The sequence below is a fragment of the Mustelus asterias genome, chromosome 9 (assembly GCF_964213995.1).
Source record: "Mustelus asterias chromosome 9, sMusAst1.hap1.1, whole genome shotgun sequence".
NCBI classification, from domain to species: Eukaryota; Metazoa; Chordata; class Chondrichthyes; order Carcharhiniformes; family Triakidae; genus Mustelus; species Mustelus asterias.
The window spans coordinates 17,026,880-17,430,932 of NC_135809.1; the positions used below are offsets into that span (position 1 = coordinate 17,026,880).

Consider the following 404,053-nt stretch of genomic DNA (forward strand, 5'->3'; position numbering starts at 1 on the left):
GGATATACTGGCACTGGAAGGAGTGCAGAGGAGATTCACTAGGTTGATTCCGGAGTTGAGAGGGTTGGCTTATGAGGAGAGACTGAATAGACTGGGGCTATACTTATTGGAATTCAGAAGAATGAGGGGAGATCTTATAGAAGCATATAAGATTATGAAGGGAATAGATAAGATAGAAGCAGGGAAGTTGTTTCCACTGGCGGGTGAAGCTCGGGGACATAGCCTCAAAATAAGAGGAAGCAGATTTAGGACTGAGTTGAGGAGGAACTTCTTCACACAAAGGGTTATGAATCTGTGGAATTCCCTGCCCAGTGAATGTTTTTAAGGCAAGGATAGATACATTTTTTAACAGTAAAGGAATTAAGGGTTATGGTGAACGGGCGGGTAAGTGGAGCTGAGTCCACAAAAAGATCAGCCATGATCTTATTCAATGGCGGAGCAGGCTTGAGGGGCCAGATGGCCTACTCCTGCTCCTGGTTCTTATGTTCTTAAGAAGCCTTGGTATTGAGATAGTGGCAAGATCCTCACTGGGGTTGTGGGTCTATAAAGGCATTGCTGGGATAAAAGGAATAGTGAGAATTTGAATCTAGTTTGCATTGAAATTTTTCCAACCTTTTTGTCTAGTGTAATATAATTAATGTTTAATTGTTTGTGTTAAAAGTAAACTGGCATATTCTCGTCGAAGTATTCAATAACTGACCACCATGGTTTCTTCTTTTTAAAAAAAAGAAACAATATTAAAGTTTTTTTATTAGTCTAACACATAGGCTTACATTAACACTGCAAGGAGGTTATTGTGAAAATCTCCTAGTCATCACACTCTGGTACCTGTTTGGGTACCTTGAGGGAGAATTTACCATGGCCAATGCATCTAACCCACACATCTTTGGACTGTGAGAGGAAACCGGAGCACCCAGAGGAAACCCCGCAGACACGAGGAGAATGTGCAAACTCCACACAGACAGTGACCTGAGGCTGGAATTGAACCTGGGACCTTGGTGCTGTGAGGCAGCAGTGCTAACCACTGTGCCACCGTGCCGCCCCAGTCTTTCATCATGGGCAATAGTTTTGTTTTCCATTCACGAAATGTGGGTGTCACTAGTTTGGCCAGCATTTATTGCCTGTCCCTTGTGGTGAGCTGCCATCGTGAGCCACTGCAGTCCATGTGGTATAGGTACACTCACAGTGCTGTTAGGGAGAGAGTTCCAGGACTTTGACCCATCAATAGTGAACTAATATGTTTCCAAGTCAGGATGATGTGAAGCTTGGAGTGGAACTTGCAGGTGGTAAGGTTCCCATGCGTCTTTTGTCTTTGCTTTGAAGGATTGGGGCGGTAGGAGGTAAAGTACCCAGCCTCTGTCCTTTTCTGGTAGATAAGCACTCGACCAATCATGATTCCATCTCCCCAGACTTTGCTGGTGGCGGACCTAGCAAAGATGGTGCCATTGCAGGCTAAGAAAAGATGATTTTAGCATTTTTTTGATTTGAGAAGGTCCTGACCTTAATGTGACAACAATATTATCATCTTGTGAGCTCCAGATGTACAATATATGGGACCTGTTAAGCTAAACTGCTTCAGCATTGTAAGAGTTTATGATGGAAAGGAACGTTATAGAATTGTCCATGGATAATCCAGTTCATGGAGACATAGAGTTTTACAGCACTCTATAGACAGAGATCCATTGTGTCTGTGCTGGCCAACAAACACTTATCTATTCTAATCCCATTTTCTAGCACTTGATCAATAGACTTGTATGCTATGATGTTCCAAGTGTTCATCTAAATGCTTCTTGAATGTTGTGAGGCTTCCCACTTCTACCGCCCTTTCAGGCAGTGAGTTTCAGAATCCCAGCACCCTCTGGGTGAAAACGTTCTTCCTCAAATTGCCTCTAAATCTCTTGCTCCTTACCTTAAATCTATGCCTCCTAGTTATTGACCTCTCTGCTAAGGGGAAAAGTTTCTTCCAATCTTCCCATTCCATATCCTTCATAATTTTGTACACCTTATCAGGTCCCCCTCTCAGCCTTCTCTGCTATAAAGAAACCAACCCCAGCCTATTCAGCCTGTCTTCATAGCTAAAATGCTCCGGCCCAGGCAACATCCTGGTGAATCTTTTCTGCACCATTTCTTAGTGTAATCCTATCCTTCTTATAGTGTAACGACCAGAACAATACACAGTATTCCAGCTGTAGCCTAATGTGCGTTTTAAACAGCTCCATAATAACCTCCTTGTTCTTATATTCTATTCCTCAGCTGTTAAAGATAAGTATCCCATATGCCGATTTAACCACCTGTCTTGCTGCCTTCAGGGATCTTTGGACATGCAACCCAAGGTCCCTCTGGTCCTTTGTACTTCCAAATGTCCTACCGTTCATTGTGTACTCCTTTGCCTTTTTAGTCCTCTCAAAATGCATCACCTCACTCTTTTCAGGGTTAAATTCCATTTGCTACGGTTCTGCCCATCTGACCACTCCGTCTATTTAATCCTGTAATCTAAGGCTTTCCTCGCTTTTTAACCACACCACCAATTTTCCTGTAATCTGTGAATTTATTGATTCACATCTTGATCATTAACGTACACTACAAACAGCAAGGGACCCAGCACCGCTCCCTATAGTATACCATTGGTTTCCAGTAACAAAAGCAACCTTTGAGCAACACTATCTGCCTCCTGCCACTAAGTCAATTTTGGATCCAATTTGCCAAATTGCCCTGAATCCCAAAGGCTCTTACCTTCTTGATCAGTGTCCCTTGCGGGACCTTGTCAAAAGCCTTACTGAAGTCCATGTAGACTACATCAACTGCACTGCCCTCATCTGCATACCTGGTCACCTCCTCGCAAAATTCAATCAGATTTGTTAGACATGATCTTCCCTTGACAAAGCCGTGCTGACTATCCTTGAATAATCCTTACCTCTCCAAATTCAGGTTAATCCTGTCCCTCAGAATCTCTTCCAATAGTTTCCTCCTACTAATTACCTGGTTTTCCCCTACTTCCCTTATTGGATAACGGTTCTACGTTGACTGTCCTTCAGTCTTCTGGCACCTCTCCTGTGGCCAGAGAGGATTTGAAAATTAGTGTCAGAGCCCCTGTAATCTCCTCCCTTGCCTCCCACAGCAGCCAAGGATACATGTCATCTGGGCCTGGGGATTTATCCATTTTTTAAGCCCAATAAAACCACTAACACCTCATCCCTCTTGATGTTAATCTGTTTTCTATACCTGCATCGTCCTTCTCCATCATCCTTCTCCAGAATGAACACAGATGCAAAATATTCATTTAATACCCCGCCTATACCTTTCGTCTCCACACACAGGTTGCCACTTTGGTCCCTAACGGATCCTACTCTTTCCCTTGGTAATCTCTTGCCCTTAATAAACTTATAAAACGCCTTGGGATTTTCTTTTATTTTGTCCGCCATTGTTTTTTCATGCCCCCTCTTCACTCTTCTAATTTCTTATGTAGATACCCTCTGCACTTTCTATACTCTAGGACAGCCACTGTTTTGAGCCCCTCTGAATCTCCCTCTCTTCTTTCCTTATCTAAGTTTTGAATTCTAATGGCGGGGAGGTCATAGCGTCATAGAGGTTTACAACATGGAAACAGGCCCTTTGGCCCAACTTGTCCTTGCTGTCCTTTTTTTTTAAACCCCTAAGCTAGTCCCAATTGCCCGCATTTGGCCCATATCCCCCTATACCCATCTTACCCATGTAACTGTCTAAACGCTTTTTAAAAGACAAAATTGTACCTGCCTCTACTACGACCTCTGACAGTTTGTTCCAGACACTCTGTGTGAAAAATTGCCCCTCTGGACACTTTTGTATCTCTCCCCTCTCACCTAAAACCTATGTCCTCTAGTTTTAGACTCCCCTACCTTTGGGAAAAGATATTGATTATCTAGCTGATCTATACCCCTCATTATTTTATAGATCTCTTTAAGTTCACCCCTCAGCCTCCTACGCTCCAGAGAAAAAAGTCCCAGTCTATCGAGCCTCTCCTTATAACTCAAACCATCAAGTCCCGGTAGCATCCTAGTAAATCTTTTCTGCACTCTTTCTAGTTTAATAATATCCTCTCTATAATAGGGTGACCAGAACTGTATACAGATCATTGATGAAGCTGTTGATGGTTGAATTGAAGATGTGTGGTTTTAATAGACATGGTGTTAAGAATAAAGAAAATAATCGTGGTTGATGGAAATAATTGCAATAACTAATTTCTAAATGCATCGCATTTACTGTAGTGAAGGGGGCTGATCATCCTATTGTGCCTGTTGCGGAGCTGGCACTTAATGTTGCATTCTGCTCCCAATTCTTGCCACTTGCTCTTATTTTTTTACATCCTTCTTTACAATTTTGCATTCTTCCTCCCGGCAGCTCACTCCTTAACAGCACAGTGAGTGTCCCTGCACATCATTGCCTGCATCAGTTTGAGAAGGCAGCTCACCACCATCTTCTCAAGAGCAATGAAGGATGGGCAATAAATACTGGCCGAGGCAGTGATGCCCACATCCCCATGAGTGAATAAATAAAAAAGCTTGTCCATTTCTATTTTTAAATTATATAACACAATCATTTTAAGATGTTATTGAACAGTGCAGCAAAAGAAACTTGAATGATCCAATCTCAATTAGTCCCAACATCCCTGTGTCAAAGAAAAGCCAGCAGCATGCCTTAATAACTATCGCCCGGTGGCTCTGAAGTGCTTCAAAAGGTTAGTCATGGCACGCATCAACTCCGGTCTCCCAGATTGCCTGGATCCACTACAGTTCACTCATCACTGCAACAGTCCGCAGCATCTCCCTGGCCCTATACTCAATCCTGGAATACATGAATAACAAAGACCCCTATGTCAGACTCCCATTTATTGACTACAGCTCAGTCTTCAACACCGTTATCCCAACACAAATCATCTCCAAACTCCGGGGTCTGGGGCCTAGCTCCTCCCTCTGTGACTGGATCCTAGACTTCCTAATCCACAGACCACAATCAGCAAGGATAGACAACAACACCTCTTCCACGATTATCCTCAACACCAGTGCCCCACAGGGTTGTGTCCTCAGCACCTTACTATATACCTTATACACTATTGACTGTCTGGCCAAATTCCGCTCCAATTCGATTTTCAACTTTGCTGACGACACCACCATAATGGGTCGGATTTCAAACAATGATGAGATGGAGTACAGGAAAGAGATATTGAATCTGTTGAATTGGTGCAACGACAATAATGTCTCCCTCAATGTCAGTAAAATGAAGGAGATAGTCATTGACTTCAGGAAGCGCAGTGGAGGACATGCCCCTGTCTGCATCAATGGCGATGATGTGGAATTGGTCGAGAGCTTCAAGATTCTGGATGTTCAGATGAACAACAACCTGTCCTGGTCCCTCCACACTGACACTATAGTTAAGAAAGCCCACCGATGCCTCTGCTTTCTCAGAAGACTAAGGAAATTCAGCATGTCTGCTACGACTCTCACCAACTTTTACAGATGCACTGTAGAAAGCATTCTTTCCGGATATATCATACTACAAAGGGTTGTGAACATTGCCCAGTCCATCACGCAAACCAACCTCCCATCCATTGACTTCCTGCTGCTTCAGAAAAACAGCCAGCATAATCAAGGACCCCACACACCCTGGACATACTGTCTTCCACCTTCTTCCATTGGGAAAAAGATATAAAAGTCTGAGGTCATGTAAAAAGTGACTCAAGAACAGCTTCTTCCCTGCTGCTGTCAGACTTTTGAATGGACCTACCTTACATTAAGCTGATCTTTCTCTACACCCTACCTAAGACTGCAGCACTGTATTCTGCACCCTCTCCTTTCCTTCTCTCCTATATACTCTATGAACGGTATGTTTTGTCTGTATAGCGAGCAAGAAACAATACTTTTCTCTGTATCCCAATATGTGACAGTAATAAATTAAATTAATTCAGGCTATTCCCCTCTCCAGTAAACTCAGAAGCAAAAGAAGAACAAAATATAGAATAGATTGACATCTTTGCACTCTTGGGGTCAGTTTATATCCATTCTGGACCGATGGGGATAAATCCACTGCTTTCCAAGAGCTGGAAGGATTCTATCTCACTCCAGCTCGTAGTGAGTGCTGACCCACAACACAAACACAATTTATTCATCGGTCATGACTATAGTTCAGTTGCCCGAGAACCCTGTAATGGTAGATTTGTGACATTATACTCATATTGCCAACTGCCTTAACTTGGTATTTGAAGTTCAGTGAAGCTTCCTCCTGTTATTTTTCAATGGTTGGTATTAATAAAACCTCAAGAGGTGACTTCTTGGTCCATATAACGTTGCGTCAACTAAACTAGTTTTCATTCATGATGCGAGGTTTGGGTATCAGAAGTAATCCACCATCGTATACTTTGTTATTCTAATACCCAAAGCAGACATTAGTTCTAATTGTATGTTTGTAGATTTTTTTTTGGTTAAATTATTAATATATTTGATCTTTTTAAAAATAGAGACCACAATGTCTTGGACAACATTTGTCCCTCAACCACTGTCAGTAAAACTGATAGGCTGCCCCAGTATCTCTGATTTGATTTTGATTTATTATTGTCACATGTATTAATATACAGTGAAAAGTATCATTTCTTGCGCACTATACACGCAAAACATACCGTTCATAAAGATGGAAAGGAGAGAGTGCAGAATGTAGTGTTACAGTCATAGCTAGGGTGCAGAGAAAGATCAACTTAGTGTGAGGTAGGTCCATTCAAATGTCTGATGGCAGCAGGGAAGAAGCTGTTCTTAAGTCGGTTGGAAAGTTCAGACTTTCGTATCTTTTTCCCGACGGGAGAAGCTGGAAGAGAGAATGTAGGGGGTGTGTCTCGTCGCTGTTTGTGGGACCTCGCCCTATGAAAATTGGCTGTTTCACTATATTATATTGTACATTCGTGACTTTTTGAAGTATTTTACTGGCTGTTGAGCGCTTCTTGAGGTTATGAAAGGTTTCTATAATTACAGCTTGAATCTTCTAGTAAATAGATTAGATAAGTGAGAAGACAATACGTGAGCTGCGACATGCAAGAACAACTCGAGGAGAATTAGAGACACCTTCTGGCATCAGCACCAAATCATTTATAGGGAACATACTGGAGTATTGAGAATAATGTATGGGTAATCTTGCAATTTGATGAGTGGCATAAGGTGTGTAGGTGGTGTGCAAGGAATTGGCAGATTGATTTTCCTTGCAATTTTGCAAAAAAAAAAGTGACTTAATGCTCTCCCAAATGCGAGCTCAAAAGCATCATGATGCGTTTCATATAGTTCCCTTTGGTTTCAAGCCTAACGGGTTGCAGTGATAGGCTGCTTTTCAAAATAAACATTCTAATCTTATTCATCTTCTGTATCCATACAGCAATGCTTCCATATAATGCTTCTTCCAAAAATGTTCGAGTTCGAGATAGCACTAATTGGTGAAATTGATATCGAGCAAACTGTGCGGGGGCGATCTTACCAAGTAAATTTTAAGTGCCGAAGGAATGTGAAGATGGAATTGCGCCCATTTTTCCGGTGAGAGAAAAATTCAAATCTTATGCCACTTAGAGAAACAAATGAGGCAAAGTGTGATTCCTGCCAGTAGGGGGAGTGGATGGAGCCTCTTTGCACCCAGAAGCCCGCTGCTGACTGCTAGAAGACTCCATTGTGCATGCGCATGATCTTCCACTGCACTGGGAATCTGACACTCGCCTCACCCCACCCCCACCACCACTCTGATGTCACATTGCTGCCCCCAGTGATCCCCAATTACAGAATGTGCCGGCAATCCAGTGCCAGTATCATCGTGAGAGGCAAGAAACCAGGCGCAAATGCGATTTTACTGGCTCGCCATGTTGATCGATCGGAAGTAAGATCGCCACCTGCATTTTTGATTAAAGTCATTTGAGATGGGTAGTAAAACGATGAAGAAATATAAACCTGGATGTTGTGCTCATTGTGAAGCAACAACACTTTCCATTCACTTCGCTGACCGCTGAGTACAGTATTTGAGGACTTGCTCTAATCCAGTGGCATCGATGAACAAGGCACAGAATTGTGGGGTCCTTCAACCGATTAGACGGAAGAATCCTGAGACACCCATCTGGATTTTAGGGGAGTAGGAATGATGCCAGCGAAATTTTAAAATGGCCGACAGGATTGCCACCCCTCGTTTCCACTGGTGTGGGATAAGGTATTGGTAGCTAAACCAGCATCCTGCACTCCCAATGGCTGGCACCATTGTAGGGATGGGCACCTCCTAGCTCCCTGCAATTTTCATGGGGTTGGGCCAACTTGTCCTTGACTCCTGGCAGGAAGTGCAGACTGAAGCGGGTGAAGTGGTGTGTGGCAGAACACATTGCCACCCAGGGAAGCACAGTCAGAAGAGTAGAGACCATTTTAAAGCCTGTCCAAAAGGAATAATGACTAAATAAATGTTAGTGTTTGCAATGGTTTTGTGAGCTCATTGAGATGGACTGATGCGTTTGGTTTGTGAAACCTGAAGGGAGATATGAAGGATTTGGAGCAGCCTTGATGCCGGGGTGCTAAAATAATGACTTTCTTGTCAGGTGTGATCAGAATCCTATTTAAATGTCTGTCTAATAATCTCTTGCTTATATTTTTGATCGAGTCCTTCTATTGCTGACTTTCAACTATCTTCAGTTCCACAGCTGCCCTTCCCCAGAGGCACTGGGCCTAATGTTTTGTGCAGGGCACAGCATGTTACCAGGTTGTGTGAGACTGCCAGGGGAGCAAAGGAATTGCTTGATTGGAGCTTTACCTAAGAGCTTCAAATGATAGGAAAGGGATGTTTACTAACTTGGAGCTCTGGGGATAAGGAATGTCATTTGACTGAATGGAATTTGGGGAGGAGCGACATGAGAATCTTTCCATTGGTACAGAGTGTAGCTGTGGAAGGGGGGCTCTCTGATATGGTTGGGGTGGGGGAGGCAGAGGAGGGGGAGTGAATGTATTTGGACTCCTTTTCCAATATTTCCTTGGCTCTTCTTCCAAAGTTAGGACACCACCATAAGCGAACATCCGTGGAAATTTATTTGATGATGTCGACAGATGGGTTTATTTGATGAGGATATCCGGCCGGAATTTCTATGCTGCTGTGAAGTGCCTTGGGACTTTTAAAAAAATGTTATGGAAGAATGGATGTCATTGTTATTGTCATTGAATATCCCCCTTGAACGGCTTCAGGGAATTAAATCCTAACAGTGCCAACTGAGTCACTTCAGAAAGGGTTGGGGAGGGGGATGGTGAAATTCTCCTAAGCGTTTCAATAACTTTGCTGGAAGATTTGTAAAAGTCTGAGAATGTCAGCACTGGTTATGTTTGCCAGCGGATAAGGAGACTACCTAGAGGAGTGGGGAGCGTGGGTGAGGGCATCACATATGTATCCCCCCCCATTAAATTGATAGGATTCTGATGGTCTCCTAACCACAGGCTGAGTGGAATCATAGAATCCCTACAGTGCAGAAGGAGGCCTTTCAGCCCATCAAGTCTGCACCGACCACAATCCCACCCAGGCCCTATTCCTGTAACCCCACATATTTACCCTGCAAGTCCCCTGACACTAGGGACAATTTAGCATGATCAATCAACCTAACCCGCACATCTTTGGACTGTGGGAGGAAACCGGAGCATCCGGAGGAAACCCACGCAGACATGGGGAGAACGTGCAAACTCCACACAGACAGTCACCTGAAGCCTGAATCGAACCCGGGTTCCTGGCGCTGTGAGGCTGCAGTGCTAACCATTGTGCCACCATGCCTGCCACAGCTGGCCTTCAGTGAAAAATGTTCTGAAGATGCTACAACAGATCAGTGCTAAACGTCTCTTTCTGGGAGCAGAACTCACAAGGCAAGTCCCAGCCTCTGCAACCCCAATCCACACTTCCCCGTCACCGATGTCAAGCCTCTCCCAAGGTGTCCTCCTGTGAGACCATGCCACATTCCCTTCCCTGCCACTTGGCAGGCACCTTCTGGACCACTTGAGCGTGGGTTTTAAGCACCTAGCTGTCTCTGAATCGAATGGGCAGTCTGCTGACTGAATGTAAATGAGACCTTAGTAATAAAATAACCTGGGCCTCCAATTGACAACCGATGACGCCTGGACAGCGGGATGTGGGGATGATGTTCATCTTGCCTGGTGGTCTGCCAGAAACCGGGCGGCACGGTAGCATAGTGGTTAGCACTGCTGCTTCACAACGCCAGGGACTTGGGTTCGATTCCCGGCTTGGGTCACTGTCTGTGTGGAGTTTGCACATTCTCCTCGTGTTTGCGTGGGTTTCCTCCGGGTGCTCCGGTTTCCTCCCACAGTCCAAAGATGTGCGGGTTAGGTTGATTGGCCATGCTAAAATTGCCCCTTAGTGTCCTGGGATACGTAGGTTAGAGGGATTAGTGGGTAAAATATGTAGGAATATGGGGGTAGGGCCTGGGTGGGATTGTGGTCGGTGCAGACCCGATGGGCCGAATGGCCTCTTTCTGTACTGTAGGGTTTCTATGATGATTTCTATGAAACCCACTCCAAGCTATAAAAGCATCCCCGCACTCAGGGTTGAAGCTGGTTTGTATCCGGCAGGTGGGGTATGGTCGGAACTGAGGTTCGACAAGTGGGATCCGGAGTGACCGAGAGCAAGATTGGCGCTGAGAGCGGGACTGAAAGAAGCCCAACATTGACGATAGTGGCAAAGATTTTAAATATCTGCCCTGGTGCCAGTTTTCTGATGATCAGTGTTTGAGGTAAAATTAACCAGGAATGAAGTGATACTGCACACTTCCTTTTTAAAACTTTAATATTATTCCTACAAATCACACACTTTCTTTCCCAGCTGTATGCAAAAATGAGGAAAAGTTGAGACACAATGCATGAACAGTGGCAACCAGTGAAACGTATTTACACATTAAAATGACAATCAGTATTGTCATCTTGGGGCATCAATTAAACAGCTGCGTTTCAAAAACGTTACCTGTAATAGGCGACATATTCTAGACGTTCGCAATCACTGGGGATTTTTGTTTTGGTGTCTACCAACCCACCTATAATATTCCTCTTCAATAAAAGAATCGGGTTGGGGAGATGTAACTTTCCACACAAACACTCCCATGTTCTTGATCCCAGCCAGTCCAAACATTCCAGCCACAATTTGGGCTGGGCCACTTACGCCGACATCAGTGGCCCTTATGAACCATATGTGTAACTTACACAGGCTCCCAGCGTCCTTTATCCTTGTTGAACACATGGGAGGTGCACTGAGAAATTAAGATGCATTGTGGACATCAGGCTGCTATGGCCAATATTCCAGGGCCACCTGCCCTCTCCTTATGTGTAATAAACCCTATAGTGTACATGGTATAATACTGTTTTATAATCATAGAATAATAGAACCCCTACAGTGCAGAAGGAGACCATTCAGCCCATCGAGTCTGCACCGACCACAATCCCACCCAGGCCCTATTCCCGTAACCCCACGTATTTACCCTGCTAATCCCCCTGACACTCGGGTCAATTTAGCATGATTAATCAACCTAACCCACACATCTTTGCAGTGTGGGAGGAAACCGGAACACCCGGAGGAAACACATGCAGACATGGGGAGAACATGATGGATATATCCTCTGGTTCACAGGACTAGAATTTAAATTTGTGTGATAAAGTAGAATGGCTGATTGCGCATGGACAACCTGTTTTACTTCTTCCCAAATTGTGGGGGCGGCACAGTGGTTAGCACTGCTGCTTCACAGTGCCAGGGACCCGGGTTCGATTCCTGGCTTGGATCACTGACTGTGCGGAGTCTGCATGTTCTCCCTGTGCGTGGGTTTCCTCCAGTTTCCTCACACAGTTCAAAAGAGGTGCAGGTTTGGTGCATTAGCCATGCTAAATTCTCCCTCAGTGTACCCAAACAGGCACCGGAGTGTGACGACTAGGGGATTTTGTCAGTAACTTTATTGCAGTGCTAATGTAAGCCTTCTTGTGACACTAATAAACTTTTAAACTTTTAAGACGTAAAATGGGTTGTTGATTCACTGCCACCCACGTCCCACATCACACACAGTCACAATTTACCCCACTATCAGCATTGTTACTGGGCAGCCACAAGTTCATTATGATAATCAGTACCTGTTAACGTCATAACCACAGAATGTTCCCCAAAACAATCTGAAGTTTGCAAACTTCGGTGATCGTTTGCACAAACTCCAAACTGTGTAGTCGCCATTGAACTGGTTATGCTATAGGTAGCAGATGGAGAGCAATATCTGTTTAAAGTGTCTAGGGGGCTGATAGACACAAATTATATGGGTGGTTGTGCCAATTAGGTGGGTAGAAGAACATCGGGCAGAAGTTAGGAAAACTGGAGCAAATCTCCTTGGGGAAAAGTGCAAGGCTACTCACATTCTTTGCTTAAAAATGGGACAAGAGCCATCTCTCCTTATAGAGGTCTATAAAATAATGAGGGGCATAGATCAGCTTGATAGTCAATATCTTCTCCCAAAGGTAGGGAAGTCTAAAACTAGAGGGCATAGGTTTAAAGTGAGAGGGGAGAGATACAAAAGGGTTCAGAGGGACAATTTATTCACACAGAGGGTGGTGAGTGTCTGGAACAAGCTGCCAGAGGTAGCAGTAAAGGCGAGTACAATTTTGTCTTTTAAAAGTATTTAGACAGTTACATGAGTAAGATGGCTGTGGAAGGATATGGGCCAAATGTGGGCAATTGGGACTAGCTCGGTCGTTAAAAAAAAGGGCGGCATGGACAAGTTGGGCCAAAGGGCCTGTTTCCGTGCTGTAAACCTTTATGACTTCTATGACTCTATGACTCCTGTGTCGTTCTATTAAGGCCACTTGTAACAGATAATTGACTAATATGGTCCATATTATTAAAAAAGCTGCAGATTTCATTGAATTTGGTCAAAGTAAAGTTGAAATAAATCATTATACAGCAGTGGGCAATCTATAAGCAGTTAAAATTTGCTTCAGACTAGCTAGAGCTGTACAGAACCACACCTAAAGTCAAAGGAGGTGACAGATTAGCTGCTGGGACCCTTCGCCTTCCCAGGTATGATTTGAGTTGCATTATATTAGGTTTAAATTGGGCTGAGTGTCACGATGTGCAGTCCATCCATTTGTACTGGCTACGAGTGCTCTAGCTGGAGGGACTGTCCAGAGAAAACCGGCGAAAGACATTTTCACTGGCTTACAGTGTGGAAATTATACCCCCTTCACCAGCCAGGATTACTTCACCACCCAATCACCTCTCACTAACTGCCGGGCACTGCCAGCTGCCTGCCCAGCATAGAAACCAACTGATTTCCTTCCCTGAGTCAATAAAACTGCTTAAAAATGGGCTTGGACCTCATGACAATGACAATGAGTGCAATCTGTCTGACAACAACAAAACTGAGTGCCAAAGGTTAAAAGTAGCCCTCCACATGTCAAGCATTCTTATGCCTGTGGGTCGGTGCCTAGCTTCACCAAACAGGCATGTATGAGGACGACATTAAAGGCCCTGAAAACAGCCTTGACTGACAGGCCCATGGTTGGCGATGAGACTTGGTAGAATGCTCTCTCTTTCTCCCCAGTCTGTGTCTGGAGATGGTTAAGGACCTAGCATAATTGTCACATCAACTTGATGCTAAGTCCCTCACGACATAGAAAATGATTGATGGTGTCGATGGAGAATTCGATATTCCAGCCTTCTGTCTGAAAGAGAACCAAATGGGTGTGGAGATGTAGAAAATGCGTTATGTAGAAAGTGGGATGAAATAAATTCTACAGACTGTTTTAAGCTTGGATTTTAATAGTCCATATTATAAAATCTGCAGATTTCATTGAATTTGTTCAACATAAATTAATGTATAATTGAGGAATCCATCGCTTTGTTGTCCACCTCTTGGCTAAAGACACGCATGAACATGACAACCAATGTTTAACAATGGCTTATACTGTGCCAATCTTTGCACTTAACTGCGAAATCTAAAGTACAATATCATCTTTGATCAAACACAACCTCTCATTTAAACACAAGTTGCATTTAAGAAAGAGAAATTTGACATGTGGGTATGGAACATTACACTTGCCTGTATTTGATAAAGCTTTTAAGGAAATTACACATACCAGTTTGCTATTTAACAAGAAACCCCCACGCTCAGTTCATTTGCCAGAATTGGTGGTTTGGTGTAAAACTGTGAATTAATTTTTGACCAAAGGAAAATCAGCAATTCTTTAAAACTAATTCAACTATATATTGCGCTATGAGAGGTGCCCTTTTTGAAAAAAAAAGATGCTTTTTGTCTTACACTTCTCAGAACAAATGTAAGAATTCAATGCAAAGAAAATTACCAAATTTATCAACAAAACTGAAAACATTAGATGCGGTTCTGTGATTGGACAACATTTGCTAAATAATCCTCAGTCTGCTACGAATTACGCTGACGACCAATTTAAGATTTTCAGCCAGGCTCAGAGTGTGGCACATTTGCATTTGTACTTGAAGCCACACATATTAATACACAAAGCCCTGTGCTTTGCAGACAGAAAGAACAGTTATACACATTGCACCTGTTTCAACTAAACAAAATAAATGATGGCTATTCACTGGTTCATTCTTTAGGACACTGCCCTGACCAATCAGAGTCAAGCTGCCTGGTTCAAATTTCAAACAATGGCTGACAGTTAACTGTGAGGCACTGTCAAACTGGTGCATTCTCCTTGGCAGCGCCTGTACCAATCAGTGCCCACTTGCCAATCAATCGGCACTCTCTTCTCATGCAGTATAAATTTGTTGATTTTCTTGCGAATGTCCTGATGAGTGCAAGATGAAACATTTCGAAAAAGAAATGTCCCTTTCACCAATGCTCAATTCTGTGTTACCAGAGGTGATCTTATTGGAACGACTAAGATTCTGAGGGGGTTTGGCAGGGCAGTTGTTCAGAGGATATTTCTCCTCATGGAGCACTCTAGAACTAGGGTTTTAAATGGGTAGCCCCTTATTGAGGAAGAATTTATTCAACAAGGGTCATCAGTCTTTGGCAGAGCTCAGTGGAAGGTGGATCATTAAATATATTCAAAGCCGCATTAGGCAGATTTTAAATCTATAGGGAGTCGAGGGATCTGGGGGATAGGCAGGAAAATGAAACTGAGGCCACAATCAGATCTTACTGAATGGCCGAGCAAGCTTGATGGGCCGAATAGCCGACTCCTGCGCCTACTTCTTATAACCTTACAAATGGTTTTTCAATGTAAGCTCCCAAACGGGCATCATAGTTGGGTGAAGTGAGGGGATAAAACCTGTGACTTCCTCATTGGTTGTCCTCGCTTTATTGACAGGGTGTTTCTGATGGCATGGGACACTCCATAGAATGTTCAGTGCTTTATTCACTCTCTCTCAATTTAGAAAGGGAGTGCCCATTTTCACAGGCTGAGAACTGATGTAATTAATCACACACATGGCGAGCAGATTCAAATACTAAATAGTGCCGAGACCTGAACTCGCAAAAGAGCAAGGGTGAGATTCTCCGGTCTGCTAGCCGTGCGTTTCCCCCGGGCGGGAGGTGGCGCGTTGTTTGCTAGCGGTGGGATTCTCTGGACCGCTGCTGTCAATGAGAATTCCCATTGGTGTCATCCCACGCTGGCGGGAAACCCACAGGCGGGGTGCACTGCCGGCAGGACTGGAGAATCTCGCTGGCACGAATGGCTGGAGAATTCCGGCTCAAATGGTTTAGTCGCGAAAACACAGCGATGTGTACAGGCCTGATGTTGACAAACACCAAACCACAGCCTACAAAGCCTGATAGAAAGGTTTATTCAAAGTGTTTATTCCTCAAATATCTCTTCAGTGTAACCACACAAAGTGTCTGCACATCACCTTTCAAGTACATTCAGTTCTAATTTTCCTTCCAAATATTGAGTTCCCTCATATAAAACAATTTGGATAGCATGGAATATTAAATTGTGGATATTCATCTCTTTAAAAATCAAACAATGTGATTAAAAAAACAAAATTATATACAGATTATTATTTTTACTTACAATATACATTTTATAATAAGTAATATAAAATACATAATCTGCCGGTTTTAAAAATATATATATAGTATAAGAAATATTTATTTGAAATATATAAGTATATACAATAATCTCTAATACAATTAAATTACAATGATACCCAAAAGGAATACCAAGCAAATAAATTATACACGCCACGATATGCCAGACTTGGTCTTTATTTAGTGCATGTTTAGCAGTGCTGCAGAATAGATTTTTTAATTCATTCGTGGGACATGGGCGTCGCTGGCTGGGCCAGCATTTATTGCCCATCCCTAGTTGCCCAAGGGCAGGTGAGAGTCAACCACATTGCTGTGGCTCTGGAGTCACATGTAGGCCAGGCCAGATAAGGATGGCAGATTTCCTTCCCTAAAGGACATTAGTGAACCAGATCGGTTTTTCCGACAATCGATGCACGGTCATCAGTAGATTCTTAATTCCAGATGTTTTTTATTGAATTCAAATTTCACCATCTGCCATGGTGGGATTCGAACCTGGGTCCCCAGAACATTAGCTGAGTTTCTGGATTAATAGCCTAGCGATAATACCACTTGGCCATTGGCTCCCCAACATCAGAAGATGATTTTTCCACATTCTTCAGTGCCGTCCAAAGAGGAAATCTACAGAATCAGCAAAAGAAAGGACGATTTCTCATAATTCTCTTCATGTTTCAAAGTATAATTCCTCATCTTCTCATGGTGGTGTCATGGTTACTAATTCATTGATGCTGCTTTCTGAGAAGGCAACTAGTGGTGAAGAACATATTACCTACTAATCTTTAATGTCTCTCTGTGATTTGAGTACTATCACAGATTGAAGGCAGGCCTGGGTTACAGAGAATAAAACTTAACTACAGGAATGCATACCTGAGATTAAACCTACGGAAAAACACTTCAAGTAAAGACTCAAAAATGTAAATGGAAGGTTTGAATATTATAAGGAGAGGCTGGATAGGCTGGGACCTTTTTTCCCTGGAGCGCAGGAGGATGAGGAGTGACCTTATAGATGTTTATAAAATCATAAGGGGCATAGATAAGGTGAATAGCCAAGGTATTTTCCCTAGGGTAGGGGAGTCCAAAACTAGTGGGCATAGTTAAAGTTTATTTGTCACAAGTAAGGCTTACATTAACACTGCAATGAAGTTACTGTGAAATTCCCCTAGTCGCCACACTTCAGCGCCTGTTCGGGTTAATCAGCACATTCAGTAACAAAACCATTTTTACAGTAGCTTCTGCAATTGGGAAGTCACAAAGCGCATTACAACCACTTTTGAAGTGTAGTCATCGTTATAGTGCGGGAAACGCGGCAGCGAATGCGTACACAGCAAGATCTCACAAATGCCAGTGAAATAATTGACTGAGACATGTGTTTTAGCTGTTGGTTATGGGATCAATGTTGGCCAGGACTCTCCTGTTCTTCTACATATTGCTTCAATCCACAAAGAAAATCAAAGAAATGAATTGCAATCTTTAGCTTCAATTACTTTCTCAGTCAATTCCTATTTGCATACCTCTGTGATACTCTGGGTTGACATTCTCATATATAGGAAACAGTGGATTTTCTTGTTCACCTCGTAACTTTCTACTCCTCAAAACATCTCTTGTGCATAAATGTAAATACGCATACTGACACTGAAAAAAAGTACAGACAGAAATGAATTTTCTTTATTAAAATCCATTGAAAGGTTATAAATCATTTCATAGAATCCGTACAGTGCAAAATAAGGCCATTCGGCCCATTGAGTCTACAGCGACCACAATCCCACCCAGGTCCTATCCCCCAAACCTCATGCATTTACCCTAGCTAGTCCCCCTGGCACTAAGGAGGCAATTTTAGCATGGCCAATTCACCTAACCTGCACATCTTTTGGACTGTGGGAGGAAACTGGAGGAAGCCCACGCAGACACAGGGAGAATGCGCAAATTCCACACAGATTATGACCCAAGCTGGGAATCGAACTTGGGTCCCTAGCGCTGTGAGGCAGCAGTGCTAACCACTGTGCCACCGTGCCGCCCAGACCATTTGCTTGCTGGTTTGTATGTTGCCTTAATGCTAGCAAAGTACACTATTATAAATAAACTTTGCATCTCGTTCACAGGTTTCACTCTTTAAAACACAAGGCCAGACAAAAGGCTCTTTTGTCTGTCTAGCCTTATCTTGCTACAGAAGGTTATTTATGTCTTCTCTTTCCTTACTTACTCAACAATATTGATTGATATTTCAGCAATAATGAAGGACTATAATTACCACTGTAGCCTTATGTCCCTCAAGGGACGAAGAGGATAAGTAAGTAATAATTACCCCTGATTTTCTTGTTTGTGTTCACAATTAACTTTTTAAAGTTTTCTTTGTCACAAGTAGACATACATTAACACTGCAATGAAGTTACTGTGAAAATCCCCTAGTTGCCACATTCCAGTGCCTGTTCAGGTACACTGAGGAAGAATTTGGCATGGCCAGTGCACCTGACCACCACGCCTTTCGGATTGTGGGAGGGAAGAAACTAGAGCACCCGGAGGAAACCCACGCAGACACGGGGAGAACGTGCAGACTCTGCGCAGACAGTGACCCAAGCTGGGAATCGGAACTCAGGTCCCTGGCGCTGTGAGACAGCAGTGCTAATCACTGTGTCACTGTTTTATTTCATACTTCACATTTTCCTTTCCTTGGGGATATGTGTCATTTTCTGACTGCAAAGATTTCCTCGATTACTGTGGAAAATGGGATTATGGCAAAGTTTTGTCAGCAGATTGGGAGCAGCCTTGAGAAAATTCAGGGACGTGGCTACTTGAAGCATACCAAATAGAGAGAGAATTACTGCTCTTTACATCATGTTTCTGAGGATTACTGCACTCCAGAGGACAGCGGGATCACTCCCTTGTTGGCTGTCTTCCAAAACAAGGGATCACAGTTTGAGGATAAGGAGCAAACCTTTTGGGACTGAGGTGAGGAGGAATTTCTTCACCCAGAGGGTGATGAATCTGTGGAATTCACTACCACAGAAAGTAGTTGAGGCACAAATGTGGTGTGATTTCAACAGCACCCTGGTCTCTGCGCACCCCAGCTGTACTGGGGGGAGGTTGACAGACAGCTGGTGAAGGGTGATGGTGGGTGGCCTGGGGGGGGTCACAGAAGGGCGATGAAAGAAAGGTAGAAGGTGATGAGGGGAAGGTCAAAGGTGACTGAGGGAGGGTGCAGGGGAATGGCTTGCAGCTCTAATGTCAGAGCGGGAGTGTTGCAGGGACATTGCTGCATTAGCTGGAAAAGATCCAAGAGATATGGGAATCACTGTAATGCAGGATGGTTAATAACATAAAAAGAAACAGAGAATCCCGATAGTGCAGCAGGAGGCCATTTGGCCCATCGAGTCTGCACCGACAACAATCCCCTCCAGGCCCTATCCCCGTAACCCCATATACTTGCCCTGCTAATCCTTCAAACCTACGCACTTCAGGACACTCGGGGGCAATTTAGGACGGTCAATCAACCTAATCAGCACACCTTTGGACTGTGGGAGGAAACCGGAGCACCCGGAGGAAACCCACACAGACACGGGGAGAATGTGCAAACTCCACACAGACAGTGACCCAAGCTGGGAATTGAACCTGGGTCCCTGGTGCTGTGAGGCGGCAGTGCTAACCACTGTGCCAACATGCCACCCTATTTTATCACTTCCTAATTAATTCCCGAATACAAATGCGAATTAATGCGCTCCTTCACACATTTCAATCTGGAACCTGGAGATGTGAATAATTATGCGAATGAGTTGATCCTGGAGAAGTGAGTTTCGCTGTCATTAATTGTCGTTCTGGTTAGATTTGCATCATTTAGCAATTCCATGTCTGTACATAAAAACCCTCTAAGAAGTTTAACAACACCAGGTTAAAGTCCAACAGGTTTATTTGGCGTGTGGCTTTTGCTACCAAATAAACCTGTTGGACTTTAACCTGGTGTTGTTAAACTTCTTACTGTGTTTACCCCAGTCCAACGCCGGCATCTCCACATCATAAAAACCCTCCCCATGATCTCCTGCTGTGAGACCTCCCCCACAACAGAGACAATCCACTCGACATAGGCCGAGACAAGCGTTAAAAAATAACACGCCGGTGTCCATTTGGGGGTTGCAAAAGTTAAATCGCGTGTGACAGAATCATGCCACGGTGCTGCAAACCTTATTACCTCAGTTTGCACCATGTGAACTCTGTGCAGCCTCAGGTCATAAACTGTCCCATAAATGTCGACAGAATCTTTGCTCTCCAGGCGCTGAAGGATTCTGTCCAAAGCGATAAATGTGCCTGTCCGACCAACTCCCGCACTGTGTGAAAAACAAAGCAAAATCTAAAATAAGCAGCAAAGGATTAAGCAAACAGAACAATATATAGTCCTGTCAGTGGATGTCAGCATATGAAATTGTCAGATTTCAAGAAGAAATTAGATGTAGCTCTTGGGGCGAAAGGGATCAAGGAATGTGGGGGGAAGCAGGGGGAATCAGGATATTGAATTTGATGATCAGCCATGATCAAAATGAATGGCTGGGCAGGCTCGAAGGGCCGAATGGCCTCCTCCTGCTTCTATTTCGTTGAGCATATTACAGCGGTGCAGAGGGAGGACAACTCGGAGGAGTCGTGTAGCGAGTCACTCTGGGTGGAGCTTAGAAACAGGAAAGGCGCAGTCACTATGTTGGGGGTGTACTACAGGCCCCCCAACAGCCCAAGGGAAGTGGAAGAATGGATATATCAGGAGATACTGGATAGGTGCAGGAAATATAGGGTTGTTGTAGTGGGAGACTTCAATTTCCCTGGTATAGACTGGAAATCGCTGAGGGCAGGGACTCTGGATGGGGAGGAATTTGTAAAATGTGTACAGGAGGGTTCGTTGGAACAATATGTGGACAGCCCAACTAGAGAGGGGGCTATACTGGACCTGGTACTGGGGAATGAGCCCGGTCAGGTCTTCAAAGTTTTGGTTGGGGAACATGTGGCAAATAGTGACCACAATTCTGTTCGCTTTAGGATAGTGATGGAAAAGGATGAGTGGTGTCCCAAGGGTAAGGTGTTGGATTGGGGGAAGGCTAACTTTATTGGGATCAGGCAGAAATTGGCAGCTCTTGATTGGGAGAGGCTGTTTGAGGGTAAATCCACATCTGGTATGTGGCAGTCTTTTAAGGAACGGTTGTTAGGGCTACAGGACAAGCATGTGCCTGTAAAAAAGAAGGATAGGAAGGGTAGGATTAGAGAACCGTGGATAACCAGGGAAATTGAGGGACTGGTCAAAAGGAAAAGAGAGGCGTATGTTAGGTCCAATCAGCTAAAAACGGAGGGAGCTCTGGAGGAGTACAATGAAAGTAGGAAAATACTCAAACGGGGAATTAGAAGAGCAAAAAGGGGTCACGAAATGTTCTTGGCAGACAGGATTAAGGAGAATCCCAAGGCATTTTATTCATACGTTAGGAACAAAAGGGTTGTTAGGGAAAAAATCGGACCTCTCAGGGACAAAAGTGGGGACTTATGCTTGGAGCCCAAAGAGGTAGGGGAGATCCTAAATGAATACTTTGCGTCGGTATTCACAAAGGAGAGGGATGTGTTGACTGGGAGTGTCTCGGAGGGGAGTGTTGAACCGTTGGAGAAAATCTCCATTACAAAGGAGGAAGTGTTAGGTTTGTTAGAGAATATAAAGACTGACAAATCCCCAGGGCCTGATGGAATCTATCCAAGGCTGCTCAGGGAGACGAGAGGTGAAATCGTTGGGCCTCTGACGCAAATCTTTGTCTCGTCACTGGACACAGGTGAGGTCCCAGAGGATTGGAGGATAGCCAATGTGGTCCCGTTATTTAAGAAGGGTAGGAAGGATAACCCGGGTAATTATAGGCCGGTGAGCTTGACGTCCGTGGTGGGGAAGTTGTTGGAGAAGATTCTTAAAGATAGGATGTATGCGCATTTAGAAAGGAATAAACTCATTAACGATAGTCAACATGGTTTTGTGAGAGGGAGGTCATGCCTCACTAACCTGGTGGTGTTTTTTGAAGAAGTGACCAAAATGGTTGACGAAGGAAGGGCCGTGGATGTTGTCTATATGGACTTTAGTAAAGCGTTTGACAAAGTCCCTCATGGTAGGCTAGTGAAAAAGGTTGGATCCCATGGGATAAAGGGGGAGGTGGCTAGATGGGTGGAGAACTGGCTTGGTCATAGAAGACAGAGGGTGGTAGTGGAAGGGTCTTTTTCCGGCTGGAGGCCTGTGACTAGTGGTGTACCGCAGGGCTCTGTATTGGGACCTCTGCTGTTTGTGATTTATATAAATGATCTGGAAGAAGGAGTAACTGGGGTGATCAGTAAGTTTGCGGACGACACAAAACTGGCAGGACTTGCAGATAGTGAGGAACATTGTCAGAGGCTACAGAAGGATATAGATAGGCTGGAAATTTGGGCAAGGAAATGGCAGATGGAGTTCAATCCTGATAAATGCGAAGTGATGCATTTTGGTGGGAAGAATGTAGGGAGGAGCTACACGATAAATGGAAGAACCATAAAGGGTGTAGAGACGCAGAGGGACCTGGGTGTGCAAGTCCACAGATCTTTGAAGGTGACGTCACAGGTGGAGAAGGTGGTGAAGAAGGCATATGGCATGCTTGCCTTTATAGGACGGGGCATAGAGTATAAAAGTTGGGGTCTGATGTTGCAGATGTATAGAACGTTGGTTCGGCCGCATTTGGAATACTGCGTCCAGTTCTGGTCGCCACACTACCAGAAGGACGTGGAGGCTTTGGAGAGAGTACAGAGGAGGTTTACCAGGATGTTGCCTGGTATGGAGGGGCTTGGTTATGAGGAGAGATTGGGGAAACTGGGGTTGTTCTCCTTGGAAAGACGGAGGATGAGGGGAGACTTAATAGAGGTGTATAAAATTATGAAAGGCATAGATAGGGTGAACGGTGGGAAGCTTTTCCCCGGGTCGGTGGTGACGTTCACGAGGGGTCATAGGTTCAAGGTGAAGGGGGGGAGGTTTAACACAGATATCAGAAGGACATATTTCACACAGAGGGTGGTGGGGGCCTGGAATGTGTTGCCGGGCAAGGTGGTGGAGGCGGACACACTGGGAACATTTAAGACTTATCTAGACAGCTATATGAACGGAGTGGGAATGGAGGGATACAAAAGAGTGGTCTAGTTTGGACCAGGGAGCGGCGCGGGCTAATTGTTCCTTGTTTCTCGTTTCATGGCTTCATTCTATGATCATCTTGCTGGTGCCAGTACAGAGCGAGACTGCGGATAGTTGGGAACCTGTCTCGGGGGCAGGGAATTCATATGGTGTTCGTGGAAGTGGAAATGACTAGGGTTGGGAAGCATTTTCCGATCAGGGCCATTGTGATCTCCTGGACTCGTTTCGATCGCCTCAGGGGGTCGGAGAGGAATTTCCCAGATTTTTTTTTCCCCCATATTGGCCCTGGGGTTTTTCACTCTGGGTTTTCGCCTCTCCCTGGAGATCACATGGTCTGGAATGGGGGGTGGGGGTGAGTTAATAGGTTGTAATGAACAAAGCATCGTAGCTGTGAGGGACAGCTCGGTGGATAGGATATTGGTATGTAGATAGGCTGGAAAATTGGGCGGGGATCCTGGATTCAGGATTCAATCCTGGACCGGGGAGCGGCGTGGGCTTGGAGGGCCGAAGGGCCTGTTCCTGTGCTGTATTGTTCTTTGTTCTTTGTATTTTCTATATTGTCTTTTCATCTTGAGAAAAAGGACAAATTCAAATCCAGGCCAAACTAGCAGGGTCAAAACCCTTTCCTAATTATCATCAAAATGGCCTCCTTCTGCATTGTAAGGATTCTATGCTTCTTTTCAGGGCAGGGGAGCAGGCTTGGTAAGACGCTCTGTCAGAGAGCCAGTGCAGACTCAATGGGTCGAATGGCCTCCTTCTGCACTGTTAGGATTCTGTGTTTCTATATAGGGCAGGGAAGCGAGCCTGGGTAAGGCACTCTGTCAGAGAGTCAGCGCAGACTTAATGGGCCGAATAGCCTCCTTCTGCACTGTCGGGATTCTATGATTAGATCTGGCTGATTTCTGTCCAATTTCTATTGGTGAAAGCCCACAACACAAAGCTATTTAAATTTTGATCATGAGGGAGACATTAAAACTTGCTTATCGGGGTTACCACAAGTTCTAACCTAATTTTTCCGTCCGACATGTTTGAGGTTAGGGTTGAGATCTAGTGTTGGGGAGATGACCGCCGAGAAGCCTTAATCGGCAGCTGGATGAGATACATCTAATACATGAGGGCTTGTTACTGACGCTACCTTCTTAAGCTGGACAAAAAGGTTCCACTCCCAACTGACACTTTCTGTAATGACCATGTTGCAATGTCTTGTAAAATTCTTTTAGATATTTCACGAATAAAGTATTTTCTTGCCAAAAAAAAAAGCCTCTGCCCCTGACTGAGCCTCCAAGCTTTCGTTTCTTACAATGAAAATACTGGCCGGAATTCTCCCATCCTGCCCGCCATTGGAATTTTAGCAGGCGGGTTGCAGACAATGTGAAGGCCCATTGACAGTGGGGTGGGAATTTCTGGCTTTTAGACCAGCATGGCCAGAGAATTCCGCCTAATGTTTCAGTTTGGCTTTGACCCCAGGGGATCATTACTAGTCTGTCCAAAATCGCACCCGTCACCTCACATTATCTGTATTATCTTTGCAGTTAGTCATTCAGTTTTGAAACAGAAAATACCACTAATAATTTGTACCTGCAATGTATAACTGTGGGTCCAGAGTTTGGCGTTCTGTTAACATAATCTCTCACTGTTCGCACAAACTGGATTAAAGATTGAGCTGTTTCTGGCACTCCATGATCTGGCCAGACAGTGTAGTGAAAGTGACGCACAATCCTCGCACAGTCAAGTTGATCCTCCTAAATAATAGAACATAGAACATAGAACACTGCAGCACAGGAACAGGCTCTTCAGCCCACGATGTTGTGCCAAACATGATGCCAAATTAAACTAATTCCTTCCGCCTGCCCTTGGTCCATATCCCTCTATTCCTTGCATATTCATGTGCTTATCTTAAACGGCCCTATCGTATTTTTTGTTATTCATTCATGGGACATGGGCGTCGCTGGCTGTGCCAGCATTTATTGCCCATCCCTAGTTGCCCAAGGGAAGTTGAGAGTCAACCACATTGCTGTGGCTCTGGAGTCACATGTAGGCCAGACCAGGTAAGGATGGCATATTTCCTTCTCTAAAGGATATTAGTGATCCAGATGGGGTTTTTTCAGACAATCGACAATGGTTTCATGGTCATCAGTAGATTCTTAATTCCAGATATTTTTCATTGAATTCAAATTCCACCATCTACCATGGCGGGATTCAAACCCGGGTCCCCAGAACATTAGCCGAATTTCTGGATTAATAGTCTAGCGGTAATACCACTAGGCGATTGCCTCCTCATTTGCCTCCACCACCACCCCTGGCATTCCAGACAACTACCACTCTCTGTGTAAAAAAAAAATTGCCTCTCACATCTCCTTTGAACTTTCCCCTCTCACCTTAAGTGCAAAATAAGAACAAAAATCTTAATGGGTGGTATTACTTGCTCTCCTACATCACAAAACGCTGTGGATAAACTGGCTTAATGTAATATACGTAGAAATTTAATAACTTGGAATCCTGCTTTCTATACTGGAAATGTAAATAGATTTACATCCAACATTCGAAATGGAAGGTTTACTTAAAAGCGATTCAGCCGACTAATATTTTAAAAAAGGCATTTACAGATCCTTACGTTGCATATTTTGAATTCTCTGATTGTCCATTCTGGTAAGACAGATTCTGACAGCATCTGGACAATAAGATCTCCATAATACAAAGCATCGTGATCAAAGGGCCAGTAATGATCACATTTTACCTGTTGATTAAAACACAGAAAGCAAACTGTCATTAGGATTTAAGTTCACTCAGCCCAACAAATAGGCAATTGCAATGTAAAGATCTGAATAATTCTTAAACAAAATCTCTCCCTGAGTTTCCACTGGGCTCCTCCTGACATCCTACCGTGACTATGACAGGAATCTCAGGCAAATGGTAGTATCGCCTACGAATACTATTTTTCTTGGGTATCCATTAACTGTCGGCTGTTACAACAGAAAGTTTCAAAGCCTTCAGGAATTTTATTAAAAAATCATCCTCAGCCCGTGGATTGCACTGGCAAGTGTTGGCATTTATTGCAGATTCTGAGTGGCACTGAGAAAATGACTGTGAGCCTTCTTCTGTTTTGATGTAACTGTAAGAAGTCTCACAACACCAGGTTAAAGTCCAACAGATTTATTTGGAATCACGAGCTTTCGGAGCGCAGCTCCTTCATCCTGATGATGCCAAAGAAATCTGTTGGACTTTAACCTGGTGTTGTGAGACTTCTTACTGTGCCCACCCCAGTCCAACGCCGGCATCTCCGCATCACGGCTATCTTGATATAACTGAGTGACAGATGACAGAGGGCAGTCAAATATCAATTATCTTGGTATTGAACCAAAGTTTCACAAGGGCTGGACTGGGTAAGGGTCGCAAATTTTCTTCCCAATAGGACCTGTTGGATTTTAAGACTAATCTCATGGCTATATGGTCATTTTTACAGACACCGGCTTTTTTATTTCCAGATTCTTTTTTCCACTGATTTAACATTCTCAAAACTGCCATGATGGGATCTGAACTGCTATTTTATGAATGATTAGTCTAGCCCCCTGGATTAACAGTCCAGTAACATAACCATGACATTACTGTTTCATGTCATACTGTATATGCAAACTCTATTCATATAACATCATTTGCAAACAGCAAACAACCAAAGGAATGCAAATAGTGAATGCTTACCCTTCCCTTTTCTACGCATTGTGTGACCATCACAATATTGTGAACATTTTGTTCCCAAACCATTTTCCAGAAGTCATCTTTGGTGCCAGGCAGGGGGCCTTGTGTGGCAATGTATTCCCTTCGAAAATTGCATCCCTGAAAATTCCCAAAGGCAGGTTACTTTATACATACTGGAAGATAAAAACATTAACATCTGAATGATGTTCAGATGCAACAAAGCAACAGAGCAGCATAAAATAACTATGTATATAGAAACAATAGCCCATCTTACTGGTATATAACTGGCGTTGATGTAGTCTGAACAGGGATCATCATCGATGTAAGTTAATTTCACCCTAGTTGAGTCATCTGGTAGCAAAACAAGACAACAGAAGCATGAATAAAGATCAAACTCTGGCTTGTACCTGAATATTGATTAGGCTTTGAAAACTACAAAGGTGTTTAGCGTATACAGTAAGTAGAACAATTTACCCAAAATGCCAAAATTGAGCTTTCGTTTCCAACTCCACCTTACTCCCCACTCCCCATATCATATGGGGAAGAATGGCCTGGTGGTATTACCATTAGATTATTAATCTAGAAACCCAGCTATTGTTCTGGTGACCCGGGTTCAAATCCCGGCATGGCAGCTGATGGAATTTGAATTCAACGAAAACTATCTGGAATTAGGAATCTACTAATAACCATTGTTGATTGTCGGAAAAACCCATCTCATTCACTAATGCCCTGTAGGGAAGGAAATCTGCCATCCTTACCTGGTCTGCCCTACATGTGACTCCAGAGCCACAGCAATGTGGTTGGCTCTCAACTGCCCTCAGGTGACTAGGGACGGGCAATAAATGCTGGCCAGTCAGCGATGCCCATGTTCCACAAATGAATGAAAAAAAACCTGATACCCTGGCAAACCAAAATCTGCCTCTTAGCCTTGAAGCATCCCCAATCCTCTGTGGTAAAAAATTCCAAAGATTCATAACTCTCTGAGTGTAGAAATTGCCCTTCATCGCTTCCTAAATGGTTGAAACTTCTGTGACTGTAACCTACCCATGGTCTAAATTGCCCAGCAGAAGCAGGAGTTCAGGGTCATGTTGACACTGAAAGAAAAGATATTAACCCAGAGTTTAAAACAAATTGTATAATCCAGATCCAAAATAAATCAACTGCTATGGATATATCATCAATTTTCTGAATATGTCAACCACTGTACCACTAAATTGCCCAATCGGCCTCCTCTGGATACTAGATGCTGTTGATTCAACCTCCTGTAATTCATATCTCCCATAGAACCATAGAATCCCTACAGTGCAGAAGGAGATCATTTGGCCCATCGAGTCTTCACCGACTCTCCGAAAAAACATCCTGGGTATTGCCCCCCACCCCCCCAACCCTATCCCCGTAACCCCACACATTTACCATGGCTAATCCACCTAACCTATACATTTTTTGGAAACCATTGAGCATGGCAAATCCACCTAACTTGCACATCCTCGGACTGGGAGAAAACCGGAGCACCCGGAGGAACCCCACGCAGACACGGGGACAATGTGTAAACTCCACACAGACAGTGACCCAAGGCTGGAATTAAACCTGGGTCCCTGGCGCTGTGAGGCAGCAGTGCTAACCTGATGATAATTGGTGTTGCATGTTTTACACCAAAATCTAGCTTGCTATTATAGTCAATGTATCATAGAGGGTGGCACAGTGGCAGAGTGGTTAGCACTGTTGCCTCACAGCGCCAGCAACCCAGGTTCAATTCCGGCCTTGGGTACCTGTCTGTGTGGAGTTTGCGCATTCTCTCCATGTCTGCGTGGGTTTCCTCTGGGTGCTCTGGTTTCCTCCCGCAGTCCAAAGATCTGCAGGTTGGGTGGATTGGCAACATTAAATTGCCCCATAGTGTCCCAAGATATGTAGGTTAGGGGGATTAACATATGTAAAGATGTGAAGTTACGGGGATAGGATATGGATAAGATGATCTGTCGGAGAGTCGGTGCAGACCTGATGGGCCGAATGGCCTCCTTCTGCACTGTAGGTATTCCATGATACTTCAATGCACCTCAAGAAAGAAAAATCAGCGGTCAGATGGTTAAACAAGTCTATTAGAGTTTAACAGTCAACATGCAACACCATCAGCACTTTGGTGCTCAAATTATTTGGTTGACACTAAATTTTAGCTGAAAAGTGCATCATCTGTAACAGTTGGTGACATGACAAACATTACACTTACAGGGCAGAATATTATTGTATCGATTTTTTCCTCTGTTCTCGGGTAAAAGTGCTGTGTCAAAAGACTGGTTTCTTCCAACTTCTTTTAAATCCTTTCGAAGAGAAAGCAATAACTCAGTATGATATGCCCAGGGAGTTATCTTATCATCTTTACCTCTCATCAAACAAGATCGCGTAAATGCATTTATTATGTTTCTAAATGGATAAAAGCTGTTGTCCCACCTCATACTCCTCGGACAGGAGGTAGCTGGAGTCTGCTTGCAGTTTGGTAAACTGAGTTTCGAACTGGCTTGCCTTAATTTCTCTGAAATGAATTTGGCAAGAGTAGATTTATGAGAAACAGCCACAATTTCAAAGCCAGCATAATTAAGGGCCCCACACACCCTGGACATTCTCTCTTCCACCTTCTTCCGTTGGGAAAAAGATACAAAAGTCTGAGGTCACGTACCAACCAACTCAAGAACAGCTTCTTCCCTGCTGCCATCAGACTTTTGAATGGACCTATCTCGCATTAAGTCGATCTTTCTCTACACTCTAGCTATGACTGTAACGCTACATTCTGCACTCTTTCCTTTCCTTCTCTATGAACAGTATGCTTTCTCTGTATAGTGCGCAAGAAACAATACTTTTCATTGTGTACTAATACGTGACAATCATAAATCAAATCAAAATCAAAAATTTCAGTAAGAGATTCACATGTCCAAGGTAAGTATTATCAGCACAAACCTGGAAATTGGAGGTTGCCTGAAAAATAAAAGAAAAATGGAGTTGCAGTGAACACATTTTTATCAAAAGTTCCTGACTTAAAGAAAGAAAGTTACTGCAGTGAAACTGTTGATCAGAAGGTTCTTACCTTCCCTGCACAAGAGGGACATTAACAGATGACGGCCTGTCTTTTGGCTTTGATACTGGTCTAGATTCAACACTCCTACAATCACAAACACATCAAAGAAGAACATAAGAATTTTTGGGAATTGGAGAAATTATGTTAACCCAACAAACCTCTCCCACTTTACATCCTTTCCTCATGTATCACAGCTTGGTATGGCTTCTACTCTGACCAAGACCGCAAGAAACTACAAAGGGTTGTGAGTGTAGCCCAGCCTATCACATAAACCAGCCTCCCATCCATTGACTCCATCTACACTTCCCACTGCCTCAGAAAAGCAGCCAGCATAGTCAAGGACCCCAGACATTCTCTCTTCCACCTTCTTCCGTCGGGATGAAGATACAAAAGTCTGAGATCACGTACCAACTGACTCAAGAACAGCTTCTTCCCTGCTGTCATCAGACTTTTGAATGGACCTACCATATGTTAAGCTGATCTTTCGCTACACCCTAGCTATGGCTGTAACACTATATTCTGCACCCTCTCCTTTCTTCTCCCCATGTATGCTATGAATAGTATGTTTTGTCTGTATAGCGTGCAGGAAACAATACTTTTCACTGTATACCAATACATGTGACAATAATAAATCAAATCAAATCTCTAAGCTTGAGGTCACCTGAAACTGAATCACTGAATCGCAGAATTGTTACTGTGTAGAAGGAGGCCGTTTGACTGCACAGGTCTCCAGATGAGCACCGTGGCTTAGTGGCATTCCCCTGACAATTGTTTCTACTCAAATAACCATCTAATGCCCTCTCGACTGCCTCGATTGAACCTGTCTCCACCACACTTCCAGGCAGTGCATTCTAGAACCCAACCACTCATTGTGTGAAAAAGTTATTTCTCGCATCACGTTTGCTTCTTTTACAAATCATTTTAAACCTGTGCCCTCTCGTTCCTGATCCTTTTACGACATGATGTGCTGAATGGCCTCCTTTGGTGCCCTAATAATTATTTGATTTTGATGCAAGTTGTGCTAAAAGAGCACTAGAGATAAACATTAATACCACGGAATCCTACCATGCTGCAATAGGCTACAGCCAAGAGATTCTTCGAGGTGGAGATGCCGGCGTTGGACTGGGGTAGACACAGTAAGAAGTCTCACAACACCAGGTTAAAGTCCAACAGGTTTATTTGCAATCACGAGCTTTCAGAGCACTGCTCCTTCATCAGGTGAGATTCTTCATAGTTGCTCTGACCCTGTTGCTATTCATTTGCCAGAGGTGCAATGGAAATTCTGTTTTTTTTTATTCACTTGTGGGACATGGGTATCCCTGGCTGGCCAGAATTTAGTGCCCATCCCTAGTTGCCCGAGGGCAGCTGAGACTCTGGTGTCACACGTAGGCCAGACTAGGTAGGGATGGCAGATTTCCTTCCCTGAAGGGCATTAGTGAGCCAGATGGATATTTCTGACAATCGACAATGGATTGATTCATGGTCATAAATAGATTCTTAATTCTAGATATTTTTTATTGAATTCAAATTCCACCATCTGCCGTGGCAGGGTTTGAACCCGTGCCCCCAGAACATTAGCTGAGTTTCTGGATTATTAGTCAAGCGATAATACCACTAGGCCATCGCCTCCCTTATCGTTTCCACCGCTTGAACAGCAATATCAAGCCAGCGGAGCCAGGAGCAGCTCCGAGGATTTTCATGGCTTAGTTCAAGGCACAAGGAGCTTCACTAATTCAAGTGTATCAACATGAAAAGCCAACTTTGTCAGAAAACGGCCAAAATACTCACGCTGGCTTCACTTTTCTCCTGCAAACGATTATAGCCATGACTGAAATGAGGACAACAATGAGGAACACACCAGCACTCGCTCCTTCTATAACACCCAAGAGAGGCTCTAAAGACAGGGCACAAAGAAATTGTTACACATTTTGAAGTTTATTTATTACTGTCACAAGTAGGCTTACATTAACACTGCAATGAAGTTACTGTGAAAATCCTCCGAGTTGCCACACTCCGGCGCCCGTTCGGGTACACTGAGTGAGAATTTAGCACGGCCAATGCACCTAACCAGCACGTCTTTCAGATTGTGGGATGAAACCAGAGCACCCGGAGGAAACCCACGCAGACACAGGGAGAACGTGCACACAGTGACCCAAGCCGGGAATCGAACCCGGGCCCCTGGCGCTGTGAGGCAGCAGTTGCTAACCACTGTGCCACCGTGCCACCTCATGCGATTTAAAATCCGTATCAATATGTGTTGAGTATCTAATGGGGACCTGCTGTATTATCGAGAGATAAGGTTAAAAGTTTGCCCCCTCAGATGATGACAGTGGTTCGCACCAGCAAGCACCTACCTGCCTCCGTAGTTATAGGTAAGGAGAAAAAGGTGTCTGAAAACAAAGGATTGTTCATATCTTCGTCAAATAGCTGAGTGAAGGCACGCACACTGATTCTGAAAGAGTAATCCATGTGTTAGGTTTTGCACAGTTGTGAAATTTTCAGAACAAAAAACTTTGTCAGAACATGCAGGAAGGAGCCAGTTCTCCTGTGAGGTCTGACCTGTATGAAGTCCTGGATTTCAAAGGACCATCACAGAATGTCTTCTGATCCTTTCCACATTTCCCTCCCAGCCTGTCCATCTGCGCTCCGACCTTTATTTCAAAGGTTTGCAACGTGCCGTCAGGGTTTTCTGCGCATTTGCTTGAAAAGTAATTTGTTTGATAGTTTTGGACCGAGTTGTTCCGTTTGTATTCCAGGTAAGATGGTAATGGGTGCTGTTTTTCTGGCTTCCTATTTTCAGTATCTAAAAACAGAAGCAGTTAGTCACATTTAAATAAAGTGCATCGTATCACTTCAGTAAAAAGAACCAAAGAGCAAAGAACAGTACAGCACAGGAAACAGGCCCTTCGGCCCTCCAAACCCTTATATGTGTTGCTCTGGTTTCGAGGATGGTCACCAGAGCTTCTTCTTTAGAGATCCCGAGCATTCTGCAGTGTCATTCCAGATTTGCTGTTTTTTCCCCAAATATGCAACCTCTTTTTCAGCTTTATATACATCCTTATATACATATATGTATTTGTTAGTGGTGAGTTCTTAGCTGGGTCCATTTGTGTTCCAAAATTACTGGATGATTCTCTTTTCTTAAATATGTAGCCCCCCGGCAACCCATAAAAACACCGAAACTCTACCATACCACCCGGAATCGGAGCAGCTGAGGGGCCGACAATGAAATCTCCATTGACCTCGGGTGGGAATTTCCAGTCTCGTCCGAGCGAGGCCATAAAATCCCGTCCGTCGCGCGAATCAATGTTATACTACAATCACTCATCCAGTTCCCCAATGTAAATTTATATTTTCAGCTGTCATTAGTCTGCAGCTCTCTATTTGTATGGAGTAACTGGGTAGATGGGCAGCTAATTGGTTCCTATGTTTCTATAAGGCTGACACTCGCCGGAGGTTTGGATGTTAAAATCCATGTAGAGAAGGCTGGGGTGGCTCGGTGGCACAGTGGTTAGCACTGCTGCCTCACAGCGCCAGGGACCCAGGTTCGATTCCCGGCTTGGGTCACTGTGTGGAGTTTGCACATTCTCCCCTGTGTCTGCGTGGGTTTCTTCCAGGTGCTCCGGTTTCCTCCCACAGTCTCAAAGATGTGCGGGCTTGATGGATTGGCCGAGCTAAATTGCCCCTTAGTGTCAGGGCGACTAGCTAGGATAAATGCATGGGGTTATGGGGATAGGGCCTGGTTGGGATTGTGGTCGGTGCAGACTCGATGGGCCAAATGGCCTCCTTTTGCACTGTAGGATTCTATGATTCTATGATTTCCTGATCTGTGCTCCTGGCGTATTAGTCAAGTGTGCGCATTTGTAAGATTGCCTTGTGCCTGTCTTGGAGTTATGTAAATCTTCACCAGCATTAGTTTAACAGCACAAACCATGTCAATTAATGCTTACCTTCCGCTTCACACACTATGACAGTAAAGTACTTTATGGCTCCATTGACATCACTGAACCAGCTGCAATTAAAATTGAAATGTATAGTGGATTTGGTAATGGTGACCGCTTTGTCATCAACGCGGATATGTGAAGGTGGAGCTGGTGGACCTGAGGGAAAAATTCATTTAGTTAACTTTTGTTGTAAAATTTATGTTTGTACAGTATGATACGAATCAACCATGATGCCAAGCTACTTTGTCATGTTTTGCTCATTAAATTATTCGAGATATTAAGCAGATTGGAGACGGATATGTCAAATGGAAGATTAACTATACAATTGAAAGGTTCCATTGCTGAACTTTTCACAAGTAACTGTGAATTCGCTGCTATTTGTAATTTTAAATGGAAGCAACTGAAATATATCCTTGAGGGAAGTCATCATATTTATTCAATGATATGTGAGAGCTCTTTTCATCAAACTCAATTATGCTTTCCTGCGAGATGTCACAGGTACCCCAGTGTAAAACTTCAACCAAAATGAGGTATTATAAATTGGACAATAATTGAAGATTAATTTGATAACACTTTAAAAAACGGTTGATAAATCACAGTGTCATGCGTTGAGAAAGGCAAAGCAGCAATGTCCTCAGAGAAGGAGATAATTTTTCAGGACTGCAGTTTTCTTGTTAAGGGGATGAAGCAATGTAAAAGTTGAAGTACCGGGCCCAGTATCACCAATAACGGGCCAGATAACCCAGGGCTGGAGGGCCTTGTGCTGACCCCCCATTAGGGCCACCATCCACCATATTCTGGGGAGGTGTAGAATGGGATTCAGGCCCAAAGCTGCTTCATAAAGTAAAAAATCTCTCGCCCATCGAACCCATTCAATAAAATGTAAATCCCCTCGAATGGTCAATGTTCTAAAAACAGACACACATATTGGTCTGCTTCTAGAGTGCCCATTGGGATAAAAGATGGTTTGCTTCCCCTCTAGTTCAATGGGATCTGGGACAGTCGATCTGCAGACTTTGTCAGATGTGGGATAGGTGGCGTTTGAATTTTCAAGCCCCCATCCATGTCGGAAACATGGCAGGAGGGATGTAAAAATGTCAAGTGGGACCCAATTCCAGGATTCAGGACCCCATTCCCATTCTGTTGAATCATTAATAGGGTGTGGGTCGCAAATTAGATTGTGAAAATATATATAATCCGCAAGTGCACACTCACCAACCCCCACCCTGTGGCGGGTGAGGTGGTAAAATTCCGACCCATATTTCTCAGGATTCACAATGCTGGTTTCCTGTCACTAATTACTAGAACAATTCCAACTCTCTCACAGACCACAAGCTTCACTAAACTGGCACTGCCCTGGGTTTCTCCGTACACCAGTCCCCTGGCTGCACCAAACTATAAATAATTTCCAGGGCTTCTCCTGGGCCTGTGTGCTGCAATAATTTGTTCTGCATATTTTGAAATTCAGCCAAACATTCCTAACTGGCCCAGCTACCAAAGACATCTTGGAAGGTATCAATAATGGACACCATTGAAACCGAAACCCCAGGTGGCCTTTTTAGAAGTAGCAGTTGATGTTTCATTTCCATTTCAAAGCAGATTTTTTGCCAGTCCATTGCAGGGGGTGGGTATTTCAGAAATCCACCCCCCTCCCCCCGCCTTCCCCTGCTATTTTCCTGGAGTTGGTCCTGTTTTGATAGGTGACATGGACCATAGCACACCAGAGAAGCTGTGAACCACAAGGGAATCTAGTCCCAAGTGGAGAATGAAAAAAAAATCTTTTCCTGAAATTCTTAAATTGACAAGCTTTGAAATACAAAAAAAATAATTTCAGTGGATTCTGCATTGTAAGTTAGATGTGTTTTTACTGCAATGATTGATAAGAGGATTATGTCTCACAAAGGTAATGTGATTACTATTATGTAAGTTTTGACATGCATTATAGTATTTGTCCCAATGGAGAAATTGCCATAACACATTCAAAACTGTAGAAAAATGTGCTACAAAATTCTTCTCTCATGTTTCGGATTAAGATTTAAATGTCAATGATCTTTAGCTTTGAAAATAATTGCCCTGCTTTTGAACATTAAAAAAAATCTAAGGGACAACTATATTCCATTGATTGACAAAAAAAATCTGCTTTGAAATGGAAATGAAACATCAGCTGCTACTTTCTGAAAGGCCACTGTTTCAGTTTCAATGGAGTCCATTATTGACACCTCCCAAGATTTCTTTGGGTAACTGGGGCTATTAGGAATGTTTGGCTGAGTTTCAAAATGTGCAGAACAAATTATTGCAGCACACGGGTCCAAGAGAAGCCCTGGAAATTATTTATAGCTTGGTGCAGCCAGGAGACTGGTGTTCGGAGAAACTCAGGGGCAGTGCCAGTTTAGTGAAGCTCGTGGTCTGTGAAAGAGTTGGAATTGTTCTGGTAATTAGTGACAGGAAACCAGCATTGTGAATCCTGGGAAACATGGGTTGGAATTTTACCACCTCACCGGCCACAGGAATAGGGTGAGCGAGTGGTGGACAATGGAAAGATCCGTTTACCTCAGGCAGGACTTTACGGTTTCGAGACAAGCGAGGCCATAAAATCCTGCCCACAGTCTCAGGAGGAGCAATTGAAAAGTTGGACGTTAAGCAATTGTTGGCGCTCAATTGGCTTTTGATGAAATTCAGAGGTTTAATCTTCAAAAGTGAAGAGTTGAAATTCCTTCTGATGGAGCCAGAATTTAAATGAGGTACTGTGACTCATAGCAGTCACTGACGTCTGAGTGGATTGCTGAGGAATCCATGGAATCTATCTTGGTTGTATCTGCCATTTAATGTGCAGTATGGTGTGTTCAACCACATTTTGCTTATTAATTCATATTTACCTCATGTTAATCCTGAACTGTAGAGTATAAGATAGATTTTGTAGATTGTTTTACTTCTCTGAATTAGTAGTTTATTTTGTTTGTTACAAATCATGGAATCCTGTGGCTTAATTCTCCTTGTGGGTAACTGGGATTTCAAATACTGTCCACTTTAAACAAAAGCTTACTGGTTCCTTACTGGATCGTAACAAACATTGCACTTAGAGACCGGAATTCTCCGGCCGTTCATACCAGCGGGATTCTCTGGTTCCGCTGCAGTGAATGAATATTTGGCTGAACTCCAAATTCTCCACCCTCGTTTGCAGCAGCGGCGGGGCTAAAATGGCCTGAGAATCCCGGCCATGATGTTTCAAACAAAATAGACAACAGGTTGAGAATACACGATAGGGGATACTTACTATCAATCATGGTAATAACACTGTCCTCAACAGCATCACTGGTCATTTTATCAGAGATAACTTTTATAGCCACTAAATATTTCTTGTCTGGCTCCAGTTCCCTGATGATGTATTGAACTGATTCTTTTTCAATTCTTCGTGAGTATACCAATTCTTTTTTGTCCAAGTGGTAACATTTAACATCGTAGCCATCATAGTCTGAGTCAGGGTGCGTCCAGGAGCAGGAGACTGCAGTGGAACTCTGGGGTCGACACCGGATATGTTGAATTTTGTCAGGTCCTGTAATGATACAAACAACCGTAGAAACAATTGCAATGTCGAAAGGCAGAAGAATTGACATTAATATCAATTTTAAAACAGGCGGAGAAATATTTTCACTCTAAAGGCTGCCTTGTCCGAATCTATCATGCTGATCTGGCACTTAAATGCAACTGAAAGTCTCAGGAGTCGTAGAGGTTCAACATCTGGAGGTTTCACGGTGGCACAGTGCTTAGCACTGCTGCCTCACAGCGCCAGGGACCCGGGTTCGATCCCCGGCTTGGGTCACTGTGGCTCAGATTCATTTGCTTATTGAACTCACAAAATTCTTCTTCCAATCTATCCTTGTAACTGAGGTTTCTCATCCTTGGAATAATCCCTGTAAACTTCTTCTGCACTCTCTCCAATGGGTTCACATTCTAGGGTTTCTATGATTTCTAATTGGTGATTTGCCTGGCCAACGCGGTTTGAGTATGACCGACTGGCCAAGATGTCTCTTTTGACCAGTCAGCGCCAGGTTGCGTGGTGAACAATCGCTGTCTCAGTACAGGCGATAGGTGTCGAACAGAATACAGAAACATGTCCCTAGAGAGAGAGAAAGAGAGGGGGGACCGAGAGAGAGAAAGAGGGACCGAGAGAGAGAGAGAGGGACCGAGAGAGAGAGAGTGAGAGAGAGAGAGAGAGAGGGGGATCGAGAGAGAGGGGGATCGAGAGAGAGAGAGAAAGGGGGATCGAGAGAGAGAGAGAGGGGGACCGAGAGAGAGGGAAACTGAAGTCTCCCACTACAACAACCCTATTTTTCCTGCACCTATCCATTATCTCCTGACATATTCGTTCTTCCACTTCCCTTGGGCTGTTGGGGGGTCTTGCACATTCTCCCCGTGTCTGCGTGGGTTTCCTCCGGGTGATCCGATTTCCTCCCACAGTCCAAAGATGTGCTGGTTAGAATTTAGCCATGTACCCGGATAGGCACCGGAGTGTGGCGACTCGGGGATTTTCACAGTAACTTCATTACAGTGTGAATGTAAGCCTACTTCTGTCTAATAAAATAAACTTTACTTTAACGTCTCCAGTGGTCGTCCTGTTGGTTCCTCATATTGACTCTGTGTGAGGTTCAATTTGTCTAAAGCTTCTTGCCCTCAATTTATCGCGTTTATCTACTGGCTCCTTTTGCCCCAATGTTCCAATTTCAAAACCTTACTCGCAAATTTCTTCTACCTCCCACCTTCACCTCCAACTCTGCGTCCCTCCGATGTCTCAGTTCAGCCGATTGTACCTCCTCCCGCCTCTTCCTAGCCAGCGCTGCAGCCAGGTTCCTCAACAATCGTGGCCCCGAGTTCCGGAAATCTCTTCCCAAAAACCTCTCCTGCCCACTGAACCGCTCTTCTTCAACTTTCAAAATACCCATCAGAACCGAGCTCTGTGATTGTGCATGTTGTGAATCTTCCAATTCCTTTTTGTGACTCGCTCCACTTTTTGTGAGGCGCCTTGCCAAGGCTTTGCTATTGTGAATGCACTGCATAAATGCAGCTACTGTTGCACATTATAACCTAACTGTTAAAAAACTCCATTAGTTTTACAGGAATATGAATTAATTTTCATTTACTTACAAAGGTATTTACAACACATTTGTTTCCATTTCTATATCTTTGTCTGACATCTCAATATAGTTCCTTTTGCGTGTGTTCTTTTGAAAATGCATTAATGTCATAGCCCATTTAATATCGTAGGTTCGGTGACATATTTAGGTCGGCGGTAAGAGGGTTTAACCTGTTGTCTCAATTCAGGCTCAGCTGAGTATTTTGAGATTATTTGATTTGGAGAACCAATACATAAATCTTTAAGCCAGCTTTCAATAATCCAACAAACCCTATTCCTGGGAAGATTTAACCTAAACCTCTTTACACTGCAATAATCCAACAATTCATCAACCAGCGAAGGAAAAAGAATGATTCAACAAGTTTTAAAATTATAATAATGAAACTCGGGCTTATATTCTGATCATCATATTGGAAGAAAGGTGCGTTAAATAGTCTTACATTGGAGCGTGGGAACAGCAATAGGCCATTTAACCTCTCAATCCTGTTCCTCAGTGTTAAATGAGCTTGTACACTGTAGTGTTATACCATGATAGCTGAGGCTGATTCTATCCCCAACTGATTAAGATTATGAGAGACATGGACAGAGTGGATAGTCAGAAGCTTTTTCCCAGGGTGGTAGAGTCAATTACTAGCGGGCATAGGTTTATGATGCGAGGCGCAAGGTTTAAAGGAGATGTACGAGGCAAATCTTTTTTCCACAGAGGGTGGTGGGTGCCTGGAACTCGCCGCTGGGGGAGGTTGTGGAAGCAAATACGATAGTGACTTTTAAGGGGCGTCTTGACAAATACATGAATAGGATGGGAATAGAGGGATACGGTCCTAGAAGGGTAGGGGATTTTAGTTCAGTCGGGCAGCATGGTCAGTGCAGGCTTGGAGGGCCAAAGGGCCTGTTCCTCTGCTGTAATTTTCTTTATTCAAGGGGTTGGGACCAGGAGTGGTAATTCCATCTGAATTATGCATCCCTTTTTAATTGAGAAGCACTAACGTATTGTTGAATCATAGAATCCCTACAGTGCAGAAGGAGGCCATTCAGCCCATCAAGTTTGCACTGGGAACAATCCCACCCAGGCCCTATCCCCCTACCCCCACCTATTTACCCTTCTAGTCCCCCTGACACAAAGAACAAAGAACAAAGAACAATACAGCACAGGAACAGGCCCTTCGGCCCTCCAAGCCCGCGCCGCTCCCCGGTCCAGGATTGAATCCTGAATCCAGGATCCCCGCCCAATTTTCCAGCCTATCTACATACCAATATCCTATCCACCGAGCTGTCCCTCACAGCTACGATGCTTTGTTCATTACAACCTATTAACTTACCCCCACCCCCCCATTCCAGACCATGTGATCTCCAGGGAGAGGCGAAAACCCAGAGTGAAAAAACCCACGGCCAATATGGGGAAAAAAAAATCTGGGAAATTCCTCTCCGACCCCCTGAGGCGATCGAAACGAGTCCAGGAGATCACAATGGCCCCGATCGGAAAATGCTTCCCAACCCTAGTCATTTCCACTTCCACGAACACCATATGAATTCCCTGCCCCCGAGACAGGTTCCCAACTATCCGCAGTCTCACTCTGTACTGGCACCAGCAAGATGATCGTAGAATGAAGCCTTGAAACGAGACACCAGGAACAATTAGCCCGCGCCGCTCCCTGGTCCAAACTAGACCACTCTTTTGTATCCCTCCATTCCCACTCCGTTCATATAGCTGTCTAGATAAGTCTTAAACGTTCCCAGTGTGTCCGCCTCCACCACCTTGCCCGGCAACACATTCCAGGCCCCCACGACCCTCTGTGTGAAATATGTCCTTCTGATATCTGTGTTAAACCTCCCCCCCTTCACCTTGAACCTATGACCCCTCGTGAACGTCACCACCGACCCGGGGAAAAGCTTCCCACCGTTCACCCTATCTATGCCTTTCATAATTTTATACACCTCTATTAAGTCTCCCCTCATCCTCCGTCTTTCCAAGGAGAACAATCCCAGTTTCCCCAATCTCTCCTCATAACCAAGCCCCTCCATACCAGGCAACATCCTGGTAAACCTCCTCTGTACTCTCTCCAAAGCCTCCACGTCCTTCTGGTAGTGTGGCGACCAGAACTGGACGCAGTATTCCAAATGCGGCCGAACCAACGTTCTATACATCTGCAACATCAGACCCCAACTTTTATACTCTATGCCCCGTCCTATAAAGGCAAGCATGCCATATGCCTTCTTCACCACCTTCTCCACCTGTGACGTCACCTTCAAAGATCTGTGGACTTGCACACCCAGGTCCCTCTGCGTCTCTACACCCTTTATGGTTCTTCCATTTATCGTGTAGCTCCTCCCTACATTATTCCCACCAAAATGCATCACTTCGCATTTATCAGGATTGAACTCCATCTGCCATTTCCTTGCCCAAATTTCCAGCCTATCTATATCCTTCTGTAGCCTCTGACAATGTTCCTCACTATCTGCAAGTCCTGCCAGTTTTGTGTCGTCCGCAAACTTACTGATCACCCCAGTTACTCCTTCTTCCAGATCATTTATATAAATCACAAACAGCAGAGGTCCCAATACAGAGCCCTGCGGAACACCACTAGTCACAGGCCTCCAGCCGGAAAAAGACCCTTCCACTACCACCCTCTGTCTTCTATGACCAAGCCAGTTCTCCACCCATCTAGCCACCTCCCCCTTTATCCCATGGGATCCAACCTTTTTCACTAGCCTACCATGAGGGACTTTGTCAAATGCTTTACTAAAATCCATATAGACAACATCCACGGCCCTTCCTTCGTCAACCATTTTGGTCACTTCTTCAAAAAACACCACCAGGTTCGTGAGGCATGACCTCCCCCTCACAAAACCATGTTGACTATCGTTAATGAGTTTATTCCTTTCTAAATGCGCATACATCCTATCTTTAAGAATCTTCTCCAACAACTTCCCCACCACGGACGTCAAGCTCACCGGCCTATAATTACCCGGGTTATCCTTCCTACCCTTCTTAAATAACGGGACCACATTGGCTATCCTCCAATCCTCTGGGACCTCACCTGTGTCCAGTGATGAGACAAAGATTTGCGTCAGAGGCCCAACGATTTCACCTCTCGTCTCCCTGAGCAGCCTTGGATAGATTCCATCAGGCCCTGGGGATTTGTCAGTCTTTATATTCTCTAACAAACCTAACACTTCCTCCTTTGTAATGGAGATTTTCTCCAGCGGTTCAACACTCCCCTCCGAGACACTCCCAGTCAACACATCCCTCTCCTTAGTGAATACCGACGCAAAGTATTCATTTAGGATCTCCCCTACCTCTTTGGGCTCCAAGCATAAGTCCCCACTTTTGTCCCTGAGAGGTCCGATTTTTTCCCTTACAACCCTTTTGTTCCTAACGTATGAATAAAATGCCTTGGGATTCTCCTTAATCCTGTCTGCCAAGAACATTTCGTGACCCCTTTTTGCTCTTCTAATTCCCCGTTTGAGTATTTTCCTACTTTCATTATACTCCTCCAGAGCTCCCTCCGTTTTTAGCTGCTTGGACCTAACATACGCCTCTCTTTTCCTTTTGACCAGTCCCTCAATTTCCCTGGTTATCCACGGTTCTCTAATCCTACCCTTCCTATCCTTCTTTTTTACAGGCACATGCTTGTCCTGTAGCCCTAACAACCGTTCCTTAAAAGACTGCCACATACCAGATGTGGATTTACCCTCAAACAGCCTCTCCCAATCAAGAGCTGCCAATTTCTGCCTGATCCCAATAAAGTTAGCCTTCCCCCAATCCAACACCTTACCCTTGGGACACCACTCATCCTTTTCCATCACTATCCTAAAGCTAACAGAATTGTGGTCACTATTTGCCACATGTTCCCCAACCAAAACTTTGAAGACCTGACCGGGCTCATTCCCCAGCACCAGGTCCAGTATAGCCCCCTCTCTAGTTGGGCTGTCCACATATTGTTCCAACGAACCCTCCTGTACACATTTTACAAATGCCTCACCATCCAGAGTCCCTGCCCTCAGCGATTTCCAGTCTATACCAGGGAAATTGAAGTCTCCCACTACAACAACCCTATATTTCCTGCACCTATCCAGTATCTCCTGACATATCCATTCTTCCACTTCCCTTGGGCTGTTGGGGGGCCTGTAGTACACCCCCAACATAGTGACTGCGCCTTTCCTGTTTCTAAGCTCCACCCAGAGTGACTCGCTACACGACTCCTCCGAATTGTCCTCCCTCTGCACCGCTGTAATATGCTCTCCAACCAATACCGCTACTCCCCCACCTCTTTTGGCCCCTCCTCTGTCTCGCCTAAAACACTTGTACCCTGGAATATTCAGCTGCCAGTCCTGTCCCTCTTTCAACCAAGTCTCCGTCACCGCAACCACATCCAAATTCCTCGTGCGCATTAAGGCCCCAAGTTCGTCTGTTTTACCTGCTACGCTCCTTGCATTGAAGTATAAGCACTCCAGACCCCCAGGCTCAGTGAGGTCGTCCTCCCCCAGAGTGCTCTTCTTCTTTGCCAGCCTTGTCCCAGCCCCAAGCTCGTCCCCAGCCACCACACTTATAGACCTAATAGTTTGATCCCCACCCCCCTGCCATACTAGTTTAAACCCCCCCGAACTGCACTAGCAAAGCTCCCAGCCAGGATATTTGTGCCCTTCCAACTTAGTTGTGACCCCTCCCTCTTGTACAGGTGCCATCCTCTCCTGAAAACCTCCCATTGGTCTATGAAAATAAAGCCCTCCCTCCTGGACCAGTCCTTTAGCCAGGCATTCATTTGAACCAACTCCCTATTCTTATCCTCAGTGGCACGAGGCATTGGGAGCAGCCCAGAGATGGCCACCCTAGTGACCCTACTTTTTAACCTATTTCCCAACTCCCTGAATTGCTCCCTTAGGACCCCTCTACTCTTCCTATCTACGTCATTTCCACCAATGTGTATAATGACATCCGTTTCTTTATCTTCCCCTTTTAAAATGCCTCCTATCCGCTCGGAGACATCCGTGACCCCAGCACCAGGTAGGCAGACTACCATCCTGGAGTCCCGTTCGCCCCCACAGAATCGCCTGTCTGTCCCTCTAACTGACGCATCCCCCACCACTATCGCTCTCCTAACCCCTCTCTTCCCTTTCCGGGCCACAGAGCCTGACTGTGTGCCAGTGACCTGGTCACTGTGTCTTACCCCTGGAGAGGCACACTCCTCCACACTATCTAAAACAATGTACCTGTTTTGGAGTGGGACAACCACAGGTGACCCTTCTTCTAACTGTCCACTCCCCTCCCCTCTCACACCTGTCACCAAGCCCTTCCTATTTTGAGACACCTCTGGAGACCTCCCTTGTACTTTACCCTTCTGCCCTTTACTCCTCCTAACTGTGACCCACGTGTCATTCTCCCGATGCCCCGGTGTAACTAGTTGCCTATAACTGCTGTCAATTTTTCTCCCATTTTCCCTGACTAGGCTAAGGTCAGCGATCTGCAGCTCCAGTTCCCTAACACGGTCTCTCAAGAGCTGCAGTTCCACGCACCTGGCACATATGTGAACCTCTGGGAAGCTCGGTGTTTGCAGAAACTCCCACATCCCACATCGGAAGCACTGAACTGGCCGATCACTCATATCTACCCTTATCCTTTATAGGGTTGGGTAAAAAATAACTAGCCTTGCCTTGCCCTTTTAGCCCAAGCCCTGTGAGCCAAAGCCCTTATAATGCACACTCTGCTCCCCACTCACTCCACTGCCCGCTCCCGACGCTGCCCGCTGTATAGTGCAGACGGCTTTTTATGCTCCCGACGAACCCCCCAAGTAACTGCCTTTTGTACTAAGACTCAACCTCCCAGAATCCCCTTCAGCTGACCTCACTTCCTCAATTCAAAACCCTGAAAAAAGCCTGCGAAATATACTAGGAATACCCTTAAATGAATAAATGAATAATTAAATCACTTCTTAGCTTACTCTCAGCACTCCTGCTAAGACTCTCTCCCCCACTCTCACTCCAGTTAAACAAAGAGGTCACTAAGGGTCAATTTACCATGGCCAATCAACTTAACCCGCACATCCTTAGACTGTGGGAGGAAACCCATGCAGACACGAGGAGAATGTGCAGACTCCGCACATACAGTGACCTGAGGCCGGAATTGAACCTGGGTCCTTGTTGCTGTGAGGCAGCAGTGCTAACCACAATGCCGTCCCGAGAGCTGTCCAGGCTGAAGCTAGCCATTTTGGTACAACACAAGGACTAAAGCTCGATCTTTTCTGGTCTGTATAGTGTACTAGTAGATAGTGTACTTAGTCACTAATCCATTGCAGGGAGTTCTGAATCATATAATTCCTACAGTACGGAAGGAGGCCAGTTGGCCCATTGCGTCTGTACTGACTACAATCCCAACCAGGCCCTATCCCCGTAACCCACATTTATCTTACTCATCCCTCTGACACTAGGGTCAATTTAGCATGGCCAATCCACCTAACCCGCACATCTTTGGACTGTAGGAGGAAACCAGAGCACCCGGTGGAAGCCCACGCAGACACGGGGAAAATGTGCAAACTCCACACAGGCAGTGACCTGAGGCCGGAATTGAACCTGGGATCCTGGTGCTTTGAGGCAGCAGTGCTAACCACTGTGCCTCGGTGCCGCCCAAACTCACAATTGCATTTTTAACATATATTCATTCCTCTGCAACTTAAAGTAATAGCTATACAGTTCAATAATATTTTATTCTGAATAGTATTTAAAATGATGTTGTGTTATCACTCACTTGTTCTTATATGAGCCTCAACAGGTTCACTGAAGGATTTCAGTGAATTCCCACTGACAGTTCGTACACTGAAAGAGTAGAGGCGGCCAGGATGAAGTTTCTGTATGATCCGTCCTTTGGATTTCACAGTGTTGTATGGGTTAAAAACAACAACTCTAGAATCTTTCGGAGTCCATTGCAGCTCAAAGTCATCATAATCTGTCCAATCTGGAGGACCCAGCCATGTGATGACCAAGGAAGTGTTTGTAACATCTGCAAAAGATACCGATCCGGGAGGTTCTGGTGCTTTGAGAGAATTAGAGATTAACAATAAAAGTTAGGCCAAAATATTCAGCAAATGATTACAAAACTACAGACTACAGACTTCATTGAGAATACTTGGATAGCAGCCAGTATAATCAAGGATCCCACGCACCCCAGACATACTCTCTTCCAGCTTCTTCTGTTGGGAAAAAGATGCAAAGATCTGAGATCTTGGGCGGGGTTTTACGGACTCATTCATCTGAAAAACATAAAATCCTGTCCGAGGTCAATGGACCTTCCCATTGTCCTCCCCTCGTCCGCTCCGATTCCCGTGGCGGTCGGGGCGGTAAAATTCTGGTGCAAGTGCCAACCGACTCTTTTGTGACTTTTAAGGGGCATCTGGACAAATACATGAATAGGATGGGAATGGAGGGATATGGTCCTCGGAAGGGTAGGGGGTTTTAGTTCAGACGTGCAGCATGGTCGGTCCAAGCTCGGAGGGCCGAAGGGCCTGTTCCTGTGCTGTAATTTTCTTTGTTCTTTGACTCAAGAACAGCTTCTTCCCTGCTGCCATCAGACCTTTGAATGGACCCACCTTATATTAAGTTGATCTTCCTATGACTTAACACTATCCCTCTCCTTTCCTTCTCCCCTATACTCTATGAACGGTATGCTTTTTCTGTACAGTGTGCACGTAACAGTACTATACACCATGTGACAATAATAAATCAAATATATTAAATGCAAACTTTCACTGCCTGTGCTTATCTCGAACTTCTTCCTATCAGGGTCAATTAGTTTAGGTTTTCTTATCAAGCTCCAAGAAGGATTTGTTGTGTGACTAAACAACACTAGCATTTATATAATGGTCAAGGAAATCCACAGGCATCGCTTTATGGGGTAAGAACTGGTTGCTCCCGACTGCAGCCGCTGGCTTAGACCTGGGCTGAATTTGCAGGGTTAGGGCATGAGGTTGGATGCAGGAAACCTTCAGCAACTCAGGTCACGTAGGTTAAGGCATAATTAATCTGGAGCTGATGTTGGAAAAATACGCTAACCTTCATTAGGTTTAATTTCTGTCTGAGCAGTAACATGTCAACGTTTATCAGGGTAATGAATACCAACGATCCTGCAGATTCTGGGTATTAGCCTTTCAGACTTTTTCTAAGCACAAAAGCAAAGGTTATTAAGTTATTAAATACATCATTATATCAAAGTCCCAGCTCTTTCTTTTAAAAGCTGTAATTTATCGCTGCAGTGTGCTGTGCATGTTCTGCAATGGATTCAGTCTTCCTTGTTAATTTACTTTCTGAATGCAATGGTTTTTTTTACCCATTTTCTAGCCGAGAAGCCAATTTTCTCCATATAAAGCTGTGATTAGAGTTCAAAAATATCTCTCTACCTGAGGCTGTGACATCTGTTTCTCGGCTCCTAATTTAAAAAGAAAACTATTCTTTCAAATTTGGATTAAAGACAGATTTTTGCTTTTGTAACATGTTCCAAATTTGCTGATGCCCTGAACCGTACTGCAAACTGAGGTTGTTTTCTCAATGCAATAAAGTACAGTTTATTAGTTACAAGTAAGGCTTACATTAACACTGCAATGAAGCTACTGTGAAATTCCTCTAGTCGCCACACTCCGGCACCTGTTCGGGTCAATGCACCCTAACCAGCATGTCTTTCAGACTGTGGGGGGAAAGCGGAGCACCCGGAGGAAACCCACGCAGACAACGTGCAAACTCCACACAAACAGTGACCACAGGCCGGGAATCGAACTGGTTCCCTGGCGCTGTGAGGCATCAGTGCTAACCACTGTGCCACCGTGCCGCCCACTGTCGTTTTGAAACTCACAACCCCCTTCAATGATGGTGGTTTGCATGGATTCAACTGGAAGTCTTCATCCCTTTCCATCCGACTTTTGACAAACAGATTGGTTTTGAGCAAATGTTCTGAACCAAAATAAGGGTGACTGCGTTCAATTCAAATCAAATCCTGAAAGAACTGACCCCCCACCAGTGTAAAAAAATGGACAGCAACACTCCTCAATGGATGACAATAAAATCAATATTTGGGAAGATTTTCTCTGAATTCCTTGCACTGAATTTGAATCCCCAGGTTTTGGATGAATCACACTGAGATTATAGACTGCTTTGTGTCAGCTGGGAGGAAAACCAAACTTTGCCATTCTGAAAGAGTGATCAAAGTGATGCCACATTGATACTGACAGGAGTATTCTAACCATGTAGCATATTATGCTAAACTGGAGTGTCGTTTTAGAGTCTTGTTGCTGTAACTGCTCTGATGCCAGTTAGCTATTCATTGCTATTGCGGAGAAACAAGTGCCTTGCAAGAAGCAGGCATGCAGACATGGGGAGTACTTGCAGACTCTGCACAGACAGTGACCCAAGCCGGGAATTGAACCCGGGTCCCTGGCGCTGTGAGGCAGCAGTGCTAACCACTATGCCACCGTGCCGCCCCATTGGAGACATTGGAGGTAATTTTAAACATCATTATTGTTGATAGTGAACCAGCCATCTGTTTACACATATCTGGCTTTCCAGCGGGAATGAGATTGTGCCAATTGAGAGACAATCACCTCTGGCTCCTTCCCCATTTGGGTTAATACATTTTCACATGCAGCGAAGTGTAATCACAGTTTATTCATGATACCATCTGAGCTGCCATCCATGAGAGATACACTGGCTACAGATATTTAAAATACATTAAATGTGAAAACATCAATCGGTATTTACCTGTTCTTCCCTCTGCAGAAACTTTATTGCTCAATTCTCCACTCTGTGTTACTATCACTATCCGATAAATCCTACCAGGGATCAAGCCCAGAAAACTGTATGCCTTCAATTCTTTGTTTCCAGATTTGTTGCTTTGCACAGTGCCATTTGGATTATAAAGTGACATGTTGTAGGAATCAAACTCTCCCACAGCTGGAGTCCACGTGAATAACAAGCTGTCAGTCTGGTTAATGTTCATCCATTGCAGGCGAGTAACCTTAGCTGGAACTAAACAAACAAAATTACACTTGGATGACTTAATAAAACAAGAGAACATAAACAAAGGTTTGCAAAAGTATGTCCGCATGTATCAATGCCACAGCATACAAGGCTAGACCAAGTCCTGGAATGTGGGATTAGAATAGATGTGGAGATGCCGGCGTTGGACTGGGTTGGGCACAATAAGAAGTCTCAAAACGCCAGGTTAAAGTCCAACAGGTTTATTTGGAATCACGAGCTTTCGGAGCGCTGCTCCTTCATCAGGTGAGTGGATTAGAATAGATTGGTGCTTGATGGTCGATGTAGACACAATGGGCCGAAGGGCCTCTTTCTGTGCTGTAAAACTCTATGGCCAGAATGTTACATGATGTGGAGATGCCGGCGTTGGACTGGGGTAAACACAGTAAGAAGTTTAACAACACCAGGTTAAAGTCCAACAGGTTTATTTGGTAGCAAAAGCCACACAAGCTTTCGGACCTCCAAGCCCCTTCTTCAGGTGAGTGGGAATTCTGTTCACAAACAGAGCATATAAAGACACAAACTCAATTTACATGAATAATGGTTGGAATGCGAATACTTACAACTAATCAAGTCTTTAAGAAACAAAACAACATGAGTTGTTTTTATCTCCACTCACGTTGTTTTGTTTCTTAAAGACTTGATCCATTATTCATGTAAATTGAGTTTGTGTCTTTATATGCTCTGTTTGTGAACAGAATTCCCACTCACCTGAAGAAGGGGCTTGGAGCTCTGAAAGCTTGTGTGGCTTTTGCTACCAAATAAACCTGTTGGACTTTAACCTGGTGTTGTTAAACTTCTTACAGAATGTTACAGCCATTCATGTCCGTGAGATTTTCCCATCCCGCTGCAGTGAATGGAGATTTGGTTGGGTACCAAGTTCTCCAACCTCGCTGCAACAGGAACACAGCCGGTGAGATCGCGCCCCTTGGTTCTTTGGGTGGAATTTTCCCGTCCTGCCCACCAGAGGAACCGTACATGGTACATGTTGACCTCGGGCGGGATTTTACGTCTTGAGGCGAGTCCGGCTGGAAAATCTCGCTCTATGGCTTTGATGAAGGAACTCAGAGTTTTGTATTCAACTTTGCAGCGTACACCAAGTATGTGGTATGGATTGAAACAGAACAAATTTGAACAGATTGAGTTGATGAGAAGAATGGGCAGATGGAATTGAAGGTGCGAGTCCATCCACCTCAGGTCGAAAAAAGACAAATTAGAATACTTGCTTCATGGTAAGAGGAACTGTTTAATAGCAAAGAGATTTGGGTGTATTGGTAAATCACAAGTTGAGAAAAGGTTAATGGGACATCAGCCTTCAAAGGATATGAAATACAACAGTGTACAATTTATGTTTCAATTGTACAGGCCTTGGTCAGACCCTACTTCCAGTTTTGGGCACTGTTACCCAGGTAGGGAAAAGAGAAAAAGTAGGAAATCAAGACCAGAAGAAAATGAAGTGTAGATAATGAAGAAATACTAGGGTGACAATTTATCGGCCCCAAATCCCCTAATGGTCGCTAAATCTCCCGAGCATTCCAACAGCAGGATTTATGCCAGCGAGATCTCAGTTTGAGATCTTCCCCACCCTGAGCTGGTGACCTGATTGATTTTCTACATTTTAATAAATTAACATCTACTTACTGGCCTTGATTTCATAACGTCCACCCATGCTTTATCCTCCCACCCAGTCGGCGTGACATTATTGCTGGCACACATTACTTTTGCTTTTCTGAACGAAAACCCGTCATGGTGACCAAATCGGGTGTGCGGAGTTAGTATGGCCCCTAGTTGGTGAGGGACATGGCCCAGTACTGTCTTGGCACTGCCAGGGACAGGCCTTCTGGGGTACCCCATTTGAGGGGGAGTGGGTCCCTCATGTCTGGTTAGGTAGGGGGGTGGTGAAGAGGGGAAAGCTCCAATGCCTGCGAAGGGGGTGGGGGATGAAAAGGGGAGAGCCCCAGTGCAAAGGGCACCCCAATCCCGGGATTCCTGGACTTGCCGGTGTCTTTAGATCGCACCCTTGTGAATCTTGCTTCCTCTTTTATAAGGGTGTTGCCCAATATGGCAAGGAAAGTTGGCTGTGCAGTCTGCAAGCTTCACACTGGTTTACCACTTGAGCCAACACTTTGTGCATTTTTGGGAAGAGTTTGGAGAGAAGGGGAGAGATAATTCAGGTACACAGTACAACTTATGGATCTACCACTTCCCAAAGGATTCATATTGGCCCAATAGCAGAAATAGTTAGGATGTAAATTAGCATACTGTTCATTGAATATCTTTGTCAAAACTATTGGTATAAGGAATATTATTCTTTTTGATTAAATATAATAATTTTATAAATATGAACTCTAATAAATCCTTTACATTGCAGAGCAGTTGGGGAACCGGGAATCCACTATTTAGTCTGATATCTGTTGCTGCAAAGGTATCCTATGGTACTTTTTATTCATGCATATAATGACAAGCATTCCAGTATAAGGAATTGTCAGATAGAAGGTGTTTTGTGTTCTGTTTGTTGCAAAATTATAAACATTTTTTTTAGAAATGCATTGACATAACGGAAATCATTCTCACTGATAATTGAAAACCTCGCCTGATAATGCCACGGACCAGAAGATAGCCAGGGTTCCTTTTCCTGATTGTTATCAAATGAGCCCTGCTGGTTTTGCAAGGGCAGTGTTCAGGCAAGCTGTGCTGCCCTCTGTAGTTAACCAGCCGACCCTTCAAAGCCAAATTGACTCACTGCCTGAAACAAAATACTGGCAGGTATTTGGCACTACGAAATTGTATTCCACCATGAGTTGGCATCATCCGTAGAGGGGTGGCACGGTGGCACAGTGGTTAGCACTGCTACCTCACAGCGCCAGGGACCTGGGTTCGATTCCTGGCTTGGGTCACTGTCTGTGCGGAGTCTGCACGTTCTCCCTATGTCTGCGTAGGTTTCCTCCCACAGTCCAAAAGATGTGCTGGTTAGATGCATTGGCCATGATAAATTCTCCCTCAGTGTACCCGAACAGGCGCCGGAGTGTGGCAACTAGGGGATTTTCACAGTAACGTCATTGCAGTGTTAATGTAAGCCTACTTGTGACTAATAAATAAACTTTTTAAAACGTTAACTTTAAAGAATGGGACTGGACTGGACTATCTTGAGTTGGTGGCAGAGAAAATTAATTACTGGTTATTTCAAATGATAATGAAAAAGGCAGAACCAATAACAGGTTGAAACAAATTGGCAGAAATGATCAAATTGATTACACTGCTTTACCTGTCCGTCCAAACACTGAGGATTCGTTGGTTAAATCCCCGCTGTGAGTGACTATCACAAGCTTGTACATTTTGCCGGGTGTCAGGTTCTGGAAGGAGCACTCTTCAAGGTTCTGGATGCCAGATTTCCTGTCGTGAAGTGTCTTATCGGAGTTGTAGAGGAATATTTCGTAAGAGTCACATTCTCCCTCTGCTTTGGTCCAGTTGAATGATAGAATCTCAATGCTGCTGCCTTGCAACATTAGGTTTGTGACTGCGGCTGGAACTGGACAGGCAAACACACAATGATCAGATGCTGGACAGAAATGTGCAGCACTTTATGAAAACAGCTATGCATCTCCAACACGACCTTGCGCTGTGATAATTAAATGGATTCTCTGGATTAAAGGTTCATTTTAGGAAGGAAATCATCATGATTGCCCAGCAGTTAACGAATGGCAGGCCCTCAGTTCTACTTGTGTCGGTGCTCCAAATATATTCGGACACAGCATTCGCGAGTGATTGATCCTTTATTGCCTTCTTATCGATAAGGAGAAAACTACAGAATTCCTAAGGCTTCTTCAGTCTGCTCTGCTCAATTGTGTACAGTTAGCCTTTTTTTATAGGGCATTTCTTACAACTTCTAGTAACGAGAATTGTTTCTAGTCACGCACACCGGTAAATTATTTACATGTGATACAAAGAGGTAGGCCCGAGACAATAGCTGTTTAATCGTGTCCCATTGGTAATGTCATAGCTGGATGGAATGTCCGTTCAGACAATAGTCACTTAATCATGTCTTTATTACAGTTTTGGTGCTGTTAGCAAGGCCATTCAGCTGTGTCTTATTGATATAGTGAAACATCCACCTTTGCCTGCGCTATCTATTTCATGTACATGCAGAGACGGTGAAGGTGCTGCTGCTGATGTGCTAATGTTCCTGGTCCCCTGGCCGACCCCCTGCTGAGCTCAGTCTCCTCTCCCACACTTGCACTTGCTGGTCTCCGTGGGCTTTTTCACTGGAAGTCACAGCAATAGAAAAACAAAACAATGCAGCATTTTCTGCAATGGATCTGGGGTCTATGAGCAGGGAAGCACCTTGGGCAGGGAAATTCATTGTTCAAAATACCTGCAAAGTCAGAATTTTCATTTTGGGGGTGGGAGAGGAGAGGGATCCAGGCTTGCTGGCCCCAGAAAGAATTCGGGAGCAGCCACAGGGGCTCCTGGGTGCTGAGAATGCATAATGAGGCTTGGCTGAGAGCCCAGACATCCATTAATCTGTTTGAACAGCTGAGCTCCAAGGAAGATATTGCTTGGTTGGCAACTATTGCTCAGTGATCTATTCAGTTTATTGCACAATGTTTATTTACACAAGATATTGAGATGGTAAGTGCTTGCAGTTTTTTCAGCTATTGGTACTTTAAATGGTCTGGATGACTTACACTTTTACAGGGCTGTAGTAAAAGCATTTTTAAAAACAAAGTATAAAGTTATAAATGAATGTTTTTTGAAAGCTTTTCCACACATGCCATTGTTTCCATGGGGTTCATTGGCACAGAGTGTATACTGGCAGAATTGGCATGGACGTTGAGTGGAGGGGTATAGCTTGGCATGAAGGGCATGAGGGGTCATGCAAGGTGGGTTGTGATGTATAGCTTGACTTGAGGGAGTGGGGGCTGCATGGATAAGACCTTTTGAACTTGGCTTTCAAAAGACTCCCTTACCCACATTATGGTCGGAAATTTCTGGCCCTGTGGTGGCAGGATCTGCCACGGGAGATGTGGCAAGCCAACCAAAAGCCCATTGACTTTCAACGGGATGAAAATATCACAGTGGCGGGTGAGGCTGGAAAATCCCGACTAATGGTCCACAACACCTGTGAGGGGCTATGAGCCACAAGACCTTGAAAAGCTGGCCCGACTCTATGAAGATAGTGGGGGGCAGTAAGATGCCTATGCCTGCAATGAGGTTGGCCAGGTTGGGAGTGCAGGCTCACGACTTGAACCAGTCTACACCTCTGTCCCACACTAGTCAAAATTCCAAGAATCCCAGAATCAGGTCCCGGTCATGAGAAAAGCTTCACAGGATCTACCTGACTATGTGAAAATGCACCCCCTTGTTTTTCTTGATTCCAACAGTACTTACTGAGACATGCAGAGCTTGGTTTTCAGGTGCCCGTGGAGGTTAGTATTCCTATGTGGGCACAATGGTTGTGGAGGCTGTCACTGGATCCTGGTGCCTCCAAATCGGTTTGTAATTTTCAAAGGGCCGGTGGGGGTAGGGAATGGGAAAGCTGCTCAATGTCAATTATTGGTCCCTTAAGCTCCTTAAAGAACTTTTACAGGGGCTTGCCCAGCAAAGAATGGAATTTTTAAACTTTATTTCGGTGAACCCAAATCTTAGTGCACAGTTGTCAGGTTTTACACAGGGTCAAGTAATGTTTAATTCTCTTTTAATATGCCAAATAGTGCCAGGGCCAGCGCTGGACCTTTATTTTCCTAATGGACCCCTTCATCCTCACCAATGCTGCTGGCCTGCTGAGGACATGCCTGCTCTCTTTAGCAAGGCAACAGCAGGCTCCAACATGTCTGCCGCCTGTTTCTGCTACTGGTACCAAGCAGGCAGCTCCTGTCTCCTGGAGGGGCTTGGTGCCACTAATTGAGTGTTGGGCATTTCTCCTGGTCAGTTAGACCATTTGAATTTAAAATTTAGCACCACAAGAGCGTCGTATCTGGAGGTGCGGGGTAGGGATAAGGAATCTATCTGGGCATGCTTTGAGAGTCCCTTCCATTGAACTTGAACGGGTAGTGTAAGTTATAATATAATATTTAATCCAATAACAAGGCATGTACAGAAAGCAAAATAAAAAAAATGGAAAGAAAGATGGAATTAAAAGGGAGCGAGATAAAAGCAACAATAAGAAAAAGTTTAAAAACTTTACTTTTTCTTTCATAGAATCATAGAATCCCTACAGTGCAGAAGGAGGCCATTCGGCCCATCAAGTCTGCACCAACCACAATCCCACCCAGGCCCCATTCCCGCAACCCCACATATTTACCCCGCTAATCCTACTAACACTAAGGTCAATTGAGCATGGCCAATCAACCTAACCCACACATCTTTGGACTGTGGGAGGAAACCGGAGCACCCGGAGGAAACCCACGCAGACACGGGGACAACGTGCAAACGCCACACAGACAGTCACCTGAGGCCGGAATTGAACCCGGGTCCCCGGCACTGTGAGGCAGCAATGCTAACAACTGTGCCACCATGCCACCCATGTGCCATTGGGCCGCCCAGACTGCCAAATCACCAACAAAAATTAAAATCTGTTAGAAGGATACTCCACTTTTTAAAAAAAATTCTGTGCCAGAGAGGTTGTTTAACAGTACTTTAGATTTAGTGCACTGTTAAAAATTGACTTCTACTTGAATCGGTAACTCCTAACTTTTCTGAGCACACTGAGTAAATAGCTATCACTTAAATATCCCAATGTCATGCCCTTCCACATATTAGAATGGCCAATCGCTCAGCAAGATACAACGACAGCAAACCCTGTGGAAGAGCAGGGACAACAGAAACAGCAAGTTCCAGAGATTTGAGTCGAATCACACATGTGCAGTCTCCAGAGGTTTCTGTCTAATTGACTCTTTAATAACAGTCAACACTGATAGCCTCATTGTTACATTTACAACCAAATCCAGAGCGGTAGCTTTATCTGGGATTTTAGCAGGATATTTTCAGGGTCAAAATGGATCATTTCTGAAATACATTGCTCAAACCATTAAATGAGCAGAAATACATTTCAAAATAGCTTGATTTTCAATTTAAGAAGTTAAGAATTTGTGTGTGAAAATCCTACCCCAAAACTTAGAAATTCGGAAATCAATTAATTGGATTAGACCATGGCTGGGATTTTCCAGCTCCCCCGCGGCGTGTTTTCCAGCGGTGGAGACGGCTCGCCATTGGCCGCTGGCAGGATATTCCGGTCCCACCGATATCATTTTGCGTGGTTCTCCTGTCCTGCTGCCAGGGAACCGGTCACAGGGGGTCACCTGCAACGGGACCGGGAAAACCCCTCCCAACATCATTCACTTGCTATAGCTTATTATTTTCTCATGAAATGGTTTTCAGTTTCACATCACCGTTACATCTTACAATGTTTTAATTCAACCTGTTTTACATTTAAAAACACATTCTCAGGGTAACGTTTTGCCTTTAGTTTTTCAACGTGGATACAACAAAGGAGTTGATGTCTCAGTGATACTAGGTGGCCTAGTGGTTAGCACGGTTGCCTCACAGTGCCAGGGACCAGGGTTCGATTCCCGGCTTGGGTCACTGTCTGTGCAGAGTCTGCACGTTCTCCCTGTGTCTGCGTGGGTTTCCGCTGGGTGTTCCGGTTTCCTCCCATAGTCCGAAAGACCTGGTTAGGTGCATTGGCCGTGCTAAATTCTCCCTCAGTGTACCAGAACAGATGCCGGAGTGTGGCGACTAGGGGATTTCCACAGTAACTTCACTGCAGTTTTAATGTAAAAGTTTTTATTTATTGGTCACAAGTATTCTTACATTAACACTGCAATGAAGTTACTGTGAAAACCCCCTAAGTCTACTTGTGACACTAATAAATAAACTTAAGAAAAAAACTTTCCTGGCCTATAGGTGAGACTGCTCACAGCTATGTTGAAATATCAGCCTAAATGATATGCTGAAATGCTGGGGTATGTCCTGACCCACACAGAGGTAAGGGTGCTTCCACTGGGCCAAGAGTGATACCGAGAGGCCAGTTCCTCATGTTTATTTACATTTTCTTCTCTCTTGTTGCATCTAGTTCACCTTTGTGTCTTCTAGATGACCAGTCTTCTGTTTCATGCCTTAAGCGCTATTATTAACCGCATGGCCTCGAGATTGCTGAATCCTATAGATTTATAATTCCGAAAGTGCTCATACACCTTCATTTCCACCACAGGTTTTTCAGGTCAAACAGAGCCCATGCTGAGTCAATGATTGACTTGACTGTCAGAGCTGAGCCTATGAGGATACATGTGTTTTAAAGGATTTGAGAAAGGCATCTGTCTTTGCAATAAGCCAAATATGGGTCATATTCTTTACACATGGAACATGATCAGCGACTGAGTAAATAGGAAGACAACACAAATGCCCTCTCTCATCCTAGTGCAATTAAACCGAGCTCATTTGAATTAAATTCCTGCATTGACCCAGTTGTGAGAAAATCTCTATTTTCCAAAGAGCTTTTAAGTTGCCGTTGACTTTCAGAAAGGTAGCTTGCACTTGACGCTCCTTTCATAGACAATTGTCCTTTTTGTCTTCTTCTATAGTAACAATGTGCAGTCTGAAGTGATGAAGTGAATCTATGAACATCAGCAATTGCCACTTATTCCTCGCCTGCCCGTTCCTTTCCGACATTAACATAGGCCCGTGTTCAAGATCTCAGGCGGATCTTTCCTCACAGGCCTGCTAAATGTGAAAGGCACTGCACACTTTCCAATCTACCTCAAAATGTTAAAACATTGTATTCCACCCCTTATATCTTTGCAGTTGTTTGTGCAAACACAATAACAGTGAACCAAGTAGTGTCAAACACTAGTACAAAGAAAAGTACAGCACAGGAACAGGCCCTTCAGCCCTCCAAGCACGTGCCGATCATGATGCCCTAACTAAACTAAAAGAAACCCTCTGCCCTTACTCTGTCCGAATCTTTCCTATTCATGTACACATCTAGATGCCTCTTGAATGTTGCTAATGTGCCTGCTTCCACCACCTCCTCTGGCAATGCATTCCAGGCACTCACCACTCTCTGTATGAAAAACTTCCCCCGCACATCTCCCTTGAGTTTTCCCCCTCTCACCTTGAACCTGTGTCCCCTTGTAATTGACAATTGCGCCCTGGGAAAAAGCCTATCCACCCTGCCTATGTCTCATAATTGTGTAGACCTCAGCTTCCGTCTTTCCAGTGAAAACAATCCCAGTCTAATAAGGAAAAGCTCACTTGACTGCTTTCCATAGATAAGATTCCATAGATTTCCTACAGTGTAAAAGGAGGCTATTTGGTCCATCCAGTCTGCACAGAGTCTCTGAAAGAGCATCTTACCCACGCCCCACCCCATAACCCCACACATTTACCATGGCTAATCCACCTAACCTACACATCTTTCAACGCTAAGGGACAATTTAGCATGGATAATCCACCTAACCCGCACATCTTTGGACTGTGGGAGGAAACCGGATCACCCGGAAGAAACCCATGCTGACACGGGAAGAATGTGCAAACTCCACACAGACAGTCACCCAAGGCCGGAATTGAACCCGGGTCCTTGGTATTGTGAGGCAGTGATGCTAACCACTGTGCCACCATATAATAAAAAATAAGTTGTGCTGGTGTGAAATAGTAATTGCTTTAATCTCCTTTTCTTACCCTCTCACCAGCACAGTGACTGCAGTCAACACACAGGGAATGCAGATGCAAGTGAGGAAGTATTTTAATGGTGTGCGTTTTAATTCACAGCAGACTCTGGTGTGGAAGCTGGTTTCGAAGTAGCTAGCTATCACAGCTCGCTACTATGCTACATGCTGAGAAATGTTTACATCCTCACCTATTTTTATTAACAGTAAAGGTGCGTCACAGCCAGACAATTGCATAGTGAAATCTGAAGGACATTACCAGACGTAATGACATCTAAATACTTATAAATGCACTGCCCCCACAATGAAATATTTTTAAGCCTAACTGCAGACGGTGACCCAGTTATGTCTTCTCAGTTTGGACTTGATATGTCAAAGACTTGAGCTCAACTTCCACATCATAAAGAAAATGCAAGTGTTGGAGGCTTGGAATGCAGGATTTAATTTGCCGGTGTGTTAAGCAAACTGAGCAGTCCTTAGGAAAATGAAAATTTTGACATCAAATATCTTACCCGTTCTGCCCTCGCGCTCTGCTACGATGCTGTGCAACCCTCCACTTACAGTGAAGACGCGAATCTTGTACTTTTTGCCAGCAGTCAGATCGCTGAACCTGTGGCCCCTGCTGCCAGTTGGCACAGACACGTTTGAGAGCATTTGAGTTCCTTGTTCATTAAGGAGTTGCAGCATGTAACCCTCCGAGACACCAGTGGCTGGGTGCCAAGACACTGCCAAGGTGGAGGTGGTATGTTTGTTTTCTACAGATAAATCTGTCACTGAGGCAGGAACTAGGAATAGAAGAGAAAGGTTCAAAATTGACTCAGCAAGTAATGAGACTGAATGTTCAACTTGAAAAATAATAAAAAATATCCCATCGTACAATGAATCGCTATGAACCATCGTAGTTACAATTTTACAAAGTATTGGTTTTAAATGAAAGGGATTATTTTGATGAAGAGCGGGGGAGTTGTCCAGGCCAATATCTATTCCTCAATCAAGACATCACACAAAAAAAAATCCCTCAGGTTATCTGGTCATTATCACATTGCTGTTTGTGGGAGATAAAACCATAGAACCATAGAAAAGCTACAGTACAGAAAGAGGCCGTTCATCTGCAGAGCTGTACGCAAATTGGCTGCTGGCTTTCTGACATGTAACTGTGATTACGCTTCCAAACTAACCTCATCAGTTGTACAGCACTTTAAGACATATGGGGCGGGATTCTCCGGCCGCGCTCGCATGAAAACCGGAGATTCCCACCTGACTTCAATGGACCTTTACATGGTTCGCCCCACCCCACCGCCCGCTAGGATTCCAAGGGCGGGCAGGATGGGAGAATTCTGGCCCTTGGTGTTTTTGAGAAGTCTTTTTCTGACCCAGGAAATTAATTTTTAAAGCCTGGTGGCTCCAGGGCAATTTGAAGGGTTGGTAACCTTACATCAGATGCAAGTACCCCACTGAAATCCAACCCAGTGTTTAGAGTTATGCTTTAACCCTGAGCTTGGAAAATGAGGGGATGTGAGAAATGGAAACCTGTGAGTCCATGAAGTAAGAAGTCTCACAACACCAGGTTAAAGTCCAACATGTTTGTTTGGTAACAAAAGCCACTAGCTTTCGGAGCGCTGCCCCTTCATCAGGTGAGTGGGAGTTCTGTTCACAAACAGGGCATATAAAGACACAAACTCCATTTACAAAATAATGGTTGGAATGCGAGTCTTTACAGGTAATCAAGTCTTAAAGGTACAGACAATGTGAGTGGAGAGAGGCTTAAGCGCAGGTTAAAGAGATGTGTATCTCACAGGACAGTTAGTGAGATTTTGCAAGCCCAGGCAAGCCGTGGGGGTTACAGATAGTGTGACATGAACCCAAGATCCCGGTTGAGGCCGTCCTCATGTGTGCGGAACTTGGCTATCAGTCTCTGCTCAGCGACTCTGCGTTGTCGTGTGTCGTGAAGGTCGCCTTGGAGAACGCTTACCCGAAGATCAGAGGCCGAATGCCCGTGACGTCCGTGAAGTGACAGTTCTATTTATTAATACAGAGGATGAACCTATCTAATTATTCGATGCATTTTCTTGTGGAACATTAATCACAGAACATCTTACCAGTGCGTCCGAATGCTGTTGAATTATTGTGGAAGCCACCACTATTTGACTGAACTAATACATGGTACAGTTCTCCCGTTTCTAGATCATAAAAGGTGTGCTCGTGCAGATGTTTCGGAATAAGGCGGGTGGAGATCGGATGGCCCTTGTGGGATAGGATCACAGTATAGCTGTCCACATCTCCTCCTCCAGGAGACCAATTCACCTTCAGCCCCTTGGTCACTCCATTGTTTGAAATGTGGACATTTTTCACCGCACTGGGTACTGCAGGAAGATGTTTTGTACAGAATCCATCAGTAGCTATAATCACCATATACTATAATAAACAGAAACCAGTAAAATGCAGGAAACGCTCAGCAAGCCTGGCAGCATCTGTGGTGAGAGGAACGGGTGGCGCGGTGGCACAGTGGTTAGCACGGCTGCCTCACAGCGCCAGAGGCCCGGGTTCGATTCTCGGCTTGGGTCACTGTCTGTGGGGAGTTTGCACATTCTCCCCGTGTCTGCGTGGGTTTCCTCCGGGTGCTCCAGTTTCCTCCCACAGTCCAAAGATGTGCGGGTTAGGTGGATTGGCCATGTTAAAAAAAAAATTGCCCCTTAGTGTCAAGGGGGACTAGCTAGGGTAAGTGCATGGGTGGGATTGTGGTCGGTGCAGACTCGATGGGCCGAATGGCCTTCTTCTGCACTATAGGGTTCTATGATTCTAAACAAAATTACAGGCCAAACTTTTCTGGCTGTTCCCACCGGTGGGATCTTCCACTGCCGCCGACCCCCTTGCCACAGGTTCTCCAATGGCGGAGGATGCGGAAAACAAGAAAACCCATTGTTAGTGGCGGGACTGGAAGATCCCAAGGCTGGCCAAGACTTGGCTGCCTCTGCTGATGCAAAACATGTCTTAGGGGTGGGGTGGGGGGTGGTTTGAATGGAATCCCACCCAACATTATAGGGCTTTCCTCCTAATGAAATGTCCTTGAGTCAAGACATTATCTCTGTTTCCCTCTCCACACACAGACGCTGTCTGACCTGCTGAGTATTTCCAACATTTTCTGTCTATATTTCAAATTTCCAGCATCGCTTTTACGTCATGGTCATGTACCATAGCTAGCGTCTAAATAAAATTATTTTGTTTTACATTATTTTCCAGGTAAGTATCTGAATATCTCTATCTTGAATTCTGCACCTTGTTTTCCAGGCACATTCCTGAGCATATATCATAAAACCCTATGATTGAATAATAATAAGAACAACTTAAGGAATGGCTGTACATTATTTAATTTATTTTATTATAGGTATTAGGCATTTTTAAAGGGATTCTGCATTTTAAGATGTTAAATCATTCTATTTATAGAATGCAGAACAAAATCATCTTTAATCCGTGTGGCAATATAGTAAAATAATCAGAGGCCTTCACTTGAGTATCTAGTGTAAAGCTGCATGTTTAAGGTTACTGCCCTTTTTCAAAGGTCTGGATAATTCTCATCCTCCATAACAGAGTCACTCACCGATCTTCACTATTATACAGTCACAGGGTGGAATTCTCCCAAGCCCCTGTTGCTGTGTTCAATGGTAGGTGTGAGGGAGGAATATGGTGGGATGCTCAGAGCTCGGTTTTACACCAGTGTGAATTTACAATGGGGTCTCCTGCTGGTGCCCACCGTGGTGGGTTCCAAAACTAGCCTGAGGCCAGCGTGCACCTTATTTACATCCAGTTAATGGGATGTAGATGAAGGTCCAACCCCCACCCCCTGCCAGGAAAACACGCCAGTGTGAAACATGTTTGAAACGTGGCATGCAGATGTTGGGACGCAACTGGGATTGCCTCCAGAGTTCAGGATGGAGGTTGCCCATGACCCTGGAACATCACAGCTGTGGGTGGGGGAGGACATATCTTCAGGTGGAACTTCCAGATTAGGAGTCCCGGAGGGGGTCCATCTTCCAGCCTATGAATGTTCCTGGAGGTCCACCTTCACTTTCAGGAGGTCCATCTCCTTTCCTCAATGGTGGGTCGGTGATGTTGGGCACCCTTTCAATATGGTGCCCAGACACGATGGCAGACTGCACACCATCCAAGTCTGCCCCACCACTGAATATGGTGTAGAACACCAGGGTACATAATTAATGAGGTTGGGGCCTTTACCTGCCAGCCTCAGCAGTGGGAAGCACCCCACATTCCCAGCCCCACCATCGGACTTAAGCTGAAATTCTCCCGTCTCGCCTACCACGGGAATCATAGCAGGTGAGACAGAAAATGTTTAAAGGTTCATTAAGCCAGGCCAGGAATTTCCAATCTTGGGGCATGCACGGCCAGAGAATCCCATCCTTAGTCTCAAAAATGGGAAAATTCCATCCACAGTCTCGACTATATTGTTAATGCATCTATTATTATATAGCAGTCTGAGATTGTGTTACACATAATATAATAGGTATGTATAAGGCTTGCACATAATAGTCTGTGTTATTCTTACTTGTACGTCCTTCAATAAAGGCAGCCCGTTGTAGGTTCCCGATCCACGTGGAGACCAGGATATTGTAAAGACGTCCAGGAGTTAAGGATGTAAACTGATGCGCTGTGCTGCTGAGTGTTATTGGGAGGAAGACTTTCATGTCATTGAAGAGCAGTTGAATCTCATAGCGATCCACATCACCAGCGGCTGCTTCCCAGGTAACGTTCAGAGTATCAGTGCTCCTGTCAGCCACGGTTAGAGAACCAACCGCAGCCGGAACTAGACAGACAGAGTAACATTAGCACCAGATATCCACAACAGTAATTGCAACTCACTACACAAAGATAACTTCAAAATTACATGGAAAGGAAGGATAAAAGCACTCTGAAATCTGATCCAAAGAAATTCCAGCACAGACAAATTGTCAATGCTGAACTAACATGGAACAGCGAAGCTAAACTGGTAGGGATTCAGTATACTATGCCATGGTTCACATCTGTAGTTCTTTAAGGTGACAAGCCTACAACCATGACCAAGCTATTGGACAAGGCACATCACCTCCCTACATGAAGGTGATTCGCTCCAGGCCATTTTCGTGCAACTAATGACTGGCTGAAGTGCAGTGTTTTCAGAGGATTGCAAATCCAGGACAGTGGCCCATATTACCAAGCAATAAACAGTGTGCGGCAAGTGTGGGGGGGAAAGCTGAACAAGGGAAGAAAATATAATAATTAAATAGGAGGAGTGAAATTAAATTAACAACCGCTTTATTGTTCTTGCTCTGTAATTTTATTGTGGCTTAACATAGAATCATAGAATCCCTACAGTGCAAAAGGAGGCCATTTGGCTCATCAAGTCTGCACCGACCACAATCCTATTCCTGTAACCCTATGTATTTACCCTACTAATCCCCCTGAGAATTTAGCACGTCCAATCAACCTAACCCGCACATCTTTGGACTGTGGGAGGAAACCGGAGCACCCGGAGGAAACCCACGCAGACACGGGGAGAACGCCAAACTCCACACAGTCACCCGAGTCCGGAATTGAGCCTGGTCTCTGGTGCTGTGAGCCAGCAGTGCGAACCACTGTGCCACCCCTTTGTCACCTTTGTTTCTTTTGGAAGGAGTTACAAGCTAATTTCTAAATTCATTGCAGGCTGATTTGGTGCAAAATGTGTGAAAGTGGAGTTGAAGCTGAGGAGTATCCTTGATCGTACCATATGGCAGAGCGTGCTTGAGAGGCCGGCTTCTATTTATAACGCTCTCAGGTTCTTAATTGCATGTGAAACCTTGACTGCCTTGGTGACGTTCTCTGCAAGGATGTTATCAAGCCAGCTGATACTCATTTTTAAACATGTGTGCAAAAAGGGGCAAGTGCATTTACAAAAGCAAGGACACAGCACAACTCCTAATGTGCAGTGGACAGTCCAACATTGTAGATTGCACAGTAGGTGAATACATACATCATGAACTCAGACAGGGTTTAATCATAGAATCCTACAGTGCAGAAGAAGGCCATTTGGCCAATTTAGCCTGCATCTACAACAATCCCACCCAGGCCCTATTCCCGTCACCCCATGTTTTTACCCTGCTACTCCCCCTGGTACTAAGGGCCAATTTACCCAACCTAACCTGCACATTTTTGGATGCTAAGGGATAATGTAGCATGGCCAATCCACCTAATCTGCACATCTTTGGACTGTGGGAGGAAACCGGAGTACCTGGAGGGAACCACACAGACACGGGGAGAACATGCAGACTCCGCACAGACAGTGATCCAAGCCGGGAATCGAACCTGGGTCCCTGGCGCTGCAAGACAGCAGTGTTAACCACTGAGCCACCAATGTTTTACTTATGGTTTTCTCATACCTTATTTGCAACGTTGCTTTTTGATTTTGGGTTAATGAATGAACCAAAGGCAACTTTCTGCTGACATTTCCCGTAGAAATATCAGGCATTTAACGTGTCATTGCCCTTCCACTTCTAAATTAGAATTTGGTTTGGCCCCAGACACAGATTTAATTTTAATTACCTGATGTCATGACCACCCAGAAGCAAAGATTTTACTGCCAAAAGTATTAATTTTCAACAACAAGTATTTGACACTCGTTAAAACCAAAATGTTCTGTCAATTGCAGCAGAGTAAAAAGTCTCACAACACCAGGTTTAAGTCCAGCAGGTTTATTCGGTAGCAAAAGCCACAAGCTTTCGGAGTGCTGCCCCTTCGTCAGGTAAGGAGTATCCTTGATTGTACCGCATGGCAAAGCGTGCTTGAGGGGCCGGCTTCTATTTATAACGCTCTCAGGTTCTATTTATATCTCAGGCCGGCCCCTCAAGCACGCTCTGCCATACGGTACGATCAAGGACACTCCTTACCTGACGAAGGGGCAGCGCTCCAAAAGCTAGTGGCTTTTGCTACCAAATAAACCTGTTGGACTTTAACCTGGTGTTGTGAGACTTTTTACTGTGTTTACCACAGTCCAACGCCGGCATCTCCACATCATTGCAGCAGATATCATACTTACATGTTCTTCCCGTGGCGTAGTGATGAGATTCATATTTCCCACTTTTGGTACTGACAGTGATGCTGTAGAGTCGTCCAGGAATTAAATTGAGGAATATGCATTCATTTTCCGACTTTGGAACCTCTAAGCTTTTGCTGAAGTTGTAGCTGTCTTTGATCGTTGCGATGTAACAGTCAAAATCCCCCGACGCATCCAACTCGGAGACTTTCAGATAGTCACTCCTCCCTGAGTTGATGACTGTGATTTTTTGCACAACCGCGGGTTCTGTTTAGATCAGAGGGTGTTACAACACCTTTTAATCAAAATGCTGATGAATAACCTGTGGTAAACCACTGTTAGCTTATTACCTTTATATGTGACAAGCCTGGACACATCCCTGCCGGCGCTGCCCGAGACTCCTCCCCCCCGGTCCAGGTTTAAAGACGACTGCTCCCCCACCCCCCCTGCCTCAGTCTGGACCAGTTCATCGGCATGGGTGTGCTCCAAGTCTTTTGCTAATAAAAGCCTATTTGGTCTTGCATACAAACTAGTCTTTGCTCGATTGATGGTGCATCATAACCCGTTAATTTTATAAACTAAATTGATTCAAAATAGTGGGCGGAACTTTTCCATTTTTTTTTTCCAGAGCGCTGCCTCCAGCGGGAAAGGCAGAGGGCAGCTGGCCAGCTGCTTTGCCGGGTTTTCCTGCTGTATTTTCAAACACTTAGAAAAAAAATGTGAAGAGGCATTTCCCAGGGCTTCATGCTGGCAGCGTGGCCTCATTCCAGCTTCCTCGGCTCCTGAGAGACCCAATCTCCTTTCTTTAAAAACAAACAAAACCTAAAAGAAAATTAAAATAGAAAAGGAACACGAGTACAAGACCCCTCCCCCCACCTCGGACACGGGACCAACCCCACAATGGACATGGGATCCTTACCCCGGGATCATCAGCCCCCCCTCCCCCTCCCCCCCCCGCCCCACCCCCCCACCCCCAACGGACCTCCCAAACAGAAGTCCCACTGGCACCACCCACTGGTATTGCCCAGGCAATGCTGGGGGAAGTGTCAAGGAGCAGTGCAGGGGACAGCGTCAGGGGCTAGTGCCAGGCTACTGCCCAGGCATCCCCTCTCCCCAATGGGGGCTGTACTTAACTGTGTACCCCTGGTGGGGACTGTTTGCCAGATCTTCATTTGTCAGGACTTGCTGTAAGTCCCTATGTGGAGGGATATCAGAGCGAGGGTGCCTACTCTGTTCCTCCATAAATGGCGTTTCCGACTTTTCATGGTGGGGACCTCATTCTGTCATTGACAGGGGTAGGGACTATCTCAGTGGAATATCCTGCCAGTGGAAATGCTGGTTTTGGACTCCCATTGGATTCTCCGCACCCTCCGGCTTTCCTGCTCACTGAAAACGGGGGCGGAAAACTCCCCTCAGTGTTGTAATTCAATCACATGTTATGTTACGTTGGAATCAGTGCTAGGGCCACAATTATATACAATATATATTAATGACTTGGACAAGGGAAGTGAATGTACTGTTGCCAAATTTACACATGACACAAGAATAGGTGGGAAGGCAAGTGGTGAGGACGACACAAACACCGGAACTCTATCACCTCGCCCGCTACAGAATCGGAGTGGGCGAGGGTCTGACAACGGAAATCTCCGTTGACACGGGGAGAAAGTGCAAGCTCTGCACAGACAGTGACCCAAGCCGGGAATAGAACCCGGGATCCTGGTGCTGTGAGGCAGCAGTGCTAACCACTGTGCCACCGTGCCACCCATGTGTGGAATTCACCACCACAGAATGTAGTTGAGGCCAAAATGTTGTCTGATTTCAAGAAGAAATTAGATATAGCTCTAGCTTCTAAAGGGATCAAGGGATATGGGGGTTGGGGGTGTGGATAATGAATTTGATGATCAGCCATGATCAAAATGAATGGCAGAGCAGGCTTGAAGTGCTGAATGGCCTACTCCTGCTTCTAGTTTCTATGTTTCATACACAACTTTATCATCATTGTTGTTTCTCACCTAAAATTATAAGGCTGAGGATTTTCTAAAATCTGGCAAGATGTGCAGTACAAATCTTCACAATATCGAATTCCGCCCTCACCCTGTTTTATTTTGTTCGGGAAGTGTTACCTTTATTTTTTTCTTCGTGCATTTCACTTGTCGTTGCATCTTTTAAAAATAAAACCTCTTGGGGAAAATGTTTTAAAAAGCGCAACCAAAAGGCATTTTACTCTATCTTGTGGCCACTGATCCTGTCAATTTATTTAGCGCCTAATTTCACAGAAGAATTAATTATGCCACCATAATCTCCTGCAGATGACAATCAAGTCACCAAGCTCGTTCAGATATCTCAAAGATTCAATTCCAACTTGATACCTTCTGAGCAAACCACACACAGCAGTAAAAGCAGGACTGAGATTATCTAACACATCAAGTGTAAGGCATGTCGAGACTTCATGACATATGGTTGACTGGGGTTCTCAATTTGGATCAACTTCATTTACTGTAGCCAGGTTTTGCTTGGCAACCGATTTGGAGTATCATCCAGGAACACTGTTGTAGGCTTAATCATATTGTTACACAGTGATTTTGTTAAACGACTTGAGTTTTTTTTTCCAAATGGTCATGGAATATACACTTTCAGGAGCTAATAATGTTGAAAATGAACACCGAAGGACAGTGGCGTTCGCAATGTTTTGAATAAATTTAACCTGAAGGGAAGAAAGAGAGAAGGAAAGAAAGGAAGGAAGGTATCACCCTAGGGGGGCTGCAAAAACTGTCTTGTGAAAGAAACTTTGGCTGGTATATTCGGCTGGCTGTTATCTAATGCCCTATGCCATGGCGTGACAGCATGCAGGTTCACGTTGGTGTTTCCCCACAGAGTAAAATCCTGGTTCCGCATGTGCTATCTGAAAATGCTGAACTGAGATCAGGAAGAGGTAAAGGGGTGAAGAGTAGAAACTAGAATGCAGCTTCTCGAAGATTAAACCTAAGTTAGCAAGGCACATTAGGCTGTTGACCCTGACAAATCGTCTCCTCCAACTGGAACAATGACAGCCCAACAAAGCCCATTATAGAATGATGAGTCTTGGCCAACACCATCCTGATAAATGAGAAAAACACAGGAATGTTTTACACCCATACGGGTCGTCATCATTTCAAAGAACAAAAAGCAATCACGTACGTGTCCGCTCTTGCGTAACGGTGTAGTTTTCATACTTCCCACTTCTGGTGGTGACAGTCACATTGTACAGCCTTCCAGGGGTGAGGGAACTGAAGGGAAATTCGAAGCTGGTTTTGGAGACTGCGTGAGATTGGACGACTTTCCCATTGTGAGACAGAGTCACGAGGTAACTATCCACGTCCCCAGATGCTGGTAGCCAGGAAACCAGAAGGTAATCAGTGCGGCCATGATTATTCACCATCACGCTGGACACACTTGAGGGAACTAAAAAATGACAATTAAAAAATAGCATCATGTTTCAGGTGCTTGGTCATTATTTCAGTGTTACGTATTTAAAAAATTATATATTTATTGGCTATTTGTATTTTTAAAATTCATTTGTGGGAATGGGATGGACATCGCTGACTGGCCAGCATTTATTGCCCATCCCTAGTTGCCTTTGAATTGAGTGGCTTGCCATTTCAGAGAGCAGTTGAGAGTCAACCACATTGCTATGGCTCTGGAGTCACATGTAGGCCAGACCAGGTAAGCATGATGTGGAAATGCCGGCGTTGGACTGGGGTGGGCACAATAAGAAGTCCCACAACACCAGGTTAAAGTCCAACAGGTTTATTTGGTATCACGAGCTTTCGGAGCGCTGCTCCTTCATCAGGTGAGACTCAGCAGCGCTCTGAAAGCTCGTGATACCAAATAAACCTGTTGGACTTTAACCTGGTGCTGTGAGACTTCTTACTGAGACCAGATAAGGACAGCAGATTTCCTTCCCTAAAGGACAGTAGTGAATCAGGTGGGTTTTTCCGACAATTGACAATGGTTTCATAGTCATCGGTAGATTCTTAATTCCAGATATGTCTTATTGAATTCAAATTCCACCACCTGCTGTAGCGGGATTCGAACCTGGGTACATTAGTTAAGTTTCTGAATAGTCTAGCGATAATATCGCTGGGCCATTGCCTCCCATACATTGAGGATTTCAGAATTTGTGCACGTTTTAGGATGAAGAGTAAAGAGGGGATTTTCTAAATTACACCCCAATTTAATTGCCAGAAGTGCATAATTCAATGCAAAATAATTTTTAGAATTGCAAATCCATTTGCCCCGAAACTCCCTGCTCTCTATAATCGATCCACTGTAACATGAATTAGGGACATAGTGGAGTGAAAAACCCTTCAATTTCAGTGGACTGTTGTAACAAACGGTCTTCCCATATCTCAATCTGTGCCACTCTTGCCAGAACCAGCAGTTTGCCAGATCAGGGCCATTGTGATCTCCTGGACTCGTTTCGATCGCCTCAGGGGGTCGGAGAGGAATTTCCCAGATTTTTTTTCCCCATATTGGCCCTGGGGTTTTCACTCTGGGTTTTCGCCTCTCCCTGGAGATCACATGGTCTGGAATGGGGGGGTGGGGGTGAGTTAATAGGTTGTGATGAACAAAGCATCGTAGCTGTGAGGGACAGCTCGGTGGATAGGATATTGGTATGTAGATAGGCTGGAAAATTGGGCGGGGATCCTGGATTCAGGATTCAATCCTGGACCGGGGAGCGGCGCGGGCTTGGAGGGCCGAAGGGCCTGTTCCTGTGCTGTATTGTTCTTTGTTCTTGTTTCAGATGCAGCAGGTGATCCAAGGCGATGACTATGCCGGGGCGGGCGAGGGCTTGGGTTGGGTTGGTCATGGGCACATGCCCATGGCACATCTGAACATGGATCAAGTGAGGCTGGTGTAAAATAACATTTCTGAAACTGAGCCACTTCCTGTCACTTTATTTAAACAGACTACGAGCTGGAACTCACCGAGCATGGGGGGAAAAGGGCTTTGCACAGGGATTCTTCGTCCTTTTAAACAGAGTATTTATTTATTTTTAAATTTTCCATCATATTTTATTAAAATGTAGACATCTCCAGCCTTGCTGAAGCAGTTTGTCACACAGCATCGCTCACTGTTGTGTCCATTTTTAAAGTTTATTTATTAATGTCACAAGTAGGCTGACATTAACACTGCAATGAAGTTACAATGAAAATCCCCTAGTTGCCGCACTCCGGTGCCTGTTCAGGGTACACTGAGGGAGAATTTAGCACGGCCAATGCACCTAACCAGAATGTCTTTCAGACTGTGGGAGGAAACCCACGCAGACACGGGGAGAATGTGCAACCTCCTCACAGACAGTGACCCAAGCCGGGAATCGAACTTGGGTTCCTGGCAATGTGAGGCAGCAGTGCTAACCACTGTGCCGCCATGCCACCCTAGTGCTAGTTACAGAACAGTAGGAAGCCAGAGTGTGTGGATTTAAGACAATGGGTAAAAAGAGACAACTGGAGGATTTTTTTTACATGGAGGGTGGTTGTGATAATGGGGAACGAATTGCCTGAAAATCAAGTGGAAGCAGGTTTAACAATTCCCAAAAGGGAATTCGATTTGGGATTGAAGAGAGGAAAATATGCAATGACATCGAAAAATATCAGGGACTAATTGGGTAACTCCAGCAAACAGCCAGCACAGGTATGATGGACCAGGAGGCTTCAGTCTGTGCTGTGTCATTCCATAGTTCTATGAAGATTTACAACTGTTACTGTTGGCCCTCTGCTGGTGAATTGCAGTAGAGATCTTGCAATAACCATTGTTCAAAAATCAAAACACAATAAAAATGATTTTGTGGGCCTGCACTCCTGTCAGGAAGCCTCGTCTGACAGAAGGACATCACCCGGGACTTTGCAACTTTAAAAAGTGAATTTTGAGTGTATAATCACATTTCCGGTATGTTCTCCCAGTAGGCCCAGGCTTGCCATGGGGAGCACAGACCTGGGGAGGCCCCAGTATTTATCTAATCCTTCTTTAAGGAATTAATTTTGTCAGTGCAGGAATCATATGATACTGTTGTCTATGATCTAAAAATAGGTTTTATCTCCACTGGAGTTACACATCTCTTAAAGGGTTAAAAGTTTCAGCGCAGGCAGAGAAACAGCCCAGTTATGGTCACACCTTTGTCACAAATAACCCTCGCTGTAATGACAGACAATGATTAATTCACCATCTCATTACTCAGCTGATTTAAAGGAGAAAAGCTGTGTGTAATAATCTATTTACAGAAAAGAATGGGGCGGCATGGTGGCACAGTGGTTGGCACTGCTGCCTAATGGCACCAGGGATCCAGGTTCAATTCCAGCCTCGGGTGATTGTGTGAAGTTTGCACGTTCTCCCTGTGTCTGCGTGGGTTTCCTCCGGGTGCTGCAGTTTCCTCCCACAGTCCAAAGATGTGCGGGTTAGGTTGAGTGGCCATACTAAATTGCCCCTTAGTGTCAGGGGAACGAGCAGGGCAAATACATAGGGTTATGGGGAAAGGGCCTGGGTGGGATTGTGGTCAGTGCAGACTCAATGGGCCAAATGGCCTCCTTCTGCACTGTAGGGAGTCTATGAATTTTACAGTCCTCTGTCAGTGAGTTTACAGGTTTACTTGTCAAATTCCTGGGTGGCTTTCCCACCCTCCTTCCACCTGTCCCCGGGTAGACATATTGGCGGGGGGAGGTTTAAATCAAGCCCTCTGTTTCCAGTAGCAGGAAGGTTAGCAATCAAACTTGACAAACCTAAGGCGATTGGTCGACAGAACCAGAAGTAACATGAGGATTTTTAAAAATGCATCCGGTTATTATGATCTGGAATGGACTGCCCAAGAGGTGGAAGCAGTCATTTTCAAACGGGAAGTGGATGAATACTCAAATAGAAAGGACGCACAGGGAATTAGGAATACTTGCTTTAAAAATTGAAAAGCTGGCAAATAGCCTCCTTCGGTTTTTAACATAATTCTATGATTTTCTTTGTATTATTCATTATTGAGAGGTGGGCGTCATTGGCAAGGCCAGGAATGGTTGCCCATCCCTAATTGCTCTTGAACCAAGTGGCTTACTAGGTCATTTCAGAGGTCAGTTAAGAGTCAACCACATTGCCATGGGTATGGAGTCACATGTTGGCCAGACCAGGTAAGGATGGCAGACTTCCTTCCTCAGCAAACCAGGGGTGTGATTTTACCGCCCATTCACACTACACTCCCACTCGGAAAATCCCACCGACGTGAACGGTGGGAAAATTCCGACCCACGTGTTTTTTGTGATAATTGATGATAATGTTGTGGTCACCAACTCCAGATTTTATGAATTGAATTTAAATTCCACCAGGGGCTGTGGTGAGATTTGAACCCAGCTCTTGCCGCTCTTAGGCCATGGTTTTTTTCTTACCTGTCCTTTCTTCACCTAATGTCTGCCTTGACGGGATCCCACCACTCACAGTGGTTACCACCACGGAGTACGACCCTCCAGGTTTCAGGGAATTAAACAGATACTGATTGGTTTCACTCGAAACGCTTTCATTCTTGATCACAATGTTTTCGTGAATGAGGTGGATTTGATAACTGTCAATGTCTCCAACGGCTTTAGTCCAGCTGGTGTGTAAGCTATTGGTTGTCCCTTGGTTTGTCACGTGGAGGTTAGACACCTGAGCTGGCACTGTGAAGAAAAGCAATATTACAAAGTAAACTGAAAGCAGCCTTGCCCTCTCCTATTTCTACCTGCTGAAGATCATAAAAGTTCTTCTGAAGCAATCATAAAATTGAAATAGATCACAAGGAAACTGAAATAACTCCTCAGAGGCTGGTGTCCCTTCACCAGATTCCCTTTATTTACAAACTTATCTCCACTCCTAAGAGTGCTTCAGGTACAAAGTCAGAATCCAGAGTGTCAGTAGCCCTGACATTCCTCATTATAGACGCAAGTGAAACTCCCTGATTGGGCAGGCAATCATTACCTCAATCAGGGAGCTCGTACTCCAAGAGGCCCACCTCAGGGGCCTCTTTGAGGTCATTACAGAAACCATAGACGTTTACAAAGAACAGCTTGCCCTAATCACAGGGATTTGGTGGGAGGCAAAACGTAGGGAGGGATTTTCCAGCCCTTCTCGCTGGCGGGATCTTCTGGTCCCACAGATGGCGATCCCTCACCCTCAGCGGGTTTAAGACCATAAGACCATAAGACATAGGAGCGGAAGTAAGGCCATTCGGCCCATCGAGTCCACTCCACCATTCAATCATGGTTGATTTCAACTCCATTTACCCGCTCTCTCCCCATAGCCCTTAATTCCTCGAGAAATCAAGAATTTATCAATTTCTGTCTTGAAGACGCTCAACGTCTCGGCCTCCACAGCCCTCTGTGGCAATGAATTCCACAGACCCACCACTCTCTGGCTGAAGAAATTTCTCCTCATCTCTGTTCTAAAGTGACTCCCTTTTATTCTAAGGCTGTGCCCCCGCGTCCTAGTCTCCCCTGCTAATGGAAACAACTTCCCTACGTCCTACGGTGGCAGGATAGGCGAGCCATGCAAACTGCTGTCGGCAATGGCAGCACCGGAAGATCTCATGGGCAGACAGTAGTGGCTTGCGATTGCCTGAAAACATATCTCAGGCTGGCTAGAAAATCAAGCACCTTGCCGAAATGCCCACTTGCAATTATTTCAATGCCTGCTGATGTATCCAACTTGTGTCCGTCCGTTCAAAGCTTCCGCAATAGTTTTGCTCGCTTTGAAAGTCTTCATGAAAGTGTGACAACAAGAAAAAAGAAAATCTCGCATTTATAAAGTACCTTTCATGACCCCGAAGCATTTCATTGTCATGGACTTTTGAAGTGTAGTCGCTGTTGTAATGTTGGACATGCGACAGCTAACTTGAGCAGAGCTATAGCACGCTCCCCCCTCCCCATGTCCCCCCAACAGCAATGTGATAATGACCAGATAATCTATTTCAGTGATGTTGTGTGAGGATAAATATCGGCCGGGGCATTGGGGAAAACTCCCCTACTCTTCTTCGAAATGTGACAAGCAAATGAAATTCTCTGGCTGCCAATGAACTTTGGTATCAGGGTTACATTTCCAAAACTAACACCATTTACAAAAATGTCAAGGGTCAATGGTGTGGCATGAATTCCACTTTACCTGTCCTTCCTTCTACTGAAGCAGATTTGCTCAAGTTACCACTGATGGTGGTTACAGTAATGGTGAACTTCCGGCCAGGCACCAGACCAGAAAATGTGCACTCTTTGGCATCCTTGGCGAGACTTTTATTCATTCTTGTTCTTCCGGTGTCCTTTAACGATATATGGTACCTTTCTAGTTCAGTCAGTGGGGTCGCCCACAAGATACTGAGCGTGGTTTCATCAGTATGTTTTATCCGCAGATGAAGGACAGCCTGAGGTGCTGTGGGGTAAGAGTGAAAAAGCTTAACCATTATGGGTCACAACCGCACTGCGACTTAAAGTAAACCAGACCATGTTCAAAGCAGCCAAGGGTTGTACAATAGAGAAATTAATAATAACAGACTCTGCTTTGAATACTATTTCCAATTTCAATTCTAGGCTAACATGGGGGGGGGGGGGGGGCGGAGGCAATGGTCTAGTGGTATTATTGCTAGACTATTAATCCAGAAACTCAGCCAATGTTCTGGGGACTCGGGTTCGAATCCCACCACGGCAGACGGTGGAATTTAAATTCAATTTTAAAAATCTGGAATTAAGAATCTACTGATGACCATTAAACCATTGTCAATTGTCAGAGAAACGCATTTGATTCACTAATGCCCTTTAGGGAAGGAAATCTGCTGTCCTTACCTGGTCTGGCCTACATGTGGCTCCAGAGCCACAGCCATGTGGTTGACTCTCAACTGCCCTCTGAAATGGCCTAGCGAGCCACTCAGTTTGAGGGCGACTCGGGATGGACCATAAATGTTGGCCCAGCCAGTAACACCCATGTCCCATGAATGAATTCAAAAAATATCCAGACTCACACCGTACCATCCCATATTGACGAATGAAACTTGAATGCTCATAAACTGCTTAGATTCTCAGAATTTTGACCTTTGCTGTGAAGATATTTTTTTGGTTGAAGTTATTTTGCTGTGTGTAGGGCTGTGATGGAAATAAAGTTATTTTCTGTGCAATGGCCCCTGTTGTTCTCCATGAATTTTTGTTTCAATCCACTTCCTTGTTGGCACCAGAATACAGCACCACTCCAGCATTTCTTGCAGGCGTTTTAAATTATATTAAACCACAGTGAGACTATTTAGGACATCTCAGTGTAATGACTTCAATCAGACTTCACTTGAGGTTGGCCTATTGGAGTATGAGCTCCCTGATTAAAGATCCAATTGACGAGCCAATCAGGGAGTCTTTGCCTTGTACTTAACTGGGAATGTCAATTCCTCTGACACCCCCCGGAGATAGACTGCTAACACTCTGTGTACTCCTGTTAGTGTTTGTATATAAAGGGATTTTGGTGAAGGGACTTCTGCCTCCGCAGACTTATTACATTCAGGTTTGCCCGACAGGATGGGGATGCTTTGCTGAAGCTAGTACAAAGCCATATTGTTGGATTAACATGAAGTGAACCTCACTGATATCTAATCATAGAATCAATGTATCCCTACAGTGCAGAAGGAGGCCATTTGGCCCATTGAGTCTGCACCGACCACAAGCCCACCCAGGCCCCATTCCAGCAACCTCAGGTATTTACCCTGCTAATCCCTCCTAGGGTCAATTTAGTGTAGCCAATCAACCAAATCTGCACATCTTTGGAGTGTGGGAGGAAACTTGAGCACCCGGAGGAAACCCACGCAGACACGGGGAGAATGTGCAAACTCCACCCAAGGCCAGAATTGAATCCAGGACCCTGGCACTGTGAGGCAGCAATGCTAACCACTGTGCCACCGTGCTGCCCAAATCCATTGTTCCCAATCTAAGAAAACTAGGCACTGGAACTATACCAACTTTATCAAATGTTCCACCTCTGGCAACTTTCCCTTATGAAAAATTATGCATCAAAAACTTTGAACTCACCTATGGATTTCTCCTCTCCTGTTTCTGTGTTTTGGGACCATTTTTCCCATAGAAAAGAGTTGGGGAAAACCCCTTTTAACACGGAATTTTTAAAAGCAAAGCTTGTTTTCATGAGTTGAAGAAAAGGTGACGAGATCATATGCAGAGAGAATGTGAATTGGAAGTTTTTTTCCCCCCCAGACACTAAACGATAAAGGGTTTGTTAGTTTTATTTGGCTGTTCAGAGGGGTATCTCTCACCATTGTGTCGGAATAGCCTTTGATCTTTCTTGGTCTAAGAGAAGAAAATACTTTCAGGCAACATTTTAAGGACAGGACATAAACATTCATAAGGCAATAAGGATTTGAGAAACAGGTCACTGCATTGTCAAAGTCTGCAAGAGACATACTGCGGAGATAATGGGCCGAGGGGAAAATGGGACTGTGGGGAGAGTGGGACTGCGGGGAGAGTGGGAATGAGGAGAGAGTGGGAATGTGGGGAGAGTGGGAATGTGGGGAGAGTGGGACTGTGGAGAGAGTGGGACTGTGGAGAGAGTGGGAATGCAGGGAAAGTGGGAATGCCGGGAAAGTGGGAATGCAGGGAAAGTGGGAATGCAGGGAAAGTGGGATTGCAGGGAGAGTGGGAATGCGGGGAGAGTGGGAATGTGGGGAGAGTGGGACTGCGGGGAGAGTGGGACTGCGGGAAGAATGGGAATGCGGGAAGAATGGGAATGTGGGAAGAATGTGAATGCGGGGAGAATGGGAATGCGGGGAGAGTGGGAATGTGGGGAGAGTAGGTCTGCCCTGAGCTATAGGATGTAGAAGGATTATTCTGTTTAAGAATACCTGCTGCAGTGAGGTTAATATAGTGCTTATCTTGTATTATTTTGCAATTTAAAAAAAATACTTTTCCAATTCAATCAAATCAAGTCCAATTCAGAGTCTCAACAAGTTGAGACATTTCCGATCCAGGCTGACAAGACAGGGTATGCAACCCTTTACCCTGTCTTGGGCCTGAGCTACATGAGCCAAGCTGAATGGAGTAGGCAGACATCTCCGCCCCCAAGGCTTGATCTCATTTTAGTACATTTGAACTGCTACTCAATGTGTTCATTGAATAAACTGGTTTGAGGTTTGAACTAATCTTTCCCCAGCCACTGTTAACTCAGTCTGCCATTCGAAAGGTTGAAGGGATCCACGTGCAATGGACACAAATATCTGGTCCAGATCACAAAAAGAGACTGCTGTTATTTCCCCCAAGGGTTTGCAATTATACAGATCGGCAGAGGCCAACTCCTAAAAAAAGCAAGATCCACAGACCACTTGAGGCAGTGAATGATGCAAAGGAATCTGAAGAAGTTATCCAATGGCAGGCTCAAATTTTCAACCATTAGAGCAGGCACTTAGAAAATGTTTCCACTGGTCAGTAGTCTAAGACTATAGGTCAAAAATATACAACACTCACTAATAAATCCAGTAGAGTATTCAGGAGAAACTTTTTACCCAGAGTGTGGTAAGAATATAGAATGCACCACCACAAGGAGTAGCTCAGGTTAATAGCATTGGTGCATGCCAGGGCGAATTAGATCATAGATTCCCTACAGTGCAGAAGGAGGCCATTCGGCCCATCAAGCACGTACCAACAACAATCTCACCCATGACCTATCCCCGTATATTTACCCTACTAATCCCCCTGATACCAAGGGACAATTTAGCATGGCTAATCAACCTAATCCATACATCTTTGGAGCGTGGGAGGAAACCGGAACACCCAGAGGAAACCCACGCAGACACGGGGAGAATGTGCAAGTTCCACACAGACAGTGACCCAAGGCCGGAATTGAACCTGGGATCCTGGCGCTGTGAGGCAGCAGTGCTAACCACTGTGCCACCGTGCTGCCCATGAGGAAGAAATGAATCGGAGGATGTGCTGATAGGGTGAAATGAAGCAGGGTGGGAGCAGCAGAAATGTTAGCATAGATTGGATGACCTGAATGGCCTGTTTCTGAGTTGCACACTCGCTGCAAATCAACGTGATTAAAAATTTGGGTTAAGCTTTCTGAAGAATTTATTGAGCATATATTTCCTACCCGTTCTCCCACTGCAGTCTGCCTTGTTTTGTAATTGTCCACTCTTTACAATGACTGCAGCCTTATACAGCCGTCCTGGGATGAGTCCCATATCCTTGATCTCATATTCTCTGATATGCTTCTCCACGGACACATTCAGCATCACGGTGGTGTGGTTGAACAGCTGAATCCAGTAACTCTCCCAATGTCCAGTAGGGGGCAGCCAGCTCATTCTCAGGGAGCTTGTCGAACCATTGCTTGTCATTCCCAAGTTCGAGACGTGATTGGGGACTGGAACAAACATGAAATTTGCATACAATTTAATTTCATTCAACAATCAGTAATTAGACAATTGCATTTCCTTACATTTTCCTACAAAAATGAGGTTAAGAAGTTCCAATTATACAGTGCCTTATCATTTCCTCAAGATGTCTTGAAGCATTGGAATTTAATCACCGTTGTCACGTAGACAGATATGGCGGCTGGCCAACTTATGCACAATGAGATCCCATAATTGACATGTGAATGGCCAGAATCTGTATTTTGGTGATATTCTCTGAGATAAAATGTAGCCAGGAAACTGAGGACTGCCGACTCTCGTTGAATAATGACCTTTAATCTGAAGGACTTTGTCGAGCTCCCCCACGACTGCCCAGAAATCCTAACCTGAGCTCAAGTCAATGGTGCGAATGGAACTCATGATCAGCAAGAGCAGGGCGGCGTGGTGACACAGTGGTTAGCACTGCTGCCTCACAGTGCCAGCGACCCGGGTTTGATTCCCAGCTCCGGTCACTGTCTGTGTGGAGTTTGCACGTTCTCCCTGTGTCTGCGTGGGTTTCCTCCGGGTGCTCCAGTCTGAAAGGCATGCTGGTTAGGTGCATTGGCCATGCTAAATTCTCCCTCAGTGTACCCGAACAGGTGCTGGAGTGTGGCAAGTCTGGGATTTTCATTGCAGTGTTAATGTAAGCCTACTTGTGACACTAATAAATAAACTTAAACTTTAAAGCAACTACTTAAATATGGCTATTACAGTTGCCAAATAAATTACTCTCTGAAAAATAATAAAAATTGCTGAACAAAACATATTTAAAATACACAGTAATTCGTGTAAAGGGGGTGCAGGTTAATATTTCAGATATATAGGTGTAGGGGTTACAACCAAAATATTAATCTAACTTTTCTGTCGCCAGATGTGTCTTATACTTTGTCAAACTTCTCTAAACTTGAATTAGCTCAAAATTAAAAGTCCAGCTGAATGAACAGAATTTCTCAAATTAATGGAAAATTACATAATATTCAAACCATGTCAGGAAAGATATGATGTTAGTGATACAGTGAGTATATAAGGCATAGGCTAGGACTGAATGATAGCACCCTTGATTCTGACTCTGACAGTTGTAGATCCAAGTCCCAGTCCTAAGGTTCAGCACATACTCTAAGCTGACATTGCATGACAATACTGAGGCCCTGCTGGCATGTTGGCAAAACTGCCTTTCAGTTGAAATGTTAAATCGAAGCCCTGCCTCTCCCCTCAGGTGAACATAAAACATCCTCTGATGAAGCACATGGCAGATCTCACAGTGTACTGGTTTATATTTATAAGTTAGGCGTTTATTTATCAGTGTCACAAGTAGGCTTACATTAACACTGCAATGAAGTGACTGTGAAAATCCCCCAGTCGCCGCACTCCGGCACCTGTTCGGGTACACTGAGGGAGAATTTAGCCAATGTACCTAACCAGCACGTCATTTGGACCGTGGGAGGAAACCAGAGCACCCGGAGGAAACCCACACAGACACGGGGAGAATGTGCAGACTCTGCACAGACAGTGACCCATGGGATCGCACCAGGATCGCTGGCACTGTGAGGCAGCAGTGCTAGCCACTGTGCCACCGTGTCGCCCACATCTCTCAATCAAAACAGCTAAAGCAGGTTAGCCAGTCATTTATTGCCATTCTATCCTCAGATTGGCCTTTGCTCTACTCTACATTACAACAGTGACTGCACCTCAAAGTGCTTCATTGGTTGTGAAATAACTCCTCAGAGGCCGGTGTAATTTCACAAGATTCCCTTTATTCACAAACTCTATTCCACTCCGAGAGTGCTTCAGGTACACAGTCAGAATCCGGAGTGCGAGTGGTCCTGATACACCTATAACTATATACAGGTGAGACTCCCTGATTGGGCAGGCAATCATTACCTCAATCAGGGAGCTCATACTCTAAGAGCCTAGCCTCATAGGCCTCTTTGAGGTCATTGCAGGTTGTAAAGCACTTTTGAGACATCCCAAGGTCATCAAATACATCATAAAAAATTAAGCCTTTGGTTCTTTTTTACCCACGTTATTACACAATAAATATGAGTAGGGAATAATGGATTCTCACAAGTGATTACAAGATAATCTAACTTGGTATGAGTTGAAGATTGCCTCCTCTTTTAAATTTTGTACATCTGCAGCATTTTCTACGTTCATTTCAGATTCTATTTCCAACTTAGTTTTAAGCTTATTTATTGGTGTCACAAGTAGGCTTACATTAACACTGCAATGAAGTTACTGTGGAAATCCCCCAGTCGCCACACTCCAGCGCCTGTTTGGGTACACAGGGAGAATTTAGCATGGCCAATGTGCCTAACGCACATCTTTTGGACTGTGAGAGGAAACCGGAGCACCCAGAGGAAACCCATGCAGACACGGGGAGAACGTGCAGACAACACACAGACAGACACCCAAGCCAGGAATCGAACCCCGGGTCTCTGGCACCCGGGTCTCTGGGGCAGCAGTGCTAACCACTGTGCCACCATATTGCCCTTACTGAAGGAATTTGATTGATACGTTAAAAATGACAAGTCTTTTCTCATTTTCAACAACCCCTGAGATCCAATTATTCCTTGGAACCATTTTAGTTTGCTGGAAACATCTCAGCAGGTCTGGACTCGAAATGTTGGCTCTATTCTCTCTCCACAGATGCTGTCAGACCTGCTGAGATTTTCCAGCATTTTCTGTTTTTGTTTCAGATTCCAGCATCCACAGTATTTTGCCTTTAACCATTTTAGTTTGTTGATTTTCCAGTTTCATGGGATGCTTATATTGGACATTTGGTCTGATTTTTCAGATAGCTGGTATACTCCAAGTCAATGATCCGAGCTGAGTCTCCCACTCCAGAATTAATCACTGTGACATTTCCCCCATTATGAATTTAAGAAATATCCTTGCAGATAATTATTGATAAAATTAATGTTCAGTGCTTCACAATAAATGATCTGAAGCAAAATGGCATGTAAGTACTTGTCTCCAGCCTTCAATTCTGCTCAAAAGCTAAGGGATCCTTGCTGCTGTACTGGATGCCTCATTGGATTATCTTGAAATACAGCACATTAGTGTTTAAGCAATGAATGAACCTCAATACATTGCTCTGATGCAGAGTCATATCAGTCAAGGGGCGACATGGTGGCAGAGTGGTTAGCACTGCTGCCTCACAGTGCCAGGGAACCGGGTTCAATTCCTGGCTTGGATCACTGTCTGTGTGCAGTTTGCATGCTCTCCCAGTGTCTGTGCGGGTTTCTTCTGGGTGCTCCAGTTTCCTCCCACAGTCCGAAGATATCTAGATTTGGCTGATTGGCCATGTTAAATTGTCCCTTAGTGTCAGGGAGATCAGCTAGGTAAATATGCAGAGTTACAAGGATAGGACCTGGGTGGGATTGTTGCCAGTGCAGGCCTGATGGGCCAAATGGCCTCCTTCTGCACAGTAGGGATTCTATAAAGACTATTTACGTTTGATATTTTATGGCAATTCCATTGACGAAACCCCCATGCTTAAAAACACCCTGTTTGGTGTGGGGTTCACCATTGACCAGAAATTCAACTTGACCAGCAATATGAATGCTGTGGCTACGAGAGCAGGTCAGAGATTGGGCACTCTGCAGTTAGTGGTTCATCTCCTGGATCCCTAACTTCTTTCCATGACTTACAACACGCAAGTCAGGAGTTTGGTGACAGGTTTACCTGGATAGGTGCAGCTAAAATAAGAAGCTCAACATCAACCAGGACTAAGCAATCCACTCAATCAGGAGCGCATCAACCAGTTTAAACACTGCCTCCCCCTTTACCATAATGTGGCTGCAGTTTGTGTGCTATTAGTGGAGGCACTGCAGGAAGTCACCATGACCGCTTTGGCAGATTTCTCCAAACCTTTGGCCTTCACCATTGACAAGGAAAAGGGCAGCACGCCCATGGGGGTAATGCCCTCCAAGTCACACACCAGCCCAATTTGATACATCCATAGAATCCCTACAATGCAAAAGGAGGCCATTTGGCCCATCAAGTCTGCACTGACAACAATCCCACCCAGGCCCTATCCCCATAACCCCATGCATTTACCCTAGCTAGTCCCACTGACACTAAGGGGCAATTTAGCATGGCCGATCCACCTAACTTACACATTTTTGGAGCGTGGGAGGGAACTGGAGCACCCGGAGGAAACCCACGCAGATGCAGGGAGAATGTGCAAACTCCACACATACAGTGACCCAAGCTGGGAATTGAACCCGGGTCCGTGGTGCTGTGAGGCAGCAGTGCTAACCATTGTGCCACCCCTATATATATATATATATCTGTCTCTATATATATATTACTGTTCCCTCATTGTCGCTGTGTCAAAGTCCATGAACGCCGTACGTAACAGCACTGTGAAAGTACAGTATGGTCATGGACTGCAGTGGTTTAAAAGGCAGGTCAACCACCACCTTCTCAATGATAATTAGGGACTTGTAATAAACGGTGGCCTTGCCAGTGATTCCCAGATCTGAGAATGAACAATAATAAAAACCCGACTGAAAGACAAATATTTCATTACAGATAGCAAATGATGTAAGGAAGATTCTGTGAGATGATCATTATTGTTAGTTTAATTACGAGCTAATCTTACCAGTTCTGCCACTGCTTGCAGCTACTGCCTGTAGCTTTCCTCTGATGGTTCTGATTGTAATGTTGTATAACCGTCCTGGGATTAACCCACGAAACACAGTCTCTGAGGTACTTGACTGCAAACTCTTGATCTCTTTCACTGATCCCTGGTAAGACAGCGTGACGTCGTATGAATCCACATCTCCCTCAGCTCTCCTCCAGGACACTCGGAGACTTTCCAGGCTGCCGTTATTTGACACGGTCACGGAGGTGACCCCTGCAGGAGCTGAAAGGAAGAAAATAACTATCTCTGTTAGCAGAAATCAAAAGGGCAGCACGGTGGCATAGCGGTTAGCACTGCTGCCTCACAGCTCCAGGGACCTGGGGTCGATTCCTGGCTTGGGTCACTGTCTGTGTGGAGTTTTCACGTTCTCGCCATTGTCTGCGAGAATATTGCTGAGAAGATACGTTTTGTCGAAACTTTTCATCTTGCACTCATCAGGACAATCACAAGGTCACCAACGTCGGGGGGGAGGGGAACTACAATTCTATTCTGTATGTGATTGTATCCCACTCTTATAATTTTATGGGCAACACGGTGGCACAGTGATTAGCACTGCTGCCTCACAGCTCCAGGGACCTGGGTTCCCTCTGGGTGCTCTGGGTTCCTCCCACACTCCAAAGATATGTGGGTTAGGCCATGCTAAATTGACCCTTAGTGTCAGGGGGATTAGCAGGATAAATACATGGGATTACGTGGATAGGGCCTGGGTGGGATTGTCATTGGTGTAGGCTTGATGGGCCAAATGGCCTCCTTCTGTACTGGTGGGAAGTTCCCCATTGTGTGAAGAAGAGTTAATAATAAGCAGGAAAGCTTTCTTCCTCATTTGTGGGAATATGTGAATATTACAGTATTCCCCAATGTCTATTCTGTTAATTAATAGCAAGATAAATATTTAAATTCATTTCTTTGTATTAACTTTTAATGACAAATGTAATAAACTCCTACTATTTCATATGAACTATATTGCATCCTTCCCCAGGTATGGTTAGCTACTGACCTGAAATTCCTCAGGAAAGGCATCTCACTGTTAAATCATTAAAGTTTTATCATTTTACTATTAAATATTTCATATTTTAATATTTATAGTCATTTGGTACTACAGAACTCGAGTATTGCAGAAAAAAGACATGTTGTTGAAGGTTTTTTATCTTGCACTCATCAGGGCAATCGCAATAATACTAATATCAGGGGAAACAACAACTTTATAGTTGATAATAGAATCCTTATAGTGCAGAAGGAGGCCATTCGGCCCATCGAGTCTGCACCGATAACAATCCTACCTAGGCCCTATCCCCGTGACCCTATATATTTACTCCGCTAATCCCTCTAACTTATGCACCCCGGGACACTCGGGGTCAATTTAACCTGGCCAATGCACCTAGCCCACACATCTTTGGACTGTGGGAGGAAACCGGAGCACCCGGAGGAAACCCACGCTGACACGGGGAGAATGTGCAAACTACACACAGACAGTGACCCAAGCCGGGGATCGAACCCAGGTCCCTGGAACTGTGAGGCAGCAGTGCTAATCACTGTGCCACCGTGCCATCCATAAAGTTATGAAAAGAGTGGGATACAATCGCATACAGAAAGTTGTTGTTCCCCACTGACGTTGGTGTTCTTGTGATTGTCCTGATGAGTGCAAGATGAAAAGTTTCGACAAAACAGCTCTCCTCAGCAACATTCAATTTTAATATCTAAACATTTTAATCTGAATATTTCATTTTATTCTTAAAGTAAAATTTATTAAAGGCTGCTGGTATTCGCCAGTTACTGTAAGAGAGGGATATTTGTCAATTTCCTCCTCAGTTTAAATGAGTTTTCAAGTTTGCGATTGGAAAGGAAAAGTGATTGTTTCTACTGGATTCATCAATGCAGAGATGCATAGACCAGGTTAAAGGATGGGCAGCACTGCTATCAAATATGGGATCTTTATCTATGCATCACACCGAAATATAGTGACAAAGATTTAATCATACAATCTTTGAAGTCACCATGTGACTATGAGGATAGGAACTCCTAGTGCATGACACAAAATTGTTTTAAAAGTATGAACATAAGAAATAGGAGCAGAAATAGGCCATTCGGCCCCTCGAGTCTCTCCGTCATTCATTTAGATCATGGCTGATTTGTTTGCATTGAGTTCCATGTTCCCAATCGATCCCAGATAACCTTTGATTCCCTTGTCTAACAAGAATCTATCTCCCTCCATCTTAAAAACATTCCACTTCCACTGCCTTCTGAGGCAGAGTGTTCCAAGTCACACAGCCCCCTGAGAGAAAAAAATTCTCCTCATCGCTGTCGAATAAGAGTGACACCTAATTTTAAAACAGTGCATTACTGCCAACTGGAATTGTTAAAACCAACCAGACTGTCCACAAAATTACCTTTAAGAACAATTTCACAAAGGTTACTCGATGCGAGACCTGATGAATGACTATGGGGCACTATGCAGTGTTTCTTTGTTTTTTAAAAAAGGAAATTCCACAATGACTCTTACCAATTTTTACCATAGAAAGCACCATTTCCAGGTGTATCACAGCTTGGTATGGCTCCTGCTCTGACCAAGACCACAAGAAACTACAAAGGCCCAGTCCATCATGCAAACCAGCCTCTCACCCATTGACTCTATCTACACTTCCCGCTGCCTCGGAAAAGCAGCCAGCATAATCAAGGACCCATAGAACCATAGAAACCCTTCAGTGCAGAAAGAGGCCATTTGGCCCATCGAGTCTGCACCGACCACAATCCCACCCAGGCCCTACCCCCATATCCCTACATATTTACCCGCTAATCCCACTAACCTACGCATCTCAGGACACTAAGGGGCAATTTTAGCATGGTCAATCAACCTAACCCGCACATCTTTGGACTGTGGGAGGAAACTGGAGCACCCGGAGGAAACCCACGCAGACACGAGGAGAATGTGCAAACTCCACACAGACAGTGACCCAAGCCGGGAATTGAACCCAGGTCCCTGGAGCTGTGAAGCAGCAGTGCTAACCACTGTGCTACCGTGCCGCCCTACGCACCCCAGACATACTCTCTTCCACCTTCTTCCGTCGGGATAAAGATACAACACTCTGAGATCATGTACCAACCGACTAAAGAACAGCTTCTTCTCTGCTGCCATCAGGCTTTTGAATGAGCCTATCTCATATTAGGTTGATCTTTCTCTATACCCTAGCTATGACTATAACACTGCGTTCTGCATCCTTTCCTTTCCTTCTCCCCTCTGTACTCTATGAATGGTATGCTTTGTCTGTATAGCGTGCAAGAAACAATACTTTTCACTGTATCTCAATATGTGTGACAAAAATAAATCAAATCAAATCAAATAAAACTCTTTTAGGCTAACAAAAGGATTTTAAAAATCAGACTAAGTCATGACCCAATTCACGGTCAAATTTATTGGTTTGAAACCAATAGAAAAGACATCTTATAGAATCCCTACAATGCAGAAGGAGGCCATTCAGCCCATTGAATTTACACCAACAACAATCCCACCCAGGCCCTATCCCCATATTTACCCCATGTATTTACCCTGATAATCTACCTGGCACGAAGGGGCAATTTGTCATGGCCAATCAACCTAACCCGCACATCTTTGGACTTCATCAAAATGCAGCATGGTGGCACAGTGGTTAGCACTGCTGCCTCACAGCGCCAGGGACCCAGGTTCAATTCCAGCCTTGGGTCACTGTCTGTGTGGAGTTTGCACATTCTCCCCGTGTCTGCATGGGTTTCCTTCGGGTGCTGCGGTTTCCTCCCACACTCCAAAGGTATGCAGGTTAGGTTGATTGGCCATGCTAAATTGACCCTTAGTGTCAGGGGATTAGCAGGGTAAATACATGGGGTTACGGGAAAAGGGCCTGGGTGGGATTGTAGTAGGTGCACACTCAATGGGCCGAATGGCCTCCTTTTGCACTGTAGGATTCTATGAATTCCACATTCTTTTTTAACTGGTGGAATGATAACATATCCAACTGCTTTAGCATCTCACAAGCCTTGGGACCCTGGGTATTAGTTTGTGGTTAATTTACGATCATGCGCTTACTCAAGTGGAGATGGAAACAGTTCAGCAGTCATTTCCTCATTTACCTGTCTGGACAGATTGAGAGCTGACGTCCTCTAGCTCTCCTGCCACACTAGTCACGGTGAGATTGTAAAACCTTCCGGCCGTCAATCCTGTGAAAGTGTGGCTGCGTGTCGAGTTGGAGACGGTCCTCTGCCGACCCGCATTCCCACTGTGAACCAGTGACAGTCTGAAACTGTCCACTTTCCCTGGGCCGGGAGCCCAGGCTACGGCGAGACTGTCCGACTGGCTTGAAATCTGGATATCTTTCACCCTGGAGGGAGCTGGAGAGACCACAGTTAAATAAATACATTCGGATTAGATCGATCAATACCACCTCATTCTTTCAGGAAAGAAAATGCTGCGTATAGTTAATTATATTGGGCATGATAATCCTATATAACTGTATTGCTGTATAAAGAACCTCTGAAACAATCGATGAAGAGAGGTCGGTATTAAGGTTACTATTTAATAGGAAGTTGGCATGGGCCCATGAACTAAATTATGATTGTTTAATGGGTCTGATCTAACCCTTGGAGATGAAGAGAATAGTTTTACCACATTTACCAAGTTGAGCCGAAGGGCCTGTTTCCATGCTGTAAACCTCTATGACTCTATGACCACATATAACTATTGAGAACAATATGGGACCAGCGGATCCTAAAGAATAAAGGTTGATCGCCAATTCGGGCATGGTGGGACAGTGGTTAACACTGCTACCTCACAGTGCCAAGGACCCGGGTTCGATTCCTGGCTTGGGTCACTGTCTATGTGGAGTCTGCACATTCTCCCTGTGTCTGTGTGGGTTTCTCCGGGTGCTCCAGTTTCCTCCCACAGTTAGGAAGACATGCTATTTAGGTGCATTGGCCGTGCTAAATTCTCCCTCAGTGTACCCGAACAGGCGCCGGAGTGTGGCGACTAGGAAATTTTCACAGTAACTTCATTGCAGTGTTAATGTAAGCCTACTTGTGACACCAATAAATAAACTTACGCCAGAACTGGAGCAGGCGAGGGGCAGACAATGGAAATGTCCGTTGTCCTCGGGTGGGATTTTCCGGTCTTGCTCGAGCGAGGCTGTAAATTCCCACCTTTAAACTTACCCTAACACTGACTACATCCAGAATCCGGTCAGCTCATTTTATATTAAAACAATTTGGGCAATGTTAAAATCGATCCTCTTGGAACTTCTTTTATTCAGGAGAAGTGAAGTTGAAACATAGTGAGGCTACCTCCAGGAGGTAATGACATCTCTTTCAAGTAAGTGCACTTGGAGTGACTTGGTATTGAATGTTAGTATGTGGCTTGTGTAGTGAGTCGAACAAAACACATAGCAAGGATCTAATTAGTATAGGCAGGAAATGTATAGAACCAAAGGGAGCACATCACAAGATACCATACAGCTCTAATGTCCTGAACAAGGCCCAAAGTTGCAATAGATTCACTTTCTCTCAGCAATAAAATGGAAACAATGCACGTGGCATATTTTTTAATTAATTCTTGCGATGTGAGGCCAACATTTATTGCCTGTCCCTAATTTCCCTTGAGGGGGAGGCGGTGAGCTGCCAAACTGCTGAGTTTGTGTGGTGTAGGCACACCCACTGTGCTGTTAGGGAGGGAATATCAGGATTTTCACTTAGTATCAGTCCAGGATCCAAATCAGGATGGTGTGTGGTTTGGAGGGGGTTGGTATACTGTGCCACCCCCCTCCAAGAAATGTGGAGGCTGTTGGAGGTCGTCCTAGTTTTGACCACTTCAATACTTTGGGGCGGTTTCGGGTCTAAAGAAAATCAAAGCAAGGTTAAAAGAAACAAACAGAAAATGCTGGAAACACTCAGCAGGTCAGGCAGCATCTGTGGGGAGAGAACTGTTTTGATGAAAGGTTGTTGACCTGAGATATTAACATTGTTTTTCGCTCCTGTCATACCTGCTGTTTATTTTCAGAATTTTCTCTTTTATTTCACTGTGCCCTGTGAACTTTAAACCAGTAAAGTTCACTGGTTTAAACTTTAAACCAGTGAAAGTTTAAGGTAGTGCATAGGGTACCAATCATGCAGGTTACTTTGTGCTGGAGGGTGCTGAGCTTCTCAAGTGTTGTTGGAGTTGCGCTCATCCAGGCAAATGGAGAGTGTTCTATCACACTGCTGACTTGAGCCTTGGAGATGATGGACAGGCTTTGGGGATTCAAGAGGTGAGTTACTCGCTGCAGAAATCCCAGCCTTTGACCTTCCCTTGTAGCCACAGTATTCACAGAGAGGTGCAGTGCTGAAATCAGCAATCTGCCATCTTAGGAATATGAACATGAATATGAACCACCAAATTTGGCAGAGAAATTTGCAGTATTTTTGGAACATTATAACTTACTTGTGGATCCAAAAGTGTGGGGTCCATCACAAGTCTTGTTTCCAGCAAGTGTCTTTATAGTGAAGCGGTATCTGCTGCCCGGTGTCAAAGTTAGAAAAGTGGCTTCTTTTTTGAGGGAGTTCCCAGGGACGCGAAAGTTCTGAGTTTCCCCATTGTCCACTCCAAATAAACTGACCTCGTACAAATCGACATTCCCAGGTGCTGGAGCCCAAGAAATGTGGAGGCTGGTGGAGGTCGTCCTAGTTTTGACCACTTCAATACTTTGGGGCGGTTTCGGGTCTAAAGAAAATCAAAGCAAGGTTAAAAGAAACAAACAGAAAATGCTGGAAACACTCAGCAGGTCAGGCAGCATCTGTGGAGAGAGAACAATTCTGATGAAAGGTTGTTGACCTGAGATATTAACATTGTTTTTCGCTCCTGTCATACCTGCTGTTTATTTTCAGAATTTTCTCTTTTATTTCAGATGTTCGCTACCCCTCTCACTAATTTTTACAGATGTACCATAGAAAGCATCCTTTCTGGTTGTATCACAGCTTGGTATGGCTCCTGCTCTGCCCAAGACTGCAAGAAACTACAGTCCATCACACAAACCAGCCTCCCATCCACTGACTGTCTACATTTCCCGCTGCCTCGGAAAAGCAGCCAGCATAATCAAGAATCTCCGCATCCCGGACATTCTCTCTTCCACCTTCTTCCGTCGGGAAGATGAACCAAAAGTCTGAAATCACGCACCAACCGACTCAAGGAGCGCTTCTTCCCTGCTACCATCAGACTTTTGAAGGACTTACTATATATTAAGCTGATCTTTCTCTTCACCCTAGCTATGACTGTAAACTACATTCTGCACCCTCTCTTTTCCTTCTCCCCTCTGTACTCTATATACGGCATGCTGTATAGCACACAAGAAACAATACTTTTCACTGTATCCCAATACATGTGACAATAATAAATCAAATCAAATGTCCTACCAATGGATTGAAAGAGATTTGATGAAGAAATTAAATATTTCTTGTCAAATCAATTCCTTAAAATATATTCCATTTATTTAATTCCTTTAAAATTAACATGTTTAAATGCTGTTTCCACGAAAAAAATTATATTTTTTCTCCCTTATTCATTATTGAGTACTGAGGGGTCAGACAGAACAAATGAACATCTTGGTCCATGAGATGCTCTCAGTACATATATGCTATTACTGTCCAAGTGCTCTAAACTTGCACTATATATTAGTTGGAATTTATTTGCGCAGCCATTAAATCAGCTACAATATGATACATGAATTTTAAATAACTGTTTGCAAATCTAAGGCTCGAGAGAAAATTGGCGCGCCTGCACAGAATACATGTAACTATCTGGTCAAGGGAAAACATACGCATGACAAAGCTGATTATAAGATGTTTTGAGTATTTTTAATTCGTCCATGGGACATGGGTGTCGCTGGGCTGGCCAGCATTTATTGCTCATCCCCAGTTGTCCTTGAGAGTCAACCACATTGCTGTGGCTCTGGAGTCACATGTAGGCTAGACCAGGTAAGCAAGGCAGATTTCTTTCCCTAAAGGACATCAGTGAACCAGATGGGTTTTTCCGACAATCCACAATCTACATGGTCATCAGTAGATTCTTAATTCCAGATTTTTTCTTTCATTGACTTCAAATTCCACCACCTGCCATGGTGGGATTCAAACCCGGGTCCCCAGAATGTTAGCTGAGTTTCTGGATTAGTAGTCTAGCGATAATGCTACTAGGCCATCACCTCCCCTAGTGTAGAATATTCTTTACTTTGGCAGACACCAAAATATGGAATGAAACAATAAAAATCATGTGATTTATTTATTAATGGCATTGTTTTTTATGTATATAATTATTTGTTAATTACTTGTGTTTGCCTGTTCTCTCTAGCTTTTAGAATCTATGTGCAGTTATGTGTTGTTGACAGTTTTGTTTTAATTTTAAACACTAATGTTCATCACTTATCATACGAATGTATGAATTAAGAGTAGGCCATTCTCTGTTATTCAATAAGATACCCAATTTATCAATGTAAGATAGATGTAACTTAAGTCACAAGATCATATTTGTTTAACTATTCCACCTGGCAGTGCACAATTTGTGCCTTAACTCTGGTTCAGAAGGTTTTGGGTCCAAGTCCCACTCCAGGACTTGAGTACAGAAACCTAGGCTGACACTCCATTGCAGTACTCGAGGGATTTTTTTATTTATTAATCACAAGTAAGGCTTGCATTAACACTACAATGAAGTTACCGTGAAATTCCTCTAGTCACCTGGCCTGTTCGGGTCAATGCACCTAATCCGCACATCTTTCAGACTGTGGAAGGAAACCGGAGCACCCGGAGGAAACCCACGCAGACACGGGGAGAACGTGCAAACTCCACACAGACAGTGACCCAGGCCGGGAATCGAATCCGGGTCCCTGGCGCTGCGAGGCAGCAGTGCTAACCACTATGCCACTGTGCTGTCCACATTTCCACTCCATCTGACGAAGGAGCAGTGCTCCGAAAGCTTATGGTATTTGCTACCAAATAAACCTGTTGGACTTTAACCTGGTGTTGTGAGACTTCTTACTATGGTATTGCCAGAGATGCAGTCTGTTGGATAAGATGTTAAACTGATGCCCTGTCTGTCCTTTCAGGGAATAAAAAATACAATGGCACTATTTGAAGAAGACCCAGGGACTTAATCCTGGCCAGTATTGATCACTTATCAACAACAAAAGGGCGGCACGGTAGCACAGTGGTTAGCACTGCTGCTTCACAGCTCCAGGGTCCCGGGTTCGATTTCCGGCTCGGGTCACTGTCTGTGTGGAGTTTGCACATTCTCCTCGTGTCTGCGTGGGTTTCCTCCGGGTGCTCCGGTTTCCTCCCACAGTCCAAAGATGTGCGGGTTAGGTTGATTGGCCAGGTTAAAAATTGCCCCTTAGAGTTCTGGGATGTGTAGGTTAGAGGGATTAGTGGGTAAATATGTGGGGGTAGGGCCTGGGTGGGATTGTGGTCGGTGCAGACTCGATGGGCCGAATGGCCTCCTTCTGCACTGTAGGGTTTCTATGATATATAAAAAAAAATAATCTTGTCATTTATTGCTGTTTGTGGGAGCTTGTTGTGCATAAATTGGCTGCTGGGCTTCCTACAATACAACAGTGACTATGCTTCAGAAGTGCTGTAAGATGCTTTGGATGTCAGGTGGTCACGAAAGATGCCATAGAAATGCAAGACTTTCTTTTTTTGCTTTCAACAATTAAGATGTTTGAAATTAGACTCTGCTTCCACAATCTTTTCAGGAAGAGAATTCCAAAAACTCAACGTCATCTGGGTGAAAACTTTTGGCTCATCTCCGTTTTAAACGGGCAACCCTTTATTTTTAAACAGTGACCCCCTAGTTCTAGATTCTTCCACAAGAGGAAACATCCTCACCGCACCTGCCCTGTCAAGACCTCTCCAGATCTTATAAGTTTCAATCAGGTCGCCTCTTACTCTTCTAACTTGATCCCAAACTGATAGTTTCAGAGGAAATTAATTGGATGGGGCCAAACTTTCTTTGGAAATGTCTCCGACCACTTGAAATTCAAAGGGGCTCTCAGGTAAAACATTAAGGATATACCTCAGCAATTGTATTAACATTGGAAGAGAAATGTTAGCACAGGAAAAGGTTACTGCGCTGAAATAAGATACTTTTGGAGGTCTGATCTTCCACCACCCATTTCCTGTTTTCCCTCTTACCTGTTCCTATTCTCCTTTAACTAATTACCAAGGACCTTTTTAAAAAATATTAATCACCACTTGTTGCAAAGCATTCTGCAGTCCAAACACTTTAGGTCACAAAGTTTGCTCTAGCTTTTCCTGGTTACTCCAAAATGGATCTTGTAAATCAGAGTGTTAAAAGGATGAATTAATTTCTCAGCTATACAATTATGGGCCAGAGGTATAATTTTCCTCCAAAGAATTAAAAAATAATCATTGAAGATTTGGTTAGGAGGCAAATTCTCACACCTTGTGGTGAATTGGTACATGCAAACATAAGAACAAGGAGCAGGAGTTGTTCATTCAGCCCTTTGAGCTTGCTCTGCCATTTAATAAGGTTATGGCTGATCTGTTAGTGACCCCAAATCTGCACCTTGCCTACCTCGAGAACCAATCACCCCCTTGCTTACCAAGAATCTGTCCACCTCTGCCTTAAAAATATTCAAAGACTCTGCTTCCACAATCTTTTCAGGAAGAGAATTCCAAAAACTCAACATCCTCTGGGTGAAATCTTTTGGCTCATCTCCGTTTTAAGTGGACGACCCTTATTTTTAAACAGTGACCCCTAGTTCTAGATTCTTCCACAAGAGGAAACATCCTCACCACACCCAGTCTGTCAAAACCCCTCCGGATCTTACATGTTTTCAATCAGGTCACCTCTTACTCTTCTAAACTTCAGCAGATACAAGCCTAGGCTCTCCAACATTTTCTCATAAGACAATGTATCCATTCCAAGTCTGGTCAGATTTTTTTTTGAAGCGTACACACACATTTTCTTTCCCTTTGGGGAAGAGCTGATTATCAGCCATTGAAACATATTATCAATGCTCCTCTATGGTCAACAAGTCCTGGCGTTGGACTTAAACCAGAACCTTCTGGTCCAGAGGCAGGGACATGACGACTGTAAAATAAAGTTTACTTATTAGTCACAAGTAGGCTTACATTAACACTGCAATGAAGTTACTGTGAAAATCCCCTAGTCGCCACACTCCGGTGCCTGTTTGGGTATACTGAGGGAGAATTTAGCATGGCCAATGCACCTAACCAGCACGTCTTTCGGACTGTGGGAGGAAACCGGAGAACCCGGAGGAAACCCACGCAGGCGCGGGGGAGAACGTGCAAACTCCGTACAGACAGTTGACCCAAGCCAGGAATCAAACCCAGGTCAATGGCGCTGTGAGGCAGCAGTGCTAACCACTGTTAGTTTTTTACACAGAGGGTGGTGGGTGCCTGGAACTCGCTGCTGGGGGAGGTAGTAGAAGTAGATATGATACTGACTTTTAAGGGGCGTCTTGAGAAATGCATGAACAGAATGTGAATGGAGGGATATGGTCCCTGGAAGGGTAGGGGATTTTAGTTCAGTCGGGCAGCATGGTCGATGCAGGCTTGGAGGGCCGAAGGGCCTGTTCCTGTGCTGTGATTTTCTTTGTTCTTTGTCCACTGTTAAGACCCCCATGTGGTCAGGTAGCTGTATAGCTCAGGTGCAAATCTTGGAACAGGTTAACTAACCCCGGATTATGATTTGAGTTGTAGCAGAGATATGCTTACTCCCAGAAATATACATTTTGTGTAGTAAATGGTGCATGGAAACCTTCAAGTGATGGAACTAAGCCCACTGATTAACACTTTTGTTAAATAATGTTAAGATATCTATCTCTAAACGTGATTGATTTTACTGAAATGAGAATGACACCAAAATAAGCAAACAAGTTTCACAATGAGAGTGCCTGAATAAGGGGACACAATCCTTTACTGCGCAACGTGCTATACCTGCTATAGAGCCCACACGGTGAGTTGTTGCGTGCTTCGAAGGTTCAGTTCGGAAGCACATTACTTATCTAATCTACTTGGCAACAAAACTAAAACACTTGGGCCTTTTCTAACATCCGTTAGAACAAAGGAACAATGTGTTGAGGAACTGGCGGCGCTCAACCACTCCTGCTCGATTAAACTATTGTTTCTTATTTAGGTATTGGCCTCCCGCCAGTAATATCACCGCCGTTCTATTCTGCCTTGCCGTTAACATCTGTATGCACTTGTCTGGCCCAACTAAAGGTCTATTGTTACGACAAGCTGCCAAAATACGGTCCCAAAGGGGGCTGTGAGTTTTAGCAACTCTCCTCACCTCGAAAAAGAAAGCTTCTGTCCTTTAAAATGAACAAAATCAAAAGAATCTAGTGTGTACAGAATCAAGGCCATTGAAGAGAAACTAGGCAATTACTAGGGATTCATTTGTCAACTTTATTCTATTAATTACATACATGCATTCCAACACGCCAATTAGGAGCAGGAGTCGGCCACTCAGCCTCTTGGACCTGCTCCACCATTCAATAAGAACAATGGCTGATCTGACTTTGCTTCAACCCCACATTCCTGCCTCACCCCTGACAACTTTTCATCCACTTGTTAACTTGTTCCAAGGTTTGCACCTGAACTATACAGCCATCTGACCACATGGAGGTCTTGCGGCATGGTGGTAGTGTCCCTGCCTCTGGATCAGAAGTTCTGGTTTAAGTCCAACGTCAGGACTTGTTGACCATAGAGGAACATTCTTAATGTGTTTCAATGGTTGATAATCAGCTCTTCCCCAAAGAGAAAAAAAAGTGTGTGTGTGTACGCTTCAAAAAAAAGTCAGACCAGTACTTGGAATGGATGCGATGTCTTATGAGGAAATGTTGGCGATGCTAGGCTATTATCTGCTGAAGTCTGAGGATACAGGGTAGAGCATTTAGGACAGAGATAAAGAGACGTTTCATCACCCAAAGAGTGGTGAGCCTGTGGAATTCATTACCACAGGAAGTAGTTGATGTCAAAACATTGAATGTATTCAAGAGGCGGCTGGATATAGCACTTGGGGTGAACGGGGTCAAAGGTTATGGGGAGAAAACAGGATTAGACTTTTGAGTTGGACGATCAGCCATGAGCATGATGAATGATGGAGCAGGCTCAAAGGGCCGAATGGCCTCCTCCTATCATCTATGTTTCTAAGTTTAGAAGAGTAAGAGACGACTTGAGCTATCTAGCTCTGCCTTAATATTATTCAAAGGCTCTGCTTCCGCTGCCTTTTGAGGAAGAGAATCCTCATCGCTATCTTAAATGGATGATCCCTTATTTTGAAACAGTGACCCCCTAGCTCTAGATTTTCTGACAAGAGGAAACATCCTCTCCACATCCACCCTGTTGATACCTCTCAGGAGCTTAAAGGTTTTGATCACGCTACTTGGTGTGGTAGGGCAATGAGTGAATTCACAACTGACCTTTCAGACTAGATTTTAGTGACATCTGTTTTTATTTTGAAAAATTAGAGTCTTTCAATTTACTTTTGCGACGGTTCTGAAGAACTTTCTGCAGGAAATGAATCCCAATGCGGGAATGCACTGCACGGAATAACAAATATTATAGTTCTTCTAGACACTTGACTATGTTAGAGTTTATTGTTTATTGTTCAGTCTCTGAAGTCATTTTCATGTTGATTTAACTGCTGAGTTAACTTTGAATGAGAAATTGTTACCTTTTATCTTTGGTATTTCTATAGCCTGAGCAGGCAGTGGGTTTGTGGAGTGGGTACCTCCTCTTTTGATGTTGGAGGGAGAGTTGGTATGGTTGCAGATGCCATCTAGTGGTCCCTTATCGGCCAGCTTCCCAAGTGAGCTCATGAATTGATGGACATTCAGGTGAAGTTCTGCTTTTGGCTTCAGGTGAAACAGGTCACTGCCCAAACTACCGCACTACCCCCCTTTCCCCCGGCCATGCTATTCACTTTGGGAATATTTCTATTTTAACCGCGTGATGAAGATGTGGAATTTTAAAGTAATTCAGATTAAATATTGAGGATATTAATAGATATAGAGGTCTATAAAATAATGAGGGGCGTAGATCAGCTAGATACTCAACATCTTTTCCCAAAGATAGGAGAGTCTAAAATTAGAGGGCGTAGGTTTAAGATGAGAGGGGCGAGATACAAAAGGGTCCAGAGGGGCAATTTTTTCACACAGAGGGTGGTGAGTGTCTGGAAAGAGCTGCCAGAGGCAGTAGTAGAGGTGGGTACAATTTTGTCTTTTAAAAAGCATTTAGACAGTTACATGGGCAAGATGGGTGTAGAGGGATATGGGCCAAACGTGGGCAATTGGGACTAGCTTAGGGTATATAGAGGTCTATAAAATAATGAGGGGCGTAGATCAGCTAGATACTCAACATCTTTTCCCAAAGATAGGAGAAAGGGTGGCATGGACAAGTCCTATTTCAGGACTTGATTGGTTAGGTGCATTGGCCGTGCTAAATTCTCCCTCAGTGTACCCAAACAGGCGGAGTGTGGCGACTAGGGAATTTTCACAGTAACTTCACCGCAGTGTTAATTTGAGCCTACTTGTGAAACTAATAAATAAACTCTTAAACTCTTGATGGGCATAGATGGTGCTCCCAACACATTGGCCAAAATTCTCCCATCCGCCCGCCACTGGAATTCTAGCGGGGGGGAGGAGGAGGGGCGGACCATGTAAAGGTTCACTGAATTTGAGTGGGAATCTCCAGTTTTCAGGCTGGAGATTCCCACCCATTCTATTCAAATAATAATCTAATGCCTCGATTGAATCTGCCGCCATCACACTTTCAGGGAGAGCATTCCAGACCCCAACCACTTGTCCTGTGAGAAAGTTTCTTTTCTCATTTCACATTTGCCTGCTTTGCAAATCACTTGAAATCTGTGCCCCTCGCGGTTGGTGATCCATTTTTACCAGAGGCAACACTTTATCCCGATCAGCCAAACAGGTTGATTAAGAGCCGGAAATATTGCAGAAGGCAACAGCACATCCAAGGGAAGGCTAGGCCGGTTCTTACCTGTCTGCACCGTGAGATTTGCGGATGAGCTGTCAGTCAGGGACACAACCATGAGTTGGTGCAGGGTGCCAGCCTGCAGGTCTTTCAGCTCACACTGGTAGAAGTCGCCGCTATAAAGAGCTGGACTGCAGCCTTCCTCCCAGGACTGGCCCCATTTGTAAAGCACGCTGTAGTTACAGGCACTCCCCGCGCTGTTCCAGCGAAGGTGAACTGAATCTCCCGTCTGTGTGATCCCTGTCACATTAACTGTACATCTCTCCGCCTCCACAATCCCAGACTGGAATAAAATGAGAGGGGGGGGGGTAAAAAATCAATTAATTCAGGCATGCATTCCTGAAAACAACATGGACATAAATGTCCCATTCATAATTCCCAGATTTGCTTTCAAACTTTTGTAAACTAAGAGGCAAACGGGTTATAAAGGCTTGTTTGATTTCAGTAAACTTTCTCAGACGCCAAGAAAACCAGGGAGCCCACTGGATTCACCTGGATATTAAAGACTGGGCAGTTGAATTGGAGCTCACCTTGACCAGACTGGATGCTATCCATAATAATAACATGAAGCCCCTTTCATATCCCAGCATTGCGTTTATGGTTCTTATGTAGCGACGCTCCCGGGCTAACAAGAGAATATAATGCCTTTTAACAGCGCCGTACAAAATCCTGTATCCCTCCTTAGTCACCGGCGTTAAGAGCTTAGTGCACAATCCCACACTTTTGTCAGGGCGGAGGGAAATCCCAGAAGTTCTCCAGCGAGGATTTTCTTGCTTGCGATTGTCTGCTGATGCCCTTCGCAGTTCGGCTCTAACCGCTGGAGTTGTCCATGTACTTGTAGCAGCGGGTGTAGTCGGTAGAGTGGGGCTGGTGTTCAATGTTGCCGCTGATCTTCTGCAGGGAGATGGAGATCCGTGCGCTCTGCAGTTCCCACACTGCCATCCTGACCCAATGATTCCACTCCACCGTTCCCATCGACTTCCTCAATCAAGAGTGAATTTCCCTCGCCTCCTGTCCAAAGTATTAATCCAGACTTGGGACATCAGTGGCTTACACCAACAAGTACAAACCTCCCCTGCATTATTATTATTTAATCTCTCTCTCTCTCTCTTGCTGTTGTTGCTTTGCTGATTTCAAAGGTTCAGGAGTTGCCAATCTCTTCCCTCCACTATTTCCTTTCCTTCACCGACCCTCCCAGCTCCCGCACTCAGATCTTACTCTCACTTTTTGGAAGCTTATTTGTTTTCTTTACCTCTGACTGGTTGTGTCTCCTCCCTTCTCCCCTCCCCGTCTCTCTCTCTCTCTCAAACTTCCTTATTCCAAGCCCACTGTGCAGTTTGTGTGTAGAAACATCTCCCCTGATACCTCCTCTCCAATTGTTACCCTTTTATTTATTTGTCCCCTCCATCTTACTCTTTCTCTCCCTTCCTCTTTCCCTCTCTCTCCCTCTTTCCCTCTCCTATGACTCTCACTCTCCCTCAGTTAAAACTCAGGCAATCTGGACTCTCTGATTTCCTGAACCACCTTATTATGTTCAGTTTTCTCGCCCCCTCCCTATTTATTTTTAGTAAACCTCCAATTTCTCCCACTCATTTGTGAATCATTTATTTTCTGCGAGCTGGTTTTGATTTAGTTTTGCTGGTTCTCTGTCGCAGGTGACTGTGGGCTTTTCAAATATTTACTGTTCGTTGTGTATGTAGCACATTTTCTAAAATGCACAATCCGCATCAGATCCTGCAATTCTATATAAATATACGCATGACTGTCTGCCAAGTGGAAGGGTTACTTTTCATTTGATAGGGGAATGTAAACCGCAGGGGATGCAGCATGAGCAACCCTCCCGAACGCGCGTCGATGTGGGATGTTGCGTTTGGTTTGACAAAAAGTAAACTGTTTAGATATTCCACAGAAGTCACTTGTTCGCAGAGAGCAGCCAACAATTGTCCCGCTCTGCAAGAGGAAAGTGCGGATGTCAGGCACTGGGAGGGCCAGGATGTGCTTTAATAGTCAGTGCGGCTTCGCCCATATACTTACCCGGGGTTTCCTGTCATTTTTCTAACCTTGATTTGAGGCTTTATCAAGAGGAAAGGGCTTTGCAGCACTTTTGTCTCGCAAGAATCTGAACTTGCACACAACCCTCTGGGCTATTTACAACTCAAACCAGACGGGGGCCAAAGGCAAACAATAAGGTCGTGGGGGTTGCTTTCTCTCTCTGCCTGTGCCTGAGCAAAAAAAAGGACTACTTGTCGTCTGCCAAAGATCTCGAAATGGGGCTGGCTTTGAACTTCCCCTTGCTGGAAGCACACAAAACACTAGCAATCCTCGCATTCATTTCAGCTGAAATTTCAGTGACAAGGGGACATCTCCTGTTCGGGAATTCCAATTAACACTGGAGGATCAAACAAACCTGGGGTTCAAATGCAGTAAACTGATCTAGCAATCAGCCATTCATTTGGTCAGAGTACTTGGGAAAGTTTATCTAAAGATGCTATCATGGTCTGATATTGCTGGAACTCTCTAATACCACAACCGACCATCTCATGTAACCAGCCTGTGATAATAGTACCCTTCATCTTATAGAATCATAGAAATCCCACAGTGCAGAAGGAGGCCATTCAGCTCATCAAGTCTGCACCGACAACAATCCCACCCAGGCCCCATCCCCGCACATTCACCCCGCTAATCCCTCTAACCTACACATCCTGGGAAACTAAGGGGCAATTTAGCTTGGCCAATGCACCTAACCCGCACATCTTTGGACTGTGGGGGGCACCCGGAGGAAACCCACGCAGACACGGGGAGAAGGTGCAGACTCCACACAGACAGCGACCCAAGCTGGGAATCGAACACAGGTCCCACGGTGGCAGCAGTGCTAACCACTGTGCTTAGCACTGTGCCACCGTGCCACTTAATCTTAGGCTCACTGCATATACTGCAACTTAATTGCTCTAAACAAATATTGTTCAGTTCTTCACATCAGAACCAACAAGGGACTCCACAAACACTTAGTAAACATTAATATAAAGGCAAAATACTGCAGATGTTGGAATCTGAAACAAAGACAGAAGATGCTGGAAAATCTCAGCAGGTCTGGCAGTATCTGTCGAGAGAGAATAGAGCCAACATTTCGAGTCAGGATGACCCTTTGTCAGAATTCTGAAGTGTCATCCAAACTCAAAACGTTGGCTCTATTCTCTCTCGACAGATACTGCCAGACCTGCTGAGATGTTCCAGCATGTTCTGTTTTTTGACTCTGTAAATATTACAATCCTACAAAGTGAAGAAAGATCATTCGGGGAACGAGCTATCCAAATCATCCCACTGCCCCACTCTTTCACCAGAGCCTTGTAAATGTTCCAACTCACATAACTGACAAAGCCAAGTGACTGTTACGGTCATATTGCGTGTTTCTATACCATTCACCTGACCATAGATATGCCAATAATCTACCAGTCCCACTTCAGGTTAATAGTTTGATCGTTGCAATACTACATTATCCACAGTCTTAACATTTTGTTTTGGCACTGTTCCGTCGATAGAACAGAGTTTAATTAGAGTGAAGGTGCCATTTATTCACTTTCTACTGACCAGTGTTACACTGTGTAAAAGCCATGTTGTAAAATAAGTTGAATTACTTTTACCATATCGGCAGAGGAACACATTAAAGAACCTGTTACATACAATTCCAGGGTCTTGCCCATTACGAGTGACACCCGTTCCGGTTTAGATTGTGATCCATTTTGATGTCACCCATAAAAGTGAATGATTTTATCTGTTGTTTGTGGTGAAATGCCTGGATGGGTGCAGCTCCAACAACACTCAAGAAGCTTGACACCATCCAGGACAAAGCAGGCCGCTTGATTGGCACCACATCTACAAACATCCATTCCCTCCACCCACCAATGCTCAGTAGCAGCAGTGTGTACTATCTACAAGGTGCACTGCAACAATTCACCAAAAATCCTTAGACAGCACCTTCCAAACCCACGACCACTTCCATCTAGAAGGACTAGGGCAACAGATATTTCGGAACACCACCATCTCCAAGTTCCCCTCCAAGCCACTCACTGTCCTGACTTGGAAATATATCACCATTCCTTCGCAGTCGCTGGGTCAAAATCCTGGAATTCCCTCCCTAACGGCATTGTGGGTCAACCCACAGCACATGGACTGCAGCGATTCAAGAAGGCAGCTCACCACCACCTTCTCAAGGGCAACTAAGGATGGGCAATAAATACTGGCCAGACAGCAATGCCCATGTCCCACAGATGAATAAAAAAAAATATTGCTTATAAAGATTGCAATCTATATCAGTCTCTGTCACTGTAGGTCTCATTCCTTACATTTCTTGGATACCTTCATTTTTGGTTCATGAACACTTTGAGGAATTAAAGCTGGAACAGATTGTCATTTTCATTGTAGATCATTTAGTATTAATATTGCACATGCTTTAAAAAAGACATACCTGCTTTCAAAATCATAATTGAAATCTGGCAATATTAAATGGTCAAAAGCCCCTTACTGTAAACAAGTAGGCTGGTATAGTGTAATATCTGTACCTTTACACTGTTAGTCCCCCTGACACTAAGGGGCAATTTAGCATTGCCAATCCACCTAACCTACACATCTTTGGACTGTGGGAGGAAACTGGAGCACCCGGAGGAAACCCACACACACAAGGAGAATATGCAAACTCCGCACAGATAGTGACCCGAGGCCAGTGAACCCGGGTCCCAGGCGCTGTGAGGCAGCAGTGCTAACCACTGTACCACTGTGCCACCTACCTGATTAACATTTAGTTATTTTACATTATATATTTGACAATAAACCAAAATAATTAATCAGATTAATTAATTTATATTAATTTATAACATTTATTTATATTCGCTCAATAGTAAGGCCAAGGCCAGAACGAATAATCCAGTGATGGTGAATTCAAATCTCATAATAGTAGTTTGAAAATAATCATCTGGAGACAAAACAAAACTGGTGTAAAAATTATCTTGAAGCAGTCGAATAACTGCAAAATCCAACTGGTTTACTAATGCCCTTCATGCAAGGAAAATTGCCATCCTTAACCAGTCTCACAATCACACAGTTAACTCTTACCTGCCCTCTGATTTGACTTAGAAAACCATATTGTGGTTAATGTATAAGCCCCACCATCGTACTTCGCAGGACAACTAAGGATGAGCAATAGTAACTGGCCTTGCCAATGACACCACATTTTGAGAATGTAAAAAAACAGTACATTTACAGTCCAAAAGACCATAAGATATAGGAGCAGAATTAGGCCACTCGGCCCATCCTGACTTATAATTCATACAAACATTTTAACTGTGCATTATAACCCACCCTTATAAAAACAAAAAAAAGGTAGCTCTTTTCCAAAATTGTTTTGCAAATGGAAAAGTTGCAGTGCTGTAATAACATTTGATGTGCCATCTGTCTTACTCTTTTACAGTGGTTTAGGATTTCTATTTTCCTGCTATTTTTACCACCCCATTAGGTGGGGTAACCGCAGCAAAAAATGCACCACAAACCTTAATGACTAAAGCCTTGTTGCTTTCCTAGAATCATAGAACTTAGAGTACAAGAAGGATGCCATTCTGCCCTTCACACTATGCAAGCTCTCTGAAACACCTATCCATTCAGCCCAAGTATAGGCTTCTGGAAAGTCAGATTTCAAAATTGTCCACTCGTAACTGAATCATGGGTGCATGAGATGGTTGCCTATCTGATGACCAATTTCTGCCCTGATTATTTTGTACACATTTTAACTTGGCTCAGTTGAATGCATTTTCACCTTTGATTTAGGAAGTAATGGGACAGTCCAACGGCATGAGCACTTTAATGGACTGCTGGATGAGTGCTGCCTTGTAGGAGATACTAATCTTCAGAAGAGACATTAAGGGAGACAAGTCCCACTTGCCTGATTAGATGATACAATAGATTCCATGGCACTACTGTACACGAAGAGGAACATTGAGTTCTTTCAGTATCCTGGCCAACATTCCTCCCTCAACCAATGCCAAAAAACAGATGAACTCATTATTGATTTGATTTGCTGTTTCTGGAACCTTGTTGCTTATAAACTGCATTTGCCTACAACAACTACACTGCAAAAGGAATTCATTAGTTTTGGGATTCTTTGAGGCACGAGTTCTTTCCTTATCAGCTTAACCTTTCTGAATGGAGGCAGCATCTTAGTTGGTTTGGATGGACTAACCAGTTCTTTGATTTTGACATCTTTCAGCTATCTGTTTGGCAGTTTTGTGCCACTCTGAGAAATACAAATCCCATTTTACAAGGTTTTATTAATGCTGCATGGAAATGTTTAGAATGTAAAGTATGTTTGCCAGTGTCTGAATGTCTGCCACTGTTTTCTCCAAATGAATCTTTTAAAAAGTATTTATTGCTTTAATTTATTTGTCGACTGGCCTGTCTTTTAAATACTTTCATTTGGGAATGCTACATGATATTGCTTATCGAGGGTTAGATAAATATTTGCACCAAGTTGTAAGCAGATTTTATTTTTGTTTTACTATTAGCAATAACTGGCTTGTTAGCTGCCTTATGTGTTGCAGAAAGAATTTTAAGTGTCTCTGACTAACATCAGCATGAATTGAAGATTCTGCAGATATGTATAAATTGAGCTAAAGTACTCTGACGTTTGTCACTAGCTGCTGAGTTCAATTTTCTTATTATGGAAAGGCACTTGATTCATATCAAGTCCGTAAAAATTATTTGTGTGATTTATGTATGCATGTTTTTTCTCATTTTGCACATATTTAATATATAGAGTTATAAGTCACAAGTCAGCATCTATAGGGTTACATAAGAACAGCTTCTTCCCTGCTGCCATCAGACTTTTGAATGGACCCACCTCATATTAAATTGATCTTTCTCTACGCCCCAGCTATGACTGTGCCACTACATTTTGCACCCTCTCCTATCCTTCTCTATAAACGGTATGCTCTGTCTGTGCAGCATGCAAGAAACAATACTTTTCATTGTATACTAATACATGTGACAATAATAAATCAAATCAAATCAAAATGTAGTACATTGGAACACATTCCGTTCAGATTTGCTAAAATATCAAAAAAAATCAATTTTAAGATTTGATACCACATGGAAAGGGAATAATAAATGTGGATGTGGTTGTGATTTTTCTCTCTGTGAGATTCAATTGACAATAGAATAATTTTGAATGAGCTTGTAAAGCAAGGAGAAAGTGTTAAAAGAGATTTATTTCCAGAGTTGCTCTGTATTGTCATTTACCTTCAAAATCTTTCAAGCACTGTTCAGTTGGAATCATAGAATCCCTACAGTGCAGAGAGAGGCCATTCGGCCCATTGAGCCTGCACCAACAACAGTCCCCCATCCCTGTAACCCCACATAATTATCCTGCTAACCTTCTGGACACTAAGGCTGGAACTTTCCCATCCTGCCCACCACGGGAATCGGAGCGGGTGAGGGGCGGACAATGGAAAGGTCCGTTGACTTTCAGCAGCATCTTACGGTTTCGGAACAAGCAAGGTTGTAAAACTGCGCCCTAAGGGTCAATTTAGCATGGCCAATCCACCTAACCTGCATATCTTTGGACAGTGGGAGGAAACCGGAGCACCCGAAGGAAATCGATGCAGACACTGGGTGAACATGTAAACTTCACACAGTCACCAAAGGCCGGAATTGAACCCAGGTCCCTGGCACTGTGAGGCAGCAGCGCTAACCATTGTGCCACCGTGCCGCTGGGTTGAATCAAGTGCCTTTCCATAATAGTTCAAGAACTAATAAGTGGCAAGACATTGAATTTGCCACAGGATTCCCATCAGAAGCAGCAAAGGAATAATGGAAGTTTTCAAATTGATAGATTCTCAAGAATATGGGCATTGTGGCCTATGTTACTATTTGTGTATTCATTGTTATTCCGATGGTCTACAGAAAGAAAAACATAACTCCCTCAATGTACAAATAGATTATTCTGCTAAGAGGATGATTCTACATGTGAATAGTAATTTTATTCTGGTGGACGGGCACCCTGGATCTTACATGCTTGTGCAGAGAAGCATTCCTGTCCATTCTGGGGGACAGTGGATTGGATAGATGGTTCCTGGGCAAAATGTGCTAAGAACAACTCTGATCAAGGTTATCTGACAAAGCATATTCAGTGTATTGGGGCAATAGTTTATACCCCTAGTCTTGTTGAGTGGGGCTTTTGCTGCATGCTCCTGTAAAGGAGCTCTTGTGTGGGATAGAGCCTGGATGGTATTGCGGTCAGTACATCTTCGATGGGCCGAATGGCCTCCTTCTGTACTGTAGGGATTCTCTGATTCTAAAGGTGAGCAAAGGCTTTGCTGTTTGTTTCATGCTCTGTAAACTGTGGTCCAATTAGGCCTCCCCATACATGAGAATGCAAACAGTCTGTGATAAAACAAAACATAATGAGTGGTGAAGGAGGAGCTGTCAGTTACTGCATTAAAAATACTGAGTTAGGAGTGAATTCAATTCACAGTTTTTTGGCTAATTTTAGCCAACAAAACCCGTTGCATAATATATGTGCAACGTCTATTTTTGCAATTCCTTATTTTGCTTTCCACTTTACATTGTTCACAAAGTAATTAAATTTCTCTCAACTATCAATGAAGGACATGCATGGATAAATCCTTAAACTACTTGTTTTGAGTCAGTACTATTGCTTATCTGGTTCCGTTTGCTGTGGTTTGAACTTCTACGTAAATGCAATTGCAAATGCCCATTTCTGTCACAATTGCAAGAAGTCCCAATGCTGTGGAAAGTGTAATTACAAAGGATACTAGTGGAAGACTACTTCAGTCAGTGACAAAGTCTTGTACAGTAGCATCAGTGCAGTGACCACTGCCACTGTGATCTTGGTGCTATCTGAGATTTTGACACCTGTCACTTGGTTATGTGATTACAAGATCAAGTACCAGTTGACAACACCAGTGCCAACTTCAAGATCACTCTGTGTGGGCCACTAAATAAATCTGCCAATGAACAAATGCAAGCATGCTCCTCCGCTGTTCAGACCTCAGTTAGCTGTACGCAGCAGAGAGCCTTGTGAATGTCTTGTGCAAATATGTGCTAAATCTGGGCTGGATTCTTCATTGATGGTAAGACCTCAAAGCTTTCACAAGATCATTGACAGCTGTCAATCCCTGTGCAACTCTTGTCTGCATTGTAGAGTTCACAAATGTAGAAATGTGCTCAATGGAAATATACCAGCTACACAACCACATCTAGATGTACTCCCTCAAGATGATTATCACAAATTCGCTGCCATTGTTCCTGACATACAATAGCCATTACATTTCAAACTTAGCTGTAATTTACTTTGAGGCATGGCCAGGTCCTGAAAGGTGCTACAGAAATGCAAGTTAGTTTGTTCTTGTTTTCAAGATGGACATAGCAGAGACATCGGGCCTGACTTTACCATCAGGTTGCGCCCATTTTTGGGCGTGAAAACTTGATAAAGTCGGGCGTGAGCTGAGTAGCGTGATCTGCGCCCGCCTCCGCGCTGGTACCCCCCTTCATCAAGGCCGGAAATGGCCATGATCGGGACTGAGCCCGAAACGGGCGCGACAGTCATTTAAATGCATTTGCATGCATTTAAGTTGACTTAATGGGCTGTACGCCCAACCTTACCGGCACTTCCCCCTTTACCACCGCATTCACCCATCCAGAATCGGCGCAAAACAAACATGCTCCACAAAAGTCCGATTCGGGCGTTCCAGTCAGTGAAGGGGTAAATGCCGAGCATCCGACGGCTCTCCCCTTGAGATCGGTGGGGGCTGTGGGGGGAGGAGGGGGAAGGTGGGTCCAACGGCTCTCTGCCTGAGATTGGTGGGGGAGAGGGAAGGTGGGTTCGACGGTTCTCTACCTGAGATCAGTGGAGGGAAGGGGGCATCCGCTGCAACTCTGCCTGTGATCAGTTGGGGGGAAGGGGGAGGTCTGCTGCCACTCTGCCTGAGATCAGTGGAGGGGAAGGGGGAGTCCGCTGCCACTCTGCCTGTGATCAGTGGAGGGATAGTGGGGTCCACTGCCACTCTGCCTGAGATCGGTGGGGGGGAAGGGGGACATCCGCTGCAACTCTGCCTGTGGTCAGTTGGAGGGAAGGGGGAGGTCTGCTGCCACTGTGCCTGAGATCAGTGGGGGGGAAGGGGGAGTCCACTGCCACTCTGCCTGAGATCAGTGGGGAGGAAGTGGGGTCCGCTGCCACTCTGCCTGAGATCTGTGAGGGGAAAGGCGGTGGAAAGGTCCGTGATTGGTCTGGGTGGCAGAGGGGGTTGGGTGAATAAGGGGGTCAGTAATGTTGTGGGGGTGGGGCACTGTCTGTGGGGGCCAGGGGGAGGCATTATCCGACCCGGGAGCGATGTGGCAGGGGAGCTGCATTCTATCAATTTTTTTTTGCGCGTGCGCAGTTGGAGGCTCCGATCGGAGCTGCAGGGTTTCGGCCGCATTAAGCCCCGCCCACAGGCTTGTGCAATGCAATTTGGAATTGCTGATATTTTTTCAGGCAGAGTGCGTATGGGGGCGCCTGAGAACGGGTCTAAAAGTCGGATCTGAAACACTCAGTTTCAAGTCCACCCAGTACTTAGAATCAAAATGGCAAAATAGGGCCCATATTCTCCAATTGTCTGATCAGATCTCTTCATGTATTTTGACTCAGCATGTATGTAGCTCAGCATGTCCCCAGAGCTGTTCACATAACTTTGTTGGAAGTGCGGTGAGAACCCCATTTATGTGTAGAAATGTGGTTTCCATTACACTTCTGGCAAATCTATAGTGATAGAAAGGGAACAGCCCCGGGAAAATTCCAGGCTTTTGTAAACAGGCACACTGAAGCTTACATTCCCGGCTATGGGCCGTGAATTACCAAGACCTTTCGGAGGAATTTGTTTACTCCCAGTTTCCTCCCACAGTCCAAAAGACGTGCTGGTTAGTTGCATTGGCCATGCTAAATTCTCCCTCAGTGTACCCGAACAGACACCGGAGTGGGGCGACGACAGGATTTTCACAGTAACTTCATTGCAATGTTAATGTAAGCCTACTTGTGACATTAATAATAAATAAACTTAACCTTAAACTTAAAACTTAAACTGAAGAAGGGAAGTCGATCTGAAATGTTAGCCCTGTCTCTCTTTCCACAGACGTCTCCAGACATGCTAAATATTTCCAGCATTTTCTGTTTTTATTTCAGATTTCCAGCAACTGCAGCATTTTGCTTTTGCATGAATTATTTGATTTGATTTGATTTATTATTGTCACATGTATTAGTATACAGTGAAAAGTATTGCTTCTTGCATACTATACAGACAAAGCATACTGTTCGTAGAGGAGAGGGTGCAGAATGTAGTGTTACAGTCATAGCTAGGGTGTAGAGAAAGATCAACTTAATGCGAGGTAGGTCCATTCAAAAGTCTGAATTAAAGATTGTTAGAGAGTTTAAAAGAGTTAGAGTGAAGTTTTAAAAGCACAGAACGAGAGTAAAAGATAGAATTAGAAGGTATGCTGGGCACAGGTCGCAAGAAGTCGCCACGCTCCAGCGCCATCTTGGAAAAATAAATTATGGGGTACGACTAGCAGAAGTGCAAATGCCCATCCCTGTTTACTTCTTAAATAACTGAACTGAAATATAACTAATCAGTAAATATGTTTCTCTGTTATTCATAAAAGTTCACCATCGATCATTATCACCTCTGGACAAACAAGGTTAGGAAACGTCATTCAGTCGAACAGTTTTAATAATGCACTACTGATGCTTGGCTAGGGGATTTTCCTAGGAGTTACTAATATCTATGGCAACCATAGCTCTCCAATTCTAAGCAAGTCAGTCCTACAGGCACAGTGCAGTCGTGTCATATAGTGAAAGGTTCAATATTTAGGCAGATTGGCCCCAATTTTAGGTACAAACCTGGAGGCAATGCAAAGCATGATGTGGGCTTCAGAAAAGAGCATCATTGTAAGAACTTACTGAACTAGAATTACATTGCAACCGTATAATTCTGTAGTTCGTGTTCAGTGCAGTGTTAACAATTTTCTCAAACTAATCTGTACTTGTATACCTCGATGGCTTCAACAATCATTGCGATGTTAACACAATGGCCACGCTTACTAATGTGATTCTTTTTAAAGTCATATAATTACTTGTTCACTTCTTCCAGCAGAACGAGGCCATTCAGCCCATCGACTGTCCGAAAGAACATCTTAACCAGGCCCACCTCCCCTGCCCAATCCCTATAACCACATGCATTTACCATGGCTAATCCACCTAACCTACACACCTTTGGACACTAAGGGGCAATTTACCATGGTCAATCCACCTAACTTATACATCTTTGGACTGTGGGAGGAAACCGGAGCACCCGGAGGAAACGCACGCTGACACGGGGAGAATGTGCAAACTCCACATTGTCACCCAAGGCCAGAATTGAACCCGGGTCTCTGGCGCTGTGGTGCAGCAGTGGATAGTTGTGCCACCATGCTGCAATCTAAGTCAAACTTTACCACCTGCTATGGCGGGATTTGAACTCAAGTCCCCAGAGCATTACCTGGGTCTCTGGATTATAGTCCATTGATAATACCACTGTGCCACTGTTAACTCCAAATGGACATCTTACTCAAAACACAGCTGCATCCATCTTAGCAGGTCACTGCTTACCTACAGGAAACAAGTTACACATGGACAGCTGATCATTCAGAGTGATTAAAATAAAATCTAACACTTCTTGAACTGGCTTTGGAACAGAATAAGCTTGATTGTAATGCACTTTTTTGCCCATATATGATGCATTTGGCATATATCAAGCACACACGCATGAACTTCTTTTCTTTGTTATGAAACGATTGAGTCAAGTACACAACAAGGTAATGAAATCTGAAAGTACCCTTTCTTTTCACCCTAACTTCTGGAAGCTCTTCCGACTTGCCCAATGCTAGATTTCACTCTAATTTAGTGTTGAATTGTGGTAGTTTTGTGCTTGCACCCCGAGGAACTGTTCAAACTCATTTCACATAGACTTATTTGTACAGCTAGTGGTGATAAAATTTTTTATCTAAAAAGCCTGACCTAAGTTTGAACACAGGGACGGAAGTGTGGTCACTTAACTACGTGCAAAGGTTTCCTCAACATTATGCATTTCAACTGTGTCACCGTCTGATTAAAAACTTTTCAGAGAATTCCACAGATATTTGATAAATTTAAAATAAACAAATACAGTTCTGGTAATGTTACTAAGGGGTGGCACGGTAGCACAGTGGTTAGCACTGCTGCCTCACAGCGCCGGGGACCTGGGTTCAATTCCCGGCTTGGGTCACTGTCTGTGTGGAGTTTGCACATTCTTCCTGTGTCTGCATGGATTTCCTCCGGTTTCTTCCCACAGTCCAAAGATATGCGGGTTAGGTGGATACTGGCCATGCTAAACTGCATCTCAGTGTTAGGGGGAATAGCTAGGGTAAATGTATGGGGTTATGGGGATAGGGCCTGGGTGGGATTGTGGTCAGTGCAGACTCGATGGGCCGAATGGCCTCCTTCTGCACTGTAGGATTCTATACTACTAATCCAGCAAAATAATTTTGCACACATTCATATTATTCCTTCTGTCTCTGAAAGCGACAACTTTGTGTGTGTTATTGTCACTAAATCATGATGGAAATGTCAGGTTTGTGGAGGAAGTGGACCTGGTTTCAGTTCAGGTGTCTAAACCTCCCAGCTATACTTATCCTAAAGCTTTCAATTGCTTTGGTTATGAAATTTCTGCACCTGCGTATCTTACTTGTTTCTACTCTAATAATACAGGCTCATTTTATTAAAGATGCATGGTATAATTACCACAATGACTTATAAAATGTAGCTTTTAATCTTCACTTCTTGTGTGATTTAAGTTCAATCTCCCACTCTGCTAAGTTTTTTACTTATTCATTCATCGAGTCTGGACATTGTACTTATTTTATTTATTTATTTTTATTTTATTTATTAGTGTCACAAGTAGGCTTACATTAACACTACAATGAAGTTCCTGTGAAAATCCCCTAGTCGCCACACTCCGACGCCTGTTCGGGTTCACTGAGGGAGAATTTAGCACGGCCAATGTACCTAACCCGCACATCTTTTGGACTGTGGGAGGAAACCGGAGCACCCGGAGGAAACCCACGCAGACACGGCGAGAACGTGCAGACTCTGCACAGACAGTGACCCAAGCCGGGAATTGAACCTGGGTCCCTGGAGCTGTGAGGCAGCAGTGCTAACCACCGTGCCACCATGTCGGCAAAGACCAGCGTTTATTGCCCATCCCTACTTAGCCTTAGCTGAGTGGCCCGTCAGGAATGCTCAGAGGGCAGTTAAGAATCAATCAGTTAAGAATCACACACAGGTCAGACTACTGAGTAAGGACAGTAAATTTCCTTCCCTAAAGGACATTAATGAATCAGATGGATTTTCACAGCAATCCTGTTGGTCACCATTACAGATACTGTTTTTTTTTAAATTCCAGTTTTATTTATTAATTGAGATAAAATTCCCCAGCTGCTGTGGTAAGATTTGAACTCATGTCTCCGGGTTATTGGTCTGGATTAGCAATGTAACCACTAAGCTACTCCAGTAATGTGTACTGCCAGATGTTGAATTAGTTGAATGCTGTTCCTGGGTGCAGAAAGTTTTGGATCTGAAGTCCAGCAATGTTTCCTCAACCTTTCATCTTTTCTGGAAGGATGGACCTAATACCTAGAATGTCAAGAAGAAACTGGATGCTCCCGGGGTCGTGCAGTGACTGCTACAAGGTTGCAGTAAATTTCTTAATAGTTGGTTTTTAAATGCTGACCATTAAGGAAACGAATTGGTTGCGATACTATTCAGACACCAATTCGAAAAACATAGTTTATTCAAGTGCGATGAACAGTCCAAAAATGTGCGGGTTAGGTTGATTGGCCATGCTAAAATTGCCCCTTAGTGTCCTGAGATGCGTAGGTTAGAGGGATTAGCGGGTAAATGTATAGGGATATGGGGGTAGGGCCTGGGTGGGATTGTGGTCAGTGCAGACTCGATGGGCCCAATGGCCTCTTTCTGCACTGTAGGGTTTCTATGATTTCTATGACCTAATCTCAACGAATTTCAAACTTTTCTTAAAAAAAGTGCTGAATATTCAAAATAAGATGGGTAAACTACCAAAAACAGTTCAATATTTAACCTGTTAAACTGAAATACAAACTATGCAAGAAGTTGCACATTTCATTGTTGTGGACAAAGATATGTTGATGCATTTATCTTAAATATTCACATGACATCCTCCTCCTTATACTGCATAGCGACTTTAAATTTTCTCATAAACCTGAAACTCTGCCACTCTGTGGCGTTAATTGTATTTCTGAAAAATGCCTACACTCAGCAAGGCGCTGTAAAAGCTCAATAAATACTCTAAGTCATGCTGCTTCATACAGATATAGCCCTATTGTTATACCCTTATTGGTCTCTTATCATACAGAATCATACAGTGCAGAAGGAGGCCATTCAGCCCATCGACTCTGCACCGACCACAATCCCACCCAGGCCCTATCCCCATAATCCCATGCATTTACCCTAGCTAGCCCCCCTGACACTAAGGGGCATTTTAACATGGCCGATCCACCTAACCTGCACATCTTTGGACTGTAGGAGGAAACCGGAGCACCCGGAGGAAACCCACGCAGACACGGGGAGAATGTGTAAACTCCACACAGACAGTGGCCCAAGTTGGGAATCGAACCCGGGTCCCTGGCACACTGTGAGACAGCAGTGCTAACCACTGTGCCACTGTGCATGAAGCACACAGAAAGTAGCCCATTGTAATAGATCTTTGAAAGATCAGTCATACATAATCCCACACTCCTGGCTTTTGTTCGTAACCCTGGAAGTTACTCAAGAACTTGCTCCTTTCTTAAAGTTATTGATGGAATCAGCTTCCACCAGGTTTTCAGGCAGCGCAGAGCAGATCCTGAGAACTCTCTGAGTGGGAAACAAATGTCAACTTCTCTCTTATTCTTTTGAGAATGATTTTAAACCTACAATTTCTGGTTATTGACCCAATAACCAACCGGCACATAACTAAAGTTATATGTTAAAATAAAACAACGTCTTACATTTATGTGTAACCTTGAATGTAGGAAAGTATCCGAAGATACTATACAATGGTGTGATCGGACAAAACTGTGATTAGTGTAAAATTATATCAGTATTTATAGCCTTTAGTACAGTAAAATAGTTGTTTAATATTCCCAATTGCATTTATAATAGCAATCCATATCATGAAAATGATATGCAGTGATATGCAATGATATGAAAGAATGCAGTGATATTTTAGGTGATTATGGCAGAGAAATAAGGATTCAGGGAGCGGCATGGTGGCACAATGGTTAGCACTGCTGCCTCACAGCGCCAGGGACCTGGGTTCGATTCCCGGCTTGGGTCGCTGTCTGTGCGGAGTCTGCATATTCTCCCCATGTCTGCGTGGGTTTCCTCCGGGTGCTCTGGTTTCTACCCACTGTCCAAAAGATGTGCAGGATTGGTGGATTGGCCATTCTAAATTGCCCGTGAGTGTCAGGAGGATGAGCTAGGGTAAATGTATGGGGATAGGGCCTGGATGGGATTGTGGTTGGGGCAGGCTCGATGGGCCGAATGGCATCCTTCTGCTCGGTAGGATTCTATGGATTCTCCCAGAGTTCCAGTCTTTGCAATGATGTACAGATGATGCAAAATGAAAACTCCTAACTCAGCTATGAGAGGATGCCTTTATGTTAACTTTGAAAGCTAATCATGTTTGGAGGTTGATATATAATGGGTGGCACAGTGGTTAGCACTGCTGCCTCACAGAGCCGGGGACCTGGGTTCGATCCCCGACTTGGGTCACTGTCCGTGTGGAGTTTGCACGTCCTTCCCGTGTCTGCGTGGGTTTCCTCCCACAGTCCGTAAGACGTGCTGGTTAGGTGCATTGGCCTGAACAGGCGCCGGAGTGTGGTGACTTGGGGAATTTCACAGTAACTTCATTGCAGTGTTAATGTAAGCCTACTTGTGACTAATAAATGAACTTTACTTTACTTTATATTTCTCAATTTGTATTTTATATTTTGGTGGTAATTTATTGATTTGATAATTAGATATTTCAAGATTATCCATTGTTTCCTCAACACCATGCATGCCAATTTTTAAAGTATGCAACTCACCATTGATTTACAGTTTACTGAGATTTCACTGTTGCTAAAATATTGTGACATTGGTGAGTGCTGTAAGGAGCTGATTAGCCATTTCTACAAAGGACCTGAGGAGTTTCTGTCCATTAGAGGAAGACAATTTGTTATAAAAAGTTTGTAAGATGTGTGTAATTATTCTATGGAGTAACAGATCTAATATAGGTGCTTATTCACTTTTCCCTTTTTAATAAGCACAAGTCTTTGACATTCTTCGTGAGAATTAATATCGTTGCATAACCAGCTCAAAAGTGTTTCCGAAACTCCCTGATTCTTTTCATTCCTCAAAGATAAATATCACCAATTTAGAGAGGTTTTGCATTATTAGTATACACTGGGATGTTGACTGAAACGGCCTCATCTAAAATCACAATCAACCCATCAAGTAGATGGAATTCATTTGTAGGAAACTGTTGTAAATGCCAACATTTTTGTGGTCTTATCCTTTTTCCACAGTATCTGCAAATTTGCTAGACCGCAAAACAGCTTTAAAGTCTGAATCACAATTGCTACCACAAACTGGCTCGTCACTAAATGGACACCCTACATTCTGTCAGAGCAGTTGCTCATCCTTCTGGTCTCTTGGCAATGGGTTGTTGCACAAGGGCAAAGGATACTGCTTTAATAAACTGGCAAATTTGGGTCTCATGCCATAAAGACAAATACTTTGTGGATGAAGTTGTTTCTCCGCTGATTAAGAATAGATTTTGAGAGTTGTTTAGATCGTTACTATTTGTGCAGTCTATGAAAGCAATCATTCTCAAGAATATTTGTTAAAATGCCAATATATCAAAGGTGCTTCTGAATACACTTGGTGAACAACAGGTCCCCCGTTGATCAGTGAACTTCCCCTTTTTTTTTTGACTACAATAATTTTGAAACCGAAAAGGTGATCATAATCAAATCTTACACATTTTAAAGGGAGGCAGTATACTGTGGTACTGTCACTGGTCTTGTAATCCAGAGACCCAGGTTAATGCTCTGGTGACCCGAGTTCGAATCCCACCAAGGAAAATGCGAATTCAATAAAAAAGTCTGGAATTAAAGGTCTAATGTTGACCATGAAAGCATTGTCGATTGTCGTAAAAACCCATCTAGTTCACTATTGTCCTTCAGGGAGGTAAACCTTCTGTCCTTACCTGGTCCGATGTGGAGATGCCGGCGTTGGATTGAAGTGGGCACAATAACAAGTCTCGCAACACCAGGTTAAAGTCCAACAGGTTTATTTGGAATCACAAGCTTTCAGAGCACTGCTCCATAAGAACATAAGAAATAGGAGCAGGAGTAGGCCATCTAGCCCCTCGAGCCTGCCCCGCCATTCAATAAGATCATGGCTGATCTGAAGTGGATCAGTTCCACTTACCCGCCTGATCCCTATAACCCCTAATTCCCTTACCGATCAGGAATCCATCTATCCGTGATTTAAACATATTCAACGAGGTAGCCTCCACCACTTCAGTGGGCAGAGAATTCCAGAGATTCACCACCCTCTGAGAGAAGAAGTTCCTCCTCAACTCTGTCCTAAACTGACCCCCCTTTATTTTGAAGCTGTGCCCTCTAGTTCTAGTTTCCTTTCTAAGTGGAAAGAATCTCTCCACCTCTACCCTATCCAGCCCCTTCATTATCTTATAGGTCTCTATAAGATCCCCCCTCAGCCTTCTAAATTCCAACGAATACAAACCCAATCTGCTCAGTCTCTCCTCATAATCAACACCCCTCATCTCTGGTATCAACCTGGTGAACCTTCTCTGCACTCCCTCCAAGGCCAATATATCCTTCCGCAAATAAGGGGACCAATACTGCACACAGTATTCCAGCTGCGGCCTCACCAATGCCCTGTACAGATGCAACAAGACATCTCTGCTTTTATATTCTATCCCCCTTGCAATATAGGCCAACATCCCATTTGCCTTCTTGATCACCTGTTGCACCTGCAGACTGGGTTTTTGCGTCTCATGCACAAGGACCCCCAGGTCCCTCTGCAGAGCAGCATGTTGTAATTTCTTTCCATTTAAATAATAATCCAATTTGCTATTATTTCTTCCAAAGTGAATAACCTCGCATTTGTCAACGTTATACTCCATCTGCCAGATCCTCGCCCACTCACTCAGCCTGTCCAAATCTCTCTGCAGACCTTCTACGCCCCCCACACGATTCACTTTTCCACTTATCTTTGTGTCGTCTGCAAACTTTGTTACCCTACACTCAGTCCCCTCCTCCAGATCGTCTATATAAATGGTAAATAGTTGAGGCCCCAGTACCGATCCCTGCGGCACGCCACTAGTTACCATCAGCCAACCAGAAAAGCACCCATTTATTCCGACTCTCTGCTTCCTGTCGGATAGCCAATCCCCAATCCACGCTAACACCCTACCCCCAACTCCGTGTGACCCAATCTTCTTCAGCAACCTTTTGTGAGGCACCTTATCAAACGCCTTTTGGAAATCCAAAAACACCGCATCCACCGGTTCCCCTCCGTCAACCGCACTAGTCACATCTTCATAAAAATCCAACAAGTTCGTCAAGCACGACTTTCCCCTCATGAATCCATGCTGCGTCTGCTTAATCGAACCATTCTTATCCAGATGGCCTGCTATTTCTTCTTTAATGATGGATTCCAGCATTTTCCCAACTACAGACGTTAAGCTAGCCGGCCTGTAGTTACCCGCCTTTTGTCTATTTCATACACTCACCTGATGAAGGAGCAGTGCTCCGAAAGCTTGTGATTCCAAATAAACCTGTTGGACTTTAACCTGGTGTTGTGAGACTTCTTACAGTGCTTACCTGGTCTGGCCGAAATGTGACTCCAGACCCACAGCAATGTGGTTGACTTTTAACTGCCCCCCTCAAGGGAAATTAAAGATGGATAATAAATGCTAGGCCAGCCAGTGACGCCACATCCCGCGAAAGAATAAAAATAAAACACACACAGATGTTCTTGCCATCTTCAGCCATGATTGAATATCCTGTTTTGGTTTTCTTATACAATTCTTAAGGGTCACCAAAGATGTTTCCAGTTTTTTACGACATGTTAAGCATTATATAGATAAAAAGCAAAGTAGTCCAGCTTCCTTTGCTGTTAGATATGTCTACACTTTTTAAGTGAAAAGAGTTAGGAAAGGATTATGCTAGCAAACGGTAATTCCAACACCTCGCTAGAAAGGTGAAATATTCACACTTTCTTTTGTAGTTGTGATAAATTTTGTGGTGCTTTATAAAAGACTTTTATTTATTCATCAAAGCTGTGATTATTGAAAGGCAAGCTATCAGAGCCATTCCTAGGTGGTCTTTATGCAAATACAATTGATGGTATTGTAGCAGGCATCAAACAGGTCCTAAAAACCATGGTATGGCTTCTTTCATATGATATCATATGATATGAGAGCCTAACAAAGTGTAATAGATATATTTTCAATGAACCTACAAGCATAAAGGTCAGTCAGGCATTCACGTTGCATTGTGATGCCACTGCAATCTGCTGGCACTGACATCTTTGGAAAAGGAACGTTCATAACATTACACCTGTAAAAAGTGAAGTACGCAAGCCTTCTCTGGAAATGTGGGGGATGTGGGGAGCTGGCAGCATGGCCCAGAGCACCTCTCGGGCAGTGTGACTGGCCTGGTGATCCTTTGCAATCCCTCCTCTTCTGCTAACCATGAAGAATACTGGCCAACATTCTGGTGCTAATAAAAGAAGCCCATAGCAGCAAAAATACATTTGACAGAAGGGCCGAAGAAAACATAAGTATCAGCAAAGAAATCCCAGAAAACAATTACGAGAGGCCAGTTAAAAAGTCAGGGTTCACTTATCTTTGAACGTGCTGGACTTTTCAAGGGTCTTTCACCTACAGACCCACATGAGACCTCCTTCCAGCCAGGTTTCCATGGTTGGGTATCGACTGGCATGCCCATGGGGCAGAGGATGGTGCAATGCCTTTTGCCCCACCTTTTAGATATGCTGATGTAGCTTCCAATTGCTTTAAAATAGAGTTTCAGCCACACATCCCAGGCCTGACTGAACAGAAAATGGGGCTCAATACTAGTGTCCACCCAAAATAACTGATTTCCATGTGCCCGTCGCCCTGTTAGCAGCCCAATTTGGTGCGTTAGGGAGACAAAAGTGACCATGTGTTGTTTCTCTCCTTCAAAAATACTAATGTAAAAATACATTTGCAAGTATGGTACAGAAACAATTTCAAGGGGCATATGTGTTCATATCCTAAAAATATCATAAATGCTATTATATAGATTTTTAAAAAATCAAAATAGCCCAGCTTCCTTTGCTGTTACATAATCCATACCTTTTCAGTGAAACAAGTTAGGAAAGGAGTTTTCTAGCACAAAGCAATTCCAATATGTCACTTGCAATGTAAAACGTATATATATTTCCTTTTGTGGTTGTGATAAATATGGTGATGCTTAATAAAAGACATTTATTTATTCTTTAATTTTAAATCATTTTCCACAGTGTTAGGTAATGCGTGGCACAGTGGTTAGCACTGCTGCCTCACAGCGCCAGGGACCCAGGTTCAATTCCCGGCTTGGGTCACTGTCTGTGCAGAGTCTGCACATTCTCCCCGTATCTGCGTGGGTTTCCTCCGGGTGCTCCGGTTTCCTCCCACAGTCTGAAAGATGTGCTGTTTAGGTGCATAGGCCTCAGTGTATCCAGACAGGCACTGGAGTGTGGCGACTCTGGGATTTTCACAGTAACTTCATTGCAGTGTTAATGTAAGTCTACTTGTGACACTAATAAATAAACTTGAACTTAATGATAGCATTCTGTATGGCTGTACCTCAGACCAATTAGCATTAGCATTAGGAATATGCAATATGCATGAGGGATGGTTGGTAAGTAAAGATTGATTCATGTTTCAAGTAATTTGTTAAATAAAATGGTATTTCCCACATTCCCAGAGGTAATGGGATGTTTAGTGTGCCATGTTAAACCACTTAATCCACCACGATGGAAATAACATTTCCTTTCCAACGCTGCATTCTCCATTTCCAATTTCAAGGAAGCTTACATGAACACCAAGTGCGTGATTTTTATTATACAGCAGTGCATCTTTTGTTGCTTACTTTTTCCAAATCGGTTGTTAATTGATTATAACTGTAATATTGTATAACTCTTACCTTCTCAGTTTGATTGTAAAAGCAAGCCATTCTAGAACAGGGATCTTCTGATCTTGGGAATGAACTTGGAGATGAGGATGATAAGCTGTCCGTCGTTGCCTCAATTACTTGTTCAGTGACACCTCCTGGACAATATTTCATTATATTTAGAAATCATATCTGAAGTAACATAGTCTTTTTTTTAGAAATGTGTTTTTACAGCACCAAAATGTTACAATTAGTAGAGGCAAGATGTGGATATGAAAAATGAATCCCAGAGGGTGCAACTTTAATAATTGTTGATTAATCACAGTGCAGTCTTCTTGGGTGGCACAGTGGTTAGCACTGCTGCCTCAAAGTACCAGGGACGTCCTATTGATGTAATGGGGTCATAATTTGCTTCAATGTAGGAGGCCCCTGCTGAGTCAGTTAAGTATCTCAAAAGCCTGAAAAAACAATTATCTTCAAATTGAACCAGAAGAATTCACCCACTCTGTTATAAGTACCTGTTCACCCATCCTGACTCTAGTGTGGAAGTTAAAATTCCCATTAGTGTTCATCCCTACTGGGCTGCTGCGCCTTTTGTTTTATTCATTCATGGAACTTTTTTTCAAGTTTATTTATTAGTGTGACAAGTAGGCTTACATTAACACTGCAATGAAGTTACTGTGAACACTTGGGCATCGCTGGCTGGCCAGTATTTATTGCCCATCCCTAGTTGCCCGAGGGCAGTTGAGAGTCAACCACATTGCTGTGGCTCTGGAGTCACATGTCAGCCAGATCAGGTAAGGACGGCAGGTTTCCTTCCCTAAAGGACATTAATGAACCAGACGGGTTTTTCCGACAATGGTTTCGTAGCCATCAATAGATTCTTAATTCCAGACCATTTTTATTGAATTCAAATTCCACCATCTGCCATGGCTGGATTCGAACCTGTGGTCCCGCTAACATTAGCCAAGTTTCTGGGTTAATAGTCGAGCGATTATACTACTAGGCCATCGTATCCTCTGTCTGAAATCATGCCGCACACTTTGGATGTGAAAGAATGTTTCTCTCTTCCATGAGTTGACACTGACACAAAACTGTCAAAGAAACTTGATTGGATCTTTGAATACCTTTAAGGCAGGGCTAGATAGATTTAAAACACCAAATAGGGTTCAAGTCAATGCAAATAGTACATCAACAGTACTCTAAACAGCAGCAGAGTCTGACATGACACCTGGGTCCCTGGCGCTGTGAGGCAGCAGTGCTAACCACTGTGCCACCTCAATGGGTTAAAGGTTATTTAGGGTTAGCAGGAATGCACAGCAGCGATTAAAATCAGATCTGCCATCTTCTTATTGCTGGCTCGTAGGGGTTGCCCATTTTGGTCCTGTTTGTATTTTAAAACAATTAAAAATTTTCTGAAAACAAAATCATTCATTGACTTACGTGCAACATCATCGACCCACTTGGCTTTATTTTCCCGAAATGAATGTGAATCTTCCTTTAAAGAATTGGCTTGAAGAGCTTCTGTGTGGTGGGTGGAAAGAAATAGGAATCTTCAATTTGGCAGATTACAATTATTCCCAACATATTTAAAACACCAAATAGGCTTCAAGTCTATGCAAATAGTACTTTAACAGTGTTCTAAACAGCATGAGTCTGACATGATGGCTGAAATTCTCCGGCCGTTCATGCTGGTGGGATTCTCCGGTCCCGCTGGCAGTGCATCCCGGCCCGCGGGTTTCCCGCCGGCATGGGGTAACGTCAGTGGGAATTCCCATTGACAGTGGCGGGACCAGAGAATCCCGCCACAAGCAAACAACACACCACCTCCCCCCGATGGGAAACACGTGGCTAGGAGGCCGAAGAATCTCGCTCGATATTACAATAACGGTGGGACATGTGTCTAAGTGGCTGCTCTGGTATTAAATAGCCAGTCTCAGTTGGAAAATAGCTGCATTGGGAAATGGGAATGTCACGCCAATGCAGTATGTGGATTTGCAGATGGAAATTTTGCTTACATCTAAACTTAGACCGTAATTCGACCGGGCTGTGCTTGATCCTGGGGTAGACGTTGCAGAGAGCTATTCCATCATGCCATGTGAAGAGTGACTTTATTCTTGCAGTCACTCCAAGAATAAAAGCAGAAGAATCATTTTATAAACCGGTGTATGCACCTACAGTGGGGTTGATGCCTTTCTAAAAGCATAAGAAAGTAACAGGGAGCAACACTGCTCAATTCACACATCTCAAAGTGGATTTCTTCAAGGGGCTATATTTTAGTAGCTATAACGCCAAAGAGAAGTTTCAGTGCATTAAACTATCTTGAAAGGTCATCTATTTTGCGTGTATTCACTGCTATGGATGTGACCTCAATGCACTTTAATACATCCTGTGTGGCTGAGAAGCTCTTTATGTTTGAAGAGGTGTATATTGTTAGACTTTGTGGCATTAGAGCAAAATTAAAATAAAGCTGGAGATACTCAGCGGTCCTGGCAGCAAACTGTGGAGAGAGAAACAGGAGTTAACATTTCAGGTCAATGGCCTTTTGTCGAAACTGGACAAAATTAAGAGACTCAGCAGATTTTAAGCTAGTGTAGAGATAGTGGAGTGGGATTCTCCGATCCCCTCCATGGCCGCCCTGCTGCAAATGAGAACGGAAAATTTGGCGTTCCAGACAAAACTCCATTCACTTCCGGCGGCACCGGAGAATCTCAGCTCCGAATGAGTTTGGAGGCTTTTGGCCAGGGTAAGAGAATCAAAAGGGGAGTTATATATCGGGTGGCAGGTAGAAGAGATTAAATAATGAAAGGAAAGCCAGTACAAGGCAAAAGAAGATGGTAACAGGACAAGTGAAAAAAACAAAAGATGGGTCTCGAGGAGGTGTCAATAGAACTTTCGTCAAAGTTGATGAAGGGTCATCCAGACTCGAAACGTTGGCTCTATTCTCTCTCCACAGATGCTGTCAGACCTGCTAAGATTTTCCAGCATTTTCTGTTTTTGTTTCAGATTCCATCATCCGCTGTATTTTGCTTTAATTTTGGATGTCAGCTATTGGTGACGATTCTGCTTCTCCCCGCCACAACATCTTCTAGACCCATTAGTTTCTTTATTGTTTGAGTTACCATCCCCATTTGTGCTGCACCGTTTAATCTCTCCTACCTATCATTGACCTTTCCTGTTGCTCTTCCTCACCAATGTCCCTGCCTCTATATTTGTTTAAAACTTGTAACATCTCTAACGTTTTACACACACAAAAGCAGAAAATGCTGGAAAATCTCAGCAGGTCTGACAGCATCTGTGGGGAGAGAACAGAGCCAACGTTTCGAGTCTAGATGACCCTTCATCAGATCTAAGAGCTGGAGATTTTCCAGCATTTCCTGTGTTTGTTTCAGATTCCAGCGTCCGCGGTGTTTTGCTTTTATCTAACATTTTACAGTTTTGATGAATTTTGTTTCTCTCCACAGATGCTGTCAGAGCTGCTGAATACTTAGGGCATTTCTTTTCCTTTTATTTCACGTTATTAGTTGCGTGCGAAGGAGAAGCGAAGTGTGGTGGGATGTTAGGGAGTGCAACAATCATGAGGACAGATGGGAGAAACATATGGTGGAGAGATGGATTAACTCACGGGAATTAAGAGTGACAAATAGGGAGATAGCATGTGAGACACATCAAGAGCAACATTTAAAAAAAGAAATTATTATTAAGGTGAAATTGGCAAGTTTAGGCAGAGGTGGAGGGGAAACAAGGAAAATAATGTACAAATGGAAATAAAAGAAATAAAATGGGAAGTGAGATATAACCTAACCGCCCCCCCCCCCGAAAAACTCTCCAACACACACACTACCTTGACATCCACCCCAGCCCCCAGAAACACAAACCCCCCAACCTAACAGCCCCCTCTCCCTAACACACACCACCTTAACAACCACCTCCCCGCAACCACCTAAAATACGGCAGAACCAGACCATCACCCTGATTTCCTCTTCCCCCCCACCTCCACAACCCCCCACATGAGGGTATCCCCCCACCCCGCCCCCCCCCCCCCCCACCCCCATTCAACACCCCACACAATAAAAAACTAACAGGAGTAATAATATATGAAAAAAAGGGAAAAGGCCCAGGAGACAAGAAGACAGCAAACCAAAATCTAAGGGCAAGGCATCACAGGGGGCAACAAGGGTTGGACGTGAGCCAAAAGAAAAGTGGCAGAGCACAAAGAAAAGGGGACATGTCCTCCCTCTGTTCGACCCCAAAAACCTAACAGTTAAAATAAATGTATTGTAATGGCACCAGACTATGATTGTTCTCTTCAGCAGGTAAGTCATCAGAGGAAATAGCTGTAGCTCAGACCTGACCCACTTTTCTGGGTTAGAGTTGATTGAATACAAAGGATAGGCATTTAGCTGTATCACTACCACTCAGAGAAAGCCCACCTCTGCTGCTGGGATTCTGCAGTGGGATGAGAAGGCAGCACATTTAGAAAAGGGCCTTGAAGACTTTGGAGTCATTCTTCAAAATTGAGTTCATTGGATTGGACTGAGTCATTATGGAGAGAGTGGCGACCCTGTAAAATTCCCCAAAAAGGTCAAAGGGGTCTACCCCTGACACCACAGAGTCCCCAAGGTTAATGGCATCAATGGTGCAAAGCAACAATGTTCCTGATGGTGGGGGAGTCCAAAGCTTGGGGGTCATAGTTTGAGGATAAGGGGTAAACCTTTTAGGATTGAGGTGAGGAGAAATTACTTCATCCAGAGGGTGGTGAATGTGTGGAATTCACTTCCACAGAAAGTAGTTGAGGCCAAGACATTGTGGGATTTCAAGAAGAGATTAGATATCGCTCTTGAAGCTAAAGGGATCAAGGGATATGGGGGGGAAGGTGAGATCAGGATATTAAATTTGATGATCAGCCATGATCAAAATGATGGGCCGAATGGCCTTTCTCCTGCTTCTAATTTCTATGTTTCTATACAGCTTCTGGGACCTTTTCCCTTCACCATGATCTATCTGCAAAGATGTGTTCAGGGAGTGGCTGGTCATTTTCTTTACTGGAGCGAGGGGAGGAATATCCATGGTAGTCCAGCTGAAAGGAGCAGCACTGGTTGTAGTTCTCCACAGTCTCTGCTGTTTCCCTTGATTTTCTGCACCCCCCCCCCTCCCCCCACCCCCCCGTACTGTTCAATGTTGGGTGAAAATGAAATGAAAACAGAGAAGTCCAGCCCCAGTGGTTGTGAAAAAAGAAAAACAAAATGGTGGAAGTTCTACTCCCTGACTAAGTGAACTGCAATGATTAGAATCAAACTAGTGACAAGATGCTCTCAAACAATGACGTCTAGATATCCACAAAAATATCAGTGAAGAACGTAAAAAATCTCTGGATTACTCTTTGCGTCACACTCTGGTCTAATTAAACATAATGGCTTCCAAAATAGAAAGGTTTAGATTTCTGAGGCAGCTTCAGACGGGCGGATGGAGGGGTTTTACTGTGAACCAAAATGGCAATGCTCTCATTAATTGCATAATGCAAGGGGTTTTAACCGGTGAGTTCCAGCCGGCTTAATGGTCTATTTTTTTTGGTGCCAACCCACAAATTACCAGATTTATTAAATTAAATTTCACAACGCGCCATGGTGGCATTTGAACCAAATCTATTTGGACTACTAATCCAGCCACTACACTCCCACACCCAATGTAGGTCATGCTTGAGAGAATCAGAGGTACAGTAAATGTAGTTGATATGTAACTTCCAGGAAAACTTCTAATAAAACAATACACAAAATATGGTTGAGAAAATGAAAGACTGTGGTCTAAATTGACAAATGGTGGTGTGGATAGAGAATTAGCTGGAAAGCAGCGAGGAAAGGGCTGTGGTAAACAGATGACTATCCAACTGCCAGACAATGTCTAGTGAGGTGTCCCAGAGGTTATTGTGGAGAATTTGCTTTGCCCTTTCTTTCTCATATAATTCAAAACTTGCATCAAGGATTAGATAGCAAAGTTTTCTGATGACACGAAATAGGGAAAGAGTAGCAAACTGTGATTGGGGGTTCCATTAAAGTTTGAAGTTTATTTATTAATGTCACAAGTAGGCTTACATTAAGACTGCAATGAAGTTACTGTGCAAATCCCCTAGTCGCCACACTCCGGCATCTGTTCGGGTACACTGAGAGAGAATTAAGTATGGCCAATGCACCTAGTCAGCACGTCTTTCAGACTGTGGGAGGAAACCAGTGCACCTGGAGGAAACCCACGGGGACACGGGGAGAACGTGCAGACTCCGCACAGACAGTGACCCAAGCCGGGAATCGAACCTGGGTCCCTGGCACGGTGGGGCAGCCGTGCTAACCACTGTGCCAAGAGAAATCAAACATAATGGGAAATATCTTGCACTGGTTGCAAAAACAATGGTTAATGAAAGGTCATCAAACTGAAACTTTTAACTCTGTTCCTGCCTTCACAGATGCTGCCTGACTTGCTGACTATTTCAGATCTCCAGCAACCACACTATTTCATTTTTGCATTAATAGTTAAATCACATTTGGAATCCTGCATACACCTTTGGGCTCCTCACTATAGTTGATTGATAATAACCCTGGAGACAGTGTAGTGTGGATTTGCCAGACAGATCCTAGGATTGTGGGTTTTGAATTATGGAGAAAATAAAACTAATACAACTAGAACAATATGCTTTTAAATTGCAAATATTGAATGGGGATTAGAAACCGGTGTACAAATTATACAAGGAATAGATTATTTTCATTGTTATGTAAATCAAAGACAAGCAAAATAAACACTAGATACACAAAGGGGAAAATGAGAAAATAAATCACAAGGGTTAAGAGTCGACTTAGCATAATTTCCAATCAGAAACCAATAGTTCTTATTCTCCTTTACTTAGGAATCATTGCAGCCCATTTAGCCAGGGAGAATATCTTCCACCATTTTGTTTATTTTTTTTCACAACTCCAGGTATTTATAAAACAGCTTGTTAGGTCAGTACGAAGTAAAACTGCTTTATGTTCATACTACAGCACAGTGGCACAATGGTTAACACTGCTGCTGCACAGCGCCAGGGACCTGGGTTTGATTCCCAGCTTGGGTCACTGTCCGTGCAGGGTCTGCACATTCTCCCCATGTCTGCTTGGGTTTTTTCTGAGTGCTCCGGTTTCCTCCCAGAGTCCAAAAGACATGCTGGTTAGGTGCATTGGCCATGCTAAATTCTCCCTCAGTGAACATGAACAGGCGCCGGAGTGTGGTGGCTAGGGGATTTGCACAGTAACTTTATTGCAGTGTTAATATAAGCTTACTTGTGACACTAATACTTAAACTTAAACAAAGACAATCAAAATAAAAACTGGATATATAAATGGGAAAAATAATAAATGGGTTAACTTAGTAAACTTAGTATAATTTCCAATCAGAAATCAGTCGTTCTCATTTTCCTTTACTTTGGAATGGAGTTAGGCCCTAACTCCAGATATTTAGAAAATAGCTTCTTAGGTCAGTCCGAAGTAAAACTGCTTCATGTTGGTACTACAGAATAGTTATTGGTGCAACAGCAAGAAAATCTATTTATATTGCAAGGTGTGATTCATACTTTGCCCACTAGGTGAAAGCTTTGCTAAGCTCAACCTCATGAGGAGAACACGGATGTTAATGTTAAGTTTTTGATCATATAAGGATTCAATACAAAGTTTATAAAGCACCAGGAAATCGAAAGCGCTGAATAACAACTTTGCAGTCTAGTTTCACACTGGACTAAATTTGAGTTCCAAAACCCAAACGATATGAGAAAGTGTACAGCGTGGCTGTGTTTAATTTTAGGACACTAAGTCCAATGGGAATCTAATGAAGACATGATTCTCACACTACATTGCCATTTGCATGTTGTTGGTGCAACTGAACCGCATCATTGTGAAACTGGCAGTGAAATTATAGTTTTAGAAAAAAATTACTGCCGGATTTATATCCCAAATAGAAATTGCAGCATGAAATTTCACAGAAGGTGATCTGATTTCTGTTACCAATGCCAACTGCCATGCAGCAACATGTGCAACCCCAAGTGCAACCCCAATTTCCAGCTTGTAGTTTAGAATAAGTTATAACTGGCCCATCCAGCATCATCCTAAAGGTGGACCCAATTGAACAAGACATATTCAACCTGCTCTTCCCAAGTTTCAAGCCTCTTAGAATCTCCCCCTCGGTATCCAGGGTCTCAGGATCACTCCCAAAACAAACTTGAGTTTGCGCAACTTCCAAATGTATTCAGAGTTGATTTAAAAAGGGATTTGAGACGTTGAGAAAAAAGTAAAATTACTAATCCAATATGGCGGCACGGTGGCACAGTGCTTCACAGTGCTTCACTGTGCCAGGGACCCAGATTTGATTTAGGTCTTGGGTGACTGTCTGTGTGGAGCTGGATGTTGTCCCCGTGTCTGCGTCGGTTTTCTCTGGGTGCTCCAGTTTCCTCTAATAGTCCAAAGATGAGCAGGTAAGGTGGATTGGCTATGCTAGATTAACCCTTGGCATCCAGGAATGTGCAGGTTAGATGGATTAGCGATGGTAAATGCATTGGTTTATGGGGATAGGGTGGGGGGCTGGGCCTGGGTGAGATGTTCTTTTGGAGCATCGATGCAGACTTGACAGGCCAAATGGCCTCCTTCCGCAATGTAGGTATCTTATCACCCAGGTACATGACTTGATTCCTCCTGCTGCATGCAAGGTCTCAAGCGCACATTAGCAACCACAGAATATGGTGCACACCCTTCACAATTTGATTCACATTAGGATATTTTTTCCAAGCAGCAATGAGGGCAGGGGGTTGGCTGACTGATAGGGATGGGAACTTGCCGGTCAGAAGCTGGAGATGGGAAAATGGAGTGGGAACCTCTCTGGGATTTGGAAAGGACAAATTGAGCATCAACGCAACAAAGTTGAAAAAAATGAAGCAAAAATGTACAGGAACAACCAAGTTAGGAAGCATAAAGAACAAGAGAGAAAAACAAATAAAATATCTAGATAAGTTGACATAGACCTAAGCAGATTCTGGTGAAGAGATGCTAATAGATCATGGAGCCAACCAAATGGAAATGAGACAATTGGACAGCAGAACTAAAGAATATGAAGTGATAGATGGGCAAATAAGCAAATTGAGTGCAAGAGATAAAACCAAAAGACTGCGGCTGCTGGAAATCTGAAATAAAAACAGAAAAAGCTGGAAAATCTCAGTGGGTCAGGAGAGAGAAACAGAATTAATGTTTCGAGTCGATATGACTCTTCTTCAGTGCTACAGAGGGGTAGAAATGTGATGGGTTCCATAGTTTTGAAGAAAGGGGATGGAGCAGGTGGAGCAAAATAGAAAGTCGAGGATAGCTCGGGAGAGATTTGACATTGATGCCTTTGGATACAAGACAAAGGGAGTGTTAATGATAGTGTTAAAGGCTAAGGCAGGGGTTAATAGCGGAATAAATGTCAAAGAGTCGAATGTGTAAATAACAGTACAAAGGCCACCGCTCTGTGAAAGCGAAAGATGAGAGCAAGTTACAGACTGGCCTTTGTGGGGAGGAGGAGGTTGGAAGAAAAATATTTAAAAATTCAAATAGGAGGACAGAATCCAGGATCTGAAGTTGTTGAATGTTAAATCCAGAAGTGCTAATGAGAATATGAGCTGTCATTCCTCCAGTTTGCATTGGGCTTCACTGGTACATTGTAGCAGGCCAAGGACAGAAATGTGGGCATGAGAGCAAGATAGTGCAAGATATACGCTGGAAAAGAAAATGCCAGTGAGGGAAATAAGCGAGAAAACATTTCAAAGGAAAATGTTAATGAAAAATAAAAGAATGCAATAATTGCTGAGTTTGTGGATTGGATGCCCAGCTGTCGTATTATTGCTGCCTTGACCATGTGAACTGCCTCAAGTGGCACGGTGGTACAGTGCTTAGCACTACTGCCTCACAGCGCCGGGTTCAATTCCTGGCTTGGGTCTCTGTCTGTGCGGAGTCTGCATGTTCTCCCCGTGCCTGTGAGGGTTTCCTCCGGTTGCTTCAGTTTCCTCCCACAGTCCGAAAGACGTGCTGGTTAGGTGCATTGGCCGTACTTAATTCTCCCTCAGTGTACCTGAACAGGCGCTAGAGTGTGGCGACTAGGGGATTTTCATGGTAACTTCATTACAGTGTCAATGTAAGCCTACTTGTGACACTAATAATTAAACTTAAACTTAAACTCAGGCACATCTCTTGCCAGGGTGGTAAGGGCCAGTAGCTATAGTAGAATAGCTTTATTTGTGCTCACAGAGAACAAGAGTGGGCAATTCTCGGCTGCAATGTTATCTCTAGGTCCCTAGTTTCTGTTACAAGAGTAAGGGTTGTCAGGCAGCCCCACTTCTCTCCTCACTTCCCCGACCAGCTTTTATGCTTTTAAATCGGAAATTCCTCCACAGTATCTCGCCGAGATCCAACCCATTTCTCATTTTTAAAAAAAAAATTCATTTCACTTTCCTCAGCGGCTAACCTGTTCCGGAAGCACAGATTGCTTCCCGATCTCGGTGTCATCTGAAATCCCCAAGGAAATGGACACCAAGAGGTGGTGAAACGCGAGAGGAAAAGGCTCCCCTCAAGACTGTCAAGGAATGGGAATAGCATTTATTTTCTCAATGGTGCTATGTAATCGTTACAGGGTAAAATAGCGGTTAAAAGGCACAAGTTAGGATCAATGGTCTTTATCTGGCGGATAGAATGACATTTATTGGGTTATATTTGAGAAATGTTGTTCCCAGGGGCAGCCACAAATCAGCTTTGCCTTCATCCATTAACTTGAAATGCTGTCTCCACCAGTCCAGTCAAGGCCTCTCTCACAGTCATATCCTTCCTCTCCAAGACAGCCTTGGACGTCCACAGCATCCCTAAGAGGAAACCTCCACCCATCCTTTTATGTTGCAGCTCTCTGGGAGAGTGAGGTTTTCAAAGTGTAGATTTATGCTATTTTCCCCTGTTGAATGTAACAGCAGTTTCTACCCACCTTGTGCATGCGTGTGTGTTTTTCCTCTTATCCAGAGTTTTAATCTGACGTGTTCTTTCCAAAGATCACTAAACCCTATTTAAAAACCTCTACTATGTTAGCAGAACTTGGGGGGGGGGGGGCGGGTGGGGGGGGGGTCTTATCCAGTTGCCTTGAACCTCTAATAAAACTCCAGGTTCCAGTGCAGCTGAGGGGAAGAGGGGAATGGGGATTTGAGGCTGTTTTAGGTTAAGGTCTCTGCCTGCTGTCTCTTACATGACACGACTTTGGCAGCTCCAAGCGCGTGGAGTTGAAATTCTACTGAAATCAGGAAAGTGGCCCATTCACTGTGAGAAAAGGGTAGTGGTGTGATGGGGTGAGGGGGTGGGGGTGGGGTAGGGACGGTGTAACTAGCTCTGGCCCCAGGAGGAGGCACTTTTCTGAGGCTGGAACCGAGCTCCATTGTTGGGAGTTTTGCTCCCCCTGTTAAGAAAACCCGATTTAATCTCACATGAGTAAGATGCTGAGCCCATTGCACATCAGAAGTTGGAAGTGCTATTATTCCTGGCGCTAATGTTCCCTGCATTGCCAGGAATGAAAGTCACACATAACAATAAAAAAAGGCGCGTCAAGATGTCAACCAATTGACTCCACTGGTCAACGATGTAAAACACAGGATAACTGGTAGATCACCCAATTTTGACCCTGAGATTGTACATCCACTTTTTGTTGCTATTGAACACAAGACCATAAGATATAGAAGCAGAATTAGGCCATTTGGCCCATCGAGTCTGCTCCACCATTCAATCATGGCTGATACATTTCTCAACCCCATTCTTCTGCCTTTTCCCCATAAACTTTGATCCCCTCACCAATCAAGAACCTATCTCTGTCTTAAATACACTCAATGGCCTGGCTTCCACAGCTTTCTGTGGCAATGAATTCCACAGATTCATCACTCTCTGGCTGAAGAAATCCCTCCCATCTCGGTTCTAAAGGGTCGTCCCTTTACTCTGAGGCTGTGCCCTCGGATCCTAGTTTCTCCTATGAATGGACACATCTTCCCCAGGTCCACTCTATCCACATCCTAAAACTATAAAACCCCCTTACTCACAAGCTCAATGCTTGATGACCATATTTGAAGTGGACACAATAAGGTCCCACAGGACTTGTCTCTCCCTCTCCAACATTGTTTAGCAGTGTTGTTGGTTGGTAAATGCTAAATAGTATAATTATAGTGAGATTTTTCATGTGTGTCATGAATAATGTTCCACATTTAGAGATGGAATGTCACGTGGCATGTGTTGGGGGCTGGAATTTTACCGGCTCGCCTGTCCCAGGATTGGGGCGGGCAAGGCTCACAGAATGGCATTCTCTGTTGGCCTCGGGCAGAATCTTTCGAACCTTGGGCCAGTGAGGCGGTAAAATTTCAGCAGGGGCGACAGAGTGTTGGAGTATAAAGTGGGCCACATTTCATAATCTGATGGACTTGAGGAACCTTAACAAACTGGACACATTTTGCATCCCCCCTCATGGCCAGTTGCCAGGATCTCACCTTGTGTTGGGCACATGCTCAGTTTGACGGGTTCCCCATCCTCCCCAAGCTGGTACCTACGCCAGCTATCGAAGTACTTCGTCTCGGCCTTCACCACCGCCAGGTAGCCCAACTTTTTGAGGAACAATTTCGGGTGGGCGAGCCCCAGGCGGTCCGGCTGGTTGTCGTGGCATTTCCAGCGAGGGGCCCCGGCGCAGTCCTGCAGGACCAGGGTGCGGGAATGCAGCTGGGTTGAGCTGACCACAGCCAGGCACTGGTCCACCTGCCAAAGGCGCAGCCTGCCCTGCTCTGTCCACTGCCACTCCTGCCATGGGTTGGTCAGGTTGCATGTACCCACCAGCACCTTCTCTCTGTTGCCCAACAGGCACTGTTCCTTCCGAGAGTGCAGGATCAGGAATCCATCTGCAAGGGGAAAGGAACAAAACAGACACACACACACAAACAAGAGCCAGTTAAAACAGCCAGGGACATATTGCTGCACTGTCAGAAGACTAGAAAGACATCAAGGAACAAGCGCAAATGCACAGATAGCTCAATAACAATCCTTACATGGGCATCAAACTGTTTCACAGAGACACATACTCCCACCATAGCAGAATGATCAGACTATTAGAGCACTGGGGACACATTTCAACAGCATTTGAATCCCTCTGGCATTCACCGAGACCACTCATTTAAAAAAAAACCTACAATGATTTGACCACAAACCATTTTTTTTACATTTAGCTTTAAGTGGTTGGAAATAATTTGAAATAATTTGTAGTATTCTGTGATTCTGTGAATTTCAGATCATTAAACTTGAGACTTTTGCAAAGCCAAAGCTCCATTCACCTCCCACCTCCCCCTCCAGCCAGATTTGTCCTAACGCAAGAGGGGAACTTTCACTTTAGTTGTCTGCCTCTTGTTCGATGTTCTCAGAATGTGGACCACCCCCTTCCCCCCCCTCCCCCCTTTACCCCACAGTCCCATGACAGTCTCTCTCTCTACCCGCCCCACCCCCACCCCCACCCCCCCCCCCTTACCCCACAGTCCCATGACAGTCTCTCTCTAACCTTCTGAAATTGCCACAGAGTAACTGGGAGAAGCAATTGGAAACCGGGATATCAGTATTATGTTTCTTAATTTCACCGATTCTTAACAAGGCAGTTCCAAGCTAGCAGCAGACACTGCTCACAATGGGATAGATGTGTGGAGGTTTGTTAACAGCGAACAACAGTACATTTGTGTATGTAAACTCATTTCCGCTTGTTTTTTTTAATCTGTGCTTCGCCCTGTTGCTGCTCTGGCAAAGACTAACGTCAAATAATTTAGACCTATTCTTCCACAGCTATGGAGCAGTGCTGGATTTATTTTTTTAAAAGTACTCACCAGATAAAGCCAGCAGCGCATTGGTAAAAGGCACCACGAAGTACAGGATATTCATTTTCCCTCTATTCTTGTGACTAAGTTACATGCTGCCACTATAAGCGCAGATTCTGAATCTAAACGTCGAAAGGAAATGTGTCTTCAGGGGGAAAAAAAAAGTTAGTGACGACCACTTCCTTCTATTCAATTGCTGTTGGATTTTTCATACCAGTGTCATTTAGTAGACTTCTCGGAAATCATCATTCCCCCCCCACTCATTATCACACCAGATAGAAAGGGACATCATTTTGCCCACCACTGCTTCTGACAACTGTGCGTGTGTGTGCGAAAACTGGTCGCTCCTGTTCCAGTTTTGCTTGTGACGCGAGAATGTCATTTTTAGTTCAATCTGGGAGAAGGGCAATTTACTGTAATCATATAGAAGTTAGCTTAGAATGACATCAAACTACCCCATGTTTACAACTGTGCAATAAACACAGGCTCCCTTTGAAACGCCTTGGCCATTTTTAAACAACTTGCACAAGTTTATATGTTTAAAAGCTACAAAGTTACAATAAAAGGCAGGATGGCACAGTGGCACAGTGGTTAGCACTGCTGCCTCACAGCGCCAGGGACCTGGGTTCGATTCCTGGCTTGGGTCACTGTCTGTGCGGAGTCTGCATGTTCCCCTTGTGTCTGCGTGGGTTTCCTCCGGGTGCTCCGGATCTCACAGTCCAAAAGATGTGCTGGTTAGGTGCATTGGCCGTGCTAAATTCTCCCTCAGTGTACCCGAACAGGCACCGAAGTGTGGCGACTAGGGGATTTTCACAGTAACTTCACTGCAGTGTTAATGTTACTTGTGGCACTAATAATAAACATAAGTATTTTCCTGTGTTATCCTTTCAAATCTGGGAGCTGGGTGTAACATAGAAACATCGAAAATAGAAGCAGGAGTAGGCCATTCGGCCCTTCAAGCCTGCTCCGCCATTCATTTTGATCATGGCTGATCATCAAATTCAATATCCTGATCCTATCTTCCTTCAATATCCCTTTACCCCTTTAGCTTCATTTCTTCTTGAAATCACACAATTCTAGCTCAAAGGGAATCTTCTTTCAGTCAGCAGTGAGACTGGAGTATCCGAAACCCATTCATCGCAGCAGAAGAGCCTCAAAACAAAACAGGCACACTTGACAATAATTGCAGTTATCGATGTTTGCAGGGATGAATAGAGGCAGCTTATGTGTGAAAGACATATTCACACTTTTGCAGTAGGTGATATTTTTCAAAGGGAGCTGATTATTGGAGCAGAGTAGAGAGATGTTTTCTTGATGTTGGCAGTAACCTGGGAATTGCTTGATACTGACAGGAGATACCCACACCAGAGTACATTAGGACATTAGAAAAAGGAAGAGGAGTATGGCATTCACTCCTTCAAACCTGCTCTACCGTTTAATAGGAACACTGCTGATCTGATAATGGCCTCAACTCTACTTTCCTACTAACCCTCTGTAACCTTTGACTTCTCTGTAGGACACAATTCTGTCTAACTCAGCCTTGAATATAATCCAATGACCCAGTTTCCACCATTCTCTGGGCTACAGAACTCCAAAGATTTACAATCCCCTGAGAGAAGAATTTTTTCCTTGTCTCTTTCTTAAATGGCATATTCCTTATTCTGAAACAATAATCCCGGGTTCTAGAGTTCTAGATTACCCCATGAGAGGAAATATCCTCTCAGGATCTATCCTGTTCAAGCCCCCTAAGAATCCTATCTGTTTTAATAAGACCACCTCTCATTCTTATAAACTCCAATAGAGTGTAGACCCAATCTTTTTTATTCTTTCATGGGATGTGGGCATCACTGGCATGGCCAGCATTTGTTGCCCATTCCCGATTGCCATCAGACTGAGGGTAGTTAAGCATCAACCACATTGATGTGGGTCTAGAGTTACATGTAAGCCAGACCAGGTAAGGATGGCAGATTCCCTTCCCTAAAGGACAATAATGAACCAGGCGGGTTTTTACAACAATCGGTGATAGTTCTCACAGTCACCATTACTGAGACTAGATTTGTGTGGCAAATTTAAATTCCATCAGCTGCTGTGGTGGGATTTGAACCCATGTCCCCAGAGCATTGGACTCTGGATTACCAGTTTGGTGACATTACCACTATGCATATCTGTTTAATCTGCTCAAATCTAATCTGCTGAATCTTCCCACATAAAACAGCCCCTCCAGCCCAGGAATCAACCTTATTCCTATTCCCCAGCAGTGACGTATTTCAGTTTGATGTATACATTATTTTACATGCATACTAGAATAAATACAAATGCAAGTCACTGTGATTCTCCCCTGCTCCAAATAGAAACATAGAAACTAGAAGCAGGAGGAGGCCATTTGGCCCTTCGAGCCTGCTCTGCCATTCATTTTGATCATGGCTGATCATCAAATTCAATATCCTGATCCCCCCTTTCCCCCATATCCCTTGATCCCTTTAGCCCCAAGAGCTATATCTAATTTCTTCTTGAAATCAGACAACGTTTTGGCCTCAACTACATTCTGTGGTAGTGAATACCACTCATTCACCACCCTCTGGGAGAAGAAATTTCTCCTCATCTCAGTCCTAAAAGGTTTACCCCTTATCCTCAAACAATGACCCCCTTGTTCTGGACTCCCCCACCACTGGGAACATTCTTTCTGAATCTACCCTGTCTAACCCTGTTAGAATTTTATAAGTTTCTAGGTTATATTCAGAACAACGAAAGATTTCTGATCAAAATATACAGGCCAGAACAAAGATTTCCAAAATCTGTTGTGTTTATTGTCATCATACACAAAAAAGTAACAGTGCTGAATAAAAACACAAATTATCCTGTGCAGATTCTGCACTGCTTTTTGTAAACAACTTATTAATGTAAACAATTTCCTGCACACGACAAAAAAAGGAATTTAAAATATGTCTCATCGACTGGAACATATGCCAAGTAGCTGCATACAGAATAAAGCTACATCAATGCTTCATATTTTTGGGCTTCAATTATTACATTAGTATATATTCCAATACATTTATACAGTGCACTTCTTGCTTGTCAAGAGAAAGAAAGTGTTGACACTACCTCACAACATTAGAGAGAGAGAGAGAAAGAGATGCTGTAAGTGTCAATCACAGGGTTTTGCTTAATATCTAGGAAGCTTGTACATTTGGACAATCTCAATAAAAATACATTGTCATGGACACAGGAATACATATAGTGATTGTTTAACATTGTGCAAGTTGACTGCTAGTTAGGATTATAAATATGCATACAATTCAACACCAGGTCACAAATAAAAATCTGCTTCTACGTTACATACAAAACATTTAGAGAGTTTTAAAATATTCCAGAATTGGACAGTTGTTCAAAAATTCATGAATGAAACAATTGTGCATTTCAGCAGCAAGACATTAATGTGGCAAAGAACTAAAATTCACCACATTATGAAATAGCACTTTTCACATTACATATTAATAGATCACATCTAGAGCGGTGCCAGTTCAGAATACAGAAAATCCAATAAAGGACTGGGCATTATATTTCTATCCAAACTCCTGGCCTCTCTAAACAAATTCAACCGGCACTGCTTTTCTGAGATTGCTGCAAGTCTTGTTGAACTGAACTTAACATAAAAAGGCCTTTATTAAGACACATATAAGATGCCACACGATATTGCAGTTAGCTGCGTCTTCCTATAACAGAATTTAGGAAAATTTACACAACGTTCAATCAATCTGGCCGACAGTATTTTCAAGTCCTACTAGTTTCTGAATTTACCATGGATCACCCTTCTGCTGGAGGCAATTCCACTTTTTGTTTCCTTAAGCAATAAACATGTCAGTACCTTCAAGAGATAATTTAGCTTACTCCCATGTAACTTTGAAATACGTTGTCACGTGCCAGTAGGGTAATCTGACAGATTCACTGGCTAGCGTCAGCTGAGATCGTGTTCTCATATAGACTTAGAGCGTGATGCACGAATCCATACTGTTCACTTGTCTGAATCATTCCTCCTCTGTAAACAAAGCAAACAGATCAAAAGACATTGGACTCTGTTAAAATTAAAATGAGCACACATAATCTTCTGAAATTAGAATCACAGATTTATCGATAATTTATTCCACTGTGATTTAGTATCTTTAGAAGAGGTGAGGGAGATGTGAGGTGGAGATGCTGGCGTTGGACTGGGGTAGGCACAGTAAGGAGTCTCACAACACCAGGTTAAAGTCCAACAGGTTTATTTGGAATCATGAGCTTTCGGAGTGCTGCTCCTTCATCACTCACCTGACGAAGGAGCTGCGCTCCGAAAACTCGTGATTCCAAATAAACCTGTTGGACTTTAACCTGGTGTTGTGAGACTTCTTACTGTGAGGGAGATGAGAAGAGAAAAATGCTGAAGGAATGATGGCAGAGCGAAACATGTGGGTCTGGCATTTGGGGCCTAGATTTTTCAGCTAGTGCCAAGTGACAGCGCTCACTACAGATCTCGAAGGAAAATACCCACAAAGCTTCTCTGCTGCGTAGATCTCCCCCTTTCCTGACATTGGGTTGAATCTGGTGCAAAGTCAAGGGAATTGCTAGGCACATAGCAACAATGATATCATTAAACCGAGCAAACAGCCAATCACGTTGAAGTACTCTCATAGACAGCAAACAAGGAAGCAAAAGGCATGGATTTTCCATCACCTCGAATTGAATTTTGCAGACAGTGAAATAACTGACTGGGACATATACATGGGAGTAAGGTAGAAGCTAAAATACCACAAACTCTTAAAAATGTATTATTTTAAACATACATGGAAATTTTATCATAATGTTGCAATTCAACTAATTAAACATAGCTTTCCATGGCCAGAGAGGTTTTCTCAGCAGTAATTATGAACTTATATAAACAATTACACCTCATTCAACAAGATTTAACTTTAACGTGTAAATTTATGTCGATTCAGTGATTTCTATTTGATTACCCTCTCTGGGAACTTTGACAGTGCACCCAGTGACAAAGCACAGAAACACTGATGACAACTTCTGGATTTCTGCATTTAAGTATGCAGGTATGGATTCCACAAGTTGCTGTCAGTTTCAGAGGGGTATTGACTGTGAATATTCTTGGGATTACCATTGACCAGAAACTCAACTTGGCTTGCCACATAAACACACGTAGCCACAGGTCAGAGGCTAGGAATACTGCGGTGAGTAACTCACCTCCTGACTCCCCAAAGCCTGTTCAACTTCTATAAGGCACAAGTCAGGAATGTGATAGAATACTCCCCACTTGCCTGGATGGGTGCAGCTCCAACAACATTCAAGAAGCTTGACACCATCCAGAACAAAGCAGCCCGCTTGATTGGCACCGCATCTACAAACATCCACTCCCTCCACTGCTGACGCTTAGTAGCAGCAGTGTGTACTATCTACAAGATGCACTGCAGCAATTCACTAATGATCCTTAGACAGCACCTTCCAAACCCACTTCCATCTAGAAGGACAAGGGCAGCAGATACATGGGAACACCACCACCTGCAAGTTACCCTCCAAGCCACTCACCATCCTGACTTGGAAATATATCACCATTCCTTTGCAGTTGCTGGGACAAAATCCTGGAATTCCCTCCCGAATGGCATTGTGGGTCAACCCACAGCACATGGACTGCAGCGATTCAAGAAGGCAGCTCACCACCACCTTCTCAAGGACAACTAGGGATGGGCAATAAATGCTGGCCAGCCAGCATTACCCATGTCCCACAAATGAATAGAATAGAACGCTAACTGTTTCACTGTCATTTACTGTCGCAAAATCTGGGCTTTGCCCTTTTACCTAATTACGCTGCATTCTTGTCTAACAAGGGACAGCGATAATACTAAACTAAAAATTCCTGGGTTATAAAATAAACTATTTGTACAATCAATGAATTTCCATACCAAACCTTTACGACCATTAATACACAAATAAAACGAACCATGAGCATCATGTCAGTCCAAGACATGAGTTCTTAAGTACTGGCTATATATCATTACAGCATTAATTCCCCATGTATATTGGTTGCACAGACCAATAAATACATGTACTAGTTACCTGTACTGTGTTTCAGAAGGTCTATATTAATAAATCTATAATTATCAAAAGATCTATAATTATAACCATCTAGTTTAGTACAGTAGAAGCTTTGGTTTCTTATCACAAATAATGACCATATGAATTATACATATGTCAACATTGTTTGTCAACATAATGAAGATAGGACAAATCAGCTAAACGGTGGCACAGTGGTTAGCACTGTTGCCTCACAGTGCTAGAGACCCGGGTTTGATCCCTGGCTTGGATCAATGTCTGTGCGGAGTCTGCACATTCTCTCTGTGTTCGTATGGGTTCCCTCCAGGCGCTCCGGTTTCCTGCCACAGTCCAAAGATGTGCAGGTTAAGTGGATTGGCCATGCTAAATTGCCAGAGTATGGTGACTAGGGGATTTTCACAGCAACTTCATTGCAGCGTAAGCCTACTTGTGACACTAATAGATAAACTTAAATTCATTTCACCCAAATTTGAATTTCAACTTACAAAAAAGACACAAAATATCAAATACGAAATGAGTTCAGCAGAAGCCGCAGACCCAACAATCAAGTAAAAACCTACCAACATTTTCATAAAAGCTGGAATAGACCTCAAAATATCAAACTGCTTTAAAGCAGACCTAGATATAGACACACAAAGGCAAGTATTTGCACTGAAAGTGCAATGGGACATAGGGGTGAATTTTACATGGGATGTATTCCTCGCTCCTCTGGTCCCCCGGATTGAAAAGGCAGTTAATAGCCTTAAATCTGGCTGCCCCACAGCCATAATATGCTGAGGACAGCCTTAATTACCCAACAGTGGGATTTTCTCCCCTCTGGGACAGGAAGTCCTGTCTTCAAGAGTTGCTGGTCAATCAGATTGATGCTCTGTAGTCCCAGCAGTGCAGGAAGCGAGCAGTGGCCATGGTTGGGGCTACACACAGTCCCTGAGAAGAGGAAAGATGTCTCTGGAATTAAGGGGAAATCCTGGGATTTTGGTTAGGGAGGGATTGAGGACCCTAGCAAGGGGGTGGGGGTCGGGGGTGGGGTGTGATGTGAGAATGGGGGTTGGGTTTTGAAGACTGGCATGAGGAGCTAAGAACTAAGGGGTAGGTGTCCCCGTTGGGCACAGGGAAGCCCTCCAAGGAGGAACCCCACTCTTTCTTCCTGCCAAAACCTGGGCTTTGAAATTTGTTGGGCTGGCTGTCTTCCATCTGCCTCCTCCAGCTGCACATATTGTTGTAGGGAAGAAGGAACGATGAAGTTAAGTGGCTATTAATTGGCCACTTCTGGATTTCAATATGCCTAAGGGTAGGCCTGGTGCCTTACCTGTCCCCCTGGAATATATGGGTCAGATAGGGTTTGGATGGGAAGGGTCTGGTCACACATTTTATTTAAAGTGCTTTCTCCCGCCTTCAAATAAACTATATCCCCCCCCCGCCCCACCCCCCTTAGGTTGTAATGCAAGTTGCAGATAAAGGCAATGTCCCATCACTAGTCTTGCAGGGCCAAGAACCTTAGGGCGGCACAGTAGCACAGTGGTTAGCACTGCTGCTTCACAGCTCCAGGGTCCCGGGTTCGATTCCTGGCTTGGGTCACTGTCTGTGTGGAGTTTGCACATTCTCCTCGTGTCTGCGTGGGTTTCCTCCCGGGTGCTCCGGTTTCCTCCCACAGTCCAAAGATGTGCGGGTTAGGTTGATTGGCCAGGTTAAAAATTGCCCCTTAGAGTCCTGGGATGCGTAGGTTAGAGGGATTAGCGGGTAAAAAAAAAAGGGATTAGCGGGTAGGGCCTGGGTGGGATTGTGGTCGGTGCAGACTCGATGGGCCGAATGGCCTCCTTCTGCACTGTAGGGTTTCTATGATTCTATAACCTAGTACATACAAAAGCAAAATTTTCAGTGGTAGCAATTTCAAGTGTGTGTAAAAGGAATTATAAAGTTTAAAGCCCTAGAGATATTTTCTGGAAGGATCTGATGGCGTTCAGCCTTTCTCCTCTCAGAAAATATTGATTATTTTATCCTTTACTGGGGTGACGTTAAACACTTTGATACCTACAGTCATTCTGATTTTAATCTGGGAACAGATTTTAGATGCAAAGTTAAGCAGTTGTATGGACTTGAATACATCTTTATGAGACTCACTTCTTTTCATTGAAAATATAATCCTATACAATGCATGTTGATTTCTAAACTGGTTTCTTTTGCAGTCAGCTAGTGTATGGAACGTAGACAAGTGTGAGTAGCACAGGGTTCTCCAAATTACTACTCTTGATTTGAAAGGGCACAGGCAGAGAGCAACATTTACATGGCTATATCTATGCTTGAGTGAACCTGGGTGTGTTTTGCACTTAGAGTGAAATGTTCATCTCTGAAAGAGGTGGGAAACATCAGTGAAGCGTTCCATGGAAACCACAGAAAACCCACAGTGGGGCTTACATGCAGAAGGAGGCCATTTGGTCCATCAAGTCTGCACTGACCACAATCGCACCACAGGCCCTATCCCTACAACCCCACACATTTACCCTGCTGATCTCTCTAACCTACACATCCCTGGGACACTAAGGGACAATTTAGCATGGCCAATCAATCTAACCCACACATTTTTGGACTGTGGAAGGAAATCGGAGCACCCGGAGGAAACCCACGCAGACACGGGGAGAACGTGCAAACTCCACACAGACAGTGACTCAAGCCGGGAATCGAACCCGGGCCCATGGAGCTGTGAGGCTGCAGTGCTAATCATTGTGCCACCGCGCTGCCCCCTAGCTTCCAGGTCTGTATCAACTCAAAAGATGCCAGCATTAGCTCACTTAAGAAGGTGGGGAGTGGGTGAGCAAACAATCCCTGTAAAATGTCACACTTTTTCTTTGGGGGCGGGGGGGGGGGTCCAATCATGATTCAGAACTGGGCTGACAAATGGGCCCCATTCCAGCAGTGAAGAGGCTGGTGCACTTCTTTTCCTTGTACGTCAGGCCTCTGAAGATGCTTCAGCCTTCTACTAGGTTGAGGTCATGTAAACTTCCAACATGGGAAATGCTTTCATCCAGCCTATCTTGGACTCTGTCTTCTCTATGTCAATGGCTTTGTATGGGATATCCAGCGGAATAACCCGTACATGGCACTGCATGGTACTTTGGGTGATGGGCCCTGGTCTATTTTCAAGCCCTTTCGCTACACTGCAACTTATAGCTCAAGTCAACTGGAAGGTCTGAGGCCTTTGAGCCAGTTGTAGTATAAATTTATAATGAGGGCTCTACTTAACTAAAACTAGACAGTCTGACACCACGTTATAATGATTCTAATTATCATATGGGTGCATGCAGAGAAATAAGAGAGAGTAACAGAAAGAAAGAGAGGTTCGTTCCAGCGAAACCCAAAGCACTTCTCTGGGATAGGAAACAGTGGTGTGAAATTATAGCTATGCTGCTTGCATAATTCTCTTGCTTCTTCAAAGGGATATCTGGGGGTCAGCGCTCCACTTTATCAATGTAGAATCAACATCCATCATGACTGAAATGGCTTCTCTTGTGCACTTTTAGATTGGAAGGATAAGTTGTTTCTGCATTATTTACAGTGTCAGTGGGTCCCCGGCACTGGCTCCATTCTGTCTGAACATGTTGCACATTGTACCATGTATGAATCACACTATCCCCATAGAAACCTGGAAAAGCTCCCAGGGAACAACTGAAGATCCTCTTCAAGTATTCAAGCTAAGTTAACCATGCAGATGTTTTAATGGACATTCTAGAGTCCTTCAGCTATTCCAGTTAGGGGTTCATTTAAATCAGCATCCTGAAATGAACTGCTTCAGAAATTTAGGCTTAGTCCATCTATTGCTGGATAAGGAATCATTGTTGCCTTTCTAGAATATTTCAATCAGTCTGGTATTAAAGTCAGAAGCTAACTAGCTTCATATTTTTTTCTCATTCTCAAGATCATTTTCAAAATTTTAACCCTGTACATATACTGCAAAAGATGTTACAAAAGATCTGTTCCCAGAAGAGTTTGGACCTCTCCATCTGCAACCTCATCATATTCCAGTGCACAAATGTTATGGGCTTTCCCAAAAGGTGGCTGAAGCTACCAAACTTTTTTGCACTTTGCATCATGTCCTCCCGCCCGAACAATGTCGCCCTCATCTTCAGGTACCATCACACTTGGTCTTTTTGCTCTTTCAGCTCTTCATCCAGTCCATCACAGAAACCAGCCTCCCATCCATTGACTCCGCCTACACATCCCGCTGCCTTGGAAAAGCAGCCATCATAATCAAGATCCCCAGGCATCCCGAACATTCTCTCTTACACCTTTTTCCGTCAGGAAAAAGATACAAATATCTGATGTCACATACCAACTGACTCAAGAACAGCTCCTTCTCTGCTGCCATCAGACTTTTGAATGGATCTACCATATATTAAGCTGATCTTTGTCTACATCCTAGCTATGACTGTAACACTACATTCTGCACCCTCTCCTTTCCTTCTCCCCTATCTACTCTATGAACGGTATGTTTTGTTTGTATAGCATGCAAGGAACAATACTTTTCACCAATACATGTGACAATAATAAATCAAATCAAATCATCCCTCATCACCTTTCTAGATCCTCATCAGTTACTGTTCTTCCAGATATCTCACCAAAATCCCATCCTTACATCAAGGCATTCCTCTTGCTTGGTGACTATAAATAGCATCCCATGTCTACTGACTCTTATTTGAGAATTACTCCCTCTTTCTGTCTTCACTTATAATCATTTTTTCATTTACTCTCCAAATAGTAGCCAGAGTCATCCCAATAATCCATTCATCACCAAGCCTCTCCAACACTGAGGTCATGAACTTCGACAAAGTCATTTATAACTAGTTCCTCATTTTCCTCATTATACATGTTATGTCGATCACCTTAACACTTCTACCTTTGCCACTGAATAAAAACCAAACTCTTAGTTGCTTTAAAGAAGTCTTTCTAACTCTCAACTCCTTTTGCTTTGGCTTGCAACCAACCATAGCAATTTTATCTTCTATTGACCCATTCAGCACATGTCTCTTCTCTTCTATCGATCATGTTGCTCATTCCCCATGGCACGACAGCCAGCTTTGCAATCGGAAATTTGAGGCTGTTGGATTGAGCTTGTACGATTCATGAGCAGCCTTATGGTCAATAATCGCAGCTCCAGTACATTACTGAGGGAGTTCCAAATGAACCAGCAATAACAACATATCAAGATCAGGGCAGCATCCTGGCTTGGGCAGAAGGATATCAGATAATATTTACATAATGATGATCATTAACAAAAAATGTCCAACTATCTCCCTTTGATTTTTAACAGTATCACTCCTAGTTAGTCATCTATCATAGAATCCCATAGTATCATAGGTTTCCTACAGTGCAGAGGGAGGCCATTTGGCCCATTGAGTCTGCACAGACTACAATCCCACCCAAGCCCTATTTGTAAGTCAAAAGTTCATAAGATATAGAAGCAGATTGGGTCCGCTCTGCCATTCGATCATGATTGATATGCTCTTCATCCCCATTTTCCTGCCTTCTCCCCATAACCTTTCAACCCATTACCAATTAAAAATCTGTCTAACTCCTCCTCAAATTTATTCACTGTCCCAGCATCCTCCGCACTTTGGGGTAGTGAATTCCACAGATTCACAGCCCTTTGGGAGAAGTAGTTTCTCCTCAACTCGGTTTTAAATTTGCTGCCCCTTAGCCTAAGACTATGACCCCTCGTCCTAGAATGCCCCACAAGAGGAAGCATTCCCTCCACATCTACTTTATCCATACCTTTTATCATCTTGAATACCTCAATTTGATCTCCCCTCAATCTTCTAAATTCCAGAGAGTATCAGCCTAAACTGTTCAATCTCTCTTCATACGACAAACCCCTCGTCTCTGGAATCAATCTAGTGAACCTCCTCTGAACTGCCTCCAATGCCACTGCATCTTTCCTCAAATATGGAGACCAAAACTGTGCACAATACTCCAGGTGTGGCCTCACCAATGTCTTGTATAGTTGCAACAATACTTCCTTACCTTTATATTCTCTTCCTTTAGCTATAAATGTCAACATTCCTTTCGCTTTCTTTATTATCTGCTGTACCTGCATGCTAGTTTTCTGTGACTCATGAACAAGGACACCCAGATCCCTCTGTACCGGAGCACCTCAAAGTCTCTCCCCATTTAGATAATAAGTCGCCTTCCCATTTTTGCAACCAAAATGCATGACCTCACACTTATCCACGTTAAACTCCATCTGCCACATTTTGGCCCACTCTCCTAACCTATCTATATCCATTTGTAAGGTTCTTATTTCCTCATTGCAACTTACTGTCCCGCCTATTTTTGTGTCATCTGCAAATTTGGCTGTAGAGCCTTCTATCCCTGTATCCAAGTTATTAATATAGATTGTAAATAGCTGGGGCCCAAGGACCGAATCATGTGGCATCCCATCAGCCAGTCATCTATCCAAGCTCATAAATTACCCTTAATCCCATGTGATCTAACCTTGTGAATTAACCTTTCGTGCGGCACCTTATCAAATACCTTCCGGAAGTCCAGATATACTACATCTACAGGATCCCCATTATCCACTTTGCTTGTTACATCCTCAAAGAACTCTAGCAAATTAGTCAAACATGATTTGCCTTTCATAACACCATGTTGACTCTGATGGATAGCATTTTGACTTTCCAAATAATATCTTGTTGATCTTGGTGTTGATCCCGTAACCCCACATATTTACCCTGCTAATTCTCCTGATACTAGGGACAATTTACCATGGCCAATCAACCTAACCTGCATATCTTTGGCGTGTGGGAGGAAACTGGAGCACCCAGAGGAAACCCACGCAGTCACGGGAAGAATGTGCAAACTCCACACAGACTGTGACCCAAGCTGGGAATTGAACCCGGGCCCCTGGCGCTGTGAGGCAGCAGTGCTGACCATTGTGCCACTATGCCGCCCTATCAACGACATACCAGGATTCAACATTGGCAAGATGATTAGCTGGATCAGCATTATCAATGTTGTAGCTCTAGGTATTCCCACTTCAAAGCCGTGCACAATCTAGAAGGCCCAGATTAGAAGTGTACATCTTTTACCATATAACTATTTACCTGAATGAATGCTGCTCCAAGCGCATTCTAGAATATCAACATCAACCTGCACAAAGTAATCTGCTTCATTAGTACTCTGCCACTGAATTCAATGTTCACCCCTCTGTCATTGATGCAATGTGGCTGCAGAGTGCATTGCAGCAACTCATCGAGATTATGTCAGCAGCAGCTCTCAGCTCTGTAACTGCTATCTCCAAGAACTTAACCGCCAGCCAAAAACACACCTTATTCTCCGCAGCCCAGCTGTGTGGTCAGAAACTCTGGATATAGCCCCAAGGAACAGGAGGAGTGCCCCAGGGTTAGCCCCGGCTCCCTGGAGGTTTTAATCAGAGGTGTCCGCCCGAACTGGGAGGTTGTTCTTCCCAGGGATAGATTCAGGAGATCCCGCTGACCTCACCTCTATTGTCTGGGAGGTAGTCAGGAAGGGCAACACGGGGGGGACAGTGGTTAGCACTGCTGCCTCACAGCTCCAGTGACCCGGGTTCAATTCCCAGCTTGGTTCACTGTAGGTTCGCCCTAAGTGTCTAAGTGTGTTTCCTCCGGGTGCTCCGGTTTCCTCCCACAGTCCAAAAATGTGCGGATTAGATGCATTGACCATGCTAAATTGCCCCTTGGTGTCCCAGGATGTGTAGGTTAGAGGGATTAACAAGGTAAATGTGTGGGGTGACAGGGTTAGGGCCTAGGTGGGATTGTTGTTGGTGCAGACTCGATGGCCTGAATGGCCTCCTTCTGCACTGTAGGGATTCTATAAATCAGCTCTGCAGGCAATCATCAGAGAAATGTCATCCCAGTGGAAGAGGATGAATGATCTCATCCGCACTGCCAGGGTAAGTCAACCTTCAGCTCACTCCAATCTTACACTCTCACCATGGCATCAGGCCCTCAAAGCATCACACAGCTCAGGAATCTCACACAGGATTAATGGGGGAGATATCAGCATTGAAAGCCTATTTATCAGCATCTCATCTATTATGAACTGCACAATAGCTGCACAACAGCAGTTTTCTCATGCAGGGCAACCTCGCCCGCAACAAGAGGGAGAGATCCCAGACTGGAGGAGGGATGAGATTGCTCCTGTAGTCAAGGTGAGATCAGCCTCTCCCAGCTCTCTCAACAACCCAAGGTCATCCACTCAGGGGCAACCCCGCGATCCCAATCCCTTTGCCCGTGACCCCCATCACCGTCACAGCAAGAGACCCAAACCAAGCCGGGCCCCTCCAGGCCTCAGCCCTCCAGAGGGGACTTGCCAAAGTCATCAAAGACTACAAGGAGTAAAAGTGAGCAAGCTTCCCCGGCCTCTGCTGTGGATGTCGGTGATCCACCATGATGTAACAATAGGCTTAGAAAGATCAAGAAACTTTAGGCTCACCGGTGTTAACTCACTATATATCACGCGCCTTCGTAAATACATTTGCTGTTCATGACAATGGTCTTATCATTTGAATGCTTCGTGTATCTGCATCCATGTGGCCTCTTATTCACCTCAAGCTCCCACTCAGTAATCACCTCCCTTTGTTAGCCTCTCATTCATGTGACTAAAATGTTTGTTACTCGCCCCTTACGTGAGACAGGGAGACGTGTCAATCTCCTTGTTGAAAGAGACTGCAAATTGCATTAAGAAGTGATATTCATTACAAGATCCCATGGAGCCCTGCATGCTTAATTACATTGGAGCATTATCACTCATGTTGTCTCATCATTAAATAACTGCCTTCATTGTTTGTACCAAACCCCAAGACCTGCAGCCATGATGGTCTCTCCAGCGGTCTACACATCTCTGTGGCGGCAAGAAATGGCTCATTTAGGAGGACATGACCGCATCAAGTCCACTATAGAGGTGGCCAATAAGGAGTGTTTTGAATGGTGACCCCCTCCCCCCTTTGTTATGTTTTCCCAATTTACAGGGTGTAGATGCCTCCCTGATCGTGCCTTTCCCAACTGCAGCCCAGTACCAGCCAGACAAGCCCATTGCCATTGACGATCAGACAATGACCACACCGTGTTGTCTGATCCCCATTGAGCACACAGGCCTTGACCCTCCCTGGAGTGGGAACATGACATTTATGCGATATGTAGCTCAGTAGCATAGATAACAGAGCCCCAGGACTGCCTTTAATCTCTCAACCTGATGTCTTGGCATCAGTCCAAGGACCATGACTCAGGTTCCTCATTGAATGACCCCAAGACTGTTTCCCTTCGTAGATCATAGAACCATAGATCATAGAATCCCCACAGTACAGAAAGAGGCCATTCAGCCCATCGAGTCTGTACTGACTACAATCCCACCTAGGCCCTATTCCCGTAATCCCACACATTTACTCTGTTAATCCCCCTAACACTAGGGTCAACTTAGCATGGCCAATCAACCTAACCCACACATCTTTGGAGTGTGGAAGGAAACCGGAGAACTCGGAGCAAACCCACACAGACGGGGGAGAAAGTGCAAATTCCACACAGACTCAAACTCTGCCCTACTGCATTAGTCTCTGTGTAACCATACCCTTTTGTGGCACACTAACCCTCCCCCCAACCCCTTTATTTATAATCCAGAGTCTGTATGCATTCCCTCCCCTTCATGCAAATCAAATCCCATCCATTCCCCTGGTCCCCAGTCTACTGTCCCATGTTGGGTTCCAGCTTCCCCATCCCTAATCTTCCCTCTGGCTGCCATTGTTCCCCACCCCAACCCTCCAAAGTCCCATTCACCCTCATGTCTCTGCCATCTTTGCCACCCTGGTTACCATGCTGATTTGTGTTTTGGACTGCAGCCCTGTCTGAGACTTGCAGCCCATAATCATGTCCTGTCAGAGTAGCACGGCAGCTACGACGAGCATCCCCACTGTACACCGCCCCTCCACCCCCTGTCCCTGCCAGTGAGAGCTAACACTGACATCACCTCGGAACGGAGCAGCACTGTTGCAAGTAGCGTTTAAATGTTGCACTCACTTCAAAGTCACAAATGACATGAGGGTGGACTTATATCTGGTCATGGTTTCCTGCTGGCGTGGCACGTAATTGGGAGGGGGAACATGATTCCGGCGAGTTGCTTGTTCAATGAGTATTCATGACTGCAAATACATGCGGGCAGCATCTCTGACATGGATCAGCGGGAAAACTGACCCGCCATCATCCCGGCAAAGGGAAAATTCCGACTGGATTTTCCACTGGCAAGCGTTGGACTTTTGGGTTTCACAGTGAATTTTCCGCTCCCACCTGCCACAAAACCTGCTGCTTTGGACTGGAAAATTCCACCCAAAGCCTTTGAGGAGATTCATTTTTGAGGGTTTATATTACAGTTGAAGCTTTACAGAATATTTAAGATCTGAGCCATTGATACCAACACGACAAGTTTGATATTAGCCATTTTCAGTCCAGAAATGCATCCTTCCCAAGATATTGCTTTGTTCTTCAGATCTGTGCTTAATGGCAACAAGGTCCTGTGGTAGATCATGCGGCCACACAAAGTGCAGCATTTTTCCTGTCACTAATACTAACTGACTGCATTACATCCTGTCTAACCATTTGGTAACAACCTCAATTCCACAGATGTGACTCAAGGATAGAAAATTCCCCCACCCCAACATTCCTGCAGTTACAGACAGGACTATCAGGGATTCATTTTTACTGCCCTGGTTTCATTCAGTTTGCAATAAATTACACATCCGATTTCTTACTTGACAAAAGGCCAGAATTTTCCGGCTGACCAGTCCAGCCGACGGTGCACCCCCGCCACGGGTTTCCCGGCAGCGTGGGGTGCAGTCAGTGGGAAATCCCTTCAACGGCGGCGGGACTGGAAGATCCCGCCACCAGCAAATGGCACGCCGCCTACCGTCATGGGAAACACATCGCAGGGACACCAGATAACCACATCACCCACCGCCCCCTGCCCCCCATCCTATTTAAAAAAGAACTCCACCTTGAAATCTAGATTAAAAAATGATCCATGCTTTTTGTAATCAAGCCTGGCTTTTTAAAGGCCAATCCATTTTCATTTCTCATCCCACACATCATTCCCAAAGGAGAGGATGGGTGGTGATGGATCTGCCTGAAGGTTATATTGATGCAAGTCATGAATTAAGGAAATGTGTACATTGATGACCTCCAATCTTCCCTCATGTCTTAATGTGAGGCATATTGTTTTCACTTGGAATTTCCCCGATCGCTTGACTGGAGACTGGGAGATCACTCTGTGAGGAACCAAACCCTTGGACTTGTATCCACTCTATCCCAACCACACTGACCCTTTAACATTTAACATGTTTAATGACTTTGTGAAGACTCTGTCTTAATCTCACTTGTGCTTTATTGTGTAAATACTGGAAAATTGACAGAAAATGACTCAATTCTGGAACTTAATGACCAAAGCATGCAGTAAACCAGCAAGCTAAATAACTAATGTCTGCTATAAACAAAGGACGTTGATTAGTCTGGCAACTACATCTCTAGGTTGAGCATACTATAGAACACAACCACGCATTTTGCGACAGATTTAGATGAATAACTGTCAAGCATTATTTGATGAATGGGGACAGGCTCCCTAATCTTGATTAAGTACAGTTAAATTGTACTTAGTCACGTTTCAACTATGCAAAGCATAACCATTAATACACACAGAACTGCTCAGTTGCAGACCTTTCAGCGTGTCAACACCATTCAGTGAACTCCTCAAGAACTCCAGTCAACTACCAGATCCAAATTGTTGCAATAAACTTCATTCAAATTATAAAAAGCAGAAACTCATTCCAACTTTGTTCAATCAGAGACAATTGTGGAACCACATGCTACAACGATGCTCCTGTGGAAAGTTGTATGGTGGCACGGTGGCACAGTGGTTAGCACTGCTGCCTCACAGCGCCAGGGACCCGGGTTCAATTCCCGGCTCGGGCCACTGTCTATGTGGAGATTGCACATTCTCCCCGTGTCTGCTTGGGTTTCCTCCGGGTGCTCCGGTTTCCTCCTACAGTCCAAAGATCTGCAGGTTAGGTTCAGTGGCCATGCTAAAGTGCCCCTCAGTGTCAGGGTAAATGCGTAAGGTTACGGGAATAGGGCCTGGGAGGGATTGTTGTTGGTGCAGAAATGATGGGCCGAATGGCCTCTTTCCGCACTGTAGGGATTCTATGATTCTATGAATTCCAAAGATGTGTGGGTTAAGTTGATTGGCCATGCTAAATTGCCCCCTAGTATCAGGGTAAATATATGGGGTTACAGAGGTAGGGCCGAGGTGAGATTGTTGTCGGTGCAGGCTCAATGGGCCGAATGGCCTCCCTCTGCACTGCAGGGAATTTATGATTCTATAAATTGTCATACAGTGATCGACACCAAGAATAGCCCAACCTGTTCAGCAGATTTAAAATCAAACTGCATTTCATTGCTTTAATGTTGCTTAGAAACTGGGAAGCCCAGGTACATAATGGTTGATTTGAACTTGGCTGGAGTGTGGAAATTGGATGGGCACCCAATTGCCACTTCACAAACTGGCTGAAATTTTCCACCGTCATTCACGCTGGGATTTTCCCCGTGTCGTTGAAAGTGAATGGAGTTTTGCCTGGAACGCTAAATTTTCCACTCTTGCTCGCAACGGGTCCTCCCCACGGGTAGGCTTTGAATGAATTTAATGCCTGGGCTTCATTTACATGGGCCAAGTCAGTTTCCCACCTGAAATAGGCAGGACGCAGCTGAAGAGCTGAAGGAAAGGACCACAGCATTGAGTTAAATCATAGGTTTGGGGGAGGACTGCATATCAGTGGCGGTTTAAAACTTCATTGGTGAGGCCTGGAGGAATATTCCTCCATCATTTATAGAATCATTGAATCCCTACAGTGCAGAATGGGGCCATTTGACTCATCGAGCTTGCACCAACAACAATCCCATCCAAGCTCTATCCCCATAACCCCATGTATTTACCTTGCTAATCTCCTTGACACTAAAGTGCAATTGAATATGGCCAATCAATCTAACCCGCACATCTTTGGAGTGTGGGAGGAAAACAGAGCACCCAGAGGAAACCCACGCAGACACAGGGAGAACGTGAGAACATGCAAACTCCACACAGACAGTCACCCTAGGCTGGAATTGAACCAGCTGAGCACATGAAGGAGAAAGGGAGAGAAGGATTATGGAAGAAGCCTGGTGTGGGCCGGTTAAAATCTGCCGCAGGCTCAGTCACTCGGTGGTTTCCAGTCCGGCAATTACATTTCCCAAACAAATAACTAAATCGTGGAAAATCTCAGCAGGTCTGGCAGCATCTGTAAGGAGAGAAAAGAGCTGATGTTTCGAGTCCAGATGACCCTTTGTCAAAGCTGGGGAGTAGTTTGACAAAAGGTCGTCTGGACTCGAAACGTCAGCTCTTTTCTCTCCTTACAGATGCTGCCAGACCTGCTGAGATTTTCCAGCATTTTCTCTCTTGGTTTCAGATTCCAGCATCCGCAGTAAATTGCTTTTACAACTAAATCGCAATGAATTCAATGTAAGTTTTCCTATTTCAGGATTTGTTAAAGAAATTAATTTTATCTAATACTTAAAGTTCATTTACTGAAGTAAAATACTTTGGTAAATTGTTTCATGTAGACGATAGCCAAGGAGGGAGAGAATCTAAATAGATGAAATAGAGATATGCAAAACATTGAATGCAGAACTTATTCAATAAAAGATCAGGACTGAAGATGTGAGAACTAAAAGGCACAAAAGCCTTATTCATCCTGACTCGAAACGTTGGCTCCATTCTCTCTCCACAGATGCTGTCAGAGCTATTGAGTTTCTCCAGCATTTTCTGTTTTTGCTTCAGATTCTAGCCTCTGCAGTATTCATATAAATATATAGTTTTTCCTTTCTTTAATGCAAGTGCTGAATTGTTGACTTTCTTAATTACTGGTATATCTGTAGAATTCCCAGTTAGTGGGTTCCAGTGAAGCAGGACATTATGATGAGGTATTGCGGGAAGTTTTGATCATATAGCTCTCGACAACAACAAAAAAACGGAAACAGTTTTCATTTTTGGGGAGTGGAAAACTACAAAGGAAGATCAGGGGGAATGAGGCCTGGCGACACAAAGCCAGTTGGCTATTCCTAGTTTTTGATCATGTGTTCTCAACCTCCTTCTTTGACACCACGCCTGCGAAACACCACGAGTTGCCTTATTACATGAAAAATGCTACATGAATGCAGGTTGTTGTTGTTGTTGTTTTGGCTGTCCAGCCATTGATTTTCCCTGATGCAAGTCTATCGTATCAATTCATCTCCTGGAGAAGCAACATGAGGGAAGCATAACCGGGCCAGAGTTAATATTAGTTCTTTTTAATCTGACATATGGAACATTTCATTTCTTACACTTTAAATCAACTGTCAAAATGCTTGTTGTACTAAGCATTTACAGCTGCTGTTTTATTGTCAGAATAAAGGGGAAAACTATCCTTGTTTCACGTAGTTCCCTATTTCAATGGTTGATTTTTAAAAAAAAACATTGCTGACAGTTCCTTCCCCTCTTCTCCCGAAGGTGCTGATGTATACTGGGGTATCGTGCTGCTCGCGCCTTTTACTTGCCCAGTTGAACGTTTTTCATCCGTGAAGCTGAATAATGAATGTTGTCAGGCGTCCAATTATTGGGAGCAACACAGCCAAGCCTGATCCTGCACTTTACTGACATCCACTCACCCTCTTTCCAATTGGGATCAGGGAGCGAGCTAGAGTGAGCACAGTGCTTAAGGTTTATTTATTAGTTACAAGTAGGCTTACATTAACACTGCAATGAAGTCACTGTGAAAATCCCCTAGTTGCCACACCTGTTCGGGTACACTGAGGGGGAATTTAGCATGGCCAATGCATCTCACCAGCTCGTCTTTCGGACTGTGGGAGGAAGCCGGAGCACCCGGAGGAAACCCACGCAGACACCGGAGAACATGCAAACTCCACACAGTGACCAAGTCAGGGAACCAAACTCAGGTCCCTGGCACTGTGAGACAGCAGTGTTTACCACTGTGCACTGTGCCACCCCGCCGTGGTGTTCTGTTACTTAAACAGTCCAAATCTTGATTTACTGCTGACTCTGGCTTCCAATTTACAAAGTTATTCAGAACATAAACTTCCATGAAAATCAATGGCTGGACAGCCAACAACAACAACTTGCATTTATACAGCATCCTTTATGTAATGAAGCAACTTGGGACCGGAAACTTACCACCATTCATGCTGTCGGGATTTTCACAGTGAATGGAGATTTGGCTGGCCGCTAAAATTTCCAACCTCGCTGGAACAGGAGCATGGCGTGAATGGACAATAAGAGAGCATCTACGGTGTTTCACAGGCGTGGTGGAAAACAAGGAGTTTGAGGACACATGATCAAAAGCTGGGCAAAGAAGTGGCAGATGGAATACAATGCGGAAAAGTGTGAGGTTATGCGCTTCGGAAGGAGGAATGGAGGCATAGACTATTTTCTAAATGGGAAAATACTTAGGAAATCCGAAACACAAAGGGACTTGGGAGTCATTGTTCAAGACTCTCTTAAGGTTAACGTGCAGGTTCAGTTGGCAGTTAGGAAGGCAAATGCAATGTTAGCCTTCATGTCGACAGGGCTAGAATACAAGAGCAGGGATGTACTTCTGAGGCTGTATAAGGCTCTGGTCAGACCCCATTTGGAGTATTGTGAGCAGTTTTGGGCCCCATATCTAAGGAAGGATGTGCTGACCTTGGAAAGGGTTCAGAGGAGGTTCGCAAGAATGATCCCTGGAATGAAGAGCTTGTTGTAAAAGGAACGGTTGAGGACTCTGGATCTGTACTCATTGGAGTTTAGAAGGATGAGGGGGGATCTATTGAAACTGACAGGATACTGCGAGGCCTGGATAGAGTGGACATGGAGAGGATGTTTCCACTAGTAGGAAAAACTAGAACCAGAGGGCACAACCTCAGACTAAAGGGACGACCCTTTAAAACAGAGATGAGGAGGAATTTCTTCAGGCAGAGAGTGGTGAATCTGTGAAACTTTTTGCCGCAGAGGGCTGTGAAGGCCAGGTCATTGAGTGTCTTTAAGACAGAGATAGATAGGTTCTTGATTAATAAGAGGATCAGGGGTTATGGGGAAAAGGCAGGAGAATGAGGATGAGAACAAAATCAGCCACGATTGAATGACAGAGCAGACTCGATGGGCCGAGTGGCCTAATTCTGCTTCTATGTCTTATGGTGTTATGGTCAAAGAGATAGGTTTGTTTCAAGGGTAAATATAGAATTGTCCATTTTGGTAGGAAGAATAAAAAAAAGAAGCTTATCATCTAAATGGTGAGAGATTGCAGGGCTTTGAGGTGCAGAAGGATCTGGGTGACTGAGTGCATGTATCACAAAAGGCTGGTATGCAGATACAGCAAGTAATTAGGAAAGCTAATGGAATGTCATAATTTATTGTGTTCTCTCGAGTTCCAAAGAATGAGAGATGATCTCATTGAAATTTACAAAATTTTTACAGTGCGTGACAGGATAATGTTTCCCCTGGCTGGTGAGTCTAGAATCAGGGGACGCATTCTCAGAATAAGGAGTAGGCCATTTAAAATTAAGAGGAGGAGGAGAAATCTCTTCACTCAGAGGGTGGCGAATCATTGAAATTCTCTATCTCAGAGGGCTGTGAAAATGCAACATTGCACATGTTCGAGACAGAAAGCGAAACATTTCTGGAGACTAATGACATGAAGTGATCTGGGGATAGTGGGGAAAAATGGCACGAGAGAGAGATAATCAGCCAAGATCTATTTGAATGCCGGACAGGCTTGATGGGCCGAACAGCCTACTCTTGCTTCATTTTTTTATTCACTCATGGGACATGGGCAACTAGTTCCTCATACGACAATAAATGCTGGCCAGCATTTATTGCCCATCCCTAGTTGCCCTTGAACTGGGTGACTTTTTCAGAGGCCATTTCAGAGAGCAGCTGAGAGTCAACCACATTGCTGTGGCTCTGGTGTTACTTGTAGGCCAGACCAGGTAAGGACCGAGTGGCACGGTGACACAGTGGTTAGCACTGCTGACTCACAGCACCAGGGTCCTGGGTTCGAATCCTGGCTTGGGTCACTGTCTGTGTGGAGTTTGCACATTCTCCCTGTGTCTGCGTGGGGTTTCCTTCGGGTTCTCTGGTTTCCTCCCACAATCCAAAGATGTGCGGGTTAGGTGGATTGGCCATGCTAAATTGCCCCTTAGTGTTAGGGGGGCTAACTAGGGTAAATGCATGGGGTTGTGGGGATGGGTCCCCGGGTGGGATTGTGGTTGGTGCAAACTCGATGGACTGAATGGCCTCCTTCTGCACTGTTGGATTCAATGGATGGCAGATTTCCTTCCCTGAAGCACATTAATTAACAAATGTTCCCATGGGAGTTTAAAGCATATTACTTTAACCAACGAATACCTCTAGAACCACATTATACAGTCAGTTAACCACAACTGTGCAGTTTGATCATCCATATACAATAAAGCCTTATTGTTGATTCATTTTCAAGGTTTCAAAGTCATTTATTTAAATGAACAAAGTGGCACTTCTGTGAATTTTACCTCAACTCTTTCAAATAAAGCAATAAAGAGCAACATGGAAAGAACCAAAATCAACAGAAAAAGGTACAAAAAACAGGTGGAAAAATCACGTAAGAATGCTGGAAATTTAAAGCAAAAATGGGAAGTTCTGGAAACACTCGGTGGGTCAGTCAGTAGCTATGAAGGAAAACAGACAAGTTTATGATTTGGATGGGGCCCTTTCCTCAGCCAGCAGCCAAGGAAAGCATGAATAACAGAGCAAACCCCAGAAATTTAAATAAGGAATCAGGAAACTGAAAAGTAAACAGCTTCAGGAAAGCATGAATGTTCAAAGAATCACAGCAGTCCCGTACTGTCTACAGTACAAGGGGTGGCGCGGTGGCACAGTGGTTAGCACTGTTGCCTCACAGCGCCAGGGACCCGGGTTCGATTCCTGGCTTGAGTCACTGTCTGTGTGGCGTTTGCATGTTCTCCCCGTGGCTGCGTGGGATTCCTCCGGATGCTCCGGTTTCCTCCCACAGGTGGTGGAGTGTGGCGACTAGGAGAATTGCACAGTAACTTCATTGCAGTATTAATGTAAGCCTTACTTGTGACTAATAAATAAACTTTATTTTTATTTTTACTTTACCATTCATACTTAAATAGGATTGCATTAAATATACAGCACATAATCTGCCAATTTAACCCAAACAGTCCATGCTTCACTTGAATCTCCTTGTATCCTTCCTCATCTAACTCGATCAGCAAAACTCCCTATCTAGTTTCCCCTTGAATGTACCGAGAATATTCACCTCAATTGTATTCTGTAGTAGCGAGTTCCACATTCTCACCACTTTTAAAGTAAAGAAGTTTCTTCTGAATTCCCTATTTGATTTCTTAAATCGATTATATTATTTTGATAACCTCTAATTTGGCTCTTCCCACAAGAGGAAACAGTCTCTCTGCATCCACTCCATTAAAAGCTTTCATAACTTTAAAGACCTTTACTAAGTCACTTCTTGGCCTTCACTTTTCAAAAGAAAAGAAATCCTCTCTTTCATGCATTCCTGATCCATTCAGTCGCTCAGTCATATGTGCTCTATCCAAGGGTAGGTCCTCAGCTCAATGTCTGCTGATGCTTCACCTTGAGGTATTCCCTTGTTAATTTTTTTGGGGGGTTTGCCATTTCATGATGCAGGTCAAGGAGGCAAGTTCCTAGTTTATCTCAGCCGTAACTTGAATTGAAAAGATACAAAGGTCTGAGGTCACGTACCAACCGACTCAAGAACAGCTTCTTCCCTGCTGCTGTCAGACTTTTGAATGGACTTATCTTGCATTAAGTTGATCTTTCTCTACACCCTAACTATGACTGTAACACTACATTCTGCACTCTTCCGTTTCCTCCTCTATGAACGGTCTGCTTTGCCTGTATAGCGTGCAAGAAGCAATACTTTTCACTGTATGTTAATACATGTGTCAAATAAAATCAAAAAACTACACATTGGTGTTATTGTGAAGCACATGACGATCATTTAACCAGCCAAGCTAACCAGCCTTCTGAGATATATATATCCATTCATTTCTGGTATCATCCTAAAACTTTTTTGAATCCTCTTGGGGTGGCATGGTGGCACAATGGTTAGCACTGCTCACAGTGCTAGGGACCCAGGTTCCATACCCGGCTTGGGTGACTGTTTGTGTGGAGTTTGCACGTTCTCCTTGTGTCTGCATGAATTTCCTCCGGGTGCTCTGGTTTCTTCCCACAGCCCAAAGACATGCTGATTGGGTGCATTGGCCATGCTAAATTCTCCCTCAGTGTATCCGAACAGGCGCCAGAGTGTGGTGACTGGGGGATTTACACAGTAACTTCATTGCAGTGTTAATGTAAGCCTATTTGTAACAATAATTATTAAATGAACTCCAGTGCCTCTTTATAATAACAAAGTAAAGCAATCATAGTCCCACATTACTATGGGCTGCTCTCCTCTTCCAGAGAGAGCTGACTGATGTTGACTTAACCTGAAGGTCATCAACCTCAGGCAAGGTTGAGAAGGCTAGGCCTTCATGAATAACATCAGCTGGTATGAGAATTGAACCCATGATATTGAAATCACTCTGCATCATTAACCAATGGTCCAGCCAACTGAGCTAACCCTTTTTATGATATGGCAGTAGGAATTGTACACAATGAACCATGTATGGTCTAACTGAAGATTAATAAATGAGCCATCAAGAAAATCTAAATTAACCATCCAATAATCATTAATATTTTATTTATCTTAATTTGCAATATACTCAACTGCTGGAGTAATAATCCAGGGTAATGCTCTGGGCACCTGGGTTCAAATCTTACCATGGCAGATGGTGAAATTTGAATTCAATAAAAAATCTGGAGTTAAAAGAACCATTGTCGAATGTCGTAAAAACCCACCTGGTTCACTAATGTCCTTTAGGGGAGGAAATCTGCTGTCCTTACCTGGTCTGGCCTACACGTGACTCCCGAGCCACAGCAATGTGGTTGACTCTCGACTGCCCTCAGGGATGGTTAATTAATGCTGACCCAGCCAGCGACACCCACATCCCATGAATGAATTAAGAGAAACCTTCATTCTAATGAATTTATCTCCATTATAGATAAAGGCAAGGAATTCCCCCTACCCCCATAACATAATCTCTGACACAAAAACCTGTGGTTGGCTGAATGTCCAATAAACTTTCTAATAGTTTTATTGAATAAAACACCTCTATATCCAAGATCTCCAGTATCTTTTCCATCATCCAATATGGCCGAGATCATTCCAATCATTTCCATGTCATGGCACATTGCGTAACTATAATTTCTGGGTATTTTCTAACCACCCCTCCAAATATTCTATTAAGTTTAGTAAGTGAGCTTGTTAAAGGCGCAGATTAACCGCATCCAGCTCTCAAGGGACTAATCATTCCATGTAACAATGCTGTTGACGTACATTGGCAGAACTTTTATCCTGGTTACACAGCTGTCCAGTAACAAAGCAGAGGAAACATTCCTTAAACATACTGTGAACTTCATGTTGAAGGTTTCAGGCAAGGAGCGCTCCTTAAATTCCTGCATTGTTATTGCACGAATATCTGGATGTCTGCAGGTTACGACCTTGGGATTACATTAAAGGTGCCATATAAATGCAAGCTGTTGTTTTTTGCCCCGAGTCTCAACATCAAATTTTCCAACTGGGTGGGAGGGAGAGTGAGGAGGAAGGGCAGGAAAAGAATACTTCTGGAACTAGTCCATCTAAATACTTCTCAGAAAGTAAAGATACAGTAGGCAAAATTTTCCCATCTCTCCTGCCACGGGGAATTTAGCGGGCGGGACAAGACCATGCAAAGGTCCGTTGACCTCGTGCGGGATTTTCCAGTCCTGGGGCGAGCGTGGCTGGAAAATCCCATCCAGTACCTCTTTAGGAAAGAAAAAAATCCAAACACAGTGTCGATGTTTCCCCATTTATAGAATTATAGAATCCCTTCAGTGCAGAAGGAGGTCACTGGGCCTATTGAGTCTGCACTGACCACAATCCCACCCAGGCCCTATTCCCGTAATCCCACATATTTACCTTGCTAATCCCCCTGATACTGGGTCAATTTAGCATGGCCAATCAACTGACTGTAAATGACGCTGTTTAGAAAATCAGATTGATATGATTGGCTATAAAATAGCCAATCATCTTAATATTCAAATTTTCCAAACATATCAATCTGATTTTCTAAACAGCGTCATTTACAGTCAGTTGATTGGCTATGCTAAATTCACTTAGTATCAGGGGGATTAGCAGGGTAAATATGTGGGATTACGGGAATAGGGCCTGGATGGGATTGTGGTCAGTGCAGACTCGATGGGCCAAATTTTCCTGTCGATGTCTGCGCTGGTGGGACTGGAAAATCCCACCCTCTGTGTTGGCACCTGTTGCATATGTAATATTGTTACATCTTTGACAAATGAAAAGGAGTAGACAAGAGGATAAACTGACTTAGGAAGTGAGGAGAAGAGTATTGGGGTCTTACTACAGTGAGAAAGCGAGAGATGAGATGGATTGCGAGTCCATAGAAAGTCTATTGTTGGTTCAAGTACACAGGCCCTCCTTCTAGAGCTATAGAAAATAATTCGTGACATAGAAACATATTTCTGGTTCTGGAAACGTAAATCCAGAAAACATTAAATTATGTAAGTAGAACAAGAGGCACAGGTTGGGAGCTACTGAAAGTCAAATTTAATACAATTTCAGGAAATTACTCTTTACACAGAGAATAACTGGGACATGAAATCCAGTCCCCATAGAGTGGCAGAGCACAAAACGATTAAGAAACAATTTGATATTGCATTGGGGTCATTGCATTGAATAATGCCATGCCTAGTAAAGGCATGTCCTATTTATAACTTTAAACATGGACTGTGCTCATTCATATGGAAGCTTCTGGAACTGTCCATCATTTATTTAAAAATTGGATGCAAATAACTTAAGATAAAAACAGAAAATGCTGGAAAATCTCAGCAGGTCTGACAGCACCTGTGGGGAGAGAATAGAGCCAACGTTTTGAGTCTGGATGACTCTTCGTTAGAGCTAAGAGCCAAGAAAATCAGAAAAGCTTTAACCTTTTAATTAAACCCTGCTCTCCTGCCCACATGTCCATCCTTGGCCTTTTGCATTGTTCTAGCGAACCCCAACGCAAACTGGAGGAGCAGCACCTCATCTTTCGATTGGGCACTTTACAGCCTTCTGGACTGAACATTGAGTTCAACCACTTCAGAGCATGAACTCTCCCCTCCACCCAGTTTCCACTTATTTTATTTCATTTAATCTCATTCTCCATTTTATCGATCTCCTTCTTTTCACCCTCCCGCAAACCCCTGCCACACACCCCCCCCCCCTCCCCCGCCACCCTTCTTCAGGCCAACTGCCACATTCCTCAGGCAGTCCTTTACCAAGCTGTACCTTTGTTTTGCCATTAACACATTCTGGTCACTTAATGGGCACGTTCAACACCTTCTCAGCCTTCTGCATGCTCCTTTACATTCCCTTTGTCCAAATCCACCACCCTTTCCCACCCTCATAAGAACAACGAACAGTACAGCACAGGAACAGGCCCTTTGGCCCTCCAAGCCTGCGCCGAACACTTGGTCCTATCTAGACCAACTGCTTATATCCCTCTATTCCCTGTTTGTTCATATGTCTATCTCGATGAGTCTTAAATGTGGCTAATGTATCTACCTCAACCACCTCACTTGGCAGAACATTCCAGGCCCCCACCACCCTCTGTGTAAAAAACGCCCATGTACATCTCCACTGAACCTTTCCCTCCTTATCATGAACTTGTGCCCCCTTGTAATTGTCATTTCTGCCCTGGGAAAAAGCTTCCAACTGTTCACCCTGTCTATATCTCTTATAATTCCATAAACTTCTATCAGGTTGCCCCTCAGCCTCCATCTTTCCAGGGAGAACAATCCCAGTTTATTCAATCTCTCCTCATAGCTAATACCCTCCATACCAGGCAACAACCTGATAAATCTTTTCTGTACTCTCTCCAAAGCCTCCACATCCTTCTGGTAGTGTGGTGACCAGAAATGGACACGGTATTCCAAATGTGGTCGAACCAACGTTTTATACAACAGTAACATAATTTGCCAACTTTTATGCTTGAAGCCCTGTTTGATGAAAGCAAGCTGCAAGTGTTCAAGCAGCACTTGTGAATCAACCTTCTAGATGTTCAACTACAAGAAACCTTGCAAACTTTACAAGACCCTAATTTCAACTTTAAATCATCAAAACTGTTCAAGAAGTCTCAGATCTGCCACATGGGACACCGGAAACCATAAATCAGAGACTGAATTGACTATAATCTGTAAAAGTGCATTATTGTTATCTGCATCCTGTGTGTGTGTGTGTGTGTGTGTGTGTGTGTGTGTGTGTGTGTGTGTGTGTGTGTGTGTGAAAAGTTTAAAGTTTAATTATTAGTGTCACAAGTAGACTTACATTAACACTGCAATGACGTTACTGTGAAAATCCCCCAGTCGCCACACTCCGGCGCCTGTTCAGGTACACTAAGGGAGAATTTAGCACGGCCAATGCATCTAACCAGCACATCTTTTGGACTGTGGGAGAGAACCAGAGCACCTGGAGGAAACCCACGCAGACACGGGGAGAACATGCAGACTCCGCACAGATAGTGACCCAAGACAGGAATCGAATCTGGGTCCCTGGTGCTGTGAGGCAGCAGTGCTAACCACTGTGCCACCATGTCACCATATGTGGGGTGGGATTTTACGACCACATTCAGGTGAGGTTCGTAAAATCCCACCCGAGGCCAACAGAGAATTCCATTCTGTAAGCCTCGCCTGCCCCAATTCTGGGGCGGGCGAGGTGGTAAAATTCCGGCTGTGGTGTGTAATGTGTGTGCATGTGCACGTGATGTTCCATTAATTTGGGATAAGTGTGTGAGAATGAATAACCTTCTTTCTTTTAAACTCACAAAAGCTTGCTGCTGGTTATTTCATTGGATTACACACTCCATGGGGAAGAAAGAACATACATATTTCCATACAAAACATATTGATTACAGCCAGTAAGGGAGCAAAGACAATCTGTTCATGACAATTGCCTTTCCCATCTATCACTGTCTCCTGATCACAATTGTTTCTGAATCAACTTGTTATGTAAAGAAAAGGAAATATGAGCACTTACCTGTCCACTCGTAGTTGGCAAACAATACTTAGTATGTCGACCACTCCTTCGTTTTTCAACTGATGGCATCCAATGGTGATAGCAATAAAACAGCCTGTTCTCCCGATCCCAGCACTGAAAGAAAAATGAAGCGACTGTGCCCAATAGTTTTCCACTCATTGTATTCGTTGTTTATGCGTTCTAAATAACATTATGTGGCTCAGTCTTCCTGTAAATTTTAGTTCTAGATCTGAGAAAACAGACTGGCATTTAGAAGTGGGGTATTATTTACATTTTATTATTCAGTTGCCGGTGTCAGCTGTAGCAAAGTTGGCAGCCCTCTTGCCTCTGAGCTGCAAGGTTGTGAGTTCAAGTCCCACTCCAGGAATTGAGCTCAGAATCAAAGCAGACGTGCCAAAGAAGAACTGAGGGAGTGCGGCACTGACAGAGGTGCCGTCCTTCAGAGGCCTGGAATCTGTTCTCTCGCACTACCCTGAAGGGGAACAAGGGAGTTATCCTTGGAGTCCTGGAATATATTTATCTCTCAACTCACATCACAAAAACCAAATCACCTGATAATTTTCACATTACTCTTTGAGGGAACTTGCTATGCACAAATCATAGAATCCCTACAGTGCCATTCAGCCCATCGAGTCCGCACCAACAACAATCCCACCCAGGCCCCATCACCACAGTCCCACATATTTACCCCGCTAATCCCTCTAACCTACGCATCCTGGGACACTAAAGGGCAATTTAGCATGGCCAATCAACCTAACCCGCACATTGTTGGGCTGTGGGAGGAAACCGGAGCACCCGGAGGAAACTTACGTAGACACGGGGCGAATGTGCAAATTCCACACAGTCATCCAAGTTGGGAATCAAACCCGGGTCCCTGGAGCTGTGAGGCAGCAGTGCTAACCACTGTGCCACCCATATCTCTCAACTCACTCACATCACAAAAACCAAATCGCCTGGTAATTTTCACATTACTCTTTGAGGGAACTTGCTATGCACAAATTGGCTGCTGTTTCCTGGATTGCAACAATGTCTGTCCTTCATTGGCTGCAAAGTGCTTTGGGATGTCCTGTGTTTATGAAAGGTGCCATATAAATGAAAGTCTTTTCTTTCTTTGAGTCTTTGGACTGAATGGTACAAATGAATAATTTTGAGAACTGAAGAGTGGGCTAACTTTAAACAGGTTTTGTCAGTTTGATGAGTAACTTATTATGAAGGGAGGTTAATTAAATGGGCAAATGTCCAGGTCCTCCTTAGCCCTGTCTGTCCACTGATTATGCGAAAACTCAAAGCAATGGGATATGGAACAGTAAAGCCAGAGCTGATTCATTAATTACAGTTCAAGAAACCAGACTCTCAGGGGAAGAAGAAATCTAAAAATATTACCTCTATTTCAGACCATACCACAGTCATGGCTCATTCACAAATTCTTTGCAACATGACTCTCTGTGGTGTAGGTGAAGACTTAAAAAAACTCAATTGATTGATAATTCTACTTTTTAAAAATAACAGTAAATATCTCATTAGATTTGTAATATTTAGATAGTTAAATTTCGACAGTTTACTTAAATGCTTGTGTCAGTCATGGCTCAGTTGGTAGCACAGTCATCGCTGAGTCACAGGATACTGGGTTCAAGTCTCACTCAAGGGCATGAGTACAAAAGTCATGGCTGACAGTTCAGTGGAGTGCTGAGGAAGTACGGTATTGTCAGAGATGATGGGTGGGTTTTGCAGCCGCGTTCATCCCGAAACCATAAAATCCCGCCCTAGGTCAACGGACTTCTCCATTGTCCGCCCCTCGCCCGCTCTGATTCCCATGGTGGGCAGGGCAGTAAAATTCCAGACAGAATGTTAAACTGAAGCCCCATCTACCTGTTTGGGTTGATGTAAAAGATCTGACGGTACTCTTTTAAAGAACAGCAGGGAAGTTATAACCTGATGTTCTGGTCAATATTCTCAATCAACTTCACAAAAACATGCTCATTATCAATCTTCCAGTTTGGGAAAGTTAACTGTGGCAATTTGGTTATCACATTTCCGACATTACAATACATTTCAAAGTACTTAATTGGCTGTAAAGGACTTGGAGATATCTGGTGGTCATGGCAAATGCTACATAAATGCAAATCTTTCTTCCTTTTGTATTTCCAAATTACAATTGTCCAGTCTATTGGCAAATATGACTTCAAAGTATTTTCAATTTTCATCTCTGGAGATAAAATAGTTTTTCATAGACTAAAGAAGAGGATTATGATGAAACTCTTTACCTGCAGTGTACAATGATAGGACCTCGGCCTGCTGACTTCTGCCTTGTCTCCTCCACTTTGAGCATGAGTTGCAATAGTGGCTGGGCACTATCTGGGGTCTTGTGATCAGGCCAGGACTTGTACCAGTAGTGTTTGATGTTTTGGGACTTGCCTTCATGCTAAGACAGAAGCACTTATATTATTAAATTTGGTGATACTCCCCTTCATTCTTCCATTCAACTTATCTCCTCTCTACCCCAATCTTTTCTCAAAACTCATGGTTCCGGTGCTCATTACTTTTCTCTGTCTTCTGTCTCTCCGACCATCTCCAGAATTATAAAACTCAAGGTTGGCACTTCCTGATCTACACCTTTTCTACTTTTCAACCTTGGTATGTCTTACTCCTAGCTCTTCACTAAGGTTCCAATAATGAAAGAAGTACCATATTGCACCACCGTATTTGACCTTAGAGCTACAGTTCTTGACATTGAGCAACTTATATTTAATGCCAAAAATGTTAAGTATATTGTGTAGCTAAAATCTATAATATATTTAGCACATTCAATGGCATGGAGTTAACATGGGGAGTTTTAGAAAGGGCTTGAATTAGTACTTTAATATTGAGATGTTTTAGTCAAATAGTTTTTTAAAAATAACAACTGGAATATTGGGATACACAGCCAGACAGTTAATACAGGTTATGCTATAGTTTTGGGATGTGTTATTCAGGTATCATGGAATACAATGCTCCATTTTGATCATCACAGTTGTGAAAGTTTCATGCATGCATTGGTGAAAATGCAGAGAAAATCAACAAGACACATCCTCAAATTTAAAAGAATAAGCCACAAGGAAAGATTATAGAAGTTCAATTCGTACAAATTTAGGTACAAAACATTAACAGTTATAGATTACCCCAATGGGAACCTACAATGAAATTAATGAAAAGTAAATTCAAAACAGCCAGTAGCATTTCTTACACTTAAATTGTGATGACGTTTAGGATAACCTCTCAGGCAGGGTGGTGGAGAAAAATATACTTGGTTCATGCAAAAATGTTGCTTGGCTGGGAATTAGAGCATCAGGTGGGTGCATCTCAACGAGCCTAATGGTCTTTTCATGTCATGATGTCCTTATAGATACATCATGTGTACTGCTAACTAAAAAGAATGCTTAAATAATGCACTATGGTGCTGACAGTACATTCAAAATCAATGTAAAATTAAACAATTGCAGCAATTTTATTACTACATTAACTCTGAACAATGTTAACTTTGTATTTAATGACAATATAAATAGTTCAATTGTAGATCAACAGAAGTTCAATTCTGGGCACTTAACTACTGTGTCCATCCATTTTTACCTTCAGGGTAAGGTCCCGCATGATGTAATGTTCACATTCAGTGACACTGTTTACAAGAACTTCAACCTTCCCATATATGCCCCGCTTCTCTGGCCAGTATAAAACGCATTTCTATGGCAGAAAATAGAAGGTTTGAATGTACACAGTGTGATCCACACCTCATCATTGAGTGTGATTAGACAACTTGCTTAGGACAAGGTAAAACAAACTTAAAGGGATGCGTTTTATTTTGATATTACATTCCACTAGTACTACACAATCTTAGTTCAATAAGGCAAAACTTTGTTGGCAGTAACCAGGAGGATGTTAGGATTTCTTAGCAAATTGAGAATGACCATCTGAATTTGAACTTTTTTGTCCTAAAGTTCAGACGTTCATAAGCTATAGAATCAGAATTAGGCCATTTGGCCCATCGAATCCGCTCTGCCGTTCGATCATGGCTGATATGCTCCTCATGGCCATTAGGGATTGCCATGCTAACACAACACAATCCCACTACATCAGCTTCCCCAGTGGCTGCTGTTGCAGCAGCAGCTAGCGCCTCCTTGACTCCTGTATAGTTTTTCTTAAAGCTGGCATCCTACCTTCAGTGGGAGACCGCTTCGGCTGCTGAGCATTGACATTTACATGGTCAAATCGAATGGACAAGTCGTGTGAGAGTAAAAGAAAATCAAGCAGATGTGAAGGAGCAAAGACAAGTCACTGTATCTAAAGTGCCGACCAGAACTGATATTTTATTACCCGTCACAGACTGCCAATCCCAGTGAAAAGGAACCTTAGGGTGGGGCCTTTATTTGGTAGGCCTTTGGGGAAACTTCCCATTTCCATTTTAAAATAAACATAAAATAATATTTCTCAAATCTTTGAGAAAGTGGTGTATTTCTTAGATTAGACTGGGCTACATTTTAAATTAAGCGAGCACATCTAAATGTTCCGTCCTTTTGTGATTATTCTATTTAGCAGCTCTTGGTCAAAATATCCCATAAATAAATTGACCTGTTTAATGTTATTTTACTTGGATTTCTTTGCACTATTTGAGATGCTCAGTATTGTATATTCTGGAAATAATTGTACTCGAGTTGATATGGGAAGCACTATTTACTTTGGCTGTGATGTATATGAATACTGATTTGCTTGCTTTTGAAGCATTATTAGGGCACAGAAAGAATTTGATTGAAATGATACACCCAAAGGAGAACCTGGTCTTATTCTCCGAAACACACAATAAGTTCCTTCATCAGCATACACCCACATTTAATTATATCCAAACCACTTGTAGAAATTTTAGGGAAATTACATAGGTGTCAATAGTAATCAGTTTGAACAGAGAAAAACAATTCAAAATGATTTCCTATTAGGCAGAACGTAACTTTGCACAGAGGGGTTTGCATAACAGCCCACTAGAAGGATGAAGGAAATTGTACTTAATGCAAGAACGTTATGAGATATTAAAATTAAACATGTACAACGAATACGAGAAAGGTGCAGTTCTGCTTAGCAGGCAGTAAGAGGATTTGCTGCAGAGATTGTCAAACCTAGCAGACCGACAGGAGAGAGGCGAGGTGAATAATTCTGACCTTTTTAGACACAAAACTCTTTGACAGAATAGTGTGATGGATAGATCAGTTTCTCACACCATATCGGGAACAGATTGTTTGAACAAATGCAGCCCAAACATAGATGACTCAATTAACAGCTGAACCAAACTTTGATACAGTCCTCACTAACCAAGTACAATTAAACTCAAGGATTTGTACACTTCACTCTTTAAGATTTGAACTCATTAAGGTTGAAGCAGAGTTTAATGCACTGGAGTTATGCAGAAGCATGGATATTGAAAGACAATGATACCTGTCCTTGTAATAGCCCAACAGATGACTGTTACTCCAATATTCATGTAAGTCCTTCATTTCCCGTGTCTCTCACCTCACCAGTACAGAACAGTGTTCAGTGTCTTCTTAAATTTCATTCAATGAACAACGTATATTCATTGTGTGATATATTTGTTTTATCATTTCTGGAATCAAAGTGAATGGTTCATGCTCCTCCCTCTCACTGTGATTTGATTTTATTGTTAATATTTCCAAAAGTACAGACCAAATCCATCATTGTCGGATCATTAAGACAATCAACCCCTTCTGAAATACAGAGATAAAGGAGCTATTTGATTGTCAGAGCTTTTAACTGTATCAAGGGTGTTTTTCTTGATCCCGTCCCAACTAAATTATCAACATTCAAAGCTGGGTGGACAATGTACTAAACCTATTCATACAAACATATCCTACTTATTGTCTCATACAACGTTAGCTATGCTTTAGTAAGCTATTTATAACTCCTTCAAATCTGTCCAATCTAAAATGCATTGTTTGAAGTGTTTACCCTTGGAAATATCTTGCATGAAATCAGTGTGGCTTAGGGACAACACTCAAGCCTCTAAATCTAAGCTTTGTGGGTTCAGGTTCCTCTACAGACCTTGAGAACAAAATCAAGGCTAACTTTGGGTGGCACGATGGCTACCACCCCTGTCTCACAGTGCTGGGGACCCGAATTCAATTACGGCCTCAGGTGACCATCTGTGTGGAGTTTGCATGTTTTCCCCTTGTCTGTGTGGGTTTCCTCCGGCTGCTCCGGTTCCTCCCACAGTCTAGAGATGTGCGGGTTTGGGGGATTGGCCATGCTAAATTTTCCTGCAGTGTCCAACGATGTGTAGTTAGGTGAATTAGCCATGGTAAATGCATGGGTTTACGGGGATAGAGGGAAGGGTCTGGATGGGATGCTGTTTCAGAGAGTCAGTGCAGACTTGATCAGCCAAATGGCCTCTTTCTGCACTGTAGGGATTCTATGATTCTAGACCAGAACTAAGGGAATGCTGCACTATTATTGATGCCATTTTAACATTGGACCCACCTGATGAGGCCCTCTGCACCTATTCAGGTGAGTGTAAAATATTTCATGGCACCTTTTCAAAGTAAGAAGTCTCACAACACCAGGTTAAAGTCCAACAGGTTTATTTGGTAGCAAATACCATAAGCTTTCAGAGCAGAGCTCCTTCGTCACAAAAGGACGAAGGAGCTCTGCTCCGAAAGCTTATGGTATTTGCTACCAAATAAACCTGTTGGACTTTAACCTGGTGTTGTGAGACTTCTTACTGTGCTTACCCCAGTCCAACGCCGGCATCTCCACATCATGACCTTTTCAAAGAACAGGGTATTTTTCCTATTATCCTGTGTTCCCTGACCTACATTAGCTCCTGGTTAAGCCATGCCCTAATCTTAAAATTGTCAACCTCATTTTCAAATACCTTCAGGGTCTCCCCTCTCCCTATCTCTGCAATCCCCTTCCAGCCCCATAACCCTTTAAGTTATCTGTGCTCATTTAATTCTGGCCGATTGAGCATGGCTGGTTTCAATTGTTCCGATGTGGAGAAGCACCATTGTTGGCCATGTCTTCATCTGACTAGACCAAAAACCCTGGAATTCCTTCTCTAAACCTCTCTGCCCCACTTTCTTCCTTTAAGTCACCCTTTAAAGCTACCTTTTTGACCAATTTTATCTGCCCTAATATCACTTTAGCTGTCTGTGTCTAAACATTTGCTCTTTCACCTTAGAGGAGGCAGTGCCACAGTGGTATTGTCAATGGGCCAGTAATCCATAGACCCAGGGTAATGCTCTGGGGATCCGGGTTCAAATCCCACCATGGCAGATGCTTAAATTTGAACCCCATAAAAATCTGGAATTAATAGTCTATTGATGACCATGGAACCATTTTCGATTGTAGTAAAAACCCATCTAGTTCACTAATATCCTTTAGGGAAGGAAATCTGCCACCCTTACTTGACCTACAGGTGATTCCAGATCCACATCAATGACCCTTACCTGCCCCATCAAGGGACATTAGGGATGGGCAATAAATGCTGGTCCAGCCAGCGACACCCACAGCTCATGAAATAATTAAATAAAAACCCTCCTGTAAGTGCTTTGGGAGATTTTATTGTCTTAAAACTCTGTAAAAGTACAAGTCGCTGTTCTTGTTGGGATTTTGTGCTATTGGATAGATACTTGGAAAGGAAAATATTGCACAGCTAATGTGAAAGAGTGGGATTAATGGGGGTGATTCTCCCATCCCAACGTGCGTCGGGCCGGGAGAATCATGTGTGGGCCGATTTGTAGGATTTGCACTTGTGTTCCCGAGGCCCGCGCGTCTCCGAGCGCCGGATATCCAGCGCGGTCAGGACCACGCTGGAAACTGGCGGGAACAGCAGATAGGTGATTTTAATCTATTTTTAATCTTATTTTAATGTCATTAGTGGGCCTGGGACTGAAATCTCTGGGCCCGCTAGCATCAGTGCACTTTCACTCCGGCAGGGTTCAGACTAGCTCCCCACCTTCGTGGAACTAACGGGGCGGTTCTGCCGGGGGCTGGGGGTGTTTGCCAGGGGGGGTCTGCCTCCCATGGGGTGGGGGGGGGGGGGGGTGGAATCTGTCGGGGGAGGGGGAAAATCATCACTGTTGGGGGTTGGGGCTGGAGATCGGGGCACTCCAGGACGGGTGAGGGGGTCGGGGCTAGCCCGGAAATGCTTGTGGGGGCTGCGATCGGGCTGTGGGTGGGGACTGGAGGGGCAGCACTGTGGGGGTCCCAGGCTGGCCAGCCATAGAGCCGGCCAGCAAACTGCAGGCTGACAGTTTGGGGCCGCTGCGCATGCGCAGAGTTCCAGAACTATCAGACTCCAGCGTGAATAGGTCCCGCCCCCGGGCCTTTAATGATATTCACGATTGTGACCTCTGCATTGCACAGAATGTGGGAGATTCGAGTCTGAACTCCCACTGAAAAAGCAACCGTGATTTACACCAGTTTTCCCGCGAATTCAGCACTTAGAACTTTTTTGGGAGAATCACCCCCAATATGTCAGCTCTCTGAAAGAGCTGTCACAGGCACGGTCGGCCAAATAGAAGGTGCTGCATGATTGAATTATTCTGCGCAATTTGGCTTCGCAGTTGCCTATGAAAGCAACAACAGCTACAATTCAAAAAGTAATTCACTGGCAGTGAAGTGTTTTTGGATGTCCTGAGGAAACTAAAATCTCTGGATAAAACATGTCTTTTCTTTGAAATAAAACACAGGATAAAGGAATTTGACATCTAAATGAGTGTGAGCAAGCTTGTGTCTCTACCCAAGAGCCGTGTCCTTATTTTCTCTTCAATTTTCTTCCCTACTTTTCTGAAAGTGACCGATCATTTTGGGATGCTGTCCCTCACACCCCTTGGGATGAATTTTCCCATCCCACCTGCCACTGGAATCGTAGCGGGCGAGGGGCGGACCATGGAAAGGTCCGATGGCCTCGGGCAGGATTTTCCGGTTTTGGGGCGAGCGCAGCTGGCAAATCCCGCCCCTCATGTCTCAGGCAATTTAAGTGCCCATTCTTCATCTTGGACATATTATTATGTGTGCCTGGTGGAGGTTTGATTGTGAGGAAGATCATGGTTTAATCTGATTATGCCCAAGGCTGAGACACTTTCTTCTGCAGTGGTCAACGCATTTCAATCAGGAACAGGAACTACAACTTATTGTTTCTCCACCCTCATCTAAAACTGAGTTGGATTGAAACCTGGTTAAGCAACACCTTGATTTTAATACATCATCATCCTTGTTTTCAAATTCATCCATGACCTCTCCCCTCTTTATCTCTGTAATCTCCTCCAATCCTACAATCCTCTGCAATATCTGTGCAGCTCCAATTCTGCCCTCTGGAACATCTCCACCATTGGGAGTTGTCTTCAATGAAGGTGTTGATAGAGTTATGTTTATCTGCTGGCTGAAACCACAGTGAGTCAATATCAGAAAAATATCTTTGTCCTCCTTATCCTCTTGAAAGATAAAGCTATCTTAAGTTTCAGTTTTATTTTAAAATGTAGTCTTCAAAAACATGTCTTTAAAGATTTATAAAGCCGTCTTGCAGGCCCTGTGTCAAAAGAACTTATAAAAACAAACATTTATATTCATAACCCCACATCAATGACAGCTAATCCGTTAAGAACCCCTTGGAACTGTCAGTCAAACTGTGACCCCCCCCTCTGCGATAATGATAAATCATCGAAGCAGTCAAGCAGTAATCATACACAAATGATAGCTTATGTCAACAAACAGCTATTGAAATTGCAAGCATCAATTTATTTCAACTCAAGGACACAGCAGACTTTGTTCAAAATTTAAAGGGCAGGGGATTTAAATAACTTGAAAGCTTGAAAGTTCCATAGACCTTATCCATTTTTTATGCACATTCACATCTGCTCCAAAAATAATCGGAAGTCACACACCGAAGGAAACAGACCTTTCTCCAGAACAAATGGGGTCTGTTTGATTGCAGCACTGGATTAAAATTGCCCTGCTGGGTTTGGCTGTGTGAATCATATCCAGCCCCCTTGCTGTGCCCCAACGGAAATAGGATCTGTCGGAAATGGGATGGGTCTTTGGGATCCGGGATCTGGAGCCATATTTGCTATGGCGTAGAGTCTCCATGACTCTGTGAAAATTTGGGCCCTTGTACCTAAGTCTCTCTTTGCCCTTGCTCCTTATGTGTCTGTAACTTTCTCCAGCATTATGCCCGCACTTCCAAAGCCTCCTGTTCCTCTCAGTCTCTTGTGCATCACCTTCGCTACTTACCTCTACTTTGGCCTCCATGTCATCAGCATCTTAGACCCACATGTTCTGAAGTACTTACCCTGAACCTTTCAATTTTGCCACCCACCTCTACCCCATTAGAAACTCCTTAAAGTATATCTTTTTGACCTCGGCTTAGAGTCTATTTTTGCTTAACCTCTGTAAAGTGCCTTGGCTGTTTTCTAATGCTAAGGGTGCTCGGAATTGAGGACAAACAAAACTCATTTCTGACCAAGTTATTATAGAAGAAGAAGAATCCCTACAGTGCAGAAGGAGGCCATTCGACCCGTTGAGTCTGCACCGACCACAATCCCACCCTGGCCCTATTCTCGTAACCCCCACATATTTACCCTGCTAATCCCCTTGACACTAGGGTCAATTTAGCATGGCCAATTAACCTAACCCACACATCTTTGGACGGTGGGGGGAAACCGGAACACCTGGAGTGAACCCATGCAGAGACGGGGAGAATGTACAAACTCCACATAGACAGTGACCCAAGCCGGGAATCGAACCCAGGTCCCTGGCACTATGAGGCAGCAGTATTAACCACTGCGCCACCATTCAATCTAGAGAGGGAGTACAGAAGGTTTACCAGATTGATTCCTGGGGTGGCAGGTCAGTCATATGAGGAGAGCTAAGTCAGTTAAGATTATGCTCACTGGAGTTTAGATAAGTTCTACTGGGTCCTCCAAGTTTTCTGCCCTGTATTTGCTCTCAGTCCATTTGAACTTATCTGCTTTTCCACACAGATTTGATTAGGGGTGTGGTGCCTCTCTTGAATAATATGACAAAACAAGCGCATATATTTCAACCCACAGGATATCAGATTAGCAAAATGCAGTGGCAGCAAAACCCTTCGACTGATGTAAGGGGCTGTCTACAAATGATTTTTCCCCCTACTGCAGTGAGAGACTTGACTTTGTCATCCACCGAAAGTGCTGAAAAAAAGTTGAAAGTTGATTATTTTTAAAAATAGCGATTGAATTCACTGAACTCTCGAAGTATTATTTGTGGACGGTCCCCAAACCTTCTGTTCTGCTTGTTAAATCCTAGCAATAATTTTCAAAATTATGTCAGCCTCACTCATCGGCAGAATTGAGTCAGAAGGTGGTGGCTTTAAGTTCCCTTCATGTCTTTGAGAACAGGAACACAGGAATATAGAGTTATAGGGTGGGATTTCCCAGCTGTGCACGCCTCAATGCTGGAAATTCCCATCTGAGGTCAACGAACCTTGGCATGGTCCACCCCAGCCCGCTATGATTCCCGTTGGGGGGGGGGATTCCCGTGTGGGGGTGGGGGGGGGGGGGGGGGGTGGAACGGGAAAATTCCACCCATAGAGTCGTACAGCACAGAAGAGGCCCTTCGGCCCATCGAGTCTGCACCGACAATAACTACCTCTAGAGTCACGCTTATCCCAATTTCCTGCACTTGTCCCATATCCTCGAATGTTATGATATTTCAAGTGCTCATCCAAATACTTTGTAAAGGTTGTAAGGTTTTAATCTTCTATTATTTTCCCAGGCAATGCATTTCAGATTCTCACCACGCTCTGAGTGAAACTAATGTTTTCTCCAATCCCCCTGAATCTCCTGCCCCTCACCCTAAAGCTATGCCCCCTCATGATTGGTCCATCAACCAAGGGGAACAGCTGCTTCCTATTCACCCTGTCCATACTCCTCATAATATTATACACCTCAATCGTGTCCCCCCCTCAGCCTTCTCTGCTCTAAGGAAAACAATTCAAGCCTATCCAGTCTCTCCTTACAGCTCAAATGCTCCATCGCAGGCAACATCCTGGTGAATCTCCTCTGTACCCCCTCTACTGCAATCACATCCTTCCTAGGGCCAGGAGGAGGCCATTTGGCCCCTCAAGTCTACTCTGCCTTTCAATAAGATAATGGTTGATCTGAATGTGGTCCCAACACCCCTTTCCTGCCTGTCCCCATAATTCTCGACTCCCGTGTCGATCAAACATTTACCTCATTCAACCTCCAATGTGTTCTGAGGAAGAGAATTCCAGATTAATGACCTCCTGAGGGAAAAAAAATTCTCCTCATCTCAGTTTTAAATGGGAAACTCTTTTTTTAAAACGGTGTCCCCTCGTTCTAGGCTCCACCCCAAGGGAAGCATCCTCACAGCATCTACCCTGTCACTTCCCCTCAGAATATTACATGTTTCAGAAAGATCACCTCTCATTCTTCTAAACACCAATGGACATGGAGTCAATCTGTAGAGGGAGTACAGCCAAGGTTTACCGGGCTGATTCTGGGATGGCAGGTCTGTCATATGAGGAGAGACTAAGACGGTTAGCATTATATTCACTGGAGTTTAGAAAGGTGAGAGGGGATCTCATAGAAACTTATAAAATTCTAACAGGATTAGACAGGGTAGATTCAGAAAGAATGTTCCCGATGGTGAAGGAATCCAGAACTAGGGGTTATAGTTTGAGGATAAGGGGTAAACCTTTCAGAACTGAGGTGAGGAGAAATTTCTTCACCCAGAGGATGGTGAATGTGTGGGATTCACTATCACAGAAAGTATTTGAGGCCAAAATGTGTGATTTCAAGAAGAAATTAGATATAGCTTTTGGGGCTAAAGGAATCAAGGGATATGGGGAGAAGGGGGAATCAGGATATTGAATTTGATGATCACCGTCATCATAATGAATGGCGGAGCAGGCTCAAAGGGCCGAATGGCCTACTCCTGCTTCTAGTTTCTATGTGCTCAACCTTTCCTCATAAAACAACCCCATAAACAGTCAGGTGAACCTTCTCTGAACTTATATCCTTTCTTAAGTAAGGAGACCAAAGCTCTGCACAACTTTCCAAATGTGCTGTCACTAAGACACTGAATGACTGTAGCAACACTCTATACTTGATTCATCTTGCAATAAACACCAATATTTCACCTGCTTTCCTAATCATTTGGTGTACCTGCCTACTAAGTTTTTGTGATTCATGTGCCAGGATGCCCAGGTTCCTCTGTATTGAAGAGGTCTGCAGACTCTGTCATGTGAAATAATATGCTGTTTTCTTATTCTTCCTGCAAAAGCGGACAAGTTCACATTTTCCCACATCATACTTTATCTGCCAAACTTTTGTCCACTTACTTAACCTGCCTAAATCTCTGCAAACTCGCTATGTCCTCTTGACAACTTATTTTCCGCCCAATCTTTGTGTCATTAGCAAATTTAGCTACCACACATTTGGTCCCTTCATCTAAAGCATTGACATAGATTGCAAATAGTTGAGGGCCCAGCACTTATCCCTGTGACAATCCATTAGTTACAGCTTGCCATCCCGAAAATGACCCTTTATCCCTACTCTCTGCTTTCTGTTAGTTAACCATGGAACCACAGAATCCCTATATTGCAGAAGGAGGCCATTCAGCCCATCGGGTCTGCACCAACTCTCCAAAGGGCATCCTACCCAGGCCCACCCCCCCACTCTATCCCCGTATCCCTGCACATTTACCATAGCTCATCCACATTACCTACACATCTTGGTACACTAACGGGTAATTAAGCCAAACTTCTATCCATGCTAATAGGTTACCCTCTACACCATGAGCTCTTATTTGGTGCAGTAATCTTTGAGTTGTGGCATTTTATCAAATGCCTTTTGGAAATCCAAATACGCCACATCCAAAAGTTCCCCTTTCGGCATCTTGCTTGTTGCTTTGCCAAAGAACGCTCGTAAAGTACTCAAACATGATTTTCCCTTTCACAAACCCATGTTGACTCTGCCTGATTATATTCTGATTTTCTAAATGTGCTGCTATTATCATCTTAATAATGGATTTTCCCTGTGGCAGATGATCGGCTAACTGGCGTATAGTTCCGTTTTCCTTCCTTTCGTGAATAGAGGTGTTACATTTCTGATTTTCCGATCCTCTGGGACTTTTCCAGGATCGAGGAAATTATGGAAAATCGCAACCAATGCCTCTATTATTTCTGCAGCCACTTCTTTTAACACCCTAGGATGTAGGCTATCATGTCCGGGGGACTTGTCAGCCTTTAGTTCTGTTAGATTTCCCAGTACCTTTTCCCTAGTGGTTGTTTTAAGTTCCTCCCTCTTGTTTAACTCCATATTTTCTAGTATTCAAAATGGACACATAATACCTGTCCAACGCGCCCGCCATTTCCTTCTTTCCCATTATTAATTCTCTGGTCTCACCTTCTAAGGCACCAGCACTCAATCCGATTACTCTATTCCTTTTAAATACTTGTAGAAACTCTTAGTGCGGAAGGGAAAATTATGCCCTAAGTGCAATGGCGGGCGGGTTTCGTGGCTTGTTTCCCACGGATGGTGGGATGGAAGATTGCACCTTACAAGCTCATTAATTATGCATCTCTGAATCACATGGCGGACAGCGACTCATCCACCCTACCATTACCTGATGGGGTCAAAGGTCCAGCCATCATATTTGAAAGCAACCCAAACATTACTCTCAGCGTGCCAGTTGTCTTTTCTTATTCATTCCTGGGACATGGCCATTGCTGGCTGGCCAGCATTTATTGTTCATCCCTAGTTGCCCTTGCTCAGAGGGCAGTTGAGAGTCAACCGCATTGCTGTGGCTCTGGAGTCACATGTTGGTCAGACCAGGTAAGGATGGTAGATTTCCTTCCCTAAAGGACATGAGTGAACCAGATGGGTTTTTCCAACAATCGACAATTGATCATCAGTAGATTCTTAATTCCAGGTATATTTTATTGAACCCAACTGGCAGGATTTGAACCGAGGTCTGGATTAATAGTCTAGCGATAATACCACTGGGCCATCGCCTCCCATTGCTAGGTTGTCAGGAAAACTCCTAGTATGGCTGCACAGAGGAAAAAGCTGCTCCCAGATTCAGCAAGGACTCTCATAAGGCCTTCATCTGTGGAGTCCACCAGCATTGGGTTGCCCTCTACCTGAGGGATGGCTCCAGGAGGTCCACCAGCCTGGCCTTGCCAATCTGGGGATGGTAGCAAGGGAGGTCTGCTCATTGGGCACTTGCCCGAGAAATGCCATCCGGTATAGGGAGAGGATGAATGATCTCATCCGCACTGCCAGGGTAAGTCAACCTTCAGCTCACTGCAATCTCACATTCTCATGATGGCATTATGCACTCAACTCATCACACAGCTCAGAAACCTCATACAGTATTAGTGGGGGAGATATCAGCACTGAGCGTTTCATGGGCACTTTAACATCACCAGCATCTCTTCTATCATGCTGCACAAACTCCATCCTCAGCCGTTACTGGGGAGGGCTGAGCACACACAATAGGTGTCCATGCTTCCCAACCTCCCCTCCATCCCTTCTCATCAAGTTCTATTCCATTTATCTTAATGTAGCCCAAGATCGCCCACAACCACAGGGTCATATCCCAGATGGTAGGAGGGCTGGCAAACATTCAGGAGTTGCCTGGCTTTGAGGAGGATGCTGCCAAGTTGTCGGGCAAGGGCTGAGATCACTCCCGTGGAGATAGTGAGATCGGCCTCTCCCTGAATGCCAGTACGGATCAGCCCTCCATGAGTTGTTCACATCCTGATAATAGAAGTGAGTGACAATGTTGTATTCTGCCTGCTCATGAACTATATCTAGCCTTTCTCTCTTACAGGCACCAGCAGACCCAGACAGATAATCGAGCCACCATCAGCCATCTCATGGCCACCTCAGGCTACGTCTAGTGGTGGAAAATCAGGTAGAGAGGCTAAGCTAGAACGAAGGATGGAGGAGTCAGCCCATGTTCAGATTGATATTGTGTCTCCAACATGCGAGTGCCTTGAGGTCACCATAGGGAGGGTGGTGGCTGCCTCGGAGACCTTGGTCCAGCAGATCCTGTCGGGTTTGCACTCAGACTTGCACTGCATCAGTTTAGGCATTGGTGGGATCCATCAATGGCTTGGCGAGAGGGCCTGGGGCCTAAAAACTATTCCCACATCCTTGCTCAGCAGGTCTGCCAGTATCTGTGGAAAGAGAATAGAGCTAACGTTTCAAGTATGGTGCTCTGAAGAAGGGTCATCCAGACTCGAAGCATTGGCTCTGTTCTCGCTCCACTGATGCCGTCAGACCTGTTGAGATATTCCAGCATTTTCTGTCTTTGTTTCAGACTCCTGCATCTGCAGTAATTTTACCCACATCTTTACTGCTTCTTATCTGTGTCCAAAGCTGATTTTACATTTTCCACTTCTGAACGACAGCCCTCTCTCACTAATGTACCACTCCAGATCTTTAAAAGACCTTTGGACATAGTTACTGCAGTTTTTAGTGGGTTCCCTTTGCTTACAATGTTGCAACATGTTGCTCACAGTTATATACCTTTGTTAGGGTCTTACCTCATTTTTTTCTTTCAGTTTGGTTATCATCACAATCACGGGACAATCCTCTTGCCAAACCATCCGCCAGAAGTCATTCACTGTATTGATCATTGGGCCCTGCGTTGCGATGTACGCCCTCTGCTGACCACCGTAACCCTGAATGACGTGAAGATGTCAGTCTTTTTAGCACAAATATGCAACTTAGTCATACAAAAGAAAATGCAGCAAAGGCTAATCGCTTTTGCACATTCAGCAGAGGCAGCAAGCAATCGCATCTCAAGTTCATGGTATCGTAGAATCCCTACAGTGCAGAAGAGGTCATTCAACCCATCGAGTCTGCAATGACTCTCTGATAGAGTATCTTACCCAGGCCATTTCCCCCGACCTATCCCGTATCCCACACATTTCCCATGGCTATTCCATCTAACCTACGCATCTTTGGACACTAAGGGACAATTTAGCATGGCCAATCCACCTAACCTGCACATCTTTGGACTGTGGGAGGAAACAGGAGCACCCAGAGAAAACCCATGCAGACACAGGAAGAATGTGCAAACTCCACACAGGCAGTCACCCAAGGCCAGAATTGAACCCAGATCCCTGGGGCTGTGAGGCAGCAGTGCTAACCACTGTACCTTTAATACTTGAAAAGTTTGACAATTATTTTAAAGTTTTTAAAGTTTATTTATTAGTGTAGCAAGTAGGCTTACATTAACAATCCAATGAAGTTACTGTGAAAATCTCCTAGTCGCCACATTCAAAATGCACCTAACCAGCACGTCTTTTGGACTGTGGGAGGAAACTGGAGCATCCAGAGGAAACCCATGCAGATGCGGGCAGAACGTGCAGACTCTGCACAGACAGTGACCCAAGCTGGGAATCGAATCCAGTCCCTGACGCTGTGAGGCAGCAATGCTAACTACTGTGCCACCCATAAGTAAAAAGTAGTAAAAGTGTCTAAAGAGAAACAATGGGGTTAAATTTCCATGGTGGTTCTCTTGATCACCAGAACTATTGGGAGAAGAACTGTGGAAACTCTCAGAAAATGGTGCAAGTGTTTACTGTGTCACAGTTAGGTGGTAAAATATTATAAATATTGGCCTAATTTTTGCATTGGATTTAAATTCTAATCAGTGCTGTTAATTGTTAATTAGCTGCCTTGAGCTTAATCTGTTGACAATTTGACGAGTTGGGCTAAGGACTAATCTTAATAAAACAGCCTTATTGTCTGACAATGTAGTCAATTAATCATCATTTGTTGAAAGCGCGATTAGCTTTATTATTCCCTGTTCCTTTACCATTATTCAAAACATTTACATTCTCTTATTTGTTTTCATTCCCAGTTCCTGGATGTAGCAAATGAAATTTGATGACATCTAAAAGGCAGCGATTATATTGTGAAAACGTGCGTGCAACAAATATAATGTAATGAGAAATCACCAAACAATTAGAAAGAAAGAAGCACAATTTAATTCTGTGGTGAAGGCTTAGCATAACTATTCTGTCGCTGGACATTAGAAGTATTAATATAATCTCTGCTGATTATGAATGCAACCAATAAACGTACTCACCCTAATGTAGTTGGCATTAATGTAGGTATTGCTAACAGGTTCGTCTTGACTCTTTGGTATCAGGCATACTCTGCTGTGTGGATCTAAGAAAGGGGAAAAAGGTGAGAAAAGTTCAAAAGTCCCTTGTGCTCCATATAATGTAAAGCAAACAGTGGTATTTGAGAGCTGAGTTTGCAGTTTACATTCAGGGAATTTGGAATCAAGAACACGACTTTGAAATTTGCATTTGGAGGATAGTCAATGCTGAGGAGGACTGCAACGAGTAAATCGTTGCAGTCCTTCTCAGCATTGACTATCCTCCAAGATAGTCCCTCCAAGAGGGAATTAATAAACTTGCAGAATGGGTGAATAATGAGAAAATGCAGTTTGAGGTGGCACGGTAGCATGGTGGTTAGCACTGCTGCCTCACAGCACCAGGGACCTGGGTTCGATTCCAGCCTCGGGTCACTGTCTCTGTGGAGTTTGCCCGTTCTCCCCGTGTCTGAGTGGGTTTTCTCTGGGTGCTCCAGTTTCCTCCGACAGTCCAACGATATGCAGGTTAGGTTGATTAGCCTTGTCAAATTGCCCCTTAGTGTCAGGGGACTAGCAGCGCAAATGCATGGGGTTGCAGGGATACGGCCTGGGTGGGATTGTTGTGCAGGCTCGATGGGCCGAATAGCCTCCTTCTGCATTGTGATTCTATATGATTCTATGACACAGATTTATGTGAAGCAGTGCATCTGATAGGAAGAACACAGGGGTCACTTAATGCTTGGGAAGTGCTAGTATAGGTGGGGTAGAGGAAGAACGGGCTCTTGGATACACCTGACACAGTGATTAGCAATGCTGCCTCACAGCGCCAGGGACCTGGGTTCGATTCCCAGCTTGGGTCACTGTCTGCGTGGAGTCTGTGCATTCTCCCTGTATCTGCATGGGCTTCCTCCGGGTGCTCCACTTTCCTCCCACAGTCCAAAAGACAGGCTGGTTAGGTGCTAAATTTTTCCCTCAATGTACCCGAACAGGCGCCGGAATGTGGCGACCAGGGGATTTTCACAGTAACTTCATTGCAGTGTTAATGTAAACCTACTTGTGACTTATTATAAATAAACTTTAAACTCTATTACTAAAAGTTGCTCCACATGTTACCAAGGCTATAGGAAAAGCAAACCACGCACTAGACTTTATTTCTAAAAGGATAGAATTGAAAGGTAGATAAGTTATGCTTGACCTGTATTGAATATTAATTGGACCACACAAGAATATACCATATTATATAAAGGATGTAGAGGCACTGGAGAGGGTGCAGAGGAAACTTAGAAAGATGAAGCCAGAAATGTCTGCGTGTACCTATTACAAAAAGTTTGATAGGCTAGACCTCTTTTCTCATGATGAAAGAAGGGCTGAAGAGTCTTTAAAATTATGAAAGGTTCTGATTGTGTGGAAACAGAGAGAATATTTTCTCTTGTGGGGAAGAACATAAGCTATCAATATAAAAATCATCAAGAAATTCAATAGGGAATTGAGAAGAATTCACTCCATACCCAAAAACTGATGAGAATGTGGAACTCGCTGCCACAGGGAGTGGCTGAATGACTCATAGCAAATGCACTTAAAGGGAAGAGTAAGAGGCAACTAGACTGAACTCCATATAAGATCTTGAAGGGTCTTGACAGGATTGATGTGGAGAGGATATTTCTGCTTGTGAGTGAAATTAGTGCCAGGGGTCACTGTTGGGAAATATGGGGTTGTCCATTTGGGACAGAGATGAGGGAAATTTCTTCCTCTCATAGGGTTGGGAGTCTTTGGACATCTCTTCCTCAAAAGACTTTGTAAGCGCAGTCTGCATAATATCAAGGCAGAGATAGATAGATTCTTGATAAGCGGGGGCCGGGGTGGGGGGGGGGGGGGTTTGGGGCGGGCGGCTGAGTGGGGAAGGTTATCGGGGGTAGGTGGGAATGTGGAGGTGGGGGTCACAATCAGATCAGCCATGATCTCACTGAATGGCAGAGCAGGCTCCAAGAGTGAAGTGCCCTACTCCTGCCCTTAATGCGTATGTTCGTGAAGCTAAACAAGAATATCGGGAGAAGGGAATAAATTGATCCTGAGGAAAGATGGGAGGAATCAAAACAGAAAATGCTGGATAAACTCAGCAGATTCTGTCAGAAGGATTCTTTAGATCCAAAACTCTGTTTCTCTCCACAGATGCTTCCAGACCTGCTGAGTTCATCCAGAATTTTCTGTTTTTATTACAGATTTCCAGCTTCCACAGTATTTGCTTTTGTATAAAGATGGGAGGAGACTTGAGTGGAGCATAAACATTGGTATGGATTGAGTTGAATGGCTTGTTTCTGGTGGACACAGTGAGAAGTCTCACAACACCAGGTTAAAGTCCAACAGGTTTATTTGGTAGCAAATACCATAAGCTTTCGGAGCACTGCTCCTTCGTCAGATGGAGTGGAATTGTGCATTTCCACTCCGTCTGACGAAGGAGCAGCGCTCCGAAAGCTTATGGTATTTGCTACCAAATAAACCTGTTGGACTTTAACCTGGTGTTCTGAGACTTCTTACTGTGTTCACCCCACTCCAACGCCGGCATCTCCACATCATTGTTTCTGGTGGCACAGTGGTTAGTATTGCTGTCTCACAGCGCTGGGGACCCGGGTTTGATTCCGGGCTTGGGTCACTGTCTGTGCGGAGCCTACACGTTATCCCTGTGTCTGTGTGGGTTTCCTCCGGGTGCTGCTGTTTCCTCCCACAGTCTGAAAGGTTAGGTGCATTAGCCATGCTGAATTCTCCCTCAGTGTACCAGTAATGGCGCTGCAGTGTGGCGACTAGGGGATTTTCACAGTAACTTCATTGCAGTGTTAATGTAGACCCACTTGTGACACTAATAAATGAACTTTAAAAACATTTCCCATGGCTAATCCATCTGGCCTAGACATCTTTGGACATGAAGGGACAATTTAGCATGGCCGAACCACCTAACCTGCACATCTTTGGACTGTGGGGGGAAACAGGAGCACCTGAAGGAAACCCACGCAGACACGGGGAGAAAGTGCAAACTCCACACAGTCACCGAAGGCCAGAATTGAACCCAGGTCCCTGGAGCTGTGAGGCAGAAGTGCTAACCACTGTGACATACTGGTTAGGTGCACTGGCCATGCTAAATTCTCCCTCAGTGTACCTGAATAGGCGCTGGAGTGTGGCGACTAGGGGATTTTCACTGCAATTTCATTGCAGCGTTAATGTTGGCCCACTTGCGACACTAATAAATAAACATTAAGAACTGTGCCATCTATCCTTTGTAATCCTAAGTAATCTTACTTAATTAACAAGAAAGGAAACTCTTTTTAAGACATTACCAAACAAAAATACAATTGAGTAAGTCTTAGCAGCTTTAGGAGTAATCATAGCCACGTTCAAAATGGCGAATATGCGAATTTAAATGCATCCCCAGAAAAAACTACATTTGAGTCAAACTGTTACAACAGTGATATTTATACAAATTATTCCTTATTCTGAATTGAATAGCTGGCAACAATATATAAAATCCTTCCACACCTGCAAAACACAGATTCAGGCATTTATGCTTAGTAATCTTAATTGAACTTATTAAACTAGTTTCCTGAGAACAAAGACTAACAATTCCCTTTGAAGTGAGTGCACTTGCTGTTAACCCGCACTTGGTAGAATAAAGCGGTAGTTTTATTTTATGTGTAAATAAAAGTGGCACAAATTCCATAGCCTGCGATAGAGGAACTCCTTGTTGAACAGTTATCACTTACTTGGTTTCCTCTTTTGTCGTGGGAAAAGTCGTTGTCAAAAAGGAGTTGGATAATGTGCAGCTAATGACCTCCGTGCCAAAATCTTGAGGAAAAAGTTCATTTGTGTAATGACACAAAATATCATCACTGCGGATGCACGGTAGCAAATACAAAAGAAAAAAATCTAATCTTTGCTGTGTCCTTTGATGTGCCAAGCAAGATGGAAAACACACCTCATTTAACACCCATTAACCTTGACCTTAAGCTGGTAATTACTACACCACTGTTTCTCTTTGACTTTGCTCAGTCCGTAATGGCCAGTGTCTTACCAATGAGAGAACAGGAAGCCTCCCAATTCTTTCATTGTGGATAAAACTATTTCAGTTTCCACAACCACCCCATGACTACGTGACCTTGCCAATCACTCCACCCTTGATTTGTCTATCTTGTTGTACAATGCTTGGACCACTTATTATGCTAAAGTTACGGTGATTCAGGTCTTGTGCGCAGTGTGTATGCTTATTGCCTTCCAGTGTTTTTTAAGAAAAGAAATTACAGAAAAGAAATGGTCGTAAACTGTTGTCAATCTTAATTATTGGACAATCGTCACACTGAAGGAATATTGCTGGCTTGGTAGCCTTCCCATTGAATGGCTTCCTTGCTAACTTTCTCGCACAATACAGATGCATTTAAAATAACGTTATCTTACATTAAAAAAGATGATTTTTTTTGTTAACTAGATGGCTTGCATAAATTGCATTGCGGGGAAGCTTGTTCAGTGCAGTTTTGATAATCTGCCTTTTGCTGCAGGCTAATTAACGGTTACACAATGGGAAACTCTTGTCTGGGGAGGTGATTTGTGCAAATTCAATCCAGGCAGTGTTTTATATAATTCCCCTTCAAATGAGAGACTCAGAGTAGCAAAAGGCAGTAAAATCTGCCTTCAGAGAGACTAAGAAACTCATGGCTGTCATATTAAGCTGAGATACTGGGAAGCAGAATGGTTCTTAAGTTGCGCTCTTTAGACTTGGATCCAATCAACACCAGGGAAACATTTGCCTCATTTCTGTACATTTCTCTCTCCCACACCCGCCAAATTGATGCAATTTCTCACATTAGCAGTGTTTAGAAAGTGCTTTTGCTTTATTTCTAATGTGGTTTCCTCTCATTGCAAACCGGTGAGGCACATTCAAGACCAATTTGTAGCTAAAACTGGTTTGAACATTAGCAGTGAAGATTACTTTTTTGCAACTTTCTTTGCAGCTGAAGAATATTCATAAACAATTTGCAAAGTTTTCAGTTGAATTACGCCGTATGTTAGAGTGACTGAAAATTATTTGCAAACATCGTGCAGTTGAAATGATCAATCAGTTTATAGTTTAAAGTTTATTTATTTATTAATCACAAATAGGCTGACATTAACACTGCAATGAAGTTACTGTGAAAATCCCCTAGTTGCCACACTCCGGCACCTGTTTGGGTACACTGAGGGAGAATTCAGCGTGGCTAATGCACCTAACCAGCACGTCTTTGGACTGTGGGAAGAAACCGGAGCACCCGGAGGAAACCCACACAGACACAGGGAGAACGTGCAAACTTCACACAGACAGCAACCCTGTTCAGGTACAATGAGGCACAGTGGTCAACCCACTTGATCAGCGCATTTGCGGATTGTGAGAGGAAACCAGAACACCCTGAGGAAACCCACACAGACACGGGGAGAAAGTGCAAACTCCACACAGACAGTGACCCAAGCCGGGAATCGAACCCACATCCCTAGCGCTGTGTAACACCACTGTGCCACCGCGCCGCCCTTACCACAGAAAGATAAAAGTGTAATATGATACCTGCATTTGAAGGCAGTTTAAAATTATGCTCAGAATCTGTATTGAGGTGTATGTTATACAAAGTACCCATACATGATCAATACATTTTTCTGAAAATGCCATGATGAAAATTGATAAATGATGTCTATCACGATGATCAAATTAGGTTTAATTTATTCATTATTATCTGAAACAGAAAGTGGGACTTTCCAGTCATGCTCGCCCCAATTCTGGCCTCTTGCGCACCCATGAGTTTAATCACTCCACCATTGGTGGCCATGGCTTCAGTCACTATGGTTCTCAGCTCTGCGACTCTCTTCCTAAATCACTCCATCTCACTCCCTTTCTTTCCTCCTTTAAGACATACCTTCAAACTTGCCTCTTTATCATCTACCTTAATATCTCCTTTTGTGGTACAATGCCAGATTTTGTTTTATAAAGCCCTGTGAAACAAATGCCTTGGGACATTTTTTGATGTTAAAGGTGCTATGTAAACACAAGTGTTTCTTCTTGTTGTATAAAACACAAGGGTTTTTGCAAATTGGTTAGGGGTAAAATTCAACTTCTTGTGGGGCTGCCATAGCAGCAGTAACAGATGAGTGATTTAAAGTTTATTTATTAGTGTCACAGGTCGGTTACATTAACACTGCAATGAGGTAACTGTGAAAATTCCCCAGTCGCTATACTCTGGCATGGGTTCGGGTACACTGAGGGAGAAATTCACATGGCCAATGCATTTTGCAAGCAATTATGAAGTTCGTGTGGAGTGTGGATACAGAGCTGGATTGGTTAGAAAGCCCACCTCTGACTCAGAAGCCCATCTCCCAATATGATTTAAGGCCTTGAAAGCCTCACCTCTCAGTCTCCGCATCCTCCACCAACCCCAATGCTACCCGTACTCCTCAGGTTGCCCATGCCACCTCCATGTTCATTCATACCCCATTCATCCACTCTGCCACCCTTAAATCTCCATGCCACCTGCATGCTCCCTCACCACACCCCACCCTCCATGCCACCACTTTTTCCCTGAGACCTCCCATGCCATGTATCCTCTATAACTGCTCCCTCAATATGCCGTAGGTACAGTCCTCAGGAACCATTCATTAGGAATGGGAATTATTTTAAAATCATTGAAAAGAATTTAACGTCTAATAATCTAATAAACCCCCGAATTCAAACAGACCACCATTGGTATGAGAAAGGAAAACAAACTACTCCAGTACAAAGAAATTCTAATTCTTTAAGTGCCAATTAGATTTACAAACAAGGAAAAACATTGCATCAAAGGCATATTCTGTTATTACAGCTTCTTAAACATTTCAATGGTTCTTGGATCAAGGGACCACCTGCTGAGCTGAAGCCATTAAAAAATTTTCAAACTGAGCCAAGCAGTCATATTGGCTACAGCTGTCATAACAAAAGCTTTCAGCTACAAAGCCTGAAACTGACTGAACAAAATATATCCCACTTCAATGTCAAAGCAGAGTATAGTGTTTCATTTTTAACTTTCAAAGTAAGTGTTTTTTAAACAGTTATTGATGTCAGTTGATTTAAATCACAGTACAAAATATGACATCTGAGGTCGACAGGATTTTTTCTTTACGTTTTAATGCATTATGGCACTTTCTCCAATGGAAAATGTATTGCAATGCATAATTTACACAATGCTGGTCAATGTAGGGGTCAATTTACCTTTGCAGGGCATGTCCCTATAATGAATCGCTGCATTACAAATGCATTATAATATCACATCGAATAGTGACATTTGAAGGTGTTGAAACATTTTATACTTACACTTCAAATGTTCCCAACTTTTCAACAATGGTCACAAACAGAGCGTGGCATGGTGGCACAGTGGTTAGCACTGCTGCCTCACAGTGCCAGGGACCCGGGTTCAATTTGGGCCGCGGGTGACTATCTGTGTGGAGTTTGCACGGTCTCCCCATGTCTGCGTGGGTTTCCTCCCACAGTTCAAAGATGTCCAGGTTAGGTGGATTGGACATGCTAAATTGACACTGGTGTTCGGGGGGATTAGCAGGGTAAATATGTGGGGTTACGGGGATAGGGCCTGGATGGGATTGTTGTCAGTACAGGCTCGATGGGCTGAATAGCCTCCTTCTGCACTGTGGATTCTATGATTCTAAACTCTTCGAAGAAGGTGCATTTTTTAAGGATTCCAAAATCCATACCAGCAAATGAACACAGTATGCGGGAAGAAATACCATTTTCCTGTGGTCCTCACAATGAGAACGCCAGTCACGGAAGACTTGCGAATGTGTTTTGCCCCCAACGCCTTCCCAGCCCACAAATGGGCCACACAAGAATGGTGTGTGGTCCGAAAGCAGAGGGAAATTGTTTTTAGCAAAATGCTTAAGTTCAGCATTTCATGACCTGATTCACACCTCCATGGAGAGACAGAATCGGGTCACCTGGTCTCCCACTTCACCAACTGGCTGCCAGGAGTTTAACAAACATAGCTGACCCATGTAAGCTGAAGCAAGATTACTGCAGCAATATTACTCCCCTCAAACGCTGAGGCAGGCATTCTGGTAGTGTTGCGAATGGTGCAGGTACTGAACCATTGTAGTTCATGTCCTTCACCCCAGAATTTGGGATAGAGTCTGGGAGAAATTTCTGCGCTTCTCTTTGTGCACCCCAACAGAATGTTTCAGTCCCAATCTCAGAACATGGACTATAATACCAATAAAAACGTACCAAAACTTGACACAACAATCCTTGTCGACACTCAGTGAAATTGTCAACATAGTGCTGAGGAGGTATAGGCTGTCAACCTGTAACCATTAAAAACTGTGCGGTGATTCAGTTTATGTCAGACACTTACAGTCAGAAAGGTGAAGAGCTTTTCATTGCACCAGTAAACCTGGATTCCCGGAAGAAAAAGCAGAAGGAGCCAAGCCACCTGGCTCCAAACACTCTTCTATTATGCAGGAATAAGCTGTTTGGTCGCTCAAGTCTGTCCTCCAATTCGATTAGATCATGGCTGATCTATCACAACTCTGTTAATTTGCCTTTGTGCCATATCACTTGATAATCTTTTCCAACAGTGATCGTACTTCTGAAAATTCCACCTGACCCAGTATCCACGGCTCTTTTGATTGAGAGAGTTCCAGATTTCCACTGCTGCTTACGTGAAAAAGTGTTTCCTGATTTCACTTCCAAACCTTCTCGCTCTTATTTTTAGGTTATGTCTCTTTGTTCTGGACTCTCCCATCAGAGGATATTATTTCGCTGTTTGTAACCTATTGAACCCCTTTATTGTTTTGAAGCATCGCAATTAGTTCACTCCCCCCCACCTTCGAAACTCAAGCGAATACAAACTTGCAATCATAATGTAAACTTTTAACATTTTCCTACATTACTAGTGATTACACTTCAAAAAAATATCATTGATTGTGGGCTGTCCCATGGTTGGAAAAGGTACTATATAAACACCAGTCTTTCTTTCTTTAACTGCACTTTTACCTTACAACTTATTAGCTTCCAGACGACTTTCTTTCCAGTTCATTGCATTCCACCCCTAAAGGACAAATTTTCCCATTCAGCCCTGCCACGGGAATCGTAGCGGGCAAGGGGCAGACCATGGAAAGGTCTCTTGACCTCGGACGGGGATTTTCCAGTTTCGGGGCGAAAGCGGCCAGAAAATCCCCGCCCGAAAATAAAATAATGTAAAGTAGATATTTCTTTCTTATTTTTAAGTCAATTTTTTTCTCTCTGATACTGAGTCCGATACATAAAGTTAGCGAAGAAGATTATATTCAACACCATGTCCTTTTGCAAAGTAGCACATTGGTACAGATGTGAGGAAAGAACCAATGGATTAATTTTGCTGATCCCTTTGAGCCAATAATAACTGTTGCCCTCCTCCAGAAAGGAGCACCCCGCCCCCAATCTGTGACTGTGGAGCTGCTCTATGTAACCTGAAAGAAAAATAAAAACCTGGCAGTTAAACCAGTACAATATCTTTTTTTAAATTATTGTCACATGTATTAACACACAGTGAAAAGCATTGTTTCTTGCGTGCTATACAGACAAAGCATACTGTTCATAGAGAAAGAAGCGAGAGAGTGCAGAATGTAGTGTTACAGTCATAGCTAGGATGTAGAGAAAGATTAACTGAATGCAAGGTAAGTTCATTCAAAAGTCTGACAGCAGCAGGGAAGAAGCTGTTCTTGAGTTGGTTGGTACGTGACCTCAGACTTTTGTATCTTTTTCCCGAAGGAAGAAGGTGGAAGAGAGAATGTCCAGGTTGCGTGGGGTCCTTAATTATGCTGGCTGCTTTGCTGAGGCAGCGGGAAGTGTAGACAGAGTCAATGGATGGGAGGCTGGTTTGTGTGATGGATTGGGCTACATTCACGACCTTTTGTAGTTTCTTGCGGTCTTGGGCAGAGCAGGAGTCATACCAAGCTGTGATACAACCAGAAAGAATGCTTTCTATGGTGCATCTGTAAAAGTTGGTGAGCGTTGTAGCTGACATGCCAAATTTCCTCTGTCTTCTGAGAAAGTAGAGGCGTTGGTGGGCTTTCTGAATTATAGTGTCGGTATGGAGGGACCAGGGCAGGTTGTTGGTGATCTGGACACCGAAAAACTTGAAGCTCTCGACCCTTTATTCTCAGTCCAGTCATTTTCATACTTGTAATGGCTTCCCTTGATCTTCTGCCCACTGTTTGGCACAAGGGTGTTGCCTTCTTACCAACTTCTAGTGGTGTAGAAACATAGAAACTAGAAGCAGGAGGAGGCCATTCGGCACTTCGAGCCTGCTCCGCCATTCATTTTGATCATGGCTGATCATCGAATTCAATATTCTGATCCCCCCTCCCTCCCATATCACTTGATCCCTTGAGCCCCAAGGGCTATATCTAATTTCTTCTAGAAATCAACCAACATTTTGGCCTCAACTACATTCTGTGATAGTGAATTCCACACATTCACCACCCTCTGGGTGAAGAAATTTCTCCTTACCTCAGTTCTAAAAGATTTACCCCTTATCCGCAAACTATGAGCCCCTAGTTCTGGACTCCCCCACCATTGGGAACATTCTTTCCGAATCTACCCTGGCTAACTCTATTAGAATTTTACAAGTTTCTATGAGATCCCCTCTCACTCTTCTAAACTCCAGTGAATATAATCCTAACCGACTTAGTCTCTCCTCATATGACAGGCCTCCACCAGGGTTCAACCTGGTAACCCTTCGCTGTACTCTCACTGTAGCAAGGACATCCTTCCTCAGATAAGGACACCAAAACTGCACACAATACTACAGTTGTGGCCTCACCAACGCCCTATACAATTGCAGGAAAACATTCCTATCCCTATATTCCCTGTGGAGTACAGGGGTACCCGAAGGGGCAAGTGCTTCTGATTCTGAAGACATCTCACCCAGGTGCAAACTCATTTGAATGGTCAGAACCTTCATTTGGACATTTAAACCATTGCCCATGCGTGAAAGAAGAGGAGATCGATGGAGGGTTTTCTCTCAGGGAGCGTGGCATGGGAGATGCCATCTGCTGGTGTTACTTGTCTCCAGTCGTCTAAAAATGGGATTAAATGAGCTAAAAAATCTTAAAATAACCTTCCTTCAACATATAATCAAGTACCTACAAGGTGCAGTCTATACTTGAACTGCTTTGCGACACGGCTTCACAATGACTGGTACTTCTCGTGAATGGCCAATAATCACACCCAAATCCTTTTCCTTTTATACCTTTCCCAATGTACACCCATTCATTGTGTACTCTTGTTCGTCATTTCCTATCGCAGCAGACTTTGTCCGGATTTAAATGCATTTTTCAATCCATGGCTTAAGAACAGCTCACATTTAAAAGTACGGACGGGAAGGAGATTGATTTAAACAGTCCTGTTTTGATTTTGATTTGATTTGATTTATTACTGTTGGTATACAGTGAAAAGTATTGTTTCTTCTGCGCTATATAGACAAAGCATATCGTACATAGAGAAGGAAAGAAGAGGGTGCAGAATGTAACGTTACAGTTACAGCTAGGGCAGAGAGAAAGATTGGCCAGGATTCTCCCAGAATTAGTGTAAAAATTAGTGCCAAATTAGTGTAAAAGCGGGATTAACTCTTGCTGGTTATTTGAGCGTGATTTTCAAAATGTATCTCCCGCACTCTGTGCCCTAGCGAAATTCACATTGAAAATCCAGGGGTGGGGCCTATTTCTGCTGGAGAGGCCGGCAGCATAGCGCTGAGTGGGCCACTGCACCTGCGCCGATCTGTCATAGCGGAGATTGGCGCCTGCGCACTAGCCCTGCACTCCCAATCATTGGCCAGCTGGCTAGTACAGCAATCTCCCATCGCTGGCCGTGAGACACTCCCACCACCCGATTGCTGGCCTCCTGGGCATCTCTGGGCCAGCCTCAACCCCCCACCAGCCTGCCTCGATCTCCCCGGACTGCCCCTTGCAGTCCCGATCTGCCAAACTGCCCCCCACCGACAGCCCCGAACACCCCCCAATCCAACAGTCGCAACCCCCCCCCGCCCCCCAGGCAGCACATCCCCTCCCCATGGCCAACCCGGGACCCCCACCCCTACCGATCGTGCCCTCTCACAGGCCTCCCCCCCCCTCAATAGGCCCTACCCCCCTCTGGCCCCGTCCACTTCGCACTGCCCAATGCCTGGTGGGCAGTGCCAAAGTGCCCCTTGGGCAATGTTGGGGGGCAGGCTGGCACTGCCAAGCTGGCAATGCCCAGGGCCAGCCCCCATTACCTCTGACCTCCTGGGAGGCCCTCCATGGTCTCCCTTCACTCCAGCGGGCTTGGGCTCCACATTAGTGGGAAGCTGTTGTAAACCCCACTAGAGTGAACCACTGCTGGTGGGGGGAAGAGAGACGGTAGCAGGCCCAGAGACTTCAGTCCTGGGCCCGCTAATGGGATTCAAATGTTCATTATAATATTTAAACCAGAAATCCAGGCCCCGGAGACGTGCAGAGGCCGTGGTGCCCAGTGGGGAGCCCACTAAACGGCCACTGCTGATGTCTCCCAGCCCGCTGCGCTGCTGGAGGCTAGAAGAATCGTCTCATCAACTTAATGCAAGGTAGGTCCATTCAAAGGTCTGATGGCAGCAGGGAAGAAGCTGTTCTTGAGACAGTTGGTACGTGACCTCAGACTTTTGTGTATTTTTCCCGACGGGAGAAGGTGGAAGAGAGAATGTCCAGGGTGCGTGGGGTCCTTAATTATGCTGGCTGCTTTTCCGAGACAGAGTCAATGGATGGGAGGCTGGTTTGCATGATGGACTAGACTTTGATCACAATCCTTTGCGGTTTTTTGTGGCCTTGGGCAGAGCAGGAGCCAAACCAAGCTGTGATACATCCGGAAAGGATGTTTTCTATGGTGCATCTGTAAAAGTTGGTGAGAGTTGTAGCGGACATTAAACTTTCCTTAGCCTCCTTTTTCACACAAGCCATAAAAGAAAGGGGAAGAGAGAAAGGAAGAGGTTTACAGGGCAAAAACCACAGAATTGAGAATTATAGTTTCATTTAAGTCTAGAGTCCATAATCAAAATCCAATGGTATATTCTTTCACAGAGTCGGCAGGTTGAAGACTGATGCTGGATAATTCACTTTTCCATCAGAAATGACTTTGATAATGGGATAAGAATGTAGAGATGAATTTGTCCTGTAGGCACTGGTACAGGAGTTCAGATGTTCCAGCAGATGGGGCCAGGTATTTAAACCCGAACAGAGCTCTGGTTCTGTGCTGCTGTTTGCGATATGGAAGATGGCAGATGAATTTACAACTCTGCAGGTTCCCCCAGCTTGCCGGGTGGTGGTGGGGGATCATGTTACTCCCATCTCTCCAGTTTAGCTTACACAAAGAATGGATATTCCTTAGCCTGGATTCTTGAGGTTGGTAATATTTCAACCATTAAGAATTTGAAAAGAGTTTTCAGGGTCCTTGGCAGTCTGGTTGTCGCTGATGGCCAGAACTGGCTGAAAAAATGTAAGTGGCCTTTGTACAACTCCCGTGTACAGTGGGTCATTAGCATCTCTTCAGAGATGATGAGGTAGCCGTGGTTCTGAATGCCAGAAAGTTCCCTTTGTCTGAGTTATGGCCAACTTTTGGTTTAAATCATTTTAAAGCCTTTGATACGGACTTGAAATGTCACCTCTGTTTCTCGCTCCACAGATGCTACCAGGCCTGCTGAATTTATGCAACGTTGATTATTTCAGATTTTCAGCATCCACAGCATTTTGCTTTTAGAACCCCAGAATCTGAGCCCTGTGAGTCCAGAAACCAGGTAGGTTTTGGGGCAGAGAGGGAAAATGAGACCTAGCAGGTGGGTGGGGGTAATCGGGTTGGACAGAGGGAGGGTAGGGTATTGGTGGAGAGGCCGGGGTAGTGCAGAGGAAATGTCCACAGAGGCAAGAGCTATTTTTGGGAGGGTGAGGAGTGTGCATCCTATGTTGAAAGGAGGCTTTTGATGGAGGTGCACACCAACCCCCACCTCCTCCTCCCCAAGCCCTGAGCAGGGTCACTTTTTGGGCTTCCCCTTGCCTTAAAATTGAGGCTCAGTGGGAAATAGCCCTTAAGTGGCTATTTCAATTGGGGTAAGGGTGGGAAGGTCTGGTCGAGGGCTGGCCCACCCTACTGTAAAATTGCAGAGAGGTCAGGGTGGGTGGGAGACCAGTGGGAAAGCAATCAAGGGATATTTCTGCCATCCCACCAACCTGCTGGTGGCAGAACCTTAAATTCTGCCCGTACAAAAGGAGCAATTTAGCAAGCGACAGGGAACGGTCTTCTATGGAAGCATTTGATGTAAGATTGAAACCACAAGAAAGATAATGAAAGATGCTTTCTCAGAGTTAACAATACTGTGCCAAGTTGCTTGCCAGTTGAAAAAGAAAGCAACTTATCCAATTGTAAATAATACAATACGACTCTCTCTCCATCTCCAGTCCTTTAGAATTGGCTTTCTTGATGTGTCAAGTTTTTTGTTACATTTCTTGTAACACCACGCACCCGACAATTGGAAGGGACTACAGACGACTCGAGCGACTACGGCCTGGCGCCTGAACCAACACCGTGGCCACCGGAACCGACACCACAAACCGGCTTGGGTCACTGTCTGTGTGGAGTTTGCACATTCTCCTCGTGTCTGCGTGGGTTTCCTCCGGGTGCTCCGCTTTCCTCCCACAGTCCAAAGATGTGCGGGTTAGGTTGATTGGCCATGATAAAATTGCCCCTTAGTGTCCTGAGATGTGTAGGTTAGAGGGATTAGTGGGTAAAATATGTAGGGATGTGGGGATGGGGCCTGGGTGGGATTGTGGTCGGTGCAGACTCGATGGGCCGAATGGCCTCTTTCTGTACTGTAGGGTTTCTATGATTCCTATGATTTCTTCTGAGTACCATCCTGTCTATATTTTAAAAGATGGCATTCATTTATTTTTAAAGATTAAATGGTGCTTTTAAATTCAAGCGACACTTTTTTTGCTGAGCCAAAGGCTATGTGGAGAAACCTCTGTCCCAGGCATTAGTCATCCCGACAATTTAAAGAAGTTAACTTGAGAGTGCTCCATAGTTGAGTGCAGTAGCTGGGAGCTCGGTGTGTGTGCGGAGGAGGAGGTAATTCCATTCCAGGGAGATCTATCTCCTTAGTTACTGCCGGTGAAATGAGTCTGATCTTCAACATTACTTCTGACTGTTTGGTTTTCAAATTTGTCACAAGAAAACATTATTTTTCACTACAATGGGGAAGCAGTGGCACAGAGGAATTATCACTGGATTAGCAATCCAGAGACCCAGGGTCGAATCCCACCACGGCAGATGATGAAATCTGAATTTAATAAAAAATAACTGGATTTAAACGTCTAATGATGACCATGAAATGATTGTCGTAAAACCCCATCTGGTTCACTAACGTCCTTCAGGGAAAGTAATCTCTGTCCTTACCTGGTCTGGCCTACAAGTTTTTTTAAGCTTATTGAGTAGTGTCACAAGTAGACTTACTTTAAAACTGCGATGAATTTACTGTGTAAATCCCCTAGTCACCACACTCTGGTGCCTGTTCGGGTACACTGAGGGAGAATTTAGCATGGTCACTGACCTAATCAATACATTTTTCGGACTGTGGGAGGAAACCGGAACACCTGGAGGAAACCCACACAGACACGGGGAGAATGTGCAGACTTTGCCAAGATGGGGATCGGGGATCGAACCCAGGTCCCTGGCGCTGTGAGGCAACAGTGCTAACCACTACAGAGCCTGTGACTCCAGAGCCACAGCGATGTGGTTGACTCTCAAATGTCCTCTAAAATGGAGGGCAGTTCGGGATGGCCAATAAATGAGGGACACAGATCAGCTAGATAGTCAATATCTTTTCCCAAGAGTAGGGGAGTCTAAAACTGGAGGGCATAGGTTTAAGGTGAGAGGGGAGAGATACAGAAGTGTCCAGAGGGGCAATTTTTTCACACAGAGGGTGGTGAGTGTCTGGAACAAGCTGCCAGAGGTGGTAGTAGAGACGGGTACAATTTTGTCTTTTAAAAAGCATTTAGATAGTTACATGGGTACGAGGGGTATAGAGGGATATGGGCCAAATGTGGGCAATTGGGACTAGCTTAGGGGTTTTTTAAAAAAAAGGGCAGCATGGACAAGTTGGGCCGAAGGGCTTGTTTCCATGCTGTAAACCTCTATGACTCTATTACAGAGGTCTATAAAAAAAACTGCGGGCCTAGCCAGCGAAACACACACTTCCCTTAAAAATAAATAAAAATGGAATCTCAACAGAGGTTGAATGTAATAAAATGGTGCCCTGATGAATCCAAAAACATATCAAACAGATGAATATCAAAATTGATCTCACTACAAAGAGATTTCCTCTTGCCTGATGGTGAAATGATGCCATTTCTATCCTTGGAGGGTGTACAGGCATCTAAAAAGGAGCCCTTCAAGGTGAACGTATTTTAATGAGCTGTTCTAAAGAAATACTCATAGGAGTATGAAAGCATAATTATTTCACTGGATGAGTAATCCAGAAGCTTAGATTAATGAAGCGGAACCATGAGTTCAAATCCCACCATAGCAGCTGGGGAGTTGAAGCTTAATTAAATAAATATGCAATTTAAATAAAGTTACGGTGACCATGAAACTAAGATATTATTATAAAAATGTCTGGTATACTCATGTCCTTTGGGGAAGGAAATTTGATAATGTGGTTGATTTTTAACTGCCGTTTGAAATGGCCGAGCAAACCATTCAGTTATATTCCGGAAGACAACTCACCATCACCTTCTCAAGGGCAATTTAGGGATGGACAATAAAGGGTGGCTTTGCCAGCGATGCCCACATCCCATGAATACATTTTTTAAAAATAGACACCGACTTGGGACAAATCAATGAGTTAAAAAAATCAAAATGCTTTCTCCTTGTGTCGTGTTCTCCTTTAATTCAGGGGGGTTATAAGTTAAATAGAAACTTCTTCAGTCTTCTGCCTGAAGGCAGATCTGAGCTGCAGTGCCAAGGTTGCCACCACTGGTGGGGCAAGGAGGTAGGTCCTGAATCCACCTCAGCCGGTATGGGAATCAAACCCTGTGCTGCTGGCACCAATGTGATCTGCACTCCCCCAAGATGGTATCCCTCTCTGTCCCTCCCCCATAGTATCTCTATCTAACCCCCCGTTCCCTTCTCCTCACCATGTCCTCCCACATTTCTCAAGTTTACCAAGTCCTGGATAAATTTCTTCCTTGGAAATGCTTGTAGTCCCAGCAGTGGCTACTACACTCATCTGGTGAGACTTGAACTAGGGCATAAATATATGATAGACATTAATCTATCCAAAAAAAAATTCAGGAGAAACTTCTATACACAAGACAGTGGTTAGAATATAGTCTACCATAAATGTGAGGTAATGGACAGGGCAGGACAAACAATGCAAGGGAATACATGATGAACGGCAGTACCCTGGGAAGCACCAAAGAGCAGAGAGAGGGATATTGGTGTGCATGTACATCAGTTCCTTAAGGTAGCAGGACAGGTGGATCAGAAGGCATATGGTATACTTGCCTTTATTAGCCGAGGCGTAGAGTTTAAGAATAGGAAGGTTATGCTGGAAATATATAAAATGTTGGTGAGGCCAGTGTGTGCAGCTCTGAAATCCATATTATCGGAGGGATATGATAGCATTGGAAAGGGTGCAGAAGAGATTTACCAGGATGTGGTCTGGGCTGGAGAATTTTAGTTATGAAGAGATTGGATAGACTGGTGTTGTTTTCCTTGGAGACAGGGGGTGGCGGGGGGGACAGGGACATGATTGAGATGTGTAAAATTATGACGGGCTTGGCTAGAGTAGACAGGATGTAAAATTTCCCCTTGGTGGAGGGGGTAAATGACTAGGGGGCATAGATTTTAAGTGTAAGCGGCAGGAGGTTTAGGGCAAATGAGAGGAAAAACACTGCAGTGTTAATGTAAACCTATCCTTGACACTAATAATTAGACTTTAAACTAAGCTTTATTAAAAGGTAATTTTATCATAACATGCTGCCTCCAGTAAAGATGTTACAGTGCGAAATGAGAATTTTGTGGATGCAGTTGATCGTAATGTACACAAAGGTGTGATTGTGTGAAGTATTATTACTGGTTTCATCGTTTCAAAGCCCAGTGCTCCGCTGTCCCCGACCTCCTCACATGTGGAGTAAGTTAGCACTGACAGTAATAGGGAAATCTTCTTACTGGCCTTTAAACTCGCTCAAGACTCCCAATTTTAAACAGGAGAACGTACATAAGTAATGTGTTACCTATTTCACTAATCTCACAGGCTTGGCCAATGTAACTTGAACAATAAAGAAAATAAACATTTTTGCATCCAAGGATATCCAAGACAAATATTTAGCAGACAAACTGTGTAACAGGTGAACTTACTTGGCAAAATAGTCTTATATCTATTCTTAGCTCCATGACAGGGGATACTGAGCTCTTTGGGATTCACAAAATTCATGGGAATTTCCTGTTATTTGAAGGGAATAAAAAGGACAAGCATCAGAAATTCCAATGCACTTAGAACATCACATACTTCACTGCAGGAACAAATTGCTGTTATCAGGTAAAGAAGTCCGCAATAAATATTTCAGTTGATCCCGAGTATCAATTGTGGCGATATAAAATCCACCCTCAAAATCTACTTCCCCTCTCCCATATCCCACACACTAATCTGATCCTCTGGTATGGGAGTGCCAGGTGAAAGTTTTCTGTGGAGCTCTTAAAGAATGTAAGGAATGTATAACCTACTGGGAAATACCCCAGCAGTCTTGTGATTTTGTGTGCAATTTGCCACAATGACTACATCATGAGATTAATTACATGATTAAACCTGTGGCCGCTTTCCTGCTTTCTTTGTCCCAGACCTCTATCATATCAGGACATTCAATTTGCATGAATCACTCGCGCATACATATAGGTTAAAAAGATTCCGTGTTCCATATAATCGAGCATTCAAGCTATTAAGCAGTGGATAGTTTACAGGAACGTTGTCACAATGTAGGTGTAATGGCATTCTGGAGTTAATAATTGGGATCGCTAAAGTACTAAGAATCTATTGATGTCCATGAAACCGTTGTCGATTGTCGGAAAAGCCCATCTGGTTCACTAGTGTCCTTTAGGGAAGGAAATCTGCTGTCCTTGCCTGGTCTGGCCTACTTGTGATACCAGAGCCACAGCAATGTGGTTGACTCTTAACTGCCCTCTGAAATGGCCTAGCAAAGCACTCAAGAGGAACTAGGGGTGGGCAATAAATGCTGACCAGCCAGCGACGCCTATGTCCCATGAATGAATAAAAAACACTTCATTAACCCCGCCCATTCTGTAATCAAGGAATGCTATGACAGGCCATCAACAATGTCTGAGGATCAGATGTAATATTAATTAATATTCATGAACAAATGCATTTATATACATCAGAGCCTACTTTTTTATTGTTCAATATCCACATTTCACTCCACATTGAACATGAGATCGAGGTAGGGAGAAAATCAACTGCATTTATTTAACAAAAATAATAAAATCATATCATAGAATCCCTCCAGTGCAGAAGGAGGCCATTCAGTCCATTGCGTCTGTACCAACCACAATCCCACCCTAGCCCTACTCCTGTAACCCCACACATTTACCCCAGCTAATCCCTCTGACACTAGGGTCAATTTTGAATAGTCAATCCATTTAACCCACACATCTTTGGACTGTGGGAGGAAACCAGAGGACCCAGAGGAAACCCACACAGACACGGGGAGAAAGTGCAAACTCCACACAGACAGTGACCGAGGCCGGAATTGAACCCAGGTCCCTGGCCCTGTGAGGCAGCAGTGCTAACCACTGTGCTGCCGTATCTATCTTTTTGTCTATCAATTTATCTTTAAAATAACATTAGACTGGCTGGAATACTCAGCTTCCAGTGAAAAATCTTTTAAAATGTTTGATCCTTTCTTGTTCAAATTGCAGCTTAGACAGCTATTGGTTCCTGCTGTGTCCCATTGAATGTAGACAAGATTGTTTGCCAATTACAACTTGTATGATTAAACTGAGGTACAAAATTCACTGCACAGAGTATCATACCATGAATTCAGCTTGAAGGGACTGGGCACTTGCTACATATTCTTTCAGTTGCAATCGAGTAAGCACTCGGCTCGCAGAACGTAGATACTCCAGAAATATCTTTTCACGGGGTGTGGGAGCAATACTGAATGATTCAACATTTCCCAAGGTGCTCATGTCCAACGTAAGCGATACATTCGAGCCTCTCCTGTGAATTAAGAAAGAGTATTTGAAAATGTTTATTAGATCCCGTTCCTTTCCTTGGGCCCTTGGGGCCTCTCTGCAAACTGCCATGTTATTCAGTGGACAAGGAAGAGAGATAATCTGTGAGGGTTCAGCCGATATGGGAGTTCCTTCTCAAAACCCATCCATTTTCAGAAGGTAGAGGAACATCCAGTCCACTCTTAGTGTAATAGATCTTTGCTGGGAGTGAATGCGATTTATAAATATCTGCTCATAATTCATTCCAGAACTCAGTAAGGATCTAACCTCAGCTTCCTTCTCTTCCTCATCTCCACGCATCATCCCCAGACTTGAGATTGACTAACACATAGGTACCTCCACCTCTCAACCAATTCTCTCGACCACTTTGTACTTGTCTGGTAACTAGGACTGAATATTTCCATTCTGCATTGAGCAACCCCCGCCCCCCTCCAATTGGGCGGGCCAAATGGGGCACATGCAGGGCCGCCATTGTAAACTTACTTCCCACCCTTTTCCCCAGCTCTGGAAATTTGGCAGGCCATATCTCGACGCTCACTTTGGGTTCGCGATTTTAATTTCTGTTCCAAATGCAGTTTCTCCTTAGGCTGCTATTGTCGTGGTGGTGGGTAAGTTCCTGTAAGGTGCAGGAACTATGCCAGGCAAGTCTGTTTAGACATTTATACTGTACTTTGTTTGAGGGCAGTCCCAAAAAGCAAACCGTTGCAAAGCATTAGGGTGCTGACATTGTATCAGTTTTTTTTGCAACTTTACCTGTAGTTTCAGGACATCACCGCTTTTTTCAGCTAAAGAATTAGCTGCCACGAACATTTTTGAGGTCACATTTAAATATAAAGCTGGCATCAATGTTTTTACTTTAATAAAATCATATGTGGGGATTGAAACACTGCACTGATATATAATTCCCATCATGCATAATGGAATGATGGAGTTACTATACTAGAGATATACAATGGGCTTTGAGGGATCCAATATAGTGTTTTTAAAGTTTATTTCTTATTGTCACAGGTAGGTTTAATTAATACTGCAGTGAAGTTACTGTGAAAATCCCCAAGTTGCCACACTCTGGCGCCTGTTTGGGTACACTGAAGGAGAATTTAGCACGGCCAATGCACCGAACCAACATTTCTTTTGGACTGTGTGAGGAAACCGGAGCAACCAGAGGAAACCCACACAGACATGGGGAGAACATGCAGATTCCGCACAGATAGTGACCCAAGCCAGGATCGAACCCTGGTCCCTGGTGCTGTGAGGCAGCAGTGCTAACCACTGTGCCACTGTGCTGCCCTGCATATAATGTACTGATCAGTGGAATGCCACATTGATTTACAGTGATTAAGACAAATTATGTTTATATCATACAGCACATTGAAATTCTTGCCCAATGATTTTTGGATCTCTGCCGCTTTCTCATGAAAATTAAGTCAACGTCTTTAGAATTTTAGGTTCATAGACCTTTAGCCCCATCTACAATCTCCCTTTCCTCACCAAAGTCCTTAAGCATTTTACAGCTTTCAAATCCATGCCACTTTTTCCTGCAGCTCCCTTTTTGAAAGTCTCCCATCTGGTTTCCATTTCAGTCACAGCAGCAAGAAACTCAAACTAAAGTTGTAAATTACATCCTTTGTGACTGTGATCATTGTGCATTTTCCCTGCCATAGCTTGACATTCCTCTTATCTTTTGAAATCGAGATACTACATCTCCAGTGTGGCTTCACTTCTCACTCTATCCCTAAAAGGCAAGAGACCAGTGCTATGTTTGGGTTCAGATGCATTACAGTACTTTATCCAGTAAATTGAGTCATCTTTTGCATTCTACTGTATGGAGAAACAGAAAATAATGTGTGTAGAGGACCCTGTAATTTGATGTTCACATTCATTTAATGTCCTGATATTGAGGCATTCTTCCAGTATCCACGTAGTACAGGACCAATGTACCATGGACTGGCAAGTCTGTGAAACATTCATTAACTAAAATGAAACAATCCATTCAGAATTTTCTTTGAAAAAAAATTTTTCTCTTTCAGGCTCATAAAATGGTCAATCAAACACAGGCATTAATACTCCCATTGAAAAGACCTTTAATCCACTTAACATCTCGTAGATTTTTCCAAATAGACAAACAGGCATTTAAAATCCACTTCAAAGAAAGATTAACTTATTCCAAACATATGAAGCTATCAATCAAACAAAACTCGCCTTCCCCTCCACATCTTGGATTCAAAACATCCCTGCAGTCTTGAATCCAGTAGTGAGTATTTGAGGTCAGTCAAGCATTCGTAATGAGACAATCTAGCAAAACAGATGACTGGCCATCTGTTTAGACTGCTTTGCTGGTACAGTTGATAGATGAATGCACATAGAACTGGGCCATGGTCCCAGTAAATCGAGGCAAGTTTCTTAGCTGCTGGCATTGCCGTCCACCCACCGTTGCTGTTGTCTCGAGAGGCAGTGGCCCTGACTCTAGCCTGCACTGGACTCCCAAAGACCAAAATTTTGCACCCTTGCCATTGACTTTAGCCACCTTCCCGGGCACTGTCCCAGGTTGAACCAGTTTGTTTTCAAAGTCAGAATTCTTTGAGACTCTTACCTGAGTCTGTACTCCCATATCCTCTTCAGCACAATGCCTGTCTGCTTGTTAACACTGCCTGTCTTTTCCCTGCCTCAGCCCAATAGCTGCTGAGACCATCGTTTTTTGGTCACCCTCTGGACTCAATTATTTAAGGGTGGCATGGTGGCACAGTGGTCAGCACTGCCGCCTCACAGCGCAAAGGACCCAGGTTCAATTCCGGCCGGTCTGTGTAGAGTTTGCACATTCTCCCCGTGTCTGTGTGGGTTTCCTCCAGGTGCTCTGGTTTCCTCCCACAGTCCAAAGATGTGCGGTTTGGTGGTTTGGCCATGCTAAATTGACCCTAGTGTCAGGGGGATTAGCAGAGTAAATGTGTGGTGTTATGGGAATAGGATGTGCGTGGGATTGTGGTCAGTACAGACTCGATGGATTGAGTGGCCTCCTTCTGTACTGTAGGGATTCTATGGATTCTATTCTATAGATACTCCAATTTTCCCCAAGTTGCCTCCTCGAAACTCTGCTGCCCCTATCATATCCTAAATTGTGCCCAACCACCATGCCTATCCTTGCTAACCTACATTTGTTCCTGATCCCCAAAGCCTCAAATGTAATTTTTAAAAAATGCATTCATGGGACATGGGCTTCACTGGCTGGCCAGCATTTATTGCCCATCCCTAGTTGCCCGAGGGCAGCTGAGAGTCAACCACACTGCTGTGGCTCTGGAGTCATATGTAGGCCAGACCAGGTAAGGATGGCAGATTTCCTTCCCTACAGGGCACCGATGAACCAGATGGATTTTTCTGACAATTGACAATGGTTTTATGGTCATCAGTAGATTCTTAATTCCAGATTTTTTTTATTGAATTCAAATTTCACCATCCCAGGTCCCCAGACCAGTAGCTGAGTTTCTGGATTAATCGAGTAGACATTGCCTCCTTTATTCTTCTCCTTGTAATTAAAATGTCTCATGTCCTCAACACCTCCGCTCTGTGAACCCCCTCCTCCAAACTGTCCTGATTCCAGCCTCTTGTACTCCTCCAACTTCCCTTCAACCTACCATTGGCACCCATGCCTTTGGCTATCTGGATGCTACTTTCTGGACTTTCCGTCCTGAACCCCAACATCTCACTATTTCCATTTCCTCCTTTAAGTTCTTCTTGAAACCTATCTTGTTTGTCAAACTATTAGTCGCTACTTATAATCTCTCCTTCCTTGCCTTGGCATCCATAGTTCTTTGGTCCTATGTGAAGGTCCTTGTGACATTTTTCCAGGTTAATTGCTGCTGCTGCAAAGCCTGAGATTTGGTCTAGCAGGTTAATTTCTTCAATATTGCAGTTATACTGTCATACTGCCAAAGTCATACCGTCAAATTCAAGTGGATGCTTACGAGATGAACTGTACTATTAAAACCACACCATGATTTTATAGATTGAGGCTAGAATTCTTCAACCTTGCCCGCAGCTGGGATTCTCCGATCCTGCTGCTGTGAATAAATATTTGGCTGAGCGCCAAATTTTTTGTTCACACTGGCAGCAGTGGCGGGGCGTTCAAGAGTGGAGAATTCCGACCTGAATCAGTTGGAATGGGCTCTGCAGGAATATCTTCTGCATTTTTAACACCAACACCAAATGATCCTAACTCAAATTTTAGCCTCATATTAAATGTCAGTATGGGTGAGGACGAGGTGTCACAGTGAGCTAACCCAATAGGCGGAATTTTACGAGAAAAATTCTATGTGTCCAGCTAGCGTGAAAACGGGAGAGTTTCAGATCCATTTTTGGGTGAGTCTCCCAAATCTTATGCACTTAGTGCATGAAAAAATGGGCTAGTCTGTTTCCAGCCACCAGAGACAGCAGGCAGGGCTGAATTCGGTGGCCAACTTACTCTAGCAGCAGAGGGAGCTATTGTGCATGTGCAGACCTCTGTGGTTGCACCTGTGCAATTGCAACAGCAGAGGCCCGACAAAGTGCGAGAGGGATCTGTCAGGCCTCAGCTGCTGCAGCCGGCCTCGACCCAGCAACCCCCAGCTTTCACGGGGGCCCACAGCCGATTGCGAGCCCCACACTGCCCTGAAATATCACCCCCCCGCCACTGACACCGCCCAGACCGATTGCTCCTCAGCCCCCCCTCCACTACTGATTGCCTGCAGGGTGGCAGTGGAATCATCTCTCTTCCCTTCCACCGATTGCAATGCAGAGTGTGCAGTGGGTCCCCCTTCCACAGCTGCAGAGTGTGCAGCAGGCCCTTCGCTCCCTCCCTAATCAGGCTGCCCCTGTAGGCCTTGCCGCCTTCAGGCCCTGTTTCTGTAGGCCCCATCCCCTCCAGGCCATGCAAAAAATTGGTAATTAAAAAAGCAAATGGCATTTTGTCCTTCATTGCTAGAGGGATGAAGTTTAAAAACAGCGAGGTTATGTTGCAGCTGTATAAGGTGCTGATGAGGCCACACCTGGAGTACAGCGTAAAGTTCTGGTCTCCTTACTTGAGAAAGGACATACAGGCACTGGAGGGGGTGCAGAGGAGATTCACTCGGTTGATTCTGGAGTTGAGAGGGTTTGCTTATGAGGAGAGACTGAGTAGATTGGGACTATACTCATTGGAATTCAGAAGAATGAGGGGAGATCTTATCGAAACATATAAGATTATGAAGGAAATAGGTAAGATAGAAGCAGGGAGGTTGTTTCCACTAACGGGTAAAACTAGAACTAGGGGATATAGCCTCAAAATAAGGGGGAGCAGATTTAGTACTGAGTTGAGGAGGAACCTCTTCACTCAAAGCGTTGTGAATCTCTGGAATACCCTGCCTAGTGAAGCAGTTGAGGCTACCTCATTGAATGTTTTTAAGGCAAAGATAGATAGATTTTTAATCAGTAAAGGAATTAAGGGTTATGGTGCGCAGGCGGGTAAGTCCACGAAAAGATCAGCCATGATCTTATTGAATGGTGGAGCAGGCTCGAGGGGCCAGATGGCCTACTCCTGCTCCTAGATCTTATGTTCTTAAACAGGCCCTTCAACCCAACCGGTCCATGCCGACCATGGTGCCCTCCCAACTAGTCCCAATTGCCCACGTTCTGCCCATATCCCTCTTGTCCTTTCCCATCCATGTACTTATCCAAGTGCTTTTTAAATGTTGCTATTATACCTGTCTCAGCCACTTTCTCTGGCAGCTTATTCCATACATGCACCATCCTCTGCGTGAAGAAGTTGCCCCTCAGGTCCCTTTTAAATCTTTCCCCTCTCACCTAAAACCTATGCCCTCTAATTTTCAATTCCCCTTCCCTGGGAAAAAAACTATGGCCACCTCACCTGAGGTGGCCATAGTTTTTTTCCCAGGGAAGGGGAATTGAAATCATTCTATGAGGGAATCATAGAATCCCTCACCGACTCCAAAATCACTCGCAGAACAGAATTCTCCGTTGGCCTCGGGTGGGATTTTATGAGCCATGCCCGAGCGATGTCGTAAAATCCCGTCCTATGTGTGTTCATGTTGTATAAATAAACATATTCAAAGGTGTGTTCACTTTCCACTTGTACGCAGCGATTTAATTATGGACAGTAACTTGCGCTTTTAGGTGAAATAGCCACAATTCCTATTCATTTTGTTGCTACATTGAGGTTTTTGCAAAATCTGTCGAAAGACAGGGATTAGGCAGGTTGGGGAGGGAATTGTGTGCCTGACTTTTATGATGCCCAAGTTATCGGAGTTCTGAAAATTAAGGACAAAGTTACAAACTCATAGTACCATGCCTGAAATGTTAGCTTTATCGAATCAGTATAAAAAGGAGTGGTCTTTTAAAAAATGTGATTAATGGAGCATTGCCTCCCAAAGGGAAGCTCCACCAGTCCATCACACTGAACCATCTGATTACCCGGAGCCATAAATCGTGGAATGGGTCACAGCCCAGTTGTGGTATTTTACTAAAATTACACCATAGCTCATCATTGTGTAAAAGTAGCTCATCAGATGGTGGCTTCGAATTGTTTGTTCAAGTGCTGTCATTTCTTTAAATACTCTCTGCAATGTTTGTTCAGAGCTCTCCAAACGTGGAACGCCCCACAGTCCTGGTCCGTGGCCTTCGGTTCATTTGCTGGGTTGGGATTCGACTGAACTGGATGCTTGCCTGTTGAGAGTCATTGCACTCTATAACCTTGTGCTGTCAGGTTAGGGAGTTGCTTCCTCTTGTGAGCACCAAATCCCCGTCCTACCGTGCACTGCTCCACTGCCACTCCTGGTTTGTTCTGCTGAGTGGAACCAAGTGACAAGCGTGCAGATGGGAGGAAGACATTAATTAGAAGGAAGATCATCTCTGGAGCGGAATGAAGGGTTTGGTTTCATCTCAAAGAGGTGAATTTCTCGCCACTGGAAAAACAAACATAGCGTTCCCAGTGGACCTCAGGCAGAAATCATTAACATCACAATATAATTGTCGGAGCCATGGAAAAAGAAAAATGAGGCCCATTTGTTTCTTTCCTGCAATTATATATCTCGCAATTTATGGAATACTAGTCGGGCTGGAGCATGTTACTATGTTGAAAGAGAGTTTAGAAGTTGTACCAATTTATCATTGAATCTTTTGAATTTAGCAATGATTTAAATCAAGCTGAAGAAATCAGCTGATCAGACTCTGAGCTATCTGACTGTAGAATCATAGAATCCCTACAGTGCAGAAGGAGGCCATTCGGCCCATCGGTTCTGCACCGACCACAATTCCACCCACGCCCTATTCTCCCAACCCTACATATTTACCCTGCTAATCCCCCTGACACTAGGGTCAATTTCGCATGGCCAATCAGCCTAACCCGCACATCTTTGGACTGTGGGAGGAAACCGGAACACCCAGAGGAAACCCACACAGACATGGGGAGAATGTGCAAACTCCACACAGGCGGTGGCCCGAGGCCGGAATTGAACCCAGGTCCCTAGACTTGTGAGGCAGCAGTGCTAGCCATTGTGCCACCGTTTGCAAAACGTCTAGAAACTGGACAGTGACCCCCATTAATATTGCTGCCTCAAAATTGAGAGCTCTAATTTCAAACCACTTGGGTGTCTACCAACCACTGTTACCCACACCCCCTGCACCTCCCCTCACCGTACCCTGCATCCCCTGCACCCTCCTATACCCCCTGCACCCGCCTCACACCCCTCCACTCTACCCACCACTGCTGCCTTCCACTGGAGATTGCTAATCCAATTCCAACCGCCAATATCTACCAATCCCAATCAGCGGTTCCCACTAATCCCCACCAGAGCTTCCCACCAATCCAAACCAGCGCTTCTCACTGATCCCAACCAGAATTTCAAAATTCAGAGGGTGATAGATCTTTGGAATTCTGTACTCCAGTGGAGACTCAGTCATTGAATATGTTGAAAGCAGAGTTCAGTAGATTTTTAGACACCAATGACGTTAAGGGATACTGGGATAGTTCGGGAAGATGGCCTTGAGGTGGAAGATCAGCCATGATCTAGTTAAATGGTAGAACAGGCTCAAGGGGCCGAATGGCCTACTCCTGCTCTGATATGTAAAAATAAAAAATGGGCTAGAAATGTTCTGCAGAAATCACCCTTTTATTATTAAATCAGTTTCACTGGTCTTTTGTATTAGTAACATCATTATTGCCAAGTTCACAATATTACCTGTCCAGGATAAATCAATCTTTAAAAAATTTATAATTTGAAAGTGACCAGTTAACAGGGTAACAGCATAGACAACAAACAACAAGTTATATTTATACAGCACCTTTAATATAATAAAACGTCCCGAGGCTCCTCGTAGCATGATAAAACCAAGTATGGCACATCAGGAAATACAAGGTCAGATGACCAACAGCTTGGTCACAGAGGTAGATTTAGAATCATAGAATCCCTACAATGCAGAAAGAGGCCATTGGGCCCATCGGCCCAAGCTCTATCACCTCGCCCACCCCGGAATCTGCGTGGGCGAGGGTCCCACAACAGAAATCTCTGTTGGCTTCGGGCGGGATCTTACAGTCTCGCCTGAGCAAGGCTGTAAAATCTCACCCACCGAGCCTGCACCGACAACGATCCCACCCAGACTCTATCCCTGTAACCATCATAGAAACCCTACAGTGCAGAAGGAGGCCATTCGGCCCATCGCGTCTGCACCGACCACAATCCCACCCAGGCCCTACCCCCATATCCCTGCATATATTCCCGCTAATCCCTCTAAACTACACATCTCAGGACACTAAGGGGCAATTTTAGCATGGCCAATCAACCTAACCCGCACATCTTTGGACTGTGGGAGGAAACCGGAGCACCCGGAGGAAACCCACGCAGACACAAGGAGAATGTGCAAACTCCACACAGACAGTGACCCAAGCCGGGAATCGAACCCAGGTCCCTGGAGCTGTGAAGCAGCAGTGCTAACCACTGTGCTACCGTGCCACCCTACATATTTACCCTGCGAATCCCCCGGCATTAAAGGGTAATTTAGCACAGCCAGCCCACCTAACCATTGGAGTGTGGGAGGAAACTGGAGCACTCAGAGGAAGCCCACACAGACACACGGAGAACGTGCAAACTCCACACAGACAGTCACCTGAGGCCAGAATTGAACCCGGGTCCCTGGCACTGTGAAGCAGCAGTGCTAACCACTGTGCCACCATGCTGCCCTGAGGATTGTCTTTAAAGGAGAAAAGTGAGATAGAGGAGCAGTGATCTACAGGGAAGGAATTCAAGAGCTTCGGACCTACGCGACTGAAGGCCTATTGTAGAATGATTAAAATTGCTCAAAAGTCCAGAAATGGAGGAGTGGCTGGAGGAGATTGCAGAGATAGGGAGGGGGTGTGCCATAGAGAGATCTGAAAACAAGGGTAAGAATTTTAAAATCAAGTGTTGCTTGACTGGAAGCCAATGTACGGCTGTGAACAATGGTGAATGGGACAAGGTACGAGTTAAGGGAATGGCAGCAAACCAAGTAACAATCTGAAAGTTGGTTTTCACGAGCAAATGTTTGGGATCAGCAGATCCTTGAGCAGAGTTAGTTTGGAAGTAGATTGGCGTGGGTCCACATCATTATTTTTACAATAAATGGAACAGAGAGCTTTGTAACATTTCTTTTAATATCTAGGGTTACTAGAGTAAAGGAAACACTATTGTTCGCCTTTCTGTAAATAGAAAGTTTGATTTTATAGGTCTGACCCACACAGTTCATGTTAAATTAAAAACAAATCTCGGTTAAAAACATGTTAATGGAGTATAGAAATTAAACGGGACTTAACCCCATGAAATAATTATGTTCTTTCTTTGTGGCCAACTCAGTACAATATGAACAACAGGACAATGGATGATTATTTGGTCACATGCTTCCCAAGTGTGTTTACTGCATAATTTTCTATGTGAATGTTATAGTAAACTAATAAATCACACTGCAGGAATGCTTTATGAATGCCAGTGCTGTTTGCTCAGGATGCTGTCCTCTTAATGTCTGGGCAAAGCTACAGTGCTAGCCCCTAGTGCGGATATCTGCTATAATCAGAGGGACTGAACCCGGCTCTCTAAACAATGAAGGCCACCTTGGATGTGACGAAGCTATTCCAACCTCAGCAGGTCCAAATTGGCTGAGGAAATGATTTTTGACAAGCATTTCTGGATTGAGGTTTTATGCAATCAGTATCTGGTAGTGACAGGAACCACTCAGTATCCTGTGAAGGAAAACAGCTGACACAAGAGCAATTTCAGCTTTCCCCTTTTAATCACGCTTTCTAATGTACTGCCAACACACCTCTGTCCTGGCCGTGATAAGATTAGTACACTAAATCTAAGGGAACTGACTGCTCACAAATACTAGTTACACAGCCTTCCCTGTGTTCCTGTAGATTAATCTGACTGCAAAATTACTTTCTAGCACGCAATGGAGCAAACAGCCATCTACAGTTGCTCTCATTAATGAGGTTTGCAATTGGATTGACATTAACTTTAGTTAGGCTGCATTTGGAATACCGCATGCAGTTCTGGTCACTACACTACCAAAAGGATGCTTTGGAGAGAATGCAAAGAGGGTTTACCAGGATGTTGTCTGGTCTGGAGGGTTTTAGGCGTGAGGAAGAGGTTGGATAAACTCGGAGTATTTTCACGGGGAAGACGGAGACTGAGGGGTGACCTGATTGAGGTTTACAAAGTTTTGAGAGGCACAGATAGGGTGGATAGTCAGAGGCTTTTTCCTTGGGTGAAAGGGTCGACTTCAAGAGGGCACAGGTTTAAGGTGAGAGGTGGTAAGTTTAGGAGAGACGTGGGGAGAGGTTTTCATACAGAGGGTGGTGGGTGCCTGGAACACATTGCCAGTGGAGGTGGTGGAAGCAGGCACGATACCAACCTTCAAGGTGTATCTTGACAGACACATGAAGGGAAGGCGAACAGAGGGATAGAAACCATAGGTGGAATTTTCCTGTCTCGCCCGCCACTGGAATCTTAGCGGGCAGGACAGGACTATGCAAAGCAGGTCTGTTGACCTCGGGTGGGATTTTTCGGTCTTGGGGTGAGCGTAGCTGGAAAACCCCACCCCATGTATCAGTGCAGGCTTGGTGAGTCTGTGCTGTATTATTCTTTGTCCTTATAGAAATTAAACTCACGTACAAAGTTATTCAGAATGATTCAGAGGATTTAGAGAAAAAGTAAAGCTTTCAAATTTTGTCTAAATACCTAGGTTAAATCAATGCTGCATCAATGGCTCAAACTAAGTATGAAACATTATTTCAATAATCCAAAAACTGCACTGTTTTTGTCTCAGTAAATGAACATTGCAAGTTAAATGGACAATGTACAATGTGAAATCATTGGTTCAGCAGCCAATTTATTGCACCTGGTTAAAAATATAAAGTTGTTATTAAGATTCTAACCAGGATAGTTTCCAATCACTTGTAACTGTCTGTTATTATGGATAGGGAATGGATTTGTTGTGAAAAAATCCATTACGTGCCACCTTTATTCACCTGCCATTATTACTACTGACTTGATCCTTTAATTTCATATATGCAACTTCTGTAATTTTTGATTTTACAAAGTTTAAATCCTGCCTTGCCTAAAGATATGTAGAGGGACAGGTAGTATTGAGGAAGCAGGGGGGCTGCAGAAGGACTTGGACAGGTTAGGAGAGTGGACAAAGAAATGGCAGATGGAATACAATGTGGAAAAGTGTGAGGTTATGCACTTTGGAAGGAGGAATGGAGGTATAGACTATTTTCTAAATGGGAAAATGCTTAGGAAATCTGAAACACAAAGGGACTTGGAGTCAAGATTCTCTTAAGGTTAACGTGCAGGTTCAGTCGGCAGTTAGGAAGGCAAATGCAATGTTAGCATTCATGTCGGGAGGTCTAGAATACAAGAGCAGGGATGTACTTCTGAGGCTGAATAAGGCTCTGGTCAGACCCCATTTAGAGTATTGTGAGCAGTTTTGGCCCCATATCTAAGGAAGGATGTGCTGGCCATGGAAAGGGTCCAGAGGAGGTTCAAAAGAATGATCCCTGGAATGAAGAGCTTGTCGTATGAGGAACGGTTGAGGACTCTGGGTCTGTACTTGTTGGAGTTTAGAAGGATGAGGGGGATCTTATTGAAATTTACAGGATACTGCGAGGCCTGGATAGAGTGGACATGGAGAGGATGTTTCCACTAGTAGGAAAAACTAGAACCAGAGGGCACAACCTCAGGCGAAAGGGACGATTCTTTAAAACAGAGATGAGGAGGAATTTCTTCAGCCAGAGAGTGGTGAATCTGTGGAACTCTTTGCCGTAGAAGGCTGTGGAGGCCAGGTCATTGAGTGTCTTTAAGACAGAGATAAATAGGTTCCTGATTAATAAGAGGATCAGGGGTTATGGGGAAAAGGCAGGAGAATGGGATGAGAAGAAAAATATCAGCCATGATTGAATGGCAGAGCAGACTCAATGGGCCGCATGGCCTAATTCTGCTCCTATGTCTTATGGTCTTAGTAAATCTTAGCTTGAATATGGATTAACAGATGGAAAGTTGCTATAGTCCCAGATGACCATAGGCACTGACTGGTGGTGATTTAACCTGTAGATCATCACACCTCAGGCGAGGGGCAAGGTTGAGAAGGCAAGCCTTCATGAATAACCTCAGGCAGTACGGGAATTGAACCTGTGCTGTTGGCATCCCTTGCCAGCCATCCAGGCAACTGAGCTAAATCGATGACTATCCTCCATTCATCCCCTCGCCATTCCTCTGAGGTTGCTCCTGCTCTCTTTGTCTTACTATTGGCAGCTGTGTCTTCATCCACCCAGGCTCCAAGCTCCAGAATTCCCTCCCTAAATTTCGCCACCATTTAGAAAGAGGCAACTTGCTTTTACAGAGTGCCTTCCACTTCTGCAGGATATCCGAAAATCCTTCAAAGCCAATTAATTACTGTTGCATAATCCCTGGGTTTTTTGAAGTAATCAAATTGCGCACACCGAGAACTCACAACTAGCAATGTAAAAAATGATTAAATAATCTGTTTTATGGCAGTGTGGGTTAAATGTTTAAAGCTTATTTATTTGTGTCACAGTAGGCTTACATTAACACTGCAGTGAAGTTACTGTGAAAATCCCCGAGTTGCCGCACTCCGGTGCCTGTTCGGGTACACTGATGGATTTAGCATGGTCAATGCACCTAGCCAGCACGTCTTTCAGACTGCAGGAGGGAACCGGAGCACCCGGAGGAAACCCACGCAGACACGGGGAGAAAGTGCAGACTCCACACAGACAGTGACCCAAGCCAGGAATTGAACACAGGTCTCTGGCGCTGTGAGGCAGCAGTGCTAACCACTGTGCCACCGTGCTGCCCATAAAAGCAACTATAATTGGGACAGATAGCATTGGAGACAGAGTAAATGTTTTAGGTCATCTCAACCTTAAATGCTCACTTTGTTTCTCACCACAGGTGCTGCCTGACCTGCTGCGCATTTCCAGCACTTTTTGTTTGATTCCACTGCCCGCAGTATTTTGCTCTTGTTTCTGCTAAGATTAGGAATGCACAGGAGGCCAGGATTAAGGAGCACCGATAGCTTGGAGGATTGTGGGTTTGGAGAAGATTACAGAGATAGGGAGAGGCAAGGCCATGTAGGGATTTGAAAACAAGGCCGAGAATTTTTCAGTCAGGATGTTGCTTGACTGGGAGCCAATGTTGCTGAGTGAGCGCAAGGGTAAAAGGGGACTGGGACCTGGTGCGGGTTCAGACACAGGCAGCAGAGTTTTGGATGACCTCTAGTTTCCAGAGGCTAGCATGTGGGAGACCAGCCAGGAATTCTTTAGAATAGTGGAGTCAAGCAATGAAAAACCAATAAAGAGTTAAAATTGCAGGCACTTTATCTGAATGCACAAAGCATTCATAACAAGATAGAAATATGAATGGTAAAAATAGTGACGAATGTCTTTGATCTAGCAGACATTACAGAGACGTGGTTGCATTGTGATCAAAGTTGGGAACGATATCTTCCAGGATACTTGACATTTCAAAAAGACAGACAAAATGGAAAAGGAGGGGGGTGGGGGGCAGCCCTGATGATAAAATATGACATAAGGACAGTGGTGAGGAAGGATATTGGCTCAGAAGAGCAGGAAATTGAATCAGCGTGGTGGAGATAAGAAATGACAAGGGTCAGAAAATTGCTGTGGGATTAGTTTATAAACTCCCTCACAGTAGCCTTACGATTGGACGGATTATTACTCAAGAAATAAGAGGAGCTTTCATCGAAGGGAATAGCATAATCATGGGGAATTTTAATTTTAATTTTTAAAAATTATTTTGTGGGATACAGGAGTTGTTCGGATCGCCAGCATTTGTTGCTCATCCCTAATTGTCCTTGAGAAAGCCTTCTTCAATCACTGCAGTACATCTGGTGCAGGTGCAAACTAGGCCGAAGGTACAAAGGTATAACCTGTAGAAAGTAGTTTGGTTCATGGAATGTATTCAAGACAGTTTCCTAGAACCATGTGTGGAATTTTACGAGAATGAGTGTCCAGCTAGCATGAAAGTGGGAGAGTTCCTGATCCATTTTTTGGGCGAGTTTTCACACCCAAACTTATGCACTTAGTCATTGAAAAAATGGTGTAGACTGTTTCTAGCTGCTGCAGGCAGTGGGCTGCGCTTAATTCACCAGCCAGCCTGTAGAGGCAGCTACTGCACATGTGCAGACCTCTGATGCTGCACATGCACAATTGCAACAGCAGGTGTCTGACGACAGAGAGAGAGTTGTCAGGCCCCTGCTGCTGCAGGTAGCCTCAACACAGCTCCCCCCCCACCCTGCCCCACAATCACGGTAGCCTGCGGCTGATGGCGACTCCACAATACAAGGACATCTAGTCCAGACTGATCGTACCCCTCCCCCGTTGATCCAATCGCAATTGCAGAGTGTGCAGCAGCCCCCTTCCTCCTCAATCCAATCACATTTGCAGAGTGTGCAGCAACGCCCAGATCGGGCTGCCTCTTCTGGCCCTGCTCCCTTCAGGCCCTGCCCACTTCAGGCCCCATCCCCTTCAGGCCCTGCCCATGGCCCTGCCCTCAATAGGCCCCACCCTTGTCACTGCCTGGGGGCAGTGCCAAGGTGCCCACTAGACATTGCCCAGGTGCCAGGCTGGCAGTGCCAAGGTGCCATTGCTTGGCTGGCACTGCCCAAGGGGCATCCTTCCCTTTGCCCTTGGCCTCCCCGGGGGGGGGGGGGGGGGGGGGGGGGCTCAACGGCCTCCGGTTCCACTGGCAAGGCCAACACAACTATTGCCCATTCATGGGGAGTAGGTGTTTTCCTCACCAGAGAGAATCCCTCCCGGTGAGGCCATAAAAGCAAGTGAGCCCAGGCGACTGAACACCGGGCTCACTGAACAGGTGCAAATCTTCATTTAAGTAAATTTGAATAAATTATTCAGCCTTTCGCCACTTTCCAGCGAGAGGCTGACCTCGCCAGAAATCCGGCACTCGTAAAATCACAAGAGCCGAGAAATCGGCGTGATCTTGATTTCTAGGCTCTCACGCAATTTTACTGGCTCGCTCTGCCCATCGATGGGCCAGTAAAATCCCGGCCCATATGTCAAGAACAATCAGGACAAAGTTAATTTAGAACTTGTTTTGTGTAATGAAACCGGGTTAATCAGTAATCTCATCGTAAAGGATTTTTTGGGAAAGAGTGATCATATTATGCAGGAATTTAACATTGATTTTGAGGATGATGTACATATGTCCAAAACTAGAGTAGTGAGGTTAAAGAAAGCCAATCATACAGCTCTGAGGGCTGAACTGGCTGAAGTAGATTGGGAAAATAGATGAAAAAGTATGATGGTGGATGAGGAAAGGCATACATTTAAATAAATATTTCATAACCCTCAAATCTACATTCCATTGAAAAATGAAACTTCCACAGGAAAAAACTGATTAATTGAAGAGGTTAAGAATAGCATTAGATTAAAAGAAGTGGTGTATAATGTTACCAAGATGAGTAATAAGCCTGAGGGTTGCAAGTGTTTTAGATTGGATTTCTGGAAGCATTTGACAAGGTGTCGCACCAAAGGCTGCTGCATAAGATAAAGGTGCACGGTGTTATAGGTAATGTATCAGCACGGATAGAGAATTTGTCAACTAACAGAAAGCAAAGAGTGGGGGTAAATGGGTGTTTTTCTGGTTGGCGATCAGTGTCTCGTGGTATGCCTCAGGGATCAGTGTTGGGACCGCAATTGTTTACAATTTACATAGATGATTTGGAGTTGGGGGCCAAGTGTGGTGTGTAAAAATTTGCAGATGACACTAAGGTGAGTGGCAGAGCAAAGTGTGCAGAGCACACTGAAAGTCTGCAAAGGGATGTAGATAGTCTAAATGAGTGGGCAAGGGTCTGGCAGATGCAGTACAATGTTGGTAAATGTGAGGTCATCCATTTTGGTAGGAATAACAGCAAAATGGACTATTATTTAAATGGTAAAAAATTGCAGCATGCTGCTGTGCAGAGGGACCTGGGTGTCCTTGTGCATGAATCACAAAAAGTTGGTTTGCAGGTGCAGCAGGTAATTAAGAAGGCAAATGGAATTTTGTCCTTTATCGCTAGAGAGATGGAGTTTAAAAACAGTGAGGTTATGTTGCAGCTGTATAAGGTGCTGGTGAGGCCACACTTGGAGTACTGTGTACAGTTTTGGTCTCCTTACTTGAGAAAGGATATACTGGCACTGGAGCAGGTACAGAGGAGATTCACTAAGTTGATTACAGAGTTGAGAGGGTTGGCTTATGAGGAGAGACTGAGTAGACTGGGATTTTACTCATTGGAATTCAGAAGAATGTTGGGAGATCTTATAGAAACAAATAAGATTATGAAGGGAATAGATAAGATAGAAGCAGGGAAGCTGTTTCCACTGGCGGGTGAAACTAGAACTAAGGGGCATGGCTTCAAAATAAGGGGGAGCAGATTTAGGACTGAGTTGAGGAGGAACTTCTTCACCCAAAGGGCTGTGGATCTGTGGAATTCCCTGCCCAGTGAAGCAGTTGAGGCTTCCTCATTGAATGTTTTTAAGACAATGATAGATAGATTTTTGATCAGTAAAGGAATTAAGGGTTATGTTGAGCGGGCGGGTAAGTGGAGCTGAGTCCACGACAAGATCAGCCATGACCTTATTGAATGGCAAAGCAGGCTCGAGGTGCCGGATGGCCTACTCCTGCTCCTAGTTCTTATGTTCTTATGTACTTATAGCGTTGAAGAATGTCCAAGAAAAATGACAAAGGAGAAAATAGAATAAGAAAGTAAACTAACCAGAAATATTAGAATTGAATGTCTTTGAGAAAAGAGCTTCTATCAGTATATAAAAAGAGTAGTAAAGTTAACTTGGCACCTTAGAAGCTGAGAGAGAAAAAAATAAAATGATGAAGGAAATAGCTGAAATATTGAACCAATGTCAGACAACAAAAGACAGAAATAGCGTTAAACTAAGGCTGCAAAGACTGTGAGAAACCTTACATAAGAACACAAGAAATAGGAGCAGGAATTAGACCATTCAGCCCTCGAATTTGCTGTGCCATTCAATAAGATCATTCCAATTCCAATTTTCTTCCCATATCTAGTGGCTGGTACCTCGACAGAGTTTTGTCTGTTTCCATAGCTAGTCATTGATGGAACGGTTGTTTGTCTGTTTCTGGAGGCTTATTGCTTGTGGGACGCCACTTCACATCAAGCATGGCTGAGCAGGAGTCTCTCCTGCTCTAATCGCCAGCAATTGGGATGTTGGAAGGATTTGCAGTTTGACACACTTAACCTGGATGGTCATGTTATGAATGCACCTTCATTGGCCACCAAGTCCTGGGGTGGGACTTGAAACTGGAGCTTCTGGCTCAGAGGCAGGGATGCTACTCACTGTATCAAAGACCTAATAAGATCGTGGTTGATCTAAATGTCAGCTCAACTCCACTTTTATGCCAGTGCCCCCATAACCTTTGACTCCCTTATAGATCAAAAATCTGTTCAACTCAACCTTGAATGTGTTCAATGGTCCAGCCTCCACTGTTCTCTGTGCTAGTGAATTCTGAGATTAACTAATCTCAGAGAAGAAATTCCTCCTCATCTCCATTTTAAATGGGAGAGACCTTATTTTGAAACCATGCCTCCTGGTTCCCAATTTCCCCCTGAGGGAATCATTCTCTCCACACTTACCCTGTCAAGCCCCCTCAGAATCTTATATTTTTCCATCAGATCACCTCACATTATTCTAATCTCCAATAAATATTGTAGTGTAAAATGTTAATGTAAATACACAATCTATATCATCAGTGGTAAAAGATTACATGACAACAGAGTATGCTGAGAGATAGTTCTATGTGTGGAGCCTCGTGCTAAATCATTATTGTACATAGTTAGCAGAATTAAGTTTATCAAAAGCCTTGCCTCCCCAGCGGTCTCTCTTAACCAAGGACAACCTCAGCTATGACCCATAGTGATCATAACAGATGGTGACTGTGATGAAGAAAATGGAAAAGGCACTTAGATAATGGCCCATCAACTAAAAAAAAGCAGGAAGCTAAATTACTGCAAAAGAAAGGACAGTGTGAACTGAGGAACATAGGAATTAGGAGCAGAAGTAGGCAAATTCAGCCCTTTAAGCCTGCTCCACTATTCAGTCAGATCATGCTGATCGCTTCCTGGTCTCAAATCCACCTTCCCACCTGTTCCTCATATTCCCATATCCCTTTTTTATTAGAAATATATCTATTTCCTTCTTGAAACCATTCAACGATTCAGACTCCACCGCGCTATGGGGCAGCGAGTTCCACAAATTCACCACCCTCTGCGAGAAGTAGTTCCTCCTTGTCTCAGATTTAAATCTACAACTTGCCAACCTATACCAGTGACCTCTTGTTCGAGATTGCCCCACAAGAGGAAATATTTCATCCACATTTACTCTATCAATCACTTTTAAAATTTTATGTACCTCGATCAGATCCCCACTCATCCTTCTAAACTCCAGCGAGTGCGAGCCCAAACTGTTTAATCTCTCCTCATACATCAATGCTTTCATCCCCGGAATCAATCTGGTGAACCTTTTCTGAACTGCCTCCAATGCCACCACACCCTTCCTCAAATAAGGAGACCAAAACTGGACACAATACTCCAGATGTGGTCTCACCAACACCCTGTACCATAGCAACAACACTTCTCTACTTTTATACTCCAGTCCCTTTGCAATAAATGCCAACATCCCATTTGCCTTTTTTATCAGTGCTAGTGCAAAACAAAGATCATTGGCATTCACTGATTGGCACGTGTAGTATTTTTCTGCCACTTGCAAGATTTGCAGGCCAAACAGTAAAACTCAATGCTGCCATTTTGATCTTGATACCAACAGCGCATTATAGAATTTCTGGTAGATCAGGCCTTTCAGGAATAACCCATCCTCAAGTATTACAGTGTGAGGCAACTTACAAACAACCTTTTTTTAGTTTGAAGTTTATTTATTCGTGTCACAAGTAGGCTTACATTAACACTGCAATGAAGTTACTGTGAAAATCCCCGAGTCGCCACACTCCGGTGCCTGTTCGGGTACACTGGGGGCAAATTTAACATGGCCAATGCACCTAAGCCTCACGGCTTTCGGACTGTGGGAGGAAACCGGAGCACCCCCGGAAGAAACCCACGCAGACATGGGGAGAAGGTGCAGACTCCGCATAGACTGTGACCCGAGCCGGGAATCGTAAGACAGCAGTGCTAACTACTGTGCCACCGTTCTTAACTCAATCCGAATTAAAGTTCAAGATATACAGGATGGGGTGAAACACAATATCCAAGAACAATCCACTCCAACAAGCCGCCTGAATCGCAATACCATCTGTAAATCTCTATTCACTTTCGCCTTTGTCTTCCTTATTAGGATGTTTTGATAAGAATCGTTCTGCCACATCCCTTTCTGTGTGTCCCAGAGGAAATGGAACAGAAGTAAAGGCATTTTTTAAGAATAGACTATTTACAGCCATTGAAAATATTTTGGGAGAAGTTAAGCATTCTAAAACGGACATTCACTACAATTTGTAGGAGGTCTCTCCTGCAAGAATTCACATGTGACTTGAACAATGTTCCACAGTTCTCCGGCCTTTTGATTTAAGAAGGGCATTTTGTTCCCATGCTATGGGGAGAGAAACCTCCTACAGATTTTCCCTTAAGTGAAGAAGATAATCTGAAATTCCCACTGGAGTCTCTCGACCTTGTAAACAAAGGTCACCATTTTTCAAAGTTGCAAGAAATTAGCGAGTGCCCCATCTGAAAGGAAGTGGTTTGACTTTACAAAGTACAATTTTCTTCTGCTCAAGCTCAAACCTTAACCTGCATGACTCTTGTGCCTCATTAGAACATTAAGAGTTTCCTGGCCACATGAGATAATGTCTCAAGTCATTTACTTCCAACATTCGTGGGTTTGGACAGAGGAGGAGGTCGAAATCGCGGAAAATCTGTCTACATTTCCCTCGGAAAAGCAGCCAGCATGATTAAGGACCCCACGCACCCGGGACATTCTCTCTTCCACCTTCTTCCAACAGGAAAAAGATACAAAAGTCTGAGGTCATGTACCAACCGACTCATAGAATCCGACTGTGCAGAAGAAGGCCATTCGGCCCATCGAGTCTGCACCGACCACAATCCTACCCAGGCCCTATTCCCAAAACACCATGCATTTACCCTAGCTAGTCCCCCTGACAATAAGGAGCAACTTAGCATGGCCAATCTACCTAACTCGCACATCTTTGGATTGTGGGAGGAAACTGGAGCATCCCTACACAGACACGGGGTAAATGTGCAAACTCCACACAGGCAGCGACCCAAGCCTGGAATCGAACCCGGGTCCCTGGCGCTGTGAAGCAGCAGTGCTAACCACTGTGCCACCATGCTGACTCAAGAACAGCTTCTTCCCAGCTGCCATCAGATTTTGAATGGACCCATTTTGCACTAAGTTGATCTTTCTCTACACCCTAGCTATGATGTACTACACTACATTCTGCACCCTTTCCTTCTCTAGGTACGGTATGCTTTGTCTGTATAGCGCAAGAAACAATACTTTTCACTGTATACTAATACATGTGACAATAATAAATCAAATCAATTCAAATCTGTTTGAAGTCACTTTTCATAATGTACTTTTTATTGTCTTTTACTGACTAATCTTATAATATTTTAAGTGTGTTGGGAAGTCAGCTTCAACCTGCCAACTTCTGCATGTCAATTCTGAGAGTCAGGCTGCGGGCGGGCATCGGCCCTGGGAGAGGCAGCTGGTTAATTTCAGCATGTAACTCACACAATCACAATGATACTGGCACGGGTTTCACAATTTAGCTTTGGATGAAAAAGCTTTCTGAGTTTTCTGGAACTCAGAATCATAGAATTGTTAGAGCACAGAAGGGGACCACTTGGCCCATCGTGTCTGCGCTGGCTCTCCAAACGAGAATCATGACTTTGTGTCATTCCCCTGCCTTTTCCCCGTACCCCTGTATATTGTTTATATTCAAGTAATTATCTAACGCCCTCTTAACTGCCTCGATTGAACCTGCTTCCACCACACCCTCAAGGCAGCGAATTCCAAAACACTCGTTGTGTGAAGACATTTTCTCTCACATCACATTTGTTGATGTGGGCGGCACGGTAGCACAGTGGTTAGCACTGCTGCTTCACAGCTCCAGGGACCTGGGTTCGATTCCTGGCTTGGGTCACTGTCTGTGTGGAGTTTGCACATTCTCCTCGTGTCTGCATGGGTTTCCTCCGGGTGCTCCGGTTTCCTCCCACAGTCCAAAGATGTGCGGGTTAGGTTGATTGGCTATGCTAAAAATTGCCCCTGAGAGTCCTGAAATGCGTAGGTTAGAGGGATAAGTGGGTAAATATGTAGGGATATGGGGGTAGGGCCTGGGTGGGATTGTGGTCGGTGCAGACTCGATGGGCCGAATGGCCTCCTTCTGCACTGTAGGGTTTCTATGATTTTCTTCTTTTGCAAATCACTTTAAATCTATGTCCTCTCATTCTTGATCGTTTTACGTGTGGCAACAGTTTCATTCTATCTACTCTGTCCAAACCTCTCATGATTCTGAACATCTCTATCAAATCTCCTCTTAACCTTCTTCTCTCCAAGGTGAGCAGTCCCGACTTCTCCAGTCCATCCTCATAAGTGAAGTTTCTCATCCCTGGGGCCCATTTTTGTAAACCTCTTCGGCATTCTCTCCAACACGGTTGCATCATTCCGACAGTGTGGTGCCCAGAACCGTACATAATTCAACAGTGAAAGCAAGGCGAGAACACACAGCCATTGAGGAGGATGAAGCCATGACAGGGAATGTGGCCAGTAAGTACTTAGTGCTCAGAATAACAAGACAAGGGACTACTCAATGACTGGCAGGACACTAGGAAGCTCAGAGAGATCTGGGGTGCTTGTTCGCAGATACCTGAAGGCGACAGGACAGGTTAATAGGGTAGTTAAAAATGTCTATGGGACACTTGCCTTTATCAGTCATGGCATAGATTATAAGCCATGATGCTACCAAATAAACCTGCTGGACTTTAACCAGGTGTTGTGAGACTTCTTACATAGATTATAAAAACAGGGAGGTTATGTTGGAGCTGTACAAAACCTTGATTAGGCCACAGCTGGAGCACTGTTTGCAGTTCTGATCACATTACTGTTGGAAGGATGGAGAGAGTGCGGAGGAGATTCACCAGGATGTTGCCTGGGTTGGAGCACTTGAGCTATAAAGGGAGGCTAGATAAACTCGGGTTGTTTTCTTTAGAGCAGAGAAGGCTGAGGGGGGACCTGATTGAGGCGTATAAGATGATGTGGGCTATGGACAGTGTGGATAAGAAGCAGCTGTTCCCCTTAGTTTAAGGGTCAATAATGAGGGGGCAAAATGAGGGGCGGGAGATTTAGAGGGGAATCTGAGGGAACATTTTGTCACTCAGAGGCCGATGGGAGTCTGGAATTTACTGCCTGGGAGGGTAGTAGAGATGGGAAACCTCACAATCTTTCAAACATAAGTGGATGAGCACTTGAAATGTTATAACATTCAAGAGCCAAGTGCTGGAATGTGGGATTTGTGTAGTTTCTGTGTAGTTTTGTCAGTGCAGACTTGATGGGCCGTGGGGCCTCTTCTGTACTGTAGGACTCACCGTTGCTTCCCTACCTGTTTGCATGAAAGAGTTTATTCACAACACTTGTGCTGAGAGATTGTTTTCTGATATTCATTTACACATTTTCGAGGTGTCATCTCCATTTTGGAGATTCAGGGTCTGAGCTGAACTTTGGAGCTCTGATGTATCAGGTCAGGGAAGGGTTCTGCTGACACCATGTGACTTTGGACCACAGATGAGGGCCAAGCTAACCATCAGTAACACCAGCAACCACACCCGTAGCACCAACTGCCTGCTGCTTACTGACCAGCAGCTCAGCACGAGGGAGAGCATCAGCAGAGAAATGCAGTGGATAAGAGACCATATCTCGCACACAGGACCTAGGACATACCTCACACACAGGGCCGAGACCATACCTCACACACAGGGCCGAGACCATACCCCGCACACAGGGCCGAGGACATACCTCGCACACAGGGCCGAGGACATACCTCGCAGACCGGGCCGAGGACATACCTCGCAGACAGGGCCGAGGACATACCTCGCAGACAGGGCCGAGACCATACCTCACACACAGGGCCGAGATCATACCTCACACACAGGGCCGAGACCATACCTCACACACAGGGCCGAGGCCATACCCTGCACACAGGGCCAAGACCATACCTCGCACACAGGGCCGAGACCATACCTCACACACAGGACCGAGACCATACCTCACACACAGCGCCGAGACCATACCTCGCACACAGGGCCGAGGACATACCTCGCAGACAGGGCCGAGGACATACCTCGCAGACAGGGCCGAGACCATACCTCACACACAGGGCCGAGATCATACCTCACACACAGGGCCGAGACCATACCTCACACACAGGGCCGAGGCCATACCCTGCACACAGGACCAAGACCATACCTCACACACAGGGCCGAGACCATACCTCACACACAGGGCCGAGACCATACCTCACACACAGCGCCGAGACCATACCCTGAACACAGGGCCGAGACCGTACCCCGCACACAGGACCGAGACCATACCCCGCACACAGGGCCGAGGCCATATCCTGAACACAGGGCCGAGACCATATCCCGCACACAAGGCCGAGGCCATACCTCACACAAGGGCCGAGACGATGCCTCGCACACAGGGCCGAGACCATACCTTGCACACAGGGCCGATACCATACCCCGCACACAGGGCCGAGACCATACATCACACACAGGGCCGAGACCATACATCACACACAGAGCCGAGACCATACCTCGCAGAGAGGGCCGACACCATACCCCGCACACAGGGCCGAGTCCATACCTCACACATGGGGCCGAGAACAGACCCCGCACACAAGGCCGAGACCATACCCCGCACACAGCGCCAAGGCCATGCCTCGCACACAGCGCCAAGGTCATGCCTCACACACTGGGCCGAGATCATATCCCGCACACAGGGCCGAGACCACACCTCACACACAGCACCAAGGCCATGCCTCAGACACAGGGCCGAGACCATACCCCGCACACTGCGCCGAGACCATACCTCACACACAGAGCCGAGACCATACCCTGCACACAGGGCCGAGACCAAACCTCACACACAGGGCCGAGACCAAACCTCACACACAGGGCCGAGACCATACCCCGCACACAGGGCCGAGTCCATACCTCACACACAGGGCCGAGACCATACCTCACACACAGAGCCGAGACCATACCCTGCACACAGGGCCGAGACCAAACCTCACACACAGGGCCGAGACCATACCCCGCACACAGGGCCGAGACCATACCTCACACACAGAGCCGAGACCATACCCTGCACACAGGGCCGAGACCAAACCTCACACACAGGGCCGAGACCAAACCTCACACACAGGGCCGAGACCATACCCCGCACACAGGGCCGAGACCATACCCCGCACACAGGGCCGAGTCCATACCTCACACAAAGGGCCGAGACCATATCTCGCACACAGGTCCGACACTATACCTCACACACAGAGCCGAGTGCATACCTCACACACAGGCCTAGACCATTGCAGCTGAAGGAACTTTGATCTGTGGTTACAATGCATCATGTGTATGGTGCACATGGAAGCTCCTCTTTGTCTTTGGTGGGGCCCTCGTGGCCTCCTAAACCCAGCGGACAAAGGTCAGAAACATCTCAGCAGCCAGAGCAGCAGGACTGAAGCGTCATGACAGCTGTCCTGGAATCTTACTAGATCATATTTGGAATATTGCGAGCAATTTTGGGCCCCGTATCTAAGGAATGATGTTCTGGCCTTGGAAAGGGTCCAGAGGAGGTTCACGAAAATGATCCCAGGAATGAAAAGTTTGAGGTTTGAGGAGTGTTTGAGGGCCCTGGGTCTATACTCGATGGATTTTAGAAGGATGAGGGGGGATCTCATTGAAACTTACAGAATATCGAAAGGCCTGGACAGGGTAGATGTGGGGAAGATGTTTCAATTAGTAGGATCCAAGGGCACAGCTTCAGAATAAAGGGATGACCCTTTAGAACAAGATGAGGAGGAACTTCGTCAGTTGGTGAATCTGTAGAATTCATTGCCACAGAAGGCTGTGGAGGCCAGGTCACTGAGTGTATTTAAGACAGAGAGAGATAGGTTCTTGATTGGTAAGGGGATCAAAGGTTATGGGGAAAAGGCAGGAGAATGGGGTTGAGAAACTTATCAGCCATGATTGAATGGTGGAGCAGACTCGATGGGCCGAATGGCCTAATTCTGCTCCTGTATCTTATGATCTTATGATCAGGTAGGGCAGGCTTGATGTGGGAGAGGGGTGTGGAGTTGTTGGGGGTCGCTGGTGTTAAAATATTTACATAAACTAACCCAACCCATCACATTTTAAAATATATTCCTTCACAGATTAGGCCAGTATTTATTGCACGTCCCACATTGCCGTCAAGAAGGTTGTGATGAGCCACCTTGTTGAGTCGCTGCAGTCCATGTGGTGTAGGTACACCCACAGGGCTGTTAGGGATGGATGTGAATGTTGGTGGCAAGTGACAGCATTTATTGCCCATCCCTAATTGAATTGAACTGCTTGGTCCTTTCAGAGGGCAGCTAAGAGTCAGCTGTATTACTGTGAAGTCACATGTAGACCAGTCTGGGTGAGGACAGCAGATTTCTTTCCCTAAAGGACATTAATGAAGCAGATGGGTTTTTAAGAACAATCAGTGATAGTTTCATGGTCCCCATTACTGAGAGCAGCTTCCCTTCCACCCGGTGTTTTAAAAGTTTATTAATTGAATTTAAATTCTACCAGCTGCCATGGTGGGATTTGAAATGACATCCCCAGAGCATTAGCCTAGGCCTCTGGATTACTAATCCAGTGATATTACCACCTTATCATCACAGCGACAATGAAGGAATAGTGATATTGTTCAAAGTCAGGATGCTGCCATTTTATATGTTGGCAGGTTGTGTCTATGCTAATGAGGCAGACTCCTCATTATAATATTTATAGGATCATAGAAACCCTACACTGCAGAAGGAGGCCATTTGGCCCATCGAGTCTGCACCGACCACAATCCCACCCAGGTCCTATCCCCGTAACCCCATATATTTACCCCACTAATCCCTCTAACCTACGCATCCAGGGACACTAAGGGGCAATTTAGCACGGCCAATGCACCTAACCCGCACATCTTTGGACTGTGGGAGGAAACCAGAGCACCCAAAGGAAACCCACGCAGACATGGGGAGAATGTGCAAACTCCACACAGACAGTGACCCAAGCTGGGAATCGAACCTGGATCCCTGGCGCTGTAAGGCAGCAGTGCTGACCACTGAGTCAGCGTGCCACCCACGCAGTTTGAAGCCTGATTTAAATTTAACGCTGGTTGACTGGGTTTCCAGAGCTCAGGAAATCCAAAAGAAAAAGGGCAGGAGGTTTAGGGGGCAGGTGAGGAACAAACTTTTTACCCAGAGGGTGGTGATGGTCTGGAATGTGCTGCCTGGGAGGGTGGTAGAGGTGAGTTCTTTCATGTCTATTAAAAAGTATCTGGATGGGTGAGCACTTGGCACATCATAACATTCAGGGCTATGGGCCAAGTGCTGTAAATGGGATCAGGTGGGAGGTCAGGTGATTCTCGCGTGTCAGTGCAGACTCGATGGGCCGAAGCCCCCTGTATAATTCTAAATGAAGAATGGGACAGGCGGAGTGTGCAGGTAGCAACTCCACAGAGCACTGCTTGTGAGCCAGAAGTGTTTTCCCCAGCCCCTGAGGCAAGTCACCAGCTGTGATCAGCTTCTCCCCAACAAAATCTGTTGTCATCCCCACCCCCCACTCAAACGCCCACCACCACTAACTCCCCCACCTCCCCCCACCACAAATACCAGTCTAACTACCTTCCCCACATCTGCCCCACAATGTCTCCTGGTCCTTGCTCCCTCCCAGTCCCTGCTTGCTGGGGTCTGTTCCAGCCGACTCCACCACTGGCTTATCAACCCCTAGCAGCCAGCCAGCTCTTGTCAGTCTGGTTGGTTGCTGGTGGGAAATTAATTAAAAGTATGCTAACAAAGTGCTGGAGGACCGCAGGGATCCCAGGATTTCTGGGCTCTTCCCTCCCACCCGGTGTTTTAAAAGTTTAAAGTTTCTTTATCGGGTAGGATTACATTAACACTGCAATGAAGTTACTGTGAAAATCTCCTAGTCGCCACACTCCGGCACCTGTTTCAGGTACACTGAGGGAGAATTTAGCATGGCCAATGCACCTAACCAGCACGTCTTTCTGACTGTGGGAAGAAACCGAAGCACCCGGAGGAAACCCACGCAGACACGGGGGGAACATCCAAACTCCACACAGACAGTGACCCAAGCCGGGAATCGAACGCGGGTCCCTGGCGCTGTGAGGCAGCAGCGCTAGCCACTATGTCACCCCACAGACACACTTCCCTCAGTCCCTTGATCTCCACTTGCAGTAAATGTTGGCACCATCTTCTTTTAAATCATATCCCAACTTCTAAGCTTATTTTGTCTCCCAGGATAAAAGGAAAATGCTGGGCTATTTCTGCCAAAATATGCTGTTAAACGCAGGCGGGCCTTTCAGTTAAGTATACAGCAAACAAGTAGTGCAGTTGCAGTGTCTGAGTCACAAAGAATCTAGATGTTTTTGGCAGTTCTATTAAGCCTATCGAAATGCTGTCAAGTTGCATAGTTTGCAAATTTAGTGCTCGACTGTGAAGTGTTGAATAGTTTTTCTTAAGCTGTGCCAAAAAGGAAAAGAGTATGATGTTTGGAGCACAACAGACAAATGCAAATCTATATCCAGCCCACCAGAGCTTCCTGTCACCATGGGAACTTGGTTGATTGGCACCATAATTTCCTGTATACAGACCCATGGTGGATCTAACAATTTAGGACAAAACATATTACAAAAAGACCAATACATCATAACATGAGCAGCATGGGTGGAAAATAATAAAGGCGCAAGGCAACGAGTGCCGCCATCTCAAGATGAACAAGCAGTGAGCTCTTAAAAAGTTAAACCAAATCGCTATGTGATGAACACGCGGGAGTTTAAATGATTAAAACAGTTAAACTGGGCACACTAAAAGGGAGGACTTAAAGCACAACGCAACTTGAGAATGAAAGAATCATAGAATCCCTACGTGCAGAAAAAGGCCATTCGGCCCATTGCGCCTGCACCAGCCACAATCCCACCCTGATCCTATCACCCCGCATATTTACTCCGCTAATCCCCCTGTCACTAAGGGGTAATTCACCGTGGTCAATCTGCCTAACCCGCACATCTTTGGACTGTGGGAGGAAACCGGGGCACCCGGAGGAAACCCACACAGACATGGGGAGAATGTACAAACTCCACACAGACATTTATCCAAGACTGGAATTGAATCCGGATGCCTGATGCTGTGAGGCAACACTGCTAACCACTGTGCTACCTTGCTGCCTAAGCACAGGCATTTAGATGGCACCTTTCATGAATTCAGGATTTCCCAAAGTGCTTTACAGCCAAAGAAAGGTTTCTGAAGTGTAGTCACTGCTACGAAGGAAGTGCAGCAGTCGATTTGTATACATTAAACTCCCACAAACAGCATGACCACATAAAAGAATGTGTTTTATTCTTTCATGGGCTGTGGGTGTTGCTGGTAAGGCCAAAATTTGTTGCCCCTGAGTGGCTTGCTCGGCCATTTCAGAGGGCAGTTAAGGGTATGAATCTGGAGTCATATGTAGGTCAGACCAGGTAAGTTCAGCAGATTTCCTTCCCTAAAGGGACCAGATGGGCTTTTCCAGCAATCGATGATATTTGTCATGGTCACCATTACTGAGATTAGCTTTATATTCCAGATTTTTTTTATCAATTGCATTTAAATTCCACCAGCTGCCATGGTGGGATTTGAACCCATGTCCCCAGAGCATTAACCCAGGCGTCTGGATTACTAGCCTGGAGACATAACCATCTCCCCCTAATGGTATTGGTGGAGGAATGAATATTGACCATGAACACTAGGATGAACTCACCTGCTCTTCCTCAAATAGTGGCGCTTCATCTGAATGACAGCACCTTCAATAATGCGGCATTCCTTCAATACTCCACAGGAGTATCAGCCTGCACTTTATGCTTAAGTCTCGGGCTGGGATTTTCCAGACCCGCCGTGGGGGATGTGGCAGTCCAGTCATAAGTCCATTAACTTTTGGTGGGACCGATGATCTCGGTGGTGGGAGGGGCAGGAAAATCCAGAAGCAAGAGTGCTACTGAGTGACAGCCATAATTAACTTGTGTAACAAGCTAATATTAAGTCGCTGTTGTCTATGAAGCAGTTAGAACAAAGGACAAAGAAAAATGCAGCACAGGAACAAGCCCTTCGGCCCTCAAAGCCCGTGCCGATCATGATGGAAATCGACCGTCCTTACCTGGTCTGGCCTGTGTGTGACTCCAGAGCCACAGCAATGTGGTTGACTTTCAACTGCCCTCTGAACAATGGCAATCAGAATCATAGAATCCCTACAGTGCAGAAGGAGGCCATTCAGCCCATCATGTCTGCACCGACCACAATCCCACTCAGATCCCTATTCCTGTAACCCTACACATTTACCCTGCCAATCCCCCCGACACTAGGGTCAATTTAGCATGGCCAATCAACCTAACCCGCACATCTTTGGACTCTGAAGGACATTAGGGATGGGCAATAAATACTGGCTAGCCAGCGACGCCCATATCCCACGGATGAAAAGTTAATGGAGGTAAGAAGGCTGGAGGTGCAAAATGATAAAATATGTGCCTACATTGGAAAATCTCTAATTTCTGGGTCACTTTGAATCCGTGAGCAGACAAACACAGCCAGCAATTTGCTCATTTTCTTGTGCAACCAGAGCAAACTGTGGTGACAAAAATAAACATTCCTCGTCACAGTGTAATTTACTGAAGGGAGGATTCTGTCGCCAGTTGACAGACGATTCTTGTCAAAGATAGAATGAATAGTTTTTCCGCTATTTATGAGCTGATTGTGTGCTAACCTGCCAAAAAACTGCATTCTCCCGTTAAAGGGCCACTGCTTCTCTGCTGACCAGGCCGTTCAGCTGAACGTCTTGGGAGTCTTCCTTCCGCTGTGGGGTTGCTTCGCCCTTTATAAGGTTCCGAGTCCCCCCCCCCCCCCCCAACCGGTGCTGAAATTGTATCTACACTCACACAGCTAGGCTTCCTCTTGATGGCTGGAAAGCTTCTGGATATCCATCAAGTGTACACAATGAACCCTGGCCCAGAAAAAATTGGGTCAGGGCTGTGGCAGGCAAGAGCTGGTAGTAAACATCCTGCCCCATTGATAGAGGAGAAATGCCCCCATGGGTTTTCAAGCAACTGTAGACTTTTTTTATTAATTCGTGGGACATGGGCGCTGGCTGGTCAGCATTTATTGCCCATCCCTAGTTGCCCTTGGCTAGGCCATTTTAGAGGGAAGTTGAGAGTCAACCACATTGGCTGTGGAGTCACATGTAGGCCAGACCAGGTAAGAAAGGCAGATTTCCTTTCCTAAAGGACATTCGCGAACCAGATGGGTTTTTCTGACAGCAAAAGAGAAAATGCTGGAAAATCTTAGCAGGTCTGTAAGGAGAGAAAAGAGCTGATGTCTCGAGTCCAGATGACCCTTTGTCAAAACTCATCTCGACTCCAAACGCCAGCTCTTTTCTCTCCTTACAGATGCTGCCAGACCTGCTGAGATCTCCCAGCATATTCTCTTTTGGTTTTAGATTCCAGCATCCACAGTAATTTGCTTTTATCCTGGGTTTTTTTGTCAATCGACAATGGTTTCATAGTCATCAGTAGATTCTTAATTCCAGATATTTTTTTATTGAATTCAAATTCCATCATCTGCCGTGGTGGGATTCGAACCCAGGTCCCCAGAACATTAGCTGATTTTTTGGATCACTAGTCCTGCGATAATAGGCCATCGCCTCCCTTTGAGCTCTCTGCTTTGTGAGCACTTTCTTCAAAATATTGTCTGTCTCCTCACAGTGCAGGAAATGCTAGCCCACAAGAAATGCCCACCTATAATTAAATTACCACAATTAAGGAAAGCTATATAACCATGTTTTCGACATCATGGCCTGGATGCAATTTCAGTGAGAACAGAACAGACAGCACAATAAGTACTGCTAACAATAGTATCTGCCTTTTCAGCTCATTCCTTTTCCGTTAAAATGGGTGTTATTCTTAAGCCCTTTCACAGCCAGCATTTATTTTTGCTCCAGTTTACACCACTCTGGAGGTAGTTGAATCCTTGTTGTAATACCTTTCGATGGATACCACTCATTCTTTGATGCCCCACCCAAGTGGATGTTCTGCCCGCATAAACTTAAGAAGTAAGGAGAGAAAAGAGCTGGCGTTTCGAGTCCAGATGACTGGACTTGAAAGATAATTTCTCTCCTTACAGATGCTGCCAGACCTGCTGAGATTTTCCAGCATTTTCTCTTTTGGTTTCAGATTCCAGCATCCACAGTAATTTGCTTTTAAACTTAAGAAGTGACTAGCATTAGGCTATGAGGTTGTAGAAGACATCATAAACTGGACATCATAACAGTCCAAACTTCTGCTGCCCCTACACTAACTGGCACAAAGTCCTGTTCATCCATCGCCTTTGTGCTCATGGAACTACATTGGCTTTTGATCTGGCAAAGCCTTGGTCTTAAAACTCACATCCTTGTTTTCGAAAACCTCTAAGGTTTCACGCCTCCCTGTCTCTGCAACCAGTTCTAACCCTACAAATCTCTGAGATATTTGCGCTTCTCAAATTCTGCCTTCTGCCTATTTTAATTTCTCTATCACTGACAGCTAGCTGCCAAGGTATGAAATTCTGGAATCACTCCTGTAGTGTCTCCGACTTCCTTTCCTCCATTAAGACGCTTCTTAAAACCTACTCCTTTGACCATGCTTTTGGTCATCTGATCTGATATCTCATTATCAAATTTTGTTTAGCCGATGTTACAGTGAAATGCTCTGGGATGTTCTACGATGTTAAAGGCGCCATACAAATGCAAGGTGTTGTTTATAACTAAGCCGGATCTCATTCTCAGCTGAACGGCTACATGAATTCACAGCAAGCAAGGGTCATCGAATGGTAATGAGAAGCTTGATTTTCAATTTGGGGTTGGGGACTTGGCACCCAAATAATTTCAGGGTCCCAACACTGTGCCACACCAGTGTCGTATGCGATCTTTAAACGTAAATGGCTGAAAAGGGTCAGAGGCAAGTTCAGCACCCAAGTAGTGGCACCAGCCATGAGGTGGAAAGTGCCTGCCAGTGGCAAAGGTAGACGGCAGCCATGATGGGGTCTGCCCTGAGCTTCTCAAAGAGATTGAGTAACACCTCAGAGGGGCAGCTAACTAAATAGTCACAAAAGTGGCCACACAGCCAAACAACAATCATGTGCATGATTCGGCGCAAGATCCCCAGGTCCTAACATTTTTCTCCTTATATTAAAGGAAAACCTTTCTGTTCTTCCTGCACTGAACACGGCAGCTGTGCAGTAATATGCACCAGACTGTTCAGATTCATCTATTTGCCAATTGAAAATTGCATTCTCGCCCTCCTAGGCCCATGAGCAAACTCCTCAAGGAGCTTAAAATGCCATTAACTGGAGGCAAGAGGGTTCCTGGCTCACTCTTCTCACCTGTCCTCATTTTGACAATGGGAGGATGTCCTGGTGGCATCGGGAAGCTGAGGCGCTTTTCATCAGTGAATTGTAGAATCCCTACAGTGCAGAAAGAGGCCATTCGGCCCATTGAGCCTACACCCAAGCCCTATCCCTATAACGCCACGTATTTACCCTGCTAATCTCCCTGAAACTCAGGGGTGATTTGGAGCACTGTGGATGGTGACACAGTGCATTGCTGCCTCACAGCACCACGGACTCAGGTTCGATTCCTGGCTTGGGTCACTGCCTGTGTGGAGTCTGCACGTTCTCCCCGTGTCTGCGTAGGCTTGCTCCGGGTGCTCCGGTTTCCTCCCACAGTCCGAAAGACGTGCTGGTTAGGTGCATTGGCCATGCCAAATTCTCTCTTGCGTGGTGACTAGGGGATTTTCATAGTAACTTCACTGTAGTGTTAATGTAAGCTTACGTGTGACACTAATAAGTAAACTTTAAATTTAGCATGGCCAATCACCCTAACCCGCACATCTTTGGAGCATGGGAGGAAACCGGAGCATCCGGAGGAAACCCACACAGATATGGGGAGAATGCGCACACTCCACACAGTCACCGGAGGTCGGAATCGAACATGGGTGTCTGACTCTCTGAGGCAGCAATGCCAACCACTGTGCCACCGTGCTGCCCATTTGGGAATGTGATTTTCAAACCGTGTCCATACCCATTCCCAACCCTTTCAGCAATTGAAAATCCGGCATGCAGAATGGGAACTTGGCTGAACTATCCTTCCCAGTATGGTGCTCCATTTGAAATAAGCTAACGGTGTGTGTGCATGGCCCTGGTACTTACTGGATAAATTTACTGAACAGCATTCCTGTCATTAATTTATATTAATATTCTAAGCTAAAAAACCAGAATAGCAGGACCCCAATTAAAGATGTCCTGCTACGTTATTCACTCTTAATTAGCAATTTAACATCTGCAGGACACAGTATGCATTCAGAAGTCTCTTTTAAAACACACTGGGCCCCAAATACCCTTCTAATAAATAAAGGCAATTAAAAAGTACATGGCAAACCTTCAGACAAACTAAACTGTAATAGAGACATAAATCACGCGATAATTTATTGCACTAACTCCTCGCCTCTGCCCGACGAAAAAACGTTGCCAAACACTTTTTTTTCCCTCCGGGACTGTCTCTTTAAGAGGCGCGTTGCAAGCCAAAATTAAATGCTAGCAGAATGACACAGCTCAGTGGAGTTCCCAGCTTCTTAACGAACACAATGGGCTGGTGATGAGGTTAATCTGTAAGAAGATCAGCAGATACAGACTGGTTTCGATCCAAGTCTTCTGTGGTTTCAGAGCAATGAAAATAAACTTCATATGTTCGTCCTGATGAGGTCACAATAAAACTGTGACATCCCAGCATGGAGTCCTTTTTATTTCCCAGCGAAACACAGCATTAAAAAGTTAAAATTAATGATTTATTCGTCACATGCAAAGCAGCGCATAAACTATTATGAAGATCATGCTTCTTACTGGGTCCGCACGATATAGCTTTTAGTTCCATTTTAAAGAGCTCGCCATACATCATTGTTCTGCTCATGACATGAGCTCTCTGGTCGCCTTTACTTGTGGAAATTAAAACCATATCCAGGCCTCAGTGAGATGTCCTCTGTGTGCTTGATGTTCTGCGCGTAGATTTCTCACGCTAATATCAAAAGGCAAACTATAAGCACGTGGGCTAAATAATGACAGATGGAAGTTAATGCAGACAAGCAATGCAAAGGGCTGCACATATGACGCAAAATGAGCATCCTCTGGTCAAAATGTAATGCCAGAAGACCAACCTGCAAGAAGTCTATTTATCGCCTGGCCATAAATCCCATTGTGGCTGTCAATTGGAAACTAAGTGTTCATCGAACACAGGTGGTACGGTAGCAAGGCGGCATGGTGGCACAGTGATTAGCACTGCTGCCTCACAGCGTGAGGGACCCGGGATCGATTCCTGGCTTGGGTCACTGTGCGGAGTCTGCACATTCTCCCTGTGTCTGCGTGGGTTTCCTCCGGGTGCTCCGGTTTCCTCTCACAGTCCGAAAGATGTGCAGGTTAGGTGCATTGGCCGTGCAAAATTCTCCCTCAGTGTACCCGAACAGGCACCGGAGTGTGGCGACTAGCGGATTTTCATAGTAACTTCATTGCAATGTTAATGTAAGCCTACTTGTGACACTAATAAATAAATAAATCTAGGCCCAGGAGCACTCAGCTCCATCGCTGAGGGATAGGTTTTCGAACTCAGTTTTCTAGAATGCAGAAACTTCTGTACCCAGCATGTGGATTCAGAAAGAATGTTCCTTATGGTGGGGGTGTCCAGAACTAGGGGTCATAGTTTGAGGACTTCTCAGGACTGAGATTAGGAGAAATTTCTTCATCCAGAGAATGGTGAATTTAAAAAAAAATTCTTTCATGGGCCAACATTTATTGCCCATCCCTGAGGGGATTTAAGTGGCATCACTGTGGATCTGGAATTACATACCAGTTTTAATTAGACTTCAATTCCAGATTTTTGTTGGATTTAAATTTCACCATCTGCTGTAGTGGGATTCAAACCCACATACCCATAACATTACCCTGGGTCTCTGGATTACAAGTCCAGCGACAATACCACTACACCACCACCTCCCTGAGGAATTCACTACCACAGAGAGTAGTTGAGGTGAAAACATTGTGTAATTTCAAGAAGAAACTAGATATAGCTCTTTGGGCTAAAGGGATCGAGGGATATGGGGGGGGAAGGCGAGATCAGGATATTGAATTTGATGATCAGCCATTATCAATGGGCCAAATGGCCTACTTCTGCACCTATTTTCTACGTTTCTATCTCTATTGATCATTAAAGGAGAAATGTGGCAGCCAACTGTGCACAGCAAGATCCCAGAAACAGCGATCCGAGAATGACCAGATAATCTGATTTTGTTATGTTGGCTGAGGGATAACTATTAGCCAGGACACTGAGTGAATGCCATGACTTATATTGAAACCTATATTATTTTAATGCTAAATACAATCCACCCTTACTTCCTACAACATCTGAAAAATTGCTATTATGCTACAATCTGTACGACTCTCAAAGTCTGGTGACTGTTGCATGTACGTCAGGCAATGTCTCTTCAGTGTGTCATGAATGGTAGCATCATAGTTTTGCTGTGAATCATAGATATTTACAGCACAAAATGAAGTCATTTGGTTAATTGCGTCTTTGATTGCTGAATTGAGAACTTTACTGTTAAATTAACATTTAACTGAAAAAGACTCATCCAACCTAACCCCATCTGTCAGCTCTTGATCTGCACCCTTGTCAGTTATGGTACTCCAAGTACTTTTTTAAAATGCAAATTTCTGCTTCTACTACCTGTATATGCAGTGAATTCTAGACCCCTCCCCCCTCCACCACCACCCCCCACACCGCCCCCCCCCCCCCCCAAATAATTCCTCAACTCCCCTCCAACCCTTCCGCCAATTCATTGAAAGCTCTGCCCCTTAGTTACTGACTTTTCTGCCAAGGGAAATAAGCAATGCTCATTCAAGAATCAACTGATTGCTAATTTAACAGCGAAGTCTTTAGTTCAGCATCCTGAATGACAAAATGAAAATGAACAAAAACAAGTTCCATAGTTACCAATAAGATACAAGTAAACAGAAGAGAATTGAGAAATTGAAATCAACATTTTTATCAGAATGAGGGAGGCAGAAAAAAGACAGCTTTCCCATTATGGGACAATGAGTGGAATTGTCCCATTCTGGGAGTAGGGGGAGCAGCTGACTCCCACACCCGTCCTGCCGACCAGAATGTCAGATCCTGCGCTTGGAACCTCATTAATTATGCACAGGCAGGTTCTGCTCCAACTCTCCTGCCAGACCAGCAGCTGATTTGTCCCCCTGGCCTCAGCTGACTTGTTCAATGGTCCCGGCGCCATATTTAAACACCAGTCCTGTGCACTCATGTCACTCTCCCCAGCCCACCTGTCCTCACCAGACTGGGCAGGATGTCAGCGACGCAGAGGGAAAAGGCTAGCAACCTCAAGGGGAAGTCTCATCATCATAGAATCCCTACAGTACAGAAAGAGGCCATTCGGCCCATCGAGTCTGCACCGACCACAATCCCACCCAGGCCCTACCCCCATATCCCTACATATTTTACCCGCTAATCCCTCTAATCTACGCATCCCAAGACACTAAGGGGCAATTTTTTATTTAGCATGGCCAATCAACCTACCCCGCACATCTTTGGACTGTGGGAGGAAACCGGAGCACCCGGAGGAAACCCACGCAGACACGAGGAGAATGTGCAAACTCCACACAGACAGTGACCCAAGCCGGGAATCGAACCCAGGTCCCTGGAGCTGTGAAGCAGCAGTGCTAACCACTGTGCTACCGTGCCGGAAGTCTGTTCCTCGATTCAACCACCCTTCCCTCAAGCTCTTCACCTGCAGGGCACGCATGCCCCACTTGGATCTCCACCCAGCACTTTGGGGGTCTTCAGTCATCTCCTTCCAGTAAATGATGTGGTATTCCTCTGACACCTCTTTCTTCACATTATCACATCCCAATGTTTCTCTATGCTATTGTAAAGGTGTCCTCATGTGATATTAAGAAGGTACTTGAAGGCCAAGACTGATCATGATGCTTGTTTGACTCTTAGAATGACTTACAAGTATACAGTAAGAAGTCTCATAACACCAGGTTAAAGTCCAACAGGTTTATTTGGTATCACGAGCTTTCGGAGCGCTGCTCCTTCATCAGGTGAGTCGGTGCCCCACTACCAAAATGGACCCCATTGGTCTCACGGTAGGCACAGAGGAATTCATCACTCACCTGATGAAGGAGCAGCACTCCGTGATTCCAAATAAACCTGTTGGACTTTAACCTGGTGTTGTGAGACTTCTTACTGTGCCCACCCCAGTCCAACGCAGGCATCCCCACCTCTTAACAAATATACAGTAAAGGGTACAAGCTGGGAGCTGTCTCCATGCTTGCTGGCACACACAGCTCTGTCCAATACTAGACTGACTGCAGAAATGGCTGAGAAACTAACTCAGTATTTTTCCTCAGTTTACATGGTGGAGAAAATGAGTACCATCCCAATAGTAACAGAAAATGCAGAGGTTAACTTAGAACTACCATCATCATTAGGGAAAAAGTACTGAGCAAACTATTGGGATTGAAGGCAGGCAATTCCCCAGGGCCTGATGGCCTACATCCTAGGTCTTAAAGAAGTGGATCCATTGGTTACACTATGCCAAAATTTCCTGTATGCGGGCAAGATTCTGGTGGATTGGAAAATTCTAATGGGCAGAATTCTCCCAAAACATTTCAAAGTGCCATAAAGGTGAGAAAACAGGAGCGATCTGTGCCGATCTCCCAGGCACGCTCTGCACCACAATTCTCCCACACTCAAGTCACTTTTTTGGAAAGTTGGGAGCTTCACGCCGGTACGGGAGGCGGGGCCTAAACATGCCGGCGAGCCCGGCTTCAGAGCGCTTGGGTGCCAATGCACAACGGCGTCCCATTATCACAGTGCAGTGGGAGACCCCTACAGGCATCTGGACCATCCCCCTAAGTAGCAGCATGTTCCAAACCAACACCGGTCGCTGGCATCATGGTATAAGGGCCCTCCTGATGGGTCCCCCTGCCTAACCCCAGACATGCATCCCCAAAAGGTTCCATCCCTGCATGACCCCCCCTGCATAGCCCCCACATCATAGTCCCCTTGCAGAGCCCCCACTCAGACCCCACTCCCATGGCACTGCCCCGGCACATTGGTGGTGCCCAACTGGCACTGCTGGTGCACATGGTGGCCACTGCTGGGGTGGCCAGCGGGCACTGCCAGGGTGTTCAATGGGCACTGCCAGGGTGGCTGATGGCCACTGCCAGTGAGTCCAGTGGCCACTGTTGGTTTCCAGAGGGCACTGTCAGGGTGTCTGGTGGGCACTGCCTGATAGGCACTGCCTGGCCATGCACGTGACCACCCAGGAGCTTGTCCTCACATTTCATCCCACCAGCCTCCGCATTCAAAGCATAATCCTCCGCCATTTTCGCCAACGCCAGTGTGATGCCACCACTAGACATATCTTCCCTTCATTCCCTCTGTCAGCATTCCGCAGAGACTGTTCCCTCCGAGATAACCTAGTCCACTCCTCCACTATACCCAACACCTCTCCCATCATCTTCCCAAGTAATCGTAGGTGTAACACCTGCCCCTTAATCTCTTATGCTCACCATCCAAGGTCCAAAACACTCACTCCAGGTTAAGCAGTGTTTCACTTGCATCTCTTTCAATTTGGTCTATTGCATTTGCTGCTCGCAATGAGGTATCCTCTATAACAGAGAGACCAAACGTGGACTGGGTGATTGCTTTACTGAGCACCTTCGGTCTGTGCACAATTAGGACCCTGACCTTCCCGTTGCTTGCCGTTTTAACGCACGATCCTGCTCCCATTTCCATACATCTGTCCTTGGCCTGCTGCAATGTTCCAGTGAAGCTCAGCGCAAACTGGAGGAACAGCATCTCGTCTTCCGCTAGGCATGTTGCAGCCTTCCGGTCTCAACATGGAGTTCAACAATTTCAGATGATTAGCTCTACCCCATCTCAACTCCTTTGTTTTCATTTTATATAGTTTTTTACTGTTCTCTACCTTTTGTTTCTTTATTGTCTTTCTTTATTTTTCTTGCCCCCAATCCTTTCCCCCATTTTATCCCCACTTTCCTTACCTTTTCTCCCCCTTTGACTCCTCTTTACCCCTTTTTTCTCAATTTTACCTCTCTCCTACCCATCTCCCCCTCACATCTTCATCTGTCGCAGCTTACCCTCTGATTTCAGCTTCTCTGCCGTTTGGCCATTCACACCTTCTATTCTCTTTGTGGGTGTGACTCATATTTCATTCCCTCACCCTGCAGTACAAATATCTCCCATTTTCTATGCCTTTTAGCTTTGACAAAGGGTCGTGTGGACTCGAAACGTCGGCTCTTTTCTCTCCTTACAGATGCTGCCAGACCTGCTGAGATTTTCCAGCATTTTCTTTTTTGGACCCAGGAGCTTCATTGGCCTCTGAGCTGCCCCCCCCCTCTCGCCCCCCAGCGTGGCCATTGTGCCAGGTCTCCGCTAATGGTGATTCTCGCCATTATCTCGCTGCGCCTGAAGGTCGGAGAATTCCATGCGCTGGGATTCAAATGAGCTACGCATATTTTAATGCTACTTTAAGTATGCTAATCGGCTTCACACCCTTTCTGGGTGAGAACCGGTTTGCACCATTAGGAAGGGGCCGGGAGAATCGCAAACTGTTTGGCACCGGATGCAAAACCGATTTTTCGGCCTGCACACTATTCTCTGGGATTGACACAATCTGCTCCAGGCACGGTGAGGTAGGAGAGTCCCCCCCAACACCCTTATTCAAAAAGGGAGGGAGGCAAATGTAGGAACCTATAGACCAATTAGTTTAACATCGGTCATTGGAAAATTGCTAGAATCCATTATTAAGGAAATAATAATAAGACAAAAGTCAAAATGTAATCCATCAGAGTCAGCATGGTTTTATGAAGTGTAAATCATGTTTGACTAATTTGCTTGAGTTCTTCAAAGATGTAACAAGCAAGGTAGATAATGGGGATCCTGTAGATGTCGTGTATCTAGACTTCCAGAAGGTGTTTGATAAGGTGCCACACAAAAGATTAATACACAAGGTTAATTCACATGGGATTAGGAATAATTCATTAAAATTTCAAGTTTATTTATTAGTCACAAGTAGGCTTACATTAACACTGCAATGAAGTTACTGTGAAAATCCCCCAGTCACCACACTTTGGCACCTGTTCAGGTACACTGAGGGAGAATTTAGCATGGCCAATGCACTTAACCAGCACGTCTTTCGGACTGTGAGAGGAAACCAGAGCAGCCAGAGGAAACCCACGCAGGCACAGGGAGAATGTGCAGACTCCGCACAGTCAGTGACCCAAGTCAGGACTCAAACCCGGGTCCCTGGCACTGTGAGGCAGCAGTGCTAACCACAGTGCCACCGTGCCACCCGTGCAGCCCTATTAGCTTGGAGAGAGGATTGGCTAATAAAACAGAATGCAGAGAGTCAGGATTAATGGGTCTTTTTCTGGTTGTCAGGGTGTAACTAGTGGGGTGTCATAAGGTTTGGTTCTTGGGCGCCAACGATTTACAATCTATATTAATGACTTGAATACAGGGATAGTAGGTACCATAGAGAAATTTACAGACAACACTAAAATAGGTGGGATATTAAGTTGTGCTAATGAAATAAATTTACAAATGAATATGGATAGGTTAAGTGAATGGGAATTTGGCAGCTGTAGTTTAATGTGGATAAGTGTGAGGTTATTCATTTGGGTAGGAAAATTAGAAAGGCAAATTATTATCTAAATGGAGAGAAACTTCGGAGTGCTTTGGTGTAGAGGGATCTGGGTGCCCTTGTGCATGAATCGCAAAAAAAATAGCGTGCAAATACAGCAGGTAATAAGGAAAGCCAATGGAATCTTGGCATTTATTGCCAGAGGAATAGAATATAAAAGTAGTGAAGTGTTGCTGCTATTGTACAAAACATTAGTGAGACTGCACTTAGAATATTGTGTACAACTTTGGTCCCCTTACCTGAGGGGTATAGCGCACTGGAGGCGGTTCAGAGGAGGTTCATTAGAATGGTTCCAGTGATGAGGGGTTTGTCTTAAGAAGAAAGATTGGGCAGTTTAGGCCTATACTCTTCGGAGTTTAGAAGAATGAGAGGAGATCTAATTGAGGTGTATAATATGATAAGAGGGATTGACAAAGTAGATGTGGAGAGAATGTTTCCTCTTGTAGGACAATCTAGAACAAGAGATTATAATTTTAGGATAAGGAGTGACAGATTTAAAACAGAGATGAGGAGAAATTACTTCTCTCAAAGGGTCCTGAGTCTTTGGAATTCACTACCCCAGGGAGTGGTGGATGCTGGGACTTTGAGTAAATGAAGGTCAGAGAATGGCAGGAAAGGACAGAGAGGAAAAAAACTAACAATACACCAAAGTCAAGACTAGATGTTACAAAGATAATAAAAAGACAAAACTAAGTGCTCTGTATCTGAATGTGCATAGCAATCATAACAAAGTCAATCATAACAAAGTCAAAGTCAACAAAAGTGTACATTGAAGTAAATAAATATGATCTGATAGCTGTCACGGAGACATGACTGCAAGATGACAAAGTTTAGGTCCTGAAAACTGAGGGTTATGTGACATTCAAGAAGAATATGAAGCTAGGGAAAGTTGGAGGGATAGCACTGCTAACCAAGGAAGGCATTGGCACAATAGTTGGAGATGATCTTGGTTCAGGAGATCGGGATGTGGAATCCATTTGTGTAGAAATGAGGAATACTAGGGGAAAGAAGTTGCTAGTGGGAATGGTCTATAGCCTCCCTAATAGTAACCATAAGATAGGATAAAGTGTACAAGAAGAAATATTGGGTACTTGTGATAACAATCATGGGTGATTTTAATCTATATCAACTGGAAAAATCAGATTGGCAATGAAGCCTGGATAAATAATTCATACAATGCTTTTGAGATAGTTTCTTAGAGCAGCACATTCTGGAACCAACCAGAGAGCAGGCTATATTAGACTTGGTATCCTGTAATGTGACAGGATTAATTCATGACCTCAAAAAGGTCATGAATTAGGTAGCAGCAATCACAATATAATTGAATTTTACATCCAGTTTGAAAGGGAGAAGAGTGGGTCTAAGACTGGTATTCTTAACTTAAATGAGGGCAACTACGCAGGCATGAAAGCTGAGCAAGCTGAAGTGAACTGAGATTCAAGCCCAGGGGATGTATCAATGGAGAAACAGCGTTTGAGGGGATATTACAGGATACTCAGAATAAGTATGTTCCTACTATAAAAAAATTCAAGGGGAAGACTCATTATTTATGGTAAACTAAAGAAATTAAGAAATGCAGCAAACTTAAGGAAGAAGTATAAAACTGCACAAAGGTGAGTGGGAGTTCAGATGATGCAGTGGTTGGCACTGCTGCCTCACAGCACTGGGGATCCGGGTTCAATTCCAGCCTTGGGTGACTGCGTGGAGTTTGCAGATTCTTCCTGTGTCTATTAGGTTTCCTCCAGGTGCTCCGATTTCCTCCCACAGTCCAAAGACATACAGGTTAGGTTGATTGGCCATACTAAATTTTGATTGGCCATACTAAATTGCCCCTTAGTATTAGTATCAGGATATTAGCAGGGTAAATACATGGGGTTACTGGGATAGGGCCTGGGTGGAATTGTTGTCAGTGTAGGCTCGATGGGCTGAATGGTCTTCCTCTGCACTGTATGATTCTGTGATTGGTCAAAATATAATGAACAGCAGAGAATGACCAATAGATTAATCAGGAGAAAAAAATTAGAGGAAGTTAGCTAGAAATGTAAAAACAGATTGCAGGAGCTTTGACAAGAAAAAGGTAAGTAAAGTGTGTGTTGGTCTTCCAGCGAGAGACAATGGGAGTTAATAGCAGATAATGAGGCAGTGGTGGATTAAATGAACAAATATTTTGCTTCTGTCTTCCCTGTTGAAGATACAGAAAACATTCCAGTCATAGCTGTAAATTGGGAGGTGGAAGAGAGAGAAGAACTTGGCGAAATTGTAATCTTTATGGAAGTAAACTGATGGAGTTGGAGGTTGACAGGTCTTTAGGTCCTGATGGACTTCATGCTAGGGTTTTAAAATAGGTGGCTAATGAGATAGTAGATCCGTGGAGATTAATTTTTCAAAATTCACTCGATTCTGGGTAGGTTCCATTAGACTGGTAAGTAGCAACCCCCTATTGGAACCTGATACACAAGCTTCCCATAACTCCTCTCTTGGAACCTGGCTCCTCCCCACCCTCCAACCCGAAAAGGATCATCTTCTTTATGCAGTAGGTGTTATTTGATAATTTCAGATTCATTACTGGAATACCACTGGGTATCAATTTGCTTATAATTAGTCCTCATCTAGATCCCACGCATTGTGCAATAGTTCTCCCTGTAGGAAACCTTTCTTCCTTTAGTTGTTAGTTGTGTACACTTATTATTCTTATAAACCCCATTTTGCTGCAAACCAAATAACCTGGTGAAGGATTGGAATGAAACAGCATTTGATGTCCGGCATTTTCACACTGTTAAACAGAGTGTGATTTCTCAGCAATATTCTCACTCCAAAAATTTGTAAACCACTCGAATTTGGGCAAATTGGTTTCAGATGCCATCTGGATCTCCTGGGCATTTATCTACCAGTTAGTCCCTCCTACCTATCTGTCAGAGGGCACATCCTACAAGAGTATATTACACATGTGCTATACTCAATGGGAGTTAAAATCAGCCCTTGAGTCACAAGCTGTATACAGGAATAATCAGATCAATACATACCTGAAATCATAGAAACCCTACAGTGCAGAAAGAGGCCATTTGGCCCATTGAGTCTGCACCGACCACAATCCCACCCAGGCTCTATCCCCATATCCCCACATATTTACCCACTAATCCCTCTAACCTACGCATCCCAGGACACTAAGGGGCAATTTAGCATGGCCAATTAACCTAACCCGCACATCTTTGGACTGTGGGAGGAAACCGGAGCACCCGGAGGAAACCCCACGCAGACACAGGAAGAATGTGCAAACTCCACACAGACAGTGACCCAAGCCGGGAATCGAACCCAGGTCCCTGGAGCTGTGAAGCAGCAGTGCTAACCACTGTGCTACCGTGCCGCCCCGTGACTCAGATATAAGCCACAATGTTTTAAATCACTTTCTCTCCCCTCTATTGACTCTGAACCATACATAGGCCTGGATCTTTGCAACAACGGAGAGCCCCTCTGTCTTTGCAAAAATAGTGGATATGCCTGAAAATCGGATGCCCTACTCCTGACCTACCATTTCTCTGGGGCCCGAATGGGTCCGGTTGCCCATTTAAATCAGCAGCTAATATGGTGACCCAGGTGTGTGAAACACAATGTGTACAGGTTAGACCTGGTAACCACAGGTCAGAACTTTGTGCAGTCCTTTGGAGAGTTGGGGTTTGCTTTTGGAGAGGTACCCCTGTGGCTGCAGGGCACCTTTGGGGGAGGTCAGGGGCACTTTGGTGGAAGTTAGGTGCCCTTTGGGATTGTTAAAAGTAGGCATAACTGCGTGTAAAGGGTGGATAAACTCATTAACTGACAAGCTGTAAAAGCCACCAGGAACAGCCAAAAATGACAAAATGAACTGTCAAGGTGTCAAAACTTTTAAACTCCTGCCCTTTAAATCTTTGAAAAAACTGTCTGAAGTGCCTGCTATTTCATTCTGTCTGTTGATATCAACCTGAGGGCCTGCATCACTAGATTAGTGCTGCATGACTGGTTTTACAACCTCTGACGATCGCAGCAGGGTGCCTTCTATTTCCCAGTTTGATTGACAGCTTCAAATGGTCCTACACACTTTGAAGTGAGACTATGAATTCCAATGTATGTTTTTATAAAGGATTAAGCACTTGGACAACATGTTTGTCTTTATAAGGGGTTAAGCACTTAAATGAAATATTGTTGTTACAAGGATGTTGTTGAAGGTATGTGAATGGGGTTTTATGAATGAGACTGTTTTTTTTAAATGAAGGTTGCAATAGACTCACAACTTTATTTTATGTAATCACAGCATGGATACTGAGGTCTGCCCATGGTGGATACTGGATGAGTTGACATGATAGGTGTAAGTGGCAAATGGTGATGGGTGGGGCATGAGTTGGCATGAATAGGCACTAAATTATCATAGGGGCTATAAAGGGGTGAGGTAGAGAGGCATAGGTTGGCATGAATGGTAGGAGAGGCCAAACTGTAGGTAGAGGGCACAGCCTGCAGGGTATGAGGGACCATGGTGTGGGTAGAGGGTACAAAGTGGCATGCATTGGCATGAATGGGACGTGGGAAGCATATGGGGCTGTGAGGGGCTGTTTTTTATTGTGTTGTTTGATGTTGGACAGAGTGCCGGAGCACAGAGACTGGCCTTCTGGCAAGCCAACCTTCACACACAGCAACCTCAGGCACTCATTCCGGGGCTATTGAATGAAGATGTACAAATTGGCTACTTTTCATAGAATCATAGAATCCGACAGTGCAGAAGGAGGCCTTTCGGCCCATCGAGTCTGCACCAACCACAGTCTCCCCCAGGCCTTATCCCCATAACATTTACCCTAGCTAGTCCCCCTGACACTAAGGGGCAATTTAGCATGGCCAATCCACCAAACCTACACATCTTTGGACTGTGGGAGGAAACCGGAGCACCCGGAGGAAACCCACGCAGACATGGGGAGAATGTGCAAACTCCACACAGGCAGTGACCCGAGCCGGGAATTGAACCCGGGTCTCTGGAGCTGTGAGGCAGCAGTGCTAACCACTGTGCCACCTTTTGTCTTGTAGTTTAATAGAATTCCAAATCTAAACATCATGGTCAGCCAAAAATATGTTCCTTGGTATTGATGATGCTGCAACAGTTCTCTACAATTCACAGGTGGTTAAAGACATATCCTTAAACCGTATGATGAAGATAGTATGGAATACTCCAAGATGAATCAATATGATCCTTACGTTGTAGCACACCACATTGTCAAGATCTTGAGCTGCATTAACATCCAGCTCTCCCCACTAGATGGTGATCTTAGACTTCAATTTTTTTGGCATTATATTAGAAGGCACCAGATGGAATGTTAAAAATGACCACACCAGCAGGCAAGATGCCATCTCTGATTTCTTGCATGTTGAAAAAATTGAGGAATCCAGTGATATGCCGGTCTCAATGTCTGACAAACTGACTGATGGGATCCAGGATAGGTACAAGATTCAAAGGACAAAGAACAAAGAAAATTACAGCACAGGAACAGGCCCTTCGGCCCTCCAAGCCTGCACCGACCATGCTGCCCGACTTAACTAAAACCCCCTACCCTTCTGGGGACCATATCCCTCTATTCCCATCCTATTCATGTACTTGTCAAGATGCCCCTTAAAAGTCACTACTGTATCCGCTTCCACTATCTCCCCTGGCAATGAGTTCCAGGCACCCACTACTCTCTGTGTAAAAAATCTGCCTCATACATCTCCTTTAAACCTTGCCCCTCGCACCTTAAACCTATGCCTCCTAGTAATTGACTCTTCCACCCTGGGAAAAAGCTTCTGACTATCCACTCTGTTCATGCCTCTCATAATCTTGTAGACTTCTATCAGGTCTCCCCTCAACCTCCATCGCTCCAGTGAGAACAAACCAAGTTTCTCCAACCTCTCCTCATAGCTAATACCCTCCATATTCATGAGAAGCTATTCATTCCTGTTATAGTGACAGTGGTTAGCACTGCTGCCTCACAACGCCAGGGACCCGGATTCGATTCCTGGCTTGGGTTACTATCTGTGCAAAGTCTGCACATTCTTCCTGTGTCTGCGTGGATTTCCATGGTCTGAAAGATGGTCTGAAAGACGTGCTGTTTAGGTGCACTGGCCATGCTAAATTCTCCCTCAGTGTACCCGAACAGGTGCCGGAGTGTGGCGACTAGGGGATTTTCACCGTAACTCCATTGCAGTGTTAATGCAAGCCTATCTGTGACACTAATAAATAAGCTTAAAAAAAACTTAAAAGTCACTTGGGCAGAGATTTCAGCAGATTATCTAATTTGTTTGTTACCACGGATGATTTGTTTTTTGGGGGACGGGGGAGTTGGGGAGGAGTAATTCCATATCGAGTCAGGACTCCCAGTGTTGCTTTTACTCCAAGGTATCTGAAAGCAATTCCTCAAGGTTGCAAAGTGGGAACATTTATGTGTGTGGTAACAGCTAGTGCCTTGTAGCCTGTCTGTTGTGTACCTTTAACAGTGACATGAGGAGTTAGTTGCAAGTTTTACTATCGAGGTGCACAGTTGTTGACTGAACAAACGCACACAGCCGCACATTTGTGTTCAAAATAAAACCGTTGGTTTCTTTTCAGCAGCTTCCAACTGTGGAGAGGATGGGTGGCATCTGATAGTGGAGAGTGCATATGTAGATAATTGGTGATCAGATGCTCTATTCATTGTGAAACGTTTAGCTCAGCAACAACAATAAAGAACGCCTTTTTCGGGCAGTTGCACAACTGACACAGATTCATGAGCTACGTATGTTGCATCTTGTGTGAAGGTAGGGAACAACAAGGTATCAATTCCCTCTCAAATCAATGTAAATCGTTATCCAATTGATTGATACATTTCTCAGCCTTCCGTTAGCTTTACAGTCAGTGTAATATTCACAACCCATGATAGACATAAAACCCGACCAGGGTCGTCCTGAATATCTATTATAAACATTGGGTGGGATTCCAAAACTGCCTTAGAATGGTACGAGAGGGGTGATTTTCTGATTTGGAACTGTCAGCAGGGAGCCTTCCTATACCAGTTACTCGTGTCAAGAAATGAACCTTTAAAATGCAAAATAATAAAAGTTGTAAAAGAGGACACATCCGAAACATAAAATATCACGGGCTTGATTTTGTAGTCTAAGTAATCAATGAGGTTAATGATGCTCACTGCTTTTTATGCATACATGGTGTGGGTGCTCAGGTGATGGGCAAATGCGTGGTCAAATGTGAAGCGGTAAAAGTTGGTGCCTGAGTTGTGCGCTCTGCTGTTAGCTTTATGACGTGATGTGGAACAACCGTGCAACCTCAAACAGACCACTGTTCTCAGCAAACTACCCAGCCTTCAGGAGAACAGCGACCACAACACCACACAACCCTACCACGGCAACCTCTGCAAGACGTGCCAGAACATCGACATGGATACCACCATCACACTTGAGAACACCATCCACCAGGTACACAGTACATACTCATGCGACTCGGCCAATGTTGTCTACCTCATACCTGCAGGAAAGGATGTCCCGAGGTGTGGTACATCGGCGAGATATTGCAGACACTACAACAATGGATGAACGGACACCGCTCAACAATCACCAGGCAGGAGTGTTCCCTTCCTGTCGGGGAACACTTCAGCAGTCAAGGGCATTCAGCCTCCGAACTTCGGGTAAGCGTTCTCCAAGGCGGCCTTCAAGACACATGACAACGCAGAATCGCAGAGCAAAAACTGATAGCCAAGTTCCACACACATGAGGACAGCCTCAACCGGGATCTTGGGTTCATGTCACACTACATGTAACCCTCGCCATTTGGCCTGGGCTTGCAAAATCCTACTAATTGTCCTGGCTAGAGACAATTCACACCTTGTTAACCTGTGATTATCCCTCTTTCCACTCGCACTATCTGTACCTGTAAAGACTTGATTACCTGTAAAGACTCGCATTCCAACCATTATCTTGCGATTGTGTCTTTGCCTATATATGCCATATTTGTGAACCCAACTCTCCATTCACCTGATGAAGGAGCAGTGTTCTGAAAGTTCAGGATTCCAAATAAACCTGCTGGACTTTAACCTGGTGTTGTGAGACTTCTTACTGAGCTTTATGACAGAAACATTTCACTGTCATTCTCACCATTAAAATGCATTGAATGTTGTGAAGTTGCAGTATTTATGTTACAATGCAAACTGAATCCACTGCAGATATTTAGGGCTAGTAATTACAAGTGTAAGTAGTTTTTTTAACAATATGATACATCAATGACTGCCAACCAACTTGACTGACACTGAAAATTAACTAGTACAAGTGTGGAGTCTCATTCCTTCATGTTGTGAATTGTTACAGGAGATCCTAAAATGCCAAATTATAAATTTTATTTCTTGTTAATTTCATCTCTCTCAATCCAATCTTTGTTTCCCTCTCTATATTTCTTTGTCTGCACCTGATTTGACATAGAATTAATCCCCTTTCATAGAATCCCTACATACAGAAGGAGGCCATTCGGCCCATCGAGTCTGCACAGACTCTCTGACGGAGCATCCTGCCCAGGCCCTATCCCTGTAACCTCATGTATTTATCCTGTTAATCTGCCTGACCTACACATCTTGGGACACTGAGGGACAATTTAGCATGGCCAATCCACCTAATCTGCACATCTTTGGAGTGTGGGAGGAAACAGAAGTACCCGGAGGAAACCCACACAGACATGGGGAGAATGTGCAAACCCTGCACAGACAGTGACCCAAGACTGGAATTGAACCTAGATTCCTGGCACAGTGAGGCAGCAGTGCTAACCACTGTGCCATTGTGCCATTTCTGTGCCACCGCTGCAGTCCATTTCTCCATCTTCCTGCTATTTATATCCCATCCCTCATTAATTAAGATGCTGCCCTGTAGCTTGCCCTGTTCATTCAAATCCTGGATGCCCTTTTCTCCCTCAATGCAACATTATCAACTTGGACTTCAAGCAGCCTGGTGGGCGAAATAGATTTTTGAGCTAAAGGTTGCAGAGGCAAGTCTCCAGATTTTGAGCTAATATTTTCCAAGAGAAAGAACAATGAATACAGGAGTTGGGACGTCTTGTTGAAGTTGTACAAGACATTGGTAAGGCCGCACTTGGAATACTGTGTGCAGTTCTGGTCACCCTATTTTGGAAAGAATATTATTAAACTAGAAAGAGTGCAGAAAAGATTTACGAGGATGCTATCGGAACTTGGTGGTTTGAGTTATAAGGAGAGGCTGGATAGACTGGGACTTTTTTCCCTGGAGCATAGGAGGCTTAGGGGTGATCTTATAGAGGTCTATAAAACAATGAGGGGCGTAGATCAGCTGGATAGTCAACATCTTTTCCCAAAGGTAAGGGAGTCTAAAACTAGACAGCATAGGTTCAAGGTGAGAGGGGAGAGATACAAAAGGGTCCAGAGGGGCAATTTTTTCACACAGAGGGTGGTGAGTGTCTGGAGCAAGCTGCCAGAGGTAGTAGTAGAGGCGGGTACAATTTTGTCTTTCAAAAAGCATTTAGATAGTTACATGGATAAGATGTGTATAGAGGGATATGGGCCAAATGCGAGCAATTGGGACTAGCTTCGTGGTAAAAACTTGGCGGCAAGGACAAGTTGGGCCGAAGGACTTATTTCTATGCTGTAAACCTCGTTGACTCTATGATCTCTATTTCTTTGTACATTCACACTTTTTATCTACTGGCAAGCTTAGCAGGTAAAAGATATATCTGTATGAATACATTTTATGTTATGGACAATTATCATAGAATCATAAAATATTACAGCACAGAAGAATCCTTTTTTTATTCTTTCAAGGGAAATGGGCATGCCAGTTTTCGTTGTCACCCCTGGTTACCTTTGAGACATTCATCGTCAGCCACCTTGTGAACCACTTCAGTTGTAGGTACACTCACTGTGCTGTTAGAAAGGAGGTTCCAGGATTTTCATCTTGTGACAGTGAAGCAACAGGGATGTAGTTCTGAGTCAGAATGATGGGTGGCTTGGAAGAGAGCTTGAAGGTGGTGCTTCATGTGTCTACTGCCCATGTCCTTCTAGACCCTGTTTGCAAGATGCTTCAAAGGAGCCTTGGCAAGTTGCTGCAATGTATATGGTACACATTGCTGCCACTGTCAATGGTGGAGTCAGAGAATGTTTTAGAAGTGATGGATTTGGAACCAATGAAGCAGACTGTTTTGTCCTGGATGGTGCTGAGCTTTTTGAGTGTTATTGGAGCTGCATTAATTCAGCCGTGTACAGTGTATTCCATCACACTCCTGACCTATGCTTTGTAGATTGTGGACAGGCTTTGCAGAGTCAGGAGGTGGGTTAATCATCACCAAAAGCCCAATGTCTGACCTGTTCTTATAGCCACCGTACTTATGTGGATGGTCCAGTTCAGTCTCTGGTCAATGATTACCCCTAGGATGTTGATGGTAATGCCTCAATGTCGAGGGGAGACATTGAGGCATCGAGGTTATCTCTTGTTGGAGGTGGTCAATGCCTGGACACTTGTGTGGCATGAATGTTACTTGTCACTTAATTGCCCAAGCCTGGATATTGTCCAGATCTTGTTGCATTTGGAAATGGCCTGATCCAGTGACTGAGGAATCACAAATGCTGTTGAAGATTATTCAATCATCAGCAAACAGCCCATTTCTGACCATATGATGGAAGGAAAGTCACTGATGAAGCAGCTGAAGATGGTTGGGCCAAGGATAATCCCCTGAGGAACTCCTGCAATGGCATCCTGGGACTGAGATTTTTTTTTTTCATTCGTGGGACATGGGCATCGCTGGCTGGCCAGCATTTATTGCCCATCCCTAGTTGCCCTTGAACTAAGTGGTTTGCTAGGCCATTTCAGGGGGCAATTGAGAGTCAACCACATTGCTGTGGCTCTGGAGTCATATGTAGGCCAGACCAGGTAAGGACAGTAGATTTCCTTCCCTAAAGGACATTAGTGAGCCAGATGGGTTTTTCCAACAATCGACAATAGTTTTACGGTCATCAATAGACTCTTAATTCCAGGTATTTTTATTGATTTCAAATTCCATCATCTGCCGTGGTGGGATTCGAACCCAGGTCCCCAGAACATTAACTGAGTTTTTGGATTAATAGTCTAGTGATAATACCACTAGGCCATTGTCTCCCTTGAGATGATTGGCCTCCAGCAACAACAATCTTCCTTGGAACTCCAACCAATGGAGAATTTTACCCCTGATTCCGACTCACTTTGCTAGGGTTCCTTGATGCAAATACTTGATCAAACGCTGCCTTGATGTCAAGGGCAGTCACCCTCAGCTCGCTTCTTGAATTCAACTCTTTTGTTTGGGCCAAGCGTTTAATGAGACCAGGACCCAGATTGGTCCTGGTGAAACTTAAACTAAGACCTATAAGTAGGTTATTACTCAGTGAGTGCTATCTGATAGCACGGTCGATGGTCCCTTTCACCACTTTGCTGATGATTGAGAATAGACTGATGGGAGTATCACTGACGAGATTAGCTCTGTTTTTTTATGGATCTGATGTCCCTGGACAATTTTCCACATTGCTGGGTGGCTGCCAGTGTTGTAGCAGTGATTGAATAGCTTGGCTAGGGTTGCGGCTGATTCTGTTGCAGAAGTCTTCAGTACTACAACCAAGTTGTTGTCAGGGCTCATAGCTTGGGTTTCCTCCAGGCACTCCAGTTTCATCCCACAATCCGAAAGATGTGCTGCTTGGGTGCATTGGCCGTGCTAAATTCTCCCTCGGTGTACCCGAACAGGCGCCAGAGTGTGGCGACTAGGGGATTTTCACAGTAACTTCATTGCAGTGCCAATGTAAGCCTACTTGAGACACTAAGAAATAAACTTTAAATTTATTCTTCATTCTATGTTCATCTCTGGAATATGAAGTTTGGGGACGAAGTAGAAAGGGTCGAGAGCTTCAAGCTTTTAGGTGTCCAGATCACCAACAACCTGTTCTGGTTCACCCCACCCCCGCCCATGCCAACACTATAGTTAAGAAAGCCCACTAATGCCTCTACTTTCTCAGAAGACTAAGGAAATCTGGCATGTTAACTATGACTCTCACCAACTTTTACAGATGCACCATAGAAAGCATTCTTTCACAGCTTGGTATGGCTCCTGCTCTGCCCAAGACCATACGAAACTACAAAAGGTTGTGAATGTAGCCCAATCCATCATGCAAACCAGCCTCCCATCCACTGACTCTGTATACACTTCCCGCTGCCTCGGCAAAGCAGCCAGCATAATTAAGGACCCCACGCACCCCAGACATACTCTCCACCTTCTTCCATTGAGAAAAAGGTACAAAAGTCTGAGGTCACGTACCGACCGACTCAAGAACAGCTGACCTACTGCCATCAGACTTTTGAATGGACCTACCTCGCACTAAGTTGATCTTTCTCTACACCCTAGCTATGACTGTAACACTACATTCTGCACTCTCTCCTTTCCTTCTCTATGAATGGTATGCTTTGTACAGCACACGAGAAACAATACTTTTCACTGTATGTTAATACATGTGACAATAATAAATCAAATCAAATCAAATTAAAAATCAAAACCACTGCAATGTCAGAATGTGATTGATAGCTTGTTTTCTTATTTTTTAACTTAAAGTTACAAAGCCAATGCTCAGAGTGGATTAGGCAAACCCAAACCCATCCCTTGCTTGCTCTAAAAACCAAATTCAAATTCCAATTGAATCCAATTCATGGTCCCCACAAGAGAAGATCCAAGATGACAAGATAAGGCACTGCGCCCCATTTTGGGCTCGATCTGATGCTTGATCTTAGCCAAAAGGTCGAGATGGTCACAACTGGGACAAACTTGGGAGGTACACTAATAAAGGTAACTCCATTGTTATTATTAATTACAATTGTTGCTATCTTGTTTCTCATGCGTGCCAACAGTAGCCCCATGTGATATTACAGCACTCACAAACAGAACAAAGGACAAAACATATAAAATATCAGAATCCTGCTCCGTTTAAAACATTGCAGCTCACAATTCCCAAACAGCACATACTCACCAGCTGAGTACACATGATCAAGAATCATTTGAAGTATTTTCAGAACTAATCAGCTCAGCCTATAATAGGAGCACTGCACCAAGGCTGAATAATGCTGAAACTAGCTCTCTGTGAAAAGTTTCTTCCGCCTGTTGCTTGTGATTAAGTTATTAATCCATTTGTAAAGATTTTTCCACAGGAGCTCTCCCACTCATTTTTCCAGGGTATCCATGGAAATTATAATGTACGATCAAGAGAATTTCCCCAGAAATCCGGCTTTGAGTCACCCATGGGGCATTATCTGCCTCCTCTGGGTTTAGCTAGCATTTTCAAAATGAGATACCTGCCTCAAATATCCCCTCGATCTAGTATCTCAAAATATATTGACTTAAACATTGGAAAGGGCCTTAATTTTCTTTTAGAAATCACACCTTTTGCAGTGTTAGATGTTCATATTGTGTCTGAGGAATGTTACAGACTACATTGATTTATTTTGTTCCCTGCAGGAATGAGACAATTACAGCAGCTATCATTTTGATATCACTGTGTGATTGAGGGGGTGTTTTTAGAATTGACTTTACACATTGGACAGGATTCCTCGGATGGCGGGTTTCCCAGTTCTGCCACCAAAGAGTCATTGGGAAACGCAGCCCACACTCATTTAACGTCCCTCACTCCGAGGAAGGTGCACTTCAGAGGGCTGGGGGTGAATCTGATTGAGCGGCAGCTCTATAGTTCCAGCAGCGCCAGTAGCAACAGTGGCCAGGACTGGTACCACAAGCAATCCCCAGATTTCAAAGGAGTCCAGACCAGGTAAGTGCAGGCGGTTGAATGTGGAGGTGAGGCCAAAGGGGAGGTGAGGAGTCAGGGGTCAGGGTCTTGATGGAGTGGTCGGGGCTGAGTGAGCACCCACGAGGAGCAGAGCTTGTGAAATAGAGCATGATGTGCAAAGAAGGTCGTTGGGGGATCCACTCTCCCCCCCTCCCCACCCCTTCTCACCCGAGGCCCGAGTGTGGTGACTTGCCAAACTTCCCCAACCCCACCACCAGGGGAGGCAATGGCCTAGTGGTATTATCACTAGACTATTAATCCAGAAATTCAGCTAATGTTCTGGGGACCTGCGTTCGAATTCCACCGTGGCAGATGGTGGAATCTGAATTCAATAAAAATATCTGGAATTAAGAATCAAATGATAACCATGAAACCATTGTCGATTGTCGGAAAAACCTATCTGGTTCACAATTTAGGAAAGGAAATCTGCCATCCTTACCTGGTCTGGCCTACATTTGACTCCAGAGCCTCAGCAATGTGGTTGACTCTCAACTGCCCTCCAAGGGGCAATTAGGGATGAGCAATAAATGCAGGCTATCCAGCGATGCCCATGTCCCACGAATGAGTCAAAGAAAATCTGAACTCTTCTCGCTAGTATTAATTTTAAGGCTTGGTGGGAAACGGCTCTTAAATGGACATTAATTGCAAACTTAAGGGCCTCATTTGGGGCAAGGTTGGGTGGGAGACCCGAGGCTTCAACCACCCTCTGAAAAATTAAGCAAATTATAAAGAAAGCAGGTGAGTGAGCAGGAGATGGTTTGAGCATCATTATGATGATCTGTATTGGAAATGCTGCTTGCAAAATCTTTTCAAATCCTGAATAATGTAGCAATTTCCTTAGAAGCTTCGATAAATGCAAAATTTACCTTGCTCCAATCATTTTATGGAACAAATCTTTATGGAAAACATTTGCCTCACTGTGTAGCCCTCTCATCGCAAACCTGCCTGACATAAATCACAGCTCGAGTTAAGTTCCTTTGCGCTGTATATTACTTTGTTCCCATTTCCGGGATTTTGCCGTATTCTGTGTATGCAATCAAGAATTGGGAAGTCTTGATTAACTGTACATTTTCATCAAGGTGGATGGGAAGTGAATGAACCTTAGAGATTTACTTATGAGATTGAAATTCAATTTCACTGCTGTCTATTGCAGGGTTTCCCAAACCTTTCCAGCCAGGAAACCCTTTTGACCTCCCAAGAGTACTGGCAGTATGCCTGGGAAACATTTTTATTGTGATCAAGAGTTAAAGAACAAAAAAAATTGTTTGTGCTATAGGTACAAACATACAAAGAGAACAAAGAACAATACAACACAGGAACAGGCCCTTCGGCCCACCAAGCCTGCACCGATTCCTAATCCTTATTTAGACCCACTACTTATTGCCCATTCAAAAACTTAATTTATACATGTATTTTCTATTTCTTATATGTGTATGTTTAATATAATTAAAACGTTATCTTATTTGAAAAAGTACTTAAATATTACCTTTTTGTCATTTTTAATGGAGGATTTGGAAAGATGGATTCTGACATCAGACACACACACAAATGCACACAGAAAGAACCACCTTGTCTTCTGTCACACACACGCTCACCTCTCTCTCACACACACAGACACATATTCACCCCTCTCTCTCTCTCACGCACACAGACACATGCTCACCTCTCACACACACATGCATGCACACCTCTCTCTCTCTCACACACACTCACCTCTCTCTCTCACACACACTCACCTCTCTCTCTCACACACACTCACCTCTCTCTCTCACACACACACTCACTTCTCTCACACATGCACTCACCTCTCTCACACACGCACACACACACACATATACAGACACACTCATACTCATTTCTCTCTCTCCCTAACATACACTCACCTCTCTCTCTCTCACACACACATGCACTTACCCTCTCTGTCTGTGCGGACTCTGCACATTCTCCCCTTGTCTGCGTGGGTTTCCTCCGGGTGCTCCAGTTTCCTCCCACAGTCTTAAAGATGTGCTGGTTTGGTGCATTGGCCATGCTAAATTCTCCCTCAGTGTACCCGAACAGGCGCCGGAGTGTGGCGACTAGGGGAATTTCACAGTAACTTCATTGCAGTGTTAATGTAAGCCTACTTGTGACTGATAAATAAATTTAACCAGGCTCTCTCACACACATGCACTCACCTCTCTCTCTCTCTCACACACATGCACTCACCTCTCTCTCTCACACACACATGTACTCACCTCTCTCTCTCACACACACATGCACTCACCTCTCTCTCACACACACATGCACTCACCTCTCTCTCTCTCACACACACACGTGCACTCACCTCTCTCTCTCTCTCTCTCTCACACACATGCACTTATTTCTTTCTCTCTCTCACAAAAACAAACCCTCAACCATCTCTCTCAAATGCTGGTGAGCCCCATTCACCTTGACCCCAACCCTCACCCCATTTTCCCCCTTGCCAGGCTCTCATAGAAACCATACAGTGCAGAAGGAGGCCATTTGGCCCTTCGAGCCTGCACCGACAACAATCCCACCCAGGCCCTATCCCAATTTATTTACCCTGCTAATCCTCCTGACACTATGGGGCTATTTACCATGGCCAGTCCATCGAACCCGCACATCTTTGGACTGTGGGAGGAAACAGGAGCACCCAGAGGAAACCCCCGCAGACACGGGGAGAATGTGCAAACTCCACACAGACAGTGACCCAAGACCAAAATTGAACCCGGGTTCCTGGCGCTGAGAGGCAGCAGTGCTAACCACTATGCCACAGTGTCTCACTTCCACTCTGAAGCCCGCTTACCCTCTCAGTCCTGCTCTAAGGCCCCCTCACTCGTGTCCAAGGCCAGCTTCCCCTCCGATTATAACGCCCGCTCTCCCCACCATCTGCGCTCATCCCAATCTGGAAATTTGTGTTTTGTCCTGTTCCCAATCAGAGATTGGATTCTGGAGAAGCAAGACTCTGACTGGACTAGCAGCTTTGCAGCATTTTTCAAATGTTATATATCAGCCTGGCCCGCCGTGGAACCCAGTTTGGAAAACCCTGGCTTAGTGTATAAACTCTGTAACTGATTCAACCGCAAGCAAATCTATAAAATGTACTAAATTGCTGCACTACTTGCACCGCCTTGGCTTCAAACTTTTCAGTAAATCTGTTACACATCCAAACTGATGTAGACTAATTAAGAACACACAAACTTTAACGGAGATCTGATTTAAATAAAAACATTGTGAAAGCCACAAGGGACATGTCACAGCTGCCAAGGTGACCGAGACACTCGGAGAGCAGTGTTGCAAGGGTGCTCTTTGTAGGGAGCGTAGATTCAATTCCCATTGAAGGTTTACTAATTATGAAAACAGTATTTCAAACAAAAAGGTTGGGGAAAGATTGGCTCATGTGCTGAAAAATACGTTGCGGTGAACAGCTTTTACATTGACAAAGATAAATGGAAAAGATTGACAATTTATATACAGTCAACTCCCATCATTTGTTTACTTGTGTGAATGTGTGCGTGCATTGAATTGTAGTTTGCGGCTGCAAAATCTCATCACTCATGATTCAAACTCTCATATTGAACTCTTGGACTGTTAAACCCTCATTTTCCCCACATCTTTCCTACGTAGAAAGTGTGCACACTGCATGCACCGTCTCTGTGTATGTGTAAGTTCACCCTCCATGATTTCACCCTCCGTGAGTGACGGAATTGACAGCATTTCCAAGCTATATGAACCAATGCATTTTATTAATGTAGGATCCCATTAAGAACAATACAGCACAGGAACAGGCCCTTCGGCCCTCCAAGCCCGTGCTGCTCCCTGGTCCAAACGAGACCATTCTTTTGTATCCCTCCATTCCCACTCCGTTCATATGGCTATCTAGATAAGTCTTAAACGTTCCCAGTGTGTCCGCCTTCACCACCTTGCCTGGCAGCACATTCCAGGCCCCCACCACCCTCTGTGTAAAATATGTCCTTCTGATATCTGTGTTAAACCTCCCCCCCTTCACCTTGAACCTATGACCCCTCGTGAACGTCACCACCGACCTGGGGAAAAGCTTCCCACCGTTCACCCTATCTATGCCTTTCATAATTTTATACACCTCTATTAAGTCTTCCCTCATCCTCCGTCTTTCCAAGGAGAACAACCCCAGTTTACCCAATCTCTCCTCATAACTAAGCCCTTCCATACCAGGCAACATCCTGGTAAACCTCCTCTGTACTCTCTCCAAAGCCTCCACGTCCTTCTGGTAGTGTGGCGACCAGAACTGGATGCAGTATTCCAAATGCGGCCGAACCAACGTTCTATACATCTGCAACATCAGACCCCAACTTTTATACTCTATGCCCCGTCCTATAAAGGCAAGCATGTCATATGCCTTCTTCACCACCTTCTCCACCTGTGACGTCACCTTCAAGGATCTGTGGACTTGCACACCCAGGTCCCTCTGCGTATCTACACCCTTTATGGTTCTGCCATTTATCGTATAGCTCCTCCCTACATTATTTCTACCAAAATGCATCACTTCGCATTTATCAGGATTGAACTCCATCTGCCATTTCTTTGCCCAAATTTCCAGCCTATCTATATCCTTCTGTAGCTTCTGACAATGCTCCTCACTATCTGCAAGTCCTGCCAATTTTGTGTCGTCTGCAAAATTACTGATCACCCCAGTTACCCCTTCTTCCAGATCGTTTATATAAATCACAAACAGCAGAGGTCCCAATACAGGGCCCTGCGGAACACCACTAGTCACAGGCCTCCAGCTGGAAAAAGACCCTTCCACTACCACCCTCTGTCTTCTGTGACCAAGCCAGTTCTCCACCCATCTAGCCACCTCCCCCTTTATCCCATGAGATCCAACCTTTTTCACCAGCCTACCATGAGGGACTTTGTCAAACGCTTTACTAAAGTCCATATAGACAACATCCACGGCCCTTTCCTCGTCAACCATTCTGGTCACTTCTTCAAAAAACTCCACCAGGTTAGTGAGGCATGACCTCCCTCTCACAAAACCATGCTGACTATCGTTAATGAGTTTATTCCTTTCTAAATGCGCATACATCCTATCTCTAAGAATCTTCTCCAACAACTTCCCCACCACGGACGTCAAGCTCACCGACCTATAATTACCCGGGTTATCCTTCCTACCCTTCTTAAATAACGGGACCACATTAGCTATCCTCCAATCCTCTGGGACCTCACCTGTGTCCAGTGACAAGACAAAGATTTGCGTCAGAGGCCCAGCGATTTCACCTCTCGTCTCCCTGAGCAGCCTTGGATAGATTCCATCAGGCCCTGGGGATTTGTCAGTTTTTATATTCTCTAACAAACCTAACACTTCCTCCCTTGTAATGGAGATTTCCTCCAACGGTTCAACACTCCCCTCCGAGACACTCCCAGTCAATACATCCCTCTGTGAGGGATGGATTAGAATGGATATACATAAAGCCCCTTCGTCAGGGCATTATATACACTCAGGCTTGACGTATGGGAAACATTTGAGGACTCTGGGTCTGTACTCAGTGGAGTTTAGAAGGATGAGGGAGGCATTTCATTGAAACTTACAGAATGCTGAAAGACCTGGATAGAGTGGACATGGAGAAGATGTCTCCATGTCTCGGAGACACTAGGATCCGAGGGCACAGCCTCAGAGTAAAGGGACGATCGCTCAGAACTGAGATGAGGAGGAATTTCTTCAGCCAGAGGGTGGTGAGTCTGTGGAATTTGTTGCCACAGAAAGCTGTGTAGGCCAGGTCATTGAGTATATTTAAGACAGAGAGAGATAGGTTCTTGATTGGTAAGGGGATCAAAGGTTACAGGGAAAAAGGCAGGAGAATGGGGTTGAGAAAAATATCAGTCATGATTGAATGGCAGAGCAGACCCGATGGGGCGAATGGCCTAATTCTGCCGCTATATCTAATGGACTTAAATTAAATGGGTGGAATAATAATAGTGGAGATAAAAGTTATATGATTATAGACATAATATCATTGACAAATTGTGTCACAAAAAGTATGAAAATACTGAATTTAATTTCGTTAACGTGACTGGGGTAGATTTTGGCTCTGCACAAGAGTGTATAACTATATAAACCTGGAAACTGTTTGCATTCGCCATCATTATCCTGTGAAGCTGACAGCAACCTCTGGATTCGGTGATAATATCGTTGACTGGATATGATTTCAGAAAATAAGAATTACAACGCAGTCTGTTTGGCCCAGTATGTTCACTATTATTCTTCACATTGGAGAGAGATGGCACAGAGGTATTGTCACTGGATTAATAATCTAGAGACCCAAGGTAATGTTTTGGGGCCCTGGGTTAGAACCGCAGATGGTAAAATTTGAATGCAATAAAAATCTGGAATTAAAAGTCGAATGATGACCATGAAATCATCGTTGGGTGCTCCATCTTCCTCCCACCATACAAAGATGTGCAGCTGGGTGGATTGGCCACACTAAATTGCTCCTTAGTGCCCAAAGATGTGTAGGTTAGATGGGATTGGCCACGGTTAATGTGTGGGATTACACAGATAGTGCAGGGGAGAGGGCTTGGGTAAGATGCTCTGTCGGAGAGTTGGTGCAGACTTGATGGGCTGAATGTGCTCTTCACTAAAGTCAATTTCATCTCATTCACTAATGGACAACACTGCGGTTAGCACTGCTGCCTCACAGCACCAGGGACCCATGTTCAATTCCAGCCTTGGGTGACTTTCTGTGCGGAGTTTGCACGTTCTCCCCGTGACTGCGTGGTTTTCCTCCGGTGCTCCAGTTTCCCCCCACAGTCCGAAAGATATGTAGGTTCAGTGGATTAGCCATGCCCAATTGCCCCTTAGTGTCCAAAGATGTGTAGGTTGGGTGGATTAGGAGTTATGGGGATAGGGCCAAGGAGAGGGTCTGGGTGGGATGCTCGTTCGGCGAGTCAGTGCAGACTCGATGGGCCGAATGGTCTCTTTCTGGGATTCCAAGGTTCTCTGGTTTTACTGTCCTTTAGGGAAGGAAGTCTGCAAAGCCCTCTGAAATGGCCTAGCAAGCAACTCAGTTCCAGCTCTGGCGAAGGTCCACTGGATTCGAAACATTGGCTCTATTCTCTCTCCCCACAGATGCTGTCAGACCTGCTGAGATTTTCCAGCATTTTCTGTTTATGTTTCAGTTCAAGGGCAATTAGCGAGGGGCAATAAATGCTGGCCTTGCCAGCGACACCCAGATCCCATGGATGAATTAAAAAAACACTGACACTAATTCTTATCCCATGAACTCGCCATATCCCTTTTATCCCCTTTCTTTTAATCACCTGTCTAACCTGTTTTTAAATGTTCTGTTTTAAATGTACAACTGCAGTTGTACCCTCCACACTGTGACACCCTCAATGTGAAGACTTCTAACCTCATTATTTACAGTTGTAATTGTTCATAGTTTGCAGCTGCTGGTTCAGCTGTTCCAATACCCTTTCCCTGAGGACCTCAGAAATAATGGCATCATTGAAATGTTGGCAAGCTCTTACCAGTGTGGGGGAGGGGATAGTGGTTGTTAGCGGTGTGATCAGAAACTAAGAATCCACTCTAAATGGGTGGGGGTTGGTTACAAGTCAATTCTTGCTGGCAGAAGTAGAAGCCAACTATCTTCTGTTCTGATGGCACAATGACCAGGGTTTTGTGTAGTAATGACCAATCTGTCACAATTCATTGCTGATACTGTAGCTCATGGCAACCTCTGGAGCCCGCACATATACGGAATAACGCTGAAATCCAGAGGCTGCTGTCAGTGATTCTATGCTTCACCAAAGGGGGTAGTATTGAAGGACCAACTATCTTCAATCAATGAGAATCCATAGAATTGATGAGAATGTCCATTCCTACACTGTTATTACAATGTAAAAACACTTGAAAAAGTTTACCCTGTTGAATGAGGTATAACTGAATGTACCAACTTGATAATTACACCTGCACACCCTCACTGGCCCTGAAAAGCTCATTCTATATTTGTGGATTTTAGTCAGAAGATGCCTAGCTGGTTCTCATCGTTGAATCATCATGGAATCCCTACAGCATAGAAGAAGCCATTTGGCCCATTGAGTCTGCACCAACTCTCTGACAGGGTATCTTATCCTGATCCTCTCCCCAGCCCTATCCCCACTACCCCAAACATTTCCCATGGCTAATCCATCTAACCTACAACAAGGGCCAATTTAGCATGGCCAATGCACCTAATCGCGCATCTTTGGAGTGTGGGAGGAAACCGGAGCACCCGAAGGAAACCCATGCAGACATGGGAGAACGTGCAAACTCCACACTCAGTCGCCAAAGGCTGGAATTGAAACTGGGTCCCTGGAGCTGTGAGGCAGCAGTGCTAACCACTGTGCCACCGTTCCGCCCATATGTGGATAAAGCGGAACAAGAATATTCCTTTCGGCCTTTCAAAAGAAAACTTGGATCTCCCAGATAGTGCCACTTGTCTCCCAACCACAGCCAGAACCACCTTCCACCTGAATCTCCCTTTCAACCGATGGTTTCCACTGATCCCCAGCTACGGCCTCCTGTCACAAAATTCCCACTCCCACCTACCAATCAGATCCGGAACTTGGACCCTGGAAGATTTATGAAAATGAAGTCCTGCCATTAATGTCAACCAGTCCTTCACATCTTGGGCTCCCCATGTGCGCTGCTTGTTTAGGGGTTCGCGTGCGCTGAACTGAAGTGATCCCAACATTTAAAATGGGGACTTATGGGCCAGAACTTTACCGCCATGCCCCCGGGGCGGGCGCAACTTGCAGAACGGAATTCTCAATTGGCCTTGGGCGGCATTTTACGAGCCTCGCCCAAGCGAGATCGTAAAATATCGGTAATGGTATCTAAGTTTGTTCCTTCAACATTTATGTAACCAATTGAAGTTCCTTTCCACTCACACACTGGTCAGCTGATTTAGCACTAGGATAGGCCACGCTTTCCGACTAATTTCACTGGATGGAAATTTCCCATCCTGGAATTAGGTCCGATGGCGGGGGTGGGGTGAGCAAGTGGAGTGTTTCCTGCTGCGGAGGCCGGCAGGAAAATACACTAAATTCTCTGGCCCCAAACCCCATTAAGTGCGCAACTGGGTTTTTGCGCCTTATTCATAGAAATCATAGAAACCCTACAGTACTGAAAGAGGCCATTCGGCCCATCGAGTCTGCACCGACCACAATCCCACCCAGCCCCTACCCCCATATCCCTACATATTTTACCCACTAATCCCTCTAACCTACGCATCCCAGGATACTAAGGGGCAATTTTAGCATGGCCAATCAACCTAACCCGCACATCTTTGGACTGTGGGAGGAAACCGGAGCACCCGGAGGAAACCCACGCAGACACGAGGAGAATGTGCAAACTCCACACAGACAGTGACCCAAGCCGGGAATCGAACCCAGGTCCCTGGAGCTGTGAAGCAGCCATGCTAACCACTGTGCTACCGTGCCGCCCCTGCTACCGTGCCGCCCCAGTGCTAACCACTGTTCAGTGGCCTGATGGCGCGTTCTGCCATCCTATCTGGGCGTCATATTGAAAAGGCACACAATATCACTGACCCACTAGTTAGGTGCATTGATCCGAACAGGAGTGTGGCGACTAGGGGACTTTCACAGTAACTTCATTGCAGCGTTAATGTAAGCCTTACTTGTGACTAATAAATAAATTTTAAGAAAGGAGGTGGGTCTACTGAAAATGAAGATGGATCTCTGGGAGCACTTTGAGACTGGAAGGTGGACATCCTGGGAAAGAGGATGGATCTCCAGGAACATTCTGAGGTTGGAAGATGAACTCCCTCCAAGAAACCAAATCTGGAAGGTCCACCTGTGGATGCATCCACGACCCACTGCTGCGGTGTTCCAGGGTACAGGGCTGCCAGTGGCCTCCATCCTGAGCTCTGGAGTCAGTCCCAGGTCTTTTCAAGTGAATCCCGACAACTGCACTACACATTGTTCCAGACATGTTTCGCACTGGCGTGTTTTCCCGCTGGTGTCACGGAAAATTGGAGTGGATGGTCATCTGCATGCCATTAGGGGGATGCAAATGAGTTCCATGCCGGCCTCCAGTAGGTCTCCCGATCCATCATGGTGGGCGCGCGCGGTGGATCCTGTTGTTAATTCATGCGGGCATCAAATCGATTCTTAGCCCTCCCTCCAAATTCTCCCTGCCCCCACCCACCATTGAACCTGCCGGCGGGAGTTTGGAGAATTCCACCCATGATGTGTAAACCTGCTGGATGGAATTGTCCACCGGCGAGATCTTCCACTGCTGCCGAAGTCGATGGGCTTTTGGATGGCTCGCCGTATTTTCCAGTCCCACCCCCTCAGTGAATGGGTCATGAAATTCAGCCCACAATGTTTTATTTTAGTGCTCTGACTCTGATTCATATCTTCAGTAACTTAGAATCTTAAATACATTAGCTCAAAGTCACCCCACCCTCACATTAATAACTCTTATACCTCCACTACCACAAATGCCTTAATTAATTAAGCACCCAATTAAAACCAAATCTGTCATGCTAATGTAAACAAAACTCGCATAAACATTTACACTAATTATTCACACCGTGAGGTGACCCATTTACAGTTGCTGGTTCATGCTAATTTTCACTCTTTTCGAAGTAGGTCATGAAGCAGACAACACAATCTGTTTCTTCTCATTTGAACCTGTTTCCACTTAATTCAAGTTGATCTTTTTACCTTTCTTGAAGACAAGCTGGCTTCATTTTGAATGGCGAGGGACCAGATGAAACACATGGCTTGACCTCTGGTACGGGCCGACCCTGGGGATCGATGTTAACACTTACGGTGCCGGGAGTGGATCCAGGCTGCACCATACTGTTTGCAATTTTAACCTCTGGCTGTGGCTGCTGCACAGGAACGGATGAAAGATCAATCGACTGATGCTGCTGTTTATCCTGGTTGACTTGGAAGTGAAGTTTTTCCTTCAACCTGTATAGAAACTGATCAATGTAAAAATAGCGCTTAGCTTTGGAGGAGGTGACTTAAACATAACATTAAAATAAAACTTGCCCACCCTGCCAAATCCAATCTGAAGACTCGGGAAGTGGTTGGGGTAAAATGACCAGATGCAGTTAAAGGGAAACGAGATAAGCATGAGAAGGGGAAGGAAATAAAGGATCCCCTCAACTTATTCATGTTTATAATTAGCTGTGGTAAACATGGCCAACTTGAATAGTCAGTGAGGGGAGGATCAGTAATGAGATTAAAATATATCTAAAAGCATTAGAATGATGTTTCCGCACTTTTATGGGCATGAACCTCATGATGTCACTGGCGAAAGATGTGGAAAATTGGGAAACGCGATCTTGCCGGCAAGAGTCACAATTTCCGACTCTCGCCGTATATACTGCTCACGTCACCATTCTCTTTGAGGGCAAACGCAGGCTGAAAATTGCCCCAATATTGTTTTGACCCAGAGTTCCATTCTGGGATCTTCCCATCCAGTTAGAACATCAACTGGAATTGTAACATGAGGAAGGATGGCAGGGAGCTCCAGTGGAACATATATGCTGTTATGTACTGGTTAGGCCAAATGGCCTGTCATTGTGCTGTATATCGCATGTAATAATGTCTAAATCAGGAGAACAGATATAGATCCTTTCAGCCCATAATCCATGTTACTTCTACACTGCTGGATAACACAACATCAAATAGAACACTGAGCTAGGTGTTTTGTATTGCATTTCCTTAATGGCCTCCAACTGGATTGAATTATGTTGTGGGGGTGGTGAGAAACCATCGAGGACAATTTTCCATCCTGATTTCAAATAGAATATGGTCTTCAATTGTTTTTAAATATTCCACTCAGAATAGGGTTTTATTCATGTAATGTACAGCTTTACCAGCACAGTCAAGATTTGCATAGATATGTTTTGATGTTGTGTCTCTGTTTTAAAAGAAAACAATTCCTCTCGTCTGCTTTCCTCATTCTCACATTTATATCCTACTCCATTCCACACACAGTGAATGCGCAGAAGAGCTGCTCCCAAGTTTTCTTCAACGCCTCTTCAACATTACTCACCAGGCAGTATTTGGAGGTGATTCCCTCTGGTTATCTCTCCCCCTGTATGAAGGAGACTGTGGTCTCCAGCCCATGATGATATAACTGAGGTCAGAACTCAACATGAGGAGGGTCAGAAATGCGAAACCATACCATGGCCAAATGAAAAATATCCATTTGGCTGCCTAGTTTACATTTTATCACAGGGCCAAACCATCATTGGTCTGTGTTCATTACCTTACCCACTGAGGTGGATCTTGAAACCATGACATTGACAACATAATCATGACAACGGGGACGAAGTAGAAAGGGTCAAAAGCTTCAAGTTTTTAGGTGTCCAGAACACCAACAACCTGTCCTGGTGTCCCCCCCGCCCCCCCAATTGCCGACGCTACAGTTAAGAAAGCCCATCAACGCCTTTACTTTCTCAGAAGACTGAGAAGATTTGACATGTCAGCTACGACTCTCACCAGCTTTTACAGAAGCATCGTAGAAAGCATTCTTTCTGGTTGTATCACAACTTGGTATGGCTCCTGCTCTGCCCAAGACCGCAAGGAACTACAAAAGGTCGTGCATGTAGCCCAATCCATCATGCAAACCAGCTCCCCATCCATTGACTCTGTCTACACTTCCCACTGCCTTGGCAAAGCAGCCAGCATAATTAAGGACCCCACGCACCCCGGACATTCTCTCTTCCACCTTCTTCCTTCGGGAGAAAGATACAAAAGTCTGAGGTCGCGTATCAACCGACTCAAGAACAGCTTCTTTCCTGCTGCTGTCAGACTTTTGAGTGGACCTACCTTGCATTAAGTTGATCTTTCTCTACACCCTAGCTATGACTGTGACACTACATTCTGCACTCTCTCCTTTTTTCTCTATGAATGGTATGCTTTGTCTGTATAGCGCGCAAGAAACAATACTTTTCACTATATGTGAATACATGTGACAATAATAAATCAAATCAAAATCAAATCAAATCAAATCATTAAACTATTTGAAATCTAATGGATTGGCCATCCATTATACACAGCACCCAATGTTTCATTCCATTGAATGCAATGGAACAGATACCATTTTGTGCCATGGGTCAAGATGAATTTCCACCTCAAAGTCTTTGGGGGGAATTTTCCCGTTCCACCTGCCACGGGAATTGTAGTGAGCGGGGGAGGTGCGGACCTTACAAGGTCCATTGACCTTGGGTGGGATTTTCCGGTTTTGGGACTCGGAAAATCCCGTCCTATAAGTGTTGTTCAACTTGACATTTATTTTTATTCACAGTTTTGGTAGAAGGAAGTTTTGAGCATTTCTAAAGAAGTATCTGGAACAAGACAGGCAGAAAATTCTCTCAAAACTGCAGTGTCACAAATGATGCTAATGTAACTATATAAATATAATTTACACAATGAGCACTTAAATTACAACCTCAAAAGATGAGAGTTATCAGATACAATGTTGCAGCTCAGTTAATTGCAAAATACACAATTAAAGAAAGGAATCTTACCATTAAACATGTAATGACAATAACAAAGGCGGTGAGGAACATAACAACAGCATAGACACCTTCTTTGTCCCAGATTCCATCCCTCCCATGTTCTCCATGCATAACTTTTTTCTGAAAGAAAATAGCAGAAGATCGACATTAGTCCAGACTGCTAAATATCCATTCCGCCTTGCGTTTTATTTTGCAATAATAAACCTGTAATGTACCCACCTGTCACAATTAGGAAAATCAAACCACAAAAAACAATTCAGACAGATGCACTTGTCAAAAATCTTATACTCATCCGGTTTTGAAAGATAATTCTCCCACTTATCTGTAGAAACAATTTAAAATCAAATCAAGCTAGAGACACAAGCCAGCTTACAGGAACACTTCTAATCACACACACACAAAATAATTTGTTTAAAGGGACCGCAATGTCTTTCTAGTGTCAAGAGCTCCCTACACTAAAAATCCAATCCTTCCAATTGATTTCCTGGTCGAGACTTCTTCCTGTTGCAGCCGGGAGGTCTAGTTTTTGTCCAGCTATTTAAATATGGTCTTTGCTTCCACAGATACCAAGTACCCTCCAACATCTCATCCAAGTAGCCATTTTCAAATGTATATCTTGACAGGTAAGCAACAGCAAACTATCTTAACAACAGGACAGCATGCTCCTTCATACTTTTTCCTGGGATGTGCGCTGGTATTTATTGCCCATCCTGAATCGCCCTTGAGAAGGTGGTGGTTAACTTTCTTTAACTGCTTCAGTGCATTTGGTGTAGATAAATCTACAGTTCTGTTAGATAGGGAGCCCTAGGTTTCTAACCCAGTAATGATGAGGAAACAGAGATATGGTTCCAATTCTGGGCTTGTGTGACTTAAGGGGGAACTTGCAGGTGATGGTGTTCCCAAGCACCTGCTGCACCTGTCCTTCTAGGTGGTAAAGATTGCAGGTTTAGAAGTTGCTGTCAAAGAAACCTTGGCGAGTTGTTGCTGTGCGTTAAAGTTTAAAGTTTATTTATTAGTCACAAGTAGGCTTACATTGACATTGCAATGAAGTTACTGTGAAAATCCCCTAGTTGCCACGCTCTGGCGCCTGTTCGGGTACACCGAGGGAGAATTTAGCACGGCCAATGCACCTAACCAGCATGTCGTTTGGACTGTGGGAGGAAACAGGAACACTCGGAAGAAACCCACACAGACACATGGAGAACAGATTCCGCACAGTCACCCAAGCTGGGAATCGAACCCGGGTCCCTGTGGCTGTGAGGCAGCAGTGTGAACCACTGTGCCACCGTGCTGCCCGTTTTGTAGATGGTACACACTGCAGCCATGGTGCGCCAGTGATGGAGGGTGAATGTTTAAGATGGGGATAGGGTGCCAATCAATGGCATCAAGCTTCTTCAGTGTTGGAGTTGTTCTCTTCAAGGCAAATGGAGGTTTATTCATCACACATCTAAATTGTACTTTGTGGACAGGCTTTGGGGAGTCAGGGAGTGAGTTACTCAATGTAGAATACCAGCCAATTGACTTGCACTTGTTGCTATTGTATTATCTGGTTGGCACTGTTGTCCCTGGCCATTAGTGACCCTCAGAGTATTGATGGTGGGGGATTTAGTGATTGTAATGCTATTGACTGTCAACATGACTTTTGTAATTATAAACATATTATTAGCATTTGATTATTAATACAGGCTTTTAAAGTGGTGTGAGAATAAAACTATTTTGTGCTTCTCAGGCCATACAATAAAGAGATAACATGAATGTTAACCTTTATGAGGAGAACTGAATAGGCCCTTGTCTTAAGGGACCTCAACTCCAAATAACAGACAGCTATCTTGACCAATTATTGCTCGACACTCAAGTCTAACTCAAAATAAGAGAAATATTTGGAGACGAAGAATTGTCATCAAGCTGAGACAATGTGTGAAACTAGCTAAAAACCAATGGGCTAATTCATTTATGACAAGTTATAGACCAACTGATCATTTTCCAACAATTGGCTAAAGTGGGCTTTCATTTTGTAAGGTGTAAAAAAGGGGGTCTCGAGAAGCTATTTTGAGTAAGGATGGGGCAGAGGTAGAGAGGCAGGGGCTGAGGCAGAGCAGAAGAAGAGAGGTGGGAAGAGGGTGATGTGCTGAAAGCTGTTTACAATGTTGTCACGTCACGGCTTGGTCTGAGAAGGGTGGCAAGAAGTCTGTCAAAGTTAAGCTTTCTGTTCTTACCTGCTGCTGCTTGCTGTTAATTGATACTTTGGGAGAATTTTCCGTCCCGCCCGCCACGGAATCGTAACGGGCGGGGGGGGGGCAGATCATGCAAAGATCCTTTGGGATTTTCCGGGTTTGGGGCAAGCGTGGTCGGAAAATCCCACCCTTTGTTTTTTTAATCTTTCTCACTTGTTACCTTTTTGATGGTTAATAAACTTCCTGAATTCATCATTTAAAGTATTCTTTCTTCTTCCATTTGGTTAAGTCTCTAGAACCTTACGTGATTTATGATGGGGAGGGGGGTATTGCAAACAAGTGAACCTCATAAATCTTAGTTCACATAAATAAAAACAACTTCTACCTTGAATGTTGCCAAAAGAAAACTCAAACATCAACCCACATCTGGTTAGCCGAATATTCTATCTCCCATATATATAGTGAACGAGAGACTTTGGAATATCTTGAGCACTTCCCATGCCTTGGCAGTCAGCTCTCTCAAAAGGCCGCCTTTGACGAGGAGGTCCAACACTGGATCAGCTATACGGCTCAGTCTTTTACAAACAACATCAATGGTGTTCAGCAACAGAGACATAGTCCTGGTGTACAGAGTAGTTGTCATCACCACATTCCTGTACTACAGCGAGACCTGGACTGTGTATCAGTGACACATAAGCGTGTGAAAGAAATTCCACAAGGCCTCCCATTGCATCCTCCTGATTCAATGGAAGGACAGTCAAACAATTGTTGGTTTCCTTCTTGGAGTGGAGATGCCGGCGTTGGACTGGGGTGGACACAGTAAGAAGTCTCACAGCACCAGGTTAAAGTCCAACAGGTTTATTTGGTAGCAAATACCATAAGCTTTCGGAGCGCTGCTCCTTCGAAGGAGCAGCGCTCCGAAAGCTTATGGTATTTGCTACCAAATAAACCTATTGGACTTTAACCTGATGTTGTGAGACTTCTTACTACCTACTTCCTTCTTGGAGCCAGCTACAAAAGCATTCAGGCAAATTTCGTACAGAATCAACTTTGGTGGAGTGGACAATGTGTCCGGGTGACTGAAAAGCGTCTCTCCTACCAGTTTTTTAAACTCTCAAGTGGCTAACGTTCTGGGGAAAGGCAAAGAAAACACTTCAAAGACACTATAAGCTTTCCTTGGAGTGCAGCGATATTAATGGCCGTGGGGAACTTGTGACCAAACATTCAAAATGGCGACAACATGTCCATGAAGCAGCGACACGCTTTGAGTCCCAGCGCTTTAACAATTAGGTAGAGGGGTAGCAAAGAAGGAAAGAGAAGGAACAAATCTTGCACTATGGATCCCGCTGCCTTGTGGGCCATCCTGCCCCATGTACCCAAACATCTGTGGGTCAAGAATTGGCCACTTTAGGAAAATAAGGACGCAGAGTGGAAACTCATGACCCTGAATAGACATCATCTGAAGGGCATCCAGAAAAGATGAACAAACTCTATCCTTTTCAATGTTATTTCCATCTAAAAAACCAGCAGCAGCCAAGCACAAAATTACCAAGCTTTGTAATGATGTGATTAATTTTCAGTGTGCTTGGTTTTCCTGTAGCAAGTGGTAGAAAAACACAATTGCAAGCTAATTTTGTTGCATTAAAGGCACATTATTGCATGTGTTAGAGTTGTATACAATTCTTAAAAGTCTGCTTTGGTTGCTGTGTGTGCATATGTTTGGATGGCATGCCTGCCTTAATTGGGCATATTATCTGCGGGTTCAATATTATTTCTTTAATCTCATGAGTAAATTTAAAGTTTGAAAAAAGGCAAGTTTAAATCAAGAATTAAATGTGCTGGAAAGATAACCAGGATACACCATAGCACTGGAATACACAGAAACTATCACAAGACAGGATTTTCCAGCCTCCCCGCTGCATGTTTTCCAGCGACAGAGGCAGCTTGCCATTGGCTGCCATTGGGATCTTCCACTACGGCATTTTGCATCCCTCACCTGTCCTGCCACTGGGGAACCCACCACAGGGCGTCGCCATCGATGGGACAGTTTCTTCACAAAATGCAGGTGGAAGCTACAGATGATCGGGGGTTATATCCTTGTATCCCAGTTATTTGCCATAATTCTGGGTCATGGACTGACAAAAAAAAAGCATCTGCAACAGGATGTCTGGGAAGCACACACCAGCTGGAATTTAATACCCTCTCCAGTGGCGAGTTTGGTGGTGGGGATACATTTAATCAATTGGGAGGGTGGTGGGCGGGGATAATCTTCCTGCCTCCAACCTGATAATGTCCATTGCAAAAAGGCTCATGGATAGACTTGTTCTCTCTCTCCACCACTGACACACAGTGGCAGTACAGTGTACCCATCCACAAGATGCACTGCAACAACTCACCAAGGCACCTTGTGTTAGAATGTAATCGACGAATACATTGGATCTGTTGTAGTGTGACCAATACTAACAAGCTGTAAGGGTCAGCTGACCCAATAAACTACATAACGAATGCCAAAATGATGTGATGATCAGCTGACCAATTGACTCAGTATAAATAAGAACCTGTTGGGAATTGTTAAATTGTTTGGAATGGCCCAAGGTGAGGCCTCAAGTGTTGGAGTAATGAAGTTGCTTTGTCAAATCTTTTTCTTTGATTTATCTGTTGGAATAAGTTTTGTTTCATTTCATTGCCATTGGGCGGCACAGTAGCACAGTGGTTAGCACTGCTGCTTCACAGCTCCAGGGACCTGGGTTCGATTCCTAGCTTGGGTCACTGTCTGTGTGGAGTTTGCACATTCTCCTCGTGTCTATGTGGGTTTCCTCCGGGTGCTCCGGTTTCCTCCCACAGTCCAAAGATGTGTGGGTTCGGTTGATTGGCCATGCTAAAATTACCCTTAGTGTCCTGGGATGCATAGGTTAGAGGGATTAGTGGAGGGATATGGGGGTAGGGCCTGGGTGGGATTGTGGTCGGTGTAGACTCGATGGGCCGAATGGCCTCTTTCTGTGCTTTAGGGATTCTAAGATAAATGAAGAGTACCTTCTGTTGGATGAACATCATCTTCCAAACCAACGACCCCTACTACCAGGAGGAACAAGGGTAGCAGATGCATCGGAAACCACCACCTCTCGGTTCCCCTCTAAGCCACATACCAGCCTTTCCTTCACTGTTGCTGGATCAAAATCCTGGAACTCCCTTCCTATCACCACTTTGGGTGTACTCACATCGGATGGATTGAAGTTCACTGCCACCTCCTAGAGGCAATTAGAGCCAGACAAAAAAAAAGCTGGCCTTCCCAGCAATGCTAATGTTCCATGAAAGAATAAAAAATAAAGTCCTTGAATTTTCTGTTTTTGTTTTAACATTCATTTTACTCCTTTCTGAATCCAATTTCCTTTCCAGGGTTCAATAACCTGCGGTTTGTGGGAAACAGATACATCTCACAATTACAGCAACACCTCCTGGGTATCATATTTATGTGGGAGCACAATGCTTTCCATCACTTTCTCAAGGACATTAAGGAATGGATAATACACACTGTCCTGCCGGTGGTATTCCTATCTCATGAACAAATAAATACAACAAGCCCCCTTCACCAACCGTGAGGCCATCTTCCATTCTGAAAGAGTTCCAAGCTTGCAGGAGATCTCACACACACAGTAACAATAAACCAAGATCTTTCAATTCAACCAGCCAGAATTCCTTTATCGTTATTTATCACGAGTTGCCTCAAGTTCTCACAAGAATTATTTTCTTTGCACACGCAGCAGCTATCGACATCTACTGGCAAACCTCACTCCTGTCATGTCATGATTTTATTTCATATTTTCTGCATCAATATTTAATGTTGAAACTCCAATGGCTGCTGCTGTTCCAACTGCTCCAATCATTTCTAGATTTTCTTGGTACGTCCACCGTTTAGTTTTTTATTCAATCACAGTCGGCTGGCTGCTTCATTACTTCATTTGTTGGCGCACCCACTGCTCTATAAATTAATTAAGTTACTGCAATGTTCCAATTCTGTTGGGTTTTCCATGACGGATGAGTTGATTTGGCTGGTGCCATGTTGATTGATTGATAGCTGCCACTCCATTACTATATTCAATGTGTCGTATACTGATCTCTGATTCTCCTGATCCAATGACCTTTGCTGTCCTGCTAATTTATTAATGTACCGATGCCCTCTGTTCCATTAAGTTTCTTCCTTTGATGCTGTGCCTCCATTAGTTTATTTGTTGCTGTGCCCAGTATTGTACAAATTTAACAATCCATTGGCATCTACTCCCGAATTTAATTTGTTGGAAGTCTGCTGTTCCTTTAATTTCTTCATTGATTGGCACACTCTAACATGTCACATTAATAACTTTCTGGTGCTTCTTGCTTTATTAAAAAGTTATTAAGTTGTACCTGCTGCTCCAGTCGTTTATTCACTGGCTGACACTTAATTAGTTCACAAGATCATAAGATCAGAAGAAATGGGAGCAGGAGAAGGCCATTCAGCCCATCCACCTTTCAATAAGGTCCATAAGACCATAAGACATAGGAACAGAATTAGGCCACTCGGCCCATCGAGTCTGCCCCGCCATTCAATCAAGGCTGATATTTTTCTCATCACCATTCTCCTGCCTTTTCCCCATAACCCTGATCCCCTTATTAATCAAGAACCTATCTATCTCTGCCTTAAGGACACTCAATGATCTGGCCTCCACAGCCTTCTGCGGCAAAGAGTTCCACAGATTCACCACTCTCTGGTCATGGCTGATCTAATTGTGCCTTTAACTCTATTTTGCTGCCTTTCCTATATAATCCTCGACTTATTTGTCAATCAAAAATCTGTCTAACTCATCCTCATGACCCAGATTCCACTGCTCTTTGGGGAAGAGAATTCTAAAAACTGATGATCCTCAGAGAAGAAATTCCTCCCCATGTCTTAGTTGAGCTGCAAAGTTCATCAGTATCCTCTCATTGCCGCCACTGGGGTACGCTATAGGTGGTTTGTATTGGCTTCTATGGACTCAGTTTTCTTTTTGAATTGCACAGTGTTTAAACAAAAGTGACATATTTATTCTGGGCCTCAGGCTTAAGACCATAAGACCATAAGACATAGGAGCGGAAGTAAGGCCATTCGGCCCATCGAGTCCACTCCACCATTCAATCATGGTTGATTTCAACTCCATTTACCCGCTCTCTCCCCATAGCCCTTAATTCCTCGAGAAATCAAGAATTTATCAATTTCTGTCTTGAAGACGCTCAACGTCTCGGCCTCCACAGCCCTCTGTGGCAATGAATTCCACAGACCCACCACTCTCTGGCTGAAGAAATTTCTCCTCATCTCTGTTCTAAAGTGACTCCCTTTTATTCTAAGGCTGTGCCCCCGCGTCCTAGTCTCCCCTGTTAATGGAAACAACTTCCCTACGTCCATCCTATCTAAGCCGTTCATTATCTTGTAAGTTTCTATCAGATCTCCCCTCAACCTCCTAAACTCCAATGAATATAATCCCACGATCCTCAGACGTTCATCGTATGTCAGGCCTACCATTCCTGGGATCATCCGTGTGAATCTCCGCTGGACCCGCTCCAGTGCCAGTATGTCCTTCCTGAGGTGTGGGGCCCAAAATTGCTCACAGTACTCCAAATGGGGCCTAACCAGTGCTTTATAAAGCCTCAGAAGTACATCCCTGCTTTTGTATTCCAAGCCTCTTGAGATAAATGACAACATTACATTTGCTTTCTTAATTACGGACTCAACCTGCAAGTTTACCTTTAGAGAATCCTGGACTAGGACTCCCAAGTCCCTTTGCACTTTAGCATTATGAATTTTGTCACCGTTTAGAAAATAGTCCATGCCTCTATTCTTTTTTCCAAAGTGTACGACCTCGCACTTGCCCACGTTGAATTTCATCAGCCACTTCTTGGACCACTCTCCTAAACTGTCTAAATCTTTCTGCAGCCTCCCCACCTCCTCAATACTACCTGCCCCTCCACCTATCTTTGTATCATCGGCAAACTTGGCCAGAATGCTCCCAGTCCCGTCATCTAGATCGTTAATATATAAAGAGAACAGCTGTGGCCCCAACACTGAACCCTGCGGGACACCACTTGTCACCGGTTGCCATTCTGAGAAAGAACCTTTTATCCCAACTCTCTGCCTTCTGTCTGACAGCCAATCGTCAATCCATGTTAGTACCTTGCCTCGAATACCATGGGCCCTTATTTTACTCAGCAGTCTCACTTACATCAGATCCGTGAGTGCAGATACATGCTTCAAGCAACTCGGGGCCCCCAGGTGGGCCTGGTGGCTGAGAGGGTGTTCAAAAGAGACTGGAAGAGATGGGACGTGAGGCGATTAGGAAAGGGAGGGAGGCAATTATGAGCCGGGGCAAGTTATTGTTGGTAATGACCTGTGGTTTTAATGTGCAGTTGGAAGGATCACTTCCATTCCTCCCAGTTTCTTAAAAAAGCATATCCTTCCAGGTGGCAGCCTATAATAGATCCCTTACAGATCACTGGTTAGGCAACATCTAGACCTGGTTTTCCTGAATGTAATTGATGATCCCATATCTGGATAGAACAATGATTTTACAATGGCATGTGACTAAAGCTCTCACAGAGCTCAATATGGGGCAAATTCTAAGAATAGAAAATATTTATTCCTCATTTTTATGATTTTGGTGGTTATATTTGTTTTTGCTTTCGAGGATGAAAGGCTATGAACAGGATGAACAGTGGCGTTTGCTACCAAATAAACCTGTTGGACTTTAACCTGGTGTTGTTAGACTCCTTACTGTGTTTCCTGAATGTAGCCAGCTGAGCAAGGCTGCATTCAGGGCCGGGGGTTGCAAACTGTAATTAAATGTATTCCTGGATGTTTCATACATGACTTTCGCCCATGCTTGTGACATACTGCCCTCCCATACCAATTAGGGATAAAAAAGATTCAGTGATGGCGCAGTGGTATTGTCACTGGACTAGTAAATGAGGCACCCAGGGGTAATACTCTGGGGACCTGGGTTTGAATCCCACCATGGCAGATGTTGGAATTTGTAATTCAATAAAAATCAGAAATTAAAAGTATAATGATGGCCATAAAACCATTGTCAATTGTTGTAAAAAGCTATCTCATTCACTAATGCCCTTTTGGGAAGGAAATCTGCCATCCTTACCTGGTCTGGCCCACATCTAACTCCAGATCCGCAGCAATGTGGCTGACTCTTAACTACCTTCTGGAATGTCCTCACAAGCCACTAGGTTCAAAGGCAATTCGGAATTGGAGACTCCAGGCCCATCTTGGAGGATTGGCAACCCTACCAGGGCAGCCTAACTTTCCAAAGGGAATCTCAGAAAGGCACATTAGGGCATAAGCTCATTGTTGGGACATGGTAAAGAAAGCTTCACTCTGCATATGGCTCTATGATGTCCTATTTGGCAGCGCTGAATGCAGATAGCAGCTACTAAATATGTGTAAATGATCCAGCCCTCCAGTATACAGCAAAGACATCTCTTATTGTGTGCACTACCAGACAAAAGCTCAAGGGTCCCTCTTCTCCTGTTCATAGCCTTTCATCCTCAAAAGCAAAAACAAATATAACCACCAAAATCATAAAAATGAGGAATAAATATTTTCTATTCTTAGAATTTGCCCCATATTGAGCTCTGTGAGAGCTTTAGTCACATGCCATTGTAAAATCATTGTTCTATCCAGATATGGGATCACCAATTAATCACAGAATACCACAGTGCAGAAGAGGCCCATCAAGTCTGCACCGACGCATTAAAGGCCCTGACCTGCCCACCTAATCCCATTTGCCAGCACTTGGCCCATAGCCTTGAATGTTATGGCGTGCCAAGTACTCATCCAGGTACTTTTTAAAGGATGTGAGGTATCCCGCCTCCACCACCCCCTCCCAGGCAGCGCATTCCAGACCATCACCACATTCTGAGCTTTTCCTCAAATTCCCCCTAAACCTCCCACTTTTAACTCGTGTCCCCTCGTAACTGACCCTTCAACTAAGGGGAACAGCTGCTCCCTATCCACCCTGTCCATTCGCCTCATAATCTTGTACACCTAATGTAATTAATGTAAAATGTAAAAAGAAATGTTAAAATGTAAAAAAAAGAAATGCGAACACAAGTAAGAAGGAGCTGCTTCTGGCAACCATTCTGGACATCAGAATCTGGCTGGGTTAAAATCCCTTCCCAACAGCACTGTGGGTGTGCTTATGCCACGTGGACTGCAGTGTTTCAAGAAGGCAGTTCACCATCACCTTCCCAAGGGCAATGAGGGAGGGGCAAAATAGCGTAGCCCATATCTTGTGAAAGAATTATTTTAAAAATCAAATCAAGGGCGGAATTTTCCTGTCCTGCCCGCCACGGAAATCATAGCAGGCAAAGGTCCGTTGTCCTTGGGCAAGATTTTCTGGTCTTGGGGCGAGCAGGGGGGCGGGTGGCAGAAAATCCCACCCCAAGTCCTATCTGCAAAGGCATACTTTACAACAATATAGAATAACATTCCCTATGGTTCAGTGTAGAAATACACAGAAACAAACTGAATGAGAGTAAGATAGAATTATTTGTCGCTCAGACATTTTGATGCCTGTCATCTCTTTCCAATTTATTTCCTTTTAGGAATGCTTTCTCAGGATACATAGTGAGGTTAATCGGACCTGCAGCTCAACTGAAAAGCATCCGGCTCAACCAACAAAGTCCAAATGGACACAAGTACAGAAACACAAAATTAAACTTACTTAAAGCTGTTTCTAATCCCAGCAAATACAAATAGAGATTATTTAAAATAACAGATCAGTGTAGAGCCGGAATTCTCCAGCCATTCACAACCTGCCGTCACTGCAGGCAAAGGGGGAGAATTGGGCGCCCATTGCAGCGGGACTGGAGGAATCCCAGCGGCGTGAACGGCCGGAGAATGTTGGCTTGTACGTCTCAATTGACCACCATGGAAAGTGAACAGTTGCTTACCTCAGTTGTAACCTGTGTTATGCCAAATTCCAACAGGCTTTGGTGCAACATATTCACATTGAGCGACTGCATCACTTTCTCAGAAGGTATTGGATCCAAAATACCACTTTTGTCGTTCATTGAAGATATATAAAATTCAATGCAGTTTTTCTTGCCCTGAAAGTTATTTTCCAAATAACATAAAAATAATAATGGCAACGAGATCACTGGTTAAATAATTCACTCGACTCTCAGCTCAACTCTGCATTATTTTTATGGAGATAATAATTTTACATCAAGCTTAGCAGTGTAATTTATGAATGCATTTTCTAAGTTTGCACGTATTGAATATTTTACTATAATTCATATTAATTTAAGTTTATTTATTAATGCTACAAGTAGGTTTACATTAACACTGCAACACTACTGTGAAAATCCTCTAGTCGCCACACTCCAGTGCCTGTTCGAGTACAGTGAGGGAGGATTTAGCATGGTCAATTCACCTAACCAGCACGTCTTCCGGACGGCGGGAGGAAACCGGAGCACCCCGGAGGAAACCCACGCAGAGAACATGCAAACTCTGCACAGACAGTGACCCCAGCCGGGAATTGAACCCGGGTCCCTGGCTGTGATTCAGCAGTGCTCACCACTGTGCCATCATGCCGTCCCTAGCATGCAGGACAGCACCTACTGGGTTACACGAAAATCAAAAACAAATTCAATTATGAGGAAGCAGCTGTATTCTCCGGCTCACTTTTTCATCACATACTCTCTTTGCAAGATATTTAATCAGAATTTATTGCTGGCAGGTTATAAAACCCAAGGAGACATGAGGGAGAATGGAATGGATTATTGCAGTATCTTTCATAAAACTGCCAGCGCGAGTGTACATTTTGGGGTTCATTAGACCTTATTTGTTTCATTAGCTCTTCTCCAGGTTTCTCCAGTAACTGCCAGCAATATTGAAAATGACTGTGCTGTAAGATGTTAATTTGTCCTTTAACATTATACTGGATGTTTGGGCAAATTAAAAATAAAAGCCCAATAGTACATTAACGAGGAATTGCTTTTCTTCTGTGGGGACTGATACATGATCAAGCTTTTGATGAAAAACTTACAAGTTTAAGTTTATTTATTAGTGTCGCAAGTAAGTTTACATTAACACTGCAATGAAGTTACTGTGAAAATCCCCTACTCGCCACACTCTGGTGCTTGTTCGGGTGCACTGAGGGAGAATTTAGCATGGCCAATGCACCTAACCAGCACGTCTGTCAGACTGTGGAAGGAAACCGGAGCACTCAGAGGAAACCCACGCAGACATGGGGAGAAAGCGCCAGGGACCCAGGTTCGATTCCCGGAGTGGGTCACTGTCTGTGTGGAGTTTGCACATTCTCCCCGTGTCTGCGTGGGTTTCCTCTGGGTGCTCCGGTTTCCTCCCACAGTTCAAAGGTGTGCGGGTTAGGTTGATTGGCCATGCTAAATTGTCCCTTAGTATCAGGGGGACCAGCTAGGGTAAATGGGGATTGGGCCTGGGTGGGATTGTGGTTGGTGCAGACTCGATGGGCCGAATGGCCTCCTTCTGCACTGTAGGATTCTATGATTCTATGAACGTGCAGACTCCACACAGACAGTGACCCAAATTGAACCCGGGTCCCTGGCACTGTGAGGCAGCAGTGGGGTAGCGTTAGATTAATCAAATAAAATGCTTTACCTTTTATTTAAAGAAAACAGGTGACACTGTGATAACATTTACATCTTTGAGGCAATATTACGGGGTTTACCATAACATGACACTTTTTTTAACCAAATAAAGATGCACGTGAATGTGGCAAATCTAACAGCTCACTGACTTTCAGTAATTGTAAGGTAACTTACATTAAGATAATTTATATGTACTTGCTGTGGTAAAAGACCCAATGCAGCTGCTATTCCTTCACGGAATATCCGAAGTAAGGTGACATTCAATTTTTTTACATCCATTTGCAGGGTCTGAAAAAAGAGAGTGAGATAAAATTCAACACAGGTTAGGTTTAAAAGTTAGAATTAGGTTTTCATTAGGAGTATTCCTTCCTGAAAAACATAGGTCAATAATTAGGCATAATAAAATACAGCACATATTACAAAAGGAAGCAAATCCAACTAAAACATGGGGAAAGGGGAAAGAGGTGTGTCAGGAAATAGAGGTAGTTTTAAGTAATCTAACTTTGTATTTGTGGGTATTAGAAGTAGAGTATAATTTTAAGTAAGTTTTTAATTTTGTGGTTTCTGTACTTGAAAGCGTTAATAACTTCAGTTTGGTACAGATGCATGCATGGTAATGAGGGTTTATGATGTGAAAGCAAACAGGACTTAAAGGAAAACCAGGCTGTTGCTTAGCAACCAGGGTGCACTCTAAGACAGAAGGAACTTGTGAATTACTTTTAAGTTAGACCCTGGTGGAGCTGGACAGGGCTAGGGAGCTTCAGAAAGCAGACTTCCTAAAAGAACAAGAGAATGTCTAGAAACCAGGGAGTTAAGACAAAATAAAATAAGGAAGACAGTTAAATTAATGGAATAAAGAACAAATAGTTGAACCAAAGTCCCGTTCAGGAGATTTCAAGTTAAAAGCCGAGAAAGTACACCGAGCTAAAGAGCTAGTTAGAAGAGCCAGTTTTAAAGTTGACTAGGTGAGAAGCCAGGCATCTGAGGTAAATCAAAAGTTTGATGACACCTTAATACAATCTGTGAAATAGTGGTGTTCTGTTGGCATGGCTGTGTATCTGAGAGATTGTGTGGGAGCTTCGATGCACATGGCAATTCAAGGCAGAGGAATACTGAAAGGAAAGATTGAAATTCTGGATGTGGATTCTTGGTGAAGGCATCTCAAGGAATGTTTTTGTTGGGGGAAGATTCCAAGTGTGCTTTTTGAGAGTGGAGTTTGGAAACACTCATGTGGAAGTCAGAGTTCCAGTGGGACTAGTTGGCTCACAGAGTAACACATATCTGGGGGGATCTAATGAGAAATCCACGGAAGCTATTTTGTGTGGCATCTACCACTTGGTTTAAGAGTGTGGTGTATCTGACCACAGTTGGCCTATTGGTTTACATGGACTGTGTACTTACTGAGAACATCCAAGTATAACATAAAATGTAACATCATGTAACAGCGGCACGGTAGCACAGTGGTTAGCACTGCTGCTTCACAGCTCCAGGGACCTGGGTTCGATTCCCGGCTTGGGTCACTGTCTGTGTGGAGTTTGCACATTCTCCTCGTGTCTGCGTGGGTTTCCTCCGGGTGCTCCGGTTTCCTCCCACAGTCCAAAGATGTGCAGGTTAGGTTGATTGGCCATGTTAAAAAAATTGCCCCTTAGTGTCCTGGGATGCATAGATTAGAGGGATTAGTGGGTAAAATATGTAGGGATATGGGGGTAGAGCCTGGGTGGGATTGTGGTCGGTGCAGACTCGATGGGCCGAATGGCCTCTTTCTGTGCTGTAGGGTTTCTATGATCTGGGTACACCTGCAACAAAAACTGATGGTCTGCTCCATCATGTTCGGGTGACAGCATGATCTTGTACTCGAGCTGTCCACATGTGATTGGGTGGCACAGAGGCGTTGTAAGCCATGTGTAGTGTGAATAGCCATTGCTACCAGGCAGCCTGTCTCCGGTACATTGCAGTGGCTCAATAATGGCAAGAAGGGGAACAGTACCGGATGGAAGCGCATGGCTCCTGCCAGGAGAGTGGGTGTTCACTAATATGAAATTGTGTGTATGGCTGCACACCAACTACACCGAAAGGGAGTGAAAGTTCTCAGCTAGAGTGTGACTGCCAATTATGCCGTTGGGATTTTCCTGTCCCGCTGCAGTGAATGAAGATTTGGCTGGGTGCCAAATTCTCCAACTTCGCTGCAACGGGAATGGCCGGTAAGATCGCACCTGTTCGGTCATCATCTCCTTGTCAATGACAGACCCTGCTTCTGGCTGAGGTAGTGGTAGGAGATGCGCTTGCTGAGTACCCTAGATGGGCAAGGCCTTTTAATGAAAGCATCTTCTCCTTCCACTGTGCACAGTTTCACCTCTTTGCTCTCTCTGCCCCATCCCGCAGTCGTGCTGCTGTACTCCAGAGTCAGCAACAATCCCCTGAAGTAGTGCTAGCAACAATCAGTGCACTCCTTGGAAGAATCCAGTAACATTCACTTTTCGCTGCACATGAACATGGACACGCCTCCCCCAACACAGTGCTTCCACTCCAGTCTGCAGTGCTGGTTTGGCTGCCATTTTCGTTTCTCCAGGCTTCCAGAGTGCCGTAGGCCACAGAGCCAAACCTTGCGGTCATAAACCCTGACTTTTAACCTCTGAAGCAAACATTTCAGTTCGCTCCCCAGAAAGGTCGCAGACATATCGTAAACATTATTCTGTCCTTTGAATCGTAGAAGTTTGCCTTTCCTAATTGGACGCAACATGAGACACCAGGCAAACCCAGAGGTTTTAAATATTTGATGAGACTTTAATGGCTTTCGGAATGACCTGCAATCCACACTGGAAGACAAAGAGGGAGAAGCCTGTGACAGACATAAATATTGCGAATTATAAACAGTTGCCTTGGTTATTACTTCAAAACAGGATGTGGCTGATATCTTTTTCTTGGATGAAAAGGTTAAATGTTGAATTGCAATTAAAATGCACCAGCATACCTCTAGGTAAAGGATGATTATGAAAGCTCTTCCTGTGCAGATGAGAACATAAAACGTGCTTCCTGCTGTTAGAGCTTCTCCTGCTATGTTAATTAGCGGTAGCTGGTTTCTCCTGCACTTAAAATGTCTCTCGAGTTCCGACTTGATTATATTATGTTCCTAGGGAAGGAAATCTCCATCCTGATGGATTGGAGAAGTGTTACTGCCAATGCTCTGCTCAAGATGAAGTGGAGGTAATATTGATATTGCATCTCAGATGGAAGCAGCACTTGTCAACACTTCATACAAATGTTTTGTCTCGAGGTTTTGTGCTTCCAATTTTGCATAGCAACTGAATTCTAATGCAGGCTAAAGCTCTTAGAAATTAAAAACCTTACAAACAATGTGCTTTGAGGATATTGCCATTTCCAAATGCAATAAAACTAATTACTTATGTTCACTCTAATCAACATACTGCTAATAATTTCGGGAGGCCAAGATTATTTTCAGCATTTTGTTTGCACATTTTTGCAAGCTACAGCTTGAAACAACATTAAATGTCCGTATTATCCAAGAGAAAATATTATAAGAAGCAGATTAACTTCACTGAAAGGCTGATTTCCCCTGGGTTGCAGCTAGGGGTCAGAGGGCAAGATTTTTTTCCGGGTCCCAATCCTGCCCCTGCAAGGAGATAGGCAGGTGGGAGTTTTGGGTGGGCTACAGGGTGGAAACATCCACCCATTGGCAAGACTGAAGTCACTCTTTTCAGTGTCCACTCCAAGGTACTGACTCCATCTCACTCCCTGGCAACAGTCTCTTCGCAACCTTGGTGTCACATCGGACCCTGGGATGAGCTTTCGTCCTCATAGTCATGCCATCAGAAAGACCGCCCATTTCCGACGATGGCACAGGTTTTAATGGCTCTACAGTGGTACAGGCTTGAGAGGCCTTGCCGCACAAGTTCAAGAGGTCCTGGGCCAGTGCAGGCCCGAGAGGCCCTGTGTCGGAGCAGGCCCGAGAGGCCCTGTATCTAATCAGGCCCGCGAGGCCCTGTATCGGATCAGGCCCGAGAGGCCCTGTATCAGATCAGGCCCGAGAGGCCCTGTATTGGATCAGGCCCGAGAGGCCCTGTGTCGATGCAGGCCCGAGAGGTCCTGTGTCGGTGCAGGCCCAAGAGGCCGTGTGCCTGTGCAAGCCTGAGAGGCCCTGTGTCGGAGCAGGCCCAAGAGGCCGTGTGCCTGTGCTAGCCTGAGAGGATCTATGGAAGTGCATGCTTAAGAGGCCCGCAAGGCGGTGCAGGCCCCAGAGGCCTGCAGGGCGGTGCAGGCTCATGAGGCCCTGTGGTGATTATCCTTTTAAAGATTCATATATAGAGTAAATGTCACATGATCTGGGAAACCAATCGGGGAGCAGAGAGGGGGATCACCCTGTTGAACTTGGGTTTCTGTTCCAGAACCTTCTTGGGAGCTGACTGGCAGCCATGAGGCTGCAAGCCTCTGTATTATAGTTACATGTAAGCAAGCAGAACAGTTATTATTTACCTCACTGGTGAATCGGTGTTATTACAGGCCGTATAGTGGTTCAGGCCCGAGAGACACTATGGCCTACTCTCCTCCTCTGATACTAATTGTCTTAATTACCCATTCTTACAAAATTACCAACAAATCATCTTTTAGTACTCGAAGAACACATTGGTATTACAACTTGAACATCATAGATAAAGAGTGCTAATGTCCTTGCAGTGCAATAGTTGCATGATAGTGTCAGCCATTGTTGAGTTGGAAGCAGTCTTGCTCAGGCAGAGGGTTGTGGGCTCAGGTTCTGCTCCATAGATTTGAGCATAATAATCTAGGCAGTACAGAGGGAGTGCTGCACTGTCAGATGTGTCATCTTTCAGATGAGATGTTAACCAAGGTTCCATCTACTCTCACCATTGGACATGAAATGACCCATGGCATGATTTGAAAGAACAAGTGAGTTCTTGTGTCCAAGCCAGTATTACCACCCAGTCAACATCCCTGTAAAAGTGATGACCATTATTACATTGATGTCAGTGGGAGTTCGCTGCGTGCAAATTGGCTGCTCCACTTAAACATAATAACAGCGACTACACTTCAAAATGGCTGTGGGGCATGCGGAGGTTGTGAAAGGTGCTATATTAATATAAGTCTTTCTTTCTATTCTTTATAAACAAGGAGTGATTCCAGTTTACACATGGGACAGGATTTTTCAATGGCAGCTCTACCTGCCACCAGCCAAAGAGTCGGCGGGGAACTAATCCACACCAATCACAGCAGTCCCACAGGCATCGTTGTGCAAGTCCCATTCCAGCGTCCTGGCAGCGCCAGCGGCAGCAGTGGCCAGAACCGGAACTACAAATGGAACCCAGATTCTCAGGCCTGAATTTTCAGGGTGGTGAGTACTCAGCATCTGGAGAATTAAAGTTTAAGTTGAGGTTTATTTATTAGTGTCACAAGTAAGGCTTACATTAACACTACATTGAAGTTACTGTGAAAATCCCCCAGTCGCCACACTCCATCACCTGTTCGGGTACATTGAGGGAGAATTTAACATGGCCAATGCTCCTAACCAGCACGTTTTTGGACTGTGGGAGGAAACCGGAGCACCCGGAAGAAACCCATGCAGACATGGGGAAAATGAGTCGACTCCACACAGACAGTGACCCAAGCCGGGAATCGAACCTGCGTCCCTGATGCTGTGAGGCAGCAGTGCTAACCACTGTGCTGCCATGCCACAATTGGCGAGGAATGCATGCCCCTCGCCACCTCCCCCCCCCCAACCCCCCCCCCCCCCCACCACCCCCCCACCCACCAGATTGGCTGACAGCGCTCCAGCTGTCATCCAGGCACAGCACTGCAGTGGTAGGAAGAGGTACTGCAGTGCCATGCCTGAGACTAATGCCAGAATTTTAGTGGCACGCCCGCCCTGAGGCTTGCAGAACGGCATTCTCCATTGGCCTCAGGCAGGATCTTGCGAGACTCCGGCGGGCGAGGCGGTAGAATTCCGGCATAGGTCCTGGAAACCACAGTGCTGGTAAGTACCAGGGGTCCCGGGGAGGGGAAGGTAGAGTAGGGGATGTCCAGGAGCGGGATGGTCACCAGGCTGGCAATCCTGGGGTTGTCTGGGGTGGGAGTCCAGAGGTATCCGGACCATAAGGAGAGGGTGCCTCCAGTCTGAAGGGCTTTCTGATTGGTGGGGAAGATTTTCTGTTTCCCGCCCTCAGTCCTCGGGCATATGCCAACTTAAATATTGAGGCTGGGTGGGAGAAAACCATTAAGTTAAGGGCCTTAAATGGGGCATGGGTGCGCTTCCCATCTGAGGCCCTGTCCATCAGCAAAATCCAAGACCAATTTCAGAATTACATGTGGAATTGGGACACCAAGATTGATCACTTCTTTTTCTCGGCTAGAAGGTTGTGGGTTCGAGTCCCACTCTAAGTTTTAAGCTCGTAAGCCAAGGCTGACATTCACTCTCCAGCAGTGCACTAGGAGTGCACTGAGGTGCTGATATTTGGATAAGGAATTAAACCAAGACCCATCTCCCTATCCAGGTGGATCTAATAAATTCCATGGTACTTTTTCAAAACATATCAGGAAATCCAGCAACACTCGAACCTCAGAGATATCAACCGGTCACTCATTAAACCAAGACCTGTCTCTCTGTTCATGTCATAGAGTAATGGGCATAGATTTATGCAGCACAGAAAAGGCCCTTTGGCTCATCAAGTCTGCACCGACAATAACAACCACTGTGCATCTCATTAATTCCATGGTACTTTTTCAAAACATATCAGGAAATCCTCCAACATTTATACCTCAAATATATCAATTGGTCACTCATTGGCTGCTGTTTTTACTTCCTAAGGCAACAGTGACTATATTTTTAAAATAATTCATAGGCTGTGAAATGCTTGTGACACCCTGAAAACATATTGGGTGCTATACAAAGGAGAATGAAGAGTGACTTCTGTGTGTGTACTGTCTACAAGAAGCTCTGCAGTTACTCACCGAGGCTACTTAGACAGCATCTTCCAAGCCCATGACCACAACCATCTAGAAGGACAAGGGCAGAAGACACATGGGAACACCACCACCTGGAGGTTCCCTCCAAACCATTAACCATCCTGGCTTGGAACGATATCGCTGTTCCCTCACTGTCACCGGGCCAGAACACTGGAACTCCCTCCCTAACATCACTGTGGGTGTACCTATGCCGCATGGACTGCAGCGGTTCAAGAAGGCAGCTCACCACCACCTTCTCAAGGGCAATTCAGGTTGAGCAATCAATGCTGGCATAGCCCGCATCCTGCAAATGAATTTAAAAAGTCTATTTGTACATTTCAACTGACATTTTCATATAAGTACGAAGCAGTTTCAGGTAGATCCAAAAGTGACTCAAAAATCCTCATGACTCCTGAGCACGGCACTAAGAGATATTAGAGCACCTCAATATTTTATCTCTCTCACGCTTTACACCTTGTGCGAGTAGAGTTGGAGGAGAAAATCGAGTTTCAGAATCTTCAATGGCTTTTTCAAACCTTTCGATATTGTGAAATAGGGAGGTGCCCCTCATCATTCTCTCCTGACACTTAACACTGCATATACACTTTTGCCTTTTTGAGTAAATAATAAAGTCGCCATAGTCCCAGATGACCATAGGCACTAGCTGGTGGTGATTTAACTTGAGGATCACCACACCTCAAGCAAGGGGTAAGGATTGGGAAGGCGAAGTCTTCATGGAAAATCTTAGCCGGTATGGGAATTGAGCCCACACTGTTGGTGCCGCTAACCAGCTGTCCAGCCAACTGAGCCAAACCGACCCCCAACACTTTGGGTATGTTTGCATGGATTGTCTTTCTCCCTGGCCTTGGCAGCACTCACAGTAAGATGTCCCTGTCTGTCCCACTGTGATTTACTACACTGAGGCTCATACTCGAGAAAGAAACCAGTCCAAGATCACGTCAGAAGTACAATCGCATCCTGAATTATTATTGTATAAAATGCTAATTTTAACTACATTTTTTGTCATCGCTCAAGGTTCGTTTAATGGTGTAAAAGGAAAAAGACTTGCATTTAAGCAGCAAATTAGTCCAGACCTTATAAAATTTGTGTAATTAATCTTTGATTTACCTTTCCTTTCCCAGTACTTTCATTTTGTATTTGACCCAGTTCATACTGTCACACTATGAAGTTAGCAAAATATCAATAAAAAGCATTGACTGGGAAAAGGTTGTTTGGTATTGGAAAGTCATTTTTCCCAAAGGACTTAGAGATCCGGAGAACAGGAAATGGGAAGCATTAAAGAATTTTATTAGTCAAAAGTCCATGAAATGTATCAATACCTATCGCAAAAGTAAGCAGCTGGCAATAACTTAAAATAGTTTCTACTCCTGATAGGTCTATTAGAAAAATGCACAAATTAAGGAAAGTGTTGCCAGGGCTTATGAAACTAATTGCTCTCCTGAATGAAAGTGCTTCTGTGTAACAATTACAAATTACTCAGGACATACAAGTTAATCGAGAAATTAGATTAAAATATCCTGAACTCCAATCCAATTAACTTGAGTTATCACTTCCATGTTCATTAAACTTTGTTGACTTATGGAACTGCCGGTAGATTGTCACATCTGAGTTATAACATCATTCATACGCAGTTAATAAAACAGATTGGTTGCACAAGATCCTACATATATCACACACAAGACTAGAAAATAGATTGACCCAAATTTAAAGGCAGTTATCTAATGCATTAAGAAGAATGATATCCTGACATTGCATTACCCAATTATAACATAAATGAGAGCATATTTTACCACAGAAAGCATTGCTAATGACTGATAGGTTGGCAAGTGGCAAATAGCCAATGTATTCCTTTCATGTCAGTGCTGGGCCCACTGTTATTTGTCATTTATATTAATGACTTGGATGAGAATATAGGGGGCATGGTTAGTTATAACATCATTCATACGCAGTTAATAAAACAGATTGGTTGCAGATGACTCCAAGATTGGTGGCATGGTGGACAGTGAGGAAGGTTATCTCCAATTGCAGCGGGATCTTGATCAATTGGGCCAGTGGGCTGACAAATGCAGATGGAGTTTAATTTAGACAAATGCGAGGTAATGCATTTTGGTAGATTGAACCAGGGCAGGACTTACTCAGTTAATGGTAGGGCATTGGGGAGAGCTACAGAACAAAGAGATCTAGGGATACAGGTTCATAGCTCCTTGAAAGTGGAGTCACAGGTGGACAGGGTGGTGAAGAAGGCATTCGGCATGCTTGGTTTCATCGGTCAGAACATTGAATACAGGAGTTGGGATGTCTTGTTGAAGTTGTACAAGACATTGGTAAGGCCACACTTGGAATACTGTGTGCAGTTCTGGTCACCCTATTATAGAAAGGATATTATTAAACTAGAAAGAGTGCAGAAAAGATTTACTAGGATGCTACCGGGACTTGATGGATTGAGTTATAAGGAGAGGCTGAATAGACTGGGACTTTTTTCTCTGGAGCGGAGGAGGCTGAGGGGTGACCTTATAGAGGTCTATAAAATAATGAGGGGCATAGACAAGGTAGAAAGTCAATATCGTTTCCCAAAGGTAGGGGAGTCTAAAACTAGAGGGCATAGGTTTAAGGTGAGAGGGGAGAGATACAAAAGTGTCCAGAGGGGCAATTTTTTCACACAGAGGGTGGTGAGTGTCTGGAACAAGCTGCCAGAGGTAATAGTAGAGGCGGGTACAATTTTATCTTTTAAAAAGCATTTAGATAGTTACATGGGTACGATGGGTACAGAGGGATATGGGCCAAAAGCGGGCAATTGGGATAGCTTAGGGGTTTAAAAAGAAATAAGGGCAGCAGGAACAAGTTGGGCCGAAGGGCCTGTTTCCATGCTGTGAACCTCTATGACTCTATATATACTTTGTATCGCTAGAAAAATAAAGATCAATATCTCTCAAAAGTTTGCCTGCTGGATCCTCATCCAAAAGATCAGAGTCTGAGGCCCTGATTTTACCGGCACACCCCCCCCCCCCCCGCCCACCCCCCACTCCCCCACCCCCACCCCCCTGATTTCAGGGTGGGCAAAGCTCGCAGAACGGCATTCTCCGTTGGCCTCATGCATAATCTTACGAGCCTCAGGCGGGCGTGCTAGTAGAATTCTGGCCTAAATCTGCACTTTATCTCTTGAGAAGCTTTATTATCTATGGCCCTTGGGTCAATCCTTTCCGTGGTGGGAGTGAGAGTGGAGGGGGAAGGGAGGAAGAGGGAGAAAAGCAGCCGGAACAGAACAAAAAAGACTGGCATACTTCTAACTGTTTAAAAATCTACAGATTTGATTTACTATGGTCACATTTTGCCCATGAACAGCTCAGCTGGTGCTATTCCAGTAGTTGCATCGGGGGTTATTCTGTGCTCAAACAGTAATCTGGAAAGTTTCCTGTCCAATGAACAAAAAAGACTGGCGTACTACTAACTGTTTAAAAATCTACAGATTTAGGGGAATTTCTAGGGGAATTTCACAGTAACTTCATTGCAGTGTTAATGTAAGCCTTACTTGTGACTGATAAATAAAATAAATAAAGAAGCTGCAGGCTGTTTCTTGAAGCCTGTCTTCAAGGTCTGGACTGCTCTTTCCAGAGGTCCGTTAGACGATGGATGATATAGCGCCGTCCTAATGTGCCGAATTCCATTTGACTTCATAAAACAGGTGGGATACAATGAAAAGCATTGTTTCTTGCGCGCTCTGCAGACAAAACATACTGGGTGGGATTTTACAGTCTCACTCGTCCCAAAACAGTAAAATCCCACCGGAGGTCAACAGACCTTTTTGGGTCCGCCCCTCGCCCGCTCCAATTCCCATGGCGGGCAGGATGGTAAAATTCCAGCCCTCAATCATAGAGTACATAAGGGAGAAGGAAAGGAGAGAGTGCAGAATATAGCATTGCAGTCATAGCTGGGGTATAGAATGCATTACCCCTCCCATTCTGAAAGCAGCGACACAGGTGGAGAGAGCAAGACAGTCACAAGTGGGGGCTGGGGGAATTTTTTTTACATTTATAACCAAAGTTCCTCTTACATATGCTAAGTAAATCTAACTAACTTATTTTCTTCTGCATTCATTTGTGCTTATTGGACTTGGTTCTTTGCAATCCTTCTCGCACAACTGGTAACCATGAAGCAATACATATTCCTCCCAGAGTTCCCTCAAACAAGGCAGCCCAGTGGGCCATCAGACTTTCCATTTTCAAACTGTAATGATGCAGCGCCTTCCTGTTTTAATCTGTAATGTCCCAAGCCACTTCAATCACCACCAGGTCTTCCTTACTGTCACAAACATGCCGGAAATTGTAGAAACCTTTCAAGTCTGGTTGTTGTCGAGACATGGTCAACATATGCAAATACTGTTGTCCAGGACAACAAGTGGTTCACTATTCTTAACTGTGTATTAATAAAAGCCACCCCTATAAATATGAATACGTTTTTACTAAGGAGAACTGAGCTCCTGTTTAATATTAAATAATGTCTGCCCTTGGTCTTGTTACAAGATCTCCCTTCTTCCAAAGATGTGACCTTGATCTTTTTTGTCTGTGCTAATCAATATCTTACAGCACACATGTAAACACACAGCCACAAGAGACAGGATAGGAAACTACAACCTTATCATCTCCTTGGGCGATCTCGGAATTTGCTACAGGTAGAGTCAGAGATAAAGAACAGCAACTACTGTATTGAACCAACACTTTTCAACAGATGAAGGGTGTTAGACTGCATTTGCTTTAATGAGGCAGAACTACATAATCACTGAATGATCTTTCTCACTCCCATTTCACTAACAGAGCATTCCTTTCACTGAGCTCATCTGTATGAATAAAACACCAAAATAACAAAACCTACCTGTTTTTAACACACAATTACAACTATTTAAAACTTTCTATTGCAATGTTTATAGTTTATTTATTAGTGTCACAAGTAGTGTTACATTAACACGCAATGAAGTTACTGTGAAAATCCCCTCGTCGCCACACTCTGGCACTTGTTCGGGTACACTAAGGGAGCATTTTGCACGGCCAACGCACCTAACCAGCACGTCTTTCAGACTGTGGGAGGAAACCCACGCAGACATGGGAAGAACGTGCAGATTCTGCACAGACAGTGATCCAAGCTGGGAATCGACCCCGGGTCCCTAGTGCTGTGAGGCAGCAGTGCTAACCACTGTGCCACCCTGCTGCCCTGCAGTATTGCAATGATTACCAAACATTGTATTTTTAACATGGCAAGATACCAAAGTTACCTTTATGATGTGACATTCGGTTAGGCAGAATGGCAAATAGTACATGCGCGCAGACACACGCACACACACATGTGCACACAGATGCACACACACACAGACACATGCGCACACAGATGCACACACAGATGCACACACACACATGCACACATGTGCACACACACGCACACACTTGCATAAACACACATACAGACACGTGCACACAGCCGCACACACATGTGCACATGCATACACACACGTGTGCATACACACACATGCCGACACATACATAATTTTATATTAATGTAACAATCTAGAATTAAAACCTTACCTTAACGAATTTAATATTATCCTTGTATAGGTCATGAACATACGATTGATTGACATCAGAGGATTATACCAATGATGGAGCTCAGTGATAAAATCCCTTTACTATTCATTCACCTGATTATGGTACTCTATGTGACATTACTGTACAAAATTTAAATAGGTTACGTAAACAATCCGGAACAAAGATTTTGGTTGCAGCTTTTCCTTATTCCTTCACAACTTACCTTCACCATATGCCAGAAGACACAGAGATGCAAGATGCCCTGCATAACCAAGCAGAGGCTTTTGTTATCCTCGCAATGCGAACATTTGACTGGAGACACTTTTCCCTCACTGCATCCCTTCTCTCATCTTTCAACTGCTACAGGTCCAACGTCACCTAGTCTACGCGTCTCTAGCTAATATATGACAAGCGCGACATTTAGCTCCATCGAACAGCACAGGGACTGCCTGTTATTTGTCGAGAGGTCGCAGATCGGTTAGAGCATATTCCTCAGAGACTTCCTGTACCAGTGCACTTTTTGTACCTTGTAACTTTCAGGGCTGCACTGCACAGATACTAATTAAGGGAATTATACTTAGTTGGAAATTATTTTTAACCTTATTGACAACTTGCAATTTAAAAACAGAAGTAAATAAAAGCCACTTTCTTATTCTTTAACGCAGTGTCACTCAAGATTTTATTCTTCCACATGTGTAAATCTTTCAGCTAAAGAGGAGCCACACCTCTTTCCTCTGTTACCAGGAGCAACATGACAACCCTTATATGAAATCTATTTTACTTGAACGAATACATCTCTGAATAAAACGCTTTGTAGTTTTTACCCAGTCCTGATTTGCGCATCAGGAATAGAATTACACCAAGGCAACAGCTAAGAGTGCAAACACTGACTGACACTTTTAATGAGATAGGTTCAGGCAGGAGCATTTAACGCTCCCAAGAAGAATGCAAAACAGTTTGTAATTTATCTGGTAATTAGTAGCATCACTCTACGATGCTGTATACAAACATAAAGAAATGACAGGCAGGCCACCGACCGGTGGATGTGAAGCGTGTCAATTTGTAAGTACTGAAGGTGTTGTACTACAGGCTGCCACACCAGCTGACAACAGTAGAAAGTCTAGGTGAAAAGGCAGAAACCAAATGGTCTGAATGCGTATAAGCAGCAGATGGGCGGCACGGTGGCACAGTGGTTAGCACTGCTGCCTCACAGTGCCAGGGACCCGGGTTCGATTCCCGGCTTGAGTCACTGTCTGTGTGGAGTTTGCACATTCTCCCCGTGTCTGTGTGGGTTTCCTCCGGGTGCTCCGGTTTCCTCCCAAAGACGTGTGGGTTAGATGGATTGGCCATACTACATTGCCCCTTAGTGTTAGGGGGACTAGCTAGGGTAAATGCATGGCGTTATGGGGTTGGGGCCTGGGTTAGGATTGCTATTGGTGCATACTTGATGGGCCGAATGGTCTCCTCCTGCACTGTAGCATTTTACAATTCTATATTAGTTAAGAGAGCGATTTTGGGCTGATGCTAACACGGAGTGCCCAGTGAGCAAAGAACAAAGAAAAGTACAACTCAGGAACAGGCCCTTTGGCCCTCCAAGCCCATGCCAATCACGATGCCCTAACTAAACTATAAAAAAAACTTCTGCCCTTACTCGTACTGTATCCCTCAATTCCCTCCCTATCCATGTACCTATCCAGATGCCTCTTAAGTGTTGTTAATGTGCCTGCTTCCACTAGCTCCTCTGGCAGCGCTGTCCAGGCACCCACCACTCTGTGTGAAAAACGTCCCCTGCACATCTCCCTTAATCTTTCTCCTTCTCACCTTGAACCTGTGCCCCCTTCTAATTGACACTTCCACCCTGGGAAAAAGCCTCTGACTATCCACCCTGTCGATGCCTCTCATAATTTTGTAGGTCTCTATCAGACTTCCCCGCAGCCTCTGCCTTTCCAGTGAAAACAATCCTAGTTTATTCAACCTCTCCTCATAGTCAACGCCCTCGAGACCAGGCAACATCCTGGTGAACCTTCTTTGCACTCTCTCCAAAGCATTCTCTCCTGCTCCAAAGCAGAATTGGGCCTCTCCTAAACTGACTCGTCTGCAAGTAGAAAGACAAAATAGGATGGTCGGAATTGCAAATGATCCTAAAGTGGGCCACAGGAAGCAGTTGAATCTGTTGAGGAATCTGGACAGAATTTGCCATTGGACAAAACAAGGCCAAATTAACATCAATAGTGTGAGGTGTTGCACATTGGAAGAGAAGTTGGAGGGTATACTTGTTACATATGGAAGACCTATCTTGTTTCCAATCAGATTCTACAAGGGAAACTTCTTTTTTATTTATTCATGGGACATGGGCATCGCTGGCTGGCCAGCATTTATTGTCCATTCCTAGTTGCTCCTGGAGGGTAGTTGAGAATCACCCACATTGCTGTGGCTCTGGAGTCACATGTCGGCCAGACCAGGTAAGAATGGCAGATTTCCTTCCCTAAAGGCCATTAGTGAACCAGATGGGTTTTTCTGACAATCGACAATGGTTTCATGGTCACCAGTAGATTCTTAATTCCAGATATTTTTATTGAATTCAAATTCCACCATCTGCCGTAGTGGGATTAGAACCCAGGTCCCCAGAATATTAGCTGAGTTTCTGGATTAATAGTCTAGTGATAATACCACTAGGCCATCGCCCATAAATTTCCACCCATTGAGGATGTGCTTCATTGTCGGAGGTGCCATCTTTCAGATATGATGTTAAACAGGGGTTCCTGCCTGTCTTCTTCACTTGATGTAAAAGATCCCATGATACTGTTCCTAGAAAAGCATGAGAGTCTCCCAAAGTCCCAGCCAATAATTACCCCTTAACCAACAGTGCTCAAAACAGATTATCTGGTCATTGATCTCACTGCTGTTTGTGTAATCGTGCTGAACAAGCACAATTTGACTTTAATATTTCTTGTTATGCCGCAGTAAAAGGTCAAAACATAAATTTGATTTCCTCAGTATGGATAGCACACTATACGGGAGTAACATGTTCAAAGGAAAATACAATTTGCCCCTGAGATAAAAGCTTTAAAGTATATTTATTAGTGTCACAATTAGGCTTACATTAACACTACAATGAAGTTACTGTGAAAATCGCCTATTTTTCACACTCTAGCGCTTGTTCAGTAACTGTGGGAGAAATTAGCACAATCCATGCACCTAACTCGCACATCTTTCGGACAGTGGGAGGAAACCGGAGCACCCGGTAGAAACCCACCCAGGCACGGGAGAACGTGCACACTCCGCTCAGATAGTAACCCAAGGGAATCGAACCCGGGTCCCTGGCGCTGTGAAGCGGCAGTGCCAATCACTGTGCCACCGTGCAGTATTCAGAAATGTCTTTTAAAATTCAGCACAATTTGAAAGATAGCAGAGGATTCACAGAGAGCACTTATTTTGGGGCCAAATCAAATAAACTAAATCAACAAATTGAGGGACAAATCAAGAAGGGGAGCCCCCAAAAAGAAGGGAACCACCCAAAACAAAAGACAAAGCATAAAGGAAACTTAAAGCATCAAACCAAGATGTGATTAAAGGGGTCAATAATACACCCCAGCTCCTGCGGGGCCCAACGGGCACGGAAACTTGCTCATTTAAACTTGCGCAATGCACTAAATGAGGAGCTATGTGAGTCAGTGCAGTGTATAACTTGTACCCTGCCATCTCAGTTCAGTTAAACATAAGACCATAACACAGGAGCAAAATTAGGCCACTCGGCCCATCGAGTTTGCTCCGCCATTCATTCATGGCTGATTTTTTTCTCATCCCCATTCTCTTGCCTTTTCCCCATAACCCCTGACCCCCTTATTAATCAAGAACCTATCTATCTCTGTCTTAAAGGCACTCAATGACCTGGCCTCCACAGCCTTCTGCGGCAAAGAGTTTCACCGATTCACTCTCTGGCTGAAGAAATTCCTCCTCATCTCTGTTTTAAAGGATCATCCCTTTAGCCTGAGATTGTGCTCTCTGGTTCTAGTTTTTTCTACTAGTGGAAACATCCTCTCCACTTCCACTCTATCCAGGCCTCGCAGTATCCTGTAAGTTTCAATAAGATTCCCCCCTCATCCTTCTAAACTCCAATGAGTACAGACCCAGAGTCCTCAACCGTTCCTCATACTACAAGCTCTTCACTCCAGGGATCATTCTTGTGAACCTCCTCTGGAGCTTTTCTAAGGCCAGCACATCCTTCCTTAGATATGGGGCCCAAAACTGCTCATAATACTCCAAATGGGGTCTGACCAGAGCCTTATACAGCCTCAGAAGTACATCCCTGCTCTTGAATTCTAGTCCTCGCAACATGGCACGAAGATGTGGCTTCTCAGGATGTATTTGACAGCATTTGGAGCCCTTTTTTCTGAAAGTAACTGTGGAGAAATAGTAAGGAAAAGAAAATCCCCCCTCTACAAATATAATGCAGATTTGAAATATTGACGATATTAGTGTTTTACAGTTCTATCACCTAGTCCCCCTCAATCTGTGTGGTAACAGCAAGCAACGAGAAATAGGAAGTAAGACAATCTGTTGAGACTGGAAAGAAATTACCGTGAAACCTATAGTTAATCAATCGTCTGCTACACAGTGTTAAATAGCAAAATGTACTGTGAACTTTGGTCTTTCTGTTACGTATGTGGTATTCTCACAGGTTGCATGTTGATGGGCTCCCCGAGGGACAGCATTATTTCTGATTCACTTTCCTTCAACATCATTAGAAACATATCTGTCTGCAAAACACACATGGAGCAATTTTATCTTTCGAAGCTTCTAATTAGGAAGTAAGTTTAATTACCAGCTATGTTTCTGAGAAAGAAAACAGGGTGCGATTGGGAGCCCAGGGTATAACTTCTAATCAGGTTGTGTGAGTTGGTAATAGGCTGGAGCTGCCTTCTGGGGGTAACCACCCTACACCTCCTGGCCCCCCCGCCACATAGATAATCATTAGACATTTCTTTGGTCACACCCTGCCGAGTTGTACCTGAAAATCACAAACAAAGCCATAACACACAGACTTGGATATTTAATAAACCTCCCACTGGACAAGGTGGGCCACTTTTCTCTACACAGCAGAAGACTGAGGGGTACAAAGAACAAACAACAGTACAGCACAGGAACAGGCCCTTCGGTCCTCCAAGCCTGCGCCAATCATGATGCCCTAACTAAACTAAAACCATATGTACTTATTGAGTCCGTATCCTTCCATTCCCATCCTATTCATGTATTCATCTAGTTGCCCCTTAAATGCCGCTATCGTACCTGTTCCTACCACCTCCCCGGGCAATGCATTCCAGATATTCATCACCCTCTGTGCAAAACACTTGCCTCGCACATCTCCTCTAAACTTTTCCCCACGCACTTTAAACCTATGTCCCCTAGTACTTGACTTTTCTACCCTAGGAAAGAGCATCTGACTATCCACTCTGTCCATGCCACTCATAATCTTGTGAACCTCTATCAGGTCACCCCTCAACCTCTGTCATTCCAGTGAGAACAAACCGACTTATCCAACCTCTCCTCATAGCTAATATCCTCCAGACCAGGCAACATCCTGGTAAACCTCTTCTGTACTTTTTCCAAAGCATCCACATCTTTCTGGTAGTGTGGTGACCAGAATTGTACACAATATTCTAAATGAGGCCTAACTAAGGTTCCGTACAGCTGCAGCATGACCTGCAAATTTTTATACTCAATGCCCCGACCGATGAAGGCAAGCATGTATGCCTTCTTGACTACCTTATCCACTTGAGTTGCCACTTTCAGTGATCGGTGGACGTGTACGCCCAGATCTCTCTGCCTGTCAATACTCCTAAGTGTTCTACCATTTACTGTATAATTCCTACATGCATTAGACCTTCCAAAATGCATTACCTCACATTTGTCTGGATTAAACTCCATCTGCCATTTCTTTGCCCAAGTCTCCAACTGGTCTATATCTTGCTGTATCCTCTGACAATACTTTTCACTATGCATAATTCCACCAATTTTTGTGTCGTCTGCGAACTTACTAATCAGACCAGCTACATTTTCCTCCAAATCATTTATATATACTACGAACAACAAAGGTCCCTGAACTGATCTCTGTGGAACACCACTAGTCACAGCCTTCCATTCAGAAAAGCGCCCCTCTACTGCTACCCTTTGTCTTCTGACAGAAGATTATGAAATGGCTTCATAGGGTATAGAATCATAGAATCCCTACAGTGCAGAAGGGGGCTTTTCGGCCCATTGAGTCTGCACCAACAACAATCCCCCAGTAACCCCATGTATTTACCCTGCTAATCCTTCTGACAATTTATCATAACTAGCACATCTCTGGAGTGTGGGAGGAAACCAGAGCGCCCAGAGGAAACTCATGCAGGCACCGGGGGAACATGCAAAATTCACACAGTCACCCAAGGCTGGAATTGAACCCGGGTCTCTGGCGCTGTGCGGCAGTAGTGCTAACCACTGTGCTACTGTACCATCCTAGATGCAGAGAAGAGACAAAAACAAGGGACAATAAATATAAATAATCATGAATAAATCCAACGGTGAAACCCCTGCCCCAGAAAGTGATGAGAATGTGGAACTCACTACACAGAGGAATAGGTGAGCTCAGATGCATTGAAGGGGAAGCTGGATAAAGGCATGAAGGAGAAAGGAATGAAAGATGTGCTGATGGGGTGAGATGGCGAGGTAGGAAGTGACTTGTGTGGTGCATAAACATGAACCAGTTTGAACAGACGGCCTGTTTCTGCGCTGTACATTTTGTGTAACTCTATGGAAACGGGTGATTGGTCTATTAGCACAGCTGAAAATTGCAGCAGGGGAACCCGACAATTCAACGCTGCAGCACAAGTGTTTCCCCATGATTTTAAACTGCTGGCTACCTGCATTGTGGGTGGGAAATAAATGCAAGTTGCTGCTTTAAAACTCTTTGGGAGGAGTCCTCCACTCTGGGATAGGTCCTGTGCGAGCAGCGGGAACCGAGATTAGTTCCCTCCACTGTGGCTGGTTTCCTCCCACAGTCCAAAGATGTGCAGGTTAGGCGGACTGGCTATGCTCAATTGCCCCTTAGGCCGGAATTTTACAGTCCCGTCTGCCACAGGAATCAGAGTGAGCGAGGGATGGACCATGGAAAGGTCCACTGACCTCAGGCAGGATTTTCTGCTTTTGGGGCGAGTGAGGCTGGAAAATCTGCCCTTAGACTGAAGTTTTACCACCACATCCATCCTGGAATTGGGGCGGGTGTGGCTTACAGAATGGAATTCTCCGTTGGCCTTGAACGGGATTTTACGAGCCTCGCCTGAGCAAGGTCAGAAAATATCGGCCTTGGTGTCCAAAGGTGTGTGGGTTAGGTGGATTGGCCATGATAAATGCACGGGGTTACAGATATGGGGCGGAGGAGAGGGCCTGGGTGGGATGCTGTTTCGGAGAGTCGGTGCAGACTCGAAGGGCCAAATGGTCTCTTTCTGCACTGTAGGGATTCCATGTGTTCCTTCTCAGTGAAAATGAAAGCATATGAGATACCTCACTCACCACATCACACTGTACACAAGTAATATGCCTAAGAATGGCAAGACCTTCATTTTATTAATCTGTTTCATTTGCACTCTGTGCTAACATCAACAAGTCTACTCATAGCAGCTCCTTCATCGTTTAGCCTTTACTATTTCAAGCTCCGATGACTAATAATAGCATTTTTCTTTAAATCAAGTGACACTACCTGTCTCTGGAGAGACACCCTCATACTTTGAAAGCTTAGACCATTGGAAAATAGATAAATGAACTCATGAGACTTTGCATGCATGAGGGGTCACTGAGAATGATTTGCTTCTTTTGTGACCATCGCTGCATAACAGTTATCACTGCCCAATATCCCTAGGGTTAGTTTCTGCTTTCTTTCTCAGTAGATATAATCTTCCTGAAATGTTCAGAACTTCGGGCTCCTATTCTATTAGTTTACACATCAAATAGGATGGTACAAAATATTTTGAACAGCAACTGAGTCTGTTTTATTCAAGTTCTTTAGTATTGTAATTATTGCGTCAAAGGGAAGAAATACAAAGGTGCACATTTGTAACTTTATTAATTAGCCTAATCAGCCAATGATAAATGCATTGAAACAAGGAATCACCATCAAATTTCCTTGCTATTTCAGTAATTAAAACTTCACTGTTATTTAACATATAGACTGTAGCAAATTGTTTAATAATGCATTTATGCTCTGAGTATTCTAAATAAAGAAGAATCCAAGATGGCACCAAAGCGAGGTGACTTCTTGCAAGCTGTGCCCAGCATTCCTTCTATCTTTTACTCTCATTCTATGTTTCTAAAACTTCATTCTAACTCTTTTAAACTCTCTAAATATTATACTTTGGGAGTACATCAACATTAACATTTGCACACACAGAAAATCTAAATATCAATAGCACAGATTTCCTGCCAAAATAACAGTGAATTGAATTTATATGTAAATTTCACACCAATGACAAGCAAGGAGCAGATGGGCAGCTAAACGTAGAGATCCAAAGGTTACTGTCCGAGTTGCACCATTCCACCATTAGTTTTGCAAAAATGGCATCTCGCTATCATCAATGAAATGCAAAGTGATAAATGTTCATTAATTACCTCCAATCAACATCTCGGGCACTGAGAATCACTGTGGAATCTCATTCCTTCAGGTTTTAATTGTTGTTGCAGATTTTGAAAATGTATTTTTGAAATGATTACTTTTTACTTACTTTTCCTCTACTCTTTTTTCTCCCCCCTTAACCCAACTTTTCTTTCCTTCTTTATTTCTCTTCTTGTAGCTGACTGACATTGAATTTACCTGCTCTACTTCGCACTTCCTTCTTAGTCCTTGCACTTTCATTTTCCCAATCCTTCAAACTGATAGTTAAGGAAATACATGGGGAGGCGATGGCCTAGTGTTATTATCGCTAGACTATTAATCCAGAAAGTCAGCTAATGTTCTGGGGACTCCGGTTCGAATCCCGCCACGGCAGATGGTGGAACTTGAATTCAATTAAAAATATTGGTAATTAAAAATCTACTGACAACCATGAAACAATTGTTGGGAAAACCCATCTGGTTCGCTAACATTCTTTAGTGAAGGAAATTTGCTCTCCTTATCTGGTCTGACCTACACATGACTCCAGAGCCGCAATGTGGTTGACTCTAAACTACCCTCTGAAATGGCATAGCAAGCCACTCAGTTGCATCAGCGATTCAAGAAGGCGGCTCACCACCACCTTCTCAAGGGCAACTAGGGATGGGCAATAAATGCTGGCCAACCAGCGATGCCCATGTCCCACAAATGAATTTTAAAAAATAGTCCTATTCACTCAGCAACCCCCCCCCCCCCTCCCCCCATCCACCCACAACCATTGTGCCATTATCAGCTCACACTTGTAGCAACTTAGCCACACAAAAAAACTAAAATTCCTAAATATGCACGGACAAGTCTAACTTAATGGCAGACACTGTTTGGTAGCTTGCTACATCAAAGCCCACTGCTTCACTGTAAATCAATCAAAAAACCTACAAGAATATTTCAGTGTACAAATACATAATAAAAAATGTACGACTGAACTCTTAAAAGAACATCACAGGCTTGGATGCTCTGAACACAAATTATTCGACCTGTATTTTTGTGTTTTCTTCATTCCCCTTTGCTTTCAGAATTCTTGCCTGGCTGCATAACTTTGCAACACATAATCTGCAGCTAAAAAAATGAGGCTACGCAGCTAGCATTCAACAGGCTCATTTCATTGAATCATTACAGGACAGAAGGAGGCCATGTGGTCCATCATGTCCATGCCAGCCTTTTTAAATGGATATAATAATTAATTAAGGTCTCATGCTGAATTTTGCCATTTTCAGTAAGAAGTGTGCCGAGCATCTAAAATAGACTCATGAGAAACCTGGGACTTACCCTGTTTCAGTGTTCCTTTTAAAAAGGGAGAGCAGTTTCAATCACAAGTAACTGACCTTACCCTGTACTCCTAAGATCATGGTGTGCTACATTTTATTTCATGGCTTAATTGGTTTTGAAGCGAAATTCTATTTCTTGCACTTTCAACATGCCTTTCCTTCATTATCCGAGGATGCAACTGTCACAATTTCAATCGGACCGTACAAAGCAATGAGGACGGCAATTTGTCTCAGGGTTCTGAACGTGCTGCATGATTTACATGAGGAAGAGATATTTATTTAGAATGGAAAAATGTAATTGGATCCAAGGCGTTTAATCTTCACCCATTGCTAGCCTGAGACCCCCGTTTACAGACCACCCCATAAAGAGCTGGGTGAGGAAGAGGTGACCCAGGATCGCTGTCCCTACTTCACCATCAGCTGCTGCACAATTGTACCATCTACCAGGACACCTCTAATCAACAGAATGATTACCACTGCACATCACCAGATTCATGCAATGTAACCCAAAGGGCATTTGCCACATAAGACACCTGCAGTGTACACATGTATCAAGTACAGTAAGTACAAGTACTGGGCTTGCAAGGAGCATCACATTCATTGCTTGTCCGGGCACAGAGGCTGTGTTCACTCAAAGGCATTGCCAATGGGATCTATGCGCGTATCTGGGTTCTGGTGGCTAAAGGAATTAAGGGGTATGGAGGGAAAGCAGGAGTGGGATATTGAAAGCGCATGATCAGCCATGATCATATTGAATGATGGTGCAGACTCAAAGGGCCAAATGGCCTACTTCTGCACCTATTTTCTATGTTTCTATGTTTCTTCATTGCAACTTTATGGTATAAACAAACACAAAGGTTTGCACTCAATGAGTTCTCAGGTGGTAAGATAGGGCGAGAGATTGAAGATTGGGTTTGCGCCCAATTTCTTGCTGGCCCCGTTCTGCCAGTGAAATCAGCCTCGCACACGGAAATGGCTCAAGGATGATTTAAATATTAATGACATGCTTAGCATGTCATTAACGAGCCCCATACTCAATAGTCCGGGCTCACTTAGCTTAATCCCCTCATCGGTCGAGGTCCTCACCGGTGAGGATCACAGATGATCCCCACCAACGGGGACCAGGTGTGATGGCCTCGCCAGGGGGATCGGAAGCCATTGAAGCCCACCGGGTGATCTGGGGCAGGGCCGGGTAGTGCACAGGGTGCAGTGCCAACCTGGCACCCTGGCAGTGCTGCTCTGGCATCCTGGCACTGCCAGCCTGGCACCCTGGCACAATCGGATGTGGGTGGTCACGCCTTCATTTGCATCCCAAAAACAGGATGCATCATGCCAGCCTCCGGCAGGTTTCTCAATCTGGCATGTCGGGCATAATCCAATGGGAAATTCACGCCAACAGAAACCCAATTTTTGGGCATCTCTCCAAACTCTTCCTCCACCCAACCCAACCCCTGAATCTGCTGGCACGATCATCGGAGAATTCTGCCTTACCATTTGTCTGTCCAAATATAGAATGTTAAGTATGTACAGCATTCAATAGGCTGGTCATTGGTGACGTTACCCTGGGAACAGCATCATCAAGCAAAATCACTTTTTGTAAACAGGATTATTGATTTTGTATGCAATAAACTCCTGATAAATGGTCCTGCGTGATAGATGATTCACTCAGGCAGAACAGACCATCAAAAGACATTTGGCTTGGTAGCTGCCTGCATGAATAGTGAACATCAAAGATGCATGGAATTTACACAATGGCCAAGTTACAGATAATCATCAGTCACGGGTTTCCTGCAATTCAGCTGCAAGTTAAAACAGGAAATGGGAGCCAGTTCCAGTCACAGAATGTTGGCCCAGGATTTGCAGAAAAAAAAGTGTTAATTTTTCAAATTTGACAGCAATTTGTGATGAGAGAAAGATAACACACTCGATGAAAATCAAGCTGCTGAATGATTTGCATCACTCTGCCGTGAGATTAACGAAAATGGCATCTCATCCTTATTCTCGCCGTGAATTTCATGAACTTGCTCTTAATTGCCCATTAACCTGCTACAGAAAATATTTTAACAACATGATAACTGTTAATGATTGCCAATCGACCATTGTCCAGAAAATGAATAATTAAAAATGTGGTATCTCATTCCTTTAGCTTGTGAATTGTTGTTCGAGATTTTTTTAATGTTAGTTTTTTTTCTCTTCCTGTTTCTTTTCTGCCTTTTTTTCCACCTCTCTTGGAATCCTTTCCCTCTCTTAAGTAGTCTTTTGGCATTTGATCTGACATTGAATTCACCCACTGTAATTCACCCTCCTTCAAGGTTATAGGAACATAGGAGGAGGAGTAGGCCATTCAACCCCTCAAACCTGTTCCAGCATTCAATTAGATCATGGGCAGCTTGGTGACATAACGCCATAAACCTACTTTTGTACCGTATCCCTCATTATTTCTTGGATAACAAAAATCTATCAAACTCAAATTTAAAACTGACAATTGATCTAGCATTATTCATTTATTTATTAGTGTCACAAGTAGGCTTACATTAACACTGCAATGAAGTTACTGTGAAATTCCCCTAGTCGCCACACTCCGGCGCCTGTTCAGGTACACCGAGGGAGAATTTAGCATGGCCAACGTATCTAACCAGCACGTCTTTCGCACTGTGGGAGGAAACTGGAGCACCCGGAGGAAACCCATGCATACACGGGGAGAATGTGCACACAGACAGTCACCCAAGCCGGGAATTGAACCTGGGTCCCTGGTGCTGCGAGGCAGCAATGCTAACCACCGTGCCGCCCGATTAAATCTAAATTTAATCTAAAACATTAATTGCCGCTTGTGGATAAGATCCAAACTTCCACTACCCTCTATGTGTAGAAGTGTTTCCTCATTTCACCCATGAAAGACTTGGATCTAATTTCTAGACTATACCTGTCCAACCCATCTCCTCAGCCTATGGAAATAGTTTCTCTTTATCCTTTCTCTGTTTCCAAATCTTTAAATCTCAATGATCAAGAAGATACACACTCTCTCTAATTATTCACCAAGTTCACAGATGCCCTGTTGCCTCAATTGCACCTTTATCAGCTCACACTTGCAGCAACTTCATGGAAAAAAGACAATTGGACTAAAGGAAGCAGCTGTAGCAATGTTGGCAGCACTCCTGCCTCTGAACTGCAAGGTTGTGAGTTCAAATCCCATTCCAGGAATTGGGATCAGAATCAAAGCTGACATTCTGGAAAAAAATTGAGGGAGCGTAGAACTGACAGAGGTGCCATCTTTCAGAGGCCTAGCACCTGTTCTCTCGCGCTACCCTGAAGAGGAGCAGGGGAGTTATCCCTGGAGTCCTGGAAAATATTTAGGGTGGCACAATAGTTAGCACTGCTGCCTCACAGCACCAGGGACCTGGGTTCAATTCCAACCCTGGGTGACTGCCTGTGTGGAGTTTGCACATTCTCCCTGTGTCTGTCTGTGTGGGTTTCCTCCAGGTGCTCCAGTTTCCTCCCACGGTCCAAAGATGTGCGGGTTAGGTTGATTGGTCATGCTAAATTGACCCTTTGTGCCAGGAGGATTAGCAGGGTAAATATGTGGGGTAACGGGGATATGGCCTGGGTGGGATTATTGCCTGTGCAGGCTCGATGAGCCAAATGGCCTCCTTCTGCTCTGTAGGTATCACATGATTCTTTGAAAAAGCCTAACAGGATAGCCATTCCAACAAATGTTGGAGCAACCCTGAGCTTTCCTTGAATTCTAATAATGCTGCAAAAGTTTCATTGCTTTTCAGATCTTCATCTTGTTACAAGCGCCATGAGAAAATGAGATTCATATCCCGAATGTCACAAGTTGTGAACTATCTCCATGTAACAACTGATGCATTTTGACACAACACTCCTCTGGCACTATTTAATGTGCCATAGATTTCTCCACTTTATGCCTCTCAAACAACATCACCAAAATAGATTATATGGCAATGTATATCAATGCTGCCTATGGGATCTTACTGTGTCATATTTACCAACATTGTGAAATGATACAAAATTATTTCATCAACTTTGAAGTAGGGTGTGACATCCCAAGGATGTGATGGGCACTATATAAATGCAAGTTATTTCATAATTTAAGATTTTATAGACTCTGGCATCAGATCATATATGACCTTTGCATGGTCCGCCCCTCGCCATGCAAGGGCGGGAAAACTTCCCCCAAAGAATTATATATATTAGTCATCTATTTCTAAAGCAGCAGATGCTTTTTTTACTCAGCTGGGTGGTTAGCATTGCTGCCTCACAGCTCCAGGGATGCAGGTTTGATTCTGGCCTTGGGTGACCATCTGTGTGGGGTTTGCACATTCTCTCCATATCTGTGTGGGTTTCCTCCGGGTGCTCCAATTTGCTCCCTCCCACAGTCCAAAGCTGTGCGGGTTAGATGGATTGGCCATGGGAAATGTGTGGTGTAACAGGAATAGGGAGGGAGAGAGAGCATGGGTAAGATATTCTGTCAGAGAGTTGGTGCAGACCCGAGAGGCTGAATGGCCTCTTCTGCACTGTAGGGATTCTATGAATGGTTAAACTAAGCACTAATATTGGAAATAAAGATGGTTGATCCAATATTGCAATATTTTATAGCATCATCCAAAGTCAAAATTAGCCCCAAATGTACTTTAACAATGGTTTGGTATCACACTCCACAGGCGTCCAGATCAACTAGCATAGATGATAGCCACAGCAGGATTTCACACCATTGCACTTGGAAATTGGGTTAGGACCAGGAAACACATTGTAGGAATAGAGTCAGAGAGTCATAGAGGTTTACAGCTGGAAACAAGCCCTTTGGCCCAGCTTGTCCATGCCGCCCTTTTTTAAAAACCCCTAAGCTAATCCCAATTGCCCGCATTTGGCCCATATCCCTCTATACCCATCGTACCCATGTAACTATCTAAATGCTTTTTAAAAGACAAAATTGTACCCGCCTCTACTACTACCTCTGGCAACTTGTTCCAGACACTCACCACCCTCTGTGTGAAAAAATTGCCCCTTTGGACACTTTTGTATCTCTCCCCTCTCACCTTAAACCTATGCCCTCTAGTTTTAGACTCCCCTACCTTTGGGAAAAGATATTGACTATCTAGCTGATCTATGCCCCTCATTATTTTATAGACCTCTAAAAGATCACCCCTCAGCCTCCTACGCTCCAGTGAAAAAAGTCCCAATCTATCCAGCCTCTCCTCATAACTCAATCCATCAAGTCCCGGTAGCATCCTAGTAAATCTTTTCTGCACTCTTTCTAGTTTAATAATATCCTTTCTATAATAGGGTGACCAGAACTGCACACAGTATTCCAAATGTGGCCTTACCAATGTCTTGTACAGCTTCAACAAGACATTCCAACTCCTGTATTCAACGTTCTGACCGATGAAACCAAGCATGCTGAATGCCTTCTTCACCACTCTGTCCACCTGTGACTCCACTTTCAAGGAGCTATGAACATGTATCCCTAGATCTCTTTGTTCTGTAACTCTCCCCAACGCCCTACCATATAGAAGAGATAATATATCAGCAGCATGGTGGTAAGTAATGCTACTTTTAACTGCGTGGGGATTTATGCAACTTTGCGCTGTGCTGAATATTTCTGACTGAACGATTTTTATCCCTGATATTTGCATAACCAACAATAATGAATGATTATCAAAGAGGGACATCTAGTGGGTAAGGCTAGCATTTCCAAATGCATACTTTTGCATAACAATTTGCATTGATGGCGGATGAAGCAAAGCCCTGCTATATTCATCTGGAGTAGATCGTTCAGCAAAGAGGAGATTGACTTCAATGTAATAGAAAATTGGGTTGCTGATTCACCATCACACCACCAGGGAATTTCAAAGAACAAAGAACAAAGAAAATGTTTCATAGTGCTCAGCAAAAGTCTATACCTGTGATAAGGAAGGACTGTAGAAAAAGAGATAATCAGCCATGGATATCTAAGGAAATAAAGGAGGGTATCAAATTGAAAGAAAATGCATACAAAGTGGTAAAGATTAGTGGGAACCTAGAGGATTGGGAAATCTTTAAAGGTCAGCAGAAAGCCACAAAAAAAGCTATAAAGAAAAGTAAGATGGATTATGAGAGTAAACTAGCTCAGAATATAAAAACAGATAGCAAAAGTTTCCACAAATATATAAAACAAAAAAGAGTGGCTAAAGTAAACATTAGTCCTTTAGAGGATGAGAAGGTGGATGTAATAACTGGAAATGAGAAAGTGGCTGAGGCATTGAACAGGTATTTTGTGTCGGTCTTCACAGTGGAAGACACAAATAACATGCCAAAAATTGATGACAAGAAGGCTATGGCAGGTGAGGACCTAGAAACTATCATTATCACGAAAGAGGTAGTGTTGGGCAAGCTAATGGGGCTAAAGGTAGACAAGTCTCCTAGCCCTGATGGAATGCATGCCAAGGTACTAAAAGAGATGGCGGGGAAATAGCAAATGCACTGGTGGTAATTTACCAAAATTCGCTGGACTCTGGGGTGGTTCCCGCAGATTGGAAAAGGAGGTAGACAAAAGGCGGGTAACCATAGGCCGGTTAACTTAACTTCTGTAGTAGGGAAAATGCTTGAATCTATCATCAAGGAAGAAATAGCGAGATACCTGGATATAAATTGTCCCATTGGTAAGACGCAGCGTGGGTTCATGAAGGGCAGTCATGTTTGAATAATTTGGTGGAATTTTTTGAGAACATTACGCAGTGGAAATGGGGAACCTGTGGATGTGGTGTATCTGGATTTTCAGAAGGCATTTGACAATGTGACGCACCAAAGATTGCTGCATAAGATAAAGCTGCACTGTGTTACGTGTAATGCATTAGCATGGAGAGAGGATTGGTTAACTAACAGAAAGCAAAGAGTCGGGGGGTAAATGGGTGTTTTTCTGGTTGGCGATCAGTGACTAGTGGTGTGCCTCCGGGATCAGTGTTGGGACCGCAATTGTTTACGATTTACATAGATGATTTGGAGTTGGGGACCAAATTCGCAGATGACACTAAGATGAGTGGCAGAGCAAAGTGTGCAGAGGTCAGTGAAAGTCTGCAAAGGGATATAGATAGTCTAAGTGAGTGGGCAAGGGTCTGGCAGATGGAGTACAATGTTGGTAAATGTGAGGTCATCCATTTTGGTAGGATTAACAGCAAAATGGACTATTATTTAAATGGTAAAAAATTGCAGTATGCTGCTGTGCAGAGGGACCTGGGTGTCCTTGTCCATGGAACACAAAAAGTTGGTTTGCAGGCGCAGCAGGTAATTAAGAAGGCAAATGGAATTTTGTCCTTCATTGCTAGAGGGATGGAGTTTAAAAACAGCAAGGTTATGTTGCAGCTGTATAAGGTGCTGGTGAGGCCATACCTGGAGTTCTGTGTACAGTTTTGATCCCCTTACTTGAAAGGGGATATACTGGCACTGGAGCGGGTACAGAGGAGATTCACTAGATTGATTCCGGAGTTGAAAGGGTTGGCTTATGAGGAGAGACTGAGTAGACAGGGGCTACACTCATTGGAATTCAGAAGAATGAGGGGAGATCTTATAGAAACATATAAGATTATGAAGGGAATAGATAAGATAGAAGCAGGGAGGTTGTTTCCACTGGCAGGTGAAACCAGAACAAGGGAGCATGGCCTCAAAATAAGGGAGAGCAGATTTAGGACTGAGTTGAGGAGGAACGTCTTCACACAAAGGGCTGTGAATCTGTGGAATTTCCTGCCCAGCAGTTGAGGCTACCTCATTGAATGTTTTTAAGGCAAGGATAGATACATTTTTGAACAGTAAAGGAATTAAGGGTTATAGTGAGCGGGCGGGTAAGTGGAGCTGAGTCCACAAAAAGATCAGCCATGATCTTATTCAATGGCGGAGCAGGCTCAAGGGGCCAGATGGCCTACTCCTGCTCCTAGTTCTTATGTACAGCACAGGAACAGGCCCTTCGGCCCTCCAGGCCTGCACTGACCATGCTGCCCAGCTGCCCAACTGACCTAAAACCCCCTACTCTTCTGGGGACCATATCCCTCTATTCCCAGCCTATTCATGTATTTGTCAAGATGCCCCTTAAAAGTCTCTATCGTGTCTGCTTCCACTACCTCCCACTGTTTCACTCCCAATTAATGAAAATACTGCATCTATCTCGTTTCAAAAAATAAAATGGAAAATAAAATGCACAAGTCAGGACATGACATTTTTTCTCACTCCAAATAAATAATCATATTGATACAATTAATTTATCTTGCCTTCTGCAGACATTACCAGGTTATTAATGCTTCAAACAAATCACCCAAATCAATGAAAAATCCTAAAATGGAATGCAAGAACCTGAATTTGTTTGCTTATTATTCTTTGCACTCTTGAGTCACTCAGAGTAGTGTAATCAATACCTAATAAATAAATGCTCTATACAACAAGATGCCCCCAGATTGAATTTTATATTTGTCTTAATTTGAAATTTTGCACACATCTCCCTCAAGTCAAAGTCAAACGGTTTAATTCAGAAACAGACAAAAAAGATATGCATGTATTAGCATTTTCAGATGAACTTTTAATTTAAAGAATAAAATCAATTGAGTGTAAATGGCTATATCTGTACTAGCTCATTCCATTTGGGGTCAAGCTCAAGAATGCTTTACTCCTATCAATTGAGTGTAAATGGCTATATCTGTACTTTTATATATCCACAAGACCAGGATTAAGGCCATCCCCATTTGCACTTATTCTATCATATTGGACATTCATTCATGTATGCTCTGCCTAAAGGCAGGTCCTTGGCTCAATGTCTGCTGGTGCTTCCTTCAGCTGCTTTCTTGGCAGATTTTGGTCTGTCTTGGTCTGTCATCGCCCCTCCACCCTCTAGGGGCCGGGTGAGGAGGCAAGTTCTGAGTCTACTTCACTTGGAATGGGAATTGTGTCCGTGCTGTTGATGATTGTTCTGAATTCAGCCAGCTGAGCTAACCTGCCCCCTCTCAAATTGGACATGATGGGCCAAATGGCCTCCTTGGTTATCCTAAATTGCTATGCTTTTATGATCACTTGGATATGCCCAGAGCTGCAGTGAAGAAATGTTCCTGGTAAACCAATACAGCTTTGTGAACTGTATAACAGCACTGATAAACAGTTCAGCTACAACTGCATGAGCTCCATTCTGATAATTAAATTAATATATTGAAATCAGATATTTAAAGCCACCAGAAAGATACGTTTTCAGAGTTAGTTAATGAAATCCCAATTTACAAAAATGTCTCCCAAGTTGATTTAGCTTCTGATTTCCCCCAACTAGAGATTTTTAAAATTTTTTATTATTTTCTTAAATTTAAAAGGCAATGCGCAGAGTGGACAGGGCAAGCCCCTAATTCATCTGGGTAGCACGGTGGCACAGTGGTTAGCACTGCTGCCTCACAGCGCCAGGGACCTGGGTTCGATTCCCGGCTTGGGTCACTATCTATGAGGAGTTTGCACGTTCTCCCCATGTCTGCGTGGGTTTCCTCCGGGTGCTCCGGTTTCCTCCCACAGTCCAAAGATGTGCGGGTCAGGTGGATTGGCCATGCTAAAATTGCCCCTTAGTATCAGGGGGACTAGCTAGGGTAAATGCATGGGGTTATGGGGATAGGGCCTGGATGGGATTGTGGTCGGTGCAGACTCGATGGGCTGAATGGCCTCCTTCTGCACTGTAGGGATTCTATGATTCTATGGATTATATGATCTCCATGCTTGCTCCAAAAACCAATTCAAATTCAACTTAAATCCAATTCTTGGTCTCCACAAGAGAGATATACAAGATCCAAGCTGCCAAGATAAAAGGCATTGCACACTCCTTGGGCCTGATCCAACACCTGATCTTAGCTAAAAGGCCGAGAATTTTAAAAAGAATTTACTCCATTCTTAAAGTTACAAAGGCAATGCTCAGAATGGACCAAGCAAACCCAAATAAATTCTTTGCATGTCCCAAAAACTAAAGTCCAATTGAATTCAATTCAAGGTCTCCATAAGAAAGACAAACATGATCCAAACTGACAAGGTAAGACATTGCGCCCCATCTTGGGCTTGATCTAATGTTTGATCTTAGCTGAAAAGCTGAGAAATGTTCTTCTGCCAGCAATTTTCTATGGAAACCTGAATGAAATGAGTTCTTCCCATGTCTCCATGCCTGTTTAGTAGGCCACACATTTAGCTTGCTATTCCGTGTTGACTTAATATTTTAAAAATCTTAATTCTCTGCATACTTCCTGTTTGCAATACTTCACTTCCTGTTGTGTTGTCTATGTCACACTTTTAAATCCCATTCTTTCCCCATTAACAAAATCCTACGTCAATATTTAATTTGGGTTTAGCCGATGTAAATTTGTCACACAATAATTGGACAATATGAACATTAGATGGCGTTTCATCACAATATCCCTCACAGAAACCTCGGCCCAAATTTTCACTGATGAGCCAGGTGTGCAGAGTTGGGAAATTTCCCGACTCACCAACCCTGACTCAGGAAAACTTAACAAAACACCCGGAATTTTGTTTCAGGAGGCACGGGGACGAGGGAGGGGCTGGGACAGGTGTGTGCTGGTGATTAAAAGTTTATTTTATTATTCTCACAAGTAGGCTTACATTAACACTGCAATGAAGTTATTGTGAAAATCCCCCAGTCGCCACACTCCGGTGCCTGTTCGGGACACTGAGGGAGAATTTAGCATGGCCAATGCACCTAACCAGCACGTCTTTCAGACTGTGGGAGGAAACCGGAGCACCCGGAGGAAACGCATGCAGACACGGGAAGAATGGATGCCAGCCCCAGAAACATAATGGAGGCAGCCACTGGGGCTGTCAAGTAGCGAGGTGGGCTGATTAAAAGGTCTGCCTCGGTGCTGTGGGATTTCATCCCAGCTGTAAATGAAGTAATTTGGCCCTCTGGCCCTCACCCCTTGAACCCCTTCACCCTCTCCCCACCTCCCACACACACACACACTACATGCTCAATTCATGCCAACTTTTACCACCTCATGTCTCCCTTATACCCTTCATGCAAAGCTATGCCTCTCTACCCACACTCCATGGCTGCTTATATCTCCTATACCAACTCATTGCCAACTCATGCCAACCCATGCCCCCACTCATGACTCTCCATGCCAACTCACCTAGTATCCACAATGGACAGACCTCTGGAACCATCCTGAGATGAAATAAAATAAAGTTCTAAGTACGTATTATAGACTTCATTATATTGTCTTCATTTTACATATATATATATATATATATATAATATGTACATATATATATTCATTTTCTGTTTCCACGATAATCAAGGCCTTGGCGTTCATCTGCCATTTCTTGCTGCTTCAGTGAAGTTTTGCTTCTAAATTTTACTTACAACTTTAAATGAATTCTATGCTTCTTTTTCAGCGTATTCATCATCGTGTCCTCCCCCCCTTCTTACATGTAAACTTCATCATTAAATCAGCTTCTTAACGATGCTTCCACAGAGGATGACTGTCATCACCCATGACAAACCCATTCATCTCAATGCAATCAAAGACTGGCCTCCAGCACACAGCTGCTTTTTTAATGCTATTTTATATTCATTCAGAAAGAATAGTGCGCACCCAATATCTACCACCCAGCTGACTATTTTCTCTCGAGAGTAATTAGGCATGGGTAGCAATGCTGGCCTTGTCACCAGCACTCACATCCCAGCAATTAATAAAACAAAACTTCCACCGTGATCCCAATCCTCAATATCTCACAGCCCCACTCAATGCTGAATCTGATCTACCACACTTGCTGTCTGGCACATTTGTTGTGTTTCCATCCCCATTTGCTGCCCTTGTCCATATGGCCTGCCCTGTTTCTGGTCAACCCCCAGTGCTCTCTGTGCCCTGTATCTGCCAACAGGTCCCTGACGTCATTCTCTAATGTCACTGCACTTGACTAAGAGCTGCTTATGGGCTAAGATCTGGGGTGCTGCTGCACAAGATAGGTTGCAAGTCCAGGAAGCTTCAATGGCTCGGGGCTGAAGCTCAGAGCAATGGAATGGGAGCTGAAGAGACAAAAGTGCAGCAATGAGAACTCACTGAGCTGAGAGATCAGGACAACAAATCCAGGGAGCTGGGCGCAAGCCCAGAGGGTGGGGTTGGAGGTCCAGGGAAGTGAACTGCTTCCCTCCTGACTCTTGAGGCACTCAGGCTTTCCCTCACCTTGTCACTCACTCCCTTTTCTCCTCCACCATTCAGTTTTTCATCCCTCAGTTCTTCATTCTGTTCTGATGAGAAGCTCTTGTCCTCCAACCAACGCAATTCTTCTGCTTTCCAAATTGCAATAGGTTTTCCAATTTATCTCGATACCACTCAAGTCAAAAAGTATTAAAAATAAGGACAGAAGATATGATTGTAAAATGCTGGCTGAATTACATGAATGCAAGAGGTCGAATTATGCTTTGCCCTTTAATCCCAGTTAACGTGACGACTACAGTTGTGCTTCATTCCTCATCCGCAACCTCATAGAAGATTAATTATGGAAAAAAGGAAAATATATAGAAAGCTTTTATGAAGTCGGAAAAAGCAAATGATATATTTCCCTGTAAGAATTCTGTTTATTCCATGCAGATTGTTTAGCATCATAGAATCCCGACAGTGCAGGAGGAAGCCATTTGGCCCACTGAGCCAGCACCAACAGCAATCCTACCCAGATACTTACACAGTCATAGAGGTTTACAGCATGGAAACAGGCCCTTCGACCCAACTTGTCCATGCCATCTTTTTTTTTTAACGACTGTGCTAGTCCCAATTCCCGCGTTTGGCCCATATCCCTCTATACCCATCTTACCCATGTAACTGTCTAAATGCTTTTTAAAAGACAAAATTGTACCCACCTCTACTACTACCTCTGGCAGCTTGTTTCAGACACTCACCACCCTCTGTGTGACAAAATTGCCCCTCTGGACCCTTTTGTATCTCTCCCCTCTCACCTTAAACCTATGCCCTCTAGTTTTAGACTCCCCTACCTTTGGGAAAAGATATTGACTATCTAGCTGATCTATGCCCCTCATTATCCCCCTCATTATGCTCCTCATATAAGGGCGGCACGGTAGCACAGTGGTTAGCACTGCTGCTTCACAGCTCCAGGGACCTGGGTTCGATTCCCGGCTTGGGTCACTGTCTGTGTGGAGTTTGCACATTCTCCTCGTGTCTGCGTGAGTTTCCTCCGGGTGCTCCGGTTTCCTCCCACAGTCCAAAGATGTGCGGGTTAGGTTGATTGGACAAGCTAAAATTGCCCCTTAGTGTCCTGGAATGCGTAGATTAGAGGGATTAGTGGGTAAAATATGTAGGGATATGGGGGTAGGGCCTGGGTGGGATTGTGGTCAGTGCAGACTCGATGGGCCGAATGGCCTCTTTCTGTACTGTAGGGTTTCTATGATTCTATGATTTTTTTGATAGACTTCTATAAGATCACCCCTAAGCCTCTCACACTCCAGGGAAAAAAATTCCAGTCTATCCAACCTCTCCTTATAACTCAAACCATCAAGTTCCGGTAGCATCCCAGTAAATCTTTTCTGCACTCTTTCGAGTTTAATAATACCCTTTCTATAATAGAATTGTACACAGTATTCCAAGCCTTACCAATGTCTTGTACAACTTCAACAAGACGTCTCAACTCCTTTATTCAATGTTCTAAGAACATAAGAAATAGGAGCAGGAGTAGGCCATCTAGCCCCTCAAGCCTGCTCCGCCATTCAATAAGATCATGGCTGATCTGATAGTGGGTTCAGTTCCACTTACCCGCCCGTTCCCCATAACCCTTAATTCCCTTAATGGTTAAAAACCTATCTATCTGTGACTTAAACACATTTAACGAGGTAGCCTCTACTGCTTCATTGGGCAGAGAATTCCAAAGATTCACTGCCCTCTGGGAGAAGAAGTTCCTCCTCAACTTTGTTCTAAATTGACTCCCCCGTATTTTGAGGCTATGTCCCCTAGTTCTTGTTTCCATTGTAAGTGGAAATAACTTCGCTGCTTCTACCCTGCCTAGCCCCTTCATTATCTTATATGTCTCTATAAGATTTCCCCTCAACCTTCTAAACTCCAATGAGTACAGGCCCAGTCTACTCAATCTCTCCTCATAAGCTAACCCCCTCATCTCCGGAATCAACCTGGTGAACCTTCTCTGTACCCCCTCCAAAGCTAATATATCCTTTCTTAAATAAGGGGACCAAAATTGTACACAGTACTCTAGGTGCGGCCTCACCAGTTCTGATGTGGAGATGCCGGCATTGGACTGGGGTAAACACAGTAAGAAGTCTCACAACACCAGGTTAAAGTCCAACAGATTTATTTGGTAGCACAAGCCACAAGCTTTCAAAGCGCTGCTCCTTCATCAGGTGAGTGGGAGTTCTGTTCACAAACAGGGCATGTAAATACACAAACTCAATTTACAAAATAGTGGTTGGAATGCGAGTCTTTACAGGTAATCAAGTCTTAAAGGTACAGACAACGTGAGTGGAGAGAGGGTTAAGCACAGGTTAAAGAGATGTGTATTGTCTCCAGCCAGGACAGTTAGTAAGATTTTGCAAGCCCAGGCAAGTTGTGGGGGTTACAGATAGTGTGACATGAACCCAAGATCCCGGTTGAGGCCGTCTTCATGTGTGTGGAACTTGGCTATCGGTTTCTGCTCAGCGATTCTGTGTTGTCGTGTGTCGTGAAGGCCGCCTTGGAGAACGCTTACCCAAAGATCAGAGGCTGAATGCCCGTGACTGCTGAAGTGTTCCCCAACAGGAAGAGAACACTGGTGATTGTCGAGCGGTGTTCATTCATCCGTTGTCGTAGTGTCTGCACGGTCTCCCCAATGTACCATGCCTCGGGACATCCTTTCCTGCAGCTTATCAGGTAGACAATGATGGCCAAGTTGCAAGAGTATGTACCGTGTACTTGGTGGATGGTGTTCTCATATGAGATGATGGCATCCGTGTCGATGATCCGGCACATCTTGCGGAGATTGCTGTGGCAGGGTTGTGTGGTGTCGTGGTCACTGTTCTCCTGAAGGCTGGGTAGTTTGCTGCGGACAATGGTCTGCTTGAGGTTGTGCGGTTGTTTGAAGGCAAGAAGTGGGGATGTGGGGATGGCCTTGGCGAGGTGTTCGTCTTCATCAATGACATGTTGAAGGCTCCGGAGGAGATGTCGTAACCTCTCCGCTCCGGGGAAGTACTGGACGACGAAGGGTACTCTGTCTGCCGTGTCCCGTGTTTGTCTTCTGAGGAGGTCGTTGCGGTTTTTCGCTGTGGCGCGTCGGAACTGTCGATCGATGAGTCGAGCGCCATATCCTGTTCTTATGAGGGTATCTTTCAGTGTCTGAAGGTGTCTGTTGTGATCCTCCTCATCTGAGCAGATCCTGTGTATACGGAGGGCTTGTCCGTAGGGGATGGCTTCTTTAACATATTTTGGGTGGAATCTGGAGAAGTGGAGCATTGTGAGGTTATCTGTGGGCTTGCGGTACAGTGAAATGCTGAGGTGACCGTCCTTGATGGAGATGTGTGTGTCCAAGAATGCAACCGATTGCGGAGAGTAGTCTGTGGTGAGTCTGATGATGGAATGGAACTTGTTGATGTCAGCATATAGTTGTTTCAGTGATTGTTCACCATGAGTCCAAAGGAACAAAATGTCATCGATGTATCTAGTGTATAGCATCGGTTGAAGTCCTGTGCGGTGAAGAGGTCTTGTTCAAACCTGTGCATGAAGATGTTGGCATATTGAGGTGTGAATTTGGTCCCCATGGTTGTTCCATCTGTCTGGATGAAGAATTGGTTGTTGAAGGTGAAGACATTGTGGTCCAGGATGAAGCGGATGAGTTGTAAAATTGCATCTGGGGATTGGCAGTTGTCAGCATTGAGTACTAAGGCAGTTGCAGCAATGCCATCGTCTTGGGGGATGCTGGTGTAGAGTGCCGAGACATCCATTGTGACGAGGAATGTTCTGACCAATGAAACCGACCATGCCGAATGCCTTCTTCACCACTTTGTCCACCTGTGACTCCACTTTCAAGGAGCTATGAACATGTACCCCTAGATCTCTTTGTTCTGTAACTCTCCCCAATGCCCTACCATTAACTGAGTAAGTCCTGCCCTGGTTCGATCTACCAAAATGCATCACCTCGCATTTATCTAAATTAAACTCCATCTGCCATTTGTCAGCCCACTGGCCCAATTGATCAAGATCCCGTTGCAATCCTAGATAACCTTTTTCACTGTCCACTCTGCCACCAATCTTGGTGTCATCTGCAAACTTACTAACCATGCCTCCTCAATTCTCATCCAAATCATTAATATAAATGACAAATAACATCAATCCCTGAGGCACACCACTGGTCAGAGGCCTCCAGTTTGAAAAACAACCCTCTTCAACCACCCTCTGTCTTCTGTCATCAAACCAATTTTGTATCCATTTGGCTACCTCACCCTGGATCCCATGAGATTTAATCTTATGCAACAACCTACCATGCGGTACCTTGTCAAAGGCCTTGCTAAAGCCCATGTAGACAACAACTTATCCCCCTAACCCCACGTATTTACCCTGCTAGTCCCCCTGACACTAAGGGGAAATTTAACATGGCCAATCCACCTAACCCACACATTTTTGGACTGGGGGAGGAAACCGGAGCACTCGGAGCAAACTCAAGCAGACACAGGGAGAACCTGCAAACACCACACAGTCACCCGAGGCCTGAATTGAACCCGGGTCCCTGGCGCTGTGAGGCAGCAGTGCTAACCACTGTGCCACCATGCCACCCATGATTATTTAAAACAATTTTTTTACTTTTTAAAAAAAAGCACTGAGTAACAATGTGTGTTGGAACAACCATAAGAACAAAGCGTGCTAAATGTGTTGAATTTTGTTTTGCATTTCAGCACCACAGACCTTAAACTCTCAGAAATATAAAGCAATGGAGGGTCACAGATCCAGCACTGAGTAAATCACTTCAGTGCAGTCAATCATTGAAGAAGCAGCATGAATTGGTTCCTGTCATGTATTTTAAGACAATTTGATATCACCAACTGCTAAAAATGGCACACATCGTCCAATTTGTTAGGGAAATTCTGACAGAGAAGAGCACCCCAAGGTTGTGACTGCGAATTGTTATCCCTTCAAAACAGTTCTTTCCTCCACTATCTCCGCACAGTGAAACCCTCAGAGTCTCATGTAGCAATCTGACAGTAATTACACCTACAAGCCGAACCACTTAGCTTTTGTTTCAATGTTTCCAGCTCAAATATTTACAAAGGATCAGACAAGCCTGACCTTGAAGCCAAAGAGAGAAAGATAGAAAGATGCAAAATGTCTCTTTTTTTTAAAAATGGGGAACATTTATTCGTGGCAGGGAGGAACGCATTTATTATTCATTCTCAGATAAAACAAGGTTGGGCGGTATTCACAAAAAGATTCCAAGTGTCAAAATCGCGTATAAACTGGAGTAAATCCTGCTGGTTTTTCAACGGGTGTTTCAAAATGAATCTCCCACACTCTGTGCATGAGCGTGAATCACGCTGACAATCAGTGGGCGGGGCCTATTCCCACTGAAGAGGCTGGCAGCATAGCGCTGAGCGGGCCACTGCGCAGCGCCAGGATCGGCGCATACGCAGTGGCCCCACACTGCCGGCCTCCTGATCGCTGGCCAGCCCCCGCCACGGTCCAATCGTTGGGCCCCCTGCACCCCCCAACCAGCCCCGCCCTCGGCCTGCCTCGATCTCCACCCCCCCCCCCCCCCACCGCCCCAATCTCCCGATCCCCCCCCCTCCACCGGCAGCACCGACGCCCCCTGAATCCCTGCCCCCTGCTCCCCCCCCCCTCCCCCCCGCTGGCGGGCCGACCCCCCCCCGCTTTCCCATCCCGATTCCTAGCCCTGATTGCTGGCCTCCCTCCCTCTGCTCGTGATCGCAGTGCAGAGTGGCAGCGGGACCCCCATCCCCACCGATCTCCCTCCAGGGCCCCCCAATAGGCCCCACCCCCCCCCATTTGGCCCCACCCCCTTAGCACTGTCCAATGCCTGGTGGGCAGTGCCGAGATGCCCCCTGGGCATTGGCACTTTGCTCCTTGGGCAGTGCCAGGGGGCACAGGCTGGCACTGCCAAGGTGGCAATGCCCATGCCCCCCCCCCCAGGGCCTGACTCTCTGGGGGTCCTCGATGGCTCCCCTTCACTCCAGCGGAGTTGGGTCACCAGCTCCCTGCAAGTGGGGAGCTATAGTAAACCCCGCTGGAGTGAACCATTCCTTGCGGGGGGTGGAGGGGGGGGGAGGTTTGCGTTCCTGGAGATTTCAGTCCTGGGCCCGCTAATGATATTTAAAAGAGATTTAAATGTGCATTTACATATTTTATACAGCTCAATGCCACAAATTAGCGCGGAGCTGACGGCACTGAAAATCCAGCTGCCGAGACACAGAGGCCGTGGCACCCAGCGGGGGGCCCACTACACAGCCTCCTCTTGAGCCCCCGGCCCGCTGCACTATTAAAGCAGCGCAGCAGGCTGGGAGAATCCCAGCTCTAACGGAAACTCCAGCCATATAAAAGATCAGGAATGGATGGCTGTGTGGGTGCAATACTCATTATTACAAGAACATGACCTGTTTACTTATCATTGTCTGTACTTGCGAATTGTAAAAAAAAAGAACATTCTACCTATAATGCCAACACTGAGGCTCAGAAAATAAAAAAAGGCCGCTATGTATTTCTGAGGATTCTGATTGTAAGACCACCCAAAATTGAACTTCATATAAATCTTATATCATAAACCTGCTGTGACTTTAAATCTATCGTGGTGTCCAGCATGCATTCAATATATTAATTATGAGGCCACCATTAATAACACAACAAGTCTGATTCTGTTTAATGCTACCACGCTGTAAATTTGCACTAGACCAGCTTGTTTCGATGTACCTCTGCAATGCAGCACAGACTGCTCTCATAATCTCTTTACTGCATTACCCTATGATGCCCAAGACTAATCTGCCTTTAGATTAGAGTATTCCATTCGGAATTGCCTTCCAAACATATAGGAGCAAGTCTATGCTACACTTATTCCAGCTCCCAAGTTATAGAGCAATATATGTAAGTTTATTTTTAGTAAGAAATAATAGTAAATTCACTGCACCGAATTAATGTGCTCTGCATGGCATCTGTGCTGTGAGGAGGAAGCCATTCGTGACGAAGGGTCATCTAGACTCGAACCATTGGCTCTATTCTCTCTCCACAGATGCTGTCAGACCTGCTGAGATTTTCCACCATTTTTCTGTTTTTGTTTCAGATTCCAGCATCCGCAGTATTTTGCGTTTATCTTACTCAAATCCAGTTGACTGAAACCTTGTTTAATGTTTACCATGCATTTTAATATGATTGTGACTTTCGATAATTACTAAAATATGTGTGCACTGACTTGTTAAACATCAGATCATTTCCTTGGCCTTTGATAACAAAATGAAGGCAACGTGTCGGGAAAAGAATTGATTTTCAAACAGCACATCAGCACTGGCACAAAGTTCACCAACATCAATGTCAGAAGGTGGACAGAAATTCAATTAAACTCATTAAACTTAATAAATAGGTAGATTGTAAGTACTTTCAGGTTTTTTAATGTATTTTTCATCTCTCGTGAATAAATTAGCATTCCAATCAGTGTGGAGTTCTCCAGAAAGGCTTTGGTATGCAGGCGTAAAGAACAGGTACATGGGAATAGGAATAAGCCATTTAACCCCTCGAGTCTATACCACCATTCAATGAGATCGGATTCATCTGTGACTAGACCTGCAAGACGTTTTGTTTCTACAATGTCTCCAAAATTTCTTTGCTTTCATGTGGAGCAAAGGGATTTCTTGAAATGTTATAGTTATAGTCTGGAAGATATATTCGAGTATGTCAATACCTCAGGCAAGAAATCCAAAATGGAGTTACGTGAATTTGAAAATGACCAGGATGGAAGATAAAATGGAATGCTTAAATGACAACCCTCTGTTCTGAGATAACTACTGCTTTGATATTTACAAAGGAATGTGATTTTTTCCAAATAAATTTCTGGGTGGGCGGCACAGCGGAAAGCAGTGGGAAGGGACGGCTTAGTGGTATTATTGTTAGACTATTAATCCAAGAACTCAGCTAATGTTCTGGGGACCCGGGTTTGAATCCCGCCACAGTAAATAGTGGAATTTGAAAGCAATAAAAAAACTATCTGGAATTAAGAATCTATTGATGGCCATGAAACCATTGTCGATTGTCGGAAAAACCCATCTGTTTCACTAATGTCCTTTTGGGGAGGAAGTCTGCTGTCCTTACCTGATTTGGCCCACATGTGGTTGACACTCAACTGCTCTCCAAGGGCAACTAGGAATGGACAGCAAATGTTGGCCAGCCAGCGACACCCATGTCCCACAAATGAGTAAAAAATAACACTGCTTCACAGTGCCAGGGATCCTAGTTCGGTTCCAACCTTGGGTGACAGTCTGTGTGGATTTTGCATGTTCTCCCCGTGTCTGCGCGGGTGTCCACCGGGTGCTCCGGTTTCCTCCCACTGTCCAAAGATGTGCAGATTGGGTAGATTGGCCATGCTAAATTGCCCCTTAGTGTCTCAAGATGTGTAGGTTCGGGGAACTGGCAGGGTAAATGCACAGGGGGTTATGGAGATGGGGCTGAGGGGTGGGTCTGGGTGGGATGCTCTGTCAGAGAGTTGGTGCAGGCTCAATGAGCCGAATGGCCTCCTTCTGCACTGTAGGAATTCTATGATTCTATGTATCGTGAATCTTAAAGGGGGAAAAGAGACACAAATAACTTAAATGGCCTGAATAGCCGGAATTTTCTGGCCCTGTCTACCAGTGAGTTCTTTCAGTCCTGCCAAAGTCAATGTACTTTTATTTGGCTCAACCTGTGGCTGTGCCAAAAACTTCCGGCCAATAAAATTTTGGTCTCTCTCACTTTAGTTTAAAAATGGGTGCTCCGGTTTCCTCACGGTCCAAAGATGTGGGGGTTAGATGGATTGGCCATGCTAAATTGCCCCTTAGTGTCAGGGGGTGCTAGCTAGTGTAAATGCATGGGGTTGTGGGGAGGGGGGGGCCAGGGTGGGATTGTGATCGGTGGAGACTCGATGGGCCGAATGGCCTCCTTCTGCACTGCAGGGATTCTATGATTCTATGAAGCATGTGGGGGGAGAAAGAAATAGAAGGATAAGGGGATGGGGTTGGAGGAAGAAAGGGTGGGAGATGGTCCGTTTTGGGAACAAACAGTGATCAGACCAGTTGGGATCAGTGGCCTGTTTCTGTGCTGTAGAATGTCTCTTAAAGAGAAAAGGCTTAAGAATTCCAGTTTACCAAACACTTGCCAAAGAAAGGTTGCCTTATTTTTTTTAAAGCAATACTCACCACCGAGATCAAGTCATCATCAGGAACTGGGAGCTTCTCAATTTCCAAATGCCGCTCATTGTTTGCTACAAAGTGAACACTTCGATCATTTGATACTCTCGGCAAAGTAGATTTGACAATCATGGCGGGATGAGGTCTGTTCCGGTTCATATACTCACTGAACGATGGCATGTTCACTGTGCTTCTCTGCATTTCTGTGACACTTAAGTCCACACCTTTATCTGTGCTTCGTATTTGATGATATATCATTACTGGTTTTCCACTGTCGGCTGACTTTCTCAGGCTTCTGGGCTTGAAGTGTTCATGATCTCCTGAAAAGGACCCTGAAGATAGAGCAATTGGAGGAAGATCAATTGCAATGTCTGCAAACTATTCAGCTGTTAACACAATGTAGATAAACATATCTTCATCCTTTGGAGCTAACCATAAACCCATAGCTGTTTATAACACAAAGTTTAGACGCGTGAGGAGGAGTAGCCACAGGGGGATGCTTTAATTGACAACATAGGGCAGCACAGTGGCACACTGGTTAGCACTGCTGCCTCACAGCGCCAGGGACCTGGGTTCGATTCCCGGCTTGGGTCACTGTCTTTGTGGAGTCTGCACGTTCTCCCCGTGTCTGCGTGGGTTTCCTCCGGGTGCTCCGGATTCCTCCCACAGTCCAAAAGACGTGCTGGTTAGATGGATTGGCCATTCTAAATTCTCCCTCAGTGTACCTGAACAGGCGTCAGAGTGTGGCGACTAGGAGATTCCCACATTGCGATGTTCATGTAAGCCCACTTGCAACACTAATACTTCAACTTATGGGCAAATATTTAAAAATTAGTTCGCCGGCACACAAGTACTCAAGCGATGGAATATGTTACGTCCATATCAAACATAAATATTGGTTAATACTATAATTATCCCATTGTGAATATTTTATGTATAGTTATTTTACTATCTTCTAGATAAGGAGACAAATATGCACTCAATTTTCCATTTGCATACTGAGTACCACTGCTGGTTTGCGCCCAGATTAGATTTCACTGTCCCCTTTCCTTTCCCCAAGGGGCCAGGGGCACTTTCCACAAGGGTGTGCCAGTGCATTCAAAGCTATAGCAAAGAAAAGTGGTAGGAATACCTAACTCTTCTCCCTTGGTTTATGGAATGTATTCCAAGTGGGCAAAAGAAACAAGTGAGATTATATTGTTTAAATGACGTAGGAATAGTAAACAGATGTCACAGCAAACTAATTTTCAGGCTTTGCATTCGCTCTACGCAGGGTGGATTCAGAAAGAATGTTCCCGATGGTGTGGGAGTCCAGCACTAGGGGGTCACAGTTAGAGGATAAGGGGTAAATCTGTTAGGACTGAGGTGGGGAGAAATTTCTTCACCCAGAGAGTGGAACTCACTACCACAGAAAGTAGTCGAAGCCAAAACGTTGTGTGATTTCCAGAAAAGTTAGATATAGCTCTTGGGGCTAATGGGATCAAGGGATATTGGGGGGAAGGTAGGATTGGGATACTGAATTTGGTGATCAGTCATGATCAAAATGAATGGTGAAGCAGGTTCAATGGGCCGAATGGCCTACTCTAGTTTCTATTTTTCTATGTTTCCATGTTTCCAAATTTATGCTACTGACTATTCTGTGTGGTTCGCTGTTACAGATGTTTAAAGAACAAGCAGGAAGATTTATTTGAGGTCGCTTCTGGCTTATTTTTTCCTAACTCGTTTCTTTGTATTTTCATTCTATTGGCAGTGAAGTTCTCAAAAGCCTAGCGTGGTGCTGCATTAAAGGAGGAATGCCAGAGTGATCACCATAGGTAATTGTACCTGCCGCTCACAGACTGGCACAACCAGTAATTGTACCATTCAAATCCTGCACCCATCCACTTCCAGACATGTTTCAACACAGACACATGGAGGGTGATATCATAGAATGGTACAGAATTCAACCATCTTTCTAAATACCTCACTTAAACTGATGTCCACTTTGGAGTATCAAAGAAAGGGTTGAGTAGTGGGCTGCTCCATGATTTGCATGCAACCTGATGCCTACACCTTAAGCTTCCTTCCCGTTAATCCTTGCCCAACATTTCACCATCTGTTCCTGTAATTGTGGCAAAGACTTTTGGTTGAAATGCCTGTCATGTCTTTCCAAAGACTCTCAGGATTTCTGTCAGCCCAGTCTGCAAGTTACGTCAGGAGGCATGGTGGCACAGTAGTTAGCACTGCTGCCTCACAGCGCCAGGGACCTGGGTTCAATTCCCACCTTGGGTCACTGCCTGCGTAGAGTTTGCACATTCTCCCCGTGTCTGCGTGGGTTTCCTGCAATTTCGTCCCACAGTTCAAATATGTGCAGGTTAGGTGGATTGGCCATGCTGAATTGCCCCTTGGTGCCCCCAAGATGTGTAGGTTAGCGGGATTAGCGAAGGTAAATATGTGAGGTTACGAGAAAGGGACTGGGTGACATCTTCTGTTGAAGAGTTGGAGCAGACTTAATGGGCCGAATGGCCTCCTTTTGCACTGTAGGGATGCTATGATTTCCAGAGCTACTTCTGGTTTAGTGAGGACTCCAGTGTGGCTCCCAACCTTAATTGATGGAACCCACTTTGATGACAATGAAATGGCTTGTTTCAATTTTCTAAACCTCTTATGAACATTGCACTTGTGAGAAAGTATCATTCAATGAACAAGTGTTTTTATATAAATTTTATACATTTCAGAGCAATCCAGCCATGGCATGAATTCTATGTGTGTACCAGGTTTTCATAGAATCATAGAATCCCCGCCGTCCAGGAGGAGGCCATTCGGCCCATCTAGTCTGCACTGACCACAATCCCACCCAGGCCCCACCCCCACAACTCCACACATTTACCCTGCTAACCCCCTGACACTAGTGTCAATTTAGTATGGCCAATCAACCTAACCCACACATCTTTGGACTGTGGGAGGAAACCGGAGCACCCGGAGGAAACCCACACAGACACGGGGAGAACGTGCACATTCCACACAGACAGTGACCTGAGGCTGGAATTGAACCCGGTCCCTGGCGAGGTGAGGCAGCAGTGCTAACCACTGTGCCACCGTGCTGCCCCTGTTTTATTTCCAGTTTTTTAAAGTATCTACTCCATGGGCAGAACCCTCTGCTTTCTCTGGTGCTGAGCTTGGGGGCAGGGAGGGCATTTAATTAGGCGGGATGGTAGAGTGCTGGAAACCCACTCCCCAGCTCTCCAGCCGCTAGACAAGCCCCCTCACACCTCGACAAGATTCCATCCCACACTTCTAGCCCTGACTTCCAGCTCCATCTACAGGCTTGTTTACTTTTCTCTGAGTCAACACCCAAGCTTAAGCAATCAAGTACAGTGAACATCAATAGTAAACAGACTCACATAATCAAACGCATTCTGCCAAAATTTAGTTGTGGGTGAGAAGGCCTCGGGTAGACCTTCTCACCCCTGCACCAATTGAAGCCCTTAAGTAGCCATTTAACGACCAATAAGGGCTTCATTTCACTGCTGCTGGTATTAACCCAGTCACAGGCGGGCCTGTCACCATGTGGCACGTGTGATAGTTACAGCCATCAGCCATCTTATCCGCTCGGGGGTGGGGTAGAGGGGTGGGTTTAATCAAAGGCACATAGTACCTGATTGAGGGACTTAGCATCAAGAAAAGGTCAGAGATGGGGGCGGTGGTAGTTGCTGAGAGCCACCCCCTTGCCCTTATTGCTGATACACTCCTATCCTTGTGACCGCCACCCACAAAACCTCACCTCCATAATACTATTTACTGGGCATTCCTGAAATGAGGTACTGTGCATCTCTCCCCAGCTCTCCAGCCGCTAGACAAGCCCCCTCACACCTCGACAAGATTCCATCCCACACTTCTAGCCCTGACTTCCAGCTCCATCTACAGGCTTGTTTACTTTTCTCTGAGTCAACACCCAAGCTTAACCAATCAAGCACAGTGAACATCAATAGCAAACAGACTCACATAATCAAACGCAGAATAATTAAACAACTACAAAGGCCTTTAAAATATTATTGAAATGTGTCCCATTTTTCATTATTACTGGTACTTGGGTAACAGCATTGTGACTCTTAAGATAACTATGCTTTTGACTACATTTTTGTGGTGAACCATAGTTGGTTACCACTATGAGTGCTGAGCCATGGATGGTCAGCACTATGGGGGTTTGTAGATATGTTACTGTTGTCACTGTTGGGGTTAGGGTTGGGCTGTTCTACCTGTTGATATTGTTCTGTGGTACACTCCAGTTGGCTCCGCCTACCAGGGGAAGTATAAAGGTCACTGCACTGCCTGGTGACCCTTTAGTCTGGGATTGTATTGTATATAGTGTGCTCCATTCTTGTCAGTAATAAAAGCCTTTATTTCCCGGGTACAATCTAGCCTCCCGAGTGATTTAATCGCGCATCAATTTTAAAAGATAATTCTTCTTGTAATTAAAGTTGCAAGTCTCTGCCTTTTGTAACATTTCTTTTTAATTGTCCTGATCTTTTTCAATTCCACTTATAAAGGGGTTTACACACCCAGTGCGTCACTTTTTAAAATTTGACCATTTTCACTGAATCGATTTAAAAAGATAAATACAGCTTACATGTATAATGAATGAATATAATGTAAAAAGCAAAGTTGTATTGAGTTAACACCAATTAACCATCTCCATAGCAACTACTGAAAATTAACTGCCCTTTCAGCAATGCGAAATTGCCAAGGCATTAGGTGAAAAATGTGTGGAAGGAGAAATCATTCTCATTCCTACATCTGTCCAAATCTAAAACAGGATCTCTTTTTCAGTACACAGATGGACTGACCCATGAAATATGAGTGTTACCATTAAGCTACCATTATGGCATGATTAGCACCACTTCTTAACTATTTTGGCACTGTCTTACCCAATAGATGAAAATCAATTCCAATATGTTGACTGAAAACTGATCAGAGGACAATAAATGCAGGAGTAGGCAATTCAGCCCCTCAAGCACGTTCTACCGTTCAATGAGGTTGTGGCCTAGTCTGAATGCTGATCCGATTCATCTTTCTTGGTTCCATATTCTTTTCTGGCCTACTAGTTGATCGCTGATTTAAAATTATTAATTGAGCTGGCTTCTACTGCTTTTTGAGGGAGAGAGTTCCAAATTCTGACCATTTCTACCAAAGAGAAATTCTAAAAGGGAGCAGTGCAAGAGCGGGGAGAGGAAGAAAGAGTGAGTCTGGGAGAGAGCAACATGAGACCATCTGGGAGGTGGGTGTGAGACTGTCCGTGAGGTGGGGGTGTGAGACCGTCTGTGAGGGGGGGCATGAGACCATCTGTGAGGGGGGTGGTGTGAGACCGTCTGGGGTGGGGAGGGGGCAGTGAGACAGTCTGGAAGAGGGCAGTGTGGGACTGTCTGGGAGGGGGGTGTGGGACTGTCTGGGATGGGGGGGTGAGACTGTCTGTGAGGGGGGGCATGAGACCATCTGTGAGGGGGGTGTGAGACTGTCTGGGGTGGGGAGGGGGCAGTGGGACTGTCTGGGATGGGGGTGTGGGACAGTCTGGGATGGGGGTGTGAGACAGTCTGGAAGGGTGCAGTGTGAGACTGTCTGGGATGGGGTGTGAGACTGTCTGGGATGGGGGTGTGGGACTGTCTGGGATGGGGGTGTGAGACTGTCTGGAAGGAGTGTGTGAGACCGTCTAGAAGGGGGCAGTGTGAGACTGTCTGGAAGGGGCAGTGTGAGACTGTCTGGGATGGGGTGTGAGACTGTCTGGGATGGGGGTGTGAGACTGTCTGGGATGGGAGTGTGAGACTGTCTGGGAGGGGGTGTGAGACCATCTGGGAGGGGGTGTGAGACCGTCTGGGAGGGGGGTGTGAGACTGCCTTGGGAGGGGGTGTGAGACTGTCTGAGAGGAGGGGGATGTGAGACTGTCTGGGAGGGAGCAGAGAGTCTGTCTGGGAGGGGGCAGTGTGAAACTGTCTGGGAGGGGGTGAGAGACTATTTGGGAGGAGAGTGTGAGACTGTCTGGGAGGAAGGGGGGAGTGTGAGACTCACAACCGACCAATTGCATTACAAAGAAAATAAGTTGTGATGGCACAGGGAAGCTGATCAGTGATTGTTGTGTATTTTGCTCTTTTGTCGCTCTAAACTAGGGTATTCGCTAGGAAATTAAAAATATGAAATCAGGATTAGTGCAACAGTACATAAATTAACAAGTATATAAACACAGAGTTGACCGAGAGGTATTCATTGAAATTAATGGCTTAAACAAAATATTAACTGGGAACAGAGTGTTTTTTCTACATCACGGACAGGCATCTAAGAGCTGCTGTGTGTAATTCCTGCACCATGTGGGAACTTCAGGACATTTTGCATGTCTTGGTTTTCAGTGTCTCCAGCTGTTCCAGTTCAACTCAGGATTTGCGAGCTTGAGGGGTAGCTGGAGTCACAGTGGAGCATCAGAGAGGATGAAAGTTTCCTGTATCATATTTCCCAGGAAGTGGTCGCTCCAGGGCAAGTGGGAGCTGGAGATAGTAGATGGGTGGCCATCTGTAAGAGTAGAAAGAAGCAGGTAACTCAGGGCTCTTCAGGCTATGGGCCACTCTCAAACAGAGACTCAATATTAGAGATTGTTGGGAGTGACAATGACCTGAAGGAGTGCAGTTCCACACCATGGCACTAATGGGCAAGGGACTATACAAGAGGGAGCAGCAAAGTGTAGAAATGCAGTTGTTAAGGAGATTCTTTTGTTAGGGGGACAGACAGGAAATTCTGTCACCAACATTGCTTGTCCCACATGGTGTGTCGCCTCCCTGATGCCAGAGGCAAAGGTCATCAAAGAGAGGATGCAGAATATTCTGCAGTGAGGAAGGAGTGAGTGAGAAGCTGTGGTACATGTTGATAATAAAGATATAGAGAGGGCAGGTATTGAGGTCTTTTGGTCAGATTTTCAGGAGCGAGGCGGTAGGTTAAAAAGTAGGACCTTGAGGCTTACAATCTCTGGATTACTGACAGTGCCACACAGTAGCTGGAGTAGAAATAGGAAGATAGGGAGGATCAATGCGGCTGGGGCGGCACGGTGGCACAGTGGTTAGCATTGCTGCCTCACAGCGCCAGGGACTCGGGTTCGATTCCTGGCTTGGGTCACTGTCTGTGCGGAGTTTGCACGTTCTCCCCGTGTCTGCATGGGTTTCCTCCGAGTGCTCCGGTTTCCTCCCATAGTCTGAAAGACGTGCTGGTTAGGTGCATTGGCCATGCTAAATTCTCCCTCAGTGTACCCGAACAGGCACCGGAGTGTGGCGACTAGGGGATTTTCACTATAACTTCATTGCAGGGTTAATGTGACGCCAGTGAATAAACTTTAAAAAGCCTGGTGCAGGAGGGAGGGTTTCAGATCCTTCAACCATTGGGACCAGTTCTGGGACTGAAGGCACCTATTCCAAAGGGAAGGTTGTACCTCAACAACTCATGGGTCAATCTGCTCGTGGGAAGATTCACTAGTGTGGGTTGGGGAGGGTTTAAACTAAATTGGCAAGGGACGGGCACCAGCAAAAAAAACCAACGAGATGCATAAAGAAGTAAGATAGTACTAGAGAAGGACTATATTAATAGGAACTAACAAGGATGGAGCTTGCGGATGGAGCTTGAGGATGGAGCTTGAGGAATGCAAAGGCAGGATCACAGTGTACGCATGTAAACATGAAAAATGTGATAAAAAAAAGTTGGTGCGCTACAAGCACTGACAGCAGCGTGGGAATATGATATCGTGACAATAACAGAAATGTGGCTTAAAACAGTGAGGACTGGCCATTAACATACAAGGATATAAAGTATTCAGAAAAGATAAAGAAGGAGAAAAGGGAGATGGAGGACAGAACTGATTATGGAAGGCATTGCAGTGCTGGAAAGAGGGTGTGTACATGAGGGGGCAAGGTCAGAGTCCATTTGGTTAGAGCTGGGAAGCAAATGAGTAAGGTCGCATTACTTGGGATATTTTACAGGCCTCCAAACAGCAAGAGAGAGAAAGAGAGGAACAAATCTGCAGGGAAATAACAGAGATGTGCAAAAATTATAGAGTGGTGGATCTGGGGGACTTTTATTATCCAAATATTGATTGGGATAATGTAAGAGTAAAGATTAAGGAGGGGTGGAGCTAGGAGGGGTGGAGCTTCTGAAAACTGTTCAGGAGATGTGTTGCAGGAGACACTGCTGGAACTTTAAAAAAATCATTCATTATTGCCCATCCCTAATTGCCCTTGAGAAGGTGGTGGTGAGCTGCCTTCTTGAATCGCTGCAGTCCATGTGGCATTGGTATACCCACAGTGCTGATAGGGAGGGAGTTCCAGAATTTTGACCCAGCGACAGTGAAGGAACAGCAATGTATTTCCAAGTCAGGATGGTGAGTGGCTTCTGGTGCTGAGAAATGAGGTGGACCACGTGGATCAAGTGTCTGTGAGAATATTTGGGGAAGTGTGATCATTATATCATCAGGTTTAGATTAGCAACGGTGAAGAGCAAGAAACAATCTAGTACAGAATTTGGAAGAGGGCTCATTTCAATGTAATGAGAAAGAATCTAGCCAGGGTAAAATAGAACCAGAGACTGACAGATAAAATAGCAATAGAATAGGTGATCTTTAAGGAAGTGTTGTTTCAGGTATAGGTAAAGGTAACGGAGATAAGAACAGGGCTCCTGGGATACCAAAAGAGATAGGGAATATGATGAAACAATAAAGGAGGGTGTATGATGCATGTCAGGTGAATTCTTCAGATGGGAACCAGGCCAAATGCAATAAGCTGAGAGGGGAGGAGAAGAGAAAAATAAGACTGGCAAACAGAGAGTATGAGCAGTCAACATAAAAAGGAACCCAAAACTCTTCGACCAGCATGTAAATAATAAGCCATGAGTCCTATAAATGGCAAGAGGATGATATATGCTTAGAGGTGCAATGCTAGAATACTTAATGAGTTCATTGTATGGGTGTTTACCAAAGAAGAGGAAGCTGACAAATTATCAGTACACACAGAAATAATGGAGGCAATGGATAGTGTGAAAATTAAAAGCGGGATGGGGGCAGCACAGTGGCACGGTGGTTAGCACTGCTGCTTCACAGCATTAGGGACCCGGGTTCGATTCCCGGCTTGGGTCACTGTTTGTGTGGAGTCTGCACATTCCCCCCGTGTCTGTGTGCCTCCGGGTGCTCCGGTTTCCTCCCACAGTCCGAAAGACGTGCTGCTTAGATGCATTGGCCATGCTAAATTCTCCCTCAGTGTACCCGAACGGGCGCCTGAGTGTGGCGACTAAAGGATTTTCACAGTAATTTCATTGCAGTGTTAATGGAAGCCTACTTGTAACACTAAGAAATAAAAGTAAATTAAAAACTGGAAAGGCCGGCTATGTTTAGAGTAGATAAGTCACCTGGTCCGGATGGCTTGCACCCTAGGTTGATGCACCCCCTGCACACTTTTTCGAACCATGCCATTACGTCTATATTGCCTCTCCCTATCCCTTTTGCCAAAATGCATCACCTCACACTTCTCTGCCATTCTCTTCCCATTCTGCTCATCTACCCATGTCCTATTGCAGTCAATTTGTATCACCCTCACTGTTGTCATTCCTCCAAGGTTGCTAAAGGAAATGGGAGAAGTGATAGAGGAAGGTCTTGCCTTAATCTGTCAGTCTTCCCTAAACTTGGAAGTCCAGAATATCGGAGTGTGGCAAATGTGACACCCTTATTCAAGAAACATTATAAAGCCTGTCCTTGCAACGACAGGCTAGCTGGTCTAACATCAGTGGTTGGTATGGTTTTGGAATTTATATTAAATTGGGGGGGAGTGAGGTGAACCAACAGGCACTTGGGAAGGTTTGCGTTAATTAGGGAGAGCCAACATAGATTTGTAAAAACAGATCATGCTTGACTAATCTAATCAGAATTTTTGATGAGGAAACAGAGAAGGTTCATTAAGGGAATGCGATCGATGTTCTCTATATGGTTTTTTTAAGAAAGTCATTGACAAGATACCACACAAAAGGCTGGTTAACAAAATTGAGGCTTCTGGAACAGAAGGGTTATTTCCAATTAGATTAAAAATTGGCTTAAAGACAGGAAGTAGCGGCAGATGATTGTTTTTCAGACTGGAGTGCGGTAGATGCTGATGTTCCCCAAGGGTCGGTGCTAAGGCCACTGTTATTCTTAATAAATAAAAATGACTTGGATCTTGGAATACAGAGTAGAATTTCAAAACTTGCTGATGTACCAAGCTTGGGGGAATGACAACAGTGAGGGTGATACAAATTGACTGCAATGGGACATGGATAGATGAGCAGAATGGGAAGACAATGGCAGGTGGAATTTAATACAGAGAAGTGTGAGGTGATGCATTTTGGCAAAAGGGATAGGGAGAGGCAATATAGACTTAATGGCATGATTCTAAAAAGTGTGCAGGGGCAGAAGGACCCTGGTGTGCATCGATCTGTGAAGGTGGCAGGACATATTGAGAGTGTGGTTAGCAAAGCACATGGATTTTGGGCTTCATAAACAGAGGCATTGAGTACAGAAGCAGGGGAGTTAAGCTAAGCCTTTATAAAGCTCCAGTTAGGAACCATCTGGAAAACTGCTTGGAGTTCTGGTCACCAGACTTTGAGAAGGTGTAGAGGAGATCTACCAGAATGGTTCCAAGGACAATGGGCGGCACGGTAGCACAGTGGCTAGCACTGCTGCTTCACAGCTCCAGGGACCTGGGTTCGATTCCTGGCTTGGGTCACTGTCTGTGTGGAGTTTGCACATCCTCCTCGTGTCTGCATGGGTTTCCTCCGGGAGCTCCGGTTTCCTCCCACAGTCCAAAGATGTGCGGGTTAGGTTTATTGGCCATGCTAAAATTGCCCCTTAGTGTCCTGAGATGCATAGGTTAGAGGGATTAGTGGGTAAATGTGTAGGGATATGGGGGTAGGACCTGGGTGGGATTGTGGTCGGTGCAGACTCGATGAGCCAGATGGCCTCTTTCTGCACTGTAGGGTTTCTATGAATCTATGATAGGGGTGTGGGACAGGGGAAGAGAGCAGGGGGTGGTGGGTGTGGTGTTAGTTACAAGGATAGGTTGGAAAGGTTGAGGTTATTCTCCTTGGAACAAAGGAGATTGAGGGGAGATTTAATGAGTTGTACAAGATCATGACAAGATTAGATAAGGTAAACAAGGAAAAACTCTTCTCGTTAGCTGATTGTACGAGGGCCAGGGGTCACAGATTTAAAGTTTTGGACAGAAGCTGCAGAAGGGATGTGAGAAAGAACTTATAGACCCAGCAAGCGATAATGACCTGCACCTCACACTGGTAACCTTTAAGGGATAGCAGCATGACGTCACTAAAATGGAAGTGTGTCGTGAGATCCAGTCGTGGGTTCATGTTTGCCAAGGAACAGAACACAGCTCCGCTGCTGAAGCCTTCAAGCTATCTATCGATGTATAGCTGTTCTCATGTGCCCAGTCATTATGAGTGACTGCTCATCATGGCAACACGACATTCGTTGCCGACGAGGGTGGTAGAAGCAGAAACAATCGATGACTTCAAAGGGCAATTGGATGGCTACTTGAAGGAGATAAACTTGCAGAGCTACAGGGATCAAGTGGTGGAATGGGACTGACTGGAGTGTTCCGCAACATTGGCTATTCTCCAATCCTCTGGGACCTCTCCTGTAAGAAGTTTAACAACACCAGGTTAAAGTCCAACAGGTTTATTTGGTAGCAAAAGCCACACAAGCTTTCGGAGCTCTAAGCCCCTTCTTCAGGTGAGTGGGAATTCTGTTCACAAACAGAGCTTATAAAGACACAGACTCAATTTACATGAATAATGGTTGGAATGCGAATACTTACAACTGGTGTTGTTAAACTTCTTACTGTGTTTACCCCAGTCCAACGCCGGCATCTCCACATCACCTCTCCTGTAGCCAGTGAGGATACAAAGATTTCTCTCAAGGCCCCAGCAATTTCCTCTCTTGCCTCTCTCAGTATTCTGGGGTATATCCTCCTAGCTTTGACAAGCTGAATGGCCTCCCTCTGTGCCATAAAATGACTCCACGAATTTTATGTGAAGAAGTGATTCTTTCCTGAATAACCTAGATCAAATTTTAAGGCTCTTTATTTTTGCTTCTTTAAAGGATTCAATCCAAGGATCAAACTGTCGATCAATCCGCTGTACTTAAAGTTGTTGTTGGTTACATATGATAACTATTTGACACAAAAATTATATAGTTACCAGGTGCAACCCATGTCCCCATGGGGAGAGAAAGGCAAGAGCATTTCACTCTTCAAAAATATCAAATGCTAACAAAAACAAAGTAGAATTGGAGGGATGCCAGCCACACATAGTGCTCTTCTTCCCATGTACCGGTTAAGAGGTCTATTGGGAATGTATGTATCCTGATTAACATCCAGTGAACATTTATTTTGTCATCTTGACACAGTAATTGATTCTGGTGCTCTCAGTTTTAAACTCAAAAGGCCGGATAATTGGCCTCGAGTTCAAATCAGCATGTACTAGGCTGGGCGCTTGTCACACACAAAGGTGTAGGCCCGAGGCCTGCTGGGAATTGAGCCTAGGGTATCATTTGCTTTTCTAAAAATTAATTTACAGGATGTGGGCGTTGCTGGCTAGGCCAGCATTTATTGCCCATCTCTAGTTCGCCCTTCAGAAGGTGGTGGTGAGCTGCCTTCTTGAACCTTTGCAATGCCTGAGGTGTAGGTATACCCACAGTGCTGTCAGGGAGGTAATTCCAGGATTTTGACCCAGCAACAACAAAGGAATGGCGACAGATTTCCAAGTCAAGATGGTGAGTGGTTTGGAGGGGAATCTCCAGGTGGTGGTGTTCCCAGGTATCTGGGAAATGGCTTGGAAGGTGCTGCTTAAGGAAACTTGGTGAGTTCCTGCTGTGCATCTTGAAGCTGGTACAAAAGAGAAAATGCTGGAAAATCTCAGCAGGTCAAAGCTCTGCTTTGACAAAGGGTTGTCTGGACTCGAAACGTCAGCTCCTTTCTCTCCTTACAGATGCTGCCAGACCTGCTGAGATTTTCCAGCATTTTCTCTTTCAGTTTCAGATTCCAGCATCCACAGTAATTTGCTTTTATTGAAGCTGGTACACACTGCTGTCACTGTGTGTTGGTGGTGGAGAGATTGAATGTTTGTGGAAGGGGTAGCAATCAAGGGGGCTGCTTTGTCCTGGATGGTGTTGAGCTTCTCGAATGTTGCTGGAGCTGCACTCATCCAGTGGAGAGTATTCCATTGCACTCTGGACTTGAACCTTGTAGGTGGGACAGGTACCAATCGGGCATTGCCATGTAGCTCGCCGGTTGGGGCCCAGAAAAATTGAGCTACAGTTAAGTCTTGGTGGTGAGGATAGGTTGTGGGTGAGTGCAGAGGGGAGGATGTGGAGTAAATGGGCAGGGGGGGTAACAGGGGCAGAGGGAGAGGCGTCAAGTGCAGGCCAGCGGCAACCCGCAGTATTTTCTGTGAAGCCAGAAAAGCATTAATCAAGCATCCAAGGATTTGATATGGACCTAAATAAAATGTTTGTTAACACTGTTGACTGCTAAAAGATTGCAAATAACTGAAGGCAAATTTCATGAATTCTGTTACACTAATTCAGTCAGACCATCCAAGCATCTTAGCTCCCAGCGCTCAATAATGAAAGAACCATTCTGCTTTAATTGCAGATTTCTGGTTCGGGGTGGGGGTGGGGAGGATAAATGTGACTTGTTCATCTTTGTCTCCTGCCCATTATATTGTTTTTTACTTTTTGATTTTTAAAAATTTATTTTAAATTTAACTATTCCCCTGATTAGATTTCAGAATTAAGGTAAGGTAAAAGTTATATACTAAACATGAACACAATTGAAAACAATCAAGTTATTGACATAACTATCTCCATTGCAACTTCAGAAATCTAATTATTCTTTTTGCCATGTGAAGTTATCCAGTCTTGTTTCAAATTGGAAGCCCGGTTTGTATGAATCTGTCATTGTTCATTCACTGATTTGGAGCTCAGGCATTAAGTACTGTCAGATTTCCTGTATATGAATATATTATCAGATTCACCTATTTTGTAAGTCACAACAATTCACTGTGCCATATGTTTGTGGTGGCTATTTCATAAGATCCAAAATGTGTGAAGGATAAATTCTATAAAAGAGAAAAATAGCATAAACCCATCTTGTCATGACCAAGCCAATCTTTCAAATAAATAAAACCAGAAGATGCTGGAAACATTCTTCAGGCTGTGCAGCATTTCTGAAGAATCATAGAATCCCGACAGTGTAGAAGGAGGCCATTCGGCCCATCAAGTGAACACCTACTCTCCAACAGAATATCTTACCCAGGCACTTTCTCCCACCCTCTCACTGTGACCCCACACATTTACCATGGCTAATCCCCCTAATCTACACATTTTTGGACACGAAGGGACAATTTACCATGGCCAATCCACTTAACCTGCAAATCTTTGGGCAGTGGGAGGAAACCGGAGCACCCGGAGGAAACACACGCAGTCATGGGAAGAACGTGCAAACTCCACACAGACAGTGACTCAAGGCCAGAATCGAACCCAGGTCCCTGGCATTGTGAGGCAGCAGTGTTAACCACTGTGCCACCATGCCATGAGAGAAAAAAAAGTTAAGATCTCATTGAATGGCGGAGCAGACTCAATGGACTGAATGGCCTACTTCTGCTCCTACATCTTAAGGTCTAAAGTTTTACGTCAATGACCTTTTGGAAGACATATAGTGGTCAACCTGAAACATAGGGCCCAATTTTAATTCTGTGCAAGTGGCTGAGTTTGATTGGGCTGTACATGCACTCCGATTCAGGGAATGGGATATTTAAACCTCTGGGTTTCTCTATTCATCCACACCCTTCAGTACTTTTCCATTAGGATATGCTCGATTACAGGTTTTCCTTTCTCCCAGATACATACTTATCCTCTTTAGATTACACTTGTCCATCCATTCCACTAACTGTTCTGTCTCTTCCTGAAGTCTTTTTCTCTCTTCAATGTTTGTCTAAACCCGTTCTTTAGTGCCATCAAAAAGCTTCAGGACTATATAGAGAGAAAATCTAACCATCTCCCCTTGACAATCAATTACATTACCATCAGTGAATCGCCCACTATCAACATTGGCCAGAAGTGGATTAGCATTATAAATAATGTAGCTACAAGAACAGGTCAGAGGTTGCAAATTCTGTGGTGAGTAACTTATCTCCTGACTCTCAAAGCCTGTCCACCTCCCATAAAGCACAAGTCAGAAGTGTGATGGAATACTCTCCACTTACCTGGATGGGTGCAGCTCCAACAACACTCAAGAAACTGAACACCATCCAGAACAAAGCAGCCCGCCTGATTGGCACCCAATCCACCACCTTCAACATTCACGTCCTCCACCACTGATACACAGTGGCAGCAATGTGTACCATTTAGAAGATGCACTGCAGCAACACACCAAGGCTCCTTCGACAACACCTTCCAAACCCGCAACCTCCACCACCTAGAAGGACTGGAGCAGCAGATGCATGGATACACTACCATCATCGATTTCCCTCCAAGCCTTTCCTGACTTTGGAAATATATTGCCGTTCCTTCACTGTCGCTAGGTCAAAATACTGGAACTCCCTCTCTAACAGCAGTGTGGGTATACCTACACCACATAGATTACAGCAGTTCAAGAAGGCAGCTCACGCCCAGTTTCTCAAGGGAAATTAGGAATGGGCAATAAATGTTAGCCTAATGGAGCCTGATCAGCCATATAAATACTGTGGCTACAAGAACAGGTTCGGAAGCCGGGTATTCTGTGGTGTGTAAATCACCTCCTGATTCCCCAATGCCTGTCCACCACCTATAAAGCACAAGTCAGGTGTGTGATGGAATATTCTCCTAACCAGCGCTGCCCACATTCCATGAAAGAATAATTTTTTAAAAAATCCCTTCACCCAAATTTTAAAAAAATTATATCTACAACAAGAACAAAAACAGACTCAGCACCGGCATCTATCTTGGCTCTGTAGTATACTATAATACTTCACAGAGTGATTTATTGCACTTCATTTCAACATGACAATTAGTTTGCATTGCCTTAGCAGTGAAACAGAAATGATTAAAAAAAAATGCATGCTTCAGAGCAACTGGTTAACTAATAGAATTAAATTATTCATTTAAGTACTGCTTGGAAGGAAACAATAGTTATTATTCGAGGAATCATGTTCTACGTCCACTGTCCTATACTTAAATAGTAAATATTTAAAGTTAAAGTTTATTTATTAGTCACAAGTAAGGCTTACATTAACACTGCAAGTTATTGTGAAACTCCCCTAGTCGCCACACTACGGAGCCTGTTTGGGTCAATGCACCTAACCAGCAAGTCTTTCAGACTGTGGGAGGAAACCGGAGCACCCGCAGGAAACCCATGCAGACACGGGGAGAACGTGCAAACTCCACACATACAGTGACCCAAGCCAGGAATCAAACCCGGGTCCTTGGCACTGTGAGGCAGCAGTGCTAACGACTGTGCCACCCGTAAATATTTGTTTGAATATGAAAAAGACACATTTGCTTATAAATGCTCAGTATCCCAGATGACTAACATGCCAAAGAAATATGATCGTACTGCTGGAATTCAGACCTGCAGGTTGACGTTATATTACATACTGTATAATCATTTAATTTAAGACTTTAAATTTGTATTTTGTGATATAATTTAATTAAGTCTGGATTTATAGCAAGCAACATTCTATGGGTCGGGCAAAGATAAATCACAAACTACAATGCTGTGATTGCAATGCATACGCTCCAGAAACTAAACTCTTAATTCTGAAGTATTTCAGATTGATTTGCCTTTAAATCCCATCTTGGAGCTAAAACAACATCCTGATATCCTGAGAAGATATTTAATGAAGCTCTATTTTGAGCGGCCATCTCCTGGTGGGTCTTCATGATGACAGCTGCTCGCTGTGGAAAAGCTGTGAGGGGGCAGTTCTCAATTTGTGAAATGTATTAAGGGGGCTTCTAAACTTAAAATAAAATCATTGTAAAGAACGTGGGTTAAATTATATTAACTCCCATTACACACAAGTGGCGTAAACAAAATCCTCATTGAAATGTAGTGCATTATTTATTCTACTTCAAGGCTTTAGAAATCCACTCAGTCATGGCTCCCAGCAGATTAAATATTCCTCAGTCACAGAAAGACTTTGATGTTCCACTGTTCCTCACTGAGCACCTGCTATTTATCTCCGAATTTCTACAGGTTGCATAGCTTAATGGGAGAGATATCAAATTGATTCAACTGGTAGCATTTTTGTCTCTGATTGAGCAGGTTGTTGTCATACGATCACCTTCACTATTGATACATAATTATGCGGGCGGCATGGTAGCACAGTGGTTAGCACTGCTGATTCACAGCTCCAGGGACCTGGGTTCGATTCCCGGCTTGGGTCACTGTCTGTGTGGAGTTTGCACATTCTCCTCGTGTCTGCGTGGGTTTCCTCCGGGTGCTCCGGTTTCCTCCCACAGTTCAAAGATGTGCAGGTTAGGTTGATTGGCTATGCTAAAAAAAAAATTGCCCTTAGTGTCCTGAGATGCGTAGGTTAGAGGATTAGTGAGTAAATATGTAGGGATATGGGGGTAGGGCCTGGGTGGGATTGTGGTCGGTGCAGACTCGATGGGCCGAATGGCCTCTTTCTGTACTGTAGGGTTTCTATGATTTCTATGATTCCTATAATGTAGGCTTACGCGGAGAATTGAGAGACATCTGCATTGTCAGAGGCAAAGCTCTTTGAAAGAAATATTTAAAAATAAAGTCCCATACCTAAGGCTACTGGTTCAGATGGACATCATAAATCACAGGGCTTTACTCCAGGAAGAACATGAAGCTTCTCCAGTGTTATGGTCAAGATTACTGTCAACACTTACCCAACACCTAAAACCCAACTGACAGTCATTCATCACACTGCAACTAAAGAAGCCTATTGCTGCATTGGACTCCTTAACATTAATGACTGCTGTCAGAAATTGTCTGAAATTGTCTAACATGCTATTTAAATGCAAAAGGTTTGAATAGTCACACTCCAGTCAGCTATTTCTGTATTGTATCTCTTAAATAGACAGAAAAGGCTTTTGAAAAAAAAGATATCCAATCCCAGTTTTATCCTTTTTACATTATTACATTTAGCGAGCGAAAGAAAATTGGGGACAGCAAGGCAGCATTTAACTGAATGTGGCAATAAGGAATTCCGGGAGTGGGGGGCGGGGGGCGGGGGGGGGGCGGGGAGGGGGGGAGGCTCAACTGATTGGAGTGATATCTGGCACAAAGGAAGATGCTCGTGGTTGTTGGAGTCCAACATCTCAACCCAGGACACCACTATAGGAGTTCCTCAGGGTTGTATCCTACACACAGCCATCTTCAACTGCTCAGAAGTGAGGATGTTTATTGATGATTGCACAGTGCTCAGTACCAATCCTGTCTCCTCAGGTACTGAAACACTCAGTGTCCATGTGTGGCAAAACTTAGACAACATTCAGGCTTGGGCTGATAAACGGCAAGTAACATTCATGCCACACAAGTGATAGGCAATAACCATCTTCGACAAGAGGGAATCTAACCATCTCCCCTTGACATTCAATGGCATTACCATCACTGAATCCCCAGCATCAACATACTGGGGATTACCATTGACTGGAACCTGAAATAGACCCACTGTATAAATACTGTGGCTACAAGAACACGTCAACGGCTGGGTTTTTAAAATTCACTCATGGGATCTGTGCTCGGTGGTTGGGTCAGCATTTATTCCCCATCCTTAATTGCCCTTGAATTGTGTGGCTTGCAAGGCCATTTCTGAGGCCATTTAAGAGTCAACCACATTGCTGTGGATCTGGAGTCACTTGTAGGCCAGACCAGGCAAGGATGACAGATTTCCTTCCCTAAAGGACATTAGTGAACCAGCTGGGATTTTACAACAATTGACAATGGTTTCAGGTCATCAGTAAGCTCTAATTCCAGGTTTTTATTGAATTAAATTTCATTACCTACCATGGGGGTGATCTGCAGTGTGACTCATCTCCTGACTCCCCAAAGCTTTTCCACCATCAACAAAGTACAAGAGGATGATTGAGCACTCTCCAATTCCTGGATGGGTGCAGCTCCAATAACACTCAAGAAATTTGACACCATCCAAGACAGCCTGATTGGCACCCCATCCACAATCTTCAACATTCACTCCCTCCACTACCAATGCACAGTGTTGGCAGCGTGTACCATCTACAAGATGTACAACAGCAACTGACCGAGACTCCTTCGACAGCACCATCCAAACCCATGACCCCGACCACCTAGAAGGGCAAGGGCAGCAGATGTAGGAGAACACCACCGCCAGCAAGTTCCCCTCCAAGCCATGCACCACCCTGACTTGGAAATATATCACCGTTCCTTCACTGTCGCGGGGTCAAAAATCCTGGCATTCTCTCCCTTACTACACTGTGGGTGCACCTACACTCCTGCGGTTTAAGGTGGCAGCTCACCACTATCTTCCCAAGGGCAAATAGAGACGGCCAACAAATGCTGACCCACATCCCATAAAACGCTAAGAACTCTAGGATCTAACCCTGCAATGTACTCTGATTTTCTCAGACTCAACCCAATTCGTGAAATCAGAGCCAAATTATGCTGCTCCCAGACAGTACATTGCCTCCAGTATGTGCAGAGCCCAAAATGTTCCAATGCAGTGTGGGTGTTCAGGCACAGTAGTGACTTGAATCTTTTTTTTATTTGGCCACAGTGCGCTGACCCTGGTGCTGAAACGGGCCCGAATATTCGTAAAGGGCTTCACCCCTGCTAAACCCCACCCTCACTCTCCCTTCCCACCCCCTCCAATTTCAGAGGTTAAGATTGACATCAAACCGCGGAGACAGCAGCAAAGGTGCAGAGGCAATGCAGAGAGAGAGAGAACTCAACCCTGTGAAGGGAGGGTTGGTGTATCTCTCCCGCCTGGCTGGTGCTGCGGGGGATGATAAGGGAAGCATTTTAAACCTCACTTTACAATCACAGACTTCCCACCCAGAGGAAAACACTAGCTGCATTTTAACCATGTTAATTCCATTTGATACACACACACATATATATATAAACAAATATTTGGGGAAAATGACAATTCCCCCCCCCCCCCCCCCCCCACCATTGCCTCTCCTCCCTGGTGGTAAAGATGAAACGCTGCTCTGAGTACTAGTACCTGCTTCCAAAGCAAGCCTGGCCAGGCTGGGTTTAAGATTCAGGTGAAAAAGGGGGGAACCTACCTGCAGTCTGGAGCCGGAGCAGTCCGCATACGACCAGGACACAGAAGCTGCCCCACATGCTGTCTGTACACCTTCCACCATCCAACGCCAGATACCATCAGTGCGAGTCTTCCCAAAGCAGAACCCCCTCCCCTCCTCCCCGCAAGCTTCCTTCAAAAGGAGGGGGTTTAGCCCCAGTGGGTGGGGGAGGAGCAGTCAGATTTGGCAGCGAGGTCTCTGTGCCCAGGGGGTAAGATTCTGCCTTGGTCACATCGCTGGGGTCGCACCTTACAGCGCCAGATGAGGCAGAGCAGGGGATGCAATGATTGATATGGAAGCTGTCCTGTCCTCTGCTCCTCCGGCAAGCTCTGCCACTCCACTGAAGCAGTGTTTCGAGAGGGGAGGGAAGCTAAAGTGAGCACTCGGATCTGGGCGAATGGCAAAAGGTTTGGGAGGAAAACGTTGGCAGCTGTAACGCAACTCCTAGCAACCAGACATCACGTGTGTTTAAAATTGAACTTTGGGTCTGGTGTATGAATCAGATGGAATATGCGTGTATTTTTCAGGTCCAAATGCTGGCACTGAAATCGCAGGCGCTCATTTTCAGAGCAAGGTGCTGACAGTTTCAAGCACAGTCAGAAGGCTTCAGAATTCCTTCCTCAGGATTTTCTGGGGATTTTGTGGTTCCCCCAAAAATCTCCAAATGATTGTGAAACTGACACCTCTAGGGCATTGCAGAGTCTGGGCCAAAATATTATTTTGACTTGATTTGATTTAGTATTGTCACATGTATTGGGGTACAGTGAAAAGTATTGTTTCTTGCACGCTGTACAGACAAAGCATACCGTTCATAGAGTACATAGGGGGAGAAGGAAAGGCGAGGGTGCAGAATGTCATGTAGCCAGGGTGGAGAGAAAGATCAGCTTAATATAAGGTAGGTCCATTCAAAAGTCCGATGGCAGCAGGGAAGAAGGTCAGTTGGTACATGACCTCAGACTTTTGTATCTTTTTTCTGATGGAAGAAGGTGGAAGAGAGAATGTCCGGAGTGCGTGGGGTCCTTGATTATGTTGGCTGCTTTTCCAAGGCACCGGGGAGTGTAGACGGAGTCAATGGATGGGAGGCTGGTTTGAGTGATGGACTGGGCTATGTTCACAACCCTTTGTAGTTTCTTGTGGTCTTGGTCAGAGCAGGCGTCATACCAAGCTGTGATACATCCGGAAAGGATGCTTTCTAATATTAGCCTTTTCCAGTGCGATAACATCAAAAATATTTAATAGGCCCTGTGCTAAACGGGGCTTCACGTCTACAGTTAAAATGGGAGATTGGGGTTCCTGTCTTCAAATTAGTTGAAAGTTATTAGGGCAACACGGTGGCACAGTGATTAGCGCTGCTACCTCACAGCGCCAGGGACGCATGTTCAATTCTGGCCTCGGGTCACTGTCTGTGTGGAGTTTGCACATTCTCCTGTGTCTGTGTGGGTTTCCTCCAGGTGCTCTGGTTCCCTCCCACAGTTCAAAGGTGTGCCGGTTAGGTTGATTGGCTATGCTAAATTGAGCCTAGTGTCAGGAGGATTGGCAGGGTAAATATGTGGGCTTACGAGAATAGGGCTTGGATGGGATTATGGTTGGTGCAGACTCGATGGGCCAAATGGCCCCCTTCTGCACTGTAGGGATTCTATGATTATTTATTTATGTATCTGTTGGTGTTCTTTGGTGTAGGTTGATAATATGTTCTTAAAGGGTGGTCGCCCTACATAACCAACAAGAGTTGGAGTAAACCGTTCTGCCCTCAAGCCTGCTCCGCCATCCAATAAAATCATTACTAATCTTCCATCTCAGCTGCACTCCACCCCCCCCCCACCCCCGCAACCAACTGTCCCTATATATCTGGATTCGCTTAATATCTAAAAATAGTAGGTCTCTAACTTCAATATGTTCACTGCGTATCCACAGCTCTCAACCCACAGTGAATTAAGAATTCCAAAGGTTCACAATAGTTTGAGTGAAGAAATTTCTCCTCATCTCAGTCCTAAATCCAACCAGCGCAAGCATCCTTCCAAGATTTAGCCTGACAAGCCACTTGGATCAGCAAGTTTGCTGATGATACAAAGATTGGAGGTGTAGTGGACAGTGAGGAAGGTTTTCAAAGCTTGCAGAGGGATTTGGACCAACTTGAAAAATGGGCTGAAAAATGGCAAATGGAATTTAACGCAGACAAGTGTGGGATATTGCACATTGGAAGGACAAACCAAAATAGAACGTACAGGGTAAATGGTAGGACTCTGAAGAGTGCAGTTGAACAGAGGGATCTGGGAATACAGGTACAGAATTCCCTAAAAGTGACGTCACAGGTGGATAGGGTCGTAAAGAGTGCCTTTGGTACATTGGCCTTTATAAATCGGAGTATCGAGTATAAAAGTTGGAGTGTTATGGTAAGGTTATATAAGGCATTGGTGAGGCCGAATTTGGAGTATTGTGTACAGTTTTGGTCACCTAGTTACAGGAAGGATGTAAATAAGGTTGAAAGAGTGCAGAGAAGGTTCACAAGGATGTTGCCGGGACAAGAGAAGCTGAGTTACAGAGAGAGATTGAATAGGTTGGGACTTTATTCCCTGGAGCGTAGAAGATTGAGGGGAGATTTGATAGAGGTGTATAAGATTTTGATGGGTATAGATAGAGTGAATGCAAACAGGCTTTTTCCGCTGAGGCTAGGGGAGAAAAAAACGAGAGGGCCTGGGTTAAGGGTGAAAGGAGAAAAGTTTAAAGGGAATATTAGGGAGGGCTTCTTCACGCAGAGAGTGGTGGGAGTGTGGAATGAGCTGCCGGATAGAGTGGTAAATGCGGGGTCACTTTTAACATTTAAGAAAAACTTGGACGGGTTCATGGATGAGAGGGGTGTGGAGGGATATGATCCAAGTGCAGGTCAGTGGGGCTAGGCAAAAAATGGTTCGGCACAGACAAGAAGGGCCAAAAGGCCTGTTTCTGAGCTGTAATTTTCTATGGTTCTACGGTTCTAAGAGTCAACCACATTGCTGTGGGCCTGGAGTCACATGTAGGCCAGACCAGATCAGGATGGCAGATTTCCTTCCCTAAAGGACATTAGTGAACCAGATGGGCTTTTATAACCATCGATAATAGTTTCATGGTCATCATTAGACTTTTAATTCTGCCATCGTGGGATTCGAACCTGAGTCCCCAGAACATTACCTTGGTTCTTATTAGTTGAATGACAATGCCACTGCCTCCTCCTATTATTACTGGATTATAAAGCTAGCCCATGAGAACCATCCCATCTGGTTCACTAATGTCCCTTTAGGGAAGGAAATCTGCTCTCCTTACCTGGTCTGGCCTAAATGTGGTTGACTTTCAACTGCCCTTCGAAATGGTTTAGCAAACCACTTGATTAGGGAAGAGCAATAAATGCTGGCCTTTCCAATGATACCATATCCCATGAAAGAATATAGAAAAAAATACTTTGAATCAGTTGGCAATCATAGCCCATTTCCTCGATTTCAGTGGAGTTTGGTGCATTGTATCATTGAGATAATGTGTTGTAATTCATTTATAGCAACCAAATAAAGAAATGGTCAAAGGTTTGAAGCCTGTACAGTGATATTGATGTTAAGACTCACAGTAAAGCAGTTTATTCTCAATCCACAAAATTCAGATAATTAGAGTTCGGAAAAATTATGCAGCAAACAATTTTTCCAGCACTACTCAAGGTTTCTCATTCCATTTCACCCCTGCAAAGTCAATATTTCAAATTGTTTCACTTGCATAATTGATGGAGCTCTTCCTAGGCAGAAGCATTAAGTTGGTCTTGTTGTGGAAAAGGTCACAGAAGAATTGATCCCAGGGCTGCTCTGTGTTCGATTAGAACAATAATAGGGAGCGGTCCCACAACAGCTAGGTCCAGTCTTAATTGTGTCAACCTTTCTGAAGAACTGCAGTAAAATGTAACAGGAGACAACATGGAAAACAAAAGGTTAAACTTAAAAATAACTGGATGTGTTTAGCGATGAAGACTTCACCAGCACTGCAGTTCTCTACTGTAACCACAAAGTGGGCCTGCAGCAGTTGCTTTTATGCACAGCACAGGCCAGATAATTTTTCACCCCAAGCAATAAATCAATTAGAATTAATGTATATTGTACACAGTTGCTTTCCGCGGTCTTAAAGGACACCTTTGAGTTTTGGCTTCCTAGGAATCAGTGGGAATTTTCTCTAATCAAAGAGCAGTTAAAGTGTTGAATGCGCCAACACAGTTGAAAAAAACAAATATATACTTAGCATGGGCACATTGCAGAATAATCGTTATAGCTACTGGGTTCTTTCAATGAATCCACTGACATTACTTGATGAAGGATTTTAAGAGCTTATCAGAAATCACAGAAATGAAGGTGGAAACATTTGTAACTGCTGTCTGAACCCTGAGGTGGCATTACATAAAACCATTCCTAGGCAACTATCATTTTTTAGAATACACTCTGTGGAATTTTGGATGTAATCTACCTTATTAAGTTTGATTTTCTTTATTGACAGTGTCTCTCATAGTGCATAACAATAACCATTACGCTCCATGTTGTCAGTGCGGAATGATTATGAGTGAACAGAAAGATCGACCATTAATTGCCAAGAAACTGTGGGCTGGAAAATCAATTGTGTAGCACCGTTAAAGAACTGTGGTTTGCATCACTGGTTTCTGCTTCCCGCACAACATGCATGGCATGAAGACAGAGGGACAATTGTAGGTCTATCCCCCGTGTGCGTTGGAACAGTGTGATCTGACACTATTTTGGCATCAAGCAGCTGATGAATTGAAAGCAGTTCAAGGAAGGTTTATCAAACTATTACCAGGAATGGGCAGGTTGTCTTATGAGAAAAGGCTGGACTTGTTAGGCTTGTATCCGCTGCAGTTTAGAAGAGTAAGAGGTCACTTGACTGAAACATATAAGATCCTGAAGGGTGTTGAAAGGCTGGATGTGGAGCAGATGTTTCCTCTTGTAGGAGAAACTAGGATAAGAGATAATTGTTTAAAAACAAGGTGTCGGCTAATTAGGACAAAGATGAGGAGAATTATTTTCTCTCAAAGGATTGTACATCTTTGGAACTCCCTTCCGTGGAAGCAGAGTCTATATATTGTTAAGTCAGTGCTAGATAGATTCTTGATAAGCATGGGAATGAAAGGTTATCAGGAGCAGAGAGGAATGTGAAGTTGAGGTTATAATCAGATCATACTGACTGTCATAGTAGGCTTGAGGGGCTGAGTGGCCTACTCTTGTTCCCAATTCCTATATTAGTATGATGTGGTTCCAGAATTCAAACCTCTCCCAGCCCATGGAAGAGAGTAGCAAAGGTGCCACGTATGTTGGATGTCTTTTACCAGTGCTGCCTATGCAAGATCCTGGGCATCAGATGGAGCGACAATATCAGCCACAAAGGTGTGCTCCAGAGAACTAGTCAAAGTTGGCTGCAGAATATTGTGACTGAGAGATGACTGAGGCTAGCAGAACATGTATGCCACCGTTTGGGTGTAGAGCGGCAGCAAAAAACCAGAGAAAAGTAGAAATCTGGGCTGGCCAAAGAAAATCTGGTGAAGGACATTTAAGGAGGATGTCCAAGAGTGGGGCAGCATCTGGGCTGGAATGAAAGGGATTGCAATGGAGCATGGCTGGTGGCAGAGTCTTGCTGTACGTTGTCCAGAGGAACTAAGCCTAAGTAAGGCTAAGTCCAGCTCATGACTCTTACCAAAGATCAGGCGTGCAACATACAAGGTGGGACCTGAATCTGTGCAAATTAGAGGATCGCTCCCTGATTTCAAGGTGAGATGGGTTTCAGTAACTTGCCCTTAAACAAAAGTAGCAATCGTTCTCCGCTGGCTTTGTGGAGCTATTTTGTGCCACGTGAGGATAGTTGCCAGGGACGACAGATGGTGACCTGAATGACTGATTCAGGTCTGAAGGTGGTTCTTTCATTGGATTCCGGTCTGCAATAGCACCGGGTAATGGGATAGAGATGGCAGAGAGATCAAGTTCCATGAGAATGGAGGGAAGGAGAGGAGAAGCTTCCAGGTAAAGAGCTAAGGAAAGCTTTTGTTTTACCTTACAAGCGCCTCTAGTTGCTAAGCAATGTCTGCATACCTCCGCTGGCCTACTGATTTTTCATATCATAGCTGTCTATCACAATAGAATCCTAGTTGGAATTGAAACCAACCTCCACACATATAAGCACCTTTCTCCAGCATGAATCTAACTATAGGTTCCTTACTAGACACAGAAACATTAAATTAAACACGGCGAAAGCTATACCTTATTTCTAATGTTTATCAATGCAAATATAAATCGCTTAAAACTACCTTTTCTTTACTAACACTTATCTCTGACTAATATGTCTGAAGAGCAGGACAGTTATTTTCAGACCAATTGTATAATATGCTTTTCTTAGTAGGAGGCTAACTCTAATGCAGCTGAAGGTTAAGCATCAGAATTATTTGAAAGAGATTACACACAGGGTGAGTACAAAGCCACCTTCACATGTGTTTTATTAATAAAAGTTCAACTCTTATATCCAGCTACTGACTGAATTTTGGCTTCCTTTATGAAGAAGCATTTCAAGATAAACTACTTTGTGTTTGTTTAAATGACTGTTTAATTTAAATATTATCTTCAGCCAAGAACAGAAGCTGAAAGCATAGCACCCACATAATATACACTGAGGAATCACTCATTAATTCATCACCTTTGATCAAACACATTGCTTGCATTGTTTCGAACAAAATGATTTTCATTTACCTCCTAGTAAGTGTGAAAATGTGACTTGAATGAAATTTTGAGAACATTCACTCGTACGAGCTTGTCAATTCAAGAATTTTACCGAATATGTTGTTGAATAGCAGCGATGGAGTAACCGACTTAATATCAAATCATCTCTTCCATTTGCACAAAAGGTTGACAAAGCAGAAGAATTTGAAAAAAAGCATCCAGTTTTGGGGTGGCCCGGTGGCACAGTGGTTAGCATTGCTGTCTCACAGCGCCAGGGACCCGGGTTCAATTCTGGCCTCGGGTCTGGGTAGAGTTTGTACATTCTCCCCGTGCCTGCATGCATTTCCTTCAGGTGCTCTGGTTTCCTCCCACAGTCCAATGATGGGGGCGGCACGGTAGCACAGTGGTTAGCACTGCTGCTTCACAGCTCCAGGGACCTGGGTTCGATTCCCGGCTTGCATCACTGTCTGTGTGGAGTTTGCACATTCTCCTCGTGTCTGCGTGGGTTTCCTCCGAGTGCTCCGGTTTCCTCCCACAGTCCAAAGATGTGCGGGTTAGGTTGATTGGCCGTGCTAAAAAAAAATTGCCCTTAGTGTTCTGAGATGCGTAGGTTAGAGGGATGAGTGGGTAAATATGTAGGGATATGGGGGTAGGGCCTGGGTGGGTTTGTGGTCGGTGTAGACTCAATGGGCCGAATCGCCTCTTTCTGTACTATAGGGCTTCTATGATTTCTATGATGTGTGGGTTAGGTTCATTGGCCATGCTAAATTGACCCTGGTATTGGGGGATTAGCAGGATAAATATGTAGGGTTATGGGAATAGGGCCTGGGCGGGATTGTGGTCAGTGCAGACTCGATGGACCGAATGGCCTCCTTCTACACTGTAAGGATTCTATGAGTTTTTCTTCAATTGCTCTCCTCTTAAAAGGCCAAGCTATTAAAAAAGTGCCTATGCATGAGATGGGCAGCGTGCTATCCAGTACTCACCAACATGTCTGTGACTGGTTATCAAGCACAATGCAAGAGTAATGAATACAAGAGCATCAGCCAACATTGGCTCTATCTGCAGTTAATTAGCTGCATTCCAGTCAGTGTCTTGTCGGGAATCCCAATCTTCCAGAGCTACCGTTTTCTTTTAAAATTTGGAAGGACGGTTGCATTATTTGGGATTTTTTTTAATGATAGCATACCTTTTCCAAGAATTCGGCTGACCAGTTTGGCACTTGCAATTATTGCTTATTTGAACAGTAATTACTTTAATGGTTGCAATGGAAACTTTAAAGGAAAAGGCCCTAGTGATTTACCAGAAATCACGTGATGAAGATGAGCTTTACGTTTTGACCTTGTTTTTTTTTAAACTCGGTTGGGAATAAATCCAGGAAGAAAGCTACCCAAATCCGTGCCCTCCTTGCCTTGCATGAAATACAATGTCCAGCTAGCATTCCTCATCACAGTGGAACTGGTCTGTATTTGGAAACCCAAGGGGCTGAGAGAAGAGGGAAGTCCCCAGAATTGATCAGGTTTTATTCTCCTGCGTGCTGAAGCTCAGTTGTTGAGAACCATTGTTGAGGCGAGAGTAACTGCCCTTGACACCATGGCTGCATCTGATCGAGTGTGGCATCAAAGAGCTCTAACAAAGCTGGAGTCAGTGAGAATCAGAGGGAGAAACCTCTTCTGGTTGGAGTCATCCCAGCACAGAGGAAGATGATTGCGGTGGTTGGATGTCAATCAGTATTTTCCAGGACTAAATTTCAAGAATTCCTCAGGGTAGTGTACTGGGCCCAACCACCTTCAGCTGCTTCATCAATGACCTTCACTCCATCATAAGGGTAGATGTGCGAAAGTTCCCTGGTGACTACACAACATTCAGCACTATTTGTGACTCCTCAGATACTGAAGCAGTCCATGTCCAAATGCATTAAGACCTGGACAATATTCAGGCTTGGGCTGACAAGTGGCAAGTAACATTTATGCCACACAAGTGCCAGGAAATGACCATCTCCAACAAGAGAGAATCAGTCCATCGTCCCTTGGCATTCAGTGGCATTACCATTGCTGAATCCCCCCTGATGAACATCCTGGGGGTTACCAGTGACCAGAAACTGTATTGGACTAGCCACAGGAAGACTGTGGATACAAGAGCAGGTCAGAGGCTAGGAATCCTGTGGCGGGTAACTCACCTTCTGGCCCTCCAAAAACTGTCCACCATCTAGAAGGCACAAGTCAGGAGCGTGATGGAATATTCTCCACTTGCCTGAATGAGTGCAGCTCCAACAACACTCAAGAAGCTCAACACCATCCAGGATCAAACAGCCCACTTGATTGGCACCCCATCCACAAACATTCACTCCCTCTACCACTGACAAACAATGGCAGCATCTAGAAGATGCACTGCAGGAACGCACTAAGGCTCTTTAGGAAGCACCTTCCAAACCCACGACCTCTACCATCTAGAAGGACAAGGGCAGCAGACACCTGAGAAAACAACCACCTGGAAGCTCCCCTGCAAGTTACTCACCATTCTGACTTGAAAATATATTGCTGTTCCTTTACTGTCACTGGGGAAAATCCTGGAACTCCCTCCCTAACGTCACTGTGGGTGTTCTACAGGGACTGCAGTGGTTCAAGAAAGCAGCTCACCAGCACCTACGCAAGGGCAATTAGGGATGAGCAATAAATGCTGGCCTAACCAGTGATGCTCACATACCATAAATGAATAAATATAACCCTTCCAGACATTGACTTAGACTGTTGTTCTGTCCTCACACAAGGGAGCACCAAATCAACAGCATCAATGCCCTGCGAACTTTATCCTTTCCAGAATGCTTTCATTTACCCATAAATCTTTGAGGCGACCCACTTTGTTTGTGCTGTGTATGTGAGAGAGAGAGAGAGAGAATGGGGCTTCATCAATTGCTGCCTCATAGAGTCATTCAGTCATAGAATCATAGAAACCCTACAGTGCAGAAGGAGGCCATTCGGCCCATCGAGTCTGCACCGACCACAATCCCACCCAGGCCCTACCCCCACATATTTTACCCGCTAATCCCTCTAACCTACACATCCCTGGACTCTAAGGGGCAATTTTTTAACCTGGCCAATCAACCTAACCCGCACATCTTTGGACTGTGGGAGGAAACCGGAGCACCCGGAGGAAACCCACGCAGACACGAGGAGAATGTGCAAACTCCACACAGACAGTGACCCAAGCCGGGAATCGAACCCAGGACCCTGGAGCTGTGAAGCAGCAGTGCTAACCACCGTGCTACCGTGCCAACCACTGCAGTCATAGAATTTTACAGCACAAAAATAAACCCTTCGGCCCAATGTGTCTGTGCTGGCCATTGAGCAAATATCTATTCTAATCCCATTTTCCAGCACTTGGTCCATAACCTTGTATGCTATGGTGTTCCCAGTGCTTACCTAAATGCTTCTTAAATGTTGTGAAGGTCCCCGTCTCCACCACCTTTTCAGCCAGTGAGTTCCAGATTCCCACCACTCTCTGGGTGAAAAGGATTTTCCTCAAATCCCCTCTAATTCTCTTGCCCCTTACCATAAATTGATGCCCCCTGGTTATTGACCCCTCAACTAAAGTGGAAAGGTTCTTCCTGTCCATGCTATCCGTACCCCTCCTAATTTTGTGCACCTCAATTTGAGTAAATCACTCTTGACCTCCGCTTATCATTCTATGAATACTTGCTTTACCTCTCTAATAACTGCTTGATGACAGACTCCAATGTTTTTATTGGATTTGAGCAAACTGATTTTTTAAGCATCCAATTCGAGGCTGGGTGTGGTTACAGAAAGCTGCCAGTAGATGGCAGTGCATCAGAAATATTTCATTTAATCAGCAGGTATTTCCCAGATTTTGCAATTGTGATGGCAACAACAACTTGCATTTATATTGCACCGTTAATGTAATAAAATGTCGGCAATACCTCACTAATCCCAAACCTCCTCCTGCAGTTGTGATTGCCAGAGCTGATGCTACAGTCCATCCTGTGACAGAGGCTACACACCTAGCACACATCTAGGCGGCACGGTGGCACAGTGGTGAGCACTGCTGCCTCACAGCGCCAGGGACCCGGGTTCGATTCCTGGCTTGGGTCACTGTCTGTGTGGAGTTTGCATGTTCCCCCTGTGTCTGTGTGGGTTTCTCTGAGTGCTCTGGCTTCCTTTGACAGTCTGAAAAACATGCTGATTAGGTGCATTGACCTGAACAGGCGCTGGAGTGTGGCGACTAGGGGAATTTCACAATAACTTCATTGCAGTGTTAATGTAAGCCTTACTTGTGACTAATAAATAAACTTTAACTTTTAGCCCTGCCACAATGAATGGTCTGGCGGCCGTGGCCACTTTCAACTTTGAAAAACAGAGGGGTCTTCAGAAGCATCTCTGACGGGTGAAAATCATAGAATCATAGAAACCCTACAGTGCAGAAAGAGGCCATTCGGCCCATCGAGTCTGCACCGACCACAATCCCACCCAGGCCCTACCCCCATATCCCTACATATTTACCCGCTAATCCCTCTAACCTACACATCTCGGGACACTAAGGGGCAATTTTTAGCATGGCCAATCAACCTAACCAGCACATCTTTGGACCAGAATTTCAGTGCTGGGTGGTCTCCTATTGGCCAGCAACAGGTACCTGCCCGCTGCCCGCAAGTGGCTGAGTCTCCCAGAGATGGCCATGTCATTGGTCACTTTATATCTCTGGGTTCCTGCCCCACATTTCATCCATCGACAGGATTGGAGACTGACTGGGAAATGAAACCTCAGCCCCTCGAGGTCATATAACTAAAGACTTGGTCAAAGAGAAAGTTTTAATATTTTAAAAGCAGGTTTACCTTTATTTTAGCTTTTATCTGAAACTAACAGTGTTAACTTAGTTCATTCTTTGAAAATTTAAATTAAAAGTGAAGGGATTCAATGCATTAAACTCTGTGTTTGGGGGGTGTCTGCGAGAATAATTCTGTGAGATTGGATGCTTACCCTACTTGCTAACATTGGAATGAGCTGCCAGAGGAGGTGGTAGAGGGGGGTACAATTGCAACATTTAAAAGACATTTGGACAGTACATGGATGGGAAAGGTTTGGAGTGATGTGGGCCAAACGCAGTCAAATGGGACTAGTTCATAGAAATCATAGAAACCCTACAGTACAGAAAGAGGTCATTCGGGCCATCGAGTCTGCACCGACCACAATCCCACCCAGGCCCTACCACCATATCCCTACAGATTTACCCACTAATCCCTCTAACCTACGCATCTCAGGACACTAAGGGCAATTTTTAGCATGGCCAATCAACCTAACTCGCACATCTTTGGACTGTGGGAGGAAACCGGAGCACTCGGAGGAAACCCACGCAGACACGAGGAGAATGTGCAAACTCCACACAGTTCAGTTTAGGAAACCAGGTCGGCCTGGTCTAGTTGGGCCGAGGGGCCTGTTTCTGTGCTGTATATCCCTATGACTCTATGACATCACTGTTGCTGCATGTCCCTTGATTAGACGCCAGATTTAAACCAGGAAAGGGGAGTCCACACCACGGAGGTCACAAGGTCATTATGGGGGAGCATTTTCTTTAAGGTCAATGGTGATTGCTGTTGCTCCATGGCTGACTGTAAAATCTAACCCAATGAAACAAAATATATTTTTGTTCCCAACAACTGCCATTGATGTTTCTGAATATGTCCCTAAATATATGTATATCTTTTTAGTTAAGGAACCATTTAGGAATTTAAAACACAACTGAATTCCATCTAATGTTTATCTTAGTTCATTCACAATTAAAGTGAGCCATTCTGAAAATTGTACATTCTATCTCCACTGGAATTAGGCCAGTTCCATTATGCCTTTAAAAACTAAAGTGGAAAATGAGTTCCCAGAATTGCGCACAGAATTCTAGTTGTGTTCTTACTAGTGTATGACACAGAGTTATAATAACTGATGTTACAAATGTGTTGGAGAGACACCTGAAACCTTTGTTCCATCGTTGTCCTTAATCACGCATATTGAAAAGGAAAAGGTGTGTCTTTCCTAACCCCTCTGTGTGCGCAGCCAATTTAAGCAAGCTTTTTGTGTGTTTAAATAAAGAGGATTGTTTATTCATGTTTTTACCCTGAAAATTTAATGTTATGTCACTCAGTCACACACTCTCCCACTCCCTACACACACCCACACACCCCCACTCCCCTACACACACCCACTCCCCTACACACACACGCCCCCCCACACATACACTTACACACATCCACTTCCCTACACACACACACACACCCGCCACACACACACCCCTGCACACACACACACCCGCCACACACACACCCCTGCACACACACACACACTCCTCTACACACACACCCACACCCCTACACACCCACACCCCTACACACACACACCCACACACCCACTCCCCCCCCCACACACACACACACACACACTCCCCTACACACACCCATACACCCACTCCCCTACACACACACACACATACACCCACTCCCCTACACACACACACATACACCCACTCCCCTACACACACACACACACCCATACACCCACTCCCCTACACACACACACACACACACACACACCCACCCATACACCCACTCCCCTACACACACACGCACACCCATACACCCACTCCCCCCCCACACACACACACACCCACACACCACTCCCCTACACACACACACACACACTCACACTCCCCTACACCCACCCATACACCCACCCATACACCCACTCCCCTACAAACACACACATACACCCACTCCCCTACACACACACACACACCCATACACCCACTCCCTCCCCCCCCCAAACACACACACACATACACCCACTCCCCTACACACACACACCCATACACCCACTCCCTCCCCCCCCCCAAACACACACACACATACACCCACTCCCCTACACACACACACACCCACTCCCCTACACACACACACCCATACACCCACTCCCCCCACCACCCCCCCCCACCCCCCCCCACACACACACACACACACACCCACTCGCACACCCCCAAACACACGGGGGAATTTTGCCATCCTGCTCGCCACGGGAATTATGTAAAGATCCATTGACCTCGGGTGGAATTTTGCGGTTTTGGGGTGAACCCGGCTGGAAAATCCCACCCATCTCTCACTCAAAAAAGATACAGTTGAAGAGAATAGCACACTTTTCCAAGTTATGAACAAAAGAAAATTGATAATTCATGTGACTGGCTTGTCTTGGAAAACACACTGTGCATGCCTGACGAAGGAGATGATTTTCATTCCTGAAATGTAGCCAGGTGAATGCGATAGTTAAAGCCGTAGCTGTTGTTGAGCTCCCTCAAAGGGATGGACTTTCCACAGGTCATCAAGTTAGTTACTTGTAGTCTCGATACCAGGTGGTCGGTCTGCTGTATTGGAGAGCTAATGAGTCTCCAGTATATAAGGCATAAATGTTTCTGTCATCCCTGCTGCTGTTGTTGCGTCTCTTACAGACAGCACCGAAAGATTAAAAAAAGGGGAGGCAGTGTGAGTGCCTTGCAATGTGATTTCTCACAGTCCACTTTTCCAAATCTAGTGTTAGGCTCTACCTGGCCCATTGTTTGCAGATATTTACCCCCGAGGTTTGACACAATTGCCATCTCGGTTTTAGAGTGACCCTTCAGGCCAGGAACACACTTTGGATAGTCTCAGGGTATGGCTACTGACACTTCTCAGTCTGGATTGTGCCCTTTTGAGATAGTGTGGCAGTATTTGAATTCACCAACCAAGGCAGGTGGTCCTCGATAGACATTCTTGCAGCATTTTATTGACCACTTTTAAAAGAAAAGTCAGTTCCAGGAGATTCCACGTTGAATGCATTTCATGCTTTTTTAAAAAATTCATTCATGGGACTTGGGCATCACTGACTGTCCAGCATTTATTGCCCTTCCCTAGTTGCCCAAGGGCAGTTGAGAGTCAACCACATTGCCGTGGCTCTGGAGTCACATGTAGGTCAGAGCAGGTAAGGACCAGATAAGATTTCCTTCCCTACAGGACATTACTGAACCAGATGGGTTTTTCCAATGGTTTCATGGTCATCATTAGATTCTTAATTCCAGATATTTTTTACTGAATTCAAATTCCACAATCTGCCATGGCGGGATTGGAACCCGGATCCCCAGAACATTAGCTGAGTTTCTGGATTGATAGTATAGCGATAATACCACTAGGCCATCGCCTCCCTGTTTTATGCTTTAAAAGTTTTGAACAGAATATACCTTTACAGGGCATGACATTCATTTCAACTTGTATTCAAGTGCCTTGAGATGGATTCTATTATTTGATCAGCTTTGTTCAGAGCAGCCTCCATTGACTGGAAACTTGCAGTGAATGATTAACACTCAGACTCTTTTGAACTTCCATCCCTGCTGAAGGTGAACATCTCAATATCTCTCAATTATCTCACTACATTCACCACTTGCCAACAGTGTAATGACAGACAGAAAAAGGCCGCCTGGCTGATCACACCTCAAAATTGTGGTCTCCCGGGGGAAACGAAGAGACATATTTTTTATTGGCCGGGCCTATTTGCGTATGGGTATGATAAGCAAATCTGACAATGACAACTTGTGTTATATCGTTCCTTAATGCAGAAAATGGTTCACAGCACCGCACAGAAGGCAGCACGATGGCACAGTAGTTAGCACTGCTGCTTCACAGCGCCAGGGACCCAGCTTCGATTCCCGGCTCGGGTCACTGTCTGTGTGGAGTTTGCACGTTCTCCCCGTGTCTGCATGGGTTTCCTCTGGGTGCTCCAGTTTCCTCCCACATTCTGAAAGACGCGCTGGTTAGGTGCATTGACCCGAACAGGCGCTGGACTGTGGTGACTAAAGGAAGTCCACAGTAACTTCATTGCAGTGTTAATGTAAGCCTTACTTGTGACTAATAAATAAACTGTAATGGACATCAAATGGAATGGACTTCAGGCAGAAATAGGAGAGGTGACAAAAATGTATGATCAGAAAGGTGGGTTTTCAAATGGCTCTCAACAGCTGGCAGAGGTAGTCAAATGGAAGGGGAAGGGGTTTTGGAAAAGCACTTTTCTGAAAGTAAAAATGTCATTGGTGGTGAAATGGAGGGAGAGAAGAAAACCAACAGGGAGGTACAGAGGTTCAGCACCAGAGCAACAACCAATATAAAATGGAATAAATAAAAGCAGGAAAGTCCTGCTGTCTTGGGAAGGGTAGATCCAAGTCCAGAACCTGTCCAGTGGTGGAGAATCAAAGCCAGTCATGAGTGTTTGTGTTTTGAAATGCAATTATGTAAGAAATTATGTAAGAATGGTCCGATCTGGCTTGCCATTGTTATGTGGCCTCTGCCATGAGGCACAAGAGGGTCGGTTTAGCTCAGTTGACTGGACGGCTGGTTCGTGATGCCAACAGCGCAGGTTCGATTCTCGTACTGGCTGAGGTTATTCATGAAGGTCCTGCCTTCTCAATGCGCCTCAGGTTAAATCATTACCAGTGAGCTCTCCCTCTTATAGGGAAGAGCAGCCTCTGGTCACCTGGGACTCTGGTCACTTTAACTTCCATGATACATAGGGCCAGGGGGAGCCATGTTACATTCAGTTCAATAAAGACATTGTACTCGGAAAACTCTACTTCTTTGGCCTGGTAACAATGAGGCTAAGATCCAAAGCCAGTGTGGTGATTAGGAGTAAAGCACGTTTCATGATCTGATGACAATTTTACATTATTATAAGAAGAGCCTTTCCTCAAATAATTTGAGAAAGAATGCGAACAGGAGGATGTTCAATTCTGGAAAAGAGGAATGCTGCAATGGAAGGTGAGAGGAAAGGAGGTCACAGTCATATCTGATGTCATGGGATCACAAACCAGACATTGCAGATAACCCTGTGATGAGGTTATTTCTTCTTAAGTTTTTTAAGTTTATTTATTTGTGTCACAAGTAGGCTTACAGTAACACTGCAATGAAGTTACTGTGAAAATCCGCTAGTCGCTACACGCCGGGGCCTATTCGGGTACACTGAGGGAGAATTTAGCACGGCCAATGCACCTAACCAGCACGTCTTTCAGACTGTGAGAGGAAACTGGAGTACCCGGAGGAAACCCACGCTGAAACGGGGAGAACGTGCAGACTCCGCACAGGCAGTGACCCAAGCCGGAATTGAACCTGGGTCCCTGGCGCTCCGAGGCAACAGTGCTAACCACTGTGCCACCGAAACTGAGTGAAAAATGGGCACATCATTAGAGAAGAGGGAGCAGTATGCTAGAGAATTAGATCATTTTCAGACTCTACAGCTAAGCAGTATTTGCAGCCTTTACCGGGGCCGTCCCTCACAAATGAAAACGCTAAGTGCTGATCTCAAACCTGACACACATTCCCACTCTCTCCACCTTTAATGTTCCAGTGCTCCCTCTTCTGGCCGTTCATTATAATGTGGCGATGCCGGCGTTGGACTGGGGTAAACACAGTAAGAAGCTTCACAACACCAGGTTAAAGTCCAACAGGTTTATTTGGTAGCACAAGCCACAAGCTTCCGGAGCGCTGCCCCTTCATCAGGTGAGTGGGAGTCCTGTTCACAAACAGGGCATATAAAGACACAAACTCAATTTATAAAATAATACACGACACACGGCAATGCAGGGTCGCTGAGCAGAGACCGACAGCCAAGTTCCGCACACACGAGGAAGGCCTCAACCGACCCTGCATTGCCGTGTGTCGTGTATTATTTTGTAAATTGAGTTTGTGTCTTTATATGCCCTGTTTGTGAACAGGACTCCCACTCACCTGATGAAGGAGCAGCGCTCCGAAAGCTAGTGGCTTGTGCTACCAAATAAACCTGTTGGACTTTAACCTGGTGTTGTGAGACTTCTTACTGCGTTCATTATAAACGCAGGCATACTGACATTTATCAGAATTTGAGCCTAGTCAGGAGAATTTCCATATCTGGTCTTGCTGTGAGAGGGTTTCGAGCTTGTTGTCTGACACAGTGCAGACTTTAATGAGAATCCAATAAAGTAGCATCAAAATGACAATTGGTCAATTATTTTTTCCAACTTAAAAGACCTGAGAACATCAATGCCAATTGACATCTGAATCCTCACCTTCAGCAGCACAGAATTTCAGTATTATTATTAGTAGGCCTAATATCATTGGGTATTGCTCCATGGCAAAACCTCTAGCAATCAGAATCCACCTGCCAACCAATAAGTGTTCTTTTCTCTTACAGTATAAATTTGTCTCCCTATAATCAGTATTCCTGCAAAATATGCAAGATGAAAATCTTCGACTAAAATGTTTTTCTTTCCAGTAATATTTGTGTTGCTTATAAATATCCTTTTCACTGTGTGCCTGTGATTTAACGTCTCCCTGGTTAGAGTGGTTAGAGTGGTTAGTGGTTAGAGTGCAAAGGAGATTTACCAGGATGCTGCCTGGTTTAGAGGGTAGGTCTTATGAGGAAAGGTTGAGGGAGCTAGGGCTGTTCTCTCTGGAGCAGAGGAGATTGAGGGGAGACTTAATAGAGGTTTATAAAATGATGAAGGGGATAGATAGAGTGAACATTCAAAGACTATTTCCTCGGGTGGATGGAGCTATTACAAGGGGGCATAACTATAGGGTTCGTGTGGGAGATATAGGAAGGATATCAGAGGTAGGTTCTTTACTCAGTGAGTGGCTGGAGTGTGGAATGGACTGCCTGCAGTGATAGTGGAGTCAGACACTTTAGGAACATTTAAGCGGTTATTGGATAGGCACATGGAGCACACCAGGATGATAGGGAGTGGGATAGCTTGATCTTGGTTTCAGATAAAGCTCAGCACAACATCATGGGCCGAAGGGCCTGTTCTGTGCTGTACTGTTCTATGTTGTATACATCACCTTAAAGAGGGAAAGACAAAACATATATTTCTCCTTAGCCATGGTGACTTTATTGGAATTTAATTTATGGAAATTGTCCTCAATGTGGGTCTTTCTTGAATAAAATAATTGAGAGTTGTTTGTTTGTAAGCACAATACTGTTAAAGAAAATGCTTAAAGAACAACCTACAGTGTGGCAAATCCACACAATATTATGTTATTTTGCGCTTACAATGACCATTGGGAATGATCAGGTGATTGAAGGATCATAGAATCATAGAAACCCTACAGTGCAGAAGGAGGCCATTTGGCCCATCGAGTCTGCACCGACCACAATCCCACCCAGGCCCTACCCCCACACATTTTACCCACTAATCCCTCTAACCTACACATCTCAGGACTCTAAGGGGCAATTTTTAACCTGGCCAATCAACCTAACCCGCACATCTTTGGACTGTGGGAGGAAACCGGAGCACCCGGAGGAAACCCACGCAGACACGAGGAGAATGTGCAAACTCCACACAGACAGTGTCTGGTCAAATTTATTCTGTTACAGTTGTCTTTTATACAGATCATGCGAGTATATTCAAGTCTGTACAGATCTGATCACATTCCTCAATACAATGGATTTCCTACCTTGTTTGCCCAATAGATCTGTACCAGAATACAATTACACCCATAATTAAATCACTTATGTGACTGTAGCTTTTTTTTCCTAGAGAATTTCACTCTTTGTATGCCTTTATTTTATGCGCATCATAAACTATATGCTATCCTCTCAATCACCTGTCAAACCACGCTAAACAATATTTTCTGAGTTAGCCCTTTATTTATATTCTACTTTCTCAATAGTAACTAAGTGAAAAAAAGATTAATATTCAGTAAAACTTCCTATCGACAGTTCAGTGAAACTGAAATGCTTCGGCCCCAAGGATAGTGCAATTAAAATGCGTGTCCAGTCAAGAATTAATTCTTTGACTTTAGGTCAGTTTTTGTCTCTTCTTTTGAGGTTCAACGCTGCAGGATCTCCCTGTGAAAATCCTTACTCAGTCAGGCTGTCTCTACCATGCATTCACTGTGTTTATTTCTTTGCTTTGGGGATATTGGTGACTTTGTCCAAACAGTATTTATTGTTTGGAGGTCAATTGGAGACAATGGGGGTGAATTTTCCCATTCTGCCCATCACAGGAATCGTAGCAGGCGAGGGGCGGAACACGGAAAAGTCCGTTGATGTCAGGCAGGATTTTCCGGTTTCGGAGCGAGCGCAGCCAGAAAATCCTGCCCAGGGAGAGCAGGCCAGTAGGGCCAAATAAGACGACCATAAGACATAGGAGCAGAATTAGGCCACTCGGCTCATCCAGCCTGCTCCGCCATTCAATCATGGCTGATATTTTTCTCATCCCCATTTTCCTGCCTTTTCCCCATAACCCCTGATCCCCTTAAATGGCCTGTTCCTGCTCCTCAGTCCTTTGTTCAATCATGTAGCATGGGACTGGAGTCATGTATAGGTCAGAATGTGTCAGGTTGGTCAGTCTCTCCTTGAAAGACATTAGAAAGCCACGTGGGCTTCTACAGTAACCTGGTAACTTTGGAAACCATTCTGCTGGTGCAAGTCCACACACTGTGCACTCTACATTGACACCACGGTCAGAGTGCACAATGACTGAAGCAGAAAACGTGGTAACTGCTGAAACAAAAAAGGAGATAAACAGGAAACAGCTGGTGGATGATAAACCAATCGCCTGCAGTATGTTGGACCTCCTCTAGACCCATAGAAGGAACATGTATTTGCCCCCAGCCATATTGGTTCCACTGACCTTAACAGGAGGTTTTTTTTACTTATTCTTTCACGGGTTGTGGGTTTTGCTGGCTGGACCAGCATTTATTGCCCACACCTAATCGTCTTTGAGAAGGTGGTGGTGAACTTGCTTCTTTAGCCACTGCAGTGTAGGTAGTGTAGGTACATCCACAGTGCCGTTATGGAGGGTGTTCCAGGATTTTAACGCAGAAAAGGTGAAGGAACGGTGATACATTTCCAAGTCAGGATGGTGAGTGACTTAGAGGGGAACTTGCTGATGATGGTTTCCCATGTATCTGCTGCCATTGTCCTTCGAGGGTTTGGAAGGTGCTTTTGAAGGAGCTTTGCCGAGTTGCTGCAGTGCATCCAAATGGTACACACCAGAGTGCATCGATGACGGAGGAAGTGGATGTTGAAGGTGGTGGATGGGATACCACTCAAGTGGGTTGCTTTGTCCTGGATGGCGTCAAGCTTCTTGAGTGTTGTTGGAGCTGCACTCATCTGGACAAATGGAGAGTTTTCCATCACACTTCTGATTTGTGCCTTGTAGATGGTGGACAGGTAAACTGGATATAAATTCACCGGGAAGCCTGGTAATTTATTTATTTATTAGTGTCACAAGTAGACTTATATCAATCCTGCAACGAGGTTACTGTGAAAATCCCCTAGTTGCCACATTCGTCAGGTACACTGAGGGAGAATTTAGCATGGCCAATGCACCAAACCAGCACAACTTTAGGACTGTGGGAGGAAACCGGAGGAAACCTATGCAGACATGGGGAGAATGTGCAGACTCGGCACAGAGAGCGAATCAAGCCGGGAATCGAACATGGGTCCCTGGCACTGTGAGGGAGCAGTGCTAACCATTGTGCCACCGTGCCGCCAATCAGTCATATCTACCATTTCGGGAAAACCTATAGATCCACCCATAGTTTCCATATTGGTATTTCCTAGTCTCCTTTGAATTGGATAGAATCCATTTTTTCCCTTTATGTTCCAGGTGAACTTCCAGTAATGATTGCAGGTTGGACTTAAGACTCAAGTTTTCTGCAGATGGTTTTGTGAAAGCAACCATTGATATCTGGAAAGGCCTAGCAAGCCACTCGGTTCAAGAGAAATTAGGGATGAGCAATAAATGTTGGCCTTTTACCAGTAACTCCCACAGCCCATCAAACAATATTGAAAAATATTGGTAGATATTCTGACTCCTCTGTGACAAAATGTGAGACGGTCTGACTGTATGGAAGTGGTTGTAGAGTGAGGAAATGGTGGGAGATAAAATTGAGTGTCCTCAGCAGAAATATGGAAGTTGACCCCATGTCGGTGGATGGTGTTATCGAGAGGCAGGATGTAAATGAGGAACTGAGACCGCTCTGTAGGAGTGGAAAAAGAAGTCATTACTGGAGATGCACTGACTGCTTTCGGATGGACTGGAGTAAAAGCGAGCCAGGGCAGCCTTTGTAGGCTAGGACAACAGACAAGAGGCTTGGGGGCAGAATGGCATGAATGATCATCTCATGTGCTACCGACTGCTGCAGGAGCACAAACAGGGATTGTGCCCCAGTCGCAGGATATTGCATTTGTAACTTCAGCCATGTTAGCCTCAGAGCTGTGGGTAGGCAGACCAAAGGGCCTTGAATAGGGAGTTTGGGTTGGATGTGTGTGGTTTTCAGAGATGGTAACACATTTAGCGAGGAAAAGAAAATTAGATGGAACACTAATTGAAGCGAATGGATGAAGATTGGAGTCAAAGGAGGTTTTTTTTGTAAAGTGGGATGATATAAAAAACAGCTTTGGACAATAGCGAACCAGATGGGTCTTCATGACAATTGACATGACAGTGATTTCCAGATTTTTATTGAATTCAAATTTCTGCTGTGGTGGGATTCAAACTGGTTCCCAAGCGTGTTACCTTTAGCCGTTGGATTTCTCGGCCAGTGATAGTAACCACTACGCCACTGCTTCCTCATGCTTTATATTGTTGCTGTTTCTGTCATTTGTTGTATATTTTGAACATTCACATGGAGTGGAAACCCACAGCTGCACAATAGACTTTCAAAATCACCAGAACCAGATTTAACTTCAGCAGCTGTTTCATGGCGATGTTCAAAATATACAACAGAATGGAGTGCTGATCAGAAAAGCAATAAGCCCTCGTAATCAGAAACAGCGTACAGAAAAGAGCCGACATCGGCAAGGACAGAGTTTAAGTTAAAAACTTGGATGGGACATTTCATTCGGGAAGGAGAAATACCGATTCTGTTGATGACTTGCATTACCGGATTTTGAGTAACGTCAGAATTACTGTAGGGGGCGGCAAGGTGGCACAGTGGTTAGCACTGCGGCCTACACACTTCAGCCAGAGAAACTCGGCCTCACAGCGCCAGGGGACCCAGGTTCGATTCCCGACTTGGGCGGAGTCTGCCCATGTCTACGTGGGTTTCCTCCGGGTGCTCCCGTTTCTTCCAACAGTCCAAAGACTGGTCAGGTGGGTTGGACATGCTAAATTGCCCCTGAGCATCAGGGCGACTTGCAGGATAAATACATGGAGTTATGGGGATAGGGTCTGGGTGGAATTGTCAGTGCAGGCTTGATGGGCTGAATGGCCTCCTTGTGCACTGTAGGGATTCTATGATTCAGAAACCTCTGCATTAGCAGAATTTTACTGTCATGCAGCACTTTATGTCAAGAACTTATTTTCCAACAAATATGTCTTACTATTTCAATACAAGGAGGAAGTCGCTATGTTATTGTGGTATTTCTGTCTGGGAAAGTACTAAATCAGTTAAAATCCTGGAAATTATATTACTACACTGTTTACCGGAAAGCAGTTCTGTGTAATAATTGAATTCAAGTTTGGCACAGCGCTGATTAGAGCTCTTTGCTTCTGTGGTTGGTTTATTAAATTCATATTTTTGCATTAAAGTATTATGAGCACTCACAATATTTTGCAGTCAGAATGTTAGCTGTACTTCCTGACAAGGAGACACGATGTGCACAGCTTCCTCTTGAACATAGTAATACAATTTGGGAACTTTCTTTGACTATTACAGTGGCCAAAATCAGTCTTTTAATGCATGATTTCCCAAACTTTTCAAACTGCAGAACTCCTAGTAACCTCCCAAGCACATCGGGGAGTCCAAAACTTTCTCAGAATGTCAACACCCATTTATTGCTGCAAAGATCGGTTCTCACACACACACACACTCATCCTCACACACTCACACTCATCCTCACACACACACACACTCTCATCCTCACACACACACACACTCATCCTCACACACACTCATCCTCACACACACACACACTCTCATCCACACACACACACTCACACTCATCCTCACACACACACTCATCCTCACACACACACTCACACTCATCCTCACACACACACTCATCCTCACACACACACACTCACACACTCTCATCCTCACACACTCATCCTCACACACACACACTCTCATCCTCACACACACACACACACACACATATCCTCCGTTAGGATACCAGATCAGAAATCTCAAGGTATATTATGAAGCCAGTCTAGACCCAAAGATTTTCTATTTTGGCATGAGTGTGATGATAAGATGTTTCAATCCAGGCATTAATTTATTGAAGAAAAAAGGGAAACTTTTATCAAAACAAACTTTATTTACCAACACAGTTTAATTATAACAAATGAATTAGCTTAACCTTTAACAATTGAATCATAATTAAACATGACAAGATACAAGTCTTAACTGTGGCTCTGGAATCACATGTAGGCCCGACCAGGTAAGGATGGCAGATTTCCTTCCCTAAAGGACACTAGTTTTCCCGACAATCAACAATGGTTTCATGGTCATCAGTAGATTCTTAATTCCAGATTTGTTTACTGAATTCAAATTCCACCATCTGCTGGGTCCCCTGGGTCCCCAGAACGTTACCTGAGTTTCTGGATTAAAAGTCTAACGATAATACCACTAGGCCATCACCTCCCAATTCAAGCAATATTCCTCTTATAGCCTTAAACCCCTCTCTTTAAAATTAGTTAGCAAAACATAGGCATACTTGCTATGACTTAGGTTACCATTCCTACAGCTTTCAGAACACCTCTGGAGCGAGAGAGAGACACCTGTTTCTTCTGGCAGTCCAAACAGCAATTCCTTTTGCTTTTAAGCTCATGCCAAATAAAAAATGAAACTGAGAACAATATTTCTTTCCTGCGAGCTTTGCTCTTCCCATTAAGCAGATGGCTCTATCTCTGTCAATCAACTGAATCTAAATTATTCTGAAGCCCCAAGAGAACCTAAACAAACAAAAATCCATTAACTCTACAAAGTAACACATTCCTGGCTAAAATCAGTTATTCACCTGTATTGTTAGCATCTGCTGCATGTTTACTAGGCAAATTGACTCTTGTAAAACACTGCCTCTTAAAACAACCCCACTTTACACACAAAATATAGCAAAGTAGCACAGTATCATCACACCTCACACACTTGCCCTCACACACACATGAGCCATTGCAAATTCCAACAAGGAATGGAAATCTGTTTCTCCCTTCAAACCTGTTAATGTTCTTTCTGAATATTTTTTACATTTTCTGTTTGCATTTCATAGTTCTTTTATCTGCATTTTCTGCACTTTGTCTTAACATGCCAGTATTGGACAATGATCTTATAGTAACATGGCCTGTATGCAACTTTCAGATAGGTATCCTTCCAAGTGCAAAAGTGTCACGGTTTGGTTAAAAATTGAATGCATCGACCAACACAGACATTTTTCTCTCCCACCTTTGGTGGGACGGCAGCAAATGTTGCCTGTGGCATTGATACCTGCTTAGTGGCATGAAAACATCCTGTGTCTAGGTTAGACAATCTCCCAGATTCCTGTCGCCCCTCTTTTGTTTGCATATGTGCACCTGTGGTATTGAGAAACTCGTTTTTGTGCTTCTAACATGAACAGGTCATTGTTCTCAGACTTGGAGAATCAATCGACAAACTATTTCATTTTGCAAACAGAGTCATGTGCGCAGAGGAACAGGAATTCAGGCAAAATGCTGTAAGGTGCAAAAGTACAGCAAGGGCGTTATGGTAATTTTATATCAAGCACTTGATCAAACAAAGCTGGTTTATACAAATTCTGAGAGCGTTCTGAGGGGTAAGCAGTGTTGGGATTAGGTACAGGCAAAGCTTATTGAAATGGCTCCAGTTATAAAGGGCAAAAGTTGCATTTATTCTCTTTAGAGCAATGAACTCAAAGGTGGTTTCGATACTGGTGTTCAAAGTCAAGTAGGTTTTAGATAAGCAAATGAAAGGAAACTGCCCCCAATGTCTGAAGGATAATTAACCAAAGGACAATGGCTTTATCTGATCAGTGAAAGTCCTAGAATGGATATGAAGAAAATAGTTAGGGGTGGCATGGTGAAACAGTGGTTAGCACTGCTGCCTCACAGTGCCAGGTATCTGGGTTCAATTCCAGCCTCGGGTCACTGTCTGTGTGGAGTTTGCACGTTTGCTCCCATGTCTGCGTGGGTTTCCTCCAGGTGCTCCGGTTTCCTCCCACAATCCAAAGATGTGCGGGTTAGGTTGATTGGCCATGCTAAACTGACCCTAGTGTCAGGGGGATTAGAAGGGTAAATGTGTGGGGTTATGAGAATAGGGCCTGGGTGGGATTGTGGTTGGTACAGACTCATTGGGCCAAATGGCCTCATTCCATACTATAGGGATTCCATGATTTCTGTGCAACAAGTGCTTTGGGTTTGGAACGCCTGAAAGTGTATTCAATATGGATAAAATAAATGCCTTCAAATGGAAGGGCCACGTATTTGACATAAGAAAATTTGTATGGTTTCTGGTAAAGAGAGGTTTGATTGGATGCATTTGAAAGAGCCAGTGATAAGTGATGGACCGAATGGACTACACCTGAGGAACTCTCCGATAAAAAGTTCCATTATCACCCAATTTTCCCCTTACTCTCTTTCGTTCTATTATTAATTTCTCTTGGCTTCTATCCTATCACGGAGCACGCCTTTTGATCTTTCCTCCTCTCTCCATCATTCTCTGCCTTCCCCCTTCTATAAAACAAAACTGTGACAGTGCAAACAATTGTCAGTTCCGATGGAAGTTGAACAGTTGGAATGTATTCCTGTCACACTCTCTCTCTCTCTCTCGCCACAGATGCTGAGGATCCCACTGGACATTTCCAACATTCTCAATCCGTATTCCATATTTCCAAAATCCACAAGTATGAAGCCTTGGTTGTTATCATCAGTATTGGACAATGATGTCTCAAACAGAAACAATCCAGTATGCCGCCTCTCCTGCCACTGCTGGGAACTCCGACTCTTTTTCACTTCCTATCTCCTGCTGGCTCACCTTCGATCTTCACCGTTGGCCATTGGCTTTTCTGCCCAACAACAGCGAGATCAAATAAATCAAACAGGCCAATTGAAGAAAGGCCTGTCGGAGTACTGGCTGCTGAGAGGCTGACTGGTCAGTGTCACGGACCCCCTGGAGACCCAACCTGGATCCTTGAGAGTCCCCGGAACTCAGTTTGGGAACCCTTGCTTTAATGGATCAAATATTGCTGCTGCAAATAAAGATTTAAAGTAAAGTTAAAGTTTATTTATTAGTCACAAGTAAGGCTTACATTAACACTGCAATGAAGTTACTGTGAAATTCCCCTAGTTGCCACACTCCTGTTCAGATCAATGACCTAACCAGCACGTCTTTCAGAATGTGGGAGGAAACCGGAGCACCCGGGGGAAACCCACGCAGACACGGGAAGAACATGCAAACTCCACACAGACAGTGACCCAAACTGGGAATTGAACCCAGTCCCTGGTGCTGTGAGGCAGCAGTGCTAACCACTGTGCTACGGTGCCACCCACATATGTGTGAGTTCAAGAATATTTCACTTATTAATACACAATAAAGAATGAGAGGGGTGGGTGAGCATGAGGTCAATTCTTTTTATTCATTAATGGGATGTGGGCTTCACTGGCTAGCCATTTATTGCCCATCCCTAATTGCCCTTAAGCTGAGTCATTGCTGGGCCATTGGGGTACTTGCTATTGCATCTACACAGAGTTCAGAACAGAACAACAAGGAGATGGTGTGACACAAGCACATTTCTGCAATTGAATCAGCTTCTGTGAATGGAGATGACTCACTATCCTCATCTTAACTCGGTTTGGTGAAACTGAGTGAATGTGAGCCCTGGAGGCTTGGCTTCTGAAGAAATCCAAAATCAAAGTATATGTCAACAAAAAAACAGCATCCAAAACCAGGTCTGACCAACAGCACAAAACATCCATGTTATTTAATATGCTTTAAATGCAGGAAACTCGGTCACCAGCACCCTCCCCGACCAATTCCTGTATTTTCTTCTCCTTTGACACTTCCCCCTGTTTGTATTGGGGGCAGTAGGATGACAAAAATGATCAGGACACCAAGAGATGGTGCGAATCTTCTTCAGATAGTTCTGAATAAGTTTGTTTGTAATCACTGTAACCAGGATAATCGAACATCTCTTCTGAAAGCGCAGCATCGCTGACAGCGCTGTAATAAAGCACCATTCTCAATTATGCCCTCAAGCCTTGGAGTGAAGATTGAACCCACTCCTGAATCAGAGGGAAGGATTGCACTGCTGAGACAAATTGTCATCTCCACTTTCTAACTAACCATCTAGCTCACATCCAATGACACATGGACTGCAGTCAAATCCTTAGTGGGTGGTGATGCCCTCTAGTTTACTCAGGGAACTTGACTTACTGTGGCAACATGCACTTTTACACATATGTTGTAGCCTGGGGCTCTGGGTAATGATGGTCGAGGCTCCAATATTCGTTTCATCACACGACTGACCATGAATCTCTCCCGCTGTTACCAACAACCATTATAGAATCATAGAATCCTACAGTGCAGGAGAAGGCCATTCGGCCCATCGAGTCTGCACCAACCACATTCCCACCCAGATCCTATCCCCATAACCCCATGCATTTACCCTCACTAGACCGCCCCTGACACTGAGGGGCAACTTAGCATGGCCAATCCACCTAACCCGCACATCTTTGGACTGTAGAAACCACACTACCAGAAGGACATGGAGGCTTTGGAGAGGGTACAGAAAAGATTTACCAGGATGTTGCCTGGTATGGAGGGCATTAGCTATGAGGAGAGGTTGGAGAAACGTGGTTTGTTCTCACTGGAACGACGGAGGTTGAGGGGCGACCTGATAGAAGTCTACAAGACTATGAGAGGCATGGACAGAGTGGATAGTCAGAAGCCTTCTCCCAGGGTGGAAGAGTCAATTACTAGGGGGCACAGGTTTAAGGTGCGAGGAGCAAAGTTTAAAGGAGATGTACGAGGCAGAGTTTTTACACAGAGAGTTGTGGGTGCCTGGAACTCGTTGCCAGAGGAGGTAGTGGAAGCAGATATGGTAGTGACTTTTAAGGGGCGTCTTGACAAATACATGAATAGGATGGGAATAGAGGGATATGGTCCCCAGAAGGGTAGGGGGTTTTAGTTCAGTCGGGCAGCATGGTCGGTGCAGGCTTGGAGGGCCGAAGGGCCTGTTCCTGTGCTGTAATTTTCTTCGTTCTTTGAAGCTGGAGCACCCGGAGGAAACCCACGCAGACACAGGGAGAACGTGCAAACTCCACACAGGCAGTGACCCAAGCCGGGAATCGAACCCGGGTCCCTGATGCTGTGAGGCAGCAGTGCTAACCACTGTGCCACTGATGCGCGATTAATTCACTCGAGAGGCTAGATCGTACTCGGGAAATAAAGGCTTTTATTCGCAACAAGAATAGAGCATACTGCTTAACAATACTATCCCAGACTAAGGGTCACTAGGAAGTGGCAGTGACCTTTATACTCCTATAAGAAGGCGGAGCCAAATGGAGTGTACCACAGAACAATGTTAACAGCTGGAACACCCCAACCCTAACCCCAACAGTAACAAGAGTAACATATGTACAAGTACCCATAGTGATAACCATCTATGGTTCAGTACCCATAGTGGTAACCAACTATGGTTCACCACAGCCACCGCGCTGCACATTGGTATGTGTTGGATGGATTTACAGCTTGCTACCCAACCTGCTTCACTGTGATATGAACACAGCAGCCTTGACCATCAAACCCTGGAGTGGTGCTTGAACCCAGAGCTTCTGGCTCAGAAGCAGGCAGGCTACCCACTGCACCACAAGGCCTCAAATTCTTAATACTAAGTGTTAATTAACTAATTTACCTTTCTTTCTGCAAAAAAAATTGCATAAAGTTTTTTTTTTCATTAAAGTAAGCTTTGCAATAGGAATCATCCTGACAGAAATTAGAAAATCAGCCTCTGTAATCCAATTTCTCATCTGGGTTTGCTTAATTCTCTATTAGATCAGAAACTTAATATGAACAAATCCTGCAGCTGGCAATCCTTTCACATTTCATTGTAAATAAATCAGCCACAAATTGTGGGCTTTTGCAAGGACAGATAATTCACAGAACCTTGTCGGCCGGTTCTAGTTACTCAAATGGAAAATGTCAGTGTAGTAACTGGGCAGACACGGATAGCAGTTTTACAAGTCTGCTCATCATTTAGAGTTCTGTTTATAACATGATTGGGAATATATATTTCAAATTTTGAAACTTTAATGCGGAATCTGTACTTAATTCCACTTGATTTTCCGACCTTGGCTTTTACGCCCACATTTCCTTCTCGATGAGGTAGACTGGAATTACAGTATTCAAAGCTATATTCTGGGATCTTACAGCAGAAAAGTCTTTTAGTTCCAGTGATAATGAATAACCCTGGAGTTACGAATGAGCATGAGGGGCTGATGGCAATTCATGACTTAAATGATACCTATTTTTAAAGAACAACTAGATAAAACAAAGTCTTGTATTTATCGAGTGCATTTTGCAAGCCAATGACATCCCAAAGTGCTTTACAACCAATGAAGTACATTTGAAGTGCATTCCCTATTGTAATTTAAGAAATGTTCCACAATGAAGAGTAAAGTGATAATGACCAATCTATTTTAGTGACCTTCGTTGAGGGATAAATGTTGACCATGGTGAACTCCACCGCTCATCTTCAAAATACAACAATGGGATCTTTTACTTCGAATCTTCTGATCTCGTCGATGGTAACACCCCCCCCCCCCCCCCCCCCCACCACCCCCCCACCTCTGTCGCCCCTGCCCCCGCCAGTCCACCAGTTCCCCAATGGCTGAGGGTGCAAACCACACAAAACAAAATGCCATAGATATTGGCAGGACTGGAAGATCCCACTGGCGGCAGCGTTGCACGTGAACCTGGGCCAGTTGGGAGCAAGGGCACGCATTCCCCGGGGCTGGAAGGCTTCAGCTGGTGTCAGGGCATTGTAGGGAGTGGATCTGCAGAGTTGTGCCGTTAAACCCTTTGCTGTACAGAATTCTTCTCAGTCAATAAATCCTTTAGTTTGTTACCAGCCACATTGAGCCGCCTCGGGTTATTAGATGGATGATCTCCAATCACTTGCCTTTGATCCATGTTCCCTGCCACTCTTACTGAACATAAATCTATTGCTCTCAGCCTTGAAAATGATGATCGATTTAACATCCACAACCTCTTGGAGCAGTGAAGTGCGGATTTCCAATGCCTTTTGTTTGAAAATAGTGTTTCCCGATTTCACTCCTAAATGGCCCAGTTCTACTTTCGTAACTATACATTATCCCACCAGATGAAAGAATTTCTTTGTTTACATCCTATCAAATTCCATTGTCACCTTGGTCTGACCACCCATCAGCCACCTACATAGGGTTACATGGGATATGTGGCACAGAAACAGGCCATTTGCTTCAATCAGCACATGCCGGCATTTATGCCCTGCTTGAGCTTCCTCTCATCTTTCCTCATCTAAATTATCATCATAACCCTCTACGTCTATTCCCTTCTCCATAGATACTTGCTAGCTTCTATTAAGGTACCAGAACAGGAACCCCAAAGTATATTATGAAGCCTAGCTAGACCCCAATAGTTTTTCTATTTTGGCATTAGTGTGAGGGTAAGGTACTTCACTCCAGGTGTGATTCTATTTATACATTATGAAGCTTTTATCAAAACAAACATTATTTATCAATACAGTTTATCAATATCGATTGAATTAGCTTAACCTTTACCAATTGGAATACGTAAACATGACAAGATACAATTCTTAATTGCTAATCTATCTCTATTAATTTAAGCAATATTCCTCTTATGGAGTTAAACACCTCTTCAAAATTCATTAGCAACACAAAGGCTTACATGCCAGTACGTGGGCTACCAGTCCTCAAGCCTCCAGAACACCTCTAACGGGGGTGGGGAAAGATCGGGTAATAATGATAATTCAAATTTATGAATTTATTATCATGGGAATCCCGTTATGCCACTGACACTGATACAATCGCAACGAGGCTTCTCGCTGATGTAAAAGAGAATTTGGGCATCTCATGAGATTTTCCAATCCTGTCATGAAACCCATCAAGAAGAACGGGAATGGAAAGTTCTGGCACACATTCGTCCAAATATTCATTCACTCTGATTCTGATGATAGATTCCAGAATCCTCTACACAATTGACATTGACCTGACATTGTCTGCGGTTACCTCCCTTCCCTTTCCCTCTCTCCTTCTGACCAAGACTGCAAGAAACTACAAAGTGTTGTGAATGTAGCCCAGTCCATCACGCAAAGCAGCCTCCCAACCATTGACATCATCTACACTTCCCGTTGCCTTGGAAAAGCAACCAGCAGAATTAAGGGCCCCGTGCACCCTGGACATACTTTCTTCCACATTTTTCTGTCGAGGAAAAAATGCAAAAATCTAGATCACATACCAACTGACTCAAGAACAGCTTCTTCCCTGCTGCCATCAGACTTTTGAATAGACCTACCATATATTAAGCAGATCTTTCTCTTCAGCCTATCTGTAACTGCAATACTATATTATGCACCCTTTCCCTTTCTTCTCCCCATGTACTCTATGAATGGTATGCTTTATCTGTATAGTGCGCAAGAAACAATGCTTTTCATTGTATCCCAATACATGAGACAGTAATAAATCAAATCAAAAATACTGACATTTGTAAAATTCTCCTCTAAATTCAGCAATGATTAATTGCAGATTATTACCCTGAAAACATCCCTCATCAGCTTCGCTTTACAAAAGACATGTAAATGTCATTTTCTTTCAAACTTGCTTTTCCACCCACCCTCTTTTCTTTTTTCCCCACCACCACAGTGGGATATCTCCCTGTACATGAGAGGATAAACTTTCTCTCAGCCCAATTTCCTCAGTTGGCAGATGCCTGTTTCCTTTGGAATGTCGCTCTTGATAACATTTCTCCCAACGGATCATTAAAAATATTAAAATTTCCTAATTTTGCACTGTAGGATTTACGCGCAATTGAAAATATTAAAGGGGTGTATAAATTAACAGGTTTGTAGAGATGGAGTTAAAATAAACATGAAAGTAGATTAACACCTCAAAATATGCCAAAAGATTTAACACGAGGCTATTTTGCCTCAAGTCATTAGGTGACCCATGAGCAATTCGGAGCAACGTTTAGTAACACTTGCCAATTGTCTCAAAGCTGTTGAATTCTGTCTTATAGTGAAGGTCATTGAATTCTTGTTATAGTAATAAGGAGGCCAGATCCATTCCAGAAGTTGTCAAAGCTAAATTCCATTTGCTACTAAAAATGTTGTATTGACGTTAGCTGAGAATAAACACAAAAGTAAAACCTCAGACCTCTTTTGCAGTCAGTGTTGGTTATAGCCAGTGTTATGTATTATAAACCAATGCACCGCTGTTTGATTAGTCACATGACATGTAGTGACATCATCAGAGACATTCGTGGGTTTTTCTCTCTCTTCCATCCTGGACAGTAAGCAAGCAACACCTTTTCAATAAAGCTCAATCAACTGGTTACGTAACTCACACCATTTGCATCCTTTTATCTTTTGTGCAAATAGGCTGACCACATTAATATATAACAGCCAACGTAGTCCCCTCAGAGGGATAACTTCACACAAGCTAATAGTTTAAACATTAACAGTACTTAATGAGAAAGTTGGATCATGAAATAGCCTTCCTACCAGATTACAACAGCGATTTGTCAAACATTCACAACAGAAGAAAAAAGGCGCTTTTTAACAGCTTAAGTTCACACTCTGCTGGTTCCCTTTAACATTAGGGAACAATTTAGATAAGGAATTACTCCATTGCACGTTAGATATTGGGAGGGGGAGAGAGAACGGAGAAGGGAGGGAGGAGGAGGGAAGATGAAGGAGAGAGGGAGGGAGGGGGAAGCAAGGAAGGGGAGAAGGGAGGGAGGGCAGGAGAAGGGCAAGGGAGGGAGAAGGAGAGAAGGTGAAGGGGTGGGGGTGGGGGGGGGGGTGGTGGTAAAGGAGTTGGGAGGGACAAGGTTGACCCAGCACCTTAGTGTCATTTTGAGTTGAATTAGCAAATGAAGAACAGGCTGGAACTTGAACTGGGTTCATTTATGACTTGAATGTTTTAATAATGAAGTCACTGGAGGAGTAAGTCTTTATTTTAAATATATCTAACCGGGGGAGTGGAAGAATGATTAATGGGGCAGGATTCCATGGCCTAGCTCATCCCATAACCATAAAATTCACCCAAGATCAACGGACCTTCCCATACTCCACCCCTCACTCGCTCCGATTCCCATGGCAGATGGGCTGGTAAAATTCCGGCCGTGGTGTTTTAGTATCCATTTTGCTGGATGATCCAGTACATGTGGGACCACTTTCCTTCACAGGCTGCTGGCGAAACATGCATTTATTGCCCATGTCAAGCTGCCCAAACGGTAAAACATTTACAGATCTAATGATCTGCTATTTACTTGTTAAGGTGTAGCTGCTTTCAACATTAACTGCCAGCAACTGAGCGGGAACTTCAGACATCCAGTAATTGTGATATCATTAAGCAGGGTCAGTAGGCAATCACACTGAAGTATTCTCACTTCAGAAAAGAGGGAATGATTTGATTTGATTTATTATTGTCACATGTATTAGTATACAGTGAAAAGTATTGTTTCTTGCACGCGATACAGACAAAGCATACCGTACACAGGGAAGGAAAGGAGAGAGTGCAGAATGTAGTGTTACAGTTATAGCTAGGGTTTTGAGAAAGATCAACTTAATGCATGGTAGGTCCATTCAAAAGTCTGATGGCAGCAGGGAAGAAGCTGTTCGCCAAATCTGTAAGAGATTGAATTAGAGCAATGTTAGAGAGTTTAAAAGAGTTAGAATGAAGTTTTAGAAGCTTAGAACGAGAGTAAAAGATGGAATTAGAAGGTATGCTGGGCACAGCTTGTAAGAAGTCGCCTCACTCCACCGCCATCTTGAAAGGTCAATTCGTCACAACAAACCAGGAAGTAAATGCATGGATTACCCTTCACATTTCATATGTTACAGCACATGAAATAAATGACTGAGACATATACATGGGATTAAGGTAGCCGCTGAAATAGCATCAACAAACTTTTGAAATATAATTCAAAGTTTGTTTTATAATGGAGGAATGTAATGTTCCACAAATATCAAATCACTTTTTCAAAGCCAGTGAGGCTGTTCAGCAGTAATTATGAACTTAGTGCACCATTAAAAATTCAGTTACACAAAGTGCAATTTTTTCAAGGGTTTTTAATCTCAAGACAACATTTAAAAGGTCACATTCTCATCTGTCCAGTGATTTTTACTTGATTACAGTCTGTGAGATTTCACAGCACACCCTCTTTTTTTTAAGTTTAAGTTTATTTATTAGTGTCACAAGTAGGCTTACATTAATACTGCAATGAAGTTACTGTGAAAATCCTCAATTCGCCACACTCCGGTGCCTGCTTGGGTAGATTGAGGGAGAATTTTAAATGGCCAATGCATCTAACGAACATGTCTTTCAGATTGTGGGAGGAAATCGGAGCACCTGGAGGAAACCCACACAGACACAGGGAGAACGTGCAAACTCTGCAATGACTCAAGCCGGGAATTGAACCCGGGTCTCTGGCGCTGTGAGGCAACAGTGCAAAGCACCGTGCCACCATGCTGCCCACATGGTAGAACCATTGACAGCAATTCATGGATTTCCATGTGCAACCGCACATGTGTGGACAGCCAAAGTTGCTGTCAGTTTCAGAGGACCAGTTTCGCCACTCAATATTGCCACAAAATGCAGGCCGTTATCTTGTTGGACAATTTTATCACAAGCAGCGCGGATACATGTTTGTTGGAGAAAAGTAGCTTTGTAATCATTTAACAGTGTCTTTTCATAAAAGGCATGAATCACTTAAAAATGGCTTATATTTGAGTGATCGAATGGGCCATTTCCTGGTTTGTAGCTATATATTTGGCATAATTTCCTCTTATGTTTCAATAAGTAACTTATTCCTGGAAGCACATTATGCAAAAAGCTCTAAATAGCATTCTAAATGATTCTGCTATCCGATTACCAGCCACATGGCTTAATGACTACATAGAGTCGGGTCACACCAATATATTTTTATCAATTTAAGGGTAGGGTAGCTAGAAGGTAGGGATGTGTTCGGCACAACTTGTGGGCCGAAGGGCCTGTTTGTGCTGTAGTTTTTCTATGTTTCTATGTTTCTAAATTTAACCTGATCTGCCCAGAGAGAAAATCAATTTGTTGCGGGTCTTACCCCTACTACAGAGCTCTTTACTGTCTTTGGTAACACGAGAGTGTTTGAAGGGGGCTGCTATGGTGACTGCCCTCTGTGTTGCTGAGTGTGTTTTCTATGTATACATACAGTCCAATTTCCCAGGCAATGCTCGAGAAGGGCAGCTACCTCCATATGCTAAATAATAATCCTCCATTGTGCATGGGGAAGAAATATTCTGTAAACTGAGTCCTCTCAGCTAATTATATACCAACAAAATTACCCATGAATTGGTATGTATTCAGGCTAAACCCTGCACTAACTCTTCCATCATCTTGGCAGATTAAAACACATGCTCTGTTTACATCTGTGTGAATGACATAATGGTAGTAAATTCACACCAGTCATTTACTACGGGCCAGATTCTTTGACCTCGCCCGCAGCTGGGATTGTCCTCCAGTCCAGCTGCAGTGAATGGAGAATTCCGGCCTATATTTTGTTTTAAAATTAAAATTTTGTTTAATAGTGTCACAGTAGGCTTACATTAACACTGCAATGAAGTTACTGCGAAAATCCCCTGGTTGTCACACTCCAGCGCCTGTTCAGGTCCTGATAATCTTCATCCCAGAGTACATTGGCACAGTGACGCTGTGGTTAGCACTGCTGCCTCACAGCACCAGGGACCTAGGTTCGATTCTTGGCTTGGGTCACTGTGCAGAGTTTGCATGTTCTCCCTGTGTCTGCGTGGGTTTCCTCCGGTCTTTCCTCCCACAGTCTGAAAGACATGCTGGTTAGGTGCATTGGCCATGGTAAATTCTCCCTCAGTGTACCCAAACAGGTGCTTGGCGCTTGTGGCGACAAGGGGATTTTCACGGTAACTTAATTGCAGTGTTAATGTAAGCCTACTTGTGACACTAATAAATAAACTTTAAAACAAAATACATAAGGAAGTGGCCCTGGAAATAGTAGATTCAGTGCTGGTTATTTTCCAAAATTCTTTGGACTCTGGACTGGTTCCTATGTAAGCCCACTATTCAAAAAGGGAGGTAGAGAGAAAACAGGGAATTGTAGACCAGTGAGCCTAACGTCGGTAGTAGGGAAGTTGCTAGAGTTCATTATCAAGGATTTCATTAAGAAGTCTCACAACACCAAGTTAAAGTCCAACAGGTTTATTTGGAATCACAAGCTTTCGGAGCGCTGCTCTTTCCTCAGGTGAATGAAGACTCCACTCACTCCACTCACCTGAGGAAGGAGCAGCGCTCTGAAAGCTCGTGATCCCAAATAAACCTGTTGGACTTTAACCTGGTGTTGTGAGACTTTTTACTGTGCCCACTCCAGTCCAATGCCAGCATCTCCACATCAAGGATTTCATAACTTAGCATTTGGAAGGCAGTGGTATAATCAGACAAAGTCAGCATGGATTAACAAAAGGGAAATCATGCTTGATGAATATATTGGAATTCTTTGAGGATGTAACTTGTAGAATTGACCAAAGAGAACCAGTGGATGTCTTTTATTCAGACTTTCAGAAGACTTTCGACAAGGTCTCAAATAACAGACGACTCTGTAAAGCACATGAGATTGCAGGTAATGTCTTGAGATGGATAGAAAGCTGGTTAGCAGATAGGGAGCAAAGAGTTGGCATAATTGGATCTTTTTCTGATTGGCAGTCAGTGACTAGTGGGGTTCCACAGAGATCTGTGCTAGGACCCCAACTGCTCACATTACATATTAATAATTTGGAAGAGGGAACTGAATGTATAATCTCAAAATTTGCAGATGATACAAAGTTGGGTGAAAGGGTGAGCTGTGAGGAGGATGCAGAAATGCTTCAGTGTGATTTGGACATGCTGAATGTGTGGGCATCTGCATGGCTTTGGTAGCAAAAGTAGGAATGGGTGTAAATTGAGAGAGGTGGATACTCAACAAGACCTTGGTGTCCTCGTGCATCAGTCGCTGAAAGTAAGTGGGCAGGCAGTAAAGAAGGCAAATTGTATGTTGGCCTTCATAGCAAGAGGGTTTGAGTAAGGAGATGGGGATGATTTACTGCAATTGTATAGGGCGTTGGGGATGCCACGCCTGGAATATTGTGTGCAGTTTTGGTGTCCTTATGCAAGGAAGGATGTCCTTGCTATAGAGGGAGTACAGCGAAGGTTTACGAGGCTGATTCCTGGGATGGCAGGTCTGTCATATGAGGAGAGACTAAGTCAGTTGGGATTATACTCACTGGAGTTTAGAAGAATGAGAGGAGATCTCATAGAAACTTATAAAAGTCTAACAGGTGTAGGCAGATTCAGAAAGAATATTCATAATGGTGAGGGAGTCCAGAATTGGGGTCATAGCTTGAGGATAAGGGGTAATAAACCTTTTAGAAATGAGGTGAGGAGAAATTTATTCACCAACAGAAAGTATTTGAGGCCTAAACGTTGTCTGATTTCAAGGAGGAATTAGATATAGCGCCTGGGGCTAAAGGGATCAAGGGATATGGGGGGAGCGGAAGGGGGATCAGGATATTGAACTCAATGATCAATCATGATCAAAATGAATGGCGGAGCAGCTTGAAGGGTCAAATGGCCTACTCCTGCTTCTAGTTTCTATGTAACTTGCAAACCTGAATTTGAATCCTTATCTCAACTGACATTCACATTCAAATCAATCTTGATTATATCCATGGATATAATGTCGGCATTTTCATGATATGATAAGTTTAGCACAGCTGAGGGAGACCATTTAGCCTATCTACATGTTAATTTTTCTTTGTACAAAGCTTCTCAGCCTTTTAGCTGAGGTGAAGAGTAGGATTAAGCCAGAGAACAGGTGTAATGCCTGATCTTGTCAGCTTGGATCTAGTATGTTTCTCTTGTAGGGACTGTTAGGTTACCAGATCACAAATACCACGGTATATTGTGAAGCCAGACTAGACCCCAACAACTTTCTACTTTGCCATTAGTGGGAGGATAAGATGTTTCATTCCAGGTGCGATTCTATTGACAAATCAGGGATCTTTTATCAAAATGAACTTTATTTAACAACACAGGTTAATTATAACAAATGATTGAGCTTAACCTTTACCAATTGAACAATACTTAAACATGACCTATCCCTATGAGTTCCAATCAAGCAATATTTCTTTTATAGACTTAAACCTTGCTTTAAAATTAGTTAGCAAAAGACAGGCATACTTGCTTTGACTTAGTTTACCAGGCTTGGAGCTTTCAGAAAGTCTTTGGAGGGAGCAACAGAGAGACACTGCTTTCTTCCGACAGCAACTGCTTGTATTTTAAAATGAAAATGAAACTCTTTCCTGCAAACTTAGCTCCTCCCATTAACCATATGACTCTGTCTCTGTCAGTCAACCTAATCAAAACTCACATGACTCTGCATACCTAGTCTAAAATCCCAGGAGAACTTAAATAAACAAAACGTCCATTAACTCTACAAAGTTAGAGTTTAACTCACATGACTCTACATCCCTAGTTAAGATCAATTATTAGTCTGCGTTCTTAGCATCTGTTGCATGTTTATCAGGCAAATCAACTCTTCTCTTGTAACAAAACACTGCATCTTAAAGCAGCCGCCTCTTACACATAAAATATATCAAAATAGCACAGAGGATCATGAATTGGATTTGAGGTGAATTTGAATTGATGTTTGGAGCAAGTACGGAGATGGATTAAAGGCTTGCCCTGTCCCCTCTACACATTGGCTTTGTAACTCTGAGAAAGGAAGGAGTTATTTCTGGTAATTGCCCTAATTCATCTTTGTTAACCCATGCCCCTTGATTTAGTATTCTGGTAATAACTTCTGTTATTCAGGCAAGGGATGTGGGCTTTGCTGGCTAGGCCAGCACTCATTTCCTATCCCAAATTACCCTTGAGAATTTGCCATTTAATGCCTTGTACATTCTTTTAAGGTTCCCATCAGTTACCTCCTTTCAAGGCTCGTTAGCCTGAGTTTCCCTGCTTCTTCCCCATAATCATCCATTGTCACCTCGTGAATCTTCTTTGCACTGCGATATTGATTTGAATATGGAGCCAGCCAGTAAGATGGCAAGTGTGTAGTTGAGGATGACACCGACTGTGTAGGGCTTGATTCCCATTCTGGCTGAGGTAGACTGCCTGAGAGTGGAAGGCAGGTGCGGCATGGTGGCACAATGGTTAGCACTGCTGCATCACAGCGCCAGGGAACCGGGTTCAATTCCAATCTTGGGTTACTGTGTGGAGTTTGCACATTCTCCTTGTGTCTGCGTGGGTTTACTCTGGGTGCTCCGATTTCCTTTCCAAAAGATGTGCTAGTTAGGTGCATTGACCATGCTAAATGTGCCCTCGTTGTACCGAAAAGGCGCCGGAGTGTGGCGACTAGGGGATTTTCACAGTAACTTCATTGCAGTGTTAACGTAAGCCTACTTGTGACACTAATAAAATAATACTAATAAATAAGCAACCACTGACAAAAACTGCCAAGAAAATGGCCCAGAGTGAAGCATCCGTACAGACAATGAACCAAGGAGCTGCCTTCAGACACAGCAACATGACATGATTGATTTGAATGTTTCCCTTCTGTGATGGGAGCTAATACTGCAAATGGTACTCAAGCTATATTCAGCCTTTACAGCAATGCAGTGTTAACATTGCATCTTGTCTCGCTCTCTGTTCACTTATTTTGGCTGCTCTCTAACTGCATGATCCCGAGCAGTTTTGAAATGGATATATTTGATTAACTTCATTCCATTAAATGCATTCAGTCATGCAATAAATACCCAGAAAATGAATAAACTATATTAATAGAAACTGACGAGTCAAATCTTCCGGCCTCCGGATTGTGGTAAAATGGACATTCATTGCAGAAATCCAGAGGTGTGGATCTATGTCATAATTGTTGGGAAATCTAAAATCGGAGCGTGGGATTTTCCGGTCACGCTCACCCCAAGACTGGCAAATCCCCCCAAGGTCAACGCACCTTTTCATGGTTCCGCCCCTCCCTCCCCCTCCCGCCCGCTACGATTCCCATGGCAAGCGGATCAGGCAAATCCCACCCAGAGACTTTGAACAGTTCTGATGTGTTTAGGACATTTTAGACAGTTTAATTCTAATGTCTAATTCCTGCGTAACTACATAACTGACCCCTCAATAACTTCCTTCCCCACCACCCCCCAACTACCCTCTGACCACCCGACTACACTTCCTGACCACACCTCCCAACCCCCAAACCTCGACTATTCCCCAATCTGATGACCTTCCTGATCCAATCTGACTAACCCCCGACTCCACGGCTAATCCCACGACCACCTAACTATCTCCCTCCCCCCACATTGACCATCCATGGTAATCATCTTTCCCGAGCCTCCCCCACTGCCCTCCCCACTACCCCCTGACCTGACTAACCATTTACCCCTACCCACCCAAACTCCTACCCACTTACCCATCTCACCCACCTAATCCCTACCGACTTATCCACCAACCTATCTCCCTCTGCCAATTTATCCACTTATCTCACCCACCTATGTACCTCAACCACCTATCCACCTCATTCGCCTACTCATTTATCCACTTACCAACTCCCACCTCGCCCCCTACCCACACCCATCTACCCACGTGCCCACCTCACTTACCTACCCACTTCACCCACTTACCCCACAACCGCCTACCGACCTCACCCACCCACTCATTTATCCAGTTACCCTCTACCCACATTCATCGACCCACCTGCCCACCTCACTCACTCACCCACTTCACCCACGTACCCCCTAATCACTAACCCACCTACTCACCCACTTAAACCCCCTTACATGTGGGTCCACCTACCCACCTCATAGAATTACCCATCTCATTCACCAGCTCCCTCCCCATCCTCCCCAATTACCCACCTCTCCCCTACCCACTTATCCATTTTATCACCTCCTCCCACTTCCCCCTACCCACCTCCCCATTTATTTATGCACTCACCCATTTACCCATCTATTCACTGGACATTTAAACTTACTCTGCAGCAGCTAGTGCCTTGAAAAGGGAACATGTTCTGTCTTCACCCCAACTCTACCACACTCCAATAAAGGGAGTGTGGCAGAGTTGGGGGATGCTGCACTGCAGACTTCAGTCAAAGCCGGGCTTGGAAGGCCCTTCAGTAGCGTCCAGCCGGGAGGAATTATCGAGAGAGAGCAGCAATCCGATGGAGCTAATTAATTAAGCACACGTGAGTTTCCCTCCAAATCACCTGGTGAGCTGTCAGCTGATTAGTCCACCTGCTGTCAACTGCCAGGTTCGAAGGTTCTGGGGCCATATTTAAACTCCAGTCCAGCACACTCCTAGCACCCTCTCCAGCCCACCTGTCTTCACCAGACTGTTCAGAATGTCAGCAACCCAGAGGTAGATGGCTAGCAGCCTCAAGAAGAAGTCTGTTCTTTGGTTCAACCACCCTCCAATCCTCCTGTAAACCCATCACCTCGGAGGCACCTATGCCCCACGTGGGCCCCCACTAACCTTATTTGCAGTATTTGAGCATCCGCTTCCAGCAAGTAATGTGGTATCTCTTTAACCCTCTTGTTTGTGAGCTATTCATGCAGCCGTGACAGTGTCTAGCTTCCTTCCCCTCAGTCCTTCACTTTGCCTTCCACTGTTCACCTCCTTCATCCACCTCCTTGCCTGACGCTGTGCCTCTTCACCCTTCCACCACCCTCTTTCCACATTGCCCCCCCCTTGTCTTAGTCAGCCCCCCTGACAACTAACCCTCACCTCACACACCATGCTTTGGACCGTTGAAGTGGAGGGTATATGAGTCCCGCAGGAGCTGGACAGCACAACCTGGTCTGTTCCAATCGAATGGCGTTCGGTGCCACAGGAGCCAGGCAGATGCTGCAGCAGGTAGGCCATGTTGCCCTCACCTTGACGTTTCAAGTGAACTGCCATCTGCCTTGTGCATGTCTGTCTTTTTCAAATGGGCTTGATGCTGATGGGATTTCCCATGGGCATAATGCAAGATTACAAGGCCTGACAAGATTTCGGCCATTGCTGTTTTAATGAGATGCAATTGGGGTTTGAGCTACCAGGCTGATGGAGAACCGACCCGCCATTAACCCCACTCCCCGTCAGGAAAACTGCAAACTGTTTCACACCAGTGGGTTTCTGACTTTTCAGTTCCGACTGGATTTTCCATGCACGTCCTCCTCCACCAAGCCCACCGTAGGCGGGATGGGAGAATTTCACCCAATACTTCAAACTTTCCCTTCATGTGGCGGCCCAGTGGCACAGTGCTGCCTCACAGTGCCAGGGACCCAGGTTCAATTCCGGCCTCGGGTCACTGTCTGTGTGGAGTTTGCACATTGTCCCTGTGTTTGCGTGGGTTTCCTCCGGGTGCTCCGGTTTCCTCCCACACTCCAAAGATGTGCAAGTGAGATTGATTGGCCTTGCTAAATTGTCCATTAGTGTCAGGGGGACTGGAAGGATAAATACGTGGGGTTAAGGGGATAGGGCCTGGGTGGGTGCAAACTCGATGGGCTAAATGGCCTCCTTCTGCACCATCGAGGTCCTATAATTCTACATTAACAGCGAGCATTTATATATTCAAAACAAGTCAATGGCTCAAGCTGGTGTTGTTTGAAAGAGATAACACAGCATCGCATCACTGGGATATAACATGACTCTCCAAATATGTAAGTAACCTATTTATATAATAGGGACAACCATAAAACAGGCAAACATTGATTAACCAAAGCAGCAAAAAGAAAAAGATTTTTTAGATAATTCCTATGAAAACAAACAGATCCCGTGTGGGTTGTTTGTGGCAAATTAAACAATCACTACTTGTTTGAAACAAATAAGACCACAGCTTGCCCATATAGACCTTGGAAATATAAAGCCCTTGTTTATGTGCATGTTGTAAAACTGCTGGTCGTAAAACCAGTCACAGCATTTATAGCTACCGGACTGTGTTGCAACTGTGGATCCAAAATCTGGCGCTGTTTCAAAAGGCTGACGAAAAGGCAAATATTTGTCCATTGTGTGGTTAGATGTTCCTCCATCTTATTTATCATTATGCTAATAAAAGAGCTTCTTTGTACCAGGCACTGCTGTGCGGATTGCATAACATCGGGAAGAAAACTCGCTTTGTCCAGAAGTCTGGATGGCGATTGGTTCAGAGTAAAGAATTGAGAAAAAAGGCGCATGGACAGATGTGACGACAAAAACTTTCAAATCTAATAAAGGACTCCCATGCAGTCAGGACTTCCATTAATTTTTACTCATCGTGCCAACTTGAAAAAAAATTACTTTTTTACAATTCATTCTTAGGAAATGGGCATCACTGGTTGGCCAGTATTTATTGCCCATCCCTAGTTGCCCAAGGGCAATTGAGAGTCAACCACATTGCTGTGGCTCCGCAGTCACATGCCGGCCAGACCAAGTAAGGACGGCAAATTTTCTTCTCTAAATTACATTAGTGAACCAGATAGATTTTTTTTAACAATCGTCAATGGTTTCATGGTCATCAGTAGGTTCTTAATTCCAGATTTTTAAAATTGAATTCAAATTCCATCATCTGCCGTAGCGGGATTCGAACCCGGAGGCCATCACCTCCCCCCTACTTTGCAATCCATTCCCCTGCTGACTTGAAGAAAAATCTTCCATATTCAACTATCCGGGACATACTCAAGAATGAAAATGCTCCCTAACAATGAACGAGCACAAGGAAGGTCATTTTCCCCATTGTGCCATGATCAATATACCCATTTCAATCCCATTTACCTGCACCTTTCCCCATATTTTATTTAGATTTTTTGCCAGTGATAGTGGAGTCAGACACTTTAGGAACATTTAAGTGGTTATTGGATAGGCACATGGAGCACACCAGGATGATAGGGAGTGGGATAGCTTGATCTTGGTTTCAGATAAAGCTCGGCACAACATCGTGGGCAGAAGGGCCTGTTCTGTGCTGTACTGTGCTATGTTCTATCATTACCTAACACCATGACCAACTTAAGCTTTAATAACCATGATTTACATTAATTAATTGCATGTTTTTTCTTTTATTCATTCAGTGGACATGGGCGTCACTGACTGGCCAGCATTTATTGCCCATTCCTAATTGTCCTTGGAGGGCAGTTGAGAGTCAAAACACATTGTTGTGGCTCTGCAGTCACATGTCGGCCAGACCGGATAAGGACAGCAGATTTCCTTCCCTAAAGGACATTAGTGAACCAAATGGGTTTTCCCGATAATTGACAATGGTTTCATGGTCACCAGTAGATTCTTAATTCCAGATTTATTTTATTGAATTCAAATTTCACCAGCTGCCGTGGCGGGATTCGAACCCGGGTCCCCAGAACATTAGCTGAGTTTCTGGATTAAGAGTCTAGCAATAATACAATGAGGCCATCGCCTCCCCAACTTTGTTCTCTAAAATTAATCCATAATGTTGCTCCCTTATTAATTCAACAACCAAGGAAAAAGGTTTTGGCCCTTTACCCTCTCAGCTGTAATCGTGCTTTTAAATGTTTCTCCGTGAAAATTTTATCATTTGAATTACGATTAAACCCCAGTCTTTGGTTTAATTGAAAGATGTGCAATGCCTGGACACAGTATCTTGGTTTGCAGAGGACAAGGCATATAAATATACATAGCTTCTGGAAAGGGTAAGTAAGCCCCATTGTGAGTTTGACTCAATCTTAAATTGGTTCTTAGCATACTTGAGATTGTTCTGTAAGTGCTGCCCAATCTGAGTGTCCAGCATTAGGTGTGATTCCATGTTCTGAGATTTGTAAGCATGGTCAGTACTCTGCCTGTTGTGTACAGCTGAAGGGACATGCTGTTAGAGATGATCAACCAGTCATTCGGATGTACAGCTTGCACACCTGGCATCACACCAACATATACCACCTTTGTGTTTACTCCTTTGTGTTTTAGGCTGAACTTCTTTTTGGCTTGACGGCAGCATCCTGATAGTGGAGAATACGATTCATGTTGCTACTGCATGGTGGCAGTGTGAAATGGCTAGCTTCAATTGCTACTCAACTTTTAAGATACTTTATCATTCCAGGGTATACGTGAGGGAGGCTGGGCATTTTGCAGGACTGAAAGTGGCGGCCTCATGACTGTTCATGAGTTTGGCCGATATGCCACCACTAAGTGGAACTGAGTGAGGAGAGAACAATTGATGCCACACAACCCCACCGTCTCCCATAACAGTACATTTTAAGGAAAGAACAGAATCGTTTGGATCCTTTCAAAAGTAACCATAGAATCCTACAGTGCAGAAGAAGGCCGCCCATTTAGTCTGCACTGACCACAATCCCGCCCAGGCCCTCTCCCCGTAACCCCATGCATTTACCTGAGCTAGTCCCCCTGGCACTAAGGGGAAATTTAGCATGGCCAATCTACCTAACCCACTCATCTCTGGACTGTGGGAGGAAACCAGAGCACCCGGAGGAAACCCACGCAGACACGGGAGAATGTGCGAATTCCACACAGACAGTGACCCAAGCCGGGATTCGAACATGGGACCCTGGCACTGTGAGTCAGAAGTGCTAACCACTGTGCCATTGTGCCACCCTGGTGCAAGTCCAGAGTCATCTCTGCAAGTCTCAGCCTAATTTATGACCATCTTAGCACAGTTCCATTGGATGGACTGCATCATTTTAACCCAGACATAATTGAATGCAATATTGGAATAAAAAGCCAATGACTTCTCACATATAGCACCCATGTTCAGTTTTATAGGTTTTTTTTGTACAAAACACAACAAATTATTAACTTTAATTCCAGTGATTCCATTTACACATCCTCAGTGCACAGACATCTATTGGATTTAATTCTCTTCATAACAATCATTTAAATTTTGGCTCATTTTTATCACATCACATAGACAGGCAACAGCCATAAAAATGCCAGAAAAACTTAGAAAAACTTTTCCTTGCTGCTTATGATTAGAGACCTTGCCCAAAATATTCAGCTTTTTCAAAACGTGGTAGTTTCCTTTTAAGGGCCGTCCGACAAAAAGTTAAAACCAATGGGGGGAAAAAAACTCCTCGACAGTACAAACCCAACAGCGAATGACTGTGATCTATGATCATCAAATGGGGTCTTGTTTTCTATTCTGTAAGATCCAGAATGGCTCAGCTGCACTCGCTCGAGACCCTAAATGCCAAATTTGTCCCTGACAACTCAAATTCAAGGAGAAATCCGATTTGAGTAGCAATCCCGTTCTGAACAAAGTTTTGCGAGAAATTCTGCCGAAGACATGAACCAAAGTAAACCTGAAGCAATGAGAATCGTTTTTCAAGTGAATTTGCAGCACCAAAGAGGCTGTCTGGTGGTAATTTATGCCTAACTGTCCCATTATAAATTCACTTCCACTTGAATGGACAAGTTGACCTTGTCTGACATGTTTAGCGGATAAGAACCACAATTTCACACCTTTGTGTGTGTAAATGCTGAGTCTCTCAGTGAGTTCATACTTATAGCAAAGCTTGTGTAGGAGCAAGGCAACTGAGGCAGCAGTTGTCTGATTTCTATGTTTAAACAGTGTGGGTACTGGAAATTGCTATCCAAACTTATTTAACAGTTGAATCGTTCTTACTGCAAAATCCAGGACAATGTTAATTCAGCTTTACACACCGACAAACCGGTTGTCTAGAATCAGTGGGGATTTAATTGTTCTGTGTCAATAAGGTAGAGGAGGTGATTAAGAAGGCGTATGGTGTGCTGGCCTTCATCAGTCGAGGGATTGAGTTTAGGAGTCGGGAGATAATGATGCAGCTTTATAAGACCCTCGTCAGACCCCACTTAGAGTACTGTGCTCAGTTCTGGTCGCCTCATTACAGGAGGGATGTGGAAATTATTGAAAGGGTGCAGAGAAGATTTACAAGGATGTTGCCTGGATTGGTTGGCATGCCTTATGAGGATAGGTTGAGGGAGCTAGCTCTTTTCTCCTTGGAGAGACGAAGGTTGAGAGGTGACCTGATAGAGGTGTACAAGATGTTGAGAGGTATAGATCGGGTGGATTCTCGGAGACTTTTTCCCAGGGCTGAAATGGCTGCTACAAGAGGACACAGGTTTAAGGTGCTGGGGAGCAGGTACAGAGGAGATGTCAGGGGTAAAGTTTTTCACTCAGAGGGTGGTGGGTGAGTGGAATCGGCTGCCGTCAGTGGTGGTGGAGGCAAACTCGAAAGGGTCTTTTAAGAGACTCCTGGATGAGTACATGGGACTTAATAGGATTGAGAGTTATAGGTAAGCCTATATATAAGCCTAGGTAGGTAGGGACATGACCGGCGCAACTTGTGGGCCAAAGGGCCTGTTTGTGCTGTATTTTTTCTATGTTCTATGTTCTAATGCCAAACACTGACTTGACAGCCTGTTTTCTACTTGGACAAGTTGCCTTCACTGTTGCTACGAATCACTTTTGCCCACTTGGCAATTCCACCCCAGTTCCTCAATGTAACAAGCCCCATCTTTTGATCAAAACCAGTTCAAGACCTCTTCGATAACTCTTGAGGGCAGCATCATTGCTGTGGGAGAATTCAACATTGCGAAGAAAACTGGGCTTACGAGCCATGACAAGGAAAGGGCTGAAATCCCTGACCAAAAGAAACCTTTTTCACATTTGGTCAGCACGTAATTTTGTCTAAGTGAACAGCCCAACAATAAACCACAACACCACTTTACAAAACATATCTGCACATGCACTTGCAGTAAACCCACATGATGCAATGAGGAGCACTAACGCCTGAGCTACATTCAACATTTGAATCAGATTAATCAGAATTTGAAAACTACAAATTAAGCACAAGAATGATTTATATGCCAAAGATTAAGCAACTCTAATGAGTCAGTGGAATGACTGATGGGAATCCTCGTCCTCACTTGTTCTTGATTTGGCAATACAGGGTCATGGAGAAGGCCAATCCCAAAATCTAGAGAGAACACAGTGGAATTAATGACAGGAAAGCATTAAGTATGTCTATTTAAATGGCAAAGAATTCACAATGTTGTGGTACCTCAATCACAGCCAGGCCAAAAGCAATGCCAATTATGATGACGCAACTTGCCTTCAAAATGTCACTCATGACATCGACACAGGACTAGAGGAGCAAAATGAACAAAGTTTAAAAACATTAAGTGTTGTCCACCAATGAATTAAATCAGGTAATAGCAACATTATGGACTAGCGCATTCGATACTCGGGACAGAATTTATTCAATTGTGTCTTGAACAAAGAACAAAGAAAATTACAACACAGGAACAGGCCCTTCGGCCCTCCAAGCCTGCACCGAACATACTGCCCGTCTGAACTAAAACCCCTATCCTTCCGGGAACCATATCCCTCTATTCCCATCCTATTCACGTATTTGTCCAGACGCCCCTTAAAAGTCACAAGGAGGAGGCCATTCGGGCTTTCGAGCTTGCACCGACAACACTCCCACCCAAGCCCTATCCCCGTAACCCCATATATTTACCCTACTAATCCCTCTGACACTAATAGACAATTTGTCAGGGTCAATCCTTCTCAAAAGTGTTAAATTTCCTTTTCCAAACTGAGCCTCTGGTGTGAACACGACTGACGTGGAAAGTGGTCCCAAGCCGGGAATCGAACCTGGGTTCCTGGTGCTGTGAGGCAGCAGTGCTAACCACTGTGCCACCATGCCACCTGCACCAATGATGCTTGCATCATTTCTAAGCCCCTTCTCCGATCTTCCACTGAAGCCATGACACACACATACCCACACACAGACACACACACACAGACACACACACACAGACACACACACACAGACACACACACACAGACACACAGACACACACACAGACAAAAAATGGGGGGGATGCAGGTAAGTCCGAACAATAATCTTGAAACTAATGTGACAGAAGTATTTCTGGGAAAAATAAAAACCTTTCCTCTTTAAGTGATCGCCGCACTATGGCATTAGAGAGACATCTCCTCATTCTCAGTTAGCTCCACTGTCAATGTTTTATCCCTAGCTTTAGTCAAAATGTGCAGCCATTTGTTAAGCTTTATCCTTAAAATAATTACCTCAGAAATGGATTTTTCCCAGTATTGGTGTAATTTTTCAGTCCTTCGACTAATACCATTAAGTTAGATTATCTAGTAATTTATTTCATTATAGTTTGATATGTGAAAATGACAGCTGTGTTTCCTCCATTCAGATTTTGTTGTTTTTAAGCTAATTTAGTGAGTTCTTTGAAGAGGATTGATGGGGTCGAGTGGTTGATGTATATAGACTTACAAAATGAATTCGGTAAAGTACCCATCAGTAACTGCAACACTACATCCTGCACCCTCTCCTTTCCTTCTCCCCTATGTACTCTATGAACGGTATGTTTTGTCCATATAGCACGCAAGAAGCAATACTTTTCACTGTATCCCAAGACATGTGACAAGAATAAATCAATTCAATTCAAACCCCAGTAAAACTTTATTGGGCCTGGCCTCATGGCCACTGTTTAGGAGCTGTAAATAGCCCCCGTCAGTGGATGCCTTGGATTTTTAAGATTGCTGTTCCTCATCTACTTTCTCCTGGGTATAGTTTACCTTCTCCTGCTTCCATATCAGAGGAAGTGTGCAGCCACATTTTGAACCTATGGCTTTCAGGGCTAATACCACTTCTGACAGAAGGTTCACCCTTAAATCAAGCATATGTTTTGCCTCATGTGCATACGCCCCGAATCGAAGCAAGAATTTATGGCCCCTAGTCAATATGCTGGATGGTCAATATCTTTTCCCAAACGTAGGGGAGTCTAAAACTAGAGGGCATAGGTTTAAGGTGAGAGGGGAGAGTTACAAAAGTGTCCAGAGGGGCAATTCTTTCACACAGAGGGGGTGAGTGTCTGGAACAAGCTGCCAGAGGTAGTAGTAGAGGCGGGTACAATTTTGTCTTTTAAAAAGCATTTAGACAGTTACATGGGTAAGATGAGTATAGAGGGATATGGGCCCAATGAGGGACTAGCTTAGGGGTTTTTTAAAAAAGGGCGTCATGGACAAGTTGGGCCGAAGGGCCTGTTTCCATGCTGTAAACCTCTATGACTCTAACATTAAATATCCTGACTTCCCCAGTTAAAATGATGTGCCATCTGGAAAAAAAAGGCATCCAAAAACACAAGAGCCGCACATTCCCCTCATCCCATCCACAGCTCCTGTAAAATGGACCAACCGATACCCAGGCAAATGTCAAACAAAAGGGAACTCAAATTTTGAATAACTTCATGGGAATCCTCTCCCAAAGGATGACAAATTCAGTCAACCAATCTCTGTCCCGGAATTCAGGTGTAGAGTCAACAGAGAGACTTTCCGTCCTTTGGCAGCAACTTTCTGACCTTGCAGTAACGTGGGGAGTCAAAGTGAAAATAAAACTTTGAACTGATTTCAGCAAGCGACCGTATTACTTTCTCATGCTGGCTTCTGCAATGTGCTTTTGGCCTTCTTCCCAGAACTCCATGAGATCATTAATGCCACAACAAGGTATCTCAGTGCAATTGCTCCTCACTTCCCAGTCAGCTGGATGCCTTAATTTACCAGGGGTCAGCATATTCACTCACTCTTACAAACCCTAGTTTGTTTTTTGGGTGCAATTTTCATCCATTAACAGTATATTTTTTAAAAACTTATTCTTTCATGGGGATATGGGCGTCACTTGCTAGGCCAGCAATTATTGCCCATGAGAAGGTGTAGTGAGTAATGCAGGAATAAATGTGGGCAATGCACCCAGAATTGTTCCAACAAGTCACCTCCTGCATACAGTGTAGTAAGGGACCCCAGAAATAGTCGCCCTTCTACTTTAACCTATTGTTGCAACACCCAATTCAATTGATCCTTGAAAGTGACGTCACAGGTGGAAAAGGTGGTGAGGAAGGCATATGGCATGCTTGCCTTTATAGGAAGGGGCATAGAGTATAAAAGTTGGGGTCTGATGTTGCAGATGTATAGAACGTTGGTTCGGCCGCATCTGGAATACTGCGTCCAGTTCTGGTCGCCACACTACCAGAAGGACGTGGAGGCTTTGGAGAGAGTACAGAGGAGGTTTACCAGGATGTTACCTGGTATGGAGGGGCTTAGTTATGAGGAGAGATTGGGTAAACTGGGGTTGTTCTCCCTGGAAAGACGGAGGATGAGGGGAGACTTAATAGAGGTGTATAAAATTATGAAAGGCATAGATAGGGTGAACGGTGGGAAGCTTTTCCCCAGGTCGGTGGTGACGTTCACGAGGGGTCATAGGTTCAAGGTGAAGGGGGGGAGGTTTAACACGGATATCAGACGGACATATTTTACACAGAGGGTGGTGGGGGCCTGGAATGTGCTGCCAGGCAAGGTGGTGGAGGCGGACACACTGGGAACATTTAAGACTTATCTAGACAGCCATATGAACGGAGTGGGAATGGAGGGATACAAAAGAATGGTCTAGTTTGGACCAGGGAGCGGCGCGGGCTTGGAGGGCCGAAGGGCCTGTTCCTGAGCTGTATTGTTCTTTGTTCTTTGATTATTGAGCTCAGAGGTTGGGAGTGTCAACTCTCACAGGACTTCAGACTTTCTGTAGGCCAGAACTATACAAAACCTGGGTCAGGTGATCCAGGAGCAGAACATCATAGCTAACAAGTGTCCCAAGCTGGGAACAGGGTGAGCGAGAGGTCCCAATAAGTATCTCAGGTAAGGGAAAGAGACAGGTCCCAACTGAATTAAGAAAAAAGGAGCAGAGGAACAAGCTCCAATTAGAGACATGGTTGAGTGAGGGGAGGCAAGGATGGGGGGGTGCAAACAAAGTGAAGTAGGGCCCTGGTAGTCAAAGAGGGTTAGAGAAGATCTGAAGATTCAAGAAGGCAGGTGACTCAGTGCTGTGGGCATTGGGGAAAGGTACCCCTTTGGAACAATAGCGTTCTGCTTGACATGGCGGCACAGTGGCTGCTTGAGGCGGCATGGTGGCACAGTGGTTAGCATTGCTGCCTCACAGCGCCAGGAACCCAGGTTCAATTCTGACCTCGGATCACTGTCTGAGTGGAGTTTGCACATTCTCCCTGTGTCTCCATGGGTTTTCTCTGGGTGTTCTGGTTTCCTCCCACAGTCCAAAGATGTGTGGATTAGGTTGATTGGCCATGTTAAATTGACCCTAGTGTCAGGGGGATTAGCAGGGTAAACATGTGGGGTTATGGGAATAGGACCTGGGTGGGACTGTGGTTGATGCAGACTCGATGGGCCGAATGGCCTCCTTCTGCACTGTAGGGATCCTATGATTCTATGGCTGAAGAGCTAAAATTGTGCTTATGAGTGGCTCAAGTGTAGATTCGGGAATCCAGGGGAATGGAATCTTAGAAGGCAAGATTGAGACCCTGCATGATGCGCCATCCTTGAAGCCATCTGAGTTGACGAGAATTCCCAGGCAAGATATTCGAAGGCAAAGATTGGAAACCCTCGTGAGACAGCCAGAGTTTCAGTGAGATTGGTAGTTATTACCAGCTGAGTGGATTGTTGAGAAGTCCATGGACTTTGTCTTGGTTGCATCTGCCATTTATTGTGTAGTGTGGTGTGTCTGGCCACAGTTGGCTTATTTCACTGGTACCACAAAAGAGAGACGTGGTTAAATTGTTTTTACCTTTTTGACCTTATACAATAAAGTTTATTTTTGCTTGTTCAGAACCCATGGAATCCAATGGCTTCCTTTGCTGAGCAATTGTCTTGAATCTCATACATTTTCTCCATTAAGCATAATGTCATTGATCCCTAACTGAATCCTGTCAACAACTCGGGGGTCTGGCCAAGGATTGCAACACTTTTTCTTTTACAAAAGAATATCATGGGGCAATGAAATGGTATAACTTTCAGTGCCATTCCAAAATGCAGGAATGAGATCTTTTATATACACAATTGATCAGCGATGACACATATTTGAACGTTATGGTCAACCTTCCAATGACAGATCATGGAAAAAGTAGTTTTGCCAGC

General features: G+C 44.4%; 3 protein-coding genes across 4 annotated transcripts in view; all 3 read right to left on the reverse strand.

The window, feature by feature from the left end:
* Positions 1-13,800: 13,800 nt before the first annotated feature.
* On the reverse strand, positions 13,801-135,238 carry LOC144498515 (receptor-type tyrosine-protein phosphatase beta-like). Of its 2 annotated transcripts, XM_078219741.1 has the most exons (35): positions 135,121-135,238; positions 133,753-134,154; positions 122,649-122,729; positions 121,239-121,363; positions 98,871-99,147; positions 90,280-90,558; positions 87,945-88,202; positions 83,802-84,065; positions 78,898-79,167; positions 74,935-75,195; positions 73,191-73,457; positions 68,965-69,228; positions 65,791-66,054; positions 63,286-63,543; positions 60,824-61,087; positions 59,237-59,509; positions 52,328-52,591; positions 48,787-49,053; positions 45,791-46,075; positions 37,192-37,470; positions 33,924-34,073; positions 32,533-32,776; positions 32,328-32,425; positions 31,762-31,867; positions 29,983-30,057; positions 29,856-29,873; positions 29,352-29,433; positions 29,131-29,221; positions 27,181-27,257; positions 26,910-27,044; positions 25,825-25,947; positions 24,789-24,952; positions 20,238-20,373; positions 17,569-17,689; positions 13,801-16,678 (listed from the first exon to the last, which is right to left on the reverse strand). In XM_078219741.1, the coding sequence occupies exons 1-35, from the start codon at positions 135,173-135,175 to the stop codon at positions 16,656-16,658; spliced, it is 6,600 nt and encodes a 2,199-aa protein (XP_078075867.1). In that variant the 5' UTR covers positions 135,176-135,238; the 3' UTR covers positions 13,801-16,655. The 2 variants fall into 2 exon arrangements, with proteins under 2 accessions (XP_078075867.1, XP_078075868.1); XM_078219742.1 differs by lacking the exons at positions 121,239-121,363; positions 122,649-122,729; positions 133,753-134,154; positions 135,121-135,238 and adding an exon at positions 99,395-100,073.
* Positions 135,239-137,899: 2,661 nt separating this feature from the next.
* ptprr (protein tyrosine phosphatase receptor type R) lies at positions 137,900-330,080 on the reverse strand. The gene is made up of 13 exons (XM_078219746.1): positions 329,764-330,080; positions 286,030-286,143; positions 284,176-284,331; positions 273,044-273,154; positions 270,219-270,481; positions 203,781-203,967; positions 202,095-202,179; positions 183,638-183,720; positions 182,085-182,222; positions 169,103-169,213; positions 167,761-167,918; positions 165,497-165,610; positions 137,900-139,147 (listed from the first exon to the last, which is right to left on the reverse strand). Exons 1-13 carry the CDS (start codon positions 330,010-330,012, stop codon positions 139,054-139,056), a joined length of 1,863 nt encoding a protein of 620 aa, XP_078075872.1. The 5' UTR covers positions 330,013-330,080; the 3' UTR covers positions 137,900-139,053.
* A 66,724-nt stretch (positions 330,081-396,804) lies between these two features.
* Positions 396,805-404,053, reverse strand: part of LOC144499046 (tetraspanin-8-like) — a 32,834-nt gene continuing 25,585 nt past the window's right edge. Inside the window, exons 6-7 of the mRNA XM_078221100.1 lie at positions 399,102-399,185; positions 396,805-399,017 (exon numbers count right to left, since the gene is read on the reverse strand). Coding sequence (XP_078077226.1) covers positions 398,964-399,017; positions 399,102-399,185 — 138 coding nt within the window. The 3' untranslated portion in view covers positions 396,805-398,963. The remainder of the gene's footprint in view (positions 399,018-399,101; positions 399,186-404,053) is intronic.

Bases quoted from the DNA above. Each gene is read 5' to 3' on its own strand.
- LOC144498515 (XM_078219741.1), bottom strand. From the start codon at position 135,175: ATGAATATCCTGTACTTCGTGGTGCCTTTTACCAATGCGCTGCTGGCT. The intron at 84,066-87,944 runs GTAAATGAGGAA...TCTTCCTTTCAG, and splicing joins CTCTCAATCTGTCCAGACAG to CTCCTGCAGGGGTCACCTCC. The intron at 32,777-33,923 runs GTAAGCATTAAT...TTCTGTTTTTAG, and splicing joins CATAGTGTGTGAAGCGGAAG to ATACTGAAAATAGGAAGCCA.
- ptprr (XM_078219746.1), bottom strand. From the start codon at position 330,012: ATGATATATCATCAAATACGAAGCACAGATAAAGGTGTGGACTTAAGT. The intron at 273,155-284,175 runs GTAAGCAACTGT...ATTTTCTTTCAG, and splicing joins TAACACAGGTTACAACTGAG to AAAAAAGTTATGCATGGAGA. The intron at 183,721-202,094 runs GTAAGTTCACCT...CCCCTTTCTTAG, and splicing joins ATATAAGACTATTTTGCCAA to ATCCACACAGCAGAGTATGC.